Genomic DNA, 554353 nt, shown 5'->3' with positions numbered 1-554353 from the left:
TAACTAATTTTTGGGATAGAAACTCTATGGAATCAGTGCATTTATTCATTTTTTTGGGGGGATAGAAACCCCACAGAATCCTGACAGTTATTAATTTTGGGGGAACAAACACCATGGAATTCGTGCATTTTTTATTTATGATTTTTTGAGGTAGAAACCCCATAGAATCCTTACATTTATGATTTTTTTGGGGAACAAACCCTATGGCATCTGTGCATTTCTTCATTTTTTGGGGAACAAACCTTATGGAACCCTTTCATTTATGATTTTTTGGGGTAGAAACCCCATGGAATCTGAGTGTTTATTATTTTTTTGGGGAACAAACCCCATGGAATCTGTGCTTTTTTTTGGGGGGTGGGGGAAGAAACCCTATAGAATCCATATATTTATTATTTTTTGGGAACAAACTATGGAATCCGTGCATTTATTACTTATTATTTTTTAGGGGAGAAACCCCATAGAATCCTTACATTTATGATTTTTTTTGGGGGGGAACAAACCCCATGGAATCTGTGCTTTTTTTTCGGGGGGGGAGGAACAGACCCTATGGAATCCATATATTAATTAATTTTTGGGATAGAAACTCTATGGAATCAGTGCATTTATTCATTTTTTTGGGGGGGTAGAAACCCCACAGAATCCTTACAGTTATTAATTTTGGGGGAACAAACACCATGGAATTCGTGCATTTTTTATTTATGATTTTTTGGGGTAGAAACCCCATGGAATCCTTACATTTATGATTTTTTGGGGGGAACAAACCCTATGGAATCTGTACATTTATTTTTTGGGAACAAACCCTACGGAATGCCTGCATTTATGATGTTTTGGGAAACAAACCCCATGGAACCTGTGGGGTTTTTTTTTTTTTTGGGGGGGAGGGGGGTAAAAAACCCTCTGCAATCCTTACATTATGATTTTTTGGGGAACAAACTCTATGGAATCCCCACAATTATGATTTTTTTTGGGGGACAAACCCCACCGAATCCTTACATTTATGATTTTTGGGGGAAAAAAAACCCTTGGAATCCTTACATTCCGTATTATTTTTTGGGGGGGAACAAACCTTATGGAATCCGTGCATTTATTATTTATAATATTTGGGGGGAAAAAACCCTTGGAATCCTTACATTCCAATCTTTACATTCCGTATTATTTTTTGGGGGGGGGGAACAAACCTTATGGAATCCGTGCATTTATTATTTATAATATTTTGGGGGAAAAAACCCTTGGAATCCTTACATTCCGTATTATTTTTTTTTGGGGGGGGGGAACAAACCTGATGGAATCCGTGCATTTATTATTTATAATATTTTGGGGGAAAAAACCCTTGGAATCTTTACATTCCATATTATTTTTTGGGGAGGGGGGAACAAACCTTATGGAATCCGTGCATTTATTATTTATAATATTTGGGGGAAAAAACCCTTGGAATCCCTACATTCCAATCTTTACATTCCGTATTATTTTTTGGGGGGGAACAAACCTGATGGAATCCGTGCATTTATTATTTATATTATTTTTGGGGGAAAAAACCCTTGGAATCCTTACATTCTGTATTATTTTTTTGGGGGGGACAAACCTTATGGAATCCGTGCATTTATTATTTATAATATTTTGGGGGGAAAAACCCTTGGAATCCTTACATTCCGTATTATTTTTGGGGGGGAACAAACCTTATGGAATCCGTGCATTTATTATTTATAATATTTTGGGGGAAAAAACCCTTGGAATCCTTACATTCCAATCTTTACATTCCGTATTATTTTTGGGGGGGGGAACAAACCTGATGGAATCCGTGCATTTATTATTTATAATATTTTGGGGGAAAAAACCCTTGGAATCCTTACATTCCGTATTATTTTTTGGGGGGGAACAAACCTTATGGAATCCGTGCATTTATTATTTATATTATTTTGGGGGAAAAAACCCTTGGAATCCTTACATTCTGTATTATTTTTTTGGGGGAGACTAACCTTATGGAATCCGTGCATTTATTATTTATATTATTTTGGGGGAAAAACCCTTGGAATCCTTACATTCCGTATTATTTTTTTGGGGGGGAACAAACCTGATGGAATCCGTGCATTTATTATTTATAACATTTTGGGGGAAAAAACCCTTGGAATCCTTACATTCCAATCTTTACATTCCGCATTATTTTTGGGGGGGGGGGACAAACCTGATGGAATCCGTGCATTTATTATTTATAATATTTTGGGGTAGAAACCCCACGGCATCCATACATTTATGATTTTGTTTTTTTGTGGGGAACAAACCCCACAAAATCCTTGCACGAACCCCCTACCACCACCACCCTACACCCACCTTTCCTCGGGGTGGGGGGGAGTGAAAAAAAACCCAAAAAATCCTATTTTCTCTTCCTCAAATCCCCAAATCCTCAGATCCAATTTCCCAAAAAAACGGGATGCAGGAGGAAGGGCAGGACCGGGGGATATTCGGAGTCTTCCAGCCCTAAAGATGGAGCTGCTGGAGCCGCCGGAGCTGCGGGGCTCGGGGCCGCTCCCTCGCGGCCGCCCGGGATCCGGGCTCTTCTTTCTCCCTTTCCCCCTTTTCCTGCCCATCCATCCATCCATGTGCTTCTGTTTTGTATTGTCCCGCTCCTCGCCCGCACTCCCGCTTCCAGGGCATTCGGTGGGTGGGATTTGAGCAGGAAAAAAGAGAGAGAAAAAAAAAAAACGAAAAAAAAAAAAAAAAAACCGTGGAGGAGGAGGGGAAAAAAAAGAAAAAAAAAACTCACCCAAAATTACCTTTTTTTTTTTTTTTTTTTCTTCTTTTCCTGCAACAGGAACCGCCACCAAAAATAGTGCAAAGGCCCCGCGCCGCCGCTTTCTTTATGCTGCACCTCTCGCCCTAAAATCAGGTTTGGAATTGGGGGGTTAAAAAGTGGGGTTTGGGGGGTTTGGGGAGAGGGGGTTGGGGGGGCGGAAAAATGGTTTAAAAAAAAAAAAGGGGAAAAAAAAAAAAAAAAGGCGGATCCACGTGGTGCGAGGGGGGCAGACAGAGATCCCATTGTTCCAGGGAAATCTGGGAATGGGAGCGCGGGGGGGCGGCGGGGATGGACACGGGGGAGACCCCCGGGGGGGCTCTGCCCCTTCCCCAATCCACTAAATCGCCCCCACCCCAAAATCCGGCGGCAGCGCCCCGAGAGCGCCGGGGCTTTGGGGGTTTGGGGGTTCCGGGCGGTTTGGGGTGGGGATCCCAAATTCCCCCCGGTGCTCCCCTTGCCCCGCCATCCGCTTTGTCTCCGGGCCCTTTTCCTGCCCCGGATCCCCTGTGGGAACCCGCCGGGACCCTCCTGTGCACCCCCAAATCTCCCCGCGACCCCCCGTGTGTCCCCTTTGCACTTTCCAGCTCCCCTTTTCCCGACCCCCTTTTCCAGCTCCCTCTCTTCCTGACCCCCTTTCCAAATCCCTTTTCGGACCCCCTTTCCAGTCCCCCTTTTCTAGGCCCCCTTCCCTCTCCCCGTGCCCCCCTCATTCCATGTCCCCCAAATCCTCCCATGGGCCCTCGTCTCATGTCCCCCAAATCCCCTCATTTTCCCCTCCCCATGTCCCCAAATCACATTTGTCCCATCCCATGTCCCCCCAAGTCCCCCCATGTCCCCTGGCTGGGGGTCACCCTTGTCCCCACACCCCCCCAAATCCCCCATGTCCCCTGGCTGGGGGTCACCCTTGTCCCCACATCCCCCCAAATCCCCCATGTCCCCTGGCTGGGGGTCACCCTTGTCTCCACATCCCCCCAAATCCCCCATGTCCCCTGGCTGGGGTCACCCTTGTCCCCACATCCCCCAAATCCCCCATGTCCCCTGGCTGGGGGTCACCCTTGTCCCCACATCCCCCCAAATCCCCCATGTCCCCTGGCTGGGGGTCACCTGTGTCCACACATCCCCCCAAACCCCCTTGATGTCCCCTATCTGGGGGTCACCCATGTCCCCATGTCTCCCACATCCCCCCAGTCCCCCCATCTGCCCCCATTCAGGATCCCCTCATATCACCCCCACAGGGGGTCCCCCATTTCTCCCCCATGTCCCCGCTCTGTCCCCTCATTAGGGGTTCCACCTCTTATCCCCCCATGGCCACCACGGTGGGTCCCCCTTTTCCCCTCACCCCGTATCCCCCTTCTCCCCTCCAGCTGGGGTCCCTGATGTCCCCACACCCTGTCCCCCTGTCCCCCATCTCCCCTCAGCCCTTGTCCCCCTGCATCCCCTCCATGTCCCACTCACGGGGGTCTCCCCTTTCTGCTCCCATCCCGCCTCCCCTCATATCTCGCCCATCTCTCCTCATCCCATGTTCCCCAGATCTCCCATCTTCCCTCACCCCCTGACCCAAATCTCTCATCTCTCCTCACCCCACGTCCCCGCCCTCACCCCTGTCCTGAAATCTCCCCTCTCTCTTCATCCCTGTCCCCCCATCTCCCCCTCACCCCGTGTCCCCTCTCATTCCCTAGTGCTCCCCCCACAGCGACTCCCTCTCTGTCCCCTTTCCCCTCACTGTGTCCCCTCACCCCACTTCCCCATTTCCCCTCTCTGTCCCCATTTCCCTCACTGTTCTCCTCACGAGGTGTCCCCATCTCCCCTCACCACGTGTCCGGTGTCTGTCTGTGGGTGTCTCTGGGTGTCTGTGTGTCCCTGCCTGCCTGTCTGTGTGTCGCTGTCTGTGTGTTCGTGTGTCGCTGTCGGTGCGGCGGCTGACGCGTTCCCGCAGCCATGCCCGCAGGAAGGCGGCGGGGCCGCCCTGGGACGCTGCGGGCCCGGGCCCTCAGGGCGGCGGGCGGCGGCGGCCGGGCCCTCAGGGCGGCGGGCGGCGGCGGCCCCGGCCCAGCGGCGGCAGCAGCGGCGGCAGCAGCGAGGAGGAGGCGCCCCGGGAGCGGCGGCCGCGGGACGGCAGCCCCGGGGCCCGCAGACCCGGCAGGCCCGGCGGGGCGGCGGCAGCGGCGGCGGCGGGGCCCGGAGGCCCCGGGGCCCGCGGGCAGAGCATGGTGATCTGCGAGCCCGAGCACAGCAAGGAGCGCATCGTGAGCTCGGGGGGGAGGGCGGCAGCACCCCCGGGACCCTGGGGTACCCCCCGTGCCCCGTTGTGCCCCATGAGAGATCCCCACTGTGCCACCCATTGTGCCCCGTGAGACACCCCCAGTGTGCCCCATTGTGCCACATTGCACATCCCCCCCGTGCCCCATTGTGCCCCATGAGATACCCCCAGTGTGCCGCCAATGTGCCCCATGAGACACCCCCATTGTGCCCCATGAGACACCCCCATGTGTCCCTATTGTGCCCCATGAGACACCCCCCACTGTGCCCCCATTGTGCCCATGAGACACCCCCACTGTGCCCCCATTGTGCCCCATGAGACACCCCCATTGTGTCCCTATTGCGCCCCATTACACACCCCCACTGTGCCCCTATTGTGCCCCTTTATACACCCCCACCGTGCCCCTCGTACCTACTGCTCCACCCCTAATACACCCCAAAACCCACTGCTGCCCCTGATGCCCCCCGTCCCACCCCACTGCACCCCAAATTCCACCCCACTGCACCCCCTGACCTCCATCCCAGCCCACTGCAGCCCTTCCATTGCCCCCGTGTCCCTGCTGTCCCCATGACCCTGCTGGCTCTGTCCCCAGTGTCCCCCACATCCCCTCTGCACCCCCAATGTCCCTGATGTACCCCACACCCCAAATGTCCCCCACATCCCCCACAGTGCCATGTCCCCTGTGTCCCTACATCCCCAATGTCCCCTGTGTACCCCACACCCCAAATGTCCCCCACATCCCCCACAGTGCCATGTCCCCTGTGTCCCCTACATCCCCAATGTCCCCCTGTGTCCTCCCATCCCCGCTGCTCCTTCTGTCCCCACATTCCTGTTCCAGATGTCCCCAAGGTCCCTCACATTCCCCACATCTTCCCCCTTCCTGATGTCCCCAATGTCCCATGGCCCTCCATCCCCAGTGTCCCCAGTGTCCCCAATGTCCTGTGTCCCACCCTCAATGTCCCCAATGTCTCGTGTCCCACGATGTCCCCATGTCCCCCCACATCCCTGATGTCCCACAATGTTCCATGTCCCTCCATCCCCAATGTCCCCAATATGCCCCATGTCCCCAGCCTCCCACTCACCCTCAAAGTCCTCCATGTCCACCATGTCCCTGATGTCCCAATGTCCCTGATGCCCCTGTGCCCTTGATGTCCTGTTGTCCCAATGTCCCCAATGCCCCCCATGTCCCTGATGTCCCAATGTCCCTGATGTCCCCATGTCCCTGATGTTCTTGATGTCCCCAGGTCCCCACATCCCTGATGTCCCACAATGTCCCATGTCCCTCACATCCTTGATGTCCTCAATATCCCCCACAATGTCCCCAGTATCCCCCATGTCCCCCCACAGCCCTGATGTCCCCAATGTCCCCTGTGTCCCCCACATCCCTGATGTCCCCAATGTCCCCTGTGTCCCCCACAGCCCTGATGTCCCCAATGTCCCCAGCCTCCCACTCACCCCCAAAGTCTTCCATGTCCTCCTGTTGCTGATGTCCCTGTGTCTCCCTGTCCCCGTGTCCCTGATGTTCCCGACGTCTCCTGATGTCCCCAATATCCCCCACAATGTCCCCTGTGTCCCCCACAATGTCCCCCACAGCCCTGATGTCCCCAATGTCCCCAGCATCCCCTCACCCCCAAAGTCCTCCATGTCCTCCTGTGTTCCTGATGTCCCCCTGAATGTCCCCATGTCCTCGATGTCCTTGATGTCCCAATGTCCCCCATGTCCTCGATGTCTCTGATGCCCCTGTGTCCCTAATGTCCCATGTCCCTGATGCCCCTGTGCCCTTGATGTCCTGTTGTCCCCATATCTCTGATGTCCCCAGTGTCCCCTGATGTCCCTGTGTCCCTCTGTCCTTGATGTCCCCATGTCCCCAATGTCCCCAGTGTTCCTGATGTCCCCCAATGTCCTTGATGTCCCTTGATGTCCCCGATGTTGATGTCCCCAATGCCCCCCATGTCCCCTGATTGTCCCCTGTCCCCTGAGGTCCTCCATGTCCTCAATGTCCTTGATGTCCCAATGTCCCCAATGCCCCCCATGCCCCCTGATGTCCCCTGATGTCCCAATGTCCCCTGATGTCCCCCATGTCCTTGATGTCCCAATGTCCCCAATGCCCCCCATGTATCCTGATGTCCCTGATGTCCCCAATGCCCCCCATGTCCCCGATGTCCCCAATGCCCCCCCATGTCCCCAATGTCCCCAATGCCCCCCATGTCCCCAATTGCCCCCCATGTCCCCAATGTCCCCTGATGTCCCCAATGCTCCTCATACCCCCTGATGTCCCCTGATGTCCCTGATGTCCCCTGATGTCCCCTGATGTCCCCAATGCCCCCCATGTCCCCAATGTCCCTGATGTCCCCAATGCCCCTCATACCCCCTGATGTCCCCTGATGTCCTCCATGTCCCCAATGCCCCCCATGTCCCTGATGTCCCCAATGTCCCCCATGCCCCCCATGTCCCCCAATGTCCCCTGATGTCCCCAATGCCCCCCATGTCCCTGATGTCCCCAATGCCCCCCATGTCCCCAATGTCCCCGATGTCCCCTGATGTCCCCAATGTCCCCTGATGTCCCCAATGCCCCCCACGTCCCCCTGATGTCCCCAATGTCCCCAATGTCCCCTGATGTCCCCAATGTCCCCCCATGCCCCCCATGTCCCCTGATGTCCCCTGATGTCCTCAATGTCCCTGATGTCCCCAATGTCCCCTGATGTCCCCAATGTCCCCCATGCCCCCCATGTCCCCAATGTCCCCTGATGTCCCCAATGTCCCCAATGTCCCCTGATGTCCCCAATGTCCCCGATGTCCCCCATGTCCCTGATGTCCCCCAATGTCCCCTGATGTCCCCCCATGTCCCCGATGCCCCCCATGTCCCCGATGCCCCCCCATGTCCCTGATGTCCCCAATGTCCCTGATGTCCCCGATGTCCCCAATGTCCCCAATGTCCCCCTGATGTCCCCTGATGTCCCCAATGCCCCCTGATGTCCCCAATGCCCCCCATGTCCCTGATGTCCCCAATGTCCCCCTGATGTCCCCAATGTCCCCAATGCCCCCCATGTCCCTGATGTCCCCGATGTCCCCCATGTCCCCGATGTCCCCACAGAAGCTCGAGGGCTCCAAGAGCCGGGGGCAGCTCCTGATCTTCGGTGCCACCAACTGGGACCTGATCGGCCGCAAGGAGGTGCCCAAGCAGCAGGGTAGGGGCTGCTAATTAACTAATTACCTGCTTAATTAGTCATTAATGAACCCTGCGGGGCAGGGAAGGGCTGCTTATGAACTGGTTAATTAGTCGTTAATGAGTGGTGTGGGGCAGGCAACTCTGGTTAATTACCTGCTGTTAATTAGTAATTAATGAATGGTTTGGGGCAGGGTAGGGGCTCATTATTGGCTCATTAATTAATTGGTATTAATTAGTAATCAGTGAATGGTTTGGGGCAGGGTAGGGGGCTCATTATTGGCTCATTAATTAATTGGTATTAATTAGTAATCAATGAACGGTTTGGGGCAGGGTAGGGGCTCATTATTGGCTCATTAATTAATTGGTATTAATTAGTAATCAATGAATGGTTTGGGGCAGGGTAGGGGCTCATTAATAGCTGATTACTTTGGGTTAATTAGTAATCAATGAACGGTTTGGGGCAGGGTAGGGCCACCTTAATGGCTGGGATTAATTGGTATTGATTTGAGGTTAATTAGTAATTAATAAATGTTTTGGGGTGAGGTAGAGATCCTTAATAGCTGGTTAATTAATTGGTATTGGCTATTAATTAATTAATTAACTAATAATTTGTTAATTATTAGTTATTATCAATGCAGGGTTTGGGGCAGAGTAGGGGCTCACTAATAGCTGTGATTAATTTGTATTAATTAGTAATCAATGAACGGTTTTGGGGCAGGGTAGGGCCACCTTAATGGCTGGGATTAATTGGTATTGATTTGAGGTTAATTAGTAATTAATGAATGTTTTTGGGCAAGGTAGATGTCCCTTAATAGATGATTAATTAATTGGTATTAATTATTAATTAATTAACTTATAATTTATTTATTATTATCAATGAAGGGCTTGGGGCAGGGTAGGGGCTCATTAATGGGTCATTAATTAATTGGCATTAATTAGTTATCAGTGAACAGTTTGGGGCAGGGTAGGGCCCCATTAATGGCTGGGATTAATTGGTATTGATTTGAGGTTAATTAGTAATCAATAAATGTTTTGGGGCAGGGTAGAGGTCCTTGATAGATGATTAATTAATTGGTATCAATTAGTAGTCAATGAAGGGTTTGGAGCAAATTAGGAGCTCACTAATGGCTGTGATTAATTGGTATTAAGTAGCAATTAATGAATGTTTTGGGGACAGGATAGGGGCTTGTTAATGGCTGATTCGTTATTAATTGGTAATCAATGAACATCTTGGGGACAGGATAGGGGCTCACTAATGGCTGTGATCAATTGGTATTAATTAGTAATTAATGAATGTTTTGGAGCAGGGTAAGGCCTCATTAAGGGGTGATTATTGCTATTAATTATGTATTAGGGCAGAGTAGGGGCCCTCATTATTGGCGGTGTGATTAATTGGTGCTAATTTGTAATTAATTACTTCAAGTAGCATCTCCTACTTTGGGCCAGAATTTGGGGTTGCCCTGGGTGTCCAGCGGAGCAAATGGATTTATAGTTCATTAATTTTCCTGTTTATGTTAATTGCTTCTATTTAATTAAGTAATTAATCAATTAATTAATTAACTGGGGAGAGAGTCACAGCTTTATCTCTCAGTTTGGGGTGCACTGGGTGTCCAGCAGAGCCAATGGATTTATAGTTCATTAATTTTCCTGTTTATGTTAATTGCTTCTATTTAATTAATTAATTAATTAATTAATTAACTGGGGAGAGAGTCACAGCTTTATCTCTCAGTTTGGGGTGCCCTGGGTGTCCAGCAGAGCCAATGGATTTATAGTTCATTAATTTTCCTGTTTATGTTAATTGCTTCTATTTATTAATTAATCAATTAATTAATTAACTGAGGAGGGAGTCACAGCTTTATCTCTCCAGCAGACCCAAATTAGGACTTTGTTTATTTCTGATGCATTTATAGTTCGTTAATTTTACTGATTGTGTTTATGTAGTTCTAATTAATTAATCAATCAATTAACTGGGGGAGGAGCCTCAGTTTCACCCCTTAATTGGGGCAGGTTTGAGTCCAAATTAAGACTTTGCTTAGTTTGGATCCATTTATAGTTCATCAATTATTTCGTTATTTTCATATATTTATAGTTAATTAATATTAATATCTAATTAATTTTAAAGTTGGTTAATTAGGGAGGAGCCACAGTTTGATACAATAATTTGGGGTGCACCAGATCTATGGCAAAGCAAAACAAAGAATCTTTTTAATTGGAATTTTTTTATAGTCCATTCCTTTTCCTGATTATTTTTATCTATTTCTAATTAATTATTTTCGTTAATTACCGGGGAGGAGCCACAATTTTCACCCCTTAATTAGAGCAGGTTTGAGGGGGCACCAGCTCTGCCAAATTAAGCCTCTGCTTCATTTTTAGTTCATTAATTATCTCCTTCTATTTAGGGGATATATTTAATTAATATTCAAAGTTAGCATTTAAATTAATTAATGTTTAAAATTAACGAGCTGGGGGAGGAGTCACAGTTTTCTGTATTATTTTCCTGGATTTTCCCAGATGATTTTCTGGATTGTTTTCCCGGTATTCCCAGATGATTTTCCTGGCTGATTTTCCCAGATTTTTCCAGATTATTTTCTGGATTTTCCAGGATAATTTTCCCAGATTTTCCTGTATTGTATTCCTGGATTTTCCTGAATTTTCCCAGATGATTTTCCTGAATTTTTCTGGATTTTTCCCTGATTATTTTCCCAGTATTCCCAGATGATTTTCCTGGATTTTCCCAGATTATTTTTATGGCTAATTTTCCCAGATTTTTCCAGATTATTTTCTGGATTTTCCAGGATAATTTTCCCAGATTTTCCTGTAATTTTTTTTTTCCCTGGATTTTTCCTGTATTATTTTCCTAGATAATTTTCCTGCATTTCCCTGGACAATTTTCCTGAATTTTCCAAGATGATTTTCCTGGATTTTCCCAGATTGTTTTCCTGGTATTCCCAGATTATTTTTATGGCTAATTTTCCCAGATTTTTTCCAGATTCTTTTCCAGGATAATTTTCCCAGATTTTCCTGTATTTTTTTTCCTGGATTTTCCTGTATTATTTTCCTAGATTTCCCTGGACAATTTTCCTGAATTTTCCAAGATGATTTTCCTGAATTTTTCTGGATTTTCCCTGATTATTTTCCCAGTATTCCTAGATGATATTCCTGGATTTTCTCAGATTATTTTCCTGAATTTTCCCAGATGATTTTCCTGGATTTTCCTGGATTTTCCCAGATTGTTTTTCCTGGTATTCCCAGATTATTTTTATGGCTAATTTTCCCAGATTTTTCCAGATTCTTTTCCTGGATTTTCCAGGATAATTTTCCCAGATTTTCCTGTATTTTTTTCCCTGGATTTTCCTGTATTATTTACCTAGATAATTTTCCTACTTTTCCCTGGACAATTTTCCTGAATTTTCCCAGATTTTCCAAGATGATTTTCCTGAATTTTTCTGGATTTTCCCTGATTATTTTCCCAGTATTCCTAGATGATTTTCCTGGATTTTCTCAGATGATTTTCCTGGATTATTTTCCCAGTATTCCCAGATGATTTTCCTGGCTGATTTCCCCAGATTTTTCCAGACAATTTCCCTGGATTTTCCAGGATAATTTTCCCAGATTTTCCTGTATTTTTTTCCCTGTATTATTTTCCTAGATTTTCCTGTATTATTTTCCTAGATTTCCCTAGACAATTTTCCTGAATTTTCCCAGATGATTTTCCTGAATTTTTCTGGATTTTCCCCGATTATTTTCCCAGTATTCCTAGATGATTTTCCTGGATTTTCTCAGATGATTTTCCCGGATTTTCCCAGATTATTTCCTGGTATTCCCAGATGATTTTCCCGGCTGATTTTCCTGGCTGGTTTTCCTGATCCCGCTGTCATTCCCGGTCTTTTCCAGCCGCGTACCGGAACCTGGGCCAGAACCTGTGGGGGCCCCACCGCTACGGGAGCCTGGGGGGGCTGCGCGTGCGCTCGGTGGTGTCGGGGCCCTGCGCCGCCCACAGCCTGCTGATCACGGCCGAGGGCAAGCTCTGGAGCTGGGGTGAGCTGGAGCCAGCCTGGGAACCAGGCTGGGAGAGTGGGATCCATCCTGGGAACGTGGCTGGGAGAGCGGGATCCATCCAGGGAGCCAGCCTGGGAGAGCGGGATCCATCCAGGGAACGTGGCTGGGAGAGTGGGATCCATCCTGGGTACCCGGCTGGGAGAGCGGGATCCATCCTGGGAGAGCGGGATCCATCCTGGGAACTTGGCTGGGAGAGCGGGATCCATGCCAGGAACCTGGTTGGGATAATGGGATCCATCCTGGGAACCCCCCTGGGATAATGGGATCCATCCTGGGAACCCCCCTGGGATAATGGGATCCATCCTGGGAACGTGGCTGGGAGAGCGGGATCCATCCAGGGAACCAGGCTGGGAGAGTGGGATCCATCCTGGGAACCCGGCTGGGAGAGTGGGATCCATCCTGGGAACCCCCCTGGGATAATGGGGTCAGCTGGGAAACCCCCCTGGGATAGTGAGATCAGCCTGGGAAGCAAACTGGGATAGTGGGATCCATCCAGGGAACTTGGCTGGGATAATGGGATCCATCCTGGGAACCGAGCTGGGATTGTGGGATCCATCCAGGGAACCCAGCTGGGATAAAGGGATCCATCTAGGGAACCAGGCTGGGATAGTGGGATCCATCCTGGGAACCCCCCCTGGCATAATGGGATCCATCCAAGGAACCCAGCTGGGAGAGTGGGATCCATCCAGGGAACCCAGCTGGGATAATGGGATCCATCCTGGGAACCAGGCTGGGATAGTGGGATCCATCCTGGGAACCAGGCTGGGAGAGTGGGATCCATCCAGGGAACCCAGCTGGGATAAAGGGATCTATCCCAGGAACCCAGCTGGGATAATGGGATCTATCCAGGGAACCCCCCTGGGATAATGGGATCCATCCGGGGAAGCCCCGCCCCCCAGAGAGCAGGAGCCATCCTGGGAACCAGGCTGTGGGAGCAGGATCCATCCTGGGAATTCCCCATGGGATAATGGGGTCAGCTGGGAAACCCCCCTGGGATAGCGAGATCAGCCTGGGAAGCAAACTGGGATAGTGGGATCCATCCTGGGAACGAGGCTGGGAGAGTGGGATCCATCCCAGGAACCCCCCCGAGATAATGGGGTCATCTGGGGAACCTCCTTGGGATAGCAGGATCAGCCTGGGAACCAAACTGGGAGAGCAGGATCCATCCTGGGAACTCCCCCCTGGGAGAGCAGGATCCATCCTGGGAACCCAGGCTGGGGTAATGGGATCCATCCCAGGAACTGGGCTGGGATAGTGGGATCTGTCCTGGGAACCCTCTTGGGATAGCAGGATCAGCCTGGGAACCAAACTGGGAGAGTGGGATCCATCTGGGGAACCCTCACTGGGATAATGGGATCCATCCTGGGAACTTGGCTGGGATAATGGGATCCATTCTGGGAACCAGGCTGGGAGAGCAGAATCCATGCTGGGACTGAGCTGGGATGATGGGATCCATCCAAGGAACCAGGCTGGGATAATGGGATCTGTACTGGGAACCCCCCTGGGATAGCAGGATCAGCCTGGGAACCAAACTGGGAGAGTGGGATCCATCTGGGGAACCCTCACTGGGATAATGGGATCCATCCCAGGAGCCCCCCTGGGAGAGCAGAATCCATGCTGGGACTGAGCTGGGATGATGGGATCCATGCCAGGAGCCAGGCTGGGATAATGGGATCTGTCCTGGGAACCCCCCTGGGATAGCAGGATCAGCCTGGGAACCAAACTGGGAGAGCTGGATCCATCCTGGGAACCCAGCTGGGATAATGGGATCTGTCCTGGGAACCCCCCTGGGATAGCAGGATCCATCTTGGCAACCCCCCTGAGAGAGCAGGGTCATTGGGAACCTGTGGGATAATGGGATCAGGGGAAACCCCAAGGAGAGCAGGGTCAGAGGGAACCCCTGGGATTCTGGGATCAATAGGAATATTCCTGGGATAATGAGATCAGCAGGAACCTCTGGGATAGCGGGATCAGAGGGAACCCCTGGGATAGCAGGATCAGAGGGAACCCCTGGGATAGCAGGATCAGATTGATCAGCTGTGAACCCCTGGGATAATGGGATCAGAAGAAACCCCTGGGATAGCAGGATCAGCAGGAACTCCTCTGGGATTCCGGGATCAGCGGGCACCCCTGTGACTGCGGGAATTTTGGGATCCGCAGGGCGGAACGAGAAGGGGCAGCTGGGCCACGGGGACACGAAGCGCGTGGAGGCGCCGCGGCCGATCGAGGCCCTGGGCAGCGAGGCCATCGTGGCGGCCGCCTGCGGCAGGAACCACACCCTGGCACTGACCGGTACCCACGGACACGGGGCGGGATCACGGGAAAAGGGGCTGGGTCCTGGGAAACAGGGCTGGGTCCTGAGAAATGGGGTGGGATCCTGGGGACACGGGGCTGGGTCCTGAGAAATGGGGTGGGATCCCGGGGACATGGGGCTGGATCCTCTGATATGGGGCTGGATCCTGGGGACATGGGGCTGGATCCCGGGACATGGGGCTGGATCCTGAGAAATGGCCCTGGATCCTGGGGACACGGGGCTGGATCCTGGAGACACGGGGCTGGATCCTGGGAAACGGGGCTGGATCCCGGGACATGGGGCTGGATCCCCGGACATGGGGCTGGATCTCGGGAAATGGGGCTGGATCCTGGGAAACGGGGCTGGGTCCTGAGACATGGCCCTGGATCCTGGGGACATGGGGCTGGATCCTGGAGACACGGGGCTGGATCCTGGGAAACGGGGCTGGATCCTGGGAAACGGGGCTGGATCCCGGGACACGGGGCTGGATCCCGGGACATGGGGCTGGATCCCGGGACATGGGGCTGGATCCCGGGACATGGGGCTGGATCCCGGGACACGGGGCTGGATCCCGGGACATGGGGCTGGATCCCGGGACATGGGGCTGGATCCCGGGACATGGGGCTGGATCCCGGGACACGGGTCTGGATCACAGGACACGGAGCTGGATGCTGGGAAATGGCCCTGGATCCTGGGGCATGGGACTAGATCTCGGGAAATTGCCCTGGATCCTGGGACACAGGGCTGGATCCTGGGAAACGGGGCTGGGTCCTGAGAAATGGCCCTGGATCCTGGGGACACGGGGCTGGATCCTGGGGACATGGGGCTGGATCCCGGGACATGGGGCTGGATCCTGGGACATGGGGCTGGATCTCGGGAAACGGGTCTGGATCACAGGACACGGAGCTGGATGCTGGGAACTGGCCCTGGATCCTGGGGCATGGGGCTGGATCCTGGGAAATGGCCCCAGATCCTGGGAAATGGGACTAGATCTCAGGAAATTGCCCTGGATCCTGGGACACAGGGCTGGATCCTGGGGAAATGGCCCTGGATCCTGGGGAAACAAGACTGGATCCTGGGAAATGGGGCCAGACCCCAGGACACAGAGCTGGATCCTGGGACATGGGGCTGGATCCTAGGGAAATGGGGCTGGATCCTGGGACATGGAGCTGGATCCCAGGAAATGGCCCCAGATCCTGGGACATGGGGCCCTGGATCATGGGAAACGGGACTGGATCTCGGGAAGCGGGGCTGGATCCTGGAAAATGGGGCTGGATCCTGGGAAATGGTCCCAGATCCCGGATGTGGGGCTGGATTCTGAGATATGGGCCCTGGGGAAACGGGGCCCTGGATCCTGGGACACGGGGCTGGATCCTGGGAAATGGCCCTGGATCCCAGGAAGCAGAATTGGATCCTGGGAAATGGGGCTGGATCCTGGGAAATGGGGCTGGATCCTGGGAAATGGGGCTGGATCCCAGGAAATGGGGCTGGATCCCGGGACATGGGGCTGGATCCTGGGAAATGGTCTTGGATCCTGGGAAGCAGGGCTGGATCCCAGAAAATGGGGCTGGATCCTGGGAGATGGGGCTGGATCCCAAGGAAAGGGGCTGGATCCTGGGAAACTGGGGCAGATCCCAGGAAACTGCACTGAATCGCAGGAAATGGCCCAATCCTGGCAAACAGCTCCATCCCAGGAAACTGCCCAATCCTGGGAAACTCCCCTGATCCTGGGAAAGCTGCCCCAAATCCGCTCCTGTCCCGGGAATACTGCCCCAAATCCACCCCTTTCACCCCCAAAATCCCAGGAAAACTGCCCCAAATCCACCTCTTTTTCCCAAAAATCCAGGAAAACTGCCCTTAAACCTGCCCCTTTTACCCCCAAATTCTGGGAAAACTGCCCCAAAATCCTCCCCTTTTTCCCCCAACTCCACCCCTTTTCCTTCAAAACCCACCCCTTATTCCCCCAAATCTGCCCCTTTTACCCCTAAATTCTGGGAGAACAGTCCCAAAATCCCGGTTTTTTTCCCCCAAAATTCCCGTTTTCCCCGCAGAGAGCGGCTCCGTGTTCGCCTTCGGGGAGAACAAGCTGGGCCAGCTGGGGCTGGGGAACCAGACGGACGCCGTGCCCAGCCCCACCCAGGTACAGACCCCAAACCCCAATTTGGGGCAAATCCCAGGGATTTTGGGGCTTTTAGTGACAAATTCCCTAAAAACCCCTCGGGGTGCACGATTCCCTCCCAGCCAGGAGCCGTTTCCAGCTGTGGTGGGGAGAGGAAAAGCCAAGATTTGGAAATTAATTTTTGAGGATTTTAGGGATTTTCTGATGGAAGTTGCTTTGGTTTTCCCATTTCCCAAATTTTTGATCCAGTTTTTCCTGCTTTTCCCGCAGATCAAGGATTTCCCATGGAAAATTCCCCTTTTTTCCTTCTTCCTGTGTTTTCTGATCCAGTTTTTCTGCTTTTCCCACAGATCAAGGATTTCCCATGGAAAATTCCCCTTTTTTCCTTTTTCCTGTGTTTTCTGATCCAGTTTTTCCTGCTTTTCCCGCAGATCAAGGATTTCCCATGGAAAATTCCCCTTTTTTCCTTCTTTCTGTGTTTTCTGATCCAGTTTTTCCAGCTTTTCCCACAGATCAAGGATTTCCCATGGAAATTCTCCTCTTTTCCCACATTTCTCTGATCCTGTTTTTCCTGCTTTTCCTGTGTTTTTCTGATCCCTTTTTACCTGCTCTTCCCATGTCCTTGATCCCATTTTCCCTGCCAATGAAGGATTTCCCATGGAAATTCCCCATTTTACCCTTTTTCCCTGGCCTTTCTGATCACATTTTTCCAGCTTTTCCCACATTTCTGATCCCGATTTTTCTCAGTTTGTCTGATCCCATTTTTCTGGATTTTCCCAAATTTCTCATCCTCATTTTCCCAGGTTTTTCTGATCTCATTTTTCTGGATTTTCCCAAATTTCTGATCCCTCTTTTCCCATTTTCCCAGGTTTTTCTGATCCCATTTTCCGTTTTTTCCTTTGTTTCTGATCCCCTTTTTTCCTGGCTTTTCTGATCCCATTTTTCCAGCTTTTCCCTGGCTTTTCTGATCCCCATTTTCCCCTTTTCCCTGGCTTTTCTGATCCCCATTTTCCCCTTTTCCCTGGCTTTTCTGATCCCATTTTTCTGGATTTCCCCAAATTTCTCATCCCCATTTTCCCAGGTTTTTCTGATGCCATTTTCCAGCTTTTCCTGTTTTTCTGATCCCCAATTTTCCTCAGTTTTTCTGATCCCATTTTTCCAGCTTTTCCTGTGTTTCTGATCCCCATTTCCCCCCTTTTCCAGGTTTTTCTGATCCCATTTTTCCAGCTTTTGCTGTGTTTCTGATCCCTGTTTCCCCCTTTTGCAGGTTTTTCTGATCCCATTTTTCTGGCTTTTCTTGTGTTTCTGATCCCCATTTTCCTCTGTTTTTCTGATCCCATTTTTCCAACTTTTCTTGTGTTTCTGATCCCCATTTTCCCTTTTGTCCAAGTTTTTCTGATCCCATTTTTCCAACTTTTCCTGTGTTTCTGATCCCCATTTTCCCCCTTTTCCAGGTTTTTCTGATCCCATTTCCCAGCTTTTCCTGTGTTTCTGATCCCCATTTTTGCTCTTCTCCCACATTTCTGATCCCATTTTCCCAGTTTTTCTGATGCCTTTGCCCATTTTCCTGGATTTCCTGACCCCATTCCCGTTTTTTCCCAGATCCTGTACAATGGGCAGCCGATCTCCAAGCTGGGCTGCGGGGCCGAGTTCAGCATGGTCATGGACTGCAAGGGCAACCTGTATTCCTTTGGGTGCCCCGAGTACGGCCAGCTGGGTACGGGATTTGGGATCATCCCATGGGATTTGGGATCACCCCATGGGAATGGGATTTGGGACCATCCCATGGGAATGGGATTTGGGATCATCCCATGAGAATGGGATCACCACATGGGAACCTGTATTCCTTTGGGTGTCAGGAGTACGGCCAGCTGGGTACGGGATTTGGGATCTATGGAATGGGATCACCCCATGGGAATGGGATTTGGGATCACCCCATGGGAGCCTGTATTCCTTTGGGTGCCCTGAGTACGGCCAGCTGGGTACGGGATTTGGGATCATGGGAATGGGATGGGATCATCCCATGGGAATGGGATTTGGGATCATCCCAAGGGAATGGGATTTGGGATTATCTCATGGGAATGGGATTTGGGATCACGCCATGGGAACCTGTATTCCTTTGGGTGCCCCGAGTACGGCCAGCTGGGTACGGGATTTGGGATCTATGGAATGGGATCACCCCGTGGCAATGGGATTTGGGATCATCCCACGGGAATGGGATTTGGGATCATCCCACGGGAATGGGATTTGGGATTATCTCATGGCAATGGGATTTGGGATCACCCCATGGGAACCTGTATTCCTTTGGGTGTCCAGAGTACGGCCAGCTGGGTACGGGATTTGGGATCATCCCACGGGAATGGGATTTGGGACCATCCCATGGGAATGGGATTTGGGATCATCCCATGAGAATAGGATCACCACATGGGATCACCCCATGGGAACCTGTATTCCTTTGGGTGTCAGGAGTACGGCCAGCTGGGTACGGGATTTGTCATCACCCCATGGCAATGGGATGTGGGATCATCCCATGGGAATGGGATTTGGGATCACCCCATGGGAACCTGTATTCCTTTGGGTGCCCCGAGTATGGCCAGCTGGGTACGGGATTTGGGATCTATGGGATGGGATCACCCTGTGGGAATGGGATTTGGGATCATCCCATGGGATCACCCAGTGGGAATGGGATTTGGGATCACCCCATGGGAACCTGTATTCCTTTGGGTGCCCCGAGTACGGCCAGCTGGGTACGGGATTTGGGATCTATGGAATGGGATCACCCCATGGGAATGGGATTTGGGATCACCCCATGGCAATGGGATTTGGGATCATCCCACGGGAATGGGATTTGGGATTATCTCATGGGAATGCGATTTGGGATCACCCCATGGGAACCTTGGGTATTCCTTTGGGTGTCAGGAGTACGGCCAGCTGGGTACGGGATTTGGGATCGCCCCATGGGAATGGGATTTGGGACCATCCCATGGGAATGGGCTCACCACATGGGATCACCCCATGGGAACCTGTGTTCCTTTGGGTGTCCGGAGTATGGCCAGCTGGGTGTGGGATTTGGGATCATCCCATGGGATCATCCAGTGGAATTTGGGATCATCCCATGGGATCATCCAGTGGGATTAGGGCTGGTTTGGTATCAGTCCGTGGAGTGGGGGCAGTTTGGGATGATCCCATGGGATCGGGGTGGTTCAGGGTGATCCCATAGGATTGGGGCTGTTTGGGATGACCCTGTGGGATGGGGGCAGTTCGGGATCCCCCTGTGGAGTCAGGGCCCTTTGGGATGACCCCTTGGGATGGGGTGGTTTGGGATGACCCCGCAGGATGGGGCAGTTCGGGATGGCCCTGTGGGATCAGGATGGTTCGGGATCACCCCATGGGATTGGAGTGGTTCAGGATGACCCCACAGGATGGGGCAGTTCAGGATCACCCCATGGGATCAGGATGGTTCGGGATCACCCCATGGGATGGGGCCAGGTTCAGGATGACCCCACAGGATCGGGGTGGTTCGGGATCCCTCTGTGGGATTGGGGCCGTTCACGATCGTGCCGTGGGATCGGGGCAGTTCGGGATGACTTTGCAGGACCGAGGAGGTTCGGGATGACCCTGTGGGACTGGGGCAGTTTGGGATGACCCTGTGGGACTGGGACAGTTTGGGATGACCCCACAGGATCGGGGCAGTTTGGGATGACCCCACAGGATCGGGGCAGTTCGAGATCACCCCACAGGATCGGGGCAGTTTGGGATCACCCCACAGGATCGGGGCAGTTCGAGATCACCCCACAGGATCGGGGCAGTTTGGGATGACCCCACAGGATTGGGGCAGTTTGGGATGACCCCATGGGATCGGGGCAGTTCGGGATGACCCCACAGGACGCTCAGGCCAGCTGTGCCCCGTTCGCGTTCCAGGGCACAATTCCGACGGGAAGTTCATCGCGCGGGCGCAGCGCATCGAGTACGACTGCGAGCTGCTGCCGCGGCGCGTGGCGCTCTTCGTGGAGCGCACCAAGGACGGGCAGGTGCTGCCCGTGCCCAACGTCGTGGTCAGGGACGTGGCCTGCGGGGCCAACCACACGGTACGGGAATGTGGGATAATGGGAATGTGGGATAACGGGAATGGGTCAGGGATGTGGCCTGCGGGGCCAAGCACATGGTGTGGGAATGTGGGATTGGGATAACGGGAAGGGGTCAGGGACGTGGCCTGCGGGGCCAACCATACGGTACGGGAATGTGGGATAATGGGAATGTGGGATTGGGAATATGGGATAATGGGACTGGGATAACGGGAATGGGTCAGGGACGTGGCCTGCAGGGCCAACTACATAGTACGGGCATGTGGGGTAATGGGATAATGGGATTGGGATTACGGGAATGGGTCAGGGACGTGGCCTGCGGGGCCAACCACACTGTACGGGAATGTGGGATAATGGGAATGTGGGATTGGGAATATGGGATAATGGGACTGGGATAACGGGAATGGGTCAGGGACGTGGCCTGCAGGGCCAACTACATAGTACGGGCATGTGGGGTAATGGGATAATGGGATTGGGATTACGGGAAGGGGTCAGGGATGTGGCCTGCGGGGCCAACCACACGGTATGGGAATGTGGGATTGGATTGGGAATATGGGATAATGGGACTGGGATTACGGGAAGGGGTCAGGGATGTGGCCTGCGGGGCCAACCATACAGTATGGGAATAGGGAATATGGGATTGGGATAATGGGAATATGGGAATATGGGAATGGGTCAGGCATGTGGGACCAGCCACAGGGTACCGGAATAGGGGAATGGGATAATGGGATCAGGATAATGGGAATGGGTCAGGGACATAGCCTGCTGGGCCAGCCACACGGTATGGGAAGGTGGGAATGGGATAATGGGATTGGGAATATGGGAATGGGTCAGGGACGTGGCCTTTGGGGCCAGCCACACAGTACGGGAATATGGGATTGGGATAATGGGATTGGGAATATGGGAATGGGTCAGGGACGTGGCTTTTGGGGCCAACCACACAGTACGGGAATGTGGGATCAGGATAATGGGATTGGGGATAACGGGAATGGGTCAGGGACATGGCCTGCGGGGCCAGCCACACGGTACGGGAATGTGGGATCAGGATTGTGGGAATGGGATAATGGGAATGGGACAGGAATGGGAATGGGAGAGGGAGAATGGACAGGAATGGGAGAGGGCAGCTCTCAGCCCCTGCTCCCCCCTTCCCAGCTGGGGCTGCATTCCCAGGAATGTATTTTCCTGGGATTTGGTATCTCTGAACCCCTGCTCCCTCCCTCCATCCCAGCTGGTACTGGATCCCAGAAGCGTGTGTTCTCCTGGGATTTGGCATCTGGGATTTGGGATTTGGTGTTTGGGATTTGGGATCTGAGGCTGTTTTCCCTGTGTCCCAGCTGGTGCTGGATTCCCAGAAGCGCGTGTTCTTTTGGGATTTAGGATCTGGGATTTGAGGCTGTTTTCCCTATTTCCCAGCTGGTGCTGGATTCCCAGAAGCGTGTGTTATCCTGGGATTTGGGATCTGGGATTTGGGATTTGGTGTCTGGGATTTGGGATCTGAGGCTGTTTTCCCTGTGTTCCAGCTGGTGCTGGATTCCCAGAAGCGCGTGTTCTCCTGGGGGTTTGGGGTTTGGTGTCTGGGATTTGGGATCTGAGGCTGTTTTCCCCATTTCCAGCTGGTGCTGGACTCCCGGAAGCACGTGTTCTCCTGGGGCTTTGGGATTTGGGATCTGAGGCTGTTTTCTGTGTTTCCCAGCTGGTGCTGGACTCCCAGAAGCGCGTGTTCTCCTGGGATTTGGTGTTTGGGATTTCTGAGGCTGTTTTCCATGTTTCCCAGCTGGTGCTGGGCTCCCAGAAGCGCGTGTTCTCCTGGGATTTGGGATCTGGGATTTGGGATCTGAGGCTGTTTTCCCTGTTTTCCCTGTTTCCAGCTGGTGCTGGACTCCCAGAAGCGCGTGTTCTCCTGGGATCTGGGATTTGGGATCTGGGATTTGGGATCTGAGGCTGTTTTCCCTGTTTCCCAGCTGGTGCTGGACTCCCATAAGTGCGTGTTCTCCTGGGGGTTTGGGGTTTGGGATCTCTGAGTTTCCTGTCCCCATCCCAGCTGGTGCTGGACTCCCAGAAGCGCGTGTTCTCCTGGGATCTGGGGTTTGGGATTTGGGGTTTGGTATTTGGGGTTTGGGATTTGGGATCTGAGGCTGTTTTCCCTGTTTTCCCTGTGTCCCAGCTGGTGCTGGACTCCCAGAAGCGCGTGTTCTCCTGGGGCTTTGGTGGCTACGGGCGCCTGGGCCACGCGGAGCAGAAGGACGAGATGGTTCCCAGGCTGGTGAAGCTCTTCGACTTCCCGGGGCGCGGCGCCGCCCAGATCTACGCGGGATACACCTGCTCCTTCGCCGTCAGCGAGACCGGTGCGAGTTCGGGATTTGGGATTTGGGAATGCCGGGGGGATGGCAGCAAGATGGGTGGAATCTGGGATCAGGGATTTGGCTGGGGAGGGTGGCAGTGAGACAGGTGGGATTCGGGATTTGGGAATGCTTGGCGGGGGGATGGCAGAAAGAGCGGTGGGGATTCAGGATTCAGAATCTGGGAATGCCCAGGGGATGGCAGCAAGATGGGATTTGGGATTTGGGATCCGGGATTTGGCTGGGAGGATGGCAGTGAGACAGGTGGGATTTGGGAATGCTAGGGGGATGGCAGTGAGATGGGTGGGATACAGGATTGGGATTCAGGAATGACGGGGGGGTGGCAGTGAGATGTGTGGGGATCTGGGATTTGGGATTTGGGAATGCTGGGGGGATGGCAATGACATGGGTGGGATACGGGATATGGGAATGCTGGGGGGGATAGCAGTGAGACGGGTGGGATTTGGGATTTGGGAATGCTGGGGGGATGGCAATGAGACGGGTAGGATACAGGATTGGGATTTGGGAATGCCAGGGGGATGGCAGTGAGATGGGTGGGGATCTGGGATTTGGGATTTGGGAATGCTGGGGGGATGGCAATGACATGGGTGGGATACGGGATTTGGGAATGCTTGGGGGGATGGCAGCAAGAGCGGTGGGGATTCAGGACTCAGAATCTGGGAATGCCCGGGGGATGGCAGTGAGACGGGTGGAATTCGAGATTCAGGAATGGCAGGGGGGATGGCAGCAAGATGGGTGGGATTCAGGATTTGGGATGCCAGGAATGACGGGGGGGTGGCAGTGAGATGGGTGGGGATCTGGGGTTTGGGAATGCTGGGGGGGGCATGGTAGCAAGATGGGTGGGGTTTGGGATACGGGATATGGGAATGCTGCAGGGGATGGCAGTGAGATGGGTGGGGATCTGGGATTTGGGATTTGGGAATGCTGGGGGGATGGCAATGACATGGGTGGGATATGGGATTTGGGAATGCTGGGGGGGGATGGCAGTGAGACAGGTGGGATTTGGGAATGCCAGGGGGATGGCAATGAGACGGGTAGGATACAGGATTGGGATTTGGGAATGCTGGGGGGATGGCAGTGACATGGGTGGGATCTGGGATTTGGGAATGCTGGGGAGGATGGCAGTGAGACAGGTGGGATTTGGGATTTGGGAATGCCAGGGGGATGGCAGTGAGATGGGTGGGATCTGGGATTTGGGAATGCCAGGGGGATGGCAGTGAGATGGGTGGGATACGGGATTGGGATTTGGGAATGCTGGGGGGATGGCAGTGACATGGGTGGGATACGGGATTTGGGAATGCTGGGGGGGATAGCAGTGAGACAGGTGGGATTCAGGATTTGGGAATGCCAGGAGGATGGCAGCAAGATGGGTGGGATTTGGGGATTCCAGGAATGCCAAGGGGATGGCAGTGAGGTGGGTGGGGACACGGGATCAGGATTTGGGAATGCCGGGGGGATGACAGTGAGACACGTGGGATTTGGGATTTGGGAATGCCAGGGGGATGGCAGCAAGACAGGTAGGATACAAGATCGGGATTTGGGAATTCTGGGGGGGATGGCAGTGAGATGGGTGGGGATTCAACATTCAGGATTTGGGAATGCCAGGGGGATGGCAACGAGATGAGTGGGATATGGGATCTGGGATATGGGAATGCCGGGGGGATGGCAGTGACATGTGTGGGATACAGGATTTGGGATTTGGGAATGCTGGGGGATGGCAGCGAGACAGGTGGGATTCAGGATTTGGGAATGCTGAGGGTGATGGCAGAAGATGGATGGGAATACAGAATCTGGGATTTGGGAATGCTGGGGGAAATGGCAGTGGGACAGATGGGAATTTGGGATCTGGGAATGCTGGGGGGCTGTCAGTGAAACAGGTGTGAATTTGGGATTTGGGGCTGCTGAAGGGGGGCTGGCAACGAGACAGGTGGGAATGCCAGGATCCCAGGATTTGGGAATGCTGGGAGAAAGGTGGACTGACATGTGGGATTCCCAGGGATTTGGGAACTCCAGGGAGCCATGGCCTGATAGGTGGGATCCCAGAGATCCCTGACAGGTGAGATTCCTGGGAATGCTGTGATTTGGGAATTCTGGGGGATGCAAGCCCTAACAGGTGGGATCCCAGGGATCCTTGACAGGTGGATTTCCCAGGATTTGGGAATTCCGGGCTCGGTGCCCTGACAGGCTCCCCTTGCAGGTGGGTTGTTCTTCTGGGGCGCCACCAACACCTCCCGGGAGTCCACCATGTACCCCAAGGCCGTGCAGGACCTGTGCGGGTGGAAGATCCGCAGCCTGGCCTGCGGGTGAGTGTGGACACGGGAATTCCCGAGCCCAAATCCCGGGATCTGGGCCCTGGGGCACTCAGGGATCAGGGATGGCCTCCCTTGCAGGAAGAGCTCTGTGATCGTGGCGGCCGACGAGAGCACCATCAGCTGGGGGCCCTCGCCCACCTTCGGGGAGCTGGTAATGAACTACACCCCAAAAAAACCCCAAATAAACCCCAAACTGACACCACAAAAACCCCAAACTGACACCCCGAACACACCATCAGCTGGGGGCCCTCGCCCACCTTCGGGGAGCTGGTAATGAACTACACCCCAAAAAAACCCCAAATAAACCCCAAACTGACACCACAAAAACCCCAAACTGACACCCCGAACACACCATCAGCTGGGGGCCCTCGCCCACCTTCAGGGAGCTGGTAATGAATGACACCCCAAAAACCCCAAATAAACCCCAAACTGACACGCCAAACCCACCATCAGCTGGGGGCCCTCGCCCACCTTCGGGGAGCTGGTAATAAATTACACCCCAAATAAACCCCAAAAACTTCAAATAAACTCCAAATAAACCCCAAACAAAACCCCAAATCCCCCAAACCCTGGGGCCTTACTCAGCATTCCTGTCCATGGAATGTTCCCACAGGGATATGGGCACCACAAAACCCCAAATCCCCCAAAGGGACACCCCAAATCCCCCAAACCCCACTGAGCATTCTCTGTCCATGGGATGTTCCCACAGGGATGTGGGGACCACAAACCCAAATCCCCCCAAAGGGGCACCCCAAAACCCCAATTCCCCCAAACCCTGGGGCCTTACTGAGCATTCCTGTCCGTGGGATGTTCCCACAGGGATATGGGGATCACAAACCCAAATCCCCCCAAAGGGACACCCCAAATTCCCCAAACCCCACTGACCATTCCCTGTCCACGGGGTGTTCCCACAGGGATATGGGGATGACAAACCCAAATCCCCCCAAAGGGACACCCCAAAACCCCAAATCCCCCAAACCCCACTGAGCATTCCCTGTCCACGGGGTGTTCCCACAGGGATATGGGGACCACAAAACCCCAAATGCCCCAACGGGACACTCCAAAACCCCAAATCCCCCAAACCCCAGGGCCCCACTGAGCATTCCCTGTCCACGGGATGTTCCCACATGGATATAGGGATGACAAACCCAAATCCCCCCAAAGGGACACCCCAAAACCCCAATTTCCCCAAACCCCACTGAGCATTCCCTGTCTACGGGGTGTTCCCACAGGGATGTGGGGACCACAAAACCCCAAATCCTCCAAAGGGACCCCTCCAAATCCCCCAAACCCCACTGAGCATTCCCTGTCCGTGGGGTGTTCCCACCGGGATATGGGGATGGCAAACTCAAATCCCCCCAAAGGGACACCCCAAAACCCCCAAACCCCACTGACCATTCCCTGTCCACGAGGTGTTCCCACAGGGATGTGGGGACCACAAACCCAAATCCCCCCAAAGGGACACCCCAAAACCCCAATTCCCCCAAACCCCACTGACAATTCCCTGTCCATGGGATGTTCCCACATGGATATGGGGATCACAAACCCAAATCCCCCAAAGGGACACCCCAAAACCCCAAATCCCCCAATTCCCCCAAACCCCACTGAGCTTTCCCTGTCCATGGGGTGTTCCCACATGGATATGGGGATCACAAACCCAAATCCCCCAAAGGGACACCCCAAAACCCCAAATCCCCCAAACCCCACTGAGATTCCCTGTCCGTGGGATGTTCCCACAGGGATATGGGGACCACAAACCCAAATCATCCACGGCGGCGCAGGAGGTGAAAACCCTGGATGGGATCTACACCGAGCAGGTGAGGGCACCCCACAGGGCTTGGGGTGGGGGATGCACACGGGGCTCATCCCATCTGTGGGGTGATAGGGGGGACATGCAGGGACTCATTTGGGGTGGCTGAGGTTGTGTGACCTCGTCCCACCTGTGGGGTGATGGGGGGACATATGGGGACTGTGTGAGTTAAGCACATCCATGGGGTGCTGGAGAGGGGCACCTGCATTCTCCTTAAATAATTTGGGGTGGCTGAGGCTGTGCCAAGCTCATCACACCTGTGGGGTGAGGGAGGGAACACCTGGATCCCCCTAAAATGAATGGGGGACACTGAGACCCTACACAACCCATCCCACCTGTGGGGTGATGCAGGGAGGCCCTTTCCCCTAAAATGAACAGGAATGGGAGGCCCTGTCAGGGATATGGGGCCGTCCCATGGAATAAATAGGGACACTGAGGCCATAACTCATCACACCTGTGAGTGGGGTGAGGCTGGAGCACCTGAATCCCCCTAAAATAAATGGGGTGGGGGGGCTCATGGCACCCATGGGGTGATGGAGAGAGGATACAAGGGGCCATTCCCTAAAATAATTTGGGGTGGATGAGACTTCACACAGCTCATCCCACCTGTGGGGTGAGGGAGGGAGCACCTGGATCCCCCTAAAATGAACGGGGACACCAAGGCAGTGCCCAGCTCATCACACCTGGCTATGCCCTAAAATAATTTGGGGTGGCTGAGACTCCACACAGCTCATCACACCCCTGGGGTGAGGGAGGGAGGGAGGACAGGGGGGACCCTCCCCGTGGATAAACCCAGGGGTGAGGCCTTGCCCAGCTCGTGACACCCGTGGGGTGATGGAGAGAGGGCACAGGAGGGCTGGTCCCTAAATTAAACAGGGAAACTGAGGCTGTTCCCTAAATTAAACAGGGAGGCCATTCCCTAAATTAAACAGGGAAACTGAGGCTGTTCCCTAAATTAAACAGGGAGGCCATTCCCTAAATTAAACAGGGAAATTGAGGCTGTGCCCATCACATCCATGGGGTCATGGAGAGGGCACATGGGGCTATTCCCTAAAATAAACAGGGAAACTGAGGCCATTCCCTAAATTAAGCAGGGAAACTGGGGCCATACACAACTCATCACTTCCATGGGGTCACGGAGAGGGCACATGGGGCTATTCCCTAAAATAAACAGGGAAACTGAGGCTGTGCCCAGCTGGTGACACCCATAGGGCCCTCCCCTAAAGCAAGCAGGGCAGTGAGGCCGTGCACAGCTCATCACACCTGTGGGTGATGCAGGGAGGGCACCAGGAGCTGTTCCCTAAAATAAACATGGAATAAACTGAGGCTGTGCACAGCTCATCACATCCGGGGGGCCCTCCCCTAAAACAAACAGGGAAACTGAGGCCGTGACACCCATGGGTGATGTGTGTAAACCCCCTTTAAATAAACCCAGGGCTGAGGCCATACGCAGCCTGTGACAGTGGGATCCAATCCCTAAAATAACCAGGGACACTGAGGCTGTGCCCAGCCTGTGACAGTGGGATCCAATCCCTAAAATAAACAGGGACACTGAGGCTGTGCCCAGCCTGTGACACCCATGGGTGCCCTGCAGGGGGGGCAGGGCCCTTCCTAAAACTCCCTTGGGATGCTCCAGCCCAGCCTGGATCCCAGCAGGCAGGAGGGATCCCCGGGAAGGCTCCAGATCCCCTCTGCTCCCCCTTTCCCTCTTCCATGGGCAGTGTCCCCTCCTAGGTGACCCTTCCCAGTTGCATAGGCATTCCCACTCCCAGCTGGCCCTTTCCCAATTCCATGGGTATTCCAGCTGACCCATTCCCATTCCTGGTGATCATGGGCTATTCACACTCCCATTCAATTTCCTGACCCATTCCCATTCCTGTTCCCTTTCCCATTCCAGGTGCCCATGGGCTATTCCCACTCCCACCTGACCCATTCCCATTCCAGGCAGCCATGGGCTATTCCCATTCCCAACTGACCCATTCCCATTTCAGGTGCCCATGGCTATTCTCATTCCTGTTCCCATTCCCATTCCAGGTGGCCATGGCTATTCCCATTCCTGTTCCCATTCCCCTTCCAGGTGCCCATGGGCTATTCCCATTCCTGTTCCCATTCCCATTCCAGGTGCCCATGGGTATTCCCATTCCTGTTCCCATTTTCCCTCCAGGTGGCCATGGGCTATTCCCATTCCCATTTCTGTTTCCATTCCCATTCCAGGTGCCCATGGGCTATTCCCATTCCCAGCTGACCCATTCCCATTCCAGGAGGCCATGGGCTATTCCCATTCCCATTCCTGTTCCCATTCCTGTTCCAGGTGCCCATGGGCTATTCCCATTCCTGTTCCCATTCCAGGTGGCCATGGGCTATTCCCATTCCCATTCCTGTTCCCATTCCCGTTCCAGGTGCCCATGGGCTATTCCCATTCCCATTCCTGTTCCCATTCCCGTTCCAGGTGCCCATGGGCTATTCCCATTCCCATTCCTGTTCCCATTCCTGTTCCAGGTGGCCATGGGCTATTCCCATTCCCATTCCCAACTGACCCATTCCCATTCCCGTTCCAGGTGGCCATGGGCTATTCCCACTCTCTGGTGATCGCCCGGGACGAGTCGGAGGCGGAGCAGGAGAAGCTGCGGAAGCTGCCGGAGTACAACCCCCGCACCCTCTGAGGGGCCCCGATCCCGATCCCGCTCCCGCTTCTCCATCCCGGCCGCCGTGCTCCCTCCCCGCTCCCGCACTCCCAGCCCTCGGCGGGGTCACTCCCACCCCCACTCCCGGCTTTTGGAATTCCCCGCCGCGGCCGGGCCTCCCGGCACGTCCCGCCCCGGGTTTTGTAGGGTCTGGCCTTGAATTTTTTTTTATTTTATTTGTATTTTTCCGCAGCTTTTTTTTACTGTTTCCTGTTTTTCCAGCCCCGAATCTCCCCGGCTGCTGGCTCGGGATCACTTTGGGGATCTGATCCCGGCTTGGGATCCCTTTAGGGATCTGGGATCCCTAAAGAGCAGCTGCCAACACCTGGTTTTTCCCCCCAATATTCCCATTTTTTTGCCCCCAATATTCCCATTTTTCCTCCCAATATTCCCATTTTTTGCTGGTTTTCCCTACTCTGGGTGCTACAGTTTTTGGGATTTCCCCCTTCCCAGCCCTCCAGCATCCGCAGGGATCCCGGATCCCATCCCAGCAGCATTCCCGGGCTCCCCGCCCTCACCCACCCCGGGGACATCTCAGGGATCACGAGGGGAGTCCCAAAGGAATTTTTTTCCCGGGAATTCGGGGTTTTTTTTCCTTCTGGCGGATGGTTTGGCCCGGGATCAGCCGGAATTCCCACATTCCCAGTTCCCTCCGTGCCAGGTCACTGTGCTGGAATCTCGAGGTGCCTTCAGGAGCAGAGCCCGCCTCTGCCCCGCGCCATTCCCGCTCCCTTCGGGCCGTTTTTAGGGATTCTCCTGGATTTTTCCATGGATTTTTTGCTCCTTCCCATCTCCCCTGGGGCGGCGCTCGGGGAGTTTGCAGTAAAAAAAAAAATGGGTTTTGGTCAATTTTTTGGGATCGGGGGTCGTTTTCCAGTGGGTATGGAGAGGGGAGATCCCGGCTGGGGGGGAAATTCCAAATCACGCTTTTTTAGCAGTGTTCAGGATGGAAATCACCAAAACCCCGCTTGGAGCCCCAAAAGCTGTGGGGTGGGGGGGGTCATTCCCACATTCCAGACAGGCCATTCCTGCATTCCTGAGGAATTCCCAGATTCGGGAAGGATCCAGGAGGCTCAATCCTGCATTCCCGGGGAATTCTCAGCTCGAGGGGTCGTTCCTGGGGAATTCCCAGGGTTCAGGAAGGATCTGGGGGTGCTGTTCCCACATTCCCATGGGGCCATTCCTACATTCTCATGGGGCCATTCCCGCATTCCCAGGGAATTCCCAGATTTGGGAAGGATCCAGGATGGTCATTCCTGCATTCCCATGGCGCCATTCCCAAGGAATTCCCAGATTCGGGAAGGGTCCAGGAAGCTCATTCCTGCATTCCCGGGGAATTCTCACCTCAGGAAAGATCCTTCCCAAGGGGTCATTCCCGGGGAATTCCCAGGTTCGGGAAGGATCCAGGGGTGCTGTTCCCACATTCCCATGGGGCCATCCCTACATTCCCAAGGAATTCCCAGCTGGGGCAGGGTCCAGGGGTGCTGTTCCCATGGGGCTATTCCCCCATTCCCAAGGCATTCCCATGTTCCGGAAGGATCCGGGGGTGCCATTCCCACATTCCTGAGGGTCATTCCCGCATTCCCATGGGGCCATTCCCGAGGAATTCCCAGCTCGGGAAGGTTCCAGAAGGGGCCAGAGGAGGCTCCAGGGGGATGGAGCAGCTCTGCTGGGAGGAAAGGCTGGGAATGTTCACCTGGAGCAGCTCCAGGGAGAGCTCAGAGCCCTTGCAGGGCCTGAAGGGGCTCCAGGAGAGCTGCAGAGGGACTGGGGACAAGGATGGAGGGCCAGGACACAGGGAATGGCTTCAGACTAAAGAGGGATAATTTGGATTGTGATATTTGGGATAAATCCTTCCCTGGGAGGGTGGGAAGGGGCTGGGATGGAATTCCCAGAGCAGCTGTGGCTGCCCCTGGATCCCTAGAGGTGCCCAAGGTCAGGCTGGACGCTGGAGCTTGGAGCCACCTGGGACAGTGGGAGGTGTCCCTGCCCCCGGGAATGGATGATCTTGAAGGCCCCAAGATGCCATAATTCCATGTTTCCCCAACTCCATGATTCCATAATTCCCTGGCCCCACGTGGATTTTTTCACCGGGACAGCAGTTCCAGAGCCCCACCCCATTCCCCACCAGTTTAACCACTCCAGCGTTCTCCCAGTGCCAGGAGAGCCCCACAGAGCCCCCACAGCCCAGATCTGGATTTATTTCCGCCACCGAAGGCACTTGGCAGGGACAGGGCGGGGACTGGGACAGGAGGGGGACACGCAGGGGACAATGGAGCCACCTCAGGGCACCACGTGCCACCACTTGAAGGCGAAGGGCTTGCGGCGCACGTTGGTGCCGCAGTGCACCTCGCCCAGCCCGACGTGGTAGGAGAAGAAGTCGTCGATGAAGGTGCAGGAGAGGCCCAGCGGCTCCAGCAGCTCCCGCACGCGCTGCTCCAGGCAGCAGCGCCCGCCCACCACGGGCCCGAAGGGTTTGGGGATGCCCAGGTGCCGGCCCAGCACCAGCATGTTCACCTGGGGCAGAGCGGGGAGTGCAGCAGGGAGCGGCCGGGGACGGCCCAGATCCCATCAGGGACATCCCAACCCAGGGATGTCCCAATCCCACCAAGAGATGGCCCCAGCCTGTCAGGGCACATCCCGGCCCCAATCCCATCAAGTCACATTCTGGCCCCAATTCCATCCAGGCCCATCCTGATCCCATCAGGGGACATCCCAACACCGATCCCATCAGGGCACATCCCAGCCCCAATCCTGCATGAAGTCCCTCATTCTGGGGACATCCCGGCCCCGATCCCATCAGGGCACATCCCAGCTCCAATCCATCAGGGGACATCCCGGCCCCAATCCTGGATGAAGTCCCTCATTCTGGGGACATCCCAGCTCCCATCCATCAGGGGACGTTCTGGTCCCAATCCCATTTGGGCATATCCTGATCCCATCAGGGGACATCCCAACACTGATCCCATCAGGGCACATCCCAGCCCCAATCCTGCATGAAGTCCCTCATTCTGGGGACATCCCGGCCCCGATCCCATCAGGGCACATCCCAGCTCCAATCCATCAGGGGACGTTCTGGCCCCAATCCCATCCAGGCCCATCCTGATCCCATCAGGGCACATCCCAGTCCCGATCCCATCAGGGGACATTCTGGTCCCAATCCCATTTGGGCATATCCTGATCCCATCAGGGCACATCCCAACACCGATCCCATCAGGGGACATCCCGGCCCCAATCCTGGATGAAGTCCCTCATTCTGGGGATATCCCGGCCCCAATCCCATCCTGGCACATCCCAGTCCCAATCCATCAGGGGACGTTCTGGTCCCAATCCCATTTGGGCATATCCTGATCCCATCAGGGGACATCCCAACACCGATCCCATCAGGGGACATCCCAGCCCAGGGAGCATCCTGGCCTCATCCTGGCCTGAGGACATCCCAGCCCTGTTCCCATCCAGGCACATCCTGGCCCTGGGACATCCCAGCTCCCATCCAGTCAGGAAACATCCCAGCCCAGGGACATCCTGGCCCCCATCCCACCCCTGGGACATCCCAGCCCAGGGAATATCCCAGTCCTGATTCCATCGAGACATCCTGCCCCAGGGATCATCCCAGCCCTGATCCCACCCCAGGGATATCCCAGCTTCAATCCCATCAGGGGGCATCCCAGCCCCAATCCCATCCTGGGGAAACCCCGATCCCATCAGGGGACATCCTGACCCCGGTCCCATCAGGGGACATCCTGCCCTGGGGAGATCCCGGCCTGATCCCACCCCAGGGAACATCCTGGCTCAATCCCTCAGGGAACAACCCAGCCCCGATCCCATCAGGGAGCATCCCGACCCCAATCCTGGCTCGGGGACATCCCAACCTGACCCTGACCCTGATTCCATCAGGGAACATCTCAGCCCCAATCCTGACCCCGATCCCACCCCAGGGAGCATCCTGGCCCCAATCCTGGCTCGGGGATATCCCGACCTGACCCCAACCCTGATCCCACCAGGGAGCATCCCAGCCCCATCCTGGCCCAGGGAATCCCCGATCCCATCAGGGGACATCCTGACCCCGATCCCACCCTGGGGAGATCCCAGCCCTGATCCCACCCCTGGGAGCATCCCGGCTCAATCCCATCAGGGAACATTCTGGCCCCAATCCTGGCTCAGGAACATCCCGACCTGACCCTGACCCTGATCCCATTAGGAAACATGCCAGCCCAAATCCTGACCCCAATCCCACCCTAGGGAGCATCCCAGCCCCATCCTGGCCCAGGGAATCCCTGATCCCACCAGGGAACATCCTGGCCTCAATCCTGGCCTGGGGACATCCCAGCCCTGATCCCACCAGGGAACATCCCGGCCTCAATCCTGGCCTGGGGACATCCCAGCCCTGATCCCACCAGGGAACATCCTGGCCCCAACCCTGGCCCCAATCCCATCAGGGAATATCCCAATCCCACCCCAGGGAGCTCGGGGGTGCCGCTACCATGTCTGGGAAGAAGGCCTCGGCATCGGCCTCCGCGTTTCTGTGGCTCTGGAAGAGCTGCGGGATGTCCAGGATGTCGGGCTCGGCCAGGCCCAGCGAGCGCTTCAGGATGTCCCGGTTCCAGCTGATGCAGCTCTGGGAGCCACCAGGGAGGGACGGTCAGGGCAGAGGGACAGGAGAGGGACAGCGGGATGGGGAGATGGAGGGACAAAAGGGTGGAGAAATGGAGGGACGAAGTGGGGGGAAAGGGACGGAAGGACAAGGAGATGGACAATGGGATGGAGGGACAAGGAGATGGACAATGGGATGGGGAGATGGAGAGGTGAGGGCATGGGGAGGAGGGATGGGGAGATGGAGGGACAAAGGGAAAGAAAGAGGGACAGAGGGATGGACATCAGGACGGCCAGGCGGCTGGAGAGAGGGATGGACAGAAGGGCAGGCACAGAGATGGATGGATGGATGGATGGATGGATGGATGGATGGATGGATGGATGGATGGATCCATGGATGGATGGATGGATCCATGGATGGATCCATGGATGGATCCATGGATGGATGGATGGATGGATGGATGGATGGATGGATGGATGGATGGATGGATGGAGGGATGGATCCATGGATGGATGGATGGATGGAGGGATGGATCCATGGAGGGATGGATGGATGGAGGGATGGATCCATGGAGGGATGGATCCATGGAGGGAGGGATGGACAGAAGGTTGGACAGATGGAGGAATGGACAGAAGGAGGGACAGAGCAATGGGGAGATGGATGGAGAGGAGGGTGGTGATGGAGGATGGGTGGAGGGATGGAAGGGAGGAAAGAGGGATGGGGGACAAAAGGACACGGAGGGAGCGATGGTTTGGAGCCTCGTGCTCCCCATCCCCACCTGGGCGTAGTCATTGAACTTGCGGAGCTCCTCGTCAGCCAGGATCTCATTTATGGTCGGCTTGGACACCCTGTCCAGCCCTGCCAAGAGGGAACCAGGCTGGAATTCTGCCCCAGCTCAGCCGGGCTCAGACTCCAGCTCTGCCCCGGAGCTCCATCCCAACCCAGCAACCCAACCCCTGCAGCTTTTATTAATTAATTAATTAATCAATTCTGCTCCATGCTGCCTCCACTTCCCAGCCAGATTTCAGAGTCCATCCACCTCCCCCATCACATTTTGCAGGAAAAAAGGGGAAACAAACACAGGGATCCCCATTGCCCATCCTGCCCTACCCTGGAACATCGCGGCCTCGCCGAACCCCTCCTCCTGCTTCTCCTTCAGCAGCTGGTAGCAGGCACTGGGGCTGGCCAGGAGCAGCCGGAATCCCTGTGCAGGAGGAAGAGGAGGAGGAGGAGGAGGTCGGGGAAGGCTCTGAGGGTCTCATCCCGCTTTTTCCCACTCCCGGGATCCGTTACCTTCCGGTCGGGAGCAGGGACGAAGGTCAGGAACTCATCCACGTGCCCGACGTAGAGCCAGTCCGAGAAGAGCTCCACGGGCGCCTGCACCTTCTGGGCCACCAGGAAATCCCGCACGGCCTTGGCCATCCTGCGGCCGCCCACCCTGGGGGAGCACCGCGGGTTTTGGGGAGGCTCCGCTGGGAGCCGACCCCAAACAAGGCCGGGAAATCCTGGGTTTGGGGGTTTTCCTGCTTCTCTGGGAGCCGACCCCAAATGGAGCTGGGAAATCCTGGGTTTGGGGTTTTTCATGACCCCAAATGGGGCCGGGAAATCCTGGGTTTGGGGTTTTTCATGACCCCAAACCCCGGAAATCCTGGGTTTGGGGTTTCCCCTGCTCCGCTTGGAGCCGACCCTAAATGGGGCTGGGAAATCCTGGGTTTGGGGTTTTTCATGACCCCAAATGGGGCCGGGAAATCCTGGGTTTGGGGTTTCCCCTGCTCCGCTCAGAGTCGACCCTAAATGGGGCTGGGAAATCCTGGGTTTGGGGTTTTTCATGACCCCAAATGGGGCCAGGAAATCCTGGATTTGGGGTTTTCCTCCTCCGCTTGGAACCAACTCCAAATGGGGCTGGGAAATTCTGGGTTTGAGGTTATTCTTGCTCTGCTCAGAACCGACCCCAAACGGGGCTGGGAAATTCTGGGTTTTGGGGTTTTTCAGCTCACCTGGGGAAGCTGCTGCCGATCAGGATGCGCCCCAAGGGATACTCCTTGCCCTGCACCGTCACGGGCGGGCTCACCTCCAAATTCCCGAAGGAATCCAGGCTGGAAAACCAGCCCTTTGGAGCCTGCCGGGCCACGTAGCCAAAATCGGCGCCCTGAGCGGTGGGAAAATGGGACAAAGTGGTAAAAAAAATGCGGCTGTCAACACCAAATCCTCTGTGCTGGAGCATCCCATCCCAAAAATGCAGGAGATAAAGGGATTTATCCCAGTTTTAAAGGGATTTATCCCAATTTTTGCAGGGATTTGTCCCAGTTTTTAGGGGATTTATCCCAGTTTTTGAAGGGATTTATCCTGGTTTTTAGGGGATTTATTCCAGTTTTTGGAGGGATTTATCCTATTTTTTAGGGGAATTATCCCAGTTTTTAGGGATCCCAGTTTTTGAAGGGATTTATCCCAGTTTTTGGAGGGATTTATCCCATTTTTTAAAGGGATTTATCCCAGTTTTTGGAGGGATTTATCCTATTTTTTAGGGGAATTATCCCAGTTTTTAGGGATCCCAGTTTTTGAAGGGATTTATTCCAGTATTTGAAGGAATTTATCCTAGTTTTTGAAGGGATTTATCCCAGTACTTAAAGGGATTCATCCTAGTTTTTAGGGGATTTATCCCAGTTTTTAGGGGAATTATCCCAGTTTTTGAAGGGATTTATCCCAGTATTTAAATGGATTTATCCTAGTTTTTAGGGGATTTATCCCATTTTTTATGGGATTTATCTCAGTTTTTAGGGGATTTATCCCAGTTTTTAAAGGGATTTATCCCAGTTTTTACGGGATTTATTCCAGTATTTGAAGAAATTTATCCCAGTTTTTAAAGGGATTTATCCCAGTATTTAAAGGGATCTATCCCAGTTTTTAGGGGATTTTATCCCTGTTTCTAAAGGGATTTATCCCAGCTTTTGGAAGGATTTATCCCAGCTTTCAGGGAAGAGGGGCTGGATACCAGGATGCTCCTGACGGGAAAATCCTTCAGGCCGCCATCCCGGGGCGAGTCGAAGACCACAGGGAAGGTCTTGTGGGGGGCCTGGATGTAGCCGAACTCTATCTCATCCTGCAGGAGGGATGGAGAATTTTGGGATCCCCCCCAGCGCTGCCGCAGCGAGGAGGGGCCGGGTGGCTCCTGTTCCCACCTGGATCCAGCGGTCCTGCTTGTTCTGCGGCGCCGGGACCACGGTCAGCGGCACCTGCACCCGCTCCGCCAGCGCGCCCACGGCCGCCACAAACTCCTCGTTATTGTCCACGCTGGGGGGAAAACGGGAAAATTGGGATTTGGAAGAGGACCTGGTGGTGGGAAGGGTGGGAGAACCCAGCAGAACCCACCTGCAGACAAAGACCTCAAGCGGCGCCGCCGTGTTGGGCGTCATGATCCAGGGAGCCACGCGGAACACCACGGTGTCCGTGAAGATCGGAGACTCCAGGGTGCCCTGGGGTGGTGGAGATGGAGTTTGGGATCTGTCCCAGCCCACCCTGGGATGTTGGGGATGGAGTTTGGGATCTGTCCCAGCCCACCCTGGGATGTTGGGGATGGAGTTTGGGATCAGTCCCAGCCCACCCTGGGATGTTGGGGATGGAGTTTGGGATCTGTCCCTGCTCTCCCAGCCGCCCCAGGGGAGGAAAAATTGAGGGGAAAGTGGGAGAAAAATGGGAAAATTTGGGTTCTGGGATGTTTGGAATGGAGTCTGGGATCTGTCCCCAATGTCCCAACCCACGCTGGTGTGGTGGGGATGGAGTTTGGGATCTGTCCCTGCTGTACCAGCTCCCCCAGGGAGGAAAAATTGAGGGAAAAGTGGGGGGGAAATGGGAAAATTGAGGTTCTGGGATGGCTGGGATGGATTCTGGGATGTGTCCCCATTGTCCCACCCCTTCTGGCGTGGCAGGGGTGGAGTTTGGGATCTGTCCCTGCTGTCCAAGCCCCTCCTTGGGATGACGGGGATGGTGTTTGGGATCTGTCCCCGTTGTACCATTCCCTCCTGGGAAGGAAAACTGGAGGGAAAAGTGGGGGAATGGGGGTTCTGGGATGGCAGGGATGGAGTTTGGGATCTGTCCATGCTGTCCCACCCTGGGATGGCAGGGACAGAGTTTGGGATCAGTCCCCACTGTCCCAGCCCACCCTGGGATGGTGGGGATGGAGTTTAGGATCTGTTCCAGCCCCTGCTGGGATGGCGGGGATGGAGTTTGGGATCTGTCCAGGCTGTCCCACCCCCGGTGCCCCCTGGCCAGACCTTTTCAGCGCTCTCGAGCAGGGTGACGTGCAGGGACACGAGCCCCGAGAAGTCCACGTCGGGGAAGGCCAGGCCCTCCACGTAGAAGATGCTCTCGTGCTGGTGCCGGCTGGGCCGCACGGTGTAGGACAGCTCGGAGCCCCCCAGGACGGGCTTGAACCTCTCCAGCTCCACATTGTCTGCGGGACACGGACACCTCAAACCCAAACCCCAGCCCCGTTCCCACAGCGTTCCCCCTTGGCCCCTAAATCCACCCTAAATTCCGCCTGGATCCACCCCAAATCCCACCTGGATCCGCTCAACCACGCCGGGGGCGTTGGAGAAGCAGTGCAAGGATTTGGGGTTGATCCCGGTGAGAAGTGGGGTCTGTGCCCACAAAATCCCCCCAAATCTTCCCAAATTCCACCTGGATCTCCCCCAAATCCCACCTGGATCAACTCAATCCCACCTGGATCTGCTCAATCCCACCTGGATCAGCTCAGCTGCACCCAGGGCGTTGGAGAAGCACCGCAAGGATTTGGGGTTGATCCCGGTGAGCAGTGGGGTCTGTGCCCACAAAATCCCCCCAAATCTTCCCAAATCCCATCTGGATCTCCCCCAAATCCCACCTGGATCAGCTCAATCCCACCTGGATCTGCTCAATCCCACCTGGATCAGCTCAGCCGCACCCAGGGCGTTGGAGAAGCACCGCAAGGATTTGGGGTTGATCCCGATGAGCAGAGGGGTCTGTGCCCACAAAATCCCCCCAAATCCTCCCAAATCCCATCTGGATCTCCCCCAAATCCCACCTGGATCCGCTCAATCCCACCTGGATCCGCTCAATCCCACCTGGATCCGCTCAACCACGCCCGGGGCGTTGGAGAAGCAGCGCAAGGATTTGGGGTTGATCCCGGTGAGCAGAGGGGTCCATGCCCCCCAAATCCCCCCAAATCCTCCTAAATCTCCCCAAATTTGAGCACTCACTGCCCCCGTAGAACACCCTGATCTTGTTGGCGTCGGCAAAGTCGAGGTGCAGCAGCAGGCGGTGCCCGGCGAAGGTGGCGCGGGGCCCGCGCGTCCTCAGCACCAGCTGCGCCATGTCCTGCAGGTCTGGGGAACCAGCACGGATCAGGGAAAATTGGGGAGAAAAGGGGAAAACCAGGGGAAAAGGGGGAAACCCAGGGAGAAATGGAAAACTGAGGGAGAAGGGGAAAACCGAGAGAAAAAGGGAAAACTGAAGGAAAAGGGAGAAACTGAGGGAAAAAGGAAAATTGGGGGGAAATGTGGAAACTGAGGGGGAAAAGGAAAATTGGGGGGAAAGGGGGAAACTGAGGGAAATGGGGAAAACTGAGGGGAAAAAGGGAAAACTGAGGGGAAAGGGGGAAACCAGAGAAAAGGGGGAAACCAGGGGAAAGCTGAGGGAGAAGGGGGAAACCGAAGGGAAAGGGGAAAACCAGGGGAAAATCCAGAGAAAAGGGCAAACTCAGGGAAAAGTGGACAACTGAGGGAGAAAGGGGAAACTAACGGAAAAGGGGGAAATTGGGGGAAAATGGGAAAATCCAGGAAAAGGGGAAACCCAGGGAAAACAGGGAAACCAGGGAAACCAGGGTAAAACTGAGGGATAAAGGGGGAAACCCAGAGGAAAAGGGGGAAACCCAGGGAAAAGTGGAACACTGAGGGAGAAGGGGAAAACCAAAGGAAAAGAGGAAAACTGAAGGAAAAGAGAGAAACTGAGGGAAGAGGGAAAACTGGGGGGAAAGGGGAAAATTGAGGGAAAATGGGAAAACCCAGGAAAAGGGGAAATCCAGGGAAAAGGGGGAAAACAAGGGAAAACTGTGGGAGAAGGGAAAACTGGGGGGAAAGAGGAAAATTGGGGGAAAAGGGGAGAACCTGGGGAAAAGGGGGAAAGGGGAAACCCAGGGAAAAGGGGAAAACTGAGAGAAAAGGGAAAGCTAGAGGGAAAGGGGAAAACTGAGGGTTTTTTTTTTTTTAGGGAAAAGGGGGAAAACTAGGGGAGAAGTGGGAAAACGGCAGGCTCTGGGCTGGGGTAGGGAGAGAAAACTGAGGGAGAAGTGGGAGAAAATTGAGGGAAAAGTGGAAGAATGGGGGTCCTGGGCTGTGTTAGAGAGGGAAAATTGAGGGGAAAGTGGGAAAACAGCAGGTTCTGGGCTGTGGAAGAAAAGGGAAATTGAGGGGGAAGTGGGAAAATTTGGGCTCTGGGCTGCAGTAGGAATGGCAAATTGAGGGGAAAGTGGGAAAATTCAGGGAAAAGGGAGGGAAAACTCAGGGAAAAGTGGGAAAAGGGAGGGAAGAGCGGGAGCTGGGGCCTCGGGGCTGTCGGGACCTTCGTAGGAGCGCACGACGCTGTCCTCGTTGTCCAGGCCCTTGGTGCCGTTGTCGTCGCGGTCGCAGTTGACGAGGAGCACGGCCCCGTGGCCATCGGGGCCCCACGTCCAGCTGGCCTGGGGAACACGGAGAGGGGCCGGGTCAGCTGGGAATTCCCAATCCCATTGGTGTCTGGGGGTCAGCTGGGAATTCCCAAACTCATCGGCATCTGGGGCTCGGCTGGGAGCTCCCAATCCCATTGAGGCCTGGAGGCTCATCCAGGAATTCCCAATCCCATCGGGATCTGGGAGTCAGCTGGGGATCCCCAATCCCATGGGGATCTGAGCTTCAGCCAGGAATTCCCAATCCCATTGGGGTCTGGGGTTCAGCTCGGAATTCCCAATCCCATTGGGGTCTGGGGTTCAGCTGGGAATCCCCAATCCCATCAGGGTCTGGGGGTCGTCCAGGAATTCCCAATCCCATTGGGGTCTTGGGTTCAGTCAAGAATTCTCAATCCCATTGGGGTCTGGGGTTCAGTCAAGAATTCTCAATCCCATTGGGGTCTGGGGTTCAGCTTGGAATTCCCAATCCCATTGGGATCTAGGGCTCATCCAGGAATTCCCAATCCCATCGGGATCTGGGGCTCAGCTGGGAGCTCCCAATCCCATTGAGGCCTGGAGGCTCATCCAGGAATTCCCAGTCCCAGTGGGATCCAGAGTTCAGTCAGGAATTCCCAATCCCGTGCTCTTCCCGGCCCCTCTGCATACCTTGTCCAGCAGTGTCCGGCTCACGGCCCCGCTGCGGGTGACATCAGCGTCCAGAGACACCTCTGTGGGACAGGGATGAGGTGGGAAAAGGGGAAATCCTGGGGATGGGGGTTTGGGAAGGGGGAAATCCTGGGAATGGGGGTTTGGGAAGGGGAAATCCCAGGAATGGGGTTTGGGGAATGGGAGTTCGGGAAGGAGATTCGGGAATGGGGGTTCAGGAATGGGAGTTGGGGAATGAGGATTTGGGAATGGGGATATTGGAATGGGAGTTTGGGAATGGGGGTTCAGGAAAGGAGTTGGGGAAGGAGATTCAGGAATGGGAGTTGGGGAATGGGGGTTTGGGAATGGGGGTTTGGGAATGGGGATTTGGGAATGGGGTCTGGGGCTGACCCCCCTTACCCACGCAGGTGAGGTAGAGCACGGCCCGGCCCACGGGAACCCCGCCGTCCTCACGGAAATAGGAAACCCTGACCTGCAACAGGAGCGGGGCAATGAGACAGCTGGGCGGGATCCACTGGGAATTCCAGCACCCATCCCAGCATCCAGTGAGTATCCCAGTATTCAGCAGGAATCCCAGGATCCAGTAGGAATCCTGGCACCCAGTGAGGATCCTGGCACCCATCCCAGGATCCAGTGGGAATCCTGAGATCCATCAGGAATCCTGGGATCCTCAGGACTCCCAAAACCCAGAGGAAATCCTGGGATCCAGTGGGAATCCCATCACCCATCCCAACACACAGTGAGAATCCCAGATCCAGTGGGAATCCTGTCACCCATCCCAGCACCCACCGCAGGATCAGGTGGGATCCAGGGACCCTGAGGAGATCCCAACACCCAGTAGGAATCCCAGCACCCAAGGGGAATCCCAGGATCCAGCAAGAATCCCAACACCCAACAGGATCCCGCAGGAATCCCAACACCCAGCAGGAATCCTGGGATCCAGCAGGAATCCCAAAGCCCAGCAGAAATCTTGGGATCCAGTGGGAATCCCAACACCCAGCAGGATCCAGCAGGAATCCCAACATCCAACAGGATCCAGTGGGAATCCCAACACCCATTGGGAATCCTGGGATCCAGCAGGAATCCCAACACCCAGCAGGAATTCCAGGCTCCAGCAGGAATCCCAACACCCATCAGAAATCCTGAAATCCAGCAGGGAATCCCAACATCCAGCAGGAATTGCAACACCCATCCGGAATCCTGGGATCCAGCGAGAATCCCAACATCCAACATGATCCCAGGATCCAGCGGGAATCCCAACACCCAACATGATCCCAGGATCCAGCGGGAATCCCAACATGATCCCAGGATCCAGTGGGAATCCCATCACCCAACATGATCCCACGATCCAATGAGAATCCCAACACCCAGCATGATCCCAGGATCCAGTGAGAATCCCAACACCCAACATGATCCCAGGATCCAGCGGGAATCCCAACATGATCCCAGGATCCAGTGGGAATCCCATCACCCAACATGATCCCAGGATCCAGCGGGAATCCCATCACCCAACATGATCCCAGGATCCAGCAGGAATCCCAACACCCAACATGATCCCAGGACCCAGCGGGAATCCCGTTACCCATCCCGTCACCCAGCATGATCCCATCGGGATCCCCTCTCACCTTCTCGTCCCCCGGCTCCTTGCTGGGGCGCTCCATGGCCAGCAGCAGCTCGGGCCGGGCGCTCAGGGGCCATCGGCAGACGCTCGAGGGCAGCTTCACGCTCTGGGTGTCGTGCAGCACCCACAGCTTCACGCCCTGGGAGCCCTGTGCCTGGAACGAGGCGGCGCCAAGCGGGGCCGAGCTGCAACGGGAGCAGGAGCGGGGTCAGGACAACGGGAATGATGCTGGGAATGGGCCGGGCTGGAACGGGAGTGGGGTCAGGAACACGGGAATGAGGGCAGGAATGGGATGGGCTGGAACGGGAGCGGGGTCAGGACAATGGGAATGATGGCAGGAATGAGGCTGAGTTGGAATGGGAGCGGGGTCAGGAACACGGGAATGAGGGCAGGAATGGGGCTGGGTTGGAATGGGAGTGGGGTCAGGACAATGGGAATGATGGCAGGAATGGGATGGGCTGGAACGGGAGTGGGGTCAGGAACACGGGAATGATGGCAGGAATGGGCTGGGCTGGAACAGGGTCAGGAACACAGGAATGATGGCAGGAATGGGTTGGGCTGGAACGGGAGTGGGGTCAGGACAATGGGAATGATGGCAGGAATGGGCTGGGCTGGAATGGGAGCAGGGTCAGGAGAGGGAATGATGGCAGGAGTGGGGCCGAGCTGCAATGGGAGTGTGGTCAGGAACACGGGAATGATGGCAGGAACGGGGCTGGGCTGGAATGGGAACACGTTCAGGAACATGGGAATGATGGCAGGAACGGGGCTGAGTTGGGATGGGAGCAGGGTCAGGAACACGGGAATGATGGCAGGAATGGGCTGTGCTGGAATGGAAGTGGGGTCAGAACAACGGGAATGAGGGCAGGAATGGGCTGGGCTGGAACAGGGTCAGGAACATGGGAATGATGGCAGGAATGGGATGGGCTGGAACGGGAGCAGGGTCAGGAACATGGGAATGATGGCAGGAATGGGCTGGGCTGGAACAGGGTCAGAACAACGGGAATGATGGCAGGAATGGGCTGGGCTGGAATGGGAACACGGTCAGGAACATGGGAATGATGGCAGGAATGGGATGGGCTGGAACGGGAGCAGGGTCAGGAACATGGGAATGATGGCAGGAATGGGCTGGGCTGGAACAGGGTCAGAACAACGGGAATGATGGCAGGAATGGGCTGGGCTGGAATGGGAACACGGTCAGGAACACAGGAATGATGGTGGGAATGGGGCTGGGCTGGAACAGGAGCAGGGTAAGGACAATGGGAATGATGGCAGGAATGGGCTGGGCTGGGCTGGAATGGGAGCAAGGTCAGGACAACGGGAATGATCCCAGGAATGGGCTGGGCTGGAACGGGAGCAGGGTCAGGAACATGGGAATGATGGCAGGAACGGGGCTGGGCTCAAACATTCCCAGGAAACGCGACCTCAGCAAGGGCTGGGATGTGGAATAAAACTCAAACATTCCTGGGAAACGCCACCTCAGTGAGGGCTGGGATGTGGAATAAAACTCAAACATTCCTGGGAAATGCCACCTCAGTGAGGGCTGGGATGAGGAATGAAACTCAAACATTCCCAGGAAACATGACCTCAGCAAGGGCTGGGATGTGAAATTGGGGTAAAACCTTTCAAAGGGAACGAATCCCAGGATTTGGAATATCAATGAGTCATGGGAAATTCAAGTATTCTCAGGAAACGTGACCTCAGCAAGGGCTGGGATGTGGAATTGGTGTGAAACCTTCCCAAGGGAACAATTCCAAAGGTAACAAATCCCAGGGTTTGAAATATCAGAGAGTCATGGCAAATTCAAATATTCCTGGAAAATTCAAATAGCCCCAGAAAACGCCACCTCAGCAAGGGCTGGGATGTGGAATAAAACTCAAACATTCCTGGGAAATGCCAGGGCTGGGATGTGGAATTGGGGTGAAAGCTTCCAAAGGGAACAACTCTCGGGGTTTGGAATATCAATGAGTCATGGGAAATTCAGATATTCCTGGGAAATGCAATCTCAGCAAGGGCTGCAATGTGGAATTTAGGTAAAATCTTCAAATGGGAATAAATCCCAGGGTTTGGAATATCAATGAGTCATGGGAAATTCAGATATTCCTGGGAAATTCAGATATTCCTGGAAAATTTAAATACTCCCAGAAAATTCAAATATTCCTGGAAAATGCAACCTCAGCAAGGGCTGGGATGTGGAAATGGGGTAAAACCTTCCAAAGGGAACAAATCCTGGGGTTTGGAATATCAGCAAGTCATGGAAAATTCAAATATTCCTGGAAAATTCAAATATTCATGGGAAAAGCGAGCCCAGCAAGGTCTGGGATGTGGAATTGGGGTAAAACCTTCCAAAGGGAACAAATCCTGGGGTTTGGAATATCAGCAAGTCATGGAAAATTCAAATATTCATGGAAAATTCAAATATTCATGGGAAAAGCAAGCCCAGCAAGGGCTGGGATGTGGAATTGTGATAAAACCTTCAATGTGAAAAAATTCCTGCAATTTGGAATATCAACTGGTGGGGCAAAATGCAACAAATCTCAAAAAATGTGATTTCAAATGAAATGCAGTTTCAACAAGGGCTGCAATGTGGAATTAGGGTAAATCCTTCAATGGGGAATGAATCCTGGGGCTTGGAGTATCAACAAATCATGGAAAATTCAAATATTCCTGGAAAATGCGATTTCTACAAGGGTTGGGATATCAAATTGGGATAAATCCTTCAGTGGGGAAAAATCCTGCCATTTAGAACAGCAACAAATCACTGAAAATGCGAATAATCCTGGAAAACGTGAAGGCAACAAGCGCCGAGATGTGAATCCCCGAGAAATCCTTTAATAAAACAAACCCCGAAATTCAGAACAGCAACAGGTCCTGAAAAAATGGAATTAATCCCGAAAAATGCAACTGCAGCGAGGGCTGCAAGATGGAATGGGGATAAATAATTCAGAGTGGAACAAATGCCATAGGAAATCCTGCAAAGTGGAATTGCATCGATTCCCTGGATGCGCACAAATCCTGGAATTGCATGGATTCCCTGGATATGAACAAATCCTGGGATTGCAGTGATTCCTTAAATGTGCACAAATCCTGGGATTGCATCGATTCCCTGGATATGCACAAATCCTGAAACCTGGAATTGTATAAATTCCCTAAATTTGCACAAATCCTGGAATTGCATGGATTCCCGAGATATGAACAAATCCTGCAACCTGAAATTGTGTAAATTCCCTAAATTTGCACAAATCCTGGAATCGAATGGATTCCCGAGATATGAACAAATCCTACAACATGGAATTGCATGTACTCCCTGGATATGAACAAATCCTGCAACCTGAAATTGTGTAAATTCCCTAAATTTGCACAAATCCTGGAATTGCATTGATTCCCTGGATATGCACAAATCCTGCAACCTGAAATTGCATAAATTCCCTAAATTTGCACAAATCCTGGACTTGCATGGATTCCCTGGATATGAACAAATCCTGCAACCTGAAATTGTGTAAATTCCCTAAATTTGCGCAAATCCTGGAATTGCATGGATTTCCTGGATATGCACAAATCCTGCAACCTGAAATTGTATAAATTCCCTAAATTTGCACAAATCCTGGAATTGCATGGATTCCCTGGATATGAACAAATCTGCAACCTGGGATTGCAGTGATTCCCTAAATGTGCACAAATCCTGGGATTGCATCGATTCCCTGGACATGAACAAATCCTGCAACCTGGAATTGCATGGATTCCCTGGATATGCACAAATCCTGAAACCTGGAATTGCATCAATTCCCTGGACATGAACAAATCCTGCAGCCTGGGATTGCGTGGATTCCCTGGATAGGCACAAATCCCCCAGAACGTGAGGGCAGCGGCTCCTGGAAGAGGCGATTCCCTCAAATCCCCAAAGGCGATTAAAGCAAATCCCGCCCGAGGCTGCGAACCCGGGGCAAGGCGGCGGCGCCAACCTCACGGTAGGAATCCCTAAAAAAACCCCAAATCCGGGGATATTCCGGGTGCAAAGCGTGCCTGGGAATAAACGGGAAGAGGATGGAATGAGCCCCAGGGAAAGAACCACGGGAATCCCTAAAAAAACCCCAAATCCGGGGATATTCCGGGTGCAAAGCGCGCCTGGGAATAAAGGGGACTAGGTGGGAATGAAGTCCGCAAAAAGAACCTCAGGAATCCTTTAAAAAGCCCTAAATCCGGGGGTATTTAGGATGCAAAGCGTGCCTGGGAATAAACGGGAATAGGAAAGAATGAATCCCATGGAAAGAACCGCAGGAATTCCTAAAAAACCCAAATCCGGGGATATCCCTGGTGCAAAGCACGCCCCGTCCCGCCGTGGGAAACGGGAATAAACGAGAATAAATCCCACTAAAATAACCCCCGGAATCGCTCCGAAACGCCCAAAATCCTGGAATAAAACCCGCAAACATCCCGAGGGCAGCGGGGACGGGACCGGGCCGCGATGCCATCGATGCCGGCGCTGCCCGGGGTGGTTCGGGCACGGATCCCCCCAAAATCGGATTGGGGCACGGATCTCCCCAAAATCGGCATTTCCCATCGGGGCACGGATCTCCCCAAAATCAGATCGGGGCACGGATCTCCCCAAAATCGGCATTTCCCATCGAGGCACGGATCTCCTCAAAATCGGCATTTCCCATCGGGACACGGATCTCCCCAAAATCGGATCGGGGCACGGATCTCACCAAAATCAGATTGGGGCACGGATCTCCCCAAAATCGGCATTTCCCATCGGGGCACGGATCTCCCCAAAATCGGCATTTCCGACTGGGGGATCATCCCAAAATCGGCATTTCCCATCGGGGCACGGATCTCCCCAAAATCGGATCGGGGCACGGATCTCCCCAAAATCGGCATTTCTGATCGGGGCACGGATCTCCCCAAAATCGGCACTTCCGATTGGGGGATCTCCCCAAAATCGGCATTTCCGACTGGGGCACGGATCTCCCCAAAATCGGATCGGGGCACGGGTCTCCCCAAAATCCGCCTTTCCCATCGGGGCACGGGTCTCCCCGCATCGGCGTTTCCAGCGCTGCCGGACAGGCCGGAGCCCGTCCCGCCCCGCCCCGCTCGGGAGGCCGCGGGCGCCGGGCCCGGAGCGGATCCGGGAGAAGGAAACGCGGCTCGGTGCCCGGGAATGGGAAAATCCCAGCCCGGGGCAGCGCAGGGAACGGGACGGGCAGCGAGCCCCGGCCGGAGAGGGGAGAGGGGAGAAAAACCCCGGGGCGAGAGCCAGGGCTGGGCCGGGGGTTCGCTCTCTGCCTGGCCCCGAAAACGGGAAATGTTTCTTATCTCATCCCGCCGGGTTAAAACCCCAAAAAGGGCTTGGGGCACCCTAAAAGTGGGAAAATCCCGATGGGAATGTTGCGGTCCCGTTGTTGAGGGGATGTTTGGAGTGTCTGTGAGGGACAGAGGGATGGACAGAGGGATGGAGGATGGACAGTGGGATGGACAGAGGGATGGACTGTGGGACAGACAGAGGGATGGACAGAGGGATGGACACAGTGATGGACAACGGGGATGGACAGAGGAATGGACAGATGGACAGAGGAATGGACAGAGGGATGGACAGAGGGATGGACAATGGAGATGGACAGAGGGATGGACAGCAGGATGGACAGAGGGATGGACAGAGGGATGAGCAAATGGATAGAGGGATGGACAGTAGGGATGGACAACAGGGATGGACAGAGGGATGGACTGTGGGAGGGACAGAGGGGTGGACACTGGGATGGATAACGGGGATGGACACGGATGGATACAGGGATGGACAGAGGAATGGACAGAGGGATGGACAACGGGGATGGACAGAGGGATGGACTGTGGGATAGACAGAGGGGTGGACACTGGGATGGACAGAGGGAATGGACAGTAGAGATGGACCCTGGGAGAGGACCCTGGCAAGGGACAGTAGGGATGGACAGCGGGAAGGGACAGTGGGGATGGACACCGGGAAGGGGCACCGGGACCCCACCCCTCACCCCTCACCCCTGCCCCGTCCCGGGACAGCATCCCCCGGGAAAAGCCCCCGCAGCAGCAGCAGCGCCGCCCCCGCCCCACCGCGCGCTATTTTCGGGCTTTGCTTAATGGGATCAAGGGGGAAAAGCGGATTTGTGCCCCGCGCTCACCCGCACACGTCCAGGGCCAGCTCGGTGCCCAGCACGCACACGGCGCTGCCGGGGCGCTGCGTGGACAGCGGGACACGGCGCTGCTGCGCCATCGCACCCGCGGGTGCCGCGCCCGCCGCCGCGGGGGATTTATAAAGCCGGGCTGCGGGGAGGGGATCGGCCAAAGCCCGGCCTAATCCCACCCCCGGGCTGGGTGTGCGCGGGTCCGAGCGGGGAGAAGCGGCCCGGGACGCCCACGGGATGTTCGGGGGGTCCGGGGGGCGGTCCGGGCTCCGGCCAGCCCCGAGGGACGCGGGGGGAGCGCTCCCCGTCCTGCCCACGCCGTGAAATATTCACCGCGACACCCGAGCCGGGCTGGGCCCGCGCCAGCGCCGGGCACGGCCGGGTTTGATTTCTCCTTGTGCTGAAAGGCTGCGTTTGTTCGGCCGGGACAAAGCGCTGGAATTCTCCCTCGGGGCGGGCAGGGCGCTCCGCGGGATGGGGACAGCGCTGGGGACAGCGGACCCCCGGCGGCGTTAATCACCTTGGTTTTAATTAAAGCCCCGGCTGCGCGTGGGAGCCCGGAGCGCTTTGTCCCGCAGCTGTTCCCAAACCCCCTCCCCGCCATCACGCGCGGCCCGGGTTTAATGTCGCTCCTCGGGGCTCGGGAATATCGGCCGGGACACAGCCCCGGGGAATGGGGGTGGGAATGGGGTCGGAAATGGGGTTAGAAACTCGCTTTTGGGGCAAAAGGGGAGGGGGAGGGGGATATGTGGGAGCATCCCCTCGCGGGTTCTCTTCGAGCCGCAGGTGCAGCCGCACCTCACAAACGCTGCCAGGAGAGCGAATTGCCCGAAATCAGCGTGTCCGGCCCCAGAACGGCAGCGGGGCTGCGCAGGGCCGAGCCGTGCCCGGGGCTCTGGGCGGGTTTCGGTTCCCGGGGCGGTGCCAGGCGGTGCCAGGCGGTGCCAGGCAGGCACGGGGAAGTGTCGCGCTCCGGTGGAGACGAAGAGCGGAGGAAATTCCCTCTTGGAAAGGCGTGAAAAGGTCCCGAGGAGGGCAGGAGGGGTTCCTGCACCTGAGAACCAGGTTCCTCAGCAGGAAGCGATTTTTTGGCCAAAACAGGGAATTTTGGGGGTGCCATCAGCTGCAAAGCCGCGGGCGCGGACTCAGTGACCCCACGGACGTGGGATGGGGCCCGCACCCCCCAGAGCAGCCTCCCCACCCCCGCTGTCCCCACCAGCCCCAAACCAAACCCCCGTGCCCAAAACCAGGCTCCAAAGGACATCTTCACACCGGGAGCAGAGAAAGGAAGGAGAAGAAACGGGGAAATGCTGCCCCCTCAGTGTCCGTGAAGCTTTATTGGCCAAACCCGAGCTGTCGGTGCTTTTCCGGCACAGGAAATGCACCTTCCCCCTGGGCTGCAGGAGATGCACACCTTCCCTGGGCTGCAGGAGATGCACATCTTCCCTGGGCTGCAGGAAATGCACCTTCCCCCTGGGCTGCAGGAGATGCACATCTTCCCTGGGCTGCAGGAAATGCACCTTCCCCTTGGGCTGCAGGAAATGCACACCTTCCCTGGGCTGCAGGAAATGCACTTTTCCCTGCAGGACCCGGCCCAGGGGGCTCAGGGCACCACGTGCCACCACTTGAAGGCGAAGGGCTTGCGGCGCACGTTGGTGCCGCAGTGAACATCCCCCGACAGGACGTGGTAGGAGAAGAAGTCGTCGATGAAGGTGCAGGAGAGGCCCAGCGGCTCCAGCAGCTCCCGCACGCGCTGCTCCAGGCAGCAGCGCCCGCCCACCACGGGCCCGAAGGGTTTGGGGATGCCCAGGTGCCGGCCCAGCACCAGCATGTTCACCTGGGGCAGAGCGGGGAGTGCAGCAGGGATTGATCTGGGGGATTGGGATTGGGGCAGGGTTGTGGGGTCGGGGTCTCACCATGTCCGGGAAGAGCGCGTCGGCGCGGGAGTTGGTCAGGATGAAGAGCTGCGGGATGTCCACAATGTCCTGCTCGCTCAGCCCCAGCTCCTGCTTCAGCAGGTTGCGGTTCCAGTCGATGCAGCGCTGCGGGAAGGATCCGGAACTGCCATCCCAGCCCTCCACATCCCACCCACGGACCCCGCTGGATCCCACCCCATCCCTGCGCACAACCTCCCACCCCATCCACATCCCATCCCCATCCCTTCCCCAGCCCAGCCCATCCCATCTCATCTCCATCCCATCCCCATCCCCATCTCATCCCACCATCCCATCCCCATCGTATCTCCATCCTGTCTCATCCCATCCCCATCCCATCCCCATCCCATCCCATCCCATCCCCATCCCCATCCCCATCCCATCCCATCCCATCCCATCCCATCCCATCCCATCCCATCCCATCCCATCCCATCCCATCCCATCCCATCCCATCCCATCCCATCCCCATCCCATCCCATCCCATCCCATCCCATCCCATCCCCATCCCCATCCCCATCCCATCCCATCCCATCCCCATTTCCATCCCCATCCCATCCCCATCCCCCTCCCATCCCATCCCCATCCCCATCCCCATCCCCATCCCCATCCCATCCCATCCCATCCCCATCCCTTCCCCAGCCCATCCCATCTCATCTCCATCCCATCCCCATCCCCATCTCATCCCACCATCCCATCCCCATCGTATCCCCATCCTGTCTCATCCCATCCCCATCCCAACCTTCCATCCCATCCCATCCCATCCCATCCCATCCCATCCCATCCCATCCCATCCCATCCCATCCCATCCCATCCCATCCCATCCCATCCCATCCCATCCCATCCCATCCCATCCTCTCCATGTCCCTCGGCTCATCTCCCTCTCCTCACCCTCTCCAGCCCCTCCGGCCATTCCCCAGGACCCCAAATCCCATCCCTGCACCCCGGAACGCCCCTGGAATGAGGAGGAGGAACCCCCCAGGTCCCACCTGCACGTGGCGGTTGTCGCTGCGCAGGGACTCGTCCGCCAGGATCTCGTCGATGCTCTTCTTCTCAGTGCCCTTCAGCCCTGGGGCGAGGGAGTGCTCAGGGACAGAGGGACGGACAGAGGGACGGACACTGGGATGGACAGGGGGATGGGCGGCGGAATGGACACTGGGATGGACACTGGGAATGGGCAGAGGGATGGACAGCAGGATGGACACAGGGACGGACACAGGGATGAATGGAGGGATGGACAGTGGGATGGACACAGGGACGGACACAGGGACAGACAGTGGGATGGACAGAGGGATGGGCACTGGGATGGACACAGGGATGGACAGAGGGATAAAAAGTGGGGTGGAAAGCGGGATAGACAGAGGGATGGACATTGGGAATGGGCAGTGGGATAAACAGCAGGACGAACAGTGGGATGGACACTGGGATGGACACTGGGATGGACAGTGGGAATGGACAGCAGGATGGACATTGGGAATGGACAGAGGGATGGACAGCGGGATGGACAGAGGGAAGGACACTGGGAATGGATACTTGGAAGGGACAGCAGGAAGGGGCAGCAGGAATGCCGTTCCCTAGGGATGGCCTCAGCCCTCACCGATGAACTGCGTGGCCTCCCCGTGGCCCTGCTGCTGCTTCTCCTTGAAGAGTTTGTAGCAGGCGTTGGGACTGGCCAGGAGCAGCCGGAATCCCTGCGGGACAGAGCCCGGGGGTCACCCCTGGTGTGGGGGACAAAACACCCCAGAGTCCGGCTGGGAGGCACCACAGCCATCCCAAACCCAGCCCTGGGGCCATGGGATGGCCATGGAGATCTCAAACCCATCCCTGGGGCTATGAGATGCTCATGGAGATTCCCAAAGCCAGCCCTGGGGCCATGGGATGGCCATGGAGATCCCAAACCCATCCCTGGGGCTATGAGATGCTCATGGAGGTTTCAAATCCATCCCTGGGGCTATGAGATGCCCATGCCAATCCCAAATCCATCCCTGGGCTATGAGGTGCCCATGGAGATCCCAAACCCATCCCTGGGCCATGAGATGCCCATGCCAATCCCAAATCCATCCCTGGGCTATGAGGTGCCCATGGAGATCCCAAACCCATCCCTGGGCCATGAGATGCCCATGCCAATCCCAAATCCATCCCTGGGCCATGAGGTTCCCATGGAGATCCCAAACCCATCCCTGGGACTATGAGATGCCCATGCCAATCCCAAATCCACCCCTGGGCCGTGAGATGCTCATGCCAATCCCAAATCCATTCCCCTGGGTAACCCCAAAGGGGCTCCATCCCCCAGAGCCCCCGGAAGGACAAACAGCTGTCAAAGGGGATTTTTGGGGTGCTGTGAAGAGCCCTGGGCAGGCTCTGGGGTCGGCACCTTCCTGTCCAGGGCAGGGACGAAGGTGAGGAACTCATCCACGTGGCCCACGCTGAGCCACTCCGAGTAGACCTCGAGCGGCGCCTGCACCTTCTGCGCGAAGAGGAAATCCCGCACGGCGCGGCACATCCTGCGCCCGGCCATCCTGCGGGACAGCTGGGGTGGGCACCACTCCTGCCCCAAAACCCCACCCCAAAAACTGCTCCCTCACCAAAACCCCGGCCCCAAAACCCCCACTCCAAAACCTGCACCCCACCCCAAAACCCCAGCCCCAAAACCTGCTCCCTCCTCAAAATCCCCGCCCCAAAACCTGCTCCCCACACCAAAACCCCACCCCAAAGCCTGCTCCCCACCCCAAAACCTGCTCCCCCACCAAAACCACCACCCCAAAATCCCCTCCCCTAACCCAAAACTCCCTCCCTGAAACTCGCTCTTTGCCTCAAAACCCTTACCCCAAAACCCCCTCCCCAAAACCTGCTCCTTCCCCAAAACCCACTCCCCAAAACCTGCTTCCCGCCCCAAAACACCCTCCCCAAAACCCACTCTCCATCCCAAAAGCCCTGCCCCAAACCGTGCTCCCTCCCCAAAACCCACTGCCCCAAAAGCCCCTCGCCAAAACCTGCTCCCCACCCTAAAACCCACGCCCTGCCCCAAAACCCTCTCTCCACCCCAAAACCTGTTCCCCTTCCCAAAACCCCCTCCCAGCCCCATAACCCCCTCCCCAAAACTCACTCCCTGCCCCAAAACTGCCACTCCAAAACCCCTCTGCTTCCCAAATCCTGCTCCTGTCCCCAAAACCTTCTCCCTGCCTCAAAACCCCTGCCCCAAAACCCACTCTCCGCCCCAAAACTCACTCCGCTCCCTAAAACTCTCCAAAACCCATTCTCCACCCCAAAATCCCCTCCAAAACCCATTCTCCACCCCAAAATCCCCTCCCCGAAACCCCCTCCCCAAAATCCACTCCCCAAACCTCCCCCCGATCACCCCAGGGATCATTTTTATCCTGTTTTTCAGGGAAAATGGCCCAAGCTACATTACAGACATGCACGTATTTAAATACATGTAATGAAATAAATTATAGATTGTTCTGCTTTAATACAGATTTATCTGCCTGATGGCCCAATTATGTATAATTATATCTGTTATATATTAATATAATCCTGTGTTATTTATAAAGTGAGGTAATAATAAATGTTATATAAATATATGTTGCTAAAATCACCATATTGTATAAACATATCAATATAAATATGTATTACTAGATCCCTATCTTATATAAATATATCAACATAACTCTCTGTGTTTTAGATAAATACATCAATATATTCCTATATTATATAGTGTTAATAATATCTTATATAAATATACACTGCTAAATCCCTATATTATTTAAATATATATATTGCTAAATTCCTATAATATATAAATATATATTACTAAATCCCTATCTTATATATTACTAGATCCCTAATATTACTTAAATATATCAATGTGTCTTGCTGTATTTTTAGATAAATACATTGATATATCCCTATATTATATATAAAGGGTGTAAATGTATATGTTATATAAATATATATTGCTAAATCTCTATAAATGTGTCAGTAGAAATATATACTATTAGATCCCTAATATTACATAAATATATCAGCATATCTCCCTGTATTTTGGATAAATACATCGATATATCCCTATAAAGTGTGTAAATGTATATGTTATATAAATATATATTGCTAAATATATATATTTTTATATATTTATGGATATAAATATATCAGTACAAATATATATGACTAGATCCCTAATATTCCATAAATATATCAGTGTGTCTGCCTGCATCTTGGATAAATACATGGATATATCCCCACATTTTCCATAAACACATCTCCAGGCTGGATCTATCCATACAGATGAAATCATTCCATGCCCAGTTCTGCTCGGGCACCTCTGGGATGAGTTTTTCCCATCCCTGAAATTCCCAAATCCTACCTCGCTTCGGTGTGAGGGCCAAGTTTTCTTTAATAGAACGGGTTGGGAAGATGTTAATTAAATTTCCAGTAATGAGGGACAATTGGGGCCTCAGTGGGGCTGGGAAAATCACATTTCCCTGCATTTTCTTTCCTCTGGAAGCACTGCAAGCCCCGGGCTGGGACAGGAGCGTCCCATGGGTTTTTTGGGATGGGATCAGGAGCGGGTGTTGTTTTGCCCAGAAAATGCCCTCCTTTGTGGAGGTTTGGCAGGGAGCTTTGTTCACTGCCGAGCACTGCCTGGCCTGGGCACAACAACCCTGGTTATTCGGGATTTCATGGGAACATCAATCCCCAGTTGTCCGGGATTTCATGGGCTCAGCTACCCCTGGTTATTCGGGATTTCATGGGCACAACAACCCTGGTTATTTGGGATTTTATGGGAACATCAATCCCCAGTTGTCCGGGATTTCATGGGCTCAACTACCCCTGGTTATTGGGGATTTCATGGGCTCAACTACCCCTGGTTATTCGGGATTTCAGGGGAACAACAACCCCCGGTTGTTCAGGATTTTATGGTCACAACAACCCTCGGTTATTCGGGATTTCATGGGCACAACAATCCCCGGTTATTTGGGATTTCAGGGGAACAACAACCCTCGGTTATTCGGGATTTTATGGTCACAACAACCCCCGGTTATTCGGGATTTCAGGGGAACAACAACCCCCGGTTGTTCAGGATTTTATGGTCACAACAACCCTTGGTTATTTGGAATTCCATGGGAACAACAATCCCCGGTTATTTGGGATTTCAGGGGAACAACAATCCCGGTTATTCGGGATTTTATGGGCACAACAACCCCCGGTTATTTGGGATTCCATGGGAACAACAATCCCCAGTTATTCGGGATTTCATGGGCACAACAACCCCCGGTTATTCGGGATTCCATGGGAACAACAACCCCTGGTTATTCGGGATTTCACCCTGTCCTGGGCTCCCCTGCTCCTCTTCCAAAGAGCAAACCCAGTCCGGGTGTGTGGGGTTGGGGAAAAAGGGGTGAAAATGGGAAAAAAAATGGGAAAAGGGTTAAAGGGGGAAAGGGGAAATGGGAAATGGGAAAGGGAAAAGGGGAAAACGGGAAAAGGGCAGCCGGGTTTTGTGAGGATCAGAGGAGCAGCCGTGGTGCTTGCCTGTAAAATCTGGGATTTTATGGGCATCAGGACCAGGTCTTTTCTCCAAGAGGTTCGAGTGAGGGTTTTGTGATGTCCCTGGGAGGGTTTTGGGGTGTCCTGAGGAGGGCAGGTGCTCACCAGGGCAGGGGGCTGCCGATGAGGATCCGCCCCAGCGGGTACTCCTTGCCCCGCACCGTCACCGGCGGGCTCACGTCCAGGTTCCCGAAGGAATCCAGGCTGGTCACGCTCTTCCCAGGAGGCTCCCGGGTCACGTAGCCAAAATCCGGGCCCTGGGAAAGAGGGAAGAGGTGCCAAGGATCTCCAGTTGTGTGGATTTGGGGTGGAAAAAGGGGGATTTCAATGCAAGGACACACCAGGATCTTCTTAAAAGCGAAATCCTTCAGGCCTCTGTTCCTGGGAGAGTCGAAGACCACGGGGAAGGTTTTGTGTGGAGCCTCCACGTAGCCAAACTCCAGCTCATCCTGTGGGAAGGAGACGAGGAAGAGGAGGAGGAGGAAGGCTCCCGGGGGTGATAGGAATCTCCAGCAGGGATGTGGGGAGGGTGGGGCAGGAAATGGGGCGAGCCTGGCAGAGCCCAGCCTAAAACATTGGGAAGCTCCTGCCCAGCCCTCCTGGGGTGACACCACAGCCACAGTGTCCTGCTGGGGTCCCCTGGCACTGGGGCACTCCTGCACAACCCCACGGGGTGACACCGCAACCACGGTGTCCTCTTGGGGTCCCTCTGGCACTGGGACCCTCCTGCACAGCCCCACGGGGTGACACTTGCAATGGGGTGCCCTTGTACAATGAGGTCACTCTGGAGGTGTCCCTTGGGTTCCTCTTCCAAAGCACCACAGGGACACTTCTGCAAAAGGGACCCCTTTGCAATGTCCCACAGGGTCCCTTTTGCAGCAGCGACCCCCTGTGATGTCCCATGAGGTCCTTCTTACAATGGGGTCCCCTTTGCAATGTCCCATGGGGTCCTTCTTGCAATGGGGTCACCTTCAAAAGCCCCACGGGGTCTCTTTTGCAGCAGGGACCCTTTGTAATGTCCCATGAGGTCTTTCTTGCAATGGGGTCCTGCTTGCAGTGTCCCATGGGGGCCCTTCTACAATGGGGTCCCCTTTGCAGTGTCCCATGGGGTCCTTCTTGCAATGGGATCACCTTCAAAAGCTCCACGGCGTCCCTTTTGCAATAGGGTCCCTTTTGCAATGTCCCATGGGGTCACCTTTGCAATGTCCCCACAGGGTCCCCACTGCAGTCGGGCCCCTCCTGCACAGCCCACTGGGTCCCTGTCCCGGTGCCCCTCTGTGTCCCTGGTGCCAGCCAGGGCTCCCAGGCCATTGTCCCCGTCTGTGCCACCCTGGCAGCATTCCCTGTGCCTCAGTGTCCATGCCCTGGCATTCCAGGGTCTGCCCAAGCCACAGCGGGGCTCTCCTGTTCCCGGGTGAGCTGACCTGGATCCAGCGGTCGCTGCGCGAGTCCAGCTCCGAGCACACGGTCAGTTTGCAGTTGGCTTTGCGCAGCAGCTCCCGCAGCCCCTCCAGGAAGGCCTCGTTGGAATCCGAGCCCTGCTTGATGCTGGGGGGACATTGAGGGACCAGGGCTGTGAGGGAGATCACGGGGAACCCCCAAAACCCCGACCCCACAGCTCGTTCCTCAATCCTGAGCACCCCAGGCAGCATTTCCATGTGGGAATGGAGCTGGAGAAGGAACTCCCACCTTTGTGGGTTTGGAGTAGAGAGGGAACTCCAGCCTTTGTGGGATTGGAGCTGGAGAAGAAATTCCAGCCTTTATGGGCTTGGATGTGGAGAGGGTCCTCAGCCTTTGTGGGATTGGAACTGAAGAGGGAATCTGAGCCTTGGTGGGATTGGAACTGGAGAAGGAACTACAGCCTTTGTGGAATGGAGCTGGAAAGGGAACTCCAGCCTTTTTGGGATTGGAACTGGAGAGGGAACTCCAGCCTTTGTGGGATTGGAACTGGAGAGGGTCCTCAGCCTTTGTGGGATTGGAACTGAAGAGGGAATCTGAGCCTTGGTGGGATTGGTTCTGGAGAGGGAACTCCAGACTTTGTAGCGTTGGAGCTGGAGAGGGAACTCCAGCCTTTCTCCCTGGAATTTAAACACCCCAGGCAGCATTCCTGCATGGAATTGGACCTGGAGGTGTTCTTCCCGCATTTCTCCTTGAGATTTAAATGCCCTGGGCAACATTCCTGCATGGGAATGGACCTGGAGAGGGAACTCCAGCCCTTCTCCTTGGGATGGAAATGACTCCCACGGCAGCAGCTGGCTCCCTTCCCAACCATTCCCAGTCAGGAATGCCTAAGCCTGGCTCACACACAGCCAGGAAGGGTCGGGAACTCCTCCCTGGTGAGTGCCCCTAGGCAGGGGACACCCCTGTCCACAGCGGGGACACCCCTCCTACCTGCAGACAAACACCTCCAGGGGCTGCTGCGTGTTGGGTGTCATGATCCAGGGCGCCACGCGGAACACCACGGTGTCCGTGAAGATCGGCGTGCCCGGCGAGTCCTGGTGGAGCCAAAACAGAGTCTGGGACCTCCAACCACGGGGGTTTTGCTGGGGGAGGGGTGGGGCTGATCCCCCCTGTACCTTATGGGGCACCTCCAGCAGGCTGGCGCTGAAGGACACGAGGCCACTGAAGCCCCGGTCGGGGAACTCCAGCCCCTCCACGTAGAAGGTGCTGTCCCCGTGGCCAGCGTGCTCCAGCACGTAGGAGAGCTTGTCCGGGCCCAGCACAGGCTTGTAGAGCGGGTAGGCATCACCACCTGGGGAACCCCAAACGCAGCAGCCTGGAGAACCCCAGATTCCCACCCCAAACTCAGCAGCCTGGAGAACCCCAAACCCAGCAGCCTGGAGAACCCCAGATTCCCACCCCAAACTCAGCAGCCTGGAGAACCCTGAATTCCCACTCCGAGTTCAGCAGCCTGGAAAAACCTAGATCCTCACCCCAAGTTCAGCAGCTGGAGAACCCTGGATTCCCACCCCAAACTCAGCTTGGAGAACCCCAGATTCCCACCCCAAACTCAGCCTGGAGAACCCTGGATTCCCACCCCAAGCTCAGCTTGGAGAATCTCAGATTGCCACCCCAAACTCAACTGCCTGGAGAGCCCCAAATTCCCACCCTGAACTCAGCCTGGAGAACCCCAAATTCCCAGAGCCTGCCCACAGGGGGACACGCCAGCAGGAGGAGGAGGAGGCTGGTGCCCAAGGGTGGCAGAAGGGCTTCCTCCTCCTCTTCCTCCTCCTCCTCCTCCTCCCTGGGGAACACGCTTGATCTTCCCGGGACAAAGAGGGCTCCGTCCCCTGGGGTCCAGCCCTTTCAAGGAGCATGGCTCTGGCTGAGGATCTCTAATGACACCCTTGGCTCCCCGGACCTGATTTTCGGCGCGGAGCTGCCGGGGATCCAACCGTTCAAAGGCGAAGGGCGCTGCCCAACAGGACGGGCTGCTTGGCTGCTTGGCTCCCTGCCCAAGCCAAAACAGTGCTGGGAGCCACGTGGGGCTTCCCGCACCATGGGAATGTCAAAATTCCAGCCCTCATTGGGAAAAGCCTCTTTGGAGCCTTCTCCCCCTTGGTTTTTCCTATATAGACCACTGTGTGCGACAGCAGAAGCGCTTTGGGGTAAAAGTGTGACTACAGCAAATGAGGAAAACCTGTGGGGCTGGCTGGCTTTGGGGTCCCACAGGGCTGCTGGGGGAGGCAGAGGCACTCACGGACGGCGTGGAACACCCGCACTTTGTCCGCGTCGCTCTCGGGGACGTGCAGCACCACCGGGTACTCGGCGAAGATGGCGCTGGGGCCCTCGGTCCGCAGCAGCATCACCGACATGTCCTGCAGGTCTGGGGGACACAGGGGACACCGAGGGAGAGGATGGCAGTGGGGGAAACCCCCAGGGAGCCCCTCAGGGTCACAGCCCACCTGCCGGTGTCCGTATGTCCGCCTGGCCGCTGTCCGTGCCCCCCGCGCCGGGGCTGTCGCGGTCACAGTTGACCAACAGCACGGCCCCTTGTCCGTCCGGGCCCCACGTCCACTTGGCCTGGAGGAGAAGCATCGAGAGGGGACAGGAGCAGGATTTCCACCATCCTGGGCTGAGGAAAGCACCCAGGAGAAGGATTTCCCCCATCCTGAGCCAAGGAAAGCCGCAGGCTTGGAGGAGAACCCAACCACACTTTGAGGAAACATCAGCGCCACTCAAACGGCCCCATCCCAACGGCAGCTCCAGCAGGGCCTGCACCGACTGCTCCAAGATTTTATCTCCCAGCCAGGCTGGAAGTACCTCCAGCCTTGCCTGGACACGGCTGAAGCACTTCTGGAAGCTGAGCCCATCTTGATACCAATTTACGCCGCTGATCAGGCTGTGGTTAATCAGCCCGGCTGATCTGTGGTTAATTAGCCTGGCTTGAGGGCCTGGGCAGAGGGAGATGTGTGGCCAAAGGGGGAAATCTCCTGCTGCTTGCTCAACTCGTTCAACGGCAGATTTGGGGCCCAAAAAGGTAAAGAAAAAGAGAACGGAGGTGGAAGAGAAAGGGAGGAAAAAGGGAAGAGAAATGGAGGAAAAAGGGAGAAAAAATGGAGAAAGAAGGGGGAAAGAAGGGAGGAAAAAGGGAGGAAGAAGCCGAGAGTTTTCTCCTACAGGATCCTCAGGGCCAGGCTGTAGCTGCAGGTGGTTCTGGTGTGGAATAGTAAAATCAATCCTTTTCCTGCTCAATTAGTAGGCTGAGGATCTGCCGGGCTGTTTGCCCTCACAGAGACACCACCCAGGTCCCTGTGCCCCCTGGAGATTTTCCAGTAAGAGGCCGGTGATGGATCCGCCCTCCCAGGACGCTCTCCTCACTCACCTTGTCCTTGTCCTTGTCCTTGCCCTTGCTCCTCACTCGGCCGCTCCGGCTCCAGTCCACATCCAGGGACACCTCTGGAACAGCAAGAGGGAAGGAAGCCATGGGCAGGGGACGAGATCTTGGGGACATTTTGGGCTCTCCTTGGCACCATGACCTCCACACCAACCCCACTTCATCCCCCCGAAGCTGCTCCAGACCCAACAGAACAGGAGAAGAAAATCCAACCCAACAGCTTTGCCATGGCTTTCCCTCTTTCATCTCCTCTCATTTTGGTTCCCCCCAGCAGGGACATCCCCACTTCATGGCAGATTTTATTTTTTCACAGCATTTTTTATGTTTTCATGGCAGATTTTATGTTTTCGTGGCAGATTTTACGTTTTCAAAGCATTTTTTCATGGCAGATTTTGTTTTACTGCCATTTTCCAATGTGCTCATGGCAGATTTTATGTTTTCACAGCAGATTTTATGTTTCCATTGCATTTTTTTACGTTTTCACCCATTTCCTATTGACTGTCCTGTTTTCCACGAAGCCAAAACACGGTGGAGGCACAAAAATGTGTTTTCACTGTGGTTGAGCAAACACCCAAATAATTTCTAGGAAACCTGACCATTTCCTCATAGGGCTCTTCTTGCCCCAAATTTCTGCCTCTGTTGCAGAGATTTGGAGACTTCAGCCAAACCCCATCGCAATCCTAACCCAAAAACTCCTCCAGATGGGACACACAAAGTGTGGAAAGCACAGGGATTGAATCAGACATTGTTCTCCTTGGGGCACGGAGGACGACGTGGAAAAGCCAGGAGGGAAGCTCTAAATCCAAGCAAGAGAAGAACATTTGGAAGGCAAAATCCCTGTGGCCAGTGGTGGCCCCAGTTGGCTCCAGTGAGGGCCATGGGACATGGGAAACCTTCAGACTCTCCAGGGGCAATTTTGGGAGGCGTAGGCATGATTTGAGGACACAGGTCAGACTGTCATGTGAACGCTTCAGAAAATCCCAAATTTAGGGTAATTAATCCATCCAAGTGGAGACTTCTGCACCCAGACTGGTTGTCTAGACTCCCTTTGTAGTCAGCAGGGGAGAGCAGGCATTTGGAGGGGATGATTCACCTCACCCTAAACTCCTGAAATAGGTCAGGCACCGCTTCGGTGCCGATCCCTCTCCCCTGGTGCTGGCTGGAGCTGGGTGAGGAGATCTCCCATGGATCCTCTTCTCCCGAGGAACCACCTCAGCACAGGAGGATGCTCCTGGGTGGGGACACGGCCCAGCCTCCGTCTCTCCCACACCATATAAGGCAGTGTTTTATTAATCATGGTTTAATTATTTCCCTCTTGCTCGTCAGCATCGGTGAACACCCAAACCTTTATTGCCTGTGGCCCCCAAGGAATTCTGGCCTCGTGGATCCAGCCAGATCCCAAGAGACCAGGAATTCCCTGAGCCTTGGTGGGCACCTACCGACACAGGTGAGGTACAGCCAGGCCACCGCCAGCTCGCGGCCCTCGCGGTCGTAGTAGGAGATCTTCACCTGCCAAGACATCCCCACACCGTGAGTGACCCACACACCACCAGGCTCATGGGATCTCCATCCCCACACCATGACCCCACACCCCGCTGGGCCAGCAGGATCTCCATCCCCACACTGTGACCCACACCCCACCGGGCTGGTGGGATCTCCATCCCCACACTGTGACCCACATCCCACTGGGTTGGTGGGATCTCCATCCCCACACTGTGACCCACATCCCACTGGGTTGGTGGGATCTCCATCCCAACACCGTGACCCACATCTCACCAGGCTGATGGGATCTCCATCCTCACACTGTGACCCACATCTCACCAAGCTCATGGGATCTCCATCCCCACACCATGACCCCACACCCCGCTGGGCCAGCAGGATCTCCATCCCCACACTGTGACCCACACCCCACCGGGCTGGTGGGATCTCCATCCCCACACTGTGACCCACATCCCACTGGGTTGGTGGGATCTCCATCCCCACACTGTGACCCACATCCCACTGGGTTGGTGGGATCTCCATCCCAACACCGTGACCCACATCTCACCAGGCTGGTGGGATCTCCATCCTCACACTGTGACCCACATCTCACCAAGCTCATGGGATCTCCATCCCCACACCATGACCCCACACCCCGCTGGGCCAGCAGGATCTCCATCCCCACACTGTGACCCACATCTCACCAGGCTGGTGGGATCTCCATCCCCACACTGTGACACACATCCCACCAGGCTGGTGGGATCTCCATCCCCATACTGTGACCCACACCCCGCTGGGCCAGCAGGATCTCCATCCCCACACTGTGACCCACACCCCACCGGGCTGTTGGGATCTCCATCCCCACACCGTGACCCACATCTCACCAGGCTGGTGGGATCTCCATCCGCACACCCCATTGGGCTGGGAAGATCTCTGTCCCCACATTGTGACCCACATCCCACCGGGCTGGCAGGATTTCCATCTCCACACCGTGACCCACACCCCACCGGGCTGGTGGGATCTCCATCCCCACACTGTGACCCACATCCCACTGTGCTGGTGGGATCTCCATCTCCACACCGTGACCCACACCCCACCGGGCTGGCAAGATCTCTGTCCCCACACCGTGACCCACACCCCTTCTGGCTGGTGGGATCTCCATCTCCACACTGTGACCTATACCCCACTAGGCCAGCGGGATCTCCATCTCCACATTGTGACCCACATCCCACTGTGCTGGTGGGATCTCCATCCCGACACCCCGCCAAGCTAGCAAGATCTCCATTCTCACACTGTGACCCACATCCCACCAGGCTGGTGGGATCTCTGCCCTCCCAGGACCATGGAATGAGCTGGGAAGGGCCCCACAAGGATCACCACTCCAACTCCTGCCTGCCCACACATCCAGGCCCTGGGAGGTCCATCCCAGCCATTCTTCATTAATCACAATTCATTGGAAGCCTCCGTGCCATCTTCAGCACAAAATCGGGCACAGAAAACATCAGACTTGGCGTATTTTTTTGCTGCCTGGCACCGACTTTTGCAACCCCTGTGATGTCATTTTTGAGGCACCAAGTGGGACCTTCTCCTTCTGGGTTTCATTTCTTGTCAGTGCCAATTACACAACTCTTCTCGAGCTTTCCCCATGACAAACCACCCTGGTGTCAGCGTTACTTATAAATCCTTGAGTTTTCCTAGGAAATGTCACTTATTTCCCGCAGTTTGGCCACATGAACAGCACGTAGGACAACCTGACCTGGTTGTCATCGACGGTCCTGCTGGTGACATCGATGGTCACCACTACCTCGATGTCGGGATCCAGGGGCCACCGGGCGTCCAGGCTGGGCTTTGTGGCGGGGCTGTGGATCATGTGCACCGTCACCGCCGGCGTGGCGTGCACGTCAAAGGACGCGGCACCTCTCGGGGTGGACCTGGAATGGAGCAACCTCGGGTCAGAGACCACGGGAGCCAAGTCCCCAAACCTGGAATTAAACCCAGCCATGAGTGGGCGGGAGGGGCCCCGAGACCATCCCTGGGTGATGAAATGGTCCCTGGAGTTCCACACGTGGGACCTCTGTGGCGGCGTTGGGCAAGCCCGGCTCCCACTGCAGCTCCGGCACGTCCGGCCATGGTTTATCCCACATCCAACCTCCCTCTGCAACCATGAGAAATTCCCTGAATTTCAGTGTCCTGTGACAAAACCCCAACCGGGGAAGAGCCAGGATGATTTTCATGCCAACCACGCATGGAGCTGGGTGTTGTGGGACCATCCCGTGACCTGAGGGATGCTGGGGCTGGAGCAGAGCCTGGATCCGGGCACGCAGCTCCGTGACATCCTGGGGAGCCTTTGAAGTGCTGCTCCCTGCTCATTACAGCCCCGGCCGCTCCATCCCGGCAGCCCTGACCTGCTCCCGCTCCCCTGGCTGCGGCCCAGGGGGAGCCGGGTGGAAACTTGGGCAGCGAGAACATAAAAACCACAACACCAAAACCCCGCGCGCCACGGCAGGGATTTATCCCCGGTGTTGTTCTTGGCACAGCGTTCCCGGTGCCTCCAGCAGATTGTGAGGAGATTAAGGCATTCCATGGGCTTGGCATCCCCGTCAAAAACACCCCATGAAGATATGGATCCAGGAAATGCTGGATCCCATCCCAACACTCCACAAAGTTGTGGATCCAGAGGGATGTTGGATCCCATCCAGAACACTCCGTGAAGCCATGAATCTGGGGAAATGCTGGATCCCACCCCAATACCTCACAAAGCTGTGGATCCAGAGGGTTGCTGTATCCCATCCCAACACCCCACAAAGCTGTGGATCCAGAGGGTTGCTGTATCCCATCCCAACACCCCGCAAAGCTGTGGATCCACAGATTTGGGGCTCTTTGCCGTGGATTTGTGGCCCTCCCACCTCAGCAGCACCACCCAATTCCCAACGAGCTCCAAAGTTCTGCCCCAAGAAACCCAAATTGATGCATCCATCCCTAAATTCCCCCCCAGCCAGTGCTCCCCATGAATAAAATTATCCCATTTTTCAGCTGGAAGAGCTTCCACCATCTGCTGTTTGGGACCATGGCTCAAATTTGTTACCAAGAAGCCAAATTACCCCATTACGGCTCCATAGGTTTAAATAGGACTGACAGAGCTCTGAGTCCAAAAGCAGGACAAAAAATTGCAGGTAATGGGTTTTCTACATTCCCGTCTGCATGAGAGGGGGAAACGAGGCTGTTTTAGGGCAGCCAGAGCTCTCTGAGGGGACGGTGGCACATCCTGGCCTGGCTCCAGCGCTCCATCCCAATAATTGCCCGGATGCGATGCTGACCGGCTGGGTCTGCGTTCTCTGTCATTATAAATGTGATTTATTAAATAATGACACTGTGGCAGCAGGGCAGGGACAGCTGCCTATCTGCCCAATAAAGCCACCCCATACTTAATTCTGCAAAAATCCCTTTTCCTGACGCTGCCCGTGCATGGCCGCTGCTAAATTTTTTCTGCCTGAGCCACACATTTTATTCCTCCTCCCGTTTTAGCTCCGAGTTGCACATCTTAAATTGCTCTTGCCCAATGTTCTTAGAGCCAGAAATAGACCCGGGCTTAGCCGGGGTGTGATTGGGCTTTGCCTCCAAACCATCCTGGCCCGGCTCCACTGCAATGCCCTGAGCCAACATTCCAGCTTTGGATGAGCTCCCTGTGGGATATTGTACCCAAAAATGAACTCCCTGTGGGATATCATCCCCAAAAATGAGTTCCTTGTGGGACATCATCCCCAAAAATGAGCTCCCTGTGGGACATCATCCACAAAACCAGAGTTTTGGGTGGAGTCCCTATGGGACATCACACCCTTGGATGAGCTCCCCATGGACATCATCCCCCAAAGCACACCCAGCTCTGGAGGGACCTGTCCCTTCAAACCCTTGGGTGAACTCCTGACGAGCTCTGAGTCCCTCACCACCCGTTCCTCCTCCAAACCCATCTCAAAGCCCTGCAGCTCCATGGAACATGTCAGGATGCTCTGATGCTGGGCAAACCCATCCCAAATCCCTGGCCGAGAATACGCCAATGCTGATCAAACCCATCCCAAATCCCTGGCCTGGGATGCCCCCACCCTGATCAAACCCATCCCAAATCCTTAGCCCAGGATGCCCCAATCCCCATCAAACCCATTCCAAATGCCAGCCTGGACTGCCCCAATTTGGAGCAAACCCATCCCAAATCCTTAGCCCTGGATGCTCCAGTCCTGATCAAATCCATCCCAAATCCCTGGCTGGGATACCCCATGCTGATCAAACCCATCCCAAATCCCAGTCCAGGATGCCCTAATCCTGGTCAAACCCATCCCAAATCCATGCCCTGGATGCTCCAGTCCCCATCAAACCCGTCCCAAATCCCTGGCCCGGAATACCCCAATCCTCATCAAACCCTTCCAAAACTGGCTGGAATTCCCCAATCCTGATCAAACCCATCCCAAATCCCAGCCCGGGATGTCCCAAACCCCATCAAACCCATCCCAAATCCCAGCCCAAGATGCTCCAATCCCCATCAAACCCATCCCAAACCCCTAGCTGGACTGCCCCACGTTGACCAAACCCATCCCAAATCCCAGCCCAAGATGCTCCAATCCTGATCAAACCCATCCCAAATCCCAGCCCGGGATGCCCCAAACCCCATCAAACCCATCCCAAATCCCAGCCCAAGATGCCCCAAACCCCATCAAACCCATCCCAAATCCCAGCCCGGGATGCCCCAAACCCCATCAAACCCATCCCAAATCCCAGCCCAAACCCATCCCAGATCCCAGCAGCTCCATGGATCACACCAGGCTGCCCCGTGCCCGGCCCTACCGGCGCGTGTCCAGGAAGACCTCGGTGCCCAGCACGCAGACGCCGCGGGCGGCGTGGCTGGTGGACATGGGCACGACGTGACGCGGGGCCATGGCGAGCCGGGCACGGCCGCATGGGCAGGGAGCTCCGCCGGCTGTGCCGGGAAACCAGCAGGACTGGATTAAAAGGCTCGGGAAGGAAACTCCTCCTTCCCTGGATGACGGGGTTCGGCCGGGGGACCCTGGATCCACCTCCATCCCGAGATGGAGCTGATAGGGCAGCCCTGGGGCGGCTCCAGGGGGAACAGCAGGTGACAGCCAGGCCTGCTGGATGCTCCTCAGCGGGGGTTTGGGTTTATTCCTCTCTTTTTGTTCCTCCCCAGCTCCATCTCAAGCCCTGCAGCTCATGCATTAAACATTCCCAGTCCCCCGGCAGCGCAGGGTGGTTGTTTGGGGTTATTACAGTGCTGTCATTAAAACCGGGCATTTTCTTTAAAACACCCCAAATTTTCCAGCCGGCCTCTCTGGGCCGGGTGAGTCACAGCCCCAGCTGCAGCAGCAGGGCCATGCCTGAGTACAGCTGAACAAAAGGAAATGTTTGCTCAGGCCGGTCCTTCCCATCCCAACCATCCCAAGGACGGGAGGGACAGGCAGGGAGAACTGGTTATGGGGCAGGCGGGGAAGGGGAAAACACCAACAGCCAACAAGCAGAGGCTTCCCCAGGAAACTCAGCCTCCTCTGGGTCTCACTTGGACCCCGAGCTCCAGGGGAATGGAGGTTTCCAGGCTGAGATCCCACGGGAAGGATCCCCTTTGCTGGAAGCTGTACTGCAGATATCCATCGCTCTCCAGGCCATCCCATCCTGGAGGATTTGCCTGCCTGGGAGCAGGGAAACCTGGCTGGAGCGGGAGGGAGGGAGCCCTGCCTGTGGGGATGGAGGGAGCAGCTCCACAGGGTCCATTTTATTTTATTTTATTTTATTTTATTTTATTTTATTTTATTTTATTTTATTTTATTTATTTTATTTTATTTTATTTTATTTTATTTTATTTTATTTTATTTTATATCTATTACTACATTTTAAAACTCTAAATTTTACGTTTCCTACTCTGTGTTATTATTCACTTCTAATTAACTACACACTCGCAATCTTAGCGTTATTAATAAATTTCGGAAGCTTTCTTTATGGCTTTAGGTTGAATGCAGTGTTTTCTTGAGTTAGAGGTTGCAGTACAAAAGTTTGAAGTTCTCAGCATCTAGAATTCCAACGGCTCATCCTCAGGGAATGGGGTGGGATGTGCTCAGGACAGGGAATGGGAAGGATGGGCTGTACTGGGAACAGGGAATGGGAAGGATGGGATGTGTTCAGGATGGATGGGATGTGTTTGGGAACAGGGAATGGGAAGGGCAGGATGTGCTCAGGACAGGGAATGGGAAGGATGGGATGTGTTTGGGACAGGGAATGGGAAGGATGGGATGTGTTTGGGAACAGGGAATGGGAAGGATGGGATGTGTTTGGGACAGGGAATGGAAAGGAGAGGGCTGGGAAGGGCCAAACCCCTGTAGGGAGCAGCAGGAAAGGGCCCAGGAGAGCCAGGCAGGGCTCAGAGGAACCAGAGCCAGCACTGCACCGAGCTGGACGTCCTCAGCTGCCAGAGCAGGGAATTCCCTGTGGGATCAAACTGCTGGGATGAGCCCAGCTGGGCTCCAGGACGATTCTCCAGGAAAGGGCTCTGGGAAAGGGATCTGGAAAGGGCTCCAGGAAAGGGCTCTGGGAAAGGGCTCCCTCCCACTTTGATTGCAGCCACCACCCCCAGCTCTGTGTCTCGTACCCCAGAAAAGCTTCAGGAATTAAAGGAGCCCAGAGGAGCAGCCAGGAGGCTCCAGCAGGGAATGCTGGTGGCGTTTCCAGGCTCTGCCAGGCCTCCCTCGCTGGAGATTTTGGATAAGAACCCATTTTCCACAGCCCAGCACCACCCAAACTCCTGCTGGGAATGGCGTTGGCTCTCCAGGCCTTCCTGGAAGCACAAACCCTGGTGGATCCCCGGGCTGGGAGCTGGAGTGGTGGAGTGGCCCCAGAGGGCCGGGCTCCCCACTGGAGGATGCTGGTTGCACTGGTTTGTACTGGGCAGGGGCTGGGGCCGTGCTCTGAGCCTGCTCGGCTGGTTTGGGCCGAGGGATGGACAAAAACACACCTGGGGGTGGGACGGGAGCACACCTGGGGGTGGGACAGGAGCACACCCGGGGCTGGGACAGTGGGATTGGGGCGCTCTGTGAACTTCAGGGAAAGGAGCTCAGCAGGAGCTGGGGCCTCAGTGCTCCCCAAAATCCACCCCTGGGCACGGAGAGCCCAAACCTTCCAGGGCCGGGTGGGTTTTGCAGCTCAGTCCCAGCCCGTTCTCACCCAGCCCCAAGCACCGGCAGGGTTTGGGCCGACCCTGCGCTCCCTCCTCTTCCTCCTGCAGCTGCCACCGGCTCTGACGGGGACAGGAGGGTTTGGAGCCACCCGGCCCGGCCGTGCTCGGGGACAGGAGGGTTTGGAGTCACTCAGCCCAGCCGGAGCTCAGCGCTTCTCCCTAATTACAGCCTGTCCTGGGAAAGTGGCACATGACAGACAGATTCCACCTGTCCGTCACATGAGGGAGCTTGGGCAGCCTGCTCTGGGGGTGCCTTTGGCTTTCCCCCAATTCCAGATTCTTTCCTTCCCCAATCCCAGCCACTTTTCCCCAATCCCAGCCTCTTTGCTTCCCCAATCCCAGACCCTTTTCCCCAATCCCAGACCCTTTTCCCCAATCCCAGACTCTTTCTTGCCCCAATTCTAGTTTTCTCCCAATCCCAGCCCCTTTTCCCCAAATGCCTTTTCCCCAATCCCAGACTATTTTCCCCAATCCCAGACTCTCTCTTGCCCCAATTCCAGTTTTCCACCAATCCCAGCCCCTTTTTCCCAATCCCAACCTTTTTCCTTCCCCAATCCCAGCCCCTTTCCCCAATCCCAGCCTCTTCCCTTCCCCAATCCCAGACTCTTTCTTTCCCCAATTCCAATTTTCCCCCAATCCCAGCCTCTTTTCCCCAAGACCAGCCTCTTTCCTTCCCCAATCCCAGCCCCCTTTCCCCAATCTCCTTTTCCCCAATCCCAGCCCCTTTTCCCCAATCTCCTTTTCCCCAATCCCAGCCCCTTTTCCCCAATCCCCTTTTCCCCAATCCCAATCCATCCCAAACACCCCCGGGAACCCCAGGAACAGCCGGATCCCTCCGGGGCGTTGCTCCTCGCCCATCCTGCAGCACCACTCTGCCGAGGAAAGTTCGATAATCTCCCTAAGCCGATAATTACAGCTTGTTAATTACAGCTGGTTAATTACCCCGCATGCAGAATTGCAGGCAGGAAGGAACCTTTACGAGCCGTGTCAGCCTAATTACCCGAGCAGGGCGAGACATCGAACCAGTTATCAAACCCCGCCGGGCTCGGCAGGGCTTGGGGCTCCTGAAGGGTTTCTTTCGGTTTTCTTTAGATTTTTTTAGATTTTTTTTTAGATTTTTTTAGATTTTTTTAGGGTTTTTTTAGGTTTTCTTTAGATTTCTTTAGGGGTTTTTTTGGCTGAAGCATCCCAGGCAGGCAGGGAAGACTCGCATCCCCCATCCCACTTGGGATCCAGGGAAAAAGAGCAGCAGGCAGGTTCGGGGTGGGAAAAAATTCTGGGAAAAACCAGAATTTGGGTTGGTGTGGAGCGTGGAAAAGACCCGGACTGCCCAAGCACCCCAAAACCCCTCCGACCCTCTCTGTGCCCCAAAGAAAGGCGGCTGCCCGCAGGGAGGCTCCGGTGCTGCTGATCCCAGAGGGAAGAGTCCAGGAAAAGCAGAACAGCGATTTTCCCTGCGGCTGGAACCGGGCCCCAGCTCTGCCCCAGCTCTGCCCCACACATCTCCCGTTCTGCCCCGGCTCTGCCCCAGCGCCTCCATCCCGAATTCCCGAATCCCGGCCGGGCACGGGCACCTGTTGGCACCTCCCGACGGCGAAAGGTCAGCCCGGAGCCCTCGGGGGAACATTCCCCTCCCGCCCCCGGCATTCCGAGCCTGCAGCGCGGAGCCCGAACGACCCCCGGAGCTCCGAGCGGGCACCCGGGGAGAGCAAACCCCCGAGATCCGGGAAAACCTCGGGAATGGAGCGCGGGGGCTGCTCCCGAGCTCCGGGCTTGGGAATTCGGGCGGGCAGAGGGAGGTTCGGGCAGAGAAGCTCCCGTCCGGTCTGGGAGTTAAAAACCCCCGGGAATGGTCGGAGCGGTTCGGATTCACCGGGAAACCGCGAGGCAGATCCAGGGATAAACCGGGATCCCTCCGGGTCCCGGCGCAGCCGCGGGACAGATCCATGGAAAAACCGAATTCCAATGAAATGATCCCAAATCCAGTGGAAATGGTTCCGGTTAACTCAGATTCCTTGTTTTCCCAGCCCTGAACTTCCCGGATGCTCATCCGGGATATTCTGTAGCGCAAGCCTGGAAATATTTGGGCTGGAAGGGCTTTAAATCCCACCCCATTCCACCTCATTCCATGGGGGGATGCCAGGGGGAGGATGATCCCTAAAAAGTCCAGGAATATCCACCCCTCAGCCCTTCCCACCCCTCAATTCCTGTGGAAATGATCCCAATTCCAGTGATCATTATCTCAGTTTAGATCAGATTCCCGCATGGATCTAGCCTTGAAGGTCCCAGCTCCTGGCCTGAATATCCATCCAGGATATTCCCCAGCAAAATCCTGGAATTATTTATTATTGGAAGGGCTTTAAATCCCACCCCATTCCCCCTCTTTCCATGGGAGGATTCTAAGGGGAGGATGATCCCTAAGAAATCCAGGAATATCCACCCCCCAGCCCTTCCCACCTCTCAATTCCAATGGAAATGATCCCAATTCCAATGAAATTATCCCAATTCCAGTGGAAATGATCCCAATTTAGATCAGATTCCCATGTGGAACTAGCCCTGAACGTCCCAGCTCCTGGCCTGGATATTCCTCAGCACAATCCCGGAATGATTTGGGCTGGAAGAGTTTTAAATCCCATCCCATTCCCCCTCTTTCCATGGGGGGGTTCCAGGGGGAGGATGATCGCTACAAAATCCAGGAATATCTATCCCCCAGCCCTTCCCACCCCTCAGTTCAAAAGGAAACTATCCCAATTCCAATGGAAATGATCCCAATTCCAATGAAATTATCCCAATTCCAGTGGAAATTATCCCAATTCCAATGGAAGTTATCCCGATTTAGATCAGATTCCCACGTGGAGCTAGCCCTGAATGTCCCAGCTCCTGGCCTGAATATCCCATCCAGGATATTCCCCAGCAAAATCCCAGAATCATTTATTATTAATTATTGGAAGGGCTTTACATCCCACCCCATTTCCCTCTCTTTCCATGGGGGAATGGCAGCATGGAGACGATCCCTCTAAATCCCAGGGACTCCATCCCCACGGAGGGAAGCCGGGGCTGGAAAAGGGAAGCCCGAGAGGGACGGAAAGAAGCAACATCCTCCCGAGCTCTGCTGCTGCTCGCTAATTGCTTGTGGCTTCCAGAATCTGGGGCAGCAGTTTGGGCTGGAAAATGAATATTTAGCTGGGTGTTCATAAACGATGCAAACCCCGCGTGGGAGGGAACCGCTCCTGACGCGCTCCGAGCGGCCCGGGGGGACAAAACCAGCTCCGAGCTCCCTTAGCAGCCACTGCTCCCCAGCTTCCCTTTGAAAATGAGCAGGGGTAAAAAAAAAAAGGAGAGTTCTGCTCTTGCTTCGGGGCTGGGAAAGCGGGAGCACGCAGGGATTTTCCCTAGAGAGCAGCAGGAGAGGGTGGAGCGCACCCCAGGGATGCGGCCAGGTCCCAAAACGCCGCAAATCGGCGCTGGGGATGCCAGGCTGGGGTCAGCGAGGCGAGGAGGGAGCGGGAGCTGGGCACAGCTGGGGGAGCTCCTTGCTCAGGGCTGGGGACAGCTGCCCTCCCTCTAATGCTGTCCATCCCTCCCCGTCCATCTCTGTCCATCCCTGCCCTCCCACCCTGTCCATCCCTCCCTCCCCGTCCATCTCTGTCCATCCCTCCCTGTCCATCCCTCCCTCCCCGTCCATCTCTGTCCATCCTTCCCTGTCCATCCCTCCCTCCCTGTCCATCTCTGTCGATCTCTGTCGATCTCTGTCCATCCCTCCCTCCCCGTCCATCTCCGTCCATCCCTCCCTCCCTGTCCATCTCTGTCCATCTCTGTCCATCCCTCCCCGTCCATCTCTGTCTATCTCTGTCCATCCCTCCCTGTCCATCCCTCCCTGTCCATCTCTGTCGATCTCTGTCTATCCCTACCCTCCCACCCTGTCCATCCCTCCCTCCCCGTCCCTCTCTGTCCAGCCCTCCCTGTCCATCCCTCCCTGTCCATCTCTGTCCATCTCTGTCCATCCCTGCCCTCCCTCCCTGTCCATCCCAGTCCCTCCCTCCCCCGGATCACTTTCAGAGGTCTCACAGGTCCATCACCGTCCCTCCCTGTCCATCCCTGTCCCTCCCTCCCCGGATCACTTTCAGAGGTCTCACAGGTCCAGCCCAGCCGCCCCCTCGCTCCCATTGCCATCCCAGCCCAGCCAGGAGGAGGAGGAGGAGGAGGAGGGCGGCCGGGCCGGGGGAAGGAGCAGCAGCAGCGGCCGCCAGGGCTCTGTGGGGCAGCTCCGGGGCAGCTCCGGGGCCGGTGCCGGTGCCCATGGCCGGGGAGATGCCGGGGGAGCCCCGCACGCTGCGGCTGCAGCACGGGAACCGCATCGAGGCCCTGTGCGTGCTGGGCGGCCACGTCCGCGCCGACGTCTTCGGGTGAGAGGGACCCCAAAACTTCCCTCCCTCCTGCTCCTGCTCCACCTTCCCCCCTGCTTTTCCTTCTGCAAATCCCTGCTCCTCATTTTCCCTCCTAAAATTCCCTGCTCCTTGTTTCTCCTCCTCTTTCCCATGCCCCAGAGCTGCCCCGATGTCCATGGTGAGAGGGACCCCCACAAAACCTCCTTTCCTCCTTCTCCACCTTTCTGCTCACCTTTCAACCCTGTTTTTCTCTCTGGGAATCCCTGCTCCTGGTTTTCCCTCCTAAAATTCCCTGCTCCTCGTTTCTCCTCCTGTTTTTCCAAGCCCCAGAACTGCTGGGTGGCCACCTCCACATTGATGTCCATGGTGAGAGGGACCCCATAAAAACTCCTTTCCTCCACCTTTCTCCTTCACCTTTCTGCTCACCTTTCAACCCTGTTTTTCCTCTGGGAATCCCTGCTCCCCGTTTTTCCTTCTGCAAATCCCTGCTCCTCGTTTTCCCTCCTAAAATTCCCTGCTCCTCATTTCTCCTCTTCTTTCCCATGCCCCAGAGCTGCCCCGATGTCCATGGTGAGAGGGACCCCCACAAAACCTCCTTTCCTCCTTCTCCACCTTTCTGCTCACCTTTCAACCCTGTTTTTCTCTCTGGGAATCCCTGCTCCTGGTTTTCCCTCCTAAAATTCCCTGCTCCTCGTTTCTCCTCCTGTTTTCCCAAGCCCCAGAACTGCTGGGTGGCCACCTCCACATCGATGTCCATGGTGAGAGGGACCCCATAAAACCTCCTTTCCTCCACCTTTCTCCTTCGCCTTTCTGCTCACCTTTCAACCCTGTTTTTCCTCTGGGAATCCCTGCTCCCCGTTTTTCCTTCTGCAAATCCCTGCTCCTGGTTTTCCCTCCTAAAATTCCCTGCTCCTCATTTCTCCTCTTCTTTCCCAAGCCCCAGAGCTGCTGGGTGGCCACCTCCACATCGATGTCCATGGTGAGAGGGACCCCCATAAAACCTCCTTTCCTCCTCCACCTTTCTGCTCACCTTTCAACTCTGTTTTTCCCTCTGGGAATCCCTGCTCCTCATTTTCCCTCCTACAAATCCCTGCTCCTTCTTTTTCCTCCTGTTTTCCCAAACCCCACAGCTGCTGAGCAGCCACACTGATGTCCATAGTTGAGTAGGACCCCCAAAACTTCCTCTTCTCTTCCACCTTTCTCCTTGTTTTTCCCCTGTTTTTTTCCTCTGGGAATCCCTGCTCCCTGTTTTTCCTTCTGCAAATCCCTGCTCCTCATTTTCCCTTCTGAGAATCCCTGCTCCTCATCTTCCCTCCTACAAATCCCTGCTCCTCCTTTTTCCTCCTGCTTCCCCAAACCCCACAGCTGCTGGGCAGCCACATCCATGTCGATGTCCATAGATGAGAGGTTACCCCCAAAATTTCTTTTCCTCCTCCACCTTTCTCCTTCCTTTTCCCGTTTATCCCTCTGCAAATCCCTGCTCCCCGTTTTTCCTTCTGCAAATCCCTGCTCCTCATTTTCCCATCTACAAATCCCTGCTCCTCCTTTTTCCTCCTGTTTTCCCAAACTCCACAGCTGCTGGGCAGCCTCAGCGATGTCCACAGATGAGTGGGACCCCCAAAACTTCCTCTCCTCCTCCACCCTCACCTTTCCCTCCTGTTTATCCCTCTGGGAATCCCTGCTCTTCGTTTTTCCTCCTGCTTTCCCAAACCCCACAGCCCAGACACCGTTTTGATGCAATTTGTGGGCAAAACCCTCCCTGGGCTTTGCAGAGCTGCACGAATCCCTGGAAAGCTTTGAGCACCCCTGTATTTACCCCAGCCCAGGGCGGGTGTGACCCACTGGGCTCAGCAGATCCAGGGGCACCTCAGGGAGGTGAGGAGAGCAGAGAGATGAGCAGGAGCCCGGGGAGGGACTGCAAAGTAAGGGAAGAACACAAAACCTCTTGACCAAAACCTTGGGAAAGCGGGAAATCCCCACAGCTCCAACCCCGCTTCCCTAAAACAAACCCAGCACTGAACTTTGGGGTAATTGTTCCCCACAAAGGAAAAAGAGGGTGAAAATCTCATTCCAGGCTCAATTCTGGTCTCTGCTGCTGTTGCAAATCCCAGCCTCCATATTCAAGCCACGCAGTGCAGCTCCAGCTCCCCTGGCACCTCTCCAGGCCAAATCCCTTCCCAGCGGGATCCCCAGATCCAAGAAACCAGGAAACCAAACCAGTTTTTCCATGTGTAATTAAAAGCAATTGAAGGATTTAAGGAACACCCAGGCGGGAGCACAGGAGCGCTCAGATTTCCTCCCCCCTCACCACGGGTGAGGGTTTGGTGGGACCGGCGGCATTCGAGAAACCTGATCAACACCAGGGCTCGGGTGTCGGGGCAAAGAGCCCAGAAATAATGACCTGGAAAGGCAGGGAAATTCAGGAAAAGGAGAGGGGAAGAGCAAGGGCACATCGGACTGGGAGCAGGCAGCACTGGCAGCTTTGGGACTGGATAAAATCCCCCAAAATGAGAGTTTCCCATGGAAAAGCCTCTCAGGGGATGGCCGCTGTGTTTTGAGGAGCTGTTAAACACCATGCTGGAAAATGAACCGGGATTTCTCCATGGAAGTGAGAACCCAGGTTGGTCGGGATTATTAGAGATCCTTATCTGCAGCAATGGCTGCAAACCCTCACGGGGCTAAGCCAGGCCTAAACCTGGGTAAATTCCAGTTCCCAGGCAGGAGCAGGGCAGGAAGGTGCCGGTGGTGAGCGTGGAGACGCCGGTGTGCCCGGTCTTGGCCGCGCTCGGGGCAGTGGAATGAATCCCGGTGGGAACGCCGCGCTGGCCCTGCACACTCCTGAGAATTCCGGGTGTTTCTGGCAGGGCGGCCCCCGCCGGGGCCGTGGCCTTTGGCGTGAAGCACACGGAGGGGGTCAGCGTGGACGTGCTGTTCATGGCCGCGCCGAGCCCGAGGCCGTGCCGGCACCGGAGCGCGGTGGCCGCTGGAGGAGGGGACGGTGCTGAGGTTCAGCATGAGCCGGGCCAGCTCCGAGGTCAACGACAACAAGGTGAGGAGTGGGATCCTAGGAGTGGGATCTTCATGGAGAGAGAACATCCTCCTCAATGCGGGGTTTGGGGTTTGCAGGTCACCGTCAGCTTTTACGCAGAGGGAGGGAAGCCCATCAACCAAGCCGGGGTGTTCCTCACTGGTGTTGGTGAGTCTGGAACTCCATTAATCCATCCCTGTCCCCTCATGCCTGGAGGAGGGCAGGGATGGGGACAGCAAACCCAGGTCTCCTGGCTCTAGGGGTCTGCTGGCTCTGGTGCCCAGGGATGAGGTGGCTCTGTCCCCACAGGGATCTCCCTGGATGTGGATGCAGATCGGGATGGAGTGGTGGAAAAGAACAGCCCCAACAAGGTACCCAGCTTCCGCACCCACGGAAAATCCACGGGCTCCGGTGGGTCCCGAGCCCGCTGAGCCCCAGGGGTGCTTTAGGCGAGCTGGGCTGGGGACCAGAGGGACACGGGGCCATCCTGCTGGTCAGCTGTGACAAGGAGCTCCCCTTCATCCCGCCCTCCGACTGCGACAGCGAGCAGGTGTTCAACAGGGAAGGTAACGGCTCCCCAAACGCCCTGTCCCCAAAATCCCCATTGTCCCCTCTCTGTGACCTTTCCTGAGAGGAACCCAGCCCAGGACCCAGCTGCTCCCACCAGCTGCTGAGCAAGCTTCCCACGTGGGAATTTCTGTGGAATTAACGCCACGCCAACCCACTGGAGCCGGGCAGGGCACGGCGGCCGGCCCGGGGAAGGGCTGAGGTTGCAGGGCTGGCACGGCGCGGGCCGGGGATGCTCCGCACAGGTGAGAGGAGCGCGGGGTGAGGCGCGGGGCCGGCAGCCAGGAATCCACCCACCCGTTCCTGGAAAACCCAACCCACGCGGAGCCAGGCCCGGTGGCGCTCCGAGGTCACGGCCCAGCCGTGCCAGGGAGGGCAGGGACAAGGGATGGGAAAAGGGCATTTGGGTCACGGCCCACGGGGCACCAGCTCTGGTTTGCCAGCGTGCCTGGGCTGGTGGCGAGGGAAGAGCAGGTGTCTCGGGAAGGAGATCCAAACCCCAGGAGGGAACATGGAGAGCCCCGCCCGATTTTCTTCCTTTTCCCCAGATTTGCTGGACATGGCTCAGATGGTGCTGAGGACAGAGGGGCCCCAGCGCCTGCCCCGGGGCTATGAAATCGTCCTCTCCATTTCTGTCAGTGACGCCGACAAAGTTGGGGTCTTCCATGTGCAGAGTAAGGCCTTCCTCACCTCCTGCTCTGCCCCTTCCTCTCCCCCTTCTTCCCGTTCCCCTTTCTCCTTTCCCTCTTCTTCCTCTTCCTCTTTCTCCTCTTCCCCTTCTTTCTCTCCTCCTTCCTTTTCTGCCCCTTCCTCCTCTACCCCATCTTCCTTTCTCCTTTTTTTCTCCTTTTTTTCTCCTTTTTTTCTCCTTTTTTTCTCCTTTTTTTCCTCCTTTTTTTCTTTTTTTTCTCCTCTTCTCCTTTTCCCCTTCTTCCTCTTCCCCTCTTCCCCTTCCTCTTCCTTCCTTTCCTCCTCTTCCTCCTTTTCCCTCCTTTGTCTTCCCTTTCCTCCTCCTCCCTGATGATTTTGAGGTCCCCACAAGCCCTTCCCTTCCCATCTGTGACCTTGTCCTCTCCACGCTCCTCAGACCATGCCCCCAGCACCCCTTCCCCATTTTCCTCACATTTTCCCCCTATTTCCCCTCTTTCCATCCTGTGGAAAACTCTGGAGATGGACAAGTAGAGGGAGGGGGACACAAAGCCATGCAGCAAAGGGGGTGGCAGCAAGCAGCCAGTGTGGTTTTCAGAAAATGAGGATTTAAATATAAATAACGTTTGTTTGCCTCTCTGAAAACCGAAATCCTCAGCTGCAGGAGTTGGGAAGTGAAAATGGTGAAAGAGAAGCTGCTTTTGGCTCATTTTCCTCCACTGGGTGAACTCAGCTCCATCTCCCGGCTCCCAAGAGAGCCAAGGGATGTGAGGCGGTCCCTGCCCAGGCAGCTCCAGCCAAGGAATAAACTGGAACCCGGAGGAAACAAACAGGTGGGAATCCCGAGGAAAGAGGCTTGAATCCCAAAGAAAGAGACAGAAATTCTGAGGAAAAAGGCAGGAATCCTGAGGAAACAAACAGGCAGGAATCCTGAGGAAACAAACAGGCAGGAATCCCAAGGAAAGTGGCAGGAGTCCCGAGGAAATAAACTGAAATCCGGAGGAAACAAACAGGCGAGAATACCAAGGAAAGAGGCTTGAATCCCAAGGAAAGAGGCAGGAATCCTCAGGAAAGAGGCAGGAATCCCAAAGAAAGAGACAGGAATCCCGAGGAAACAGGCAGGAATCCCTAGGAAACAAACACGTGGGAATCCTGAGGAAAGAGGCAGGAATCCTGAGGAAATAAGCTGGAATCCGGAGGAAAATCAGGCGGGAATTCCGAGGAAAGAGACAGGAATCCTGAGGAACGAGGCTTGGAATCCCAAAGAAAGAGACAGGAATCCTGAGAAAACAGGCAAGAATCCTGAGGAATCAGGCAGGAATTCCTAGGAAACAAACAGGCAGGAATCCCAAGGAAAGAGGCGAGAATCCCAAGGAAAGAGGCAGGAATCCTGAGGAAACAAACAGGCAGGAATCCTGAGGAAACAAACAGGCGGGAATCCTGAAGAAACAAAGAGGCGGGAATCCTGAGGAAACAGGCGGGAATCCTGAGGAAATAGGTGGGAATCCCGATCAACCCATGGCTTTCCCATTTTCCCTCAGATCCGTTCTTCGGGCAGCGCTACGTGCAGGTGCTGGGCCGCAGGAAGCTGTTCCACGCCGTGCCCTACCCCGGCGGGGCCGCCGAGCTCCACTTCTTCGTGAGGGGCTGCGCTTCCCCGACGAGACCTTCTCCGGGCTGGTGTCCATCCACGTCAGCCTCCTGGAGCACTGACTGAGGTTGGGAACGCCGGGAACTCCTGGGAATGGGGCAGACAGGAGGCTGCACCCAGCGGATTGGGATGGTGCCAGAACGGAGGGTGATCCCATTAACCGATCCCAAAAATGGCCTCAGGGGAGGGTGTTTGGGGGGAATGGTGTGGGGAGTGTCCCTGATTTCTGCTTGGCTCCCTCAGGGCATCCCCCACTCGCCGATCTTCACGGACACCGTGGTGTTCCGGGTGGCACCGTGGATCATGACCCCCAACACCCTGGCCCCGGTGAACCTCTTGGTGTTCAGGTACAGACGGTGCTTCCCCAGCCCCACCGGCCCTGGGGCCGGGCTGGGAACAGGGAATTTCCATTCATTCCATCCATTCCATCCTTTCCATCCATTCCATCCTTTCCATCTTTTCCATCCTTTCCATATTTTCCAAATTTTCCATATTTTCCATCTTTTCCATCTTTTCCATCCTTTCCATCCTTTCCATCCCTCCTTTCCTCCAGCATGAAGGACAACTACCTGTTCACCAAGGAGATCCAGAGCCTGGTGGCCAAGGCCGGCTGCAAGCTGAAGGTTTGCTTCGGCTACATCAACCGCGGCGACCGCTGGATGCAGGTAGGGGGGCTCCAAAAACCAGAAAAGCCCTTCCCTGCCGGTGCCCCAGGTGGGAATTCCTTCCTTCTTTCCTCAGGATGAGATCGAGCTCGGCTACACCCAGGCTCCCCACAAGAGCTTCCCAGTGGTGCTGGACTCCCCTCGGGAGAGAGGGATGGAGCAACTCCCTGTCAAGGAGCTGCTGGTGAGAGAAGGTTCCCTCTGTTCCTGGCGTTCCCTGTGGAGCAGCTCCCAGGATCATGCCCAGCCCACGTTCCCATTTTCCTTGCCCTTGGCTCCGTGCATGGAATTGCCTGGAAAATGTGAGCAGAGCAGCTCCACATGGAGATTCCCTCCCACCCAGCTCCAGCCTCACCCCCTCATCCCTCCCCCGGCCTCATCCAATTCCAGCCCTCTGGGAAACCTCTGATCCAGGGGGAAAGGAGGAGGAGGTGCCTCTGGGAGTGAAAGGCTCCAGCCAAGCTCTGGGATGGGATTTCTGCCCCTCGAGCATCCCAGGACAGGCTGCTCTTTCCTTTCCTCCTCCGTGCCTGGGAATATCCGGCACCTTCCGAGCAGGAGAGGGAAGGGAAGCAGGAGAGGGTCAGTTTACTTCCTCGGAGGAGAAGGGGATTCAGCCAGCACCAGGAACATCCCTGTGGGCCCCTTGGCTGAGGAAAAGGGCCAGAGCAAGTCTGGGATGGGGCGTTTTGGGAGAGCCTAGCATGGATTGGGCGATCCCTTGGAGATATCCCATGGGGAAAGGGCAGGACACCCCAGGCAGCCACAGAGTCGCTGTCCCCAACTCTGTGGCTCTGAGGCTGCTGGAGCAGCCTCAGCCCTGGCAGGAGAAGGAGACAAGGACAAATCCCAGCTTTTGTCCCTTTGGAGAAGGCTGGGGGCTTTGGGGAGCACTGAAATCCATCGTTTCTCATGCCTGGCATGGGAACATCCAGTCCCGGATTCATCCAGCGAATCCGCCGGGCGGCCGCGGTGATCTGCCCTCTTTAGGAATTGCTCTGCCTCATATTTTAGGGCAGCAATTTAAGCCTTGGGAGCTGCTAATGCATTATCCTCCAATTTCTGCTTTGAAGCCTGCCCTAATCCCCAGCCCGACCTTTCCAATCTCATTTTCCAGCTAGGAATACTTAGCCCGACACTACGGGCACGGGTCAAGCCCTGAGCCCCTGGAAGCCCATGCCAGGGAAAAAGGAGACGGGAGGGAATTATCCCCTCAAAATCAGCGTGGAACTGATAGGACTTGGATGTGACCCGCAAACCTGGGATGAACCAGAGCCCTGACAGTTGAAACCAGGCGGGCTCCGTGGTTTTATTAAACTGAAATTAGTCAGGAGCAGGTGGTTGGTGCTCAGGCTCTCCCTCAGAACCCAGAGAAAAGGGGATCTGATCCCGGCCATCCCCCAAAAATGCACCCCAAAACCACACAGGGAGGCTCAAGGAAAGTTGTGCTCCCTCTACCCCAGCGTCTGCAAACACCCTGGGTTTAAAAAGGGAATTTCTGAGGGGAAGCACCCCCAGCTCTCCCTGCTCACTTTTCCTGAGCTGTGTATTTGGGTTATCCCCATGGAAACCCAGCCCTGATAAGTGACTGGGGTTTAACTCAAACCTCACAGACACCTGATCTCATCCCCGGAGTTGCCATGCGCTCCAGGCCCACGTCAAGCGGGCAAAGTGGGATTTGGTCCCATCCCTGCAGGTTTTGCCCTGTTTTTAACGCTCCCTCAGGCTTTGGCACACAGAGCCCAGCGCTAATTACCCCTGCAAGCACAGCTCCTCCAACCCCAGATAGGGTAAATCCTGGAAATCAGCCTTAAGTGGGATTTAAGTGCCTGCAGCCCTTGGGGCAGCTCTTAGCCCAGGGAAGAGTCACCCTCAGGGGCTGGAGTTCACCTCCCTCCAGAGCCAGCCAGGAACTTGGCTCAGGGCTGCTTAATTAGCTTAATGTGGACACTTAAACCTTGGCTTAGTGTGAACATTTAAACCTGGGCTAGACAGAACAGAGGAGATCTAGCCTGGCTTAATGTAGACACTTAAAACTCGGCTGGGGAGAGCAGAGGAGATCTGGTCCTGCTTAATGTGGACACTTAAACCTTGGTTGTGAGAGAACAGAGGAGATCTGGTCCTGCTCAATGTGGACACAAACCTTGGCTTAATGTAGACACTTAAACCTTGGCTGGGGAGAACAGAGGAGATCTGGTCCTGCTTAATGTGGACAATTGAACCTTGGCTGTGAGAGAACAGAGGAGATCTGGTCCTGCTCAATGTGGACATTTAAACCTTGGCTAGAGAGAACAGAGGAGATCTGGTCCTGCTCAATGTGGACAGTTAAACCTTGGCTGTGAGAGAATAGAGGAGATCTGGTCCTGCTCAATGTGGACAATTAAACCTTGGCTTAATGTGGACATTTAAACCTTGTCTGTGAGAGAACAGAGGAGATCTGGTCCTGCTCAATGTGGACAGTTAAACCTTGGCTTAAGGTGGACATTTAAACCTTGATTGTGAGAGAACAGAGGAGATCTGGTCCTGCTTAATGTGGACATTTAAACCTTGGCTGTGGGATGAGAGGAGATCTGGCCCTGGCTCCAGGCCTGGGCTCTGCTCCCAGTTGTTCCAATAATTGTCCCAATTATTCCTGCAGCTCCATGATCCTGAGACCTTTTTCCTGTCCCCTTTCCTGTCCCCTTTGCTGTCCCCTCACCCTCCCCACAGGAGGATAACACCATGGGAGCAGCGGGGACTCAGGGCATTTCCTTTTTCCCAGGGCCCCGATTTTGGCTACGTGCACAAGGAGCCCCTCTTCGAGGCCACGGCCAGCCTGGACTCCTTTGGGAACGTGGAGGTCAGCCCGCCCGTGTCTGTGGCTGGCAAGGAGTATCCCTTGGGAAGGATCCTCATCGGCAGCAGCTTCCCCGCGTAAGAGAGCGGAAAACGCAGATTTGGGAGAAACACGGGTTTGGGAGCAGAGCCTCAACAAGAGCCCTGAAATACCACCAAAATCGGGGTAATTGGGTCAATCAGACACTGCCTGAGCAGGGTGGGGACACCTCAGAGGCAATTTATATCCAGGCAGATGTTGATGGGACTGTCCCTCCAGTCCAAGTTTCCAGGTAGATGTTGATGGAAATATCCCCTCAATCTGAGTGTCCAGGCAGATGTTGATGGAAATATCCCCTCAATCTGAGTGTCCAGGTAGATGTTGATGGAAATACCCCCCAGTCCAAGTGTCCAAGCAGATGTTGATGGGAATATCCCCCCAATCTGAGCGTCCAGGCAGATGTTGATGGGACTTCTCCCCCAGTCCAATGATCCAGGCAGATGTTGATGGGACTTCTCCCCCAGTCCAATGATCCAGGCAGATGTTGAAGGGAATTCTCCCCCAGATCCGCGGGCCGCAGGATGACCCGGCTGGTGCGGGATTTCCTCTACGCCCAGCGCGTCCAGGCCCCCGTGGAGCTCTACTCCGACTGGCTGGCTGTAGGCAATGTCAACGAGTTTGTCAACTTTGTCCCCAGCTCTGACAAAAAGGTACCCCCAGACTGCCCCAGGGTTCCTCCTCCAGGACACCAATCCCACTGGGAAAACCCCAGAGCTCCTTCCTTTGGCACCCCCAGCCAGTGTTTGCTTGGGTTTCATTCCCCACTCTTTTTTGAGCACAAAAAAAGAGTGATTTGCTGGGCTATTAATGAATGCAAAGAGAAGGGAAAAGATGCCTGCAAAGGTATCCAAGTAATTCCAGTCTTAAGATTCCCGGGGGTTTGCAGCAGCTCAGCGTCTCCCAAAGGTTTTCAGAACATTTCTCTTCCCTCTCTTGTGGCTTTTCCTGCCTCTGACATGGATTTTTCCCTCAGGGAAACCGAGCCTTGACCAGGATGGTTCCAAAAACCAAAAGGAATATTTATGCCCACATGTTTTCAGAACACTTCTCTTCCCTCTATCATGGTTTTCCTTGCTTCTCCCATAAATTTTTCCCTCAGGGAAATCAAGCCTTGACCAGGATGGCTCAAAAAAAAGAGGAATATTTATGCCCACATGTCCTCAGATCATTTCTCTTCACTCTATCATGGCTTTGGCTGCTTCTCACATAAATTTTTACCGCAGGGAAACCAAGCTTTGACCTGAATGGTTCAAAAAAGGAATATTTAAGCACATAAACACTCCATGGGTTAAACGAGGCACTAGATAACAGCAAAGACTCTCGATTTTAAGAGTTTCAGCTCTGGTTTTTGCAGAAGCGAGTCCTGGGGTGCTGCAGGGCTGACCCTGCTGTGTTCCTGCAGAGATTCCGGATGCTGCTGGCCAGCCCGGCCGCCTGCTACCGGCTCTTCCGTGAGAAGCAGAAGGAGGGACAGGGAGAAGCCACCATGTTCAAAGGCAAGGGGACAGCGCTCGGTGGCACAGCCAGGGCCACGCGGGGACATTTCCCTGCTGGGTGTCCTTCAGCAGGATGCCTGCCCGCCGCCCCCAGCCTCCTCCGGCCCTATTTCGGGAAAGCGAGTGGGATGAGAGGGATAAGGGCCTCCGCGTAGAGGGGATGTTTGCTGCCAGGGATGGAGCCTCTGGAAATGCCAGCGGAGCTCCAGCACGGAGCAGGACAACTGGCAGCTCTTGTGTGCCCCCAGATTAGCAGCATTGTGATTTTGATCCCTGACGGGGATGGGAGAAGGTCTCCGTATCTCCAAGGATATGGAGCTCCAGCACGAGCAGGACAACTGGCAGCTCTCCTGTCCAAATTAGAAATGGATTTTTTCCATTTCATTGTGATTATGATCTCTGATGGGGTTGGGAGGAAGTCTCCATATCTCCAAGGATATGGAGCTCCAGCATGGAGCAGAACAACGGGCAGCTCTCATGTTGCCCTTGATTAGATCCAGGTTTTTTCCCTTTCATTGTGGTTTTGATCCCTGACAGGGCTGGGAGAAGGTCTCCACATCTCCAGGGGTTCCTCTGGTGGGAGCCCAGCTGTCCCCAGACCAGGGGTGACCCCGTGGAAGGGGATACTGAAGAAATCCAGCAGATTCCCCTGGGCAGGAGGATGCATGACAGGACTTTTCAAATGTTCTTTCCAACAGGCAGAGATTTCCTTCTGTCAGCTTCCCAAGCTTTCACCCCAGTCTCAGGAAATTGGGATTTGGGGCTTTTGGGGCTTTTTGGGGGGCCTTTTGGGCTTTCTCAATCTCTATACCTCACCTCAAGCCAGGCTCCTGCCATCACTGCTTCATTTTGAGGGCGTTTTGCGTGTTTAGGGTACTCAGGGACAGACACCAAGCGCATGACCATCAACAAGGTGCTGTCCAACGACGTCCTGGCACAGCAGAACCAGTACGTGCAGGTAATCCCCACACTCCGGGTCACAGCCCCCATTTCTGGCAGGGACCGCCCTGGTGTGGCACCAACCCCGCAGGGAGTGGTGGAATTTGGGCCCCTCTCTGCTCTGCTCCGTCCCCTGCAGCGCTGCATCGACTGGAACAGGGATATCCTCAAGAAGGAGCTGGGCTTGCTGGAGGAGGACATCATCGACCTGCCGGCCCTCTTCAAGCTGGACAAGCAGGGAAAAGCTGTTCCCTACTTCCCCAACACGGTAAGGAGGGTTCCCACCCTTGGCTCCTCCCCAAAAAACAGCTCTGCCAGCCAGGATGGGTCCCCAAAGTTTTCCTGAAAAAGAAAAATCAGCTGTCTAGAAAAGGGAAATATCTCCAGGATAAATACAGGTCTAACACAGCTTGGTGGTTTTGGGGTTTTGAGGCAAAAACCCTTTCAAAGCAGTGAAATTGCAAGGTGAGAGGCACATTTTCCCCAAAGTTTTCCCCCAAAAAAACCCCAGCTGTCTAGCAAAAGGAAATATATCCAGGCAGGCATGGATAAACATAGGTGTAACACAGCTTGGTGGCTTTGTGGTGCTTGCAGTGGGGATTTTTAAAAAAGTGGTGAAATTGCAAGTGGTGAGGCATGTTTTAATGATAAAAAAGGGGTAATTCTGTTGGATTTGGAGTCCTGAGGAAGGGCAGCTGCAAGAATGGTGCTGAGGAGGGTGGAGGAGGGTGATCAGCGTCTTTCCTTTGGCTTCATCCCTCCCGACACTGCTGGTGTCAGCCTTCAGGTCACCATGATCATCCTGGCCAGGGATCTGGGCACCCCCAAGCCCTTGGGCATCACCCGTTCTGATGCCAACATCCTCTGGTGTCACCCACAGGTCACCATGATCGACCTGGGCATCTCCAAGCCCTTTGGCATCACCCATTCTGATGCCACTGTCCCCTGGTGTTACCCCACAGGTCACCATGATCGTGCTGGCCAGGGACCTGGGCATCACCAAGCCCTTCAGTGTCACCCATTCTGATACTGATGTGACCTTGGTGTCACCCCGCAGGTCACCATGATCGTGCTGGCCAGGGACCTGGGCATCACCAAGCCCTTCAGTGTCACCCATTCTGATACTGATGTGCCATTGGTGTCACCTGCAGGTCACCATGACTGTCCTGGCCAGAGATCTGGGCATCCCCTAGCCCTTGGGCATCATCCATTCTGACACCACTGTCCGCTGGTGTCACCCCGCAGGTCACCATGATCGTGCTGGCCAGGGACCCGGGCATCGCCAAGCCCTTCAGTGTCACCCATTCTGATGCCAATGTCCCCTGGTGTCACTCCACAGGTCACCATGATCGTGCTGGCCAGGGACCTGGGCATCCCCAAGCCGTTTGGGCCGGTGGCGGGCGGCGAGTGCTGCCTGGAGCGGCGGATCCGCGCACTGCTGGAGCCGCTGGGGCTGTGCTGCCGCTTCCTGGAAGACGTGTCCTCGTACCACGGCAGCCTGGGCGAGGTGCGCTGCGGCACCAACGTCCAGCGCCGGCCCTTCGCCTTCCAGTGGTGGCACTTCGCGCCGTAGCCAGGCCTCTTCTTCATCCTCTTCATCTTCTTCATCCTCTTCATCCTCTTCCTTCTCCCTCCACCTTTGCACCCAGCGTGTGTTGTTTGAAATTCCCTTAATAAATGATTTTGCTGTGAGGAAAAAGTTGGGGAATTAAATAACCAAATAATTAATAATTAATTCTTAATTAATAATTCTGTTGGGAATAACTGGGAGGGAAAGAGGGAGCACTCAGAGGGGTGGGGGAGTTACTAAAATCTTCCAAAATTGTCTCTACCACTGTTTTTGTGGTATTGGTGAGTCAGGCATCACTTTATTTAAATTCAGCCAGGGTTTGTGCGTGGCTCCACGTTGAGCTCCAGCCTCCACATCAATACAAAATGCTTTCATTTATCTACACATCTTTAACAAGGAAATCAGTGGTCATGGGTTCTAATAACACTCTTCATTCTGTCCACTATTGGTTACTGATTTCTCACTCTTCATGATAAGCTGGGCCACATTCTTCAGTTCTTTAATCATCCTTTTCTTGTCTTTTTCAATTGGCAATCCCCAGCTTTTCAGGATTCAATCTCCTCTGTGTCTTCTTCATCCTCCAATGTCCTTAAAGGTCCATAAATTTGAGATCCCAGATGTCCAGTCTTCAAATCCCTTTGGCTTTATTGAAGTTTGTCAGAGTTACCTTTAACAAACTCAAGGTTTCAGTGATTTAATGATCAAAACAGAAGTATGAGCCTGTGAAGAAGTTTTAAATTGTGCCGGCTAAAAGTGGGCACTGCTTACAAGTAATTATAACAATTAATTAAAAACTAATTAAGAAAGTTACATTATTTCAACAGGGGCATTTTTTTGTCATGGGCTGCCCAGGGAGGTTTGGAGTGTCCATCCTGGAGGTGACCAAGGAAAGCCTGAACATGGTACTCAGTGCTCTGGGGACAAGGTGGGATCAGCCCAGCTTGGACTTGAAAACCCTGGAGGGATCTTGGAGAGCTTTTTCTACCTTAATATCTCTGGGACTCTTTGCTCCCCAGCACCCACCATTTGCCCCATTGGTGTTGAGGCAAGTCCCCTGAGGCGGGGGGTAGCAGCACAGGTACCTCCATGCAAAACAATGATGCTAAGAATCAACGGAGAGAAAACAAGGGAGATTTAGGAAAGAAAAAGGGAAATTTGGGAAAGAAAAAGGGGATTTTGGGCGTCTGCTCCTCTCCCACAGGGCGCGCCACACCCAACATGGCGCCTCTCCTGAGGGCGCCGCCACACTCAAAATGGCGGGCGCCCCTTCCCGTCAGCGCAGCAAGATGGCGGCGGCGCGAGCGCTTCCGGGGCAGTCGGAACTGCGCATCGCCAAGATGGCGGCGGCCGCGGTCGGAGTCTCCTTGAGGAGCGGAGTCCCCGCACGACTCTTGCGGGCCGGGCCGCGGACGGTGAGGGACCGGGGAGGCCGCAGGGGCTGGCAATGGAGCGGGGAGAGGCGGGGCAGAGGCGGCCGGGGGCTGCAGGGGTCCGGGATGGCGGTGGAAGAGAAGGGCGGTGGGCTCAGGGGGAGAGAGAGCTGTGGAGAGGGAGCTGGAATTTGAGTGTGGGGTCCGGAATTGGAGTGAGGGGTCTGGAGGGGGATTGTGAGGGAATGAGGGATGGCAGGGCTTGGAAGGGGCTGGGGGCCGGAGGAGGTGAGGTAAAAGGGGGGAAGGAGTTGTGGGGAGGGGGCTGGAGAGGGTCTGTGGGGTCTGGAAGAGGGAATTGGGGAGGGAAAGGGTGGGAGAGAGAGGGTGTGTGGGGTTTGGAAGGGGAATTGGGGAGGGACAGGGTGGGAGAGAGGGTGTGTGGGGTCTGGAAGGGGGAATTGGGGAGGGAAAGGGTGGGAGAGAGGGTCTGTGGGTTTGGAAGGGGGAATTGGGGAGGGAAAGGGTGGGAGAGAGGGTGTGTGGGGTTTGGAAGGGGGAATTGGGGAGGGACAGGGTGGGAGAGAGGGTGTGTGGGGTCTGGAAGGGGGAATTGGGGAGGGAAAGGGTGGGAGAGAGGGTGTGTGGGTTTGGAAGGGGGAATTGGGAGGGACAGGGTGGGAGAGAGGGTGTGTGGGGTCTGGAAGGGGGAATTGGGAGGGAAAGGGTGGGAGAGAGGGTCTGTGGGGTTTGGAAGGGGGAATTGAGGAGGGAAAGGGTGGGAGAGAAGGTCTGTGGGGTCTGGAAGGGGGGATTGGGGAGGAAAATGGTGGGAGAGAGGGTCTGTGGGGTTTGGAAGGGGAATTGGGGAGGAAAAAGTGGTGGGAGAGGTCTGTGGGGTCTGGAAGGGGGAATTGGGGATGGACATGAGGGAAAGGGTGAGAGAGAGGGTCTGTGGCGTCTGGAAGGGGCTGTGCAGGAATTGGGGTGTGCAGGGGGAACAGTTTCAGAGGGCTTGGGGGGCTGGAGGAGGACTGGGATGCGGTAAAATCTGGGAAGAGTGGATGGGAAAATGGGGTGGGGTGCGAGGGAATGGGGTTTGTGGGATTTGGGAGTAAGGTCAGTGGCAGAGGGGGTGGGGGGGTTTGGAAGGAATAGGGTCAGTGGGAGAAGGGCTGGAGGAATCTATGGGATTTGGGAAGGAATAGGGTCAGTGGCAGAGGGGCTGGAAGGGGTCTGTGGGATTTGGGAGAGGGGAGGAGAAGGGATGGAGGGAGGGGACAGCAGAGATCCAGGAGGAAGTGAAATAGGGAAGAATGGCGGGGAAAGGGAGGGGCTGAGGGCAGAGGGCAGCTGGAATGGGAAGGGTTTGGGGGAGGTAAAGGACAGCAGGAAATTTGGAGAGTGGTTCGGGAAAAGGTTGGGAAGAGCAGTGGGAACAGGAGTGCGGAGTGATCCTGGGAGAGGGGAGCAGGGGAGGGAAGTGGAGCCCTGGAAAAGGCTGGAAGAGCAGTGGGAACACTCCAGGAAAGGGTTGGGAAAAGAAGTGGAATATTCCAGGAAAAGGCTGGGAAAAGAGCAGGGGGAACATTCCTGGAGAAAGTTGAGAAGAGCATTTGGAGCATTCCAGGAAAAGGTTGGGAAGAGCAGGAGAAACTCCAGAAAAAGGTTGGGAAGAGCAGGGAGAACAGGGCCAAGGGTGATCCCAGCAAGAGCAGGATGTGCTTGGGAGTTCTGGGATTTGATGGATCCAGAAACAGGGTCAGAATTTCAGGAATATCAGTCTGGATCCTAGCAGGGGGAGCCCCAGGATATATTTATATAAAACTTTAAAAATTGATATAAAAATGCGTCTCATTTATCTATATATATAAATATGTAAATATTTAAAAGATCTATATGTAAATGTATGTATTTGTAATTTTTATTATTTTATATTATCTATAAATATAGATATATTAATGTGTGTATATGCATTTATCTACAGACATTATATACAAAATACTTATATATAAGTAATGTATATAAAACATGTGCGTAAAGATTAATAGATGTAAAATATATTTATATTATTGTAATTACACATACAACACAATATACCAATACAATTTACAAACACATCTATAAATATGTGTAATTTATAGACATACATAGAATATATTAATTTCTTCCATATAAAATGCATTGTATACTTATATGTACATATATATGTGTATATGTATATATAAATATGATGTGTTCTATATAATGTGTAATATACACTGTATGAATAGAATATATTTATATATAAAATATATAAATATAATGTTTAATATACACTGCTTAAATATAATAGAATATATATTTATATCTAGAATTATATAAATACATAGACTATCATTTTAAACACAATATATAAATAAAGTAAACATGTAATTATGTCATTATAGTGACAGTCAGTGGAATATACAAATGCATACATATAATTTATAAACACATACATATAATTTACAAATAAAATACTCCATAAACAATGTGCATATGTGTGTGCACGTATGTTTGTGCCTGTATACATTTATATATACATTTATATATATATGCATGTTTGTGCCTGTATATTTATCTATATATATAAATATATTTTATACAATGTGTATATAATCTATGCAATGCAATATATAATATATAAATACATACAGTATAATAATAGCAACGTGAATACATGCAGCATACAATGTACACATATATATTCACGTGTAATTCCAAACATATACATTTTATATATATATATATAGGTGTGTGTAAATATATACGTAGTTGTTATCTTTTTAAATCTTTTTTATATAGGTGTATATGTATATTTAATTTTTTTGTAATATATACACACATATCCATCTCTGTATCTCCTCCTGGATCCCTCCTGGTGGGATCTGAGGCTGTTTTCCTTGGGATCTGAGGCTGTTTTTCCCTGGATCTGGATGTGATCTGAGGCTGTTTTTCCCTGGATCTGAGGCTGTTTTTCCTTGGATCCAGGATGGGATCTGAGGCTGTTTTTTCCTGGATCTGAGGCTGTTTTTCCCCGGATCTGAGGCTGTTTTTCCCTGGATCCAGGGTGGGACCTGAGGCTGTTTTCCTGGGATCTGAGGCTGTTTTTCCCTGGATCTGGGATGGATCTGAGGCTGCTTTTCCCTGGGATCTGAGGCTGTTTTCCCTGGGATCTGAGGCTGATTTTCCCTGGATCCAGGGTGGGATCTGAGGCTGTTTTTCCTGGGATCTGAGGCTGTTTTTCCCTGGATCTGAGGCTGGTTTTCCCCGGATCTGAGGCTGTTTTTCCCTGGATCTGAGGCTGGTTTTCCCCTAGATCTGAGGCTGGTTTTTCCCTGGATCTGAGGCTGGTTTTCCCTGGACCTGGGGTGGGATCTGAGGCTGGTTTTCCCTGGATCCAGGGTGGGATCTGAGGCTGTTTTTCCTTGGGATCTGAGGCTGTTTTCCCTGGATCTGAGGCTGTTTTTCCCTGGATCTGGGATGGGATCTGAGGCCGTTTTCCCCTGCATCTGAGGCCGTTTTTCCCTGGATCTGAGGCTGGTTTTCCATGGACCTGGGGTGGGACCTGAGCCTGTTTCTCCCTGGATCCAGGGTGGGATCTGAGGCTGTTTTTCCCGGATCCAGGGTGGGATCTGAGGCTGTTTTTCCCTGGGATCTGAGGCTGTTTTTCCCTGGGATCTGAGGCTGTTTTTTCCCTGGGATCTGAGGCTGATTTTCCCCGGATCTGAGGCTGTTTTTCCCCGGATCTGAGGCTGTTTTTCCCCGGATCTGAGGCTGTTTTTCCCCGGATCTGAGGCTGTTTTTCCCCGGATCTGAGGCTGTTTTTCCCTGGATCTGAGGCTGTTTTTCCCTGGATCTGAGGCTGTTTTTCCCTGGATCTGAGGCTGTTTTATCTTGGATCTAGGATGTGATCTGAGGCTGTTTTTTCCCTGGATCTGAGGCTGTTTTCCCCTGGATCTGAAGCTGTATTTCCCCGGATCTGAGGCTGGTTTTCCCTGGACCTGGGGTGGGATCTGAGGCTGTTTTTCCCGGATCCAGGATAGGATCTGAGGCTGTTTTTCCTTGGGATCTGTGGCTGTTTTTCCCTGGATCCAGGGTGGGATCTGAGGCTGTTGTTTTTCCCCGGATCTGAGGCTGTTTTTCCCTGGATCTGGGATGGGATCTGAGGCTGCTTTTCCCCAGATCTGAGGCTGTTTTTCCCTGGATCCAGGGGGGGATCTGAGGCTGTTTTTCCCCAGATCTGAGGCTGGTTTTCCATGGATCTGAGGCTGTTTTTCCCCGGATCTGAGGCTGTTTTTCCCGGCTCCAGGTGCTCCGGCAGGCGCAGACAGCGGCGGCGGCTCCGCGCCTGAAGAAATTCGCCATCTACAGATGGGACCCCGACAAGGCCGGGGACAAACCCCGCATGCAGACCTACGAGGTGGACCTGAACAAGTGGGTGTCCCTTGGGAATGGGGCTGGGGGGCAATCCCAGCTCCAAGGAGTGGCTGGAAAGGGGCTGCTCACCTCTGGCACAGAGCAGCTCGTTGTGGGCACAGCTCATTCTGAGGAACCCATCCCAAACCCTTCCCAGGAGCTTCTCCAGAGGAATCCACCCCAAACCCTTCCCAAGGGATCCACCCCAAAACCTTCCCAAGGGATCCACCCCAAAACCTTCCCAAGGGCTCCTCCGGAGGGATCCACCCCAAATCCTTCCAAGTAGCTCCTCCAGTGGAATCCACCCCAAACCCTTCCCAGTATCTCCTCCAAAGGAGTCCACCCCAAACCCTTCCCAAGGGATCCACCCCAAAACCTTCCCAGTAGCTCCTCCAGAGGAATCCACCCCAAAACCTTCCCAAGGGCTCTTCCAGAGGAATCCATCCCAAACCCGTCCCAAGGGATCCATCCCAAACTCTTTCCAAGGGCTCCTCCAGTGGAATCCACCCCAAATCTTCCCAAGGGCTCTTCCAGAGGAATCCATCCCAAACCCGTCCCAAGGGATCCACCCCAAAACCTTCCCAGTAGCTCCTCCAGAGGGATCCATCCCAAAACCTTCCCAGTAGCTCCTCCAGAGGGATCCATCCCAAACTCTTTCCAAGGGCTCCTCCAGTGGAATCCACCCCAAATCTTTCCAAGAGCTCCTCCAGAGGAATCCACCCCAAACCCTTCCCAAGGGATCCACCCCAAACCCTTCCCAGTATCTCCTCCAGAGCAATCCACCCCAGACCCTTCCCAGTAGCTCCTCCAGTGGAACCCACCCCAAACCCTTCCAGAGGGATCCACCCCAAACCCTTCCAGAGGAACCCACCCCAAACCCTTCCAGAGGAACCCACCCCAAACCCTTCCAGGAGCTCCTGCTCCCACCCAGCCCTACTCAAACCCCACAGGAGCCACAGCTCCGGTTTTGGGGTGGCTTTGCCCCAGTGAACAATCCCTGGGTGGTGCCCTGGGTGTAAAATGACAGAAATTGTCCCCGAGTGTTTGTCCCGTGTCCCTTGTGACTCACAGGGCCAGGCAGGGCTGTCACAGCCTGACCCCAAAAGGGGAAAAGGGGCCAGCACAGCTCACTGGGGTTTGGCTTGGCCAAGCCCTCAGTGGTCACAGGAGTCTGACCCACCCTGCCCCAGGGCTGCCCTGCTGCTCAGAGATCCCTGTGGGATCCCTGGGATTCCCACAGAATTCATGGGAATTGTTAAAAACCCCTTTAGGTGCTGCTGAGGGCGGGTGAAGGGGTCGCACCCTGCATGTGGGGGCTCTGATTTGGGGTTTGTGCCACAGGTGTGGGCCCATGGTGCTCGATGCCCTGATCAAGATCAAGAACGAGATGGACTCCACGCTGACCTTCCGCAGGTCCTGCAGGGAGGGTAAGGACAGAACAGTCCCACCTGGAGTGCTGTGTGTGCTTAGGGACAGCACATTCCCACCTGGAGTGGCCCTGGAATTCTGTGTGTGCTCAGGGACAGCACATTCCCACCTGGAGTGGCCCTGAAATGCTGTGTGTGCTTAGGGGGACAGCACATTCCCACCTGGAGTGACCCTGGAGTGCTGTGTGTGCTTAAAGGACAGCACATTCCCACCTGGAATGGCCCTGGAGTGCTGTGTGTGCTTAAAGGACAGCACATTCCCACCTGGAATGGCCCTGGAGTGCTGTGTGTGCTTAGGGACAGCACATTCCCACCTGGAATGGCCCTGGTGTGCTGTGTGTGCTTAGGGACAGCACATTCCCACCTGGAATGGCCCTGGAATGCTGTGTGTGCTTAGGGGGACAGCACATTCCCACCTGGAATGGCCCTGGAGTGCTGTGTGGGAGCCCTGGAATGCTTTGTGCTGGCTGTGGGAGCCCCAAGGAGCTCAGAACCCCCCTCTCACGTCCCTGGGGATAAAACACCCGAGTGAGCCAGGGAGTGAAAGTGCTCAGAACCCCTCTCCTCCCACTCATGGGGATAAAACACCTTGAGTGACCCAAGGAGTAAAACTCTCCTCCACTCATGGAGATAAAACATGAGTGTTTTAAGTGAACTAAGGAGTAAAACTGCTCAGAATCCCTCTCCTCCCACCCATGGGGATAAAACACCAAGGAGTAACACTCCTCAGAACCCCTCCTCTCACGTACCTGGGGATGAAACACCCAAGTAACCCAAGGAGTAAAACTGCTCAGAACTCCTCCACCCATGGGGATAAAACACCAAGGAGTAAAACTCACACATCCCTGGGGATAAAACACCCGAGTTGAAAGAAGGAGTAAAAGTCTCCTCCACCCATGGGGATAAAACCAAGTGAACTAAGGAGTAAAACTGCTCAGAACCCCTCTCCTCTCACTTTTGAGGATAAAACACCCAAATGAACCAGGGAGTAAAACTCCCCTCTCCTCTCACATCCCTGGGGATAAAACACCTGAGTGACCTAAGGAGTAAAACTGCTCAGAACCCCTCTCCTCTCATCTCTGGGGATAAAACACCAAAGAGTAAAACTCCTCAAAACCTCTCCTCTCACATCCCTGGGTATAAAACACCCAAATGAACCAGGAAGTAAAACTGCTCAGAACCCCTCTCCTCTCATTTTTGGGGATAAAACACCCAAATGAACCAGGGAGTAAAACTGCTCAGAATCTCTCTTCTCCCACTGTGGGATAAAACACCCAAGTGACCCAAGGAGTTAAACTGCTCAGAACCCCTCTCCTTTCACTTCTGGGGATAAAATACCAAGGATAAAACTGCTCAGAACCCCTCCTCTCACTTGTGGGGATAAAACATCCGAGTGACCCAAGGAGTAAAACTCCTCAGAACCCTTCTCCTCCCATCTCTGGGGATGAAACACCTGAGTGACCCAAAGAGTAAAACTCTCCTCCACCCATGGGGATAAAGCACCCAAATGAACCAGGGAGTAAAGCAGGAGTTGGTGCTCCCAGGGTGTAATGACACAGTTGTGAGCTGCCAGCTCCAGTAATTCCTTCCACAGCTCCCAGTTGTTCCAGTTTCTCTCCCAGTCTGGTTCCTCTACCTCCTCCCAGTGTGTGGGGGGAGATCAGGATTCCAGCAGTGGGGCTGGGGGGGGAGCAGTGGGGGCTGTGCCAGTGCTGCTGTGGGAATCACCCTGGGTGAGCTGGGAGAGAGCACTCAGCACTTCGAGGAACAGCTCCAGGAATCTCCTCCTTGGCCCTTGGGCTGAGGGCAGGGCTGGAGTGGGGAAAAGGGCACTGCTGGGCTGGGGAAAAGGGCACTGCTGGGTTGGGGTTGTGGCACTGATGGTTTGGGGTTGTGGCACTGCTGGTTTGGGGAAAAGGGTTTGGGGTTGTGGCACTGCTGGGCTGGGGAAAAGGGCACTGCTGGGCTGGGGAAAAGGGCACTGCTGGAGTGGGGAAAAGGGCACTGCTGGTTTGGGGAAAAGGGCACTGCTGGTTTGGGGAAAAGGGCACTGCTGGGTTGGGGCAAAGGGCACTGCTGGGTTGGGGTTGTGGCACTGCTGGGTTGGGGCAAAGGGCACTGCTGGGTTGGGGTTGTGGCACTGCTGGCTTGGGGAAAAGGGCACTGCTGGGTTGGGGTTGTGGCACTGGTGGGCTGGGGAAAAGGGCACTGCTGGGCTGGGGAAAAGGGCACTGCTGGAGTGGGGAAAAGGGCACTGCTGGGTTGGGGAAAAGGGCACTGCTGGAGTGGGGAAAAGGGCACTGCTGGGTTGGGGAAAAGGGCACTGCTGGAGTGGGGAAAAGGGCACTGCTGGGCTGGGGAAAAGGGCACTGCTGGAGTGGGGAAAAGGGCACTGCTGGGCTGGGGTTGTGGCACTGCTGGGTTGGGGAATAGGGCACTGCTGGGTTGGGGTTGTGGCACTGCTGGGTTGGGGCAAAGGGCACTGCTGGGTTGGGGTTGTGGCACTGCTGGGTTGGGGCAAAGGGCACTGCTGGGTTGGGGTTGTGGCACTGCTGGGTTGGGGAATAGGGCACTGCTGGGTTGGGGTTGTGGCTGCTCCCAGATCTGGTTTGGGGCTGCTCCCAGACTTCCCCTGGGAAAAACTCCTGAGTCACAGGTCAGGCTGGGCTGTGGGAGTGCATTCCAGGCTGGAATGACTCTGCATTAGGGTCATGCTGAGGTGTAGGAGTGCATTCCAGGCTGGAATAACTGGATTTAGGGTCATGCTGGGCTGTGGGAGTGCATTCCAGGCTGGAATGACTCTGCATTTGGGGTCGTGCTGAGCTGCTGAGTTGTGGGGTTGCATTCCAGGCTGGAATGGCTCTCTGGATTTTGGGTTGTGCTGAGCTGTGTGAGTGCATTCCTGACTGGAATGACTCTGGATTTTGGGTTATACTGAGCTGTGGGAGTGCACTCCTGGCTGCAATGACTCTGCATTAGGGTCCTGCTGAGCTGCTGAGTTGTGGGAGTGCATTCCAGGCTGGAATGGCCCTCTGGATTTAGGGTCACCCTGGACTGTGGGTTTGCATTCTAGGCTGGAATGGCTCTGGATTTCGGGTTGTGCTGAGCTGTGGGGTTGCATTCCTGGCTGCAGTGACTAAATCTGGGGTCCTGCTGAGCTGTGTGAGTGCATTCCAGGCTGCAATGGCTCTGGATTTAGGGTCACACTGGGCTGTGGGAGTGCATTCCAGGCTGGAATGGCTCTGGATTTGGGGTCACACTGGGCTGTGGGAGTGCATTCCTGGCTGGAATGAGTCTGGATTTAAGGTTATGCTGGTCTGTGGGAGTGCATTCCAGGCTGGAATGGCTCTGGATTTGGGTCCTGCTGAGGTGTAGGAGTACATTCCAGGCTGGAGTGACTCGAGTTCAGGTTGTGCTGAGCTGTGTGAGTGCATTCCTGGCTGCAATGGCTCTGGATTTGGGGTCCTGCTGAGCTGTGGGGCTGCATTCCAGGTTGCAATGACTCTGGATTTAGGGTCCTGCTGGGCTGTGTGAGTGAATTCCAGGCTGGAATGGCTCTGGATTTCGGGTTGTGCTGAGCTGTGGGGTTGCATTCCTGGCTGCAGTGACTAAATCTGGGGTCCTGCTGAGCTCTGAGAGTGCATTCCAGGCTGGAATGGCTCTGGATTTGGGGTCACACTGGGCTGTGGGAGTGCATTCCAGGCTGGAAGGGCTCTGGATTTAGGGTCAGACTGGGCTGTGGGAGTGCATTCCTGGCTGGAATAAGTCTGGATTTAAGGTTATGCTGGTCTGTGTGAGTGCATTCCAGGCTGGAATGGCTCTGGATTTGGGGTCACACTGGGCTGTGGGAGTGCATTCCAGGCTAGAAGGGCTCTGGATTTGGGTCCTGCTGAGGTGTAGGAGTACATTCCAGGCTGGAGTGACTCTGGATTTAGGGTCCTGCTGGGCTCCTGGGCTGTGGGAGTGCATTCCTGCCTGGAATGGCTCTCTGGGTTAGGGTTGTGCTGAGCTGCTGGGCCGTGGGAGTGCAGTTCTGGCTGCAATGGCTCTGCATTTAGGGGCTTTACTGGGCTCTGGGTTGCATTCCTGGCAGGAGTGACTCTGGGTTAGGGTCCTGCTGAGCTGCTGAGTTGTGAGAGTGCATTTCTGGCTGCAATGGCTCTGGATTTCGGGTAGTGCTGAGCAGTGGGGTTGCATTCCTCACTGGAATGACTCTGCATTAGGGTCCTGCTGGGCTGTGGCATTGCCTTCCAGGCTGGAATGGCCCTCTGCATTTAGGGTCCTGCTGAGGTGTAGGAGTGCATTCCAGGCTGGAATGGCTCTGGATTTGGGGTCCTGCTGGGCTCCTGGACTGTGGGGTTGCATTCCAGGCTGGAATGACTCTGGATTTAGGGTCCTGCTGAGCTGTGTGAGTTCATTCCAGGCTGGAAGGACTCTGGATTTCAGGTAGTGCTGACCTGTGTGAGTGCATTCCTGGCTGCAGTGACTCTGAATTTAGGGTCCTGCTGGGCTGTGTGAGTGAATTCCAGGTTGGAATGGCTCTGGATTTAGGGTCCTGCTGAGCTGTGGGGTTGCATTCCAGGTTGGAATGACTCTGGATTTAGGGTCCTGCTGGGCTGTGTGAGTGCATTCCAGGCTAGAATGGCTCTGGATTTGGGGTCCTGCTGGGCTCCTGGACTCTGGGGTTGCATTCCAGGCTGGAATGACTGGATTTAGGGTCCTGCTGGGCTGTGTGAGTGAATTCCAGGCTGGAAGGACTCTGGATTTAGGGTCCTGCTGAACTGTGTGAGTGCATTCCTGGCTGCAATGACTCTGCATTTAGGGTCCTGCTGGGCTCCTGGACTGTGGGGTTGCATTCCAGGCAGGAATGACTGGATTAAGGGTCCTGCTGGGCTGTGTGAGTGCATTCCAGGCTAGAATGGCTCTGGATTTGGGGTCCTGCTGGGCTCCTGGGCTGTGGGGTTGCATTCCAGGCTGCAATGACTCTGGATTTAGGGTCCTGCTGAGCTGTGTGAGTGAATTCCAGGCTGCAGTGACTCTGCATTTAGGGTCGTGCTGGGCTGTGGGAGTGCATTCCAGGTTGCAATGACTCTGGATTTAGGATCCTGCTGGGCTGTGTGAGTTCATTCCAGGCTGGAAGGACCCTGGATTTCAGGCTGTGCTGACCTGTGTGAGTTCATTCCAGGCTGGAAGGACCCTGGATTTCAGGCTGTGCTGACCTGTGTGAGTGCATTCCAGGCTGCAATGACTCTGGATTTCAGGCTGTGCTGACCTGTGTGAGTGCATTCCTGGCTGCAATGACTCTGCACTTAGGGTCCTGCTGAGCTGCTGAGCAGTGGGGTTGCATTCCTGGCTGCAGTGACTCTGGATCTCAGGCTGTGCTGAGCTGTGTGAGTGCATTCCAGGCTGCAGTGACTCTGCATTACCAGCTGGGTCCTCAGGCAGGGCAGTCTCAGGGCAGGCAGTGCCTGTGGATGTTTTGTCTGGGTGGGAATGGAAAGCAGCACTCCTGAGGCACCTTTTCCCCTGGAATCTGCAATAATTCCACACAGACTGGGGCTCCCAGACAGCCCCAACTCCTGCCCTGAATATTTTCCCTGAATATTTTCCCTGCTCAGGACGGGTTTTCAGGCCGGGCTGGTTCCATCCTGCCCCTCTGAGGCTCCCCCAGTCCCACATTCCTGCTGCAGGCCCTGCTCCCCTCCCAGCTGCCTGCAGAATGCCTGGGAGCCTTTCTGCAGTGGGAGGAACCTCACAGGGGTCATTCCATCCCTTTGTGGGGCTATTTTTGTCCCTCTGTCACCTTTGGGAGGGCAGTTTGTGCCCTGGGAATGGACACGAGGGGAGGGGGCTGCTCCTGAATTACAGTCCTGAATTTCAGGGATGATTTGGGGCATTTTATTCCCTGCTTGTTCCAGAGATGGGGAGGCTGAGAGGAGATCCCATCAATCCCTAGAAATATTTCCAGGGGGTGGTGCCAGACCCTTCCCAGTGACCCCCAGAGAGAGGACAAGGAGCAGCAGCCAGAAATTAAAGCACAAAAATTCCATTAAAACATAAAAATTCCATTAAAACACCAAAATTCCTGCTGAACCTTTGGGGAAAAAAAAAAAAAAGTTATTTTCCTGGAGTGGAATTCAGCTCCAGCTTTAGAGGGAAAAAGGGTCAAGTGAGGTTTGTGAGTTTGCTGTTGTTTGGGTCCATCCTGTGACCTCCCAGCACAGAAAGGAGGGACAAAACCAGGCTCAGCTGGGGATTTTAGGGGTAAAAAAGGTTGGGCAGAGCCCAGGGAGGTCCCAAACCCCCTGGACACATTCCAGTGCCACCTTCTCCAGGTTTGGATGGTTCCCTGCCAGCCCTGGGGTTCTTTCTCCCCACATTTTAATACCATTTTTTGTTGTGTTTTTTAAATTTTTTGTATTTATTTTATTCCTCTCTCATCCCCCACCTCATGTCCCAAACCTGAGAGCAGAGCTGGATGTTGTCCCCTCCCCACATCTCACCCAGACCCCCTCATTTGCTGCTGGGGGAGGAGCTGCCCCATGGCAAAGGGGTTTTGGTGCTGCTGGAAGCAGCTGCTGTGTTTGATCCCTGCTGAAGTTAAAAATCTTTCAGCCCCACTGGGCAATTCTGACCTTCCTGTCTTTTGGGGCGTTTGTGGGATGGATGAAGACCCTGGTGGAGTGGGAGGAGTGTTTTGGGAATCTGGGGGATTGGGAAGAGGTTTTTTTTGGTTTTTTTTTTGGGACCCTGGCGGGTTGGGAAGAGGTTTTACAGGACAGGTGAGGACACTGATAGAACAAGAAAGGGGTTTTGGGGATGGGTGAGGAACAACAGGAGCCTTATCCAGAACCTGTGACCAGTTTTTTTTGGGATGGGTGAGGACCTTGGTGTAATGAGAAGATTTTTTTTGGGTTTATGTGGATCCCAGCAGGTTGGGAAGAGCCTTTCCAGGAGGTTTTCTGGGACAGGTGAGGACACTGATAGAACACAAAGGGTTTTTTGGGGATGGGTGAGGCCTCTAGGGGATTGGCAAGAGGCTTTTCCAGAACCTGTGACAAGGTTTTTTGGGACAAGTGAAGACCCTGGTATGGTGAGAAGAGATTTTTTTGGGGTGAGCGAGGATCCCAGAAGGTTGGGAAGAGCCTTCCCAGGAAGTTTTCTGGGACAGGAAACAGATCAGACTCACCTGGTATGGTGAGAAGAGATTTCTTGGGGTTATTGTGGATCCCAGAAGGTTGGGAAGAGCCTTTCCAGGAAGTTTTCTGGGATAAGTGAAGACCTTGGCGTGGTGAGAAGAGATTTTTTGGAGCAAGTGAGGATCCCAGAAGGTTGGGAAGAGCCTTTCCAGGAGGTTTTCTAGGATGGTTGAGGACCCTGGTGTACTGAAATGAGATTTTTGGGGGTAAATGAGGATCCCAGAAGGTTGGGAAAAGCCTTCCCAGGAGGTTTTCTGGGACAGGAAACAGATCAGACTCACCTGGTATGGTGAAAAGAGATTTTTTTGGGGTGAGTGAGGATCCCAGAAGGTTGGGAAGAGCCTTTCCAGGAAGTTGTCTGAGATAAGTGAAGACCTTGGCGTGGTGAGAAGAGATTTTTCGGGGTAAGTGAGGATCCCAGAAGAGCCTTTCCAGGAGGTTTTCTGGGACAGGAAACAGATCAGACTCACCTGGTATGATGAGAAGAGATTTCTTTGGGTTATTGTGGATCCCAGAAGGTTGGGAAGAGCCTTCCCAGGAAGTTTTCTGGGTTAAGTGAAGACCTTGGTGTGGTGAGAAGAGATTTTTTGGAGCAAGTGAGGATCCCAGAAGAGCCTTTCCAGGAGGTTTTCTGGGACAGGTGAAGACCCTGGTGGGTTCAAAGTGGTTTCCCAAAACCCTTCAGGTTGGGAAGAGTTTTTTTTTTGGGTCGTGGTGGGTTTGGAAGGGCCAAGCAGAGATTCCCCAGCACAAGCCAGGTGGATTTTTGGGGCCAGCAGTGACAATGCCACCCTTGGCTCTGCTTTTCCCCCTCAGGGATCTGCGGCTCCTGCGCCATGAACATCGCCGGGGGCAACACCCTGGCCTGCATCAAAAAAATCGACAGTGACCTCAGCAAAGTCACCAAAATCTACCCCCTGCCCCACATGTACGTGGTGAAGGACCTGGTCCCGGTGAGTGCAGGGCCAGGGGACAGCCAGGGCTGGGACAGGGAGTGGCAGCTGCCACCAGGGCCAGGTGTCACTTGGGTGGGTCCCAGTGAGTCGAGGTGTGCTGGCCTGGAATGTGGCAGCTCTGGGGAGGGGATGGCACCTCCTGCTCAGGTGCTCAGGTGTGGATTTGGGGTGAGGCTGTGCCAGGAAGGGATTTAGGTGGGATTTAGGTGGGATTTGGGGATTTTGGGAAGAGGCTGAGCCCCCAGGGGTGGGGCTGAAGGGAAGGGTCAGGAACATCCCCATCCCCAAATCCCACCCCTGCTGTCAGCGTGGACAGCAGGGCTGGGATTTGGGGATGGAGATGTTCCCTGGTTCTCCTCTGCCCCATAACCAGGTCCCTGTGTTTTTCCTGCCCCTGGACAGCAGGGCTGGGATTTGGGGATGGGGATGTTCCCTGGTTCTCCTGAGCCCCATAACCAGGTCCCTGTGCTTTTCCTGCCCCAGAACAGCAGGGGTGGGATTTAGGGTGGACAGCAGGGCTGGGATTTGAGGATGGGGATGTTCCCTGGTTCTCCTCAGCCCCATAACCAGATCCCTGTGCTTTTCCTGCCCCAGAACAGCAGGGTGGGATTTGAGGATGGAGATGTTCCCTGATTCTCCTCAGCCCCATAACCAGGTCCCTGTGCTTTTCCTGCCCCAGGACAGCAGGAATAGGATTTGGGGTGGACAGCAGGGGTGGGATTTGGGGTGTATCCAGCTGGGGATGTTCCCTGATTCTCCTCAGCCCCATAACCAGGTCCCTGTGTTTTTCCTGCCCCAGAACAGCAGGGGTGGGATTTAGGGTGGACAACAGGGCTGGGATTTGAGGATGGGGATGTTCCCTAATTCTCCTCAGCCCCATAACCAGGTCCCTGTGCTTCTTCTGCCCCAGAACAGCAGGGTGGGATTTGAGGATGGAGATGTTCCCTAATTCTCCTCAGCCCCATAACCAGGTCCCTGTGCTGTTCCTGTCCCCAGGATAGCAGGAATAGGATTTGGGGTGGACAGCAGGAGTGGGATTTGGGGTGTACCCAGCTGGGTGGGATTTGAGGATGGAGATGTTCCCTGATTCTCCTAAGTCCCATAACCAGATCCCTGTGCTTTTCCTGCCCCAGGACAGCAGGGCTGGGATTTGGGGATGGGGATGTTCCTTGATTCTCCTCAGCCCCATAACCAGATCCCTGTGCTTTTCCTGCCCCAGAACAGCAGGGTGGGATTTGGGGTGGGATTTGAGGATGGAGATGTTCCCTGATTCTTCTCAGCCCCATAACCAGATCCCTGTGCTTCTCCTGCCCCAGAACAGCAGGGTGGGATTTGGGTGGGATTTGAGGATGGAGATGTTCCCTGATTCTTCTCAGCCCCATAACCAGATCCCTGTGCTTTTCCTGCCCCAGGACCTGAGTAACTTCTATGCCCAGTACAAATCCATCGAGCCCTACCTGAAGAAGAAGGACGAGTCCAAGGAGGGCAAGCAGCAGTACCTGCAGTCCATAGAGGATCGCCAGAAACTGGTCAGAGCTTCAACTTCAGTGCTGAAACCCTCCCAGAGCAGCTCAGGGTCACAGCTGAGCCCTCAGCCCCCTCCCAGTCCCGCAGTGTGGGACACAGCCCCACAGCTCAGCACAGGGAGCTGGGCTTGCCAGGGGGGCTCTGACCCCATTGCTCCCCATCCCATCCCATCCTATCCCATCCCCATCCCATCCCCATCCCATCCCCATCCCATCCCATCCCATCCCATCCCATCCCATCCCATCCCATCCCATCCCATCCCATCCCATCCCATCCCATCCCATCCCCATCCCATCCCATCCCATCCCCATTTCCATTCCCATCCCCATCCCATCCCCATCCCATCCCATCCCATCCCATCCCATCCCATCCCATCCCATCCCATCCTCATCCCATCCCCATTTCCATTCCCATCCCATCCCATCCCATCCCATCCCATCCCATCCCATCCCATCCCATCCCATCCCATCCCATCCCCATCCCATCCCCATCCCATCCCCATTTCCATTCCCATCCCCATCCCATCCCATTCCCCTGTGGAATTCCTGCTGCTGGGAGCTCTCTGCAGGCTCCAGTGGGCAGAGGGTGTCTGGCTGTGCTCACACCTCACTGGGGTTTTACAGCTTGGAAAGCTCCTGGGAAAAGCTCAAGTGCAAGATTTGGGGTGTCTGTGTTGAGCAGGGGGGATTTGAGGGGAGTTTTGTGAGGGTGGATGAGGAACAGCTCCTTACAAGGTGTGGCCAAGGTTTGGGGTGGATTTCATGGCTGCCACAGGGATTTGGGGTTTTTCCTGTGAGCTGCCAGGATGGATCCATCGTTGCAGCATTCCGAGCTCAGCCTGGCCCTGCTCCACTGGGGAGGCACCAAGTCCCATTTTGGGAGGCAGAGGTGGATGTGAACAGCAGGAAGGGAGGCTGGGCAGAGCTGTGATGGTGTTCACATGGAGGGTGAGGGAGGAGATGAGGATCTGACTCCGTGTTTCAGAAGGCTGATTTATTATTTTATGATACATATTATATTAAAACTGTACTAAAAGAATAGAAGAAAGGATTTCCTCAGAAGGCTGGCTAAGAATAGAATAGGAAAGAATGATAACAAAGGCTTGTGGCTCAGACTCTCTGTGATTGGCCATTAATTAGAAACAACCACATGAGACCAATCCCAGATGCACCTGTTGCATTCCACAGCAGCAGATAATCATTGTTTACATGTTGTTCCTGAAGCCTCTCAGCTTCTCAGGAAGAAAAATCCTAAGGAAAGGATTTTTCATAAAAGATGTGTGTGACACAAGGTGGGAGTGCAGGAACCTGAGCTGGGAATGCAGGAGAGCCCAAAATGGGAGTGCAGGAGCCCAAGGTGGGAGAGCCCAAGGTGGGAGTGCAGGAGAACCAAGGTGGGAGTGCAGGAACCCAAGATGGTGCAGGAACCTGAGGTGGGAGTGCAGGAGCCCAAGGCAGGGGTGCAGGAGAACCCAGCAGCTCCCCCTTTCCTCTCCAGGCCCTGCCCTTCCCCTGATGCCCCAGACCCTGGTTCATTGTGTGGCTCCTGGAATCATGGAATGAATACCCTGAGCTGGAAGGGGGCCACAAGGACCATGGAGGGGCCACAAGGACATTTTGGGGGACCACAAGGACCATAGGGGGTCACAAGGACCCTGAGGGGGCCACAAGGACCATGGAGGGGGGCCACAAGGACATTTTGGGGACCACAAGGACCATAGGGGGTCACAAGGACCCTGAGGGGGCCACGAGGACCCTGGGGGGGCACAAGGACCATGGGGGGACCACAAGGACAATGGGGGGGACCACAAAAACCTGGGGGTGGCCACGAGGACCTTGTGGGGACCACGAGGGCCATGGAGGGGCCACGAGGACCCTGGGGGAAGCCATGAGGACCCTGGGGGGATCATGAGGATCCTGGGGAGACCACAAGGACCATGGGAGGAGACAAGGAGCCTGGGGGGCCCACAAGGACCATGGCGGGGGTCACAAGGACCGTGGAGGGACCACAAGGACTCTGGGGGGACACAAGGACAATGGAGGGGACCACAAGGACATTGGAGGGGACCACAAGGACCATGATGGGCAGCTCCTGGCCCCGGTCTGGGAGGGTTGGGATTGTTCCCCTCAGGAATTGCTGCCTCACACCGGAGCTGCTCCGTGGGGACAGGGGTGGATCCCCTGTGTCACCAGCCCCGTGGTGACAGCGTGCTGTGTCCCCTCCCTGGCAGGACGGGCTCTACGAGTGCATCCTGTGTGCCTGCTGCAGCACCAGCTGTCCCAGCTACTGGTGGAATGGGGACAAGTACCTGGGCCCTGCCGTGCTCATGCAGGTGAGGACAGACACTGTGTCACCTGCCAGTGGCACCTGCCAGTGTCAGTGTCACCTGCCAGTGGCACCTGCCAGTGTCACCTGCCAGTGTCAGTGTCACCTGCCAGTGCCAGTGTCACCTGGCTGGTGTTGGTGCCTTGGAGTGGCTGCCTAGAGAGGCCAGACAGGGTTAAGAGGATGAAGGGAGTGTTTATTAAAGGCTTCAGTGGGCACACCTTGGGCACTCAGAAGCCTCTGAGGCCACACCCAGAATGGACAATGGGCACGAGTTTTTCAGACTATTATAAATTTTTAACCCCATTTACATATCATGGGTTAATCCTCCTTCAGGTGATGAAGTATTTACCCCAAGTTTGCTGCCCCCCAGCTCATTTTGTTTATACTTTTTGAGCACTAAAGCTGGAGGGTGTCCTGGAGTTTCAGGCCCAGAGCAATTGTTGTGTGTGAGCAGAACGGGAGAGCAGCAGCTGGCACTATGGAGTTTAGAGTTAGGCACTAATGCAGCACAGGATCTGAAAAATGCAGAGTGTAAAATCCTCAGGCAGCAGTGTCACCAGCCTGGCCTGGCACTGCTGGGTGGGTGTCACTGTGGGGTCCCCAGCTGGTGCCAGCAGTATCTGTGTTTCCAGCGGTGTGCGAGTCCCCAGCGGTGTCCCCAGTGGTGTTTGTGGTGTCCCCAGCAGTGTCCATGTCCCCAGCAGTGTTTGTGGTGTCCCTAGCAGTGTGCATGTGAGTCCCCCGTAGTGTCCCCAGAGGTGTTTGTGGTGTCCCAGCAATGTCCCCAGCAGTGACCCTGTCCCCAGCGGTGTCCCAGCAGTGTCCCTGTCCCCAGCAGTGTCCCCAGCGGTGTCCCAGCAGTGTCCCTGTCCCCAGCTGTGTCCCTGTCCCAGCAGTGACCCTGTCCCCAGCGGTGTCCCAGCAGTGTCCCTATCCCCAGCAGTGTCCCCAGCGGTGTCCCAGCAATGTCCCTGTCCCCAGCTGTGTCCCTGTCCCAGCAGTGTCCCTGTCCCCAGAAGTGTCCCTGTCCCCAGCAGTATCCCTGTCCCCAGCAATGTCCCCAGCAATGTCCCCAGCAGTGTCCCTGTCCCCAGGCGTACCGCTGGATGATCGATTCCCGGGATGATTTCACTGAGGAGCGCTGTCCCTGTCCCAGCAGTGTCAGTGTCCCTGTCCCCAGCAGTGTCCATGTTCCAGCAGTGTCCCAGCAGTGTCCCTGTCCCAGCAATGTCCCCAGCAATGTCCCCAGCAGTGTCCCTGTCCCAGCAGTGTCCCTGTCCCCAGCAGTGTCCCTGTCCCCAGCAATGTCCCCAGCAGTGTCCCAGCAGTGTCCCCAGCAGTGTCCCAGCAGTGTCAATGTCCCAGCAGTGTCCCTGTCCCAGCAGTGTCCCTGTCCCCAGCAGTGTCCCAGCAGTGTCCCTGTCCCCAGCAGTGTCCCCAGCAATGTCCCTGTCCCAGCAGTGTCCCAGCAGTGTCCCTGTCCCCAGGCGTACCGCTGGATGATCGATTCCCGGGATGATTTCACGGAGGAGCGCCTGGCGCAGCTGCAGGACCCATTCTCGCTGTACCGCTGCCACACCATCATGAACTGCACCCGCACCTGCCCCAAGGTACCGGGACACGGGGACACGGGGGGGACACTGGGCACACGGGGGACATGGGGACACTGGGCACACGGGGGACATGGGGGGGACATGGAGGGACACGGGACATGGCGGGGACACGGGGCACGGGGGGGGGACATGGGGGACACAGGCAGGCAGGGGGGGACGCGGGACACAGGGGGACATGGGGGACACTGGGCACACGGGGGACATGGGGGGGACATGGAGGGACACAGGACATGGCGGGGACACGGGGCACAGGGGACATGGGGAGACATGGGCTGGCAGGGGGGGACGCGGGACACGGGGGGGACATGGGGACACGGGGACACAGGGGGGACATGGGGGGGACATGGAGGGACACGGGGCACAGGGGACGTGGGGAGACATGGGCTGGCATGGGGGCACACAGGGGACATGGGGGACACAGGGCATGGGCTGGCACAGGGGCACACAGGGACATGGCCTGGCATGTAGGGGACACGGGGGGACATGGAGAGACACAGGGGACACAGGGTGTGGGCTGGCACAGGGGGAAGGGAAGGGAAGGGAAGGGAAGGGAAGGGAAGGGAAGGGAAGGGAAGGGAAGGGAAGGGAAGGGAAGGGAAGGGAAGGGAAGGGAAGGGAAGGGAAGGGAAGGGAAGGGAAGGGAAGGGAAGGGAAGGGAAGGGAAGGGAAGGGAAGGGAAGGGAAGAGAAGGGAAGGGAAGGGAAGGTGCTGCAGCCCCCCCAGGCTCTGACCAGCCCCTCCCACAGGGGCTGAACCCTGGCAAAGCCATCGCTGAGATCAAGAAGATGATGGCGACCTACAAGCAGAAGGCAGCGACTGCCTGAGGGCTGAGTGACCCTGGAGTGTCCCAGAGTGACCCCAGAGTGACCCCAGAGTGACCCTCACACCTGTGCCAGGGTTACCTGTGCACCTCCAATAAAGGCTGTAAAGAACAGCTCAGGCTCCATCCTTTATTATTCATTTATTATTCATTTATTATTCATTCATTAATTCTCTTCATGGAGTGTTTTGCCAGCCCTGGGAGCAGCTGGGAGGCTCTGGGGATCCTGGGCTTGGCTGGGAACAGGGAATGGGTGAGGGATCCTGAGCCTGAAATCCCAAAACTGAGGGTTTGGAGCTCCCAGGAGGCAGCATGGGGACAGATCCACCAGGGGCAAGTCTGGTTTGTATTGCTGATTTCTCCTCCAGGAAAATGGCATTTTTTTAGGGATGAATCCTTTTCTTCTCAATGATATTTTTACCTCCAGATCCCAGTTCCACCAGGAGCAAGGTGTCCTATTCCCACCCCATGAGACCCTGGTTTGTATTCCTGAGTTCTTCTCCAAATCCCAGGAAAATGGGATTTTTTAGAGGTGGATCTTCCTTTTTTTTTCCCTGCTATTTTTACCTGCAGCTTTCTCCAGTGGAATGTTCGGAGCAGCCCCTGGGGCTGCAGCTCCAGCTTTGCTGGTGAATTCATGATTTGGGTCTGAATCACTCAAACTGCCCAGAAATGGGGTGCTGCTCCTGCGAGGTCACAGGGATGTGACACTCCTGGGGTGTCACACCCCGGCTTTGGGGTGTGAGTTACAATTCCCAGCATCCCCCAGGTGCCACACTCGGGTTTGGGGTGCAGACTCCAATTCCCAGCATCCCCTGGGTGCCCCACCTGGTTTTGGGATGTGAACTACAATTCCCAGCATCCCCTGCGGTCTCACACCTGGTTTTGGGATGTGAACTACAATTCCCAGCATCCCCTGGGGTCTCACACCTGGTTTTGGGATGTGAACTCCAATTCCCAGCATCCCCCGGGGTCTCACACCTGGTTTTGCTGTGTGGACTCCAATTCCCAGCATCCCCCTGGAATGCCACACCCCATTTTTGTGGTCTGGACTCCAATTCCCAGCATCCCCTGGGGTGCCACATCTGTTTTAGGGGGTGCAGAGTGCAGTTCCTAGCATCCCTCGGGGTGCCACACCTGGTTTTGGGGTGCGGACTCCATTTCCCAGCATCATCTGGGTGCCACACCCTATTCTCGGGCTGTGGACTACAATGGCCAGCATCTCCTGGGGTATCACACCTGCTTTTGGGGGTGTGACTACAATTCCCAGCATCCCCCAGGGTGCCACACCTCTTTTAGGGTTCGGACTCCAATTCCCAGCATGCCCCGGGTGTCACACCTGTTTTGGGGTGCAGACTCCAATTCCCAGCATCCCCTGGGTGCCACACCTGTTTTAGGGAGTGCAGAGGGCAGTTCCTAGCATCCCTCGGGGTGCCACACCTGGTTTTGGGGTGCGGACTCCATTTCCCAGCATTGTCTGGGTGTCACACCTGTTTCTGGGGTATGGACTCCAAATCCCAGCATCCTTTGCCGTTCCGGCCCCGCCCCTTCCGGCGGCGCGCGGTGCCGCGGGGCTGCACCATGAGCTCAGGTCAGGAACCGGCACCGGGACCGGGATCCGGGAATGGGATCCGGGAAGGGGATCGGGGTCGGGAATGGGATGAGGGGTCGGGGTCAGGGACCGGGACCCCCCGAGTGCCCGGAGCCCCCCGGACCCCAAAGCGCCGCCGGGGGCTCCCGGGGCCGCTCCAGCCCAGCCCGGGGGGCGGGACCCTCGCAGCTCCACTGCCGTTTATTCCCATTTATTCCTATGTGTTCCCATTTATTCCCATGTGTTCCCATTTATTACCCATTTATTCCCATTTATTTCCCGTTTATTCCCATTTATTCCCATTTATTTCCATTTATTTCCCGTTTATTCCCATTTATTTCCATTTATTCCCCTTCATCCCCATTTATTCCCATGTATGCCCATGTGTTCCCATTTATTCCCATGTGTTCCCATTTATTCCCCTTTTATTCCCATGTGTTCCCATTTATTTCCCATTTATTTCCATTTATTTCCATTTATTTCCCGTTTATTCCCATTTATTCCCATTTATTTCCCTTCATCCCCATTTATTCCCATGTGTTCCCATTTATTCCCGTTTATTCCTATTTATTCCCATGTATTCCCACTTATTCCCTTTTTTTTTTGCTTTATTGTTTTGCTTTTATTCTGACATTTTGCTTTTTAAATTTGCCTCATTATGCTTTATTTATTTTTCAAATTTTGCTTTATTTTGTTACCCTTTTTTTTAATTCTGCAGTTTTATTTTGTTTTAATTCTTTTTATTATTCCGCTTTATTTTACTTAATTTTATTTTGCTTTCTTGCTTCCTTGCTTTGCTTTCTTTTGTGTCTTGTTTTTTTACTTTCACTTTTTATTTTTATATTTGGCATCATTATTTTGCTGTAGTTTTGTTTCCTGACTTTTTTCTGCTTTTTAACTGTGCTTTATTTTGCTTTTTCCTTTGTTTTTTTCACTTCACTTTTCTTTATTATTTTCCTTTATTTTGTTTTTTCATCTTAATTTTTCTCCTTTTTTTACTCCAATTCATTTTCCTTTTTGTCTTTTGCTTTATTTCGCTTTTTTAATTCCATTTCTCTTTTATTTCACTTTATTTTGCTTTTTAATTTTGTTCCGTTTCTCTTTTATTTCGCTTTATTGAGCTCCACTTCCCTTTTTAGTTTCGCTTCACTTCCCTTTTTATTTGGCTTTATTTCCGTATTTTATTTCGCTTTTTTTTCCCATTTTTGTCCCATTTCTTTCCCGGCCCCTCTCCCATCCTGGGACCTCCTGGCTCCACATTCCTGGATCCGAGGGGAAGGAAATGTGGGCAGGGCTGTGGGGTGCTCCAAACCCCAAACTCCCCAAAACCCTCAAATCCTCCAAATCCCAAACCCCTCCTAATGCCCCAAAATCTTCCAAACCCCAAATCCTCCAAACCCCAAACCATCCAAACCCTAAAACCTCCCACCCTTCCTAACTCCCCAAAATCCTCCAAACCCCCAAATCATCCAAATCCTTCAAACCCCCCAAACTCCCAAAACCCTCAAACTCTCCGAATCCCAAACCCCTCAAACCCTAAACCATCCAAACCCCCAAATCCTCAGCCCCTCCTAACCCTCCAAAATCTTCCAAACCCCAAATCATCCAAATCCTTCAAACTCCCAAACTCTCCAAACCCCAGATTCCTGAAACCCTCTGAACTCCAAAACCCTCAAACCCTCCAAATCGCAAACCTCTCAAACCCCAAACTGTCCAAACCCCAGAACCTCCAAACCCCAAAACCCCCAAAGCCTCCAAACTCTCCAAAGCCTCCAAACCCCAAAACTCCCAACCCCTCCTAACCCCCCAAACCCCAAACTATCCAGATCCTCCAAACCCCTCAAACCCCAAACCATCCGAATCCTTCAAACCCCAAACCCCCCCCCAAACTCCCGAAACCACAAAATCCTCAAGCCCTCCAAACCCCAAATCCTCCAAACCCCAAACTCCCAAAACCCCCAGACTCTCCAAATCCCAAACTGTCCCTCAAACCCTAAACTGTCCAAACCCCAAACTCCCCAACCCCTCCTAACCCCCCAAAGTCCTCCAAACCCCAAACTCCTGAAACCCCAAAACCCTCAACCCCTCCTAACCACCCAAAATCTTCCAAACCCCAAATCACCTGAATCCTTCTAACCCCAAACTCTCCAACCCCCAAACTCCAAAACCCTCAAGCTGTCCAAATCCCAAACCCCTCAAACCCCAAATCATCCAAACCCTTCAAACCCCAAACTCCCGAAACCTTCTAAACCCCAAACTGTCCAAACCCTCCAAACCCCTCCAAACCATCCAGATCCTCCAAACCCCAAAACCCTCCAAACCCCTCAAACCCCAAGCCCCCCCAAACTCTCCAAACCCCAATTCCCCCAGGCCCCAAACCCCACCCCAGATCCCCTTGGCCCTCCCAGAGCCATTTCCCTTGGTGGATCCCATCCAGAATTTGGGAACACTCCCATCCCTCTCCGTGGGGATCATGGAGAACAGGCTGGGATTTGGGGTTGGAAGGACCCATCACCTCTCAGATCCCATCCCGGAGCAATCCCAGGGATTTTTTTTTCATGGATGAACGATAGAATGAGGTGCAGGGTGGGAAAAGGACACCTGGGGTTCCGGATCCTTCCAGGGCTCCCGGCTGGGATTCCCATTCCCGGGAATGCGGGAGGGAGCGACCTTCGCCCCTTTCCTGCCCTTTTCCTGCTGGGATGTTTCCTCCAGGCAGGGAAGGGCAGGGCAGGGCAGGGGGGACATCCCTGGGTGCTCTGGGAGTTCCATCCCTGTGTGATCCCGCTCAGATCCCCTGGGATCCCCCTCACCCACCCCAATCCCAGTCCGCAGCCGAGCAGCACTCAGGGGTCCAAGCTCCCCCTTTTCTCCCTGAGTTCCTGATTTAAGGGTTGCTGGAGAGGTTCCCCCCCAGTTCCTCACTTCCCATCGGGAATGTTGGGAGTGCAGCCCCTCTTCCTGAGGGAGGAGGAGCCCTCATTTACCTGGAATTGGGGGAATTGTGGGGTTGGGGTGTGAGCCCGCTGTTTTCCCCGCTCGCACTGCGGTGTTTCCCAAGCTGGGATGTTCCTGGCACTTCCCTCCGGACTGGCTTTGGGTGCCAGGGAGGATCCCCCTGTGCCAGAAGGGTTGGAATGCCAGGATCTCACTGGCACAGGGCACAGCCCCGCTCCTCACAGAGGAGCTCTCCAAAATCCCAAACCACAACCGGTGCAGGCGGACAGGGCTGCTGGGAATTCCCAGGAATTTGTTCCTCAGCTGTCTCAGGGGTTTGATGCCTGAGCATGGATTTCCCAGCACTGGGGAGTCTCAATCCTGGTTTTCCACGTCCCCACCTTGCATCAGACCCGTCTCAGCCTTTGTTCCTCCAGCCTTGGGCTGTTTTTCTGGGAGGACCTGACGGCCTGGTCAGATGGGTTTGGTGTGTGGGATCCATGGGAAGGGCAGCACGTCCCTGGCTGGCTTGGATCAGTTCTGTGGGATCCATGGGAAGGGCAGCACGTCCCTCTCTGCCTGGGATGGGTTCCTGTGGGATCCATGGGAAGGGCAGGAGAATCACCAGGATCTCAGCCCAACTCTGCTCTCTTCCAAAGGCTCTGGAAGATCCTCCTGGGTTCAGTTCAACCTCCATGACCCAAACACTTCCTTATGGGGTCTCTCTTTCCCAAATTTTGCCTTTTCCTGATTTTCCGTGTCCCCATCTCCCCGAGTTGGCCTTGCCAACCCCATCCCATCAGCCTCAGTGGCTGGAACGGAAACTTCCTTGGACGGAGCTTCCTGATACTGTGTGCAGCTTCCAGCCTGGATGGATGGATGGATGGATGGATGGATGGATGGATGGACGGATGGACGGATGGATGGACGGATGGATGGACGGATGGACGGACGGATGGACGGACGGATGGACGGACGGATGGACGGACGGATGGACGGACGGATGGACGGATGGATGGACGGACGGACGGACGGATGGATGGATGGACGGATGTAGGCATGGATCCATGGACGGATGGATGGATGGACAGATGGATGGATGGATGGATGTAGGCATGGATCCATGGATGGATGGATGGATGTAGGCATGGATCCATGGATGGATGGATGGATGGATGTAGGCATGGATCCATGGATGGATGGATGGATGGATGTAGGCATGGATCCATGGATGGATGGATGGATGGATGTAGGCATGGATCCATGGATGGATGGATGGATGGATGTAGGCATGGATCCATGGATGGATGGATGGATGGTGCTGCCCAAGGACCATGCAGCAGGAACCATGGGAGCAGCAGGAGGTCTCCAGGCCCCCTTGGGGTTTGTTTGCTTCCTGAAAGGGGCTCGGGAAGGGCCAGGGCTGCCCAGGGAAGCTGATGGAGAAGTTTCCAGGAGCAGCATCCGTCTGTTTTCCATGTGCACTCCGCTGGGGAGGGGGCTGGGACTCAAATCCAAATCCTGGGACAAGGACCTGGCATTCCCAGCTGATCCCCAGCCAAGTCTTGGATCTCAATCCCATCCTGGCTTTTGGCTCTGTGCTCCAGAGTCTGAGGGTTCACCCCCATGCCAGGATGTGCAGTGGCTGTGGAAGCGTCCAGAAAAGCCTCTTCCCAAATTTCCACCGAGAGGACAGGGCAGGGCCTGGACTTGGAGCCAGGCAGCTGCAGGGAGCTCCAGGTGGGGTTTTGGCCGTGCTCATCCATCAGCAGTGCGGGATCTTGGCTTCCAGACCAGCCGGGCCGGTGCATCCTGACCCCTCTCCGGGATTCCAGCCTCTCCTGGCTCTTTTCCTCCTCCTGATCCCTGGTTTAGCGGCGGAGAGGGGAGCAGAGAGCAGAGCTGTGTGCAGGGCTCCGGGGGAATTCCCGGGATCCGGGGGCGGGGAAGGGACATCCAGGAGCCCCCGCGCTGTGTTTGCCGAGGAGGAGCGGCCTCGGGGCCGGGATTGCGGCGGCAGCGCGGCCGCTCCGCCCGGGATCTGCCCGGCCACGGCCACGGGGACACCGGGGATGGCGGCGCTGCCGGTCCCAGCCCGACTGGTCCCATCCCCACCGATCCCGTCCTGACACATCGCATCCCGTCCTGACCGATCTCACCCTTCCCGACCCGATCCTGACCTATCCCAGCCAAGCCGATCCCATCCCGGCCGATCCCACCCTTCCCGGTCCCATTCCGGCCAATCCCAGCCCGCCCGATCCCACCCTTCCCAACCCCATCCTGACCGATCCTATCCCATCCTGACCGATCCCACCCTTCCCGATCCCATCCTGACCGATCCCGTCCTGACTGATCCCACCCTTCCCGATCCCACCCTTCCCGATCCCACCCTTCCCGATCCTATCCCTTCCCGATCCTATCCCATCCGACCCCATCCTGACCGATACCACCCTTCCCGATCCTATCCCATCCTGACCGATCCCACCCTTCCCGATCCTATCCCATCCAATCCCATCCTGACCGATCCCATCCCGGCCGATCCCACCCCTGTCGGGAGTGGCTCCGCGGGCGCTCCCGGCAGGATGAGGCGGGGTGAGTCTGTGCCGGGGCTTTTCCTCACCTGCCGAGCTTAGGGAACAACCAGGATAGGAGCAGGAGGGGAGGAATTCAGCGGGGACGGGGCTGGGAACCCCCGGAACGGGACGGGAATCTCACGGAACAGGGTTGGAATCCCACGGGACGGGGCTGTGCGGAGCCGCTTGGTTCCTGCCAAGGATTTGTTGCTGTAGGATCAAAAAAAGCCGCGATGGTTTCACTCAGGCCGGGCTTCCCATTGCCCAGGGGCTCTGGGAAGGGAACCGGGCTGGTTTCAGGTTGTTTGGATGCTTTCCCCCAGTCCTGCAGATTCTGGGAAAACCCTTGTGCATGGCCCTCCCCCAGCCCTGTCCTTTGTCCTGCCTTTGGGAAGGGCAGCACTCCCGGTATCCCTGCGGCTGGAATTCCTGCTTTTTGCAGAATTTGTGGCTGACACTGGGGACAGCTGACCCCTCCCTTCCTTTTCTTGGCTCCTTGTCCAGCTTTTGTTTTACTGAACCGTCCCTCGGGCTCATCCCCCAATTACTCCCTCCAGATTTGTCCTGTGTGGCAACACCAGCTGTGGGAGCTGGAGATGGATCCCTCCCCCACCGGGATCGCCAAAACCAGGGAATGGTTTTAATGAACGGCTTCTCTCCCCTGCAGAGGAGCTTTGTGGGGGACAGGGAGCAGCAGGAATGCAGCCGGGGCGGTTTTTCCAGTGTAAATCCTTGAGCTGGTCTCTGTGCCCTCCTGGAAACCCAGCCCTGGCTCAGGCAGGAAATATCCACGTGTTCCAGGAGTGGGAACAGCTCCCAGCTCCGTGCTTGTGCCACGTGTTGCCTCCCCACTGCTGCTGTGAGATCCCGGCTTTGGGAATGCTGTGATCATAATCCGTCCTGGATTTGGGGAATGAGAAAATCCAGTGACTCGTGATCCATCCTGGATTTAGGGAATGAGCAGGTTCAGTGACTCGTGATCCATCCTGGATTTAGGGAAGGACCAGGCTGAGTGACTCATGATCCATCCTGGATTTAGGGAATGAGCAGGTTCAGTGACTTGTGATCCATCCTGGATTTAGGGAATGAGCAGGCTGAGTGACTTGTGATCCATTCTGGATTTAGGGAAGGACCAGGCTGAGTGATTTCTGATCCATCCTGGATTTAGGGAATGAGCAGGTCCAGTGATTTCTGATCCATCCTGGATTTAGGGAATGAGCAGGTTCAGTGACTTCTGATCCATCCTGGATTTAGGGAATGAGCAGTCTCAGTGATTTCTCATCCATCCTGGATTTAGGGAATGAGCAGGCTCAGTGACTCGTGATCCATCCTGGATTTAGGGAAGGACCAGGCTGAGTGACTTCTGATCCATCCTGGATTTAGGGAATGAGCAGTCTCAGTGACTTCTGATCCATCCTGGATTTAGGGAATGAGCAGTCTCAGTGATTTCTCATCCATCCTGGATTTAGGGAATGAGCAGGCTCAGTGACTTCTGATCCATTCTGGATTTAGGGAATGAGCTGGTCCAGTGATTTCTGATCCATCCTGGATTTAGGGGATGAGCAGTCTCAGTGACTTCTGATCCATCCTGGATTTAGGGAATGAGCAGGCTCAGTGATTTCTCATCCATCCTGGATTTAGGGAATGAGCAGGTTCAGTGATTTCTGATCCATCCTGGATTTAGGGAATGAGCAGGTTCAGTGATTTCTCATCCATCCTGGATTTAGGGAATGACCAGGTTCAGTTTCAGGTGTGGAGGATTGTGGTTGAGATCCCACCTGGGAGGATCTCAGGGATGATCCCTGATCCCAGTTTACAAGGCTGGGTTTTGGGGTGCAGCAGAGCCCAACAGGAATTAGAGCATGGTTAAAACTGGGAAATGCCAATTTTTTGGCAGCCAGGAGCAAACCCAGGGAGCAAACAAGGAGCAAACGAGCTGGAAAAGTGGCAGGGAGAGCTGGCCTGGCTCCGGCCCAGCCCTGCTCCCTTCCCGTGCCCGCTGAGCTTCTGGGATAACGCCAGAAATCCCGGGGCTGCTCCGGCATCATCCCCGTGACCGTCACGTGCCCAGGAGGATGAGGGGGCAGCGATCCCGGCTGCATGGGCCAGGAGCCACCCCCTCGTCCTGGGGAGCACAGCCCCAGGGCTGAGCAGCCCCTCTGCTGACCCTGCTCCTGTTTCTGGTGGATTTGCAGACAGCAGCCGGCTGCTGGGGGCCCGGCGCCCGGGCTACGGGACGCTGCAGCCAGACTCCGACCCGGCCCACATGGTAGGTCTGGCCTGGGGGGTCTCCCACACCCACCCCGGGGCTCCCCACACCCCCAGGTGCTGCTTTCCCAGCCCCTTGGATTTCCCTGCCTGGGGCTCGGTCACGCTGGGATTTTGGGAGTTCAGGGTTTAGTGGTTGGTAATGGATTTTAGCTGATTTTATGTCTGAGCAGCCGGGTGTGGGTGATTGATTCCCAGTGACTGATTCCCAGTTATTCCCAGTGATTGATCCCCAGTGATTGGTTCCTGGTGATCCCCAGTGATTGATTCCCAGTGATCAATTCCCAGTGATTTCCAGTGGTTGATCCCCAGTCATTGATTCCTGGTGATCCCCAGTGATTGATCCCTAGAGATTCCCAGTGATTCATTCCCAGTTATTCAATCCCGGTGATCTCCAGTGATTGATCCCCAGTGACTGATCCCCAGTGATCCCCAAAGATTGATCCCCTGTGATCAATTCCCACTGATCCCCAGTGATCGATCCCCAGTGATCGATCCCCAGTGATTGATCCCCAGTGATTCATTCTCAGTGATTTCCAGTGATCGATCCCCAGCGATTCATTACCAGCGATCCCCAGTGATTGATTCCCAGTAATCCCCAGTGATTGATTCCCAGTAATCCCCAGTGATCGATCCCCAGCGATTCATTACCAGCGATCCCCAGTGATTGATTCGCAGTGATTTCCAGTGATCGATCCCCAGTGATTCCCAGCGATTCATTCCCAATGATTAATTCCCAGTGATCCCCAGTGATTGATCCTCAGTGATTCCCAGTGAGCCCCAGTGATCAATCCCCAGTAATTCCCTGCGATTCATTCCCAGTGATCCACAGTGATCAATTCCCACTGATCCCCAGTGATTCATTCCCAGTGATTCATTCCCAGTGATCGATCCCCAGTGATTCCCGGTGATTGATGCCCAGTGATTGATCCCCAGTGATCCTCGGTGATTCCTAGTGATTCATTCCCAGTGACCAGTCCCCAGTGATCAATTCCCAGTGGTCGCCAGTGATCCATCCCCAGTGATCGAACCCCAGTGATCGATCCCCAGTGATCAATTCCCAGTGGTCCATCCCCAGTGATCCATCCCCAGTGATCGATCCCCAGTGATCGATCCCCAGTGATCAATTCCCAGTGGTCCATCCCCAGTGATCCATCCCCAGTGATCCATCCCCAGTGATCCATCCCCAGTGATCAATCCCCAGTGATCCCCGCGTTCCCTGTCCCCAGGAGGTGACGGGTTACCAGCGCCGGGCGTGGCGGGTGCTGCTGTGCCACGCGGGCTCCGTGCTCAGCGCGGGGCTGCTCCTGCTGCTCTTCCACTGGAAGCCCAGCCTGGAGGTGCAGGCCAAGTGCCAGCCCTGCGCCCTGGGCCAGGCCGACTGGCTCATCATCAGGGTGAGTGCCACAGGATCCCGGACGAGGTTCCCAGCCTGGGAGTCTGGGAGGGAGTCTGGGCTGGGGTTCTGGGAGTCTGGATGGGGTTCTGTGGGTCTGGGATGGGGTTCTGTGGGTCTGGGGTGGGGTTCTGGGAGTCTGAATGGGGTTCTGTGGGTCTGGGGTGGGGTTCTGTGGGTCTGGGGTGGGGTTCTGTGGGTCTGGGGTGGGGTTCTGGGAGTCTGGATGGGGTTCTGTGGGTCTGGGCTGGGGTTCTGTGAGTCTGAATGGGGTTCTGTGGGTCTGGAGTGGGGTTCTGTGGATCTGGGGTGGGGTTCTGGGAGTCTGGATTGGATTCTGTGGGTCTGGGGTGGGGTTCTGTGGGTTTGGGATGGGGTTCTGTGGGTCTGGGGTGGGGTTCTGTGGGTCTGGGCTGGGGTTCTGTGGGTCTGGGGTGGGGTTCTGGGAGTCTGGGATGGGGTTCTGGGAGTCTGGATGGGGTTCTGGGAGTCTGGATGGGGTTCTGTGGGGCTGGGCTGGGGTTCTGTGGGTCTGGGCTGGGGTTCTGTGGGTCTGGGGTGGGGTTCTGTGGGTCTGGGGTGGGGTTCTGTGGGTCTGGGGTGGGGTTCTGGGAGTCTGGGATGGGGTTCTGGGAGTCTGGATTGGGTTCTGTGGGTCTAGGGTTCTGTGGGTTTGGGGTGGGGTTCTGGGAGTCTGGATTGGATTCTGTGGGTCTGGGATGGGGTTCTGTGGGTCTGGGACTGGATTCTGTGGACTGGGAATTGGATTCTGTGGACTGGGAATTGGATTCTGTGGATCTGAGGTTGGATTCTGTGGGTCTGGATTTGGGCTCTGTGGATCCAGGGCTGGATTCTGTGGATTGGGAGTTGGATTCTGTGGATCCAGGCTTGGGCTCTGTGGATACATGGTTTGGTTTTGTGGGTCTGGATTTGGGCTCTGTGTATCCAGGGTTGAATTCTTTGAGTCTGGGGTTGGATTCTGTGGATCTGAAGTTGGATTCTGTGGGTCTGGGGTTGGATTCAGTAGGGCTAGGGCTGGATTCTGTGGATTGGGAATTGGATTCTGTGGGTCTGGGACTGGATTCTGCAGATCCCAGCTTGATTCTGTGGGTCTGGGGTTGGATTTTGTGGATCTGGAGTTGGATTCTGTAGGTCCAGGGTTGGATTCTGTGGACTGGGAGTTGGATTCTGTGGGTTTGGATGCCGTGGGTCTGGGGTTAGATTCTGTGGATCTGAGGTTGAATTTTGTGGGTGTGGGGTTGGATTCTGTGGGTCTGGGGTTAAATTCCATGGGTCTGGGGTTGGATTCTGTATGCCCATGGTTGGATTCTGTGGACTGGGAGTTGGGCTCTGTGGATCCGGGGTTGGATTCTGTGGATCCAGGGTTGTATTCTCTTGGTCTGGGGTTGGATTCTGTGGATTGGGAATTGGATTCTGTGAATCTGGGGTTGGATTCTCTTGGGTCTGGGGTTGGATTCTGTGGATCCAGGGTTGCACTCTGTGGATCCAGGATTGGGCTCTGTAGATTGGGAGTTGGATTCTGTTGATCTGGGGTTGGGCTCTGTGGGTCTGGGATTGGATTCTGTGGGCTTGGGGTTGGATTCTGTGGATCAGGGGGTGGATTCTGTGAAATGGGAGTTGGACTCTGTGGATCTGAGGTCAGATTTTGTGGATCCAGGGTTGGATTCTGTAGATCCAGGGCTGGATTCTGTGGATCAGGGGGTGGATTCTGTGGATCCAGGGTTGGGCTCTGCCCCAGGTTCCCAACAGGACCCTGTGAATGTTCCCTCTCCTTGTCCTCCTGCCTGTGTCTGCCATCTCCTTTCCTCAAGCACCGGATTATTCCAGGAATTTATTATCATTATAATTCCTATAATTGTCCCATTCCAGGAATCATTATTATTCCCAAAATAACTCCATGTTTCCCCCTTCCACCCCAGCCTGCCCAGCTTGGAACTTCTCTTCATTGTCCCCAAACCTCATTCCTCACCTGGGATGGATGTCCAGGGCCTTCCCAGGTTCTGGAAGGAGCTGGGAACACTCCAGGCATTCCCAGTCCCCCATCCCTGTGTTTCAGGACCGTTTTGGGCAGTGCTTCACCACCAAGGTGCTCACGGAGCCGCTGGGCGAGGCCAGGTGAGCCGGGGTCTGTCCCTGAGGGGTCGGGGGCCACTCCTGGCCATGGGGAGGTTGGCTGCGCCCCAGTGTCCCCAGAGGAGGGTGACTGAGCCTGGATATCCCTGAGGGAGGGTGACTGAGCCCCAGTGTCCCTGAGAGAGGGTGACTGAGCCCCAGTGTCCCCAAGGGAGGGTGACTGAGCCCAAGTGTCCCTGAGGGAGGGTGACTGAGCCGCCATGTCCCTGAGAGAGGGTGACTGAGCTCCAGTGTCCCCAAGGGAGGGTGACTGAGCCCAAGTGTCCCTGAGAGAGGGTGACTGAGCCCCAGTGTCCCTGAGGGAGGGTGGCTGAGCCCCAGTGTCCCTGAGAGAGGGTGACTGAGCCCCAGTGTCCCCAAGGGAGGGTGACTGAGCCCAAGTGTCCCTGAGGGAGGGTGACTGAGCCGCCATGTCCCTGAGGATGGGGGGCTGAGCCCAGGTGTCCCTGAGGGAGGGTGACAGGCTGGGGCTGACAGGCCAGGCTGAGCCTGGGTGTCCCCGAGGGAAGGTGGCTGAGCCCTGATGTCCCTGAGGGAGGGTTACAGGCCGGGCTGAGCCTGGATATCCCTGATGGAGGATGGCAAGCCATGGCTGAGCCCAGGTGCCCCTGAGGGAGGGTGGCAGGCCAGGCTGAGCCCCAATGTCCCTGAGGGAGGGTGGCAGGCCAGGCTGAGCCCTAATGTCCCTGAGGGAAGGTGGATGAGCCCCATTATCCCCTGAGGGAGGGGGGCTGAGCCCTGATGTCCCTGATGGAGGATGACAGGCCATGGCTGAGCCCTGATGTCCCTGATGGAGGATGACAGGCCATGGCTGAGCCCTGATGTCCCTGATGGAGGATGACAGGCCATGGCTGAGCGCAGTTTCCCCCCAGCCTGGAACAGCACCCTGGGGCCCAGGCGGAGCGCAGGAGCAGCGTGGCCGTGGTGGTGCCGGACGAGGACGAGAGCCGGGACACCGTGCGGCTGCACGACAAGGACGAGGTGGAACCGGCACCTTCCCCACCCCCAGGCCCTCTCCCTGTCCCTGCACACCCCACTCATGTGTTGTTTTCCCATCCCTTTCCAGCAGAAGAACCTCCTGAGGTATTACCTGTTCCAGGGAATGCGCTACGTGTGGCTGGAGCGGCGGCAGGCCTTCTGCAGGGTCAGGTACTGCCAGAGCCCGGCGTTCCTGCTCCCTCAGGATCCTCCTGGATCCTCCTGGATCCCAGCATTCCTGGCATTCCTGAACTCCCTCAGCTCCCTCAGGATCTCCTGGATCCTGGCATTCCCAGCTCCCTCAGGATCCTCCTGGATCCTGGCATTCCCAGCTCCCTCAGGATCCTCCTGGATCCTGGCATTCCCAATGTTCCTGAACTCCCTCAGCTCCCTCAGGATCCTCCTGGATCCTGGCATTCCCAGCTCCCTCAGAATCCTCCTGGATCCTCCTGGATCCTGGCATTCCCAGCTCCCTGAGCTCCCTCAGGACCCTCCTGGATCTCAGCATTCCTGCTCCCTCAGCTCCCTCACAATCCTCCTGGATCTTGGCATTCACAGCTCCCTCAGGACCCTCCTGGGTCTCAGCATTCCTGGCCTTCCCAACTCCCTCAGGATCCTCCTGGATCTTGGCATTCCCAGCTCCCTCAGGATCTTCCTGGATCCTCCTGGATCCTGGCATTCTTGGCTCCCTGAGCTCCCTCAGGATCCTCCTGGATCCTATCTGGCATTCCCAGCTCCCTCAGGGCTCTCCTGGATCCTGGCATTCCTGAGTTCCCTCAGGACCCTCCTGTCCCTGGCATCCCCTGTATCTCCTGTATCTCCTGTCCCTTGGTGCCCTTTTTGGGGCTACCTAAAAACAGAGGCCAGGCCAAATTAAGGGAATAAAATCACTTTTGTGTTTTTTGAGGGCCTTCAGTCAAGGCACCTCGGGCAGACAAAGCCCCCCAGGAGCTACTCCCAAAAATGGACCATGGCTCACAGCTTTTCACACTTTTATAACTTTGGTCCACTTGCATATTGGGGGTTAATCTTCCAATTACAGCTTCAGCTAATGAAGTCATTTACCCCAAGTTTGCTCCCCCAGCTCCCTTTTGTTGAATCTCTGGGGGCCTGAGGCAGTGAGGGCTCCTTGAGTGCCAGGCCTGGAGAGGAATTGCTGTGTCTGCCCCAAACAGGAGAACAGCAGCTGGCACTGCGTGTGGGGTTTGGAGTTACACACTAAAGAACTGCAGGGATATATTACAAATTACAAATACAAATAATAAAAAAACATATTAAATAATATATATATTACAATAATATTAATATTTATATTTATATTATAGTACATTTATTATATTTAATAATATATAATATGAATTATAATATATATTAAATAACATATATATTACAAATTACAAATATATATTACAAATACAAATAATAAAAAACATATTGAAGGAATATATGAAATCCTGAGGCACTGAGGTGTCCTTGACTTCCAGGCCTGGAGAGGAATTGCTGTGTCTGCCCCACACGGGAGAACAGCAGCTGGCACTGCATGTGGGGTTTGGAGTTCTACACTAAAGAACTGCAGGGTCACAAATACATGGAAAATATAAAGGCTCAAACCCTGAGGCATCACCCTGAGCACTCCCAGGCCTCTGGAACCATCCCTGGTGCCCTCAGGGTGCTCCCGGGCACAGGGAACCGGCCGGGGCGGTTTGGCAGGGCCGGACGCTCCCGACTTGCTCTCGGACTGTGCCCCTTTTGTTGCCTTCCCTTGGCAGCCGTGGGCTGCAGAGAGGCCAAGGAACAGGGCACTCTCCCTTTCCAAAGGGGTGGGTTTGTCCCGAGCCTTTGGCCGTGCTGTTTGTTCCTCCCTCCCTGCTGGGTCTGACTCTCTCCCTGTTTTCCTTTGCTGCCCAGCATCCTGGACGAGGGCTGGAGCTGCGCTGAGCTGCACCTGTGCCAGGCCGGGCTGGACCAGCAGGAGCACAGTGCCAGGTGGGGGCTGGCAGCTTCCTGGGGCTTTTCCAGGGAGCAGGGAATCCCAGAGCCTCAGACCCCAAAGTGCCAGGTGGGGTGGAATTACTGGGATTGGCTTCTCCACATAACCCAGCTCCTCGTGGGGGTCTGGGCAGCACAAGGGGCCTTTGGGCTGGAAATGCAGCTTTTCCCAAGGGTGAAACTCCTTCCCTCTTTTCCCAAGGGTGAAATTCCTTCCCTCTTTTCCCAGGGGAGAAACTCCTTCCCTCTCTTTTCCCAAGGGTAAAACTCCTTCCCTCTTTTCCCAAGGATCAAATTCCTTCCCTCTCTTTTCCCAAGGATGAAATTCCTTCCCTCTTTTCCCAAGGATCAAACTCCTTCCCTCTCTTTTCCCAAGGATGAAATTCCTTCCCTCTTTTCCCAAGGATCAAACTCCTTCCCTCTCTTTTCCCAAGGGTAAAACTCCTTCCCTCTTTTCCCAAGGATCAAATTCCTTCCCTTTCTTTTCCCAAGGATAGAACTCCTTCCCTCTCTTTTCCCAAGGATCAAACTCCTTCCCTCTCTTTTCCCAAGGATAAAATACCTTCCCTTTCTTTTCCCAAGGATAAAATACCTTCCCTTTCTTTTCCCAAGGATAAAATTCCTTCCCTTTCCTTTTCCAAGGATGAAATTCCTTCCCTCTCTTTTCACAAGGATCAAATTCTCCTTTCCCAAGGAAACTCCTTCCCTCTCTTTTTCCAAGGATAAAATTGTCTTCTCCCAAAATTAAAACTCCTTCCCTCTTTTCCCAAGGATAAAATTCTCCTTTCCCAAGGATCAAACTTTTCCCTTTCCTTTCCCTTTCCTTTCCCTTTCCTTTCCCTTTCCTTTCCCTTTCCTTTCCCTTTCCTTTCCCTTTCCTTTCCCTTTCCTTTCCCTTTCCTTTCCCTTTCCTTTCCCTTTCCTTTCCCTTTCCTTTCCCTTTCCTTTCCATCAAACTCCTTCCCTCTCTTTGCCCAAGGATAACATTCTCTCTCTGTTCTTCCCCCCCTCAGGAGGAAGATCTACGGCCCCAACCTCATCGAGGTGCCCGTCAAGTCCTACGCCAGGCTCCTGGTGGAGGAGGTGGGTTCCAGGCTGGGCTTCCCAAGTGGATTTCCCCAGGACAGATCCCTCCCCTGCTCCCTGTCCCTCTCTGGAAGCACTTCCTGGCCTTTGGGAAGGAAGGAGAGGATTTGGGGAGAAGGCAGAGCCATGAGGGGACCCTTCCTGACCCTCTGTATGCAGTCAGGAGCAGCCCCCAGGGGTTGTGGAGGTGGCTGAGCATCCTTGGGAGCAGCATCCATAGGGAATTCCTGGGGAGATGGAGGGTTTGGGGGCTGCCAGCCCCAGGGAAGGGCTGGGTTCTCCTCTGCATCCAGGAGCCTGGAAGGCTCATGGTGGGCTGGAGGAAGCTTTTCTTCCTCCAAGGAGCCTGGAGAAATTTCTCCCACCTGGAAATCCCATTCTGGGCTGGGGGAAGTTTTTCCCACTTCCAGGAGCCTGGAAGTCCCATGATGGGATGGAGGAAGCTCTCCCCATTTCCAGGAGCATGGAGATTCCTTACTGGGCTGGAGGAAACTCTCCTCATTTCCATGGAACCTGGAGATCCCATACTGGGCTGGGGGAAGCTCTCCCCCATTTCCAGGATCCTGAAATCCCATAATGGGCTGGAGGAGGTTCTTCCACCCCAAGGTGCCTGGAAATCCCATAGTGGGCTGGGGGAAGCTCTCCCCCATTTCCACTATCCTGGAAGTCCCATGATGGGCTGGAGGAGGTTCTCCCACCCCAAGGAGGTCTCCCAGTGAGCTCCCAGAGCTGTTCTTTCTCCTTGTTGCAGGTGCTCAACCCCTTCTACCTGTTCCAAGTGCTCAGCATGGTGCTGTGGGTGTGTGATGCCTATTACTACTACGCCGCCTGCATCTTCCTCATCTCCACCTTCTCGCTGGGGCTGTCCCTCTACGAGACGCGCAAGGTGGGTGGGGACAGCCCTCTCCCAGCTCTCCCTGCCCTCCCTCCCTGCTTCTGAGCCCCCCAGGCTGTTTTTAGGGATGTTTCCCTGTGTTTTGGGTGGATTCTGATCACTGCCTCCCTCCCAGCAAAGCACCACGCTGCGGAACATGGCCAGGATGTCCGTGGAGGTCCGGGTGCGGCGGCCTGGAGGAGGTGAGAGGGAGGATTTTTGGGATGGTGGTTGGGATGATGTGTCCTTTGGGATCCTGCTTCTGCGCCAAAGTGGTGTTGGGATAGGTGGGAATGATGTTGGGATTCACCAGAATAACGTTATTGTACATGGGAATAATTTTATGAGACACCAGAGTGATGTTGGGATGCGCGGGAATAATGTTGGGATGCATGGGAATAATGTTCTGATATATGGGAATAATGTTCTGATATATGGGAATAATGTTATTATACATGGGAATAATGTTATGAAATACCAGAGTAATGTTGGGATGTGTGGGAATAGTGTTGAGATACGTGGGAATAATGTTGAGATATGTGGGAATAATGTTCCGTGGGGGTCCGGGAGCGGCGGCCTGGAGGAGGTGAGAGGGAGGATTTTTGGGATGATGGTTGGGATGATGTGTCCTTTGGGATCCTGCTTCTGCGCCAAAGTGGTGTTGGGATAGGTGGGAATGATGTTGGGATTCACCAGAATAACGTTATTGTACATGGGAATAATTTTATGAGACACCAGAGTGATGTTGGGATGTGTGGGAATAATGTTGGGATGCATGGGAATAATGTTCTGATATATGGGAATAATGTTCTGATATATGGGAATAATGTTATTATACATGGGAATAATGTTATGAAATGCCAGAGTAATGTTGGGATGTGTGGGAATAGTGTTGAGATACGTGGGAATAATGTTGAGATATGTGGGAATAATGTTGGGATATATGGGAATAATGTTCCGTGGGGGTCCGGGTGCAGCGGCCTGGAGGAGGTGAGACGGAGGATTTTTGGGATGATGGTTGGGATGATGTGTCCTTTGGGATCCTGCTTCTGCACCAAAGTGGTGTTGGGATAGGTGGGAATGATATTGGGATTCACCAGAATAACGTTATTGTGCATGGGAATAATTTTATGAGACACCAGAGTGATGTTGGGATGCATGGGAATAATGTTATTATACATGGGAATAATGTTATTATACATGGGAATAATGTTATGAAATACCAGAGTAATGTTGAGATGCGTGGGAATAATGTTATGATATACAGGAATAATGTTGGGATACACAGGAATAATGTTGGGATATGTGGGAATAGTGTTGTGATATATGGGAATAATGTTATGATATATGGGATTAATGTTCTGATATATGGGAATAATGTTATTATACATGGGAATAATGTTATGAAATACCAGAGTAACCTTGGGATGTGTGGGAATAGTGTTGGGATACATGGGAAAAACCTTATGATATATGGGAAAAATGTTAAAATACATGGGAATAATGTTATGATATATGGGAATAATGTTATTATACATGGGAATAATGTTATGAGACACCAGAGTAATGTTTGGATGTGTGGGAATATGTTGGGATAGATAGGAACAATGTTATGATATATGGGAATAATGCTATTATACATGGGAATAATGTTGGGATACACAGGAATGATGTTGGGATACATGGGAATAATGTTGGGATACACAGGAATGATGTTGGGATACATGGGAATAACGTTGTGATATATGGGAATAACCTTATGATATATGGGATTAATATTATGATATATGGGAATAATGTTGGGATACATGGGAATAATGACACAATATATGGGAATAGTGTTATAAAACAGGAGTGATGTTGGGATACATGGGAATAATGATACAATATATGGGAATAGTGTTATAAGACAGGAGTGATGTTGGGATACATGGGAATTAACAATATGATAAATGGGAATAACGTTATTATACATGGGAATAATACTGGGATACACAGGAATAATCTCATGAGACACTGGAATAGTTTTGGGGTCCAGTTAGTAAAAGATGCCTCTGTCCAAGTGAAGGTGCAGACAAGACCATATTCCAAAGCCAATATGGGTTTAATTTAACAGGGGATTTCAGGGAAAGGATAGTCCTCCCATGAATCCCTGCCCTGTCCCAGCAGCCCTTTTCCTCCTGCTCTTCCCAGTGCTGGGAATCCCTGGGGTTCCTCTGGTGGTTCCATTTGTCACATAGCCCAAACCCTGGCTGTGCACAGGTGTTTGTGCCATTCCCAGTGCTCAGGGTGGCTGGGAATTGTGGTCTGGATCAGCTCTCCCCAGCCCTGGCACCTCCCTGCTGGGAATTCTGGTCTGGATCAGCTCTCCCCAGGCCTGGATCTCAATTTCTCACCTCCAGGGAATTAACCCCTTCCTGTTTGCTGCCTTATCCCATGGGGATTGCTTCCCTGGTGCCTGGAAATGAGTGCCCCATTCCCCAATCCCTGAGTGGGTTCTCCAGGTTTCTGGAGATGAATGCCCCATTCCCCAATCCCTGAGTGGGTTCTCCAGGTGTCTGAAGATGAGTTTCCCATTCCCCAATCCCTGAGGGGGGTCTCCAGGGCTCTGGAGATGAGTGCCCCATTCCCCACACCCTGAGCAGGTTCTCCAGATGCCTGGACATGAATGCCCTGTTCCTCAATCCCTGAGTGGGTTCTCCAGGTGTCAGGATAAGCGTTTCCCCATTCCCCAATCCCTGAGTGGGTTCTCCAGGTGTCAGGATAAGAGTTTCCCCATTCCCCAATCCCTGAGTGGGTTCTCCAGATATCTGGAGATGAGTGACTCGATTCCCCAATCCCTGAGGAGGTTCTCCAGTTTTCTGGAGACGAGTGACTCCATTCCCCAGGCCCTGAGTGGGTTCTCCAGGTGCCTGGACATGAATGCCCTGTTCCCCAATCCCTGAGTGGGTTCTCCAGGTGTCTGGAGATGAGTTTCCCCATTCCCCAATCCCTGAGTGGGTTCTCCAGGTGTCTGGAGATGAGTTTCCCCATTCCCCAATCCCTGAGTGGGTTCTCCAGGTTTCTGGAGATGAGTGCCCCTATTCCCCATGCTGTAAGAAGGTTCTCCAGGTGCCTGGAGATGAGTGCCCTGTTCCCCAATCCCTGAGTGGGTTCTCCAGGTGTCAGGATAAGAGTTTCCCCATTCCCCAATCCCTGAGTGGGTTCTCCAGATATCTGGAGATGAGTGACTCCATTCCCCAATCCCTGAGGAGGTTCTCCAGTTTTCTGGACATGAATGCCCTGTTCCCCAATCCCTGAGTGGGTTCTCCAGGTGTCTGGAGATGAGTGACTCCATTCCCCAGGCCCTGAGTGGGTTCTCCAGGTGCCTGGAGATGAGTGCCCCGTTCCCCAATCCCTGAGTGGGTTCTCCAGGTGCCTGGAGACGAGTGCCCTGTTCCCCAATCCCTGAGTGGGTTCTCCAGGTGTCAGGAGATGAGTGACTCCATTCCCCAGGCCCTGATCAGTGTTGTTTCCCAGAGGAGCTGGTGGTCAGCTCGGCAGAGCTGGTGCCCGGGGACTGCATCCGGCTGCCGGCGGCCGGGGCGGTGCTGCCGTGCGACGCGGCGCTGCTGAGCGGGGAGTGCATGGTCAACGAGAGCCTGCTGACCGGTGAGAGCCCTCCCTGCACCCTCAGGGGTGGCTGCCTGAGCAGGGGACACACAGGGTTAAAGTGGGGATTTATTGAAGGCCTTCCATGGATACAACCTCGGGTTGCTGTTGATAATTGCTGCCCCGAGATGTGCAGGGTGTCTCTGCTTCGGCCCACGCAACTGAAACATGAGTCTGGACTCCTCACTTTTCAGTCTTGAGGTTGTTTATTAATTCTTATCTATAAAATTTTCTTTCTGCCCAGCTGAGATCTGCTCAGCCAGGCAGCCACAGGCACTCTGTGTTGTCCTTTTATACTACAAACTACCTATAACATATTTACACTGAATTCCCAATACCCATCACCTGTGTTAGACAGTGCACCTTTACTCTAAACCAATCCCAAAGTGCCAACATCACTGCATGCAGAAAATGGAGAATAAGAAGAAGAAGGAGGAAGGCTAGACATGTCCAAGTTCCTCCATCTTGTCCCCATAACCCCCACATCAAAAATCCTAAAATCTACATTTTCACCCTGTGATCATTTTGTTATTACACTGTTCAAACCTGTGTGACTTTCATGTCCTGATACAAAGTTGGCAACTTGCTCCAAGGGTCACAATCAAATCCCCAGGTGTTCTGGGCAGCATGCCAGGGTCTCTGAGCCCCTCAACGCGGTCCTCAGCAGCTCTGGACACACAGAGGGATGCACTGAGTTCCGACAGGCAGTCAGAAACCTCTGAGGCTACACCCAAAATGGACAATGGTCATGAGTTTTTCAGACAATTATAAATTTTTAACCCCATTTACATATCAGGGGTTAATGCTCCAATTACAGCATCAGGTGATGAAGTATTTACCCCAAGTTTGCTGCCCCCCAGCTCATTTTGTTTATACTTTTTGAGCACTAAGGCTGGAGGGTGTCCTGGAGTTTCAGGCCCAGAGGAATTTTTGTGTCTGACCAGAACGGGAGAGCAGCAGCTGGCACTATGGAGTTTAGAGTTAGGCACTAATGCAGCACAGGATCTGAAAAATGCAGAGTGTAAAATCCTCAGGCATCAATGTCATCACCCTGGGTGGGTGTCACTGTGGGACTGGTGCCAGTAGGGTGTGTGTCCCCAGCAGTGTCCATATCCCCAGCAGTATCTGTGTCCCCAGCAGTGTGCATGTGAGTCCCCAGCAGTGTCCCCAGTGGTGTTTGTGTTGTCCCAGCAGTGTCCATGTCCCAGCAGTGACCCTGTCCCCAGCAATGTCCCCGTCCCAGCAATGTCCCCGTCCCAGCAATGTCCCTGTCCCAGCAATGTCCCCAGCAGTGTCCCTGTCCCCAGCAGTGTCCCTGTCCCCAGCAATGTCCCTGTCCCCAGCAATGTCCCTGTCCCAGGAATGTCCCCAGCAGTGTCCCTGTCCCCAGCAGTGTCCCTGTCCCCAGCAGTGTCCGTGTCCCAGCAGTGTCCCTGTCTCAGCAATCTCCCCAGCAGTGTCCCTGTCCCAGCAATGTCCCCAGCAGTGTCTCTGTCCCCAGCAGTGTCCCAGCAGTGTCCCTGTCCCCAGCAATGTCCCTGGCTGCCCCCTGACCCCCCTGGGGTGACAGTCCCAACCCCTGGAATGTTCTGGGCAGGGGAGAGCGTGCCGGTGATGAAGACGCCGCTGCCGGCGGGCGGAGCCGCGTACTGCCCCGAGGAGCACCGGCGGCACACGCTGTTCTGCGGCACACAGATCATCCAGGCCAAGGCCTACGTGGGCGGGGAGGTGCTGGCCGTGGTCACCCGCACAGGTGAGGGCGTGGGGGATAACCCAGGATGAATCCCGGGTTAAATCCGTGCCCCTGGGAGCGGTGCTATGGTGACATCCTGCCTGTCCCGCAGGGTTCTGCACGGCCAAGGGAGACCTCATCAGCTCCATCCTCTACCCCAAACCCGTGAGCTTCAAGTTCTACAAGGACGCTGTGAAGTTTGTGCTGTTCCTCGCCATCCTGGGTAGGTCTGGACGTGGAGATGCCTTGTGGAGCCGCCAGATTCCTTGGAATGGAATCCCATTTCCCTGCTGTGCCCTGCTTTGTAACCGAGCCCCTTCTCCCCCTGCACAGCTCTCATCGGCACCTTGTACAGCATCCTCATCCTCGTTAGGAACAAGGTAGGGCTGGTGGAGCAAGCGGGAGAACTCACAGGGATCCATCAGGGGAGGGATGGATCCTGTTCCTCCTGCTCCCCTCCCAGGTCCCGGTGGGACAAATCATCATCCGCGCCCTGGACCTGGTCACCGTCATCGTGCCGCCAGCGCTGCCGGCCGCCATGACCGTGGGCACCATCTACGCCCAGAACCGGCTGAAAAAGCAGGGAATCTTCTGCATCAGCCCCCCCCGGATCAACCTGTGCGGGAAGATCCGCCTGGTGTGCTTCGACAAGGTGAGGCATACAACAAAGCCTTGATCTTGGCCTTATTATCGAGTTGGTCTGGGAGGATGGTCCAGGTGCCCAGTCCCTCTAGGAGACAGAGTGCCCGAATGCCCAGTTAGCTTGTGGCCGTCGCTGCAGGCTGCCCTTTAGCAAGCTTGGTGATTGTCAGCTCTTTGGTGATATCAGCTCTCTTAGGATCTCAGCTCTTTGCTTGCTAGGTAGGGTGCCCTTGGCTGTGGCTGCAGCAGACACGAGAGAGGAGAAGGAGAAGTCCTGGTGTTCCACAGCGATGGTTTATTGAGGAGACTGAAGGGTTCCAGTGACAGCTCTTCTGCTGTTGAGTGGGCTAAAACAGCCCCTTTTTATAGGGTGTAAATAGTAAGGGTTTGTCCAATAGTAAGGGTTAGGTATAGTGGCCTATGAGGTTACAAAGATAAGGCTAAGGGGCGGGGGGGTCAGAGACAGGAGCTTATTTTGCTGTCCATCATGACTCAGCATTCCTGCTTGTGACAGTGGTCACAGGGGTCTTCAGGTGAGGAAAGAGACGAGAATGTTGACTCCATGTTCAGAAGGCTTGATTTATTATTTTATGATCTATGTATTACATTATAACTAACTCAAAAGAAATAGAAGGAAAAGTTTCCTCTCAGAAGGCTAGCTAAGAATAGAATAGAAAGGAATGATAACAAAAGGCAGCTCTCTCAGACTCTGTCCGAGATAGCTCGGCCTTGATTGGCCATTAATTATAAACATCCAAGATGGGCCAATCAAAAATCCACCTGATGCATTCCACAGCTTCAGATAACCATTGCTTACCTCTTGTTTCTGAGGCCTCACCTTCTCAGAAGGCAAAAAACCCCAAGAAAGGATTTTTAGTGAAAAGATGTCTGTGACACCTACTGTTGAGTCTCCATCCTCCATGGAGCTTTCCCAAGCTCTGTGGGGTCTGCCACAGGGGTGGGGCGGGCAGGGTGGGCACCGGGGCTGCCCGGACCCACCATGCTGTGCCCACAGACGGGGACGCTGACCCAGGAGGGGCTGGACGTGTGGGGCGTGGTGCCCCTGGAGCAGCAGCGCTTCCTGCCCATCGTGCACGAGCCCCGCTGCCTGCCCGCCGGCGCCCTGCTCTACGCCCTGGCCACCTGCCACGCCGTGTCACCGCTGCGGGGACAGCTCGTCGGGGACCCCGTGGACATCAAAATGCTGGAATCCACCGGCTGGGTGAGGCGGGCGTGGCTGTGTACAAATCACCAACGGGACGGGGCTGCTGTGGAATGTGCCTTGAGCTGTTTTATTTTCCAGCATCAGTCTCATTACATGGTTATGACAATGGGAAGATGCCAGCAGCTCACATCCCAAGCAGCAGACCAAGAACTTAAAGTTACACCTCACTTTATAAGTTTTTTGACCAATCACACAAAGCAAAAGCACATTGACAGTAGTTCTATCCAATCACTATAAGCACATGTACCTTTGGTTAAAAAAATGCTTGCTTATTTCGAATACAAAACCTGCTTGTAAGCCTTAAAACACAATGCACAGAGCTCCATTATTAAGCTTCAACCTTCCTAATGTCTTGCTAGATAAACTTCCTGTAGCTTAGAGAGTTATTCTAGACAAGCGTTAATCCACAGATCATTGTTCTATTTGCCCTTGCTTTTCCACAGTTTAAATTTAATTTTTCTGCTGACCTATCTCATGGCTACTGCTTAGCTCTGATCATAGTTCTACTGCCTCTAAAGCCTGCCTTTTGCAGCTTTCCCAAAACCCTCTGGTTTTGTAGATTTCCACAATGGGGGCTGCAGGGCTGGAGAGGGAGGCGTTGGGAATCTCGGCGGTTCTGGACCCTCTGTGGGTGGATAAGCTCATCAGGGTTTTGCCCTCTCGATTTCAGCGCCTGGAGATGATGGAGGAGGAGGAGGAGGAAGGGGAGCTCCCAGCGTTCCAGCAGTTTGAGATGAAGGTCTTGGCCGTGGTGAAACCTCCACCAGAGGAGGAGCAACCTCGGGACAGGGTAACCCATGGAACAGCTCCTCACCCTCCTGCCTCCTTGGAGAAGTTCCTGCCTCCTTGGAGAAGTTCCTGCCTCCTGGAGAAGTTCCTGCCTCCTGGAGGAGTTCCTGCCTCCTGGAGGAGTTCCTGCCTCCTGGAGGAGTTCCTGCCTCCTGGAGGAGTTCCTGCCCGGCCCTGATCCCACCCGCTCTCCACAGAGGCACCAGGCCCCGCTGGGGATCCTGCGGCGTTTCCCGTTCTCCTCCTCTCTCCAGAGGATGAGTGTCCTGGTCAAGCTGCCTGGGGAGGCCTCGGCCCACGCCTACATCAAGGGTGCCCCTGAGATGGTGGCCAGTCTGTGCAGGAAGGAAACTGGTTGGTACTGGGAGGTGGGCTCACCCCCTGTCCCGCTGGCTGCATCCCTGAGGCTCATCTTCCCCCAGTGAATTATCCTCAGGAACGCTGTGGGGCAGCTCCCAAAGGCTTTGGGGTGGCCCCAGCCACAGGAGGGAAAGGAAACAGGAGCCAGAAGATGGGGAATGGGGTTGGGGGCTTCCTCCATCCCATGCTGGGGTCTCCAGGCTCCTTGGGTTGGGGAGAGCTTCCCCCAGCCCAGTATGGCATCTCCATATTCCATGGGGTTGCAGGCTTCCCCCAGACCAGTATGGGATCTCCAGGCTCCATGGGGTTGCAGGCTTCCCCCAGACCAGTATGGGATCTCCAGGCTCCTTGGGGCGGGGAGAGTTTCTTCAAGCCCATCCTGGGATCTCCAGATTCCATGGGGTTAGGGGCTTCCTCCGTCCCAGTATGGCATCTCCAGGTTCCATGGGGTGAAGAGAGCTTCCCCCAGCCCAGGGTGGAATTTCCAGGCTCCTTGGGTTGGGGACAGTTTCCTCCAGCCCAGTATGGGATCTCCAGGCTCCTTGGAGTGGGAAGAGCTTCCTCCATCCCATCATGCGATTTCCAGGCTCCTTGGGGTTGGGAGAGTTTCCTCCAGCCCAGCATGGCATCTCCACATTCCATGGGGTTGAGGGCTTCCCCCAGCCCAGTATGGGATTTCCTTGAAGTGGGGAGAGCTTCCCCCAGCCCAGTATGGCATCTCCAGGCTCCATGGGGTGAAGACTTTCCCCCAGCTCAGTATGGGATCTCCAGGCTCCATAGGGTGGGGAGAGCTTCCCCCAGCCCATCCTGGGATCTCCAGGCTCCCTCAGGAGCTGTTCTGGCCTCGCTTTTCCAGTGCCCCCGGATTTCTCCCAGATGCTCCGGCACTACACCACCGACGGGTTCCGGGTCCTGGCTCTGGCCTGCAAAGCCCTGGGCACGGTGGCCACCTTTGAGGAGGCCCTGCAGCTCCCCAGGTCGGTGCCAGCACTCCCTCTCTCCATCTCCTCACTCTCTCCTGGCATTTCCTGGGATTCCCTGCAGAGAATTCATCCCTAATCCATATGGAGGGAATCCCTGGCTGGTTCCCAGATGGATTTTAGTTTCTCACACCCTTTGATCCTCTGTGCTGGTTTTGGAGGTGATGAAAGGCTCCTTGTCTCCCACCAGGGACTCCGTGGAGAGCGGCCTGAACTTCCTGGGGTTCCTGGTCATGAAGAACGTCCTGAAGCCGGAGTCTGCCCCGGTGATCCAGCTGCTGAGGAGCGCCAACATCCGCCCCGTCATGGTGACAGGTGACCCTGGAGGCACCAGCACATGGGGCTCAGGGAGGGATGGCACACAGACAGTCCTGGGCAGTGTGCAGGGGGAAAGGGCTTTCCCACCAGGAACCCCACTGGGAACTCCACTCCTGGAACGCCACCCCAGGAACCCCACCAGGAATCCCAACAGGGGTCCCAACAGGAACCCTACCCCAGGGATCCTACCAGGAATCCCAACAGGGGTCCCAACAGGAACCCTACCCCAGGGTTCCTACCAGGAATCCCAACAGGAACCCCACCAGAAATTCCACCCCAGGAATCCCACCAGGAACCCTACCCCAGGAATTCCACCCCAGGAACCCCACCAGGGATCCCAGCAGGAATCCCACCAGGAATTCCACCCCAGGAACCCTACCAGGAACCCCAACATGGATCCCAACAGGAATCCCACCCCAGGAACCCTACCCCAGGAACCCCACCAGGAATTCCACCTCAGGAACCCCACCAGGGATCCCAACGGGAACCCTACCCCAGGAATCCTACCAGAAACCCCACCAGGAGTTCCACCTGAGTAACCCCACCTGAGGAACCCGACCAGGAGCCCCACCAGGAATTCCACCCCGGGAACCCCACCAGGACCCCCCCACCAGGGATCCCAACAGGAACCCTACCCCAGGAATCCCACGAGGAACCTCACCAGGAATTCCACCTCAGGGATCCCAGCAGGAACCCCACCTCAGGAACCCTACCAAGAATCCCACCAGGAATCTCACCAGGAACCCCATTATGACCCCCAGCAGGGATCTGTGCCTGGAGCAGCTGTGGGGGCACCAGGAGCACTCCTGGTCCTGGCTCTGTGCGTCCCTGCCCTCGGGATCCACGATCCACTGTGGGGCTCAGGGCATGGATGTGTTTTGGGTGGAAGAACTCATTGTTCTGCTGTCCGTCCCCTGAACATTGCTGTGTTTGAAATCCCAAATTCCCTGCCCAATGCAGGGGGTGTGGGGTCACCTCTGGGTGTTTTCCAGGCAGGAGAACAGGGCTTGAACCCACATTTCTCTGGGGCAGGGCAGGCAGGAGGTTTTGGAGGAAAGAAGAGGGAAGCGAAGCCACCACATGGCTGCGGTGGCCGGGAGAGGGGACACAGCAGCTTGGAGCTGCTCCTCTTGGCCTGGGCATCCCAAAACCTCCTTGCTGATGGCCCACGTGTCCCTGGCAGGGGACAACATGCTGACAGCCATGAACGTGGCGCGGGGGTGCCGCATGGTGGAGCCCAGGGAGGGCGTGATCTTCGTCACGGCCTCGCCGCCCGGCCACGACAAACCCGCCGCCCTCAAGTTCGTCCTGGCCGAGCATTCCCAAGGAGAGGAGCAGCCCGAGGTGAGAGCCCAGGACACCCTTTGGGAGCCCAAACTGCCCAGGCATCCTGCAGAGCTTGGGTGTTCGTGGAATCACAGAATTCCAGCGTGGTTTGGGTTGGAGGGACCTTAGAGCTCATCCCATGGGCAGGGACACTTTCCACCATGCCAGGGTGCTCCAAGCCCTATCCAGCCTGGCCTCGGGCACTGCCAGGGATCCAGGGGCAGCCACAGCTGCTCTGGGCACCCTGTGCCAGGGCCTGCCCACCCTCACAGGGAGGAATTTCTTCCCAATATCTAAGAAATGGAGTCCCTCAGATCCAGCTTTCTCCACAGTCCTGGGAATCCCAGAATGGGTTGGGTTGGAAGGGACCTCAAAGCTCATCCCATTCCATGGGCAGGGACACCTTCCACTCTCCCAGGGTGCTCCAGCCTGGCCCTGAACCCTCCCAGGGGTGAGAAGGGGTTTTCCATCATCATCCTTGGAGGCAATTAAGGCTGTGATCCTGCTCCTCATAAACCCATCCTTCAGGAGAGGTTCAGCTGCTCCTGCCTTTCCCTGGAGCACATCAGGGATCCAGGCTTGAATGGCAACTACAAACACCTCCCCATGGATGCTGCCAGATCCTGCTCCCAGCTGGGCGTGGAGGGCTGGGCTGCACCCCAAACAGCCCCACTGGTGTGCCTGGAATTGGGGTTTTGGGGAGCCTTTCCCACTGCTCTGGGTCTGGCATGGAGACCCCAAACAGCCCCACTGGGAATTGGGATTTTGGGGAGCCATTCCCACTGCTCCAAGCTGGGCCAGCCCAGCCTTGTACCCCAAACAGCCCCACTGGGAATTGGGATTCTGGGGAGCCATTCCCACTGCTCCAAGCTGGGTGTAGAGAGCTGGGTCAGCCCAGTCTTGTACCCCAAACAGCCCCACTGGGAATTGGGATTCTGGGGAGCCATTCCTGCTGCTCCAGGCAGGTCCTGGCTCGGCCTGGAGGCCCTGCAGGGGTTGGGCTTGGGGCTGGAGCTGGAGCTGTTTCCTGGCAGGGCCTGCAGCAGCGGGACGGCTCCTCCCTCCCACCCCGGCACTGCCACTTCGCCCTCAACGGGAAATCCTTCCAGGTGGTCTGCGAGCACTTCTCCGAGCTGCTGCCCAGGGTGAGTGGGCAGGGAGCCCCCAGGGGCCTTGGGGAACTTCCCAGTGCCACTGGGAACCTTCCAGTGCCTTGGGGAACTCTCCAGTGCCACTGGGAGCCTTCCAGTGCCACTAGGAACCTTCCAGTGCCTTGGGGAACTCTCCAGTGCCACTGGGAGCCTTCCAGTGCTGCTGGGAGCCCTCCAGTGCCACTGGGAATCTTGTTCCCTGCTGGACATTCCCAGTTCCCTGCCCAGCTGCACATCCCCAGTTCCCTGCTGGACATTCCCAGTGTCCAGTTGGACATTCCCAGTTTCCTACTGGACAATCCCAGTTCCCTGCTGGACATTCCCAGTTCCCTGCTGGACAATCCCAGTTCTCTGCCAGACATCCCCAGTGCCCAGCTGAACATCCCCAGTGCCTTACTGGACATTCCCAGTTCCTAACTGGACATTCCCAGTGCCTTACTGGACATTCCCATGCCCTACTGGACAATCCCAGTTTCCTACTGGATATTCCTATGCCCTGCTGGACATTCCCAATTCCTTACTGGACAATCCCAGTTCCTTGCTGGACAATCCCAGTTCTCTGCCAGACATTCCCAGTGCCTTACTGGACATTCCCAGGTCCTAACTGGACATTCCCAATTCCTTACTGGACATTCCCAGTTCCCTACTGGACAATCCCAGTTCCCTACTGGACATTCCCAGTGCCCAGCTGGACATTCCCAGTTCCCTGCTGGACATTCCCAGTTCCCTGCTGGACAATTCCAATGCCCTACTGGACATTCCCAGTGCCCAGCTGGACATTCCCAGTTCCCTACTGGACAATCCTAGTTCCCTGCTGGACATTCCCAGTTCCTTACTGGACAATTCCAGTGCCCTACTGGACATTCCCAGTGCCCAGCTGGACATTCCCAGTTCCTTACTGGACAATCCCAGTTCCCTACTGAACAATCCCAGTTTCCTACTGGACATTCCCAGTTCCCTGCTGGACAATTCCAATGCCCTACTGGACATTCCCAGTGCCCAGCTGGACATTCCCAGTTCCCTACTGGACATTCCCAGTTCCTTACTGGACAATCCCAGTGCCCAGCTGCACATTCCCAGTTCCCTGTCCCCCGGGAATGCTGACGGATCCTCCCCGTTGGCAGATCCTGCTCCGGGCCACCGTGTTTGCCCGCATGCTGCCCGAGCAGAAGACGCAGCTGGTGTGCAGCCTGCAGGAGCTCAAGTAAGGCCCAGGGGCTGGATCCCAGGGGCTGGATCCCAGGGAATGGATCCCAGGGAATGGATCCTGGAATTACAGGGTGGGTGGTGTTGGGTGATGCCTCAAACATCAGCTGGTGGCACCCATGCTGTGGGCAGGGACACTGCACCAGATCCAACCTGAAATGGAGCATCCACATCTTCTCTGAGCTGAGCCAGGGATTTTCGCCATTCCCTGAGGAATGTGGGGTTCCTTTCCTGTGTTCCCTGAGGAATTTGGGCTCCCTTTCCCATTCCCTGAGGAATATGGGGTCCCTTTCCCATTCCCTGAAGAACGTGGGGTCCCTTTCCTGCATTCCCTGAGGAACGTGGGCTTCCTTTCCTGTATTCCCTAAGGAACGTGGGCTCCCTTTCCCATTCCCTGAGGGAATTTGGGGTCCCTTTCCCATTCCCTGAGGAATGAGGGCTCCCTTTCCCATTCCCTGAGGGAATGTCGGGTTCGTTTCCTGCATTCCCTGTGGAATGGAGGATCCCTTTCCCATTTCCTGAGAAACGAGGGCTCCCTTTCCCATTCCCTGAGGAACGTGGGCTCCCTTCCCCATTCCCTGAGGAACGTGGGCTCCCTTCCCCATTCCCTGAGGATTTCGGGCTCCCTTTCCCGCAGTTACTGCGTGGGGATGTGCGGGGACGGTGCCAACGACTGCGGGGCGCTGCGGGCGGCCGACGTGGGCATCTCCCTGTCCGAGGCCGAGGCGTCCGTGGCCTCGCCCTTCACCTCCCGCGTGGCCACCATCGAGTGCGTGCCCAAGGTCATCCGGTGAGCGGGGGAATCCCGGGAGTGCTGCGGGGGAATCCCGGGAGTGCCGCCGATCCCTACTGGGAGGAACTGGGAGGGACTGGGACTCAGAGGGGACTGGGAGGGACTGGGATAAACTGGGAGGGACTGGGACTCAGAGGGGAGTGGGAGGGACTGGAAGGGACCTGGGAGGAGACTGGAAGGGACTGGGATAAACTGGGAGGGACTGGGACTCAGAGGGGACTTGGAGGGACTGGAAGGGACCTGGGAGAGACTGGGATAAACTGGGAGGGACCTGGGAGGGACTGGGAGGGACTGGGATGGACTGGGAGGGACCTGGGAGGCAACTGGGATAGAGTGGAAGGAACCTGGAATGGACTGGGAGGGGACTGGGATAAACTGGGAGGGGACTGGGATAAACTGGGAGGGACTGGGATAGACTGGGAGGGACCTGGGAGAGGACTGGGATAAACTGGGAGGCGACTGGGAGGGACTGGGTTGGACTGGGAGGGACTGGGACTCAGAGGGGATTGGGAGGGACCTGGGACGGACTGGGAGGGAATGGGAGGAAACTGGAAGGGACCTGGGAGGGACTGGGATAAACTGGGAGGGACCTGGGAGGGATTGGGGGGGACTGGGAGGGACTTGGGGGCGCTGGGAGGGGATTTGGGGTTACTGGTTTATACTGGTTCGGGGTTTTTCATTACTGGTTTAGGGTGCCCATTGGGTGCCCATTTGGTGATGCCGTTTTTGGTGACGCCATTCCCCCCCCGCCAGGGAGGGCCGGTGCTCCTTGGTCACCTCCTTTGGGGTCTTCAAGTACATGGCCCTGTACAGCCTGGTGCAGTTTGTGTCCGTGCTCCTGCTCTACACTGTGAGTGCCACCCCAATCCCTGCTTTTCTCAGAATTCCTGGGGCACCGATGCCTTTTGGGGCTGCCTAAAAACAGAGCCAGACAAAATTAATGGATTAAAAAGCAGGTGTATTTATTGAAGGGCCCTCAGGTACATCTTGGGCAGACAGAACCTCCCCAGGGCTGCACCCAGAAATGGACCGTGGTTTGGAGGTTTTCACACTTTTATAACTTTGGCCCATTTGCATATTGGGGGTTAATCCTCCAATTACAGCTTCAGCTGATTAAGTCATTCACCCCAAGCTTGCTCCCCCAGCTCCCTTTTGTTGAATCTCTGGGGGCCTGAGGCAGTGAGGTGTCCTTGAGTGCCAGGCCTGGAGAGGAATTGCTGTGTCTGCCCCAAACGGGAGAACAGCAGCTGGCACTGCGTGTGGGGTTTGGAGTTACACACTAAAGAACTGCAGGGATATATTACAAATTACAAATACAAATAATAAAAAACATATTAAATAATATATATATTATAATAGTAATAATATTAATATTATAGTATATTATTATATTTAATAATATATAATATAAATTACAATATATATTAAATAATATATATATTACAAATTACAAATATATATTACAAATACAAATAATAAAAAACATATTGAAGGAATATATGAAATCCTGAGGCACTGAGGTGTCCTTGACTTCCAGGCCTGGAGAGGAATTGCTGTGTCTGCCCCAAACGGGAGCACAGAAGCTGGCACTGCGCGTGGGGTTTGGAGTTACACACTAAAGAACTGCAGGGTTATAGTACAAATTACAAACTGAAAATATTACAAATAATAAAAAATATATTAAATGAATATATGAAATCCTGAGGCAGTGAGGTGTCCTTGAGGAAATGGAGAGGAATTGCTGTGTCTGCCCCAAATGGGAGAACAGCAGCTGACACTGCGTGTGGGGTTTGGAGTTCTACACTAAAGAACTGCAGGGTCACAAATACATGAAAAATATAAAAACTAAAACTGTGAGGCATCATCCCCAGCGGTTCTGAGCCTGTCCCTTCCCTCCTGCCCAGATCAACACCAACCTGAGTGATTTCCAGTTCCTGTTCTTCGACCTGGTGATCACCACCACGGTGGCGGTGCTGATGGGGCGCACGGGGCCGGCGCCGGCGCTGGGCGTGCGGCGGCCGCAGGGAGCCCTGATCAGCGCGCTGGTGCTGGGCAGCCTCCTGCTGCAGACAGCCCTGCTCATCACCGTGCAGGTCCTCAGCTACTTCATCACCGTCTCACAGAGCTGGTGAGGGCCCCACATCCGGGAATCGTGGGATTCAGGGTTGGAAAAGGGCATTGAGTTCAACTGCCAGGCCCTGTTTGCCACTAAGCCCCGAGTGCCAGGTCCACAGGGATTTTGGACACTTCCAGGGTGGTGATTCCATCCTCCCCTGGACACGCTGTTCCAGTGCATGCATCCCTTGCCATGAGGAAGTCTTTCCCAATATCCCACCTGAACCTGCCCTGGTTTCCTGAGGGTTTGGTGATGGGGATGGCACTGAGGTTGTGGCAGAGCCCAGGGTGTGTCCTGGGATTTGGGATTTGGCAGCAGACAGGGAAGCATGGAATGTCTTTAGTTGGAAGGGATCATCCAGTCCAACCCCTGGCCCTGCACAGACATCTCAACAATCCCAGCCTGTCCTTGAGCTCTGGCAGTGCTGGGACCATTCCCTGGGGAGCCTGGGCAGTGCCAGCACCCTCTGGGGAAGAGCCTTTGCTGACCTCCAACCCAAACCCCCCTGGGCCAGCTCCCATTCCCAAGGAATCCGTCCCTGGTCCCAGAGCAGAGGTTGGAGCTGCCCCTGCTCTTCCCAAAGCTGTAACTGATGGAGAACGAGGGGTGGTGCCCAGCCCCCCTTGGCCTCTCTGCTGACCCTGTCCCCTGTCCCTGTGCCAGGTACGTCCCCCTGAACAGCACGGTGACAGCGCCCCAGAACCTGCCCAACTACGAGAACACCGTCCTGTTCTGTGTCACCGGCTTCCAGTACCTCATCCTGGCCGTGGCCATGTCCAAGGGCTACCCCTTCCGGGAGCCACTCTACACCAACGGTGAGGACACCTGAGGGGCACCCATGGGGACACCTGAGGGGCACCCACAGGGCACCCATGGGGACACCCAGGGGACACCTGAGGGGCACCCACAGGGCACCCATGGGGACACTCAGGGGGACACCACGGGGGTGCTCAGGGGGGCACCCACAAGGACACCCACAGGGCACCCATGGGGACACCCAAGGGGCACTCATGGGGTCACCCAGGGGGACCCATGGGGACACCCGGGGGACACCCAAGGGGACACCCACAAGGAATCCAGGGGGACACCCAGGGGTACCCACAGGGACACCCACAGGGCACCCATGGGGACAGGAATGAGGTTTCGGAGTCTCAGTCAGGGGGACACACAGGGACACGCACGGGGACACTCAGGGCACCCACAGGGACACCCACAGGGCACCCACAGGGATACCCATGGGGACAGGAACGAGATTTTGGAGTCTCAGCCAGGGGAACACACAGGGACACCCACAGGACACCCACGGGGACACGCATGGGGCACACACAGGGGCATCCACGGGGACCCCCATGGGGACACCAAGAGCCACCAGCCCTCTCTCCCCTGCCCCTCACCCTGCCCCCTCTCTCCCCCAGTGCTCTTCCTCCTTGTCCTCATCCTGCTCTTCGGCCTGATGATCTGGCTGACCCTGTACCCGCTGGGCTTCCCCAAATCCCTGCTGAAGCTCCAGCCCATCGAGGATTTCAATTTCAAGCTGCTCCTCTTGGGCATCGCCGCCCTCAACTTCTTCGCTGCCTTCGTGCTGGAGGTGGGTCAGGGGGGCTTTGGGAGAGGGCATCCCCCTGGAGCTTCCCCAGGTGGGCACGGGGCTCTCCTGTGCCCCCCCAACCCCATTTCCCTCCTGCTCTGGCCCCAGACCGCCCTGGATCACGGCTTGCTCGGCTGCTTCCGAAGGCTGCGCCGGAAAAAAGCCTCCAAGAAGCTTTTCAAGAGGCTGGAGAAGGAGCTGAGCCAGCAGCAGCCGGCCTGGCCACCCCTGGACCAGCCCCTGTTTGCCACACCCAGGATGTCCCTGGCCGTGAGATAGCAGTGCCAGCTGTGCCTCTGCCCCAGCCCTCGGACACTTCCTTAATTTATTGATCCCGGAAAAAGCAGGGATGCGGCAGGCGGGATCCCTCGGCATCGCGGATGGGAATCCCATGGGCACGGTGATCCCATGGGCACAGTGATCCCATGGGCACGGTGATCCCATGGGCACGGTGATCCCATGGGCAAGGTGATCCCATGGGCACGGTGATCCCATGGGCACGGTGATCCCATGGATACAGTGATCCCATGGGCACAGTGATCCCATGGGCACGGTGATCCCATGAGCACGGTGATCCCAGGAGCACGGTGATCCCATGAGCACGGTGATCCCATGGACACAGTGATCCCATGGGCACGGTGATCCCATGGGCACGGTGATCCCATGGGCACGGTGATCCCATGGGCACGGTGATCCCATGGACACGGTGATCCCATGGGCACGATGATCCCATGGACATAGTGATCCCATGGGCACGATGATCCCATGGACATGGTGATCCCATGGGCACGGTGATCCCATGAGCACGGTGATCCCATGGGCACGGTGATCCCATGCACATAGTGATCCCATGGGCACGGTGATCCCATGAGCACGGTGATCCCATGGGCACGGTGATCCCATGAGCACGGTGATCCCATGGACACAGTGATCCCATGAGCACGGTGATCCCATGAGCACGGTGATCCCATGGACACGGTGATCCCATGAGCACAGTGATCCCATAGACACGGTGATCCCATGCACACAGTGATCCCATCGACACGGTGATCCCATGGGCACGGTGATCCCATGAGCACGGTGATCCCATGGACACAGTGATCCCATGGACACAGTGATCCCCTGGCCACTCTGAGCCCACAGCCACACCTGAGCCCACAGCCACTCTAATGCCATGGTTATGCTGATCCCATGGCCACACTGAGCCCACAGCCACACTGATCCCACAGCCACACTGATCCCACAGCCATGCTGATCCTGTGGCCACACTGAATCCCTGACCACCTTGATCCCGTGGCCACACTGATGCTGTGGCCATGCTGATCCCATGGCCACCCTTATCCCACAGCCCCCCTGATCCCGTTGCCACCCTTATCCTATGGCCACACTGATCTCTGATCCCTCAGCCCCATTGATGCCATGGCCACACTGATCCCATGGCCACACTGAATCCCTGGCTACGCTGATCCCGTGGCCACAGCCCAGAGAAGCAGCAGGAGGATCCAGCGTGGCTCTTCCTGCAGGACTCCCCCCACTCCCACGCTGCCCACCGGGGATGCTTGGACCTCTCGTGGCCTGCCCAGGCTGCCAGGAAGGGGGTCCCTGATGTCCCCAGGCCGCCAGGAAAGGGGTCCCTGATGTCCCCAGTCAGGAAGGGGGTCCTTGATGTCCCCAGGCTGCCAGGAAAGGGGGTCCCTGATGTCCCCAGGCCACCAGGAAGAGGGTCCCTGATGTCCCCAGGCCACCAGGAAGGGGGTCCCTGATGTCCCCAGGCCACCAGGAAGGGGGTCCCTGATGTCCCCAGGCCACCAGGAAAGGGGTCCCTGATGTCCCCAGGCTGCCAGGAAAGGGGGTCCCTGATGTCCCTAGGCCACCAGGAAGGGTGTCCCTGATGTCCCCAGGCCACCAGGAAAGGGGTCCCTGATGTCCCCAGGCCACCAGGAAGGGGGTCCCTGATGTCCCCAGGCTGCCAGGAAAGGGGGTCCCTGATGTCCCTAGGCCACCAGGAAGGGTGTCCCTGATGTCCCCAGGCCACCAGGAAAGGGGTCCCTGATGTCCCCAGGCTGCCAGGAAAGGAGTCCCTGATGTCCCCAGGCTGCCAGGAAGGGGGTGCCTGATGTCCCCAGGGCGCCAGGAAGGGGGTCCTTGATGTCCCCAGCCAGGAAGGGGCTCCCTGATGTCCCCAGCCAGGAAAGGGGTCCCTGATGTCCCCAGGCCACCAGGAAAGGGGTCCCTGATGTCCCCAGCCAGGAAGGGGGTCCCTGATGTCCCCAGGCCGCCAGGAAGGGGGTCCCTGATGTCCCCAGCCAGGAAGGGGGTCCCTGATGTCCCCAGCCAGGAAAGGGGTCCCTGATGTCCCCAGGCCACCAGGAAGGGGGTCCCTGATGTCCCCAGGCTGCCAGGAAGGGGGTCCCTGATGTCCCCAGGCTGCCAGGAAGGGGGTCCCTGATGTCCCCAGCCAGGAAGGGGGTCCCTGATGTCCCCAGCCAGGAAGGGGGTCCCTGATGTCCCCAGCACTCCCAGCTGTGTCACTGTGAAGCCCCAGTCCCCTCTAGATGTGTAGGGAGTTTACAGTCCCCGTTCCCAGCTTGCCGAGGCTGCTGCTCCATCCCCAGCGCCTGGGCCCCTTCTCCGCTCGGGATGCTCGGGCAGAGCCCCTCTGCTTGGGGATGGGACCTCTGTAGCATTACAGACCCCACAAATTCTCTATTTTTTAACTCTTTCCCCGCCGGGAAGGCGACGGCGCCGCTCGCGGGTTCCGGACGGGGCTGTCACGGGTCTTGTCCAATAAATTAACACTTATTTTCATGGCTGCTCGTCCGTGCTGCCCACTGGGGATGGGTTTGGGGTGGCATGGGTGAGTATCCCTTGGATGGATACTCCGAGGAGCAGGAGGAGGTTTCGGGGTCACCTCATTCCCAGGCAGGCTGGGAAACACTCGGCTCGATGCTCGAAAGCAGGGCCTGGAGCCAGGGGATGACACCACTGGGATTCCTGCGGACCAAACTGGCCTGGACAACCTCTCTCCAGCTGGAATTTCCTAGAAAATAACAATAACCGCTGGAAAAGCCCAGGTGTCCTGGCTGAGACTCCAAAACCTCTCTCCTTCCACCGAGGAAAAGCCGAGGGAGGCACAAACGCCGCATCCCACAGGGATGGAGCAGCTCCCCGAGGGTTTGTGCTGCTCCAGCCCCTCCTGGGCTTTTCCAGGGCTGCTTCCTGCAGGAATTCTCTTCCATGGAAAATCTGAACCCCCCTCCGAGCTCCGGCGGCGCCTCCCTGCCCTGGGGAGCCGGGATTAGGTCAGGAAATGAGGCACAAGCAGAGGTAAGAGGTTTCCTGATTTCCTGAGGGCCCGGCCAAGGCTGCGGTTGTTAACGCCGCTTTCCCGAGCCTGGAAAAACCTTCCCAGCTCCGAGCCCTCGGGAGTTCTGCCCGTTCCTGGCAGCAGCCAAGGCAGAGGCACCCGGAGCCGCTTCCCGTTGGAATTTCCGAGCGCTCCGGGGTGTTTGGCTTGGATGGAATGGGAGGGTGTTCCCGGCCTGGGGGTGGGAAAGTTAATTTAATTATGGACAGGCGGCTCCTGCCCACCCCGATGGAGCTGGGATGGGGACTGGGCTGCACTTGGGGGCTGGCAGAAGCTCGGTGGGAGCAGCTGAGGTGGTTTTGGGGTCCTTTGGGTGGTTTTAGGGATCATTTGTGTGGTTTTATCCCTCCTTTAGCCTGGAAACTGAGGTGTTTTGGGGTCCTGAGGGTGGTTTTACTCATCCTTCATCTAAGTGTTTTGGGGTCCTTTGGGTGCCCATCCTTCACTTTGTAGGATGAGGTGGTTTTGGGGTCCTGAGGGTGGTTTTACCCATCCTTCATCCTGGAAACTGAGGTGGTTTTGGGGAATCCTTTGTGTGGTTTTAGGGATCCATTGTGTGGTTTTCCCATTTCCTCAGCCTGGCAGCTGGAGTGATTTTGGGGTCCTTTGGGTGGTTTTACCCATCCCTCAGCCTGGAAATTGAGGTGTTTTGGGGTCCTTTGGGTGGTTTTAGAGATCCTTTGGGTGGTTTTGGGGTCCTTTGGGTGGTTTTACTCATTCTTCATCGAAGTGTTTTGGAGTCCTTTGGGTGGTTTTGCCCATCCCTCAGCCAGGAAATTGAGGTGTTTTGGAGTCCTTTGCATGGTTTTACCCATTCTTCAGCCTGGAAATTGAGGTGTTTTGGGGTTCTTTGGGTGGTTTTAGGGATCCTTTGTGTGGTTTTGGGGTCCTTTGGGTGATTTTACCCATTCCTCAGCCTGGCAGCTGAGGTGGTTTTTGGATCCTTTGGGTAGTTTTATCCATCATTCAGCCTGGAAATTGAGGTGTTTTGGGGTCCTTTGGGTGGTTTTAGAGATCCTTTGGGTGGTTTTGGGGTCCTTTGGGTGGTTTTACTCATTCTTCATCGAAGTGTTTTGGAGTCCTTTGGGTGGTTTTGCCCATCCCTCAGCCTGGAAATTGAGGTGTTTTGGGATCCTTTGGGTGGTTTTACCTGTTCTTTAGCCTGGAAATTGTGGTGGTTTTGGGCTCCTTTGGGTGGTTTTAGGGATCCTTTGTGTGGTTTTGGGGTCCTTTGGGTGGTTTTACCCATTCCTCAGCCTGGAAACTGAGGTATTTTGGGGTCCTTTGTGTGGTTTTACTCATTCTTCATCGAAGTGTTTTGGAGTCCTTTGGGTGGTTTTGCCCATCCCTCAGCCAGGAAATTGATGTGTTTTGGAGTCCTTTGCATGGTTTTACCCATTCTTCAGCCTGGAAATTGAGGTGGTTTTGGGGTCCTTTGTGTGGTTTTGGGGATCCTTTGTGTGGTTTAGGTGTCCTTTGGGTGATTTTACCCATTCCTCAGGCTGGCAACTGGGGTGTTTTGGGGATCCTTTGAGTAGTTTTATCCATCCTTCAGCCTGGAAATTGAGGTGTTTTGGGGTCCTTTGGGTGGTTTTAGAGATCCTTTGGGTGGTTTTGGGGATCCTTTGGGTGGTTTTGGGGTCCTTTGCGTGGTTTTACTCATTCATCATCGAAGTGTTTTGGAGTCCTTTGCATGGTTTTACCCATTCTTCAGCCTGGAAATTGAGGTGGTTTTGGGGTCCTTTGCGTGGTTTTAGGGGTCCTTTGTGTAGTTTTGGAAGTCCTTTGGGTGATTTTACCCATCCTTCAGCCTGGCAAATAAGGTGAATTTGGGGTCCTTTGGGTGGTTTTACCCATTGCTCAGCCTGGAAGCTGAGGTAGTTTTGGGGTCCTTTGGGTGGTTTTAGGGATCTTTTGGGTGTTTTTGGGGTCCTTTCAGTGGTTTTACCCATTCTTTATCCTGGCAGCTGGAGTGGTTTGGGGGATCCTTTGGGTGGTTTTACCCATCTTTTAGCCTGGAAATTGAGATGGTTTTGGGGTCCTTTGGGTGGTTTTAGAGATCCTTTGTGTGGTTTTGGGGATCCTTTGGGTGGTTTTGGGGTCCTTTGTGTGGTTTTACCCATTCCTCAACCTGGAAACTGAGGTGGTTTTCGGGATCCTTTGGGTGTTTTTACCCATCCTTTATCCTGGCAGCTGGAGTGGTTTTGGGGTCCTTTGGGTGGGTTTTACCCATCCTTCAGCCTAGAAATTGAGGTGGTTTTGGGGTCCTTTGGGTATCCATCCTTCATCCTGGCAGCTGAGGTGGTTTTTGGATCCTTTGGGTGGTTTTGCCCCATCATTCAGCCTGGAAATTGTGGTGGTTTTGGGGTCCTTTGGGTGGTTTTAGGGATCCTTTGTGTGGTTTTGGGCCCTTTGGGTGGTTTTAGGGATCTTTTGGGTGTTTTTGGGGTCCTTTCGGTGGTTTTACCCATTCTTTATCCTGGCAGCTGGAGTGGTTTGGGGTCCTTTGGGTGATTTTACCCGTCCTTTAGCCTGGAAACTGAGGTTTTGGGGCCCTGAGGGTGGTTTTACCCCTCCTTCATCGAGATGTTTTGGGGTCCTTTGTGTAGTTTTACCCATCCTTCATCCTGGAAATTGAGGTGGTTTTGGGATCCTTTGGGTGGTTTTAGGGATCCTTTGGGTGGTTTGGGGGTCCTTTGTGTGCTTTTGGGGTCCTTTAGGTGGGTTTTACCCATCCTTCATCCTGGAAAACCAGAGGAGAGGAGATGGAAGCACCTTCCAGCCCCATCTACCTCTCATCCTGCTCTGAAAATCCCTTTTTTCCTGCATTTTGCACCTCTCCGAGCCTGTCCCAGTGCTCAGCCCTCGGCACAACCCAGCGTGGGCTGCTGGGAATCCAATCCCACGGGAGAAAATCTCCTCTGCTCACCCCATTCCCATCTCCAGACACCTCCTCTCTCCACCCCAGTGCCCTCCCTTTGCTCCTTTCCTGAATTTTTCACCCCAAACCCGCAGGATTCACCCCCAGCTCTGGCTCTGTGTCCCTGCCGAGCTCAGGGGGTTTGGGATCATCCCAATCCCTGCAGAGCGGGATTTGGGTGATCTGGGTCCTTTTCCAGCCCCATCCCTGGTGAGGAAAGCGGGATTTGGGTGATTTGGGACCTTTTCTTGACCTGTCCCAGATGGGGAGAGTGGGATTTGGGTTATCTGGGACCTTTTCCCGACCTGTCTGGTGGGGAAAGTGGGATTTGGGTGATTTGGGACCTTTTCCATCCCCGTCCCGAGTGGGGAAAGCGGGATTTGGGTGATTTGGGATCTTTTCCCGACCCCTCTGGTGGGGAAAGTGGGATTTGGATGATTTGGGACCTTTTCCAGCCCCGTCCTGGATGGGGAGAGTGGGATTTGGGTGATCTGAGACCTTTTCCAGCCCCATTCCGGCTGTGGAAAGCGGGATTTGGGTGATTTGGGATCTTTTCCAGCCCCGTCTAGTGAGGAAAGGGAGATTTGGGTGATTCGGGATCTTTTCCAGCCCCATCCCGGGTAAGGAAAGCGGGATTTGGGTGATTTGGGATCTTTTCCAGCCCCGTCTGGTGAGGAAAGGGAGATTTGGATGATCTGGGACCTTTTCCCGCCCCGGGTGAGGAAAGCGGGATTTGGGTGATTTGGGATCTTTTCTAGCCCCGTCTGGTGTGGAAAGCGGGATTTGGGTGATTTGGGATCTTTTCCAGCCCCGTCTAGTGAGGAAAGGGAGATTTGGGTGATCTGGGTCCTTTTCCCGCCCCGTCCCGGGACAAATCCCCCTCGGGGCCGCAGCATCCTCGCTGCTGGTGGGGAATCGGGATCCTCCCCTGCATCCCGTGATCCCAGCATCCCAATTTTGGGGGTGCAGTGATTTTTTTTTTTTTTTTTTTTTCCCCAAGAGCTGACGAGGTGGCAGAAAAAAATCCCAGAGCTGCTCCTTCCATCCCTCCCTCCCTCCCTCCCTGCAACCCCGCAAACCCCGGATCCTCCCCCTCCTCGCTTTTCCATGGATTTAAAGCTCATCCCGCCGGGAAAAAAAAAAAAACCAAAAACAACAATACACCCCATCCCCAGCGCCCCTGGCAGCGGGGCGTTCTCACGGGTGGTTTTTGGGGTTGTTTTGGGGATTTTCCCGGCTTTCCCCCTCCCAGGCAGCGCGGGAGGAGAAAGGGGCCGGCTCAGGTGCGGCTTTAGGACCCAGCGGATCCCCCGTGCTGGAGGTAGGAGGGTTTTTTTGGGTTTTTGGTTTTTTTTTTTTTTTTTTTTTTTTTTTGTTTTTTCTGTCTCTCATTTCAAGAGTTTTGGGGAAGCAGAGAGAGGAGAGCGAGGCGAGGGCAGAGCCGGCACTCACTGGTAAGGACCAGGCGAGGGAAACCCCCCAAAAATTCCCAGGAATTCCGGGGACCCCCCCACAGCAGCAAACGGGGCTGAACCCCCATTTTGGGGACTTTGTGAAATCACCTTTAAAACTCCATCGGTTAAGAGCTTGGAAAAGTTGTTTTCAGCTTTTTAACCTCACAAAGCCAAACCCCCCTTGATTTTTTGGGGGGCTGAACGAGCGGCGGCCGGGTGGGGGGAAGGGGCCCTTCTGTGAGGCCTGACAATTACTGGAGATTTTTAACCACTTCCAAAAAGTCTAAAAATATCCTAAAGTCTGGAGGAAGCCGTGGGTTTGTTGGGTTTTTTGTTGTTTTTTGTTTTCTTTTCCATCCTGGAAAGAGATTGTAGAAAATGGATCTTTTATTCCAATTTATTTGGGGGGGGGACGGGTCCCCGAGGAAAAGGTGATGTGTGAAAACGGGGATGGGGGGCACCAAGTTCCTTACCTCTGGTCGGGGGCCAAAAAAATTGGAATCTTTTAATATTCCCTTTGTTCTCCCACTCTCTGGCAACGGGAGAGCTCAAAAAAAAAAAAAAAAAGAAAAAAGAAAGAAAGAAAGGAAAAAAAAAGGAAAAGAAAAGAAAGGAAAATGGGGGGGGAAAAAAGAAAAGCTGAGGGAGGGGGGAAATGCTGGGGGAAGGTGGGGTTTAGCAGAATGAAAGGGACTGTGGTGTTCTTTCTCCGGGGTTGATTGTTCCCAGATGTGCAGTTGCAAAAACATCTGGCGCGGTCGGAGCCGCCGGACCCCCGCACGGAGGGAGCGGAGCTGGGGAAGGGAAGGGGGAACAGCGGGGCCCTCCCGGCGGGGACGGGCGGGACGGGCCTGGGGGCGGCTTCAGCCCCTCCTCGGTGCCTTGGGGAACGGAGGATGTGTGGGCATGTCGTGGGGATGTCGTGGGCATGTCGTGGGGATGTCGGCGTCGCTCCGGGGTCTCCGTCGGGAGCAGCCGCTGGCGTCGCCGTCGGGGCAGACGTGACCCGACTGTCCCCATCCCGCGGCCAAACCCTGCGAGCTCCAGCCAAGATTGGGGGGAATTCAGGGAACTGGAGCTCAGGAGAAGCTGAGCAGGCTGGAAACGGGGCTGGCAGGGAGGGCACTGCGGAGTCGTGTGCTTGGGAGGGCGGGAGGATGGAGGGGACGGCTCCAGAGGGGGTGTCTGTCCCTCCATCCAGAGGTGGTGTCTGTCCCTCCATCCGTCTGTCCGTCCATGCATCCATCCATCCATGGATTCCATCCATCCATCCATCCGTCATCCATCCATCCATCCATCCATCCATCCATCCATCCATCCATCCATCCATCATCCATCCATCCATCCATCCATCCATCCATCCATCCATCCATCCCTCCATGGATTTCATCCATCCATCCATCCATCCATGGATTCTATCCATCCATGGATTCCATCCATCCATCCATCGTCCATCCATCCATCCATCCATCCATCCATCCATGGATTCCATCCATCCATGAATTCCATCCATCCATCCATCCCTCCATCCATCCATCCATCCATCCATCCATCCATCCATCCATCCATCCATCTAACATCCATCCATGGATTCCATCCATCCATCCATCCATCCATCCATGGATTCCATCCATCCATCCATCCATCCATCCATCCATCCATCCATCCATCCATCCATCCATCTAACATCCATCCATGGATTCCATCCATCCATCTAACATCCATCCATGGATTCCATCCATCCATCCATCCATCCATCCATGGATTCCATCCATCCATCCAACATCCATCCATCCCTCCATGGATCCATCCCTCCATCCATCCATCCATCCATCCATCCATCCATCCATCCATCCATCCATCCATCCATCCATCCATCCATCCTTCCATCCTTCCATCCTTCATCCATCAGGTGCTGTCCAGGACCCCAGCTCTGCCAGCCTGGCAAAGCCTCCAGAGGCGTCGCTGGTCCAGTTCATCCCAGTCCCTTTAATCCCAGGACATTCCAGGACAGCTCCTGGGCCATGGGTGGGGAGCAGACAGGGCCTGTCCCACCACAGCCAGGGCTGAGGGCGCTGATCCAGCCCAGTGGGACCGGCTCCGTGGATTCCCAAAGCTGGGAAGGGTCTGGAGTCAGCACCTCCTGCAGCTCCAGCCCTGGAATGGGGAGGAGGAGGAGGAGGAGGTTCCCATGGGATGAGCTGTGGGGAAGGGGCTGCAGGACGGGGTCCTGAGGGTGCCCTGATGGTGCTGGAGAGGACCTGGGGCCCAGAGGGTGCCACAGGCTGGGCTTGGTGCAGGACAAGGGCCCTGGAAGGCGCCTTCAGTCACCGAGATGGCTGGGAAACGGGACTTGGGGATGGAGCGGGATGGGATCCCTGGAGGATCCCACATTGGAGCAGGATGGGATCCCTGGAAGGTGCAGGAGGGGATCCCTGGAAGGTGCAGGGTGATCTCTGGAGGATCCCACATTGGAGCAGGATGGGATCTCTGGAAGGTGCAGGATGGAATCTCTGGAGGATCCCACATTGGAGCAGGATGGGATCCCTGGAAGGTGCAGGATGTGATCCCTGGAAGGTGCAGGATGGGATCCCTGGAGGATCCCAGTCTCTGGATCAGGTGTGGAATGGGATCCCTGGAAGATCCCATAGTCTGAATCTAGTGTGGGATGGGATCCCTGAAAAGTGCAGGATGGGATCTCTGGAGGATCCCGAATTCTGGTGCAGGATGTGATCCCTGGAAGATCCCACACTCTGAATCTAGTGTAGAATGGGATCCCTGAAAGGTTCAGGATGGGATCCCTGGAGGATCCCACATTGGAGCAGGATGGGGTCCTTGGAAGATGCAGAATGGGATCCCTGGAGGATCCCAATCTCTGGATTTGGTGTGGGATGGGATCCCTGGAAGGTTTAGGATGGGATTCCTGGATGATCTCACACTCTGGATCTGGTGCAGGATGTGGTCCCTGGAGGATCCCACACTTGGGCTGGTGTGGGATGGGATCCTTAGAGGGTCCCACACTCTGGAAGTGGTGCAGAATGGGATCCCTGGAAGGTTTGGGATGTGATTCCTGGAGGATCCCGCTCTGGAGCTGGTGCAGGATGGGATCCCTGGAGGATCCCACATTGGAGCAGGATGGGGTCCTTGGAAGGTGCAGGATGATCTCTGGAGGATCCCACATTGGAGCAGGATGGGATCCCTGGAAGGTGCAAGATGGGATCCCTGGAGGATCCCACATTGGAGCAGGATGGGATCCCTGAAAGGTTCAGGATGGAATCCCTGGAGGATCCCACATTAGAGCAGGATGGGATCCCTGGAAGGTGCAGGATGGGATCCCTGGAAGGTTCAGGAAGGGACCTCTGGAAGATCCCACATTGCAGCACGATGGGATCCCAGGAAGGTTCAGGATGGGATCTCTGGAAGATCCCACATTGGAGCAGGATGGGATCCCTGGAAGGTGCAGGATGGGATCCCTGGAAGATCCCACATTGGAGCAGGATGGGATCCCTGGAAGGTGCAGGATGGGATCTCTGGAAGATCCCACATTGGAGCAGGATGGGATCCCAGGAAGGTTCAGGATGGGATCCCTGGAAGGTTCAGGATGGGATCCCTGGAAGGTGCAGGGTGATCCCTGGAGGATCCCACCTTCCAGAGCCGCTCTGCCCGGTCCCACTGACCCTTCCCGGCTGTTGTGGGGCTGGAGCCCCATTCCCCCAGGATCTCTCCAGGAAGCTCTCCCAGCACGGGGGGTTGATGTTCCTGCACCGCAGGGATGAGGTTCAAAGGGCTCCTCTCCCCCGTGCCTCAGTTTCCCCCTCCAGCAGCAGAGCCGGGAGAGCCCGGGGAGGATCCCCCCACCCGAGCGCTGGGAATGCCGGTGGGATTCATCCTCAAACCCCTTCCCCCGGATTTCAGAGGAGTTTTGGGGGAGAATTTCTCTTTTTCCCTCGGTTTTTCCCCTGGAGCTGGCTGGGGATGGGGGAAGGGCTGCGGCATTCCTGGCAATCCCGGCCTTGGCCCCTCGTCCCGCCGGGAGCAGCAGGCTTGGAAAACGCCGGGAAGCTCCCGAGCTCCCTGAGCTCCCAAAGCCCACGGGATTCCTCTAAAATCCGGGATTTTCTCCTCAAATCCCCACATTCCTTTGGATTTAGGGGACGCCCTAAATGCAGCAACCCCCGAAACAAATCCTCACGCAAGGAATTGGAAACCTCGGGAAAGGAGCTCAAAATTTCCACTCAGGGGGGTCTGGGCCTCTCCTCCCACATCCTGAAGTGATGCTGGGAACGATCCCAACATCCTGGGAGTGATCCCAGGAGTGATCCCAACATCCCAGGAATGATCTCGGCATCCCGGGAGTGATCCTGGAAGCAATCCCAACATCTTGGGAATGATCCTGGCAGTGATCATTCCGACATCCTGGGAATTATCCCAGATCCTGGCAGCCATCCCGACTCCCCAGGAGGGATCCCGGCATCCCAGGAATGATCCCGGGGGTGATCCCACACCCCGCTGGGATTTCTCCTCCCTGCTCTGCCCGAGGGACATTCCGGGGTTTGGTTCTCGCAAATCTCCTGGGAATGGGCGGGAAGCGTTTTTGGGGAAATTTCTTCATCTCTGAGGACTGGGAGGGGGAGGATGTTTTTGGAGCCAGCTCCGGGGGACACCCGGGATGGGGCAGTGTCCCTGCGTGTCCCTGCGTGTCCCTGTGCATCCCTGTGTGTCCCTTCATGTCCCTGAATGTCCCTGCATGTCCTTGTCTGTCCCTGAGTGTCCCTATGTGTCCCTGCATGTCCCTGCGTGTCCCTGTGTGTCCCTGCATGTCCCTGAGTGTCCCTGCGTGTACTGGGTGTCCCTGTGCATCCCTGTGTGTCCCTTTATGTCCCTGCGTGTCCCTGCGTGTCCCTGTGTGTCTCTGTGCGTCCCTGTGTGTCCCTGAGTGTCCATCTGTCCCTACATGTCCCTGTCTGTCCCTACATGTCCTTGCCTGTCCCTGAGTGTCCCTACATGTCCCTTCATGCCCCTGTGTGTCCCTGCATGTCCTCATGTGTCCCTGTGTGTCCCTGAATGTCCCTGCATGTCCCTGTCTGTCCCTGAGTGTCCCCGTGTGTCCCCGTGTGTCCTTCTGCATCCCTGCATGTCCTCATGTGTCCCTGCATGTCCCTGTGCATGCAAGTGTCCCTGAGTGTCCCTGAGTGTCCCTGTGCATCCCTGTGTGTCCCTGCCTGTCCCTGCATGTCCCTGTGTGTCCCTGTGTGTCCGTCTGTCCCTACATGTCCCTGTGTGTCCCTGTGTATCACTGCATGTGCCTGAGTGTCCCTGTGTGTCCCTGAGTGTCCCTACATGTCCCTGTGTGTCCCTGCATGTCCCTGTGTGTCCCTGTGTGTCCCTGCCTGTCCCTGAGTGTCCCTTTGTGTCCCTGCATGTCCCTGTGTGTCCCTGCCTGTCTCTGCATGTCCCTTTGCATCCCTTTGTGTCCCTGCGTGTCCCTGAGTGTCCCTGAGTGTCCGTCTGTCCCTACATGTCCCCGTGTGTCCCCACATGTCCCTGCGTGTCCCCACATGTCCCTGTGTATCCCTGTTCCCCTGAGTGTCCCCACATGTCCCTGCATGTCCCTGTGTGTCCCTGCATGTGCCTGAGTGTCCCTGCATGTCCCTGTGTGTCCCTGTATGTGCCTGTGTGTCCCTGTGCATCCCTGAGTGTCCCTGCGTGTCGTTGCCTGTCCCTGTGTGTCCCTACCTGTCCCTGTGCATCCCTGTCTGTCCCTATGTGTCCCTGCCTGTCCCTGCCTGTCCTTGCGTGTCCCTGTGTGTCCCCTCCCTCTGAATTCCCTCTGTTCCCCCCAGACTCCTCCGGCTGCATCCCGGCCGCGCTCCCGCCCTGTCCCGGCGCTCCAGCAGGATGAGAGCGGCGGAGCTCCTGCTGCTGTGTCTGCCAGGTCAGTGTCCCTGCCTGTCCCTGCGCCACCCCCGAGCCCCCAGCACCGTCTGGGTCATCCCAATCCACATTTTCAATATCCACTTGTACCCCTTTTCCTCGTTTTTAAACCCCAGGACACAACTGGAGGGTCCAAACGCTCATTTTCAGCGTCTAAACCCCATATCTAGGGACAAAAACCTAATTTTTTTGTGCCCCCAAGCCTCATTTTTGCATCCCAAAACTTCATTTTTATGTTCCAAATCCTCATTTTTGTGCCCCAAACCCTCATTTTTGTATCCCAAACCCTCATTTTTGTGCCCCAAACCCTCATTTTTGTGTCCCAAACCCTCATTTTTGTGCCCCAAATCCTCATTTTTGTGCCCCAAACCCTCATTTTTAGATCCCAAATCCTCATTTTTGTGCCCCAAACCCTCATTTTTGCTTCCCAAAAACTCATATTAGCATCCCTAAACCTCAGTTTTACATCCCAAATCTTCACTTTTGGGGCCCAAAGCTCTGATTCTGTGGTTGGAAACCTCATTTTTTATGGTGCAAACCCTCATTTTCAAGTCCCAAGTGCCCTTTCTGAGGTCTAAAAGTTAATCTTAATACCCAAAATCTCATTTTTAAGGCCCAAAGTTCGGTTTTGAAAGCCTAAAGCCTCTGATTTAGAGGCCAAAGTTTTGTTTATAGACCCAAATACTCAATGTTTTGGCCCAAAGCCTCATTTTTACCTTCCAGAACCTCATTGTGGGGATCGAATCCTCCAAAAATGCATTTTTAGGGTGCAAAGTGTTAATTTTTGGAAGTAAAGCATCATTTGAAGTGGCCACAACTCACTCCCAAGCGGTTTTTGGGTGGCTGCTCCATCACTCATTCCCTGTTACTCCCCAAAATTCCCCCAAATCCCACTTTGGGCTCGTTTTTAGGGCTGGGAATGGCTCTGAGCCGGCTCCAAGTGAGTTGGGACATGGAGGTGGCACAAAATGGGGCAAAATCCCAGGGAAATGGGGTTTATAACCCTGGGGATGGCAGAGGGGACGGCGGCGAGCAGGAGGGGACGGGGATGGAGCCAGGAGAGGTTTGGGTGGAAGGGGCTGCACACAAAGGGGGGACACGGGGAAACATCCCGGGGTGAGGGAAGGAGCTGGAGACTCAAACTCTGACAGCATTCCCAGCCCAGGGTGATCCTGAACGGGACACGGAGGGATGGAGCAGAGGGAGAGAGAGTGGGGTGAGCTGAGCCCCATTCCCAGGGATTCCGATCCTTTCCCAGTGATTCCAATCCTTTCCTGGGGATTCCAATCCTTTCCCAGTGATTCCAATCCCTTCCTGGGGATTCCAATCCTTTCCCAGTGATTCCAATCCTTTCCTGGGGATTCCGATCCCTTCCTGGGGATTCCAGTCCTCTCCCAGGATTCCAATCCCTTCCCAGAGATTCCAATCCTTTCCCAAGGATTCTGGTCCCTTCCTGGGAATTCTGATCCCTTCCTGGGGATTCCAGTCCTCTCCCAGGATTCCAATCCCTTCCCGGAGATTCTCATCCCTTCCCAGTGATTCCAATCCCTTGCTGGGATTCCAGCCCCTTCCTGGGGATTCTGATCCCTTCCCGGAGATTCTGGTCCTTTCCTGGGATTCCAATCCCTTCCCAGAGATTCCCATCTCTTCCCATGGGTTCCAATCCTTTCCTGGGGATTCCAATCCTTTCCCAGGATTCTGGCTCCTTCCTGGGGATTCTGATCCCTTCCCAGGGATTCCAGTCCCTTCCTGGGATTCCAGTCCCTCCCCAGAGATTCTTATGTCTTCCTGGGTATTCCCATCCCGTCCTGGGATTCCCATCCCTTCCAATCCTTTCCCAGGGATTCCAATCCCTGAGGATTCCGGTCCCTTCCCGAGAATTCTGATCCTTTCCCTGGGATTCCAATCCCTTCCCAGAGATTCCCATCCCTTCCCAGTGATTCCAATCCATTCCTGGGGATTCCAAACCCTTCCTGAGAATTCTGATCCCTTCCTGAGGATTCCAATCCCTTTCCTGGATTTCAATCCCTTCCCAGGATTCTGGTCCCTTCCTGGGATTCCAAACACTTCCTGGGGATTCTGATCCCTACCCGAGTATTCTCATCCTTTCTCAGGGATTCCAATCCCTTCCCTGGGGGATTCTGGTCCCTTCTCGAGGATTCCGATCCCTTTCCAGGGATTCCAGTCCCTTCCTGAGAATTCTGATCCCTTCCTGGGGATTCCAATCCCTTCCCAGGAATTCCAATCCCTTCCTGGAAATTCTCATCCTTTCCTGGGGATTCCAGTCCCTTCTCAGATCCGAATCCCTTCCCAAGAATTCCAGTCCCTCCCCAGGGATTCCCATCCCTTCCTGGGGATTCTGATCCCTTCCCAGGATTCCGATCTCTTCCTGGAGATTCCCATCCCTTTCCTGGGATTCCAAACCCTTCCTGAGGATTCCAATCCCTTCCCGGGTATTCCAATCCTTTCCCAGGAATTCCCATCCCTCCCAGGATTCCAATCCCTTCCCGGGATTCCGGCCCCTTCCTGGGAATTCCGGTCCCTCCGACCCTTCCACGCTGGATTTGGAGCTGTTTCCCCCCCGGATCCGTGGCAGGATGAGCTCCCAGGGGATGGAGGGGTTTGGAGCATCCCGGGATCAGCGGGGCCGTGGCTGCCGGGATCCTCTGGGGTCAGCCAGGGACCCGGGCAGGGCTGATCCTGCATCCCTGAGCATCCCAAACCCTCTCCCGCCCTCCGGGGGCTGCGGGGCCCTAAGGACAGAGGGGGGGATTGGGGATGGTGGGAGCGGGGATCAGGCTGGGGGTGTCCGTGGGAACCCCAAATCCTGGGCAGGGGTGTCAATGGGAATCCCAGATTCCAGTTGGGGTGTCCATGAGAACCCAAATCCTGGGTTCAGGGTGTCCATGGGAATCCCAGATCCCAGTTTGGGGTTTCCGTGGGAATCCCAGATCCTGTTTTTGGGGTGTCCATGGGAATCCCAGATCCTGGGTTGGGGTGTCCATGGGAATCCCAGATCCCGGTTTGGGGTGTCCATGGAATCCCAGATCCCGTTTTTGGGGTGTCCTTGGGAATCCCAGATCCTGTTTTTAGGGTGTCCATGGGAATCCCAGATCCCTGTTTGGGGTGTCCATGAGAACCCAAATCCTGGTTTGGGGTATCTGAGGGAATCCCAGACCCCTGTTTTGCGTTTCCATGGGAATCCCAGACCCAGTTTGGGGTGTCCATGGGAATCCTTGTTTGGGGTATCTGTGAGAATCCCAAATCCTGGGTTCAGGGTGTCCATGGGAATCCCAGACCCGGTTTGGGGTGTCCATGGGAATCCCAGGTCCCAGTTTGGGGTGTCCATGGGAATCCTGGTTTGGGGTATCTGTGAGAATCCCAAATCCTGGGTTCAGGGTGTCCATGGAATCCCAGACCCGGTTTGGGGTGTCCATGGGAATCCCAGATCCCAGTTTGGGGTGTCCATGGGAATCCCAGATCCCAGTTTGGGGTTTCCGTGGGAATCCCAGATCCTGTTTTTAGGGTGTCCATGGGAATCCCAGATCCCAGTTTGGGGTGTCCATGGAATCCCAGATCCCAGTTTGGGGTTTCCATGGGAATCCCAGACCCGGTTTGGGGTGTCCATGGGAATCCCAGACCCGGTTTGGGGTGTCCATGGAATCCCAGATCCCGTTTTTGGGGTGTCCATGGAATCCCAGGTCCCAGTTTGGGGTGTCCATGGGAATCCCAGATCCCGGTTTGGGGTGTCCATGGAATCCCAGATCCCGGTTTGGGGTATCTGAGGGAATCCCAGACCCCTGTTTTGCGTTTCCATGGGAATCCCAGACCCAGTTTGGTGTGTCCATGGGAATCCTGGTTTGGGGTATCTGTGAGAATCCCAAATCCTGGGTTCAGGGTGTCCATGGGAATCCCAGACCCGGGTTGGGGTGTCCATGGGAATCCCAGATCCCAGTTTGGGGTGTCCATGGGAATCCCAGATCCCAGTTTGGGGTTTCCGTGGGAATCCCAGATCCTGTTTTTGGGGTGTCCATGGGAATCCCAGATCCTGGGTTGGGGTGTCCATGGGAATCCCAGATCCCGTTTTTGGGGTGTCCATGGAATCCCAGGTCCCAGTTTGGGGTGTCCATGGGAATCCCAGATCCCGGTTTGGGGTGTCCATGGGAGTCCCAGATCCCGGTTTGGGGTGTCCTTGGGAATCCCAGATCCTGTTTTTAGGGTGTCCATGGGAATCCCAGATCCCAGTTTGGGGTATCTATGGGGATCCCAAATCCTGGTTTGGGGTATCTGAGGGAATCCCAGACCCCTGTTTTGCGTTTCCATGGGAATCCCAGACCCAGTTTGGTGTGTCCATGGGAATCCTTGTTTGGGGTATCTGTGAGAACCCCAAATCCTGGGTTCAGGGTGTCCATGGGAATCCCAGACCCGGGTTGGGGTGTCCATGGGAATCCCAGATCCCAGTTTGGGGTGTCCATGGGAATCCCAGACCCGGGTTGGGGTGTCCATGGGAATCCCAAATCCCAGTTTGGGGTGTCCATGGAATCCCAAATTCCAGTTTGGGGTGTCCATGGAATCCCAGACCCGGTTTGGGGTGTCCATGGGAATCCCAGATCCCGGTTTGGGGTGCCCATGGAATCCCAGACCCGGTTTGGGGTGTCCATGGAATCCCAGGTCCCGTTTTTGGGGTGCCCATGGAATCCCAGATCCCGGTTTGGGGTGTCCATGGAATCCCAGGTCCCGTTTTTGGGGTGCCGTGCCCCGCTGACCCCGGCCCTGCCCCGCAGCGCTCCTGGTGCAGGGACAGTTCAGCCGCTTCGAGGGCATCACCTACCCCGAGCCAGTGCAGTACTCCCAGTACGACCAGCAGGCAGGTGAGAGCCCGCCGGCACCGCCCCGCCCCCTCCGTCCCTCTCCCGGACAGACAGACACACAGACACACAGACAGACAGACACCCACCCCTCTGATCCAGACAGACAGACACCCATCCCTCTGATCTGGACAGACAGACACCCACCCCTCTGATCCAGACAGACAGACACTCATATCTCTGATCCAGACAGACAGACACCCATGCCTCTGATCCGGACAGACAGACACTCATATCTCTGGTCCAGACAGACAGACACCCATCCCTCTGATCCAGACAGACAGACAGACACCCATGCCTCTGATCCAGACAGACAGACACTCATATCTCTGATCCGGACAGACAGACACCCATCCTTCTGATCCAACAGACAGACACCCATCCCTCTGATCCAACAGACAGACACCCACCCCTCTGATCCAGACAGACAGACAGACACCCACCCCTCTGATCATCCCTCTTGTGCTCCGTTCTTTTCCTCCGCCCCTGGAATTCCCAGCCTTCCCAGCTCCTCCCTCTGCTCTCACTGGCAATTCTTTATTAAACCTTTATCAATTCTTATTAAACTTATATCAAATACTTTATTAAACATTTATCCAATTCTTTATTAACCCTTTATCCAATTCTTTATTAACCCTTTATCAATTCCTTATTAGCCTTTTATCCAAAACCTTTTTAAACCTTTACTGAATACTTTATTAAACATTTATCCAATTCCTTGTTAAACCTTTATCCAATTCTTTATTAACCTTTATCCAATTCCTTATTAAACCTTTATCAAATACTTTATTAAACATCTATCCAATTCTTTATTTCCCTTTATCCAATTCCTTATTAACCCTTTATCCAAATCTTTATTAAACATCTATCCAATTCTTTATTTCCCTTTATCCAATTCTTTATTAACCCTTTATCTAATATTTATTTCTTATCCCTTTATCCAATTCCTTATTAACCCTTTATCCAAATCTTTATTAAACATCTGTCCAATTCTTTATTTCCCTTTATCCAATTCTTTATTAGCCCTTTATCTAATACTTTATTAACCCTTTATCTAATACTTTATTAACCCTTTATCCAATTCTTTATTAAACCTTTATCAATTCCTTATTAATCCTTTATCCAATTCCTTTTTAAACTTTTATCCTTCATTAACCCTTTATCCAATTCCTTATTAACCCTTTATCCAAAACTTTATCAAACATCTAACCAATTCTTTATTTCCCTTTATCCAATTCTTTATTAAACCTTTATCCAACTATTTATTAGAACTTTATCCAATTATTTTTTGAACCTTCATCCATCCCCCGTCCCCACCTGTGGGGGTTGGATGGAGTTTTCCCGACCCACCAGGGAATTCCAGGGGTCTCATTTCCCACCCCCAGTCCCCACGGGATGAGCTCTCTCCCCAAACCCTCCCTCAGCCTCTTTCTGTTTTATCCCCAGAAATTCAGGATTACTACGACTACCACGGTGAGTGTTTCCCTCTGGGATGCCGGGGGGGGGATCTGGATTTGGAGATTTGGGGATTTGGGGATTTGGGGGTGTCCCTGCACGGGGTCTCTCCCTGCAGATGTCACCCCCCGAGCCCCGGAGGAGCAGTTCCGGTACCAATCCCAGCAGCAATCCCAGCAGGAAACGGTGCCAGCCCCGACCCCAGGTGGGTGACAGCCCCCAAGGTGGGTGACAGCCCCTCCAGGACAGGTGACAGCCCCCAGAGTGGGTGACAGCCCCCCAGTCCCGGGTCTCTCTGTCCCTTCCCTGTCCCCCCAGCCCAGCTGTGCCCCCCAGAGCAGCCGGTGGGTGCCCAGGGTGCTCCAGACCTAAAATCCAGGGAAGGGGCAGGGAGATGCTTCTGCCTCATGCTGAAATTTCATCCCCTGTCCCCCTTATCTCCTGTCCCCTTGTCCCCCTGTCCCCTCTCCCCTGTCCCATTCCCTGTCCCCCTGTCCCCTGTTCCCTGTCCCCTTGTTCCTCTCTGCCCTCTCCCCTCTCCCCATTCCCTGTCCTCCTCTCCCCTGTCCCATTCCCTGTCCCCCTGTCCCCTGTCCCCTTTTTCCTCTCTCCCCTGTTCCCCTGTCCCTCTGTCCCTCTGTCTCCTGTCCCCCTGTCCCACTCTCCTCTGTCCCCCTGTCCCCTGTCCCCGTGTCCCCCTGTCCCCTTTTCCCCATCCCCTGTTCCCCTGTTTCATTCCCTGTTCTCCTGTCCCACTCTCCCCGTGCCCTGTCCCCTGTCCTCCTGTCACCTGTCCCATTCCCTGTCCCCGTCCCGTGTCCCGTGTCCTCCTCTCCCCTGTCCCCCTATCTCGTGTCCCCTGTCCCTCTGTCCCTCTGTCCCCCTCAGCTGCGGTGCCCGAGACGGAGCCCACGGAGCCGGGACCGCTCGGTGAGTGCCGATCCCATTCCCGATCCCGTTCCCTGGGCCTGGGTCCCACCGTTCCCCCCGGGAGCGGGGCTGTGCCACCGCGGGGGGACAGCGGGGGCGGGGGGAGGCGACAATCGGGGCAGGGTGAGGAGGAATTCCCGGGAATCGCTCGTTCCCTGCCGCAGACTGCCGGGAGGAGCAGTACCCCTGCACCCGGCTCTACTCCGTGCACAAGCCCTGCAAGCAGTGCCTGAACGAGATCTGCTTCTACAGGTGCGTGAGGGGCGGGGAACATCCCCGATCCTTCTGATTGGGGTTTTGGGAACCCCTCCGCTTCACATCCCCATCCTTTCTATCCCAAACCATTCCAGCCTCCGCCGGGTTTATGTCATCAACAAGGAGATCTGCGTCCGCACCGTGTGCGCCCACGAGGAGCTGCTGCGAGGTGAGCGAGAAACCGGCACCGTCCCCGTCCCAATCCCGCTTTTCCCCCAAATTCCGGGGAGGGAAAATCCGCTGAGCGAGAAACCGGCACCGTCCCCGTCCCAATCCCGCTTTTCCCCCAAATTCCGGGGAGGGAAAATCCGGTGAGCGAGAAAATCCGGCGAGAGAGAAATCGGGTCCGTCCCCATCCCAATCACGATTTTCCCCGTAATTCGGGGAGGGAAAATCCCGCAGGACCAAAGCTCCCGAGATCCCCAGAGCAGAGTGGGGTCGGGATGCGGGATGGGCTCGGGGTGTGCCTCGATGGGGCGGGGGTCTCTCCCTGCTCTGGGGGTCTCCGGAGCTTTGGTCCTGCGGGATTTTGGGATGGGGCCGGGATGTAGGATGGGGTCGCTCCCGGTTTCTCGCTCACCGGATTTTCCCTCCAGGGAATGGCAGGGAGATGCTTCTCCCCCATCCTGAAATTCCATCCACTCTCCCCCTTATCTCCTGTCTCCTGTCCCCAGTGGGGCGGGGGTCCCTCGCTGCTCCCAAAGCTCCCGCGACCCCCGGAGCACAGCGGGGTCGTGATGAGGGATGGGGCTGGGGGGCTTCCCTCGCTGCTCTCCCGGATTTTCCCCGATTATCCCGCGATAACCCCTCGCTCTCCTCAGCCGACCTGTGCCGGGACAAGTTCTCCAAGTGCGGGGTGATGGCCACGAGCGGCCTGTGCCAGACCGTGGGTGCGTCGTGCGCCCGCAGCTGCGGCGGCTGCTGAGCCCCGGCCCCGCTCCGGACCCGCCCCGCGCCGCCGCCGCCCCCGTGCATGAGCGAGCAGCTCCCCGCAACGCCGGGAATGATCCCCCTTGTCTTTGTGCACATAATAATTAAATCGGGGGGGTTTGTTATTGCTGCGCCTTCCTCTGTTCCGCGGGAGGGGGAGAAAGGGAGGGTCCCGAAGAGAGCAGAGGGGTCCTGCGGCTCCCAGCTCCTTCCTTTGGGGTTTATTCCCGATTTTTGGGCTCCCGGCTCCTTCCTTTGGGGTTATTCCAAATTTCTGGACTCCTGGCTCCTTCCTTTGGTGTTATTCCCAATTTCTGGGCTTCCAACTCCTTCCTTTGGTATTATTCCCCATTTCTGGATTCCCATCTCCTCTCTTTGGGATTATTCCCAATTTCTGGGCTCCCAGCTCCTTCCTTTGGTGTTTATTCCTGATTTTGGGCTCCCGGCTCCTTCCTTTGGGGTTATTCCAAATTTCTGGACTCCTGGCTCCTTCCTTTGGTGTTATTCCCAATTTCTGGGCTTCCAACTCCTTCCTTTGGTGTTATTCCCCGTTTCTGGGTTCCCATCTCCTCTCTTTGGGATTATTCCCCATTTCTGGGTTCCCATCTCCTCTCTTTGGCGTTATTCCCAATTTCTGGGTTCCCTTCTCCTTCCTTTGGGGTTATTCCTGATTTTTGGGCTCCCGGCTCCTTCCTTTGGTATTAATCCCTGATTTTTGGGCTCCTGGCTCCTTCTTTTGGGATTATTCCCAATTTCTGGGTTCCCTTCTCCTTTCTTTGGGATTATTCCCAATTTCTGGGTTCCCTTCTCCTCTCTTCGGGGTTATTCCCAATTTCTGGGTTCCCTTCTCCTTCCTTTGGAGTTATCCCAATTCTGGACTCCTGGCTCCCTCCTTTGGGGTTATTCCTGATTATTCCCAATTTCTGGGTTCCCAGCTCATTCCTTTGGGGTTATTCCCAAGTTTTGGGTTCCTGACTCCTTCCTTTGGGATTATTCCCAATTCTGGGCTCCCAGCTCCTTCCTTTGGGGTTATTCCAAATTTTGGGGAGGTTTCTGACAATTTAAACAATTCCCAGTGCTGCACACAGGGTGTAGGATGATTTGGGGCGTTTGGGGCGCTTTGGGGAGTAAAATGATCGATTTTGGGGTGGTGGTTGGGGGATGTGGGGGCTCAGTTTGGGGCAGTTCCTATAGCAAGACGTGCAGTATGGAAATGTTTGGGGTGAGGTCTGGGTCCCTTACAGACAATAAAGGAGTTTGGGGTGGGTTTGGGGCTGGTTTTGGGGGTTTGTTGCCCTGTGCCCCTGCAGAAGGGTGGTGGGTGGGGCATCACAGTGAATTTCCCCTTTATAGGATGAATTTCTCATCTGTAGGTTGAATTTCCCCTCTATAGGGTGAAATTTTCATCTACAGGGTGAATGTCCCCTCTATAGGGTGCATTTCCTCTCTATTGGGTGAATTTTCCCCCAAAGCTTCTCTCTCATCTATAGGGTGCAGCTTTATCCTCATCGTTATTTGCTGTTTATTACGATTTCTTCTCCTTCACCCTTCGTTATTAATTGTCATTACTGGGTTTTAATTATTGCTTATTTCTATTTATTCTTATTATTCATTGTTATTTAGGGACCTCATTCAACCCAACCCAAATTTGGGCATTCTTAAAATGGCAAATTCCCCCAAAAAATCCCTCAGCACTCCCAGTTTGGATTTTCCAAGTTTATTCCGGCTGGGACTGGGGATGGTCACAGCCACCACCTCCCTTCCCAGGGCTTTCCCACCCTTGGGAGCACCAGTAAAAACCCCCACTCCTAAAAATTCCATATAAAAACCCTGCTAGTTCCTAAAAAAAATCCTTCAAAAACACAAATGCAGGGATTTTTTTGTTAGAAAAAGGGGGGAAATTAGGATGGGGTGAGGGCAGGGCATGTTAGGCTGGAGGGGAATAAATCAGTTGGGTCTTCTGGGGCTAAAACAAAGGAATATTCCCCATTTTTCCATTAAAAACTGCAACAGGAAAATGAGTAAACCATCCACGAGGTCCCAGATTGTATCAAAAATAGACAAATTTGGTCGGCTGGTGGGAAAAGTGCAGCTTTTTCCTGGAGAAAAGGGAATGAGGGGACAAAAAATCGCTGTGGGATTGGAGCACAGGGATGGGGCTGGATCCTCCTCACCCCTGAGCGGAGCTGCTGCGGATTTTGGGATCAGGGATGGGGATGGATCCTCCCATCCCGGAGCTGCGCTGGTCCCTGTGGATGTCCCGGAATTCCTGGAATTCCCTAACTTCCGGTGGGATGTCGCTGCAGCTCCTGCTCCTTGAGCAGCACAATCTGCAGGAGGGAGAGAGGGACGGGAGGCTGTGGGGCCGGGCCGTGTCCCCCAGGCTGTCCCTGTGTCCCCCCAGGCCATGTCCCCATGTGCCCCAGGCTGTCCCTGTGTCCCCAGGCCGTGTCCCCAGGCTGTGTCCCCGTGTCCCCCGGGGCTGTCCCCATGTCCTCCAGGCCGCGTCCCATGGTCTGTGTCCCTGTGTCCCCCCACGCTGTGTCCCCCAGGACTGTCCCCGTGTCCCCCAGGCTGTGTCCCTGTGTCCCCTGGGGCCATGTCCCCCAGGACTGTCCCCGTGTCCCCCAGGGCTGTCCCTGTGTCTCCCCAGGCTGTGTCCCCATGTCCCTGAGGGCTGTGTCCCCGCGCTGTGTCCCCGTGTCCCCCAGGCTGTCCCCATGTCCCAGGGCTGTCCCCGTGTCCCCTCACCTGCTCCTCCAGGCCGCCACGGCCGAGCCGGAGCCGTTCCAGCTCCCGCTGCAGCTCCACGGGATCCTCAGGGAGCGGCCGGGCCCGGAGCTCCAGCGCCGACACCTGAGCCTGTGGGGAGCGGAGCCCGGTACCAGGGATGGGCACGGGCACACCAGGATGGGCACGGGCACACCGGGATGGGCACGGGCACACCGGGATGGGCACTGCCTGCACGGGCACCCCAGAACGGCCCGGAGCCAGCGCCAGCACCAGCACCAACACCAACACCAGCACCAACACCAACACCTCCATGGTGCTGGCGCTGGAGGAGCAGCACCAGCACCAACACCAGCACCAGCACAAACACCAGCATCAACAGCAACACCAACACCGGCACCAACACCACCTTCCTGGTGTGGCCAGTGCCAACACCTCCCTGCCCCTGGAACCAGCCCAGCCCCTTCCCAGTACCGGGACCATTCCCATTGGGATGAGCCTGGCCCCTTCCCAGCACCAGCACCAGGCTCGTTCCCATCAGGATGAGCTCCTGAAGGAGCAGCCCCATCCCATGGATCGAGATCAGCCCCAGCCCCATCCCATGGATCGAGATCAGCTCCATCCCATGGATTGGGATCAGCCCCAGCTGCATCCCATGGATCGAGATCAGCTCCATCCCATGTATCAGGATCAGCCCCATCCCATGGATCAGCCCCATCCCATGGATTGGGATCAGCCCCATCCCATGGATCGAGATCAGCCCCATCCCATGGATCGAGATCAGCCCCATCCCATGGATTGGGATCAGCTCCATCCCATGTATCGGGATCAGCCCCATCCCATGGATTGGGATCAGCCCCATCCCATGGATCAGGCCCAGCCCCATCCCATGGATTGGGATCAGCCCCATCCCATGGATTGGGATCAGCCCCATCCCATGGATCAGGATCAGCCCCATCCCATGGATTGGGATCAGCCCCATCCCATGGATCAGGATCAGCCCCATCCCATGGATCGGGATCAGCCCCATCCCATGGATTGGGATCAGCCCCATCCCATGGATCGGGATCAGCCCCATCCCATGGATTGGGATCAGCCCCATCCCATGGATCAGGCCCAGCCCCATCCCATGGATCGAGATCAGCCCCATCCCATGGATCGAGATCAGCCCCATCCCATGGATCAGGCCCAGCCCCATCCCATGGATCGAGATCAGCCCCATCCCATGGATCGGGATCAGCCCCATCCCATGGATCAGGCCCAGCCCCATCCCATGGATCAGGCCCAGCCCCATCCCATGGATCAGGCCCAGCCCCATCCCATGGATCAGGATCAGCCCCATCCCATGGATCAGGCCCAGCCCCATCCCATGGATCAGGCCCAGCCCCATCCCATGGATCAAGATCAGCCCCATCCCATGGATTGGGATCAGCCCCATCCCATGGATCAGGATCAGCCCCATCCCATGGATTGGGATCAGCCCCATCCCATGGATCAGGATCAGCCCCATCCCATGGATCGGGATCAGCCCCATCCCATGGATTGGGATCAGCCCCATCCCATGGATCGGGATCAGCCCCATCCCATGGATTGGGATCAGCCCCATCCCATGGATCAGGCCCAGCCCCATCCCATGGATCGAGATCAGCCCCATCCCATGGATCGGGATCAGCCCCATCCCATGGATCGGGATCTGCCCCAGCCCCATCCCATGGATCAGCCCTTGCTCCATCCCCCGGACTGGGCTCAGCCCCGGCCCCGGGACCCACCCGCAGCACCTGGATGCGTTTCCGAGCCTCCTCCAGCTCCCGCTCGGCCGAGCCTGCAGGGGGATCCGGCCCCGCCGGGAGCTGTGCGGGGCCGGGAGGGTCCCGCTCCTGCCCGAACACAGATAAACATTTATTAAAGTAAGTGCAATAGATAGAAAAATACCGACAAACCCAAATATATATTAGAGTTATATATATATGGCAATAGATCTAATACAGGCAATAGATCTAATATGGCAATTATCTAATATAGTATCAGGTAATTAGATATGATGATACAGGTATGAGATGATAATTAGATAATTAATTAGCCCATAAGGGTGTGGGACTCTGGGGTCAAAGATCAGCGAATTTGGGCTGCAGCCCCACTCACCTCCTGCTGCCGGTCCTGGGAGGGCTCCGGCGGCATTCCCTGTTCTGAGGGCGTTCCCGGCTCCCGGAGCATTCCCGGCTCCCGGAGCACTCCCAGATCCCGTGGCATTCCCGGCTCCCGGAGCATTCCCAGATCCCGGAGCACTCCCAGATCCCGTGGCATTCCCGGCTCCCACAGCATCCCCAGCTCCCGCTGCTCCCGCAGCTGCTCCCGCAGCATTCCCTTCTCCCGCCGCGCCTCCGCCAGCGCCCGCCGCGCCTCCTCCAGCCCCTCCTGCGACACCGGGGGGACAGCGGGACAGCCCCGTGACAGCCGGGGACATCCCTGGGACACCCGGGGACATCCCCAGGACAGCCTCGGGACATCCGGGGACAGCGGGGACCGGGAATGGTTCAGGGCAAATGGGAGCACTGGGAGGGTTCAGAGGGAACTGGGAGTAGTGGGAGGGGGTTTTGGAGGGCTGGGAGGAGGCTCACAGAGAATGAGGGGACTGGGAAGGGGCTCGGCAGGAGCTGGGGGCACTGGGAGCGGTTCCGGTCCCACCTGGAGCAGCCTCCGGTCCGTCTCGCCCGCGGCCAGCGCGTTCTGGAGCTGCAGGAGCCGCTCGTGGAGCGCGGGGCCGGCCGGAGCCTCCCCCTTGGAGCCGCTCCCCGGCGGCACCGGGAACAGCGGCCCCGAGCGGGACTCGGCGTGAGCCAGCTGGGAACGGAACGGGAACGGAGAGTCGGGAACTGGGAGCGGATACTGGGGGGACTGGGGGCACTGGGAGTGGATATTGGGGGAACTGGGAGTACTGGGAGGGGATATTGGGGGAACTGGGGAGACTGGGAGGGGATACCGGGGGAACTGGGAAGGGATACCGGGGGAACTGGGGAGACTGGGAGAGGGCTCAGGGGGAACTGAGGGGGACTGGGAAGGGATACTGGGGGAACTGGGGGGGCTGGGAGAGGATTCAGGGGGAACTGGGGAGACTGGGAGGGTGTTTAGGAGGAACTCAGAGGAATAGGGAAGGGATTTGGGGGGAACTGGGGGACTGAGAGGGGTTTTAGTGGAGCTGGGGACAACTGGGATGGGATCCAGGGGGAACTCGGGGGAACTGGGAGTGGGTTCAATAGGAACTGCGGGACTGGGATGGGGCTCAGGGGAAACTGGGGGGACTGTGGGGACTGGAGTGGGTTCAGTGGGACCTGTGGGGACTGGAGTGGGTTCAGTGGGAGCTGAGGGACTGCGGGAGCTGGAGCGGGGTCAGTGGGAGCTGTGGGAACTGGAGTGGGTTCAGTGGGAGCTGTGGGACTGGAAAGTGCTTCAGGAGGCGCTGGGAGGCTGCTCAGAGGGGAACCGTGGGACTGGATCCGTGGAAAGGCAGCTGAGCCCCGGAGCCCGGCGGGATCCCGGTACCTGCGTGCGGAGCTGCTCCGCTCGCTCCCGCGCCTCCCGCGCCTCCGCGTCCCGCTCGGCGAGCGCCCGCCGGGCCCGGCCCAGCTCCGCCTCCAGCGCCCGCCGCTGCAGCTCCAGCCGGGCGCTGCGGCTCTCGCACAGCTCCAGCCGCTGCCGGGCCTCCTCCAGCTCGCCCAGCTTCTCCTGCAGCCGCCGGAATGCGGGCGTGGAGCTGGGGGATGTGCCCACCCGGACTGCCCCGCGCTCCCACCCGGGCTGCTGACACTCCCCACGGGGCATTCCCACCTGGATTATCCCGCATTCCCACCGGGACTGCTCAACATTTCTGCCTGGACTGCTTGGTATTCCCACCTGGATTATCCCACATTCCCACCTGGATTATCCCTGGACTGCCCCCCATTCCCACCTAGATTATCCTACATTCCTACCTGAATTATCCCACATTCCCACCTGACTGCCTCCATTCCCACCTGTGCTGCCCCCGATTCCTGCCTGCACTGCCCCCCAGTTTCCAGCTGGACCCCCCCATTTCCACCCAACTCCCTCGTTCCCCCCGGCCCCATTCTCCCCTGACCCCCCAGTTCACCCGGCCCCGCTCCCCCGTTCCCGGCCCCACTCCCGTTCCTGTTCCCATTCTCCGTTCCCGTTCCCATCCCATTCCCGTTCCAATTCCCACTCCTCGGTTCCCGTTCCCGTTCCCCATTCCCGTTCCCGTTCCGTTCCCACTCCCGTTCCCGTTCCCACTCCCGCTCCTCTGTTTCCATCCTCGTCCCCGTTCCCATTCCCCATTCCAATTTCCGCTCCGTTCGCACCTGTCCCACCCACCGCTCCCTCTCGGCCGCTCTCATGCCGCTCTCCAGGGCGCTCAGGCTCTCCCGTTCCCACTCCCATTCCCGTTCCCGCTCCCATCCCCATTCCCCATTCCCCATTCCCCATTCCCATTCCCATTCCCATTCCCTATTCCCATTCCCTGCCCCGTTCCCGTTCCCGTTCCCGCTCCGTTCGCACCTGTCCCGCCCGCCGCTCCCTCTCGGCCGCCCTCATCCCGCTCTCCAGGGCGCTCAGGCCCTCCCTGCCCCGTTCCCATTCCTCATTCCCGTTCCCTGCCCCGTTCCCGCTCCCATTCCCGCTCCCGTTCCCCATTCCCATTCCCCGTTCCCGTTCCCGCTCCGTTCGCACCTGTCCCGCCCACTGCTCCCTCTCGGCCGCTCTCATGCCGCTCTCCAGGGCGCTCAGGCGCTCCCGTTCCCGCTCCCATTCCCGTTCCCGCTCCCATCCCCATTCCCCATTCCCGTTCCCGTTCCCTGTTCCCGCTCCCGTTCCGTCCCCGTTCCCGTTTCCATTCCCCATTCCCATTCCCGTTCCCGTTCCCGTCCCCACTCCCCGTTCCCGTTTCCATTCCCCATTCCCATTCCCGTTCCCATTCCCCATTCCCGTTCCCGTTCCCGTTCCCCCTCCCTTCGCACCTGTCCCGCCCGCCGCTCCCTCTCGGCCGCCCTCATGCCGCTCTCCAGGGCGCTCAGGCGCTCCCATTCCCGCTCCCATTTCCGTTCCCGTTCCCGCTCCCATTCCCGTTCCTATTCCCCATTCCCGCTCCCGTCCCCGTTCCCGTTCCCCATTCCCATTCCCCGCTCCCGTTCCCGCTCCGTTCGCACCTGTCCCGCCCGCCGCTCCCTCTCGGCCGCCCTCATGCCGCTCTCCAGGGCGCTCAGGCGCTCCCGCAGCCCGCGGCATTCCCGCTGCGAGCGCCGCAGGGTCTCGTCCTGCAGCAGCAGCGAAGCGCGGGCCCCGCTCAGCTCCCGCCGCCCTGCGGGGTTTGGGGGGGTGAAAGGGGGTTTTAGTGGGGTTTGTGGGAGAGCAAAGGGGTTTTACTGGGGTTTGTGGGGGTGCAGAGGGGTTTTACTGGGGTTGTGGGGGTGCAAGGGGGTTTTCATGGGGTTTGTGGGGATGTTATTGGGGTTTGTGGGAGTGCACTGGGGTGTTGCTGGTGTTTGTGGGAGTGCACTGGGGTGTTACTGGGGTTTGTGGGGGTGCAAGGGGGTTTTCATGGGGTTTGTGGGGGTGCAAGGGGGTTTTCTGGGGTTTTACTGGGGTTTATAGGGATGGAAGGGGGTTTAACTGGGGTTTGTGGGAGAGCAGAGGGGTTTTACTGGGATTTATGGAGATGGAAGGGGCTTTTACTGGGGTTTTACTGGGGTTTGTGGGGGTGCAGAAGGGTTTTACTGGGGTTTGTGAGGACGGAATGGGGATTTTAATGGGGTTTGTGGGGGTGCAAAGGGGTTTTACTAAAGTTTGTGGGGGTGCAGAGGGGCTTTGCTGGGGTTTATGGGGATGGAAGGGGGTGTTACTGGGGTTTTACTGGGGTTTGTGGGAGAGCAAAGGGGTTTTACTGGGGTTTGTGGGGATGCAGAGGGGTTTTACTGGGGTTTGTGGGGTGCAAGGGGTTTTCATGGGTTTGTGGGGATGGAAGGGAGTTTTTTCTGGGGTTTGTGGGGGTGCAAAGGGGTGTTACTGGAGTTTGTGGGGATGGAACGGGGTTTTTCTGGGGTTTTACTGGGGTTTATAGGGATGGAAGGGGGTTTAACTGGGTTTGTGGGAGAGCAAAGGGGTTTTACTGGGATTTATGGAGATGGAAGGGGCTTTTACTGGGGTTTTACTGGGGTTTGTGAGGATGGAATGGGGATTTTAATGGGGTTTGTGGGGGTGCAAAGGGGTTTTACTGGGGTTTGTGGGGGTGCGGATTTTAATGGGGTTTGTGGGGATGGAAGGGGGTTTTTCTGGGGTTTTACTGGGATTTATGGGGATGGAAGGGAGTTTTACTGGAGTTTTACTGGGGTTTGTGGGGGTGCAGAACGGTTTTACTGGGGTTTGTGAGGATGGAATGGGGATTTTAATGGGGTTTGTGGGGGTGCAAAGGGGTTTTACTGAGGTTTGTGGGGGTGCAGACGGGCTTTGCTGGGGTTTATGAGGATGGAAGGGGGTGTTACTGGGGTTTTACTGGGGTTTGTGGGAGAGCAAAGGGGTTTTACTGGGGTTTGTGGGGATGCAGAGGGGTTTTACTGGGGTTTGTGGGGGTGCAAGGGGGTTTTCATGGGGTTTGTGGGGATGGAAGGGAGTTTTTCTGGGGTTTGTGGGGGTGCAAAGGGGTGTTACTGGAGTTTGTGGGGATGGAACGGGGTTTTTCTGGGGTTTTACTGGGGTTTATAGGGATGGAAGGGGGTTTAACTGGGGTTTGTGGGAGAGCAAAGGGGTTTTACTGGGATTTATGGAGATGGAAGGGGCTTTTACTGGGGTTTTACTGGGGTTTGTGAGGATGGAATGGGGATTTTAATGGGGTTTGTGGGGGTGCAAAGGGGTTTTACTGGGGTTTGTGGGGGTGCAAGGGGATTTTAATGGGGTTTGTGGGGATGGAAGGGGGTTTTTCTGGGGTTTTACTGGGATTTATGGGGATGGAAGGGAGTTTTACTGGAGTTTTACTGGGGTTTGTGGGGGTGCAGAACGGTTTTACTGGGGTTTGTGGGGGTGCAGAAGGGTTTTACTGGGGTTTGTGAGGACGGAATGGGGATTTTAATGGGGTTTGTGGGGGTGCAAAGGGGTTTTACTGAGGTTTGTGGGGGTGCAGAGGGGCTTTGCTGGGGTTTATGGGGATGGAAGGGGGTTTAACTGGGGTTTTACTGGGGTTTGTGGGAGAGCAAAGGGGTTTTACTGGGGTTTGTGGGGATGCAGAGGGGTTTTACTGGGGTTTGTGAGGACGGAACGGGGATTTTAATGGGGTTTGTGGGGGTGCAAAGGGGTTTTACTGAGGTTTGTGGGGGTGCAGACGGGCTTTGCTGGGGTTTATGAGGATGGAAGGGGGTGTTACTGGGGTTTTACTGGGGTTTGTGGGAGAGCAAAGGGGTTTTACTGGGGTTTGTGGGGATGCAAGGGGGTTTTCATGGGGTTTGTGGGGATGGAAGGGAGTTTTTCTGAGGTTTGTGGGGGTGCAAAGGGGTGTTACTGGGGTTTGTGGGGATGGAACGGGGTTTTTCTGGGGTTTTGCTGGGGTTTATAGGGATGGAAGGGGGATTAACTGGGGTTTGTGGGAGAGCAAAGGGGTTTTACTGGGATTTATGGAGATGGAAGGGGCTTTTACTGGGGTTTTACTGGGGTTTGTGAGGATGGAATGGGGATTTTAATGGGTTTGTGGGGGTGCAAAGGGGTTTTACTGGGGTTTGTGGGGGTGCAAGGGGATTTTAATGGGGTTTGTGGGGATGGAAGGGGGTTTTTCTGGGGTTTTACTGGGATTTATGGGGATGGAAGGGAGTTTTACTGGAGTTTTACTGGGGTTTGTGGGGGTGCAGAACGGTTTTACTGGGGTTTGTGGGGGTGCAGAAGGGTTTTACTGGGGTTTGTGAGGACGGAACGGGGATTTTAATGGGGTTTGTGGGGGTGCAAAGGGGTTTTACTGAGGTTTGTGGGGGTGCAGAGGGGCTTTGCTGGGGTTTATGGGGATGGAAGGGGGTGTTACTGGGGTTTTACTGGGGTTTGTGGGGGTACAAGGGACTTTTCATGGCGTTTATGGGGATTGAAGGAGGTGTTACTGGGGTTTGTGGGGCTGCAGAGGGATTTTATTGGGGTTTATGGGGATGGAAGGGGGTTTTCATGGGGTTTATGGAGATGGAAGGGGGTGTTACTGGGGTTTGTGGGGTGTTACTGGGGTTTGTGGGGTGCAGCGTGGTTTTACCGGGGATTATGGTGTTGCAATGAGGTTTTACTGTGGTTTATTTGGTTTATGGGAATTGCAGAGGGGTTTATCAGAGTTTATAGGGGATGCTTGGGGTAACTGGGGCTCGTTGGGGTTTATGGGGGATGCAGGAGGGTTTTATTGGGATTTATGGGAATTGCAGAGGGATTTTTGGGGTATGCTGGGGGTTACTGGGATCTGTGGGGGTTTACTGGGGGTTTTGGGGGTGCAGAGTGGTTAATTTGGATTAATGGGGGATACAGGGGGGGTTTACTGGGGTTTATGGGGTTTTACCCATTTTATTGGGATTTAAAGAGTTTTCCCAGGGGGTTCCCAGTTTACTGGGAATTACAGGGGAGGCATGGGAGGTTCCCAATTTTACTGGGGTTTCTGGGAGATTCAGGGGGGGTTTTACCCATTTATTGGGATTTATGGCATCTGCTCAGGGCATTTCCCAGTTTTCTTTGGGTGGTCATGGGATGCAGGGAGGTGTTACCAGTTTTATTGGGGCTTTATTGGGGTTTTATTGGGGTTTTATTAGGGTTTTATTGGGAGTTTATGGGGGTTTTATTGGGATTTTATTGGGGTTTTACTGGAATTTATGGGGACAAACTGGGAGGGGTTTCTGGGTTCACTGGGGTTTAAGAGGGATGCACAGGGATTTTAACCCTTTGTTGGCATTTATGGAGACTGCACAGGGAGCTCACCAGTTTTACTGCAGTTTATGGGGAATTTTTTTAATGGTTTTTTTTTTTATTGCTATTTTTTAATGTTTTGGGATCTTTAATTTAATTTTATTGGGATTTCTGCCGTTTGCACAGGGTTTTTTCAGCTGTTTCATTGGGATTTACAGGAAATAGCTGGGGGATTTACCAACTTTACTGGGATTTACCTGGGGTGCAGACAGGTTCTGCCCCACTTTACTGGGATTTATGGAGTTTGCACAGAGGGGTTTTACCAGTTTTACTGGGTTTTGCGGAGTTCACCAGTTTAACTGGTATTTACATGGGATCCATAGGGGAATTAAGCAGTTCCAGTGGGATTTATGGGCATCCATGAGGGTTTTATCAGTTTTAGGGATGTGGGGGGGGGGAATGCAGAGGGGTTTTACTAGGGTAAAGGGTTTAAAACCCTTTTTATTAGGGTTAGAAGGATATATGGAATTATTTACCACTTTGTACTGGTGTACTGGCATCCATGAGGGGTTTTACCCGTTTTATTTGGGTTAGAAGGATATATGGAATTATTTACCACTTTGTACTGGTGTACTGGCATCCATGAGGGTTTTTACCCTTTTTATTAGGGTTAGAAGGATATATGGAATTATTTACCACTTTGTACTGGTGCAGTGGCATCCGTGAGGGTTTTTACCCATTTTATTGGGGTTAGAAGGATATATAGAATTATTTACCACTTTGTACTGGTGTACTGGCATCCATGAGGGGTTTGCCAGTTTCACTGGGATGTGTGGGGGGAATGCAGAGAGGTTTTACTAGGGTAAAGGGTATAAAACCCTTTTTATTAGGGTTAGAAGGATATATGGAAATTTTTACCACTTTGTACTGGTGTTTAAAGGAGGCACAGAAGGGTTTTACTGGGGTTCACTGGGATTTCTGAGCTTTCCCACCAGGATTTTGGAGGAAATCCCGAGGAGCATCCTCCGCTCTGAGCACCGTCCCCCCTCTCTGTGCCTCAGTTTCCCTCAGAGCTCCCACTGGCTGTGGTGGCTCCAGCAGCCACCAGACCACCCCGAATCCCAAAATTCCCAGTTTTACTGGGATTTCTGAGCCTTCCCACCAGGATTTTGAAGGAAATCCCGAGGAGCATCCTCCACCCTGGGCAGCTTCACCCCCCTCCCCGTGCCTCAGTTTCCCTCCGAGCTCCCACTGGCTGTGGCGGCTCCAGCAGCCACCAGACCACCCTGAATCCCAAAATTCCCAATTTTACTGGGATTTATGAGGTTTCCCACCAGGATTTTGGAGGAAATCCCAAGGAGCACCCTCCGCTCTGAGCACCATCCCCCTCCCTGCGCCTCAGTTTCCCTCCGAGCTCCCACTGGCTGTGGTGGCACCAGACCACCCCGAATCCCTCAGTTCCCAGTTTTACCGGGAATTCTGAGCTTTCCCACCAGGATTTTGAAGGAAATCCCAAGGAGCACCCTCCGCTCTGAGCACCGTCCCCCTCCCTGTGCCTCAGTTTCCCTCCGAGCTCCCACTGGCTGTGGTGGCTCCAGCAGCCACCAGACCACCCTGAATCCCTCAATTTCCAGTTTTACTGGGATTTATGAGGTTTCCCACCAGGATTTTGGAGGAAATCCCGAGGAGCATCCTCCACCCTGGGCATCTTCACCTCCCTCCCCGTGCCTCAATTTCCCTCCGAGCTCCCGCTGGCTGTGGTGGCTCCAGCAGCCACCAGACCACCCCGAATCCCAAAATTGCCCACCACCCACCTTGCTCGCTCTCGTCCAGCAGTTTCTGCAGCCGCTGTGCCCGGGCCCCGGCGCTGTCCCGCTCCGCCTCCGCCTCCGCCAGGCGCCGTCCGAGGCTGCTCACCTGGCCCCGGAGCTCCTCCTGCCGGGAACGGGGGCTGGGATCGGGCCGGGAGGGGCCCTCTGGGGACGATGGGGACAGCAGGGACAGGGACACGCACCCGCTCGCGCTGCGCGTCCTGCAGCTCCCGCAGGAATTCCCGCAGCGCCGCCCGCAGCGCATCGGGATCGGCATCGGGATCCGCGACGGAGCCGGGGCTGCCCGGACCCTCCGGGACCCCGCCTGGGGGACAACAGGGGTGGCAGGGGGACAACAGGGGTCACAGGGGGACACCAGCCTGGGGAGGAGGGGAAGGAGCAGCAGGGGACACCAGGGAGGCCGGGGATGGAAAAATGTGGGGATGCAGGGGATGGAGTGAAGGGGAACCCGGGGTGCAGGGGGTGGAATAACGGGGTTTGGGGGGATCCAGGGATGCAGGGATGGAATAATGGGGTTTGGGAGACCACCAGGATGCGGGGGATGGAGCAATGGGAGACCCCTGGGATGCAGAGATGGAATAATGGGGGTTGGGAGACCCCCAGGAAGCTGGGGGTGGAATAACAGGGTTTGGGAGGATCCAGGGGTGTAGGAGATGGAATAATGGGGTTTGGGAGGATCCAGGGGTGCAGGGGATGGAATAACAGGATTTGGAAGGATGCAGGGATGGAATGATGGGTTTTGGGAGACCCCTGTGATGCAGGGGATGGAGTGAAGGGGACCCTGGGATGCAGGGATGAAATAATGGGGTTTGGGAGAATCCAAGAATGCAGGAGATGGAATAATGGGGGTTGGGAGGATCCAGGGGTGATGGGGATGGAGTGAAGGGGACCCCGGGGTGCAGGGGGTGGAATAACAGGGTTTGGGAGATGCCCAGGATGCAGGGATGGAATAATGGGGTTTAGTAGACCTCCAAGATGCAGGGGATGGAGTAATGGGAGACACCCAGGAAGCTGGGGGTGAAATAACAGGGTTTGGGAAGATCCAGGGGTGTAGGAGATGGAATAATGGGGTTTGGGAGGATCCAGGGGTGCAGGGGATGGAATAACAGTGTTTGGGAGAATCCAAGGATGAAGGGATGGAATAACGGGGTTTTGGAGGATCCAGGGATGCAGGGATAGAATAACAGGGCTTGGGAGATCCCTGGGATGCAGGGATGGAATTAGGAGGCTTGGAAGATCCCCAGGATGCAGGGATGGAATAATGGGGTTTGGGAAGATCCAGGGGTGCAGGGATGGAATAATGGGGTTTGGGAAGATCCAGGGGTGCAGGAGATGGAATAATGGGGTTTGGGAGACCCTTAGAAGGCAGGGGATGGAGTCAAGGGGACCCTGGGGTGGTGAGGGGTGGAATAATGGGGTTTGGGAAGATCCAGGGGTGCAGGGGGTGGAATAATGGGGTTTGGGGGATCCCCAGGATGCAGAAGATGGAATAACGGGATTTGGGAGAATCCAGGGATGCAGGGATAGAATAATGGGGTTTGGGAGACCCCCAAGATGAAAGGGATCAAGCAATGGGAGAGCCCCGGGATGCAGGAATGGAATAATGGGGTCTGGGAGATCCACAGGATGCAGGAATGGAATAATGGGGTTTGGGGGGATGCAGGGATGGAATAATGGGGTCTGGGAGAATCCAGGGATGCAGAGGGTGGAATAACGGGGTTTGAGGGGATCCAGAGGTGAAGGGGATGGAATAACGGGGTTTGGGAGATCCCTGGGCTGCAGGGATGGAATAACGGGGTTTGGGAGATCCCTAGGATGCAGGGATGGAACAACAGGGTTTGGGAGAGCTCTGGGATGCAGGGATGGAATAACGGGGTTTGGGAGATCCTGGGATGCAGGGATGGAATAACGGGCTTTGGGAGATCCTGGGATGCAGGGATGGAATAACGGGGTTTGGGAGATCCTGGGATGCAGGGATGGAATAACGGGGTTTGGGAGATCCTGGGATGCAGGGATGGAATAACGGGGTTTGGCAGAGTCCCGGGATGCGGGGATGGAATAACGGGGTTTGGGAGATCCTGGGATGCAGGGATGGAATAACGGGGTTTGGCAGAGCCCCGGGGTGCAGGGGCCGGAGCACCGCTGTGTCGAAGACCCCCAGGGCTGGATCAAGGGGTGCCACCTCCCTTCCCCTCGGCCCCCGGCCCGCTCACCCTTGGCCCTGGCCGCGGCCACGGTGCGGCGCAGGGTGGCCTGGAGCCCTCCCAGGCGGGACTCGGCGTTCCTGCGCTGCTCCTCGCCGCGGGCCAGCTCCGCCTCCAGCCCCTGCGCCCGGCCCTGCGCCGCGCTCAGCCGCAGCCCCAGCTCCGCCACCTCGGCCCGCGCCGCCTCCACCTTGAGCTGCAGGTTCCGAGCGTCCGCCAGCAGCTTCTTCTCATTGCCCCGCGCCTCCTCCAGGCTGCGCGACAGCTCCTGCTCCCGCCGCCGGAACTCCTGCTCCGCCGCCGCCAGGCGCTGCTGCAGCTGCTGCAGCTGAGGGGGGACGGCGGACAGGGGAACGGTGGGAATGGGGGATGGAGCAGTGGGGGACCCCAGAGAGACGAGGGATGGAGCAATGGGAACTCCAAGAATGCAGGGGATGGAGCTGAGGGTGATGGGGAATCCCAGGGATGCAGGGGATGGAGCAATGGGAACTCCAGGGATGCAGGGCATGGAGCAATGGGGCAACGGCAACATCCAGGGATGCAGGGGATGGAGCAGTGGGGCAATGGGAACATCCAGGGATGCAGGGGATGGAGCAGTGGGGCAATGGAAACATCCAGGGATGCAGGGGATGGAGCAGTGGGGCAATGGGAACTCCAAGAATGCAGGGGATGGAGCAGTGGGGTGATGAGGAACCCCAGAGATGCAGGGGGATTGAGCAATAGGGCAATGAGAATCCCAGGGATGCAGGGGATGGAGCAGTGGGGCAATGGGAACTCCAAGGAAGCAAGGCATGGAGCAGTGGGGTGATGGGGACACCCAGGGATGCAGGGAATGGAGCAATGGGGTCACAGGGAACCCCAGGGATGCAGGGGATGGAGCAGCGGGGCAATGGGAACATCCAGGGATGCAGGGGATGGAGCAGTGGGGCAATGGGAACTCCAAGAATGCAGGGGATGGAGCAGTGGGGTGATGAGGAACCCCAGAGATGCAGGGGGATAGAGCAATAGGGCAATGAGAATCCCAGGGATGCAGGGGATGGAGCAGTGGGGCAATGGGAACTCCAAGGAAGCAGGGCATGGAGCAGTGGGGTGATGGGGACACCCAGGGATGCAGGGAATGGAGCAATGGGGTCACAGGGAACCCCAGGGATGCAGGGGATGGAGCAGTGGGGCAATGGGAACTCCAAGGAAGCAGGGCATGGAGCAGTGGGGTGATGGGGACACCCAGGGATGCAGGGGATGGAGCAATGGGGCAATGGGAACACCCAGGGTTGAAGGGAACGGAGCAATGGGAACACCAGGGATGCAGGGGATGGAGCAATGGGGCAATGGGGACCCCAGGGATGCAGGGGGATAGAGCAATAGGGCAATGGGAACCCCAGGGATGCAGGGGGATAGAGCAATGGGGCAATGGGAACTCCAGGGATGCAGGGCATGGAGCAGTGGGGTGATGGGGACACCCAGGGATGCAGGGGATGGAGCAATGGGGTCACAGGGAACCCCAGGGATGCAGGGGATGGAGCAGTGGGGCACTGGGAACCCCAGGGACACAGGATACCTCAGTGATGGCAATGACTGGGGACAAAAGGCACCCAGCTATGGCCTGAGGTGACAGGGACACCTCCAGACCCACAGGACAGCCAGCTATGGGGGCACAGGCACACTCAGGGATGTGGGGCACCCACAGCGGGTTCTTGGGGACCTTTTGGGGACGGTCTCACCTCCTTCCTGGCAGCCTCGGTGCCGGCCTCGCTCTCGGCCACCTTCTGCCGGAGCCCCGAGGCCTCGCGGCGGCTGCGCTGCTCCCGCTGCTCCTCCAGCGCCACCCGCGCCTGCAGCTCCCCCAGCTCCCGGCCCCGCCGGCTGTTCTCGCTGTCCAGCTCCTTCACCTGCCCGCGAGGCCACCGGCGGTTCGGGGACACCCCGGGGCTCAGCGCCACCCCCCGTGCCCGTGTCGCCGTCCCCGACCTGGCGGCGCAGCTCCTGCAGCTCCCGGCGGCTCTCCAGGCGGGCGCGCTCCAGCCCCCGCAGCGCCGCCCGCAGCTCCGACACCTCCCGCTCGGCCGCCGCCCGCGCCGCCTCCAGCAGCGCCGCACGCTGCTCCTTGTCCTCCCCGGAGCGCTTCAGGCTGCGGGCAGCGGGGGCTGGCAGTGCCCGGCGGGGCAGCACGGCCCCAGCGCCAGCTGTGCCCCAGCTGTGCCCATCCCGGGTGTCCCCCGGCCCCAAATTGCCATCATCTTGTCCTGAGCGTCCTCCTGAGCTGGAGCACCACCCCATCCCAACCTGAGCGTCCCAACACCGCCCCTACCCCAGGCATCGCCCTCCACGGTGGGGATCAGCCCTGTAACTTCCAATTCCTGCTTTTCCTCACCCCCAGCATGTCCCAACTCCTGCATCACCCAACTCCTGCATCCCACATCTCCCAATCTGTGCTCATCCTGAGCATCACCCAACTCCTGCATCTCCCAACTCCTGCATCTCCAATCTGTGCTTCCCCTCATCCCAAGCATCTCCCAACTCCTGTTTTCCCTCATCCCAAGCATCTCCCAACTCCTGCACGTCTCAACTCCTGCATCTCCCAATCTGTGCTTCCCCTCATCCTGAGCATCACTCAACTCCTGTTTTCCTTCATGCCAATCATCTCCCAACTCCTGCATCTCCCAACTCCTGCTTTCCCTCATCCTGAGCATCTTCCAACTCCTGCATCTCTCCATCTGTGCTTCCCTCATCCCAAGCATCACCCAACTTGTGCTTCCCTCATCCCAATCATCTCACGACTCCTGCATCTCCCAACTCCTGCTTTCCCTCATCCCAAGCATCTCCCAACTCCTGCTTTCCCTCATCATGAGCATCCACCAACTCCTGCATCTCCCAATCTGTGCTTCCCTCATCCCAAGCATCTCCCAACTCCTGCATCTCCCAATTTGCGCAGCCCCTTGTCCCACCCATCATTCCGATTCCTGCATCTTCCAATCTGTGCTTCCCCTCAACCTGAGCATCACCCAACTTGTGCTTCCCTAATCCCAAGCATCTCCCCACTCCCGCATCTCCCAATTCGAGCAGCCCCTTCTCCCACCCATCGCTCCAACCCCTGCATCTCCCAGCTTGGACATTCCCTTACCCCGAGCATCCCCCAGCCCCAATCAGCCCCTCCAACGCCCTGCTCCCCCAGCGAGGCCACCCCGGTTGCCCACCTGATGCGCTCTCCCTCGGCGCGCCGCAGGGCCGCCCGCAGCTCCTCGTTGGAGCGCTGCAGCGCCTCCTTCTCCCGGGCGGCATCGCCCAGCGCCCGCCGCGCCTCCTGCGCCCGCCGCCGCTCGGCGTCGCGGCCCTCGCGGCTGTCCCGGGCCTCTCGCTGCGCCTCCAGCAGCTCCCGCCGCGCCGCCGCCCGCGCCTCGGCCCCGGCCCGCAGCTGCGCCCGCGCCTCCTCCGCCTGCCCCGAGCGGGAATCCAGGATTTGGGGGTTCAGGGGGGCAGGAAGGGGTTCCAGGGTGGTGGGAAGGGGTTTTTGGGGGGCGGGGGAATTGAGGGATTTGGGGGTTCAGGGGGGCGGGAAGGGGTTCCAGGGTGGTGGGAAGGGGTTTTTGGGGAGCGGGGGAATCGAGGGATTTGGGGGTTCCAGGAGTGCAGGAGGGGGTTTTGGGGGGTTGGGGAACTCCAGGATTTGGGGGTTTCAGAGGGTGGGAAGGGGTTTTTGGGGGTTGGGGAACTCCAGGATTTGGGGGTTTCAGGAGGGTGGGAAGGGGTTTTTGGGGGTTGGGGAACTCCAGGATTTGGGGGTTTCAGAGGGTGGGAAGGGGTTTTTGAGGGGCAGGGAACTCGAGGGATTTGGGGGTTCCAGGGGGGCGGGAAGGGGTTCTTGGGATCGGGGAACTCCAGGGATTTGGGGGTTTCAGGGGGTGGGAAGGGGTTTTTGGGGGTTGGGGAACTCCAGGGATTTGGGGGTTTCAGGGGGTGGGAAGGGGTTTTTGGGGGGCGGGGAACTACAGGGATTTGGTGGTTTCAGGAGGGTGGGAAGGGGTTTTTGGGGGGCGGGGGAATCTAGGGATTTGGGGTTTTCAGGGGGGCGGGAAGGGGTTTTGGGGGTTGGGGAACTCCAGGATTTGGGGGTTTCAGAGGGTGGGAAGGGGTTTTTGGGGGGAGGGGAACTCCAGCGATTTGGGGGTTTCAGGGGGGTGGGGAACTCCAGGGATTTGGGGGGTTCAGGAGTGCAGGAAGGGTTTTTGGGGGGCTGGGAACTCCAGGATTTGGGGGTTTCAGGGGGGCAGGAAGGGTTTTTGGGGGGCAGGGAACTCCTGGATTTGGGGGTTCCAGGGGAGCAGGAAGGGTTTTTGGGGGGCAGGGAACTCGAGGGATTTGGGGGTTCCAGGGGGGCAGGAAGGGGTTTTTGGGGGGCGGGGAACTGCAGGGATTTGGGGGTTTCAGGGGGGCAGGAAGGGGTTTTTGGGATCGGGGAACTCCAGGGATTTGGGGGTTTCAGGGGGGTGGGAAGGGGTTTTGGGGGTTGGGGAACTCCAGGGATTTGGGGGTTTCAGGGAGTGGGAAGGGTTTTTGGGGGGCGGGGAACTCCAGGAATTTGGGGGGTTCAGGAGTGCAGGAAGGGTTTTTGGGGGCAGGGAACTCCAGGATTTGGGGGTTCCAGGGGGGCAGGAAGGGTTTTTGGGGGCCAGGGAACTCCAGGGAGATTTCAGGGAGCAGGAAGGGGTTTTGGGGTGCGGCTCACCTCCCGCAGGGCGCTGTCCCGCTGCTTGGCCGCCGCTGCCGCCTGCTCCCGGAGCGCCCTCGCCTCCCGCTCGTGGCTCAGCGCCGCCTCCTCCGCCCGCAACCGCAGCGAGCGCAGCTCCGCCGCCAAGGCCTGGGGGGAACGGGGGCATCCTGATACCCCCCTCCCTCCTTTCAGGGGTCCCGGAGAGAGGGGACAATGGGGATGGGGTCCCGGACAGGGAGGGGGGAATGGGGATGGGGCGCAGAGAGAGGAGGGACAGTGGGGATGGGGTCGCAGAAAGAGGGAGGGACAATGAGGATGGGGTCCCAGGGAGGGGGGAGGACAATGGAATGGGTTCTGGAAAGGGGGGGACAGTGGGGATGGGGTCCCAGAGAGAAGGGGTGCAATGGGGATGGGCCCCAGAAAGAGGGAGGGCAATGAAATAGGTGCTGGAAAAGGGGGGACAGTGGGGATGGGGTCCCAGAGATGGGGGGCAATGGGGATGGGGTCCTGGACACGGGGGGGGTAATGGGGATGGGCTGCAGAAAGAGAAGGAACAGTGGGGTTGGGGTCCTGGAGACAGGGGGACAGTTGGGATGGGGTCATGGAGAGAGTGGGGCAGTGGGGATGGGGTCCCAGAGAGGGGGGGACAATGGGGATGGGGTCCCGGACACAGAGGGGTAATGGGGATGGGCGCAGAGAGAGGAGGAACAGTGGGGTTGGAGTCCCGGAGAGAGGTGAGGTAATGGGGATGGGGCCCAGAAAGAGAGGGAAACAATGAGGATGGGGTCCCAGGGAGGGGGGAAGACAATGGAATGGGTTCTGGAAAGGGGGGGACAGTGGGGATGGGGTCCCAGAGAGAAGGGGTGCAATGGGGATGGGCCCCAGAAAGAGGGAGGGCAATGGAATAGGTGCTGGAAAAGGGGGGACAGTGGGGATGGGGTCTCAGAGACAGGGGGACAGTGGGGATGGGGTCCCAGAGAGAGGGGGACAGTGGGGATGGGGTCCCAGAGAGAGGGGGACAGTGGGGATGGGGTCTCAGAGAGAGGGGACAGCAGGGGTGGTGCAGGGATGGGGTGAGGGGGCTCAGGTACCCACAGCTGACCCCGTTCCTGCAGGAGATGGAGGGGTGAAGTTGGGGGCTGCAAGGAAAGGGGACACTGGGGGGTCTTGCAATGGTAGGGGTGAGGCTCAAGCTGGGGGGTGCAGTGGTGGGGGGGGGGTACCCAGGAATGGGGGGATGCAATGGGGAGGCCACAGGGGATATTCAGACAGGAGGGGCTGCAGTGGGGGATGCCCAGGAATTGGGGGGTGACAAGGGGACACCCAGGCACGGATGGCTGCAAGAGCAGGGGACACTTTGGGCAATGGGGGTCACAAAGAGGGGAGACACCTGGGCATGGGGGTGGAAGTGAGGGCTCTGTGCCACCCTGGGGGCGTTCTGGGAGCCCCCCAAACCCACCTGCTCCTTCTCCTGGCGGCCTGTGGCCTCTCGCCGCCGCTGCTCCAGCTCGGCCGTGGCCTCATCCAGGCTCTGCTGGAGCCCTGCCAACGTCCCTGCCAGGGCCACCCGCTCCTCCTCCTGCAGCGCCAGAGCCTGGGGACATCAGGGAAGTGACACAGGGCTGGGGGACATCGGGGTGGCACAGGGACAGGGGGACATCCGGGCCACCACCTGCTGCTTCTCGCTCTGGCGCTGCTGCCGCGCCGCCGCCAGATCGGCCACCAGCTCCTCGTGCTCCTGCACCAGCCGGCCCCGCTCGGCCTCCAGCTCCTCCTGCCGGCCCCAAAATCATCAGTGAGCCCCAAAAATCACCAGTGAGCCCCAACAATCACCAGCGGACCCCAAAAATCACCAGCAAACCCAAACAATCCTGCACCCCGAGCATCATGCCCCAACAATCAGTGGGAATGTCAGAAATCAAGGTTGTCCTCCAAAAATCACCATTGTGCCCTCAACAGTCAGCACATGCATCAAAAATCAGCTCAGCCCCCCAAAAATCTATATTTCACCCCATAATCACCATTGAGCCCCAAAACACAACATTTCACCCTAAAAATAACTACTGGGCCCTCGACAGTCAGCACGTGCATCAAAAATCAGCTCTGCACCCCAAAACACATTTTATCCCAAAACCCAACATTTCACCCCAATGACCAACATCGTTGCCCAACAATCACCCTTACAACCCCCAAAATCACCATCACACCCAAAAAAACTCCATCACACCCTAAAACTGTCCACCACAACACCCCAAAATCCCAGCGCCGTGCCCCCAATCCCTCCCGCAGCCCAAACCCTCGTGTCCCCCCGCCCCGCGCGCACCTTCTCCCGCTGGAGCTGCTCCAGCTGCTCCCGGTGGGCATCGCGGGCACTCTGCAGCGCCGCCGCCACCGCGGCCGCCTCGGCCACCGCCACCGCCTGGCGCCGCTCCCGCAGCTCCTGCGCCCGCTCCCGCCGCGCCACGGCCAGCTCCGCTGGGGGACACGGGGACAGCGCGGTCATGGGGACACCCCTCAGTGATGGGGACAGCGGAGTCATGGGGACAGCCCTCAGTGATGGGGACAGCGCAGTCATGGGGACAGCAGAGTCAAGGGGACAGCCCAGTCATGGGGACACCACTCAGTGATGGGGACACCCCTCAGTGATGGGGACAGCCTCAGTGATGGGGACACCCCTCAGTGATGGGGACAGCGCAGTCATGGGGACAGCGCAGTCATGGGGACACCCTCAGTCATGGGGACACCACTCGGTGATGGGGACAGCGCAGTCATGGGGACAGCGGAGTCAAGGGGACAGCCCTCAGTGATGGGGACAGTGCAGTCATGGGGACAGCCTTGGTCACAGGGACACCCTTTAGTGATGGGGACAGTCTCAGTCATGGGGACAGCCCTCAGTGACGGGGACAGTGGAGTCATGGGGACAGTGCAGCCATGGGGACAGCCTCGGTCACAGGGACAGCCCTCAGCGATGGGGACACCCCCAGTCATGGGCATATCCCAGTCATGGGGACACCGTACCATGGGACACCCCAAGTTATGGGGACACCCCCAGTCATGGGACACCCCAGAGCTAATGGGGACCCACCAGTCCCTGGGAACAACCCCAGTCAGTGAGGACACCCTGTCATGAGGATACCCTATCATGAGGACATCCCCCCATCAGTGGGGACACCCCCAAGTGATGGAGACACCCCCTGTCAATGGGGAAAAGGGGATGGAGCTGAGGATGAGGATGGGGATGGGCAGGGATGAGGATGGGGATGATGGATGGAGATGGACGGTGAAGATGGAGATGGACAAGGATGAAGATGTGTATAACAGATACTATGGATGGGTATGGATGGTGAAGATGGGGATGGATGGGTTGAAGATGAAGATGAAGATGGGGATGGATGGCATGAGGATGAAGACGGGGATGGATGGGTGGGAGCTGGCCATGGCCAGGCCGATGGGACACACGGGTGGCCAGGACCCCTCACCCTCCAGCGCCTCCTTGGCCTGGGCCAGTGTCCGGCCCTGGGCCTCCAGCTGCTGATTGCGGGCCTGGAGCTGGGCCAGCTCCTGCTGCAGCTGGAACACGGCGTTCTCCAGCCCCTCCTTCTCTGACCTGCGGGACACCGGGCACGGGGCTGGGCACGGGGCTGGGCATGGGGCTGGGCACGGGGCTGGGCACGGGGCTGGACCCGCCCCAGCACCCCCTGAGCCCGGCACCCTCCGAGCCAGCCCCACCTGAGCCCGGCGGCCTCGCGGTGGCGGTGCCGCTCCTGGCGCTGGGCAGCCGCGATCTGCACGGCCAGCCCGGCCCCGTCCTGGGCCAGCGCCGCCTGCGTCCGGCCCAGCCGCTCCTGCTCCGCCCGGAGCCGCTCCTGCTCCGCCCGCGCCCGCGCCAGCGCCTCGCCCGCCGCGCTCTGCTCCTGCACCGCCTGCGGCACACCGGGGACACCGGGGACACCTCAGGGACACCAGTCATCGCATCCCCCTCCCAGTTACCCTTGGCACCCTCCCCACTGCTTCCAGTTGCTCCAGCACCCATCCTTGGCACCTCCCCACCCCTCCCAGTTGTCCCTGGCACTTTCCTATTTACCCCTGACACCCTCCCAGTGGCCCCAATGCCCCCTTCCCACCCCTCCCAGTTACCCTTGGCACCCTCCCTACGTCTCCCAGTTACCCCAGACACTCTTCCCCACCTGTCCCAGTTGTCTGTGGCACTCTCCCATTTACCCCTGACACCCTCCCAGTTGCCCCATACCCCTTTCCCATCCCTCCCAGTTACCCTTGGCACCCTCCCCACGCCTCCCAGTCATCTCAGACACTCTCCCCACCTGTCCCAGTTGTCCCTGGCACTCTCCCATTTACCCCTGACACCCTCCCAGTGGCCCAGTGCCCCCTTCCCTTCCCTCCCAGTTACCTTTGGCACCCTCCCCATCCCTCCCAGTTACCCCAGACACTCTCCCCACCTGTCCCAGTTGTCCCTGGCACTTTCCTATTTACCCCTGACACCCTCTCAGTGCGCCCATGCCGCCTTCCCACCCCTCCCAGTTACCCTTGGCACCTCCCCACCTCACCCAGTTACTCCAGACACTCTCCCAGTTGTCCCTGGCACTCTCCCGTTTACCCCTGACACCCTCCCAGTGGTCCCATGTCCCCTCCCCACTGCTCCCAGTTGCCCCAGACACTCTCCCCAGTTGCCCCCGCGGTGCCCACCTGGCCCAGGCTGTGGCGCAGCCGCTCGTGGAGCCCGCGCAGCTCCCGCAGCTCCTCCCGCAGCCCCCGCCCGTCGTCCCGGGGGTCCCGCAGTGGCCGCTCCAGGTCGCGCCGCTCGCTGCCGGGCCGGGGGCCGCTCTCCAGCCGCGCCCGCAGCAGCGCCAGCTCCCGGCACAGCTCCCGGCTGCGCAGCCGGCCCCGCTCCCGCTCCTGCTCCAGCCGCTCCAGCCGCCGGCCCAGCTCCGCCTTGTCCCGGGCCAGCCCGGCCGCCAGCTCGCTGGTCTTGGCCAGCGCGTCCCGCAGCCGCGACTCCTCGGCCTCCGCCGCCCGCCGGGCCTCCGCCAGCTCCCCGCAGCTGCCCTGAGCCTGCGAGCGGGCACCGGCTGGCACCGGGGGCACGGCGGGACGGGGACAGGGGGAGTACTGGGGGGAGGGGGAGCACCTGGGGCTTGGGGAGCACCTGGGGCATGGGGGTCACAGGGAGCACCTGGGGCATGGGGGGCACAGGGGGCATCTGGGGCTTGGGGAGCACCTGGGGCAGGGGGGGCATGGGGGACACCTGGGGCTTGGGGAGTACCTGGGAGCACGGGGGGCACCTGGGGCTTCGGAGTACCTGGGGCATGGGGGCACATCTAGGGCTCATCTAGCTTGGGGAGCACCTGGGGCATGGGGAACATGGAGGGCACCCGGGGCTTGGGGAGCACCTGGGGCATAGGGGGCACTTGGGGACACCTGGGGTATGTGGGGACACCTGTGGAACCAGGCCATGGGGGCAGCTGGGGCACGGGGCTGCACCCAGGGCAGGCCTGGCACTCTTGGGGGAGTGCACCTGTACCCATGGGATGCACCTGTACCCGTGCCCGGCCCCGCTGTGGGGCGGGTCCCGATGCCCACCTTGCCCAGGGCCTCCTCCAGCGCCTCCTGCTCGCCGCGGGCCAGCTCCGCCTCCAGCAGTGCCCGGCTCAGCTCCTCCCGCGCCTCCAGCAGCTCCCGCTGCGCCCGCGCCCGCTGCGCCTCCAGCTCCTGCACCTGCTGCTGGCTGTGCGGGGACAGCACACACTGCCTGTGCCCACCTGTGCCCGCCTGTGCACCCACCTCTGCCCACCTGTGTCCCCTGTGCGCCAACTGTGCCCACCTGTGTCCCCTGTGCACCCACCTGTGCTCCCCTGAACCCTCCTGTACCCCCCTGCACACCCACCCGTGTCCCCTGTACGCCTACCTGTGCCCACCTGTGCCCACCTGTGCCTGCCAGTGTCCTGTGTGCACCCACCTGTGATCCCTGTACACTCATCTGTGCCCACCTGTGCCCACCTGCATTCACCATAGGTAGGTCTTGAGGGTGCTGTACCCCCCAACACCTGCCTATGTGCACCTGTATGCACCTGAGCCCACATGCGCCCACCTACACCCACCTGTGCCCACCTACACCCACCTGTGCCCACCTACAACCAACTGTGCTCATCTGAACCCCCCATATACCCTCTACCCACCCAGACCCCACACCCACCTGGGTCACCACTGCACCTGCTAGAGCCCACCTGTGCCCACCTACGCCCCCAGAGCCACCTGTGCTCATCTGAACCCTCTTGTACCCCCCCGTATACCCTCTACCTACCCAGACCCCACACCCACCTGGGCCCCCACCTGCACCTGCACCTGCCCATGCCCACCTGTGCCATCCTGTGCCCCATGCCCACCTGTGCCCCCTGTGCCCACCTGTGCCCCCAGAGCCACCTGTGCTCATCTGAACCCTCTTGTAGCCCCCGCAAATCCCGTACCCACCCTGGCCCCGCACACACTTCAGTCCGCACCTGATCCCTCCTGTGCCCACCTGCACCCACCCGTGCCCCGTGCCCACCCACCCGTGCCCACCTGTGCTGCAGCTGCTCGTGGGCAGCCTGGGCGTCGCGGGCAGCCTGGTCCCGGCCGTCCTGCAGGCTCTCGCTGCGGCGCCGCAGCTGCTCCCGCTCCTGCTGCAGGGCCCCCGCACGCTGCTGCTCCTCCGCCAGCGCCGCCTCCGCGCGGCACAGCTCCCTGCGGACACACGGACACGGACACACGGACACATGGGCACAGCTCCCTGCGGACACACGGACACGGACACACGGACATGGACACACGGGCACAGCTCCCTGCGGACACACGGACACGGACACACGGACACATGGGCACAGCTCCCTGCGGACACACGGACACGGACATGGACACATGGGCTCATGGATACATGGATACATGGACACACGGACTCATGGGCACAGCTCCCTGCGGACACACGGACACACGGACATGGACACATGGGCACAGCTCCCTGCGGACACACGGACACGGACACACGGACATGGACATACGGGCACATGGACACACGGGCACAGCTCCCTGCGGACACACGGACATGGACACATGGGCACAGCTCCCTGCGGACACACGGACACGGACACACGGACATGGACATACGGGCACATGGACACATGGGCACAGCTCCCTGCGGACACACAGACACGGACACACGGACATGGACATACGGGCACATGGACACATGGGCACAGCTCCCTGCGGACACACGGACACGGACACACGGACATGGACACATGGGCACAGCTCCCTGCGGACACACGGACACACGGACATGGACACATGGGCACAGCTCCCTGCGGACACACGGACACGGACACACGGACACATGGGCACAGCTCCCTGCGGACACACAGACACACGGACATGGACACATGGGCACAGCTCCCTGCGGACACACGGACACGGACACACGGACACATGGGCACAGCTCCCTGCGGACACACGGACACACGGACATGGACACACGGGCACAGCTCCCTGCGGACACACGGACACACGGACATGGACACATGGGCACAGCTCCCTGCGGACACACGGACACGGACACACGGACATGGACATACGGGCACATGGACACACGGGCACAGCTCCCTGCGGACACACGGACATGGACACATGGGCACAGCTCCCTGCGGACACACAGACACGGACACACGGACATGGACATACGGGCACATGGACACATGGGCACAGCTCCCTGCGGACACACAGACACGGACACACGGACATGGACATACGGGCACATGGACACATGGGCACAGCTCCCTGCGGACACACGGACACACGGACATGGACACATGGGCACAGCTCCCTGCAGACACACGGACACGGACACACGGACTCATGGGCACAGCTCCCTGCGGACACACGGACACGGACACACGGACTCATGGGCACAGCTCCCTGCGGACACACGGACACGGACACACGGACACATGGGCACAGCTCCCTGCGGACACACGGACACGGACACACGGACATGGACATACGGGCACATGGACACACGGGCACAGCTCCCTGCGGACACACGGACATGGACACATGGGCACAGCTCCCTGCGGACACACAGACATGGACACACGGACATGGACATACGGGCACATGGACACATGGGCACAGCTCCCTGCGGACACACGGACACGGACATGGACACACGGGCTCATGGATACATGGACACACGGACACATGGGCACAGCTCCCTGCAGACACATGGACATGGACACACGGACACATAGGCATGGACACATGGGCACATGGGCACAGCTCCCTGTGGACACACGGACATGGACACACGGACGCATGGACACATGGACACATGGGCACAGATCCCGGCGGACACACAGACATGGACACACAGACATGGACACACGGACACATGGACATGGACACACGGACACATGGGCACAGCTCCCTGTGGACACATGGACATGGACACTCGAACATGGACACACGGACGCATGGACATGGACACATGGACACATGGGCACAGCTCCCGGCGGACACACAGACATGGACACACAGACATGGACACACGGGCACAGCTCCCTGTGGACACACGGACACACAGACATGGGGTCATGGATACATGGACACAGGCACATAGGCACATGGACACACGGACACACAGGCACATCAACACATGGACACACGGACACATGGACACACAGACACATGGATATATGGGCACAAGGGTACATGGACGCATGGACACATGGGCACACGGACACAGGCACACAGGCACACGGACACAGGGACACATGGATGCACAGGGACAGATGGACATTCAGGGATGGACACACAGCCACACACACAGGACAGACGGAGGGGCGGTACCTGCGCAGCCCCTCGGCCTGGGCCCGCAGCTGAAGCCCCTCCCGCTGCGCCTCCTCCTGCGCCCGCCGGCAGCTCCCGGCCTCGGCTCCCAGCTGCTCCAGCCGCTGCTCCAGCACCCCCAGCTCCCGCCGCAGGCTCCCGGCCGCCTCCCGGCCCGCCTCCGCCTGGCTCCGGGCCTCCTGGGGGCCAGCCTTGATCACATCCCATCCTTGTCCCCGTCCTTCCCATCCCCATTCCCATTTCCATCCCCATCCCATCCCATCCCATCCCATCCCATCCCATCCCATCCCATCCCATCCCATCCCATCCCATCCCATCCCATCCCCATCCCCATTTCCATCCCCATCCCATCCCATCCCATCCCATCCCATCCCATCCCATCCCATCCCATCCCATCCCATCCCATCCTCCTCCTCCTCCCAGCTCACCTGCAGCTGGAGCTGGCGCCGGCTCAGGGCCGCGTGGACGGCAGCAGCAGCAGCGCTGGCAGAGAGGCTGCGGAGAGGGGACACGGCGGGACACGGAGGGGACACAGGGGGACACGGGAGGGACACGGCGGGCACGGGGGACTCGGGGTCATCTGCCAGCACCGCCTGCTCCCGGGAAAATCCAGGGGAAAGTGAGGCAGGGAAGGGAATTAAGTCAGTGAAGGGGGAAGGGGAGATGGAGTCCAGGGAAGGAAAAACTGAGGTGAGAAATGGGAAATCAAATACGGGGGAAAGAGAAACTGAGGCAGGGAGGGGGAAACTGAATCAGGGAGAGGGGAAACTGAATAAGGAAATACAAAAATGAATCAAGGAAGGGGACACTGAGACAGAGAGGGGACACTGACACAAGGAGGGGACACTGAGGCAAGGATAGGACACTGAGACAGAGAGGGGACACTGATGCAAGGAGGGGACACGAAGGCAGGGAGGGGACACTGAGGAAGGCAGGGAGGGGACACTGAGGAAGGCAGGGAAAGGATACTGAGGAAGGCAGGGGACACTGAGGCAGGGAGAGGCCCCTCCTGGCTGCGGGTGGCCCGGGGTGTCCCAGCACCTGGGTGATCTCGTGCAGCGTCCGGCGCAGCAGCTCCAGCTCGGAGCGCAGAGCCTGCACCTGCTCCGGCGTCGGCTCCCGGGCGCGCGCGGCCTCCTGTGAGCCCCGGGGTGGGATCAGGCCGGGAATGACGGATCCGCATCCCCAAACCCCGCACCTGCACCCACCAGCTCCCGCAGCTGCAGGGTCAGCGCTTCCACTGCCCGCTCCTTCTCCTCATCCTCGCTCCGGTGCCGCTCCAGGGCCGCTGTCAGCTCCGCCAGCCTGGCCAGGACACAGCCAGCAGGCAACTTCCAGCATGCAACATGCAACATGCAACATGCAACATCCAGCATCCAACATCCAGCATCCAACATCCAGCATCCAGCATCCAACATCCAGCATCCAACATCCAGCATGCAACATCCAGCATGCAACATCCAACATCCAACATCCAGCATGCAACATCCAGCATGCAACATCCAACATCCAGCATCCAGCATTCAGCATGCAACATCCAGCATCCAACATCCAGCATCCAACATCCAACATCCAGCATTCAGCATCCAACATCCAGCATCCAACATCCAGCATCCAGCATCCAACATCCAGCATCCAACATCCAGCATCCAACATCCAGCATCCAACACCCATCATCCAGCATCCAACATCCAGCATCCAGCATCCAGCATCCAACATCCAGCATCCAACATCCACCATCCAACATCCAGCATGCAACATCCAGCATCCAGCATCCAACATCCAGCATCCAACATCCACCATCCAACATCCAGCATGCAACATCCAGCATCCAACATCCAGCATCCAGCATCCAACATCCAACATCCAACATCCAGCATCCAGCATCCAACATCCAGCATCCAACATCCACCATCCAACATCCAGCATGCAACATCCAGCATCCAACATCCAGCATCCAGCATCCAACATCCAACATCCAACATCCAGCATCCAGCATCCAACATCCAACATCCAGCATCCAACATCCCTGCCTCAGCCTCAAAACCTTCCCCACGAAACAACCCCTATGGCCCCATGGGGGTGAATCCTCCCCATCCTGGTGCTCCTCATCCCCTGGTGCCCCCATACCCCTCCTGATGCTCCTGCACCCTCTGGTGCTCCTGCATCCCATCCCTCTGACCCATATTCCCTTCCCGTCCCATGCCACATCCCCAAAATCTTCCCTATGGAACATCCTCCTGTGCTTCTTCACCCCTCCTAGTGCCCCTGCACTCCTCCTGGCAGTCCTGCATCCCTCCTGGTAGTCCTGCATCCCCTCCTGGTGTTCCTGCACCCCTCCTGGTCCTCCTGCATCCCTTCTGGTCCTCCTGCGTCCCTCCTGCACTCCTCCTGGCAGTCCTGCACCCCTCCTGGTAGTCCTGCATCCCCTCCTGGTGTTCCTGCACCCCTCCTGGTCCTCCTGCATCCCTTCTGGTCCTCCTGCGTCCCTCCTGCACCCCTCCTGGCAGTCCTGCACCCCTCCTGGTGCTCCTGCACCCTCTCTTGATCCTCCTGCACCCCTCCTGGTGCTCCTGCACCACTCCCGGTGCTCCTGCACTCCTCCTGGTGCCCCTGCACCCCTCCCGGTGCTCCTGCATCCCTCCTGGTCCTCCTGCCTCCCATCCCTCTGACTCACTCCCTCCCCATCCCGTACCACACCCCCTACACTTCCACCCCTCCCCTCACCCAGCCGGCGCCCCCATGCCCGTACCTGGCTGCCAGGGTGTTTTTCTCCAGCTCCGCGTCCCGTGCCCGCGCCTCCAGCTGCTCCTGCAGCTGCTCCAGGCGCAGCTCCTGCCGCTCCCGGGCGGCGCCCGCCTGGCTCTCGGCCAGCCGCAGGTTGGCGGCCAGGTGCAGGCAGGCGGCGTGGGCGGCACGGCCCGTCCGCGACACCTCGTGGCCCAGCTCCGACAGGTCCCTGCGCGGGCAGGAGGCGCAGGGTGGGACCCCCAGGGACCCCCGGAGGGAGGGATCCCGCCCCGGGCCCCGCTGACCTCTCGGTGGTGGCTTTCATGTCCCCGAAGTGGCGCCTGAAGGCCACCAGCTGCCGCCAGAGCGTCAGGAGCCGGCTGTGCTCGTTGCTGAAGTAGGTGTTGAAGGACTGGGGGAGGTGGAGCGAGATCAGGGATCCACCACGGTCACCAAATTCACAAATATCCCTCCTGGCCACACCAATCAGCCCCACAGTCCTCCGCAGCCCCACCGCAATTCTTGTGGGCGTGGACAGGGGTGTGGGGGTGACACGTCCCTGCCTCACATCCCCTTCCTGTCACATCTCCCAAACCCCCAAATTCTTCTCCACGCAACATCCCCCACGGCCCCACATTCCTGCCAGGGTCCTGTGTAACTGTCCCTGCATCCCCCTGCCTCATCTCCCTTTCCCATCCATGTCACATCCCCAAATCCTTCCCCATGGGACGTCCCCCATGGCCCCACATTGTCCCTGACACGCCCACCCGCCTCATCTCCATTTCCCATCCCAAATCCTTCCCCACGGGACATCACCCACAGCCCCACATCCCTCACATTGTCCCTGAAACATCCCCTGGCCTCATCTCCATTTCCCATCCCAAATCCTTCCCCACAGAACATCTCCCTGGCCCTGCATCCCTCCTCAGTGACCCCACATCCTGCTGGGGAAGATGAAACAGGAAAGCCTTATAAATGTGATTGTCTGGCAAACGATTTTGAGGATATGGAAACTATAAACGAGATTGAAATGAAAGCAAGCTTTGAGATCCCTCAGTTACTGAACAACTGGAAGACAATGGCATGGCCAGCTGAAGGTGATCCCCTTTTGATGGAACAACACCCTCTGCTTGCAGACAGGCCCAAGGGTCAGAGCAGACCCTACAGCTTGGCAGAAGGGCCCAAAGAGGAGTTTTTAGGGTTTAAAATGTAGCACAATATGGTAATGTAGTGATTCTTATAGGCTGTATGTAAATGCTATAGGACTTGTGTCTTGTACTAGATTGGTCAGTGAGAATTGGAATATTCAACACAGAAGAAGGTTTATTGTATTGTAATGGGAACCTCGCTCTCTTACCCTTTTTACTCTCTCACTCTCTCATCCTCTCTCCCCCTCTCTTCTCACTCCTGCTCCAGCTGTGGCTGGCAGCTCCCAGCAGGTCCCTGCACTTGGCCCTTTGCAATAAACCCCAAGTTCCTGACCTGGCTGCAGAGATCTCTCATCTCCGTTCATCCCAACCATGCTACCCCCCAACACTCCAACACATCCCTCTGCCCTGCATCCTCTTCCCATCCCGTCCCCCCCCCATACTCCCCAAACTCTGCTCTTTATAGCATCCCCCACAACCCCACATCCCCTCTCCATGATCCCACATCCCCTCATCCCCCTGCCTCACACCTCTCATCCCCTGCTGCTGCTCCCTGGTGTCCCGTGTCCCCTCCCGGGTGTCTCTCACCTCCTCCTCCCGCCTCCACTCCGCCTCCCGCTGCTCCAGCTCGTCCCTGGCCCGTGCCCAGTCCGCCGTGAGCTTCCTGATGTCCTCGCTCAGCGCCGCGTTGGCCACGTTGGCCTGTTCCAGCTGCTCCCGCAGCATCGAGTTCACCTGCACCAGGCTGCTGCTCCTGGATCGGGGCTCATCGGGGTCAGCATCCCCCTGGGAATCCTCACATTCCCCTTGGGATCCCACCCATCCCTGCTGCTCCTGGGATTGGGGATCACCGGTGTCAGAATCCCCTGGGAATCCTCACACTCCCACCCACCTCTGCTGCTCCTGGGATCCCAGGGGATCACCGAGCTCAGCATCCCCCAGAAATCCCCACATTCCCACCCACCTCTGCTGCTCCTGGGGTTGGGGATCACCGGTGTCGGAATCCCCTGGGAACCCTCACTTCCCCCCAGGATCCCACCCACCTGTGCTGCTCCTGGGATCCCAAGGGATTACCAGGGTCAGAACCCCCTGGGAACCCTCACATTCCCACCAACCCCTACTGCTCCTGGATCAGGGATCACCGAGCTCAGCATCCCCTGGGAAACATCACAATTCCCCAGGTCTCGCCCACCTCTGCTGCTCCTGGGATTGGGGATCACGGGAGACAGAATCCCCCTAAGAATCCCCCCACTCCCCTTGGGATCCCGCCCACCTCTGCTGCTCCTGGGATCCCAAGGAATCACCAGGGTCAGAACCCCCTGGGAATCCTCACACTCCCACCCACCTCTGCTGCTCCTAGAACTGGGGATCATGGAGGTCAGAATCCCCTGGGAACCCTCACATTCCCCTTGGGATCCTGCCCACCTCTGGTGCTCCTGGGATCGGGGATCACTGGGATCAGAATCCCCTGAGAATCCCTAAATTCCCTGGGATCCTGCCCACCTCTGGTGCTCCTGGGATCCCAAGGAATCACCAGGGCCAGAATCCCCTGGGAATCCCAACATTCCCACCCACCTCTGCTGCTCCTGGGATCCCAGAGGATCACCGAGCTCAGAATCCCCCGGGAATCCTCACATCCCCCGGGATCCCACCCACCTCTGCTGCTCCTCCTCCAGCCGGATCAGGGCGTTCTCCAGCTCGTTGCTGCTCTCCTCCTCGGGCTGGGAGCCGCTGGCATCCAGCTGGATCTGTGGGAACACTCCCCCGCTGGCCATCACCCCGATTTGGCACTTGGGGCAGGGCACCCCCAAAGCCTCCCTCACCGTCATCCTCTCCTGCTCCAGCTCCGTCGCCTTCTCCAGCAGCTGCTGCTCCACCTCCCCGCATTTCTTCTTGTACTGCAACGCCTGCAGGAGGGACAGGGGGTGACACCCACGGTGGGCTGTCCCCAGATTATCCCAGTACCCCCTTGGGGATGGATTTACCTTGGCTTGGAGCTTCTGCACCAGCTGGGCCTGGCGCTGCTGGCCCTCCTGGTAGGCCTGGAGCTTCCTCTTGTAGGCAGCCTGCTCCTCCTCCAGCAGCCGGCGCAGCTCGATGTTGTGCTGGGCCAGGCTCCGGCTCTCGGCCGCGTCCTCGGGCTCCAGCCGCAGGCTCTGCTCCAGCTGGGACCAGGGGAGAGCAGGCTGGCATCCCTGGGCATCCCCCGGCCCAGGCTGGCACCCTCACACCCCTGAGTATCCACCATCCACACCCCTGGGCATTCCCTGGCCAAGGCTGGCACCTTCACACCCCTGGGCATCCACTGGCATCCCCACATCTCTGAGCATCCCCCAGCCCAGGCTGGCACCCCCATCCATACCCCTGGGCATTCTCTGGCCCAGGCTGGAACCCTCACACCCCTGAGTATCCACTGGCACCCCCATCCACACCCCTGGGCATTCCCTGGCCCAGGCTGGCACCTTCACACCCCTGGGCATCCACTGGCATCGCCACATCTCTGAGCATCCCCCAGTCCTGGCTGGCACCTCCACCCACAGCCCTGGGCATCCCCCAGCGCAGGCTGGCACCCCCATTCACACCCCTGAGCATCCATTGGCACCTCCATCCACAGCCCTGTGCACCCCCCCAGCCCAGGCTGGCACCCCCATCCACAGCCCTGGGCATCCTCCAGCCCAGGCTGGCACCTCCACATCCCTGGGCATCCCAGGCTGGCACCTCAACACCCTTGAGCATCCCCCAGGGCAGGCTGACACCTCCACCTACACTCCTGGGCATCCTCTATCCCAGGCTGGCATCCCCACACCCCTGGGCATCCCCCAGCCCAGGCTGGCACCCCCAACCACAACCCGGGGCATTCTCTGGCCCAGGCTGGCATCCTCACACCCCTGGGCATCCACTCGCATGCCTGGGCATCCGCTGGCACCCCCACACCCCTGGGCATCCCCCAGCCCAGGCTGGCACCCCCAACCACACCCCTGGGCATTCTCTGGCCCAGGCTGGCATCCTCACACCCCTGAGCATCCCCCAGCCCAGGCTGGCATCCCCATCCATACACCTGAGCATCCCTCAGCCCAGGCTGGCACCTCCACACCCCTGGGCATCCCCCAGGGGTTCCATGGCAAATCCCAGCCAGCCAGGGGCCTCAATTCCCACATTTTCCCATTCCTCCATGCACAGGGAGGGGATGAATGGGAAATTTTGGGGTGTTTTTAAGGATAACTCAAACCCCAGACTATGGGGTCAGCAAAGCCCCTTCCCACTTGGCACAGAGTGGATAAAACATCCTTTGGTACAGGAGTGGAAACTTGCCCAGGGGGTATTTTCCTGAATTTTGCTTTTATTTTGAAATATTGAGGCACAAACTGAGGGATTCCTCCAGTATCCACCAGTTTGGGGCACACTCAGCACCGGGAGGGCCAAAACCCTTTGGAGCTCCTGGTTGCCAGGGCAAAGTGCTGGAAAACTGAAGGATCCCCACAGAGAAGGGGGAGTTCCTTCCCCAAAATCCAGCAGGACAAACAAAACAGGGATGGACAAGCCCTGGCAAGCCAGGACTGGTCTGGGCAATTCCCACCACGGGGACACCACAGGGAATGCCAGAGCTGCAGCTGGCACTGCCCAGAGTTTGGGGCTGAAAAGGGGATTTGGGAGGGTGTTGTACTCGATTGACAACTGTGGATTTTGGGGCTAAAAAGGGGGATTTGGGAGGGCTGGCTGAGAGTGTTGTACTTGAGGGCCAGCTCTGAGTTTTGGGGTTAAAAAGGAGGATTTGGGGGGCTCACCTCCTCACTGAAGGCATTGTACTTGATGGCCAGCTGTGGATTTTGGGGTTAAAAAAAAAAAGGGGGATTTGGGGGGCTCACCCACTCACTGAGGGCATTGTACTTGATGGCAAACTGTGGATTTTGGGGTTAAAAAGAGAGATTTGGGGGAGCTCACCCGCTTACTGAGGGTGCTGTACTTTATGGCCAGCTGAGTTTTAGGGTTAAAAAGGGGGATTTGGGGGGGCTGGCTGAGGGTGTTGTACTTCATGGCCAGCTCTGAATTTTGGGCTTAAAAAGGCGGATTTGGGGGGGCTGGCTGAGGGTGTTGTATTTTATAACCAGCTCTGGATTTTGGGGTTAAAAAGGGGAATTTTGGGAGTTCACCCGCTCACTGAGGGTGTTGTACTTGATGGCCAGCTGAGTTTTGGGGTTAAAAAGAGAGATTTGGGAGAGCTGTCTGAGGGCATTGTACTTTATGGCCAGCTCTCGATTTTGGGGTTAAAAAGGGGGATTTGGGGGGGCTCACCCACTTGTTGAGGGCGTTGTATTTGATGGCGAGCTGTGGATTTTGGGGTTAAAAGGGGGAATTTTGGGGGCTCACTCGCTCACTGAGGGCGTTGTACTTGATGGCGAGCTGGGGGTTTTGGGGTTAAAATTGGGGATTTGTGGGGGCTGGCTGAGGGTGTTGTACTTCATGGCCAGCTGTGGATTTTGGGGTTAAAAAGGGGGATTTGGGAGACCTGTCTGAGGGCATTGTATTTTATGGCCAGCTCTCGATTTTGGGGTTAAAAAGGGGGATTTTGGGGGCTCACCCGCTCACTGAGGGTGTTGTACTTGATGGCCAGCTGAGTTTTGGGGTTAAAAAGAGAGATTTGGGAGAGCTGTCTGAGGGCATTGTATTTTATGGCCAGCTCTCGATTTTGGGGTTAAAAAGGGGGATTTTGGGGGCTCACCCGCTCACTGAGGGTGTTGTATTTGATGGCAAGCTGTGGATTTTGGGGTTAAAAAGGGGGATTTTGGGGGCTCACCCGCTCACTGAGGGCGTTGTATTTGATGGCGAGCTGTGGATCTTGGGGTTAAAAAGGGGGATTTGGGGGGGCTGGCTGAGGGTGTTGTATTTTATAACCAGCTCTCGATTTTGGGGTTAAAAAGGGGGATTTGGGGGGGCTCACCCGCTCACTGAGGGCGTTGTATTTGATGGCGAGCTGTGGATTTTGGGGTTAAAAAGGGGGATTTTGGGGGCTCACCCGCTCACTGAGGGCGTTGTACTTGATGGCGAGCTGGGGGTTTTGGGGTTAAAATTGGGGATTTGTGGGGGCTGGCTGAGGGTGTTGTACTTCATGGCCAGCTGTGGATTTTGGGGTTAAAAAGGGGGATTTGGGAGACCTGTCTGAGGGCATTGTATTTTATGGCCAGCTCTCGATTTTGGGGTTAAAAAGGGGGATTTTGGGGGCTCACCCACTTGTTGAGGGCGTTGTATTTGATGGCGAGCTGTGGATTTTGGGGTTAAAAGGGGGAATTTTGGGGGCTCACTCGCTCACTGAGGGTGGTGTACTTGATGGCCAGCTGAGTTTTGGGGTTAAAATTGGGGATTTGTGGGGGCTGGCTGAGGGTGTTGTACTTCATGGCCAGCTCTCGATTTTGGGGTTAAAAAGGGGGATTTGGGGGGGCTCACCCGCTCACTGAGGGCTTTGTATTTGATGGCGAGCTGTGGATTTTGGGGTTAAAAAGGGGGATTTTGGGGGCTCACCCGCTCACTGAGGGCGTTGTATTTGATGGCGAGCTGTGGATTTTGGGGTTAAAAGGGGGAATTTTGGGGGCTCACTCGCTCACTGAGGGTGGTGTACTTGATGGCCAGCTGAGTTTTGGGGTTAAAATTGGGGATTTGTGGGGGCTGGCTGAGGGTGTTGTACTTCATGGCCAGCTCTCGATTTTGGGGTTAAAAAGGGGGATTTGGGGGGGCTCACCCGCTCACTGAGGGCTTTGTATTTGATGGCGAGCTGTGGATTTTGGGGTTAAAAAGGGGGATTTTGGGGGCTCACCCGCTCACTGAGGGCGTTGTATTTGATGGCGAGCTGTGGATTTTGGGGTTAAAAAGGGGGATTTTGGGGGCTCACCCGCTCACTGAGGGCATTGTATTTGATGGCGAGCTGTGGATTTTGGGGTTAAAAAGGGGGGATTTTGGGGGCTCACCCGCTCACTGAGGGCGTTGTATTTGATGGCCAGCTCATCACGCTCAGCCCGGCTCTGGGCCAGCAGGTCCTCAACCCGGGACAGCTCCTGCTGCAGGATCCTGTTCTCCTCCTGCAGGGACAGCAGCGAGGCCATGGCCCCTGTGGGATGGGATGGAGAGAGGCAGGCTGGGATCTGGGATCCAGGATGGGATCTGGGATCCGGGATGTGATCTGGGATGGGATCTAGCCCAGGACACAGCCAGGGCATCCTCTGCCACCACGAGCTGCAGCATTTGGATAAAGGATCCTCAGGGATAGGAACAACAACCTGCCTTGGGATCCTTCCCTGATATTTGCTTTGGTTTTAATAACCAGGCACAAACAGGGGGATTTCCACCAAAATCCCGCCACCCTCAGTGTGAATCTCCAGCCCATGGGGAGGGTTCTGCCCCCTGGCCTGGCTGGAAATGCCACCTCCCACACTCAGACATTCCAAGGAATGCTGTTTGTGAGGGAAGAGCTGCTGAAAATGCACAGTTGTGGTCAAAAGCCCACGGGAAGTTTGCAGTTGTGACTGCAAGGAGGTTCAGATCCACGTTCACAATCACAAAACTGCCAGAGATTTGCAGCTGCAACCACAAAATGGCCAAAATCTGGAGTCTGGGATCACAAAGTGCTGCAGATCAAGGGCTGTGATCCAAACCCACCTCATTTTGCAGCTGGGACATAAAACCTCTGTAAATGTGTGTTTGGGATCACAAAATCATGGCAGGTTTATAGATGCAAGAGCAAAACTGCTGCAGATTTGCAGCTATGATCCCCAAACTGCTGCAAATCTGTGTTTGTGATCACAAAACCCCTGCAGATTTACAGCTGCAGTCATAAAACTGCCACAAATTTGCATTTTGACCCCAAAACTGCTGTAAATTCATGTCTATGATCCCAAAACTGCTGTAAATTCATGTTTGTCATCCCAAAACTGCTGTAAATTAAAGTTTGATTCCAGAACTGCTGCAGATTTCCAATCACAAAAATGCTGCAGATTTGTAACTGCAATCACAAAACTGACACAAAATTTGGATTCCTAATGCCAAAAACCTCTGCAAATTCACGTTTGTGATCCCAAAACTGCTGCCGGTTGATAGCTGCAATCATAAAACTAGCACAAACTTGCATTTGTGATCCCAAAACTATTGTGAATTCCTATTTGTGATCCCAAAACTGCTGCAGATTTACAGTTACAACAACAAAACTGCTGCAGATTTACAGTTGCAACCCCAAAATCACTAAAAATTTGTGTTTGTGATCCCAAACCCTGCTGCAGATTCACAGCTGTGATCCCCGAACCGCTGTAAATTCACATTTGTGATCCCCAAACCGCCATAAAATCGCATTTGCCATCCCCAAACCACCGTAAATTCTCATTTAAGATCCCAAACCGCGGCACTATCCCATTCGCGGCCACAGACCCGCCCCTGATTCTCTGCTGGGATCACGGAGCAGCCCCGATCCGCGATTTTCCCATCAAAAACCCCTTTGCCCTCGCAAACCCGCTGCCCCAGCGCCATTCCCGACCCCATTCCGACCCCGATCCCATTCCCGATCCCATTCCGACCCCGATCCCCTTCCCGGTCCCATTCCTATTCCCGATCCCAAACCCATTCCCCATCCCATTCCCGACCCCGATCCCGATCCCCTTCCCGGTCCCCATCCCATTCCCGACCCCGATCCCATTCCCGGTCCCCATCCCATTCCCGATCCCAATCCCGTTCCGGACATTCCCCATCCCATTCCCGACCCCGATCCCATTCCCGGTCCCATTCCCGACCCCGATCCCAAACCCATTCCTGACATTCCCCATCCCATTCCCGACCCCGATCCCGATCCCGATCCCGCTCCCGGTCCCATTCCCGACCCCGATCCCAATCCCATTCCCGACATTCCCCATCCCATTCCCGGTCCCCATCCCACTCTCCCCGCACCGAGGAGGACCCGCTGTCCCCACCTCAGCCCCGGGAGCATCTCCCGAGCCCCGGGCACCCCCTGGCCGCGGCCTCCTCGTCCCCCGGCCCCTTTCCCCGGGATTTGGGGCGGTTCGGGCTCGGTGCCCGCCCGCGGGAAGCGGATGCGGGGTCGGGATCAGCCCGAAATCCGCGTCCCCTCCCCGTGTGACGGCGGGAGCGGGGACCCTCCTCTTCCTGGAGGTCCCGGCAGCGGCTCGGCCCCATCCTCCCCCAGCAACCCCGCGGCTCTGCCGGCAAACGCACCCCGAGGCTCCGGGCGGAGCGGGAGGAGGAAGAGGAAGGGGACAGAGCCCAGTGCCAGCCCCCGGCGAGGCCGTGCCCGGGCCGTGGGGCGGTCCTTACCGGGACCGAGCCGCTCTCCCGGCCTTGAGCCCCGCGCTCCTTAAGCTCCTTAAGCCCGCAGTTGGCTCCGGCAGGAAAAGCTCCGGGGTGGAGCGAGCCGGGGTTGCCAAGGGGTGAAGCGGCTTTAACACCCCCGGGATGCGGGGATGGCGCCGGGACCCCGGATCATCCCGCCCGCCGGAGCTTTAATTATCCCCCGCGTAATTAAAGGCTTTCTGTCCCCACCCTGGTAGGGAAAAGTGGGCATAAATCCCCCAAATCCCCCAGCACGGGGGCTGGAGGCGTCCCCGCCCCTGAAGCAAGGGATGGATGCGGTCCCAAAGCACGCTCCGGGCAGGAGGGGCTCGCTCGCCGCCCGGCAGGGAAAGTGCCCTTTGTGCCCCGGAGAGCCGGAGATTACCCGGGACGGGGAGCAGGCCGATGGGATTGAGGATTTACCGCGCCTCGGATGCCTCCAGCCCGGCGGGAGCTGCCTCCAGCTGCACCCCCCAGCAGTTGTGTCCCAAAACCCCTCCTTTTCCCCTCATTTCCTCTCTTACCTTCCCCTGCCGGTGTCCTTCCCAACAGAAACCACTGCTAAGCAACAGGTTCTGTTGTGCTCCGTGTCCAATCCCATTCCCTCGGCACCGGCAAGGAATGGGAATCACATAAGCTCATCCTGGCTGCTCCGAGCCCGCCCAGGGGAAGAAAAAAGTTCCAGTCTGGCATCAAAACCGTTTTATTGTTCACTCAGAAGCGTTACATTCTCACCTGGGGTCGCTGCCAGGCCCAAGGGGAAAGCTCTGAAAGCAGAATGCCCTTTATCCAGTTGGAAATGGAAAGGAGAATCCAAAGGGTTGGATAAAAATAAGTGGGATTTCGTACTCAGAAAAGCCTTAATATAAATAGGTAAGAAAATATTTATTTGTTTCAAGAGGGATCTCAACCCCAGCTCTGTCCAAGAGCTTGGCTCCATTCTGTCCTTAATAAAATGTCCACGGAAATGAGTAAAAAATCGTGTCTTCAAAATAGAGGAGGATAAAAACAAACTTCCCAGAGTAAGAAATGAGGAATTTCAGCTTGGAAACACCAGGATCAGGCTCCCCACATCACAGTTAAGTGCTCAGAAAAAAAATCCAGGTGGTGCTTGGCATCCTGGCAGGGAAAGGTTTGAGTGGATCCAGGAGGATGCTCCTTGCTCAGGGAAGGATTGATCGAGCCCAGAAGCACGAGCAGAAGGCAGAGGAATCCCTGAGCTCTCCCTCCTTATCAAGGAGAGGGAGGGACCTGATGGTTTTTCCCACAGGAGAAGCCTCCAAAGTCTCCCAGGATCCTGATGTGGAGTGTTTAAGGCACGTGGCTGTTTCTTCCCAGCACTTATTGCAGCATTCTGGCACTGGGTGGGTGTAAGGGCAGGAGTGAGGTGTCCTGAGGCTGCTTCTTTGGTCCCATAGAATCCTGAGGATCCCAGCACCCACGTGGGGAAAGGTGGGTCAAGGTGGGATCAGAACTGAACCCAGCCAGTGTTCCCCTGAGCCTGGCTGGAAGCTGACCTATAGAGAGGGAAAAACAGGGGGAAAATGGTGTTTAGAGAGGGTAAAGGCATCCAGGGAGGAAACTGAGCTGCAAATGGGTCATCCAGGAGCACCCCAAAACTCTCCTGGAGCAGCAGAGCAAGAAGTGTCCATGGACCCAAACTCAGGGAATTGGCAGCACAGAGGCAGAGCCACCTGTGAATCCCAAAGCTGGGACTGGATGGAGCAGTGCCCCCACCCCAGTGGGGTTTTCCAGCAAAACCAGGCGGTTTTCAGGCATCCACATCCCCCCCAGATCCCTCTCCCGCTCACCCTGAAGCTTTGGCAAAGTCTCCCCAGACATCAGCAGCAGGAGCAGCAGTGGGCTGAGGCCAGGACAACAGGGAGTCTGTCAGGAAGTCGGGAAGAGAGGAAACAACAGCAGGAGTGATTTCCCACTCTCACTCCCAGCCTCCCCCCTTTGATGGCTGCAGCAGCCCCTCAGGGGCTCAGGGTGAGCACAGACCTGTGATGGGGGTTCCTGGGAGCTGGGCAGGCGTGGGGAGCGGGGCTGGGCGCTCCCCAGAGCTGGATTTTCCTCCAGGGGGTGGTGGGAGCAAGCTCAGACTCCCAGGCACTGCAGGACGTGGCCTGGTGCTCCCTGTCCCTCCTTCTTTTTTCTTCATGTTCTGAAAGGAGAGCAGGAAGTTTGGGTGGGATTGCCTTTAAATCCAGAGCCAGAGCGTGAAAACCCTGGAAGCCAAATTGTTTTAATCTGGGAATAAAATCCTGCACTGCTGCGATGTCCCACTGCTGGTGCATCCAAAGGGGTCCCAGCAGGGGTGGATTTCACCCCAGATCCCCCAGGCCTGGTTTTGGCAGCAGGAATTGATTGCACCACAACCCCTGCAGGCAGTGTTATCCCCATGGGTTCTGCCCTCAGCCCATGCCTGGGGTTTTCAGGGAGGAGCTGCTGCTTCCTCGTGGCACCCAAAGGAAAAGCTGGAATCAGCTGGGAAAGAAAGGCCCTCACAGCAATGTTGAGCTTGATGGTTTGTCCCTCCTTGAAGCCCAGATCCAGTTTGGGTCCCTGCTCCAGGTCCTGGGCCTGCCGGGCCAGCTCGCTCTGCTGCCTCACCCACCTGTGGGAATGAAATCCATGGAAAAGGAGACACAGCCTGCCCCAGGCTCCCCCAGACAAATAAATCCTGCTCAGGACCATCTGGGGCAGCAGCTCTGCAAAGGTGTGAGCTGGGACCTCACCTGAGGGAGCACCCAGGGGATGATTCCCAGCAGCACCTGCCAGAGCCCCACGGATCCCTCAGACAGCACCACATCCATCCATCCCTCCCCAAAACCCCAAAATTCCAAATTCCACCATCCCCAGCAGCTGGAGCAGCCCCTCAGGGCAGCCCCTTACAGCTGATATAGGAAGTAAAAGAAGTAAATTGGGGAATCTGGAGTGGGAATTTGGATGCCCAGTTTGGGAGGCTGCTGATACAAGCTGGGAAATCCTGGAGAGAGGAAGAGCTGTGAGCTCCCTCCTCCTCCCACCACAGCTGCCCAGCCCAGCTCCCACTTCTCCACCTCTCCTGGAGGAGACCTGCCAAAAACAGAGCTGAGAGGACACAGGGAGAGGCACAAACTCACTTGAAGTGGTCCTGGAGAGCCACGTTGAAGTCAAAGGCATCCCCTCGGTCCACAAAGCCAACCCCGATGAACGCCCGGCGGCCTGGGCAGGGAGAGGAGATTGGGATGGGATGGGATGGGATGGGATGGGATGGGATGGGATGGGATGGGATGGGATGGGATGGGATGGGATGGGATGGGATGGGAATGGAAATGGGGATGGATGGGATGGGATGGGATGGAATGGGATGGGATGGGATGGGATGGGATGGGATGGGATGGGATGGGATGGGATGGGATGGGATGGGATGGGATGGGATGGGGATGGAAATGGGGATGGATGGGATGGGGATGGGATGGGATGGGATGGGAAGGGAAAGGAAATGGGGATGGATGGGATACCCCATCCTGCACAGCCCCGTGCCTGGCGCTGCCTCCAGAGGGAGCTGGGACACTGGAGACTGAGCCATGGGACTGGGGATCACAGAATCCCAGAATGGTTTGGGTTGGAAGGACAGTAAATCCCATCCCATTCCATTCCACGGCCAGGGACACCTTCCACTATCCCAGGTAGCTCCAAGCCCCTTCTAACCCTGGACACTGCCAGGGTAAAAAAATTCATTTTCTACACCAGGGAGCCAGAGCTGCTCTGGGCACCCTGTGCCAGGGCCTGCCCACCCTCACAGGAACAATTCCTAATTCCCAACACCCCATCCAGCCCTGCCCTCTGGCAGTGGGAGCCATTCCCTGTGTCCTGTCCCTCCACCCCTTGTCCCTACTCCCTCTCCAGCTCTCCTGGAGCCCCTTTAGGGACTGGAAGGCCACAATTAGGTCAGCCCAGAGCCTTCCCTTCTCCAGGTGTTTGACCTCGTTGGCTGCACAGTACAAACAGCTTTTTAATTAACTAGCAGCAGGGGGGTGTTCCTGCATTCTCCTGCCAACGCTGAGTAGCCAAACCCAAGTGTTTTTGTTCCGGGCCAAGGTCAGAGCCGTGGCAGGGAGGCAGCTCCTCCCTCTGCCCCCGTGCAGGGAACATTGGGCCATGGGAAGCAGGAATCCCTCCCGAACAGCAGCAGCGAGGGCTCTGCGGGGTCCGCGGCTGTGCGGGGCGCACCGTTCCCATCTTCAATGCGGATGACAAAGTATCGGCTGGAGTCCGTCACGCCCTCCACAGCGATGCCGGGGAACTGCTCCACAGGAGCCTGGGCAAAGAGCTCTCCTGGAACACAGCAAGGGGCCGGGTAACGCCGGGCCCAGCCCGCAGCGCCGCTCGCCCGGAGCCCCGCGATCCCCCTCACCCGAGCTCTTGTCCTCCAGCTTGATGAAGGCCGTGCTGCCCTTGGCCGTGATCCGCAGGCGGCCGCTCCAGGCGGGCTGGTCCAGCTGCCACTCGGCGGCCCTGGGGAGCAGGAGGGAGCCTGAGCCCGGTGCCACCCACAGCCCCCGTGCCACCATAGCCCCTGTGCCACCCACAGCCCCCGTGCCACCCACAGCCCCTGTGCCACCCACAGCCCCCGTGCCACCCACAGCCCCTGTGCCACCCACAGCCCCCGTGCCACCATAGCCCCTGCGCCACCCACAGCCCCCGTGCCACCCACAGCCCCTGTGCCACCCACAGCCCCCGTGCCACCCACAGCCCCTGTGCCACCCACAGCCCCCGTGCCACCCACAGCCCCCGTGCCACCCACAGCCCGTGTGCCACCCACAGCCCCTGTGCCACCCACATCCCCCGTGCCACTCACAGCCCCCGTGCCACCATAGCCCCTGTGCCACCCATAGCCCCTGTGCCACCCACATCCCCTGTGCCACCCACAGCCCCTGTGCCACCCACAGCCCCCGTGCTCCCACAGCCCCTGTGCCACCCATAGCCCCTGTGCCACCCACATCCCCTGTGCCACCCACAGCCCCTGTGCTCCCACAGCCCCCGTGCCACCCACAGCCCCCGTGCCACCATAGCCCCTGTGCCACCATAGCCCCTGTGCCACCCACAGCCCCCGTGCTCCCACAGCCCCAGTGCCGCCCACAGTCCCTGTGCCACCCACATCCCCTGTGCCACCCACATCCCCCGTGCCACCCACAGCCCCCGTGCTCCCACAGTCCCTGTGCCTGACCACAGCCCCTGTATCGCCCACAGCCCCGTGCTGCCTCCGTGCCGCCCACAGCCCCCGTGCCACCCACAGCCCCTGTGCCCCCACAGCCCCCATGCTTGCACACAGCCTCTGTGCCGCCCCCGTGCCACCCACAGCCCCCGTGCCACCCACAGCCCCCGTGCCTGACCACAGCCCCTGTATCGCCCACAGCCCCCGCGCCTGCCACAGCCCCCGTGCCACCCACAGTCCCTGTGCTGCCCCGGGGCACCCACGGAGCTCCTCTGCCTGCTGACAGGGCCAGGGTGGGGACAGTTTGTCACAAAATGGCTCGTTTCACCCCAAAACAGCTGCTGTGTTTGGGCGGGGAGCAGGCAAGAGCTGCGCGGGAGGTTTCGGTTCCCTTTCCGCGGAGTTTCCAGAGCCGAAGTTGCGTTAGGGACAGGCGGCTGTGGCAGGACGGGCTTGGGCTGGGGGTCACTGATGGGGTGGGAACCCCAAAACACACGGGGGGGGGATGGAGACAGCCCACGGGGTGGGATGAGGGCACAGACACCTCCTGAGGGAACCCACGGGGGCTGAGCTTTCTCACCGAAGGGCTGAGATACCCCATGAGGAGCAGTTATTGCTGCCCCACAGGGAGGGAGAGACCCCGAACACCTCTGGGAGCCACAAACCCCGCACACCTCACGAGGAGGGGACCCCACAAACCCCGCGGGGAGAGGGGGAGCCCCCCCCACGCCAGGAAGCGCTGACACCCCGCGGGCGGGCGCGGGCCCCACCTGTAGCCGCGGTTGGAGGCCCGCGGCGGCACCCGGTACACGAGCACCGCCGGCTTCACGCACAGCACCGACTCGTACTCCTCCTCTGCCTCGGCCGCCATTGCGGCCCCGCCGCCTCGATGGTACCTCGGTAGTTCCCCGGTGGTGCCTCAGGCCGCCCAGGACGGGGCGGGGCCCGGCGGAGAGAGGCGCTTCCGCAGCCGCGGCGCCCCCTAGCGGGCGGGAGGACCCGGTGCGGGGCGTTGCGGGAACTGGTCCCAGTTCGCTGCGGGAACTGGAACTGGCTCTGGGCCCCGAGCCACGAAACCCACAGGTTTCACTGCTTTTATAAATCAGGTAATTTTATAAATCTTATAAATCAGATAGTGGAGTCTACTATTTCCATTGATTTATATTACAGCGTTATATACTATATATTATAGCATTGTAGGTTCTCTAAGATAGATAGGATGTTAAATATATTAGATACTGGGTTGTATATTACATATAATTATGTTTCTTCTATATTAATTAATTTATTAATATTTCTATAGTCTATTAAAATGTTAATATTATATTAATATTATATGTTTGCATTATTTCTATTGTAAGTAGATAAAAATCATCAGAATTCCAAGGGAGCCGGGGGCTGTGGGAGCTGCCAGGGCTCCCGGATTCCTCACCCCAGGAAGTTCCAGCACCTTCTCTGGACATTATTATGGAGCACAACACCCAGGGGGGAACCCAGCATAGAGCAACAAAATAATCACATTCGATTAAATTAGTTGAATTAACTGATTTGCTTTTCTCCTCCAGGGAGAGAGCACTCACATCCACACTTGGGATCCACATCTTCCCTTTCCACCCTCCTTGGACCACTCCTCTCAACCATCCTAAAAATGGGCTAAAATCCTCTGGTTTTGGGTAGAAATTATGGGCAAAGGCTCCCAGATTTTACCTTCCTGGTGGATTTTTACACCCCTGCCACCTAAAAGCTGCCCTTGGCAGACACGAGGACAAAAGGAGGGAGCCATAAAGCCGTGAAAAGTTTAAAGACATTTATTTAAAATACAATTTATAAAACGTTTTCTTTCCGGCGCACGTTTTTTTTTTGTTTTTTTGTTTTCTGGGGGGAGCAGAAACACGCGGGTACCGCGTCCATCCTCCCCCTCCTGGGGATGAAGGCGCTTCCCACAGGAACGCCGCCGAGCCCTGCCCGCGGGCGGGACGTGTCCTGGGCACCGAGTCCTGGCGCCGGACAAGGAGATTTCAGTGCTGGAAAAGGGGATTTCGGTGCCGGAGCTGGGATCTCGGTGCCGGCCACGAAGGAGGCAGCGATGAGGCACCAGAAATCCGGCGGATTTGGGAGGTTTTTGGCTATTCTATGCTATTTTTAGGAATAATTAAGGAAAGGCGCAGTGACTACAGTTATTGCTGACGGCCTTCTCCCTCCCGCTCCCTCCCGGAGCTCATCCCGGCCCCCAGGCTCAGGGGATGAGTGAGATCCCCCAAAAGTCCCCGGGATCCCAGGGGGAATCCCGGGGCAATCCTGCCCCACCCGGAACCGGGGGTTGGATACACAGGTAGTTTCTATTTTCCCGTTTCTGTGGGATTTCAGCCTCATTTCCACACAGGGCTTTTCGTGCACGTCAAGATTGGCTCGTTCCCCCTTGAACCTGCTGAAGGCAGCACCTGGATGCAGGATCCATCAGGAACCACCCAGGTCTCCAGGTCCTGGCCCTCCAGGAAGAGCATTTAGTGTTCATCCAATCCCTTGATATCGAGTGATCCTCAGCTTCACCCACGGGGGAACATCTCCGTTCCTGGGGAGCAGCAGCCTCCCCATCCTCTTCCCGGGAGCCGGAGCAGGACGATCCCTTCTCTGAAGCTTTGCTGCCTCCAGCGAGATGTGGGGATCATCCAGGCTTTCCCCAAGGCTGGTCTGGTTCCCAGGTCTGCCATTCCAGGAGAGCTCGTACCGTCCCTGCGCCGCCGCTGGGATATCCCACTCGGGATATCGGCCCCTCGGGATATCCCACTGCCCAACGTCAGAGCCGCAGCGGCGCCGGAGCCTCTCCTCCTCCTCCTCACATCTCCCTAATTCTTCACTGCCCGGCCCTCCATGGCCGGACAGCAGGCATTTGCACGGGGTCACTCTGCATTCCCTTCTCCCCAAACACAAAAGAACCCATAAAGGATGTGTTTTAAGCTTCTCCTCAAAGCCAGCAGGGAATCGGAGCCAAGCTTTAACAGGAGCAGGATGTGAACTGGGTCCGACTCCAAGGTACCTGGGGGTATCCAGGAGTTCGCTTCCATGGCAGTGGAAATGGAGAAGGAGAAACATGAGCTTGTCATCCCCAAGCCATCACATTCATGGAAATCCATTGGAATTCCCTTTGGAACACTCAGCTACCTCTCTGGACTCAAACAAACGGCTCAAACCCTTCCCACGCACTCCGCCGATCCAAGATACAGAAAACAAACAGAAAACCAAATAAAAGAACCTAAAATCCTCGGAAACAGAACTCGTTCCGGAAGTGATGAGGACAACATGCGCGGCTGGGGAGGCTTCCCATCTTTTTTTTTTGTTTTGTTTTGTTTTTTTTTTTTTTTTCTTTTCCTTAAATGCCAGGTTTGGAGTACAACAAACGTTATTGCTGGCGCTCGCTCCGACCCGAGTGGGACACGCACGACTCCCTGCGCCCGGCCGAGCGTGGCACGGCCCCTCGTGTCCCCCGGCCGCACGGGGGGACAGCCCTGCCGCCACGGCCGCTCACAGTGGGTGGAGAGGGGAGGTCACAGTGCGTGGGGCTGAAGGTCACAGTGGGCAGAGCAAAAGGGTCACAGTGCAAATCACCCCGGGAGGTCCCCAGGCCTGGGTCCGTGTGTCCGTGCCGGCGGAACGGCGCCTCCGCCTCTATCTGCGCTGCTTGAAGCCCTGCGAGCCATCGGGGCCCAGCGGCTGCCGGATCACATTGTTGGGCTGCCGGCTGTCCTCGGGCTGCGAGATCCGCGGCGGCCTGCGGGGACAGAGGGGACACAACTGAGCCTGCGGGGACATAGCTGGGGCCTGCGGGGACAGAGGGGACACAACTGAGCCTGCGGGGACATAGCTGGGGCCTGCGGGGACAGAGGGGACACAACTGAGCCTGCGGGGACATAGCTGGGGCCTGCAGGGACAGAGGGAACACAACTGAGCCTGTGGGGACATAGCTGGGGCCTGCAGGGACAGAGGGAACACAACTGAGCCTGTGGGGACAGAGGGAACACAACTGAGCCTGTGGGGACACAACTGAGCCTGTGGGGACAGAGGGAACACAACTGAGCCTGTGGGGACACAGAGGGGACAGCTGAGCCTGTGGGGTACTGCTAGGGCCTGCGGGGACAGAGGGACACAACTGAGTCTGTGGGGACAGAGGGGACAGCTGAGCCTGTGGGGACACAACTGAGCCTCTGGGGCACTGCTGGGGCCTGCAGGGACAGAGGGGACAGCTGAGCCTGTGGGGATACAACTGAGCCTGCGGGGACAGAGGGGACAGCTGAGCCTGTGGGGACATTGCTGGGGCCTGCGGGGACAGAGGGGGACACAACTGAGCCTGCGGGATCACAGGGGGACAGCTGGGCCTGCAGGGACACAACTGAGCCTGCGGGGACAGAGGGAACAGAGCTGAGCCCATGGGGACACAACTGAGCCTGCAGGGACAGAGGGAACAGAGCTGAACCTGCAGGGACACTGCTGGGGTCTGCGGGGACAGGGGGAACAGAGCTGAGCCTGTGGGGACAGAGGGAGACAGAGCTGAGCCTATGGGGACACAACTGAGCCTGTGGGGACAGAGGGGGACAGCTGAGCCTGCAGGGACACTGCTGGGGTCTGCAGGGACATAACTGAGCCTGCGGGGACACAACTGAGCCTGTGGGGACAGAGGGAACAGAGCTGAGCTTGCAGAGACACAGCTGGGGCCTGCAGGGACAGAACCGAGCCTGCGGAGACAGAGGGGCACAGCTGAGCCTGCAGGGACAGAGAGAACGGAGCTGAGCCTGTGGAGACACCGCTGGGTCCTGCAGGGACACCGGGAGCAGGGACATCCAAACGAGGTGTGGAATTCTGAGTGCCTCGGGGAAACCCCTGCACCACTGGACGCTGTCAGGGGCTCTGGGGTCCCCAGGACAGGAGGGACGTGGAACAAGCCCAAAGGAGCCTGCCAAGGTGATCAGAGGGATGGAGCAGCTCTGCTGTGAGGAAAGGCTGGGGGAATTGGGATTGCTCAGCCTAGAACAGAGAACCTCTGGGGTGACCTGACTGTGGCCTTCCAGTGCCTGAAGGGGCCAACAGCAAAGATGGAGGGACTCTGGATGAGAGCCTGGGGGAACAGATTCCCACTGCCAGAGGGCAGGGATGGGTTGGATATTGGGAAGAATTCCTCCCTGGCACAGGTGTGGCTGCCCCTGGATCCCTGGAAGTGTTCTGAAGGCACATGGACGTGGCACAGGGACATGTTTAATGGGGAACACAGCAGTGCCAGTCAATGGCTGGACTCTGATCCTGGAAGGCTCTTCCAACCTCAATGATTCCATGGTTTATGACCTTACCAGGCCCTTCCCTCACTGCCACCCAGCTGAGGCTCTAGCAGAGCCCTCCTCTCTCTGTGCCAGCCTGGCTGCACCCCCACTTAACACCAGGCAGCAACTCCCCAGCCCCACAGAGCTGCTCCCACCTGTCCAGGATGGGTTTCTCCTGCTCCTCCTCGGGGCTGGCGCTGCCCAGGATGCGTTTCCTGGCCTCGGCGTACTCGGCCTCGCGCTGTGCCAGCGATTTGACGGGGAAGGCGGGGCGGCTGGCGGGGTGCGCGCTGCTCAGCACGCCGTTGCTCGTGGGCCGCTTCAGGATGCGGATCTGCGGCGGCGGCCCCGCGGGAAGGCTGTCGTCCTGGATCACGATGGGCACTTTGGGAGGAGATTTGGACTTTCTGCTGTTTGGGAAGGAAAACAAGGGGTTGGTGAGCGTTTGCTGCCTGGTGTTGCTGTAGGACATGAAAAAACACAAGCGCACACCGCTGCTCTAGGGAATTTATTTTCTGACTCTAACATTTATAGTTTGGGAAGGAAAACAAGGGGTTGGCGAGTGTTTGCCACGGGGGTTTGCCGCCTGGTGTTGCTGTAGGACATGAAAAAACACAAGCGCACACCGCTGCTCTAGGGAATTTATTTTCTGACTCTAACATTTATAGTTTTCTAAGAGTGACAGTGGACTGGAGGGTGACAGTGCCACCTCTCCAATGACACTGGTCAAACCAACAGTTTATCAACTTTCTCTTCTTCTATAAAAGAATGCAAAACAATGAGTTATTTACAGAGAAAGTTCACTACAAAAATGTCAACGTTAAAAAGCTTAAAAAATCTTAAAAAAACAGAGTGACAGTCCAGTGTGTGAATTCCTTGTGTCTGAATGGCCTTCCTGTGATTAAGAGCAGCCTGCAATAATTAAAGGCCTCGCTATAATAGTAACTCTAAAGAGGAGCAGTGGATAGCTCAGAAAGAGATGGAAAATCAGTCTCTGCTGTGTGTGACACCATTAAATGTCGCAGTGTCTTTTCATTAAAAATCCTTTCTTAGGATTTTTCTTCCTGTGAAGCTGTGAGGCCTCAGGAACAAAATGTAAACAATGATTATCTGCTGCTGTGGAATGCAACAGGTGCATCTGTGATTGGTCTCGTGTGGTTGTTTCTAATTAATGGCCAATCACAGCCCAGTTAGCTTGGACTCTCTGTCCAAGCCACAAAGATTCCTTTCTATTCTTTGCTTAGCCAGCCTTCTGAGATGAAACTTTTCCTTCTATTATTTTTAGTATAGTTTTAATGTAATATATATCATAAAATAATAAATCAAGCCTTCTGAAACATGGAGTCAACATTCTCGTCTCTTCCCTCACCTGCAAACCCCTGTGACACCGTCACAATTAAACAGAGACTGTTCCCTCAGCAGAGCTTTACTGTGACAGTGGTCACAGGGGTCTGAGGATGAGGGAAGAGATGAGGATCTGACTCCGTGTTTCAGAAGGCTGATTTATTATTTTATGATATATATTATATTAAAACTATACTAAAAGAATAGACGAAAGGATTTCCTCAGAAGGCTGGCTAAGCTAAGAATAGAAAGGAATGATAACAAAGGTTTGTGGCTTGGACTTGCTGTCTGAGCCAGCTGATTGTGATTGGCCATTAATTAGAAACAACCAACATGGGCCAATCACAGATGCACCTGTTGCATTCCACAGCAGCAGATAATCAATGTTTACATTTTGTTCCTGAGGCCTCTCAGCTTCTCAGGAAGAAAAATCCTAAGGAAAGGATTTTTCATAAAAGATGTCTGCGACACTTCACTATTTCTAGTTGAAGACATTGGTGTAAGCACCTTGATTTCACTCCCTGCAAGGATTTCTAGGGCCCCTCTCCCCAGGACACCCAGCCTGTCACTCCAACCCTGCCATTTCACTCCTCAGAGCCAGCCTCAGCCCCAGCTCACCATCTGAATGTTTCACAGTCCCTTTTCTGCATGGAACTCCCAGAGGATAAATCCCATGACTCTCTAATAATCAAAGGGGAAAAAACCCAACAACAAAGGACTTGTCAGCAACGATTAAAAAAGTTTCTGGTAGGAGAATATAACACAGCCCTGCCCAGGCCCAAAGGAAGCAGGAAAAGAAATTGTGCCTGATGCAAGACACAGTGAGTCAGTCCAGAGCCAGGAGCTGGCATTACCTGACTCAGCCATTTCTTCCCCTCTTTCTCACTTGGCTTCCCCCAAGCTGGAGCTTCATCCAGTCTGGAGGAGCCGGCTCTGAAAGCTCTGAAATCAGAGCACTCTCAGCTTTCTCCCGCGGCTCCCAAGGGCCACCTAGTGGCACAGAGACAGGGACTCCCTGATTCTCAACCCCAGCCCAGCGCTCCCTGCTCAGTCTGAAGCTGTTTCCCCACCCCGCAGGCCCTCAGCTGTCCAACAGCACCTCAGGGAAATCAGGATTTTACCTTTCCTTCTGTGTGATCTTCAGCTTCTTTTCCAACCGTCTGTCTATTTCCTAGAAAAGAAGGAGAGAAAAGTAAAACCACAAAGTTTTTAATAAAATGAAGACGAGTCTCAGTTTGGAGGTCAGAGTTTGAGCCTGTTTGGGCACACATGTAATTTCAGTGTTCCAAACACCAATCTCTAAAGGTGGGAGGGAGTGTGTGGTTCCATCTAAGGATGATTTGGGAATCAAGAGGCAGAGAAAAGTAAAGCCATCATGGATAAGCCATGAGAAAAGCAAAACCACCAGGAGTATTTTGCTGTAGCCAGCAGCACACCCACAGCAGGCCATGGATCTGGTGTCTGTGACCGTGTCCACAGGGGTGTTCAGGTGAGGGAAGAGACGAAGATCTGACTCCATATTTCAGAAGGCTTGATTTATTATTTTATGATATATATATTACATTAAAACTATACTAAAAAAATAGAAGAAAAAGTTCTCATCAGAAGGCTGGCTAAGAATGATAACAAAGGTTTGTGGCTGGGACAGAGAGTCCAAGCCAGCTGACTGTGATTGGCCATTAATTAGAAACAACCACACGAGACCAATCCCAGATGCACCTGTTGCATTCCACAGCAGCAGATAACCATTGTTTACATTTTGTTCCTGAGGCCTTGCAGCTTCTCAGGAGGAAAAATCCTAAGGAAAGGATTTTCATATAAAGATGTCAGCGACAGGTGCCGAGTGCTCATCACTCATTTTAACCACCTCAGCTGGCAAAAAACCACCTGTGAGGGTAAAACCCCACAGCAATTCCACAGCAATTCCACAGCAATTCCACAGCAAGGTACTCCTGGATCCAGGCAGGGATCAGGCCAAACCTGCTGGGCATTGGAGCAGCAGTGGCCACAGCCAGGGCTGTGATGGTGCTCACAGGGGTCTGAGGATGAGGGAAGACACAAGGATCTGACTCCATGTTTCAGAAGGCTTGATTTATTATTTTATTATATATAATATATTAAAACTATACTAAAAGAATAGAAGGAAAAGTTTCATCTCAGAAGGCTGGCTAAGCTAAGAATAGAAAGGAATGATAACAAAGGTTTGTGGCTGGGACAGAGAGTTCGAGCCAGCTGACTGTGATTGGCCATTAATTAGAAACAACCACACGAGACCAATCCCAGATGCACCTGTTACATTCCACAGCCGCAGATAACCATTGTTTACATTTTGTTCCTGAGGCCTCACAGCTTCTCAGGAGGAAAAATCCTAAGGAAAGGATTTTCATGAAAAGATGTGTGTGACACAGGGCGATCCAGGGAAGCTGAGCCCCGAGCCCAGGCCAGGGGCAGGGCTGGCCAGCAGGGCCACATTCCTGCCAGGAGAAGGCCCTGCCCTGCCCCACACCTCCCTGGGCTGCAGTCACCACCGAGTCACCCACGGGCACAGCGACGTGTTCATCACCCACAGAGCCAGGTCTGAGCGTGCCAGCCCTGCCCAGGCTGGCAGCCACCCCTGCCAGGCTGCCCAGGTGTTGCAACCAGAGCAATTACAGAGAAAACTCGGCTGAGGAGGAGAAGGAAGCCAGGTTTCAACCCCCCTGCAGGTGACCTGCCCCAACCCCACCGGTATTTTTAGATCCTCACAATTTTTAGGTCCTCATGACAGCTCCGTTAAAAGAGGCTCTGAAACAGCTTTTTGTGTCTGATTAATCATCAAATAAGGAGAGAAACTACCTGAGAGCGTCCCAGTTTAGCCAGCTGATATCTGGCACTACAGAAGGAAATTCCAAATTTGTGGCAGGAGGCAGCTGCTCTGCTTTGAGGCCCGGCTGCTTCCCCCTGCTGCCTGCAGGAACCACAGCGGGCACAGCTCGGGAAGGGAACAGGTTTGGACTGAAATTCCCTGCCCCTGTGAGCAGGGAAGGAGCACAAGTCACTACAAGATGCCAATCCACAGAGTTGGCTGTTGGTCATACACCTCCACCTAGAATGGAATAAATCATTTCAGGAAGATAAAAGGTGGGTGGGACGTTGAGTTTCCTCACCCAAGCCTGTCCTGGGAGGTAACAAAACCAGGCAGAGCTTCACAAGGCAGAGCCTCCTGGGGAGGGCCAACACCTGCAGGCAGCTCCCTTCCTCTTCAAGGGGGCTGGGAGGGAGGAAAATCCCATTTTTTTGCTGCACAGGAGGGAGGGAATGTGTGAGAGCTGCCTCCTGCCCTCTGAGAGCAGTGGATATCCTGCTGAGGATGGAGATGCTGTGGGGCAGCTGGTGGCAAACAGCAGAAGCCAAATGAGGGGAAGGGGTTGGCTCCTCACTCAGCCAGCCCAGGTGATGACATTGTGGTCTTGAAACCAGATTTTCAGCCTCCAGGCCCTCCTGGAATATCCCCATTAAATACTTCAGCACACAGGGGAGAGAGACAACAGGAACACAGGGTGGAAAGGGGGGAAACACACTTCAGGAGCTTCTCAAACCATTCCACACTGAGTAGAAACAAGGCTGCTGAGCCCTCAGCTGACTGGGACTGTGGGCACAGAGGTGACACAAGCCACATGGCAGCCCTGGGGAATGCTCTGTTCTGCTCTGAACCACCTCCTTCCCAGCAGAGGAGAGGTGGCCTGGCAAAAGTCACATTGCTGCACTGCTGGGGGCTCTGAGCTGAGCTCAGGGCTGCTCCTGAAGCACTGGAGGCTCTGAGCTGAGCTCTGAACCTGTTCCTGCACTGCTGCTGCTCCTGGGGCTGCTCCTGAAGCACTGGAGGCTCTGAGTTGAGCTCAGGGCTGCTCCTGAAGCACTGGGGGCTCTGAGTTGAGCTCAGGGCTGCTCCTGAAGCACTGGGGGCTCTGAGCTGAGCCCTGGGGCTGTTCCTGCACTGCTGCTGCTCCTGGGGCTGTTCCTGAAGCACTGGGGGCTCTGAGCTGAGCCCTGGGGCTGTTCCTGCACTGCTGCTGCTCCTGGGGCTGCTCCTGAAGCACTGGGGGCTCTGAGTTGAGCCCTGGGGCTGTTCCTGCACTTCTGCTGGCTCTGAGCTGAGCTCTGAGCCTGTTCCTGCACTGCTGCTGCTCCTGGGGCTGCTCCTGAAGCACTGGGGGCTCTGAGCTGAGCTCAGGGCTGCTCCTGAAGCACTGGGGGCTCTGAGCTGAGCCCTGGGGCTGTTCCTACACCTCTGCTCTCCTGGGGCTGTTCCTGCACTGCTGGGGGCTCTGAGCTGAGCCCCAGGGCTGCAGCCATGGTCTGACTGGGAGATGCTGCAGTTGCAGGGTGTCACCTCCACCTCAGCACTGAGAACAGGTGATTCACGGCATTGTCACCGAGCCCCAGCGCTGCCAGACAGCCCCACACGCTCCAGCCACAGCCTGCAGCCTCCCCTGGCACAGGAAAATGAAGCTCTTTGCTCTGCTCGACACCAAAACTTATCCAAGGAATCCTTCACAACCATCCCAACTCCTTCGCAGCCTGTTTCGCTTTTCCCACTCTGGAGCAGGTCACTTCCAGCAAAATTCTTGGTGCCTTTGTCTCCAAACCCCCAAACCCACCAGCGGTCAGGGAGCAAACTCGTGGTGCTGGACCATAAACCAGAGCTCTGTGCTTGGGGAGCTCCTCACCAGGGATCACACGGGGTCAGGGAGGCTGGGAAAGACCTTGGATCACTGAGCCCACCCTGTCCCCAGCCTGGCGAGTGCCACCTGCAGGGATGGGCACTCCAACCCTCCCTGGGCAGTTCCAAGGCCTGAGCACCCTCTCCATGCAGAAATTCCTCCTGGTGCCCACCCTGAGCTCCCCTGGCCCAGCCTGAGGCCATTCCCTCTCCTCCTGTCCCTGTTCCCTGGAGCACAGCCCGACCCCTGGGCTGTCCCCTCCTGTCAGGAGCTGTGCAGAGCCACAAGGGCCCCCTGAGCCTCCCTTTCTCCAGGATGAGCCCCTGCCCAGCTCCCTCAGCCTCTCCTGGGGCTCCATTCCCCTCCCTGGACACGCTCCAGCCCCTCCAGGTCCTTCTTTCCACGAGGGCTCAGCACAGGGGCCTGGCCCTGCCCTGGGCCTGTGCCCACACCAGGCTGGCACAAGGAGCAAAGCCAGGAGCAGTAAAATATCAAATAAATCCCCTCAATTCCAGCCTCAGCAGCTGATGGGAGCACTGTGCTCCCTGCAGAACACCAGGCTCCCTCCACACGTAGGGACCTTGGCAGAATAACAAAAACCAACCCTTGACACCAATCACACACAAACCCCTCCCTGCCACCCCAACCTCTGCAGGATCCACAGCATTCCTGGCACTGCTGAGGGGATTCCAGCTGCCCCCACTGAAATTTTGGTAGGAAAAATCTCCTTTTGTGCTTAAATAGATGGGCAAAAGCAGCTCCCCACCTCAGCTGCAGTGAGGTGAGTGAGGAGCACTCCCCACCTCACACACCTCTTGGTGTGTCACAAATTGTGTTTTCTTCTAAACACAGGCACTGACTCTGCATTTTCCAGGCAGCTCAGTGCTCATTGCTGGGACGTTTGGAATTGGAGGAATGGAGTGTTTGAACACCACGTGCAGACACAGCCCCGGCCCTGAGCAGCCTCACAGCTCGTGACTGGGATCACTGCACCACTTTAAAAGCAGAATCACCTTGGCACTGCTCGTTTTTAATTAAAATCAAATCCCTGCTGCTGCTCTGCACGGATCCATCCGTGTGCTGATGTCACCCCCTCTGCTCTGCTGTGTCACGCTGGCTGTCACCATGTGGGGAAGGAGATAAAATTAGGAGCTGACTCTGAGGGCAAGTGCCAGAGGCACTACAAGCACCACAGGCATGAGCTGTCTGCAGAGGCAGCTGGATGTGGCACCCGAGGACCTGCACAGGTCACTGGGGACAAACCCCAGGTGTCCTTCACCTGAGGGGCTCCTCCAGCTCCCCCTTCCCACACAAATGTCTCTGCATCACCAAAAACCACAGGGCATCCCCAGCCTGCCTCACACCCCCGTGCAAAACCCCCTCCCCAAAGATTAGCAAGGAATCTCAGCAGCCTATTTTTAGGGCTATTATTTGTGGATGCCAAACAGGACCCGAACAAACAGCCCGAAGAAGATCCTGTTCTCTGACATTTAGGCTGCATTTGTGGACAAGGACGTCATGGAAGCTGAGCTGAGCCCCACCACAGGCACCCTTCCTACCCCCACCCTGAAGAAAACAGCCAAGAGGATCCATAACCCCCCTTGGAATGCAGACATGGACCCCAGGACATGAATCTGCTGCTCAGATCCCACATTCCTGTGGCCTGGCATGCCAAAGAGCCACCCAGGCATTAAGCTGACACCTTGGGGGTGCTGCTGGTGAGCTGGGGACCCTCAGCACCCCAGGAGTGCATCCTGCAGGGGATGGAGGCACATTCCCAGGCAAATCCAGAATATTGGGAAGCACAGGGGCCAAGCCAGCCACTCTGCTGGCCAGAAACCTTTTGGGAATACACATTTGGGAATAACTGCAGTGCCCTGGGCACACACAGGGCATTGTCCCCATCCCTGCCAGCAGGGACTCTCCAAACACAGCAAACAGCAGCTCCCAGCCTGGCTGATCTGGGCAGGAATTGCAGGATAACCCCTGGCTGCCTTTCACCCCAAGGTGAGTGAGTGAGCTCCACTGAAGGTGTGAGGAAAGCAGAGACTTGGTGTAAATCACTTACATCAGGTGGTATTTCCCCCTCTTCATCCAACACTCCTCTGCAGAAATCCTGGGGAGATCCCTACCAGAGCACAGGGCAGCGGTCCTGCTGCTCTCCTGGATCTCTGCTAACATTTTCCAAAGCTCTGGAAAACCATTAACCACTTTCTCTGCTGTATCTACTCCCAGCACAACCTTCTACCCCTCTCACCCCAATAATGTGGAACGTCAGACCCCAGAATAAGTGAATTTCAGCTGGAGCTGGATGCTCCCAAAACCACAGCTGGGTCTGCTCCTCACAGCACCACTGCATGCTCTGGCAATTCCTGACAAACTCCAAAGCCTGGCTGATGTTCCTTTCTTTAGGAAATAAAAGCAAGTTTTAAGATCTGAGGTCACCAGAGCTGTTGATGGAGACACAAACCTGGAACAAAACACCCTCAGGAAAGAGCAGAGATGGGCAGCCCCTGATCTCCTCCTTACCCACCTATTTCTCTGCTCCAAAGAGAAATTAATCTATTAATTACTGCAACACTCCAGCTCCTGAGGCTGCTGGGGATCAGCTGCTGCATTAATTATTCCTCCCAGTCACCCTGCCAGGCCCAGCCCCAGGTGTTTGTGTCTCCATGGCAGATCCTGCTCCTCAGCACCAAGCACTGGGGACATGGAGCATTTTTGGGAACAAGTCTGACATTCCCAGCACGGATTTTTAGGGCTGGGGGAAGAACCCAGTGGGGCAGCAGCTCCTTCTTCCTTGCTGCAGTATCCCCAAACCAACCTCACTTCCCCCTGTTCATTCCCAACCTCCAAACCTCCCATTTCTTACCAAAACCCTCCCTCTGCCCAAGCAACACCAAGCAGCAGAAACAGAAATTTCCATTCCCAGTTTCAAGACTTTTTTGGATCTGTTACAGCACCTAAAGCAAACATTTGGTGAAACTTTGCCCCACATCTTTTTGGTGTGGGAAGTCCAAATCCATCCAGGGTTCATGGCAGCAGGGGAGGGGAGATTCTGCCCCTCTGCCCCTCAGGTGAGACCCTCAGCACCTGCAGAGCTGCCCCAGCACAGGGAGGAGCTGGAGCTGCTGGAGACTCCAGGGGGATCAGGGGGATGGAGCAGCTCTGCTGGGAGGAAAGGCTGGGAATGCTCACCTGGAGAAGCTCCAGGGACACCTCAGAGCCCTTCCAGGGCCTGAAGGGGCTCCAGGAGAGCTGCAGAGGGACTGGGGACAAGGGATGGAGGGACAGGACACAGGGAATGGCTCCCACTGCCTCAGGGCAGGGCTGGATGGGATATTGGGAATTAGGAATTGCTCCCTGTGAGGGTGGGCAGGCCCTGGCACAGGGTGCCCAGAGCAGCTCTGGATCCCTGGCAGTGCCCAAAGCCAGGCTGGACATTGGGGCTTGGAGCACCCTGGGGCAGTGGAAGGTGTCCCTGCCATGGCAGGACATGGAATGGGATGAGCTTTAAGGGTTTCTGGGATTCCCTCACAGCCCTGACCCCAAAACCCAGTTTTCCTCACGGCCACAGCTCTGCACACCCCAGCCTCGTTAGTGTGGCCCTGCCCAGAGCACTCATTAGCAGAGAGAGGTCACAGTGTCACACTCCAGAGTGTTTCCCTTCTGCCTCTGCTGGACTTCAACCCCACTGAGCACCTCCAAGTGACAGCAGCTGACACCTCCAGATCCAGTGACCCAGAGCCTGGCAGGTGGCACCAATGCCACCCTCACGTGTGACAGACAGGAGACATTCTGCCACCTCGGGTGCCCTGTGCTCCCTGAGTGCTGTGACACCAGCTGGGGACAGTCCCAGGCCAGGCCAAAGTGCATTCCCAGCCTCTGTCTGCTCCATCCTCCTGGAATGGCCGAACACAGGACATGGGGCAGGTTCTCCTCTCCTGGGGACACGGCTGGGAGCAGTGGGGACACTGCAGGGGCTGAAGGGAGCAGCTGGAGCTCAGCCTGCAAACTCCAGGGGGAAAAGGCACACAAGGAGAGTAATTCCATGGGATTTTAACCTGGTTTGGATTGCCAGAGGAATGTTTGACCTGCAGGGAACCAGGGAATGTCCTGAGCTGGAAGGGGCTCACAGGGATCAAACCCAACCCCTGGCCCTGCACAGACACCCCAACAATCCCAGCCTGTCCTGGAGCTCTGGCAGGGCTGTGCCCATTCCCTGGGCAGCCTGGGCAGTGCCAGCACCCTCTGGGGAAGAGCCTTTGCTGATCTCCAACCCAAAAACCCAAACCCCCCTGGGCCAGCCCCAGCCCTTCCCTGGGTGCTGTCCCCTCCCTTGGGATGAAGCTGAAAGAGATCCTGACCTGGAATCAATGACTGAGACTCTGACACACTCCAATTCTACCTGGTAAAGAAATAACCAATGAATCTCTCTGCCAAGCACCAGTTCCAAGCTGAGGATCACCCATGTCCATGTTCTGGAGCCCAGCTTCCACCTAACATTTAATTATTGCTTTAGCCAGGTAAACAGGCCTGAGTGTCACCAACTGACCTCTCATTTGTGTTTGCCAGCCGGGCCACACAACACCACACAAAAACAAACCAGGAATTAAGGCTCATTAGTGTTTTCTGACCCAGACTGGCCTTTGAAGCCCTTCCCAGGCTCACTCCTAACTCAGAGGTTACTCAGCCTGGTTTCCAGCTGTAACTCCCCATTCCACAGACATTCCAGGGCTCTAATTGGACACAGGGAGGTGACAATGACCCAGAGGCCCCACGGAGCTCTGCTGCACCCTGTGGCCCTGGGACAGGGGACACTGTCACGGTCACTCGGGGGTGGCACATTCCCAAGGAGCTGCTCCGTGTCTGGGGCAGCTCTGATGGCACAAGAGCAAGAGAGGCCACCTTGAACACCCAACCAACCACCAGGATTTGTTTCACAGCTCCCTGAGTGACCAAACCAAGCTGGGTTGGATTTTTAGGGGTTTTATTCAACCTAATGAGATTTTCCTGGTGCCTGATTTGGGGGAGCTGCATGAGAGAAATGAGGTGAATTTTAATTAGGAGACCCTGGGATCTCTGCTCAGCCCAGAACTGCCTCTTGCTGACAAACCTTCCTCAAGGCCTTGAGCAAAAGCTCTCAGCCTCACCAAAAGCTACAAACAAAAACCCCCAGAACTGAAAATGTGATGTATTTGCTTTCCTAAGGAACACCCTGTGGGTGGAATATTAAAAAATTACATGCTAGGACACAGATAATGCATCGATAAAACCCACCATGCATCTCCTGGTGTATCTCTACTGTTCCCTCATGTCTTGAAGGGTCTAAAAAATTAAATAACTCAGGCTCCCAACAGTGGGAAGTGCCAGCATCACAGAATCCCAGAATGGTTTGGGTTGGGAGGGACCTTAAAGCTGCTGCAGTGGCAGCCCTGCCATTGGCAGGGACACCTCCCACTGTCCCCAATGTCCAGCCTGGCCTTGGGCACTGCCAGGGATCCACAGCTGCTCTGGGCACCTGTGCCAGGGGACAATTCCTAATTCCCAGTATCCCAGCTAACCCTGCCCTTTCCCTGTGTCCTGGCAGGATGTGTTTGAGCTGCTCCCTGGTGTCTCTGCTCTGCTGCAGCCTCCTGAGCACCAACAGCACTGCCAAGCCCTGCTCCTGGATGCTGGGATTGCCTTGGATGGAAGAAAATCACAGAACCAGGGAATGTCCTGAGCTGGAAGGGACCCACAGGGATCAAACCCAACCCCTGGCCCTGCACAGACACCCCAACAATCCCAGCCTGTCCTGGAGCTCTGGCAGGGCTGTGCCCATTCCCTGGGCAGCCTGGGCAGTGCCAGCACCCTCTGGGGAAGAGCCTTTGCTGATCTCCAACCCAAAAACCCAAACCCCCCTGGGCCAGCCCCAGCCCTTCCCTGGTTCTGTCCCTGCTCACAGGCACAGATCAGAGCTGCCCCTCAGGAGGAGCTGCAGTTGCTGCTGGTGCCACAGCAGAGCCTGCTCCTGCCCTGGCTGCTCTGTGCCCACCTGTGCCTGTGACTTTGGGACACCTGAACGTCCCCAGCTGCAGCAGCATCCATCAGCACCACAAGAACCACGGCACAAGGGGAGCTTGGGCTCTCCTGTGCTCCACCCTGTCAGCATCCACTTCCTGCAGGCACCACCAGCAGCTCCAGGGCTCCTTCCTGCCAGGCACAGAGATCCCCTTCCTGACCCCCAGGGCAGCTCCTGCCCCATTACCAGCCTGCACAGGCAGCTCACATCCCACTCCCCTCCAACTGCTCCACAGGCATCAACAACTGCAACAGCAGCTGCTCCTCCTGCCAGCCCTACAGGAGCAGCTGAGAGAGCTGGGAAGGGGCTCAGCCTGGAGCAAAGGAGGCTCAGGGGGGCCCTTGTGGCTCTGCACAGCTCCTGACAGGAGGGGACAGCCGGGGGGGTCGGGCTGTGCTCCAGGGAACAGGGACAGGAGCAGAGGGAACGGCCTCAGGCTGGGCCAGGGGAGCTCAGGGTGGACACCAGGAGGAATTTCTGCATGGAAATGGTGCTCAGGCCTTGGCAGGGGCTGCCCAGGGAGGTTTGGGGCTCCCATTCCTGGAGGTATCTAAGGAAAGCCTGGAGGTGGCACTCAGAGCTCTGGGCTGAGTACAAGGTGGGGACTGGGCACACGGAGGACTCGATGGTCCTGGAGAGCTTTTCCTACCCCAAGGATTGTGTGATTCCCCAGGGAACCTCCCTGCTCTCCCTGCTCACCAGCGCAAGCACCCCTGAGGTTACGAGCATGAATTCCCAGCAGTGTGGACTGGAAATGGGTGTGAGAAAGGACAAGTGACCGGGATTTCTCCTTCGAAGGAAAAGCACCTGGGAGGTACCAGCAGGAAGGACAAACTGGGAGGACGCTCCACGGCAGGATTGGAGCATCAGGACCATTTTAAACCATTACTCAAGGCCACAGTCATGGGCTCCCGAGGCTGCAGCCGTGTCCCTTCATGGAGCGCTGGAATTATCTCCGAGCAGGGCACGAGGGGTGGGCGAGCAGCGCTGCCAGCCTGGCACCGGCCCCTCTCGGGCATTCAATTACAGGCTCTATTTTGCTCCCCTGGCTCCGGCCAGGTGTAACCCAATCCCTTGCCCACAGCGGCGTCCAGGCTGCTCGCCGAGCCCCGTCCGGAGGTTTCTCTGCCCTCTGATCCGCCACAAGCAGAGTTTGCCCTGCGGAGTTTCCCCTCGCTGCGAGCACCCGCAGCGCGCCCGCCCACACGGCTGCTGAGGCAGCGCCGATCTGCAGGCACAGCCCTCACAGCGCTCGGGGTCCCCGGGCGTGACACACACACACACCGCGCCCATCCAGCCCCGGAGCCGCCGCTGAAGCGGGGCCGAGCCCCAGGGGCCGGGCGGGGACTCTCCCCGTTCTGCCCGAGTGACGGAGCACGTTCCGATCAGAGGGAAAGGCCTTCGCTGCCCGCAGAGCCCGCCAGAGTTACGGCCATGCACGGCTCGCACATTTTGGCCCCTCCTGCTCCCCCTCCCCGGCCAGCGGAGCTCCCGCGGGGCTGGGCCGCGACCCCGCCGAGCCCCCGCGGCCGCAGCCCCGCCGCGCCCAGGGGGTTGGGACAGCGAGTAGCACACGGGGGGCTGGAGGACAGGCAGGGAGCCGCTCCGAGGAGGGGCCTGAAGCGGGACTGAAGAACCGGCGAGCAGCGGGGCTGGGGGCGACCCGCAGCCCCCCGCGCCGAGCGAGGCCGCGGTCTCTTTAAGAGGCCTAGCAGCGCCGCGGGGCCGCCGCGCCGCCGGACGCGTCCCGCCGCTTCCTCAAGCAACGCCGCGCCGCCCGCCCCCGCTCCCCCGGCACCCCGGGCCCGCCGCGCCGGCCCGCGCTGCCGCCCTCACCCCGCTGTCGGCCGCCTCCTCCCAGCTCTCCGCGACCTCCTCATCTTCCATTTTAATTCCCGTCCGCCGCCGGGCCCGCGCGCCCGCGCATGCGCGCGCCGCCCGCCGGCCCGCGCCCGGCAACGCACGCGCAGCGCGCGGAAAGGGCGGGAAGCGGCGGCGGGGAGCGGCACCACAGCGCCCCCTGGCGGCCGGGAGGACCCGGCCCAGGGCGAGGGCGTGAGGCGATTTCCTTTCATTTTGAGGTGTTTCTTTTTGTGTTTTCCTTAAATTTGGAGGAGTTTTCTCTCAGTTTGGGCGTGCTTTCCCTTTGAAATATTTTCCCTTAATTTTGGTGTGTTTTCCCACAATTTTGAGGTGTTTTCCCTCACTTTGGGCGTGCTTTCCCTGTGAGACATTTTCGCTTAATTTTAGTGCGTTTTCCGACAATTTTGAGGAGTTTTCCCTTAATTTTGAGGTGTTTTTCCTCGATTTTGCTGTGCTTTCCCACAATTTTGAGTTTTCCCTTAATTTTGAGAAGATTTGCCTCAATTTTGGTGTGCTTTCCACAATTTTGAACTTTCCCTAATTTTGAGGTGTTTTTCCTTGATTTTGGTGTGCTTCCCACAATTTTGAGGGGTTTCCCATAATTTTGAGGTGTTATTCCTTGATTTTGGTGTGCTTTCCCACAATTTAGAATTTCCCTTAATTTTGAGTAGTTATTCCTTGATTTTGGTGTTCTTCCTACAATTTTGAGGGGTTTCCCTTAATTTTGAGGTATTTTTCCTTGATTTTGGGTGTGCTTTCCACAATTTTGAGGAATTTTCCCTTAATTTTGAGGTGGTTTTATTTGATTTTGGTGTGCTTTCCCACAATTTTGAATTTTCCCTTAATTTTGAGGTGTTTTTCCTTGATTTTGGTGTCCTTCCCACAATTTTGAGGGGTTTCCCATAATTTTGAGGTGTTATTCCTTGATTTTGGTGTGCTTTCCCACAATTTTGAATTTTCCCCTAATTTTGAGGTATTTTTCCTTGATTTTGGGTGTGCTTTCCACAATTTTGAGGAATTTTCCCTTAATTTTGAGGTGGTTTTATTTGATTTTGGTGTGCTTTCCCACAATTTTGAATTTTCCCTTAATTTTGAGGTGTTTTTCCTTGATTTTGGTGTGCTTCCCACAATTTTGAGGGGTTTCCCATAATTTTGAGGTGTTATTCCTTGATTTTGGTGTGCTTTCCCACAATTTTGAATTTTCCCTTAATTTTGAGGTATTTTTCCTTGATTTTGGGTGTGCTTTCCACAATTTTGAGGAATTTTCCCTTAATTTTGAGGTGATTTTATTTGATTTTGGTGTGCTTTCCTACAATTTTGAATTTTCCCTTAATTTTGAGGTGTTATTCCATGATTTTTATGTGCTTTCCCACAATTTTGAGGTGCTTTCCCTTATTTTTGAGGTGTTTTTCCTTGATTTTGGTGTGCTTTCTCTTAATTTCAGGGCATTTTTGTTTGTTTGTTTTTCTATAGTTTTGTTTTCCCTTAAATTTTTGAGTCTCTTCTCTTAGTTTTAGGGCGGTTTTCTCTTAATTTTGAGGCGTTTTCACCTAATTTTGGGTTATTGGATATATCTCTCCCCAAATTTAGGCTGTTTCAGCTACCAATCCAGCCTCTGGTCCCTCCTGCAGACATCCAGGTGTCCGTGTGTCCTTCCATCCAATTCGTTCCTCTTCATTTAAGCCTAAATCTGCTCTTATGGAGCACAAGGATCAGCTCCAGCCTTCAGAAACCTCCAAAATTCCCCCAAGTCCCCATAATTTCTTAAACATTTCTCATTTATATCCAAAATATTCCCCACTCCAACGTTCTCCTTTGAGCTCTGAGCCGCACAAAGGTTTTTGGGGTGGGATTTGCGTTTCCTTTTCCTCGCTCAAAAATTAACTGGCCTTTCAGCACCCTAAAAAAAAAACCACGATTTTCACACAGGGAGTTGGAGAACCTGCCCTTAAATCCTGAACTTTTCCCCAGATTCCCCACCCAAGAGCCAGATTTTGCCGGCAGATGGCGACGGGACTCCTAAAAACATCCCAATAATCCTCCAGCTAAACCAAATCCCAATCCTTGCGGTCTGTCCTTGAGTCTGAGCCTCCCTCTCCTCTGCCAAGCCCAAAATTTGGGCAGGGAACCTCCGGACCTCCCCGCAGGTGGATTTTGGGGGGCTGCTTATCCAAGGTGGAACTGCTGGAGGGGGTCTGGGGGTTGTGCAGTGCTCCGTGGGCATTAAATCCTTGGATTTCAGCTCCTTAGGGTGGGATTTGGTGTTTCCCCTGGAGAAGCTGCAGCAGCCTGGGGCTGTTCCTGCCCATCTTCTGGGACTTTTCCAGAAGCAGCAGGAGCTGATTTTTCCAGCAGCCAGAGGCTGGCATGGTTGGCTCCATCATTTCCAGCATTCCAGCAGCGTTCCCTGGAATGTTTCCTTCCACCCTGCTGGAAAAAATCCCCGTCCCAGCCATGTCTGACCCCGAGCATCCCAAAAAAACGGGCGGGATCCGTTGGGAATGAGGCAGTGATGGTGGTGTGACACCCAGGGGAGCTCACCTGCTGGGGGACAAACCCCAGGTGTGTCCCTGGGTTATTGTGGGATCTCAGCCCCTCAGGACTGAGGTGCAGAGTGACCGAGACCACCCTTGGGGGGCTCGGGAGTCCTGGAATGTTGCCAGAAGTGTCTGGTGGCTGCACTTTGATCCTGCACGGGAGACGACACCTGTATGAGGATGGGAGAATTTCACTGGGTGAATGGTGAAGGGATAAGTTAATTAGAGTGTGAAACACAGGGTTTAGGATTTCTGTACAGGGGGGTCTAAAGAAGTAAGATGGAGGAATTGGGGCGTGTCCTGTCCTTCTTCTTCTTCTTCTTCTTGGCCTCCATCTTCTGTGGTGATGTTGGCACTTTGGGATTGGTTATTACTAAAAGTGCACTGGTTAATAAGGGTAAAAGGTAGTGGGGGAAAATTATAAATATTGTATATGTAATTTTGAGTATAAAGATAGGTGACCGCCCCGGGGGCTCTCAGTGTGCTCATGGCTGGCTGCTGTGCAGACTCTGTCGGGCCAAGAGAAAATCTTTTAGATAAAAACTAATAAACACTGAAGACCGAGGAAAAACCTGAAGCCTCTTCTCGTCCTTTGAAGCACGGGCTGTCCAAGGCCACCCCGGGCCTTTCCAGGTCTTTGAAACAGCCGAGAAACCGACAGGTTATCCCAGTCCTGCAGAGGGCACCTGGCACACATCCCATGGCTCATCCTGGCTTATCCCAGCCCTGGGACATTCCATGGCTCATCCTGGGTTATCCCAGCCCTGCACAGGCCACATGGGACACATCCTATGGCTCCTCCTGGACTATCCTAGTCCTGCACAGAGCACCTGGGACACATCCTATGGCTCATCCTGGGCTATCCCAGCCCTGGGACATTCCATGGCTTCTCCCAGGTTATCCCAGCCTGGCACAGAAGACCTGGATCATCCCAGGGCCCCGCCCGGGTAATCCCACAGAGCACCTGGGACCCATCCCACAGCTCCTCCTGGGTTATCCCAGCCCTGCACAGAGCACTTGGGACACATCCCATGTCTCCTCCTGGATTATCCCAGTCCTAGGACATCCCACGGCTCTTCCCAGGTTATCCCAGCCTTGGGACACCCTATGGCTTCTCCTGGCTTATCCCAGCCCTGCAGAGGGCACTTGGGACACATCCCACAGAGCACCTGGGACAAAACCCAGGGCTTCTCCTGGGTTATCCCAGCCCTGCACAGGCCACATGGGACACTTCCTATGGCTCCTCCCAGGTTATCCCAGCCCTGCACAGAGCACCTGGGCTATCCCAGGGCTCCTGGCCGTGGATCCCGGCTCTCCATGAGGCTTCTGGAGCCGCCCTCGGGCAGGACACTGACCGGGATGCTGAGCCGGCTCCTCCGTGCGGGATGCGGCTCTGCGGGACAGCCAGCCTGGCAGTCTGTGTGATCGTGGCAGTGATCACCTTTTCCCCAGAGAATAATGTCCCCACACAACAGCCAGCGGGATCTGATGGTGAAACAGCTCCACACAGGAGCTTCCTTCCTCACCTCCATGGGAACAGGGGCACCACAGCCCTGCGGGCACAGCTCACATCCCGCCTCCCTGCCGAGCCCTCAGACGCTCCGGGTCCCTGAGGGGTACACCGGGACATGGCAGGCGCTGAGGGCCGCCCCTGCGGGCAGAGCGGGGCCCCGTGCCCCAGCTGCGCCTCCCGGGGCTGTGCATGAGGGAGGGAAACCGGGAGGGAGCGGGACAAGGAACGGGACCCTCCCTGGCACCTCCGCCTTAGCGCCGACCTCCCCAACATGGCGGCCTCGCCTCCCCGCCTCGCCCAACATGGCGCTGGGACCGTCCCAACATGGCGGCGGGACCATCCAAACATGGCGGCCCCCGCGCTGCGCCGCGAAGAGAAGACTTGACCTTCCCATCATGGCGGCCCCATGACACCTCCCCCATGCCCGCCCCATCATCACGTGATCACAGTGAGGCGGTCCCGCGCCTGCGCAGTGCGCGGCCGGCGCGGCCGGGGCAGCGGCGGGAGGGCGGGGAGGGAAGATGGCGGCGCCGGTCGGAGCCGTCACCGGGGCGACGCAGCGGCCCCGCCGCCCGCAGCCCTGAGGGCCCGGCCCGGCTCGGCCCGGCCCGGCGGCAGGTGAGAGCGGCCCCGCGGTGCGGCTTCCCCGGGCGGGACCCTTCCCTGGGGAGCGGGCCGGCGGGACGGGCCCCTCGGGGCGGGACAGGCCTGGTGTGGAGGGGGCCACATTGGCGGGTGGGGGGAGCCCCTGTGGCAGCCCCTCACAGCGTTTTGTGGGTCGCTGCGGAGGGCAGAGCCCACGGGGTGGGTGTAGCCCCTTCGGGGAGGGGGAAGCCCCTTCCCATCTCCGGGGTGCGAGGGGAAGGCGGCCCTGGGGACTCCCTCCGGCCGGGGAGAGAGCAAAGCTTCCCCTAAAAAAGCCGTGTTGCCCCTAAAAAACGAGTGTTGCCCCCTGAAAAAGCCGTGTTGCCCCTGAAAGCCGTGTTTCCTTCCCAAAAAGCCAAGCTTCCCCCCCCCGAAAGCAGTGTTTGTTCCCCAATATGCCATATGTTTCCTCCCCTAAAATACATGCTTCCCCCAAAAAAGACACTCCCCCAAAAACCTCGCGTTTCCCCAGGAAAGCTATATGTTCTCCCTAAAAGCCACGATTCCCTAGAAAACCTCGTGTTTTCCCCAAAAAGACAGGTTTCTCTCCTAAGATCTTTATTTTCCTCCCGAAAAGCCATGTCTTCCTTTCAATGCCATGTTTGCCTCCTTCATGCCATGTTTGCCCCCCAATCTCCATCCTTCCCCCAGAAAAGCCATACTCCCACCCAAAAAAAAAAAAAAAAAAAAAAAAAAAAAAAGAAGAAAATAAAAGAGAAGACAAGCCCCTTTTTGCCCCTAAAATCCCTGTTTCCCCAAAATTCAGTGCTGGCACTGGGCAGTGCCAAGGCACAGGCTGGCAGCGCTGGCGATGGGGGGAAATGGCATTTTTTAGGGTAAATACAGCTTTTATGGGGAGAACGTGGCTCTGGAAGGAAACAGCTTCTTTGGGGGGGCAAGTATGGTTTTTAGGGGGGGATCAGCGGCTCCTTAAGGGCAGACATGGCTGGGGGTGTCCCCAAAACCTCAGCTCGCCTTGGGTCGGTGTGAAAACAAAGGTGGGGCTCGGTCCCCGCTCGCTCTGGGCGCGGAGCCGCCTCTCCCCTCGCCGTGTGTCGGTGCCCCGGTTTGGGATGGGGATCGCGGTGTGGGGGCAGCCGAGGTGCCCAGCCCGGCTCTTTGGGGTGTCCTTTGGGGTGTCTCTCGCCGTGGTCTCCGCTCGGGGCTTTGGGAGCGTGGCTGGGATTGATTGGGGTCGGTGTTGTTGTCACGGCGGGGCTGGGCTGGGCTGGGCAGCGCTGCAGGGCTCGGCAGGAGCGATGCATTATCTCATCGTGCCCAGCCTCTCCCGGCTGCTCCGGCCGCCTTTCCCTCTCGCTGAGGCCGGGGTGTCTCGCTGTTAATGACCCGAACTCCGGGGAGTGCTCGGAGAGGAACAAAAGGGGGGTCGGGAATGGGAGATAACCCCGGGAGTGTCGTTTGTGCTCGGCTGGCTTTAATTACGCCTGGGAGCCGGCTGGGGTCAGCAGCTGGAGCTGTTCCCCGCGGCTGGGAGGGACGGGAATTGCGGGCAATTGCGGGGTGGGAAGGCGCCTTTCCCCACCTGTCCTTGGGAAGCGGAGCCTCCCGGGGCGGTGCCGCGGTGTCCTGACAAAGTGCTTTATATCGCGACATAACCTCGCAGTCTGTCTGGAGAGCAACGCCAGACTGGGAGCTTTCTTCATTCCCACAGCCCTGCGTGTTCCCACCACCGTCTCTCCTTCCTTTTCCTCGTGCTGATGCCAGAGAAAGGCTGAAAATGAGGATTTTCCCCTTAGGTTTTGTCCCCCCTGGGCTTGGTGTTCCCTTGGGTGTCACAAGCAGAGAAGAGAGCAAAACCTTGGGCAGAATTCCTGCTGTTCGTGGAACCTAGAAGGGTTTGGGTTGGAAGGGCCTTGCAGACCATCCCTGCTAAGGCAGGGGCACCTTCCCCTCTGCCAGGTCTCTCCAAGCCTTATCCAGCCTGGATGCTTTTCCAGGGCAGGGTGGTGACTGTGTTGTGTTGTTCCATGGGGTTGGACTGGGTACTGCTCTCCTGAAGCTGTGTGGGGCAGGGAGGTGCCTGTCTGGTGCTGTTCCATGCTGTTCTGTGGTGCCTGCCCTGTGTTGTTCTGTGCTGTTCTGTGGTGCCTGCCCTGTGTTGTTCTGTGCTGTTCTGTGGTGCCTGTCCTGTGCTATTCCATGCTGTTCTGTGGTTCCTGCCCTGTGCCGTTCCATGCTGTTCTATGGTGCCTGTCCTGTGCTGTTCCATGCTGTTCTGTGGTTCCTGCCCTGTGCCGTTCCATGCTGTTCTATGGTGCCTGCCCTGTGCCGTTCCATGCTGTTCTGTGGTTCCTGCCCTGTGCTGTTCCATGCTGTTCTGTGGTGCCTGCCCTGTGTTGTTCCATGCTGTTCTATGGTGCCTGTCCTGTGCTGTTCCATGCTGTTCTGTGGTTCCTGCCCTGTGCTGTTCCATGCTGTTCTGTGGTGCCTGCCCTGTGTTGTTCCATGCTGTTCTGTGGTTCCTGCCCTGTGCTGTTCCATGCTGTTCTGTGGTGCCTGTCCTGTGTTGTTCCATGCTGTTCTGTGGTTCCTGTCTGGTGCTATTCCATGCTGTTCTGTGGTTCCTGTCTGGTGCTATTCCATGCTGTTCTGTGGTGCCTGTCCTGTGCTATTCCATGCTGTTCTGTGGTGCCTGTCCTGTGCTGTTCCATGCTGTTCTGTGGTGCCTGTCTGCTGTTGTTCCATGCTGTTCTGTGGTTCCTGTCCTGTGCTGTTCTGTGGTGCCTGCCCTGTGCTGTTCCATGCTGCTGTCCCAGAGCTGTGTGTGGGGCGGTGGCACTGCCACATCCCGTGGTTGTTTTGGCGTGGCAGGGATGTTTGTGTGTGTGGGTTTTTCCTGCCCTGCTCCCCGGACTGTTCCCTGGCAGGTGACTCCACCCAGGCAGCTCCAGCATTGCTTTTCCAGGTTGGCAGGTGAAGCTGTTGGGTTCAGAAAGGCTCCAGACAGTTTGACCATTTTCTCTCGTGGGTTTTTACAGGCAGAGTGTACAATTTTTAATTTTAATTGGAGTTTACTCCAGCCTTTATTCCCTGGACTCCGTTTTTCCTGCGTTTGTTTGTGGGAGCAGCCCTGAGGGAAGCTCAGCTGCAGGACACGTGCTCCTGCCCTGCCTGGGCTTGGAATGAAGGTGGGGTTGGTTTGTTCCCACTGCTGAACGGGGTGACCTGGGATTGGGGATTGCAGCCACTGCATCAGGCACCTTCTGCAGGGCTGTTTGCTGCCCAGGAGGGCTGGGATGTGCTCCTGCTCCTGTCCTTAATCCCAGGAAATGGAGTGCGTGGAGTCTGCACATCTGCCAGGAGTGCCAGGTTTGGAGTGGGAGCTCAGGGATGGTGTGGCTGTGGGTTCCCAGTTTGGGGATGCTCTGGCTGTGGGTTCCCAGTTTGGGGATGGTGTGGCTGTGGGTTCCCAGTCTGGGGATGGTGTGGCTGTGCATTCCCAGTTTGGGGATGGTCTGGATGTGCATTCCCAGTTTGGGGATGGTGTGGCTGTGGATTTCCAGTTTGGAGATGGTCTAGCTGTGGATTTCCAGTTTGGGGATGGTCTGACTATGCATTCCCAGCTCTGGCTGTGCATTCCCAGTTCAGGGATGGTGTGGCTGTGCATTCCCAGTTTGGGGATGGTGTGGCTGTGGATTTCCAGTTTGGAGATGGTCTAGCTGTGGATTTCCAGTTCGGGGATGGTGTGGCTGTGGATTTCCAATTTGGTGATGCTCTGACTATGCATTCCCAGCTCTGGCCGTGCATTCCCAGTTTGGGGATGCTCTGACCATGCATTCCCAGTTTGGTGTTGCTCTGACCATGCATTCCCAGCTCTGGCTGTGCATTCCCAGTTCAGGGCTGCTCTGGCTGTGGATTCCCAGTTTGGTGATGCTCTGACCATGCATTCCCAGTTTGGTGTTGCTCTGACCATGCATTCCCAGCTCTGGCTGTGGATTCCCAGTTTGGTGATGCTCTGACCATGCATTCCCAGCTCTGGCCGTGCATTCCCAGTTCAGGGATGCTCTGACCATGCATTCCCAGTTTGGGGATGCTCTGACCATGCATTCCCATCTCTGGCCGTGCATTCCCAGTTTGGGGATGCTCTGACCATGCATTCCCAGTTTGGGGATGCTCTGACCATGCATTCCCAGCTCTGGCCGTGCATTCCCAGTTTGGGGATGCTCTGACCATGCATTCCCAGCTCTGGCTGTGCATTCCCAGCTCCATGGAGTTCTGTTCCCAGGGCTGCAGGAGGTGCTGGCTTTGGGCACAGCTTCCATCCCAGCCCCTTCCCCAGGATGTGAGCGAGGGCTGCTGGAAAAGGCTTCCCACTCTCTGTGTAAACAGAGCTGCGCCTCCAAGGGAAGTGATTCTTCCCTGTGTGTTCCGACAGGGCAGCTTGGCTGGAAAACATCAGTCAGGATTTTCCTAAGGCTGGAGGTGGGAAAGCTTCAGGCTCTGCCTCGGGAAAGGCAGCATCACCTGGAGAGGCTGTGAGGGCTTAGGAAAGGTGTTGGAGCTGGAGGCAGGCTCGGGTTTGGCCCAAATCCAGAGAAAAGCTGGGAAGAGGCCTCTGGGAAGTGCTGGTGTGCTCTAGGGCTGCATCTGCAGGTAGGGGCTCCCTCCTGAGAACATTTCTGGGCTGTCCCCAGCAGCATCCAGGCTGTGCTGCCAGGAGCAGCCAGCTCAGCTTGTGATGGGCTTGGGAAATCCAGGTCAGAATTCCTTTTGAACTCGCCTGCCTGGCTGGATCAAAGCAAAGCAGGGGTGACACATCCACGTGAAAAACGTGGCTCGTGTCGAGCAACCTGCAGCAATCAGGGCTCTTCCTGGCAGGAATTTGCTGTTTCAGGAGCTGCTCTGGACTGTGTTCTCTCCCCCATTTCTATGGCAATCTTTAAATATTTATCTTTGCTTGCTGAACTCCCACTGCAACATCCGTGAGTGAGAATCCTCATTTTCCCCCCCATGGGAAACGTGGAGGCACCAGCAATTGGCAATTCCAATGCACTGCATCTCTCCTGGGTTCCAGACTCCTTTGGAAGCATTTCCTTGCCTCTTTTTGTCTTGTACCTGTGCCAGTTTTATCATCATTTGGGGGTTTGGAGGCTTAAGGTGAGTTGGCAGAGCTGCTTTTATTTATTTGGAGCTTCTCTTTCCAGGCCAGGTTGGATGAGGCTTGGAGCAAATCTAGAAGGTGTCCCTGGAATGGGATGAGCTTTTAGGTCCTTTCTAACCTGAACCATTCCATGATTTTGACTCCCATCAGGTTTCAGTGGGCAGAAGATCATCTCTGGTTTGAGGAGTGATTTGAGGGTTTCTGAGTAAAAAGATTTCTGGTTTGAGATTTTCTGGGTATAAAGATCTCGGGTTTGAGGAATGATTTGGGATTTTCTGGGTAAAAAGATCTCTGGTTTGAGGAATGATTTGGGATTTTCTGGGTAAAAAGATCTCTGATTTCAGGAGTGATTTGGGGTTTTCTGCATGAAAAGCAGCTCAGAAATGTCAGGATCTCTCTGTGAAGTCAGGGTGGCTGTGGGAAGAGCTGTCCATCCCCAGACTTCTCAGATCAGGGAATCTGGGACACGGATTAATCATTGCAGCTGGGTTTGTGTCACTCTGGAGGGGCTGTGATTTATTTGTGCTTTAAAAGAGACTCATGGACCCTTTGGGTGCCGTTATCCTCACGCTGAGCTGCCTTTTATTGTCCTTGGGGCTGAATGCACACCAGAACCTTTTACCAGCTGCCCAAAACACCTGGAAGGAGAGAGCCCTTCCAGGTGTGAGAGCCCTTCCAGGTGTGAGAGCCCTGCAGCTCCCTCTGAAGCAGCAGCCCTGTGGAATTCCTGCCACCTTTAATCCGTGCTGCTCTTCCAGAGCCGCTCTTGGGCCGGCTGTTTCCTCTCCCAGTCCCAGCAGCTGCTGGGAATTCCTGAAAGCTCCCACATTTGGGTTTTTGCAGACACCTTGGCTCTCAGGAGGGGCACAGGCTGTGATGCTTTGAGATCCAGGGTTCCACACTGTGTGATGATCAGGGATTTGCCCCATGGTGCTGGTTAATGGTGAGTGTTGTGGTGACAAAGTGACACCTTGGGGAGTTCATTTTGTGGTTGAATGGTAGCAGTGAACTTGAAATTTGCACAATTTCACTGAATTTTTGTTTGCTGATTAACATAATGTGGATCTGACTGCATTTTTTGTTGTCTCTTTCTTAGTATTTGATGTTTAAACAGCCAGGCTTGAGGTGTGGCACAAAGGGTGGGAGGATGGCTCCTGCTTCATCAATATCCAGTGCTTCTGCTTCCCCGTGCATTGCCTTTCCCATTAGCTGAGCAATAAGAAAATCCTGTTCAAAACAAGAACAAATGTTCTTATTTATTCTGCTCAAATCAGTGGAAAGTGCAGCAAACCCTCCTCCAGCCCATTGGGTGGGTCAGACTCATGGAGTCTGTTCCAAATGCAGCCCCTGGGTTGTATTTTCTACTCCTGGCTCAGTTGTGCTTGGGGTTTGCCTGGTGCTTGGTGGCTGCAGTTCCCAGCCCCTCACACCTCTCTGTGCTGAGGTTCCCTCTGCATTTAATCCCATTTCTCCCTCCTTTCAAGCCAGGGCTCCAAGGGCATGCAGAGCAATCCTTCCAGTTCTGTAATAACAGGGTGGCACTGCCACCACCCTGGGGCTGCTCTGCACCTCAGATCCATCCCTTCCCATCTGCTTCACCCCTCAGAGGTTTCAGGCAATCTCTGTTGCTCATTGCCTGCTGTTTGCTGGGAGCTGGTTGGGATTTTCCCCTCTGAGGTGCTGGTTTGGGGGGAGATGTGGAGGGACAGCTCTGTGAGGAGGGACAGCACCCAGGGAAGGGCTGGGGCTGGCCCAGGGGGGTTTGGGTTTTTGGGTTGGAGATCAGCAAAGGCTCTTCCCCAGAGGGTGCTGGCACTGCCCAGGCTGCCCAGGGAATGGGCACAGCCCTGCCAGAGCTCCAGGACAGGCTGGGATTGTTGGGGTGTCTGTGCAGGGCCAGGGGTTGGGTTTGGTCCCTGTGGGTCCCTTCCAGCTCAGGACACTCCCTGGCTCTGTGCAGTCTGGCAGGAGAGGAGCTCCAGGAGAGCAGTCCCAGCTCCAGTGCCAGGGAATCCCAGGGGTGCTGCAGAGCACCAGGCTCACCCTGGCTCCCTGGGATGCCTTAAGGTCAGTCCTGTGGTGTTTCCTCTTCCCCAGCCTTTTTTTTTTTTTTTCCCCAGCACTGCTCTTTGCCTACACCAACATCTCACCATGGCCCTTTAGGCTTGGAGGTTCTTCTCTCCATCCCCATTGCACAGCACAGTGAGGGCTCCATAGGCTGCAGTTGCAGAGCCTGGGGGTGTCTGCCCTCCCTAATTCACATTTTCTGCTAAAACAGCCCAGCCATGAATTCCAGCAGTGATTTGGGGTTTTCTGGGTAAAAATATCTCTGATTTGAGGTTTTCTGGGTAAAAAGATCTCGGGTTTGAGGAATGATTTGGGATTTTCTGGGTAAAAAGATCTCTGATTTCAGGAGTGATTTAGGATTTTCTGGGTAAAAAGATCTCTGATTTCAGGAGCGATTTGGGATTTTCTGGGTAAAAAGATCTCTGATTTCAGGAGCGATTTGGGATTTTCTGGGTAAAAAGATCTCTGATGTCAGGAGTGATTTAGGATTTTCTGGGTAAAAAGATCTCTGATTTCAGGAGTGATTCGGGATTTTCTGGGTAAAAAGATCTCTGATTTCAGGAGTGATTTAGGATTTTCTGGGTAAAAAGATCTCTGATTTCAGGAGTGATTTAGGATTTTCTGGGTAAAAAGATCTCTGATTTCAGGAGCGATTTGGGGTTTTCTGCATGAAAAGCAGCTCAGAAATGTCAGGATCTCTCTGTGAGGTCGGGGTGGCTGTGGGAAGAGCTGTCCATCCCCAAACTTCAGCCCCTCCATGGGGCTCGAGGAGGTGAAACACTGTTTGTTTTTCAGGAATATCACACTTCCCATCACCTTTTTAGGTTTTGTCAGGGCAGCAAAGAATCCTGGAATGGTTTGGGTTGGGAGGGACCTTAAAGCCCACCCAGTGCCACCCTTGCCATGGCAGGGACACCTTCCCTGTCCCAGGCTGCTCCCAGCCCTGCCCAGCCTGGCCTTGGGCACTGCCAGGGATCCTGGGGCAGCCACAGCTGCTCTGGGCACCCTGTGCCAGGGCCTGGGCAGGATTTATCCCATATCCCATGTGAACCTCCTCTCTCTCAGTGGAAGCCATTCCCCTTGTCCTGGTTAAAAGTCCCTTTCTGTGTTTCTGGCAGCTCCCTCTGTTCCCAGCTGCCTGCACAGCCCTGTGAGCTCTGCAAAGCTCTGCTCCCTCACTCCCCTGCTGCAGAGGCTCTGGTAACCCCAACCTCTTGTGGCTTTTGTTCTTTACCTGCAAATTTGGGTTGGCTGTGGAATGTGGACGGCTGGAATGTTGGAGGCATCGTTTCAGGTTGTGTCTCTGTGGTCAGACCTGGTGTCTGTCTGTGCTGGAAACTCCTTTTGTTCCACCTGAGAGAGGGAAAATACCAAATACCTTCCTTATTGTTTTGAGTGTTTAGCAAACAGATCTGCCTTTAAACCTCCTTTAAAGCCCTGGTGTGATCCAGCCCTGCTCCTGGGCACTGCTCAGGATGGTTCATCCCTGCCTGGGAGCCTCCATCAAAGGGGAATGGCAGGGCTGGGCATGAAGGGGAGCACAGACAGCTTTGGTGTGAGACACAGCCAGGGGGCACCCCAAAAGCACCATTTGGGGGTGTGTGACACTGCTGTGTCCCAAGAGGGCAGTTTGGGGTGCTCATCCCTGGTGATGCCCACGTGGAGGTGGTGGTGGTGTCCTGGTGTCCTGCTTGCTAACAGGAACATTGCATCAGCCCCTCTGCCCAGTCAGCAGTGTGTCTGAAAGCCCTGGGCATCGATTCCAATCAGACCTTGGCCAGCCAGGCTGCAATAAAATGGGTTTTTTACAGTGTATCTTTCTCTTTTTTGGCTTGAAAGTCAGCAGCCTTGAGCTCAGCTTTGCTTTGGGTCTGAGGCTGTTCGTGACTTGTGTGTTTTTGTGGGAGAGGAAGGTTGTGTTTGGTGAATCTGGGCTGAAGAATAACTTGGTTTATTGCAAAATAAATTGTTACACCCCCCAACTCCTCCTTTGCCACTGCCTGGGTCTGAGCAGGAGCCAGGTGTGCCCAGGTGGGCAATGAGGGCAATGGCCCCTGGCTGTGGGATGTGGCACTTGGGGACAGGGTTTAGTGGGGACAGGGTTTAGGGGGACAGGGTTTAGGAGGACAGGGTTTAGTGGGACAGGGTTTACTGGGACAGGGTTTAAGGGACAGGGTTTAAGGGGACAGGGTTTAGTGGGGACAGGGTTTAGTGGGGACATTGTTTAGTGGGGACAGGGTTTAGTGGGGACAGGGTTTAGTGGGACAGGGTTTAGTGGGGACAGGGTTTAGGGGGCAGGGTTTAGGGGGGACAGGGTTTAGTGGGGACAGGGTTTAGGGGACAGGGTTTAGGGGGGACAGGGTTTAGTGGGGACATGGTAGTGCTGGGGAACCATGGACTCAGTGATCCTGTAGGGTTTTTCCAGCCTTCCCATTCCATGGTTCTGTGATGGGTGTGTGAGTGCTGCCATGACCATGTCATGATGGAGAGCCAGAGGCTGGAGCAGGAGCACCCACAGCAGGAGAGAGCCCTGCCCTTGCCCTGGCTGTGCTTGGCTTCATTTTCCTGAAACTCCATCCTTTGTTCCCACCACAAAACATCCAACCTGATGTGTTGGACCCCACAACCCTGCCTGGTTGTCCCACCAGAGATTTCCTGGGTTCTGTGCACAGCACTGAGGTGAATCCTGGTTGTTCCCAGCTTCTGGAAGCGCTGGTGGTTTCTGAAGGAGGTTTTGTGTCCAGCCCTCGATGGATTTTTGGAATCAAAGCTGACTTTGCTTTCCCTCTCACTGATTCCTGATCTGCTGCCCCCTCTGCCTGGTTCAGCAGGAGCAGAAAGGCCTCAAGGATCCTGCTGGGGGATCCAGTAGGTTCAGGTGGGATATTGGGATAAATCCTTCCCTGTGAGGGTGGGCAGCCCTGGCACAGGTGCCCAGAGCAGCTCTGGCTGCCCCTGGATCCCTGGCAGTGCCCAAGGCCAGCTGGACATTGGTGTCACAGACATCTTTTCATTAAAAATCTTTCTTAAGATTTTTTTCCTCCTGAGAAGCTGAGAGGCCTCAGGGACAGAATGTAAGCATTGATTGTCTGCTGCAGGGAATGCTCGGGTGCACCTGGATTGGCCTCATGTAGATGTTTGTAATTAATGGCCAATCACAGTCAGCTGGCTCAGACAGAGACTCTGAGACAGCTGCTTTTGTTATCATTCTTTTATTTTCATCTTAGCCAGCCTTCTGAGATGAGAACTTTTCCTTCTATTCTTTTAGTGTAGTTTTAATGTAATATATAGATCATAAAATAATAATCAGGACTTCTGAACGTGGAGTCAACATTCTCGTCTCTTCCCTCACCTGAAAACCCCTGTGACCACTGTCACACATTGGGGCTTGGAGCCACCTGGGACAGTGGGAGCTGTCCCTGCCCGTGGAACAAGATGAGCTTCAGGTCCCTCCCAACCCAAACCATTCCATAATTCCACAATCCTCAGTGTCCCCAAGTTCACTGAGACTGGAAAGGGACTGGGAGCATCCTCAGCAAAGGCAGGAGAGCTCCAAACCCCAGGGACAGAGGAGGAGGAGGCCTGACACCCCCATCCTGAGCAGGGCAGGGTAGGAAATGCCATTTTCCTGCTCCTCAGCTGCCTGGGGGCTGCAGGAGCTGCAGGTGGAGGAACTCCAGGGCTCTCCAGCCAAGGGAGCTCCAGCACTCACCTTTCCTGCAGGACAATGGGGACAATGGGGACAGTGCCTTCCATGGGCATCCCCACTGCTGCTCTGCAGAGAATGGACTTGAACAAAATAATCCCACAAACCCCTGAAGCAGCCAGTCAGAAAATCAGGAGTGAAGAATGAAGGCATCCAGGATGTTTGGGTGTTTTGTTAGCAAATCCTTTCCTGAGATATCCCCACATTTTTCATTTGGTTGTTCTGCCTGGGCAGCTGGAACTGGGCATTTCCTGGATGGAAACCCAGAACTTGCAGGAGTTTTTTTTTTTTTTTCAGGTGAGCAGAATTGGGCTGGATTTAGGTCAGTGGCTGAGTTTTCCTCGTGGTTCCATTCTAAATTCCCTTCATTTGTGCAGATGAACCAGTTTTTGGTGACTTTGGGAGGTGTCAGGGCTCGTGGGACTCGGGGAATGCTGTGACATTGTCACAGGCTGTCCTCAGACAATTCTCCACAGCTTCCAAGAGCTCCTGTGACAACAATTCCAGGATCTCCCCGTGTGCTTTGCTCAGCATTCCTGATCAGGAATTCTTGCCAGTAAATCATCCTGAGCAGTTTTAAATCAATGTTTTTATCCTGTAAAGTTCATCCTCCTACAGCAGATATTGCACCAGGAGGAGCAGCTGCCCTTTTCCGTGGAAAAAATCTCAATTTTCCAGCCTCAAATGCTTCTGTTGGCTTGCTGAGGGGTTATCCCGGGTTTTGGGGCTTGCAGGGAGTTTGGTTTGCAGATGGAGCAGGATTTGTTTGCTGGAAAGCTGAGGTGATGATGGAATTTAGGGCTTGGCAGGGGCCGGCAGAGGGAGTGTGTGAGCCCAAAATCCTCCTCATTTCCTGCTCAATTCAGGGATTTCAGGAAAAGGGAGCAGCCGATTATTGCACCCGAGCAGCTCCTCTTGTGATAGCCAGGGAGATTTTGGCAGGTTTGAAACAAATCCAACCCTTTCAAGGGTAATAATATTGTCCAAAATAATGGAAATTCTCCAAATCCATGCATCTATAACAAGTGGAAGGGTTGGTGCATGGTGGAGATTTTGGATTTTTCATGGCTTTCTGCAGGGATATTTAAGGATTGTCTTTTTTTTTGGTGTGGAAAGGCAAATACAGAATTCCAGGAATTGTTTTCAGACTTGTTTTTCATAGTGAGCAAAAACCAGGCTGGATTTTGGGTCAGTGAAGTGTTTTCCTTGTGCTTTCATTATAAATTTCCTGCATATTACTTCATATTTCATATTAAGATTTTATTACACTTTGGAGCCATTTATTACTACTACTACTACTACTACTACTACTACTACTATTATTATTATTATTATTATTATTATTATTATTATTATTATTATTATTATTATTTCCCTATATACACCTCAAGTGTGGTGTCATTAAACTCTGCTTCCCCTTTTCCTGTGAACCCCCACACCAAAAAGTCCTCAAAGCTCAGCTCCCAGGTTTGTATTCCTCCAATAAATCCAGGATAACTCCCCCACGATTTCATTCTGGGTTTCAGTGCATTCATTTTGTGGGGAAAACAGATTCAGCAGGATTTGTTTGTAGGTTGCTGTGCTGTTTGTGCAATAAATCCTGCTGTGTAATGTCACACTGCTGCTTATTTTTGAACTGAAACCTTGGAATAAACAAGCAGGAATCTGGAATAGCAAGGATCAGCTGGGAGGAATTCCTGAGATCTTGGTGCCTTTTTATTACAGAAATACCAACCAAAATTCACCTGCAGCGGTGCAGGTGCAGGACAATGGGCAGCAGTAAAATTACGTAATTTGGATTTTTCTCCTGAAGTCCCTGAACCCACAGTTCTAACAGGCAAAACCATCACAGGGAGGAAATGGTGGAATTTTCAACCTTGCAGGATAGAATTTAGGAATCCTTTCTTTTCCTGGGTGACTTGTGTGAAAGAAAAACAAAAAAGAGCCCTTGGAGCTGCCTGTTTTGCAGGGATAAGGAGCATCCATGGTGCCAGTGTTCCCGAGGTCTCACTCTGCACACACAGGATGTTGCTCATCCCACAGCTTCCCAGAGCTGTATTTTATTTTTTTTTTTGGACTAAATCTGCTTTTTTCCCCTCATTGTTGAGCTTGCCCAGCAGTCGATTTCCAAAAGGATCAGTTGCAGCTGCTGCAGGTTGGGGAGGACTGGAAATGTTTTATTTCATGGTGTTTATCCCAGTCCTGCATCCCGTGGTTCCCACAGACCTGTCACTCCTGTGCTGCTGCTCTTATAAAACATCATTCTTCTCCTTGGAAATAATGCTGGATTTTCCTCTTTTCACCCAGAAAAGCTCTCAGGGCTTCTTTTAGAGCAAAACCAGGATCAGGGAAAGCTGCAGTGAAGTCCTTGATGGCGCAGCTGGGGAGACAAACACAAAATACTGAAAATGTGGAAAGAATCCTTCCCATAGATACAAGATTATTTTTAAAGGAAAAATGAACCATTTCTGTCTGCTGGAAGAGGATTTTTATTTGAACTGGGCAGACAGTCAGCCAGAAGTGTGGCTGTCCCCAGAGTGTCCCCTGGAGATGCTGGCACACAGAAAAAGCCATTCCAAAGTATGAGGAGAGTCTGGAGCAGGTTGGAGACAGCTGCTGCCTTCCACCCCCAAATACCACCAGGGCTCCTGATTGCAGGTGCAATGAAATAATGAAATAATGAAATAATGAAATAATGAAATCCCTCTCTCCTGGCAGCCCCAGCCTTGGGCCAGCTGGACTGAGGGTCCTCTCACACACCTGGAATCCTTTTCCTTTCCTTTTCCTTTCCTTTTCCTTTTCTTTTCCTTTCCTTTTCCTTTCCTTTCCTTTTCCTTTCCTTTTCCTTTTCCTCTCCTCTCCTCTCCTTTCCTTTCCTTTCCTTTCCTTTCCTTCCTTTCCTTTCCTTTCCTTTCCTTTCCTTTCCTTTCCTTTCCTTTCCTTTCCTTTCCTTTCCTTTCCTTTCCTTTCCTTTCCTTCCTTTCCTTTCCTTTCCTTTCCTTTCCTTTCCTTTCCTTTCCTTTCCTTTCCTTTCCTTTCTTTCCTTTCTTTTCCTTTTCCTTTTCCTTTTCCTTTCTCTTTCCTTTCCTCTCCTTTCCCAAACCTTTCCTTTCCCTTCCCAAACCTTCCCTTTCCCTTCCAAACCTTCCCTTCCAAACCTTTCCTTTCCTTTTCCTTTTCCTTTTCCTTTCCTTTCCTTTCCTTTCCTTTCTTTCCTTTCCTTTCCTTTCCTTTCCTTTCCTTTCCTTTCCTTTCCTTTCCTTTCCTTTTCCTTCCTTTCCTTTCCTTTCCTTTCTTTCCTTTCCTTTCCTTTCCTTTCCTTTCCTTTCCTTTCCTTTCCTTTCCTTTCCTTTCCTTTCCTTTTCCTTTTCCTTTCTCTCCTTTCCCAAACCTTTCCTTTCCTTTCCCTTCCCAAACCTTTCCTTTCCTTTTCCTTTTCCTTTCCTTTCCCAAACCTTTCCTTTCCCTTCCCAAACCTTCCCTTTCCCTTCCCAAACCTTCCCTTCCCAAACCTTTCCTTTCCTTTTCCTTTTCCTTTCTTTCCAAATCTTTCCTTTCCAAACCTTTCCAAACCTTTCTTCCAAACCTTTCCAAACCTTTCCTTCCCAAACCTTTCCCTTTCCTTTCCTTCCCAAACCTTCCCCTTCCCTTTTTTCTTTCCTTTCCTTTCTTCCTTTCCTTTTTTCTTTCCTTTCCTTTTTCCTTTCCTTCCTGGTGGGAGCAGCAGCTCCTCCTTGGAGGGAGCATTCCTGTGTTCCTGGTGGAAATGAGCATTCCCAGTGTCTGCAGTGACTCAGGATCAGTGCTCAGCCTCTCATTGCCATTCAGCATCTTGCCCTTGGAGGCTTTTTTTCCATCAAATCCATAAAAAGAGGAGGGAAAAGGGCAGGTCAAAAACCCTGCAGGTTCAAGCACTTCCTGAAGCAGTTGTGGAGAGGAGGAGGCAGCTCAGGAGAGAGCCACCAGTGCCACCCAGGCCTGAGCTTTGGGACCAGGAGAGGGCCCTGCAGGTAGGAAAAGCTCCTTGGAGCAGGAGGGGATTTGCAGGAGCAGCTTTGGAGCAGTGCTTCAACCCCGTGGGGTTATTTTTTATATAATTAATATATATTTATTTGAATATTCCTCAGCTGTTTGTTCCAGATAATTACTTCAGGAATAAACAGGAGGTTCTTAAGTAATTTCAGGAGGGGAGAGAGGGGAAATGGAAGTGCTCTGGAAGGAGGAAAAGGATTATGGAATGTTTTGGCAGCTCTCAGGAAAGGGCAGGGAGATTCCATCGGCGCTGCCCTTCCAGCGCTTCCTGGAGCAGCTGCCACTCCTTGCTCCAGTCCAGGCTGATCCCTGAGCACCCCAAAATCCTTCCCAGTGCTGGGACAGACAGGCATTTCTGTGGGACCAGCAGGGCTCTGGGGTGCAGAATATCATGGGGTGTTTAGGGGGTGTGTCAGTGTTTTCAGGGCTCAATCCGATCCCGGAGTTAATTGGGTTGCAGCCACTTTGGGATGAGACACAACTGCTTAAATCTCTTGGTTGCAGCTTTTTGAGTGCTCAGAGATTCATTTTAGCCCAGGTACAAAGTGGAGCCATTGTGGTGCAAGCAGAGAGCACCTGGAGAGGGAGGATGAGGGAGAGAGCTCCTCTTGCATCACCCAAAAATGCAGGAACACTCAGTTCTGCTTCTGGAATAACCAGTAAAACTCCAGGTGTGGGACTTTCCCTCATGGATCTGCTGAATAACTGGCAGCAGGAGCTGCTGGAGTGCTTTAGCTCATTCTTGCCAACTGCCTGGGTTCTTTTTCCTTTTTCTGTATTGGAGCAGGGTTTTAGGACAGGGCTTTGCTTTACATTCCAGGGTTGGTTATTCCCAGCCCGCCCTTCCAAACAAAATCCACATCCATGGAAGGTCAAGCTTGGAGGGTTATTTTGACAATGAGCTGCCTTTTGGGAGCTGGGTTTATTGCTGGCCTTGTTTTCTTCCAAAAAAAGAACACGGCGTGGGTGTGAAAACTCTGAGGATGGTTATTCCTTCTGTTCAAACATTTAGGAAACAAGGATTTACCCAAGGAGATGCTTTGGAATATTTATAATATTACCAAGTGGCTTGGGAAGAGCAGACAAAACTCAGTGGAGCTTCTCCATCCTCAGATATGCTATTTGGGCCTCCTCCCACTGTTCTAAAGATGATTTTTGGTGGTTTGTGCCTGGGATCAGCCTGCTGTGTTGGGTTATTCCTGAGCCTGCTCCAGAGGATCCAAATTGGGATTTACTAGCTGGAAAACACCTCTTTCTGGTGGGTGTGCATTCCTGCATTTCCCATTACCCTCTCCAGCAGCATTTGGACATTATTTAGAGCACAAATAAAAGTTGTTGGGATCACAGAAGGTCCTGACAGCCCCCTGGTCCATCACCACTGTCCCCGGGCCAGAAGTAAAAACTCCTGCTCAGGGTTCTGGCAGGGCTTGAGGATGTGAAACCTCTGACTCCTGGGGAGCTGCTCTATGATCCCAGGCTGGGAGGGAGGGAGGGAGGGACAGACCCTCCTGTCCTTCTGTATCCTGGGCAGGAGCACAGCCCCATTCCAGCCTGAAGCATGGAGCATGGCTCAGTCCCAGCCTGGGCACAGCCCCGTCCTGGGCAGGGGCACAGCCCCATCCTGGGCACAGCCCCGTCCTGGGCACAGCCCCGTCCTGGGCAGGAGCACAGCCCCATCCTGGGCACAGCCCCTTCCTGGGCACAGCCCCGTCCTGGGCACAGCCCCATCCTGGGCACAGCCCCGTCCTGGGCACAGCCCCGTCCTGGGCACAGCCCCATCCTGGGCACAGCCCCATCCTGAGCACGAGCACAGCCCCATCCTGGGCACAGCCCCATCCTGGGCAGGGGCACAGCCCCATCCTGGGCACAGCCCCATCCTGGGCAGGAGCACAGCCCCATCCTGGGCACAGCCCCATCCTGGGCAGGAGCACAGCCCCATCCTGGGCACAGCCCCATCCTGGGCAGGGGCACAGCCCCATCCTGGGCACAGCCCCATCCTGGGCAGGAGCACAGCCCCATCCTGGGCACAGCCCCATCCTGGGCACAGCCCCATCCTGGGCAGGAGCACAGCCCCATCCTGGGCACAGCCCCATCCTGGGCACAGCCCCTTCCTGGGCAGGAGCACAACCCCATTCCAGCCTGGAGCACTGGCATCCTGTGTCAGGATGGAAACCAGCACAGGCACTTCCCAGCCACAGATGCCTTTGCTTGGAAAAGGCCCAACCCTCCATTCTTTCATATTTTTTAGCACAACTCCAGTTTTCCTTTCCCTCAGTCCCTGGGAGCTCGTGCCTGTTCTGTGTGAGGCAGGTTCCTGGCAGCAGCAGCAGCAGTGCCCCTGTCACAGATTTTGGGTTCCAGCCTCTGTCACAGACAACTTTTATGAAAAATCCTTTCCTTAGGATTTTTTCTCCTGAGAAGCTGAGAGGCCTCAGGAACAAAATGTAAACATTGATTATCTGCTGCTGTGGAATGCAACAGGTAGATCTGTGATTGGCTCATGTTGGATGTTTGTAATTAATGGCCAATCACTGTCAGCTAGCTCAGGCTCTCGATCCGAGCCACAAGCCTTTGTTATCATTCTTTCCTATTCTATCCTTAGCCAGCCTGCTGATGAAACCTTTTCTTCTATTCTTTTAGTATAATTTTAATGTAATATATATAATAAAACAATAAATCAAGCCTTCTGAAACATGGAGTCAGATCCTCATCTCTTCCCCACTCCAAGAACCCCTGTGAACACCAGCACAAGCCTCCCCTGCACAACAGTGACTCCAGCAGGGATTTCTGACATGGGAAACGTGCTGGGTTCTGCTGTGGTTCCTCCCACAGATTGACAGCCCTGTGCATTTCCCAAAGCTGCTTCCTCAGGGAACCTGACAGTGCTGGGGACTGGTGCTGTCGCCTGTCACTTTCCTGGGCATGAATTGGTTGCCATGGAAAGCTTTCCCACTCTGTGTCTCCACCACCTGCCATTCCCACGGCATGGGAAAACCCTGGATTATAACAGCAGCTCAGGTTATTGCTGAGAAATAAACCTCGTTTATAAATCAGTCAGTGTCCCAAGGTGATGTGGTGTAACATGGGGTTTGTTACCAGGGTATTTCTGTGTCAGGGTGTTTCTGTGTCAGGGTGTTTCTGTATCAGGGTATTTATCCTGCTAGGTAACCCAAGTTAAACCCTGACATCAATGACTTCAATTCCTTCCAGCCAGATTTTCTGGGATAGTTAGAATTTGGAAAAAATAATGATAATATTCTTATATTGGAGGATGTTAGGGAAAGGCTGTCTTGGTTAGCTTCCTGGCCTGCTGCAGGTTGGGTTTCTCCTGTGGACTGTGTGCATTTGTCTCCAATAATCCTGGTCAGTCCAGGGCTGGGGGAAGGCTGGGCAGCCTCTGCCTTGTGGGCTTGGGAGGAACCCAAAGAATGGGGAGCTTGCCCTGGTTTGGGTCCTTTCCTCATGCTAGGAAAGGATAAAAAGGGAATTTCTGGAAAAGAAAGCCCCATGTCATCCCCAGGAGCTGTTACTGTGGTTTGGGTTAAGGATCCAGGAGCAATGAGGGAGCTGCTGCTCCCTTGGTCTCCACTCAGCCACCTTGGAAGGGAACAGTGCTGCTGCTGTGCTCAGGACAGGCTGTTTGTCTGGATTTGCATGGATTTAACCTCACACAGGGCCAGCTGCCCAAACTGGACACAGCCACTCGTTAAGGTGGATTTATTTCATGATACTTTTCTGTCATCAAGGTGTCACCTTACACTGGGGATGGTGGGAATAGCTGGAGATACAACTCTGCTCTCCCAGCCTTCCATCAGCAATAAATCCTGGGGGGATTGGCTTTCCTCACCTCCTGCCAGCCAGGGCTGTGTGCAGGTATTTCACAAATAAAGGGAAAAGGGTGCTGAAAAGGAGGCAGGGCATTTTCCCCCCCCAAAGGAGTTGTTTGGGGTAAAACAGCCTGGCTGGCAGAACAGGTTCCACAGGGACTGTAAATGTCCTGTGATCCTGTCTCAGCTCGGGTGAGGTTCCCCAGGGATCCTTTCCCCATCCCAGCTGGGCAGGGCAGGGCAGGGCAGGGCGATGTCTCCTGATGTCTCCTCCTGCCCAGCGAGGGAGCAGCAGCTCCAGGGTTTGGCTTTGGCTCTCTGCTCCCCACTGCAGGCAGCAGCAGGGTGGGAAGGGATGGAGTGACCTGGGAAAGCCCTTCCTAAACCCTCAGCTGCTGCAAAACTGCAAAACCACCTCCTGCACTCAGTGATTGGTGTCCCAGAGCCCTTTGGTGTGGCACACAGCTCTCAGTGTGCTCCTGGTGCTCTGTGTTCTCAGGTTTTGGTTGTTAATTGCTGCCCCAGATGTGCAGGATGTCTCTGTTTCTGTCTCTGTTTCAACCCATGCAATAGAAGAACGAGTCTGGACTCTTCATTTTTTGGTCTTGAGGTTGTTTATTAATTCTTATCTATAAAATTTTCTTTCTGCCCAGCTGAGATCTGCTGTGTTGTCCTTTTATACTACAAACTACGTAGAACATATTTACACTTAATTCCCAATACCCATCACCTGTGTTAGACAGTGCACTTCTACTCTAAACCAATCCCAAAGTGCCAACATCACTGCAGAAAATGGAGAGCAAGAAGAAGAAGAAAGGCTGGACATGCCCTAATTCCTCCATCTTGTCCCCATAACCCCCATACCAAAAATCCTAAAATCTACATTTTCACCCTGTGATCGTTTTATTGTTATACTATTTGAACCTCTGTGACTTTCATGTCCTCATACAAAGCTGGCAACTTGCTCCAGGGGTCAAAATCAAATTCCCAGGTGTTCTGGGCAGCATGCCAGGGTCTCTGAGCCCCCTGACGGGGTCCTTGGAAACTCTGGACACCCAGAGGGATGCACTGAGTTCTGACACGTGTGACCTCCCTGTTGTCCCTTTTGGCAGCTGTGACGTGGGATGCCATGGCCAGCTCCTCAGACAGTGACCAGGACTGTTCCTGGAGCTCCCTGTGACCTGCCTGTTGTCCCTTTTGGCAGCTGTGACGTGGGATGCCATGGCCAGCTCCTCGGACAGTGACGATGACGGGTTCATGGCCGTGGATGCAGAGGAGGCCGCCGTGGAAGGGACGATGGAGCAGGAGGAAGAGCCCCACGCCGAGCTGGAGGTGGAGGAGCCCAGGCCCAGCTCCAGATCAATGCTGGAGCTGCCAGAAGAGGTTTTGGAATACATCCTGTCCTTCCTCTCTCCCTACCAGGAGCACAAAACCGCTGCCCTTGTCTGCAAACAGTGGTATCGACTGATCAAAGGTACAAGTGATGGCAGCAGTTTCTCTGATTGTGGGGTTTGGAACCCAGCTCTCTTTTACCTTTTCCTCTTGTTTTATCCTCAAACTCTGAAATCTGACTTCTGTGAAACCCCAGAGAAGCCCTAGCAGCCATGGGGTCCCTGGCTTTGCTCAAAGCAGGCCTGGAGCTGTGCAGAATTGAACCCCTCAGCATAGAAAACCCAGAAAGGCCATGAATTCCCATGCTGGAAGTGTCCAAGGCCAGACTGGACATGGCTTGGAGTGCCCTGCTTTAGGGGAAGGTCCCACCTTAGCAGGGGTTGGAGCTGGATGAGCTTTGAGGTCCCTTCCAGCCCAAACTAAACCAAAGCCCAAGCCCCAGGACAGAGCAGCTCCTCTGCTGCCTCTGAGTGCTCCCAGTGCTGCACTGGTGATCTTGGATTGCAGCCTCCTCCCCAGAGCCCCTGCCAGTGTCCCATGGCTGATGGGGTTTTAATTGCACTTCATTTGCCTCTTGCTCAGTAATGAACATTCCCAAAGCTGCTGCTTCCAACAGCCCTGGCTCTGCTTCTTACAGCTCTGCTGGAGATAAGTGCAGCATAAAATCTGCATGAGTAGAGATGTGCATGTTCCAGCTTCCTGGAAGAGTAGCCCAGAGACACAGATCCTTCCTTTGCCTCTGCACACTCATTCCAGAGCCTTGGGGGGGTATTTTAATGCTGGAAAAGTATGATACAGCAAATAAGGAGGGAAAATTTGGACAAGGATACAAGCAGAACCTTCTGCTTCATTTTATTTTAATACACTGGGTGATTTCTGGTACCATTCTGTTGGGTGCACACTTTAATCATGAGCTTCATTTAAAAGCAAGGAGTTTCAGAGGAGAGCAGTTCAGTCCTAGGAAATGGGACAGGTTGCTGCACAAGGGGAGCATGCTCCTTCTGGAAAACAGGAGTGGGTGTCAGGTGAGGAATGCCCTTAGCAGATTGTGAGGTGATGGCTCATTTATGGATTTCTCCTCATCTGAAAGATCCCAGGCATTTCCCACCCTGCCCAGAGCTGAACAGGCTGGGGGTTAAAAACCACAGCTACCCCAGCAGGGCCCATGGCCCAAAATCCCCTTTTTTTGTGCATCCTTTTGAGGCAGCAGCTGCCTCCAGCCCTGGGGAAGGGCCTTTCCCAAGTGCTGCAGCTCCCAGTGGCTGCTTGGCTGTTTCCTGGATGGCCTGCAAGGGATGCAGCTGGGATGGACAAACAGCTGGGAGTCACCCCAGAGGGATGTGGGAAACATCCCTGGAGCCCAGGGGTGAGCACAGCCTGGCTTTGGGCTGTGTCACCTCTCAGGGACGGGTGGTGCAGGGCAGCTGGGCCCTTCTGGGGCAGTTCCAGCCAAGGAAAGCTCTGGAGCCACCACCTGTGAGCTGTGCCCAGGGAGGTCACTTGAGGTAAACAATTGATTCGTGTTCTCCTGGTTCATTTTTCCTGTTTGCCAGGATACATCTGCTGTGCACTCCTGGAGCTCACATTGCCTTTCCCGTGTGACTCTCAGGGATCAGCTCCTCAAGGACCCCAGGCTTTATATTTTATTTTAAAAACCCCTTCCTGCTTTGTATCCCGGAGTGGGATTTCTTGCTGGGGGTGTTCCTGGCACAGGGCTTGGGGAAAAACTCTTGGCAGGTTGTGGCATCCTCAGTGCAGGTGCCACCAAGTGTCTGCTGAGCTGCTGCTGCTGCCAGAAACCTTCTCCAGACCCTTTTGTCTCCTCATGGAGCAGCCTCTGGCCCATTCCAGAATTAGTGGCAGCCTTGGAGCATCCCTGCTGATTTTTATCACTGATTTCTTTCAGATCCCTGGCCAGTAGCTGCATTCACACTCTCACAAGTTGATTATTGCACTGAGGCTCCTCAAGAGAAGGGAGCTGCCCCTTGGGGTGTGCTGAGGGAACAGGGTGCAGCACAGAGGGCTGAGCACAAGCTCCCCACAGCACCCCAGTGCTTCCTTCCTTCCTTTCCAAGGGCTCTGCTTCCCGACTGGAGCTGCCAGGATGTCGTGACCCGGCCGGTGCACGCTGCTGACTTCCACATTTGCAGAGTTCCCTTGTCTTTATTCCTTTAATCCCCACATTCCCAGCGTGGTTCTAACCCAAACACGGGGCTCTGCAGCTGCTGTCACCGTGCAGGCACAGTTTGTTCCCTGTAGGAGCATCGGGGGTAGGATGGTCGGGACAGATGGAGATGAGAGATCTCTGCAGCCAGGTTGTGGAACTTGGGGTTTATTGCAAAGGGCCAAGTGCAGGGACCTGCTGGGAGCTGCCAAACACAGCTGGAGCAGGAGTGAGAGGAGAGAGGGGGAGAGAGGATGAGAGGGTGAGAGAGTAAGAGGGTAAGAGAGCGATGTTCCCATTACAATACAATAAATCTTCTTCTGTGTTGAATATTCTGATTGTCACGAACCAATCTAGTACAACATACAAATCCTATAGCATTTACATACAGCCTATAAGAATCATTACATTGCCATACTGTGTTGCATTTTAAACCCTAAAAATTCCTCTTTGGGCCCCTTCTGCCAAGCTGTAGGGTCTGCTCTGAGCCTTGGGCCTGTCTGCAAGCAGAGGGTGTTGTTCCATCAGAAGGGGATCACCTTCAGCTGGCCACGCCATTATTTTCCTGTTGTTTAGTAACTGAGGTATCTCAAAGCTTGCTTTCATTTCAATCTCACTTATAGTTTCCATCTTCTCAAAATCTTCTGCCAGGCAATTATATTGATAAGGCTTTCCTGTTCCACCTCCCCCAGCAGTTCCCAGCTTTGCTGACAGTGTTGTTCTCTCCCCAGGTGTGGCCCATCAGTGCTACCACGGCTTTATCAAGGCAGTGCAGGAAGGGAACATCCAGTGGGAGAGCCGCACTTACCCCTACCCTGGCACCCCCATCACCCAGCGCTTCTCACACAGTGAGTATCCTGCAGTGCCCTGGCACTGCCTCCCTGCATGGGACTGCTTCCCTGAGGGCTGGCAGTGCCATCTCTGGAGTCCCCACAGGCAGTGCCATCCCCTGGAGTCCCCACGGGCAGTGCCATCCCCTGGAGCCCCACTGAGAGCTGCCTCTCTCGGGGGCTGGCAGTGCCATCTCTGGAGTCCCCACGGGCAGTGCCATCCCCTGGAGCTCCACTGAGAGCTGCCTCTCTCAGGGGCTGGCAGTGCCATCCCCTGGAGTCCCCCATGGGCAGTGCCATGCCCTGGAATCCCACTGGGAGCTTCCTCCATTGGGACCTGGCAGTGTCATCCCCTGCAATTCTGCTCCCATCAGGGACTGGCAGTGCCATCCTCTGAAATCCCAATGAGCAGTGCCATCCCCTGGAATCCCTATAGGAGCTGCCTCCGTTGGGACCTGGCAATGCCACCCCCTGGGGTCCCCATGGGCAGTGCCATGCCCTGGAATCCCAATGGGAGTGCTTCTCTCAGAGGCTGGCAGTGCCATCCTCTGGAATCCCAATGGGCAGTACCATGTCCTGGAGTCCCCATAGGAGCTGCCTCCCTTGGGACCTGGCAGTGCCATCCCCTGGAATGTCCCTCCCATCAGGGGTTGGCAATTCCATCCTAAGAAATCCCAATGGGAGCTTCCTCCCTTGGGGGCTGGCAGTGCCATCCCCTGGAATCCCACTGGGAGCTGCCTTCCTCAGGGGCTGGCAGTGCCATTCCCTAAAATCCCACTCCCATCAGGGGCTGGCAGTGCCATCCTCTGAAATCCCAATGAGCAGTGCCATCCCCTGGAATCCCTATAGGAGCTGCCTCCCTTGGGACCTGGCAGTGCCATCCCCTGGAATGTCCCTCCCATCAGGGGTTGGCAATGCCATCCTAAGAAATCCCAATGAGAGCTTCCCCTTCCTCAGGGGCTGGCAGTGCCATTCCCTAAAATCCCACTCCCATCAGGGGCTGGCAGTGCCATCCTCTGAAATCCCAATGGGCAATGCCATGCCCTGGAGTCTCCATAGGAGCTGCCTCCCTTGGGACCTGGCAGTGCCATCCCCTGGAGTCCCCCTGGGAGCTGCTTCTCTCAGAGGCTGGCAGTGCCATCCCCTGGAATCCCAATGGGAGCTGCCTCGCTGGGGGCTGGCAGTGCCACACGTGCCCATCTCCGCAGTGTTCAGCCCATGGTTGTGCCAATGCTCACCACAAGAGCAGGGATTTGGGAGCTGCTGGTCCTGGCAGGCTCATTGATCCTGGGAGGTGTTGATGGAGTGGAAGGGGGATGGGATTGTGTCTTCCTGGCTGTGCAGGGATCGTTCTGCAGCTCCCCAGGCTGGAAAACTCTCCCAGATCACGGGGTCAGCCCTTGACTGAAATGTGTCCCCAAGTGCCACAGCCAGGGATGGTGACTCCAGCACTGCCCTGGGCAGTCTGTGCCAGTGCCTGACCCCCTTTCCATGAAGGGATTTTCACAGTATCCAACCTAAATCTCCCCTGGCACAGCAAGGGCTGCTGCCCTTGTGCTGTCCCTGTTCCCTGGAGCACAGCCCGACCCCCTGGGCTGTCCCCTCCTGTCAGGAGCTGTGCAGAGCCACAAGGGCCCCCTGAGCCTCCAGGCTGAGCCCCTTCCCAGCTCCCTCAGCCTCTCCTGGTGCTCCAGCCCCTTCCCCAGCTCTATTCCCATCTCTGTACACATTCCAGCCCCTCAGGGTCCTTGTGCTGAGGACCTGGAGCTGTCCCCAGGATCTGGGCCTGACCTTTGTGTCCTCCTCAGCCCCTGGGCTGGAGTCATTGCCATCAAAGCCAGTGGGTTTTGGGAAGTGCAGCACTCAGGGATGTGCAGCAGCTGCTGGTACAGGTCCTCTACATCTGTGAGGAAAACTGGGAATTCTCAATGTGCTGGGCTCAAACTGAGCAGAGCTGCAGGTGGATTTGCTGACAAAAGGGAGCAATTCAGTCAACAGCACCACTCAATGTTTGGGTGAATTCTTCCCCTGCTTCCAAGATTCTGGAAGAGAACAGGAAGAGAAAAGATCCCTAAACACAGTGCCGCAGAGGGGAAGATACTGAAATAATCCCTGTTCTTTGGAGTGCAGCAGCATTGAGCTGCCTCAGCTCCAGCAAAAAAAACACAACAAAAATTCCATCCTGTGACTTCAGCACAGAGTCTGAGCCCTCTGGGGGACAGCTCTTCCAGGAAGCAAATTGCATTTTTCTGAGGCAAGATAAACACGGTGCAAGCCGTGCCATTCCAGGAGCAGCAGGCAGCACATTTTCATCTTCCCAAGCAATAATTGATGAGGCAGCCGCTGCGCTGCCTCCTGCCAAGACAAGTCCGGGAGACGCTGCGGGGAGCTCTGGTGAAGTCATTGTGCTCTGCCCAGATACCCTGGCCTTCCTGGAGGATGAAAAGGCTCCGCAGTTCACAGCTCATTTTTAGCAACCTTACTGAAGTGCTTATTAACGACTTCACACTTGCGTGTATTTCCCTTCAATTTTAGCAGCGGTTTTGCCACTGCTGAGTGCTCAGGCCAGCTAGAAATTGCCTGGAAAAGGCTCAGAGCTGCCCCAAAGAGCGCTGTGTGCTCTTTGCTTTATCCTGCTGCCTGCCACGGGCTTCCTGGCTGCAGAGTGAGTTGTCTCCCTAAATCCCCTGCCCTCGGAGCGTGTAATCCGTATTAGCCTCGCTCGGTGACAGTGCCCCGGCTCTGCCCGGCCCCGGTGGCCACGGCAGCGTTAGTAATGCACTTTGTGGGCACAAAGCTAATCTGGATTAACTTGTTTGCTGACTTAAACGGATTGGTTTGTGAGCAGCTGCCCAGATCTGCAGCCTCTGCTTTCCCTGCAGCAGCGTTCGCTGCCCAGCCTTAAAGCCGAGCTACAAATCGTCAGTTCCTAAAGGCAAAACCATGAACTGTCACCTAAAATCCCACGGGATGACAGTGAGCTGAGGTGGAGGGAACAGGAGTTTGGGAAGTGAGAAGGGAGCAGGCAGGAGTCACAGAGCCCTTCTAGAGGGATGAGTGGTTTGCTGGTTTTTGTGGAAAGACGTCACCGCCCAGGCACGAGTCAGTGCTGCCATCAAAGCCCTGGCTGGGGCTCGCTGTCGCTTCCAGGAATTGTTAGAACTGTCCCAGAAGTTCTCAAAGGGAGCACAAACGGACAAGGAGGGGAATTCTAAGCAGCTGGAGGTCAACCTGTCTGCTCTGAGTCCTGAAGGGAGGAATGGCAGAAGTGCTTGATAAGGAATAATGAATGGAAGGCTCAGCCTGGCGGGGATCACACCGCTGAGAACAAACTGTGGACGGGCTGTCACCTTTCCAGAACTGCAGGATGTGAAACATCAATAATGCTGAGTGTTCGGGGTCAGGAATCCTCCGTGTTTGGGGATTTTTGGGTGATGTTCACAGGAGTCACCGAGCTGTTTTATGTATGAACCTGCGAGGTCATAGCAGGGCGATGAGTCACGGGGTGAAATCACTGCCCGCAGTCGGAAAGAGATGTCAGGAGGCTCGGGAATGCAGAAACGGAAAAGCAGCAAAGGAATGCCGACCCTTGTGCCAGGGATATCGATCCTCTGCTGGAGGAGTGACTAATTTTAAGCATTGATTTATTGTTTTTGTTTCCAAGGAGCCTGGGGTTGGTGGCACCACGGAGATGAGTAATTACAGCAGTTTGTGGGTTTGAGGAACCCACGGGAGCGGTGAGAGCTGGAATGTTTGTTTTACAGGATGGGCTGCTCCTGGAGCAGGGCTGCAGCTCCTCCCAGCACCCAGCCTTGCTCAATAGCCCCGGGTTTTTGGCTGCTCAGGCTCTGCACTGCAAAGGGCAGGACAATGGCGTTTGAGGGGGGGAGGAGATAGAGGTGGAGATGGAGATGGGAGGAGATGGGAAAGCTGGGGGTGTTCACCTGGAGAAGGCTCCAGGAAGAGCTCAGAGCCCTTTCCAAGGCCTGAAGGGGCTCCAGGAGAGCTGGAGAGGGACTGGGGACAAGGGATGGAGGGACAGGACACAGGGAATGGCTCCCACTGCCTCAGGGCAGGGCTGGATGGGATACTGGGCAGGAATTGTTCCCTGTAAGCTCTGGCTGCCCCTGGGTCCCTGACGGTGTCCAACACCAAGGGCTGTCACCCTCCAACCCAAGAACCATGTGGGAATGGGATTTACAGCCCAGCCAGCTCCTTCCAATCTCTCCAGTGGGAAATACAACCCTTGAACTGGGATGGGTGAATTTATTTCATGTTCTCTGAGGTTCAGAAGTCAATGTTCTTCGATGATGGTGAAGGGAATGTGCTTTCCATCTGGTTTCCCTCCCCAGTCAGCTCTGCTCTGGCTATCAGCCACTCCTGTTGGAAATCTCCTTTGGTTCATTGCTCAGGGCAGGGCAGTCAGGAGTGTGCTCAGAGCCAGAGCTCTGCTCTCCCTGAGCATCAGTGTCTTCAAACACCAGAATCACTGATTCCTTTCCAAAGATAAGCCACTTCTGCAGTGCTGAATCTCCAGGAGTCACTGAATTTTGCTGGGACATAAAAAAACCCCCAACTAAATCCATTCTGTGTTTTCCACCCAAAAAAAAACCCTAAAACAATCAGGGGCATGCACAATTTCTCTCTGATTTATTCTACACCTGATATAAACTATGTATAAACATATCATGTATTCCATGATATGTTTATAGATAGTTTATATCTAATATCCTGAGCTGGATCCACAAGAATCATCAGAGTCCAGAGCAGCCCCAACAATCCCATGTGGAATTCCCACAGGCTGGAATAAACTTCAGCTTTTCACTGTGCTTGCTTTTTCCTGATTTTCCCTATTTTTTCCCCTCAAGCTGCTCAGCCTTCCTTACCTTCAGCTGCTTAAAATGACTCTAAAAAGAAGTAGGACAGCACAATCTCAGTGATTTTGCTGTGGGGGGGTTATCCCACATGGAATTTTATGGGAAATCCACAATTCTGCCCAGCCTCCAAGGCAGACAAGCTGAGCAAACCCTCCCTAATCCGTGTTTCAGTTCCCTCTGGCCAGAGGTACCTGGGTGCTGCAGACACTTCCATGGGATTTGTTTTGGGGCCAAGAGCTCTTGGGTGTCTCTGAGGGGATGTCAGACGTGGTGTTCCCTCCCTGTTCCCCATCTGGCTGCCTCATCCTTTCCCACAGGGGGCTCAGAGCCAGAGCTCTGCTCTCCCTGAGCATCAGTGCCTTCAAACACCAGAATCACTGATTCCTTTCCAAAGATAAGCCACTTCTGCAGTGCTGAAACTCTGAGGGTCACTGAATTTTGTTGGGACATAAAAAAAACCCCAACTAAATCCATTCTGTGTTTTCCACCCAAAGAAACCCTAAAACCAAAGAGGGAATGCCCCTGGATGATGCTGGGTTTTAGTGGGGCTCTGAATGAGCTGGGGTGAAATCCTGACAAGAGAACAGAGCCCAGGGCTGGGTGCAGAGGGGTCTGTGAGCTCTGTGATCCAGCTCAGGGCAGGTCAGTGAGCTCAGTGCTTTAATCACAGCTAAGCTCATTAATTCCAGGCCTCTAAGGCAGTTTTCTCTGCACTTTGAGGAGCAGCTCTGCCCGAGGGATAATCCTCTTGGGAAGGTTCTTGCTGGAGCTTCACCCTGCTCGGGGATGCCCTGTGGTTCTGGGGAGCTGGGGCAGGCTGGCTGCTGTTCTGCAGGGAGGAAAGGCCTGAGCTGGGGGGGCACACGGGGCAGGGACAGGGCTGTGGGACACAGGGCAGGGACAGGGCTGTGGGGACAGCAGTGACAGGGCTGTGGGACACAGGGCAGGGACAGGGCTGTGGGGACAGCAGTGACAGGGCTGTGGGGCACAGGGCAGTGACAGGATCTTTGGTCACACAGATCAGCAGTGACAGGGCTGTGGGGACAGCAGTGATAGCAGCTCTGGGGACAGCAGTGGCAGTGCTGTGGGGCACAGGGCAGTGCCAGGGCTGTGGGTAACACAGCAGTGACAGGGCTGTGGGGCACAGGACAGTGACAGGATCTTTGGTCACACAGATCAGCAGTGACAGGACTGTGGGACACAGGGCAATGGCAGGACTGTGGGGCACAGGGCAGTGACAGGACTGTGAGGACAGCAGTGACAGGGCTGTGGGGCACAGGGCAGTGACAGGGCTGTGGGGCACAGGGCAGTGACAGGGCTGTGGGTCACACAGATCAGCAGTGCCAGGGCTGTGGGGACAGCAGTGACAGGGCTGTGGGGCACAGGGCAGTGACAGGGCTGTGGGGCACACAGATCAGCAGTGACAGGGCTGTGGGGCACAGGGCAGTGCCAGGGCTGTGGGGACAGCAGTGGCAGTGCTGTGGGGCACAGGGCAGTGCCAGGGCTGTGGGTAACACAGCAGTGACAGGGCTGTGGGGCACAGGACAGTGACAGGATCTTTGGTCACACAGATCAGCAGTGACAGAGCTATGGGGCACAGGGCAGTGCCAGGGCTGTGGGTCACACAGCAGTGCCAGGGCTGTGGGGCACACAGATCAGCAGTGCCAGGGCTGTGGGTCACACAGCAGTGCCAGGGCTCTGGGTCACACAGCAGTGACAGGGCTGTGGGGCAAAGGGCAGTGCCAGGGCTGTGGGGACAGCAGTGCCAGGGCTATGGGGCACACAGATCAGCAGTGCCAGGGCTCTGGGTCACACAGCAGTGCCAGGGCTGTGGGGACAGCAGTGCCAGGGCTGTGGGGCACACAGATCAGCAGTGCCAGGGCTCTGGGTCACACAGCAGTGCCAGGGCTGTGGGGACAGCAGTGCCAGGGCTCTGGGTCACACAGCAGTGCCAGGGCTGTGGGTCACACAGATCAGCAGTGCCAGGGCTGTGGGGACAGCAGTGCCAGGGCTGTGGGGACAGCAGTGCCAGGGCTCTGGGTCACACAGCAGTGACAGGGCTGTGGGGCACACAGATCAGCAGTGACAGGGCTGTGGGGCACAGGGCAGTGATGAGGCTGTGGGGCACAGGGCAGTGCCAAGGCTGTGGGGACAGCAGTGCCAGGGCTCTGGGTCACACAGATCAGCAGTGCCAGGGCTCTGGGTCACACAGATCAGCAGTGACAGGGCTGTGGGTGACACAGATCAGCAGTGCCAGGGCTGTGGGGCACACAGATCAGCAGTGCCAGGGCTGTGGGGACAGCAGTGCCAGGGCTGTGGGGCACACAGATCAGCAGTGCCAGGGCTGTGGGGACAGCAGTGCCAGGGCTGTGGGGCACACAGATCAGCAGTGACAGGGCTGTGGGGCACACAGATCAGCAGTGCCAGGGCTGTGGGGCACACAGATCAGCAGTGACAGGGCTGTGGGGCACACAGATCAGCAGTGCCAGGGCTGTGGGGCACACAGATCAGCAGTGACAGGGCTGTGGGGCACACAGCAGTGACAGGGCTGTGGGGACAGCAGTGCCAGGGCTGTGGGTGACACAGATCAGCAGTGCCAGGGCTGTGGGGCACACAGATCAGCAGTGACAGGGCTGTGCTCCCTTGCAGGTGCGTGTTACTACGACCCCAACCAGTCCATGTACGTGTTCGGGGGCTGCACCCAGAGCAGCTGCAACGCCGCCTTCAACGACCTCTGGAGACTGGACCTCAACAGCAAGGAGTGGATCCGGCCCCTGGCCTCAGGTGAGCCCTGCAGCTCCCCCCTCCCTCCTCCCAGGGCTCAGTTCTGTGGTTCTGGGCATGTCTGAGCCTCATCCCACCGGGTTTGGGCGGCATCCTGGAGAAATGTGGGGTTTGGGGCACAGTCTGAGTCCTCAGCACCACCTTGGGGGGGTTTCAGGGGAGCAGCTGGTCCCTGTCGTGCAGGGTGAGGGATGTTCCCTGCAGCCACCAGAGCCTGAGGTGATGAGGCTGAGAAAATCAGGATTGTTCAGCCTGGGGAAGGCTGAGTTGGGATTGTTCATTTGGGCAAGGCTGGGTTGGAATTGTTCAGCCTGGGGAGGGCTGAGTTGGGATTGTTCAGCTTGAGGAGGGCTGAGAGAATTGGAATTGTTCATTTGGGGAAGGCTGGGTTGGGGTTGTTCATTTATTGTTCATTTAGGGAAGCCTGAGTTGGGATTGTTCAATTGGGGAGGGCTGAGTTGGGATTGTTCATTTATTGTTCATTTGGGGAGGGCTGAGTTGGGATTGTTCATTTATTGTTCAATTGGGGAGGGCTGAGTTGGGATTGTTCATTTATTGTTCATTTGGGGAGGGCTGAGTTGGGATTGTTCATTTATTGTTCATTTGGGGAGGGCTGAGTTGGGATTGTTCATTTATTGTTCATTTGGGGAGGGCTGATTTGGGATTGTTCATTTATTGTTCATTTGGGGAGGGCTGAGTTGGGATTGTTCATTTATTGTTCAATTGGGGAGGGCTGAGTTGTGATTGTTCATTTATTGTTCAGTTGGGGAGGGCTGAGTTGAGATTGTTCATTTATTATTCATTTAGGGAAGGCTGAGTTTGGATTGTTAATTTGGGGAAGGCTGGCTTGGGATTGTTCATGCTGCAGTAGGCTGAGAAGGATGTGATGTGATGTGATGTGATGTGATGTGATGTGATGTGATGTGATGTGATGTGATGTGATGTGATGTGATGTGATGTGATGTGATGTGATGTGATGTGATGTGATGTGATGATTGTTCAGCCTGGAGGAATCTGAGAAATTGGGATTGTTCAGCCTGGAGAGGAGCAGCTCCAGAGAGAGCTCAGAGCCCTTGCAGGGCCTGAAGGGGCTCCAGGAGAGCTGGAGAGGGACTGGGGACAAGGGACACAGGGAATGGCTCCCAGTGCCAGAGGGCAGGGTCAGATGGGATATTGGGAATTAGGAATTGTTCCTGTGAGGGTGGGCAGCCCTGGCACAGGTGCCCAGAGCAGCTGTGGCTGCCCCTGGATCCCTGGGAGAGTCCAAGGCCAGGCTGGAGCACCCTGAGATAGCAAAGGTGTCCCTGCCCATGGCACTGGGTGTGTTTGAGGTCCCATTCTGTGATTCCATGGTGAGAGTCACTGTCCCAAAGCTGAGATCACTGTCCCAGAGCTGAGATTTTCTTTGCTCATTGCAGTGGCTCCCACTGCAGGTATTTTGGGGGGTGGGGCAGACAAGCCCGTGCAGGTGGGAGAGCGTGGGAAAGCAGGTTCCTTCCTGCTGTCCAGGCACCCTCAGAGGGCAGGAAAACACCACAGATTATTTCCCACACTGTTTTTTTTTTTTTTTTTTTTTGTGCTGGAAATGTCACCCACAACAGTTTGGTTTTTTTTCCTTTTAATTTCTGAATTCCACTAAAATAACTTTGAGGAAAGCAGAAGAACTGGGGGAAGCTCTTGGGGCAGGGAAAGAAATCAGTGTTGGAGCAGCTGTTTTGGCAGGAGGAAAGAGAAAAGGAGCTCAGCATCCAGCAGCATTCCTTGTTGGGCACAGAATTCATGTGCCCCAAGTATTGTGGGCTGCTCAGATATTGTTTAAAGTCTGGAGCACTTGAAGTCCTCCAAAATGCAGGGGATAAGGAGACAAGTGGTGGAGATGGATACAGAGAGATGGGAAAGCTGGGGGCGTTCACCTGGAGAAGAGAAGGATCCAGGGTGACCTCAGAGCCCCTTGCAGTGCCTGAGGGGCTCCAGGAGAGCTGGAGAGGGACTGGGGACACATCCCAAGTGCTGCTGTCACCTGGGAATTTCCAGCTGTGAACACCTCCCTTGGTGCTTGGACATCCACCCACACTTCCTTGGAGTTCTGGTTTTGTGTCCCACAGCCCCTGTGGGATTCCCACAGGGGAGAATTGGGGTGTTGTGGATTTAAAAGAGGAGAAAGCAAACCCCAGTCCTCCAAAGGAGCTCCTGGCCTGCTGGGGCTGCAGAGGGGAGGATGCACACACAGCTCCTGGGCTCTGCTGAGCTCTTTGCCCCAGGCTGTGGATTCCTGCAGCCCAGGGAGCTCTGTCCTGTCCCCAGTGCCCACAGAGCCATCCCTGCCCTGTCCTGTCCCCAGTGCCCATCCCTGCCCTGTCCCCTGTGCCCCATGGAGCCCATCCATTCTGTGACAGTGTTCACAGGGGTTTTCAGGTGAGGGAAGAGACAAGAATGTTGACTCCATGTTCAGAAGGCTTGATTTATTATTTTATTATATATATTACATTATAACTATACTAAAAATAATAGAAGGGAAAGGTTCATCTCAGAAGGCTGGCTAAGCTAAGAATAGAAAGGAATGAATGATAACAAAGGCAGCTGCCTCACTCTCTGTCCAAGCCAGCTGACTGTGATTGGCCATTAATTACAAACAACCACACGAGACCAATCCCAGATGCACCTGTTGCATTCCACAGCAGCAGATAACCATTATTTACATTTTATTCCTGAAGCCTCTCAGCTTCTCAGGAGGAAAAAACCTTAAGGAAAGATTTTTAATGAAAAGATGCCTGGAACACCCTGCCCTGCCCTGTCCCCAGTGCCCCACAGAGCCCATCCCAGAGCCCTGAGCCCGTGGTGGTGCTCCCCAAGAGCGGCTCTGTGGGAATGTTGTGGCTCTGTGGGAACGTTGTGGCTCTGTGGGAGTGCGTGGCTCTGTGGCTCTGTGGTTCTGTGGGAATGTTGTGGCTCTGTGGGAATGTTGTGGCTCTGTGGCTCTGTGGGAATGCGTGGCTCTGTGGTTCTGTGGCTCTGTGGGAATGTTGTGGCTCTGTGGGAGTGCGTGGCTCCGTGGCTCTGTGGCTCTGTGGGAATGTTGTGGCTCTGTGGTTCTGTGGCTCTGTGGCTCCGTGGCTCTGTGGCTCTGTGGGAATGTTGTGGCTCTGTGGCTCCGTGGCTCTGTGGTTCTGTGGCTCTGGGAATGCGTGGCTCTGTGGGAATGTTGTGGCTCTGTGGCTCTGTGGTTCTGTGGTTCTGTGGCTCTATGGGAATATTGTGGCTCTGTGGCTCTATGGGAATGTTGTGGCTCTGTGGCTCTGTGGGAATGTTGTGGCTCTGTGGCTCTGTGGGAATGTTGTGGCTCTGTGGCTCTATGGGAATGTTGTGGCTCTGTGGCTCTGTGGTTCTGTGGCTCTGTGGGAATGTTGTGGCTCTGTGGGAATGTTGTGGCTCTGTGGTTCTGTGGCTCTGTGGGAATGTTGTGACTCTGTGGCTCTGTGGGAATGTTGTGGCTCTGTGGCTCTGTGGTTCTGTGGTTCTGTGGCTCTATGGGAATATTGTGGCTCTATGGGAATGTTGTGGTTCTGTGGCTCTGTGGGAGTGCGTGGCTCTGTGGCTCTGTGGTTCTGTGGCTCTGTGGGAATGTTGTGGCTCTGTGGGTGTGCGTGGTTCTGTGGCTCTGTGGGAGTGCGTGGCTCTGTGGCTCTATGGGAATGTTGTGGCTCTGTGGTTCTGTGGCTCTGTGGCTCTGTGGGAATGTTGTGGCTCTGTGGGAATGTTGTGGCTCTGTGGCTCTGTGGGAATGTTGTGGCTCTGTGGTTCTGTGGCTCTGTGGCTCTGTGGGAATGTTGTGGCTCTGTGGGAATGTTGTGGCTCTGTGGCTCTGTGGGAATGCGTGGCTCTGTGGTTCTGTGGCTCTGTGGGAATGTTGTGGCTCTGTGGCTCTGTGGCTCTGTGGCTCTGTGGGAATGTTGTGGTTCTGTGGCTCCGTGGCTCTGTGGTTCTGTGGCTCTGTGGCTCTGGGAATGCGTGGCTCTGTGGCTCTGTGGGAATGTTGTGGCTCTGTGGCTCTGTGGTTCTGTGGTTCTGTGGCTCTATGGGAATGTTGTGGCTCTGTGGTTCTGTGGCTCTGTGGCTCTGTGGGAATGTTGTGGCTCTGTGGGAATGTTGTGGCTCTGTGGTTCTGTGGCTCTGTGGCTCTGTGGGAATGTTGTGGCTCTGTGGGAATGCGTGGCGGGGCCGGGTCCCACGGGAAGGGAAGGGAAGATCCCCCGAGGAGCTGTTCCTGCACGCTGTCATGGCTGAGATGGGATCAGCTGAAACTGGAGGCCGGGCTCGGGGAACGCTCTGGTTCCTGCTTTTCCAAAGGGATGAGTCAGCCCCGGTGGGATCCCACAGCTCCAACTCTTCCTTTGGGTGCCCCCAGCTGGGGGTGGCACCGCCTGCCTGGGAAAGGAGAGCCTGGAGGGGGCAGAGCTTTGAAATGCTGCGATGTAAATAAGGCAGGAGAGGGCTTTTTAAAAGAAAAACCGAAGAGTTGACATTGATCGATCACCACTCATTGTGTGTGCAGGCTAATTGCTGTGGAGGAGTTCCCACACCTGCCCCACAGACTCCAGAGCTCTGGGATGAGACTCTGGCTCTTCCCCAAGGCCAGGGCTTGCTCAGAGAGCTTCCCTCACACTCCCCGTGTGCCCTCATTCAGCATCTCCTCTAAGGAGCCCTGGGCAGGGAATGGGAGCACAATGTCTTGGGCACAACTCCATCCCTTCCTGAGAGGCTTTTCCAGGAGAAGACACCCTTTTGTTGTTGTTGTTGCTGTTTGTTCCTACCTGTTTTCATCCGGGTTTTCTGGCTCCCAGGCATGAGATGACATCAGAGCTGGATAATTCCCCTCCAGCCCGAGCTGCTTCATCTGGGAGTAAATATTTAGCCTTCAAAGAAATAATTGGCTTGGGTTTCTTTCGTCTCAGAGACGGAGGAGGGAGATAATTACTTCAAAAAACTCTAATTTTTGAGGTTTCAAAGTATTTTTTTGCTTAGATCTGAAACAATGGCTTTGACGTGTGACGGATGGGGCTGGAGCAGCACAAGAGAGTTGGTGCCTGGCTCTTCTGGAGAGCTTTTGGTGGGCTTGGAAGCTCTGGAAAGGAGGGTGGCAGGCAGCAGGATCTCTATTTTGGGAAGGTGCCTCCCAGCTCTTCTCCCTGGAGCTCTCCTGGCCATTGTGGAGCTGTTCCCACCCTTCCCATCCCACGCAGGATCTGTTGGAGCAGGATAATTTGCAGCCCCACGTGTGGGATGTGCTGCAGTGCTGTCCCAGGCTAGGTGGTCCCTGGCAGACAGGGGCTTTTTCCATGTTGGGGGTGCTTTTCTTGCCCTCACTTGCACAGTTAGCCTGGGCAGTTGTTGGAATTTGGGTCCATCTGTGCTCAGAGCATCTTGGTGGAGGGCTGGGGGTGGTTTATGCTGGAATCTGTTTATCCAGCTCCACTCCTGAGAGTCCAGCTGGTGGAGCACACTGGTTTCAGTGCTGAGAGTCCCTGGTGCTCCCCAAAAATGGGCTGAACAGCCAGGAAAGAAACCAAACCCCATTTGAAACTGAGAGTTGCAGGACATTCAGTACCTGGAGGGGCTCCAAGAATGCTGGAGATGGACTTTGGACAAGGGCCTGGAATGCCAGAGGGCAGGGTCAGATGGGACATTGGGAAGGAATTGTTCCCTGTGAGGGGGATGAGGCCCTGGCACGGATTGGAAGTGTCCAAGGCCAGGCTGGGCAGGGCTTGGAGCACCCTGGGACAGTGGGAGGTGTCCCTGCCCATGGTGGGGCTGGTACTGGATGGGCTTTAAGGGCCCTTCCAACCCAGAGCATTCCATGATTCCACAGCTTCATGCAATGGCAGCTGCAGGGGGTTGTGCTGAGGCCTTTGCTGATGCCTGGATCCATCCCTGGATCTGCTGCCCTGCTGGCAGGGAGGGTTTGTGCTGCTCCCATGCAGGTCTGGTGAGCTCCCACCCTCCCTGTGCCAGGGAAGCTGCTGGAGGCTCCCAGAGGGCCCCAGGTGCTTTGGCACCACCTGAGCCTCCTGTCCACATCCTGCAGGGACACCTCACAGGCAGAATGGGCAATGTCCCCAGTGCCCTGCTGGGCTGCTCCAGGCTGTGTCCACTCGATGGTCCTGGGGCTTTTCCAGGATTTTGGGATTCCTTTTCCTGCAGAGCAGTGACTGAGGTGCTCTGCCCTCACCCCAAACTGCAGGTCTGTTCCCCTCGCAGTCTCTTCCCTCACAGGGGATCCCTGCCTTGCTTTGGGCATTAAAACCCCCAAAATCCTGACCTGAGGAGGCTTTGTCCCTCCTGGGCTCCTTGGTTCCAGTTCCTCAGAGTCCTCAGAACCACACCAGAAAAAGCCTTTTTGGATTAGGGAGGAAAGGCCAGGAGCTCTGCTCTCCCAGGGGCTCATGGCACAGAGGGGAGAAGCTTTTCCCTTTAAAACTGAGCCTGTTGTGTTTACAAAGCCAGAAATGGTGCTGGAATGATCAGGGCTTTGCAAGGAGAGGCATTGCTGTAGGACATGCACATCCTCCTCCAGGGTGTGTTTTATCATCCCCCAATGCTCCCACCTGGGCAGGCAGGAGGGCTGGAGGGGCCCTGTCCCTCCTGTCCCTGTGTGTTTCCCTCAGCCAGGCCAGGATATCCCTCTCTGATCCCACAGGGGTTCAGGAGCCCCGAGGTTCTGCTTTTCCTTTTGCTGGGAGGAGGCTCCTGCTGCTCCTGCTCCTGCTCCTGCTCCTGCTCCTGCTCCTGCTCCTGCTCCTTCTCCTTCTCCTTCTCCTTCTCCTGCTCCTGCTCCTGCTCCTTCTCCTTCTCCTGCTCCTGCTCCTGCTCCTGCTCCTGCTCCTGCTCCTTCTCCTTCTCCTTCTCCTTCTCCTGCTCCTGCTCCTGCTCCTGCTCCTTCTCCTGCTCCTGCTCCTGCTCCTGTTCCTGCTGCTGCTCCTGCTCCTGTTCCTGCTCCTGCTCCTGCTCCTGCTCCTGCTGCTCCTGCTCCTGCTCCTGCTCCTGCTGCTGCTGCCCTGGGCCACCCTGCCCCAGCACGGGCACCTCCCCAGGACCTCTCTCCCTCTCTCCTGCTCTTCCTGTCCCTGGGGAGATTGGAAAGTTTCTCATCTTCCTGAGGATTTGGGGATCAAACCAGGCTTGGAGGCAGAGCTCCTCCTTGAGGCTTTGATCCCCTCTGCCCTCAGTGTCAGTCCATGGCTGATCTCCCTCCTGCTCCAGCCTGGAGTTTGTGCCTAAACCTCCTGGGTGGCCTTAGCAGGACGCAGTAAAACCCAAAAAAACCCCTCTGCCAGCGGCTCAGCTCTGCCCCAGCCCCCTGCATGGGAGTGGGAGGATCAGTTTCCCTTTGTGACTGAGGGGAAGGTGCCTTTGATGGTGTTGTGTCAACAAAAGCAACAGCCCGAAGGAGGCAGGAGAGGCTCGGCAGAGACTCCTGGTGTCAGATGTGGTCCTGGTGGAGAAACCTCCCCGATGCTCCCGGAGCAGAGAGGTTTGGCCTTGACAAAGCTGTGCAAAACCCTTGCCCCGAGCTAAAAAGCCCAGCCTTGTTTTCATCTGCCCCTTCTAGAAAACAGCAGCGAGTTTTCAAAACAATTTCCCAAACAGTCGCTGGAGTTTCACGGTGCTGAATTCCTCAGCTGGGATCTCCTCAGCTCTGGGAGCTTTGTGGAGCTGAAGGAGATGCAGGGAAGGACTGAGTGGGCTTCCCGAGGAGGGGGGTGGTGCTGGATCCCACAGGGTCCCACAGGATCCCATTGGATCCCACAGGATCTCCAGGATCCCACAGGGTCCCACAGGATCCCACAGGATCTCCAGGATCCCACAGGGTCCCACAGGGTCCCACAGGATCCCACAGGATCCCACAGGATCTCCAGGATCTCACAGGGTCCCACAGGATCCCACAGGATCCCACAGGATCTCCAGGATCTCACAGGTCCCATCTGGGCACAGCCACAAACCAGAGCCAAACTGGCACTCGAGGAATGAATCCCACTGGGACAGGAGCAGGGCTGACCAAGGGCTTGGGGGAATCTGAGGAATAATCAGAGGTGTGGGAATAGCAGGGAGCTCCTCGTGTGTGCATTTAAACCCTCTGTGAGTGCAGATTGTGCAGCTCCTTCAGTTCAGGGTCATCAGCTGTGTCCAGTCCTGGACCCCTCAGTTCTGGAAGGGCTGGAGCGTGTCCAGGGATGGGAATGGAGCTGGAAAGGGGCTGGAGCCCCAGGAGAGGCTGAGGGAGCAGAAAAGGGGCTCATCCTGGAGCAAAGGAGGCTCAGGGGAGCCCTTGTGGCTCTGCACAGCTCCTGACAGGAGGGGACAGCCGGGGGGGTCGGGCTGTGCTCCAGGGAACAGGGACAGGAGCAGAGGAACGGCCTCAGGCTGGGCCAGGGGAGCTCAGGGTGGACACCAGGAGGAATTTCTGCATAAGGAGGGTGCTCAGGCCTTGGAACTGCCCAGGGAGGGTTGGAGTGCCCATCCCTGGAGGTGTCCAAGGAAGTCCTGGAGGTGGCACTCACTGGGCTGGGGACAAGGAGAGCATTGGGCACAGGTTGGACTCGATGGTCCTGAGGGCTTTTCCAACCTCAAGGATTCTGGGATTCCTTTTCCTGCAGAGCAGTGACTGAGGTGCTCTGCCCTCTCCCCCAACTGCAGCTCTGTTCCCCTCATAGTCACTTCCCTCACAGGGGATCCCTACCTTGCTTTGGGCATTAAAACCCCCAAAATCCTGACCTGAGGAGGCTTTGTCCCTCCTGGGCTCCTTGGTTCCAGTTCCTCAGAGTCCTCAGAACCACACCAGAAAAAGCCTTTTTGGATTAGGGAGGAAAGGCCAGGAGCTCTGCTCTCCCAGGGGCTCATGGCACAGAGGGGAGAAGCTTTTCCCTTTAAAACTGAGCCTGTTGTGTTTACAAAGCCAGAAACGGTGCTGGAATGATCAGGGCTTTGCAAGGAGAGGCATTGCTGTAGGACATGCACATCCTCCTCTAGGGTGTGTTGCTTTGGGCATTAAAACCCCCAAAATCCTCACCTGGCCTGCTCTGTCTGCAGAGCACCCTTGGTGTCCCCCTGTGTGACTGAGGGCAAAGCTCAGTTTTATAAAAGGCTCAGGATCACCTTGAGCCCCCCCAGCCATGTGTCCCTGTTGGCCTCCCAGGAGCCTGGGGCATCCAGGAGCTGATTCCTGGCAGGAACAACCTCTCTAATTATGGCTGAGTGCCTGAGCCTCCAAAGTGGAGCAGGTTAATGGGCTGGATGGAAATCCCTCGTGCTCTGAGCAGTCTGGGTGAGCCTGGAAGAGAGAAAAGCTTTTTCCAGCTCTTTTCCTCATCTGGGTGGTTTTCTCCTCATTGCCCTTTGAGTTTGGTGGCAGTAGGGCCCATTCCTGCCTCTGCAGAGCTGAAACATTTTGTGTTATCCTCCAAAAATCCATGGCTTTCCCACCACCCCCCAAAGGCTCTTGGAGCCCTCAAACTCAGAGTGATTTGGCACTTTTGGAAGCTCAGCTTTAATCCTGTGAGCCTGCAGCTTCCTTATTCTGCCCCTGATTTCTTCCTTTTCATACACCCAGCTTCCTCCTGATCACACCCCTCATTTCTTCCTCATCCCACCCCTCATTTCTTCCTCATCCCACCCCTCGTTTCTGCCCTTCTGGAGCAGAACCAGGTCTTTCCAAGCTCTGTCCCCTGCCCTTTGGGGCAGAGGCTGTCCCAGCACAGATTGCTTGGAATTGCTTTCTCCAGTTTAAACATATTGATTGTTTTCCTGCTTTTTTGGACTCCCACTTTTACAAGGAGGTGAGTGACCACTCCTGCCAAGCCTTTGACAAACAAACTGTCCAGCAGCATCCCTGAATGTAGAGTTTGGGCTTCATTCCTGCCCTTGCAGAGGGTGGACTGGCAGCTCTGGGGTGGGAGCAGGGCTGTTCCCAGCCTCTGGATCCATCTGATGTTCATTTGTTCCTCTCTTTGCCTGGCTGGTTTTGCAGAATGTCTCTAATGGAATTTGTGGCGTTCAATATGAAATATCTCAAAGGCAAGAGATGAAAAATCAACCCAAATCAAGTGAAGGGTTTTGTTGGTGTTTTTTTTTTTTCTGTGTCAGCTGCCACCTATTTGGGTTTCCAGGAGATTAATCCATGGTTTAGGTTTACAGCACACACCTCCCCTCCCTTTGATTTGCCAGGCTCTGTCCTCCTCCAGCTCGTGCCATTGCTGGCTGTGTTTAACCTCTGCAAGGTTTTTGTTGTCTGGATGCAAACCACATTCCAGTGGCATCCATCCTTGGATGGCCACCCTGCCGTGCCTGGCACGGAGCATCCCAGGGACCGCGGGTACAAAACCCACGGGCAAACTGAGCGAGTGGTGAGCAGGGATTGATCCCACAGCTGCAAACTGAGCTTGTGGTGAGCTGTTTGCAGGGATTGATCCCACGGGGGCCATCCCTGAACCAGGCAGGAAAAGCCAAAAGATCCCTGCCTGGGATCCCTCCCTGTCTGGGATCTGCTCCCTGCAAACCAAGGCTTGGAGAGCCCACCTGTGACGGTGTTCACAGGGGTTCTTGGATGAGGGATGAGATGAGAATGTTGACTCCATGTTTCAGAAGGCTTGATTTATTGTTTTATTATATATATTACATTAAAACTATGCTAAAAGAATAGAAGAAAAGGTTTCATCAGAAGGCTGGCTAAGAATAGAAAAGAATGATAACAAAGGCTTCTGTCTCGGACAGAGAGTCTGAGCCAGCCTACTGTGATTGGCCATTAACTAGAAACAACTCTATGAGACCAGTCACAGATCCACATGTTGCATTCCACAGCAGCAGATAATCAACGTTTATATTTTGTTCTTGAGGCCTCTCAGCTTCTCAGGAAGAAAAATCCTAAAGAAAAGATTTTCCGTAAAAGTTGTCTGCGGCGCCCGGTCAGTGGGATGAGGAATGGGTGAGGATCACCCATCACCTCCAGGGGAAAACATCGCTGTGCCTCCCGCTCCCAAATCCCACATCTGAAATGTGGGATTCTCACATTCCTCCCTCCCTTCCCCCGACCCTACCTGGCTGCATCCTGCCCCTCCCTCCAGCTGGCAGCGCCTTATCCTTATCAATGCCGCGTTCCCACGGCTTTTCCAGCGCTCCCGGTATCCGCCAAGGTCACCGAGGCGCGGGGAGGGGGCAGAGGCAGCTCAGCAATCCCACTGAGGTGAGCCTGGGCCTCCAGGAATGCGGTGCCCGAGGCAGCCGGGAATGGCTGTGAAGGAGCCATGGATTACCAGCCCAGGGAGGTGGGAATGTCCTCATGGAGGTGGGAATGTGCCCAGGGAGGCGGGAATGTGCCTAGGGAGGTGGGAATGTCCTCATGGAGGTGGGAATGTCCTCATGGAGGTGGGGATGTGCCCAGGGAGGTGGGAATGTCCTCATGGAGGTGGGAATGTCCTCATGGAGGTGGGGATGTCCTCATGGAGGTGGGAATGTCCTCATGGAGGTGGGAATGTCCTCATGGAGGTGGGAATGTGCCCAGGGAGGTGGGAATGTCCTCATGGAGGTGGGGATGTGCCCAGGAGCAGGGCTGGCTCAGTCGGGGCTGGCACAGGGGTTTTACCCCAGCAGCCCAAAGCACTTCTCCCATTCCCTGCTCTCCATGCACCGCAGGACTTGGAAGTTCAGCCGGGTTTTATCCGTGGGGGAAAGCTTTCCCTGCTGTGGGAAATGGGCTCCTCGGAGCAGGGCTGGGCTGTCGGGTCAGCAGGGCAGGGAGGAAGGTCCGGCTGTGGCTCTCCCTCAGGGAATGATCCCTCAGCCCGAGGATGCCCTCCTGCCCTGCCCGGACAGCTCAGCCTGACGTGGCAGAGTCCTGTGGGGAGGGAGCAGAGGGAAGGGCTGAGCAGGCTCTGAGAGGAGCAGCTCGAAGGGAAGGGGGTGCTGGAGTGAGGATCTGGATTCCCTCTTCCCTCAGTTCCTCTGGATTCCCTCTTCCCTCAGTTCCTATGGCTTCTCTTTTCCCTCAGTACAAATTTGGGCTCTCACCTCGTTCTACTGTCAAGGACACCTTCTGCTATCCCAGGGTGCTTCAAGCCTTGTCCAGCCTGGCCTTGGACATTTCCAGGATTGAGCAGGAATCCCTCCTAGTAGTAGTACCAGGTACTACTACTCCTCCTCCTCCTCCTACTACTACTACTACTACTAGTACCTGGTACTCCCTCCTCCACCTTGGAAAGCCAGCACTAGGAGAACAATTTGTGTTTTAATGATCCCAAAGTGCAGGACTGTCATCCCTTTAACTTAGGCAGAAGTTAGGCTGGATTTTCCAAGAGGGCTTTTTTTTCTATCAGGATTTTTTTGCCCTTTTTCCTGACGTTTGATTTGCCAGCCCTGCAGAGAATTTAATTTCTTGCTTGTCCGAGTTTGGTTAGAGCCGAGGAATTTGCAAACTGTGGCTCAGACAAAGCATCTCCAGTTTATTTCCTTTTCAGGAAAAAGGCTCAAAAGCCCGGAGCCGCACACGGGGTTGTTGACACTGGTGGTGTCTCACATCTCATGAATGTGTTGCACCTCAGAGGGAGCCGATCCCTCCTTCCCGAGGCGTGGGAGGCACCCAGGGGTGACGGTTTCCCTGGACACAAATTCCCTGATGGTTTCACACCCAGTTATTCCGCTTTCCCGGGTCTCTGACAGGCCTTGCCTCCGGGGCAGGTCCCTCCCTGTCCCTTGTGGGGTCAGCGGGATAAACCCCGCTATCCCACGGCTGTGCTGTCAGCTGGGAGGGAAGGATCCTGCCGGGAAATTCGGGCAGGCTGTGCTGACATCTATCGGCAAGAGCTCCTTCCCAGGCAGCCCAGCCTTTGCCTTGAGGACTCAGTCCACCAGGATTAGGTGTGTAATCCTCGGGATTGGGCAGGCAGCATTCCCGGGGCAGTGTAATCCACACTTCCCCAAGCATCCCGGTGCTCTGTGTCTGATTTTAATCTTTCCCCAAAGCATCTGCTGTAAAACTCACAGAGAATGGGGCAGGCACCTGGAACAGCAGAGACCTCATTCCTGCTTGACTGCTGTCCAAAGGTGGATTTTGGTTCCTGCCATGAAATATTCAGGGAGTTTGGTGTTCAGGGCTGGAATTACTGGAATGAAGGAGAAAAATGCTTCCCTGGCATGGAGGGAGCAAAGTTTAGGAACCAATGGGTTGAAAACGGGAGTGAAGGGGGAGACAGCAAGGGAGGAGGGGAGTGCAAAGAGGTGCACTGAATTTCCTTTGCTGTGCTGGGAAGATGCTGGGGTTTCAGTGAATAACTGTTGTCCTTATAGCAAATACTGGGAGCAGCAAAGCCCTGGCTCTTCCCAGGCTTTTTGCACTTCCTGCCTCTGACTGCATCCAAAAGGGTTGTGGATTCCCAGTCCCAAAAAATGTCCAAGGCCAGGCTGGACAGGGCTTAGAGCAACCTGGTCCAGTGGGAGGTGTCCCTGCCCATGGCAAGGGGTGGAATGGGACGAGCTTTAAGGTCCCTTCCATCCCAAATCATCCTGTAATCCTCTGGCTGTGCCTACAGGGTGCTCTTTAGAGGATAGTTGAGGTTTGGAGCCCCGTGGTAGCTGTAACCTCACCAAATTACACAGCAGCCATTTCCTGGAACACCAGTCATTTTGGGATTCTCCGAGGCTGGGGCGCCTCCCTCGCGCTGCGGGAAACGAGCCGGGAGCGGAAAGCGCGGAGCTCAGCAGGGCTGGACACGGCCCCATGTCCCACCCCGACCTCCCCCTGCCCTGCAGGAACCCCCTCCTGGGGCTGGGGAGCCCCAGCTCCAGGAACATGGGCTGCAGGAGCTGCTCAGCCCTTTCTGGGAGCGCTGAGCCCTTCAGTTGCACAGGGGCTGGTCTGGGGAGGTGTCAGGCTGTGAAATCACTGGAGGAGTCTGCAGGGCAGCCTCGCTTCAGGGGGAACAAAACCACCAGCGTGGAAGCAGGGCGAGGTGGATGCTGGGGATTCCACCCACGGGGAGAGGGAACAGAGGCTTTTGCAAGAGCAGCTCCTGTGCAGGGCCAAATCTGCCTTTCCCAAAGGATGGCTGCCTTTCCCAAATCCTCCTTTCCCAAAGGATGGCTGCCTTTCCCAAATCTGCCTTTCCCAAATCCTCCTTTGCCAAAGGACAGTTGCCTTTCCCAAATCTGCCTTTTCCAATGGACGGCTGCCTTTCCCAAATCCTCCTTTCCCAAAGGATGGCTGCCTTTCCCAAATTTGCCTTTCCCAAAGGACGGCTGCCTTTCCCAAATCCACTTTTCTCAAAGGACAATGGCCTTTCCCAAATCTGCCTTTCCCAAAGGAAGGTTTCCTTTCCCAAATCCTCCTCTCCCAAAGGATGGCTGCCTTTCCCAAATCCACCTTTCCCAAATCCACCTTTCCCAAATCCTCCTTTCCCGAAGGACTTTTGCCTTTCCCAAAGGACGGTTGCCCTTCCCAAATCCTCCTTTCCCAAAGGACAGTTGCCTTTCCCAAATTCTCCTTTCCCAAAGGAGAGTTGCCTTTCCCAAATCTGCCTTTCTCAAATCTGCCTCTCCCAAAGGACTGCTGCCTTTCCCAAAGGATGGCTGCCTTTCCCAAATCTGCCTTTCCCAAAGGATGGCTGCCTTTCCCAAAGGACTGCTGCCTTTCCCAAAGGATGGCTGACTTTCCCAAATCCTCCTTTCCCAAAGGACAGTTGCCTTTCCCAAAGGATGGCTGCCTTTCCCAAAGGACAGCTGCCTTTCCCAAATCCTCCTTTCCCAAAGGACAGTTGCCTTTCCCAAAGGATGGCTGCCTTTCCCAAATCTGCCTTTCCCAAAGGACGGTTGCTGAGGGTGACCTCACTCCTCAGAGCTCCCAGCACCTCGGGGCACTGCTGCCTGGGAGAGGGGCAGGGTGTATCCCAGTGAAGCCTCTCCCGCAGTGCAGCTGCAGGAATTGCGGCAGGAATTGCGGCGATCCCGTCCGGGGCTGTTGGGAGATAAGAGGCCGAGCCCGCGGCGTTCTGGCGCGGTTATCTCGCCATTGTTTGCTCAATGCTGCATGAGGACATTTTTGCCAGGCATTAGCACAGAGTGACTCAGTAAATCCAGTTGCACGGGGTTCAGAGGGCACTGCCTCTCCTTGTTCGTGGATTTATCAGAGCGGCAGCACCTCGGAGTGCCGGGGTTAAAAAAATACCCACGGGCACCTTGCAACAGCGTGGAGGTGACTGATCCTCCCCGGGGCCTCTGCCTGCACCTCCCAGAGATTGCAAGAAACCAAACTTGGCTTCCATGCCGGGGTTTGACTGGGCTTGTACCACAGTCCTGAGTCTCTGCAGGGTGGAAATCCCACACTGAGAATTCTGGCTGCATGTCAGCATCAGGGGGTCGCTGATCTGCCCCCCAAAATTGCAGATAAACTCAGGATATTCCCCCAGTTCCTTCCCAAGAGGTTGCAGATAAACTCAGGATATTCCCTCAGTTCCTTCCCAAGAGGTTATTTGTGTCTGCAGAGGTTTTGTCTCTCTGCTGAGGAGGCAAATCAGCAGAGATTTGTTTGGTTTTTCCTTAAGACTCCTGCAAGGCTGAATTCCTGTCTGCTTCCCAGCATGGAATTTGGGGTTTTTCTGGAAGGGAACACTAAATTGCCTGTGGTTTTGGTAAGAGAAGATGATACTTCTGTGGCTTTTAGAGGCTCTAAGGTTTAGGCAGGCCTGGTCAGAACTAGTCTAGAACATGTTCGTAATCCCAGTGCTCTGTTTTGGAATTAAAAACAGGTGAATGTCAAATGCTGGATCAGAGGCAGCTGAGCAGAGTGCTCAGAGTTGGGTTTGACTTTGGGAATGAGTGGGTGTGCAGCAGGGATGTCTGCTCTTCCCATGGGAGTGCTCCTCTGGCATCTCCCAAATCCAGTGCTAGTGCTGGGGTTGCTGGGATGCTCATTCTCTTCTGGCCTCTGGACTGCTGCTCACCAGCTTTTCCTCTTCCCTTTGGGAAACCTGGCAGGGAATCTGCTGACTGCTGTGGAAAAAATCCCTGCTGGCCTGGGAAGCAGAGGGATTTATTGTTTTTTCCTTCTCTGGTTTTGCTTCCGGTTGAAGGGGAAAGATTTGGGGATTTCACGCTATCATACAGGTTTGGGATGGAACTCTGTGGGATGGGATGTAGTCAGGGCCATCCCTCAGGTGGGGTGGATGAGGGTTCCAGGCTGGAAACTGGGATTTGAAAATCCAGGTCTGGCCAGACTAAAAACCAGCCTCTGGATGTGGCTCTGCTGCTGCCTGAGCATGGAAACACAAAACTCATGGTGGGCAGGGCTGGATCCAGTTTGGGACAACTCAGAGTGCAAAACAGGCACCACCATCCTGCCTTGGGAAGAAGTGTCCAAGGCCAGGCTGGACAGGGCTGGGAGCGCCCTGGAATAGTGGAAGGTGTCCCTGCCCATGGGGTGAGCTTTAAGGTCCCTTCCAACCCAAACCATTCCAGGATTCCTGTAAAAAGGACAGCACCAAGCCCTTCCCAGGGATGGTTCCCTGTACCTCTGGAGTGCAGATTGCAGGTGGCTTTTGAACCTGGGAGCTCGAATTCCTTTGCACCTTGAAATCCACGGGGTGCTGGAGCAGCTCCCTTTAATTTCCCAGCTTTGACATGGGACACATGGCTTTGGTTATCCAGGTGTTCCATGGAAACCTGATCAGCCACAATGTCAGCTCCTTGCAGGATTCACCAGATCCAGCAAAAACAGCTCCTGGCTGCAGCTCCCATCCCATCCTTTTCCAGAATTAAAGCTCCTCAGTACCAATCCCCTTGGCACAACTCTTTGATGTGTTCTCTGCCCCCTGGGTCAGTGCAGACCTGCTCCAGCCCCTCCTGTGGAACATTCCCCAAACCCCATCGATGGACCTGAGCCCGTCCTTCCACCTGGGCAATCCCAGCAGATAACCACGGGGTGAGCATTGCTGTTCCCCACTCCAGCTGGTTTTTGGAGTCTCTCAGGGCTCTCCTTCCAGAGGTAAAGGGCTGGTCTGGCACTCTGTGTCCCACGTGCCCTTCAAGCCAGGCTTTTCCTTTGTTCCCGTTAATCTCCGCGTGTGCGGCTCCAGTGGCTTTAGAGGGCTGGATAACTGGGCTTGAAAAACTGCTTATAAGGACAGATCCAACACAGATAAAACACCCAGAGCTCGTGTCGGGAGCAATCAGAGGCTGGCATTTCTTTTCCAAACATCTCTGGAAGCCAGAGATCTTTGGTTGGTTGGTTTTTTGGCTTTGCGAGCCAGGAAAATCCATCAGCTGGGAAAAAAATAGCTCAGCCCAGCTTTTAGCTCCTCATCCCAGCCAAAAGAACAGCGTCAGCTGTGCAGGGATGGAGCCTGCTGTGCTTAGGAGTGAGCTGTGCTGCACCCTCAGCCTGCTCCAGCCTTTATCCCCAGCATGGATAACCTGGATGTTGGGCTGGTGTTATGGAGGGATAGCGTGGATTTTGGGCTGGCTGGTGTTATGGAGGGGTAATCTAGATGGTGTTATGGAGGGATAGCCTAGATGGTGATGTGGAGGGATAACCTGAATATTGGGCTGGGTGGTGTTATGGAGGGATAACCTGGATGGTGTTAGGGGCTGATAACCTGGATGGTGTTATGGAGGAATAACCTGGATGATGTTATGGAGGGGTAATCTGGATGGTGTTATGGAGGAATAACCTGGATGGTGTTATGGAGGAATAACCTGGATGTTTGGGCTGGGTGGTGTTATGGAGGGATAACCTGGTTGATGAGCTGGGTGATGTTATGGAAGGATAACTTGGATGTTGGGCTGGGTGGTGTTATGGAGGAATAACCTGGATGATGTTATGGAAGGATAGACCTGCATGGTGTTATGGAGGGATAACCTGGATTTTGGGCTGGGGGTGGTGTTATGGAGGGGTAACCTGGATGTTGGGAGGGCTGGATGGTGTCATGCAGGGATAACCTGGATGATGTTATGGAGGAATAACCTGGATGGTGTTAGGGGCTGATAACCTGGATGGTGTTATGGAGGGATAACCTGGATGTTGGGCTGGGTAATGTTGTGGAAGGATAACCTGGATGGTGTTATGGAGGAATAACCTGGATTTTGGGCTGGATGGTGTTATGGAGGGATAACCTGGGTGGTGTTGTAGAGGGATAACCTGGATGTTTGGGCTGGGTGATGTTATGGAAGGATAACCTGATTGTTGGGCTGGATGGTGTTGTGGAGGGATAACCTGGATGGTGTTATGGAGGAATAAGCTGTATTTTGGGCTGGGTGGTGTTAGGGAAGGATAACCTGGATGTTGGGCTGGATGGTGTTATGGAGGGATAACCTGGATGATGTTATAGAGGACTAACCTGGATGGTGTTATGGAGGGATAAGCTGTATTCTGGCCTGGGTGGTGTTCCTGGGGTGGGGAGCTCAGGATCACAACAGTTCCCCGCTGTGACTGGTGGGTCCCAGTGCAGTTCATTAATGAAGTTCTGATGGCTCCTCAGCCCGTGTGCTATCCCAGAGAGTCCCCTGTGTTCCTGGGAGTCTTTGAAGGGCCGCTCCCACCTCCCACATCCTCAGAGGGCTGGACTTTGAGCAGGTCCTCGGTCCCTTTGATGTCCCTCTGGCCGGGCTGCTCCGCATGCCTGAGGCCTGAGCTCACAGAGCGCCGCTGCCTTCCCCTTCCAGCAGCTCCCTCGGGATGTTCCTGCCCTTCCTGAGGACCCAGCAGCTCTCCCCTGCTTTAGGGATAAACAGCATTCATTCTCCAGATTTCCACACATTCCTGCTCCAGCACAAGATCCTGGAGATGCTTGTGGTGCATCTCATTTGTGGAGAGCATCCACAGATACCCCAGTTTTGCTGTTGGAAGAGGCTTTGAGAGGCCAGCACTTCTTTGGCTTGTAAAATGCAGAGTTTTCCTGCATTGCAGAATGAAACTCTCAGCTCATTTACATCCGTACAATGTCCAATAACAGCAAAGCTTCCTGAAAAACCGGGGCTGGCCTCTGCCCTGGGCTGTTTGCACGGCACTGACTCACTTGGGAATTGTCTCCTTGGCTCAGGCCGGGGTTGACCTTCAGGTTACAGCAGTGGGAGGGTGACTTTCCTCACTGCTCCATCCCAGACCTTTCTGAGCAAGGTGCCAATGATTTTCCATCCTGGAATGACTCCAGCTGCCCCTTTTGGTTTAAAAACAACCCAATTTAACCCCAGCACCTTGTGGCATCCCTGGCGATGTCACCTGGCTGGGATTCACAAGTTCTGGTACAAATGTTTTATTGTGGTGCCAGGCTTAGGAGAAAAACTTTCTGCACTGCCAGGGAATTATTTAGGCTGGAAACCTGCTGGTGTGGGTTAATGAATTGCACACATGGAATGAGCCAGGAAAACAAGGAGTAACCAAATGTGACCCTCACTGGCATCTCGTCCTCACAGAGACCTTGCTACAGCTCTGGCCACGCATTACCTTGCATTAAATGCTTCTGCAGAGCTTTATTCCCATTTTTCCCTCATCTCCATGAGGCTGAGGGCAGCAGAACTCTCTGTCCCTAGGGAAGGGCTCAGGGACACCGTGGCCATCTCTGCATCAGGCCAGGGGCTGCTTTCTGCTCTTCCCTCGCAGCACCTGGAACCCATCACAACAGAATTGCTTCCCTCAGCTGCAACATCCTTAAATAGCTGCTCTGGTTTCTTTTAAAAATAGTCTGTTCTGGGTGTCATTCCCTGCTAAAATTGTGTCTCTGAGTCCTGCTGGGACAGGGGAGGGGACGGGGGCCAGGTGGGAGCATTGGCTGGTTCAGAGAGGTGGCCACGTGTGAGCCGTGCCCTTGAGCTGCTCTGCTCATGGGCTTGGAGCTGTGGGGCTGGGCTGGGGATGCCAGGATGGACTGCCAGGGTGGCTGTGGAGCTGGAGCAATGTTCTAGGCTGGGGATGAACTGCCAGGGTGTCTGTGGAGCTGGGGCAGTGCTGGGAGGGGGATGCCAGGATGGACTGCCAGGGTGGCTGTGGAGCTGGAGCAATGTTCTAGGCTGGGGATGAACTGCCAGGGTGTCTGTGGAGCTGGGGCAGTGCTGGGAGGGGGATGCCAGGATGGACTGCCAGGGTGGCTGTGGAGCTGGAGCAGTGCTGGGATGGGGATGGACTGCCAGGGTGGCTGTGGAGCTGGGGCAGTGCTGGGCTGGGGATGCCAGGATGAACTGCCAGGGTGGCTGTGGAGCTGGGGCAGTGCTGGGAGGGGGATGCCAGGATGAACTGCCAGGGTGGCTGTGGAGCTGGAGCAGTGTTCTGGGCTGGGGATGAACTGCCAGGGCTGGCTGTGGAGCTGGGGCAGTGCTGGGCTGGGGATGGACTGCCAGGGCTGGCTGTGGAACTGGAGCAGTGTTCTAGGCTGGGGATGAACTGCCAGGGGTGGCTGTGGAGCTGGAGCAATGTTCTAGGCTGGGGATGAACTGCCAGGGCTGGCTGTGGAGCTGGAGCAATGTTCTAGGCTGGGGATGAACTGCCAGGGGTGGCTGTGGAGCTGGAGCAATGTGCCAGGTGCTGGTGACCACCATGGGAAGGAGGATGCTCAGAGTCAGGCCCTGCAGAGGCTTTAGCTGTTCTGGGAAGCAGCTCAGCACCTCACACATCAGCAGGGTGCTGACACAGACACAGCAGCTCTGGCTCCAGGGCCAGGCAGGGACTGGGCTTTTGCAGTTTCTGATTTCCCAACGTAAATTCAAAGGAATCGAATCCTTTGATAGTTGCTCTTGCCAACAGGTTTCTTGCACTGAAGCTGCTCCTGCTCTGAGCGGGTTAAGAACCATAAAATCCCAGAGTGGTTTGGGTTGGGAGGAGCTTAAAGCTCATCTCATTCCACCCTCCTTCCATGGACAGGGACATCTTCCACAGGAATCACAGAATCTCAGAATGGTTTGGGTTGGAAGGGACCTTAAAGCTCATCCCATTCCACCCTCTGCCATGGACAGGGACACTTTCTACTGGACCAGGTTGCTCCAAGTCCCATCCAGCCTGGCCTTGGACACTTCCAGGGATTGAGCAGGCACAGTTTCTCAGGGATGTGGTGGCCGGGGGCCACAGGAGCAGCAGTAGGTGAGAGGTGAGCTCAGGAAAGCCCTCAGGATCCATGGAACCATCTGAGCACAGCAAATCCCAACAGCACCAAGCCCAAGAGGTCACCTTGTCCTTGTGCAGGTCCTGCTCAGGAGGCCCCTGGTCCCTGCAGAGCCCTTTGAACCTCAAACAGGCAGCACAAAAAGGTTTTCCACGATTTTTAGAGCAGCACTGCATCCTGCAGACTCGAGGAATGACTTCATGCACAGTTCAGGGCTTCCTCTCAAACCTGGGGTTCAGTGAGTGCTGCCACTTGTGAGCACCCCACACATCTGCACAAGCCACTCGGGGTGCCTTGGAATTGTCTCCCTTCTCCCTCCCTCCTCAGGGAGAGACTTAGGAGGTATCTGGAGGTAATTATTGCTTTTATTCGGTGCTAAAGCAATAATTTGGAGGGATCGCTGGAAAACCGGCAATTTCCTGCCAGTGAGTGACAGATGTTTTGCTGTGTTTGAGATGTGCTTTCAGGCTCCTACTAATTACCATGACACAAATTGGCAGGAGTTTTCTTCCCAGGCTCCCAGCTCTAATTTTGCCTTTTTTTCTTTCTTTTTTTTTTTCTTTTCTGTTATTTTCATTTTTTCAGAAAGGTGGGGTCTCCACGTTGTGGCACTGAAGAAATGATGCAGAGTTAGGGGCTTGTGTTCAAACATGGTTTTCCTAACTTCTCCTCCCTCCCTGCCAGGTTCCTACCCCTCTCCCAAGGCTGGGGCCACGCTGGTGGTCTACAAGGACTTGTTGGTGCTTTTTGGGGGGTGGACCAGGCCGAGCCCTTACCCCCTGCACCAGCCCGAGAGGTTCTTCGATGAGATCCACACGTACTCCCCCTCCAAAAACTGGTAAGAGCAGGCTTTGATCCTGGAGAAATGGCTCTGGAATGCAGCTGGAGGAATGCCTGGGAAGCTGTGCGTGGTCCTGGTTTCCCAGGTGTGTCTCTAATGCTCTTTCTGAAATAAAAAAAAAAAGCCACACAAGCACAGCAGAGCTGAGGACAGGGTGCTGCCAAGCAGCTCGTGGGTGCTGTTGCTTCCATATGGTTCTGGACTTGTACCTAAATATTCCAGGCTTCCTGAGCATCCCCATCCAGGTGGGAAGCCTGGGTGTTTTAAGTGCCTTATCACTTTGGCTGGGAGCACTGAGGTGTTTCTGAGATAAGCCTGAAGTGCTGGAGGTCTTGTTTTCAGTGATGATCCAAAACTCAGCTCCCTCGGGGAGATGTGATAAATCAGATTTCTGCATCATTTCAACCTCTGCCTTTACAGCTCCGGGACTGGAGCATCCAGCAGTGTCCATGGAGCTGGCAGCAATTTTCCTTTTCCCTTTAAACATCATTTGGCTGATTTTAGACTCAGCTTTCTCACTGATGGTGTGTGTGAGAAGGGAAATGCTGTATCAAAGAGAAGGTTCCTGCTCCTCTTGTGCTGAGAACTTTTCATCCTCCAAAGTATCAATTATCCAGAGCACTTTGGGCAGTGTCATTACAACTCTGTAATTAAGATTTCCAATTCTCTTGGAAAGAATTTGAGGCAAACTTAATTGGAAGGGGAGATGTTCCCAAGTTGGCCATGAGACTTGGTCATGCCTTAAAAATGTTTAGCACATTGGGATTTCTAATTAGTTGAGTTGCTATTTGGATTTTTGGAGGTTTTCCATGTGGTTTTCCTCCATTACATGTTCTTGAGGACTTCGCAGGCCTTTGGGATTTTTTGTTTGGCCTTTCATCCAACATTTTCCTTCACTGGGGCATGTGTTCTTGCCTCTGTTCCCAGGTGGAACTGCATCATGACCACCCACGGCCCCCCTCCCATGGCAGGACACTCCTCCTGTGTCATCGAGGACAAAATGATCGTTTTTGGGGGCTCCCTTGGATCCCGACAGATGTAAGTTTGGGGGCAGGGTGGCTGACAATAACCCATGTGAGCCATGAGGGGGTTGAGATGGTCTTGGGGTCACCCTTGAGGAATTTTCTGCAGGATTTTGGGGTCTGCCTGCTGCCTTAGCACACCCTTCACCTCTCACAGCAAATCCCAAGCACCAACCTGCAAAAATCCCAATTCTGCCATAAAACCCAGCCCTGAACCCGAGTTCCACATCCCTGGTTGTATCCTCAGCCCGTGTTGTCTCATCCCTGCAGGAGCAACGACGTGTGGGTGCTGGATCTGGAGCAGTGGGCTTGGTCCAAGCCCAGCATCTCAGGGCCCAGCCCTCACCCGCGCGGGGGCCAGTCCCAGGTGAGCTGAGCCAGAGGGAAGCAGGCACAGCCTCGCTCCCCCTCCACGGCTTCATTAATTAATTAATTCATCCATTCATCCATTCATCCATTCATTCATTCCCTCCCAGGTTATCTGTGGGGCCCTTGCCCGCCAGGCCCTGTCCCCCAGTGACTCAGAGCTGTAATGAACACATCCCTGCTGTACCCCACTCGTGCCCTATGTGGCACCTCAGATCAGTGGAGAGGCAGCACAGCCTGGTTTGGCTCCAGGCCCTTGTGACTGCTCTGCTCTCCTGATCCTGGGATTGACTCAGGATTGCTCCTGCTCCAAGCTCAGCTCCAGCAGCACCTGCTGGGGCAGGGAGCTCATGGCTGTGGCTGTCACCTGGCCTGAGGCAGCTGTCCCCATCTCAGTGATCCCCAGAGTGGGGCTGGTCCCAGCAGGGCTCGGATGGCTCGTGCTGGAATGTTCCTTCCATGCCCTGGGAATGGAGCCCATGGGGATCCATTCATGGGGATCAGTGGAGAGGCAGCACAGCCTGGTTTGGCTCCAGGCCCTTGTGATTGCTCCTCTCTCCTGATCATGGGATTGCTCCTGCTCCAAGCTCAGCTCCAGCAGCACCTGCTGGGGCAGGGAGCTCATGGCTTTCACCTGGCCTGAGGCAGCTGTCCCCATCTCAGTGATCCCCAGAGTGGGGCTGGTCCCAGCAGGGCTCGGATGGCTCGTGCTGGAATGTTCCTTCCATGCCCTGGGAATGGAGCCCACGGGGATCCCTCACCCAGCAGCAGCACTGATCGGACACTGCTGCCACACCTGCCCTCCCAAACAATCCTTCCACCCTCCCCTCCTTTGCACAGGGGTGTCAGGGCCCTGGAGCTTTGGGAAGGGTGATTGCTGTCCTTGGAGAGAGGAACTGGTTTGGGACAAGGGGTGGGATGAGCCCTGCATCCCGCTCTGTCCCAGGCAAAACCAGCTCCATTCCTCATCCTGGGGCACACAGACCCCAGCAACGCCCATGCAGTGAGAACCTGCCTCTGTCTGCCCTTGGAGGCCTGGCCAAAAATCCTTCCCAGGCTGAAACTCTCTTTTGTCCCCTGCAGATCGTGATAGACAACGAGACCATTTTGATTCTGGGAGGCTGCGGGGGTCCCAATGCAGTGAGTACCTGGGGAGCAGGGACATCACCATCCCCCTGGCACCTGGGGCTGCATTTGGGACGGGGGGACTCTGCATGTTGGTGGCATTTTATTCCTCAAGTCTGGACACCCACCTGGTAGATTTTCCAGAGAAGCTGTTCAGCTGTTGCTGGAGCTGCTTTAATTAATAAAAATCACCCCAGGCGCTCTCTGAGCAGCTCCCTGGGTTCACTGAGGCTCGTCAGGATGAGCCCTGACTTTGTACTGGGATAGCAGATGGCAATGAAGGGATTTATCCATGGCCATAGCGGGGTGTAGTCACTCATGGGTGATTAGCTCCTGCTCTAGGTCAGCATCTTCTGTCTGCAGCAGCAAAGCACCACTCCCACCATGGCCCTGATGGGCTGAGCCCAGCAGCAAACTGGGCTAAAACTCAGCCTGGGCTTCTGAATCTCAGCCTGGGATCCTGAATCTCAGCCTGGAATCCTAAATATCAGCCTGGGATCCTAAAATTCAGCCAGGGCTCCTAAAGCTCAGCCTGGGCTCCTGAATCTCAGCCTGGGCTCCTGAATCTCAGCCTGGGCTCCTAAATATCAGCCTGGGCTCCTGAATCTCAGCCTGGGCTCCTGAATCTCAGCCTGGGAACCTAAAACTCAACCCGGGCTCCTAAAACTCAGCCAGGGCTTCTGAATCTCAGCCTAGACTCCTGAATTCCAGCCCAGACTCCTGAATGTGTGACCCTTCCCTCCCCAGCTGTTCAAAGACGCCTGGTTGCTGCACATGCAGGCCAACCCCTGGACGTGGCAGCCGCTCAAGGTGGAGAACGAGGACCACGGAGCCCCAGAGCTGTGGTGCCATCCTGCCTGCAGGGTACGGACACAGGGGGTCCCTGCTCCCTCACACACACCCCTCCCTCTTTATTCCCTGCCCAAAATGCTCCGTAACCTCTTCTCCCCAGCACCAAGGCTCCTCCTGATGTCTGTTCCCTGCTCTCCCACAGGTGGGGCAGTGCGTCGTGGTCTTCAGCCAAGCTCCCAGCGGGAGAGCCCCGCTGAGCCCCAGCCTCAACTCCCGCCCGTCCCCCATCAGCGCCACGCCGCCCGCCCTGGTGCCCGAGACGCGGGAATTCCGCTCCCAGTCCCCCGTCAGGAGCACGGACGAGGCTCCCTGCGTCAACGGCCGCTGGGGCACCCTCCGTCCCCGCAGGCAGACGCCGTCGGGCTCGCGGGAGGGCAGCCTGTCCCCGGCCAGAGGGGACAGCTCCCCGGTGCTCAACGGCGGCACGGTGTCACCCGGAGCGGCGCCGCCCGGCGGGGCCTCCCTGGACAGCCCCGTGCAGGCCCTGTCCCCCAGCACCCCCTCGGCCGCCGAGGGATTCGACCTCAAGGTGGGGCCGGCCCTGGCGCCGCGCCGGGGCTCGCTGCCGGAGCAGAGGGATCTGCGCCTGGCCTCCGTGGAGCTGGGCTGGGAGCAGAAGCCCACGTCCCTCCTGTGCCAGCTGGACGGCGCGGAGGGCAGGACAGCGGGCACGCGGAACCCCCCGGAGCACACCAACGGCATCCACACGCCGCCCCACGCCACCCTGCCCGGGGCCGTGTCCCCCGGCGCGCTCCGCCGCAGCCTCGAGGCCGTCAAAGCCCTCTCCTCCAAAGCCGCCTCGGCCTCGGCCGCGCTCAGCCCTCCCCTGGCCTCGTCCCCGGGCTCGCCGGGCGCCGAGCCGGGCTCCGTGCGGCCCAGCAGCACCCAGGGCGAGGGGCACTCGCTGCCCCCCATCGCCCGGCGCCTCGGGCACCACCCGCCGCAGTCGCTGAACGTGGGCAAGCCGCTGTACCAGAGCATGAACTGCAAGCCCATGCAGATGTACGTGCTGGACATTAAGGACACCAAGGAGCAGGGACGAGTCAAGTGGAAAGTGTTCAACAGCAGCTCCGTGGTGGGGCCGCCCGAGACCAGTTTACACACGGTGGTGCAAGGCCGAGGGGAGCTGATCATATTCGGTGGCCTGATGGACAAGAAACAAAACGTCAAATATTACCCCAAAACAAATGCCTTGTACTTTGTGCGAGCAAAGAGATAATGCGGCCGCCGCCCGTCCTTCCATCCCTGCGGCTCCTCCTCCTTCCCCAGCCCCTTCCCGACACGCAGGCGTTCAAACTGTGAATTAGGGAGCAGGAAACCAATAAAAGTCCAAGCAAACGCTCCAGCACTGCCCCGGCAGTTCCCAGTAAGACCCCAGTCGTGTTTACAGGCGGGGAAGGACCCGAGGATTCGGGGAGAGCAGCCAGGGAATTCCTCTGCTGCAGCCAGGATCTTCCTGGGTTTATTCTCTTAAGTGTTTGTGAGTCTCGGTCTCTCCGAAATTCCTCGTGGGTTGTGAGTAGAAGTGGTTTTATAGGAATAACCTAAATTGCAGCAGGCAGGAGGCTGTTAGCTTGATTAATTCCATGCTCAACTCCGTCAGGAAAACAGCAATATCCCTCTGGGAACCTCCCAGTGCTGCCAACCTTTGCTCGACACAAACACGATGCCTTTTTATTTTGCCTCTCACCTGCCACTCTCGTCTCTGTCCTCCAGGCAGAACCAAAAGAAGGAGGAAAGGACATTTTTTTTGTGTCAAAATGCCAAAAATCTTGATTGTTAGCATCCCTCCTCTCCCTGCCCTGCTGGATCAGGCTTGGGGATCAGCCCTGATCCCCTCTGACCAGCAGAAATACTCTGAAAATCCTGTTATTCCCCCAAAACAGAGATATTTGGCTGCCAATTCCCTTCTAGACTTTAAGGTTTCATTTCATTGAACGGCCCAAACCCGTTCAAGGCCGAAGCAGCCCCTTGGAGCCCGGGAGCAGGGTGGGTTTTCCAGGGAAAAGGACAGATCCTGGTAAATGTGAGGGCAGCCTCGATGCAGTAACTTCACCTCATCTTTGCACGTGCCTCCTTCCGCAAAGATTAAATCCAAATCCGAAGGGATTGAACCTGTGCGTCCTTCTGGGACAAGCCCTCCTTCCCTGTCCCCTCCAAGGGGGGGAAACGGGGCGGATTCTGCCAGGTTTTGGTCAACAACCTCCAGCACCCTCAAACCAGGGAGCCCTCCCCAAGCCGGCAGCGCCATGACGTGGTCCCTTCTTCCCAAAATTTTTCTTCTCCATCCCCACTGAGCTTTCTGCCGGTCGGAGCCTTAAATCCCATCCCAGCCGCGTGGGGACGGGGAGGGATTTGCTTCACCCGCGGCGTTTTCCACCTCTGTAAATAAACCCCTCATCAAATCCCACCTCTCCCATTCATCCCAGAACGATTTGGGAAAGCAAAATACAATTTTCCCTCCTCTCAAAAAATCCCCAGACCTCAGGAGCACCTCGGGTGAGCTGTGGAATTTTGGAATTTTCCTTCTCCACGCGATGGCCGTGGGGAAGGCGGTCGAGGCTTCGCCATCGATCCCCACGTCCCCTTTGCATGTTTTTTGTCATCCATCCCCAAAAAAAAGAGTCAAAGCCGGGGATGGATGGCGCCTTGATGTCCTTCTCCCTGCAGAGCATCCCTCCAGGGCTGCTCTCCCACTTTCCATCCTGCCCCACTCCCAGGGTTCCCCTCCCGGGGTTCCCCGTCAGGAGATGCATGTTCTGTGCCCTTCAGAGAGATTCACCCCAGATTTAGGTCCCTGTCCCCGAGTCCCACGGGAGCTGCTGGTGCTGTGAGCGAGGTGTCCCCCCACCCACCGCGACTCAGGTGTCCCCCCCGTCACTCCCGGGCCGAGAGCAGCAATGGGAAGCGATTCCGGTGATATTTAAAATCTTGTGTACATTTTGGGGGGGTTCATGGGGGTCCCTCCCCCCCTTCCCAACGAATTTTTAGTGGTTTAACAAATAAAAAGGAAAAGAAACGGATGGTTGGTCCTTTTGGGGAGGGGTGGGAGTGACTTGGAGGGGAAGTTCGTGCTGTGCTGCCATAAGTTTGGGGGTGAAAGGGGGGATTTGGGGTCTTTGTGTAGGAGAAGGGAAATCTTTGTACAGGGAATGTTGGAGGAGTGGAGGGAGGCAAAGGGGGACACAGAGAATTTGGGAAGTTTCTTGGAGCCAGAAATTGGGGACCCCAAAGCCTGTTGAGGTTGGAAACTGGGGATCCCAGAGGCTGTTTGAGCTGGGAATTCAGGGATCCCAAACCTTGTTTGGGATGCAAGTTTAGGATGGGACCCCAAAACCTGTCAGGGCTGGGAACTGGGGAACCCATGTCCTGCCTGTGCTGGAAATTGTGGATCCCAGGTCCTGCCAGGGTTGGGAATTAGGGACAGGGACCCAAAGGCTGTGCACACTGGGAATGGGGAACTGGAACTGGAATTCCCACTTTCCAAAGCCTGTTAGGGATGGAAACTGGGAATGGGGATCCCAAAACTGCTGGAGATGGTAACCGGGGATGTCAAAGCCTCCCAGCTCTGGGAAATGGGACCCCAAAGCCAGTTGGGGCTGGAAATTGGTGATAAGGACCCCAAATCCTGCCAGTGTTGGGAACTGGGGATCCCACAACCTGTTGGAGATGGGAAATGCGGATGGGGATCCTAGAACCTGCTGGGGCTGGAAATTGGGACCCCAAGTCCTGCCAGTGGGGGAGATGCTGGAACCCAAAGCTTCAAGTGTCAGTGATTAGGGATGAGGGAGAGATCCAAAGCCTGGAAACCCTGGCAGTTGGGAACCCCAAATCCCAGCAGTGCTGGCAACTGGGGATGGGGACCCCCAAATCATTGCAGTGTCAGTAACTTGGAATGAGGACCCCCAAATCATTCCGGTGTCAGTAACTTGGGATGGGGACCCCCAGATCTTTGCAGTGTCAGTAATCTGGGATGGGAACCTCCCAAATCATTCCGGTGTCAGTAAGTGGGGATGGGGACCCCCCAAAATCCGCAGGGCCGGGGTCGCTCCACGTGTGCCCCCAACTCACCGCGCACGCGCAGCTGTGCCTGGGCGTGGTCTCTGTAGCGCCCCGCCTATTTTCGTGACGTCACGACGAGGCGGAAGCTGCCTCAGGTGAGCGGCGGCGCCGCGTCTTAAAGGGACCGCACGGGAAAATTGGTGTGGGGGACAAGGATGGGGGGGGATTTGGGGGGCAGCGGGTCCGGGGAGGGGACAGGGGCTGGGTCCCCTCCCTCCTAAATGCTATGGGGGCACGGGATCAGCTGGGGGCAGCACAGACCCCGCGGGAGTGGCAGGAACCCCTCGGGGAGTGCAGGGACCCCGTGTGGGATGTGAGGGACACCTTGGGAGGGTGGAGGGACACTGAGGGGGACAGGGACCCCGTGTGGGGTGTGAGGGACACTGAGGGGGACAAGGACCCCAGAATGGGTCTGTGAGGGACACCCTCGGAGGATGGAGGGACACTGAGGGGGGCAGGGACCCCGTGTGGGGTGTGAGGGACACCTTGGGAGGGTGTGTGGGACACTGAGGGAAGCAGGGACTCCGTGTGGGGTGTGAGGGACACTGAGGGAAGCAGGGACTCCGTGTGGGGTTGTGAGGCTGTGAGGGACACCCTGGGGGGATGGAGGGACACTGAGGGAAGCAGACTCCGTGTGGGGCTGTGAGGGACACCCTGGGGGGATGGAGGGACACTGAGGGGGACAGGGACCCTGTGTGGGCTGTGAGGGACACCTTGGGAGGGTGGAGGGACACTGAGGGAAGCAGAGACTCCGTGTGGAGCTTTGAGGGACACCCTGGGGGGATGGTGGGACACTGAGGGGTGCAGGGACCCCAGAGTGGGGCACAGGAACCGGAGAGGGGCAGGGAAGCCATGGGAAGGCGGTGGGACCCTGTAGGGGGTGCAAGGACCCCAGAGAGGGGTCAGGGACTCCATAGGGAGAGCACAGACCCCATGGAAGGGGAGCAGGCACCTCACAGACGAGTGTCAGGGACCCCGTGGGTGGTTTTGGGGAGGATGCTGGGACACGGGGGGTGTTTTAGGGGCCCGATGGAGGATTTAGGGGCCCTGGGAAGGGTGCCTGGACCTTGGGGTGGGGTCAGAAGGAGCCTCCAAAGCTGCACATGCAGTGACCCCATGGGGGAAGGGGGGCTCTTCGCCGTCCCCCAGGTTTGGGGGCCCATGGCAGAGCAGGACTGGGCGCTGGAGCCGGGCTGGCTCCTGTCCCCCGCCGGCCGCCCCTACCTGGACTCCATCGTGCACAAGAACCAGCGGAGAGTGTTCGGTGCGTGCCCCCCCTGCGCCCCCCAGCCGGGCTCTGAGCCCCCCCAGCCTGACCCCGAGCCCCTCCCCAGGTCTGCTGGAGCGCCCGGCGCTGCCGCCCGCGCTGGCGGTGCCCACGGTCACCTACAAACTCTTCCTGGCGGGCAGGAGCGGCGTCGGCAAGACAGCGCTGGTGGCCTGGCTGGGGGGGACCCTCGTGCCCCCCACCCACCACGAGACCCTGGGTACGGCTGGGGGGGACCCGGGGGTGACAATCCTCACAGGCATAGAGGCCACAGCGAGACCCTGGGTGCGGCCCAGGGTGTCCCGGGGGTGACAATCCCCACAGGCATCGAGGCCACAACGAGACCCTGGGTACGGCGGGGGGGGGGTCCGGGGGTGACAGTCCCACTGTCCCCGTAGGGATTGAGGCCACCCCGGCCACCACGAGACCCTAGGTACGGATGGGGGGGTCCAGGGGTGACAGTCCCACTGTCCCCGCAGCCATCGAGGCCACAACGAGACCCTGGGTACGGCCCAGGGTGTCCCGGGGGTGACAGTCCCGCTGTCCCTGTACGCATCGAGGCCACCATGAGACCCTGGGTACGGCCAGGGGGAGACACGGAGGTGACAGTCCCGCTGTCCCCGCAGGGTTCGAGGCCACCCTGGCTCCCACAAGACCCTGGGTAGAGTCGGGATGTCTCGGGGGTGACAGTCCCACTGTCCCCGCAGGCATAGAGGCATCCCCGGCCACCATGAGACGCTGTGTATAACCCAGGGGTGTCCCGGGGCTGACAGTCCCGCTGTCCCCGCAGGGTTCGAGGCCACCCCGGCCACCACAAGCCCCTGTGTATGGCCCGGGGGTGACAGTCCCGCTGTCCCCGCAGGCATCGAAGCCACCACGCTGTTCTGGCCGGCCAAGCCCCGCGGCAGCGGCCGCCCTGTCCTGTTCCAGCTGCACCTCTGGGACTGCGGGGACGGAGCGCTCAGGAAGTTCGAGCACCTGCTGCCCGTGAGCGGGGGATGCATTTTGGGGCTGGGGACGCGTTTTGGGGCGGGGGACACCGCCGGGACCCCGCGGTGAGCGGTGTCCCCGTGCCCTGCAGGCCTGTAAGGAGGAGGCGGACGCCGCCCTGTTCCTGTTCTCCTTCACGGACCGCGCGTCCTTCGAGGAGCTGCCGGCGCTCATGGGCCGCGTGCTGGGCCCCGGGGACCGTCACCTCGTCAGGGTGGTCGTGGGCACCAAGTATCCTTTTGGGGGGTCCCCAAAGGTCACCCCATGGCGGGGGGATTGCACCCCTGGGGCTCTCAGTGCTTGGCGTGGCAGGGGCTGAGAACGGCACACCCAATGGATTCCTGACTCTTGCTGATTTTCAGGAGGTTTTGGGGGTTTTTTAGGTCTTCCTTGGCCCCCGCTGCCCGAAAATGGGTTCACACCCCCAGATTTCTCAGCATTTGGTATCTCAGCAGGCTGAGAATGGTTACACCAATGGGTTCACGGCTCCTGCTAATTTTTAGGGGGTTTTGCCACCCTAAAGGAGATTTTTCAGGATGTTAGTGTCTCCCTTAACCCTATATCCCCCTCTCAGTCAAGATTGCACCCCCAGATTCCAAACCACTCAATACCTCGTTAGGCTGAGAACGTGCAACTCTCATTACACCTATGTGCCCTCAACTCCCATTGACATTTTAGGGAGTTTCTTTGGTTAACAACCCCCACTTATTTTCAGGAGGTTTTGGGGGGATTTCCTGGGTCTCTTCTGACCCTGTGTCCCCCCCAGTCAGCTTTGCACCCCCAGATCCCAAACCACTCAGTCCCTGGGCAGGCAGAGAACGCTCCCACCTGGTTACACCGATGAATTCAACACTCCCCTCGAACCTCAGGTGTTTCTCGGGGGATTTTCCGGGGCGTTGCTGTTTCCCTTGACCCTGTGTCCCCTCCCCACCCCAGATTCGACCTGGCCCCGCACACGGCCGTGACCGAGGGCGACGTTCGGGCCTTGGAGGGCTCGCAGGGGCTGCGGGTGCTGCGGGCCGGGGGCGCCGCGGGGCTGGCCCGGGTCGGCCCCGTCCTGGACGCCCTGGTGGAGCAGCTCTGGCGGCGCGACCAAGTGACCGCCGGGGTCACCCCTGGGGACACGGGGGACACCCCCACCTGAACCCCCTCTTGGGAAGGGTTTGGGGGGTGGGTGGGGTAAAAAGGTGGTTTTTTGTTAAAATCAATGATTTTCTATGAAAAAGATTATGGGTGGCATGACTTGTCGGTTTTGGGGGGTGGGGATTTGGGGTGCTGGGGTAATGAAGATTTGGGGGTACTGGGGGATATGGGATCATCAAGAGGTGGGTGCTGCAGGATTTGGGGTGCAGAAGGTCCTAGGGGATTTGAATTTCACTGGGATAATGGAATGGGGGTGCTTGCAGGATTTGCGGTGCTGCAGATCCTGGGGGATTTCAATTTCAATGGGATCATGGAATGGGGGTGCTTGCAGGATTTGGGGTGCTGGGAGATGTGGGGTGCACTGGGATCCTGGGGATGGGGGTGCTGCACGATTTGGGGTGCTGGGGTAATGAAGATTTGGGGGTACTGGGGGATGTGGGGTGCAATGGGATCATCAAGAGGTGAATGCTGCAGGATTTGGGGTGCAGCAGGTCCTAGGGGATTTGAATTTCATTGGGATAATGGAATGGGGGTGCTGCACGATTTGGGGTGCTGGGGTAATGAAGATTTGGGGGTACTGGGGGATATGGGATCATCAAGAGGTGGGTGCTGCAGGATTTGGGGTGCAGAAGGTCCTAGGGGATTTGAATTTCAATGGGATCATGGAATGGGGGTGCTTGCAGGATTTGGGGTGCTGCAGATCCTGGGGGATTTGGGGTTCAGTGGGATCATGGAATGGGGGTGCTTGCAGGATTTGGGGTGCTGCAGATCCTGGGGGATTTGGGGTTCAGTGGGATCACGGAATGGGGTGCTGGGCCTATTGGCAGGTTTGGGGTGCTGTGGATCTTGGGGCTTTGGGGCTCTGTGGGTATTTGGGGATGAGGCTGCAGAGGGATTATGGGAACAGGGGTGCAGGATTTGGAGTGCTGTGGGATTTGAGGTGTTTTGGGGTGCTGGGGGGTTTGTGGCGCTAGAAGTGAAGGGATTGGGGTGCTGTGGGTGCTGCAGAGGTTGGGGGTGCTGTGGGACTTGGGGTGCTATGGAAAATGCAGGATTTGGGGTGCTGCAGGATCATGGCGACAGGGCTGCTGAGGGATTTGAGGTGCTGGAATTGATGGGATTAGGGCACTGTGGGATTTGGGGTGCAATGGATGATCCAGGGTTTGAGGTGCTGTCGGATTTAGGGTGCCGTGGGTGATGGGATTTGGGGTGCTGTGGGATTTAGGGTGCTGTGCATGTTAGGATTTAGGGTGCTGTGGGATTTGGGGTGCTGTGGGTGATGGGATTTGGGGTGCTATGGGATTTGGGGTGTTGTGCATGTTAGGATTTAGGGTGCTGTGGGATTTGGGGTGCGGTGGGTGATGGGATTTGGGGTGCTGTGGGATTTAGGGTGCTGTGCATGTTAAGATTTAGGGTGCTGTGGGATTTGGGGTGCTGTGGGTGATGGGATTTGGGGTGCTGTGGGATTTGGGGTGCTGTGGGTGATGGGATTTGGGGTGCTGTGGGATTTGGGGTGCTGCAGGTCCATGAGGACGGCGGTGCTGAGGATTTGGGGCCCGGGCAGCCCCCCCAGACCGGTCCCCCCCAAACCCCCCAGTATCGCACTGGTGGGCGGGGGGCGTGGCCGGTAGTAACCGCGTGGCCCCGCCCCCTGCAGCCATTGGCTGCCGCCCCTCCGCCCTTCCCACGCCGATTCATGAATGAAAGGGGAGGGGGGCGGGAGGGGGGGGCGCGTTCACCCCTTCAGGACCGGGTTTGGGGGGGTCCCCGCGGGGCTGCGGGACCCCCGAACCCCCTCCAGGGCCGTGCCCCACCTTGGGGGGGCTCCCACAGCCCCCTCCCCTCCCCCCAGCCGCGTCCCTCCCTGGGGCGCGCGCCCTCCCAGTGCCATACTGGTGCGTACTGGGAGCGGCTGCTGCGCCTTTAAGAGCGGGCGTGGCCGGTGACGTCAGCGGGGCATGAATGAACAGGAGCGGGCGCGCGGCCCCGCACCCCACACCCCCCGCAGTCCCCGCGGGGCCGCCGCTCGTGGGGCGCGCCCGGGACCCCCCAAAACTGCCCCGCCATGGCGGGCACCCCCCCGGCCCTCACCCTCCTCCTCCTCACCGCCCTCACCCCCCTGGCCGCCGAGGAAGGTGAGTCCCACACTTTTTTTTTATGGGGGGGAGCACCCCGAAACTCCTTTATTGCGGGGTGGGGTGGTTTTGGGGTAAATTCGGGTGGTTTTGGGGAGCTGAGGAGTCGGGGAGCGCTCTGAGGGTAAAGGGGAATGTGGGTTCCCCCTTCCCCCGCACAGTTTGGGGTGCGGTGGGGAATCTGCAGGTGCCGGAGCGCCTTTGGGGCGAGGCAGGGGGGGAAGGTTAAAATTAAGGGAAAAGTTGAAAGGAGGGCGGAGAAGTTTAAATGAAAAGGGGAAAAGTTGAATTAATGGGAGAAAGTTAAAGTAAGGGAGGGGGGAGTTAAAAAGGTGTATGGGGAGATAAAAATGCGGGGGAGGGGCCAGCAAAAATGCGGGGACAACTAAAATAGAGGAGAAATAATTTAAATGGGGAGGAAAAAAGTTAAAATGAGGCAAAACCCAAGAGTTTGGGGCAACTTTTCCCGTGCCGAACATTCAACCGACGCGCCGGGGCCAGGTCCTGCCGGGAGCCCCCAAAGGAGGCTGGCACAGGGGTGAAGGTGGGGGAGATTAAAAAATAAACCCCCCAAAAAAGGGGAAAATCACCTTAAAATGGAGCGTTTCCCATGGGTGGTGCAGGGTCGGGTAGGATCCGGCCGGAGAGCTGGAAAACAATGTCAGGAAAATCCCAAAAAATTGCTGAGAAAAAACAAGCAGCGTCTCGGCCTCCACCTCGCAACCCTTCCCCCGGTGATTTTGGGGCTTAGTTTGGCAGGGTTGGGCAAAAAAAAGGGGGGAAATTCACTTTTTTTGTGTATACCTGGAATTTTTTTAGGATTGAGTTTCTATAAACTCTGCCTGACGGCTTTAATCCATCATTTTTTGAGGGTAAAGTGGAAGAATCCAGCCCCAAATGCAAATAAATCAGAGGCTGGCATGGAAAATACTCCCTGAAAACTAAAAATGGGGTAAAAAACCCTAAAATGAGGATTTTTGGGGGACAGCAGAGGGGGTGATCAGTGGCAGCTGTGGGATTTGGGGTGTGTTCCCAAAGTGCTCTTTCCCAGGAGGGAATACTGGGATTTGAGGTTTGAAAAGTGCGTGGGGGGAAAGGGAGAGTGGTGGGAGTGGTGGGATTTGGGGATTTCGGGGGGATTGGTTCCCCTCGGTGAGATCCAGGGGGATTTGGGGTGAGCTGAGGTTGGGAGGAGGTTAAAGAGGAGAGAATGGAGCAGGATTGGGACTGGGATGGGATCAGTTTTGGGATTATGACTGGGGTTCAGATCGAGATTGAGGAGGGGATGAGGATGGGGAGGGGATGGGTTGGGAATAATTTTGGGATTGGGATTCTTGTTAAGGGTGAGATTGGGATGGGATTGGAATGGGAGTGAAGGGGATGGGATTGGGGTTCACTGTGGGAATTTAATTCGGATTCAGACAAAGATTGGGATGGGAACGAGGTTAGGGCAGGGCAGGGGACAGGGACAAGGATGCAGCCGGAATGGGATTGGGAATGGGACGGGGGTGGCGCTGACGGTGGCGACAGAGTTGGTGGCACTGGAGGTGCGGGCGGCCGTGGCCGGGTGACGAAGGCGACGGAGAATTTGATGATGATGATGATGATGGTGGCGGTGGGTACAGGTGACTCCCGGGACGGGGCTGCGGCCCCGGCGCTGTCCCTGGAGCAGCCCCGGCCCCGGGACCGTCCCCGGAGCCACCCTGGGGGCACCGGCGGGGAACCCCCGCCCGCTCCGGCCCTGGCTCCGGCAGCTTTCCGCTCTCCGGAGGCTCGCGGGGGGGATTTCCAGCCTCAGGAAAACCGGGATATCCGCCCCGGCATCCTTCCTGAGCCCGGGCACGGCGCGGGGGGGGCGCTGCAGCCACCCGCGTCCCCCCCGGCAGCTCTTGGGGTCCCCCCACCCCCCAGGCCTGACCCTCCCGAGCCCGTCCGTGCTCAGCCCGTGGCAGCTGGGGGGGCACATCCGTCCCGAAATGGCCCCGTCCCGCCGGACCCATCTCCCGCTGAACCCGGGCGTCCGGGCACATTCCTGGGGGGTGATTCACCGGGGGGCCCCGCTCCCTCCCCGGCCTCCTCTTCCTCCTCTTCCTCTCCCGGCGCTGGATCCGGCCGCCGCCCTCGGCGTGCCAGGGCAGGTCCCGCCGGGCCCCGCGGCTTCCCCGCCTCTGCGGGCGGCCCCGGGGGGCTTCGTCCCCCGAAATCTGCCGGGAACGGGCGTCCGTGGGTCCAGGGGACACCTGTGGGGACCGGGACTGTTTGGAGGTCCTGGGGACATCTGTGGCTCTTGGGGACGTCTGTGGAAATGGGGTGGATCCGTGGGTCCTGGGGGTATCCAGGAGTCTTGAGGACATCCATGGAACCTCCTGGCTGGCATCTGTGGGTTCCAGGGATGTCTGTGAGTGCCCAGGACATCCAGGGATCCTGGTGGGATGTCTGTGGGTCCTGATGGCATCCACAGGCCCCAGGGATATCTGTGGGTGCCCAGGACATCCATGAATTTTGGGGACATCTGTGGATCCCAGGAGTGTTTGCACATCCTGGGGACTTCTGTGGGGTTGTCTGTGGGTCCTGGGGGACCAACATCCAAGGGCCAGAGGGGTGTATTGGTGGCACCTGCAGGTCCTGGTGGCATCTGCTGACGTCCCTGTCCTCTCTCCTCTCCCACAGTGGTGCTGCTGGACTTCGCCAAGGCACACGGGGAGCTGGGCTGGCTCACCCATCCCTATGGAAAAGGGGTGAGCACCCATGGATCCGGCATCCGGCCCTGCTGGCCGGCTCTGGGATGGGGAATGGGGACAGCCATGGGGGAGCTCCATGGGGATGGGACAAGGACATCCTGGGGACCTTCACAGGAATGGGCATGAGGGCATCCATGGGGGTGGCAGATGGGGGCCTCCATGGCAATAGAGACATCCACGGGGATGGGCCTGGGGGCATTAATGGGAATGGGGACAGGAGCATCTGTAGAGAGGGACCTCCATAGGAACATCCCTTGGTCATGAGGATCTCCATGGGCATAGGGACAGGGACACCTGTGGGTTGGAGACCTCCACTGGAATTGGGCTGTCGCCCTCCATGGGACCAGGAACACCCATGGGGATGGACATGGGGACATCTATGGGGTTGGAGACTCCACTGGAACTGGGCTGCAGCCCTCCATGGGAACAGGAACACCCATGGGGATGGACGTGAGAACACCCATGGGGTTGGACACCTCTGGGACGTGTCTGGGGACCTCCATGGGGATGGGGACAGGGGGAACAAGACGGGGACAAACCCATCCTTGGGGACAGTGCCTCAGTTCCCCTCCATAGCCCCATTTCTGTCTCTGGGGACAGTGGGACCAGCTGCAGAACGTCCTCAACGACTCCCTGATCTACATGTACTCCGTGTGCAACGTCCTGGAGGGCGAGCAGGAGAACTGGCTCCGCACCAACTGGATCTACCGCGGCGTGGCCCAGCGCATCTTCATCGAGCTGCAGTTCACCGTGCGCGACTGCAACAGCTTCCCCACGGCCGGCGGCGGCTCCTGCAAGGAGACCTTCAACCTCTACTACGCCGAGTCCGACGTGGATTACGGCACCAACTTCCAGAAGCGCCAGTTCAAGAAGATCGACACCATCGCCCCGGACGAGATCACCGTGCAGGAGGATTTCGCCGCCCGCAACGTGAAGCTCAACGTGGAGGTGCGCTCGGTGGGGCCGCTGCGCAGGAAGGGTTTCTACCTGGCCTTCCAGGACCTGGGCGCCTGCGTGGCGCTGCTCTCCGTGCGCGTGTACTACAAGCGCTGCCCGGCCGTGGTGCGGGGCATGGCGCGGTTCCCGGAGACCGTGGCCGGCGCCGACTCGCAGACCTTGGCCGAGGTGCGGGGCTCGTGCGTGGCCGAGGCCGTGGCCGAGCAGGCGCCCGCCCTGCACTGCAACGCCGACGGCGAGTGGCTCGTGCCCATCGGGGAGTGCCTGTGCCGGGCCGGCTTCCAGAGCCTGGGAGACACCTGCCAAGGTAGGGACTGGGCTAAGCTGAGGGATGGTAAGGATGGGACAGCTTGGTGTGTGCCTGGGAGGGAAGAGGATTGGCCCCAAAATTCCCAATCCTTAGCCTTGAGTGGATTGTGGAAGGGCTTAGCTGAGAGAGGGGTGGGGTGTCACGATAGGACACAAAAGAACACAAGCGCGCTGCTTGTTTTGAGGTAAAGAAAAACCACTGCTGTTTTCAAGGTGAAGAAAAAAGGGAAGTTTATTTCCTGACTCCAACATTGACAGTTTTCTAAGAGTGACAGCGGATTGGAGGGTGACAGTGCCATCCTCCACTAACAGTCTATTGACTTTCTCTTTTTTCATAAAAGAATGCAAAACAATGAGTTATTTACAGAAAGTGTGTGAGAAAGCTCGCTACAAGAATGTTAACATTAGAAGGCTTAGAAAATCTTAAACTAAAGCGATAGGTGGGGCAGTGATTGCAAAAATGAGGTGAAATGCCTGAAAAATTCCAGATTCAGGGTTGGAGAAATGAGGTTTTGTCTCCAAAATTCCCAGCCCTGGATCCTCACCTTTCAACATCACCACTGTAGTGAGAGCTCAGACAGGTGAAGGGTGGGCTGGGGGGATCCCAGTAGTAATAATAAAGAAAAATAAAGTAATAATACTTTACAGTAGCAATACAAAGCATTGTTCAATTGCTACTCCAAAGTAGCAATGCAAAGTAGCAAAAAGTAAATAAAGTAGCAGCTGCAAAATAAGATTAAATACCCTAAAATTCCCCATCCTGGATCATTCCCCTGCACCACCACTAATGCAGTGAGTGCAGCAGGGCTCAGCCAGGACAGGGGTGGTTTTGGGGGGGCTCCCCAATAATAAAGAAGCTGCAAAATGTGGCAAACTCCCTATAACTCCTCTCTGGGTGCTTGTGGGGGTGCTTCCCCCCCCACCTGCCATGTGCTGATCCCCTGGATGGGGAGCAGGATTTGGGATCTCACCAGTGTCACCTTGTGTGTCCCCCCCCAGCTTGTCCCCCTGGCACCTTCAAGGCCGCGGTGTCCTCGGGGGGCTGCCAGCCCTGTCCCCCCAACACCCTGCCTGCCCCGGCTGCTGCCGCCACCTGCCCATGTGAGGACGGATTTTTCCGGGCCCCTGAGGATCCCCCGGAGCATCCCTGCACCCGTAAGTCACCTCTTTAGAGAGGACACTGTGATGTCACCTCACTGAGGTGACACAGAACCACCCTGTCCCCTGACCCCGCCCTGTGCCCCTGCAGGTCCCCCCTCACCCCCACAGGCTGTCACAGCCCTGGGGTTGGGGGCCGCGGTGCAGCTGCGCTGGGCCCCCCCGGCCGACCCCGGTGGCCGCGAGGACGTCACCTACAGCGTCACCTGCGAGCAGTGCTGGCCCGAGAGCGGCGAGTGCCGGCCCTGCGACGGGGGGGTCCGCTTCTCACAGCCCCCCCAGGGGCTCACGGGGACGGAGGTCACTGTCACCGACCTGGAGCCACACGTCAACTACACCTTCACCGTGGAGGCCCGCAACGGGGTGTCCCCCTCCAGCCACCAGCGCAGCGTGGCCAGCGCCACCATCAGTGTCAACCAGACAGGTGAGGGGACACCGGCAGCTCCCACGCCTTCGCTCCATAGTGGGGACACATCTGTGGTGTCCCTGTCCCCCATGGGAACACCTCAGTGACGTCCCTTTGTGTCCCCACAACAGAGCCTCCCCGGGTGACATCGGTGAGCCTGGATGGACGGACGGCCACCAGCCTGGTCCTGTCCTGGACGGTGCCACTGCGGCAGCAGAGTCGGGTCTGGAAGTACGAGGTCACCTACAGCAAGAAGGTGACACAGCCTGACACCTCCATCTGTGTCACCTCCATCCTTGCCCCCAGCTGTGTCAGCTCTGTCGATGCAATCTCCATCCATGTCATCCCTCCATCCTTGCCCTGAGCCACATCAGCACCCCATCCACACCACCTTCCATCCTTGTCCCCATCCCTGTCACCTCCATCCCTGCTCCATCCATGTCATCCCTCCATCCACATCACCTCTATCCTTGCTTCCATCTGTGTCCCTCCCATGTTCATCCCTGTATCCATGTCACCTCCATCCCTGCCCCATCCATGTCACGTCCCCACATCATGTCATCTTTGCCCCACCCGTGCCACCCCTCCCTGCGTGTCACCCTAATGTCACCCTGCCGTGTCCCCAGGTGGATGAGAACAGCTACTCAGTGCTGCGCTGCGAGGGCACCTCTGTCACCCTGCCCAAGCTGTCCCCAGGCACTGCCTACGTGGTTCGGGTCCAGGCCCTCACTGCTGATGGCCACGGGGCCTTCAGCCCCCAGCACGAGTTCGAGACCCTGCCTGAGGGTGAGGAGGGGCTGGGGGTGTCAGGGGTGCGGGGTGGGGGCTCCAGGGGGTGTCAGGAGTGGGGTGTTGGTGCTCCAGGGGGTGTCAGGGGTGTGGGGTGGGTGCTCCAGGGGGTGTCAGGAGTGGGGTGTTGGTGCTCCAGGGGGTGTCAGGAGTGGGGTGTTGGTGCTCCAGGGGGTGTCAGGAGTGGGGTGTTGGTGCTCCAGGGGGTGTCAGGAGTGGGGTGTTGGTGCTCCAGGGGGTGTCAGGAGTGGGGTGTTGGTGCTCCAGGGGGTGTCAGGAGTGCGGGTTAGGGACTCCGTGGGATGTCAGGAGTGGGCGGTGGGGGCTCCAGGGGGTGTCAGGTGTGAGATGTTGGTGCTCCAGGGGGTGTAGGTCTCACCTGGATGGTCCCCACAGGTTCTGAGGCCATGGCATCAGCCACTGTCATCGCTGGCAGCATCGCTGGTGTTGTCTTTGTCGTCTTCCTCTTGGTCACTCTCCTCTTCATCCTCCGGCGGTAAGGGGACAAACCCTCCTAAAACCTCCCAAAAACCCCAAAATGTTGTTGTCCCACCACCAAATATGGCCGGGGGATGATCTTTTGGGATAAAATGCTGCTTTTCTGCAGGAGGAAGAGGTCACGGCCACGCCAATCTGCTGAGGATGTCTACTTCTCCAAGTCAGGTGAGCCATGGGACAGTGGGGACAACAGGGATGAGTAGGAGGTGACAGGGGTGCTGACCTTCTCCTTGACACCTCCAGACCAGCTGAAGCCCCTCAAGACCTACGTTGACCCCCACACTTACGAAGACCCCAACCAAGCCATGCTCAAGTTCACCACCGAGATCCCTCCATCCTTCATCACCCGCCAGAAGGTCATCGGTGCTGGTGCGTGGCTTTGTCCCCCCAGAGACACCCCAAAATCAGGGTGGGACAGGGGGGCTAAAGGTGCCCATGTTTTTTGGAGCAGGTGAATTTGGGGAGGTGTACAAGGGTACCCTGAAGCGTGGCAGGAAGGAGGTGCCAGTGGCCATCAAGACATTGAAGGTGGGGTACACGGAGAAGCAGCGCGTGGACTTCCTGAGCGAGGCCACCATCATGGGACAGTTCTGCCACCACAACATCATCCGCCTCGAGGGCGTTGTCTCCAAGTGTGAGTGTCCTCTGTGTCCTGTCCCCACAAAAAAAACACCCCAATTTCCCAGCAAAACACCCCAAAAAAGAGTTATAAAAATAAGGTGCTTTGAGCAACGGTGCAAAGAGGAATTTGGGGGACTTGTGTCTTTTTGAGGGATGAGGTTGGGGATTTTTCTGGGGAAGAAATTCAGGTTTATTTGGGAGGTTTTATGGGGAGCTTAGGGGATTTTTGGAGGAGCTGGGGGAGTTATTGTGGGGTTTTGGCTATTGGGGTTTATTGGGGTCTGTAAGGGGTTTGAAACTTTACTGTTGTTTTGGGAATGTTTAATGGAGGTGACTTTTTGGGGAGTTGGGGGTCTGGAGTTTTTGGGGAGAATTGGTAGGGTTTGGGTTTTTTTGTAATTTTTGAGGGGTTGGGGTTTTTTTGAGGGGCATTGGGCATTTGGAGGTTTAAGGATTTTGGGAGGACTTGTGGGAGGTTTAGAGATTTTAGGGTGGTGACTTTTTGAGGGCTTGGAGGGATATTTTTGGTGTTTTTACCTATTTTGAGGTCTTTCTTTTGTACAGACAAGCCCTTCATGATCATCACAGAGTACATGGAGAACGGGGCACTGGATAAATTCTTGAGGGTAGGTGACACGTGGTGGCAACAACCACAGGGTGGTGGAACCTCCAACACCCATCAAGGGAGGTGGGACAACAGGTGGATTCCAGGCTGGATTCTCCCCTTTTCCCAGGAAAAAGAAGGTGAATTTGGCATCATCCAGCTGGTGGGGATGTTGAGGGGCATCGCCGCCGGCATGAAGTACTTGGCCAACATGAATTACGTCCATCGGGACCTGGCTGCCAGGAACATCCTGGTGAACAGCAACCTGGTGTGCAAAGTGTCCGATTTCGGGCTCTCGAGGGTGCTGGAAGATGACCCTGAAGCCACCTACACCACCAGCGTGAGTGTCACTGCAGCGGGGTGGTGGCCAGGGAGGGGTGGCTGGATGGCCAAGGTGAGGGGGTGGTTGGTTGTGTTGGGGTGGTTGTCCAAGGTGGGTGATTATCCATTGTGGTTGGTCGTGTTGGGGTGGTTGGCCATGTTGGGGTGGTTGTCCAAGGTGGGTGATTGCCCGTCATGGTGGCCATGTTGGGGTGGCTGGCCATGTTGGGGTGGTTGAACAAGGTGGGTCATTGTCCATCATGGTTGGTCATGTTGGGGTGGTTGAAGAAGGTGGATGATAGTGAACCATGGTGGCCATGTTGGGGGGGTTGAACAAGGTCGGGTGGTTTTTTGGGGGTGCAGGGTTGACCCCAATGTCGCTGTAGGGCGGGAAGATCCCGATCCGTTGGACAGCACCCGAAGCCATCTCCTACCGCAAGTTCACCTCTGCCAGCGACGTCTGGAGCTACGGCATCGTCATGTGGGAGGTGATGTCCTACGGCGAGCGGCCCTACTGGGAGCTCTCCAACCATGAGGTGAGAGCCCACCCTCCACCACCACCAGTGTTCTGGGAGACATTCAAGGCCAGGTGGGACAAGGCTGGGATCAACCTGGGACAGTGGAAGGTGTCCCTGCCCAGGGCACGGGCTGCAATGAGATGAGTTTAAAATCATTCCAACCCAAACTATTCTGGGATTCTGTGAATGAACACCTTTGTGGGTGGACCATTCCTGACCCTCATCCTCCTCCTCGTAGGTGATGAAGGCCATCAACGAGGGCTTCCGCCTCCCGGCGCCGCTGGACTGTCCCTCAGCCATCTACCAGCTGATGATGCAGTGCTGGCAGCAGGAGCGCTGCCGGCGCCCCAAATTCCCCGACATCGTCAGCATCCTCGACAAACTCATCCGCGCCCCCGACTCCCTCAAGGCACTGGCAGATTTCGACCCCCGGTGAGTGTAGAGAGTGCCAGGATGGGGTGGGAGGCAAGAAGAAGGAGGGGAGAAGTTGCCCAGAGCAGCTGTGGCTGCCCCTGGATCCCTGGCAGTGTCCAAGGCCAGGCTGGACAGGGCTTGGAGACTCCTGGGATAGTGAAAAGTGTCCCTGCCCATGGCAAGAATGGAATGGGGTGGGCTCTAAGGTCCCTCCCAACCAAACCAGCCTGGGATTCTCTGATTCTTGCACATCTTTGTGTCTTATATCACTTTTTGCACTCTCATGGTGCTGTTTTGGGTTGAGTTTTGCATCTCTGCACTCCCTTGTTGCTTCTGGCATCTGCATTTCTGCATCATTTTTTGGTATGTCCCCATTTTCACATTTCCACTTTCTCCAGCATCTCATTTTCTGCATCACGATTTCATCATCTCATTTTTGCATTTATTTTTTGGCATCTTCCCATTTCTGCATTGTTTTTCCATTTTCATATCATTTTTCACATCCTTCCATTTCTGCATCATTGATTTAACCTTCCACTTTCACATCACTTTTTGCACCATTTAATTTCTGTGCTATTTTTGCATCCTTCCAGTTTTTGGCATTATTTTTTCCTTTTTCCATTTCCACAGAATTTCTCATCTTTCCATTTTCACATTATTTTTTGCATCTTTTCAACTCGTGTTATTTTTCCATCCTTCCACTTTTGCATCTCTATTTGTCACCCTTTCATTCCTGCATAATTTTTTGCTTTGTTTAATTTCTGCAATATTTTTGTGTCCTCACCTTTCTGTGTCATTCTTTACACCTTCTCATTTTCACATTGTTTTTTGCATCTTCCTATTTTCACATTATTTTTTTACACCCCTCCATTCCTGCATCATTTTTTGCATCATTTCCTTTCTGCATCACTTCCACGCCCTTCTGTTTTCACATGGCTTTTCCAGCCTTGAATTTCTGCGTCACTTTTATTGAATTTTTCTATTTTTGCCTCATTTTCCGCAGGGTGTCCATCCGGCTGCCCAGCACCAGCGGCTCCGAGGGCGTCCCGTTCCGCTCGGTCCCGGAGTGGCTGGAGTCCATCCGCATGCCCCAGTACACCGAGACCTTCATGGCCTCGGGCTACAGCACCATCGAGAAGGTCCTGCAGATGACCAGCGAGTGAGTCCTGTCCCCATGCTGTCCCCTGACACTCCCAGGCTGTCCCCACACCACTCCCCTGCTGTCCCAAGGATGTGTCCCCACACTGTCCCCATCCCCTCGCCACCGACTCCCAAGGGACAGAGATGTGCTGGGAACGGAAACCACTTCCGTGGCCTTGGTGGCCCGAGGGATGGGATAAAATTAGATGTTCCTTGGCTGGAGAGGCCAGGATGAGCTGTATCTGTCCCTTGAGATGAGCTGTGTCCATCCATTCCTTGGGATGAGCCATGTCAATCTGTCTATCCCTCGGGATGAGTCATGTCCGTCCATCCATCCGTCCATCCCTGGGATAAGCCATGCCTCCATTCCCTCCATCCCTCCATCCATCCATCCATCCATCCATCCTTCCCTTGGGATGAGCCATGTCCATCCATCCCTTGAGTTAGCTATGTCCATCCATCCATCTCTCAGGATGAGCAGTATCCATGCATCCATCCATCCATCCATCCATCCATCCCCCAGAATACGCCATGTCCGTGCCATCACCTTGGGATGAGCCATGTCCATCCATCCCTTGGGGTTAGCTATGTCCATCCATCCTTGGCATGAGCCATGTCCATCCATGCCTTGGCTATGTCCATCCACCCATCGAGATGAGCCATATCCATCCATCCCCCAGAATAAGCCATGTCTATCTGTCCATCCCTTGGGATGAGCCATGTCCATCCATCCCTTGGAGTTAGCTATATCCATCCATCCATCCATCCATCCGTGTCCACCCTGATGAGCTGTGTCCACCCCCTCATCCATCCATCTATCCATCCCTTGAGATGAGCCATGTCCATCCATCCATCCATCCCTTGAGATGAGCCATGTCCGTCCATCCATCCATCCATCCATCCATCCCTGGGGATGAGCCATGTCCATCCCCCATCCATCCCCACCCTCCCAAGGATGCTGCTCCTGGCTCCCCCCAATCCCGGGCTGTGTCCGTGGTGTCTCCAGCCCCATTCCCCATTCCTGACCCCATTCCTCACTCCGTGTTCTCCCGTTCCCCTTCCCAGGGACATCAAGCGGATCGGGGTGCGGCTGCCGGGCCACCAGAAGCGCATTGCCTACAGCCTGCTGGGGCTGCAGGAGCAGGCAGGGGCTGGGGGGGCCCCAGGCTGACCCCCCACCCCCAAAACTCCACATTGACCCCCCCTCCTCCCCGAGGGGTTTATTTATTATTTCTGTAATTATTAAGGTTTTTTTTTTATAGTGTTATTGATCTTGTCCCCGCGCCTGGGGATGAAATGGGTGCTGCCCCTTCCCTCCCCCCTAAAAAAAATGGAATTTCAAGCTTGTTTGGAACTGGGGGAAGGATTTTTTTTCTTATTTTCCCCCCACATTTCAAGAAAAAAAGGGCTCAGTCCCAAAACTGATTTATTTTTGCTTTTTTTCTCCCTATTTATTCCTCTCCCACCAGGTTTTTGGGTGTATTTGTTTGCCCTTTATTGCTGATCTGCCAGTGTTGCCTTGTATTTTTTAACCTAATTTATTCTATTTTTGTATATTTATTGTGAGGAATTAAAGGTTGTGTCGGGTTTGGGAGAGAAAAAAGGGGGAAATTTTAAAAACCCAGCTCAGATGCTTCCCCCCGCCCCCCTTTTTTCATAGATTTATGGGGATTTTTGTGGGGTTTTGAATAAAAATATGTGCTTTTTGGTTTTCTAGAATATTGTGTTTTCCCACTGGTTCACAGAGAATGAGGGAATTTGGGGGACAAAGAGAGGGGGTTCTCCCTAGATTTTAGGGAGTTTAAGGGCATTTAAAGGGGATTGTAAGAGGGTTTTAAAGGGTTTTCTTAAGGTGTTTTAAGGATTTTTAAAGGTTTTGGGGTGCATTAAGGGGGAGTTAAGGAGGTTTGAAGTTTTGGGAGTTTTTAGGCATTTTAAGGAGTTATCGGGGGGGGTTGGGGGCTTTAAAGGGGTTTTAAGTTATTTTTAGGGAGGCTTAATGTTTTTTAAGGGGTTTATTTAGGGATTGTTAGGGGGGTTTTCAAAGTGAGAGGGTTTAGGGGTTTTAATGGGGGTTTAAATGGGTTAAAGAGGATTTTTAAGGAGGTTTAAATGAGTTAAAGAGGGTTTTTAGGGGGTTCTCAGGGATTTTAAGGGGTTTCACAGGGCTCCGGGAGCGTTTCCCATCCAGGGCCCCTTTCCCCAGCAAAACCCAGGAGGAATTTTGGCCTTTTCATCCCCCGCCGCTCCCCGAAGCCAAAGCCCGGCCGCGCCGGCTGCCCGGAGCCTGCAAATGACTGGGTAGGAAAACGCCGGAAAAAAAAAAAGGGGTTTGACATTTTTTTCTGCCCTAAACCATAATAAGGGATGGGTGGGAGGTGAGGGTGGACCAACATCGCGCTGCGAAAGCCGCGGGTTTGGGGGATTTTCACCCCCTTCGGGGGGACTTTGTCCTATGGGTGTCGTGAGTCCGTCGGGCTCAGCCCCGGCCGCGATCGCGGCTCAAAGTCCGGAGGTGCCTGGGAGGGGCTGGATAGGGGGGACACCCCGGGAAAGGGGGGGGACACCCCGGGCTGGGCTGGATCGCGGGGACACCCCGTGCTGGTTCTGGCACCCCCCGGTCTCCCGTGTGCCCAGCCCGGAGCCCAGCCCAGCTCCTGCCCCACTTTTGGGGTGTCTCCCTGGCGCTGACCCCGCTTCACCCGTCCTGCGCCGGGCCCGGGCATGCCCGCCCTGCCCAACCTGCCCCGCCACGCCTAATTAACCCCTCAGGCTTAATTACGGCTTCGTTAGCGCCCGATGCGCCGCCCAAACCCGCTGTGCCCCAGTCCGGGGGCACCGAAGAGCAGCGGGGACTCGGGCCCCCATTCCCCCTGGATTTTGGGGTCACTAAACACCCACCCCCTGATTAATTGCAGTAATTAAAATGAGGATAATTATTTGCTGGTAATTTTAGAAGGGGGGCACAGGAGGTGTCACAGAGACTGGGGCGCTTCAGTGCACGTCCTGGGCAGTTTTGGGGTGATTTGGGTGGTTTTAAGTGCTGTTGTTGGGTTTGGGAGGGGGGTGGCGTCCCCAAAAGAAACCGGCAGGAGGAAGAGGAGAAAGAGAAGGAGGAGGAAGCACTGATGGGTCGATGGTTTAATGCACAACTGATGCCCCCAGCCCAGACCCCCCACACCGCTGGGGGGGTCAGGACTCCCCCTCTTTTCATGGGGGACGTCGGTGGGGAGGGGTCCCCTGTGGTCCCGAAACGCCATCACTTGGGGTTGGCGAGGTCCTCAATTGCTCTCCGCAGCTGGAAGGGGACAGAGGGGGTGGGACAGGGGCTCTCCCCCACTTTACCTTCTCCTTTCTTCCCCTTTTCCTTTCCTTCCCCCCCTTTTCCTTTCCTTCCCCCCCTTTTCCTTTCCTTCCCCCCCTTTTCCTTTCCTTCCCCCCCTTTTCCTTTCCTTCCCCCCCTTTTCCTTTCCTTCCCCCCCTTTTCCTTTCCTTCCCCCCCTTTTCCTTTCCTTCCCCCCCTTTTCCTTTCCTTCCCCCCCTTTTCCTTCCCCCCCCTTTTCCTTCCCCCCCTTTTCCTTCCCCCCCTTTTCCTTCCCCCCCTTTTCCTTCCCCCCTTTTCCTTCCCCCCCTTTTCCTTCCCCCCTTTTCACCTCTGCCCTGCTCACGGCTCCCACCAGCTCCCCAGAGCGGGTGACAAAGACTCGCTGCAGCTTCAGCATCTGGAAGAGGTGATAGGCCTGGGAGAAGGACAACAGGGACACGTGGGAACAAAGCCACCCTCGCCGTGTCCCCTCAGTGTGACACAGACCTGGGGGGACTCCCAGGACACATTTCACAGCCCCAGACCTGGTGCAGGGAGGTCCATGGAGAGAACTGGAGCATGATGGGCTCGATGGTGCAGTCGTCCCCGAGTGTCCCCACCGCAGCCAGCTTGTGGAAGGTGACATGGTAATTTTGGGGTGGAAAAGCAGTTTTTTGGGTGTGGTAGGGTGCCCCCACCCCATTTACCTTCTCCCCTTGGGGGGCCTGAGGGTGCTTGTGGCTCTGGAGGAAGGTGACCAGCTGGGACCTGCTGACGGTGCCCACCAGAGTGGGGGACCCTGGAGAGAGGGGACAGTGTGGGAGTGCCAGGGGGACACCAAGGGAACAGTATGGGAATAACAGGGGGAGGTACTGGGGACACTAAGGGGACATCCCATGGGGACAGCAGGGTGATGGTATGGGGACAGTATGGGAATATCGAGGGGACACCCCACAGGGACACCATGGGGACGGTATGGGAATAGCATGGGGACAGTATGGGAATGGCATGGGGACACCATGGGGACAGTATGGGAATGGCATGAGGACACCGTGGGGACGGTATGGGAATACTACAGTGGCACCATGGCACTATTGAGGGCACAACATGTGGACACCAATGGGAACGGGACGGCCTGGCACCATAAGAGCAGTATGGGGACACTGCAGGGACACCCCATAGGGACAGCGTGGGCAAGGCATGGAGATGGCAGGGGAATATCAATCAAGTGGGCACTGGAGGGACACTATGGGGACAGTATGAGGAGACACAGAAGGGCCACCACAGGGCCAGGGACTCGCTGGCCACCCCCCATGGTGACAGTGACCCCCCAGGTCCCACATCTCACCTGTGCTCTCCACCACGGGGTACTCAGCGTCAGCAGAGGCATCCAAGGCCACCAGCACCTCCTGGAACCCGTCCCCCTTGGCCAAGGCCACCACCCGGCGCTCCATGAACTCCTCCACCACCACTCGGTAGGAGCTGGAGAACACAAAACCCCCCAAATTTCCATCATTTCCTGGAGCACCACCCGGCGCTCCATGAACTCCTCCACCACCACTCGGTAGGAGCTGGAGAACACAAAACCCCCCAAATTTCCATCATTTCCTGGAGAATGCCCCCAAAACTCGGGGTTTGGGGCGGGGGCTTACGCGATGTGCCGGCTGCGGATGGGGGGCAGGTAGGGCAGCTTCTTGACGATGATGCCGGCGTCGTAGAAGGATGGTTGGTTCTTCTGGCTGATGGCGTTGGCCACCAGCACGGCCAGCACGGTGGGCAGGAGGTGGTCCAGGTGCCCGGTGGCCTCGCACACCAGCAGGGCCGTGGACACCGCGTGGGTCACCGAGCCTGCGAACGCGGCTGCGCCTGGCGGGGAGCGGGGTCAGGGGCTGGGGGTGGGTGTCCCCTGCCCGTGGGGGTGTCCCCCTGCCCCCAGACTCACCAGCCAGGGCGTAGCCAGCAGGAATAATGGGCCGTGGGGGTCCTTCCGAATGGAGCCCCCGTGGGAAGAGCAGGGCCACCACCTCTCCTATCAGGCGCCCGATGGCTGCTCCTAAAATTGGGGGAGGAGGGAAGGTAGGGAGACCCCTGGAGCCCCCCCAGAATGGTGGAGGGAGAGGTGACCACCCTCCTGCAGCTGTCCTAGAGCTTCATGCCTCCCCTGTACCCCGCAGACTGGATGTACCCCCCTCCAGAGCTTGGTACTCCCCCAGTATCCCACCCAAGGGCTGAATGAACCCCTGCACCCAGCCACACCTGGCTGTCCCCCCATGTTCCCCCCAGCCCTGACTCACCATAGATGAAGATGGGCATGAAGTACCCGGCTGGCAGGGGCAGGGTGGTGGCCAAGATCAGCATCCAGAACTGGGGGGACACGGGGAGGTCAGCTCATGGGGACACCGTGTTGGGGGGCACAGCTGGAGATTGGGGGGCCATGGTTACCTTCATGAGCAGGAAGAAGGTCAGGGTGCCGTAGATGGTGGCAGAGGGATGGTCCCACTCCTGCCAGAGCCCCCCAGGCTTGGCCACGCCCGAGGCGTTGGCAGCCAGCACACCCCAGGTGCGGTTGTCAAAGAGGGAGATGAGATGTTCCTTCATGGTGAGCTGGATGGATGGACAGATGGACAAATGGACACCCTGAGCCCCCGCTGGGAGGTTTTGGGGTCCCCAGGGAGCCCCAAGTGCCCTCACTCACCCTGGAGGCCATGAACTGGCCCAGCCCGGGCGGGAAGGTGATGGAGGCGAGGAGCAGCACGGCCAGCACCGTGTACACGGGTTTGCTGCAGGGGGACACGGGGGCTGAGTGCGTGGGAACGGACAAACAGACACACGGGAGGGACCCAGGGACACCCAGAGTGGATGGGGTTAGTGGGCAGGGTGCATGGGGGGACATTGGGGCACCCAGGGTCGGTGAGGGGGACACGTGGATGCACAGGGTGAGGGGAGGGGGGCACACAGGGACACTCCGGGTGAATGGGGTGGACAGAGGGACATCCAGCATGAATGGGGGGGGACACGGGGACACCTGGGGTGCACGGGCGGGGGGACAGAGGGACACCCAGGGTATAGGGGAAGGACACAGGGACATGCAGGGTGAATGTGGGGAGGGACACAGGGACACCCAGGGTGGATGGGGGGGGACACAGGGACACCCAGGGCATATGGGAAGGACACAGCGACACGCAGAGCCTGCACAGCACGGACACACAGACACAGCGGGTGCAGGGTGCAGACAGACAGATGGACAGACGCCCGGTACACACTCAGTGGCCAAGAGCTTTGCCGTCAGCCGGTTCCTCTTGACGGCCACCATCATCCAGCGCTGGCAGAAGAGATAAGCACAGGCCACGATCCCACAGATGATCCTGTGAGGACAGGGCAGGTAGGGCACAGGCAGAGCACAGACAGCACCCCAAAACCGGGCCCTCCGTACCCCAAAATCAGGAAAAAGAAGGTCTCCAGGAGGTCGAAGGGAAAATCAATCTTGAGGTCACTCTTAAAAACAGCGGCGATGGTTTCTGGCAGGGGGGACAGGAATGAGGGTGTGGGTTTGGGGGTGAGCACCCCAAAAATGTCCCGGGGGAGGGTCAAGGGGAAGAGGGGGCACATCCTGCCCAGCCTGCCTTGCCTTGCTCGCTGTTGAACACGGCCAGGAGCCGAAACATGAAGGCGCCACAGGTGGCAGCAAAGAAGCCGCGCCAGTAATCCCGCACGGCGAAGTGGGGGGACATCACCTCGATGCTGAAAAGCACCCCTGGAAAAACGGGGAAAGGGATCAGGGCGAGGCTTAGGGGGGCACAGGGTGGGATTAGGGGGGTCCTCACCGCTGATGGGTGCCCCGAAGACTGTGGCCACCCCGACGGCTTGAGCTGCCACCAGCATCTCGTGCTGCTTGAACTTGTTCTGTAAGGTGTGTGTGTGGGGGGGGGGGGGTTAGGGACAACCTCAACTTTTTGGGGGTAAAATCAAAAATCTCTCTGTTCATTTTTCGGGCGGTGGTGGCACCCCCACCTCATATTCCCTTGTGACCGTGGTCCTCATCTTCCCCAGGTAGGCTGCGGCCATGGCAGAGAGGTGCACGTAGGGACCCTGGGGGGACACAGCGCTGAGCCCCCCACCCATCCCAGCACCGGCTGAAACCGCCGGGGTTTTGGGGTTCAGAAGGGGATCCCTCACCACTTTGCCAAGGAAAACGGTGCTGCCGCACGTCAGGGTGCAGGTCAGCCCCACCACCTTGGCTCCGAAGTTCTGGATGGCCAGGTAGTCCTCCAGCACCACGCCCATCAGGATGGTCTTCAGCTCCGGGATGCCGGAGCCTGGCGGTGGCGAGGGGGGCAGGATCCAAATTTTAGGGGTCCCCCATTACCAAGGGTGCGTTTTGGGGAGTCTGGAGGTCGGGGTGCAGCCGGCTCACCTCCGGAGTGCGGGGTGATGCTCTGGGCGAAGCCGCTGGAGAAGGCGGCCATGGCCGTGGGGAACAGGGTCCACGAGAGGTACTTGAGCACCGCGATGTCCCCGATCTCCCGGTACAGCCACGTGTGGGCTGGAGGAGAGGTGTCGGGAGGGGAGCTGCACCCCCCGAAAGAGCCCCCCCGTATTCTCGGTGAGCCCCAAACGCCCCCGGGGCGCCCCTCGTTACCGGCATAGAGCCTGGCGACGATGATGTCCATGGCGAAGCTGATGGTGGCCATGAGCACCCCCAGGATGAAGAGGAAGTACCAATCCTCCCCAACGCGGAACAGCTGCCGCTTCACCCACTCCAAGCACCCTGCGAGCGGGGAAACAGGGTGCTGACCCCCCAAAAACCCCCCTGCCCCCATAAAATCCCCCTTTTTGGGTGGGGGTCTCACCTCGGACCCTCCTCCGGGCGGTGGGGCAGGGTCTCCAGCTGTGCTCCGACACCAGCACCCTCTCCACCTCCTCCTCCTCCTCCTTCTCCCCCCGCAGCCCCCTGGGGACAGGGCGCTCCATCCCGGGGACGCTTCAGGTGGACCGCACCCCCTTTTTTGTAGCCCCCCTGCCCCGTTCCTCCCGCCTCGGCCTCCGCTGCCCGACTGAGTTTGCAAACGAGCTCATTAAAAACGACCTTGACGAATCCGACGGACCCGCTCGGGCCGGAGCGAGCCGGGTTTCCTCCCCCCTCCGCCACCCTCCAGCTCCCAGTCCCAACGTACATCCCGCGGCGGGGAGGTTTTAATAAGTATTTTAATTCATTATCGTGATTATTCCTTAATAATAGGCATCGCATTCCATGGCGTTGAGCTGGGGGGGTTGAACGGAGCGGGGAAAAATTTCCACCGTCTCCGGCGCAAGACCTAAATTTAGCCGGTTTTACGAGAGGTCTGGCAGGCGGCCGGGAGCCTTAACGAGGCTTTAAAAAGCTCGTCAAGTCGAAATATCCCGAAATAACCGATCCGGCGTCGCCTTCGCCGGCAGGAGAGCGAGGAAGGGGGTTCCGCTCATCCCCCCGGCGGGAGCTGGGGGTCGCAGGTGGGCGCAAGCGGCGGCTGAAGGTGAAACCCTCGCCCGCCGGCTCCATGGAGCTTTTCGGGAGCTTTGTCCGGCCCCACGGGGAGACCCTGGGCTTCCCAGGTGAGTTTGGGGCGCACCCGGGAGGCATTTGGGGGGGATCCTGGGGCAAGCTGTGGTTGTGAACCCCCCAAACCGTGCCCTGCAGCTCGCCCCGGTAACACGGGCGTGGTGAAGACCCTGGGGAACACCTATCAGTTCACGGTGGACGTCAGCGACTTCGCGCCCGAGGACATCATTGTCACCACCTCCAACAACCAGATCGAGGTGCACGCCGAGAAGGTGGGTGCTCCCTCCCTTCCCTGCTCACCCCCAAAATCCTCACTGGGGGTGTGGGGACTGCTCAGCTCCCACCCAATTCCCAAACAGCTGCAGCCACAACCCCAGCAGTATTTAATTCACCATTAATTAATAATGGGGAATAATGAGTCCCCATTCTGCTTGCACCCCAAAATCGCCTCTTTTCACCCTTTTTATTTTCCCTCCCAGTTGGCCACGGATGGCACTGTCATGAACACCTTCACCCACAAGTGCCAGCTGCCCGAAGATGTGGACCCCACGTCCGTGTCGTCCTCGCTGGGGGACAATGGGATGTTGACCATCCGGGCTCAGCGCCGGCCGGCCAAGCACTCCGAGCACGTCCAGCAAACCTTCCGGACTGAGATCAAGATCTGAGGGGTCGGGGGGCTCCTTTCCCCCCCGCTCCTTTCCCTCCCTCGCTAATTAAATGGGTGATTTGGGAAGGCGGTGGGATGTGGGGTAGGGAATGGGAAGGCTCCCTGCAGAGTGGGGTCAGACCTGTGCTGAACGCATCCCGTCACCCAGCTGAGAAATTCCGAAGGGGAGTCCCAGCTCCGGCAATTTTTAGCTGGTGCGTGTTGAGGAGGGAGATCCAGCGTGCCAAGAGTCCTGCCGGGAGCCAGGTTCCCTTCCCAACCCTCTGCCAGAGCTTGTCTTTGTATATAGAGCTTGCGATAAATTATTGAGAACGTCCGACTGCCGCCTTCTCCGTTTTTTGGCGTTTCCCTGATGCTTTACCCTCAAAAAGGGGCGCAGGTTCAGACCCAAGGGGTGTCTCTGTAAGGGATATTCTGCCATCCCCACAAAAACCCGCACCAGGAGCCGCTCGGGCGCCCGCTGCCCTGTTTATTTCCAGCCTGGGGTGACTCATTTCTTCCCCGAAGCTCTATTTCAGAGCCATTCCCTCAGCTGTCCGGCTGCCGACCCACCTGGAAGGGCACCAAACCCTTCTTCTCCTCCTCCTCCCCTCGCCCACCCTTGCCCACCCTCACCCAGCACCCTGGGGATGCCCCAAGGCCGGGATGCCGGCCCCAGAGCCAAAGGCTCGTTCTGGGGGAGGAAGGGCTCGTTCTGAGGGAGGAAGGGCCTGGCTCTGTGTCCCTGTGTGTACCCACAACAGCGAGGCGCCCGCTGGGGCAGCAGCGCCTGTTTATGGCTACACAGCCCGGCTCGTGTTGCTGCTCCGCCCGTGACTGCCTGCAGCAGCCTGGCAGTGGCCCAGGCACGGCGCTCAGGGCAATCCCCCTGCGGCAAAAAGGGCCGAAAGCGATGATGGCTGAGGTGGCGAAGGCTCGGGGAGCCGGGGAGGGCAGCGCCCGTCGGGACCCGGGCAGGAACGCGGCGGGTCCGGCTCGAAGCCAGCCCGGAGCCCAGCGGCGGTCGCTGGTTGCCATCTAGCGGCCCTGGCCCAGGGAGGTGCGGGGAAAGGCGGAGGGAAATGGGGAAACCGCCCTATTTCTGCCCGAATGGCTTTGGGACAGGGGAGGTGAGAAGAGGGCAGGCTCAGCCCGGCACCAAACACACCCCACAGCAGCTGGCCCCTCCGGCTCCTCATGGCCCCTCATGGCTTCCCTCGTGGGCCCCCTCTTTCCCTGTTTCTGCCCAAATGGCTTTAGGACAGGGGAGGTGAGCAGAGGGCAGAGGGCCGGCTCAGCCCGGCCCCAACAAACACTCCCCACAGCAGCTGGCCCCTCATGACTCCCCTCATGGCTCCCCTTGGCCCCTCATGGCTCCCCTTGGCCCCTCATGGCCTCCCTCTTTCCCTATTTCTGCCCGCATTGCTTTGGGACAGGGGAGGTGAGCAGAGGGCTCAGCCCGGCCCCAAACACACCCCACAGCAGCTCATTCATGGCAGGAAAGCTGGGGAAAAAAACCCAGGTTTTTGGGATGTGTTTGAACTCTTTATCAATGATCGGGACAAGAGGATCGAGGTACCCTTGTAGCCCATACAGAACTTTTTCACTTATTTATGCATTTTAAGCAAACAAATAAATTAACGTTCATTGGTTGTAGGTCACATAATTCTCTTATTAATTAGCATGCTGTCCTCTATTGGTTATTGATTTCTATAGTCCTTTTATCATCTTCTCCAGCTTTTCAAGCCTTAATGTCCACCGCATTTTCTGGTTCCTCAAATGTCCTTGAAGGACCATAAATTTAAGATCCCAGACACCCAGTCTTTGAATACTTTTGGCTTTATTGAAGCTTGTCAGGGTTAGTTTTAACAAACTTAAGGTTTTGGTGAATAATGATCTCACTAACAAAAGTCTGTGTAGAAGCTTAACTAGTACTGGCCAAAAGTGGGTGCTGCTCACAATTAATTAAAACAACTAATTAAAAACTAGTTAGGAAAGTTGTATTATTTCCAACCACAGGGAACCTTCTCTGATGAAGCCAAGAGAACAAGTGACAGGAAAGAGGAACAGGATCAAGTTGTGGCAAGGGAGGTTTATGTTAGGGGGTGTTTAAGCAGGGGTGATGTTATGGCAGACAACACGGGTAGCGAAGAACACAGCAGTGGCGCTGGCACCGGGACCTTCGAGCCTCACAGCTGCACTTGGCCTCCCTTGGCCCCTCATGGCTTCCCTCAGCCCCTCAAAGCCCCTCAGGGCCACTCAGCACCGCCCCCCTCTGTCATGGCGGCGCCTCTGCGGCGGGAAGGGGCGGGAAGGTGACCGTGCCCGCCGCGCATGCGCAGTGCCGTTGGGCGGGCCGGGGCGACGCCGCTTCCGCCCGGCGCCAAGATGGCGGCGCCCTTTGTCTGCTCGGTGTCACGGTGAGGGCCGCGGGCCGCGGGTGAGGCCCCGCCGGGCCCGGCATGGCAGGTGCGGCACGGGGGCCCTGGGAGAGCGCTGGAGGGGCTGGGGAGAGGGCGGAGTAGGACACGGGCGCTGGGAAGGGAAGGGGCTGCGGCCTGGCTCGCTGCCTGTGGGGTAACGGAGCCGCTTTGGGGGTCACCCCGGTGCGCGGCCCCGGTTCTTTGAGGGCGGGCTGCGGGGTGGGGCGGTCCTGCTGGGGGCCCTGGGAACCGGGGCGCTGCCGGTCGCCGTCGGGCGAACGGGGACTTGTCGCGGTAGGAACGAGGGACTGGCTGCCGGATATCGCAGGGCTTGTTGGCTGCTGCGAGGGGAGCGGGAGCTCCTGGTTGTCATGAGGGGAATGGGGGTTGGTGGCTGCCGTGAGGGGCAGCGGGGGCTGTCGTGAGGGGAGCAGGGACACGTGGTTGTCGTGAGGGCACCGAGAGGCTCCTGGCCGCTCCCCCTGCCCGGGGTGTCCCTGTCCGCTGTGTCCCTCCCCAGCCATGAGGTGACTCGGGGCCAGGCCATGTGTCCCCCGGCCTTGGGGCATCATCGTCCCCTCGGGCCACCCAGAGATCCTCGCGATGTTGGGAATGGAGGTCATAGCCCCAAGCCAGCGCCAGCCACATCCCTTCCCCTCAGGGACGGGGAACCCGCAAGGAAAACGGGATTTTTCCCTGTTCTGGCGTGGTGACAGCCCCTCCTGGCTGTCCGTGCCCTCTGCGGGCCGGCACGGCTGACACATTTCCTGGAGCAGCCGCGTTTCCTGAGTTTTGTGTCTGCATCAGAGGCTTCTCCTGAGATTCCAGCGCTCAGCCAGCATTCCAAAGGGTGTTTTTCCCCAAGGAGACAAGGGCTGGTCATTCGTGGGCACTGCAGGCACAGGAAGGGTTTCAGGGCAGATCTCAGGCTCAGGTGATGTCTTGGTGTCCAGAGCAGCACCAGCACATCCATAAGACTTAAATCCAAATAACCAAGGCATCCTCAGGATATCTTCCCTGTAGGGGGTTCAGGATGTCCCTCTCCTCGTGTCCTTCTCATTTTTTCCCCTTCGTGATCATTTCCCCTCTCACAGCTCACCTTCCTCTTCCAACCACAAGCTCCGCAGCCCTTCCCTGCTCCATGATGTGAATTATTGTTATGATACAGAGCTGCTGTGCTCAGATCAGCTCCAGACTTGACTTTTTTTCACGAAAACCATTGCAGGATCCGTTGCTGGAAATGAGGACAGAGCCCTGTGGGCAGAGGCAGCGAGGGTTGGGGCCGCGCTGTTCCCCGAGCTGACGCGCGAGGCGGGAGACGCCGGTGGGTAGGAAACAAACCAAGCCCTCTTCCCTTTCATCCTCCCAGCAACGATGGCTGGCTGCTGACAGCCTGCAAAGGCACTGTTTAACTCTGTTTTTTATCCAAGTCAGGGAGGTTTGGGGGTTTTTAGTAGGTAGGTGTTCACGTGGCAGGGGAGGGGAGAGGTAATGGTGCTAATTAGTGAGAGTGCTTAGCAGAGCTGGCGTGGGAAGCTCCCTGGGACTGCAGCTGCTGGATTTATCTGTGTGGAGGGCGTGGGTGGGCTCATAATGAACTTGTGCATGATTAATTGGATAATGAGAGACTCAACAGCCTCGTCGGGGAGAGGTCAGGAGGGGAATTCTCTCCCCTGAGGGGAAATCAGAGGATGCCCAGTCCTGCATCAGGGGTTTTGCACCTTCAGCACCCAGCACTGGAGGTTTAAAATTGAGTTTTTCTATCCCATTTTTCCCAGGATGGCTGTGTAGAGACTGACCTGAACACCTGGAAAGGGGAAATCTCTGGAGGAGAGACTCAGCCCTCTGGCCCTCGATCCTCTGGGTATCTCTGCTCCCTGCAGCACAGGGGTGAGCTTGGGCACACTCCTGGGGGTTGGGTCCAGGTGTTTGGGATTGTTAAACCTCAGAGTGAGGGGTTTTAGTGGGTAAAGGTGACATTGGCTGCTGGGTGTGGGTACAGAGAGCATTACAGGGGAGACCACAGAAAAGTGGAAGGTTTTTTGGGGAAGAGTTGAGTTTCCTGGATTTTTACTTCCTTCTCAAAGCTGGGGGAGCAAAGCTGAGACAAGCCAAATCCTGGAACATTAAAAATCATCGTTCAGATGCAAAGTGCCTCCCACAAATTCCCCAAAATACCCTTTCAGTTCATGGAGCTGTCAGGATTCCTCAGGTCTGTGAGCACAGAACTCAGCCTTGTTTACCCTGCAGGGAAAATGCTTTCCCTTTTCTCCAGAGCTTTGCAACCACACTGGGCCGTGCTGTGCAGTATCCTGACCCAAGTACTGTTTTTTTCTGGGATGTATTTTGGGACAGGCTGGGGGAAAGCCAGGGCAGGGAATTCAGTGCAATGACAAAATGGAGTGGAACTTCCTCTCTCTGTGTGTGATCCAATGCTGTCAGAGAGGTCCTGGCCTCTCATCCCCACTGGAAGGGAATGAAGTGGAAGCTGAGTGAGCCCCTGGGAGGAAGATCCTTTCCTGAGTGTTGCTGGCACCCTCAGCTGACAGGAGGAGGCTCCCTCTGACCACTGATTGCTGGAGGGAACAGGAGCTGGAAGTGCCTGTGGATGTTGTGGATCCAAACCTCTCCCTTCTTCCTGACTGGAAACTCCTGATTTAAGAGGTGATGAAGTGGAAAAACAACTTCCATGGGCTGGAAACTTTCAGAGACACCGAGCATGGAATCCAGGAGTGTTTCCCCAGCCGTGACCTTCCTGCTGCAGCGTCCAGAGCTTTGGGGACTTCCTGCATGAACAATGACTGGATAGTCCCTGTTTCCTTTCTCCCCTCTCCTTGCCAATCCCTTGAAACAATCCCTTCAGCACCGGAATCATTGGTGGAAGACAAAGCCAAGTGAAAGCTCTTCATTCACCCCACGGATGCATCTCAGGAGAAAATCCACAGTGTGGCACTTTGCTGACAAGGACCTGCTGGAAAATTGGGTTTTTGCCGTGTTTCCAGCAATTTGCAGCATTCCTTAGGCAGAGCTGTGCTCCAGGCGTGGAGAACTCCCTCCAGACACATAATAAAATATAAAAATTCCTCAGAATCGTGACATGAGCAGCTGGAAGAGCAGGAGCTGGAAGGTTTGGATGGACACTCCCGTGCTGTGGCCTTGGCAGGAGCTGTGACACAGAGGAGAGACGATGGCACTTGTGTCTGCAGAGGTGACAAGGCTCCTGCTTGCTGCTTGGACCAGCTGAGGAGCAACAGCTGTGTCATGGTTGCTAAAACCATCCTGGCTGTTCCATCAACTCCTTCTAGCCCTGTGTTGGAGTTGTGGTTGTTCTAGGAGAGGGTTTGGGGCTGGATTTAGCCAGGAGAGGAGCTGAAATTCACCTTTTTGTGCAGTGAGGTTCTGTTTGGTGATCTCTCCTCCTCCACAACCCCTTCAGTGATTTTACCACACCCCTCACCCCTACCCCTGTGGTGTTTTCTCCCTCCCACAGCCATGGATTTCCCTCAGCACAGCCAGCAGGTGCTGGAGCAGCTGAACCAGCAGAGGCAGCTGGGGCTGCTCTGCGACTGCACCTTCGTGGTGGACGGCATCGACTTCAAGGCGCACAAGGCCGTGCTGGCCGCCTGCAGCGATTATTTCCGCATGCTCTTCGTGGACCAGAAGGACGTGGTGCACCTGGACATCAGCAATGCTGCAGGTAGGCCTGGGGCTTTTGTTTTCATACTCTTAACCCTAGTAACCCTCTCCACCCCCATCCTATTCTCTCTTCTGTCCAACAACCTCAAAAACACCCCCAGCACAATCATAGACACAGTCAGAACTTCCTTTTTAATCAGCCTAATCCCAATAACAATTTACATCCACTCTGGAACAGAAAGCCTCACCTCCTCCTGGGAATGAAAGTTCGTCATAAGCTTCAAAATCCCCATCAGCCTAAAAATGGACTTCTACTCTCTTACCTTCTTCCCCATTGCACTGTTTGTATCACGGTCCATCCTGCAATTCACAACATGATATATGGCCTCAGACCCTTACATTACAAAATTTTTCACTTACCTACTATTCATCCTAATCATCACCAATAACCTCCCAGCTCTGTAAACAACACAATTCTGTGCTCAGGCTTTGAGGGAGGCTCTTCAGCTTGTTATTTTGAGTGTTTCAGAATGAGGAGTGAGGAGGTGAGGGCTCATTTCTGGTTGTGTGATCTCTCCTGCAGGCCTGGGCCAGGTTCTGGAGTTCATGTACACGGCTAAGCTGAGCCTGAGCCCTGACAACGTGGAGGATGTGCTGGCCGTGGCAGGTTTCCTGCAGATGCAGGAGATTGTCAGTGCTTGCAACGCACTCAAATCTCTATCTGTGCCCCCAGAAAATCCCCAGCAGCCCCCCGAGACTGGTATGTACCCTCCTGGCTTCTCCTCACAAGATTTACCTACTTGTGCTTCATGCAGGCCAAAATTTATCCACTTATGCTCCTTGGCCACCTTGCAAACCCAGTCCCCACGTGCACCTGGTGCACCTGGATGGGGTTTGATCCTCTTGGGCAGCACCAGCAGTTGAAAAATTGCTGCTTCTATGAATTTTGTGGGATTTGGGAATCCTGCTGGCAGCAGCAGCAGCTGGATGGCTTCTCCTGTTCTTTCACAGAAGCTGACAAGGTCCCAGCTGATGGCAAGACATTGGTGGTGGCAGAAGCTCTGGGGGAGCCTGACAAAGCCAAAGCAGCTGCTCCCGACAGCCAGGGCAAGGAGGAGAAGCCGGAGGCCGCGGCACAGCCCGAGGTGCCTGCGGAGCAGCCAGCTGGCCAGGAAGGGGAGCCAGCCAGGGGTGACAGCCTGGCTCCTGCTGTCACCCCCAGCACTCCCTGCCCTGACGCTGCAGCGCTCGCAGGGACGGGCGCTGCCATCCACGAGGATCCCAAGGCCGACGTTCCTGGGCAGCCATCAGAGAGCGCCGTGGGCAGCGACAGCCTGGCAGGTGAGCGGGGCTGGGACAAAGCTGGGCAGGGCTGGAGCCCTCCTTATCTGTGGAATTCATTGTGTGAGTGTGAGTTTTGTGAGGCATGGATCCTCTAGGAGCAGTTGTTTTGGAGCATAGTGAGGAGATTTGGGAAATTCTCCTCTGCCTGCACAGGCTTTGGGAATTTAGGGCTAATCACCTGCAAATTCAGAGTGATTCCAGGCAAAGGTGATGGTGGATGAGCTTTCACTTCCCTTCCAACTCAGATGTTTCTGTGATTTCTCTGGAGACGGATGACACCTAATCCCAGTCTCTTTAGGTTAGGAAATACAGGTGGATTTGTGCCTCTGCTGCCACTCCCAAATTTGAACATCCCTATTTTCTACCGTCCTGCAGAGATGAAGCTGGAAAGGAAGGAGGAAGATGGGGAGATGATAGTGGAGGAGGAAGATGAGGGTAAAATGCCCAAGGAGGAGCCTCCCCAGCTGGAGAATGGGGAAAATGCTGAGGATAACGAGTCGGGCAGCACGGATTCGGGGCAGGAGAACTCGGGGGAGCCGCGCCTGCTGCGCTCCGGCACCTACAGCGACCGCACCGAGTCCAAGGCCTACGGCTCCGTCACACACAAGTGTGAGGTGAGGCCAGCCAGGCTCCTGGGCAGAGCTCTGGGTGCCACCGGGTGCCTTGGGGACAGCGGGGTGACAGTGCCTGTCCCTCCATCCCTAGGACTGCGGGAAGGAGTTCACCCACACCGGGAACTTCAAGCGGCACATCCGGATCCACACCGGAGAGAAACCCTTCTCGTGCAGGGAGTGCAACAAGGCCTTCTCCGACCCAGCTGCCTGCAAGGCCCACGAGAAGACACACAGGTATGGGTGGAGCCAGGGAAAGACACCTGAAAAATGTGAGGTTTGCTGGGAATGGTTGAATCCTTTGGAAATCCATTGGTGTGTTGGGGTATCTGGGAGGAGATTTGTCTTTTTCCTCTGTTTTGGTCCTGAGTTGGAAGGGATCCACAGGGATCAAGTCCAACTCCTGGCCCTGCACAGACACCATCAGAATCCCATCCTGTGTCTGACAGCATTGTCCAAATTTGTGTTGTTTCATGGACTCCCGTCCCTGGAAGTGTTCAGGGTTGGATGGGGCTTGGAACAACCTGCTCTAGTGGCCGGTGGGGTCAAGATGAGCTTGGAGGTCCCTCCCAACCCAAGCATTCCGTGACTCCTGTGTCTGGCTGAGGCTGACACTCAGACTGGGGGCGGTGAGACCCCAGTGCTGGGTGTGAGGGGGTGACATTCTGCCATTCCCCCCCTCACCCCAGCCCGCTGAAGCCGTACGGCTGCGAGGAGTGCGGGAAGAGCTACCGGCTCATCAGCCTGCTGAACCTGCACAAGAAGCGGCACACGGGCGAGGCGCGCTACCGCTGCGAGGACTGCGGCAAGCTCTTCACCACCTCGGGCAACCTGAAGCGGCACCAGCTGGTGCACAGCGGCGAGAAGCCCTACCAGTGCGACTACTGCGGCCGCTCCTTCTCCGACCCCACCTCCAAGATGCGCCACCTGGAGACCCACGACACCGACAAGGAGCACAAGTGTCCCCACTGCGACAAGAAGTTCAACCAGGTGTGCTGGGCAGTGGGGAAGCTGGGCCAGTGGGGTCCTGGAAAGGGAGGTTTGTCCATGGGAGGCAGTTCGGGGCTCCCAGAATGGTCCTGGGATGGTGGTGTATCCGTGAGGTGTATCCATGAGTGTAGGGAATGCAGCAAGGCCATCCATTGGGCATCCAAGAGCAGTCCCAAAAGGGTGGATTATGCATGGGATACAGTTTGGGGTTCCCAGAGTGGTCCTGGATGGTGATGTGTCCATGAGGCGTAGCTGGGGGTCCCAGAGCAGTCCTGAAAGGGTGGATTGTCCATGGGATGCAGTTTGGGGTTCCCAAAGCTGTCCTGGGATGGTGGTGTGTCCATGAGGTGTATTTGGGGGTCCCAGAGGAGTCCTGAAAGGGTGGATTATCCATGGGCTGCAGTTTGGGGGTCCCAGAGTGGTCCTGGGATGGTGGTGTATCCACGAGGCATATTTGGGGGTCCCAGAGCGGTCCTGAAAGGGTGGATTATCCATGGAATGCAGTTTGGAATGGATACACCACCTTTCCCAGAGTGGTCCTGGGATGGTGGTGTGTCCATGAGGCATATTTGGGGGTCCCAGAGGGGTCCTGAAAGGGTGGATTATCCGTGGGATGCAGTTTAGAGGTCCCAGAGCTGTCCTGGGATGGTGGTGTATCCATGAGTGCAGGGAATGCAGCAAGGCCATCCATTGGGCATCCCAGAGCAGTCCCAAAAGAGTGGATGATCCATGGGCTGCAGTTTGGGGGTCCCAGAACAGTCCTGAAAGGGTGGATTGTCCATGGGATGCAGTTTGGGGGTCCCAGAGTAGTCCTGGGATGGTGGTGTGTCTATGAGGTGTTGTGAGGTGTATGCATGAGTGCAGGGAATGCAACAAGGCCATCCATTGGGCTTCCCAAATGGCCCTGGGATGGTGGTGTATCCATGAGGCATACTTGGGGGTCCCAGAGCAGTTCTGAAGGGGTGGATTATGCATGGGATGCAGTTTGGGGTTCCCAGGGTAGCCCTGGGATGGTGGTGTGTCCATGAGGTGTTGTGAGGTGTATGCATGAGTGCAGGGAATGCAACAAGGCCATCCATTGGGCTTCCCAAATGGCCCTGGGATGGTGGTGTATCCATGAGGTGTATTTGGGGGTCCCAGAGCGGTCCTGAAAGGGTGGATTATCCATGGGATGCAGTTTGGGGTTCCCAAAGCTGTCCTGGGATGGTGATGTATCCATGACATGTATTTGGGGTTCCCAGAATGGTCCTGGGATGGTGGTGTATCCATGAGGTGTAGTTGGGGTCCCAGAGTGGTCCTAAAAAGGGTAGATTATCCATTGATTGCAGTTTAGGGGTCCCAGAGGGGTCCTGAAAGGGTGGATTATCCATGGGATGCAGTTTGGGGGTCTTGGAGCTTGGAAGGAGTGATTTATCCATGGGGTGAAGCTTGGAGGCCTAAAGGCCACTCCAGAAGGGATCCACGGGGATTTGGGTTGCTCCAAAGGGAGATGAGGGGGTTTGGGGCTCTCTCCATCCCGCTCTCCATCCCAGGTGGGGAATTTGAAGGCTCACCTGAAGATCCACATCGCAGATGGGCCCCTGAAGTGCCGGGAGTGCGGGAAGCAGTTCACCACGTCAGGTAACACAGGGGAGGGGGGCTGAGGAGATGAGTGACAGGACTTGGATGGTCTGTGGGGAGCAGGGAGTGTTCCAGGGCTGGATCAGAGCCAGAGGAAGGATTTCATCCTGGCTTTACAGTGCCACGGTTGTGCTCCATGAATTCCTGGTTTTCCACATGGAGCCACACCCTGGAAAGGAGATGGGGATGTCTCCTCCCATCCTCTCTCAGCCTGCTGCAGAGCCAGAGGGTTGGGATGATCCCAGTGGAGTCTTTTGATCCCCTCAAACACTGGAGACAGCTTGTCCTGGCTGTCTCCACTTCAGTGCTACTGCCCGATCCCAGGCAGGGTGCAGCCAACTTCCCTCAATCCCTGCGCAGTCCCTGCTCCCTGAACAGCACCAGCCCTTTCCTGAGGGAGCTTCTGGGGCTCTGGGAAGGAGTAGAAAGGGGAGGAGGATCCGCTGTCCTTCATCCTGCCCTGCTCCCAGGTAACCTGAAGCGGCACCTGCGGATCCACAGCGGGGAGAAGCCGTACGTGTGCGTGCACTGCCAGCGCCAGTTCGCCGACCCCGGTGCCCTGCAGCGCCACATCCGCATCCACACCGGTACGGACCCCTCCTGCCCCCGGGGGTTCTCCTGCCCCTCCTGCCCCCCGAGGCTCCTCCTGCCCCTCGTGCTCCCCACCCACCTCCTCCTGTGCTTCCCCAGGAGAGAAGCCGTGCCAGTGCTTGATCTGCGGCAAAGCCTTCACCCAGGCGAGCTCCCTCATCGCCCACGTGCGCCAGCACACCGGGGAGAAGCCCTACGTGTGCGAGCGCTGTGGGAAGAGGTGAGGGTTCCCTTCAGATATCCCAGTATTCCCCCACTTTGGTGCTGGTGGAATATCAGGGGGCACCTCCACTGGCTGTTCCCAGCCAGGTGCCGTGCTCTGGAGGGAGGGTGGAGGTGCCAGGGTGACACCAGGGTTGTGGTGACCGTGGTCTCGTTGCCCAAGGTTCGTCCAGTCGAGCCAGCTGGCCAACCACATCCGTCACCACGACAACATCCGGCCCCACAAATGCACCGTCTGCAACAAAGCCTTCGTCAACGTGGGCGACCTGTCCAAGCACATCATCATCCACACAGGTGGGTGGGTACCTCCCAGAGCCCTGCACCACCCCGGGCATCCCCCTCACCCACCCCATTCCCTGTGCCCTCCCAGGGGAGAAGCCCTTCCTGTGTGACAAGTGCGGCCGTGGCTTCAACCGCGTGGACAACCTGCGCTCCCACGTCAAGACCGTGCACCAGGGCAAGGCTGGCATCAAAATCCTGGAGCCCGAGGAGGGGGACGAGGTCAACATCGTCACGGTGGCGTCCGATGACATGGTGACATTGGCCACCGAGGCGCTGGCTGCCACCGCTGTCACGCAGCTCACAGGTGAGCTGGGGGCCCATGGGGATCCCAAAGAGAAGGGAAGGTCGGAGGTGGGGAGCAGCTGGGAGGTCCTGGCGTTGTCCTGAAATGGAACCTTATCCATAGGGAGCAGCTGGCTGGTCCCAGAGTTGTCCCCACAGGGAGATTCATTTATGGGGGTTCAGCTTAGGGGACTCAGGAGGCATCCCAAAAGGGAAATTTACCCTTGGGAATGCAGCTTGGGGGTCTTGGAGGTGTCCTGAAACAAAGGTGCAGCTTGGAGGTCCCAGATGCCATCTCAAAAGGGAGATTTTATCCCTGAGAGGAGCTTGGGTGTTCCATGAGCCACCCCAGAAGGAAAACTTACCTGTGGGGAGCAGTTGGAGGGGCCTGGAACTGTCACAAAGATGGGGTTGATTTATGAAGATGCAACTTCGAGGTCCCAGGAGCCACCCTAAAAGGGAAACTTGTCCATGGGACGTAGCTTGGGCATCCCAGGACTAAAAGGGGGCTGGATCTCCAGGGAGGAGCTTGGGGTTCCAAGAGACACTCTGAAAATGAGATTTTTCTGTGAGGGGCATCCTAGGGGATCCCTGGAGCCCTTGCAGAGGGGAAGCTTAACCCTGGGGAGCACCTTGGGTGCCTCAGAGCAGTCTGAAAGGGAGGTTTGTCCATGAGGTGGAATTTGAGGGGCCCAAGAATCACCCCAAAAGGGAGATTCAGTTGTAGGGGGGCAGTTTGGGGCTTTTCCATGGGGTGCAGCTTGGAGGTCCTGGAGACCCCAAAGGTGCTGGAGATTTATCCAAGGGTGCAGTACCTGAGTCTGGGCAGCCTCAAATCCCACTGGAGCCACTCCCAGCCTCAGCACTGGGCAGGATCCATGGCTGGGGGGGAATTCCTGCCCAGCTGGGCCCCACAATGTCCCTGTCCCCCCTAATGTCCCTGTCCCCCTCTGTTCCCACAGTGGTGCCCGTGGCAGCCGCAGTGACAGCGGACGAGACCGAAGCACTTAAAGCTGAGATCACCAAAGCGGTGAAGCAGGTGCAGGAGGCAGGTGAGACCGGGAATACCGGGAATACCGACCGGGCTGGCTCCTCCCATCCCACACCCCAGCACCACCGGGAATACCGGGAATATTGGGCTGGCTCCTCCCATCCCACACCCCAGCACCACCGGGAATACCGGGAATATTGGGCTGGCTCCTCCCATCCCACCACCCCAGAACCACCGGGAATACCGGGAATACCGGGCTGGCTCCTCCCATCCCACCACCCCAGCACCTCCGGGAATACCGGGAATATTGGGCTGGCTCCTCCCATCCCACAGCCCAGCACCTCCGGGAATACCGGGCTGGCTCCTCCCATCCCACACCCCAGCACCTCCGGGAATACCGGGCTGGCTCCTCCTATCCCACAGCCCAGCACCTCTGGGAATACCGGGAATACTGACCGGGCTGGCTCCTCCCATCCCACCACCCCAGCACCTCCGGGAATACCGGGCTGGCTCCTCCCATCCCACACCCCAGCATCTCTGGGAATACCGGGAATATTGGGCTGGCTCCTCCTATCCCATCACCACCGGGAATTTGGGGCTGGCTCCTCCCATCCCACCACCCCAGCACCTCCGGGAATACAGGGCTGGTTCCTCCCATCCCACCACCCTAGAACCACCGGGAATACCGGGGATATTGGGCTGGCTCCTCCTGTCCCATCACCACCCGGAATTTGGGGCTGGCTCCTCCTATCCCATCACCACTGGGAATTTGGGGCTGGCTCCTCCCATCCCATCACCCCAGCACCTCCGGCACTACCGGCACGGGCTGGCAGCTCCCATCCTGTAGAATTTGAATGTAGATTTGTAGAAAATTCTATTTCCTACACCATCCCACCACCCCCGAGCCTGCCCCATTTCGGTGTGTGTGTTTCTCTCTCTCTCTCTCTCTCCCTGCAGACCCCAACACGCAGATCCTTTACGCCTGCGATTCCTGCGGGGAGAAGTTCCTGGACGCCAGCAGCCTGGCGCAGCACGTGCGCATCCACACGGCCCAGGCGCTCGTCATGTTCCAGGCCGAGCCCGACTTCTACCAGCCGTACGGCGCCGCGGGCTGGCCGGCAGAGCAGGTCATCCCCGCCGGGGAGCTCCTGTTCCGGCCCCGCGACGGCCCCGAGCCGCCCCCGGCCCCGCCGGCCCCCGAGGGGCCGCCCCCGGCCCCCGAGTGACCCCGCCCCCGCCCTGCCTTTATTTAAGAGACAGCTCGGAAATGGTGTAAAAAGTGTATTTCTGGAAGGAAAGAGATGGAATAAAATGCAGTATTTTGTAAGGGTTGGTGCTCGGGGAGGGGGCTGTGGCTTCTCTCCCCATTCAGGGGATGTTTTGGGCGCCGTGGGGGACACTGGAACACTCCAGTCCCTGCAGAGAGTGTGATGTGGATGGATAGCAGGGATAGATGAGATGATAAAGGGTGAAAACGGTGGTTTAAGGTTTTCAACCCCACCCAGAGCAGCAGATGGGGATTTTTGGGGTAAAGCCCCGAAGGACCGTCCCATGCTGACCCCCGCTGAGGGAGGGGTGTGGAGGCAGGGGAGCTGCCCCTGTTTGGGGGTAAAAGGAAGGAAAAAGGTGCTGCTGGTGGAGGTGGGGGTGGGAGCCTGTCCTGCCCCGCCCAGGGGCTGGGGCTCAGCTGGGCCCACCCACCACATGGAGCTGCCCCTGTCCGTGTGTCCAGCTGGACACTCCCCCCTGATCTGTCCCCTCAGGGCCCCCAGGGTGGGGAGGGAAGGGAGAGACACACGGACACAATGACAGGGGCTGGGACAGACGGACACAGAGATGGCTGCAGGGCCAGCTGGACACCTGGAAAGCTCTGTGGATGGTGGGACAGTGGCAGAGACACACGGACACCTTCAGGCCAGACAGTTTCACATCCAGTTGGACACCTGGACATGTGTCTGTCCATCCATGTGCTCACCTGTGTCCATGTGTCCATCTGTTCTCATCCCTGCTCCCCAGAGAGGGGGGGTTGGAGGATCCAGGACAGGCTGGGCTGTCCAGCCGGACACATGGACAGGGCTGCTGGTGTTGGACCTTCACTGGAAATAGCTGGACAGATGGACAGACTGACAGATGGACACAGGGATGGATTGACAGGCAGACACAGACAGGGACATGTCCAGCTGGACACACGGACACCTCTGTGGATGGACACATGGCTGGCTACATTCACAGCCTGACAGAGGGACCACTGCGAGTCCAGTCAGACAGACAATTGTATATCCAGCTGGACACATGGACATTGTACAGACAGACACCTGTCCAGCCAGACACCTTCCCCCTCCACCCATGAGCATAAATGCCCCAAAAATGCCCTTTTCACCCCAAAGGCCCCTCACCAAAAAGCAGCGATTTCACACCCCCGCCCCGCCCCCCTCACGCCCCCCTCACACCCCTGCCCCGCCCCCCCAGCCCCGTGTCCGTCTGTCCGGGCCCATCCCTGTGTCCATCCCCAGGCTCCGAGCGTGGGGAGGCTCCGGCCGGTCCCGACCCCGAACCCACGGACACGGGAACGGGGCGGGGGCGGGGCGGGGGCGGGGCGGGGGTGTGAGGGGGGCGGGGCGGGGGTGTGAAATGGCTGCATTTTGGTGAGGGGCCTTGGGGTGAAAAGGGCATTTTTGGGGCATTTATGCTCGTGGGTGGAGGGGGAAGATGTCTGGCTGGACAGGTGTCTGTCCATCTGTCCGGTTTGCATGTACAATGTCCAACCGGACGTACAATGTCCAACTGTCCGGCTGCACACACAGTGTCCGTGTGTCCGGCTGGACGTACAGTGTCCAGATGGACGGACTGATGGACACAGCCATGGCCGTGGGGATGGATGGGCATGGAGCTGGACAGTAAACGGGAGCACATTCACCTAGGAATGGGGATGGTGGAGCTGTCAGGAGAGGGGAGTGTCCAGCTGGACAGATGGACATTGTACGTCCAGTTGGACACACGGACAGTGTACATCCAAGTTGGACAGTTGGACATTGTACGTCCAGTTGGACACACGGACATTGTACGTCCATCTGGACAGTTGGCCAAACACCTGCTGAACCAGACACCTTCCCCTCTCCACCCATGAGCATAAATGCCCCAAAAATGCCCTTTTCACCCCAAGGCCCCTCACCAAAAAGCAGCGATTTCACACCCCCGCCCCGCCCCCCTCACGCCCCCCTCACACCCCTGCCCCGCCCCCCCAGCCCCGTGTCCGTCTGTCCGGGCCCATCCCTGTGTCCATCCCCAGGCTCCGAGCGTGGGGAGGCTCCGGCCGGTCCCGACCCCGAACCCACGGACACGGGAACGGGGCGGGGGCGGGGCGGGGGCGGGGCGGGGGTGTGAGGGGGGCGGGGCGGGGGTGCGAAATCGCTGCTTTTTGGTGAGGGGCCTTTGGGGTGAAAAGGGCATTTTTGGGGCATTTATGCTCGTGGGTGGAGGGGGGAAGGTGTCCGTCCAACTGGATGTTTAATGTCCAGCTGGACGTATACAACGTCCATCTGTCCAACTGGACGTTCACTCTCGATCTGTCCAACTGGACGTACAATGTCCAACTGTCCATCTGTATGTACAATGTCCATCTGTCCAGCTGGCCATTCCCCTGTTCTGTCCACCTGACAGCTCCACCATCCCCATTCCTAGGTGAATGTGCTCCCGTTTACTGTCCAGCTCCATGCCCATCCATCCCCACGGCCATGGCTGTGTCCATCAGTCCGTCCATCTGGACACTGTACGTCCAGCCGGACACACGGACACTGTGTGTGCAGCCGGACAGTTGGACATTGTACGTCCGGTTGGACATTGTACATGCAACCGGACAGATGGATAGACACCTGTCCAGCCAGACACATTCCTCCTCCACCCACGAGCATAAATGCCCCAAAAATGCCCTTTTCACCCCAAGGCCCCTCTCCAAAAATCAGCGATTTCACACCCCCGCCCCGCCCCCCTCACACCCCCGCCCCGCCCCCGCCCCGCCCCCGCCCCGTTCCCGTGTCCGTGGGTTCGGGGTCGGGACCGGCCGGAGCCTCCCCACGCTCGGAGCCTGGAGATGGACACAGGGATGGGCCCGGACAGACGGACACGGGGCTGGGGGGGCGGGGCAGGGGTGTGAGGGGGGCGTGAGGGGGGCGGGGCGGGGGTGTGAAATGGCTGCTTTTTGGTGAGGGGCCTTGGGGTGAAAAGGGCATTTTTGGGGCATTTATGCCCATGGGTAGAGGTGGAATGTGTCTGGCTGGACAGGTGTCTGTCCAACTGTCTAGAAGGAAACACATTTGTCCATTTGTATGTCCGTCCATCCATCTGTCTGTCGGTCCAAGCCTGTGTGTCCATCTAGATGTCCAATGTCCGTGTGTCCGGCTGGACACTCCCTGTTCTGTCCATCTGACAGATCCATGGGATGGGTGGCTGAAGGGGATGGGCCAGGAAGGACGGGCAGGTCCAGACCCAGCTGGGTGGATGGACAGTGCACGGACACCTGGACACACGGACAGTTCACACCTGGTGGGACACACAGGCAGCGCCCTCCAGCCCCCCCCAACCCTTGCACAACACCCCAAAACTGCCCCTTTTTACCTCAAAGGCACCACTCAGACACCACTCAGCAGGGTCGGACCCTTTCCCTTTCCCCAGTACTCCTTGTGTCCGTCTGTCCAAGCCCCATCCATGTCCGGGCTCTGTCCATCAGTCCCACCTCTCTCCTCCCACCCTGACCCTCCCAGTGGGACTTGGGGGTCGCTGTGGGGTGTCCTGGCCTGGCTCCCCACACCCAGCTCCACCCTGGGGCACCTGCAGCCCTTTTTCCCTTTTTGTCCTGGTTTTACCCCAAAACAGGCTCTGGTCCAGCCCCACCCTCAGCCTAGGGTGCAGGGGTAGGGTTTCCCCTGGGTTTGGAGGCCACTCCCCACATTCTGCCCTAAACCTCCTTTTCTACCACACCTGCATGATTTTAACCCATTTACACCAGGCTTGATTAGGCTTCCCACTTGCACCTGGCAGGGATTTGGGTGGAAAAGCAGTGAAAAACACCAAGTCTGGCTCTTACATTTCCAAATATGATGAATATCAGTAATCCAGGGATAATTTTCAGTGAGGAGTTGGTGCGCGGTGAGATTAAAAGTGGGGGCAAACCCTGAGATTACAGTTTTCACAAGTAATAATGAGACAGGAGGGAAAATCCAGAGGATTTGGTGTGAAATGATCTTTTTTTCCTGGTTTTTTTTTGAGGGAGAGGGGGTGACCCCTCCCTGGCAGCCCCAAACTCCTCTTCCCCGCTCCCCCTCCCCACGCCGAGGGACGAGGTCGGGGCGCCGACGTGTTTTGTATTTTTTAATAAAGTTCGTAATCCAATGGACACACAAAACAAAACTGCGCTGAGAAAAAAAAAATAAACCAAAAATAAACAAAAAAAAAAAAAAAAAACCAAACCAAGTTCCATAAATTAATTAAGTGTTAGGGGAAGCGAGGGGGGCCAGGGCAGAGTCTTTGTACAAGTGTATAACACTTCCACAGCTGATGAGACGAGGGGATGTTTAAATGAAGCGCACTTACAAATGAGTGACAATACAAAGTCTGAGTATGAAAATAAGATTTTTTTTCTCTGAAAACACATTTTTGGCACAGATTAAAAAAAAATGTATGTTGTGGGGATTTGATTTTTTTTTTAAAGTCAGTATTATATATATTTATATATATTATATATATATTTATATATACACACACCCACTGAGTTCTGCATATCCCACCAGGAAGGAAAAAAGCTCTCCCTTTTGTTTTGTTGTTTGTTTTGTATTCTCTTGTTTTTCAGTGTAAACTGTACATCCCAGATGAAGAGAAGACGGCTGCAGCAGGGGCAGGTGGAGGAAGAGGAAGGTTCACATCCGGAAAAAAATAACCCCCCCCCCCCCCAAAAAAAATAAACAAACCCCAAAAGAAGGAAAAAAAAAAAAAAAACCAACAAAAACCCCAACGAAACAACCAATAAAATAAAAAATGACTGTGAAATGCTCCTTGACCCACAAATCTCAGCAGAGTCCCTGCGGAACGTCCACGGCGCGGTCAATGTGTGTCAAGACATCCAGAACGTCACAGCGTCTCCAACTGTGCAAAGTCCGAGTCACTAATTTAGTGCAAAGGCAGTTCAGGTTCTTTTTTATTTTTTTCCTTTTTTTTTTGTTAAAAAAAATAAGCCATCCTTTTCTCTTTTTTTTTTTCTTTTTTTTTTTTCTTTTTTGTGTGTTTTTTTCCCCAAAAAGGAGGCATGGGAACCCAAGCCCAGTCCACCTGCTGAGTGCATCAGTTGTCCATAAGCTAAAGCAACATGTAAACATCCAAGGTTTGATCGAGGCCGGTCGGGCAGGAGGCTGGTTTCTGGCAGCATATTTCTTGTTTCATAACCTTCTCTCCTTCTTTTGAATTAGTTTTATTTTAAAATTAATTTTTTGTGTGTTTTTTTTTGTGGGCTTTTTGTTTTTTTTGTCGTTGTAGTTGTTTGCTTTTTTTTTTTTTTTTTGCTGCAGGGCCTTGGAAAAATTAAAAAAAAAATTAAAATTAAAAGAATAAAAAGTCAGTAACTGGTAAACAGCTCATACCGACGCGATGACAATCATCAGGTGAGGAGAGATGTTGGAGATGCTGGCGAGGAGGTCGGGGGCCAGGCGGGACAGGTGGCTTTCCGAGAACTCGCAGGGTGGGAAGATCTGCAGAACGTAGGCAGGCTGCACGGAGGGAAAAACCAGAAATCAGAGACAACCCACGCCCACAGAGGTTTAAAAATGAGACATTTCAGTGAGTTCTGGGTGCTTAAAGCATCCTAAATTGTGTATAAGAGAGCAGCCATGGGTTTTGTTTCCCAGCAGGGAGTTTTCCACACCACAGGCTGATTTGGTTGGGAAAGGCAGAAAAATTCCCATTAATTATAATTTCAGTGGTTGCTCTGAATGCTGGGCTCATTCTGGGCTCCTTATACCCAGAATTAAATTACACACAGGTTAAACTGCAATCAGTGCAGCAACACACTGGAATAAACCCTCCAAGGCACCAAATGCATTCTGCAAGAAAACACCAGCTGTCCTGGAAAAAATCAGGATATGGGGAATAAACCAGGACTCTACTTCAGAGATAGAAGAGCTGAGAAATGTATTTGGGAAATGCTTTTCAGCCCAAGATGATGAACTGGGAACACACCGAACACAGATCTGGGGTTTTTTTAGCTTTGGGGTTGCTTTCATCGATTCCATCAATGATTATATATCAAAAATTTATGGATCCCATCCATAATTTATGGATCCCATCCATGTCTTTGATGGGTGATGGAAATGTGGGCCAATAACCCCAGGCAGATCCAGCAGAAGCCCGAGCTGCCTGTGCCATAAGGGCCTGGTTTGGTGTCCCTGTGGCACTGCAGAAAGGCTGTGCCCATGTCATTAGGGCCTGGTTTGGTGTCCCTGTGGCACTGCAGGGCTCTGTGCCCATGTCATTAGGGCCTGGTTTGGTGTCCCTGTGGCACTGCAGGGTTCCATGCCTGTGCCATTAGGGCCTGGTTTGGTGTCCCTGTGGCACTGCAGGTTCTGTGCCTGTGCCATTAGGGCCTGGTTTGGTGTCCCTGTGGCACTGCAGGGTCTGTGCCTGTGTCATTAGGGCCTGGTTTAGTGTCCCTGTGGCACTGCAGGGTCTGTGCCCATGCTGCTGGGCTCTGGTTTGGTGTCCCTGTGGCACTGCAGGGCTCTGTGCCTGTGCCATTAGGGCCTGGTTTGGTGTCCCTGTGGCACTGCAGGGTCTGTGCCTGTGTCATTAGGGCCTGGTTTGGTGTCCCTGTGGCACTGCAGGAGGGCTGTGCCCATGTCATTAGGGCCTGGTTTGGTGTCCCTGTGGCACTGCAGGGTCTGTGCCTGTGCCATTAGGGCCTGGTTTGGTGTCCCTGTGGCACTGCAGGGTCTGTGCCATGCCCATACCTGGTTGGAGCCGGGGTTGGGCACGTTGATGATGCCTGCAGCCTGCTTGGCCTGCAGGTAGCTGATGAAGGCGGCCTTGAGCGACTCGGTCTGACTGACCACGTCCTCCTGGTCCCGGCCGCAGGGCAGGGCCAGCAGCAGGCAGTAATCGCTCTCCACCTGCAAGCAAGGACAGGCTCAGGGAAATGTTGCATGAGGGATGTTTTCCAGCCATCCATCCACTATCCATGGGGGAAAAGCCTCACTTTAAACTCCTTGATGTTACAATTTGTACCCCAGAGAAGCGGTGGCTGCCCCATCCCCAGAAGTGTCCAAGGCCAGGCCCAGGCTGGTGCAACCTGGGATAGTGGAAGGTGTCCCTGCCCATGGCAGGGCGTGGGATGGGCTTTGAGGCCACTCCAACCCAAATCAGTCTGGTATTCTGTGATTCCAAAACTTGTTGAGAGCTCAGTCAAGATGGAAAAGACTAAAAATGGATTTCATGGCCACCTGAACTCCCCACCCTTCTCAGAAACACTGAAGCCAGCAGGAGTTTGTCCCTAGGCTCAGGGTGACTTAAAGGTTTCCCAGCTCTCATTGCCTTTTCCCTAAGAGCAGTGTAAGAGCTATTTCTCATCATCTGAAATCAGTGTTTCCCTGGATTGAAGGAATCGGTGTCAACACCAGGATCCCAAAACAGAACCACAGCGATCTCCTGGATTGGAAGGAATCCACAGGGATCATCAAGTCCAACTCCAGGCCATGCACAGGATCCCCACAATCCCTCCCTGTGCATCCCTGACAGCAGCGTCCAAACGCTCCTTGGGCATCCTTGGAGCCGTGCCCATTCCCCGAGGAGCACACGTGACAGAACCCCAGGTTTTGGGGAGCCCTGGTGGCTTCCAGCCCTGCAGCCGGTGAGCCCAGGCAAAGCTCTGAGCCTCCCAAACTCCCTCCCCGCCCAGCCCACGCCCTCACCATCATCCTGCGTGCGACGCCCTCGAGCTGGGAGGCCTCGAGGCGCATGCGCTGCGCGATGCGCAGGGGCGGCCCTCCCTCGGGCGCCGGCAGCGAGCGGTGAGCCAGCACGTTGTTCCCCGACACAAAGTGCAGCTGCACGGCCGCCGTGTCGTTCTTGAGAGCCAGCAGACCCTGCCACACGATGGGGTATTTCTGGGGAGAGAGGGAGAGAGTATTGCACACACAGCAAGGAGGTGGGATGTGACATGCTGAGCTGCTCGGCTGCCATCAATGCTTCTATCAGAGGTTTAAAGGCTCAGCAGAGATGGAGCAGCAGATCAATCCTGTCCAGGCCAGGCCTGGGTTACATCCTGCTAAATCAGGAATTCAGTCCTTTTCCTTCCAGCTGGCCAGCCTGCCTGGGTGGATCCTGTCATGCCAATCCCTCTGCCGCCCACCCAGCACAAGGCTGTTCTGAATGCTGTGTTCCCTTTTACAAATGGACAAATGGAGAAATAACAGAACTGCTCGAGGCATGGAAGACATTTGGTGCTGAACACAACTCTCAGCTCCTTGCTGGTACCTGTTCCTCACTGCCTCCCTCCTCTTTCTAATTTCTACACTTGGGAAAGTGTTTTTTCCTTTGCATTTAAATGAAATACACCAACTGTCTCCCCTGCCTATGAGAAAACACTTTCCAGGAAAATGCTGACTTGTAAAACTGACTTGGAACAGCAAACACGGCTAAAATCCATCAGGGACAAAACAACCCAAAACCCAAACAATGCCTTTTCTGCATCTGAAGTTTTCGATGCAAGAAAGGTCAGATTTGGTGCTATGGCTGAGACAGAACCAGGTGATTTCCCCCCAGATCAGGAGCACAACACTCACTGTCAGCAGCTGGACCATGTCCACAGGTCTCTGGGACACAGGGTGAGGGGATGGCTCCTGCTTGAGCGTGGACTGGGGCTCCGGGCGGCTGAGGGGCGGCCCCGAGGTCGTGGGGATAAACATGGATTGCTTGGGAACTGCCTGCGGCTGGTGCGGCGATGGGAGCTCCTGCTTCATGGAGATGGCGACGGGCGAGGGGTACGAGGTCTGGCTCGTGTCCCCCTGTGCCCTCTGCAGGTGGACGTGGGGGTCCATCTGTGCCGTGTGCCTGTTCACAGGGCCGTGGTGACTCTGCTCCGGCCCTGCTGCCGACGGGCCCTTGGGATCCTGCGGGATCTGAGGGGTCTTGCTGCGGACCGGCTGGCTGGGGTGCGAGTGCTCGCCCTCTGGCAGACCCTGGGAAGCAGGCAGGGGGGAAAAGGAAAGATGTTTAGGCCAAGGGTGTATTTAATCCCATTGTAAGGCTGCCAGGACACCATGAGATTCCTGCTGGAGACATCCATGTCACAGCAGCAGCCCTGCTGCAGCAGCACCTATGACAGTCTCCCACTTCCAAGCCCACCTGAGCTGAAACCCCACTCCCTGAATCCTGCCCCAAGCCCATCCTTAGCCACACCATCCATCCAAGGATGCCTGACCCACGCACCACCTCGGTACTGACAATTCTCCCCCTGACACCATATCCAGAAACCTGCATCTCCCCCCGTCCTGGGTGGAGCTCCAGAGGGGTTCAGGAGTTTTCAGCTTCCTCTGATGCTAAGCAGTATTTGAACCCCATTTCTCATAAGAAACAGCTCCACGTTCCAGGGAGACAGGTAAAGGGTTTTCTTTCTCACCTGGGACGGGGTCATGCTCCGGGAGGGCAGCCCGATGGGCGAGGCGCCCGGGAACTGCGGATGCCCGAGCTGTGCCGTGTGGTAATTCCTCATGTCGCCGTACACGGAGCGGTAATCGTGGAAGGAGCTCCCGGCGGGATGCATGATCTGCACCCCGTGTGGGACCACCACGGGCTGCGTCAGGGGCAGCCCGGGCAGCTGGCTGCCCGAGGGCACGCTGAGCAGCCGCGGCTCGCTGTGGGGAGAGTGGGCCATCTTCCCTTCGGAGGATTTGGGAGTCTCTTTGCCGGGCTGCGGGGTCTTACTGACCGGCGGAGTTTTGACGGCCCCTTCGGGCGTGCGGGATTGTCGCGTCTCCGAGTGGTGCTCGCCCACGGCGGCCATGTGCGGGTGCATGATCATCCTGACGTCCCGGGGGACGTTGTACTGCTCCAGCCGCAGGCCGCCGGGGTGCATGCGGTAGTCGGGCTGCATCACCAGCACGTCGGACTGCACCGGGGCTGGCCCGCGGCACACCGCCGTGTGGTGGAAGTGCAGCTCCTCCTCGGGGGGATGCTGGGAGGACAGCGGGGGCATGACGATATCTCGGATGGGTGCTGGCTGGGGCGTGCTGGATCGCTGGGGTTTCATCTCCATCTGGGGTTGCAGAGCAGCTCGGGGGGAGTGCAGCGCTTCCGGGCGGATGCCGTAGGGAATGCCGGAGAGAGGAGGGGTGTTCATCCTCACCTCACCTTGGGATAGATGGCCCAGGGACACAGTCTGTGTTACGCTGTGGGGGGGCATGATAACGGATTGCTCGGGATGCATGCTGGATATGTACTGAGGAACGGGAATTCCCGGCGCCAGCATGACCGGGGTGCTGCTGGACAAAGCCGGAGACGAGGTGCTGCCGGGGTGACAGGCGCGGGGGAACGGCGACGGCGAGTGCCCGCTGGTGCGCGGCGAGTGCGGCTCCTGCTTGGTGACCCCCAGGTGCGAGATGGCCCGGTCGGTCGGGGTGCTGGGTCCCGAGCTGACGTGGTTCGCTTCAGAGTGCATCTTCCCAGAGAGGGAAGGGTGGTGAGGACTAACCCCAGGACTCAGGTTGGAGGGTTGCAGAGTCTTTGTCTCCACTTTCAGAGCAGCTGGGTCAGACAGTTTTTTGTTCACAACCATCTGGTTATGGACCAGCACGGGTGGAGTGTTTACGGTCTGCGTCAGGACCTTGCCGGACTGCGACGCCGGGGTCTGGACAGCAAGGTGGGACGAGTCGGGCTTGTCCAGCGCGGCGCGCTCCTGTTTGACAGAGGAGATGACGGGCGAGGTGTTGTAGGGCTGTGCTCCAAGTACCAACGAAGAATGGGTGGAAACAGTCCCATAGCCCGCCGAGGTCTGGGAGCCTTTGGGTGCTGGCTGGGATGGTGTGATAGGCTCCTGTTTAATCTGAGACTTGGATACAGACTGCTGGAACTCAATGTCCACAGCGCTGGCTGGGGGAATCTGGCTGATCTTGGCACTGATTCGCTGAGGACCTTCTGTCTTCTGCCCTGAGTAACTCAGGAGCACCACACCTTCCGAGGTGTTCACCCGCAGCCCTGGGCTGGACCCAGTCTCCACAGGCCTCTCCTCAATAATAGACATCGATCCTGGATGAAACCTGCTGTTATCATTTGCACTTGACCTCTGCTTAAATTTCGGCGAGGGAGCATTGACGAGGCATGTCTGGGTCTGGGGAGCTTGTTTCACCAAGGTGATCCTTGGAGCCTCCTCCAGATCCACGTTGTGGGGCATCCTGCTGATGACAGAAGTGGCTTTGGGAGCAATCACGGTGTTGACCTTTTCCTTCTCACTGAACACTGGCGCTTCGGCCACCGGTGGGTCCAGAGCGTTGGTGACAGGAACAGCCGGCTTCTCCTCGGAAACCGGCTTGATGGCCTCCACAGCAGGGTGGAGAGGAGCCTCCTCCAGGCACGGTGCGCTCACCGGCTCCGTGTGCGTTGTTGTCACGTGTGTGGAGGTTATGCTTGTCGCTGAGACGTATTTGGGCTCCATGAGTATCTTCCTCAAAGTGCTGGAATTTGTGTCGATATCCGACGCCTTTGTGTCCGGTGGGAGAGCGGGCGGGGGTGTGGAACGGGCACGGGGCTCCTCATGCCTGACCATCCACTCTGGCACCTTGGCAGCGCTGGAATGAAGGGGGACGATGGTGGTGGGTACTGGGGTGGGCAGCTTGGCCGCCGCTGCCGCGGGGACAGCAGGAAGGGCTGTGTTCGGGGCACTCGGCGGTGTCATGGCAGCGTTCTCCAGGGGCGACCGGATCTTGAATCCGCTCTGACTCCCCTCATCAAGGGGGACCGGTGGGGGACCCAGGTCCAAAGGAGCTGGAGCAGGCACCTTTGGAGAGGTGCTGCTCTCAGGGACAGCCTCATGTGCAGCTACAACGTCAGCAGCCACAGCCTTGGTGACATCAGAAGCACTTGGCTCCATGGATGCTGTGGGTTTGATCTGCTTCTCCTCCTTTGAGGCTTCTTCAGGTTTTGTCTTTACTTCGTTGGCAGGGGGTGATTTGCTCTGCACCCTCTCTGGCTCAAAGGTGTTGACTTCAGCAACGTCGCCCTTCCTGCTTGTGCTCTTCTTGCGTCTCTGCCGCGTGGTTTTCTGACGGCCCTTTTCCTTCCGAGCAACTTCAGCCTCCTGCAAGGTCTCAGCCTCCTGTGCAGAGTTGGAAGATTCACTGAAGCTGACCTCAGACTCCTTGCTCTCAGTGTCCAACGCTGTCGGGACAGAGCCAGGCACTGGCTGCACCACAGGCTCGACGGCAGCCTCGGTTTCTAGGATATTGTTCACTGCCTGATCAGTCTCAGGCTCCATCTCCTCCCGAGGGGACTGCAGCACCAAGGGCTCTGTGGGGATTTCAGTCTCAGATTCAGCAGGATATGTTGGCGGTGCAGGGAAGCTTTCTGTCTCCCCAGAAATATCATTGATGATGGAGCCGATGGCTGCTGCCAGCTCTGTTTCACTGGCCTGGTGTGCAGGTTTATCTGCCTCCTCCTCCTGACGGACTTCAGCCACATCTGTTGTTGGCTCTTTGTAGGCAGCAATCGTTGGAGGAGTTTCAGTGAGTTTTGCAATGTTCTCCACCGCCTGCTCGAGCTCAATCTGCTTTGCTAACTGGGCAGCCTCAGGCGACTGCTTGGGGTCCCGTGTCACCTCCTTTTCCATTTCTGGGAATGAATCTTCTACCTCATTCTTAGAGAAGTGGGGTGGCAGGATGTCCTCTTTTGGAGGGCTCTTCATCTTGGGGGGTGACACTGCCACCGGCTCTGCCTCCTCTTCGGTGGGCCTCAAGGCACCCTTGACTTCATCGACGTTGAGGCGTATTTCTACATTTTTGAGACACACGGATGCCTTATCAACGACGGTTTTGGTATTTTTGTACCTTCCCCTTTTGGATTTCGTAACCTTTTCTGGCACTGGCTTCTTCTCAGTGATCTCAACTGTGGGGATTTCTAGCTGATTTTTCTCCACATCCAGTTCTTTCCGATCACGTTTCTGCTCACTTGCTGCTGGCTCTTTCTCAGCAGCTTTTGCTTTATTGCTGTTGTCACCGATGCTCGATTCCTGACCACTTCTTTCAGCAGCATCTTCAGATTCAGCCATGTTATCAGCTTTCGGTTCATTCTTCCCTTTTTTCCCCTGTTGGCTGGCAGCAGCTGATGAGTGAGTGTGTGTGAGCTTCTGGGACCTAGGAGACCTCCAACCCTCTGCAGGTTTAGGAGCTTCCACAGTATCTTTAGTTTCAGCTTCCTCCACCTCTTGTTGTACCGGTTCCGTCTTTATTGGAGAGATCTCCTCTTCTGGCTTACGGCGGGATTTGGGAGGTCTTCCCCTCCTCGGGGTTGTGGGAACAGTAGTCACTGTTTCCTGTGGTTCCTTTTCCACTCTCTTCCTGGTGGATCTAGTGACCTCCATGGAGTCCTTCACTGGAGATGGGCCTTCGTTGTCCCCTGTGGTAGCATAGACTGACCTCACGTTCCTGCGCCTGGTCCGGCCTATTGGCAAGCTCAGCTCCACGTTTTCTGGCTCTGCAGCAGAACTTGGGGATTTAGCAGCATTCCTTGAAACCTTTTCTGCCTCCACTTTCAATTCAGAAAGCTTCTGGGTGTCCCCGCGAGGAGAGCTCGACCTTTTCAGTTTCTCGCGGTCAATTCTTTCACTCTTCCTCGTGACAGGCTTTTCTGTGACATTAGCTGCAGCCGACTGCACAGGAGTCTTGGACCGTTTACTTTTGTAGGACTTTTTATCTTTTACAACAACCGGAGGTTCCACTTCCATATCGTTGTCGGAAACGGGCGGCAGGACCTCAGCAGCCGCCTCCACCTTTTGACTCACACCAGCATCGGTGTTGGCAGAGGGTAGAGGATTTTCCTCTTTAGGTTCTGCAGCCTCATCTGACTTCTGAACTAGCTTGGGCGGAGGTGGAAGCAGCTGGGCAGCCTCAGGTTCTGGATCTACGCTGATATCTGCATCAGAAAACGAGGCCCCAGGAGTGGGAGGTTTGGTATCCAAGTATGAAGGATGCTCTGTTGCCACAGCATCTTCCTCTGGCGCCAGGGTTGTAGCAATAATTTCTTTACTCGCTTCTACAACTGGTGGAGGTTCTGTTTGCTCAGGAGGTTCCATTTTGGCAGGAGCAGCAAGTTCAGGAAAAGGTTTTTGTTCCTCTGCTGCAGCAGCAGGTTCAGAAGGTTTCTCTTCTTTGACAGAAGCTGGTTCCACCAGGACCTTTTCGCTCACTATTTTCTCAGGAGCGATGGGAGCTGGTTCCTGTGGGAGGACGGTGACTGAAGAAGGACCAACAGCTGAAGAAGGTTTATGTTCTGTTTCTTTACTATCAGGAACTATTTCTGGGGTTTTTGGCCGATTTTCTTTATCTTCCTGTTTCTCGACTTCTTTTGGTTTCTGATCTTTCTCCTTTTCTTTCTGCTGCATTCGTGTCAGCTCAACAAACCTACTGTGGAAGAGAACCACTGGCTCTTGCACCAAATCAGCCGTGCTGTTCGTCCCATCAGAGGAGGACTGTCTCCCATACAGCCTTCCAGAGATGAAGTCCAGATCATCATCCTTCCTCTCTAAATGCTGCAGGCGTTTGGAGTCCTGTTCAAAGATTGAACTGTGCAAAAACCGAGAAGCGAACAGTTCCTGCCGCTCTTGTTCCTCCTCTTTATGATCCTCTTTTTTATCATCCAGTTTTCCACCTTCGGAATCGGTTCTGATTTTTTTCTTTTTCATGTACCAGGATGGAATAGGTCTTGGAGCCGAGTCAACCTTCTCTTTGTCTTTATTGTTTCTGAAACTAGCAAATCTTGAATCCCAGTCTAGAAAGGACCAGTTTTCCTCTCTGGAGGAAGAGAGGGATTTAGCCCTTTCAAGCAAGGCCTTTGTGTCAGGTGTGATTGTCTTGTCCAATGCAAAAGAGTAGAATTTGTTTCTTTCTAAAGAACCGGACTGGAGTCTTTCCTCTCTTTCACGGAACTTCTCTTCTCTGTCCCTTAATAAAAAAGACAACCTGGAACTCTCTAACAAGGACGAGGCTTTTGGGGAATGGGGTTTGTTTTCGCCATCGTCATCCGAATCTGAAGGCACCTCCCCAGGTTCCAGGTCTCGGACAGATCGTTTCCGTATACTGTCTCTTTTCACAATGCTGCTTGGAAAGCTGATATCCACTCTCCCAGGCTCTTGCTTCACTTGGGTTTCCCACCTACTTGAGTCTTCCTCAGAACTCAGCACAGAGAGTTTTATTTTAGCCATTTCTGCCATCTGCTCCCTTCTGCTGGAATCATAAGGATTGAATTTCAGCGAGTCCTCCCTCACAGTCATGTTGGAGTATGAAAGACCCTTTTCTTCTATTTTAGGTGACTCTTTGGTTTCCTTCAATGGCATTAACCTTGGAGAATCGATTGTGTCGTCATCCTCATGGAACGGGAAGTGCCTGATGCTTGGAGAACATGACATCCTTTCGGAGTCCTCACTCACCTGACGAGAACTTCTGTAGTTCCTTTCTCTCTTAGTGCTGATTTCAAAGTCAAACTGATCAGTCTTTTTCCTTTTACTTGGTGGAGAGTCATCAGTGACATCTTGTGGAGGCTTTCCCACCTCATGAACCAGACTCCGCTTTTCATATTCATCCACCTCTTTCTTTGGACTGCCAAACTTCTCTGACTTTGCAATCTCCATTTCCAGCTGCTGTTTCAACCTGCGACTTTGCTCCATCTGTTTCCGGTAGCTCTGCGTGTGGTCAATGTCGATGCTGATTTTCTCCTCCGTGTCAGCTGAATGAGGTTTCTCTTGGCCGAGTTTATGGTCTGGTGTTTCTTCAGGAAGGCTGGAGTAGTTCTTCCTTGTGTCCTCCCTCTCTGTTCCCGGCTCATCCAGCAGCTGTACCTGTTTGTGCTGGGGTTTTACTGGGTTCAGTTTTTTAGGAGGGAGTTCCTGAACTTCCACGGGTGCCTCGGGTTCCTCCATGAGCCTCGCCTGCAGATCCAGGGTGGGACGCATGCCAATCCCACCAACATTAAGAGGGTCCTGAATTTCTTTGGGACTAGTAACAGGAATAAGTCTTTCCAGTTTGAGTTTTTTAGATTCCCTTTTAAGCATCTCCTTCCTCAAGGGTTTTCTCTCCAATTCTCCTTCCCTTAACACTGGTGCTTCTCTAGACGATGCTGTTGCATCAAGCTGCTTTTTCAAAACCACGCGTGCATCCTCTTCATCTTGGCTGCTCCGTTTTACATCCAGTTTTTGCCTGTCAGGTTTCGGATTCGCATCGGCAAAACGCCTTTTACGAGCCTCCAACTTGTCTAAATCCACTGCGTTGGCCCCCTCGGAAGTTTGCTCTGTCTTCAAGTGCTTCTTGGGTTTCATTTTTCCCTCCTTGTCCACCACTTCGATGTGACTGGCAAGGGCTTTCTCCTTCTGTACCTTGGTTCTGACAGGTTCTAGTTTGGACTGCTCTGACTTGGCTTGCTCAGCCTGGGATGTCTGGGTTTTCTGTTCGAGCAGTGGGGATTTCAGAGTGTCATTATCCAGCTTTGCCCTCAGTTTCTCCAGCGCAGGCTGATCGATCACCTTCCCCTCTTTTTCCTTCACACGGGTCAGCACAACACAGGGCATCAGTTCCAGGCGGTTCTTTGCTGTCCCCTCTTTGTCACCCCTCTCTTTGCTCTGTTTACTGTTGCCCTTCAGTTTTTCTGGGCTGGGCTCTCTCTCATTCTCCTGATCTGTTTCCGAGGACTGAGAGCTGGGCGAATGGATTTTTGCTTTTCGTTTCTGCTTATCTGTTTTCTCCTTTTCTATTTTCTCCAGCTTTTCCTTCCTCACCAAGCGCTTCTCCTTGTCCACCCTCTCCTGCTCGAAAACGCGCTCTTTCTCCACCTTCTCGTTTTTTGCGTATCGCTCCACGCGGGCTTTGTCCAGCTTGTCGTATCGCGGAGGGGACAGCGAGCTGCAGCTGCCGCTGCGATCTGAGGACCTGCTGTAAATCCTCCTCTCCGAGTCGCTCTGCAGCCGTTCCGACTGCGAGGGGGACGCTCCGGGGCTCTGCGGGCGCCGCGAGTGCGTCGGGCTCTGGCTCCGCTCGATCGGCCTCCGCTCGTGGTCTCTGTCCCGGTCAGATTCGAACCGTTCCCTCTCCCTCTCCCTCTCCCGTTGCCTGTAGCTGTACTCCCTGATGTCCTGCTCGTACGGATCTCCACGGTAATCCCGGTACTCGCGAGGGTCGTCGTAGTATCGTGGGTCGTAGTAGTCCCCTTGGTAGGGATCCCACTCGGCGTAGAATTCTCTGCCCCGAGCTGGGTATTCCCGCCGAGGATCCTCGGGATACGTCCCCGGGGTCCGAACGGTCTCGTAGTAAGTACGGTCAGGGGCGTATTCGTAGGATCCTCTTCGCTCGTCTCTGCTAAACATAAGAATAAACAGATTCTAGTTCTCCTTCTCAACCAGTGTACTCTGTTACCATAGTTTTTTTTGCTACGTAAAGAAACCATTTTCTGATCTTTTTTCCTACGTGCATCAAGGCAGCTGCACACAGAGGTTTGGCAATGCATCTGTGTGCACTGCACTAAATACTTTTGTTAACTTATCACATACAAAATGTATTTTATGGGTAATGTCATAACAGCTCTTCCAAGCATTGTTTCACCACCCTCACTCCTTTGTTTTTGTCAAATTCAAACTTCGCATGAAATGAAGGAAAAACCAACACAGCACCGGTGCACTCACACAAGGCTGGCAGGGTGAAGACACCCCCTTATCCAGAACCTGAGACCTTCATTTGACTGTGAAAACACGAATCAAATCAAAGTTCAGGCATGGAACCTCTCCATTACTAAGCAGCAAAGTGATGGTAAGATTTATTTAAAAATTCTAAGCCCTGCAAGTGATCTTTTAATTCCCAAATTAGCTCTTTCCCTGCATGTGACTTGCTGGCATTGCCTGTTTACAGTAAAACCAAGTCAACAAATACCAGGCTGTTTATAAGATCAGGTGAATTCATTCAGCAAAGCAAGTCAAGCAATTAATGTTGTTATTTCAGTACCTCCCAGCAGCAAAAATAAGTCATTTGTAAGACTGAACATGGCAGGGAGGTGGAATAAAGCTGAAGTTCTGATTCCTCACCATTACAGAGTGTTTTTCACACTCTGTACTAAGGTGGGGTCGGGCTCTGCTCCCAGGGAACAGGGACACCAGGAGAGGGAACAGCCTCAGGCTGGGCCAGGGGAGGCTCAGGCTGGACACCAGGAGGAATTTCCCCATGGAGAGGGTGGTCAGGAAATGGAAGGGGTGCCCAGGGAGGTTTGGAGTGCCCATCCCTGGAGGGATGTGGCACTCAGTGCTCTGGGCTGGGGACAAGGTGGGGAGGGGATTGAGGTTGGACTCAATGACCTTGGAAGCCTTTCCCAACCTAAATGACTCTGGGATTCCTCATAGGTTTATTTGGCTTTAGAGTTTATGTTTTAAGTTAAAAGCTGGCAACTTCCACCTTTTAAGAAAAGTACAAAATTGAAAAAGGGACAAAACATGGAAGACTAAAACCTCATCCTGCAAGTGAAGTGGGATGTTGTGAAAAGCAGCTGTGAAGTTAAAAATATTGATCAGGGATTTTGTTTGTTTTTTCATGGTTTTTTTTTTTTTCTCTTGGGTCCTATTTAGACTGGCTCCAACTACAACCTCAAGAGAAGGTGGTTTGTGCAGATCTCAGCACCTCTGCAGGGAGGAGCTTGGAGGGGCACCTGAAGCTGCAGAATTACTGGAGTCACTGCAGAGCTCGCTTCACTGCTCCATGATCCATTATCCCTATGGATCTCCTACTGACTGTGTGAGCAGAGTGACAGAGAAGGAAAAACCAGACTAACCTGTGCCCAAACACCAGAAATCAGGGTCCTGCTCAGGATTATTCCATGGCAAAGATAAGCCCACCTCAGTCCCGTTTGCTAAAAAACACCCAAAAATGCACTTCTCTTGCCTGAATCCAGTGCAGTTCTGAGGAAATGCTTATTGCTGGCACGTCATAACATCTGGCAAGGCCTGGGGAAGGCACACTTGTATTTCCATTACGCAAATTCTGATCACCAATTTCCAAACTCTGCTCGCTTTTAAATCTGCTCATTTTGCATTGTCAAACCAATCTATTTTGCTGCAAGAAACTATTGGGTTTATCCAGCTCCCAGGTACACCCAGCATCATGCTGTGCTGACTCCTGGGCAGGCAGAGCTCTAACCATGAGCCAGGCTCTGGAGGGAATAAAACAGGGGTGTTTTTTTTCAGTCAGTGAAGGTAAAAAAGCCCAAAATGTGGAGTCTTTCTGTGCCAAGTTTTCAGGGACAAATAAATGGCTGTGCAGCATGTGGTGCCAGCTGCTGCCAAGGGGCAGCCACACAGGACACAGCTTTATTCAAAATAAAAAGGCATCCTTACTCAAAACGTATTATTTCATCAAGTTACAAAAAAAACTGTTGGAAAGAGGGAGGTGGAAGATCAGATTTTACTCCATGCTCAAGGGCTGAGCAGCAGTTTATCAGACTTTATGTACACCCACCAACACACACATTTCTCTGTTACAGATAAGCTGCTCTTTGCATTCCTAAGCTGTGATGAATGACTCCCAACTGCGTCCTGGTGACCCACCAGAGAAACAGGATACTTAAATATGGATCATGCAGGCAACTGAAACCTCCACCTCAGCAGGAATTCCACTAACTGGCTACGCCTCGGATGTGTGAGAGCCTGCCTGCTCTAATGTGCACAGCTTTAGTTTGATCACCTAAATTTAATTTTAAAAATAGTGAAGAGGTAAAAAAAAAAACTAAAATGCAGAGGTGTTTTTAATAAAACTTAAAAAACAAGGATTAAGTTGAGAGGGGAAAAAAACTTTTTTAAGAATTATGGCCTGAAGAAAGTTTGATTGTATGATGTGGAGGACAATGATTGTAAAAGGATTGTGTAAGGTGATGCTGGAAGACAAAAAATGGAATGAAAATATTGATACATGCCTTCTTTCTGCAAGCATTTCATAGAAGTCTCTGATATCTTGACCTGTTTTCTCCATGGAATGATAAAATGCCAACTGACTCTCCCGATTAGCAAAGTCCACCTGAAAAAGAAAGGGGAAATCACATTCAGTCACAGAAACACCTCACTCTGCCAACATTTCCCTGTCTGCTGAAGGTGGGAGCAGAACTGAAAATGGGGTGAAATTTAATAAAAAATGTCAAACACTTCCCAATTCTGGCCCTGCACATCCCCAGGAATAAAGACATTTCTCAGTGGAGCTGTGTAACTACCTCCTTACTATGTTGTTGTAAGCTGCCATCCCAGAGGCTTCTGTTGGGCAAAGCAGCAGGAAAAATACACATTATTATCGTGGCATTGATGTTTTTAATGCCAGGACAGTTCCAAAGTCCTTTTTATCTCAGGGCAGTGCTACAGAGGGTCAGGATTACAAATCCATTCTGGACTCCATGGTGTTTGCCTGGGGTTATAGAGCAGGGACAGAACCAAGGCTCCTGAACTGCAGCTCCCTGTGCCAGCTGCTCCAAAAATTGGTGTTTGCTAGTACTTAACCTAATGGCATAGTGAAAAAAAATTAAGGATTAGAACAAATTTCATTATGTGTATGCCACATAATGGAATATTTTTAACATTCTAGTTCCTGTTCTTTTTTGAATCAGCCCAGTCCTGTGTGTAACCACAGCAATGGAGCACAGGCCTACATAGGGGGTGCTGCTTATTCCAAAGTCATTAAGCAACAAGATCCACACAAATTGTGAAACTTCTAAGGGACCACACGCTTTCCTGCACTGGAAGGTGACTGATACCCAACACCACTCTCAGAAACTACAGAACAGCCAACTCCCAGTCCTGGGTGAGGTGGGAAGCTGCTGACACCACACCTGACATCACTGCCCACTCTTTAGGAGAGGAGAAAGGAGGAGGAGGAAGATAATTCAAAGGGTTGGCTGACACCTCACGTCCCCAGTTAGTGGGACTGATGGGACAGTCAGAACAGGCATCACCACATTCACCCAAATCCAAGATATCCCTGCACATGTTAAGCGTTGCTCCAGGAAGAAAAGTACTTTCTGTGTGTGTTTTTAAAGTAGTATTTTCAATTATTGTTTAAAATGTGTTGCAAGGAAGGACAAGATGATCTTTAAGGTCTTTTCCAACCCAAACCATTCCATGATTCCATGACTGCATGTTGAGGTTAGTGTACCCCAGAGCCTGGACATCAGCCACGGGGCAGCTGGATGCAACCATGTTTTTTCCTAGAGGAACTCACACCTTCAGATTTCCCTTTTTTAACACAAAACAGACAAAAGTGTGCCTTGGATTGGGGTAAACGAGGCAGTGACACGGACACCAACACTCAGGAGCTCAGAGAGACAAGTTCAGCGAAACAAACAGCAGAATACTGGAAAAGGCTTTGTAAGTAACAGTTCAGGATTCCCTGACATCTTGATAAGCCGAGCATAAAAATATAATTTAAGCCTTTGATATGTGGGACATGTGTCAAGTATTCCTTGAGCCTGGCAGTCTGCACTGCCAGCATTTAAGGGGGAAGGCCTAAACACAATTTGTTCCTCTTTTTTTTGCCTGTTTTGCTTTGGTTTGGAGGTCATTCTGCACACCTTAATTTTATTCCCACCGATTTTCCTCCCCTTGGTCTCTTTTACAGCTGCTTGTGCATATTCAATCTCATTGTAGAGAACCAGGGCCATGCCTTTTAAGCGGTCAAACACCACCTGTAAAAAACAAAAAAACAAAACAAAAACCAAATAAGAGCCTCATCCACAGGACTTAATGTCAGTCCCAACAAAATCCTAAGTCATGAGGATACCAGGAAGAAAATAATTTTTAGCAAGGTGAATTTCCAGACTTTTCTGATGAGGCATATTGGAATGAAGAGACAATAAAAGGACACGGGACTGCTTTGAATTGTGGATATTGTGGCTTGAGGTATATTATGCCTTTATTTTGTTTTTCTGTATTTTACTTTGAATATTTTTTTCTTTGTTGACTGAGTTTTATATAATTTCTTTGTTAAGGGTTTTTTTTGTGTGTGTGTTTTTTTTAATTTCCAATGTGTTTTAGGGGGGAAAAAAGGTAAAGGAAACATTTAATCCCAAAGTGGAACCAGCTTTTGTTATCAGTCTGCAGTACCACTCACCACTTTTTAAACACCCAATTTCCAAATACTGCCTTTCTTTAGCAGCATAAATGTATTATTCAAGCAACAACAGCTACAATAAAGAATGTCAAAGCTGCAACACAAACCCACAAAAATCCTTTGGGGAGGCCAGACCCTGATCCTGCAAAGATTTACACACGTTGCTTAATTTTAAGCACATCCATGTCCAATAAAAACACACAGGACAACTCCCACACTGAAGTTTAAGCACGTGATAAATCACTTGCATGGGAGAGGCTCCCACTGCATGACAGGGGTGTGTTGCACCATTGTTGACTTTCTCTCTTCTTCCATGTACTTTTGGCACTGTGATTGTCCTGACTGCTTTTAAAAAATCTTTTTTTTCTCGGTCTGATGAAAAAAATCATAGTTATGTCTAATTATGTAATTAGCAAGTATGAGTAATTACGTAATTAGACTGCTGTTCTTCCAACTAACATTTAAAAAATTTTACTGGGGAGAGACTGTACTGCACAAGAGCAACAAATGGTTTCCAATACTGAACATCTCGGCTCACTCAGAATAATTCTTTTTGGTTGCTGCCTATGTCGACAGAGCCCTGCCAGCCAAATTCCACCCCAGAGAGAATTTTTTCTACCTGAGCTATAAAGCCCTGGACAGTGGGGTTGAAAGGACAGGATGGGAAGAAAGGAAGACAGTAACAACTTGGAAGCACATGCCAAAGCCTCCCACCTACCTTCACCACAGGCCCGTAGCGGCAGAAATGTCGGGTCAGATACTGATCCGTAACGTTTGTGGAAAGCCCATCTAACCACACGCAGTTTGTAGGCATGCTCTTCCCAAAACCCAGCTGGACACAAAAGGGCAAAACTTCCATCAGTACAGTGCACAAGGGTTAAACTCACTGATCAGAGCCTGCCTGATGAAAGACTTATCTGGAGAAAGCTGCTGTTTGTATGGGTTTTCTAAAATTAGCATCTGGAGCAGGTGCAAGACAAAAATCAAAGAGCAATTAATGAAAATAATTCTGCTTGTTTAAACAAATACAGTGTTTGACAACATTGGGTTCTTCTACAGTTTGAATGTCTGAGAAGTGACAGGTTGACAGCTCTGGGCCCTGACAGGCCCTGTTTGCCATGGGGAGGGGGATGGATTCCCAGCACTGCCCTGCCAAGTGTCCCTTCCAGGCCAGGGAATGTCAGACTCTGAGTGCTCAATCCCAGGACTGCGTGAGCACAGAGCCTACAAAAATGCTGATTAATCCCAATCAGGTGGTGGTTGAAACCATCAGGCTCTGATATGATCTCGTATTAAAAAGCATCTCACTTCCATAAAGTACCTCACTGCGAAACATCCCACGATGCAGCAGTGGGAGACACAAGAAGGATACAGTCCAGGGGAGGATTTCTTTACCTTGAGCCGGTTATTTCCAAGATATTCCCCATCCATCTTCTTAATGGCTTTGCAGACGCTGGCGATGTCGCAGTACTGCAGGAACGCGTACTGAGGGACACCGTTCACCTTCTTAATGTCGATGTCCTGGGGACAAGCACAAAACACAGCCCACAGTCAGCACTCAATCCCATCTAAGAGGACTTGGTTTTTTTCAGGGACACGTGGCACAGCAAGCTCTTTAATTAATATTTTCTTCAGAGGGAGGATTTAAACAATAGTAGACAGTTAAAACTTTGCTGTTCTGCTGCATCTCAAAACCAAATCCTTACTGAGCAGGGAAAGCTCTTTATCCCACAGATTTAAAATCCAAGCCTGCAGAACTAAGCCTGACCTGATCAACAAACATCAGCTTTAGGCTGTTAATACTATATCAAGAAGAGACAATTCAGGATCAAAGAAATACAGATTAATTTTCGCTCACAAAGGCTCACGAGAAAACAACCTGCTCCGATCCCCATCTCTGAGCCAAGCCGGGCTTCTTTTCCAAATAATCACGATCCATCCTGTTCCTAGAAACACAAAGTGAGGCTGGACTCATCTCTTGAACCAGTCTGACTCATGGCAAAGGCAAAAAGAGTCTCAACTTTGGTTGCTGTTGCTCTTTAAAACCAAGCCACCATGGGCCCATTCACAAGTACAGCCAGAGGCTCACAAAGCCAAATAAAGGCTGATTTTAATCGATTTAAAAAAACCCAGCAAGCCAGGAGCTGACATTTGGTTAACAAACAAGCTCAGCACTAGCACTGGAAATGTACCCAAAGCCTCTGAACAAACTCATGATACTATGATTCATTCCAAGCTGAAAATAGGAGGTGGAGGGTTTGGCTTTATTTGCTGGAATAGCAGGAGCTGCCTTTGTGAGCCACATATGGATCTAAGCACAAATGTTCCAACAATCCAGGACAGGCTAATTTCATGGTTAATAAATTTAGGGACAAGGCAGCAGTTTGACACGGTCTCACCCAACAGCTCTTTATCTGGGAAAACAGAAGTAAACAGGGAGATTTACACAACTATTAGACTCCTACAGCCCTAGTCTAATGATTTAAGTGAAATATTAATAGAAAACTACATTTCCAAGTGTCTGAAGTAGCACAACTGCAACCATGGCAAATTATACTTGACCACTCACCCTGGGCAAGCAATTCCTTGTGACAGGCAAATAAAGTATCATTATTGTGCTCATTACCCCTCAGAAAGGTTATAAAGCTGGTCCCTCCTGCACCTGAGCTTGCAAGTTTTCCTGGAAACGGCGAGGCAGCGCTGCCTCCCAATTCTGAGCCATTAATAATGCTGACAGGGAGCACCACAGCACACAAAAGCCAATTTACACTAGCACTGATAAGCATCTTTATCAGGAGAGCTCTGCTGCTCTAACACTGAAAAAGGGTTCAAGCCACAGACATGGCACGAATTCATAAATCACTATTGATGTCAAGGATACAGCAGAGTCTGCATACACAGACATCATAAAATGGGGATTTTAGATTTGTTCACACTGTACATGGAAGCAACCTCCTCTTCTTTTGGGGAGTAGCAGGGATGGGGCTCCTGGAATGTGTGACTGATTCCTCAGCTGCAGTAGACATGTCAGAGCAGAGAGAAGGAGGCACAGCACATTCACAAGCACCCACAGCTGACAGGGAGAACACAAACTGTCTGAAGCCCAGACTCAACAGGAATCACAGAATGAATCCCAGAATGGTTTGGGTTGGAAGGATCCTTACAGCTCATGCAGTTCTACCCCCTGCCATGGCAGGGACCCCTTCCACTGTCCCAGGCTGCTCCAAGCCCCCTCCAACCTGGCCTTGCCTCTAGGAATGAGGCAGCCACAGCTGCTCTGGGCAACCTGTGCCAGGGCCTCCCCACCCTCCTGGGGAAGAATTCCTTCCCAATATCCTGCCTAACTCTGCCCTCCTTCAGCTTAAGGCTTCTCCTGTCACTCCATGCCCATGTGAAAATTAATTAGGTAGGACAGTTGCAAAACTTTTGTGAAAAATTTCCCTTAAATATAACATTGATGTGATTGATAGAAAGTCATTAGCAGAGAAGCAGGGGCCGCTCTACCTCATCTGGATACTCCCCCTCAGCTGAAAACCCAAATCCCTCACGGGCCATCACTGATCCCTCTGCTCCAGTCCCCTCTGCCTGGGCATGGGGTTGCTTCCACATGCACTGACCAAGCTCCTTGTTCCAGGAATCAACAGGAAACTCAGATTCACACAGTTGTAGCAGTCAACGTGACAACATCACCTGGCACATTCACATCCCAAATACCCAAGCAGCTTTGGAACTACCAGGAGAGAATTACCAGAAGAGACATTTGTTGTAAACACTCCTAGGACTGCTTTTCCCACTAAGCTACCCCTCAACATTCGTATGCTGAACTCTGAATACAAAGAAAAGCTTTCAGGTATATTCCAGCAAGATGAGTGACTCAGATTATTACAGAAAGACTGAATTATCAGTCGTTGACAGATTTAGCAGCACTCAGAGCATTTCACAGCTCTGTACAGAGAGGGGGGCAGTGCCACCCCACACAGGACACCGTTCACGTACCACTATTCCCCCAAAGCGCTGGAAGATGTTGCGAAGGTCGTGGTAGGTGGTGGTTTTCTCCAGGTTGCCAATGAACAAAGTTCTCGTTGCCTTTGGGTGAAACTCATCTATCCTTTCATCCAAAGGACGAAATTCATTCTCGCTTTCGGTTTCTAGGATAAAAAGAGAGCAGGAAATTTGTAATGACTGGAGATTTGGATCATGTTGGTTTATTCAGGCCTCCTTGATCTGAACCATTATCTTTGAGAAAAACACCCAGTACTGCACCCATGACTTGTTATTTATGTGGGATTGGGAATCTTTATATTCCACAGAGGAATCTGAGCATCCTCAGGTGAAAGGGAGCTGCACCCTTCAACTGCTTCTCTGGAAATTTACCAAGTATCAATGCTTGAGTGCATGAATTCCAGTAAGGCTTCCCTGTGCTTGGGGAAGAGCACGTGGCAGGAGTTTGTTTTCAGGAATCAATTTTTAAAGAAGCCATTGAAGTGCAGTCTGAGAACTTCACCACGTGCTCAGGGCTGCAGCTCTCACTGGTTGGTCACGTGGGCTGTGCTGCCACAGCCTCCAAACGCAGCACTCGTTGGCTGTTTTAATTAAAAGGAGACGAAACGAGGCTGGGAGGACTCAGTGCTGTGCTCACACCACCCACTGGCAGCTGCTCCACCGAGACACGGCAGATGAGATCGTTCCTTGCAGCAGATCCCACTCTTTGGGAGGATGGCAGCTTTCCTTCTCTCTTGCTGTTTAATCCAAGAGCATCCACTCTTTTTGCTCTGGAGTTTATCATAGCATTCTCCCCAGTTTCTTTAAAGTATGTTTCCTACTTCTATTCAGCCTCTTTACAACAGCTCCTGAACACACCCAGAATTCCATGGGAGAAGGGCATGGACCTTACCTGGTCCTATCCAGGCTGTGACTTCAATCTGCATGCCAAAGAAGAGCTTTCCTTTGGAGGCATTCAGCGCTTTCTCCTGGTCCTCCTGCTGCCGGAAGAACACGAGCCCGTAGCGCTCCTCGGACGCGCCGTGGATCTGCACCGACGTCACCTTCCCGTACTTCTTGAATTCGTGGAAAAGTCCATCTTTAAGGCTTGTATCTAAACCGACAAATAAACATTAATACTGCAGAAACGTCACTCCTACCAGCTCAGCAGCACCTTAAAAGACTCACCATGAAGGACTCTGACTGTCTTTCGGAAATGTGACTTCATCCCACTTAACTCTGTGCTCACACGACTGCCCTTTTTAATTTGGGATGTTAATTCTGACAGTGTCCAAAGTTTCTTGCTGATCTTTCTCTTTTAAACCCGAGAAACTACACACACGAGGTTTTACATGGCTAAAGCTGGTGGTGGATGGTTTTTGCCTCTAAGAGACACCCAGCTCCAGGCAAAGAAGAAATAACAGGGATACTCCATTAAAAATCCCACAGGAATACTGTGCACAGCTGGGATGAGGTGTCTGGAGTGGAGGCTGGAGTCACACAGCGTTCAGTTCAGTCAATTCAGAAATATAACCAGGCAGATTCATCAGATTTTGCAGAATCTGACTCAGCCCCACACAATCTGTCTGGGATTTGTGGGATATTGACCTCAGCTCCGTGTCCTTTCAAGGAATATGACAAGCATTAAATCTATAGGAAGATATCAACACATGAGGTAGTCTGCTCACAAGATCAACAGATATTATTTTAGCTCAGCCAGTGCTTCTGCATCCATGAATTCTGTTAAAACTATTTCACAACTGATGCCATGCTGGTTTTTCCTGTGGGATCTCTCCTGTGCTCAGCACAGGGAACAGGGAGCAATCATGGGCGCTCCTCAGCACGTGGTTTCCTGGGTTATTTTCCATGCAATATGCACTGCCTTCACAAATATGCTCAGGGGTGTTTTAAAGCACTCAAACTGCAACAGAAAATCCTTGACTTTTTGGATTAAAAAATAAATTGAAGCAGGGTGAGATGAAACAATCAGTTTTAAGTTAAAAATGGGGATGTGTCAGTTTTTTTCCCTGGGAAAGTCCACATTACTGTTGGAAGCACCAGTTCCAGGAGCTGGAAATGCCCAGTACTTGGAGCTGGGACCAGCAGGGTTTCCCACAGATGGTCACTAATTAAGCAATTTTCCCACTGTCACACAAGAACAGAGGCAGAAGCAGGGAGAGAATCCCATCCTGGGAGGCAGCACGTGGCTGCCGTGTGTCAAAGACTCAGTACAGGTTACCCCACCAATCCCACCCCCTTTTCCTGAGTGAACTTACCTGTTGAGCGCACTGGAAGATTTTGCACCTTGATCCCAAAGCTCTTCCTGGGCTCATCCTTCTCCAGCGACGGGAGCAGCTGGGACGCGGGCGCGGGCACGGCCGTCGACTGCACCGAGCGCGCCGGGGACTCGTCGCTCGAGCTGCTGCTGGAGTCACTGCTGGAATGGCATGGAGGGAAGCACAGGTGAGTGCACAGGGCAAAGTCACCCAGGAAATGGTTATCTTATTAAAAAAGCAAAATTTCAGAGTTTCTGCCCATCCACAGGGCTTCTTTCCTTTTGTGCCCGGTTCTGTTTCTGTGCTGCTGCCTGCTATTCACACGGATTTAAGTGTCTTCCTATCAATATCCCCCTCCAAAGTCCCCAGAGGAGACAGGCAGGGAAGTGGAATGTGGGTAAAATGTCAGGGAGATCCTGTTACCCACCCTGACAATGGTGGAGATTTAATTAAGTGTAATGCAATGTTGGACCGGCTCAGGAGCTGTGTAGGAAGAGTGGAGAAATAAAGGGAGGATGCACAGGTCTGACAGTGCCTCAAAACCCCTCCCGGCGCTCTCATGTACAGGAAAGAAATACTATTGTGCTCTCAGGCATCTTCCCTGAAAAGATCTGTATTCCAAAGAGACCATGTGTGAAAATCATTTTGGTCAACTGCTTGGGAACAGCCTGGATAGCTGGGGATGTCCATGTCCCTGTCCCAGCCATGGCCCAGGGTGGAACAAGGTGATCTTCAAGATCCCTTCCAGCTCAAACCATTTTAGGATTCTCTATGAACCAGTAAACACTATTTCCAGGCTCAGCCTCAATCTCCAGCTCCAGACATGAAGAATTCAGACCCAAGAACACCTTTTATAAACAATAATTACAGCGGAAGAGGATTTGCATATTAGATCACAGAGGGAGCCAATCTAACCCACAGACTCAGGATCATTCGGTGCTTCGAGGAGAGGCAGAAATACAGAGAATATAATGTTATTAAAGCTTGCCCAGTGGGGACACGTCATCCTGCTTCAGTGGCTCATTTCTTCCCCGAGGCACGAGGGCTCAGAACAGCGCTAAAAATAATTTTGTCTGACATAACCCCGGAGACTTTCATTCTCCATTACACGAGCAGCCTTCGAAAAAATTCTGCTGGAATTTTAACTCGGAGGCTGGAGGGGAGGAGATGTGCCACGTACTAAAATAATCCTGTCAGTCTGAAATTTGCTGCTTGATTGAATTTTTATATTCCTCTCCACATCGTATTAGAAAAACGATACGCAAGTTTATCTTTTTCTTATCTTAAATATTTCATACCCTTCTTACAAACCTTCTAGCCATTAAACCACTTAACTTTTCCATTTCTTTTCTCAGGGAAACGATTTCAGGCTTCTAGTAATTTCCAAGATTTGATTTTGTGAGCTCTTCTATTGCTTTTTTTGTGGGTGCTTTTCTTCAAACGTTCAAAAAACCTGGTTTTCTTTCTGAACATCTTGGTGCAACGAGCACCATGGCACGTTCCCAAAAGCCCTTGGGCTCTGTCCCCATTATATTTGGAGGCGCAGAAGGGAAGACAATCTCTGTCCCAAAATACTTACAAACAATCCAGAAGGATATAAAAACAGGCCAGACCAAAATAAAACACAACAAAAAAGGTTCAAAAATGCAGAAGTAATAATAAACATGAGAAACTCTGCTGCCGGTCTCACCCTGTCATTACAACCCTCCCATCCCATGCAGCCACTTCACACGTTGGTGCCTTTCCCACACATTCTCCTCCTACTCCTCCGGCCCCAGAGGAGGAAGTTCAGCATCACTTTGGGAGAGGAGTGAAAATAAAGCCATGCCAGGAATGGAGTGAAAAACTGAGCCCTTCCCCCTGCCCTGCTCTTGCCCAGGGCAGCTGCCCTGCACCACCCAACCTCTCGCTTCATGGATAATAAATAACATTTCCCTTCCCAGCTACAGTCCCTTGTGCTTTCCAGCAAGGAATCTCCCATCATCAAGATGTCCCTTCACAGCCTCATTTTTCTGCTAAATTGGTAAAATGCCTTTATTTCTGTCTCATCTGTACACCCTCCTTTTATGCCTTCTTCATTAATGAACTATTTCATCACTGAAAGTGAAGAGTGGAGCATTTCTTCCTCATCTTTATTCCATTCCCTCTGCCATTCTACTAAATCACCAAACTGAAGTTCTTCTCTACAGCATTCTGGGAGAAAAACAAACCCAACCCCACACGAGCAGGCCCTCAGTGTTCTCCAGGAGTAACATCAACCATCACCTGCTACTGGGAAATAAACTGGCAAAGAACAGAGAAACTTCTTTAAACACAAATATAGGGCAGAGAATGTGTGTGGGGAGAAACTGAAAATAATTCCTAAGCTGACAGCAGCTCCATGTGCATCAGCAGCCCCTGGGAAAAGCAAAAATAGGATTTTAGGGCTGCAGAACCCTCTGCCCTGTGACCATTTCCAGTTTCCCTTCTCACATCTTGATGATCCCAAAGCCCTTAGAATTCCAGTGGGCTGAGATTGCATCTCTCAAGCAAGAGGCAGCACTGAAGTGAGCAGTGCTTTCGAATGGAGACAGGCTATTTTTACAGTTTGGGGTTTTTTTAGATGAGGATATTAAAAATATGGAGTATACTGTTAAAATCACAGCATTCCACTAGAAAAAAAAATATTATCTTGGGATAATACCATTAGATATCCAAGTGATGACACAGCAGTGCAACAGGGTGATAAATTCTACAAAGGAGCCTGAACTCTGTGCAACTTTGGGAAACAAGGATCATGCTGGTAACTTCCATTTCCCCAGGGAGTTTTACGGATATGTGTCCCTTAGCAAAGCAAGACTTTGAGACATTCTAGAAAAAAAATAAAAAGTCATTATTTCCTGACTATTTTTAGACAAGAAAAAAATTATTGCAAGAACAATCCCCCCCTTTCTTTAGGGAAATCCCCATCACTTTTCCAATTGAAGAAACATGGATATAATAATTCAAAAGTAAGTCAAAGGTTTGATGTTCTGTGAATGGGAGAATGATGGAAGAGTTAATTATAGCTGCTGTGTCACCCAGTTATAGCTCACAGCACAATCAAAATAAAGCATCTGACAGGGAATTATGTGGAGTCTTGAGCAGCAAAATACAACTCTTTTTCAGCTTTAAAAATATACAGATCTGAAGCCTGAAAGCTGCTCAAGGACAAGTTCCCAGAATATTAAAATGAGAATATGGCTTTGCTTTTCCCTGTGAGTAATTTTGAAAACAACCACCCGTTGCCAACGCAGAAAATAAGTTATTAAAAATTCTTCTGGCAAAAGTGGGTTCATAAAGCTTTTACAGTGAGCTAGGGAAATTTTAACACGGCAACATAACAGGATAAAAGAACAGCTCTGATAATCTCTTCCTTTAAAGTATTCAAAGTATCAATAGGTTTTGGGGCAGGTCAAAAATAGCTCTGTAACTTCATTTTGGGCTTCCGCTAGCAGCATTAAACGCGGGGTGATTTTTTCCAGAAGAGCAGAGCGTGCTCTGGCACTCAGCCTTTTCCCAACACGGGAGAACCTGCTCTGCCACATCGCTGTGAAGTCAGCAGAGCAGAATGCCAGCACGCCGAGGAACTAATCTCCAGAGCTGTCACAACACACGCGCGGCGCCGCGAGGGAGCTGGGAACCAGCGCTGCTCGCGGAACAGCCTGAGCGCTCACACACCGCCTCAGATGCTCTTTTGTCCAGCCCAGATACTTCTGAAATCACTTTCACTCTACGGCATCACGGCATTAAAGAATAATTATTTTTGCGTTTTACTGTCGGCAAAATCAGATGGGAAAACTGAGCAAGAAGAGAGATTGCTCTTAATTAAACAAGGGGTGGACATTAAATAAGCATTGATTGTTTCTAATTTTCATCACTGGAGAAAATGCTATACGAGTTGTTTATCCAGAATTAATGTCACTACAAACACAAGGATGTGAAGATTTACTTTTCTAGTCCACCTCAATATTAGCTTGTGATTTTCATGCTGTAAAGCTATAAAAACTAAATGCAGAATTGAATTACATGCCTTTTAAGTAGAATATAAAATACAGCTGACAAAAGAGTGCATGGAGTGGAATCTACATGCACTTTACTACAGGTGTAGTTTACAAGCCCTTTTAAAACACTTATTGGCATTCCATGATTACATATAAGGATGTGTGCTCTTACTCACACTATTTATGTGTCCATTTTTTATAAATCATAATAAAATCTATTAATAACTTAAAATATTTACCTATGTATCTATTTTCCATTAATCAAGATTAATTTGTTCATAATCCAATCTAAATTTTATCCACATGGGCTGATTCTCAAAGACTCAATATGCAATAATCCATCCATGAGATTCAGACTCAAATACATCTGGTATTATGGAATATCCTGTGTTGGAAGGGATGGGGCCCCATTCCTGGTCTCAGTACATTGCAGCTCATTTAGCACACAGAATTTTCCTTTGCTCAGTTCTAAGTGCAAAGATGACATTTCAAATCCTGATACCCCACAAACCACTCCTCGTTTCCCGAGAAATTTCTCATTTTCAGGCAATTACAGTTTGTAGGCCCAGTGGCAATGAAGTTACGCTGGGTTTACGTGTGAGAAATGAAAGCAGTGAGTGGAGAACACAAAGGCAGCTGTCCTTTGTTCCCACAAAAGGAGATAAAAGAGAGGCTCCAAGCCCTTGGATGGAACGGGAGACCTGCTGCTTCCCGTCAATGGCAGCGGCGCTGAATCAAGGCATCTCACAACCTGCCCTGCACCCTCCTCCTGCAATTTTAAAATGTGGCACAATTGTCATTTCTGCCCGTTCATTTATTTGAGAGCAGTGAGTCAGCTGCAGGCTGGGGACTCCCCAGGAGCGGCAGGCGGGAAACAAAGCTGGAAACAGGGCTGGAAACACGGCTGGAAACACGGCTGGAAACACGGCACCGCCGAGGAGGATAAAGCACAGGGAAGCTTTAACATCCTGCGGGCACTGAGCTGCCAATGCAGGTTTAAAAAAACAAAACCAAACCAACCTGCTGTTGCCCAGAAAAGCTGTGATTGCCCAGTCCCTGGAAGTGTCCAAGGCCAGGTGGGACAGGGCTTGGAGTAAGCTGAGGCAGGGGTGGAATGAGATGGGTTTTAAGGTGCTTTCCAACCCAAACCATTCCATGATTCTGTCATTCCATGATTCCAACCTCTATAGCTGGAGCAAGTTAAAAACAAAACCACCTAAACCAGTTTAAAACCTTTGCATTTTTCATGCCAAACTTCAGCTGTGAAAAATGTAAAAATTAATGCTTAAATCTTTTTTTATAGCTGACTTCAAAAACTGTTTCACCAGACCTGGTGAAGCATCCAGGATTTTTTATTTTTACAAGAAATATGCAGAACGATCACTTTTTCCCTGCCAAAATTAACTTGAAATCAGGAACTCTGCCTGGCTCAGCTCGACTCAACGCCCTGTCAGAATAATCTCCGAGTGCAGATTATCTCCTAGAAAGATCTACTGAGGACAGGCTTCATCCCTGCTGACGGCGGGTTATTCTCACAGCTGATGTCAGCAGCAGATTCCCAAGCCGGGTCAGGAAATCCAAAGTTAACTTACAGTCATCTCTGAACGGAAGAACAGGAACCCTCGGGTTTTCTCCCTGTCCCTCCCTTTCCAGATCCAAGTTAAGTCACCACAGATGATCTCCATGCACAGAACACCAGCAGTGACAGTGCTGTGTGATCAGCTCTATCCAGAAGACACAAATCCTTGGGATACTTTGGATAAAAAACCTGCTGGTTAGATTTCTTCAGCTTGGGAAAACAGCACTAGAGAACTGCTCCAAGTTTCCTGAATGTACTGGTGCGTTGTTTGGGAATAAAAAGAATTAAAAAGACCTGATTACTGCCAGCCAACACCCATAAAAAACTGATGGCAACTGCTTAAAATAAAAGCTTAAAATATGCACTGTATTACATTCTAGCAATGGACTAAAGGATCTTCACCTGTGAAACACTTCAACTTCTGGATGGAAAATTATAGATTGGAGCAATATATGCACAAGGCTATTACAGACTGGTATTTCTGACCTACTCAGAACTAAGAAGATATTTTAACTAGAATTTCCCCTGTTTTAAGATATTTTTTAAGATACTTAACATACATAATTAAGAAGATATTTAACCAGAATTTCCCCTGTTCTCTACACACACGTAAGTAAAAAATGCACATCAAATCACACTTTCCTTCCTAAGGACAGTAGTAGGCCATTCCCACAAAACTCCTGACACCACCCTGTTAATCCAACAATCCAGGTGGCTGTTCTACCACACTCAAGCAGGAATCATAGAATCCCAGAAGGGGACCCCAGAGATCATCTCATTCCAACACCCTGCCACGGGCAGGAATAACCACAATGAAAATTACAGAGGTCTGGGCACACCGACCTTAACTCCTTATCAGAGCTGATTCCAGCACTGACCTAAATACCCAAGCAAGCAGCAGGCACTTGTTCTGTACACATGACACGTCCCACACCAGGGCATTTGTATGGGAAAAAAACCATTTCACACACCTGCGGAAATAAATACGAGGGGTTTTTCCCTCCTTCAAAGGAGTTGTTGAACCTGAAGTTGAAGACGTCAGAAAACCCAGTTCAACCTCTGAGGTTGGTTTGTACGAAGAGATCAAGAGGAAACGAGCAGTCACCACATTTTGCCAACTGCAGGCGAGCGCTGAAGGGGCTCAGCCCACACAGGGAAACCACCAAGAACCTGAACCCCGTTCCTCCATGTGCAAACAAGACTTTCCACTGGAAATATGGAAGGGCAGAGAAAGCCACCTAAACATTCCCTCAGTGTAATAATTACCCTGTGCCCATCACCCCGGCCCCTCTGGAGCAAAGCTCACTGGGTTGGGATTCTGTGACATTCTTGGCACCCGTTCAAGCCGCTGAGAACTCCACACCCAAGGAACTTTGGTTTGTGCATGTCACACACTCTGCAGTATTTAACTGCACTCAGTTATGATACAACAATCCACCGAGAGGGGGGAAAGGCCAGTGCAGCTCGGAAACACAAATAGCCACAAAAAGCATGCAACAGATAAAACCAGCATTTACAACTCTAAAGAGAGATCATTAAATACTGCAGGCTAATGAAACAAGGACATCCTCCTTCCCTTAACTTTTTCTGCTTTACCACGCCCAGAGAGAAGACTACAATGATCTCCTGCTGGGCTGGAATCCTAAATCCAAAGAAATGAAATTAAATTATGTTTAAGGGCCATGGGAAAGCAACACAACCGTGACAACTCAATGTCCTTCACATCACCAACTAACATACACTGTTGCTGTATTTATTTCAGTCTCTGACCAGCAAGTTTTTGAAGACACAGCCTCCAGGTACTATTTACCATATGCTTATCCTAAGCCAAGTGAGTGGCTTATTAACATTCCATTTGCATTTCTGTGACAGGCCATGTATAAATATATATAAATATATTTACGTCAGTTATTTTATCCTGATATATTTATGTCAGTTATTTTATCCTGATGTCTGACACCTGATCTTTGATCAAAGTCTGAAATGAATCCTGGAGAAGATGGAGATGTTGCTCAGAAGGATGGACTACTCCCACCCCCAGAACCATCTTCCCCTGCAGCCCTCAGAGTTTCCAGACAGCCTTGGGCTCCTTTTAATTCTTCCCTGCAACTAAATAACCCATTATGATTGCTAAAAATATGTATGTTTATATTAATCTCTGTCTGGCTGACTGTGCCCAACCCACAGTCAGTGTTGTCACCTCGCTCCTTGACCTACGTCCCCCTGTCCTTGGGCTTGAACTTCGTGCACCAAGAATTAAAAACATTAACCTGGGGGGAAAAAAGTGTTGGTTACAAACACACTGGCCTATCTCTGGAGCAAAGAGCAGACTCAGCACTGACAACAACAGCTTCCCACTGCTGGGAAGAAGCTGCTCAATCCCATGCTGGCGGGTGGATGTGGATGGGTTTGGTGTTGAATTTGGGAGCAGCTGGAGTTACCTGCCTGCCCAGCCAATGCCTCTTTGAACCATGGATGCTCCCTGGGAACAGTGGGATTGCTCATGCTCCAAAAGAAAGCCTGGGAAGCTGAAGGAAATGCTTTCTCAGCAAACGGCCACGGTGACGGAGCTCGGCGCTGGGAAAGATAAAAGTCATCGAGGCCTTGAGGGTGAAGTACAAAGCAGCTCCTCAGCTCTGCTTTCCCACAATTAAACTTGCACCGATGCAAAGAGGGAAGAAAGAGGGTGGGTGTGAGAATGGGTGAGCACTCTCTGTTTAACATCACCTTCACAGAGCAAAGCCCTGGGTCAAGATCCCCCATGAGAAGTCCTGCTGCAGCCACGCAGAACTGCCACCTCCTCCAGCCACGCTCCAAATTATTCCAAGCACTGCCAGCACAAGCCTGAGGAAGAGCTGCTGCTGCTGCTGCTGCCCCAGGCGTGGATCAGGCAGAAGTTGCCCAAAAGCAGAGTAATTGTGTTAAAGGGAAGAGCTTTTGCCACCTATCTGCCGATGATCTAAATTAGTAATTTGTAACTGACACTTCAGAGCACATGAAATCTTGGGACAAAAGCTGTATTTTAGTACCAGGTTCATGGGAGGCTGCCTTAACATTCACTGCAGATGGAAAAGGAAGGTATGAAGTGGCCAAGGCTTTGCCCAAGGTCATTCCATGAATCACAGAGGGAACAGCCTGAGGAATTTGATCTCCAGGCTCAAGGGTGGCCAAGTCTTTTCAAAATACCAAGAAAGCAACACAGAATCATTTAAGCTGGAAGAGAGCTCCGTGATCATCAAGCCCAATATTTAAAGGCAGATTCCTCAACAACAGCACTGCTTTCATGAAGGGACCTACTCAGCATCCTAGGAAAAAACACCAAACTCTACTCCAAGTGCTGCCTAAGAGCCAGGAGAGTTTTAAATGCCATTGAAAATGCAACCACCACTGCATCCAAGGCTACTATGCATTTACTCAAGGAGCAAAAAGTAACCTCTTTTGCCTTAAGAGCCCTGTAAAATCAATTCCTGGGAATAAACACTTCTAAGTACAATTTTAAAACCATTTGGCATTGACTGAGTGTTGAGCACTGGACATCTTTCAGAAGAAAAGCCTTTTTCAGACATATGCTAGAACAAAAAAAACCCTGAGCACTGATTCACCTCCAGATTACTGCAGTTACTTTTCAACATAAAGCTGCCAGAAGATCATGGTGAACAGCCCCATAGAATTAATTCTGTCTTCATGTTTTAGAAAAGCATCACACCTTGCCTTAAAAAAACCAAGCCAGGCACTATTTGCATGCACTGCCTCCTCCCAACCCAAGGCATGGGGTTTTTTTAGCAATACACAAAACACCATTTGTTGAAATTCCTGATTTGGAGCAGTTTTGAAATGGTGCATCCTCTCCTATAAACAGAATTGTTCCTGGGATGGGAGCTGCAATGGAAGGCATGCCAAGATACACAGCTGAGCTACAATGCTGCTTAAGTAAATTTCAGAACGTGCAAAGCTTAATATAGAAATTCCCTTTATGGCAGATAATGCTGTGGAAGTTCAGTACTTCTAAAAATGGTCACTATTGTCCAAAGAGAGAAATCCAAATGGAAATGGACAGGGCAACCCTAGCTCTCCATTCAAAATAAATCCATTTATCAAGGGTGTTTTTCAAAGAGAATTTCTATTCCCTTACATCTTAGAATCATAAAATACTCCTTCTGATCTAAGATTCTAATAGAATCTTCCACAGCCTTTCAAAGAAACACCAAAGAGATGAAGGGAAGAATAATTTTGGAGGTTCTTCTTTTTTAATGCCCCCTTTTAGACCGACAACAGTGACTGGAGGAATCACAGGAGAGCTCTGTAAAACCAGAATGGGAGCTGCTGCTCTGGAGTAAAGGACTACTTAAAATGGAAGGCCTGGGAAAAAAAAAAAAAAAAGTCATTTCTGTGATCTCAGGCAGCATAAATTATAGAGAGAAGACATTTGATGAGTTCTATGCTAAGGATTAATTTGCCATTTAAAAATGCAGGGAACAGATGGATCTCTTGGCTAGGACTATATTTGGGAATTACTTCATTTTGCTGCCCACATGCAAATAAAAATACAACTAAAAGTAGAACTTTTTGTGAGCTTTCACATGGGTAGAAAACACTGAAGTAATGAAAATAAAACCAAAAAGAAAGTATCTGTAAAGTGCCACAGTACCTATTGTGGATCTGCAGTAGGCTGGGGGAGAGAATGTGATTTTACTTTGTTGAACAACTATGGAGTGTAATGCCAGGCTAAAAGAGCAAATTTGAGAGAAAAACAACTCCAAACCAACCCAACAAAACCTATATCACATGACAGTGTTTGCCACTTCAGAGTAACTTCTGAGAAAGCACCTTGCTGTAACTTAATTCCATGGAATTTGTTAGGATTTAGCGATTACATCTCCACACATGGTCAGAGTCCAGGGATTCTCTTTCCCAAAAGCCTGGGCCAGCTCCATTGCACTTACCAGGGATCACAAAGCACGGGTGAGAACTTAATTCACGAGAAAAATGCATAAGTAGGGGGAAATGCAGAAGAAAATGGACACCTTTTACACCTCCCTGGCCCGAGCACAGCCTGGCATGGCAGCGCTGGGGAAGGAGGAGCAGCCGAGGCAATCCCGCTGGCACAGCCAGAGCACAGCGTGGAAGAAAAGCCCTCTGAGCAATTCCCACAGGCAAAGCCTGGGAGCTTCCCTTATGGGAGCCAGTGCTTTCCAACCCCCAAACCACGGCAGCCACACGTACAGGGTAATTAAGCACTTTCCTTTTTTCCATGTGATTTCCCCAAGTTCGAGATAAACTGCGTATTAAAAAGCAAACCCAACATCAACTCCTGAGACAGCTGTTAGATACCATCTCTGTTTCTCCTCTAGCAACACAATGAGCCTTTCTCCTCCCTCTCTCCATTTTAGAAACAAACAAGCAAACTGAAAATTTCACCCAGCAAAGCCTGGACCGGCGCAGGACGTCCTCAGTGTATTCCCAGACTCTGGAACCAGGGTAAGCACAGCTCCGAGCGCCTTTAGAAAACCAAGAGGAACAGAAAATCTGTACTAACCCGACAGCCTCCTTTCTGTGACTATTCATCCTTCACAATCCAACAGGACACACCAGCCAGTAAACAAACATGGAAGGGAGGGACCAACTTCAAAGCAAGTGTGTAAATCTTACATAATTTGAGGGTTTGAGATCTTGCAGCAACCTCTTACCCAACGAGGTGTCAGATGATCCAAGGAGGTCAGACCTGTAGCAGCCACGGTAAGTAGGACACTCTGCATCTCACTCTGCCCAGCCCGGCACCGTCTGTCCACAGGGACCTGGGGCTGGGCATTCTTGGGAATTCACTTTCAGGAGGAGAACAGAGCCTTTCTTTCATGTGCTATCACGCCAGAAAAAGCTCTCTGCTCTCAAATGGATGAAAGATAACAAATACGTGAATGCCCTTAGAGCCGGGATCTGCTGGAGATGTGTCTTAATTATTTTTGCTTTTTAAACAGTTTTATGAGGTGCTCATATTTAAAACTGATGATTTCTGGACATCTGCAGAGAACACCCCACAACCATGGAAGAAAAGAGGATACAGGCCTGAAAACCACTTCCCTCTCATAGAAAGGATTCTCTAAGAGGTACTTTTCCTGCCATCCTGGATTTCCAAGTGTCTTCTAGCCAAAACCATCGCTTTGAGCTAAATAAAGCAACTGAGCACTGGAACCCAGACATTTCTCAAAGAGAAGGAATTAAAAGGCTCCACGTCTCGCTCCTCCAGACAGCAGAGTGCACTCATGGCTGGAAGGACCAGGAAACAAAGGAACAGGTCCCCTACCTTTGTTATGGGCCACTTGCGAGGAGGGATCACAGAGAAGTCCTGTTTCTTAATGCCAAAGCTACTCTTGTTCTTATATTAGGCACTTAATGAATAATCATGCAAAGACTTTATTCACTCTATAATTCACACATCTACACAGTGCACGTCTCCCTGCTCCTCCTTTTGGAAACTCAGCTTCCCTTCAAGATTTAAACAAAATTTGGACCACATCCCAACACACATAAATTTTTTCTCCTCTACACAACACATCGAAGCCCTCACCTCTCTGCCGAGCCTGTGATTTTCCACTCAAGAGCCACGCTGCCTTCTCCTCTCCAAGCAGCATTAGGAGCTGACCGCAAGGATCTGCGCTGGGATCCCTAATCTGCTGCTAAGAAGATTTGCACTTAAACCCTTGATGCCATCATTAGTGCTTTCGGCACTCACAACGTCACAGCCAGACTGCGCTCGGTGCCGGGGCGATGGGGGCAAAGCTAGGCGCATCAGGTACACGGGTAATTCAATGGGCAAAGATTAGGGGATGATACTATTTTTTGTTTTTTCCCCAATAAGGCTTATTTACTATTAATTCCCATCCCTGTGACTTTATTTAAGTACAGCATGTTCCAGCTGAGATTGTTTGTAACATTAACGCCCCAATCGCATTACCTGGAGGAGACCTGTTCTCCCAGCCCTCAGGTTTTACAGGGAAGCTTCTCCTTCTGCATCCATGCCTCTAACATCCTCTTTGGGAAAAAAAACCACCAAAACAAAACCAACAAATCACTGTATTTGCAAGTTCAAAGGGAGGTGGTGTCTAGGCTCTAATTGGAACAGCCCAGGAAGTGGCTGGATTTTTCCTTTGATCACTGTAATGACTGGTGCTTTTTCAAGAAGCGTTCAATACAGCTTTCCTCTTCTGCTATTCACCCCTCCATGTGAATATTCATCAGAAATTATTAAACTGCCCTTTATTCCAAAGGTCTGTGCAGTGGGGATGCTCTCCCCCAGCTCTGGTGCCTGTGTCCATCTGAGCTGACTCCACCACCGCTGCAGATAAGCACTTCCAAGCTGCGATCCTCTAATCCATTTTAGCCATGATTCACATCCTTGGGAGCTGTGTGTCTCCCAAGGAAAGGCGAATCTGGCCTGCTGGTGCAGAGGGAGGCAGCCACCACACGTTTCCCTGTTTTCCTTGGCTTTCCCGGGGTTGCTTTCCCCCTGCTCTCCCAGCGTGCAGCAGGAAGGGAACACATTTCTCTTCCTGCCTCCAGGATCCCTCACACTAAGCCTGGCTTCTGAGCAGTAACACGGGCAGCTTCAACTTCCCTGACCTCAGCTAATTCTTTCCTTCCCTCAGCCTACTCAAGATGATTAAGCAAAATACTTGGAAGGAAATCAAAGCCTTAAAAATGCAATTAGAAGTGACCATTTTGTTAATACGCACACGCACAACCCCAAAGTCAAACCCAATCCAACAGCACCTGACCTTTGGGAAAACAGCAATTTTTAGCAGCTCCCGTGGACTTAAGGAACAGCCCAAAGTCTCCCACAACGCTGGTGGGAGCAGTGCTGTCTACACAGATCAGGTTTTTCCCACTATTCCTAAATAAGGAGGTTAAGAAGACATGAAATTGTGAATTCTCACACCAGACTGTAGCTCCTGCAGACCTACAGCTGTCCAGGGGTGACCAAAAAATACAATTTTTATCACACATCCAGATCTTTCTCCCCCAGCTGAGGAAAAAGCAAGTTCACCAGAAAGTCTAGAATAAGCTGCCACAAATCCTCATATTCTCCAGCAAAGATTCTGATCTCATTGCAAGAAACCTTTAAAGCACTGAAATAACAATAATCTCTTTAACAACAATAAAATAATTTGAAATCATCAAATTAGTTATCATGGTAATAAAACAGAAATATTTTTCTAGGGCAATTTCCACTTCACCCATCCACAACATGATATATTTTTAAGACTCCTTTCCTGAAATTAACTTGAAAAAAGATTTTTTTCCTCTGTCTGTAAAGAATCAAATGCAATTTGAGAAAGCAGCAGTTGAGCTTCTGGGCCCTGACACAGAAACAAAGGCTGACAGCCCAGATTTAGATAAACACCTACTTCTGCACATTTAGGAAGAGGCTTAATTGCTTTGTCACTTAGAGCCAGCAATTACCAACTATTACTGGGAGTGCAGCAGTGGTGGGGGGTATTAATTGCAGCCAAATGTCCACTCTTTTTGGGCAGCTCATGCCAAGAAAATTAAATACTAAATAAAAAAGAAAATAAAACCCCTCTTCGTTATAACGTTTTAAAGTATTTTATTGCCTATTTATATGTAAGGGGGGGGGGGTTGGTTCTCCCAGAGGGGCCAACAAAGATAGAATTTATATTTAATTTTGAAATTGTGTCAAATCACGGCAGAGGTGGTATTAGGATGTTGGGGCAGGCTCCAAAATCGCCCTTTTGGGGGATTTTTGGGGCTGTATCCTCCAGCGAGGAAACCAGTGCTTAACTTCTAGAGCGAGCAGAGCATTTAAGGTTTAAAACAAATAAATAAACAACCTGAAATTGGTTGAGAGGGAAAAAGGGTGGTTTTCCCCCCTCAGATCCGGCTCTGACACAGCCGCTGCTACTTCATTTCTCTGCACTGTGTGAAGGGAAAACCTTCACCCAGGAGCGAAAGCTGCTTCAGGGCTAAGGTGGGGGAGGGAATCTATATATTTTTTTAATTTAAAAGGCTTTTTTTGTGGCATTGGCGGTGTTTTTCCGCGGGGCTCGGGCGGCTCCGCCCCGGGGGCGGCGCGGCAGCCCCGGCCGGCTCCCGCCGGCTCAGACCGGTTCTCAGCGCAAACAACCGCCCCCCGCCCGCCAGGGCACGGCGGCGGCGAACCCCCGCTTCTTCCCGCAGAAACACCCGCTTTTCCTGCAGAAACACCCGCTTTCCCCCACAAAACACCCGCCTCTCCCTCAGAAACACCCGCTCTTCCCTCCGAAACACCCGCTCTCCCCGCCCCCCGAAACAACCGGGTGAGGCGACTCCGCGGCCGCGCCGCCATTACAGCGGCGGGCGCGCTCCGCCGGCTGCGAGGCGAGAGAAAGCGGCGGGGTTTCGGAGCGAGATAAAAATCTTATTATGCAACGCACATTTTTCATAGATTATTGCCGAGTCCAGGGCTGAGGTAATGCGGGCTGTCAGCAGCTGGGGCGAGAGGCTGAGGGACAAGCGAGCTGCGGCCGCTCCCTGCCAAGGGCGCCGAGGCACCATTTCTTCACCATCCGTGAGGAGAACTTTGATATATCACGTTATTTTTTTTCCCCCACAGAAGGATCTGTTTATGTGGTTACACATGCACAGGTACGTCTTTTTCGGCATATCTCGAGTATAAAGGTTTGCTTTCTGTATTATAATCTCTCCAAAGCCATCTGAAAACGTTCTGCCTGTGCTCAATCTCAAGAAACCCGATACAGTCCCCAAGGGTAAAAAAAGCCACGTTTAAAGGATGGTCTCGGTTATATTTAGCTGAGCAGCAGCACAGGCTGACACGAGCAGAAACACAAGGAAGAACAAAGTGAAAACGCTCGACAGTTGTTAACAAAAACCTGCGAGTATTTGAGGTGGATTTTTTTTCTCAATTTTCCCTTCCCTAATTCACATTTTGCCGCGCAGAGAGAACATTAAAGCAGCACATGGGTTTATGTGAACAAAAGGTAAGGATGAGGTGTTTCACCTGACTCCTGACAGGATTTACTGTTGCCTTTGTGCAATGGAAAAGGCCTCCTACTCTAAAAAATTCTTTAATTTTCTTTTATAAATCTTAACCTAATTCTTTTCCCATACAAACACGAGCCTGCTCAACCCTGTCGTTCTACCAGAAGAGATTAAAAATTTTCAGCTCATCTCTACAGTACCAAATGGATGTGGAATTATTTAACCTCAAGAAAAGCCATCTCACAGATGCTTCAATAAAGACTAAACAGCTACATTTAACCTCATTGTTCCTGATTTTTCATCTGTCCTCAGCACAGGCATCTCCAAACCCACTCAAAATCCCAAATCCCAGCTAAATCAGTGATTCATCACTTCTGGCAGCAAACGACACGGGAAGGAGGAGATGAAGACAATGGTAGAGAAAGGTTTGCATTATGTAATGAAACTAAAACTCACTTTTTTCTACTTTCACTTCAGTTTTGAAACAGGGTAGGAAAGTCCCTGACTAAATAAAATACACAGGAGGTTTCAGGGAGCCTGTTTTTCCCATGATTAAAATTCTCTTGGCAGTATTTTTCATCAGTTTATTTCAATATTAAGACACACACATATTCCATTCCAATGGTAATTCCTTGCTCCAGAAAGAATTTCATCACAGAGGAATCTAAAATTAAAACCAATCACTCATTACCTTCTGCCTTGCCCACTTGTCACGAGAACTTTAAATACAGCTATAAGAATTACAAAAAAAATTTCCCTTTTCCAATATCTGTAAGTGCAACTTCTTCCTGTTTCTTGATTTCAGGAAGACTGGAATAACTGTGCTCACATAGATTTTGGTGAATATAAAAGCAATGTTGTATCTAAGCTGAAAATGCTCTTTTAATTTTCCAATCTCTATTTCATATTACAAGCTATAGAGAAATAGTCATCTAAGTAATTATTCATCCAACTCCAGCATCCTGGAGATGAGACAACCAAACAAACACTCTTAAAAATAAATTAAAGGCGACTACATTACACATTATAGGAAATTATTCATTTAACTGGTAAATCCCTCAGCATCCTCCACATCAGACAACTGAATAAACACTCTTAAAAAATAAATTAAAGGCCAAGGGAAACCTCAGGTCACTTATCTGCAGATGGAACACAGATCGTGAACGTGGGGTGTTCACGTTTTTACAGCCTGAACATCACCTACAGGAAATCAAACACTTCTGCTTGGGTTTTTGTAAATGAATTCAAACCCCATCCCAGCAATTTTTAGGAGTGAAATGCTCTGCTCTCAGCACTGGGTGGTTCAGCACTGCTGCAGCAAAGCTTTGAGAATAATCACTAACACATGGAGCAGCCAGAGACGTGTCAGGCCGTCTGACGTTACAAAACTGAATCAAAAAGCCCAGAAATTATTTTTAGTGCATTAGAGCACCTCAACAAGCAGCCTAGAAAAGAGCTTTTGCAACAAAAGAAAAAACCTAAAAACAGGGAGGATGTTTCCAGGAGGTTGGGCAGGGCACAAACAAAATCTTGTTTGCTTCCTATGGGATCACCCAGCTTCCATCCACAGCCAGCATCTTCCATGACACAGTACAGAAAATATGTTTGCTAATGTATCATTTGTGGTGTGTGTCTGAATCACCAGAATGGAGACAATGAAGCTTCTGGTGGTGGCAAATTATCATTTTCAAGGGCTTTTTTTTATTCTTTCAAGGTGATAAAAAAATTCCACCAACCCTTTTCTACTAGATAGGTGGGGAATGAGCAATCTTACACTAAAAAGACTTCAAAACACAAATTTCTCCTCAAATCCACACAGGAACCATCCACATCCAGCAGCTTCCTCACCTCAGCAGGCAACTTCTGAGAGGCCACAGAACACCCCAAATAAAGCCTGGCTTCAGAGAATATTGGTTATTTTTAATGTGTTCTTTCTGGTTTTAGTTTCTAAATTACTCCTTGCAGCACCATTACTTGCAAAGGCCTCCAAACAGCAATTTAAAGCAAAGTTTAGTGGCTATCCAACACAACAAACTCTGAACCTTGACAAAATAAAGGCTTTTTGGGGTTGTTTTTTAATTTTTTAGCAAGCAGTTTTTCTTCAGTATTGTCAAGGCAAATCAGCGTTATGTACTTCACACAATTCTTGAAAACCACAAGCAAGGAAACCCAGAGTTGTCCTTCAGCACCTTTGTGCTTTTTCACAGCTCCTCAAGGACAGTGCCCAGCACAAAGTTCCCACCAGTGCTGAACACCCACTGTGGGCCACAAACACCCCCCAGGGCAGGGAACACAACTCTGCCAGCCGACACCAACAGGACCAGACCTGAGTGACCAAATTCTTACATTTCAGAAGAATGCAGTGTCATAAAGACCTTAATAATACCATGGCCCCTCAAAATTGGCCATTTCCACTTATAAAAATGCCATAAGACAATCTCTGGCTTGCTAAAATCCTCAAGACCATGGAAACTGCAGGCAATAATTATTCTCCAGACAAAAGAAACTGGATATATCACACAGCAAGTGGGAGCACCAAACCAGGGAAAAGGGACTGAGGCAGCTTTCACTCACCAGCAGTGTATGAGGAGCTTAATATTTACATGGCTAAATTTCAACTGTGTTGAAAATTAAACACTTGTGCTTTGAAAGACTTCAAGGCCAGATGGGGTTTTGCTTCCCAAAGTCAAGAGAGGGTTAAATGTTTATTATTATCTAACTGATTGCTAAGAAACATGTAAAACTCTTTTCTGATCCTTCAAAATTAAATATACAATCCACCAGATTCTATTACTCGCTCGACTGAGTTTGATTTTATTGTATTAATAAGAAAAAAATGTTTTATTTCCTCCCAGAGTATCATCTACTTTTCCATTACTACAACCAGAAATTGCCAAGAAAATGAAATGCTTAAGCACAGCAGATGCTGCTTTTCTTCTCATTAAATCTTAAAACTTGGTTCCAGTGGGATCATATTTAGTCCTCTCAAATTCAGAACAGGATTTCATCCTGCCTCGACATCCCAACAATGACATTTTATAAATATTACGAGTTTCTTGGACGCCTTTCTCATTCCACAAGGAGCAGAGAAGCACCAGTAGAGATTTTTTCTTCTTCCCCTTCTCGAGATTTTTATTTAAACCTTAAATGTAACCAGCCCTCTTTTCAATCCATTTTCTCTAGGATTTTTTTTGAGACCTCTGGAAGTCTCACAGATTTTTCTGAGATGTAATAAGTGTGAAAAATCTTCGACAAAGGATTGTCTTTATTCAAGCATTAAGGTCTCATTGAGAGAGGTGTTGGAAATAAGTGCTTAAAAGCAGCCTAAAAGTTGTCTTAAATCTTCACCTGCTCTCCAGCTGAGACAGGACCTGAATTTCCAAATCCAAGAGGAGAAAACAATAATTAAAAGAAGTAAATAAATCCTTGCATGTTTTTTTAGACATGAGGGGGTGGGGCAATCACAAGAGGAGACACTGATTTCCTCATCTTCTGTACACCCTTCCGTGGGTGTCAGCCCATCTCACCCTTCCAGAAGGTTCAACATTCAAGGGAAGACTTTGTGAGAACAATCCCCTTGGTCAGAGAGTTCTGACAGTGGTAAAATTCCACTCACAGTGATAACCACAGAACCCTAGAACAGGTTGGAAGGGACCTTAAAGTTCACCTAATTCCACCCCCTGCCATGGCAGGGACACCTCCCACTGTCCCAGGCTGCTCCCAGCCCTGTCCAGCCTGGCCTTGGGCACTGCCAGGGATCCAGGGGCAGCCACAGCTGCTCTGGGCACCCTGTGCCAGGGCCTGCCCACCCTCACAGGGAGGAATTCCTTCCCCACATGCCAGCTAACCCTGCCCTGTGGCAGTGGGAAGCCATTCCCCCTTGTCCTGTCACGCCAGGAGTTTGCGAAATCGAACACTCTACTGATACACTTATTTACTTAATGAATATTTTCAGTTTTAGAAAAGACCTGGTATGCAAAGGAAATGCTGCCAACTCTGCAAACCCTCCTGAAGAGCAGAGCTCTTCGTCAAAGAGCATAAAATATTTATGGGTGCAACTGCAGCTTTGTGGCTTCCACTCTTAGGGTGAATTCACTCTTAAAAAGCCACATATCAGACAAGCACTTCAACACGAATTTTAAAATTATTAAAAGAAATCAGTGCTTTTCCAACACCTTCTTTTCTCCCCCATAGGTATTTTGTAATGCCATGCAAATACAGAGCTATTACAGAACCAAGGAAACGCATTCCCAGGAATTGCAAACTTGGATTCTTTTCTTTTAATTCTTCCAAGTCTACAAATTTTCCTGTGAGACAGCAGGGCGAGAAATGGGAAGGTGACAAATCAACCTTGTCAATGTCAGCAGTGTCAGTGAACAAGAAGAAACAGAACGATACCACTCATCATTTCCCAAAGTAAAAAGTAGCTGACCTTAAAATTTGCTTTTTCTCTCACTGAAGCAAATAAAAGTGACCCCATTCTCCAGACACACAGGCAGTGAGGTGTTGTGTCTGTAAATCCCTGCTCTGCCCAGCCACCATCTTACAGACGCACCATGGATCCACCATGCCTCAAATGATATATAAAAAACTACTTAACCAGTGCAAGAGAATGTCATTATCTTCTACATCTGCTTGAAATTCATCATTGCATTTCTATTTCCATCACCTCCTGCTCGCAACAATGAATTCTGAAAGCTATTTCAGAATCTGGCACAGAAATGGGTCTCTGGTTTGGTTCTTGGATCCATGGATCCACCAAGGAAAACAACGACCAGCACCAGCACTGCCCTTGGAACCCTCAGTGCCAACTGAGCCTTTGGACATTTCACCGCACTTCACCTCTACCTCAACAACCAAAGCTTCGCCACAGAACAACTCCTGAGCACGGCACCCGCGCAGCCACGGCACAGAGACCTACCTGTCACTGCTGGTACTGCTGCTGCTGCTGAGGGAGTCGCTGCTGGAGGATCTGCTGCGGGAGCCGCTGCCGCTGGGCGAGCGGGCGGGCCGGGCGGCCTGGCTGGCCAGGCGCTGCGGGGACTGCGTCCTGGACTGCGACGAGTGCGGCGAGCGGCTCCGGCTGTGCTGGTAGTTCCGCTCCGGCCTTCTGCCTCGTACCTCCCGTGTAATGTCATCCCTGTAGATATCCCTGTGTACCACACTGGGCAATGTAAACTGCTCCCGGGCCCTAGGTTCGTAGCGGGGGTCGTGAGCGTCAAAGCGGTTCGGGCTTCGGCTCCGAGAAGTGTAATAGAGCCCGTGTTGTAAGGTCCGCTCGCGAGGGTCTCTATAGTAATCCTGATCGTAATGTCGCGTCCGATCAAATCCGCCCGTCCCCCGCTCATGGTGTCCATAGGCACTATGTTCATAAGCACGCTCCCTGTTATCTGAAGCCCTGCATTTGGGAAGGGGGAAAAATATCGCATCAGAAAGGGCCGGGCACGACCAAAAGCAAATCATGCAAACATTCATGGCAGCACTCGGCTTATTGCTGCGACTGCTTCTCCACTAACCAGCAATAACCTATCAAGCGAACAATGACAAACTTCCAAACATTTTACTTGACTCCGAAGTTATATTTGTATACAATCAAGCTGAGCAATCATTTTGGTTTAATCACAATATGGGGCTTTCATGACCAGCAACTTGCCTGCACAGGGAAAAAAATTCTGCTTTCCCATGCAGAATCCTCATTTCAACTGTTCTTTTTCTTTTAAATTCTGTAAACAAGAAAAACTTCATGGTTGTGGACATCACCATTAAATTCTCCTTTTTCTCTCCATTTTTGCTTAAGAGCTTCAAAAACATTTTTTTCCAAAATGTGGTAATTACTGGAGCTCTTGTAATTATCCTTCTGCAAAAATGGCATCACAAATTGGGCTGTAGCCATGAAAGCCTCCATGCAAAGCATGACCCATAGGTAAGAAGCTGCTTTCAAAAGGGGTGGCATAACCCATAGAGATTTCCCAGAAAATCAGGGGGTTTCTTGTTGCTGCTCTAAAATATTTTACCCTCTTAGAGGGAATTTCTGCTTTGACCAGATTGCTACAATCATTCATTATAAAACTTATGGATGATAAAGAAACATCTCCATTACTAATGCTGGAACTGCAAGGATGCAGGTTCCCAGAACATACTAAGACCCTACACATAGACTGGGAATCCAATTTTTAGGCAGTGTTTTGTTTGGACTGCTGCAATCACAGAATTTCTATCTGCACAAGCTGCTGCTTTCCAGCAGCTACAGTCCAGTTCATTTCAGTGTTTTGAACATTTTAAAATGATAAAGGCTCAGTGATGTTCTGAGTTAGTGTGATCTCTCAAATAAAGAGATTGACAGATAAAGGAATACTACAAATAGTTGAGTATTCCAATTTAGACAAGTACCAAGATGGTACATCTTAGTTACATCTACAAAATGGAAGATTCAGAATGGTTACTTTGAACATTTAAAAAATACTTCTAAAATTCTAAATATGTCAGGGTAGCCAAAATTAATTTTAAAATTAATTATCCATCTTACAAAGGACATTTCAACCTTTTTTTTCAGCCTTCTCTCTCTCAGATTCTTGCTTTAGAATGTGTTATGAGTCACTTCAGTCTCCTGAATCCTGATAACCCAATTCTGCCTTGTGCCTCCTCCTCCTCTCCTGCATCACAGCTCTAGTTCAAATGGCAGAAATATTTCAGGGATCTTTTATAAACTGAAAATGGGATTTGAATCTTTTTTCGATTAGCATCTCAGGAAGTTCCTTCCATTCCTTCTCCAATGAATCATTAGATCCTTAATCCTCTCAATATATTCACTCTCTGTTGTTAAACTGTAACTCATAGCAAGCTTTCTATAGGGCTCCCTCACATCTTGCCTGCATTTTTTTCTCTCCAATGATATATAAAAAACTATTTAACCAGTGCAAGAGAATGTCATTATCTTCTACATCTGCTTGAAATTCATTGTTGCATTATTATTTCCATTACCTCTTGCTCGCAACAATGGAATTTTGAAAGCTATTTCAGAATCTGGCACAGAAATGGGTCTCTGTTTTGGTTCTTTTTTTCCCCTTTTGAAGGACCAAGATCAACAATTTTACAAACGATTGCCTTTAGCATCCTACAAAGTGTTAATCAGTGAGAGCTGATTTAATGAGGTCAGAGAAAAAGCAGTATTTTCTAGCAGGTTACTGCTACAGAGCTGACAGAAAGAACAAATCCTTATCCATGAGAAGGACACAGAAGACAGACAGAGGAAGCAGAGCTGAACAGCTACTGGCTACAGTGCTTTCTTCATTTATCTATTAGTACTAAGTGCTACTGGAGTTAGTGGAAAGAGAGGGTTTGACTTGGGTTAGGAGAGGGGCTAATATACACAGGGCAGGACATACCAACCTTTTCCAAGTGTGGAAACACGACCTATATTCCCAATTAAATCTAGGGAGAGAATTGTGAACATAACTTCCCCAATTTTGGCCCCTCTTACAGGGGTAATCCACCTTCTTAATGGGCAAGGGTGTCAAATGATATTTTAGATGAACCAACAAGAAAAAAAAATTCTTAGTGACAAGACACAAAAAAAAAAATTCCACTGGACGGAAGTAGTCCCAGACTGAAACCGTAACTCTGAAACCCCCAGACTTCTTTCTTGAGACAGAAGGCACTTAAATAGATCCATAATTTTAATTTCCAGCCCTAAGTCTGAATCAAGCAGCTGGTAGAAGATCCCCCGAGGCCCGAGGGCCCTGACGCTGCTGCCAGCAGGCATCCTCTGGCCGCCTTGGTAACCATCCAGCCCAGTCACTTCTCACTGGTGTATCCACAAACGGGTATTAGCACCACGTCCTTAAAGCTAAAGTATGTTTAATGTGGAGCAGCAGAGCTTTTTAGGAGGCTAGATAGTAATCCACTCCCCATGGCTACTGGCGTCTTGACTGTATACCATCCAATAAATTCAAGGCAGTAGTTCTTATCCCAGCTTTAAAAAAAAATAAACTATAATTTCCAAAATTTAGTAAAGTCCGTCATCTCTTTTTGCCAATACCATCAGAAAGAATAATCCCAATAACTTGGAAATGATGTAGATCCAAAATGGAACCATCACAAGCTGCCTTCGGTCTTCTCCATCCAAGCGTTATTTCCATCGCTCAGAGTTGTCGGTAGAATCCAAGGGGCCGCATCATTAAAGTCTACTCTGAATTTTGTGGTGACAATCCAATTAACATACCCGCTGCGTATAGTGAGAACTGAGAGCTAGGCATCAAGCTTTCACCGAATTCTAGGTTCTAGTATTCCGAAGATACTCCACAGAGAACTTCACCACATGTTGTAGAGTAAGATAGCTCCATCTGGCAGCAGGGATACATCCAGCAAGGCCTTAATATTATCCAAGAAATGGGATCGCTACTTCTAGAAAAGAGTAACTCCAATATCGATGCTGGCCAAAGGAAATCTTCCATCTTAAAACCACCTTATTGCAAGTGTAGGTAGATATCCAACCAGCTGCAGGACACATCCTCTATGGATCCACAAGGTACCAGCCACTGGGATAGAAATCACTTCCGTTTCCAACCCAAAATAGGAAACATAGATAATTCCCAAAATTTTAAATCCATCTGGGGGCCCTAGATACGAGTTTGTGTTTCTCACCATATCAAATACAAAATACCTGCCTAGAGAAACCTTGGAACTTACCCATCAAGTCTCCGCTCATAACGTCCTTCCCGTGCATGAAGTGATGGTGGGGGGCCATAAGTGGGCCCCCCACCACCTCCTCTGAACCCAGAAACCTCTCTACTACGAGATGCTATGGAAACTGTATCATCCAATCCCCGCGCAGCACTGGGAATGGTTCCTGGCTCATTATAATCCGTCCGTAGGTCTCTATCTCCCATTTTGTTGACAGAGTTGTGTGCCTTCTGGGCACTTTTGATGTCCACAAAATCCACAAACGCTGCCACTCCGCCTTCCGACCCCCTCTTAGGGAGGATTTTGACACTTTCGACACGTCCATATCTGGAAGAGAAGCAAAGCAGAGCACACACGTTAGTGCTGGTGGGAAGAGACCACATTTAATAACATTGCCTCCTGCAAAATCAACATCCAACCCTTCACCCTTCCCCTGTGCCAGGAAAATCAATCATTGGGAGACACCAGGAGGGGAAAAGCCATTTGGAGAGAGAAAAAAGCCATTTAAACTTTCCATGGCTACATTTAAACTCCTTTCTTGAAGTGTGGGGAGCCTACCATGGGATCACCCTTTTTATAGCAACAGAGCAGCAGCGGCTGAAGAAATAGAAAGGTGTTCACAACCAGAGCAGCCTGCACATCGTTAGTCTGACACAATTAAAGAGGCACAATTAAAACAAAACCGTGTCACGAGGAAAAATACAGACAGCCATCAATTTTCTTAGGAGACAAACGACCTTGACACAGCAATTCCACTACTTCGATCTGTATTTAACCCAGAGTCTCCACTGTGATCCTCACTCCTGATCCCAAACCCGTTTACTCCCACACCTGGCAGGACACACGGACCCCAGACCTGGGGTTCAGCCTCCCAGCCCCACTGCAGCCCCAGCTGCCCAACAGGAGCTGACAAATGCTGGAGGGAATGTGACACCACCCTACATAATGTATGTTAAGTAACTGCAACACTGGCACTTATGGATGAGTAAATGTCTATGCAAAATAAAAATAAACCCAAACATGTTTGTGTACACAAGGAAACAAGATGTAAAAACATATTTAAATAACTTGCATCCACTCACAGTAGAAAGGACAAGCTGGGCGGGATGAGCACAGTGACATTTTAAAGCCAACAACTGCAGGGTTTGGGTGCTCAGCTCTCTCTGCCAAAAGATTCTGAGCAAAGCAGGGAAAAGCTCTGAACTGCAGCTGGTAATCCAGGACAAGAGAAGGCAGAAAGTGTATTTCTGAATGTGCCGACAGAGAGGAAAGGGACGCACAAATAAAAAACCTAATCAGGAAGTATTTGTAAACTCCACGAAGAATTATTGTGAAAAAATTTCTATGCACAAAGGCAGCACAAGGCCAGGCAGATGTAAACAGACCTTACACAGGCAAAACTGTTCTCAGCCACACACACAGGAGAAGGGAATACAACCACCAGGCTGAGGCACACACGCTGTCAGATCCCCGAGCTGCCTCGGTTTCATGCCTGGCTTTTCCTACACCTTACAATTTCATCATTGTTGTTGGATGACTAATCCTTAAATACGATCTGAAAACCTGCCTGGCTGACTGCTGCCTTCTCATTCCAGCCTGACCTACTACACTTATATATAACCTGGTTTGGATTTAGAGCCCTTTTTTCCCTGGTTTATACTCCACTGAATACGCTGTGTGCACAAACAAGAGCATCTTCCAAGGAAAAAATAAAATAAAATAAAATAAATGCCTTGTTGGGCATAAAGAGACACAGTCACACACAAAACACATTCCTGCCTCTCAGCTGTCCAGGGCTGAGCTTGTCACCTTTGTGCCTGTGTTAATTCTTGGGAGTTTCCTAATCTGTAATGCTCTGGTTATTTTTTTATTGTTTCTTTGTATTTTATTTAATTAAAAGCTTCCAATAATGGCAAATGGAACTGCAGGAAAGCTGCTTCTCAAAGCATGCTCTCTTTGGAAGCTGGATTTGGTTATCTTGCCTTGCAAGTAAGATTTAGAAAGCCCAGAAGAGTAGAGGAGATGGTTAATAAAATCTGTGTGAGGAAAAAAAAAATGGCCTAATTGGATGTGGCAGATGTAGAGAGAGCAGGAGAGGGAACAGGAAAGGAAGGAGAGGGAAGGAAAACAGGAAAAAGCCTATTTGAGAAAATGTTCGTGCCATGAATGAATGTGACAAAAAATATGGAAAGTAATTAGGAATCCTAGTTAGAATCACCCTTTTTAACTCCAACCCTCACACCTAAACCATGTAGCTCCCAAACCAACTGGTTAGAACACACACTTTCCTTTTGCTCACTGTGTTTACACATTGAGTTTCTGGCAATGTGAACCTGTACTTGCCTTCAATCTTCAGGAGGAACAGGATTAAGGTACTGTTGATAATGGTATCAATATCCCTAAAATCGTAGCTGTCCTTTGACTGCAGCCACCATGGCCCCCCTCACATGAAGCACTGCCTGCCACTGACATCAGAGCTGGGCTCTGAATGACTGCCTGCTCCCCACCTTGACAATTACTGCCTAATTCTGAAATCCTAACACATACACGTTATTATACATACACAGTCAGAACTGTCATTCTTTTGCTGTAGAAGATGCAGAATGTGTTTAAAATGTTCAAATATCTAAGCTCATGCTGCCCAGAAAGCAGACAGAATACAAAACACCAGTGTAATAAGGTCCCCATCTACCACAAAACCCACCTAGCAAAGCTGTGACTCTTCCCAATATGAATTTTTATATTGGAAGAAGTGCACTTCAGCTATTAATTATTTTTTCCTAAATAAGAAATGTATGGGGGAGGCTACTACTGTATTGCAGTGCAGCCATGGTGGTAAATCACTCCACTCCGAGACGGCGCCTGTTAATCCCCCGTTATCCAGATACATAAATATACGCTGTGCCTCGCTGTCCTGCCCCGCACCCTTGACAGGCCCTGAGGATAATCTGTGGCAATCGCCTTTGCTGAAAGCGAGGGAGGCAGGCAGGAGGAGGAGAAAGGGAGCAGAAGCGGGGGATGAAAGAAACCCGAGGAGGAGAGAGCCCTGGGTATTGCAGGGGAGCTGCTGGAAGAGGAAGGTCTGTCTCAGTCCTGTGACTGCAGACATCCCTCGGTCCCTCCGCCAGGATCAATGTGCCGAGCGATCCGGCCCGGCCGCACCCACTGGCGCCTCTCCGAGCTGCTCCTGTCTTGGCAGATGCTGCCGGGAGGAGACCAGGGGGAGAGGAGGGAGATCTGCAGTGCTGCATCACCACACGGCTTCACTGCAGCACAGAAACGCTACAAGGAAAAAACCACCACACTTTCTGAAGGGCCGGGGGAGGAGAGGCAGCGAGAGCGCTGCGCTTCCTTACGCCGAAGCAAGGCAAGATGGAGGTGAACGTGCTCCGAGGAGCAACCTTTGTCCAGGCAGAGGGCTGGGAAGAGGGGACAAAAGGCCAGGGGAGGCATGGCCACGACCTTTGGTAGCGCTGCCAGAACAGCTCCTCTCAACCTTCGCCTCATATCGCTACACCTGTGCGTCAGCCCTTCCCAAGGCTGCGTTTTGCAATCGCTGCCAGTCCAACAGAAACAAAGAGGTGCCTTCGCTCGGCTCCCACTCCGCAGACGCGAATGAAAACAAGGCCTTTTAGTGCCTCTTCCCGTCCACAACTCCTGCAGATTAATCATTAGCTCCACATCGTAAAGAAGCGGCCGAGGCCGTGTTTTCGGCGGGGTTTACAGTTCAACCTCAAGCGGAGGAGACAAGGACGTGGGGAGCTGTTATGTCACCAAGCCCCTCCACCAGCACAGCACGACCGAAGCACCCGGCTGTAAACACACATCGAGCAGCCCTTGCAGAAAAAAAGTTGCTCAATAATCACTGCTCGAACAAAGGCACGCTAATCCAGCTTTTCACACAAAGAAAAGGAATTCATAATTTAAGCATTATCGGTTTATTCACTGTAGATCAAAGCACCTCTATATTCAAGCAGCTGAAATGTCTCTGGGCTCTTGGCACAGCTGCTCAGCATGTTTCCCTCGCTCTGCAGCCCTTCCTCCTCCTCAGCCCTTCCTCCCAAAGCAGGAGACAGCACAGCCGAGCTGGGAGGCACAGCCTCTGCCAATGCAGGGCCGGGCTGGTTCCTCCTACCCAGGAGCGACGTGTCACCCAGGCACAGCCAAAGCCATCCCACACCCTCCAGCCTTCCCTACCCCGGGGATCGGCACCTCGGCTTTCCAGCTCTAATAAACCATCTCAGCTCGGCTGCTCACTCTGAACATTCTTCCTGCACCGTCCCTGCTGCTCCAAAAATCATTCTAAACAAAGCACAGGCTACGAGAATGCCAGCCAGTAATTGTGTAGTGAGTAAACCTTACTGTTTAGTTACAATATTCTATAAACTGATTAGGATCTTTATAGGAAGATCTGTACATGATAAGAAGAGGTGGGTTGAAGTGAGGGAGATTTTTAATATAAACCAAGTTCCACCTTAAATCACAGTATTCTCCTATTTCTCTTGCTGTGCTTCCCACAGGTTTGTGAAGACCTTTCATACCCAACTATCTTCATCACTGCAGAGTTCTGCAGGTCAGCTACATTCCAGCCAAAGAATCTTCACTCCATTTTCATTTAGAAGCTGGTGCCGTGCTCCATTCCACATACTACTAAATGCAACAGACACCGCAGGACCCAAAATAACACAGGAGCTTTTTCTGTGTGTTTCTGCACCACCCATTACAAGCATGATTTGACAAGCTGCTCCGACACAGCAGAACATCCCAGTGTTTTGTATTCATTCAGGTTCCCTTTGACTGCAGTCAGGTATCTTTAGCCATCTGAAAAGCTTGGCTGATTTTGCTGTGCCACACTCAAACTCCTTCCTCCTCTGTGATTATATAACCCCAGCAAGCCCCAGCCTGCATTATTCAGTAAAACGCTCGCACAGCTTGAAGCTTTCCTTGGCCAATCACATTCCTCTGGCTTTGTTGTTATTTCATAACAAAATAATGTGTCCTGAAATAATACTTCACCAGATGTTTGTGCCTCTTCTCCTTACTCCTGACACCAAATCAGTCCAAATACCCCACATTAGAGGTACTGTAGCCCTGGACAAAGCAGGTTTGCTCTAGGTACAGGGAAATCCAGGATGTGCAGCTACTAAACCACCATAAAGCAAAATGCCATCACCCTCCATGGGGGTTTTTATCCAGACTAAAGGATGTCTCTTTAGTCCATGAACATCACTTCTAGGATCTTCTGCTATCATGGACACACATTTCACAGCCTGAGAGACTTGGCCCACCACAACAGCACGTGCAGCCACTTCCCAGCCACAGAATACACAAAATAACACAGCAAACAGCAGCACCAACCACACTGGGATCTTACCAGCAGCAGGACACCGAGCCACAGGGACAGCTATCCTGCAGAAATCCCGTTTGGAGTTGAGCACCAGCCTCCAGTACCACCAGCTCCCAGCAGGAATCGCACAGTGAGCGTCTCCCGCCCGCACCGCTCACAAAAGGTGTTTAATATTCACCACTGAGAGAGTTCCTGAGCCAGCAACACAAAGGGAACTTGTGTCTCTACACGGGCGTTTGCAAAGATTACGGCACTACAACTGATCTCAATGAGGGCAGTGATACAATAAATGAAATACACAGCAGTTCCAACACACTGATCCTAAGGAAATGACATTCCACCATCTTCCAAGATTCATATGCATTATAGCCACCTGCTTTATTGTTATAAAATTTATATATACACTTATATTTTTTTTTAGAAAGGCAATTTCATATGTAGAGTGATATAAGGTGGTATTTCACCATCTTCAGACCTGAGCAGCACATGTCTTTGGAATTAAACTGTGCCTCAAGTAATGCAGAGCATTACTCAAAATCTGACAGTATCATCACATGCCTGGCATGGAAGGAGACTTGAGGACTGAGAGACACAGAAAAATCAAGACATCTAAACAAAAACCACTCAAAGTTGCACTGACTGTTTCATAAATACAGTAACTAAAGTGCAGCAGACACCAAAATCAGGGACAGACCATTGAGAAGAGTGTGCACAGGACTGGGATGAAAATCATTCCAATTCACTGAGATAGATCTTGACAGAAACAAGCAGAATTCTACCATCCTGGAAAACTACACTTAATTTTAAATCTAATAAATGTGAGGAACTGTCACCTGTTGAGCTACAATCATTTCACTTGGTAGGCCTGCCTGGGCCAGCAGCTGCACTCAGGGCAGACCAGGAGCAGTATTTACTAGGGACAACTCCATACCAAGTCCTGGTTGGCTCCCTCACCAATTGTGTCCTTCACACCCCACACACCCCCCAGACTGCTTCCTCTCTGCTATGTTTCCAGCAGACATGTGGTAGGCTTAAGTCCCCCACAAGAACAAGAGTGATCATGAGACTTCTCCCAGCTGCTTACAGAATATTTCATCTGTCTCTTCAGATGAAACTGGTGTCCTGGCTGGGTGGTTTAGAACAGACTCCTGTTGGGATATTTGCCTTGTTAGCCTTCCCACCATTCTTTCCCATAAACACTGAACCCTGTCACCACTATCATTAACCTCTAGACAATCCAAACACTTCCTGACACACAGGGCTACCCCACCACCTCTCCTTCCTTGCCAATTCCTTTTGAAGCAGTCATAGCCATTCACTGCAGAACTCCAGTAGTGTCAGCCATCCCCACCATGATTCCATAATGGCAACTCACACCATCATCTCCTGCTGTGCAATGGTTTCCAGCTCCTCCTGTTTCTCACCCGTGCTGAGGGCACTGGTGCAGATCAATTGCTGTGTCTATAAAGATAAAACACAGCAAGTGGCTGGGACAGCACTCCAGACCATCACAAGTAAGAAAGCTCATCCATGAATGATAAATCCAGGAGATGTGCAGCTTTGAAATCCTTCACCTTCCCAGTGCCAAGCAAAATAAAAGCTACTTGTATCACAAGAAGCTCTGGTTTTTGAGCCACACCAAGAGCAGCCCTTGTGACAACAATGATTCAGAAACATGCCCTAATTACCAAGCTCCCATCATTTTCTAGATTACAATCTGAGATGCTTTAAAACCTGCTTAGAGTGATCTTTATTGGCTCTGTGACCTTTGGGGGGAGAAAAACAACGTTCTTCAGGGCATTCTCTGCAGCACTTCTTCTAGTAATAAAGATCTTCAGGGAAACATCAAAATCCAGGAACAGAAACAATCACCCAGGTTACAGAGCTCAGCCAGACAATCCTGGGATGAATCCTGAGCACAACTCTCATACTTCTACGCTCCTGCTCCAACACCCAAACCACTCAAACCCAGACCCCTCTGGACTTTGTGGCTCCCTCTGGCCCCCAGCAGCACTCAATGGGAAATCTCCCAGCTCCTGACTACAAACAGGGGTTTTGTTAATGAGATACAGCACGTGTTCCTGCCACGCACAGAAAACAGCCAGGGCTGTGTCTGCACTTGTAATCCCTCCCTAAGAGATGACAAAGTAGGAAATTAAAAAGCTAGCATAGGCACATTCACTGATACTCCTGATACTTCTGGTATTTAGGAGCAAAACGCTCAACAGATCAGACAGTGTGGAGATAAAGCCATGCTGGAACAAGTGCTTGCCTCTTTCTTTACAGCTCAGCCAAATGTTCCATTTTAAGACCCCCAATAAGAGTGATTCCTAATGAAGACATTTTATTTATGTCTTTACTGCAAAGTGACCTTCTGGATACTGCTGAAATATTAATATACAAATGGAATTGTTATGTACTGTAGAGGGAAGAAACAGAATATTCAAACCTGGTTTTTCATAGCTCCCACTTTCAGTAGCAAGGATTTTATCCAAGAGTCAACACACCAAGAAATTTTTCCCCATGACAACCAGTTCTGCCACAGATCAGCTGTTGCAGCCAACACACATCAGGTCACATCTGAATATAGGTGCATCCATTCCTTAAAACACAAACCAGCTCCACTGCAAGACCCCCAGGACACGGAACAGCCCCAAGGAGGAGTCCCAGCAACCTTTCAAACCAGGGCGAAGAGGAGGGCGGGGGAGCTGAAGCCATGCTTTGGACATGGGGATTACACGAAGCTGGATGAATAAAAACGCCTCTCAGCACTCCATGCAACATCTCACTGGGCTACATTTAATATCCTCCCCACCCCAGTCAGCAGTTCCGCTGCCGGCAGCACAGGAGAACCCAGCATTGCATCAGCCCAGCCAGAGCTCCACCGTGCTGGAGTGAAGGGCTTGACACAACATCAGCCACTTACAGCTGCCAGACAAGGCACAACCACCTCAGCTAGCCAGGACAAAGTCTCTTACTAAGGCACTTTTCCTAGTTGTTTCTTTGGAACAATCAAGGAAAAGCACAGAAGCACCCATAGCTTATTGCTATATATATTATTTAAAAGAAAAAAAAAATCAAAGCAGCTTTGTGAGCAGAACTAATGAAGACTCATTTCTTACGGATGCATGTCTTGAGGTCGAATTCTCTGGCGTCCAATAACTGCCAGTTCCCACTGCAGCTTTTCCCACGGTCAGGAACACCTCTCTCCCATGTGGATTCTTTAATGTCTAATAAGGGCTGTGCTCTCACTGCAGCTTTTCTCTCCATGGGGTCGCTAATCAGGTCTCTCTCCTCTATTAAAACCGCTTGTTTTCACAAAACTCAAAGGAACGTCATGTCTCTGAGACTGAATATCCCCTTCGCCCTCAGGTTTAGCTGATACTGGCAAATGGGTTCAAAATTGATTAGGGAAGATATATATATATATATATATATACATGGCAGCAATACTTCAGTCTTGCTCTCCAAGCAGATCAGAATAAATACCACTATTTGTAGAAGCACAGAAAGGTTACAGAAATATGTAGGAACTCTGCATGTTCAGCTGTGTTGTCTCAAGCACAACGAGCTGTGATTCTTTATCCCCAACCTACACAGATGCGCACCGTCACGTTCCTACACGCCAGGCACAGCCGCCGAATTCCATCTCCAGGGCATTTTTTTCCTTCCAGCTTAAAGCATAATCTGCAGATTTGCTTCAAAAACACCAGTGGTGATAGCCTACGTTCAACACTTTCTGCAGGGGAATTGCTCAAGCCTGTTCTTTTGCGTGACTGATTTTAGGATTTGTTTGGATTTGATGTTAAGAATGCGCTGCATTGCAACTGTAGGGGAATCTCTTGATTAATCGAGGTTTTTTTCATTCTTACATGAAAGGGTAATTCCCCATCTCACTTTTGCTTCTCCAAGCCCTGCTTTGCATGTATTCAGCAGCAGATGGAGGAAAATGCAGAGTCACAACATTATGGTCTCCCTGCCACGCTGCAGAACGCTTGAGATGTGGATCATCTTGAAGTTTGGAAGTCTTGGTCCCACTGGTACAGACTTCTCCAGCAACAGACATTTACAGCCTCTTCTCCAAGGTTTTGTAGGCTTTCCAGAAAATGGTACTTCAGAAGGAAAAAAATATTTATCTGTCTGCAGTCCCTGAGACCACCTCAAGTGATGGAACTCCCCTCCCCCCTCAAACTTCAACTGGGTTTGAACTAGTGACTGGCATCAGTTCAGCCCACAGGTTTGACAACTTGAAATTCATTTCTGACAGAAATCAGCCATGGATCCAAGGACTCTCAGTCAAATCCCCAACCACAAAAGCTCACCAATGCTAAGAGGTTATGATCTTGACACCAGAGAGGAAATCCAGCCAGTTCCCAGCCAGTCCAGCCACTCCCGCTCTGCCACACCAGCCAGTCACCAAACACAGATGTGCAAATGTTAATTCATTGCTTCATGACTCACCGCTTCCATCGCCCTGGAGAAAGTGCTTGTCCCTGTGACTAAACCAACTGGCAGCACAGTCCTTGGCGTGAGCCAGGTGTCAGCCCAAGGAAAATAATATTCCCTACTGACAAGCGCCCGGCAAGAGCCTGGCACACTCGGGTGTGTTTAGTCTGCAGTGACTACCTGCGCTCCAGGCACTTTCTCCACAGGAGAGAGCCTGGGACTTTCCAGAGCTGAGCTCCTGAACCAGCCAGACTTTAATGGTTTTCCTTCTAGTGCAACTCAAAGTCAAGGTTTTGCAAAGCTGAGCTGGAAACTGGAGTTTCATGGCGACAACAGGCGAGGTTTCACACCTTGGTTTCATGAGCTGACTTAAAGGAGGCCTCCCCACACCAAAGACTTGAGCAGAGCTGTATCTGGAGGTGAACATGTACTACCAGACCAAAGGGCTCCTCCTGGGCTTCAAGGATACACCAATACCACTGCTGGGAAAGCTGCTCCCTCACGCTATGCTGTTCCAAGTGATGAACTTCACCTTTAAGCTGCAAAATCAGACTGACACAAGGCAGGCAAGAGCATTAACTGCAGCCAACCCAGGGGCTGTAAACTCTGAAAGGATGCAGAGGAAGAGATGCTTCCTGAGCTCAACTGCTGCCAAAAATGGTGTATCTCACCATACCCACAACCAGCCTTATCATCTACAACATCAATCTTGAAGCCACTTCTATTTTTCAAATGTGGCAAAGATTCTCTGCTGCTAATTCTTCTAATAAGTTTTTTCAGAGTTAAGAAAAAGACCCAAGGTTTACTGAGACTTTGATTACAAGGCAGTGACTGTGCTGGCCATTGGATGTTTGGATACATCTCCAGCTGCCTTCCTAAGAGCAGCATCTCACAGATCCCATGAAATGAAATCAGATGTTGATTATATATACAAGGGAGATACTCATCCACTCTGAGCTTTTATTCCCCTCACAGAAAGAATGCTAATGAGGCCGGAAGGCTTCTTTCCCCTCCAAAGATGACTTCTTTAAACATACAACGTGGCAATTTATTTTTCTTATTTTGCCCTATTAACTATTACAGGTCACCCGCAGCTGCCACAGAGAGCCTAAAGAGGGGCATTTAAAGGAGCCTCTGTGATCTCTCTGGCAGCCATCACTGCTAATGAGGACGGGAGGCATTCACCCCGCAGCAGCAGCAGATGGAGCGCGGCGCGGAGCTTTGTGCCGCGCGGAAGCCGTGAACACCTCGGCGAGGACACAGGGAAAGCTGTGACAGGAACACCAAGTTACTCTCAATGAATCCCATGGATGGCAAACACAAGCAGGTCAGTTTTCTTCCTGGAGAAAAACTGTAGGTGATTCACTACTTGCTTAATAGAATCATTTACAGTCTGGCTGTTCTTTGTGGTGAGCTGAAAGATGGTTTCAAATCCAGCTCTGACTGGGTACCTGACCACCTTCGTGACAGGAACTTGGTCTGAACACAGCTCTCACTTCCCACCACGCTGGGAATAATAAAAGACATGGAAACTCCTCCATTTGGACAGAGGAACACACACAGGTCAGAACTACCTCACCAGCAGTATCCAACAGACAGCCCTGCAGATCATCCATTCACCCTCCTTCTGGACACATCTGGATTTCTCTGGCTTCTCAGTGGAGAGATGAGAGCGCTCTCAGGACATTCTGATCAGATGTGGAAGCTCCAGATCAAAGTGTGCTTATACAAAAAAACCCCTTTCAGTTTTAAGTTGTTGAGCCTGATTAAAAAGGGGAAGAGAAAGGAAGCTAAAAAAGCTCCCTTTTGTTCTTAAAAATGTCCGAGCCTCTAACCAGAACACGGTTGTTGCGAAAGACTGCTGCTCTCCTGTCTGAGCAGAAAACTGATGTTCCTTTCACATCCAAACTCTGCTCCTTCTCACTCCCAACATCTGCACCTCACACAAGGCACAGACACACAAACTCTAGTCCAGAGCCAGCCACACACCAACAGCTACAGAATGCATTTCCAAAAAATCCATCCCAGGAAGGACGTTGTTTCACCAAATTCAAGGGTGCTGCCTTCAATCTTTCCTGCTGACAGGCCCTGGGATATATCTGGTGTATTTATAAAAAGCCTGGAACAATGTTTGTTCTTTTACTGGAGGATGTTATCTTCACACTGCAGGATTTTACAGACTGCAGGAGATGATTACAGCAGGTTAAACAGTAACTACTGAAATGCACAAACCACGGCACTTGCTGTGTTTTACTCGTGGTCCAGGAGCCTTCATCACCTCTGAATGTGCTGCTGCAGAACAGTGGTGGAGATGGGTTTCAGGAGATCTGAGCTGCCATTACTCCCCAAGCAGAAAGGTGAAACCTCCAAATAACTGTGTGTACAATCACCAGGTGGGAAACACTGCTGACTTGTAGCATGGGCGATGAAAAAAGCAACTTCTGTCTGATTTTCATTAACTGTCCAAACAATCTTCAGAACACCACAAAATCTTGAGAAAAGGAAAGCAGCAAGGCTGGTTGTACACGGTGAATTTCCATCCTCAGGCTCCTTTTCCTCCCACAAGATTCCTAAATCAGCATGCCAAAGATGCAGCTAAACTCAGAATCTTATTATGGAGAGCAATCATTTTTCTAGTTTATTCCTCAATTCATTGTTTAGGAATGTTTGTCCTTGCAGTCTTTGGTTTCAGGGCGTTCTCAGACCTCAGCAAGTTCAATGAACTTAATCAAAAACACAAGTGAAATATCTCACTGGTTCTTATTTTTGGTAGCTACAAATCCAGAGCGTATCCAACCCAGTGGCAGCTCCACAACTCACACCCAACTGCAACTCTCCCAAAACCTTCAGCAGCCTAAAAGCAGCCAGGAGGGGTGACCCTCAGTACACATGCTCAGAGAACAGTTTTGGTGTTTGTTGTTTCTCAGGTGCCTCTTCACACTTCACATGCAAAAGGGCACCTCCTCCTCTTCCTCAGAACCCAACAGCAGCGTGAAACCACCACAGCAGCAAGACAAGCTGCAGCTGTGACACATCAGCTCACAAAAACAAAGCTCCTGAGGAGCCCCAGGTCCACCCTGACTCATCACCTCATCCAGTACCTGCCTTCCACTCATTTGGTTATTTACTTCCTTTTTTATGGAAAGGCAGTGAGTGCCTCTCTGCCCTCAGCAAAGACAAGGTCCTAATTTTGGACACACCTTAAGACGTCAGTAAGGTCATTTGCCAGGGAACTTGGCATGACTTTCAGGCCTGTGAAAAGCAAGGAGGAATAAAAAACCAGTAAACAAGGCTATCACAAAGTGAATTTAAGCCTTTATTCATCTCCTGCTCTGACCTGATGAATGGATTTAATACCTTTGTATGCCTCACTGGACTGGTAAGTTCTCAACATGTGAATCTTTCTTCTTGTACTCTGCAGGGATTATTTTACTGTTGTACTAAATGAATTTACACTAAGGGCAAGATATACCAAAAGCCAACATGGCTCTTGAACGGCTCAACAACAGAAGCTGCTGATACAAATAATCACAACTAAACACAGCCTGGACCTTTGAAGAAACTTCAGAGAAGAAACAATGCCAGTCAGGCTCAGCAGATGACAGAATTTTGTGACCAAGTGTCATCAACTTATCTTTCTACCACAGCTCAGCATATAAAACCACTTAATAGAAGCTTAGTCCAAATCTACACTCTTTGTGGCTTTTCATTAAGTTTCTTTGAAATAATCACCCAGGCTGAGTCCAGAGGGTGGAACCACCACCAGAGCCAGCAGCACCATCACCCCAGTGAGCCACCTGACTGACCAAGGAGCCCACACTCCACGTGAGGCTGACACTCACTGGAACCCACCAAAAGGACTCATGTACTCCCCTTGTGAGTCTGGGCAATTATTTTAATCCCCCTGCCCCAGTCTCCCAACCAAACATCCTACTTTGCTCTCTGGATTACGTTACTGGAAGTGTTTGTAAAACCAGCACCAACAAGTTCTGATGCTGCCCGTGATTCCAGACATCACTCCAGTAAAACACAGGTGTAAACTGTACCCTCCCCTCCCTTCACAGCTCTGGGCTGGGAAAGGCAGCACCTCATCTGTGAAAATGCCTAAAGTGACACAGAGTGACAAAACAGAATAGTTCTGTGGCCTTACTTCAGTATTTTCCTACAATAAAAATACACCTGGATAGAGATCTGTATGGCTGAGCTAGGACAACCATCCCAAGTTATCCAAGGACTTACTGATCAGTGATCACCAAAAAATGCCAGGGAACACATTTAAGAGCTTTGCTAGAAAACCAGGAGCACTGTTCCTTCTGACTCAAGCCAGTTCCTGTAGAAAGGCACTGCAAGACCTACAGGTGCCTGATGTGATTTCTTCCTCCAAGTGTTCAACCCCAGCAGTGGCTGTCACCATTCTCCCCAGGGCACCAGAGCTACCAAAATTCCCTTATACCACCTCAGTCCTGCACCAGAGCCACCAAAATTCCCTTATACCACCTCAGTCCTGCACCAGAGCCACCAAAATTCCCTTATACCACCTCAGTCCTGCACCAGAGCCACCAAAATTCCTCTACACCACCTCAGTCCTGCACCAGAGCCACCAAAATTCCCTTATCCACCTCAGTCCTGCACCAGAGCCACCAAAATTCCCTTATCCACCTCAGTCCTGCACCAGAGCCACCAAAATTCCCCTACACCACCTCAGTCCACAGCAGTGACACGGAGCAGAAGGCACAGATTCCACTCTCCCAGGCCAAAATAACACTCCAAGCCATCAAGACAAAACATTTCCTCACAAACTGACCGAATATTCTCCAGGAATTATTGCAAACAGACACTCGCTGTCACGGCAGGTTTTCTGCAGTTATGTTTAAAATGCCTTTAACCACTTCTCCAGGAGGCATCCAAAGCATCTCCTGTGAGAAAGACACTGGAACACAGCAAAGCTAAACAAAGCCCACTTCCCACCCCAAAAAAACCCTTAAAAGTTATTTATTTTCTCCAAGATTGCCCTGATCTGCAGTGTATTCCACTGATTTTCAAGGAGCACTTTTGTTTCCTGAAATCCAGGGTTCCTCCTGGACTTGGTTGCCACTGTGAATGTCTTAATTCTCCCCCAGCACAGGAGACTGCACACAACAGTCACATGGTCCATCATTAAGAGGCTTTTACTCCTCTTTGCCCTTTAAAACACCAGTAAATGGACAAAGCCATGTTCTTTCAGATAACTGGAAGAAAACATAGGGAGGAAAAAAAACCACGGAAGGGCAGCACTTGTGTTGGGGACAACTGTTACTATATTTAGTCGCCTTGTTCTGCAAGCTGCTGAGCATCTGTTTCAGGGACAGGGAACGACGGGTTTTTTCCAGCATTAATTAGGTGAACCCAAACCACTGCTCCCACCACTTCCCCAAGCTCACATCTCTCAGATCATAACTCGGATTCACTACTTATTCCACCTGAACAGTGCATCTCCAGTCCTGGCACTGGCTGTGTTTCTATTTCAGGGTGCCTTAATAGCTCAGCTGAAAGGAAATACAGAGCACTGGGTTTTGAAAAGGGAGTATTTGGGTAAGAAACTGAAAAACAATGTCGATGTATTTAAATGCATGGAGAATCTCTCCTTTGCAATCTCCTTCAATACCAAGGAAAGATTTTTAAAAGGCTTCTGAGGAGAAAAACAGCACTGCTCATGTAAGCCAGTGCTTCTTGAGACCAGCTTCAGTATTCTCTAATTTGAGAGAAGAATTCACAGCAGGGAGTGTTATTTCCATTCACCTCAGTAAACTACACAAACCAATCAGGAGCATTTGGGGAAAAGAATAAAAACATGTATTTCTTCGAAATTCTTAATTCATTTTTTTACAGAATTCCTTGTGAGCCTGCAAATCCCAGCAAGGTTCCCACAGCCGGTGGTTAAGTGAAGGGGGGGAGGAGAGGCAGCAAACCCTCCATACTCCTGCCGAGCTGCAAGTTTTAGGAGTTTTCCCTGAATTTTTGCCTCTCTGGAAACAAGATGGTTGTTTCTCAAACGGGCACCGTGCAACAGCCCAGCCAGCGGGCTTCCATCTGGGAAGGACAGTATTTCCCCAGCCCAGGGGAATAACAAACACTCAGTGAGCCGCTCGGAGGCTCGGGGGGGAGGTGAGGCGATTCCCGGCCGAGGTTTGGGGCGCTTTTCCCCCGCAGCTCGCCCCGCTCCCATGGCTCCACGGCTCAGCCTCCTCCTTCGCCCTATTCCCAGGCTGGGGGATGGGTGGGAACCGGGCTCTGCCAAGCCCCGCTCCCTCCCAAAAGACTTTCCCTCCCGATACAGCGTCCTTCCCAAAGAGAGGACCTTCCCCTTGCCCCCTCCAGGGCCGGGCAGCCGCTTTTCCCTTCCCTTCGCTGTGCGAGGAGAATCCCCCGGTGCTGTGCTGTGAGCGCCTTGCGCAGCGCCTGTCCCTTCCCCCAGGCGAGCACGGGCATACAAAGGAAGCCTTGCTCCATTGTCCACCTACAGCACCTACGCACCGAGCCTCGCTCAGCCCCTCGCCCCTTTTCCAGCCATAAATACCCCGCTGGGTGCATCCCAGCAGCATTCGGAGGCGGCGTTGTCACTGCCTCCCCCTGCTTTGGTACCTGCAGCCAAAGGGCTGGAGCGTGTTTTAACTGTTTGCTGCCGTGGGATCAGCCCCGTCCAACCACACAAATCCCAGGGAGAAATGCCTGGCTACAAAGCTCCCTCCCAAACCTCCGATCGCGATTTGCCGAGGTAAAAACAACCAAAAAAAAAGGTAATGAATTCAGCGCTGCCATTTTTCCCATCCATCTCCAAGCAACAGTACCATGGCAACTTTTTCCCTCCTTTAATACATCTTATAAAAGGAGGAGGACTGGACAAAATAAAACCGAGGAATGTCAGATTTGCAACGTGGAGCGCCTGTTCCCTCAGCTAGTTATGGCGGGAATTAACCAAATAACTCCAGAGCCAGCCTTTTCCCCCCAAAACCTGGCTTTGTAAACAGCACTGGCTCACGTAACCAGGACTTGAGGGACACGACAAACCACCCTGAATATACATCCACCATCCCGCGCCTTCACCGAGCGGCGAATTCTTGGCTCAGGGGGATAACAAAGGTGAAAAAAGGTGAAGCTTGATTAAAACAGGGCCATTTCAGAGCGACGAGGATGCAGAGATGGGGTTTGGCTGCTGCAGCAGCTGAGGCCAGGAGGATGGAGGGGGATGCGAGACCCCCAGTCCTTCCATCCACAACAGACAACCAGAAACCAGGGAAGAAGCGCTGGGACCTTCCTTTCTCCCCCTCGGTGTCACCACATCTATTTTTCCCATGGTGACTCATTATTAAGGACGCTCCGTCATTTTTCCAGCACAGGAAGATTAAAGGAAGCTTCAAAATCCATTTTTTTTCTGCTGCTGGTGGGATTAAAGCAAAGCGCCTGGAGGGGCCATGAGCTGAGCAGGGCTCGTTACTCTCTTTTTCTTCCAAAAAACCAGCTTCCAGCGTAGGGTGTACCAACTCGAGAGCATTTCCACAGGAAAAAGGTGTTGCTGAGGCGGTGGGGAAGAAGTCCCTTCCTCCTCCTCCTCGCAGGGAAAGACGGAGGGAGGAGGGAAAAAACCCAACCATGCAAACAGCTACTACTTCCTTATGAGCGGGATCAAACTATGCAACAAAAAAAAAAAAAGGAAAAAACAACCCAGCACGATATAAGGAGTCCAGAGTGCTTCCCGCGTGCAGGATCCCGTGTTTTCTCCGTGGGTTTGTGTGATTTTTTTTTTTCCCCAGAGTCACGTTTTCGCAGCTGCAGGCGCTTCGGTTCCCACAGCTCGCTGCACCTCGGGGGGACACGCAGCATCCTCCATGGCTCCAGGTGGGAGGGAAACGCAGTGAAATAGGCGAAAATAAATAGAAAAAAAGTCCGAGCGTTGAATAATTTTGGAAAAAAAAAAAAAAAAGGAATGGAAAACAAGTCGGCCAGACTCAGCGCTGCCTCCCGACATCCTCGGCATGGGAGCCGCTCCGTGCCGACCTCCGAGCCCCGCTCGCTGCTGCTCCGTCGTTTCGGGTCCATTTTTAGCCATTTTTGTATTTCCCCGCTCCGGCCGCGCCGCCGATCCCGCCATGGCGCGGGTTATTTACAGCGCTGTTTTCCTCCTCCTCTCCACGGGAACCGCCGTCCCCGCGCACTCCTCCCCCCCTTTCCCACGTTTTTCCCCTCGTTTTTCCCCACACCGCGGGTCGGGCCGGACGGGGCCCCGTCGCCGCTCGCCACTCACCGCTTGAAGTGCTCGATGATCTTCTCCTCGCGCACGTTCTCCGGCAGGTTGCCCACCCAGAGGTGCCTGGTTTCCCGGACCATGCTGCGCGGCGCGGGGCGAGCCCGCCGCCCGTGCCCCGGCTCCCGGCCGCCGCCTGCCCCCGCGCCGCGCCGCCGGCCGCCGCTCGCCGCCCGCCGCCGCCTCCGCCTCGCCCTCCGCCCCTTCCGCCGCGGGGCCCGGCCGCCCTCAGCGCCACCGGCCGCCGGACCGCACCATCCCCGCCGGGGGGGCCCCCTGCCCGCCGGGCCGGCTGCCGGGCGCCGGGCTCGCTCTCCGCCGCGGCTGCGCTTCCTCGCCGGCTCCCCCCGCCGCGCCGCCCGCTCGCTCGCTCCCGCTGCCTCCTCCTGCTCCTCCTCCGGCAGCGGCAGCGCGGCGCCCCCGCCGCCGCCTCCTCCTCCTTCCCCCCCCCGCGCTCCCGCTGCTCCGCCGGCCCGGCCGCGCTCGCTCGCTCGCTCGCCCCCCCTCCCCTTCCCTTTTCCCTTCCCTTGCCCGCGCCTCGCGCAGCGCCACACGGGGGCCCCCGCGCAGGCGCACTGCGCCCCGGGGCGCGCGCCGCGGGGCCGGCGGGGGGGGCGGGGCGAGAGCGCGCAACGCCCCGCGCGGGGGGGGGGGGGCGGCGAGAGGGAGTGCGCGTGCGCGGAACGGGCGGGGGCAGTGGGGGTGTGAGAAACGGGGGGACGGGAAAATTGGGGGGATGAGAGAATTGGGGTGGGGGTGTGAGAGAATTTGGGGGACGGGAGAATTGGGTGGGGGTGTGAGAGAATTTGGGGGACGGGAGAATTGGGTGGGGGTGAGAAACAGGGGAGAATTGGGATGGGGTGTGGGAAATGGCAGGATGAGAGAATTGGAGTGAGGGGTGCAAGAAATGGAGGGACGGGAGAATTACGATTGTGAAACAGTGGGAGACTCAGACACAATGGGGGGGGCTCTGAGAGTCTTATTGGGGAGCTGTGAGGATCATTACAGGGGCTTTGAAAATTGTAATGGGGCTGTGAGAGGTGTGACAGGCTCTGTGAGAATTGTGATGAGGGGCTGTGAGAAATGTTTGGGGGCTCTGGGAGTCGTGGTGGGGCTGTGAGAAAAGGGGCTGGGGGAGTTGGAACCGGGAGCTGTGAGAGACAGAATGGGTTGCACTGCAAGGGCAAGGTCCTGCTAACCCCAAACCTACAGCTCCCCTTAATCCCATAAGGATTCCAAAATCCTGGGGCACCAGCTACCTTCATCCCCAGGTGAGCACACACCCAGCCATGGCCACTGGGCAGACAGGTAAAAAGTGAATTGAGGTGATGGCAGGGAGGGCCCCACGCTGCTCTGGTGTCCAATGGCTCCAAAGGCCAGAGCAGCAGGAACCCTGAGTGGGGCTGCAGGGGGATCCCCAAACCCCCTTGGCTGCTCCACGTGCTCCCCTCCACTGGCACGGGGACAATGTGTCACCCTGGGACACTCCCTCCACCCAAGCAGGGTGTCCCAAGTTGTACTTCCCCCAACAGAAGGGAGACCAGGCTGCCCTGCAAACCACACAGGAGAAACTCCCACTGTGGGAAGGATTCACCTCCCGCTCCCCCACGGGGGCTGGCACGGCTCCTTAATTAACACGGGGTGAAGAAATTGCCAATATCACCCATCTCTAGTTGCCTGACATGTCACACCCCAGCTCTGAAACGTACAACTAGGTATTTTTTAACCCACAAGATCTTCTTTTGCACCAAAATATGCCCTTGCACTGATAAGACACCTATTTCTATGTCCCAAAATGAAAATTAGATCCCATTGTGAGGTCAGGATAAAACACACACCCCCAGCCAGGAATGTTGGTGTTTAAAGCCTTCACCACTTCCACCACAGAGCAAACCTGTATTTCAGTGTTTTCCATGGCCAAAGTCTCCTGATGACGTTTGGGTATTGATCAAGCCCGTGTTTTATTGGTCAGAGCTGCCTTTTGCCACCCAGTCCGGCCGGACACCGCAACCTTCCGGCAACAAGTCCACCTTGCTGCTGGTCAAAGTCACCGAGCTGTAGTGGCTTAACAAACATGCAAATCTCCTGATTTAATCACGTCTCTGACGCACACGGACTCCATCTGTGGTGGCCCCGAGCCTTATCCCTGGCTGCAAGCCCATCCTTCGGCAGCCCCGTGCCTCAGTTTCCCCAGTGATGATGGGCTCTGCCAAACTGGGATCTGCTGATTAATTAAAAACCCCAACAATTCCTTGCACGCAAGCCATCTATTATTCACAACGTGTGATGGAGCCACGTGCACACCAGAAAATGCGCTGCCAACACGCTCCACCGGCGCTTCCAGTGAGGAGCTGGGCTCAGCTTTCCATTTCTTTACCTGATGGGAAGCCCAAGGAGCAGTTTGTACCTGTGTCTACCTTTAAGGGGCTCTCCATTTCAGAGAGGAAAAACCCAAACCAAAAAACCACCAAAAAAATCAAACAGCTCTTCCATGAAAAATTCTCCTCCTCCGATGGGGTGCACTTGCTGCAGCTGCAATCCCAACTGTTCTTCCTCCCCGCTGGGGTGGCACCTCCAAGGGACACACGAGGAAACCACAGCAGCTCCCAGGTGCTTCCAGGGAATCTCACACGGAGTCACTGCTGTCACCCGGCCATCTCACAGGACACGCAGGGGCTGGGAGCTGTCACAAACAAAGCCATCGACTCTGTTGACAGGAGAGGGTTGAGACCAGCGCCAGGAGGGCTCCATTTACACAACAGCCAGCTGGAAGAGCAGCACAAAGCTCGGCTGGTGACGCAAAACAAAGCTCTGGACCATGGTGATACTCTTCAAATGCTTTGCAGGGAAGCTGTTCCTGGTTGCAACCACACCAGCGATGCTGATGTAACCAGATCCCCACAGCTCAGTCGATGATTTTAAAGAACACAGCCCCAGGCTGGAGAGCAGAGCAGGTACAACCCTCCCCTGAGCAGGTCAGAGGGGCTGTGATGAAGGACCAACACCATCCTTGTGTCTGCAGGACACACATTTGTGCCAGCCCAGTGTTCTCCATGAGTGACAGCGTGAGGAGCGCCAAGGGGTGAGGCACAGCTGCACTGCCCTGCGTGCTGCCCTTCCCAGGGGCCAAACAACTCAGGACAAGGGGAGCTGAGCTGCTCTCCATGACCCTCAGCCTTTGGGATACACACTGCAAGGAACAATTTAAATTATTCCTGGGAGGGCATAGCTGAGAGTCAGCTATCTACAGACAACTCAGCCAGCCCCACAGTTAAAACATTTGGATGTTTCTTATCAGTGCTTGGAGAGGATTAAAGTGCCAGGCCATTTATTAGTGAGGGAGCAGGTTATAAACCCATCTCAGCTTGAACACCACGTTCATGTCAGGAAAAGCAAGGCAAGAACAGGACAGATCAAAAGAGAGCCATTAAAGGCGTGAGAAAATGGGGCTGCCATATAAGGAGCTAATAAAGTTAGCAGCTCTCCAGTTTGAAGGGGAAAAAAAAAGACAGGAGAAGTGGAAAACATCCTTGGGGTCCACACAGCAGCCTCTCTTTGAGGAGGAAAAACCAATAAATAGAAGTGGGCAGACACAATGCTTCAAAAGGCAGGTTTATCCATTTTGAACACGGCGCCTTTCCCGAGCGGCGGAGCTGCCACGCATCACTGAGACCGCTCAGCAAACGTTTCAAAAAGCAAATATTAGATACTGAACAAAGACAGCAACCAGGACTTGTTGGCTCAGACCATCATTTCCTACCCTCAGGTCTGGCTCAGCAACATCTCAGCAACATGTGTGGTGTGCTGAGAAAGGAGGACACTGCACCCCTCCCTGGCTACATCAGCTGGGATTCACAGGGATCTGAGCAGGAACGTGAGGGTTCTCCCCACCACCAGTGCACAGCCAGTTCCTTTCCTTTCTGTAAAAAAGCAGGAGGTTTCCCAGCAAAGAGCCCCAAAAAACACTCAGGGTGTTCCTTGGTTTGAGCCAGCCAGCTCCAGCCACCATCTTTGTCAGGATAAAATGTATTTATGGGTCCTCCTTGCTCATTGATAGTATTTATTAAAAGAACACTATGACAGCTGAATATCAAATTCCCAGCTAGGCTTTTATCTCCTTTTTAAGCCAGGCTGAATTATTGGCCTAATTTTATAGCTTACCCACTCTGCTTTATGCTCGTTTTCTCCAAGAAAGAATTGGTGCTGTTTGATATTTAGGCCCATTTGTTGCCAAGACAGAGGCTATGGGCTCAGGGGCTGAAAACACTTGGAGCACAGAGCTGGGTTCTGCAGCCTTAAAAACACAAAGCACGGGATTTATATTAATAAACCTCTTGATTTCAGTTCTTTTTGAGGGTTAGAGCTCCAAATCTTCCTGATGAGATGACTCTGTGCAGAAAACTCCCTTCACGTTTTTGAAATGCAACATTTAGTAATTTATTTTCTGACTCTCTTCCCTGTGGTGTTCTTATCCACGATGCCAGGGACAGGAGCTGCCACAAAATGCCACCATTTTAGCCAGTGGTTTAACACAGCCACATCCCACAGCCCAGGATACAGGGGCCCCTGAGCTTCAGTTGACATTGAACCCACTTTTATCTCTATATAAAAGCATATTTCTGCTTCTAAAATTCCTTCTAAAAAAGAGGTTTCTTCAGCAGCAGAACCCAGTGTGATGGTTAAGCCACACAATCAAAACCTAAGTGCCAACACAGCACTGCAAAAGAGTTACTCTTGCTTATGGTGTGGTAGAAAGAAATATTAAAAAAAAGAGCACCTTTTTTTTAGCCTGTTGTTGGAAAAAATAAAAAAAATCACAGGAATATCACAGTGCCAACTTCTGCCCTGCTTCCCCTTGCTCCCAAACTCCTGTGCCAGAGAGCTGTGTCTGCTCACCTCACAAGGGTTCTCCCCAAACACAGGGCTTTCATCACTAGACAGGACTGTGGCCATCCAGGCTGCAAAAGATCACATTTTAAGGAAAAGCCAAAGAAAATAAACAGAAAAAAGACAGCTCTATGTGATTTGATACCCAAACAGGACAACTGCAAAGGATGTAAATCCCCTAGGACTGGTTAGATCACAGAATCCTATACTTTGCCATTTTTAACACTTAATTGTTGTATTAAATCTACATCCAGATGTGATATTTACCTGTGTGCAATGCCCAGGAGAAAAAAAAAATCTCAGAAATTACACTGGAAATGTTACAGGACAAGCCCCACAGTCCAAACCTGCAAGACAGAGGCTGCTCTCCTCACATTCTGCATTGGATTGAGCAGCACAAAATAAACTCCAAGCCACCATGATCTGAGCTTTGGTTGCATCAAACACCATTTTGATACCACAGCAACACGAGGGTGTTTAAATGAAGAGGAGTGACCCCATGTCTGTGCAGTTAGCACTCCTTCACTCCAGAGAAAGCACAAAGAGAAATATTTGTGCATCAACACCTGCTGTGCTCTACAGCCTCTCCTCCAACACGGCATGGGAGAAGTTCCTCGTCTGCCTTTGGCTTTTATTTTCACCTCTGCAGATCTCACAGTGCAGCTTTTTAACTCCTTGGGCTAAGAGCAAAGCTTGAAAGACTGTGGTTTTCTCCTGAACAGAGGAGGAGTGGAGGTTTGTATTGCTTTTTGGCACTGGAAATTCAGGTTTTGTTTAGCTTGGAAATATCATGGATGTAGCTCGAGTAACTCTTCAGGGTGGTAAAAGTTCAGTGCTCACAAGGCAATTCTCAGTTTATCCTAAACTGCCAAAGGAAAGTAATTTAGAGTCCCACAGGGTGTGCCAGCCTGAAAAATGTGGAATCATCCCAACAGGCAGCTTCTTGCTCCTCCAAACCTCCCTGCCAGCAAAGGCCCATGAAGAGTACAAGGTGCATCTCCAAACCAGCACAGCCCTAATGAGGGAATGAAATCCAAATCCCTGTCCACGCTGCCTTATTCCAAACAAGGCTTTAGGCACACTGTTCACACACCTACCGTAGGGAGCAGGGTATGAAACCTGGCCTGGCCACCTCATCCCCACCCTGCACTTCATTTTGGCCAAAAAAAAAAAAAAAAGGATAAAGCCATAGCTGTGCTAGAAATCCCTGCAGCAAGCAGTCAGTGAAATAATTTCTCCTGAGGGGCTTCTCCAGGGCCGGGTCAGGCAGCGGCATGCATGGAATCCCGATGTGATATCCTCATTTAACGACCCCCAGCACTCCCTGTGTGCTAATGACTGCGGGAAGCTGCGCCTCCCAGCCATGTGTGACCCGGCAGAAACCAGCACCACGTCTGTGGTTATCACCTTTGCAACAAAACAAAGGAAAGGACACTCGGTAAGGAAGCGTTTCCCTTCTTCCTGGCACTCTGAGGAATGGAGTAATAAACCAGCTGCATCTCACGGGAGCAAGTTCACAGAGAAAACAAAATGTAATTCAAGGAGACCCTGATCCTCATCAACACCATTTAAGATGTTCAACACTCCCTCCAACCTGAGCAAAATTAGGAGGAAAAGACTATCCCACGTAGGTCTGTGGGCTTGGAGGGAAAGGGGCCCCACAATTTTGCTCCCTGGAGGCACCAGCTCTCCCCACCCCTTTTGTGTGTATTTTTTTTAACGTGCCACACATCAGCACAATGCTGACAAGGGCTTTGTATGTTTTCTGCCTATGCAGCAGTTCAAGACACACAACTCTGGATTTTTTGAAAGGGAAAGGGGGAGGGAGCTGCCCTTTGCTGTACTGTTTAATTGCACTGCTTGCTCTTCTGCATGACCACAGGGAAGCGGAAAAGCACCAAGGTTTAAAAACAGAACCATTTTTAGTAGCCAAAAGGGTCAAACTCAGTCTTCTCACAAGATACAGTGGAGCTCAGAATAAAATCTACAAGAAAAAAATTATAAATCACCAGGGTTTCTTCTCTGGAATTGGATATGACCCCAGAAAACACCTCATCCATCCTCACTTGCTGCTGTTACAGTCTCCACATTTGCACACCTGCCAATGCAGATTCCAGCACTGAAAAACAAAAAGGAGGGAAAGGTCTGGAAAGTTGGACCGTGGGTTTTTCCACCTGCCAGGAGCAGCTCAACGAAGGCTGGGTGGCTGAGCTCCAAGGAGCAGCGAGCAGAGCACGTTAGCAGCCTGCTGGAGTTCCCATCTCACACGCACATGCGTGATTGGGACAGCGCTGGCAAACAGCTTCCTGCAAAAATAAGGATGACTAATCCACAGCAGCGCTGCTTTATTTATTTATTTTAAAGGCCACAAGGCAGAGCTTTTTCCAGAAGCATCAGCCTTTGTGAAGCAGCAAGCAGTGGGAAGGGGAAGCCCTGGGACCCACTGATGCTCAGCAGACAGAAGTAACCACAGGAACACTGTGGGTTTGTGTGGCCCGTGTGTGACACACGCAGGCATGGCTGGAGCACTGTCCCTCACGTTTCTGGCAAGGCCAGATCCAACTGCCTGGGTGACTCCTGGATCCCTGTGTGGTTTGCAGGGATCTGCTGTGGAGAAGGGCTTCATAAACAATACATTGTTTCCCTTGGAAAAATAAACAAACAAACAGAGGAAAAAAAATGAGGCATGAAACAGCTTTAACCCATAACTGCAGCATCCCCCTGGGTGCTGGGATTTGGGATCAAAGCAGAGCACCTGAATCGCTCGGTGGGCCCAGTCCCCCCAGCAAGGTCACTCCACAGGGACACACATCAGTGCTCCAGTGCAAGGCCGTGTTGGAACCGCAGCGGAGGCAGCGCTGCAGGAGGTCACTTAGGGACTGCAAAAAGGGAATGGATTAAAAAAAAAAAAAAAAATTAAAAAAAAAAAATCCATCAGCAGATGTTTACTGACATGCAGCAAATCCACAGCTCTGCGTGGCTGGAGGGAGAACAGCCCAGTTCCCAGGACGCAGCAAACACTCTGCATGTACGGATTTAGGTTACAGCTTTCAGCCAGCCCCACACCCCACCCCACCCACCCACCACCCCCACCAAAAAAAAAAAAAAAAAAACCCCAAAAAAAACCCAAACCAAATTTGTCATCTTTTTAAGCACTCAGAAATTGAGGTTGAGTTTTGCCACCGAGGTGATTTTGGGTGGTGGCACCATTAAATACTTACCCACCTCACAGCCAAGGGCTGCGCAATCTGAAATTTGTGAGTGTTTGCAAATGGTTTGGAAAGCTTTCCAAGGAAGGTGCTGTACGATTGTAAATCCTTCCCGTTATTAATAAAAGGGAGCTATTGTTCCAGCTCTAATCAAGCCTTGTCTCCAGCTGGGCAATTTTAAAATGCAATTCAAAACACACACAGGAAAAAAAAAAAAAAAGATTCATGAGGAAAAAAAAAAAAAAACCAACCAAAAAAATCCCCCAAAATCAATACCAAACAACAACCAAAAAAAAAAAAAAAAAAAAAAAAAAAAAGTGAAGGAGAAATGGGAGGGGGGAAGGAAAATAAAAAATAATACTCCTGCTATTTAAAATGAATTCCAAGCAGGAGCATGCTGGGGCGGAGGGAGAATCCCCTCTCCCACCGCCTGGGAAAGGTCACTTATGCCATCGGTGCCATGGCCGCGCCGGAGCAGAGCTGCGGCGCTGCCAGCCCTGCCTCATCCATCTCCATCAGCGACAGCTCCGCTTTCCATTTATTTAGAGGGGAACAAAAAAAAAAAAAAAAAAAAAACAACCAAAAAAAAAAAAAAAAAAAAAAAAAAAAAAAAAAAAACCACAAAAAAAAAAAAAAAAACCCAAACCCCTCCGAGTTGCAAACACCTCCCAGCGCTCTGTTTTCAAGGCTGGGGAACGGAGCAAGGGGGAGCGGCTTGGAATGAGGCTCCCAGCCAGGGAGAGGTGGCGCATCCTCCTCCTCCTCCTCCTGCCCGGCGCTGCGGCAAAGGCGCCGCAGTGGGGGCTCCCCGCCCCCGTGGAACCTTCTGGAACAAGCAGCCAAGCTGGAGAGAGGAGAGGAACCTTTACACCCGCAGAGGGGAGAGGAAAAAAAACACCAAACCCGTGTAATAAAAGGGAGAGGATTGCACAAGGCCGGGGAAAAATAAGAGATCTCTGTAAAAGTGAAGCCCCCGAGCGGCTCCGGCAGCCCCGGCTCAGGGGGTGGTGCGGCCGCCTCGGCTCGAAACAAAACGCCCCAACAAAGCGTATTTAAAAAAAGAGAGAGAGGAAAAAAAATGGTGGTGTTTGTAGCGCGAGATGGTGGGATAAAGGAGCTGATCCCTCCTCCTGGATCTACAGCAAAGCCGGCCATTGCAGTTCCATTTATCCTTTTTTTGTGCAATGAATTGTCTGATCCGGACTATTGGGTTGCATTTGCAGCTTGACTTACTGCGGTTTGGTTCTGTTGTGCTTTTTTCCTTTTTGTTTCTTTTTCATTCTTTGTTTGGTTTTGGTTTTGGTTTTTTTATTTTTTTTCTGGGTGTACTTTTTTCCTTTTTTTCATTAAAAAATAATCCTTCCCAAATCTCCCAAGAAAAATCTACATCTCTGTGGAACAAATAAAACATTCAGGCATAAACTTCCAGCATGGACTGTAAAAAAAGAGATGGGTTGGTTTTTGTTATTTTTTCTTTTTTTATTTTTATTTTTGATGGCATTTTTTCTCCTGCTTTTAGGACACATTGTAGTAGGAAACCAATGGAGGAAAACAAAGGTAAAAAATATATATATATATATAAAATTAAAGATATATTGGGCCAAAGTTATAGTGATTATATATAATTAAATTATAGTTTTTAGGTGTGTGGGCTTATTTTATACTTTAAGTAGTCCCTGGGAAGAGGTCATATGTATATAAAAATATGAAATACATAGCAGTATTTATATATTTATATTTCATAAATATATACAAGTATTTCTGTATCTGTAGAAATAAAAGAGCATCTGTATGGGCCTAAATCTGCAATTCTATGGGAAAAAGCAGTATTTTTAGGTATGTAGCTTTTAAGAATTAAGAGGCAATGTTACAGCCTGTAACAACACTCTGATGCAGGAAAAAAGGGTAAGACAACATTAAAAGAATATTTAAAACAACAAAAAAATCCCAAACCAAAACAAAACCAAAAAAAAAAAAAAGCATGGTACCTTGGCTACAGCCTCCAACAACGAGCGTGTGGATGTTACGGGATTTGGTTTTTTTTAATGGTATTACCACGTCTGATCACACCAATATATGATTTTAATTAAGCGAATGGCGGGCGAGCTGTCGTGGGGAGCAGGCGAGCAGCGATGGCTTCTTCCCATTCCACTCCGGCTGCGATGATAAATCAATCCTCGTGCGTTTGGGATTTTTTTTTTTTTTTTTTTTTTTTTTCCTTAAGCACTTTTGGGGATTTTCCATGCCGTGAGGAGACCGGGAGATGGCGGCTTCAACCCCTGCGAAGGAGAACAGCGGTGGAAAAGCGAAGAATTAGGCATAAAACTACCCAGCTTGGGTGTGTGTGTGTGGTGATGATGAAGGGAGGGTGGGGGGGGCATGTGGAAAGCGCAATACAGGGCCAAAACCGCTCAGCTGTGAGGGAAAAAGAAATAATATTTTAAGGGTATAATTGGGGGAGCTGCGGGGAGCTGAGGTGAGGGGAAAAACCGGGGGCTCCGCCACGGCCGAATAAAAATGCGCATTTCTGGCCATTTTCACATCCTTTCGCAAAGGCGGCGAGGAGAAAAGGGCAGGAGGGAGGGGGGGATAAGAAGGTCAGGTTTCACCCGCAGCGCTTTCGCCGCCCGCCCGGAGGGGATTCCCACAGGATCAGAGCCCTTCGCTGTGCCCACACCGCTCCTCGCCCGTCCTTCCCCCCGCTCTCCGCCCGCCGCCATTTTGTCGCCTCAGAGCCGCTCCCGCGGCCCCGCCGGGCGGCCATTTTGTGAAGCGAGTGCGGGGGGGGGCAGCGCCTGAGGGGCCGTGAGGGGCAGCCTCGGCCGGCGCCGCCTTTTGTCACCCCAAACCTTCCTTTTCCTCCTCGTTTTATCTTTTTTTTTTTTTCTTCAGGAGTTTCTCTTTTTCCTCACGAAACAAAAAACCCCGCCTAGAGCCCCATCGCCTCAGCAAAAAAACAAACAAACAATAAAATAAAAACCCAACATACTCAGATGAAGCAATCCAATAAATGAGATTAAAGCATATTCCCCAGCTCGGCTGTGAGGAAAAGTTTAGCAGCACGGAGAATTAAGGTATATATTATTATATACATATTAATTCCCCTTCCTTCTCCACTTTTTTTCCCCCACTGATAAATCCCTGACGTCAATAATCCGCCTTGACAAAGGGGATAACCTCTTCGAAAAATATCCACGTTTTTATTTCAATAAAACACCTCATTCACACTGCTTTACTGGACATTTCATCAAAATAAAGATACAACTTAAACCACTTGAAGCCAAATCTGGGTGAAAATTGGTAATTTTCAGGAAATAGGGCTTCAGGATGCTGTAATCACTGATAGGATGAAGGGAATCTGGGATATGAAGTAGCAAAACCCTGCTCACAGGTGTGTGCTGTGTGTCTGTTCACAGAAATAGGGTGGGTTGGGCTTTTTATCCTTTATTTTATAAAGAAGCCAGTATAGCACTGGCAGCCTGGTAACGCGCTTGCGCACTCGCCTCATCCCTTTCCCCTCATGCTATCAAAATCAATGGGTTTTAAAACTACGTTGTGGCAGTGGGTGGTTCAGTTTTGCCAGGAAAACTGAGGATAAATGAGAATATTAGCATACAGCTTTTTTTTTCTTTTCTTTTTTTTTTTAATACATATCTCACCTGTGCTGCATCAGGAGAAATCCACGCTTGGGCTGTTCCTTGTATAATCCCAGCTGGTGTTCACCTCTCCCAGAATCAGCAGGATCCGACCAATTTTTATTTAAGAAATAAAATTTTTTTTTAGGCTGTGTCAAAGGAACGTGTAGAAAATAGGTCTGAATGCTCTGTGGGGAAGAACAACGCTGCAGGGAGCTGGCTGGGATGGCATTACCATTAACCTGGTATCCAAAGGAAAAAACACCCCAGTTGTCCTGCAGCTCTTTCTATCTTATTGGAGAAAATCCTGCAGCACCCAGCCTTGCTCCCAGCACCTTTTCCAGCCCCTTTATCATCCCACTATCCTTGCACCACACTACAAATCTTCCATTTTCCAAAGAAACCTGCAAAAAGGTTGATTTTTGTTTTCCACGAAGCAACGCTTTAACCACTGATTCAAAACCACTACAAGCCGTGCCTGGCAGCTCCTCCTTCAATTTAAAACCTCTTTTTAAAAACCAGGCAGTCTTTTGAGTTGTAAAAAGATAACCTTTAGGGTTTTTTTATGGGACACACGGTTGTATTCCTGGGAGCATGTTGGCCTCGCAGCAGAGAGAGAATCAGATGCCTTCGCTGGGAAAGCCCAAGGAAATTTTATCCGCGGGCCGCACCCAGCCTGAAGTGAGGAAATATTTGCATTTGCTGCTCCTTGGAAGGCAGCCAGGTCCTTCCCGCTCTCCCCAGCCTGCCAAGAGGGATTGCAAGAGCTGATTGCAGCAGCCAAGGAAGGGCTGGAGCCATCCGGAGCGCTGCCATCCTCTCTGCCCTTTGCCATTGCCACAGGGACAAGAGGAGGCACTTGGAGTAGGGCTTACACCCGGGTGGTCCAAGGTGGGCTTGGACCCCCAAAATGTTGCTGTTCAGGGCAGGATGTGTGGTTGGGTCATTTCTGCTGACCTGGGTGCTTGCAGAAGTGCTTGTGACGGGGTGAGGAGCCCAAGGACAGGCTGAGCCCTTGCAGCCGGTCTGGGTTTGCTCGGCAGCGGGACGGGATCCAGCTCCTGCAGGATCTCCTGCATGCGGCTCAGAATTCCTCGAGCTCCTCCCAAGGGAAAACACGGGGCTGTGCTTTTCAGGCACAATGCTCCCCCATGCATCAGCTCATAGTGCTTCTCTCCCTTTATCTGGGAAGAAGATGCCTTAAATCAGCCTTTTTGTCCTCTTACCCGTGTCCATCTATCCCTGTCCCTTGTCACCCTCCAATCCTGAAATATCACGTCAAGTCTGACCGCACCACATCCCTTCACTATGCTGCCAAACACTCCAGTGGTGCCTTTCCTTTCTCCTTGCTTTCCAGGACCTTCTCCAAGGCTGCCTGTAAATAAAAGCATTTCCCTGCCTGTCTCCGGCCAAAAATTCTGCAGTCCCAGTGCCAACAGCCTGTCCTGGAAGGCTCCAAGGGGGAAATACCCAACTCCTTCCCACCATTCCTCAGTGGAAGGGTAGTGCAACTTGGAATAACACATCCAAAACACCACTCAGCATTGTACTTCCATCCTCCTCAAAAACCTTGAGTGGAAAAATATCTGTATTACAAAAAGCAAGCAGCTCTTTGCCCTCCGGGCCTTCTTTTTCCTGCTCCCTTTGGCCACTGCCACATCCTTTTACTTTTTTAGCATCATTTTGATGCCAGATTTTCCTCACAGTGCAAGCAGCTTTGGAAAGTGAGAGCTGACTTGGAGCACAGGAATTCCTTGGCATGGGACAAGGAGTTCCCACCCAACCGGACCCAAAGCCACCAACTTACGTGACCGGGACAAACCACAACTTATTTATAAATACCTTTAAAGCAAGTTGCGACCTGATTGATGGCCCGGAGATGCTCATTAACAAACACTGAGTAATCAGCTTTGTAGACAGGGAAGAGTCATCAGGAAATAGTTATTGATGTGATTAATTAACCATCATTAACCCCTTCACTCATAAACACAGCACGCGCCGGAGATGTTGTATGTGATCCAGGAGCTGCTGGTCTGGTGGTTGCTTTCTTTGTTTACAGCTCCCATTTTCCATCAGGAAAGCATTAAACATCATCTCACATGCTCTTGCTATTTTCTGCTCTTGATTTGTGGCTTTTTAAACACTTTCAGTTAAAAAGAAAGTTAAAAAAGTTTCTCCGCCTGGTTTGCAACGCCCACGCAAACAAAACCACTAAGCACCGGCAACATCGGTTGTGCAGATGTTGGGCACGCAGAGAAATGGTCTAATTTCTGCTGGTTTGAGGCCTGGACTGAGAGGAGATCAAAAAGCTTCCACTGGCAGAGCAATATAATCTTGGATAATATGCAGAAAGGGGGCTGTCCGTCTTTCCCAGCGTTCCAGCCCTGCGGGATGCTTTTAGCTGGAGTTTCTGCCTGATGGAGGAATCTGTGCTCCGGCTGCCCTCTGCCGGCTCCGGGATAGATAGTCAGCAAAAAAAAACCCAAACCACACCAAAACCCCTTTTATCAACATCACGAAACATCGCCAGATCCCATATCCACCCCAAAAAACAACACTCGGCTCTCCCCTCGGTGACAGCAGCATCTACCACATTGCTACACCCTAAAATCAACTTTTGTGGACCTTAGTTATGGACCAATTATCACCACGCCTAGAAAATCCAAAACCGGCTTTTTTTCCTTATTTTTAAACTTGGATTTGGTAGGTTTGGAATGCAGGGTGGATGAAAGGAATGAGAGTTTTTAAACTTGGGGTTTTATTTAACTGCGAGTAACTAAATCAGTGCCCGCTCTCCACAGAGAGAAACATTTCAGTGAAACCCCAAGGAAGCTTGAGAAGAAAGAAACACCACCCAAGAAAACCAAACTGGCCTTTGGAAGAAGGAGTTTTAAAAAAGAAATAAGGAGTAAAACCTCCATTCCTCATTGCTGCTCTGTCAGGGCATTTTAGATTTATCATAAGCGCAGAGCTGTGCTGGGACATCCACAATTCTCCACCCTGCCAGCCCACTGGGTAAGGGTCCTGGGGACATTTTGGTGAGGAAAACCCAGTTCTGCAGTAATTTAGGGGGTGCAGCAGGCACCCAGAGTCAGCCATGGGGTGCATCCCACTGTGGGCACCCCCCGTTTTGGTGCCTGGCACTGCAGGGTCTCAGCAGGACGACTCATTGCGCCAGTGGATGTGGCAGGACTTGCAGAGAAGGTGGTCATCCAGGGGGTAGCACCCATTCTCTGTCAGCTCCGGTGACAGCGGCATCCTGCAGCTCTGGGGGCAAGAGGGGAAAAGGAAGCCACCTTTTAGGGGTCCCCATGTGTGTTACATCCTATTTACCCCGCAAAACCCACCAGCACTCTGAAAAAGCGACAAACTACATCAAAAGCATGCAAAGCTGAAGAAGTTCTCCAAACACCACCCAATTTTACTTAATTTCCCCCTTCTCATTATCTGTAAGATAAACTGGAGGCTAAAAACCAGCTGTGGGTGCTGCCATCCCTGTGTCCATGCTCAGATAAAGTTCAGTACCACCCCCTTGGCTTTGGGGGCCCCCCTCGTACCTCGCAGCGGTAGCAGCTCTCGTGGAAGCTGCGTCCCAGGCACTCGATCTTGTAGGTGTCCTCGTCCTCGTGGGGGACAATGGGGCGCTGGCAGGCGCTGCACACCACGGCGTATTTCCTGATGGGAGCCAACAGGGTGGAGTGAGCCCAGTGGGGTGACAGGGACGAGCCAAACCCAGCTCCCAGTGTGGGACACCCTCCCCCGTGACCAACCTGTAGTAGTCAGGCACGCAGTACACGTCACCCTGCTCATCCAAGGCGAAGCTCTCAGTGCCGATGGCCCGGCCACAGGCAGCGCAGGAGAAGCAGCTGGGGTGGTAACCCTTGCCCAGGGCACGGACAATGTGCTCCGTGATCAGCCCCTGGCACTTGGCACATTTCTCCAGCGTGGCCTGGAATTTAGGGAACACATGCCGTGAGACAGCAGCCCACACCCCGAGGGATGCTCCGAGGGTGCCGGTTTCCCTGATGGAGGATGGGTACCTGGAAGCAGGTGTCACACGTGGGGCACCCGTCTCTCTGGAAGTAGCGCTGCCCAGCCAGGAGCCGGCGGCACGTGCGGCAGGTGAAGCAGTCAGGGTGGTACTGCTTCCTCATCGCCTCCACCGTTGGCTCCCGCAGCCCCAGCGCCTTGTGGCAGAAGGCACAGATGTCTGCAAGAAGCAGGGAGAGCGGCTGGGAGCTGTGTGCCTCAGTTTCCCTCAGTGGGGAGGAGCCCATGCACAGCTGGGTCTCCCTTACCTCTGGAGATGTCCCTCCCCGGGTCTCCATTCACATCCTGCCACTGCTGCTTGCCTGCTTGCTCCTGGGAAAATGTGGGTGGCTTCAATTCAGCAGGGAAGGTGGAAGGAGCCTGGCAAGCGGGGAAGGGCAAAGCCATGTTAGTTATAGCCTGCAGGTGGGGAAACTGAGGCACTGGGGGGACTGCACTCTGTTATCCTCACCTGGATGGTGGCAGGTGCTGCAAGGTCCAGTTGCTGCAGTGCCAGACCCAGCGGCTCCATGGACAAGGGCTGGGGCACTTCAGAGAGGGGCAGGACTGGTGGGGATGCAGGTACAGGGGCCATCGTGTGGGTTTCTGCAGCAACAGACAGATGTGGGGGTTTAGGGGATCAGTAATGTCCAGTAACACCCCATCAGAATATCAGGCTGTCACAATAACACCCCAACAGCTTTGCAGCAGCGCTCGCTGACCTGCCCCAAAAGCAAACGCCATCAAAGCAGGAGGGACAAACAGCACCGATAAGCACCCGGCAGTGGAGAGCAAACAGAGCCCGTCCCCAGGAGCCGGATCCATGCTGGGATGTGTGCAGGGGTTTGGGGAATGCCCCCCTTAAAATACCCCCACATCCCCTTCTGCACGCACAACCTTCAGCAAAGCATCCCCACAGCCTCCTCAGCCCCATCACCATCCCTCCACACCACTCCAGCCCCCATGGACGCCCCTCACCTCCGTTGGGTAACTGGGGGGGTGACAGCAGGATCTGGGGCTGGTGGGTGCCAGGGACCTCGGCACCACCTGGCTGCGGCTCCCGCTGGGTTTTCTCCTTGGTGGCCACGTCCCTCCGTGGTGGCACGAGGGTGATGAAGATGGATGAAGCGATTCTTTTCTCTGCTTTCCCTGGCAACGTCGCTGAAGCCATGGAAGGGCCGGATCGGGGGTTGATTCTAGGGAAAATAAGAAAGAAAGAGAGTAAAACTCGCAGGCACACTGGCAGCTCCTGCAGCCTTGCTGCCCTTCGGCATCAACTCGCTCCCTCCTCCCGGAAAGGGAGAAGGAACGAGTGTCCCCTCCCACGTCACAGCAATAAATGGTCTCATGCCTGGGAGGACACAGGGTACAGAGTCCTGGCGAGGCAGCAGCTGATAGCGTCCATTTTCACACCTCTGTGGCCAAATCCCACCTTTTCATAAGTATTTGCATCCTCTGTATTTCCTCTTATTGCTCCCACCCACCTGGGACTAAATTCCCCATGGGCAGCAGGAAGTACCCACCTTTCCTTTTAAAACACAGAGCTGCTATAGGATTTTGCCTTTGCAATCCCTTTTTTGAAATCTTTCTACATCCCCACTCCCTCTCTCCTTACCCCCAATTCCCTGCCAATCACTTCCAGCCCTGCACTTCTCCCCTTTTATTTATCCATGTGGGAAAACTGAGGTGCAGTGCTGTGAATCACCACGTCCCTGACACTGTCACATCCCTGAGCAGCACCCGGTAGCACAGGCAGGATGCACCCGACCCCGAGAAACCCTGCTCAGGAAGGAAAAGGGCTGTTTATCCAACTTCCCAAGGGGAAAAACAGCTGGGGCGAAGCTTCCCCTTCCCAAATGGAATAGATTGCGGGGTGGAACCCTGAGGCTTTAGTCAGGGTGCTGTGCTGGTGAAGCAGAATTCATCCCTCAGGTGAATCAGCGGCTTGAAAAATACCTGTGTGATGAGTTCCCGGTCTCATGCGGCTCTGCTCCCCCAAAATCCCACTCGCGGGGGTCAGCACATTCTTTGTGGGGCAGACAGACTCCCCGAGGTGGGCGAAAACCCTCGCGATGTTCCTGCCGGTGACTTCAGCCTCTGACTCAAGCAGGGAAGGGATTAAAGAGGAAAAAGCACCCGGAGCACTCGGCTCCCTCTTTCCCTCCCTCCCCGCCGGCTACCGGCGCTACCGGCCTTGCCCAGCTCCTCACCCGCCGCAGCCGCCGCTTCTCCTCCTCCCCAGCAGAGCTGCGGAAAACTGAGGGGGGAAAGAAAAGAACAATCATTAAAAAAAAAAAAAAAGGAAAAAAAAAATAAAAAAGAAAAAAAAAAATTCTCCGGGGTTAATGGGAACCATGTGCTCATCGCATTCCTCTTTGTGCCGGGGCTGACGGGATCCCGGCGGCCCCGTCCCCCCAGAGCCCCCCGGCCCGGGGCCATCGGGGTGGCCGAGGCTCGAGGGGGGAATTAATGGGGGTCCCCCCTGCCCATGCAGCTCCATCCTGGTTTGGGGTGGAGAGGCCACACTGGAAAGGAGCGCCCCTGGTCTCCCTGAAATCTCCTGGGGTGGAAGCTCAGGTGGGATTGAGGGGATAGGGCCACTTATGGGGTGTCCCCACAACCCCCCAGACTGGGATGGCACACGGCCCTCTGGAGCTGCACCTCAGCTCTGTCCCCTGCCCCAGGGACCTCTCAGACGGTGCTCTGAGGACGCCCAAGGAGAAAGGGATGGGATAGGGGTACACAACGCTGGGTGTCCCACCCCAAGTGGTCCCACTGTCCTCTTGTCCCTCACCTTGGGGTGGCCTTGCAGCCCCCCGGGCATCCCCCGTGTCCCACCGTGCAGCCCCACAGCTCCCTGTGCCCTACCCTGCAGTGCCTGTCCCCTTTGGAGCCCCACCGTGTCCCCCTGCCTGGGACCCCCCATCCCCGCCCTGGGAGAGTCCCCAGTGCCCTCCTTGGGGTGGCTCTTGGTCCCCTTTTCTCATCCCAGGATGACTGCGGTGCTTTTCCCATCACCTGGGGTGTCCCCTGTCCCCTCCTGGGGGGGTCCCAATGGCACACCTGGAGTGGTCCCTACCTGAGGGTGGCCCTGTCCCCTACCTGGGGGGGGTCGTACCTTGCGGGCGAGGTTCTCTGCCGGCGGGACGGGTGTCGCCTGCCCGGAGGTGGCCCTGCAGCCTCTCGGGGGGTGGCCCTGTCCCCGTGCCTGTCCCCTACCTGGGGAGCCGCTGCGGGTCCCTCCGTGCGCTCCGCGGGCGCGGCGGGGGCAGCGGGGAGGCAGAGCCGCCCGGCATCACCGCCCCTTCCTCCCTCCTCCTCCTCCTCTTCCTCCTCCCCCCTGCCTGCCCCACAGCCCCGGGCGGAGGAAGAGGGGGGCACGTGTGCTTAGGGTGCCCCGTTCACCCCCCGACCGCCCCACGCTCCCCAAAGTGCTTCGTGGGTGCCCCACGGCCCCGTGGGTGCCCCATATGCTCTGGGATTGCCCCTTCCCAGGTTTTGCCATGGACCCCCCGAGAGCCCCACACACCCTCAGGGCACCCAGCCCCAATGGGTGCCCCCGAGCCCCCCATACACCCCCGAGGTGCCTGTGTACCCCAATAAAGCCATAATATCTCTATATACCCCCAGCATAACCCCCCTCCTCCAACACAGCCCCAGTTACCCCCATGCAGCCCCAGACTCAAAATGCCCCATATTTCTTCTGTGCACCCCCAGGACACCCATGTGTCCCCCTAGAGCCCCAGCATGCCCCACAAACCCCTACAGAGCCCCCCATGCCCTGAACACCCCCAGACCCCCTCCTGCTCCTCCCCACATTGGGGGTCCATGCCCAGGCAGCCAGAACGCCCCTCCCCAAACTGCACCCCACCTTCTCAGGGCCTGTTGTCCCCTGGCACAACACAGCAGGCTGCAGGCAGGGGGAAACTGAGGCACAGCCAGAGGGTCACCCCACTCTGTGCCTCAGTTTCCCTTCCCAAGGAGGAATTCTGCCCACCTCCCTCAAAAAGCTGCACCACCACCATCCCAAGTGCCTTCCCAGCACAATGCGACCCCAGCTTGCTCTGCCCTGGATTTTGCTGGAAAAAAAACACCTTTATTTTCTGAGATTTATAACCCCTGGAGGCCCCTGACAGTGTGGCCCAGCTGCCAGCAACGATGGGACATCCATCAGCAGCCTGCAATCCCACTGGGACCAGAGGACAAACCCCAGCAGTGCTGCGACCTCGCAGAGTCCCCCCAAAAACCAGGGGCAACGTGAGCCTTCCCCCCAACTCCTCCATCCCACGGGATGGGGTTGGACGCCTTCCAGGAGCCCTTTTGGGGGTTGGACATCTTCCAGGAGCCCTTTTGGGGTTGGACGCCGTCCAGGAGTCCTTTTGGGGTTGGATGCTGTCCAGGAGCCCTTTTGGGGTTGGACGCCTTCCAGGAGCCCTTTTTGGGGTTGGACGCCGTCCAGGAGCCCTTTTTGGGGTTGGACACCTTCCAGGAGCCCTTTTTGGGGTTGGACGCCGTCCAGGAGCCCTTTTTGGGGTTGGACACCTTCCAGGAGCCCTTTTTGGGGTTGGACGCCGTCCAGGAGCCCTTTTTGGGGTTGGACGCCGTCCAGGAGCCCTTTTTGGGGTTGGACGCCGTCCAGGAGCCCTTTTTGGGGTTGGACGCCGTCCAGGAGCCCTTTTTGGGGTTGGACGCCGTCCAGGAGCCCTTTTTGGGGTTGGACGCTGTCCAGGAGCCCTTTTTGGGGTTGGACGCCGTCCAGGAGCCCTTTTTTCCTCAGTCCCCACGGGGGATCCATGATGGGGGATGCTGGGGTGCCCAGCAAAGCCACCCCAAGTTTCTGCTGTCCGGTTCCTCATCGGGACGTCTCCCCCGATCCGGATCCTGCCCGACGATCCAGGCGAGGCTGCTGGGCAAAATCCTGTGTGGGATGGGAGAGAGGAGCCCAAAGGTCTCTCAGGGTGGCCCTGGGGGTGTCCCCAGCCCTGACCCCGCGTGGCACGGGGTGTCCCCTCTCACCTGCCTGCAGCAGGACTCCAGCAGCGCCCCGGAGTGCAGCAGGCACCAGAGCTCCCCCAGCAGCGACACCAAGACGTGCAGGATGTCGGTCCATCGGCCCACGGTGAGGAGGAGGATGAAGAGGCCGCCCATCCTCACCAGCACGGTCCGGAACGCCGCCCCCCTGCCCGTGCTCTGCCGGGACTCCTCTGCATGAGGGACACAGCACGGGGGACACTGGGACCTCGGCAGCCCCACAGCGGGGACACCAAGCGTGCCGTGGCTTCACGTAGCCCCTATACACCCCAGTACATCCCATGTACCCCCCAAACGAACCCAGGGCACCCCAGGTACCTCCAGGACATCCCATGTAACCTCCGTACACCTCAGTACCCTCTGTGTACACCCAGGATATACACACACACCCCCTATAGACCCCCAGGACACCCCATATACCCCTGTACACCCCCAGAATGTACCATATATTCCCTACAGACCCCCAGGATACCCCATATAACCCCAGAATGTACCATACACCCCCTTACAGACCCCCAGGATACCCTATACACCCCCAGATTGTACCATATACCTCCTTTCAGACCCCCAGGATGCCCCATATGGGCCCTATACACCCTGAGAATGTACCATATATCCCCTACAGACCCCCAGGATACCCCATATAACCCCAGAATGTACCATATATCCCCTACAGACCCCCAGGATACCCCATATAACCCCAGATTGTACCATATACCTCCTTACAGACCCCCAGGATGCCCCATATGGGCCCTATACACCCTGAGAATGTACCATATATCCCCTACAGACGCCCAGGATACCCCATATAACCCCAGAATGTACCATATATCCCTACAGACCCCAGGATACCCCATATAACCCCAGATTGTACCATATACCTCCTTACAGACCCCAGGATGCCCCATATGGGCCCTATACACCCTGAGAATGTACCATATATCCCCTTACAGACCCCCAGGACGCCCCATATGGGCCACATACACCCCAGAATGTACCATATACCCCCTACAGACCCCCAGAACACCCCATATGGGCCCTATACACCCCAGAATGTACCATATACCCCTTACAGACCCCAGGATACCCTATACACCCCAGATTGTACCATATACCTCCTTACAGACCCCCAGGATGCCCCATATGGGCCATATACACCCCAAAATGTACCATATACCCCTATACATGCCCAGAATGTACCATATACCCCTTACAGACCCACAGAACACCCCATATGGCCCATATACACCCTCAGAATGTACCGTATACCCCTATACATGCCCAGAATGTACCATATACCCCCTTACAGACCCACAGGACACCCCATATGGGCCCTACACACCCCCAGAATGTACTATATACCCCTATACATGCCCAGAATGTACCATATACCCCCTTACAGACCCACAGAACACCCCATATGGCCCATATACACCCTCAGAATGTACCGTATACCCCTACAGACGCCCAGGATGCCCCCCATAGCCCTATACATCCCCAGTCTGTGTTTTATATACCACCTGTACCAGCCTCAGGACAGCCTACGTACCCCCTGCACACCCCATATACCCTGCAGACACCCCCAGGACCCCCTATCTGCCCCTATACAGCCCCAGGTGGCCCTGAGTGGCCCCACACACCCCCCGTTGCACCCCCAGCACACCCCACACGCCCCCCAGAGCTGGAGCATCCCCGCTCACCCTGCATGTAGACGACCAGCAGGGTGTAGCAGATGCTCAGCGGCGTCCAGAAGCGCACGGCCTCGCCCGTGGAGAGGAAATCGCGGTTGATGAGCTCCACGGCGGCCAGGTCGGCCACGGCGAAGGTGAGGCCCAGGGCGTTGCGCAGCAGGCGCGGGATGCCGTGGCCCGCGGGCAGCAGCAGCAGGCACAGGCCGCAGTAGCGCTGCCGGCTGTGCAGCTCGAACAGGGCGCAGACGTGGCGGGCCAGGCGCCGGGCGTGCAGCGCCAGCAGCCCCGCCAGCCCCGCCGCCAGCGCCAGGTTCCAGGTGCGGTGCGGAGCCCCCTCCAGCAGGAAGGTGAGGCCGCAGGACACGCCGCAGCCCAGGGAGTACTGGCACAGCAGGTAGAGCTGGCTGCTGTGGGCGCCCTGCAAGGCAGAGAGGGGGATCATGGAATCGGTTTGAGGACCTCCAAGATAATGAGGCCAGTTGTTCCCCCAGCACTGGTGAGTTCGCCTCTAATCGTGTCCCCAAGTGCCTCATCCAAACACTTGTTGAGCCCTTCCCAGGACCATGACTCCAGCACTACCCTAGGCAGCCTGTGCCAGTGCCTGAGCACCCTTCCCATGAAGGATTTTTCCCAATATCCAATCTAAACCTTCCCTGGCTCAGCCTGAGGCTGTTCCCTCTCCTCCTGTCCCCGTTTCCTGGGAGCAGAGCCCAACGCCCTCTGGCCGTCCCCTCCTGTCAGGGAATTGTGCAGAGCCACAAGGCCCCCCCCGAGCCTCCTTTCCTCCAGGCTGAGGCCCTGTCTCAGCTCCTCAGCCCCTCCTGGTGCTCCAGCCTCTTCCCCAGCTCTATTTCCATCTCTGGATACACTCCAGCCTCTCAGTGTCCTCACCACAGAGGTCCCAGAACTGGAGGTGTCCCAGCAGTGCCAGCACAGGGGACAGGCACTGCCCTGGCCCTGTGCCCACACTGGGACCAGCCAGGGGCCATCGGCCTCTTGCCCACCTGGGGACATCTGGCTGAGGTGCAGAGGGACCCACGCACCCCCTGCACCCACAGCCCCTCCATCCCCCGTGGGTGCTGAACCAGCCCCCGGTTCCCAGCTCCATCCACACCGTACCCCACGGTGCCTCAGTTTCCCCCGTGCCGCCTCACCTTGCCGAGGGAGAGGATGGTGCAGACGGCGCGCAGGGAGAACTCCAGCACCACCAGGGCGGCCACACGGGAGCCCACCAGGGCCAGCAGAGCCGTCAGCACCAGCACCTGCAGCGGCTCCAGCAGCGGCCGCCGCGCCGCCATCACCTCCTTCTCCGCCTGCCTCTCGGGGTTACTGGGGACAGCAGGGGGGACCCGGGGACCTCGCAGCCCCACCACGGGGACACCAAGCATGCCGTGGCTTCATGTATATGTAGCCCCTACACGCCCCCAGTACATCCCATGTACCCCCTACACAGACCCAGGGCACCCCAGGTACCCCCAGGACATCCCATGTACCCTCTGTGTACACCTGGGATATATATACACACACCCTACAGACCCCCAGGACACCCCACATACCCCTGTACACCCCCAGAATTTGCCATATACCCCCTTACAGACCCCCAGGATGCCCCACATACCCCTATAAACCCCCAGAATCTACCACATACCCCCTACAGACCCCCAGGACACCCCATATGGGCCCTATACGCCAAAATGGGGTGACAAGCCTTAGTGACATCCCCCTCTGTGCTGTGCAGCAGAGGCTGCAGCCCCTGCCCTGCACTCCTTGGTGCCAAGATCCACGGCCCAACAGCAGATCCCAAAATCAGATCCCCCAAAACGACCTTCCCCCCAGAGGGGACAAAGGGCTGGCGCTTACTTTGCACACTGGATGTAGAGATAAACCTTCAGGAGGCTGCAGAGCACCGAGACGGCGCAGGCACCCACCAGCCCTGCGGGGAAAGGCAGCAGTGGGTCACCGGTGTCCCCTGGGCTGTCCCCAGGCCACCCTCGGGGTCTCACCTTGCAGCAGCGCATCCAGCAGTGCCCAGCCCCACGCCAGCCCGGGCAGCGCCGGCAGCCAGGACCCCAAGGAAAACATCTTCTGTGGAGAGGAGCCACAGTGCAGCCAGGCCCCGGCTCCAAGGTCCGCGGGGTGGAGGCGGGGAGTGGCTCCCCCCGGCTGGTAAATCATTACTGGGGCAAGCCAGGGCAGCTGGAGCTCATCTCGTCCGGCCGGAGCTCCAGCTGCCCCGTGGAGGTGAAAATTAGGAGAAGAGGGATGTGATGCACATGGAGGAGCTCAGGGACCACCAGCACCTTTAACCCTCCCCACGCCGGCACTGCCATTCTCCTCTCCACCCTGAGGCATCGCAGCATTTCAGGTCCTGTCCCCTCATCTGCACCACCCCAATGACCCCAAGACAACACCAAAAATAGAAAAACCTCTTTATTAACATCGGTGGTGGTGGCAGGAGTCTGTCCTACAGCCCTGGGGGCTGCTAGTGCTGAACCATGTTCCTGAGCTTGTCCCAAAAGAAGAGGCTGAGCACGGTGTGGGGGCCGAGGCGGAGGTAGACGGCGCCGAGGCCCTTGTACAAGCCTAGCAGCCCCTCTTTGCTGGAGATTTGCAGGATACAATCCAAAAACCCTCGGTAGAGCTTGCCCTGGGGAGAGAGGAGCCAGCTCTGCCCCCCTGCCGGATGGGAAAAGCCGCGTGTCCCCCGTGCCTTATCCAGAATGGCCTTACCGTGCCGTCGGCGTCCACGGGCTGGTTGTAGAGACGCGTGCTGATCGTGTCAAAAGGTGTCATTGTCACAGCCACAGCCACACCACTCACCATGCCCCCCGCCAGCACCGCCGCCCAGCTGCCCTTCCTGAACCACTGCGGGAAGCGCCGGCATCAGCTCTTGCCAGCAACGAGAGCGAGCCCGGGGGGCCGCGGGCGGCCGGGCCCGCGCACGCCCCGCTCACCTGGCGCTCGCAGACCCAGTCCTTGGCCGAGGCGAAGGTGGCGAGCTGCACGGCCGAGCCCACGGCCACGCGGGGCACGGCGCCCGTCACCCCCCGCCACAGCCCCACCACCCCGTGCTGCTGGTAGATGCTCTTGAAAGCGCCGGAGATGCTCTGGGGGAAGAGAGGAAATTGGGGAAAATGGGGAAAAATGGGAATGGTGCATCCCACCCGGCAAAGCATCCCACCCCTGCTGGTCCTTGGTGACACGAAGCCGCTGTTGGCCTTGGAGAGATCTCAGGGGGTCTGGGTTCTCCGGATTCGGTATCGCGGCCCCACGTGCCTGTCACACCCCCTCTGTTCTCGCACTGTTATTTTTAGCATCATTACGGGGCCAAGCAGCCAAACAACAGCTTTGAATTCCTGCTGACCAAAATAGCACGGTCCCCGCTGGGGCCCGGAGCATGCACGGACAGAGTGCCACCGAACCCTCTGTGTCCCCCCACCCCGACCCTGTCCCCACTCACCTCATGGTTGTGCTGGTGGCCCACGGCCATGGCCGACAGTGTCTGGGCTTGGAGGTGGGTCTTGACCTTGGGGGGGGACAATGCCAGGTGACAAAACCCTCCAGGGACCCCCCTGGGACCGGCTGTGCTCCCCTCATTTTCTTGGTAGATTTTGAGGGGAAGTTTCAGCCCCTCAGACAGACGTGGGGGACACAGCTGAGTAACCAAGTGGTAACTCCAGACTTTGAATCCCGTTCCTTTTACCCCTCTCTCCCAGGGCAAAGGGACCCTGCAAACACCCACGGCTGGAGCTCTGCAACCCCAAAAAACCCTCTAAAATGGGAGGGGGGAACCCCCACAATTTCTTTTGGGGTAATTTCCTTATGGGGGAGTTCTCAGCTGGTTCCTCAGGGGGATTTGGGGGACAAAGCAGGGGGAGAGCATGCACAGCGCAGCCCCACATTTTGGGGTGGGGGGAATGAAGCAAAGCGGGGGAAGAGAGAACGCAGCAAGCCAGTGTTTATAGGATGCAGCCAAGATGCCGAATCTTTTGGAGGGTCCCCAAAACACCCCGCTCCACACGCCACGGCCTTTGGGACAGAGCAGCACTCACCAGGTACGCGGGGCTGCCCACGATGGCTCCCACCGCCCCGGCCACGGCCCCGGCGGCCACGGTCCCGCCGGGATACCCGGTCCAGCCGGCGTCCTCGGCGTGCGAGTAGCAGTAGAAGCGGACGCCGTTCATGAGCCCCTGGTAGAGCAGCCCGGCCGCCAGCCCCTTCTGCAGCCCCCGCAGCCCGTCCGCCCGGCACACGGCCACGGCCGCCCGCAGCACCCCGCGGTACGGCCGCGGGTACGTGCCCGGGGGCTGCAGCTCGCCCTGCAGCTGCAGCCGCGTCTTCACCACCTCCAGCGGGTTGGTGAGGAAGCAGGCCAGGCAGCCGGCCGTGGCCCCCAGCACCAGGTCGGTGGCCGGGGGCACCCCCCCGGTGGAGGGGGGGCTGTTTTGGGGGGGATACTGGAATTCCTGCAGGGAATCGGGAGGGCGGGGGGCGAGGGTCCCCGCCGCCATCCGGCACCTGCCCGCGGGGGTGGCCCCAGGCTCCACCTCCCCGAGCAACCGCAGGGGAAAAAACCCGAGGGGAGCGAGAGCGAGGGAGCGCCGCCTCCTGCAAAGCAACCCCCCCCCCCCCCCCCCAATCCAGCCCCCAATTTGGGGAAGGGATGTGGGGCAAAGGTCGGGCTGGGGGTGCGAGTCCGGCCCCCCCCGACACCGGCGCGGCCCCGGCAGCCGCGTCCAGCCGGGCCCGCTCTCACGTGATGGTGCTGCCCCGGCGCAGATAGGGAAAAGCAGGCAAAAAAAAGGGCGGCAACATTGAAATGGTGACGGAGGGAGAGGAATTTTGGGGGCGCACGCAGTTTTACTCCCAGGCCCCAGCCAGCCTGGGGAGGAGGATGAGGACTGGGAAACTCGCTGCGCCTGTGGCCGCGGTGCGGGGGGACTTGCAGAGGGTCTCGCCCGCCTCTCCCGGTGCTGTGAAATTGGAGCTTCCCGCGGAAAAATGCTGCGGGGGTGGGGATGGCGGTGTCCCGCCCCCCGCCGTGGATTCCTATTTTTGGGGCCGCGCAGGGACCCCCTGGTACCCCCATGGCCGAGGGACCGCGGTGGTTACTGAGGGGCAGGACCCCCTGCGGACCCCCCCATATCCCGGAGAGTGCACAACCCCTCCCCTGCCAGCGGCTGTCCCGGTACCCCCAACACTTTCGTTTCGATGCCAGAAGTCAAGGAGGGTTTATGGGGACAGTGGGTGATGCTGGGAGCTGGCCCCATGGCCGTTTCTTTCTCTTCTAGACTGGATTAGATTTCCTGGATCCAGGGAACTGGAATATCTCCTGGATCCAGGGATAAGCAAGGACAAAGTATGAAGACTCTATGTCCTGATGTGTAATTCCTAGTTGAAGCTACAAACGTGTCCCATTGCAGGATTAACACTGTTGAGGAGCTCGAGGTGCACGTCCTCCCCTCTTTTCATCCAAATCCCCCCTTCTGCCAGCCCAGAGCCGTCCCACAGGCTCCACAGTGACAGCAGGAGGCAGGAGGAGCAGCAGCCCCAGTGGCAGAATGTGGCGAGGGGCCAAGGCTGAGTTACCAAGGTCTGTTTATTTGGGGAGAGGGGAAAGGAAGCAAATGTATGTACATATACATTCAGTCACGTATGTTTCCTCCCAGAAAAAGGCCCCGTGAACTTATATTACATGAGAAGGTCTCCGGGTTATTATTATTGTTATTAATATTATTTAAAAGCTGGGGTTGTGCCCCAAAGTGCTCGTTGTGGAGCGCAAGTGGCGATGGGTCCTCGCTGGCCTCAGATGCAGTGAGCTGAGGAGATGGGGACGTGTTTGGTGGCAGCCACATGACAATGCCCCTCAGGACACCTGAAGAACGTGGGGACTCCATCTCTTCTCCCCCAGTGCACAGGGTCAGCATTAAAACCACAAACCGGCTGCTGAGATTTCCTAAAACCATGTTTAAGCCAAATATTTGGCCTTGTTCCTTTCTTCCTTAGCCTCAAATCTCCTGGACAGGCTGAGAGTGGTTCAGCGGAGCCTGGAGGCCCCGGGCGAGCTCTCCAGGAGGAGGAGGAGACGGGGCGGTGCCGACTCCTCCTCCCAACACAGCGGTGATTGTATGAGCAACAAAACATGCACGGTAGCGACTGAGTGCCCCCACCTCGCCCCGACCCTGTTCGAAAATGAACAAGTCCTCAGTCCTGCTCCCCACCAGAACGGGGATGCTTGTCCCAGCCCACACCGCTCCCACCCTCTCCCTCACTACTACTGGGACATTACTCTGTGAAAGGCAAATTATTTGCCCCCTGGCAGCTGGACAAGGAGGAAGGAGCAGGTGCAGGTGGTGAAGCGTCTGGCTGCTCCCCAAACCACGCCGGGTGTCCCTGGCTCGGTGGAGAGCGCGGGGTCCACGCTGCAGGCACGGCCCTGGTGGGGACCAAGCGATGGCAGAGGGTTTGGGGTGCCAGCTGCCCAGATACAGGCCCTGATCCCCAAAACTGGCCCCCGTGAGCTGTCCTCCCCTGGGCAGGGTTAACACCAGGGGTCCCGCTCGGCCCGGCCCCGGCAGAGGCTGTCGCTGCGCTGCCAGGCGCTGTCGATGAGGCTCTGGGCATCCTCACACTTCTTCTTCACAGCAGCATCCAGAATGGCCTTGTGCTGGAGATCGACCTGAAACACGGGGGGAAGGAGGGGAACAGACAACAGTCACTTCTCCCTCTCACTGTAAAACCACCTCAAACCCACATGGACAGGCCGCCTGTGTCACGGATATGGTGACAGTGGGGCTGACCCACATTCCTCACACCCCTCTTGTCACCACTGTGTGCTCATGGCTTGTCATGCCAGCCCCCAAATCCCACATCCTGTGATTTTATGGAGCCACAGGAGCTCCCTGGCTCTCCTGCCCTTTCTGGGTTCACCCTCCAGGGACAAATTCATCCCTCTGCCCTCCCTCACTCGCTGAGGGTGTGAGGCAGCCCCACATGCTCACCTGGTAGATGTTCCTCCACGCGACGTTCAGTGCTGACAGGAACCTCTCCAGTTCTGTAGTGCAACTAAAATAAAGGACCCAGGGGGGCAGGAACTCCTTGCTGTCCTGAGCAAACTCCTAAACACCGAGAGAGAGGCCAGGGGTCAGCACTGGGTGCTCACCCAGCCCCGGGCAGCAGGTCCCAGAGCCCTGCCCTCACCAGGATGCAGTACTCCTTGCCAGCCTCCGTGGAGACAGCGGTGACATGGGTGAGCTCCGCGGTGCCCAGCGAGCGGAAGAAGCTGGTCTGGCAGTCCTCGTGGCACGTGAAAACCTTCTCATCTGTCAGCACCAGGCAGCAGGGAACGCACGGCGTCGGCGCAACACCCTGAGGGATCACCTGTGTGGGGTGGGGAAGGAGGGTGAAACCTGGCATGAAGGAGCCCCATCTCCATGGGTGCCCTGTGGGGAAACCCTGCAGGCTCAGGATAAAGCTGCCTGCTCCATCCTGACAGACATTCCTGCTCCCTTCAGCAGCGCCAAAGGGGCTCAGGGCAAAGCAGCCACGCTCGGGGCCTGTCCCCAGCTCACCCCTTTGGAGACGGCCTGGCAGAAGTACTGCATCCAGTCTGCCATGTCCTCCTCGTTGTCGGCGCTCAGCTCCAGGGAGGGCCGGTCCGTCAGGATCACCTGGAAGGAGTGGGGCCGGTCGGTGGTGTTGGAACGCCGGCATCCCCCGCACTGCTCGCCGCTGGGAGAGAGGGGGAGGAGGGACGTGAGCGGGATGGACGGGCCGGCACGAGCCTGAGAACAGCCTCTGACTGCCCTCCCTGGGCAGCACCTCGCCCCTGACCCCACAAACACTCATTCCCCATCAGTGATATCCCCTGGGATTGCTCCAAGGACCATCTCCAGGCTCTTCACATTGCAGGAGAGCTGGAGGTGAGCACAGTGGGTCTCCCAGCAGGGCTCTCGGAGGGATGCATCACCCTTCAGAGGCCAAGGCCCCTTCCAAGGAAGGAAATTAGCCCATTTCCAGTGGCATCACCAGAGCCAAAACAAATGGGCACCTGCCCCCAGGCAGGAGCAGTCGGGATTCCTGCAGCATGGACCAGGCCATGATCCAGCCTGGAACCCCTCCTGGACAGCCCAAGTAGCTCCTGCTCCCCAGATCCCCATGCAGTCTGGGTTCTGTGTCCTACCAGCCACTCACCCCATGTTGATGGAGAGCAGAGGGGTGACGTCCGTGCGATCGGGGTACTGGTACAAGATCCCATTGCTGCAGTTTGGGAAGATGAGAGAGGGGGGAACTGGGGTCAGCCCAGCTCTGGTATCCCCTGCCCTTGGTCCCACAGCCACCCCTGCAGCCCTGTGGGGTCACATTCCTGCTGCTGGGCACCCACAAACTGCGGCTTTAGCCACCAAACCGGTGGCTTGGCCCCTTTAGGTGGCAAGATGAGTCCTCTCCCCCGCCCAGGCAGCTCTTGGGCAGCAAACTGCAGCAAACTGCTCCCAGCACCTCCTCCCAAGAGCCCTGTGTGACCCCAGCCCTGCCCCAGAGCCCCAGTGCCCACCTGAGCACCACGAAGCAGGGCTTCCACTGCTCCTTGCCCAGGTAGGAGGTGCCTGCCTTGTAGTGCAGCATGCCATCCTTGGTGACAGCGTGCTCTGCAGAGGAGCAGCTGCTGCTGGAGGGCCCCAGTGCCTCATCCATGGGGTCCTCCCAGTGAACGAGGCCGTAGAAACGCACAACCACGCTGCAGGCCTGGAAGAACCAGGAGAAGTCAAGGGAGTCTCCTGTGAGCCTTCATCACCTGCAGTGCTGGTGGTGATACCCAAACTCACCTCACACTTGGACTCCTGTGCCACAAACTTGGCAAGTGCCAGTTTCTCCATGGTGGCATCCGTGAGGATACTGGGATAAGGGGGCTCCCGGCACCCTTTGATCATGGCTGACTTCAAGGAGACCAGGAAGAACCTGAGAGGGAGGCAGAGATCTCTGATGAGGCTGGGGCAAACAGCCCCTCACCTCCCTCATACACCTGGTGCCCAAGGGACTCCCCTTCACCGTGAGCCTCTGGTCTTCCAGACCAAAGAGCTGCAAAATCAACCTACAGACCAAAGGTGATGGGAGCCTGCCAGACTCCAGAAAGGAGATGGGTGACACCCAGAGGTGGTCACTCATCCCAGCACAGATCCCACTATGGCTTGATGGTCACCTCCCTGAGCTGCCAGCACACACAGAGACCTGGGACAAGCCTTGGAGCTCATCCCTGCTCATGCCAAGTGACACAAGTGACACGGGGTCTGCATTGCCCAGAGTCCCAAAGCTCAGACTGAGGAACAGAGTAACTCTTGATCCAGGGAAGATACTTTGATTGTAATGTTGGAAATGACGGAGGCATTTCCAGCTGTCAGCTGGGTTCAGCCAGTGGCACCTAACCAGCCCCCAACCCCCTCACGGGTCACAGGACTGTCATGAAGGGCTCTCTGGAGTCTCCCACTGTCCCCAAGCCCAAGAGTCCCAGAGTTCTGTGCTCAGGTCCCCACTCACTCGGTGAGAGCCACGTCGGCAGTGTCCAGCAGGAACTGCTTCCTCCGGTTGGTGCACACCAGGGTCACTGTCTGCTGATCCAGCCCAACCTGTGCCACACAGCAATGGTTAGGGAAGCCAGGCATGGGATGAGGGGCAACAGAGCAGGGCTGACTGAGCTTCTGACCCAGGGAGAGGGGCAGTGGTCACTCTGCTGCCCAAAGACATGGGCACCCACAGAGGTGGCACTGGAAGGGGCATCACTGCCAGCTCTCCCTCTCTCAAAGGTTCACATGGACACAAACCCACCCTCAGCCCTGGCCAGGCTCACCGAGATGTAATCCAGCTCGTTGTAGGACACGGCCTCCTCCACCATGTACGGCTTCTCCGCTGCCCCTGGCACAGACACAGAGAGCCACGTCAAGGGGGGCACTGCACACTGCACCCCCTCTGCAGCAGCACCTGCAAACCGAGCCATGGCCCAGGCAGCACAGAGCCACGGGACACGTGTCCCCCATGAGTCCCAGGGTCCTGGGGACAAGTCAATCTGAGCTCCCTGCTGTGAGCACGGGATTCAAGGGAATGGGCAGTGAAGGCAATGATGGCCTAATCCATGGACAGGCCAGGGATGGTGTCACAGACATCTTTTATGAAAAATCCTTTCCTTAGGATTTTTTTCTCCTGAGAAGCTGAGAGGCCTCAGGAACAAAATGTGAACATTGATTATCTGCTGCTGTGGAATGCAACAGGTGCATCTGGGATTGGGCCATGTTGGTTGTTTCTAATTAATGGCCAATCACAGCTGGCTCAGACTTTCTGTCCGAGACACAAGCCTTTGTTATCATTCTTTCTTTTTCTATTCTTAGCCAGCCTTTTGATGAAATCCTTTCTTCTATGCTTTTAGTATAGTTTTAATATAATATATACCATAAAATAATAAATCAGCCTTCCGAAACATGGAGTCAGATCCTCATTCCTTCCCTCATCCTCAGACCCCTGTGAACACCATCACAGGATGGAGCCTCCCTCCCTGCCACTGAGCCCAGGGCTGTGGGGATGTGATACCTTTGCGGATCAGGTACACGTAGCAGTCTGTCAGCAGGACGTAGATCAGCTGCAGGTTCCCTTCCATGTGCCCCGTGCTCATTCGGATCATCTGCATGGAAAGAAAGGAGCTCTCAGCCCGGGGCTGCTGCAGGCACAGAGCTGATCTTTAATTGATGGAGACTCCTTACCCTGAACAGCTGCTCCTCGTTCTCCCGAAAGACGTGGATCATCAGCAGGAGGAGATGGTTGTTATCAACCCTGCAGAGAGAGACAGCAGAGGATGGACACAGATGAGGCTGGGTGAGTCCAGGAAGGGTAATCCCCTTCCTTGTTGAACATATCCATGATCTGGGCACTTGTTAGCTCCCCAAGGCCTTCTCTTCCTGACCCTTTGTGCCTCCTCTTCATCCTGGAGAAGGATGGGCTTTGCCCCCAAACCAAGGACAAAGGGAAAGGCGTTAACTTGAGCTCATGATTGTTTTGAAGATGCTCTCCCTGCTGAGCACACCCATCCTCACCTGAACTCGGAGGGATGGGTCAGCTCCGAGGGGCTGCCCTGCCCTTCCTCCACCCCAGAGTCCTCAGCGCTGCTCGGGGAAGGGCTGGGCTGCTCCTTCTTGGGCTCACAGAGAGCCTGTGCGTTGGTGCTTTCTGTCTGGCTAGTCTGAGGTTCATCGCTCGCCCTTCCAGACTCCTCTACTGCCCCAACTGCTTCTCCCTCTCCGCTTTCTTCTTCTTCAGGAGCCTCAGGGCTACCAGAAACATGTGGCGGTTGGCCAGGCCCTGGAGGGTCATGGTGGCCACCACCTGGTGCAGCAGCGTTTGGACTCTCGACGGTAAATCGGTAGAAGTCCATGGGGGCTGAAATCCCCTCGCTAAAGTCGCCAGAGGACGATCCATCCGGGGTCTCCCCTGGCGTGCCGGTCCGAAAGGGCTGCCCGGGGGGCTCCAGGGCGGCGTTCCAGCCGCCGAGGTCCAGCTGCCCGTTGAGCCTGTCCATGACCTTGCTCAGGGGCTGCCCCACGCTCTCCATGGACGTGTCCTTCATCTCGGGGATGCGCAGGGCCAGCGGGCCGAGGGCAGCGCGCTCCCCGCCCTCCCCCGGGCAGCCCCCGTCCCTCGGTGGCTCCTCCCTGTCCCTGTCCCTGTCCCTGTCCGTGTCCCTCGGCGCCTCCTCCCGGTCCCCCTCGCCGTCCCTCGGTGGCTCCTCCCTGTCGCTGAGCCCGTTGACGCCGCTGTCCCCGCTGGCCTCGGGGGCTGCGGGCGCCGCGCTGTTCGCTGCCTCCTCAGGCTTCACCTTCTTCTTCTTGCCCGTCTTCTTCTTCTTGGCTAACCTGTGGGAGAGAAGAACGTCACCCACTGTGCCTGTTTACACTCTGCAATACACACGGGGGTCCAACAATGTTCCTTTGCAATTTTCCCTGTTGAGAAATCCTACTCAGGAACATTGCTCAGTGTGCAGCCATGTAGAGCCCCCATCTCTGTGCCAGTTTTCATGAGACAAGCTATGGGCACTTTCTCCTACCTATCCCAAAAAGAGGTGTCACTGCTGACACAGCACCTTGGGCTTTCTTTCGGCTGTAAAGGGATCACAAATGGTTGTAGTGCTGAAATTATGTGGGAGAAATCCCTGGTAGAGATCAAGAAGCTGGGAAGGGAGGAGGTTTCTGGAGGTGGCAATGCTGTGTCCCCACCTGCCAGGAGAGGGAGATGCAGGTTGGAGCTCACCAGGATGTGCTGTGGAAGTGTTCTGGCACCCACAGCACCCAAACTGCTGCCAGGTCACCCCTGTTTGGGAAGTGAGCCCAGTGCTCCCCTTCCCTGTGTCTCCCATGTGGGACGATGTGTAAAACCCAGCTCTGTGCTCCAGCACAGCCCTGCTGGGCGGGTTTGGGGAGTCCCCATCACTGGGTGTGAGCAGACAGAGCCTGGAGCTCTTTGTCTGGATTGAGGGCTCTGAGGGATCCCTTGGGGATCTCCCCTGCAGGAGTCAAACACTCAAACCCCAGCCAGGAGCTCTGCAGAGGCATCTCCCACGACAGGTCTGGCCACAGCTCACTGACAAACAGGAGGAGGAACAGGATGGGGACGAGATCCAAGCCCAGAGCTGCTGCAAAGCTGCCACCAGCTGGAGAGAGCTCCAAATAACTGCTCATGGATTACTCTGAGCCCTCTGACACACACTGGCAGGGGAAGGGGGTGATGTGTGTCACTATAGGACACAAAAGAACAGAAGCTCATGCTGCTGTTCTCAAGGTGAAGAAAAAGGGAAGTTTATTTTCTGACTCTAACATTTATAGTTTTTTAAGAGTAACAGTGGAATCGAGGGTGAGAGTGCCACCTCTCCAATGACACTGGACAGACTGACAGTCTATGAACTTTCTCCTCCTCCACAAAGGAATGCAAAACAATGAGTTATTTACAGAAAGTGTGTGAGAAAGTTCGCTACAAGAATGTCAACATCAGAAGGCTTAGAAAATCTTAAAAAACCAGAGTGACAGATGTGGAATCAGCCCAAGGGACCCACAGGGCTGAATAAAGGCTGCAGCACAGAGACTGTCCTTGCTGGGACAGAAAAGGTGGCACATCCCCAACATCTGCCACTCTGAGGCCAGCAGCTGCGTCCTTACCTGATGACCTCCAGCTCGGTGCAGCTCTCAGACTGGTCTGTTCCCTCGGGGGTGGCCTCTGCCCTGTGCACAGGTGTGGTGTCAGCAGAGGACGCTGCCTCAGCCCTGTCCTGGTTGAAGGGGTTGTGGCGCTGCTGTGTGGGGCTCCTCGCCGCGGCCCTGCCGCCGCTGGGCTCCGAGCGCGGGCAGCTCAGCGTGTCCGTCAGGTCCCCGTCTGCAGCACAGGGTGGGAGAGAGGATCAGCCCCGCCTCGGGCTCCTGGGCACAGCCAGATGGAGCCAAGCCACGTGCAGGGGCTCAGGGCACCGTGTGGGCGCCATTGGCAGTGCCAGCAGCTCCTGGTGAGGATGGACAGCGAGGCCAGCCTGAGACCCTGCACCCCCTCTGCAGTTCAGAGAATGCCTGACACAGCAGCTCAGTCACCCAGGAGCCAGCAGGCAGAGGGAGAGCAGAGGTGGAGTCTGAGGGAGGTGCTGAGGGGTCCTGGGGCCACTGCTCCTGGGCAAGGTGACAGTGAGCCATGAAGCTGCTGCTTCTCCCCTGCCGTGGCCATGTCTCAAAGACATGTCTTATGAAAAATCCTTTCCTTAGGATTTTTTCTCCTGAGAAGCTGAGACGCCTCAGGAACAAAATGTAAACATTGATTATCTGCTGCTGTGGAATGCAACAGGTGCATCTGGGATTGGTCCATGTTGGTTGCTTCTAATTAATGACCAATCACAGTCAGTCTCAGACTTTCTGTCTGAGCCACAAGCCTTTGTTATCATTCTTTGCTATCCTATTCTTAGCCAGCCTTCTGATGAAATCCTTTCTTTTATTCTTTTAGTATAGTTTTAATATAATATATATATCACAAAATAATAAATCAAGCCTCCTGAAACATGGAGTCAGAGCCTCATCTCTTCCCTGGTCCTGGGACCCCTGCAAACACCACCACAGCTGTGGGAAGGTGCCTGCTCAGCTGGAAGGGCAGACACAGAGCCAGCCCATGGAGCAGCAACCCTGACAGAGCTGGCTGCTCTCCTCTGCTCACATGAGACACACCTGGGGGCTGGAGTGTGCTGGAGAGGGGACACAGCATTCAGCAGGCAGCACAGACAGGGCAGAGCACAAACAGCTGGGCCCGTGTTAGTCTTCAGAGGGAAAAAGAGCAGAGGAGAAGGGCTGCAGGAGTCATGCTCGGACCATTGTTATCTATCATCCATCCAAAATCATGGTTAAAGGAAAGTTATCCATGCCCTTCCCTTCTCCAGCACCATTCCTGGCCCAGTGGAAGGTGTCCCTGCCCATGACAAGAGATTGGAATGAGATGATCTTTAAGGTCCCTTCCAACCCAAACCATTCCATGATTCTGGTTCCTTTCCACAGCCAGCTACAAAGACTCCTTGGGAAGAGAACCACAGCCCTGGCAGACTGATTTGGGGTGTAGGATTTGAGGAGGAAAATGAAACCTCTTGTAAAACTCTAATCCAGGCAGTTTGTGCTGGATGATTCCAAAACTCCACTTTGTTCTCACTGAAAAAGCTGCCCTGGAGCAGGGAGGGTCAGTGTGAGCTCTACCAGGGAAGTCAATTGGGTTTTATATGCTCAAATCCAGAGGGATCTGCCTTCCCCCAGCATCCCTGGGCTTCAGCCTCCACCCAACACCCCCACTGGAGCTGTTGGCTGCACCCTGGGTTTGGAAAATCTGGTTTGTACCCTCCAAGGACAGGATAAACCACCTCTGTGACATCCCTGTGTGTGGGGTAAGAAAGAAGGTAAGAGGGAGCGTGTTAGAGCCCGAGAGCAATCCACATGGAATTCAGGCAGATTTCCCAAATAGTCCCCAAATATTCAGGTGGTCCCATCAACTCCATCCAGCTTTGACTGCAGAGGATGGAGTGTGGAGTGTTTCCTCTGGGGGTGAAGCAGAGAGGATGCTGCTCCAGTGCAGGACATGCACAGGGGCTGCATGTGGAAGAAGAATAAATTCCTTTAAGCTGGGTAAGTGCTCTTGGCCATAAAGGCCAGAGGTAGCTGGTAAGTGGGTTTAAAAAGTGGTAAAATTACTAAAAGTAATAAATGTAGTGACCCCAAACTGACCCAACATGCTGGATATTGTGGTTTCATGGGAGAAGTTTTGACATACGACAGGATGATCCAAGGAAAACAAAACCTCCCACATTAATCCCTGCAAAATGCCCAAAATTAAAGGCAGCAGAATTAGTTCAGCTATTTTCCAGGGCTTTCAGGAAATCAATGATGGTGGATCAATTTTTCAGTCAGCATGCTGTGTGCTTTACCCCAAAGAGGAAATCCATGGCATGAGGGCAGCTGGCACATCCCACATTTTGGGCCTGGACAGAATTCCATCAGGACAGGGCAGTTGGTTAAAGAAACAAACATGGGAACATGCAGCAAGCTCAGGGGGCAGCAATGCAGACAGAAAACAAAAATGCTGTAAGAGATGAGCATGTCCCACCTTCCCAGTCTCTGCTGGGCATGGTCTGCATTGCTGGAAAGACATCTCCAAAATCATAATCTACAAGAATGAGGGATAAAACTCAGGATTAGAAATACAAGTAGTGGGGAGGGAAGTGGGGAGAGTGTGAAGGGGATTTGGGGAGGGAGATGGGAATGGGGAGAAACAAAACAATTGCTCACTGGTATCTGAAACACATGAGAAAATAGGGAATGTGGATGTGAATGGGAACCAGCTGCACTAGTGCTCCTTCTGGAATACTCAGGGTTATGGGAGCTACAAAGGGACCAGGGAAGGGTGAAGGCCCCATTATTCAAGCTGCTGGGAAGCTAAACCAGATAAGCAGTGTCACCTAGGGCTTGATCCTCTCTGGGAAGCAACTGAATCTCTCTGTGCCTCAGTTTCCCCACTTCACACTTACCTCCCATAGATACTGTGATGTTTGACTCATGAATGTTTGCAAAGCCAGGGATCTGATTAAAGGGGAAAACTTGTCCTGTGATCCTACAATCCCCAGTTCCACCTACACTCTCAGGGTAGAGACATGCTCCTGTTGAAATGATGAGCAGGGTAATAGTTACAAGGAAAAGTTCAATTCCTCCACACCAGAGGAGCAGCAGCAATTCCTGCCCTCCTGGGTCCTGGTCCAGCATTCTTACACCAGCACCAAATCCCTCTGTGCATGGGGAGACTGAGACACAGAGCACAGCCACTGCCTGGACACATGGAATAAGCTGAGATGATGCCAAACCCAAAATCCATCTCCAAAATCTCCTGGATCTCTACTCCAAAGCCCTCTTCTCTCGAGCCCTAGGCAGCCACCCACCAGAAGGCTGGGGACACCCAGTGGCAGGGACAGGCAGGAGATGTCTGGCACAAGCCATGCTCTGCTGAGGGAGGAGCAGGAATGCAAACCCAGGGGTGCAGCACAACAGCTGCTTATGCCAAACCTCTGGGGACAGAGAACCTTCCTCTGGGAGTTTTATTTCCAGGCTCCTTGTGCTGTCTCCACCTTCCCTGGGATGCTGGAGATTTGGCAGGAGCAAGTCCCTAAAATCAAACCCTCCCCTGAGTGCACATGTGGCGAGCCCAAACCAGTGCTGTGCTTCCTAGTCCTTTGTTAAAACAACTCCAATGCCCATCCCAGGCTGTTCCTTCTCAGCATCTTTAACACCTGCAGGTTCTGTCTTGCTCATAAAAGGCACCTGGTGACCCTTGTCTTGAGGAAACCCACCTGGGTGTGGGCTCAGGCCCAAATTCTCTGCATCCATCTAACAGCTCATTCCATCCCAACTCTATTCCACAACCCCCTTTGCTCAAACTGACATAAAAACCAGGACAGGGCCAATGCATTTTGGATCAGGAACAGCATCAGCAGAGCTGCTGCTTGATGTGAACGTGGTGGGTGCAGGACAGGAGCTCCCTGCTCTGGCTGCAGCAGACTCATGGTGCACACAAGTTCATCAGGAACAACACCCAGTCTCTCTGAGGGGATGAGGGGGTGGGTAGGACAATTTGTCAGGCTGCTCAAGATGTATCAAGAGGAAAAACCGACACCTCTGAGACCACTGGCTGCCTTTCTCCCAGATTGATGACACAGAGAAGACTCTGGAAACTACTCCCCTCCAGGGCCAGCACATGTGGCTCTCTGGACTGCCAAATAAACAGTTAAAAACCTCCCCTGCAGCCCTGTGTCCCTGCTGACCTGGAAGCCACATCCAGATACAGGCACAGCCTTTACTCTGTGGGGAGAGTCCTCCAATTCCTGCTAAAACCCTGAGGATGGGAATGTGGCCTGGGGTGCCCACAGGGAATGTCCTTCTCTCCCAGTCTGAGGCACAGAATCAGCACAGAATGGTTTGGGTTGGAAGGGACCTTCAAGTTGACTTAATGCCACCCTCTGCTATGAGCAGGGACACCTTCCACTGTCCCAGGCTGCTCCAAGCCCCATCCAACCTGGCCTTGGACACTTCCAGGGATCCAGGGGCAGCCACAGCTTCTCTGGGCACCCTGTGCCAGGGCCTCACCACCCTCACAGGGAAGAATTTCTTCCTAATACCTAATCTAAATTTCCCATCTTTTTGTTTAAAACTCTTAGGGGTTAAAGCCACTCCCAAGGATGTAAGACAGGAGAGACCCCCAGCCTGGCTGCTGGCTCTCCTGCTTTGCTCTCTTCCAGTCTAAAATCTGCTGCCTTATCTGAAGGGGATGTGGGAAGAACACGTGGCCAAAGCCCACTGACCCTCGCTGGATGGAGCAATGGCGCTGTCGTCCCATTCCAGGTTGGTGGAGGTGACAGAGTTGAAGGAGTTGAGGGAGAGGCTGTCGGAGCCGTGCACGGAGCTGGGCAGGCGCTCCTCAAAGTCCAGCAGGTGCTGAGGTTTGTAGTAATCCGGCATGTAGGGGGCCAGGTCCAGGTATGGAGCATCCTGCAGGGCAGGCAGGGCTCAGAGTCAGGCTGCAGTCACTGTTTCTGGCACAGCTGGGGGGAAATGCCACCCCACCAACATGGTGGGACTGCCCCTTGAAGGTCCCTTCTCAGTGTCCATCTCAGAGGAAACCCAGTGGTTTTACCAAGGGTTATCCAGTGGATTTGTGTTTTCTGGAGGGACACCAGGGTTTTGTACCACACTTGCAGAGCTCAGCTCCTTTATCCCCATCAATCTGCCCTGCTCCTCCTCCAAGCAGTGAAGAACTGAGCAAGAGGAATAAATCCCATTGCTGGATCCCTAAAGAAGTCTTTCCCAAAATCATCAGCATCACATTTTCAGCTGAAAGTCCACCCTGGACCAAGCAGAGGGATCTGTCCCACCCTGGCCTTCCCCTGCTCCACATTCCCACTCTCCCAGAGCCAGGAGAAGAGATCAAACACTCACCAGGTCCAAGTCAAAGCGGATGAACTCCAGTCCAGACACCAGTGTTAAGAACAAGGTCAGATGGTCGTGACTGCAGACCAGGGCGTTCCTGCCACAGGAAGGAACAAAAGAGCTTTACAGACCAGGGAAAGAGGAGGAGCAGCTACAAGGGCCCTTCTGTTTCTTTGGGGGCGTCTCTGAGCTGCCATACATCAGCTCTGGAGCTGGCAGCCCACTCCTTGCCTCTGTGGGCAGCCACTGTGTGCTGTCCCCAAACTGAGCTACAGCCACATTTCCGGGTGTCCAGCAAAGCTGGGTGCCCAGACAGGAGCTCAGCAGCTCCTTGGAAATCATGGAAAAATATAAAGGGGACTCCAGAGTAAAAGCAGGAACTAGGAGAAATGCTTGCAGGGCCTCATAGAAATAAGAGTTCACATAGAAATAATGTGTTCACATCTAGGACCCTTAAATTAACCAAATAAATCCCACAAGTTAAAAAATCAAACCCTGATCAACTGCTTGTCCCCCACTGGAAAATTCAGGCTGTCTTCTGACCAGGAGGGATGTCAAACATTGCCCAAAGAAGGAGCTGGGATACTCACTTGACATAGTACTTGTGCAGCAGGCTGAGGTTCTCCTGGAACAGCCTCAAGTAGCTCTCCAAGGAATTTTCATTGAGGGCAAGGTAGAGCCAGGCCCGGCCTGGAAACAGAGCAGCAGAGATTTATCTGGAAACACCTGAGAAATGACACAAGCCTAGAAATAGTCATGAATTAGTTAAAACCCCTCAGATCATTCATTCGTGTCATTTGAGGGGAGAAAATGTGAGGGAAATTGGGAGGGGAATGCCAGTGAGAGATTCATGATTTGGAGTAAAATTGGTGAGAGACAGGTGAAAAAGGAGCCACACAACTCTGTCTCTCCAGCAAAATGGGAGCCCTGCCAGAAGTGCTGGGAGAAGGGAGAGGCAGAGGGAGAATTGCCATGAATCAGCCCAGGTGAGATTTGACACAAATTCTGGTGCAGGGAGAGGTGACAGTAGAGCCTGTGCTCAGCTCTGCTCTCACCAGCACAGGCCCAGGACAAGGCAGGTGTTTGGATAAGCAGGCACAGAGGATCTGGGCATGGTCTTGCATCAAAAGTGGCCTCGATGGTCCCAAACATCTGCTATGGACAACTCAGAGCAGGGAAAATGCAGAATCACACACATGACTGGTGCAGCAAGATGTGGGGTGAGAGGGGATGCTTCTATCTGCCAGGAACCCTCCCCAAGGGTACATCCATGCAGGATCCCCATCTGCCAGGAACCCTTCCCAAGGGTATATCCCTGCAGGAATCCCATTGCCAGGAACCCTTCCCAAGGGTACAGCCCTGCAGGAATCCCATTGCCAGGAACCCTTCCCAAGGGTACAGCCCTGCAGGACTGCCATCTGCCAGGAACCCTTCCCAAGGGCACAGCCCTGCAGGATCCCCATCTGCCAGGAACCCTTCCCAAGGGTATATCCATGCAGGAATCCCATTGCCAGGAACCCTTCCCAAGGGTACAGCCCTGCAGATCTCCCATCCTTCCCAAGTGTTACCCTCTGCCAGGAACTCATCCTGAGGTCATGGCCCCACAGGACTCCCATCTGTCTGGAGCCCTTCCTGAGGGCACAGCCTCTTAGGTTCCAGGGCAGCAGAAGCCAGGCTACACCTCAGCAGCCAGCCCCAAGGCACAGTGACATTATTTCCAGAGATCTCACATGGTCATGGCAGCACTCCCACCTCCTTGGCACAGGCTGCCCAGGGAAGCAGTGGAATCACCATCCCTGGAAATGCTCAAACTACGTGTGGATGTGGCACCTTGGTGGTGGACATGGCAGTGCTGGCCTAATGGTAGGACTCAATCTCAGAGGTCCTTTCCAACTTTAATGATTCTGCAATTCCTTTGCCTGGGACCTGGACCCCAATGGCTCCCTTGATCCACCAACTCCTCAGCACAACCTGGGCCTCCCCAGGGGTACCCAAAGCAAGAGCTGGGGACACTGAATGAACACTCACTGCGGCCCAGGTTGGTGGCCACGTGCTGCAGCACCTCGATCTGTTTGATGGCTTCCCGGCGCGTGAAGTGAACCACCAGCACCCAGTACCCCGAGGAGAGATCTTGCAGTCTGCAGGAAGAAAAATCCCAGAGGAAAATGAAGCAAAAGCTCCACCACAATGCCTGCCTAGATGCTTTCCTCATGCTGAGGTGTCACTGTCATATTTTCTAGAAAAATCCCTTCACCAGGATTCTTCTCTTGGGAAGCTGAGAAGCCTCAGAGAAAAAGGAAAACAATATTATCTCATTTGCTTCTGCTGTGTTTTGCTGCTTTGGAGCGTGGTTTGGAGATTATTTATCCAACAGGTGCTTGTTTGATTGGTTTCATGTGAATTGTTTTGACTTAATGACCAATCATGGTCAGGCTGTGTTGGGACTCTGGAGAGGGTCACAAATTTTTCATTATTTTCTTGTTAAGCCTTCTGTAAGTATCCTTTCTCTATTCTTTAGTATAGTTTTAGTATAGCATTCATAATATAATATAATAAAATATATTATGATATATAATAATATATTATGATATATATTAATACATTATATTAATATTTAATTATATATAATATTGATATAAAATATAATATACATATTATATTTTACATCAATATATTAATATATTGATATATATTAATATATATAATTATATATATAATTATATATAATTATATACATAATTATATATTAATATATACAATATACATATTAATATATTGATATATATATTAATATACATCATACACATTTTACATATGTAATAAATATAATAGATATTATAATATACAATAGAATATAATAGGTAGATAATATATAATACACAATATAAAATATATAATATATAATATAATATAATATAATATAATATAATATAATATAATATAATATAATATAATATAATATAATATAATATAATATAATATAATATAATATAATATAATATAATATAATATAATATAAATTAGCCTTCTAAGAACATGAAGTCAGATTCATCTTTCCTCCCCACAACGGGGGACCCCAAAAACACCACACCAGGCTTTTCCCATGGGTAAAGCAGCACCCCAGAGATCCAGGGCAGCACCCCAGAGGCGTCTCCAGGCTCACCCGTAGAGCAGAGCGTGGTCCAGGTGCTCACAGAGGCGCTGCAGGACCTTGTCGTGGTTTCTGATGGCTGGTGTCTCATCTTCACAGGCAGCAAAGTAGCTCTGCAGCTGCAAAAAGAAGAGATGGGATGCCTAGAATGCCCCTCTCCAGCCCACAAGGAGCAGCTGGAGGTGCCAAATCACTCATATCCAGCACTGAACGATTTTTTGTGATCTCTCAGCTTGCTAAACCCTGTTGCAGGTTTTATTATGGGGTGTAGCTGATGGTTTTGAGAAGACCCTAAAGGCATTAACTACAGGGAGAACCTTGCCCAGGGTCCCCACATCTCACAGCTCAGCAGTGGCTGCACAACCAAGTTTCCTCAATGGTGAGCAGCCTCTTTCCTCCCAGCCAACACTACAGCAGGGTCTGGTGGTTCAGAGCAGAAATAAACCCCAGCTCTGCTCTGTTTCTGGGTCTGACATGGATGAGGCCTCTCCTTGCTCTTGCTAGAAATCCTAGAAATCCCCTTGCACCCAAATCCTCTATCCTTTCCCAGCTGACCCACAGGCCTCCTCCTGCCCCCAGAGCTTAGGGATCTATTTAGGTCCTGTCTCACACACCCTTGGCATCCAGGCAGGGAGATTACTCTCCTGGGATGTAATCTCAGCTGGACAGGCCATGGCTGTTTGCTGGCAACGTGCAGGAACAGCTCAGCTGGGCCACAACAATATTAGAGACAATATCTGTGTTATTTTAGTGACCTGACACGTCCTTGCCAAACCTCACTAGATGACAGATGTGTAAAAGCCAAAAACTTGACATTACTGTGTTTGTCAAATCTGACCTGTCCCCTAAAACATGTTTTTCCTCCAGAATTATCACTAGAGAAGCTCCTTTTGGAAAAATCATCCAGCCTTGATGTGCAGTTACCCAGGGCTCAGAGAACACCTCAGGGCCCCTGGGAACACTCTTAGGAGTATGAACATATCATCTCCAACACCTTCCTGGCCCAAAGACCTTGAACCCCTCTCTGATGAGGTCTCTTGTGTTGAGCTGACCCCAAGGTGTTTGAAAGTCTTTTTTCCCAGCCCTGAGACCAAACAAGAAGCTGAGATGTGTTGGTTCTGCTTCTCAGGGTTGTTTATTTTTTCTTATCTATAACATTCTCCTTCGAGATCTGTCCAGCAGGTCAGGCTGAGGCACGCTGACCGCCCTCAGGGCAGTGTTATCCTTTTATACTCAGAACTATGTGTACTTTATTTACAGTAATTTTCCAATACCTATCACCTATGTTAGACAGTCTGTCTCTACTCTAAACCAATCCAGAAGCATCACCATCACAGCAGAAGATGGAGGACAAGAAGGAGAAGGAGAAAGAACATGCCCAGATTCCTCCATCTTGTCTCTTGAACCCCCGTTCTAAAAACCCCAAAATTCTACTTTTCTACCCTGTGATAAATTCACTATCATTCTACTCAACCTCTTGTGTCTTGTACATCTTCACACAAAGTTGGTAATTGTTTCCATGGGCTAAAATCAAAGGCACAGGCGTCTTTGACTCTGTGCCAAGGTTTCTGAGCCCCCTGAGTCCTCCAGACAGCCAGAGCTGGGTTCCAACACCTCTGCAGCTCTCAGGTAAGATGGCAGAGCCAGGCAGGTTCCTGCATGGAGCTGGTCCCAGCCCTAAGGTGGATGAGAGAAAACTGCTGAGCCTGGAGAATGGCAGCCAGAGCTCCCTGATGGTGGCACAGCCCTGCTCTGCCTGTCCCTGTCCCAGCAGGTGAGTCCCTGGGGAAGCAGATACACAACCAGGATTGCAGAGGCACCTGTGGGTGTTCTGGAGATCCTCAGGGGCTTTCACAACACCCACGTGAGACCTGGAGCATTTCAGCTCAACACCTCCTATCCATTTTTGGGAGGAAGCTTTTCCAGAAGATTCCCACTATTTGCAGGCAGCCCAGACTGAAGCAGAGAGGAAGATGCCCTAAAATACCACTCTTGAAGAAAATGCTCTAAAATACCACTATTGAAGAAAAATTTCAGGAGGTACCTGCAGCCAGCGTTTGAAGCTGCAGCAAGGACATCAGAGGAAGAAACAAACCTATAATTCAGAGCCATATCCCTCAGGTGATGGATAGATGCAGTCATGGGGATGATGTCCAAGAGCTGGAGCTCACTAAAACATCCCATTTTGGGGAAAATAGAGGCAAAGATCTCACAGGACATGAGCCAGCACTTGAAGGCAGATATTCCTGACTTGTCCCAGCCAGGCTGTGGGTTCTGCAGGGAGCTGGACCATCCTTGGAAGAGGTTCTGGGTGTTTCTGCAGGCTCTGTGCTGGATTGGGGAAATGCAGCTGTGGGGGACAGCTGGGGGAACAAGAATAAATCAGGCATTTTGTTAGCTCACCACTGAAAAAAATGAGACACAGCTTGGGGAGGTCAGTTTGGAGGGAACTTGGAGCCTGTCTGTGCCTCTGACCAGAGGAATTCCTCGTGACAGAGACACTCCAAGCCTGGGCAGCACAAGAGATGAGGAAATAGAAGTAATTCCTCTTTTTTCTTTCCTCCTTTCTCCCAAAATAACTCAGAACTTTGTCATGCTCCTTCCTGCAGCCAGTGCACACAGGGATGGTGCCTCTCCCAGCATCCCTCCAAAATAACCATGGCCAAAGGCTTCCAGCACCCAGCCAAGGGCAGGCACAGCTCACTGGAGCACAATTCCCAGCAGAGACCAGGCAGGTGAATCCCTGCCCAGCCACCCTGGCCAGGGAGGAAACAAGACACAGCAAGCCTTGGGATCTCCTGGGTGGAATCACCCTTCCAGCCAGGGTGGGGAAACACTTACAAAAGCTGATGGGGAGGTGATTCTGGCTTGGGAAGAAGTGGGAGAAAAGTTAGGATGAAACAGCTTTTCCAACTGGGGAACAAAGTCCAGCTGTGCTGTTTTTCAAAGATTCAATGCCTAGCTGAAAATTTGTAGGAACTACAACCACCAGCAGCCATGATGGGTGATGTGGCACTACCCCAAAAATGGCATTTTGTGGAGTGTTTATATGGAGTCTCCTGTTATAAAACACACATGGATAATTGAACCAGCCTCTCCTCCTGCAGTCAGACCTGTCTGGGAGGTGGTGACCAACTTCATGAGGCACCCACAAAGCAGCTCCCTGACACAGCTGGGCTGGAGCCAGGGAGACCAGGAAGGAGGCAAATAATTGGGTTAAAACCACCATTCCTGGATTTCTGCAGAGATGCTCTTCCCCTCATCTCCTCTGCGCCCCAAACCCAGAAGGAAGGGCTGATGGCTGCCTCAGATGGAGGACTCATGCTCCTGAGGGGCACAGCAATGCCTGGAGCCCTGACCCAGGGCTATTTATAGACATTCCTGTGGCCAAAAGAAGCCCTGCTGGCATGCAGCAGGCATCCCAGCCATGCAGCCACAGGGACCACTGTGCAGCCTGGCCAGGTCTGAGCACAGAACCTGCTCAGGGAGAGGGCAACAACGGCCCAGCCATGGCTGAACACACCTGGGAGAGCTGGAGCACAGGGGAGTTTGTCCAACAGCAACAGAGACCTGGCTGCCACTGGGAAACACTGCCACCACTGAGGAGGAGGATTTAATTGCTGTTTATCAATCACAAGTTCATTTTTCTAGCAGTGACACACCCCACCCCAATGCTGGCACACGTGAGAGAGGCTCTTCCTTGCACAATTTTATAACCTGTTACTGCAGTGCTTCTCAAAGAGTGTGGAGATTTGCAGGCTGATCTGCAGAGCTCCTGTGTTGCAAATAATCAGGGAGGTGTTCTGGAAAGCCCATTCCCAAATCTAATCATTCTTGTGGTGGTTGTGAAATCCCTTCAGTAATTCTAAAACCTCACTGGAACACTGAAAGTCTCCTGACCTGTTCAAGGCTGGCCTCAACCCAAGTGAGTCCACATCTCCCCTCTGTAAATCTGCCCTGCAGATGTTTCACAGCAGCTTTCCAACATCAATTCCATTTCACTTGTTCTGCTTGGTATTTCCCTGGCAGGACAAACAGGGTGGAAGGAAAACAAACACCCTTTGCATTCCTCAGCTCCTCAACTGGGACTGGAAAGGTGCTTCAAAACCCTCATTCCCACCCACAGCACATGCACTGAGCTGAGGGGTTCTCCCCAGCTGGAAGAGCTGAGCACCCTCAGGAGCAATCCTGGAGCTCCAGGGAGCACAAGAAATGGGAACTGGCCTTGTCCCAAGCAATGACAGCTCAGTGCCAAGGGAGGACACAGGGGAAAGGCCAGGACAGACACCTCAGAACTCACTTTCACACCTGCTCAGGGGGTACAGACATGCAATGGCAAATGGATAAGGAGGAGGCTGAACTCCTGGGCCTGGAAAACTCCTGGTTTTCCATACCATGCATAAAAGCAGGCTGAATGCCATGCACTTGTACAACACAAAGCTCTAAAACTCCAGCTTCTAGCAGGACATTTTGGAGGTCTGACTCAACACTCCCTACAAACCAGCACTGGCCTCAGCGCCCAGCTTCCCACTTTGTGGGCCCTGCCTGGATCTTGGGGATTTTTCCAGTTAAAACACACCAAGCACATTCAGAGAGCATCAGAAAGATGCTAAAAGACACCACAAGTGCCACTGGAGATGTGGAGAGACAGGAGCCTGCTCAGGTGAAGCTGAAACCCACAGCAAAGTTGCTCCTTGCTGGAAACACTGAGCTTTGAGCATTCCCAATCCAATGCCAGCAAGATTGTCACCTCCTGGGACACACAGACTTCTCAGCTCACACCTCCCAAGGCTTTTCTGGGGCTTCCCTTCACTATTTCTAAGCAGCAAAGCTTGCAGCAGGCTGGACCCATGTGTGACTCAGACAAGGAGAGGTTTTTTTCCAGTGGGAATTTTTAGGGAGCATTCTGTTCCTCTGTCACAGCGAGCAGAGCAGGGGCTGAGCACAGAACAAGGTCCCTGAGCTAACCAAAGGCAGGTGAGAAGGTCACATACTCAGCATAACAGAAAAAAATCGATTTTATGGGGAAAAAACCCCAAGACCAGTGGCAAACATGCCAGAAGCAAGCAAAGTGCTGCTCCCTCAGAAAGCTGCTGCTCTGAGTCCCTCCCCACCACCCACGGCCTCCAGCCCCTGCTAAATTCAGTTACACCTCTTGGAGCAGCTCACCAGAAGTGGGGAAAGCTGAAATCACTCAACAGCCACCAAAATTGTGCAATCAGAAGGAGAGAGGCTTGGAGGCTTTCCTTTAGCTCCTTGGGAAAACCACGGCCAAATTCACCCTCCCAAACCGGCTGCTCCCCCAGCAAAACGCTTTGTGCTAGAGAGAGGAGAACAAATGGGATTTTTTAATTCCCAAAATGTTATCACAGGCTTGTCCACCCTCAGCTCCAGAGCTGATTTTGGGTGTTATGGAGGACAAACATCAGTTTAGGTACCTGCAGACCCCAATCCCCTTAAAATTGTGGATGTGACTCCTTGACTACTTTAGTGGCTCCTGGATGGCCAGGCAGGGAAGTTCCTGAGCACTGGGATGAGGCAAGAGGAATTTCAAAAGAGATAAACTCTGAAATACTCAAGCAACACACAACTATGATGAGAGCAGAACCACAGCACCACAGGAACAAAGCCGATGGAGGCCCACCAAGACAAACCTGTGGAGTTGTTGAAAGCACCTGAGTGACCCCTGTGTCTTGTCTTCATGGACAACTATAGTTATGATATTTTCTGAAAAATCTTTTCCTTAGGATTTTTTCCCCTGAGAAGCTGAGAGGCCTCAGGAACCAAATGTAAACATTGATTATCTGCTGCTGTGGAATGCAACAGGTGCATCTGGGATTGGTCCACGTTGGTTCTTTCTAATTAATGGCCAATCACAGTCAGCTGGCTCGGACTCTCTGTCTGAGACACAAGCCTTTGTTATCATTCTTCTTTTTCTATTGTTAGCCAGCCTTCTGATAAAATCCTTTCTTCTTTTAGTATAGTTTTAATATAATATAAATCATAAAATAATAAATCAAGCCTTCTGAAGCATGGAGTCAGATCCTCATCTCCTCCCTCATCCTCAGACCCTTGTGAACACAGTCACAGACAACTCAGGAGCTCCATGAGATTGCTGCTACTTCACCCACAGGCTTTTGGCAGCTGGCAAACCTGGTACACATGGCAGAGGAACATGCAGGAATGCCCTCTTCATGTGGAACCTGCAGCAGCAACAGATGTGAGTGAAGGAAAGACCCTGGCAGAGATAAAAACCCTGTGGTCTTTGAGCCAGAGGTGCCTCTCAAAAGGGAGCAGAAGGCAAGAGACTGTTTGGCTGTTTTCACATCTCTGTGTTGGGCTGAATAAATGCAGCCAGGCAGAGATGAGCACATTCCCTACGTGGTTTGAGTAGGGATGCTCCACTCCAGGACACAGGGGTTCCAAGCCATGCCCAAACCACCTTCCCTCACTGTGCAGGAGAAGCAGAGGTGGCACAAGGCAGAGCTCAGCAGCTTAGGAGGCTGCAATGGCATTTCAAAGGTACAGGGCTAAAAATCCAACCTGGAGACAGGCAGCAAAGGCTCAGCATTAACTTGCTGTGAGGGCAGTGGAAACCTTCCCAAAGTCATGCAGAAACAGAGCAGAGCCAGAGCTTTTGGCAACAACTCCTGCAACGTCAGCAAAAACCACTGCTCCACCTGATTGACATGCACCAAGGATCAGCTGCTCCAGAGCTCCTGGCAATGTGTGTCCTTCAAAGGCAGCAGAACGGCCTGAAAACCAGAGAGGAGCCCCAAAATCCGGGATTCTAACCTCTTTTCTGATTTCACATTCAGCTCCTGGAATTGTCAACAATAACACTGCTTAAGGACTGCATTTGCACCCCTAATCCCAGGCAGGAGAGCACTAAACCCCTCCTGAGCCTAGAAAATATTCAGGGAAACCCAAAAGAACACAAACCACCAGCTTCATGGACCAGGGAACCTGTGACAGCTGCTGGCTACCAGCAGATGCTTGGCCAAGGATGGATTTGAAGTTGTTGGCATTTCTGGTATGTTTGGAGCTCATCTGGACTGCACCTGGACACTGCCACCCTACACAGCAGCATCTCCCAGAAGGAAACAAGCAGCCATAACAAGCCCATCCCCAGCCTTCTGCCCCAATAAAGCCCTAAATCTTCACAAAAAACAAGGGTTGGGCAGCAATCTGTGCAGTAATTTGAGCTGGAGCACAGCCCTCTTAGCAGAAGGGGAACTGAGTGGGAAAAGGGAAATTAAACAGCCACCACACTGTCCATGTGTGCAGAAAGCATCACACTGTGAATTAATCTACAGCTCCCAGGGAGGACACAGAGGACAAGCTGTAGATGGGTAATCAAAACCATGTTCCCAATTCCCTTGGAAATGAAGCAGGGACCCAGCTCCCCAGTGCTGAGCTTTCCCAGCCTCTCCTGGAGCCAAAAGCAGAAGTTTCCTGGCATGTCTCTGGTTAGAGAAGCCTATTTTGTCTAAGTTGGGTGTTTTGCCTCACTTTCCAGTGGAGGCTGACTTCACACCTCCATCCTCACAGCTCTGAAATCCACAGCAGAGCTGCCACTGATCTTCCCCCTGGTACCTGGGAACCACACAGAGAACCCCACAGGCTGGAATTACCTTCCCCAAGCACATTTGCCACTTTTCCATCTGTGCTCCATCCCTCAAGCCTTTCCAGGAAAATAACAGAAACTGACCTGTTCACTGAGGTTTGAGGGGTTTGCTTGGAATTGAAGCATTTCTTTTTGCTGTGGATTTGTACAGCATCCACACACCCAGAATCCCAGTTCTATCACACAGTTTTAGAAGCCTTCTCCACAACCTCAAGTCAAATGCAGTGTTCTCTTAGGAATCAGTGCCTGTCAACCAGAAAATCTAAAATTCTCAGTAGCCAGGGTTCCAACATGCATGAATCCCCCATTCCTAAAATCCAGCAAAAACTGAAATCACAGCCAGCTACAGCCCCAGCCCTGAGTGTCAAACCCTTCCCAGGGCTGTGCTGCTGCTCCTCTCCTTCCCCATCCAAGGCTGCTGAACACGGGTTCCTCTTCCCTGGGCAGCTCCATGAAAATAAAGCATTGTTCCCTCCCCTTTGGGTCTGCAGCTGAGAAAAGAAAACCCCCACCATCCCCACAGACACATCCAAATCCTCCACTGCACACCTGCACCAGTGCTGAAAGTAAGAAATGAGCAGCCCACACTGTGAGGAAGCTCCTGAAATCAGAGGCAGGATGCTTGGAAAACTCCTCCAAACCCCATGACACAATTCCAGTGCCAAGGAGTTACTCAAGAGGAGGATGACACAGTAGGATTTCCCAGCACAAAGCCACTTGCTCCCTTAACCTGGTACTTTACTCTTGCTACTCACAGGGAAAAAGAGGATCAGGGATTTCAGGCTGAAGTGGGAGAGGAAAGCACTGGGAAAAAATAGCAGCTCCACAGTGATTTCCCTGAGGAAGGAGAGCTGCATCCTGGGGGTAAAAAGGCAGGGTGGAATTTCACCATGGCCTGAGTTTGGTTTCACTGGGATGGTAGCAATTAATCATCAGCCTAAAGCAGGCTCCTACACTTCCCTGAGTTTTGGATGAACAGGCAGGATTAGAAAATCCCAAAAATTTCACTGCTGGACCAAGACAGGAGTTGGCAGGGATTGGGCAGGCCATGGTGTGCTGGCAGAGCTGGAGCTAAAGAGTCCTCTTCAATCACAACAGTAATTAAAAAAAACATGTTGATTTTTGAGCATTTCCAAACGTGATCTTCCAAGGATTTTGTGAATGCAAATAAATTAGGTCCAACCAGTCCTGTGTGGGAAGTTGTATTCCTTATATATACAGGGAAACTAAGGCAGAAACAATCCAGAGCACTGTGACAGAGCTCAGAGCAGGCTGAACATCCACTGATTTCCAGACAGATATAAGATTATCCTTAATTCTCAGAGGATAAAAAGGCAAGAGACCAGAGGTCAGGGTCATCCATGGAAGAAAAAAGCCGGGAGAGGTTTGCACATCCGTCCTACACACCAGAGGCAGTGTCCAGCCATCCCTTTCTTAACAGCACCAGGAATTCACTCACGCTGGTCTTCATAAAACAAGTTTTCATGGATGAATCTGAGTCAGGACACACTGCAGAGCATAGGAAAACTATTCCATAAGGCAGAGGAAACCCAGCAACTGGAGAAACAACAGCAAGTCCAGGCAGCCTTTGCCCCAAAGCTTGGGACAAACACAAATGAAACTCCTGTTGCCTCCTCAAATGGAGCAGGGATTCTTTTTCAAGGCTGGTTGGAGCTCATGTGTGGGCCAAACCAAAACTTCCAGCATGTCCTTACAACTCTCTCCTTTGGCCTTCCCAAAGATTTTCAGCATCCTGGTCCCCTCTGTGCCGGCTCATGGATGTTTCCACCACCAGGATGGGCTTTAAGGAACCATCCAAGGAGAAACAAGGGGCAAGGAGAAGGTGAGAGGACACAAGTTCAGAGCATTGCTTTGAGGGCACAGAGCAGGGCACAGGAATGAACCACACATTCCCTGTGTACATGGGGAGCATGTCCCAGGTCCTGTGCCTCCCACAGGACATGCCTGGCTGGAGAGAGAACCTCTACAGAGACGGTTTTAGTCTGGATTCCAAATCCCTCCTGAATAGAGCCCCAGGAAAAAGGGTTCCCCCAATCCTGTCCTTTGAAACGGGGAATCCTGGGCAGGACAATCCCAGTATATCCCAGCCAGCTAAAACAGAGGGTCCTGGGGTGGCCCTGGCAGTGTCCCTTTGGCGGGGTGACTCCACACCCCAGATGTGCCACCCCCACCACCAGAAGAGCTGTGTCCAACTTCATACCCTCAGCATAAGGACACTCCCAAAAGTGTCCACCTCTGGCAAAAGGGATGCTGAGTGCCCTTGACCCCACGCTCCTGTCCCAGAGTCCATCAGTATCCCCGGGAGTTATTATTTCTTGGCTGTGGGGGTGTGTAGGATTGTCCCCCAGCCCCATCCCTCAGGCAGAAGGTCCATAGGGACCCGTCCTTCAGCCCTACATGCATGGCAGTGGTGTGTGGTCCCCAGGAGCGTCCCCCAGCCCTGCATTATCAGACACAGCCCCCATGGGCAGCCCTGGGCAGAGGGGAGCCCCCAGGCCCACAGCCCCACCCTCAGCCACAGGACAGCACGGGGTCCCAGAGCTGTCCCCAGCACCAGCTGAGGGGGGGGCCCATGGATGTCTCCAGGCCCAGAGCGGGGCTCCCAGGGCTCTCCCCAGTTCCGCAGCCCCGGCATTGGGGCTCCTCAGGGCTGTCCCCAGTTCCGCAGCCCCGGCATTGGGGTTCCCCAGGGCTGTCCCCAGTTCCGCAGCCCCGGCATTGGGGCTCCTCAGGGCTGTCCCCAGTTCCGCAGCCCCAGCACTGGGGCTCCTCAGGGCTGTCCCCAGTTCCGCAGCCCCGGCATTGGGGTTCCCCAGGGCTGCCCCCAACCCCCGCAGCCCAGGGGTGTCCCCAGGCCCAGCCCTTTCAGCACCGCGGGTCGATGTCCGCAGCCCCCGCCGTGCTCCCGCTCCCACCTTCTTGACGGAGAGGGAGATGTTCTCCAGGATGCGGTCCTTCACCTCCGCCGGCTCCATGGCGCCTCCGCCCGCCGCCGCCGCCGCCCGCCGCGCCCGCCCGGCGCAGGCCGAGCGCCGTCCCGCCCGCCGGGCCCGCTCCGTCCTGCCGGCTCCGTCCTGCCGGCTGCCCCGGCCGGCCCCGGGCTGGCGGCTCCGCGGCGCTCAGCGCGCCATGGCCGGGCGCGGGGGCGAGCGGGCCCCACGGGAGCACAGCGGAGCCGAGCCGCGCTGGGGCCGCGCTCCGCCGGGAACTGAGGTCACGGGAGAGGAGGGAGGGACGGAGGGAGGGAGCGAGCGGCGCTGCCCGCCCCGGGCCGGCAACGGGACCGCCCTGGGTAGGCAACGGCACCGCCCCGGACCGGCAACGGCACCGCCCCGCCCGGCATTGAGGCCCCGGCCCAGCCCTGGCGAGCCGAACGGAACTGACCGGAGCCCAACCCGGCCGAATGGAGCCGAGTGGGGCTGAACACAGCCGAGCCCAGCCGGGTCGAACCCAGTCCACCCCAAATGGCGCCCGCGGCGGCGGCGGGAGGACTCTCGTGACCCCGCGGGTGGACCGTGAGAGGAGATGGCGGTGGATCCCTCATGAGCCCCTGAGGGGAGATGGCGGTGGATCCCTCATGAGCCCCTGAGGGGAGATGGCGGTGGATCCCTCATGAGCCCCTGAGGGGAGATGGCGGTGGATCTCTCATGAGCCCCTGAGGGGAGATGGCGGTGGATCCCTCATGAGCCCCTGAGGGGAGACGGCTGAAGGGATGTGAGAGGATAGAGGGGGGACGCGAGGCGATGTGCCACAGCGGACAGCGAGGGAAGGTGGGACTGGGTCCCTCGCAGCCCGGGGCTCAGCGGGGGGACATGAGGGGACATGATGTTAAGGACAGTGAGGGCATAGAGGGAGGTGGCACTGGCTCACTCACAGCCCTGGGATTAGCAAGGGGATGTGGGGGGAGATGGCACTGGGGACACTGAGGAGCATGAGGGGAGGTGGCCTTGGGTCTGTCATGGCCCTGACCTCAGTGAGGGGAGATGGCATTTGGGAGACTGCCATGACACAGTGAGGGGACACAGGAGAAGGTGGCATTGGTTCTTTCACAGCAAGGAGGGATGTGAGGTGGATAAGGGGAGTTGGTTCCTTCACAGTCCAGGGGGACAGTGCTGTTGGGTGCCTATTGAGTGGACACACAGTGGGTTTGGGGACATGAGGTGCCCACCAGCCACACAGCCCTCCAAGCCAGGGCCCAGCCTGCAGCTTTGCTGCACTTTGGGGTCCCGGCTTCAAAGGAAATGATCAATAGTGAGGGAAAAATGGCATCCCATATGGCACCCCAATACCTCAGGCTTCAGCAGTGCTCCTTCAGTTCTGCCCCAGCAATCCCCCCCTGAAATGGGGGATCCAGCTCTTTGCTGGAGTCCCTGTGCTGGTGGCACCATGGAGCCAAAACTGGGCCACATTGTTCCAGCCCAACCCTGCATTGGTGGGAACAGTTCCTAAAAACCTCAAGTACAAGCTCCATTTGCCGTGACAGGACAGAGACAGGAGTTGATGAAAAGGCTTAAGAAAAATTACAAATAAAACCTGAGGCTGAGGTGAAGGGTTGTGACTTGGGGCTGGCCTCGCACCTGCATCACCCGACCATGGTAACTGAAAATGGAACTGAAAGTAAAAGCAATTAAAAAATGTAAAAGCCAGCAGCTTCCAGGAGTGCATTCCCTGCCATTCCCACCCCTTCCTCCATAAATAACCTGCTGGCAGGGAAGGAAAGGGCTGAGCAAGGGCTTGGATGGAAAAACCACACCAGGCCAAGCCTGCTCTTTCCCTCCAGGAATGGCCCAGCCAGTTTAACAGCTTTGGAAACCATGGGGGAAAGGGAAGGGAAGGTTTGGGAAGGTTTGGGAAGGGAAGGTTTGGGAAGGTTTGGGAAGGTTTGGGAAGGTTTGGGAAGGTTTGGGAAGGGAAGGGAAGGGAAGGGAAGGGAAGGGAAGGGAAGGGAAGGGAAGGGAAGGGAAGGGAAGGGAAGGGAAGGGAAGGGAAGGTGCATGCATTAGAACTGAGCCAAACCAAAAAACTTTTCCCAGCTCCCCGCCAGCCTCTGGAGATGCAGAAACATTGCATTAAAGAGGATCCCAAGGATCAGAGCTTGTCTTGGCATGTGGGGAGGAAGGTAACTCTCTCCTGCTGAAACACCCAAGCCTGATCCCCAACAAGTCACTGGAAAGACTAAAGTCAGCTGCTTGTAAAGCAGCCCAACAGATCCCACACACCAGTTTATGCTTTCCTGGTGAATTTTAGGATTTAAAGCATAAAGTATAAGGCTGCTTATACTTTATGCTTTAAATGCTTTAAACAAGCTGTACAGCACCAGCAGGTACGTGCATCCATTTGCATTCCTCCTGGCTCTGGAGGCACCAGGTGCAGCACTTACACTGTGTAGTCCCATGGGGGTTGGAGGGAGCTTTAAGGTCCCTTCCAACCCAAAGCACTCTGGGATTCTGTGGTAGAACAGACTTCCTGGTGTCCTGCTGTTTTCCTGAATGTTTTGAATGCCCCCAGTATTTGTTTTACTTTGAGTAAAACAAGTTGGTTATTATCCCTTAAAGCACCCACCACACAATTATGGATTTACATGGAAAATTCCCTGCTCCCAGCATTTAGAAAAGTTTGGGAGGATCCATCCTACTCCCACCACATCCCGGGTTGCTTCCCACCCTCTCCCCAGGTTTTAACTCTTTGCTCAATATTTACAGCCTGAAGTTGGCATGGAGAACACGATCCCCAAAGAGCAGAACCATCAGGTGCTTGTTGTGGATGGAGAGAGAGGAAGCACAGAGTGAGTCACTGAGGGGAATCACCCCCTGCAGCAAGGTGTGTTATGTGCAGGATACTCCCAAGATACCACCCCGTGCAGTGCAGTCATAGGGCACCTCAGTAATGCTGCCAGTGATCTGGGGGAAAATTAAAGAGGCACAAGAAACACTTCAGGAATTGCAGGATGGATTCCAGGAAGAAAGAAAAAATTAATATTAGGAAAACCATGGAAGAAACTGCTGGGTTATAAGGGCAAGTCAAGAGTAAGCCCTGTGAGCACACCTCCATTTCCACAAGTGGTTTGGTTTTAAAATCCTTCCCATTTCCATTTGTTAACAGAGAGACTGGGAACCAGACATTCCTTTGGCAGTGGCTGTTGGGAGGGATTTCAGTCACCAGTCACTCACATCCTTGTGTTTGACTCTGCTTTACTGGCAAGCACACAGCACCTTGTAATTAGCACAAGTGGTAGCTGCAGGTAATTATGTTACAGTCTAGTGGTCACTTCCCGGGGTCCCAGCACCCCCAGTTACCCCAGGGAATGAGGCACAGAAGATAATCAATGTAAGGACACAGTGAATCAAAAGCCAGGTGGGCCAGCAGGATTTCCGTAATCCCATTCTGGTGACAAACTGGCCCCAAAAGTGTTCCCTTGGCAAAGCCACACCAGGCAGGTGCTCAGACATGGGCCAGGCAGGGGCTGATGGAGGCACTGCAGAATTCCTGAGCAATGGCTCAGTCATGTTCCTGCTGCTGACCATTCCTTGATCTACTGTGAGGCAGGAAATTGCATGAAGGAACACTCACCTCTCTGCATCCCACTCCTGCTCTTAATGCAGCTGCTGCATCCACGTGACTGCTCAAAGGACCTCCAGCTGTTATTGTTAAACTCCAGGAACTTCTGCAGGAAGTTTTTAGGAGACCTCTACTCCTAAAGGCCCACAAAAGATAACCAAGGAAAACACCAACTTGGCGTGCACATTTATAGCCAAGGAAAACACCAACTTGGAGTGCTCATTTATAACCAAGGAAAACACCAACTTGGAGTGCACATTTATTGCACAGGGCCTGACCCTCTCTGGGCTGTATAAAGGCTGCAGATTTCAGGGTGCCAATGCCCCCATTCATGGAATCCCAGAATGGTTTGGGTGGAGGGACATTAAAGTTCATCCCATTCCACCCCTGCCATGGGCAGGGACATTTTCCACTGTCCCAGGCTGCTCCAAGCCCTGTCCAGCCTGGCCTTGGACACTGCCAGGGATCCAGGACAGCCACAACCCAACCTTGTTAAACTTCAGGACATCAGGCCAATTCAGACTGGGACAACCCTAAACATGAACACAACTGTGCCATTAATCATAATTTTTACACATTACCAAAATAAAATCATCTTCATCAAGCAGAACAAACAAACTACTGCTCAAAGTAGTTTTGAACCAGGGCATTCAATCCTTAAATCACCTCCCAGCAGAAGAAATCACAGCAACCCTTGGGCCAATGTATGTTGAGGCTGTAGCAGCCCACACATCAAACCTTCCCTTCTCCCACCCTGAGAGCTGAATTCAAAATGTTGTTTGCATGATAATGACCTCACTTAGCTCTAAGTGACACCAGCATCACGTGCAGAGCTCTGAACATGTGAGGAGGAAACCACTGCCCAGTTTGTCACCACGGTCACTGAATCATAACCCATTGTGTTTGTGTCCCTCACCTGGCACCAGCACCCACAGCTCTGGTTTATAGGGATTTAAAATGGCCAAAACCTCAGTGCTGTTACAAGGAAAAGTGGAAGTTTTTCTAGGTCTGAAAAAGAGACTGCTCCTCCATGAGAGGACCTCAGGGTTAGTGACTATGCCCCAAGTTTCAGAGGAGGAATATCCTCTATGCCTCTCTACCACAACCTGTTCTACTACGTGACACTTAAGAGAATGGGACTGCAAAAAAGCTATTTCTAACTATAACTCTAATGAGCTTTCCAGGGCTTTAAATACCAATTTTTTTAATGTCCCAAGAAATTGGCTTCCAGCTCCAGAAAAATAAATCTCCATCTGCTAACTGGGCTGGAAGTGAGGTATTCAGGTAGGAGACAAGGAGTGTCCCATTCACTTTCCCAGCAGACAGTGCCACGGCCAAGTATTGTGTTTACTCTGATGCTTTTCCAAGTCCTTCATGAAGGACCCAACAACCCATCCCCAAAGAAAGGGAATACAGGAATATCTCAAGTCTGTTCTCAGGCCCTCCCAATCTTAATAATTTTACCCAGAGATTTCTACTCATTCTGTTCAAAATGGCAGCATTTATGTTACAGAAAATCCACTGGCTTTGGGAAAAAAGGCACTGAAGGATTTAAGTGCAGAGCTGCCAACCTCAGAAATACAGACAGACCAACCAAGCAACATTATGATAAAGTGTTTATTCATTTTTTTTTAAATATCAAATTTTTTTACACATAATTTGTTGATAAACAGTCCCCCAATATTAAAAAAAAATCAAAAAAGAATCAAGTGTGTATTACTTTGGGCAGAACCACATCCCATTGATGACACACCCACTCCTCTCTTCAGCCGCCTGCGAGGCTGCAGCGTGTTCAGCCCACGAGAGTCAATGACACAAAACACAACCAGCTTTAGGATTCCTGAGTATTGATTCCCTCAAGTTCCCTAAGTGAGTCTGTAAAACTCTGAAGCATCAGTCAAAGTGTGACCCAAACCACTGCGCTCTGGGTCACGGACTAAGCCTCGTCTACACAGTGCAGGAAGAAATCTCGAGCGCTCAGAGGGGAATGATGGACATGGAACTGACCTCGTTTCCCAAGCTGACTTCCGAGAGAGGCAGGCAGAAACACCTCTGGATTTCTCCTCTGAATTTCTGTTAGAGTTCTGGGGAGCTGTTTGGCAGGAAGTCCAAGTCTGGTGAAGAAACCTCTAGGACCTGCTCCTCCTTTTGTTCATCAATGGCATAGTTTTACAGAAAACTGATCTGAAGTTGAGCATTCAGCAAGTACACTTAAATATTGCTACTTTTGAGGAGAGGAGACAGCAAGAGGGAGACACAGAAGAGGGGAACATGGAGGACGTACAAGGTTAACAGTCCTGGAGACCAAGTGTCTACATAGAAAAGTTAAACATACACAGCAAGGAGGCAGAGATTGTCACGGTAACAGCGTAGCTCAGCTCTGTCCTGCAGCAGGTAAACATGCCAGGAACAGTCATCAGGAATATTCCCTCCTCTTGTCAGAATTACCCATGCCCAGAAAACTTCCAGATGTTGGGATTCCACTAAACATCACCCCTGCGTTCACCTGTGGCCTCGTGTACACAAACACGCAGTCACCAAGAGGCCAAGTGAATTCCTTCAGTATTTTTAAGGAAAAAAGTAAATCTCAGAGAGCAGGAGTGGTTCCAGGGCACACCCAGAAAGAAGCTCTACAGACCCACATGGGTCCCCACAGGTGCTGGCAGCTTCAAAAGCAGCTTCAGAGCACTGCTTTACTCTCTAGAGCTGGACTGCCATGGTGAAATCCCTCTGTGAAGTGATGTGAATTTAGGACACTGCAGCAGTGGTTAATGAGGAGGGGGAAGAGAAAAGAACAAAGTGCCTGATTTTAGGCTGGAATACCTGGCTCCTTAGAAACCTGCAGAGCTGTTGGTGGCACCTCTATGCCCTGCTGTAGCCAATAAGCCACAGCACTCTGTCATCCCTCCTCTCCTATAAACACTCCCACTCTGAGGGCCAGGTCAGCACAGGGAGCAGTGAGGGACTGCTGGAGGCTGAACAGAGGATGTGTGTGTGCATGCAGCAGAAAGGACACACGTTGAAACAAAGACAACTTTCAGACAGGGTTGGCTAAGCACACATTCTGTTACATTTTATTTTAACCTGAAGTACTCACCACTGCCCCAATGTTATACTAGATCTTGCTCCTAAAAAAATTATTCACTAATTTAGCAGCACATAGCCATTCACTCAAAGCAATGCTTGGAAATGAAGAGATTTAAATCACCAGGCTTGGACCTACTTGATAAAAGAGTTTTAGAAATATTTATCAGTTGGGGGTCAGGGTTTGTTTCTAGCAGTCTGGGGAGAGTTACCCATGGAATTCTAGCACTATGGATAAATGCTTCCATACAGCTTTGGCAGAAGGGCAGGATTCAAAACTTATATTTGACAAGGAATAAAAGTGAGCACTGAAGCAGATTGGCTGATGCTCTAAAGCTTTTATAGCATAAATTCTGTATGTGCAGCCTAAGTCAGCGTGGCCGTGAGAGCAGAGCCTGTCACCAGCTTGGTGCAGAGCAGCACCACTTGGGCCAGCTGAGCAAGGGCTTCTGAAACAGAGAGAGTGATACAAGGGGCTAACACTGAGTAGCCAACACTGAGTAGCCAACACTGAGTAGCCAACACGTGCTGCTCCAAGCAGCTGGCAGTACATCCACACACAGGCAAAGGGTGCAGGTTCAGCTCTCCCCCATCCAAGAGAGCCAACCTGCCCCTGGCTCCTGTGTTCCTTTGCTCCCAGGGCCACCTCACCGAGCCCTGCAGTGTGAATCAGGAGCAGATTCAGCCATCTGAAGCCACTCTGGATCTGGGAGCCTCATTGCTGCTGCTTCTGATGGTGAACCAGATGCAGACAGGAATGGCTCTGATAGATCCTAAAGCTTCTAAGGAGACCTGCTGACACTGTACTCCTGTACCAGCCCAAGCTTGCCCTTCACAGAGGGGCTTCTGCTGATGTGAGGTGCTCATTGGAAGGAGAATATTAAACCAAACCTTCAGCAGGGGTAACTCTGCCACCTGCCCAGTGAAGATGAGAAAGCTGCAGTCTGGCCCCAGTAACTCATTTTGAGCAGAGCCTCAAGTGAATCACTGGATGCTGCTCCAGACAGCCAAGCACTGCTTCCCTCATGGGGCAGTGCCTGCTGCTGCCATCACAAGCAGAGGGATGTAAGCCAAACCTGCCTGGGAGCTCCAGGTGTGGATGGTACTGTCCCAGCTCGTGGAGAAGCTCCATGTGACAGCAGAATGCCTTAAAGCCCTTTATTACTCCAAAGGATCTCCTGGCTGCCCAAGTGTCTGAGGCAAATCTGACACCAGCACTCAATGACAGCACAGAATCCTGGGAGGTGACAGATGAAACCAAATCGGTGTTTTTAAATGCCACCTGCACAAAAACAGCCCAGCACACACACAGGAGACCTGCTCAAGCAACAGGGAACACAAACACCAGGACACAGGCCTGAGACAACCACAAGACCACATGGAAGCCATGAACAAAAATGTGTCTGGTGCTGCTGAGCCATTGCTCCAGGTTTAGCTCAACGTGTCAAGTTCAAGACAAACACCAAACACGAAGCCACTTCTGAGATTTGCAAGTGGGACTGAATCAAAGCTCCTACTTAAAATTTTGTTTCAGCCACGCCTTCCTTTCCCTTCCCCAGCCCTTACAGAGTTTTGGGGCTTTGCAGAGCATCACAAAGGAATTCTTCCCCCTCAAAAAAGCATCTGGAAAGGGCTTCCTACAGCACAACCTCGGTGAGGCCTCACTGCTCAGGTGACTCACCAGAGATATCCCAGAAGGCCACGATGGTTGTAACGCAGAGGCCACATCAGTGCATTTGTTCTGTGAGCCCTGCTGGGGAGCCCTCGCTCTGGAGGAGGTGTCAGAGTCAGATCAGCACCCCCAGGCATGCACAGCCACGAGGCCAAACAACCCCAGACATCCAGACAAACCACAGCAAAGCACTGAAGCCACTCTGGACCTGGGAGTCCTCCTCCTTCCAATCACAGCCCTGCGTGGAGCCACTGAGATGAAGTTCACTCCTCCCCGGGCACAGGGAGATTTAGAGCTGTAACACACAGCTGGTTTGTTAAACAAATTCACCATTAAGGTTTAGCCTTAAACTGGTTGAGCTTGTTCTTTTTGCATGAGGAAAAACATGATGTGGGCAAGGCTAGAAAAAAATGTAAATACTCCTTCCCCCCCCTCCCTCCCCCTTACAGTTAATACCAGCACATCTCCAAATAAGTTAAAATGTATCTTATAAGTTTTGGTAGCACCAAATTCTATCCCTTCCCTTCTTCTATCCCCATGTTGTAAACTGGAACACACTGGCCCAAGAGCATCACAGAATATTCTGAGTTGGAAGGGACACACAAGAATCATTGAGTCCAACTCAAAATCAAAGCATAAAAGGGTTTGGCAAAAATAAGCATCAGCCTTCCCCATGCACACACGAAAACCCACGCTCCCAAAAAACCCCTCACTCCTCTGGCAAAAGCCTTACAGATCCAGAAGCATTTACACACCTTTAGTAGCTTCCAGAATAATCTCAACAGCTGGATGTTGGGTTCCAAGGAGCTACAACACATCCAGAGTCCACACTGGACCCAGTGTGCACCTCCCCTCCTGTGCACGTGTGGCCAATTCCCATCACAAACTGCTTTGTGCCTGACAGGGCAGTGAGCACAGTGGCTGCTGCTTTTTATTTGTAGCATTGGAGGTTATTCTAAAATTGTACATTTAAATAAAACTAGTAGTTTTAATCCAGTATGCATGATTAAAAGCTATCGTGTCCACACAATGCAAGGACGTTTTCTTTCCTTTCAAAGCCCAAATCTAACGAGTGAAACAGAAGAGATGTGTTACTTTGGCTGCAAATAATTAAAAAAATCTGGCTCAACATTCTGCTCGTCCATTGTGGTGTGTAATTGAGATACTCCTGTAGAAGAAAAGATCCCCCAGTCAGCTCCCTCTTCCACAGTTACGTGGGAACAACGATGCTCTTGGCTAGCAAAATGAGAAGAGCAAGATCTGCATTTCCACCTGCTTGTTCCAGGGCCTGGAGAGCCTCCTGTGGGGTAAAACCAGCACCAAGGATCCGGTCGACATCAGCCACAGGGAAAGCAGGGGGTGAAGAAGCCCCTGCTTCAGTCAGTCTGGTGTAGGCAGCTGGGGGGCTCAGCAGTGGTTCCTCACTCCCACCCAGCAGCCATGGACCTGCAGGAGCAGCACTGCCACTTCTCGCAGGTGCTCCTGTGAACAGGCCCTGAGTATCCTCTGGTGCTCCTTCACCCGCAGCAGGTGTGGAGGAACCAGGTGTGCTCTGCTCCAAAGCTGGACTAGGTGCACTCTGAGAACCTCCTGCCAAAACCTCCCTCTGCTCTGGGCTCTGCTGCTGGCCAGGGGTGGCTGCAGAACTCAGCACGCCCACATCGCTCTTACCTGAACCCTTCTCTCTCTCTAAAGCTCCTGCCCCAGGCACAGGCTGCCCAGCACTGACAGGCCCAGTGCTGATGTGCTCTCTGCCACAATCACAGGGCTGGCTCCCCTCTGCTTCTCCACCCTCAGACCTCATCTCAGGGAAGGAACAGCTCTGCTCTTGGCTGGCTGGATCCAAGCCTATCTGCTCACCTTCAGCAAGTCCCTTCTGCTGCACTGCTGGCTCTCTCTGAACCGTTTCCAGCTGGGAGACTTCTTCTGAGGCAAGGATCTTGCATTCTCCTTTCCGACTGATAACCAAGAGTTTGTGAAGCTCTTTCAAGGCTGATGCTAGAGGGAAACATTGCTCTTCTGAAGGTCTTCCTGCATCCACATCCAGCTCTGGGGTGCTGGAGGGGGAGGAGCTGTCTGCTGCCAAATTAACTGACTTGTGATACTCTGCAGGAATTTCACTGGTGCTTTTAGACTGCAGGACATCACTGGTGGGAAGGGGATCACTCAAGGAGGACGGAGACTTGAGCAACTCCACCTCCATGGAGAGGGCCTCTGAGTTCAGGCTGGAAATATGTCTGTTCTCAGTCTGCTGCCTTGCTGAGCTCTGTGTTTCAGCTGCAGCCTGCTCCACTGCATCTATTTCCATGGAGGCTTCCATGTGCACATGGCTACAGGAGGCTGACAGGTGGATACTCCCTTTCACACAGGAAAGACCTGCTCTCTCCAGTTCATCTCTCATTTCCATGGGAGGATTTTCTGGCTGTTTGGCTTCAGCCACAGCAGGTTTCTCAAGCCCACCAACACAGCAAGGAAGTTCTGGGTCAGTTGTCTCAGTTTGCTCCTCAAGATGTTCCTTTTCTGGCTCTTTGCACATCTGATGGTCTGTGGGAAGCTCATGTTTTTGCTCCTGCTTTGAAGACAGATAGACATCTTTATCCTGCTTGTGCTTGGCAGCAGCGTCATCCAAATGGACTTTTGTCACTTCCAGAGGATGTTCCTGACCATGATCTTGTTCTTTGTTACATTCCTTTAAAATGTCAGCACTAAATGTTTCTTTGAGTGTCTTCTGTGAAAGGCAAGCTGGATTGGAGCAGGTTCCATCTCCGGTGTGCAGAGAGGGGTCATTATTTGCCAAGGAAGAGCTATTGGAATGATGCTGTAATTCCAGAGCAGGTTCTTTTCCTGGGGTTATCTGGTGTTCAGGTGAAGAGTCAGAAGTCTTGACGGCTCTAGGATCAATGGGCTCTGCAAGGCTGGATTCGGATGAGCAAATTGAAGCAGGGGCAGAGACAGAACGATCAAGTAACTGATTTGTGGGATTAGAGATCTTGGAATTGAGTCCTGAAGACTGGACTGGATTTTGAAACCCATCAGAAGCTGGTAATGAGGGCATTTCCAGTGAGGTAGTTTCTTTGTCACTATTCTCTATGGAAGACAGAAGGAAAGGAGCAGTCAGGACACAGCAGAAGCGCCGTGGCAGCACAAACTGGAATGGGTGGCTCTAAATACCTGGTCTGTGGCCCACTCCAGCTGCAGTAAACACACACTACATGCATCAAGGCTTCCGACGTTCTGTTTGGATTAGGAAACAAACACACCAAACTCGTGTTAGCATTCAGAGCACACACCATGCATGGTTACAGTCCTGCACAGCTCCCTCCTGACTGTCTGGCACAACAGCACGGAGGCTGCAGGAGCTCCTGCCTCCCAGAAAGGTTCTGCCTGGCAAATCTGGCACACCAAGGCAAGAATAACTCTGCCAGAGCACAATTTAAAGGCTGTTCTGTACTGGCTATGGCACAGAGCAGTCAGTGGGTGATAGCAGACACTTGGTAAACTCTACACAGTATAACAATGTGTCTCATGCTGTACTTGTTTATTCTGCCTTTGGCTGGAGATACTCAGGAGACACATTTCAGAGATATGGGAACTGAGATGGCAACACAGTTCTTGGGTTGTGTTCCCAGCAGTGCCATCAGACCCGAGAGAAGGTGTCCAAACACCAGCTGGCTGCAAAAGGGAAGTGCACAGATTGTGGGGAGAAAGAAATACCCCAAAAGAACTGCTGCCCAAAGCTGGGAAGAGCAAAGCAAAGGAGAAACACCCAAAAATCAAGCTCAGCTTACTGTTTCCTTGTCCTCACAGAGAGCAGATGAATTGTAGATCTCTGTCAGAAGCACTGAACACTGGCTGTGGTTATCAGGGGAGATTAAGTGACCTTATCTTGCTGACAGTCTGATATCACTGATGTATCAGCGCTCCAGCACTCGTTCAATCACTCACACAACCTTTGCAGGAGGGCCTGTCCTGGCCCCAGAGATCACACACCCAGGCTCTGTGCTCTGTGATTTGCTGCCCTTTCCCTTCCCAAACTCAGTGGTCCTAAACACACACCACTGGTTTGCCTGGAGTCTCTCTTTACAGGAGTACTGAGGCACAGCTTGTCATGCCCACACCTCCAGCCAAAATCCCTTTAAATTCCACAACACAACAGAAACCTGCCTGTCCTCAGCCTTCTGTTCTCTGTTCCTTTTATTCTCTGTTAACTAAAACCAGTGCAGCACCTGCTGTGACACCACCCCACTGCTCATCTTTCCTAAGGGTGGCAAAGAGCTTTGTGACAGAGGGTATGCATGAAAACCAGAGGGATCCTTTCCGTTTCTATGTGGAATGATTACATTCATGTCTCTGCTCCAAACCAACCCTTCAGGGAGGAAGCAGAACTGTCTTTTGACCTGCTGGATCACTAATTAGGGTATGATCAGACACATCAGGGATTTGCATTGAGGTAGCAGCAGGAGCTGGTTTTCCATTAAGTGTCATCCTTCTCCTGGGGTAGATGTAATAGTCCCAGCCCCACCAGGGATATTGATCCAGCTAAAACCAGGAACAAACTCTTCCCCACAAAGTGCAGCATCAGGGATAAATTCCTCTCTGTACCCAGAACAGCCTGAGCTGTTTGTGGTGGCACTGACTTGGACTAAGGCTGCCTGGATGAAAAGGTGTGTGTGGGATGAGCTGCCTGGCTACAATTCCTCCTCAGCAAAACAGCTCCAGTTTTGCTGCCAGGTTTGTAAATCCTCCATGATCACTGAGTTCCCCAGTGGTGGGAAATTGGCACAGAAGAGCATCAAGCCCTCAGAGGTAAACAGGGATGTGGAGGTCCTGGATCTCAGTGAACCCCACCACCACCTCAGCTGCCTTCCATAAATGCTGAACCATCAGCAAAGCAGCTGACAGAAATCATGAGGCTCCCTAAAGTGGACTTCAGGGGATTAAAGAAAGCTCAAGGATAATCCAGGTGCATTCAAACAAGCACTTTAATAGCCTCCATGTGCAGGCAGCCATTGGTGTTGTACCATCTCCTGGAAGGCAGCAAAAATTGCTCCAGTTATAAAAGAACACACGTGTTGTGGGGAGCTGAGCTTCTTTGGAACTGCATCACTTTCTCTTTCTGTCCTTCTTCCGTTTTCTCTTTTTTCCTTTCTTGGTTCTCTTGGTACCACCTAGCAGCAACTCAAGTTTTGGAAGAGAGAAAAAAGGAATGTGCTGACATTTTAGGATACAGCCAACAAAAGCCCATGGGCCAGAGGCTAGCACTGTGTCTAGAACTGTCAGGGCTGTCACAGTCAATCTGAACAAGAGCCACTTTAGATCAGTGCCTCGGTGTTCTATGGGCACTAAGTGAACACACAGAATGGATTTCCTATTCCCATAAATCTTTTACATTCCTCTAGGGCTCAGCATCAACACAAAGTGTCTGAGTGCTGAACAAAGCCTCATGGTCCTTAGAACCATATGTTGTACATAAGCAGCTTGGATTTAAGTAATTTCAGGCACTTTTCTGTTTAAAAAACTTGTCTAAAATGCTTTTATTATAAAGACTCATAGTTTGGGCTGAGGTTTGCTCGTTATTTAGTTCTCTTTCAACTGAGAACTAAATTTAACCAACCATAATATCTGCAAAGCCTCATCCAAAGTGGAAATATATTCTGAAAGCTAACCCAGGCTCCAAGTTTTCACAGGAAAGAACTGATATTTACACCTTCCAGGCTGTGGGAACAGACAAAGCCCAAGCTCCTGAGCCTGACCTTTAGCAACATCAAAATCCCATAACAAGGTCAAACTCATGTTTGTGTTTCTCTCTGCTGGCTGCAACTTCAGTTAATAAACATTCAAATTTGGCTAGAAAAGTCACACATTTAAACTATTTCTTACTGATTCATTAAAGCCAGACCTTCCTTCTGAGTTTTTTTTACATTTCTGGAAAACTTATATTCTTAGGATGGAAGAAAATGGGCCAAAGGGAGCAATAAGTGCAGTCCTCTGCTGCCCTTAATGTAATCAACTTCTTGTTATTTATAACTAACTGCTTATTCTTTGGGTTGTGAAACAGTAACTGGGAGGTGTTAAAGAAAAATTTCAGTGCATTTCAACTAGATATATAAATATATAGATACATATATATATATAGTTAAATATATATAAACTTTAGTATCTAATATAAATATAATATATGGTTAAATTTTTTTTCTCATTTCAATTTTAAATATGGGCACACCAGAGTCTTAAAATATTAGCAAGCAAAATGTTGAAATCAACTTGATCAGCCTAAACCTGACCCAGCAAAGAGTTCTACAAGTGTGTAGGAAGGAGAATTTACTGTGTTCTTTCAGAGGAAAAATGAGCAGTAAAATTCAAAGGTCTCTAGAGAACTCTTGGATATAAAATGTTATCTTTAAAAGTTTTGGAAAAGGCTTAAGGAATATACCCTGAGGTATTCACAGCTTCTCTGGAACAGCAGGGAAAAAATAATGAATTTCCCCTTCAGCTAAAAGCTGAACTAAGGGAAGAGTTGAACAGAAAATTTGAGTTTCAGACTGGTTTTGGCTCATAGTTCAGCTTTCAGCTATCTGGCTGAAAATAAAATCACTTTGCTCAATTTTGCAGCCACCAAAGCTCCACGTGGCCATCTGTGCAGCATTTGGATTCTAGGGACACTGGGAACAGAACTGCAGGAGGGTGAAAGTTCTCTTTGCAGGTCATATTTAAGGCTGAGGATGTGAATTCAGCTTTTGAACTTCTAAGCAACTGCAAGGAGGCAATTCCCCCTCCAAGGGCACAAGCACCATTGCAGGGAAAAATGCTGAAATAGTGCGAATTCTAAAAATTGTCATGAACTTTTGTCACTGCTACAGCTGCTCTATTTTTACGTGGTGCAGCCAATAAGAGGAGGGTTTTGGGAGCCTCCCCAAAGCTGCAGCAGCAGCACAGCTGAGCCATGTCCCTGCTGGGCACTACAATGTGATCCCAGTCACAGAGAACCATTAACCTCCACAGCTTGAAGGCCAGGAAACCAGAGCAGGTGGGAAGCTGCAGGGAGAGCACCAAATAAACAGCTAACAGCCCTGAATGCCTCCATGCAGGTTCTGCAGCCCAGAAAGGAAGAGAGAAGTGCACTCAGAGGCCACAAGCAAGAATAAAACCCCTTCTCTCCACCCTTTACTGGCTGCTGCTGCTCCCAGGAGCCGGAAGGGGAACAGCTCACAGACATCCTGACATGCAGCAGAAAGAAATGCACAGATTCCTGCTCCAAGTGAGCTCCTGCTGGTACCTGCTTCCTCTACGGATTTCTGTATTGCCTCAGCGAGCTCCTGGTCGGCGATGTCCTCGGGCCGCACGTCGTCGCGCCCCGCGCCGTACGCCAGCCGCGCGCACTCGGGCAGCTCCCCCTCGGGCAGGAAGGAGGTCTGAGAGCCCGTGGTGCCAATCACCAGCACGTTCTTCTTGAGATCAATGGAGCACTGCAAGAGAGCATCCACACGTCAGGGCCTGCAGAGAGCCAGGTGGCTCCCAGGGGTAAAGGGGGATGTGAGGTCAGGCAATCCGTGTCCAACAGCTCGCAGCAGGTGAGGGTGGGCCAGGAGTATCAGCTCTAAGCAAAGGGCCCTGTCTGGCTCAATTTGTAATAAATCATTCTGTTGGAAAGCTCTGGGCATCTTTGATCAGAGCAAAAAGCTCCAGGCAGCAGCCAGACACCCTAGAGCTGTCCATGATGGATGTGCTTCCAGGCTGGAAGGTAATCCACCATCAACTCTCCCCAGGAAAATCCTATGAATTCACAGGCCAGGCATGCACAAACTTTAGATGAATTCACAAACTTTAGATGTGCCTGAGAACCTCCTGTCCTTTTGTTGCACTTCTCACTAAACCTGCAAGAGCCAGGTAACTGTTTCAAAAGAGGTTTTGATACCTGATGCCTCTTAAGCATATCCAGTCCTAGGAGCATGTCCATGGGCTGCTCTTCAAGGATTGAGAAGGAGCACGCCAGGAAATCCCCTTCGATCTGCACCTGAGCTGAAACACAAGGCACAGAAGTTCCCACTACAGCACAACAATCTGATTTCTCTTCTTCCACTTGGTAAGGGAAAGGTCTGGGAGAATCTGAAACCAGCACTCTGATGCACCCTTTTGGTCACAGAAAGTGTGGCCCTGTGCAAGCCCCAGGACTGTCAGGCCTGCCATGGTCCCAGAGGAATTATTTTAAAAGCTGATGTGCCTGAGAACCTCCTGTCCTGCTTCTCTGACCCTCCAAGCTTGAGGGCTGCAAACAGTTCATTAGAGCACAAGTCTAAGTAGCAGCAACAGCAAACAGAATCGATTTTTTGGTAGTAAGGGCAGTGTCCTCCATGCAGAAAGGCTGCACAAGAGCACAGAGGCTTTTCTTTCCAAAGAAACAGCAAACACTGCACTGTGTGGGAACCCTTCCTGAGCAGCTCACCCTGCCCAGCAGTGCCACCTGAAACAGGGAAGGTTGTGGTGTTTCACATTCACCTCGGGTTTTGCCCCCAGAGAACATGTCCTGTGTGTGCAGGAGCTGGGACTCCCTCACCCCCCAAGTGTTACAGCATTAAATGAGACAGAATTCTGTGCCCAAAACAAACAAACACATTGCAGATGCACTTTGATTTTACTCTGCAGGAGCTCCTAGCAATTACAGCACCGATCCTCAGTGCTAAGAGTGCAGGAAATGCAGTAATTTCTGCTAAAGCTGCCCCAAAAATGCCAGGACTTACCTAAGTGCACTCTGCCAATGATTTTCTGTGTCCCCACACCCTTAGCAATGCCAGCCCACCGCCGATCCACCAGCCTCATGATGTTGCACCTTTCAGCACAGGCTTGGCTCATGATGGTCATCTGGGCACCTGCCAGCAACAGAACTGGTGTTAAATCCTGATGGCTCAGCACAAACTTGTATTTTCTCCTAGAAGAGCTTAAGATCTGGCACTCAGTGGCTGGGAAACCAACGCACCTGCCCCAGGGCATAAAGGCTTCCTGTGAACCAACTGTGCTGACCTGGCTGCCCACACAGGTCAGCACTGACCATTACTGTAGGGATGGAACAACCCCAGGAACTTCTCCTTGCAGGATGTGGATGGGAACTACCATGTTAAAGGTGTGTGAAATCTCCCTGCCTGTAAAATGAGATAAGACACACACACATGGCAGAGACCTTCCAGGCATGGAAGTCCCAGAAACTCTCCCAGGAGCCCTAATCCAGGGTGTTCCCACACTGCTTCTCCCAACAATCTGCTCTGCTCACTCAGGCTGTGCTCAGGGTTCAGTAAAGTGCTCCAAATTCTTGTCATGCAGTGCTTTATCGTAGGATATTTTGGGAAAACTACTGGAATGTTTAATGTTGCCCTCAGTGATAGAGAGTGTGGAGAAAGCACCTGAGTCCACAAAGGCTTTCACAGGGTGTCCATTGACTTTGCAGTTGATGTAGAGCATCACCACCTGCCCAAAGCTCTCGGGTGCCTCTTCCATCGCTATCGTCATGTTCTCTTCAATGTTTTGTTGCCTGAATTTTGTGGAGAAGAGAGAGAGACCAAAATTTCTGTCACCCAGACCTTGTAACATCCCTGTGATTCACAGACAGACCTGGAAATCCCACCTGCTGCTGCTCACCTTACAAATACACATTTAAACCACTGCTTCCTTAGTGAAACACAGACCTGGGAGCTGAAGATTGCCAGGAATGATCTCAGCTGAGTCCAGAGACAGTGAGTCACTCCCCAGCAGCCACTGCCCCTTCCAACCCCTGCCTAACTCACACCTGACAGCCTTGTGTTGCCAACAGGAACCCCACGTCCATGTTAACCTGGAGAACTCAGAGAAAAAACCTGTGGATTCATTAGTCATGCTGAGGGTACACGGAGGTGTTGCCAATAGCTACATCACTGGAATCCCACACAGCAGCTGAACATTCAAATCCTCAGGTTTCCCTGGTATCTTTCCTTTTCCAGGCATAGGAAAGGAGGGAGGTGAGCAAAATAGCAGAAAGAACACCACCACAAGCACCAGTCCTTGGTGCAAATTCAAGCCAACAAAAAAAAATGATCTTTAAGAAATCGCTCACAGCTCAAGGATAATCTTGCAAGTGATGGGCATCTGTAGTGACTGCATCCAAAACTGCTTTGTCTCCCCAAAAAAGGGGAAAAGGCTTCAATTCTGATGCCATTTCATTTTTCACTGATGGGGTGTGAAATCTGGGGATGGCTCAGCCCAAACAGCTGCAGAACCTTGGGCACAACCCCTTTATCTGTCCCTCATCTAAGGAAGAAGGGAAGCATTCCTGTGCCTCTGAGCAATGTTTCACTACCTACAAATATCTATTTTCTGCATTTCTGGGTCTTTTTCTGGCACCAAGACCTTGTCAGTTGTAATGTGAGAGCACTCCTACCCCCAGTGAATTCTGGTCCTGTCCAACAATGGGTCTGTGGCAGACAGACACTTTGTTATCAGGGGAAAACCACCAGCCATGAACCAACTCCAGGATTTAGCACTCAGCTGAAGAAATCAAGCCTCAGCCCAACACAATTACATCTGGAAGGCAGCAAGAGGGAGCGAGTGATGAGCAGGATGCATTTCTGCAGAGCCTCTCATCAGTGAATTAGCCAGACATGGAACAATTAGCAGGATGCAAAAGCAAATCTCGAGGGCAGCTGGGAGGAACAATGCCCTGTTGCTGTGCAGAGCTCAGCTGGGGAGACAGCACCAGCCCAGCTCTTGGGCTCAAAACATGCCCCAGGCCTCAAGAGATGTGCTCTCCACAAGTGCTCCAGTGAAGCAGCTCAGGCAGCTCCAAGACATCACACACACAGACACAGCACAGATAACAGTGCTGTCACCTCATATCACACAGTCCCAGAATGGTTTGGGCTGGCAGAAACCTTAAAGCCCACCCAGTGCAACCCCCTGCCATGGCAGGGACACCTTCCACTATCCCAGGTTGCTCCAAGCCCTGTCCAGCCCTGAACACTTCCAGGGATGGGGCAGCCACAGCTTCTCTGGGCAGCCTTTGCCAGGGCCTTCCTACTCTCACAGGGAACAACACTCTGATCTCAGTGGGACACATCTCAAGGATGGGATGCACCTCCATGTTCCCAAATCCCACCCTTCCCACATGCAAAGGTGGCCCAGAGCATTGCCCTGCACACAAACTCCTTGGTACAAGCAATGTGCTTAGATTCTGCCTTCTCTGAGGAAAAAACACCATGGATGGAAGCACAGAGCAGTTTTTTCTCCCCAGAGAGGACCCCAATGCCTACACGCCTTTGGTTTGTTACCTTATGTCTTCTTCTATCTTGGCCTGTGCCTCGAGATCAAAGGGGTCGGCGGAATAGAGCCGGATCCTCTCCTGCTCGCGCCGGGCCCGGTCCTGCTGTTGCTCCAGCAACACCCTGGTGAATTTCTCTGCGGGAACAGGGAGATAAAGAAATGCTTTTGACTGGAAATTACTCTTGCAAATCAAATTCTGGCACAGCAAACGCTTCTTTTGATGCCAGCTGAGGAACAGACTCAGCAGCACACAGGAAAAAGCTCCCTCTGAGGGCAGCGCGGAAGGACCTCAGAGGATCAGTGGCAAACTTGGGAACCTGCCGAGATGAAAAGCAACTGGACAGAGCTCCCTCTCCTCATGTTCCTACCCAAACACTGCACAATCAAACTCAATTTCCTGGCACATACACTTTTATAGAGAAAAAAATTTAAAAAAATACACAAAGGCTAATGATAAAACTCCTTTCAAACTCAAGGAACATGGCAAAACCAGAGATTATAATCCCTAAAGCTGAATGCCTACCAGGAGGTGTTAGCCAGGTCTAAATGCACATTTTAAGATCAGTTTTTAGATTCCCACTTTCCAGATGGCCTCTGGCCATGTTTTACTATTTGAGTGGGATCATGTACGTCCCCAAAAGGCCTTGGCAGCCCTGGCAGCAGCTCTGGCTCAAAGGCTGTTTGTGCTCAGGGAGGTGTTTGGTATATTTGACTGTTGGATTTTTGAAATCAGGCTTCTGTACAGCACTGCCTTCATCCAGCACAGCCACAGGGCACGGATCTCTGCAGATATTTGGGAATCCAAGCTGGAGCTGTGCCCAAACACTGCCAGCAGCAGCAGTGCAGCACAGCAAGGGAAAACCAGCCCAAACCACTTCCTCCTGACAGCCCAATGCAGCAATTTGGGACTGAAAATGCACAACTGGGTCAAAGCTTGATGTCCACAGATCAGGCAGAGCAGCAGAGGAGCCAGTTCTGGATGTCTTGGGCTTAACCTCTGGTTTCCTGTGCCAAGAGCAGCACCCCTGCTTAAGGTGATGGGAAAAACTCCCAGCAAGATGCACAAAAAAGCCTGAGAGTGCAAAGAAAGCTTCAGTTCTGATATGAACTAAAGGCAGAGTTAAAAACAAAACAGGCTGACAACATGGAAGTTCCTCTCTGGTTTCCTCTAACAGAGAGAAATCACTCAGATTTAACCCTGAGAGTGGATAAAATCTCCTGCTAGAAGCTCCTTCTCTTCATTTATTTCTCCACACTCAACAGGATTTATGTCCCAACTAAACATCCTGCAGAGGTTCAGGAGCTCATCTACTGCAGCCCAAAACTCCTCTCTTTTCACACCTAAAGGACACCAGGGTTCAAATCTTTCACCACAGGGAGAACAAGGGACCAACATCAGCTACAGAAGAAGCAAAGGACAAGGTTTTAACTGTGCCCAAAACACACAGACACTTCCAAGATTAACAGAAACGTACACATTTATGACTATTTCTATTGAAAAAGTTCCTAAAAAACACAATTTCCTTGCTCTTTTCTCTCTCCCTTTCTGCAATTCACTTCCACAGCACAAGGTCACTATGGACAGAGCTGGGTTAGGAGTGTGCTGCTCTCTGCTGAGTCCCAGCTGGGCTGCAGCAAACACATCACCTTTATTGGAAAATGTGCAGTAAGGAGTATCTTAGTGTAAAAATCAGGAGCTGAGTCACTTGTGTTCACAGACAACCAAATTGTCTGTGCCTCTGATATTTCTGAGTAGGAGATATTAAAGAGGATATTAAAAATGCCAAGCAGGAGAAATACACGCAGAAATGGAGGACCTCTGCCTTGAGTGCTCCCACCTGGCAGCTCTTATCTGCACCTTCTATCAAGGAATGCAGCTCGGGTGCTGCCCCTGATGGGAGCTGACCCCGCCCAGCCCCAAGCCCAGCCCCAAGCCCGGCTCACCGAGGTCCCCGCTGAGCAAGGCCTCGGCCAGGGGCGGGTTGCGCTCCTTGAGCAGGGACAGCTCGTGGGGGTTGGCCAGCAGCATCTCCCGCAGCAGGGCCGGGTTGTCCAGGCCCTGAGGGAACGAGGGCCCGTCCGGGGGCGAGGGGCGCGGCCGCTGCGCCGGGGGCGGAGGCTGCTGCGAGGATGTCCCGGGAACAGCGATGCTGCTGAAATCGATCCTGGGCAGACCTGAAAGGAAGGGCACAATGTTGGTGCTTCGTGTTGCAGTTCTGCTGGGAAAAGCACGGGAAGGAAGAGCTGCCCTCAATGCTGCACCAGAGCAGATTCCCTGAGCAGCAGCCACGTCCCCGGGTTACTGGGTTAGCAACGCTGGCTCATTTATGTAACTGGTCTCGTCTGTCTGCCCCATTTCTAATCCCCTGAAATGCACTTGCTGACTGGTTATTCCCTGCTTCACAAACGTGAATTCCTCATGGAGGGACTACAGGGCTAAACCCAGTGGCTCTGAGGCACTTCAGAGGCTCTTGGGTTAAAAAAAAGCAGGGGGAAAAAAAAGTAGTAACACTCCTGCAGACCTGCATTGCAGGTACCCATCCTCCAGCTGAGGCAGGATGAGGACCTCAGCAATGCTCCCACGCCCTTCTCAGCCTGTGGCACCTTTCCTAGGGATATTTTATGTTGGGGATTTGCTAGGAGCAGCTGTGGAAGGCAGGACAGAGGCTCCACTCAGGCATTCCCAGAGGAGCTTTTGGCATGCACACATGATTAAACCACGGGGTTTGGCAAGATGTGGCTTCTCAGGGAATCTGCCACAGGACAGGCTCAGGACACACATCCATAGAGGCTGGGTCTGAGCCATCAAATCCAGCAGGAAGGGAACCAGCGGCTGTAGGAAACTCATACATCTTTAACGAGCCTGATCTGAACCAGTCACCTCCTCACTGCCTCCACACTGTTTCACTCCAGAGGAACAGCAAAATGGTGCTGCCTTCCTCAGAATAAAACACTGCATCAGAAGCCCTCTGGGTCATTTACAATCCCCACCGCCTCACCCCAGCCACCCTCCCCTGTCAGCACTCTGTGCTAAAGGACTCTGCCAGTGCCAGTGCTGGGTGGGTGCTGATGAAGCCCAGAGGCCCAGGCAGAGCTGGCAGGGAGCTGTCTCACCTGGGAAGCGCAGGGAGGGCCGCGGCTCCACCGTCTCCTTGTGGCGCAGGATCACCACGTCGCCGTCCTTCAAGCCATAGGAGGCCAAGGAGCGGTTGTTGTCGGTCAGCGGCCGCTCGGCATAAACGATCTGTGCCAGGAGAGCACCAGGCAGAGAAGAAGTTAAAACAAAAACAAGATGTTATTTTGTTACAGGAGAAGAAAAAAAACCATTCCAATAAATCCTGCGGATCCATCTCAAGGTTCAGAAGGGAAGGCGTGATGTCCTCACAGGCCTGGCCTCAGGCACGTTCCTGCCTGGACAACACGGGCTTGGGCTTGCCAAAATCCAGCTGTGGCACCGTGGAGAAGGGCTGGTCTCCACTATCAGAGGCCAAGATCATTAGAGGGAAGCAAGTCTTGACCAGCACTGTCTGTCCACATTCCCGAACTCCAGGATTACAAGCCACAGGCACTTTCTGCAGCGTTCCCTGCCCCAAGTCAGCACCCACTGACCCTGCACAACTGCAGACATGCCAGCAGCACCAAGCCAGGTAGATCCAGCCCAACATCCATCGTTCTGCCTCTTGCCACAACACAGCTCCCCAGAATAACCAGTTTTACAGGGACCTTATTCATTAGCTCTGTGCTTTCCAGCTCCCCCCAGTGATGCAACTCTCCAGACCCAGAGCACTCAAAGCTCTGCTCCCCACACTGCCATCGGTCCATGCAGGGAATCAACTTCTTGTGACAATAAAACACAAAGTCACATCCATTTCTACTTTGATAACCTGCTTTAACAAGGGCTCCATAGACTAAACATAAAAACACTGAGATAAAGGTGAATAATCCCCAAGGAACATTTCCATGAACATCAGACCTGTAATACCTACAGAAGCCCTAAGTTGTGGGAAAGCCCAAAATGTAACATAAAACTGGAAGAGAAGTTCCCAGAAATGGCATCTGGCAACATGAAGGTTTCTGTGCTGTCACCGGAGCACAGCGAGACCAGAAGATCAGCCCAGCACCTCCTGCCCTGGCAGCAGCCCAGAGCATGGAGAACTTGGCCTAAACCCCTCAGGCACACGATCAAATTTCACAAATACCACCTTGTTTAGCCAAACCTCAGTCTGGGGCTGGAAAAGGCCAGTTCAGCAACAACACGTTTGCCACAGGTTGGGGCTGGCTGAGCCACGTGGGAGCAGCTTTGGCAGTGCTGGCAGGGATGGGCTGCAGCTCTGCCTGATGCTATCGCAGGGAGCAGTTCCAAAAACCCAATCACTACCTGTCTTCAGGTCTGGCTGACACTACAGCAACTCCAACATCTTACACACTCTCTTTGTGGCATTCAGCAGTGGAGACCCATCAGCAGCAAGGCAAGGCAGGAGGAACACAAATGAGCAAAACCTCGTGGTGCAGCAATCAGAGATTTGGGGAAACACACACGATGGAAGCAGGCAGGAGCTTCCTGCCTGCTCCCCTCCAGCAGAGCGTGCAGCCCCAGCGCTGCCTCACACCCAGGTCCCTCTCAGTGGTTTCAAAGCGAGTGGCCTCCACCCCACAGCCCAGAGGCACCACCGAGGTCAGCTGGGGCTGGCAGGCCCGGCACAGCCTCTCACGTTACGGGCCCGAGGCGGTGCCGCCGCAGCACAGCCAGCGTGTCATAAATCCCAGCTGCACACCCAAATCTGAAATGGCACATTCCCCGCACACACACTCTGCAAGAGACCGGTTAATCAGTTTAAGTGAGGCTTTACCTCTGTCATCTTGCTGGGATTGGATTTATGAGCGTTCAGCCTTACATCCCAGACAATGAATTAAGCGCCTGGCACTCGCCACGTCCATTAGCAGCACAGATTAATCCACTCCTGACCCATTCTGCCCCAGTCTTAAAACAAACTGATTGGATTTTGCTGCCTTTTGATTGTCTGGTTGGTGGCACCAGACACGGGTTCTTCTGGAGGTGACTCAGACAGGGATGCAGGCACCGATGGATTCGTTGTGCACAATGCCAGGGGGCAGAACCTTCCTGTGGAGCAGGGAACCCCAGGCAGGAGCGCTGGACACCACCTGCAGCCATCCATCAAGGCAACTCGTGGGCCCATCACATATTCCTGAGCATGGCACAGATGGAGGGCACACAGAGAAAATAAATGAGGAGAAGGAATGAAGAGTGTGGCTCTGCTGAGAGCCTCCTGTCCCCTCTGCCACAAAGCCACGGCCTTGCTGTGTGGAGGAGACTGGAAAGTCAGATTATTTCCACTCACCTCGCCCAGCTGCTCTTATCACCACAGCCACCAGCAGCTACCTCTGTTATCTCAGACCTGTGCCCACAGCGTCCCTTGGACACCTCACAGCTCCCTGCCCCACCCCAAACTGCAGCACTCGGAATTCACTGCCCAAACCAGCAGAGAACAAGGCTGGCATTAACCCTCCTCCACAAACTGAGTGCTTCACTCCACCCTGCATGACCCTTACAATGAAATTCATCCTCTCTCGTGCCAACACAGTGCCTTCAATGCAACATTTACCTTGGCTGAGGAAAAAGGGCAGAAAACAGCCAAGTTTGGTAAATGTAAAACCGCCTATTTGTGATTTAACAATGCAAAATCCTTCCACACAAGGAGCTGCTTCTCTGCTAACTTGTATCTTTTTAAGTTTCTCATAGAATCACTGAGGCTGGAGAAGCCCTCTAAGATCATGGAGGTGCAATCCCCACTTTGTCCCCAGAACCGAGTGCCATGCCCAGGCTTTCCTTGGACACCTCCAGGGATGGGCATTTCAAACTCCCTCGGCAGCCCCTGCCAAGGCCTGACCACCCTCCTCACATGAAGAAATTCCTCCTGATGTCCAACGTGTTCTCCCCACTGAAGGTCCTCAAAACACCTCACAAACACCAGGCAGGATGAGAGGAGAGAGGAGTGACAAATGCCAGCCTGGCAAGCACGGCACGCCGCGGCTCAGGATGATGCACGGCTGGCAGATGGATGAGCAGAAGGAAGCAGAGGTGGCTACAAAAGCGCAGCGCTGCTCCCCTCGCCTGGGGCTGGCAGCACCCAAACCCCACATGGGTCAGCTGGGCTGGAAAAACTCAAACAAAGGAACCCCTGGCCAAAAATACACAGAGAAGTGACCCCTTGTTAGCCTAAACCAGACCCGGGGCTGCAGGTCACCATGACACAAGGGACAAAGGTGACAGCGAGGAGTTTGTGCTCCAGTTCATGCCTGGGGATGTCAAAGCCACAGCAGAGTCCCCCATGCAGGGGTTGTCCCCAGACCTGGGAGCTCACTGGTGTGACAGCCACAGGAGGGTTGCTGGGAACCTTTGTGTGAGGTGGGTTCTCCCTTTACACCTGCCCAAAATCAAGAGTTTTTTTTTTTTTCTAAAAGAGAATCCAACCCTTCCTGGATTTCCTGCCCCTGCTCTGAGACTGTTTCCCTGTCACCACCAACCTCCCATTCCAGAAAACAAGGCTCTCCCAAGGCAGAGGCAAAGCCAAACGTCAAAAACCTGCTGGGTGAGGGACAGCACAACCCCAGGGCTGCCCCTGCACCAGCTCTTCCAGCGCTGACTAATCTTGGCTTGGCTGGAAAAACACTTTGTTAATTTAGACTGGGAAAAGGCTCGGGAAGCAAAAGCCACCACCGCCAAACTCCACAAACTCTGCCAGGCACGGCCGGCGCCGCGAGAAGGAGCCGACACCGCCCTGCCCAGGACAAGCGGGGAGGAAGGGCCAAACACGCGGGACTGAACCCAAAACATGAGCAAAGCCCAGACAGATGGCCCAGAGCCGCCCCCACACGCTGCCTCCCCCGAGTTCTGGCACACGAGCGAGCCCTGGATCCGGGCTGCAGGGGGAATTTGCTGGGAAAACCACACGGACGTGCCTGCTCGGTCCCCACACCTGTGTGGAAAAAAGGGAGGAAAAGACTCAATGTGCCCTTTCCGACCCAGACCGGGCAGGGGTTCGATGGGATAAATAAACCCTTTCCCGAACATTTCAGCTCCGTTTCCCGGGGTTTGAGGATACCCCGGGCCCCCACCTCCCCCGCGGGCTCACTCCTGTTCCCCTCGCTCCAATTCCTGCCCCGTTGAAGCCTCAAATTCCTCCGAAACCTCAACATAAACCGAACCAAAACAAACCCACACTATCTTCTCTCCTTCAGCTGCGCGGCGGGCGCGGACCGAGCCTTTCGCGGAGGGGCCCCCCTCAGGCACCGGGGGCTCGGAGCCCTCTCCCGAGCGGATTTTGAGGGAAAAGCGAGGTTTGTTTGTCCCCAAACCCCAAAGGTCCGCGAGGGGAGGGACCCACCGCCCCAAACAACCCCAAACTCCGGATGGCCGGGGCGGATCCCGGATGGACCCGGCCGCTCCCAGCCCGGGAGACCCCGACCCTGAGGGAGAAGGGGCACGGCCGCTCCCAGCCCGGGGACACCGGCCGGGCCCTCCCCGGCGCTCGGGGCGGGGGCAGGCCCTGACCTGGCTCTCGGCCGCCGGGATGCCGGACTCCAGCTCGCAAAGGGCGCGGAAGTTCTGCAGCTCGAAGTCGGCGTCCACCTGCAGGTTGAAGGTGATCTCGGAGCGGTCGCGGCGCAGGCAGAACACGGTGAGCAGCATGGCCGCCCCCGCCCGGACCCGCACCCGCCGCCGCCGCCGTCGTCGTCAAGCGCCGCCGTCGCAAAGCGCCCGCCCCGCCGGTCAGGCGCCCACGTCAATCAGGAGCGCCCGGCCAATCAGAGAGCGCCGAGCTGGAGGCCCCGCCCCCCTCCCCGCGCCGGCACGGGGCGGGGCCGGAGGGGCCCGGGTGTCACCGCCGGTCCCCGTGTGCCCTCTGGGCTCCCCGTGTCCCCAGGGCGCCGCCGGTCCCTGTGTCCCCAGGGCTCCTCTGGGCTCCCCGTGTCCCCGTGTCTCCTCAGGGCTTCCCATGTCCCCAGGGCGCCGCTGGTCCCCGTGTTCCCAGGGCTCCTCAGGGCTTCCCATGTCCCCAGGGCTCCTCTGGGCTCCCCGTGTCCCCTCTGGGCTCCCCGTGTCCCCGGGGCTCCTCTGAGCTTCCTATGCCCCGGGCGTTACAGCTCACCGGCGATCCCCGTGTCACCGCCGGCACCGATGTCCCCAAATGTCCTCCAGCCCTTGCAGTCTCCACAGGGCCCCCTGTGCTCCTGGTGGTGCCTGCTGTCCCTAGGTGACCCCCGGTGTGTGCCCCGCCCTGGGTGTCCCTGTGCCCCTGGTGGTCCCTGCTGTCCCAAGGATCCCCATGGGTCCCTGTGTCCCACCCGCTGCCCCCCCAAGGCCCCTTCCCCTTCATCCTTTCATTCGCTGGTTCCTCTGACCCCATCACTCCCACTGTCATTTCCCCACCTTCCATCCCAAACCAGCCCAGGTGCACCACAAGAGCCACTCACTCCATCTCACACCTCTGCCTCCCCTTCAGCTCCTCCACTTCACTCTGTTTGTTTTGGGATCACATCTTCCAGCTGGTTTTTTTCCCCTAGACCCCTCAGTGTGCATCTGGGGGCAATCCCTGGCCCTTGCTGAGCCTTTGGTGTGTCCCTGAACTCACCTGTTTGCATGATGGGGCACAGACGGGGTTTTGACCTGCCCTGTTCTCCTCCATGTGCCTTTGGGGACACCCCAGACCCTTTGTTGTGCTTTTGGGGTGTTCCAAGTCCCCCTGTGTGACCCAGACTCCTCCTTTTCCCTCTCAGCACCCTCCAGCCTCCCTCCCACCCTGAGGAATGCCTGGAGCAGGCAAGGTGGGGACACAGCCTCAGTTCTGGGATTGCATCTGAATTCCCCAGGCCATGAACTCACCTCAGTCCCAGCCAGGGTGAGAGGAACAAGACTTTATTTTGAACTGGGAGTTAATCTGCAATTCAAATCATTCCAGCCCAACCCCAACCATTCCAGTCCAATCCATCCAAATCATTCCAACTCCAACCCCAGTCATTCCAGCCCAACCCCAATCCATCCAAATCATTCCAGCCCAACCCCAACCCCAATCATTCCAACAGTGGAGTGAGCAAGCATTGCGACTCATCAGTAAAACCTGGAAGCATCCTGGTCCCGGGTTTGCAGACACTCTGGTAACAGATTCACCCCCCAAAATTTAATTATCGTTCTCAATAACCCCCCCAGGTGTAAAAATAAAAAAATCAAACACAGCCCCACAGTGCATCCAGCACCCACCAGTCCTGACACAGACACACAGAGGCTCTGACACTGCCTGGCCCTCCTGGCACCAGGAAAAGGCTCCCACGGGGAGCTCAGTCGGATTTCTCCTTCTCCTTCATGTGCAGGAACACAATGCTGAACATGAAGAGGCCGACCATCATGGAGAAGGCACCGGCGTAGTAGGGATAGGCCGAGGGGATGAAGCGCTCGTACTGCGTGTGCTGGAGGGGACGCACGGACACCTGCATGGGGACAGAGCAGCCCTTGCAGCCCAGGGCAGCCTTTCCTCCAGGACGGGGGATTCACCCCCCAACACTTACCTGAGTGGAGGAGTAGAGGTGGGTGTATCCCAGCCGGTTGTAATCCACTTTGAACTGGAACACGCCATAGACATCTGGCAGCTTGAACTGCACGCTGTATTTGCCACCTGAGGGGAGACAGGGGTGACACTGAGGGGACAGGAGAAGCTGTGGAAGGTGAAAACAGTGTGGGGCCAGGGCAGCGATGGGGACACCCTGTTCCTCTTGAGGGGAACCTGTTCCTCTAGAGGGGAAGCTCCCACTCCTCCTGATGGGGACCTGCTGTTCCTCTAGAGGGGAAGCTCCCTCTCCTCCTGATGGGGACCTGCTGCTCCTCTAGAGGGGAAGCTCCCTCTCCTCCCGACAGGGACCCACCGTTCCTCTTGAGGAAGGTGCGCACGAAGGGGTCGATGCGCACGAACTCCAGCTGGATGTCGTCCCCGTCGAAGGGCACCCACTTGCCGTCAGCGAGCTTCTCGATCACGATGCTGTACTCCTGGGACAAATTAACCAGCGACGCCTGAGAACCAGTGCCAGCCCAACCGGAGCCCCAGCGCTGCCCAGCTCCTCCCCGGGGCGGCTCCCGTGTGCCCCGCCCTGCCAGGCCGGCAGCCTCACCACGAGGTCGGTGACGGTGTAGGCGTTGGGCGGCGCCAGCTCCCCGACGCGGTGGTGGGAAACGGCGCCCACGCGCAGAACGCCCTCCTCCTTGAACACCCAGCGGGACAGGGCCACGGCCAGCTCGTAGTTACCTGTCTGGGAGTACCTGTGCAACAAGGGAGGTTGAAACAGCCGAGAAAATACCCCATGGCTGTGGATGCCATGGGACAGAGAGAGAGAAACGGCAAGCATTTGTCACAGCGGCTTGTGAGAAGTTTTAGGGAGCTGGAAACATGTGATAACTTGTTGACTATAAACAATTTGCAGGTAGTGTTCTTCTACTTTATTTTTCCATTCTTCTCAAGGACAGTGCATGAGAAAGGTGTTTCTGTTAGTTAGCCAATAGAATAGAATCTATCGTACCACTCTAGTGGTTCTTTTGAATAAATTCCTCTTTGCCTTTTCTACGATCCTGCCTCTCACCTGTTCCTGCCCTGACTCCAGTGCAAGAGTGACACAAGGCCTAAACACAAACCAAACAGGTGAAAGCAACACAAACTGAGCTGAGGTTAAAGGAAGGAGCTGCTTTCCAAAGCGCTTTGTTCTGCTACAGTAAAGGATGTGTCACCCCAAATCAATTCAAGCTTTCTGCTCCTTCCCAAAACCCACAATTTGCTGCCCATTTCCCAGGAGTTCTGCCTTCAAAGGGCTCCCCAAACACTCCTCAGCCAGGAAAGCCAACTCACCTCTTGGAGCCTGGGGTCGCTTTCTGCACGGCAGAATTGAAGAAGGCGTCGCTGAAGAAGTCGAGGGAGCCGCTGAAGACGACGCGGGCGTTGTTGCGCGCCTGCAGCCCCGCGATCAGCAGCGTGTTCTTGCCCACGGCGTGCGGGTACTGCGGGGCAAACGGGCACAGTTTGCTCTGGGGTGGCACAGGCTGGCTGCACGAGCACCAGCTGCAGTTAAGGAGTAACCATGAAGCCCAGAAAAATCAGGAAGAGGATTCTGGTAGGACTCCAGCTGGGATGGAATGGGAGAGATGCTTTGATCTAGGCTGGCCTCCCCTCCAGAGCATGGAGGGCACGTGTTCCTCATGCTGAACACCTCCTCAGAAAGCAGAGGAAGGCAACATTGGGAAGTGTCACAGACATCTTTTATGAAAAATCCTTTCCTTAGGATTTTTCCTCCTGAGAAGCTGAGAGACCTCAGGAACAAAATGTAAACATTGATTATCTGCTGCTGTGGAATGCAACAGGTGCATCTGGGATTGGCCCATGTTGGATGATTGTAATTAATGGCCAATCACAGTCAGCTGGCTCAGACTCTGTCCGAGCCACAAGCCTTTATTATCATTCTTTCCTATTCTATCCTTAGCCAGCCTTCTGATGAAATCCTGTCTTCTATTCTTTTAGTATAGTTTTAATATAATATATATAATAAAGTAATAAATCAAGCCCTCTGAAACATGGAGTCAGATCCTCATCTCTTCCCTCATCCTAAAACCCCTGTGAACAGCGTCACAGGGAAGCAGCCAACAGCCCAACCAAAATCAATCAGGAAATCAAACACTCCAGGATTTTCCCAAGCATCTGAAGTTAGAGGGACTAAATTGTAGAAGCACAGCTCAAAACAGGAGAGAAAGGAAGGGAGTGTACCTGAGTGATGGGCTTATCTGGGAAGAAGGAGTAGGAAGTGGAAGAGCCAGTGAGGATATCCAGCACCAGCGGGTTGTCAGGATCAGCCACCATCCTGCAGGGAAAGCCACAGTGAGCAGCACAAACAGCCCCAGGGTCCCCACACCCAGAGGAACGTGGGGCCACCTGCTCAACCCCATGGACCTTCTCACCCTTCTACCTGCTGAGAAACCAAGTATTTCTTCCACTATTTTGTTAGGAACCATTCCTAAGTCAACAACTAAACTGCTCTGGAGGATTTCCTTCTAATTTTGTTTGAAATCAAGAGAGATTTGTTAAGCTCACGTTAATACCCCCAGGGGCTGACCCCACCTCACAGCAACACTCCAGGTTCAACTGCTCTTCCCCCACCTGAGCCCTGCTGCTCACCCAACTCCTCGGAACAGGATGGGGTTCAGTGCAGCCTTGCCCACTATGGTGGGGGCCTTCAGGAGGTTCTCAGTGTCAGCCACGATCAGTGTGTGCTGGGGAAACAAGAGATCCATGTGAGGTGAGTCAGGGTCTAATGACAAACAACAGCTTCTCAGTTAAAAGTTTATTTTACAGACAATTACAACTGTTGGGCGAACGTTGTAGTTCAATTAAAAAGCAAAACAACAGTATTTTTGTGTTTATGATCGAATTAGGTTAATACTGATCTTCAAGGAAATACAAACTGCCACTTGATAAAGACAGCAACACCTACAATGTTTTATTTCCCTGCATTTAGCAACCTTCATCCTCAAACCAGGACAACATGCACGTACGTACTGCTTCAACAGTTCACCTTAAACAAAAATTACCAGAGTATATTTAGCTCAGACTTTAATATATGTTTTAATTTTAAAATGCTGGATTACACCAGGCAGACAAAATTGTAGAAATGTTTCTGTGTTTCTATACTGATCTGAAAATCTGGGACTGAAATTGAAGTGTTGCACTTGGTGTCTGACACACTTCACCCTCAGGTGAAATTCCCCCCCAAGTTTCAAAGAGATCCGGAACCAGCACTAATCACTGCCTGCACACGGTGACCATCTGAAACCAGAGCCTGAAGCATCCTGACAGCAGCAGAACTGAATGCTGCAATAGGGATTATTTCCCACTTTCCTGGGAGGAGTGGGGGAGAGAAGGGATAGAGGAAAAACAGGAGGACAGAGGATTCATCCCTGCAGCTCTGCACCCACCCCAGCAGGCAGGAGCAGCAGGCAAGGCCCTTACCTGGCCAGGGTCAGAGATGTCGTAGTTGTGGTGGTCGATCACCGCTGTCCTCTCCTCATCAAACTCAATGCCACACTCGCTGCCCAGCTCTCGCAGGGGGTCACCTGCAGGGACAATGGATCCTCTGTCACACCACGCAGGGACTCAGCACTAAATTCAGCTGAGAGTCATGTGTTCAATGCTCTATGAGCCAAACCCCAGGGAACAACATGAGCTCCCCACTGAATTCCTCTCGGAACTCAGTGCATCCCTCCAGGTGTCCAGAGTTGCCAAGGACCCCGTCAGGGGGCTCAGAGACCCTGGCATGCTGCCCAGAACACCTGGAGATTTGAGATTTGATTGTGACCCTTGGAGCAAGTTGCCAATTTTGTACGAGGACATGAAAGTCACACAGGTTTGAACAGTGTAATAACAAAATGATCACAGGGTGAAAATGTAGATTCTAGGATTTTTGGTCTAGAGGTAATGGGGACAAGATGGAGGAATCTGGGCATGTCCAGCCTTTCTTCTTCTTCTCCATTTTCTGCAGTGAGTTTTGGAGTTGGTTTAGAGTAGAAGTGCACTGTCTAACACAGGTGATAGGTATTGGGAATTAAGTGTAAATATGTTATACATAGTTTGTAGTATAAAAGAACAACACAAAGAGTGCCTGTGGCTGCCCTGCTGAGCAGATCTTGGCTGGGCAGAAAGAAAATTTTATAGATAAGAATCAATAAACAACCTCAAGACCAAAAAGTGAAGAGCCCAGACTCATTCTTCAGTTGTGCAGGCCAAAGCAGAGACAGAAACAGAGACACCCTGCACATCTTGGGGCAGCAATTATCAACAGCAACCCAAAAAATTCCCACTGAACGTGTTACTAAAGGCATGAATCAGCCATTTCCTCCCCGAGCAAGCCCTGAGGTGACCAGGAGGAGCTGCCTTTGCTGCAGTGAATGAATTCCTTGCAGGAACACCTGCACTCACCAATGTCCGAGCTGGCGGCGACGAGGACGCTGCCGCCGCCGTCGATGAACGCAGTGATGGTCTCCACATTGATGTTCCCACCAAAGTCTGAAAGCAAACAGCAGCAATTCATGGCTGGAGCTCAGAAACACCCCCCCCCCCAGCAGAATTAAACCACAGCAAATCACCAAATCAATGGAAGAACCACCAATAAAGGCTTGGACAGAGCTGCAGTTTGCTACTGAGTACATCCAAAGCACAGGACTTAACTAAAATGCACAGAGCAGCTGGAAATGTCCTTCCAAAGACGAGATCAAGCTCCACAGGTTTCCCCTCCACATTTACCTTCTATGGATGGGGAGAAGATGATGAGGTTGTCATACAGGAACTCCCCATACTTTATCAGGGACAGGCCGGCGTCATCTGCTGTCCGGAAGGTGAGGTCGAAGCCCCTGTCTGCAGCCAGGACACAAAGGGACACATGGAGCAGCACAACTGCAGCAGGAGCCAGAGCTTTATTTCCCCAGTGAAGGAGCAGTCTGGAAACACTGCCTTTTAAGAGCAGGGGCTTTTTAAGAGCAGCACCAAAAAGTTCCCAAATAAACCCAAGGAGTGGATCCCCTGAAGAGCCCTGATGTCAAAGGATGCCTCGCTGTCACCCATCAAACAGGGACTGATGCTGCAGGGGACCTAAACACAGGCACAGCTGAAAAAAACCCCATCTCCTGCCTCATTCTGACCAGAAGATCCCAAACATTCACCCCCTCTCCTCCAGGGAACCCCAATGTCCTCCCTCAGACTGGCACAGGGTTCCCAATCCTCTCCCTCTGCCTGGCCAGGGGACCCCCAACACCTCTCCCTACACCAGGGAGCCACAATCTCCTCCCTTGGCTTGGGGTCTCCTTCTTCTCACTCAGCCTGCCCAGGGAACTCCAACAGCCCCCCCTTGCAATCTCCTCCTTCAGCCTGACATGGGGACACAAATCTTCATTCTGACCAGGAGAACCCAAACAAGCCCCTCTCCCCAGCAATATCTGTCTCCTTTCCTGCCTGCCCAGGGGATCTTGATCTCCTCCGCCATTCTGACATGGGGAGCCCAATCTCCTCTCTCATCCAGGCTCAGCGTCCCCATCACCTCCCACAGACTGACCAGGAGACCTCAAACCCCCCATTCTATCTCACAGGACCCCATTTTCCTCCTCCACTCTGACATGGGAACCCCAAGCACCCTCCTTTTCCGCCTGGAAACTCCAATTTCCTCCCTTTGCCCGATGCAATATCCCAAATCTCCTCCCTCATCCAGAACAGTGAACCCCAACACCCCCCTCTCCCCTAGGGGACCCTGATCCTGACGAGAGGACACAGCCCCTTCCAGCAAGGGACCCCTGGCTGCGCCCTCAGCCCAGCCAGCGGACTCCAATCTCCTCCCTCGGCCTAACCCGAAGAGCCCAAACCCTTTTCCCTCAGGTAACCCCAACCTCCTCCCCCATCCTGACCCTGGGTCCCGCCCCATCCAACCCCTCCCGGCATCCCGCCGCGGCCCGCTCGGTACCCGCGAGGCTCCGGAAGAACATGGAGTGCGTGTCGCGCAGGTTCCCGTTCTCCAGCAGCACCAGCGTGCGGGGCCCGCCCTCAGCGCCCGCCGCCAGCACCGCCAGGAGCCCACACACAACCACGGCGGCCGCCGCCATCTTGCTCCCGGTCGCCGAACTACTCCAGAGGCGGGCAGCCTCCAGCCAATCAGCGCCAGCGCCGAACGGCCTCTAGCCAATCAGCGCCAGACAGATCCTCTCCTCTGGGACGCAGCGCACGCGCTGTCGTGGCCGCTGTTGCGAGGGCGCTGTCGCGACTCAGCGCGGCCGCCATCGCCGCGGAACAGGGCGGGCCCCGCCGCCGTCCCCTCCCTCCTGCGGTGGGTCAGAAGCGGCGGGCGCAAGGGCCGGGCCTGGGGCGCGGTGCTGCCCGCAGAGCCAGCGGGAGCTGCAGGAGGGGAAGGCGGTGTGTGTGTGTGGTGGGACAGTGCGGGACCCCAAAATGCGGCTGCGTCCTGCGAGAAGCCCCCGAGAGGTCAAGGGGTTAAGGCAGAATTGGGCCTGGGTGGGTCGCCGTTTGATTTCTCAAGGAAAAGGAGGAAAATGAGGAGTGCCGGTGATATCGGGGCAAAGGGGATTACCTAGGTCCAGCTGCAGGATCTGGCTAGCTCGGGATCAGAAGTAGCTGCTGGCGATGGTTTCGCTGTCGCTCCTGTCCAGCACCAGCCTGGAGTGCTCATCCTCGGGCTGCAGGTGGCAAACGCTGTCAGCAGCGCCAGCAGTGAGGCAAAATGGGATAGAAATGGAGGAGGAATGGGTCGTACCGCTGGCTCCCTGCTCTCATTCGACGGGCTTGTCCGGCCAGGCAGAGCTGGAACCGCTGTGGGAAGAGACGGTCATTGTGTGTAGAACAATCACTTGAACATCTCCATTTTTCTCTCACAATTCTGGCACTCAGCCCCACTGAGCACTGCAGGGAACAGCTCTTCATCCACCCAAACAGGGCAAAGTTAGTTCTGGGGTAAAAACAGCCTGGAGGAGAGAAGGCTCCAGGCAGATCTTAGAACCTCTCCTGGTGCCTAAAGGGGCTCCTGCTGGCTGCGCTCCCTGATCCCGGCACTGCTCAGATTCCCGAGGGAGCTGCACCTTTGTTACTCACACTTTCCAGACAAATTGTGTGTGCAAGATGTCAGAGTGCATGCAGCCTGAGCATGGCCTGTCGAGCAGGGTCACCTCCCCGTCCCCCACAGCGCCCTCCTCTCCCCAGGCACTGTCCCTTTGTGAGAAATGAAACCCTGGAGATGAGAGCTCTTTTTCAGAGTGGTAATTGCTAGTTGATATTGATGAAGTTGATAGGGTCTTAATTTGAAGTGTTGGTCCGTTGTTAAACATTGCATGTTAGAATTCTGGGACTTGCCTTTAGTTGCTGCTGTTAAGGGTTACTATTTTACCCTGTATTTGTATCCCTTTCTCTCATACTCTGTATTTGTACCCCTTTTCATCGGGAACCACTTCCACTGCTCCTCTGCTCCCTGGACTGAATTTAAATGAGAGGCTATGGGAACTATATGAACACTCTCAAAAACAACAAACCAACACATAAACTAGGATTTTAACCCAGCAGAACCACACTCAATCACCCACCATTGATCGGAGCTGGATTCTGTCCTGTCACCATAATTTTAGTAGTACTCAGCTTGGATGATATCCCTAAGCCACAAGCCAGCTTCAATATTTGGCAAATTTTGTAATGCAGGTACAAATTAGGATTAAGTAAAATAAATTAAATTAATCCAGAACAAAATTCAATAAATCCAGAGCAGCTGTGGCTGCCCTTGGTTCTCTGGGAGTGTCCAAGGCCAGGCTGGACAAGGCTTGGACCAGCCTGGGATAGTGGAAGGTGTCCCTGCCCAAGGGAGAGATTATTCCAGGTCTGTTTTAAAGAAAGTCCTTCTCATGTTTCTCCACAGGGATGATTTTTGAATGAACCTGAAGCTAATCTTACTAATGTGGTCTTAGAACTCCTGGAATTTCCTAACTTTGGTTAAAAAATTGCAATATGTCTTTGATTACACAAATAAAGCAAGTCCTTCACGTGCAGGTCTAGGACTGTACACACAAATGTAAATTTTTTGCACACCCTCTGATTCTACCACAAACTATCAGAGCAAAACTGATTTTCAAGTGTTTTGAAAATGAAGATTTTAAACGTGAAATTGAAGAGCATTACTGTAATGTTTTGTTTCTCGCCCCAGAAAGCGAGCTCAGAGCTGGCAGCAGCTGCAGCAGATCCGAAGGTCGGCAGAGGGAGTCGCATCCCCTCCCATCCCACACGTGCTCCTCCCGCCGAGTGTCACACAACCGAGAGCCTTTTCAACCGGAGGGTTTGGGCTTCAAAAGCTTAATGTCCCACCTGAGGTGTGAAAAATGTGTGTTTTATGATTGGCTTTTCGCAAATATTGAAATGAATATTGTATGTGTTATGTTAGAAAGTTATGCTGTGTTAATTCTCTTAAGTAGTGTGTTAAATATAGTTTTAGGTTATAACAAAATGTTAAAATAGAAACTGTGCTATGTAGGATACTTTTTTTTCCTAAAGAAAGGACTGGCACTGAGATAGCAGCCACAGGACACCTGAATCTTTCAGAGAAATAGAATTTATTGCTCCATTATCAGGAGAAATGAACTTCTGCCTTGCTCAGACAGGATGACACCGTTAGGATTCAGAGGAAGAAGCTGACACTGCCCAGACAGAATCCTGTGTTTGATGGAATTTATGCATCATATATGAGGTGTATGAATATGCAACAGGCTGTTGTTTTTAATGGTTAATCCTCTGTTAATGTGGGTCCTTTTTCAGGCTTGTGCTGCCCAGAAAAAGGTACCCAGACTGTCTCTAACTCTTTGCTTTTATTGTCTCATATTGTCCTAATTCAAATTGTCCAAACTATTATTATTCTAATTGTATTACTATTTTTATAACCATTTTATTACTATTAAACTTATAAAAACAAGTGATTGGCGTTTTTCACATGAGAGATTTCATAAGAGCTCACACACACAATGTGGTGTATGAAATCCTGACACAGTCAGAGTCATTCTCTAAACCCACAGCCCTGGAACTCAGAAAATGAGGATGTGGAGGAGGAAGGAGCTGCTCCCTCACCTTTTCCAGAGCCTTGCTCTTGGCTTGAACCTCGTCCTGTGTGAAAAACGCCAATCACTTGTTTTTAAAATTTTAAAAGTTTAATAGTAATAAAACGGTTATAAAAATAGTAATACAATTAGAGTAATGATCATTTGGACAATTTGAATTAGGACAATATGAGACAATGAGTTACAGATGTCCAGGTACCTTTTTCTGGGCAGCACAAGCCCTAAAAAGAACCCACATTAACAGAGGATTAACCCTTAAAAGCAACAGCCTGTTGCATATTCATACACCTCATACATGCTGCATAAATTCCATCAAACACAGGATTCTGTCTGGTCATCATCAACTTCTTCCTCCAAATCCCAACAGCGCCTTTGAGGCAGGAAGAAGTTCGTTTCTTCTGATAATGGAGCAATAAATTCATTTTCTCTGAAAGATTCAGGTGTCCTGTGGCTGCTGTGTCACTGCAAGTCCTTTCTTTAAAAAAAAGTATCCTACATAGCACAGTTTCTATTTTAACAATTTTCATAACCTAAAACTATTTTTAATAGAATTAATACAGCATTACTTTCTAACACAACACATATAATATTCATTTGAATATTTGCCAAAAGCCAATCATAAAACACATGCATTTTTCACATCCTGGATGGAGCTACAGACCTTGAGGAGAGCCTGCTCACTGCTGTCCTTGCTGGATTCCTGCAGGGCTTGTGCTTTTCCTTCAGCTCCTGGTTCTGAGCCTGCTCCCCCCAGCAGCTGCAGCACTGCAGAAGGGAACACCAGCTCAAGAACAGCTTCACAAGCCTGGAGGAGGCATGTCCTTCCATGGGTGACATTTGGGAACACAGAAAATTGGGGATTATGATAAGATTTTCTGCCCTGAGTAATCATAGTAGACTGTACTTATTATTAACACTTTCTGTCATAAAAAGAATCCCAGAATCCCAGAGTGGTTTGGGATGGGAAGGGCCTTAAAGCCATCTCACTGCACCCCCTGCCATGGGCAGGGCCACCTCCTGCTCTCTCAGATTGCTCCAACCCTGTCCAACGTGGCCTTGGACACTTCCAGGGATCCAGGGGCACCCACAGCTCCTCTGGGCAAAATACTCCACAAAGGCAAAGCATGGAGTCAGTCAACAAGGATGTCCAGAAATCCATAATAAAGCTCATAAAATTATCTTTAAAACCCTTGTTTTGTGTATTTATATTTAAATAAACACTGAATATATTTTTTTTTCAAGGATGCACAAAAGGTGCCAAAATCACACAGAGAATTATTTTAACTGGTGGGTGTGGGAGTGTTAGATCTGAAAGCCACAGTATGGTTTCCATTTTGGGGCAGTATCAGCCATGATTTGTGTCACCTCAGTGTTGTTAATGCAGCACTGGCACAGGGCTATGTTTGAAATCATGGAATATTGAAATAAAGCCATGCTCCAGAGCATTCCTTTGTCTAGCTCAGGTTGGCCAGCCCTGTCTCAAATTGGCTGATAACCCTTTTACTGATAACAGCCTCCTAATTATCTCCAAACCCTGTGAAATGGCTCATTCTCCCCCAGAACTGACCTGCTATTCTGCTGCACTGCTCCTGCCAGGTGACCTTCCCTTTCCTGTGCTTAACACACACTGAATGCAAGGATTCAATCTTGCTCTGCTGAGCTGCCCTGATGTGTAAAGCCTGAGCAGTGCCTTTGAAATCCCCACACCTGTGGAACCAAACACTCCTGCCCAATCTGCACAGAAGCTGGATTTAACAATGTGATTAGAAGGGCATTTTCTCTAGTTTGCCACAAAAGGAATAGGATTTATTCTTACAATAGGAGCACTAACATTTGATATCTAATCCAAATGAAGGGTTTCTTTGGAGATCTCTCCCTTAACAGAAAGAATTACCCACAAATTACAGGCACTGCTGTTCTGCATTTCATGGCAGCTCCTGTTTGAGCCAGGAGAGACCCAACAGAGTGAGCACACACCACAGGGAAGCTGAAAGACTGGTTAAAACCCACAGAAGGACTGGTTAAAACCCACAGTACTGTTCAGAATCAGACTGTCACAGCATATCTTAGCTTGAGCTTTTCTAATTGTACATAGTTCCACACAATGGAGGAAGTGAAAAATCAGGAGAATTTGCTTTAATCCTGTATTTCTGGAGCAGCCCAAGCCCCCATGCTGCTCCAGTAAGTGGTGGTGTGCTCTGGCTTAGGGAATTCTCTCACACAGAGAAAACCTTGAGCCAGGTTGATTTTGATTTGGGCTGAGCACGAGTCCAAGCCTGCATCCCTCATATCCCAGCCCTATTTCAGTGCCCCTGAAATAGGATTATTGAGGGAGATGAAGCACAACATTACCCACTCAGGTAATGTTGATATCAAATCCAAATGAAGGGTTTCTTTGGAGATCTCTCCCTTAACAGACAGAATTGCCCACAAATTCTCAGGGTTATTCATCCTGAGGGGAGAAGGAGCCTGGAGGGTTGATGTTGGCTCTTCATGTGCTGCAGCAACAGCATCTTCATGTGAAGGTGTGTGGTCAGAGATTGCTCTAGTCCGTGTGTCAGCTGAAAAGAGGAAATACATGCAGTGTTGGTAATGAGCTGTGCAAAACGAGACAGAAATCTGTGAAACCATCTCCCAGAGCCTTCCCCCAAAGCTGGGAATGAGGTGTCTAAAAGGAAAAGGGCTGTCATTCACCTGCTTCTGCTGGTCAGTAAAAACCATGAAACACTGAGAGGGTGTATCAGGAAAGGAATGCAGATTGTTAGGGCTGGGAGATAAATAATCCATTTCAGAGGCTCCAAAAATCATCCATTCCACAGCTGAGGGTGCACATTTGTAATCAGAGGGGGAGGAAATAAAGAACCTCTCAACCTTCACCTCAATAAGTGATAGCACCAAAAATGAAGAAGACAGGTTCAAGAATTACTAGTGGGTGATAAGTGCTGTATGAGCACATTGCCAACCGTGCTCTGAGGCACTGCAGGTGTCCATGAAAAGCAGGAATGGAGAGGGAGAGGAGGCATTTCCAGGATGTGAGAGGAATATCTGCCTTGCAGTGAGCGATGGTGTGGATAATCCACCGGGAGAGCAAGTGCTGCAGCACATTTGCATACGGAGGGAGAGACTGCGGCAGGCACCCCGCCCTGCCCTCGGGAATGAGAGTCAGGGGAGGGGACAGAGCAGTGACCCTGCTCCAGAGACACTGCCCTCAGCAGGGGGGAAACTGCTACGTGGGCAAAAAGCAGGTGTTTTACTCAAAATGAGGCTTTTCATTGCCTCAAGGCTTACAGGCTTGGGTCAGGGTCAGGCTGGTCCCGACAGGGAAAGAAGTCAGGGAAATAGGGAAGAGGACAAAGCTGGGACAGAGTCTTAAATCCGGGAGAGGCAGAGTCCCTGCTCCTGCTGTGGATGAGCACGGGCTGAGAGCAGGGACTGCTGCTGCCAGGCAGCACTTGCTGCAGTGGCTGCCACAGATGTGAGTGCAAAACCAGTCCCTGCTGCTGAGGGAACCTGGGCTGGGCTGCACAGCCTCCACAGCTGCTCCCTTCCTGAGGAGATGCTGGAGAACAGACACCTTGAGATCAAAGTCATCCCTCAGGCTGCTGATGTCCTTCTCCAGGATGCCTGCTCTGCTTGGTAGCTGGGCTGGAGCTGGGCCAGCCTCTCCTGGAACTCCTGCAAGGCACAGCAACAGCCCCAGGACTGTTCCTGAGGTCACATCCAGGCCCATTCCAGGTCACACCTTGTGCCCATCCCAATACAACTCCACAACCAGCATTCACTGACTTTTCCTGTGATTTAAGTTGACACACAGGAGTGATTGTTATTGATGAAAGTGACTGTTCAGCCCTAGAAATGGCTGCCTTGGCTGGTTGTGTTGCCCTGGAATGAACTTTCTAAAGAGCAAGGAGAGAGTTTTGTTTCCCTCTGGCTCTGTATTCCTCTTTTTCCTCATCTCTGTATTCTTCCTAACACCTTTGACTGCTGCTTTCCTCAACTCTACTCCTCTCTTTTCTGACAATTTCACATGTAGTTCCTCCAAAAATTCTTCCTGGGAATCCATTCCAATCCATCCCCAGAGAAGTGGGAACAAGAGGTGGGTTATGATAAGGCACAGGGCCTCCATAACACATGATGTTCATAGGAGAAGTCCAAGGATTACAAAATAGAGAAAATTAGGAGAAGAGAAGTGTTCTGGAAAGGCTGAACCATATTTGTAATGATTACTATGAAAAAAGTTTTAGTCAAAGCCACTTTTCCCAACTTACTGCTCTGATCAGCTGCTTCTCTGCTTCCAGATCCACCTGGGGTTTGAGGCAGGGAGCTGGATTTGTTCCAGGTGAGCAGCCCCAGCAGGTAGAAGCCCTACAAAGCAAAGTAGAAATAAAAAATCACTCACAGTTACACAGGGTGGGATTGTCAGCAGAATTCCTGGAAAGAGAACAAAGAATCTGGGTGCCAGGAAAGAACATGGCAACCCCTGTGCTCCTTCAAACTGTGCTCACTGCCAAAATGCTGCCAGCCTGGGGCTCCAGAGGTGTGGGGAGAGAGAGAGAGGCTCCAGCTTCAGGGGAAAATGGAAGTGAATGTAATTGGATGGTATTTATACATAAAAGTATCTATTTCAAAGAAAACCAGGACTTGTTTCCAGGGCTATGCTACAGATTTGGGAGATAAGAGACACCAGGAAGATGAAAAGTGCAAGGAAATTACCTTATTTGTTCACAGCTGTTTCTGAAAGGGGGCAGAAAGGGGGGAAAAGTCATCCTACAGCCTTAATCCCCTGCTGAAAATTGCCCTTTTTTAGGGGCTAATTCTCCAAAGGTGATCAGCTCCTTAAAGCCTGCTCTTCCCTTCATTTGCTCCTACATTTCCTATTCCTGCTCCAGAGGACAGAGGCTGGGCTGAGTCCTCAGGCACTGCCATAAGGAGGGCAAAACTTCTCTTGTAGTGTCAAAAACACACATTGTAGGAGAAAAGGGGCTGAATGGTTACTTTGAAAACATACATATATATATTCAAAAAAGAATTTTACAGTATTATTTCTTTTGCAGCTCATTTTTGTTCTTCCTGCTGAAACCTCTCTTCTGCAACTGACCAAATTCTAGCCACAATCACCAAAAACAACCATGGATTTGAATCATGTCAGCCTTTTCTAACAGAATTTGCCACTACTGGAAACACTGGATTGTGGAGATGGTCTTTGCCATGTCAGTAGAATAAGGTCAATTTGGCAGCAGGGAAGGAAAAGTCTGTAACCAGAATGGAGGATCCTTCTTCCAGTAGGTAAAGGAAAGGTTGAGGTAAAATTTAACCAACATTTCATGTGTAAATCTCCCTTTTTTGTCATCTGCAGCCAGTAAAGGCTCTCCTATCTGACAAGACACTTGTGCCCTCTGTTCAGCCAGAATGGCCTTCAGCTTCTCAATCTCCTCCTGGTACTCCCTCAGCAGGGTGTCCTTGGGCTCCTGGTTGATGCAGGGCTTGTTCCTGATGTTCCTGGCCCAACTTGTGTAGTGCAGGGTGCTGAGGCTTTCCTCGTAGCTGTCATCAGCTGGGGACACACATGCCACCATCAGGGTCCTGGTGTTGCCCCCAGGGAGTCCTGGAGCAGCCTGGTCAGCTTGTGTGGGAACCCAGAACACCCCTCTGGCTGTCCAGGACAGCCAAGACCCCTGCCAGCAGGCTCAGGAGCCCTGGCACAGAGCCCAAAACACCTCTGGGTTTGATCATGACCCATGGAGCAAATTACCAACCTTAGATGAAGATCTGCAAGCCACAACAGTTTAGGTAGAATGATAGTGAAGTTATCACAGGGTGGAAAAGTAGATTTTAGGTTTCTGGTATGGGGGTTCAGAAGGCAAGATGGAGGGAACTGGGCATGTCCAGCCTTTCTCCTTCTTCTTGGCCTCCATCTTCTGCTGGCATGTTGGCACTTACAGACTGGTTTAGAGTAGAAGCTCAAAGCTCACTGTCTAACATAGGTGATAGGTATTGGGAAGTAATTGTAAATATTGAAGTTTTTAGTATAAAGACATAACACCACCCTGGGGCAGGCAGAGTGCCTGGAACTGTCCTGCTGGATGGACCTCGGCAGGGCAGGAGAAAGAATTTTACAGATAAGATACAATGAACAACCTTGAGACCGAGAAATGAAGAGCCCTGACTGCTTCTTCAAGTGCTGGGCTGGGAAAGGAGACTTTGGAACTTTTCTTGGGGTCAGTCTGAACAGCTAAAGATCCCAACAGCTTGGAGTCTGTAGGGAATGTGTCTGCCCCTGGCATCCACCAGGGCTGAGGTGACATGGCCCAGGGCAGACAGGGACAGGTGGGTTTTGGTGGCCTCTTTGAGCCTCTCCCCTGTGGCACCAGTCCTTGCCTGCCTCTCACCTCCTGCCAGATGCACCAAGCTGAGTTTGGCAGCCCTGAGGTGATCCTGCCCTCCCTCATCTGCACAGAAACAATTCCCAGTCAGTCTTAGGAGGAAACATCTCAACAGTCAAGAACCAGAGCTGTTCTGGCACCACATCCTGCTCCAGCCCTGCTCTTTGTCTGCTTTGGGCCCGGACTCCCTGAAGTAAGAAAATATCTACCTAATCTAAACACTGCACAGTTCAGTGCTTTTCTCAACAGTAAAAATTCATGCCTGTTCTTGCTCTCTCTGAACACACACACATCCCTCTCCACATATTTCAGCAGTATTTACAGTTTCAGCCAAATTCCTCTACAAGTAACATGATCAGACCATGAGTTTATACAGCTTTTTTTCCTTCTCAGTTTGTTTCATGAGGGGGAATTTAGATGAGATCTACAGAAATCTTTCCCTGTGAGGGTGAGGAGGCCCTGGCCCAGAGCAGCTGTGGCTGCCCCTGGGTCCCCGGCAGTGTCCAAGGCCAGGCTGGACAGGGCTGGGAGCAGCCTGGGATGGTGGAAGGTGTCCCTGCCCATGGCTCAGTATGAGAAAACCACATCTGACTGCCACAAGCAAGCCTGATTTCTGAAGGAGGAATAAAACCACAGAAAAAGAGGGAACCACCTTCATGGCTCAGAGAATTCAAGCTAAAAGTTGCTGATTGATTCAGACATCCCCCAGGCCATGAGGAACCCAGCTTCTATCCACCCTCCACCTTCTCTATTATTAAGCTGCATATTTTAAACAAGAATCAAATTACATCTCACCTATTATGGCAAAGGCTGTAAGATCTCCTCAGCCATAGGAAGCTTTTTTTAATACAATATTCCCAGATATTGTTCCCAGTGCTTTGCTGAACTCTCTGCTCTGAGTGGGTGGCTTGAGCTCACTGATAACATTCCCAAAGTACCACCCATCACACACAGGTGAACTGTCACCATTTTTCTCCAGATAAATTAATTTTTAAATGAACAAAAGTCCTATTTGGGACTCTGGGTTGAGACAGAGCATTAAATACCCAACAGCATCTTCTCAGTAATTATCAATTGCACAGATGAAAAGTTTCATACAGAATGTTAATAAGCAATGGAAATATCCAAAACTTTGAGTTACCCATCAAACCTACACAAAAAATACAAAATAATCCAGAGATCCCTGCACTCCTACACCAGCCCCCTCCACACTGGGAATTTTAAATGAGCTAAGTTAATTTCCCACAGCTCTGTTACACCCCACAACTGCTAAGTTCATCACCAAAACTATCTTTATCATGTCAGCTGGGATATGGAGATATGGTTGTCATGATGGAGCAGCACAGACCACATTTGGCTCTGTGACTTCCAAAGAGGAGGCTCAGTGATGTTCACAAGAGATAATGTAAGACAGTGTTTGCTGTTAAAAAAATCCTACAGAACAGAACAAAAGTGGCTGAACACTGAACTGGGTGGGATTTATCCTTGTTCCAAAGCCATGATGCCCAGGATGAACCCAGGTACAGTCACTGTGCTGCTGAGAGCCCCAGGAGTGGCCTGGCTCTGTCTGGGGGTCTTGCAGAGTCCCTGAGGAACTCCTGACCCAGGACAGGGCTGCAGTCACTGAGGTGGAAGGCAAAGGAATGAACAAAATTGGGATTCTGGGGGAATTGGAGGGCTCAGGTGTGCAATGGGGCAGCTTGGGGTTTGTTTGGGCAGGACACTCCCTCTAGTACTTTGGTAGTGGGAAAAACGCCAATCACTTGTTTTTAGAATTTTAAAAGTTTAATAGTAATAAAATGGTTATAAAAAGAGTAATACAATTAGAGTAATAACAATTTGGACAATTTGAATTGGGACAATATGAGACAATAGAGACAAAGAGTTATGGGCAGTCCAGGTACCTCTTTCTGGGCATCACAAGCCTGAAAAAGGACCCACATTAACAGAGGATTAACCCTTAAAAGCAACAGCCTGTTGCATATTCATACACCTCATACATGATGCATAAATTCCATCAAACACAGGATTCTGTCTGGGCAGTGTCAACTTCTTCCTCTGAATCCTGACAGCACCTTTGAGGCAGGAAGAAGTTCATTTCTCCTGTTAATGGAGCAATAAATTCTCTTTCTCTGAAAGATTCAGGTGTCCTGTGGCTGCTGCCTCACTGCCACTTTTTTTCTTTAAAAAAAGAATCCTACACAGCATCGTTTCTATTTTAACATTTTGTTACAACCTAAAACTACATTCAACCAACTACTTAAGAGAATTAATACAGCATTACTTTCTAACACAACAACATACAACATTCATTTGAATATTTGCCAAAAGCCCATCATAAAACCCGTGCATTCTCCACGGGCAGCAACAGGCAGCGTGTCAGAGTTACCCTGGAAACTGCTCTGCCCAGCGCCAATGGTGTCACCATGGAAACCCCTGTCACCGCCGCCGGGGAACAAAGGAAGGGAAACTGCAGCGAGCCGTCCCCTGCTCCCACTCTCCCTCTGCAGGAGACAGGCAAAGCACGCTTGGAACATGGAGCAGAGACGGGTTTGCCTGCAGAAATACCTGCCCTGTAAGGCAGTGTGGGTCTGCTGCCATCCCAGAGCGTTGCAAGGTGCTACAGCCTTGGTTTTATACACCAGGGCAGGCCTGCAAGGAAATAAATTGGGACAGGAGATTTCTAGCTCCTTCCAGGAATGCACACAAAAGGATCTGCAAAGCCACCAGCAGGTAAATTTTATAAAGGTCAGCCCCCTGGTTAGGATTTTGGGAGAGTTTACCCTCCTGTGATCCTGTAAATGTCACATGTGTTCCCATGGGGAAAAATGCCTGCTGTGTGCCCTCAAAAAGGATCAGCCTTTTTTGTTTAGGCAGATAAAGAGATCATCTGTGGCTCCACTAGATCAGATTAAACATTTATAAAGCTCAGAATCCTCTTGCTATAGAGACAAGCATGAGATGAAGAGGATGAGGAAGAAACTGCCCCATGAGCACTTTATTCCAGCCTTGTCCAGTGAAGGATTTTCACAGAGCTGCTGCTGAGCTACCAGCCACTAAACTTCCCTCTTCCTAAACTTTCACTGAAGTCCCTCAAAAGTCCCTCTTAGCTTCCATATTCCTCTTGTAACTTCATATTTTGGCACTCAGGCTTCAGACAGAGACCTTCGTTGCACTTCTGTAAGTCATGGTAACACCCATCTGAGCTAATTAAAGCACTTAATTAAGACACATTGAGCCTGCCTCACCTCCAGCTTCTGCTTGGTGTCAGCTCCATGTGTCCTCACTGTAGATCTCCAGGGAGGAGCTCTCAGCAGAACTTGGTGTTCCCAGCACACTGCAGAGCCAGGGAGGATTTGGGGCTGAGGCTGCCCAGCACAGGGAGCCTCTCCCACAGCTGGGTGCCCCCCACCCTTCAGCACCTCATCCAACCCCCCCTGGCCATTCACTCCAGCTGGAACCACTCAGCACTCGCTGCAGGGAACTCCTGCCCCTTGCACACCTCAAGCTCACAGTGTCACCTGGCAGGAGGGGACAGTTCAGGTGACTGTGCACAGCCCTCAGCAGTGCAGCCCCGTTTCTCCTCACAGAGAAGAGCAAGGCACAGCTCTTCCCAAGAATATTTCTGGGTTTCACATTCTCTGAACCTCAGAGAAAGAAAAAACAATTCTTACCATTTGCTGTGCCCGTGTCTGTGCAAAAATAGAATGCAATGTGGAGATTGTTTACCCACAGTGATGGTGTTTTGTTTGCTTGGCCTGTCAGGGCCGGGTGTGTGTGTGTGTGTCAGGACTGTGGGCTGAGAGTCACGAGATTCTGTGCAGAGTTGAGTGCTTGGCAGATTCAATTTAGATGTAATGTAATATAGTACAAAATAATATAGTATAATAAAGCAATTAATTAGCCTTCTGATATCAATGGAGTCAGATGCATCATTTCTCTCCCCTTGTCTGACAATCCCACAGAGCAGTGCACCCAAACCTGTCCCCATTCACACTCCATGCCATCAGCACTCACTTCTTGGCACAGGACACCAAAGTCTTTCTAGCAAACCTCACCAGGATCTCTTTCACACCCACCTGCACACTCTCAAAGATGTGTTCAAACACCCTGGGGATGATCCCTTTCTGTGAGGCAGAATCTGCAGCTCCCTGCATGGTGAAGGATTTCCCACTGCCATAGGCAAAGATGGTGCCATTGTAGCCTTCCATGAGACCCTGGAGATGGGGGAAAAGCAGAGAAAACAGCCACCATCATTTCCTAACTGGAAACACATTGTCCAGATTCATTGCCACCCCCTCAAAAGGTGTTTTAAAGGAAGAACTGGAAGTAAACATCAAATGGCTGCTTAATCTTCACACGTCATCAGAGTATAGCAATTACAAAATTAGCATATAAATCAATGTTTTTCTCTCAAAACAAGGAATCTTGAAGCAGTGCAGGTGTTGAAAAGCAGTTGACAACACCAACACTTAGCAAACTATAATATTTTTGCCATAGGGCACAAAAATCTTATGAGATTGAAAGAGACAACTAGAACAACAGTTGGTGGGAGATGGCCAAGGGGATGGTCTCTAGCTTTGAAAAATTTTTGTTTGGCAAGCTGTTCACTCTCACTTGCCCTTATTTCAGAGAAGTGTGGTAGGAAGAAAAAATAACTGGATTCCTTAAGTTTTAAATAAGAAAAAATAACCTATTTTTCTAATATCAATTGTTTCTAGCCCTGCTTGTTCTCATTATTAGGAACTTCCATCTTAAAACCATCACAAGCCATTTAATCCATGTTACTTCTTCTAACAAAACATTTTGGGGAGGGAGGTTGGTCTTTTTTTGCTTAAGAGGTTCATTTCTCACCTCAGCTGTTTCCTGTGCTGACCTGCTAACAAGGAAACAAAGGGATCCCACATCCTTTTGCCAGTCTAATCCAGGCTGAGGCTCCCCATCTTCTCTAAGGTTTCTCACTCGACAGTAAATTTGTCCCTAAAATCATCAGTTTGATACCACAGCAGCCGTGGCTGCCCCTGGATCCCTGGCAGTGTCCAAGGCCAGGCTGGAGAGGGCTTGGAGCAGCCTGGGATAATGGAAAGTGTCCCTGCCCATGGCAGGAGATGGGATGGGATGAGGTGCCTTCCCCACCCAAACCATTCTGGGATTCTGTGATATAAACATCCACCTAAAACAATTAAATGTAACTCTCTCCTTAGTGCCATGCTGGCTGCTAACAAAGTTCAATTTCTCAGACTGTTGCTGGAACACTGTCTGCTCTCCTCTGCTGCCCAGGCTTGTAGCTAAGCCTCTTGAAGCAGCAGACAGGGCTTTCTGCCCATAAATCAGGAACCCCAAATGCTTTGGGTTGGGAGGGACCTTAAAGTTCATCTTGTTCCACCACCCTGCCATGGGCAGAGTGTGGGGAAGGTCAAGTGGATCCTGCAAGTGGATCCTTAGGGATCACCTGGAAAACCCCTCAGCCCCTGTCCTGAGCTATGTGTTCACAGAACATGCTCAGCTGCAAGGGACCCACAGGGATCACAGCCCAACTCCTGGTCCTGCATGGACACCCCAACAATCCCACTCTGTGCCTGAGAGCATTGTCCAAACGCTCCTGGAACTCATTGTGGCGTCCAAAACCGCCCTGGGTGCCCACTGACCTCCACCAGGGGGTAGCGATCTCACTGTGGATGTGCTGGGCGCTGAGCTCCCTGTCGAAGGAGAACTGCCTGGGGAGGCTGGGCGGAGGCCGCGGGGTTCCGCACCAGGCACCGCCCCGTGCGCTGTCCCCGCCGACGATGGACGATGGCTCGGTGGCCCAGGGCCGCTTCACGCCCGCTCAGCGGCCGGCCACCTTCACCAGCTCCGCGGCCATCGCCACCCCGGCCACCCACAGCGGGACAGTGACGAGCACGGGGGTCAGTGACGGACGCCGGAGTCAGCCCCACATACGGGGGTCAGCCCCTCACATCGGGGTCAGCCCCACACACCGGGGTCAGCCCCACACACACCCAGTCAGTCCCACAAACCAGGATCAGCCCCACACACACCCAGTCAGTCCCACATACCAGGATCAACCCCACACACTCGGGTCAGACTCTCCCCTCAGGTCACCCCACCCATCAGCCCCACAGACTGGGGGGTACTGGGGGCTGCGAACCCGAGGTTGGGGCAGGCCTAACCCGGGGCATCTGCACCCCCTGTGGGAGGGAAGCACTTACCCCTCACTGGGGGCACGCAGGGAAAGGATCCCCAAGCGAGGGAGGCTGTGGGAGAAGGGGAAAGTGTGGAGAAAGAGAGCCGGGGAGGGATGCAGGGAAAGGGGGAAGCTGGGAACAAGTCTGAGGGGGACTCAGCGCAGGTCGGGGGGAGAACCCTGAAGGGGGAAGGGTTTGCGAGAGAAACCCTGGGGGGAAGCTGAAGGGCGGAAAACGCAAGGGTAAGAAACCCTGAGGTAACTTTTGTGAGCCGAGACGCGCCCAAGGGGACTGAGCAAGGGAAAACCTGAGGCGACGCCGCCGGTGCCGCGCTGGCCGAACGGGCGCGCGAGCCCCGAGGGTGCGGCGGCGGGAGGCGGCCCCGCGCATGCGCGAGCGGCCGCACGCGGGCTCCACAGCGACCGGGGCCGCGCCGGGAGAGAGGCCCCGCCCACCGAGTCACGTGACTGCCGCGGGGGGGGCGCGCACGTGTGGGACGAGGTGTGCACGAGGACAGGTGTGCAACGGGAGGTGTGCACGAGGACAGGTGTGCAATGGGGTGTGCACGAGGACAGGTGTGCAATGGGAGGTGTGCACGAGGACAGGTGTGCAACGGGAGGTGTGCACGAGGACAGGTGTGCAATGGGGTGTGCACGAGGACAGGTGTGCAATGGGGTGTGCACGAGGACAGGTGTGCAATGGGAGGTGTGCACGAGGACAGGTGTGCAACGGGAGGTGTGCACGAGGACAGGTGTGCAATGGGGTGTGCACGAGGACAGGTGTGCAGGGAGGTGTGCACGAGGACAGGTGTGCAGTGGGGTGTGCACGAGGACAGGTGTGCAATGGGAGGTGTGCACGAGGACAGGTGTGCAATGGGAGGTGTGCACGAGGACAGGTGTGCAATGGGGTGTGCACGAGGACAGGTGTGCAACGGGAGGTGTGCACGAGGACAGGTGTGCAATGGGGTGTGCACGAGGACAGGTGTGCAATGGGGTGTGCACAAGGACAGGTGTGCAATGGGAGGTGTGCACGAGGACAGGTGTGCAATGGGGTGTGCACGAGGACAGGTGTGCAATGGGAGGTGTGCACGAGGACAGGTGTGCAACGGGGTGTGCACGAGGACAGGTGTGCAGGGGGAAGTGCGCCAGGGCACAGACTGTGAGTGTGCACAGGGCCGCGAGTGTGCGATGGCACCGATGCGCAGCTGTGGCCCCTGCGTGTGCAGGCGAGGGTGAGCGAGCACGTGGGTGTGCAACCTCCCGTGAGCACCAGTGCAACACCGCAGCAGCGCCACAGCCTGCAGGAGAGCGTGTGAGCACACAGGTGTGAGCACACAGGTGTGAGCAGACAGGTGTGAGCACACGGGCGTGCAGCGCGTCCCGCCGCGGGCGGTGTGAGCAGCAGCCGAGCCCCGCTCCGATGCACGAAGCCTTTCTTTATTGCGGGGAGCGGCCGGGGGCCGGGGTAAGGCAGGCAGCGGGTGAGAGCCGGGGGTGCCGGGGGGCCGTGCGGGGTCCCGGGGCTATCCCCGCTCGTGCTGTGCCCCGGCGGGGGCGGCGGGAGCCCAGGCGGCCTCTCCCGGCCCCGCGCTGGCCCCGCCGCCGCCCGGGTCCCGCTCCTCGTAGCCGGGGTTGCGCCGGCCGGGGCCCAGGCGGCAGAAGCAGCCCCCCGGTGGGCCGGAGTAGTGAGCCAGGAGAGCGGCCACGCTGGAGAACTCGGCGTTGGAGTGCTGCGGGCGGGAGAGAGGGGAGAGCGAGAGGTGAGCCGCCCGCGCAGGCTGTGCCCCACACACCCCTGCACCACGCACCCCAGTGCCCACGCAGCAAATCCCGGCGTGCCCGAGTGCAGCGCACCCCCACAAACCTCACACAGCCCGGGCTCTGCAGCGGGCACACACAGAGCCGCGGCACCCACGCAGCCATGGCACAGGTGAGGGCGTGAGTGCAGCACAGCCGTGCATGCCCTGCGTGAGCTGGGGCACTGTGTGTGCCAGGTACGCCCAGGTACACCCACAGAGCAAAGCACCCAGACCTGGCTGGGGACCACACGCACACCTGGGCACTCATTTATCACACACCTGGGTGTTAGTGCACCCAAAACTCAGCCAAGGGTGGATGAGCAAGTGCACCCACGCCCAGGGGTACCTGTGCGCCGTGCCCATGGCACCTGTGGATCAATGTGCCCACCACCCACACCTGCACCCGAGCCCACCTTGGTGCATCCCTGCACCAAGGCACCAGTGCAGCCATGCACAAGCACAGCAAGGGTGCATCGGGTGCATGCACACAGCAGCGCACCCCTGTCCTGCACCAACACCGGCGCAGTGAGGCATAAATGCACTTACAGCCCCAGCGCAGCCATGCACGGGTGCTCCAAACACACACACAGAGTATCGGATAAATGCATTTACGTGTGCATCCGTGCACGGGCATATCCACGCAGCGAGGCACACCGCAGCGGTGCAGGGGCTCACAGACTGCGCCGCCTGCATCCCGCTGTGGCCGCACCCGCTGCTCCTCCCCCGGGCAGCCCCGCGGGCACCGATCGCCCCCGGCTCACCTCCACGCAGAAGCGGCCGTGCTGTGTCCGCAGCACGCCGTAGCTCACCACGCCGCACGGAGCCCGCACCCACAGGCACCAGCGCTTGGGCAGCCCGGGCTCGGCGCGCAGCAGGAACGAACCGGGCGCGTCCCGCCGCAGCAGCGAGAGCCCCGCGGCCCTGCGGGAGAGGCGGCGGCGGGACAGGGATGGGGCAGGGCTGGGGCAGAGCCCAGGGTGGGGCAGGGATGGGGATGAAGCTGGGATGGGGATGGGGCAGACCTTGGATGGGGCACGGCCAGAGATGGGGATGGGGCTGGGGCAGGACCCAGGGTAGGGCAGGGCTGGGGATGGGGCAGGGGCCGGGAAAGGGGCAGGAGCTGGGGCAGGGGTTGGGAATGGGGCAGGAGCTGGGGCTGAGGCAGGGGTTGGGAATGGGGCGGGAGCTGGGGCAGGGGTGGAGGTGGGACAGGGCCCGGCGTGGGTCAGGGGCCGGGAATGGGGCAGAGCTGGGGATGAAGCACGGCCAGGGATGGGGAAGGAGCTGGTGCTGGGGCAGGGGATGAGGATGGGGCAGGGCCGGGAATGGAGCAGGACCCGGGGATGGGGCAGGAGCTGGGGTGGGACAGGAGCCGGGGCCGGGACTGTGGCACGGCCCGGGGTGGGGCAGGACCCAGGGTGAGGCAGGTGAGGTGCGTGCCGAGGATCAGCTGCTCGCACCCACGCTCTCACCTGGCGATGCCGGCGAAGGACCACACGCTCTCGGCCAGGACGCTCTCGTTCTCGGGCAGGAAGGCCAAGCTCCTCGCCCCTTTGCCTTCCCCTCCCGCCGCCGCTGCGGGAGCGCGTTAATCCCCTCTCCGCCCCAAACACTGGCGGTACCGCGCGTCCCCGTGCCTCAGTTTCCCCCGGCACTCACCGGCGTCGCGGGGCTGCTGGTGGAGCTGCCCCTCGGCCCCGCAGTCCCGGTAGGCTCCCGAGCGCAGCACTTTGCTCCGGATGGCTTTCTTGCGCACCAGCACCGGCGAGCAGTACGGGTTCCCCGGGCGCCAGGCTCGGCCCTCCGCCTCGGGCCGCCGCTCCTGGGGGAGGGACAGGCTGTGAGAGCGGCCTGGGGGCTCCGGCAGTGGGGAATGTCAGGTGAAACACCACGGGGAAAATGCTGCCCAAAGGATGCGGCACCAAAAAAAGCTGTGCGAAACACCACCAAAAAAAAAAAAAAAAATTGTGCAAAGCTTTGTGGGGTAAATGCAGTGCAAAAAATGCTGTGCAAAACATGATGTGCAGAAAGAAATTCCATGCAGAACACCCTGGAACAATGCCACGGTGCCAATACAAAAAATCACCATGCTGTGCAAAACCACAGTGCCAAAAGAGCTGTGAAGAGCATTTTTACTGCTGCAAGAAATACCATGCCAAAACAGCCATGCAAACCACCGTGCAAAAAGTGCCATGTAAAAAAAGTTATGAGAAATAATACTGTGTAAAAAAAAGTTCTACAAAAACTATCGTGGAAAGAAAGTGCTGTGCAAAAACACCAAGGAAAAAATGCGCTGTAAAAACTCCTTCAAAAATTGCTGTGCAAGGAATAGTGTCGCAGACATCTTTTATGAAAAATCCTTTCTTTAAGATTTTTCATAAAATCTTTTATTTAAGATTTTTCCTCCTGAGAAGCTGAGAGGCCTCAGGAACAAAATGTAAACAATGGTTATCTGCTGCTGTGGAATGCAACAGGTAGATCTTTGATTAGCTTATGTTAGATGTTTGTAATTAATAGCTAATTGCAGCTTAGCTGGCTCGGACAGAGAGCCTGAACTACAAACTTTTGTTATCATTCTTTCTATTCTATTCTTAGCTAGCTTTCTGATGAAGTCTTTTCTTCTATTCTTTTAGTATAGTTTTAATGTAATATATATTATAAAATAACAAATCAAGCCTTCTGAAACATGGAGTCAGATCCTCATCTCCTCCCTCAACCTGAGACCCCTGTGAACACCGTCACAGAATAGCTGTGCAAAGTGGCCTCCTGCAAAATTTCTGTGCAAGGAATAGTTGTGCAAGGAATAGCTGTGCAAGGAATAGTTGTGCAAGGAATAGCTGTGCAAGGAGTAACTGTGCAGAGTGGCCGATGGCAGGAAAGGCCCTCAGGGAAAGGCGATTTCAGGTAGGATGAGCAGAGCAGTGTGCGGGGCTGGGCCCTGCAACCCTCGGATGAAAAGGTTGTGCAGAACACTGCACACACAGCACTGTGCAAAGAAAAGCAGAAAAGCTGCACAAAGAGGAAATGCAAGGAAACCATGCAAGGCACCAGGTGATGGTGTGTGCAGCGACAGCGTCCTGCTCAAAATGCGAGAAAAGGCCACGCAAGGGCTGCCTGGGAGCTGTGCAAAACCCCCTGTGCTGAATACACAGAGGGCTGTGAGAGAAACGGGGCCGTCCTGGGCAGGGCCAGGAGCTGCCCTTGATCATCCTTGTGGGGCCTTTTCAGCACAGAATGTTTTGGGAAACGCCGTGTGGGGGAAATGCCCTGCGAGACCCTAAGCACAAATGGGCTGTGCCAAAGCACCGAGCCAGGAAACGCCGTGTGAGAGCCCCAGGTGTGAGAGCCCTGGGTGTGAGAATCCCGGGTGTGAGAGCCCCGGGTGTGAGAATTCCATATGTGAGAGCCCCAGGTGTGAGAATCCCGGGTGTGAGAGCCCCGGGTGTGAGAGCCCTGGGTGTGAGAATCCCGGGTGTGAGAGCCCCGGGTGTGAGAGCCTGAGGTGTGAGAATTCCATATGTGAGAGGCCCAGGTGTGAGAATCTCGGGTGTGAGAGCCCCAGGTGTGAGAATCCCGGGTGTGAGAGGCCCAGGTGTGAGAATCTCGGGTGTGAGTACTCCAAGCGTGAGGACCCCAGGAGTGAGAATTCCGGGTGTGAGCAGCAGCCGGGCAGGGCAGGGCAGGGCCGGGCAGGGCAGGGCAGGGCAGGTCAGGGGCACCTACCCCGGTGCCCAGCGGGCCGAGGCCGGGCAGGCGCCGGAAGGACACGAGGGCGTTGACATTTCGTGACACCTCCTCGGGGTTGAGGGGCTCCCGCAGCACCCCCGGCCCCGGGAGCTCCCCCTCGGCCGCCTGCTCCTCGGGGTGCGCCAGGAGGTAGCAGAGCTGGAAGGAGCGGCAGAGCAGGAGGTGCAGGGTCTGGACCTGGGGGAGGCGAAAGACGCTGCGTGCAAATATAAAAAACAAAATAATAATGAAGGTGTTTTGGGGTCGGGGCGGGGTTGGGCCACCACCTCTCCCGGGAGCCCCACGAAGAGGTGGCAGAAGAGGGTGCTGGGGGGGCTCTGGGGATTGCGGGCCACGAAGGCGAACTGGCGGTCGGGGAGGCTCCAGGTGCTGTAGAGGATGCGGCGCAGCGCGTGTGCCATCAGCAGCGTCTGTGGGACGGGGCGGGGGTCAGGGGTACCCTGGGACCCCCCCAGGGGCACCCCCGCTTGCACACACAAAACAGCTTCCGAGAGAAAAGCAGCGCTCAGAGAGGTACAGCCCCCCTGAACACTGACACCTCCCCAGCATCCCTGACCCCTCAGCACCTCTGACCCCCTTCCCCAGCACCTTCCAACCCCAGCAACCCCGACTCCTCTTCTCGGACCCCCACCCGCCTCCTCAGCACCCCTGGCCGCCTCACCAGCCCCCCAACACCGGTGACCCCTCACAGCATCCCTGACTCCCCTCCCTCCCTCCCCATCAACGCTGCTCCTCCTCCCCAGCACCCCTGACCCTCCCAACACCCCCATAACGCCCCTGACGCCCCTACTCAGCCCCCTGAGCCCCAGCAGCCCTTGCCCACCCCCCCAGCCCCCTACCTCCCCATCAGCTCCGTAGACCTTCAGGCCCTGCAAGCTGAACCTCAGCAGCACCGACCTCCTGCGGGGACAGTCCTGTCCGGGGGAGATGTGGCACTGGGGGCTGGGCCGTGCCCCTGGGGGTGCCCCCATTATTTGGGGTTCCCCTCTGTGTTTCCCAGCGAGGGGAGCAGCGCTCGATCCCGACCTTCAGCGCCCGCAGCTGCTCCTCCACCCGCCCCGCTCGCTGCTGCAGCTCCGGCTCCTCCAGCGTGAAGGATCCCACGTACTGAGGGGCAAAAACCCCATTGGGGTCAGCTACAGCCCCCCACCATGCCCCCCCAGGGCAGAGATGATGGTTTGGGGGATCACGAGGGTGCAACAGCACCCAAATCTCATCTCGGGGTGTCACCCCTCCCCTGCCATGGGTAAGTCACCTCTGCTGGCTTGGTGACAGAGCGGGCTCGCTGCTGGGGGGCCGCGGGGTCCGGCCCCCGCCCGTTCCCCGGCTTCCTCTTCATGGCACGGGGAGCGCGGGTGAAGGCCGGGTCAGGACGGGGTCAGGCAACTCCGATGCCGCATCTAAGTTATCCGGAGCCCTCCAGGGTGATGGGGCTGCAACAAGCACGGGGAGCCTGGGTCCGGTCCCCGGTCACTGTCCCTGCGGGGAGGGAGGGGACAGACACAACCTGCCCCCGCTGTCCCCTGTCTCCAGCCCGCCGAGCCCTGGGGAGGGGCTGCAGCCCCTGCACGGAGCTCCCCGAGTCCTGACGCCAATGCAGATGTCCCCAGGTCCCGGCCCCAGTGAAATGGTCCCAACCCCAGCACAAGGGTTCCAGCCTCCTGACCATACAGGTGATGTGAGGGTCCCCATCTTCTACTCCTGAGATCCAGTCCAGGCTGCCATGTCCCCACTCCGAGCAGTATGCAGGCAATCCCTCACGTCCCCATCCCGACCCCGACGGTGATGTGAGGGTCCCCAGATCCCCACCCCAAACGTGATGGATGCAGTGCCCCATTCCATCCCCAAATGAAACCCACGCAGTCCCTGCTGGTGGATGCAGTGCCCACATTCCATTCCCAATTGAAACCCAGGCAGTCCCTGCATGCCGAACAGACGCTCTGGACCCCAAGCGAGGTGCATGCAGTCTCACACCCCGAACTCCAGCAAAGGTTTTGGGGTCTCCCCACATCCTCCCCCTCCCATCCTCCATCCCACTTCCCGCCGGCCACGCAGCAGCACCGAGACCCCCGAGGCTCTCCAGGGGTGATCCCCAAACACCAGCGACGAGGGCAGCAGATTTGGGGGGTGCTTTTCTGTCCCGAGCAGCCATGGAGGAGTGCGCCGGACCCTTCTCCGGCCACCCCAAGCGGGTTCGTGCTGCGCAGCCCTCGGCCGGGCTGGGACCGGCGCCGCCTGATGCAAACGGGGGAGGGGGGAGGGAGGGGGTCCGGCTGCCCCGGGCGCATCTCGGCGCTTTGGGGGGGTCCCTGCGGTGCCATCTCCCCGTCACAAGCGCAGCCTAGCCCCTCTCCTTCCCGGCACAATTCGGGGGTCTCCCCCCTCCCCCAGCCAATCCGCGGACAGGCAGCCCCCAAGCCCCGCCCCCCTTTTCCCACGCTTCATTTCTCAATGGAGCCCCCAGCCCACCGACCACCCTGGGGGTCCCCAAGGAGGGATGCTGACCCCCCCCCCCCCAATTTAGATGATGCGTGACACCAGGCACCGAGCATCCCCTGGGACCCGCATCCCGCTGGACCCCCCCGGCTCACGGGCAGCTCTCGCTTGGATGGCTCCGCAGAAACGCAGGTGAAAAATTCCCGCTGCTCCCGCTCTCGGCCTCCGCCGGTTGTTTTTGCCTCGCCGGTGGCTCCTCCGGCAGCTCCGGCCGCGGCGCAGGGATGCTCGAGCCGGGGGTGTCAGGCCCTCGCCGGCAGCCAGGCCCCGGCGAGCCCGAGCCCACGGAGCCCACGCCGGGCACGGGGCAGGCAGCAAACTCTCATTTCCTGCCTCCGATCTGCCCGCGATGAATCACCGCAATTTTCCTCCTCGGTTCTCTCCGTTTCTTGGAAGCGGCGGCGAGCAGGAACGCTCGCTCGGGATTTTGGAAAACGCGGCGGCAACTGATTTTCTCTGCGTCTTTTCCCGTCTCCTCCGGCGTGCCCAGCGGAGCAGCGATTTCTAACCCTGACACGTACACACGTGGCTGCTCGCTCGCCACCCCCTGCCCTGATGCTCAGACCCTTTTCACCCCAATTTCTACATCCCCTGTGGAGTTTTGCCCACTGCTGCCTGCTTTTGCTGGAATAAAAATGAAGAGGGGTGGTCTGGCCCCACTGCAGAGCAACCACGGAACCCAGAGCCTCCCTCACACCCTCCGTGCCAGCCGAAGGAAGCTGCCCCCAGTCCCAGGGACCAGTGTGGCTCCTGGAATGGCAAAGCAGCAGTCTGGGGAGGAGATGGGGTCTAACTCTCAGCACTGCACCCACAAACCCCCATCTTGTGCCCCAGCAATCCTGAGGATGTGAGGAAAATGGTCTGACCAGCACCATTCAGCCCTCGGGTCACTGCCAGCACCAGCTGCTCCAAGACACCGCGAGCGGCGATGGCAGAGCCACCCCAGCATCGACAGCGGCGAAACCATGGAAGAAAAGGAAAAAAAGGGACAGATGGGGCTGAAGAAACAACAGAATGGAGCCCAGTCTGGCCAGGAAGCAGAGACAGGGGAAGAGGGAGGGGCAGAGCCAGCACAAACCCCCCAGAAGGCGTTTGCTCTGCTGACAGTGAAGACTTTCCCATTCAATCCCAGTCACTGCTCCTGGACCAGTCCCTTGGATTAAATACAACCAACCCTGTGACTTCTTTTTGGTTTGGTGCGCAGAAATCACTTAATTCAAACTACAGCCAGAGTCTGGCCATGACCAAGGTTTTGGCACAACTCTTAATTCAAGGTGCTCCTGCTCAGATGTGAGAGATCTATGTCATCCAGAGCAGTGTTTTAACAAATATCCATGGGATTGTTGGTGTGAGGATGCCATGGGGAGGTTGAAAAATGTCCAGCACCTGGGTGAAGACTCCCTGTCTCCAAAAATATGCCAGCACTGAGAAGTTTCTCCAGTTCATTTCACCACAATGCCAACAAACCCCACGGCTTCGGTACAAGCAGCCCCAGGAACAAGCCATTAACTAATGTTTCTAATTGCTTTACATCCCTGTGGATCATTCTTTGATCAGAGCTTTCACTCTGTTTCCCCATCAGCTGTGATTTCTAACCTGCTGTTTGTACCCTTCTTACAGGGTTGGGAACAATTTAAGCCATTTCTATACGAATTTTTTAACTCCCAGTTAAAGGTAGCACACTGAGACAGCAGCTGAAAAGAATAAATTCAATGAAGCTGTTTCCTCCCTTTCTGTGTGACTCCCCTCCTCACAGCTCCTTGCAGCAGCACGTTGGAGACTGTCAGGTCCCATTGGCATCACTGCCTGGCCATGGCAGAGTGGGGAGGTGATGAGCTCTGAAGGCAGGTGCAGCTCTGGGGAGCAGGGCCAGGAGAGAAGGTTTCAGCTGGGATTTTTGTCCTCACTGATCACTGTCAAGGGGAGAAGAGGACCAGCAAGAGGTTCCAACAGAGCTTTTTTCTCACTCACCTTTGTCTCCAGAGAAGCCAGGGAAGAAAAAGGTCAGGAGTTGGTCCAGCTACAGAGCTTGGCAGTGGCTCAGGCTAAATCCCGCTGGCTTTGAACAAAGATCTGCCTCTGCAGCAATCCATGGTGACTGTGTTCCCTCCTCTCTACCTTTCCAGGAGGAGCAGCTGGGGTGAGGAGACTGGACACAGAAGGCAGGCCTGGAATCTAGTTTCATTTTATTTTAGCAAACCGCATGTTCTTCACTTATCAACATCTCTACATTAGCAATTGTATAGCTCTCCAACTTCTCTTTAAAAAAGGGTAAACAAGAGGTGACAAACTTAGGCTTTTCATCTCTTAAAAACATTTGAAAGTTGGATTCAAGAAGACTTTGATATATTTTGGTTTGAAGGTAACAGATGTGGTGTGGAAACACTAATTCAAATCACCCACCTAACCCAGAGCTGCCCCTTTTGGAGCCCCTCTGACACCAGACCCTCAGGAGACGCCAAGGATCCAACTGAGCAGCCAACCCTGGGCCTGTGGCTGAGGAGAGCAGCACCTCGGGGCTCAGTGCAAGTGCTGTCTGTACACAGCTCCCTCATGGGAGCACCAAGGACCTCGGCATGCAGGGATCTAGGGAGGACTCCTCTGCCACAGCACCTTCTCAGTAAAGAATCACATTCCCCTGATCATCCTGTTCCTGCTGTCTAAAGGTATAAAGATCTTCTCTGAAGAATTGTTTTAAAAGCCAACCCTCCCCCCCCGAAACCCACGTGGAATAATATAAATGTACAGATTAGAGACGTCCTAGAAAAGTCCTAAAATTATTGCAGAAAGTAAAGATGACTCGTTCCAGGGGAGGGGCAGGCACGAGGCACAGCATTGAGATCTAACGAATGCTCGGGTTGGTTTGATTTAGTTTTCAGCTTTTCCCCATCATTCCCATTCAAGAAAAAAAAATTAAAAAAAAAATTAAAGAAGTGTTTAAGCATCAGAACTAAAATACAAATGCACGTTGACTTATAAAACAAGATTGTGGATTTGACCATGGGATTCCCTGACACTGGAAATATTTTACTTTTTTGCCCGGAGAGATTTCCTCATGGTGGATTTGCCCTTGGCAGAGGGTTTCACTTCCTTCCTCCCACTGGCTGCTGGTTTCTTGGAAGAGCTGCCACTGGAGGCTTTCTTGATGGCTGGGGCTGCTGGTTTGGCTTTCTTAGCAGGGGTTTTCACCTTGGGAGGGGGCTTTGCTTTGCCCCGGCGGGCGGTGGGGGTTTTCCTTGGCTTGGGTTTGGATTCTCTTCGCTTCATCGGAGGGGCCCTGCTCCGGGATTTGGGGGGTGGTCTCTTCTGCATCCTGTCAGGAAGAGACAGCACAGGAGCTCAGTGGAGGCACAAATGGTACCCAGAGAGGAGCTGCTGTCAGCAATTTGCATAAATGAAGCACATCTTGGCATCCCTGTCCTTTGCCAGCACATTCCATGAGCTAAATCCCAAAGAGCAAGAGCTCCTCTGGTAGCTCTACACTGAGCACTTCCCATCCCCACAGAGCTGCCAGCTTCCAACCCCTTTGTTAGGCAAATAAACACATAAATAATGACAGTGAATCAGTCAGCTGTCAGAACAATTAAGAGCCTTAAGCACTATCTCTCCTCTCTAAATGGGATTTTATTACCTAACAAACATTCATATTAAGTCCAAATTCTGAGTGAGGCAGGTCCCATATCTGGCTACAGAGCTGCAAATAATTACTGTAGGGAAGAATTCTTTTAAGGCAACATAAATACAAGAAGTTCCATGTGAAACATCACACTTTCTAAAGCAGGACACTAAAGGCAACACAAAGAATAAACACAGGCTCTCTCTCATCTGGAGGAGAAAAGAGGAAGGCTTCAAATTATGGAACGGGGGAGGTCAGTATCTCTGGAATAAGGAATAAATGGAAACTTCTGCCAATACTTGTGAGCAGCAGCCCTGTGGAGAGGTGACCACAGCAAGAGACACCTGAGCACTCTGCAGCTGTGACAGACACTTATTTCATCCAAAGGAGCCCACTCATCTCTCATGCTGCCATACCTCTTCTTTGGTGGTGGCTCTTCCTCCTCAGACTCTTCCTCTTCAGATTCTTCTTCCTCCTCAGATTCCTCCTCTTCTTCCTCATCAGATTCCTCAGAATCCTCATCCTGCTGCTTCTCTGGATAGAGCACATCTGGGCTACAAGAGTCATCTGGTCAGAGCCTGATTTGCTTCTAAGGTACAACTCCAGGGTGGGCAAGCCCTGGGTGAGCCTGGCTCTCCTCTAAGGTTACAGCTTTAGCCCAGTCCAGAAACACCCCCAGGAAATCTGTGATTGCTGCTGTCCCAAACCAAGGTTATTTAGTCTCTGCAATGGCAGAAACATGACAGCCTGGGAATGTACCAGCCCTAAGCTGTCTCTTCTCCATTTCCCCATTTTCCTCTCCCTCATTGCTCCTTCCCTGCAAACCCAGGGAAGGATCCCCTTTGGCAGGATCAGACTCCAGCAGCAAAGCATGGCTGAAGCTGTGGGGGCTCACATGTGCAATAAAAGGAGCTGGGGAGCAGCACTTCAATGACTGTGCTGCCATTTGGCTCTTCCTGGGACACCAAGGCCTCACCCCAGGGCTCCACCTGGCCCAGCACAGAATCAGCTCACAGCAGGAGAAGAAAGGCAGGTTTAGACTCAGAGTAGCTAATCTAGGTCATCCCCCCTCCTCTCCTCCCTCAAGGAAGGAACAGCTGGGTCCTGCTCCTTAGGAGCATCCTGGCATGGAGAACCCACCCCACTCCCTGCTCAGGTGAATTGGTTTTAGCACAGAACACTTAAATAGCCCAGCCTGAAAAAAAAAGCAGCACAACAGAACTACCTGGGAACATGGAGCCCAGTATTTCTACTGCCCCTAAAAGCTTCCCTTGCTAATGGAGCCAGCTTTCTGGTCACCCAAGTGATGCCATTATCCAGAGCACGGGAGACAATGTGGCAGTTCACCAGTGAGTAAACCCTCCACAATCTCCCTGTGAATAGGAGGTTGGCTCATGAACTCCAGCTCTGATACCTGAGCTCTGCAAAACTCCTGAACATCATTTTACAGACAAGCCCTTTACCTTGGATAATAAGGGAAGCAAAGCTGAAAGGTTCCACTGAAGCCCTTCCCAGAAATTTGCTCCATCCAGCCATTCTTCTCACATTTCTGCAGGGTTCTCTTCAGTAGATGCACTGTGAAAAGAAATCACAGGAAGGTTGTGTTACTATCTTTAGCCTCTTGTCTGATCTTACTGCTCTCTACTGTGCCCTCTGAAATCAGAGCTGGAGTCAGGACGGGAAATCCTCTCAGTCAGTTTGAGCAAGATACAAGATATTGTTCCTGAGAACCTGGTGAGAGTGGCTTTAAACTCTCCAAAGGAAGGAGTTGAGAACATTCCATGTTTCTGATGTCCTGATCATGAGATGCTCCTTCATAAGTCATTCAAGAGCACTGTGTAACTACCTCTGTCCAAATTTAACCCTCAGAATGCCCTCTAAAGTGTGCTTTAAAACAAGCCTTTTACCCTGGTTTTGATCTCCTCATGTTCTAAATGTTGCATGTGCTGCCTCTTTACCCATACTCTGGTTTGCTTTTTGTTTTGCTCTTTAAAGGGTAAAATATTTGGTCTAGAAATACAACAAATGAACTCCTTATTCCAGTATTTCATTCCAGACTTTTATTCCAGCCATTCCATTGTGTACTGTGTAAGAACTGAAACTCAAACTGTGCAAATACAGGGGATCTTTGTCTCTGACAAAGGACTTGGGTTGTTTAGTCAGTTCAGAACCATTTTCAGCTTGAATTAGAGGGGCCATTTACATATTGAGCTTCCAGGAAAAAACAAGGTTCACTCTCTAGCAGGTTCCAAAGTTTTTATAACCACAAGGCTGGTTTCACTCTGGGTGTCAAAGGTCAATAACAGCACACAGGGATTTGACTCCAGTCAAGTTCCAGTTCTGCAGTGAGCCATAAACTGGGAGGAGAGCAGAGCTCTGCAGTGTGCACCCGCCTGCTTTTCACATCTCACCAGATCTTCCTCCGGTTCTCTCAGAACAAAGCAGAGATCATCAAAATTCCTTTTATGTAACGGAAGGAGAAAGAAAACAACAGATTGCAAGCTGAGATTTCCTTATTGGCCTTGCAGGAGTGACAAGCACTGCAGGCTGGCTCAACACAGGCCCCAAGGACCAGGGACATTTCCAATAGTCCTGAAAATAAACCATGCAAGGGCTTAGGGAGCCTGGAACCTCTTTTCCCTGCTCTGAGATTAAGAAATCTCACTCAGCATCAATTGCTAATTGGCAGAAGGCCTGAGGGCAGCTTCTTCAGCCCTGGAACCTGTGCTGTGTGTCAGTAACTCTGCACCAAACAGCTGTGCTGATGCTGTGCTCCAGCTCCAGGTAAAGACTGGATCAGAAATCTCCTCTCTGCTGCTGAGGAACAGCACCAGCTCGGTGACACCACAAGAACAAACTGATCTCAAGTTTGAGCAGAGACCACTGGGACCTCAGCCTGCCCCTACAGACCTCCAGCACCAACCAACTGCATGGGGGCTCAGCCCAAATAACCTAAATAAGCCACCAGAACATCTGCTTGAAAGCCTCTGCTCAGGCAAAAATCAAACCAGACATTAGTGTCACTCCTGGAAACAAAGACATGCCAAATCTCCCTTTTAAATAAAATACAATTGGCTTTTCTCCTTATTTGCTTGACCTTTCTAAAATCAGATGCAAAGTAGGGCCTCAAACAAATCAGTAAGAGGGGTGCTCGTGAATTTTTAAAAAAAGTTAAACTACACAAGTTGTCTCAATAAAAAGCAATTAGGAACTGCATTGATGCCAAGCTGCTGTTCCTTTCAAAGCAGAGAGATATGAAATCAACTTGGTGATTTAAGGACAATAAAGTACTTAAATACCATTCCCCCTTCCTGGCTATAGACAAGAGAATCATGCATTCTGTCTCAGGAACTTGCTTGAAAGCAACTGATGGGAGCTAAAACCCCAGAACATCTCTGCAGCACAAAGGGCTGAGCAGCTGCAGCTCCCAGAGCAGTTTAAAGCTCTGCAAGCTCAACAGAGCAGATTAAAGGTGCTGCACAGGCACATCTGCAGCTGCAGGACTCTCTCAGCATGCAGAATAGAAGTGATACAGGGATCAGGACTTTACCCTGCAAGTTGGAGTTGGTCCCTGGGTAATTTTCCAGGATATACTTCTTCAGCGCTGTGGTGGAGCAGGTCTTCGGTTCGTTCATGGCCGCAATAGCAGACAGGATGGCATCTTCCATCAGAGTCCCACCCAGCAGGGGCTTCTCCCCTGATTTCTTCAGCTATTTTCCAAGGAGGAAGAGAAAAGCATCAAGACAAAATTCTCCCAAACCAGGTCAGGACAAGCTCCTCTGCACCAGGTGGGTCGGCGCTCCTGCATTAGCACAGATACGTTTAATATTAAAACACTGCACAGGGAACGCTGCTCTCCCAGCTGGGGGTGGCAGGACAGGCCTAGCCAGTCAGCTGGCCTGGGGGGGCTTTACCAGCAACACCTCACCCCAGCCCCCAAACACACTGCAAGGATGTGGCAGTCTAAGGGCCTATTGCTCAGGGGAGGAAAGAAAGAAAGAAAGAAAAATAAATCACTTCTTCCTCCATCCCACGGACCAAATGTACCCAAGAGACTTCCGTGGCACACACATGAGTAAAAGATGTTGCAGGCATCTGGGGTACCTGCTGCACTTCCAGTGAGGGATGGAAAGGAAAGCTTACCCCACCAGCTCCCTACTGTGCTGGTGAGTCAGAGCTGAGCAGTGCATGCAGCACGCTCAGCAAGGGAAGAGGGAGACTGAGAGGAGAACAAGAGTCCTACTGGACAAGGGCTGAGCATGCCAGACTGCTGGAGAAAGGGCAGCCCAGGGAAACCAGGGGACAGGGCGTAGTGACTGACATCCGAGGCTTGTGCTCAACAAGGATGGACCCAGTCTCTGACCTGGAATGTCCCAGATGCTCCCTTCCCTGTGATCTGCTCTAACTGGCCCTTCTCTACAGCTCTCTGCAGGGCGTTCTTCAGCAGCTGGGGTCTGAAACACAGGAGGAGAAAGCTTTACTGACACACACTGACAGCTCCAAAAACAAACAGAGAAACAGTGCTTGCAGCATGTGAGCAGAGCAGCATTTAGAGTGTCTGCCTACATGCAGACACTTTAAATGGAGACCTGTCAGTGAGGCTCATTGCCCGGGCAGAAGGTGGCACCACGCTGGGAGCTGAGTGGTGGCACGGGCTCGGTGTCCTGGCAAGGACCCACTCACCTTGAGCAGCACATTTGGATGTGATGGGCACTCAGCTCACAGGCAAACAAGGGCTGACAAAACCCTGATAGAGATGACATGCAGGGTTTTCCTAGTTTTGCTTGTCAAGCCTCAACTCATACAGATCAGCTCAGAGATTGCTGCATATGCTGCTAAAGCATCCAGATCAAGGGGGATGAGACCCCAGGAGAGCCCCTCACATCCAGGCAGCAAAGGGATGTGGGTGTGGTTAAGGTGGACAGAGCAGTGCTGCTGGTGGTGTCAGGGACACAAAAGGCACAGCTTTTCCTCAAGCTTTCCCACAGACCCTGTAACTCAGAGCAGCAGCAGCTGACTTAAATACCAGATTGAATCATTGTGAAGTGAGATAGAACCAGAGGAAGGCTCAGTTTCCCCAGTCCTCTGCTTGCTAAAGCAACTCCAGCACTTACCTTATATCTACTTTGAGTTTGGGATAATACTGAGACACGTATTTCTTGATCAGGCTGTAAGAAGCTTCCTTGGGCTCACACAGGCGGGTGAAGGCCAGTGGCAGGACATCCTCCAGCTTCACCTGCTGCTCTGTGCTCAGGGCTGAAGTGCTTTTCTGGAACACACAGACTTGCATGCATCAGCAGGGCCCAAAGCTCTGAGTTTCTGAACCAGCAATACACATGTGGGGAAAAGTGCCCCTGACACTGCTGCTGAGCTGGAAACCCAGGAGCTGTAAGGCAGCTCTTTAACAACTTAAAACAGTTTGCAGCTTAAGAGATATACAGAAAATCTGAATTTTCATAGGAGTTTTAGAAAGGCTTTGCAAATAAAAATTGCTGAGTACCTAACATCTGTGTTTTTAATTATTTTCTTCCTCTTGCTATAGACGTTTTCCTCTGCCACACTTCAGTGAGACAGAAGAAAAATCACAGAATTATTCAGTCTGGAAAAACCTTCCAAGATCATCAAGTCCAAACATTAACCCAGCACTGACATATTTACCACCAGACCATGTCCCCAAGTGGCACTCTACAGGTTTTTTGAAGACTTCCAGGGAGTGTGACTCCCTGGATCCCCTGTGCCAATGCTTTACAACCCTTTCTGGAAAATGATAATACATGCTGACACAAAACTTAAAACTCAAAGACAGAACCTGTTTACACAAATCAAGTCTTCCTCTTCCCCAAAATGAACAGCTAAACAGGAGTCCTTTTTTTTTTTTTGAAATAACACAATAAAATCTTGATTGAAGCCAGTGTTCCATTCTGAGTTTTCCTCCCCGCCTTTTGTTACTATGAGAGGGGATGATGAGGGAAAAATAGACTGTTCTTTATCCAGAAAATGTGCTGAAGTTCAGTGATTTGATGCTGAGCAGCAGCTCTGCAAACAGTGCAATGGGAGAGGGAGCTGCTTCCCTGCCAGCCAAATTCATCCAAAACATTTGTTTTGCTGAGAAAGTAACTGGGAACAAAGACACCCATGTGCTGCAGAGAGGTGATGTGTCAGCAGCTATTGGCTGCCTTGCTCAGACTTCTTGTGGAGCCAGTGAGTGAACTGCAATTCATTTCCTCCAGGGACCTACACCAAATTCAGTTTTAGGGCTTTTGGTCTCCCCAGGAGGCAGGAGATGACCACCAAGTTGTTCCATGTCTAATGTTACCTGTCTAATCCCAAGGGATTGGCAATTCCAGCTAAACATTTTGTAACTGCAGCATTAGGAATGTGTTTCACACACTCAACACAGCATGGAGTGGAGATCAGAAGTGCTGGAACCACAACTAACTGTGCAGCTAAATAAACCACCCCCTTCCCCAACAACATTGAGCATCAGCAGCTTTCTTCCAGAAGCCTGAGGATATTTTCTTCTTCCTCCCTCTGTCCTCACAGCTGATGGGAAAACATTTCCCTCAGTCCTAAAGACTGGAGTCTTCCTTTATCCACACAACAGATAAACACACACAGCAGGAGCACAAAATTTTCTTCCAATACCTGAGGGGCATCTCTCTCTGCCTGGTAAAGACAGAAGAGTTCTGTGGTTATTCAGTTTTCTGTCTCTGAACCAAAGCCTAGGGGGTTCATGTAAACATTTTAAAACTGGGATTTTGATCATTCAACTTGGGTTTAATTCCTCACAGTAACTTTCTGATCCCAGTGGGATGGGTGTTTTAATTGCTGTAGTTGGGGAGAAAAAGCACAGGGAGGAGGAGAACATTGGGTTGAGAACGTGGGGTAAGGCACATGTGTTTCAGAGCAGTACATTTCAGAGTGTTGTTTAAAATGATCCATCTTACCTTTCTGTCTCTGGATTTTGGAACAGTTTTTCCTGCATTAGACACCACCACAAAGCTCCCAGAAGCTCCCTTTCCTTTCACCTGGTTCAAGAGAAAGTCAATTTCAGTCCTTAACACAGTAACTCAGAATATTAACAACCTGAGAGGAACTCTCATGATGCAGATTGTGAATGCACTGTCACCCTGCAGTGGGTTTTTACAGCAGAGGCCTGACTTGAACCCACTGAAACTTCAGTAAGATCAGAAACTGCAGCCAGACATTGGGACATTGCTGTACTGGCCAGGATATCCTGACAGATAACACAGTTATCAGTAAAATTTCAGTGTTAAACCCCACACTGCTGCAGAAGTGACACTGCTGGGTTCATGTGCTGCTGCAATGCTGTGTGACACAACACCCAGAAACAGCAGGAATTGCACAAAACCCAACGGTGCCAGGCATGCAACTGACACAGCAGGGCTGAAATCCTGCCAGTGTCCAACAGAGCAGTGACAGAGGTTCAGGAACCTCCATGAGGAGAACATGCTCATTCCACACACCTTCTAATGGAGTTAAGGAATTCCTATGCAGTTCCCAGAATCATGGAATGGTTTTGGCTGAAGGGGATGTTAAAGATCACTCAGTTCTACCCCTGCCATGGGCAGAGACACCTTCCACTATCCCAGGGTGCTCCAAGCCCATCCAACCTGGCCTTGGGCACTGCCAGGGATCCAGGGGCAGCCACAGCTGCTGTGGGCACCTGTGGGAAGGATCACTGGGAAGGATCATTTTCCAACACCTCATCTAAGTCTGTTCTCTGGCACTCTGAAGGCATTCCCCCTTGTCCTGGCACTCCAGGCCCTTGGAAACAGTTCCTCTTCAGCAATGCCATCTCCTGTGCTGCTCCACAAGCAGCTCTTACCTGCCTGATGATTCCCCTCTCCAGCTCTCTTTTCAGGGCTTGCTTGAGGAGGTATCCCCTCCTCTCCAGCTCCAGGGAAGGGTATTTGTGGATGATGTATTTCCGGATTGCCACCACCGAGGCACCGCTCTTCTGAAAGCAGGCCTGGAACAGACACAGAACACGAGGAACCTCCCACACCTGAATTATCCTGGTGGGGTGGAGGAACAGAGATTGCACTGATGCACATGGGCCACCACAGGATGCCAGGGCTGGCCTTTTCCCCACTGTGAATCAAGTATAAAACATGACTAACAAAACACTTAACTTTTCTGAGTAGCTGAAGAGCAACACAAACAACACAAAAGCAGCACAGCAAGGATATCTATATCTACTACAGATCTACTACTCCCCTGCTCTGAAGCCCTCACAAAGATTGGCTTAAAATACAAAATAGTCACCTTTTGGCAATGCTGCACAACTGATTTACTAACACTTTATTAATGCCAGACTGAGTAATCATTAAGCTGGAACAACCTGCCAATTATTTTTTTAAGAAGATGGAGGATTGACATCAGTAAACAAGGAAAACCTAAGATATTTTGAAGATAGATGGAAAGGCCATCTTGCAATTAAGGCTGGTGAAGTTCAGGCCTCCTCTGAAGGGAGTGACCAAGCCTTGAGGGGAGAGCAGCAGCACAGCTACACAGCAGAGATCTTTTACAATCAGGAGAGATTGAGTAAACCAAGACCAAGTAAATCAAGACTTTGGAATGCAGGGTTACAGTATCTCCATCTGTACTGAGTTAGAGTAACTTAATGCTAAAAGAAAGCACATGTATCAAATAGATGGATGAATCCAGGTAAATGAAGTTAAATGTGGCCAGGAGGCACAGCAAACAAAATTATGACAGCAATCAACCAGGTTATGCCATCCTAGCTGTTCCTCATAATGTAATTAGGGAGGAAAACAAATTCTAAACAAAGAAATCATCATCCTCATGGCCTCACATGTCAGGCTTCCAGGACAAGCACACCCATCTTACACACAGCACTATCACCTGCACCTCAGCAAGCTGCAATTGTGTGGTTTAGAACACAAATGGAATAAAAGCCCCATTTGTGTCCTGCCCACCTTGATGGCCTCGGTTAGGATGGCATCCATCTTGGGCCTGGAGGTGGCTGCCATCTGAGTCTGCTTCTGTGCCCGAGCCAGCTGGCTGGCAGAGAGTGTGGCCCACGCAGGGATGGTCTTCTTCACCTTCTTCTCCTTCTCCTTGGCCTGATCCTTCTCCCTGAGGGAAAATGCACAGCAATAGTAAGACAAGAGGCACTAAAACAAGCCAATAAGCAGGACAAGAGCAACAAAAACAACAAAAAAAGTCCAGAAAATCTGATATTATTTAATATAACTTAAGGACTACTTTGATATTTCTACTAGTAAAAAAGAGACCTTGTATTGGTATTCAGCTTCACATGTTTGAGAACAGCAGCTCCACGTGATCAGGAGCTTCTTCCTTAGAAGCACCTTAAGACACTCATTTTCCTCTTCTCTCCCACTATCTTTTCTCTCTATAGAGCCTGACTTCCTCCAGAATCCTACCCAAATCCCCAAATTCAGCACCAAGTAAGCCTTACTCCTTTTTGGTTTCTTCTGAGGGCTTTGTTTCCTCCTTCCCTTCATTCTCAGGTTCCTTTGGCTGTTCTGCTTCACTGGATGCAGCAGGCACGGTTTCAGGCTCTTGCTCCTCTCCAGCAGAGGCAGATTCTTCAGAGGTGACTTCTGCATCTAGAAAATGTGAAAAAGCATCAAGTTACCATCCAAAACCAGCTTTTATTCTTTAGGGAGGTAGAGGGAACAAAATCTACACTTAAGAACACACTCCAATACTTTATTTTCACTAACTTAAAAGTGTTATTTAAAAGCAATTTAAAAAGTGAAAAGAGCTTCAACAAAGGTGCAATCAGCCCTCAAATGCCAGAATAACTACAAACAAAATCATGCAACATTTTCACAATTAACCACTTTCAGCAGTGTTCTATTAACTCCACAAGTTGCTGTTTCAGACAAGCCTGGGATTCTAAGAAGTAGCTTTGCTTATGACCCAGTTGTTTCCAAACACAAAGCACCTGAGGGATATTTACAATTCTATCACATTTTCCCAGACTTGGCAAAGCTTTGGGTGGCACGTGCATTGGCAGGAGCACTTGTATATCAGAAGGATCAAAGCCAGTCAGAAATCAACTTAACAAGGAAATAAAAAAATCTGTAAAAGTACATTTAGCCGAGAACAGGCCTTAGACTGGGCTGCCTACTACATAAAATGCATATAAACTTAAATTCTACACTCTTTGGATAAATAACTGCCCACCAACACGGCTCTGAGCAGCTTAAGCATTTCTGACACATTCCTGTGCAGTTTTCCCACAAAGGCCTTTAAAATACACAGTGAATTAAGAGTCAGTTTTGTAGGTAGTTTATTTTTTTGTGACACCAAAGAGGACAAAATCAGTGTAACCAACTGACTGTAGTGGTGAAATGAAACATTCTGGGACACTGAGGCCAAGCTGCTAAGAGCAGTCATGTTAATATCAGGCTAGATTGCATGACATGTTGTGGTAAAAAATTTTTGCTCAGAAAAATTGAGAAAAAAATTGAATACTCTGTTTTTCCATTCATTAACTGCACCTTTTGATCTCAAACCATCTTTCTGATGCTACTGAAATTTAATAATTTCTTTACCCTAAAGGATGTGCAAACTTAAAAGGGACAATATTTAACCATATTTTCATGTCTGGAGTGACACAGGGTACAAAAGACAAAACAAGTGGGTTCAGACTGAAAACAATGTCTGCAAAACACAAATCCTGGAAAAACCTGTGACAGGGAGTCAAACATTATTAATATTTTCATCCTGGCTGTAGAGTTTTCCAGGAGTTTCAGATCCAGCCTGTGTTTGGGTATCCAGGAACCCTTCTAGAAGCATGGCTGTACCTGCTTTGACCTCCTCCCCTTCAGCAGGTTTGCTCTTGGGAGGAGTTTCTCGGGAGGAAGCGTTCACCGAGCGGCGGATCGGCATCGTGTCGTCTTCCACTTTCTACAAAAAGCACACAAAAATCAGCACAGGTGCTGGAAAGAATTGGAAAGTTTTGAAATGGGATTCAAGTCAATCAAAGCAGCAGAGGTAGAAATATTCTGGTTTGGAGTGTTTAGGATGTTAAAAGACAGTAGCCCTCAAATCAGCTTCTTCAAAGCATACTAGGAGAGGACAGTTCCCCATTTTATGGTTATAAAAGAAATCATTTCAATTCCAAATTAAACGAGATGAGCATTTGAGGATTTTGACAGACACATCATCTCAGGGAAAGCAGGGAAGGGGAAGCAGAGCTTGTTAGACTCCCAGTTTCCTAGAAGCAGGGCAGAAAGAGCACTGAGTAACCTTGAGCAGGACTGGAAGCCAAGGACTGATCCAAGGGCACGCTTGGAGAAAGGGCCAGCCCCTACCTCACTTAACTTGTCCGTGTGGATCAGCTGAGCTCCCGTTAAGAGTGGAAGCGCCTTATGATGCACGGGTTCAGCTTCAGACAGATCAGTCGACATTTAAAATAATTTCTAGACCCAAGTGCAGGTAACTGTGGAGCCCCAGGTTTTAACCCCAAGGACTTTTTCCTAATGGTTTTCACAGTGCAGTGAGGAGTCAACCTAAAGTACAGAAAAGATGTGGTGTGAAAATTAACAAAACAAAAACATCTACGTCCACGTATCTATCAAATTAAAGATTCAAAAGAAAAGGATAAATGACTTACAGCTCATGACTAACACAACTGACAAGCAACACTTGCATTCAACAAAAGTGCTAAAACATGGATGCAAACTGGTGAGCTATGGGTGGAGCAGAAATGGGGAAGGTGCAAGCCAGACCTGCTCCATTAGAAGATGGCTGAAAGATAAAAAACCTCTTTAAATTAAGGGCAAGCATTGATGAGATGCAGCCATTGCACTGTGCCCTGGGTGAGGGATCTGGCCACTCAGTGATTTGGGTAAAAGCAGGAGCTGGCACTTGGAGCTAAAGCATTACACCATTACAGGCAGAAGATCCAAGCATTGGGAACACAAGCCATGCCCCCTCAAACTAAACCCCATGCAATTTAAAGAAATGAAGGAATCTTTTGACAAAAAAAAAAAAAAAAAAAAAAAAAAAAAGACATTCAGAAGAGCAGTCTCCATGCCTTCTACCAGAATACATAAACTTGCCAAAGCTCTGCTCCAAACACATGCACTGTTGTGGATAACAAATGGGTTAAGCTTGGTTTAACCCTCATCAAGTGTCAGACCCTACCACTATTCTGCTTTTACAGCCTTTCTTACCTGCTGCCCATCTGCCTGCACTGGCCTCTCCTATGGAGAGGGGCTCCACTAAATCCATCACAAATCCAGGACTCATTGGCTCATTCACTTCCTCTCAGCATCCCCTTTAAAAGCCTCAGAGGCAAAGCCTCAGCCCCAGCAAACCACACTGGACCTGTCCCAGTTGGATGCAAAGATCAGCTCAGCCTGCCCTCCTCCCCTCCTGACAGACAGACAGACAGACAGACAGACAGACAGCCAAATGCCCTGGTTTCACCTCCTGGGGGTCTCCTTTTGCTATGGCACTCACCATAAACTTTCCCTTTCAATAGGTTTTTCTCCAGCCTGGGTGTTTTCCTCTTGAGCAGCCCCAGCATCAGCCCCAGCCCTATTTCCAAGCTGATTTTCAGCACTGCTCTCCCCATTGCACAGCTCTGCACCACACCAACGTTTTCTTGCCCAAAAATACAGTTCTGTCATTACTCAGCAGTGGGGATCCTTAATCAGGCATTTCTGACAGGAACTGAACAGCCACTCTGAAAACCCACAGGGATCTGGTCCTGCCTCAGCACCAGGGAAAGCAAAGCCCAAAGGCACTGGGTGTTTTCTCCTGAGACAAAACAGAAAGATCAAAACACAGCACATGCCAACAAAACAAAAAATGAGATGCATGAAGCTTTCTTGTGAAATGTCAGGATGTGAAAATACACTAATTGGCGACTAGAATACACAGAATACAGCACAGCACTTAAAAAAAAATTGGCCTGTTTTAAGGAATCTTTCTTCCTCAGGTGGGGAGAGTGAAAGGAAAAAGAAATGAAAATTTTCACCAGGCTTCAGCTCAATATCCAGTGTTTCTTCTAGCAAGCAGAGACCAAAGCCCTTTAAGGAAATGCCAGAATTTTGAAGTGAATCTTAAAATAACCAACTACAGATTCCCCCTCAGGGAAATCAGTTGGGGGTTACAAAAGATGCATTCCCTGGGATCAAAAACCACACACAAGCCACACTGTGGCTGACACAGTCCTGGGATTTCATTATTTTTAAGCTGTGTGATTGCATGACACATGCATGACAACAGCACTCCCAGCTTTGAGTTAAAACTCCCCAAGTTCTGAAAATCCTTTTGTGTAAAGCACTGGAGACTTTTTGCTCTGAAGAGTACAACTTAGCACAATCCCTCAGTTCTGTGCCACAATACATGCAGACAAATGGGGATCCAGCAGAAATTCAGGTTTGTTGGTTGTCTCTGCATTCCCAGGGAATCAAAGGGGAAGGAGGACAATCCCCTCCTGATGCAAGCACTGATGTCCAGGGCAAGCTCAGAAACTCCACCTGGTGAGAGCATCCTTGCAGGGACTGTGCCTGCTCAGCACATTTCTGACCACAGGGGCATCAAAAGGGATTTTCTGTACTGAGTGTGAAGTATCAACCACAAACATACAGAAAAAAAAAAAAAGAAAAAAAAAAAGAAACTTTGCAATGACAATATAGAAAACCTCATTCCCCTCTCCAAATAAACCAGATCTCCACAGGGGCATCAAAAGGGGTTTTCTGCACTGAGTGCGAAGTATCAACCACAAACAGGCCTGAATTCAGTTAACAAAAAAGATACAGCAAAAAAAGAGAGAAACTTTTGCAATGACAGTGTAGAAAAATCTCATTCCCCTCTCCAAACAAACCAGATCTCCACAGGGGCATCAAAAGGGGTTTTCTGCACTGAGTGTGAAGTATCAACCACAAACAGGCCTGAATTCAGGTCATCAAAAAGGTACAACAAAAAAAGAGAAAGTTCTGCAATGACAATATAGAAAACCTGATTCCCCTCTCCAAATAAAGGTGAAATCAAGTCACCCAAACCTGGACACATCATCTCAAAAGACAGATTTAAATGGGAACCACAGCTACAATCACAACCATCACTCAATTAAAAAAATGAAAGGAACAAATGTGTTTTGCATTTACACAAACACCAAACAAACATTGTGCCTTGAAAGGGGGTAGAGGGCACCAGCTGAGGATGCAGTTTTCAAAGTGCTTGTTGAGTGATTTTAATGAATGTTTAAATCTGATCAACTGTCAGAAAAATAGAATCACATCAGCAGAGAAAACACCTCCAGGATATTAACCTTCATCAAGGTGCAGAAAGTCACTCCTCACAGAGTTACAGCTCTTTTTCTACAGGAAAACTGCAGGTTCACAAGCTCCCAGACTATCATGAACTGGTTATTCCAAAGCAAAGAGCTGATAAGCAACAACCCCCCAAACTCCTGGATTTCCAGATGAGCAGGAATGTGCCCACTCTCCCAGCTCAGGGAGTAGCTGCTAATGGAAAATCCAAAAGTACACAGAGTTTTTCAGGAATTACTCTGAACCACCCATAGCAATTTCAATTTCCTTCTAAGCTACCACACCATTATGAATAAATAAAGAGAGGTTTCAGGTGAGACACATATTTGATAATATTTCTGAAGTGTGGAGTCCCTCTACTAATGTAAGAGATACAAGAATTAAAAAAAATAAATTGTCCGAGTTCTTGAATTTCTGTAAGATTTTTAAACTTATCTCAGCCTTCAATCTCCTTTGAGAGAAAATACTTCAGGAAAAATTAGGTTTTGAATGTGGCAATCCAAGTGCCAGGCTGGCAGAAACTCCAACTGACAGGGTGAGCAGGCTGAAAGCAAATATGCAATGGAAAAAGGAGGAAGTGTGTCCAATCCTGGGCCACTGGGGTGTCCCCTTACTGTCACACGACACCTACAGGTGATTGATGTCCTTAGATGTGACTGGGTACAAAGCACACGGCACTGGCCTAGAAATGAGGTCAAAAAAGGCTAAAAAAAGGTTTCAGTTAGAAGGCAGGGTGTCAAGGGGTACAAATCCAACAGCCTGACAAGTGATGCAAGCAAGAACAGCTGTTTGTTAACCAAAAGCCTTAGAAAGCAAAGTAAAACTGGGTTTAAAATCCAGGCTAGAGATTACTGACAATTATTTACTACTCTGTAATACACAAGAGTATTTTAATGACTTGGAAACTGCAGAAAAAAAGCACAGGAAACGTTAATACTTCTGCAAATCCAAACATGCCAAAATGCATCACCTTCTAAATTGCAAGCTGCACAATCCTTTTAAGCCTTTGTGCCCCTGAAATCCTCCAAGCTGTTCCCTAAACACCCAGCCCAGGTGGCAGCAGATACTTTGTCACACCCTCCGTGTGTCCATGGTCACAGAATGTCACCCAGTGTCACACCCTCAGAGTGCCCATGGTCACAGAATGTCACCCAGTGTCAAACCCTCAGTGTGCCCATGGTCACAGAATGTCACCCAGTGTCACACCCTCAGTGTGCCCATGGTCACAGAATGTCACCCAGTGTCACACCCTCAGTGTGCCCATGGTCACAGAATGTCACCCTCAGTGTGCCCATGGTCACAGAATGTGACCCAGTGTCACACCCTCAGTGTGCCCATGGTCACAGAATGTGACCCAGTGTCACACCCTCAGTGTGCCCATGGTCACAGAATGTCACCCAGTGTCACACCCTCAGTGTGCCCATGGTCACAGAATATCCCCCAGTGTCCATCCCTCAGTGTCCCCATGGTCACAGAATGTCACCCAGTGTCACACCCTCAGTGTGCCCATGGTCACAGAATGTCCCCCAGTGTCCATCCCTCAGTGTGCCCATGGTCACAGAATGTCACCCAGTGTCACACCCTCAGTGTGCCCATGGTCACAGAATGTCACCCAGTGTCACACCCTCAGTGTGCCCATGGTCACAGAATGTCACCCTCAGTGTGCCCATGGTCACAGAATGTGACCCAGTGTCACACCCTCAGTGTGCCCATGGTCACAGAATGTGACCCAGTGTCACACCCTCAGTGTGCCCATGGTCACAGAATGTCACCCAGTGTCACACCCTCAGTGTGCCCATGGTCACAGAATATCCCCCAGTGTCCATCCCTCAGTGTCCCCATGGTCACAGAATGTCACCCAGTGTCACACCCTCAGTGTGCCCATGGTCACAGAATGTCACCCAGTGTCACACCCTCAGTGTGCCCATGGTCACAGAATGTCACCCTCAGTGTGCCCATGGTCACAGAATGTCCCCCAGCCACCTCTCAGATACAAATGTGTCTCTCAGGAGCTCCCAGCTGCCTGAGCACTGAGGGGTTCCAGCCCTCTGCCTTTGGCTTTCCCAGCTCCTGGAGCTCTACTGAGTCATTTACACCAGCCTAAAGTCCTGCAGATTGATAAAATGTGTTATTGAATAAAGAATACAAAGTTAGTTCCAACTTCTGATCCTTATTTGTCAACCCACTTGGAAACTCCCTCCCAGCTGCCATTCCCATCACTCCTACTGCACCCAGCAAGTTTTGTCCTGGTCCTTAGGGCCACCATTCTCCAGGAGGTGTCCCAGCCCCCCTGGAATGTCCCCCTGATCCAGCTCCAAGCTCTGCATTTGTGGAGGCTCCCAGGGCTGTAGCTGAGCCCTCATGGAGCAGCTTGTTTCAATTAACCAGGAGCAGGGTCCAGCACTCACCCCAGAGCTCCCCCTGGCAGGCAGCAATTCCTCAGTGGGATTGAGGAATTGGGTTACAGGGCCCATTTCCACCCCTCCTCCCCTGCAAAACCCCAACTCCAGGGTTCAGGGAGCACAGCAAAAATCCCTCACACTTCTGGCATCCAACCACAGGAATTCACTCACAGACCCACAGGAGGGGGTTTAAGCCCAAAGATGTATTTCCATTTGAAATACATGTTCAGCATTGAATTTGAGCCTCTGGCTCCAAATGCCACGAATGCAACCCAACTTACACCTTGCCTGTCCTGAGTTTTACAGAGACAGCAAAAATTAAATCTTGCACTTCTGTGCACACAGATGCTCCTTTCACTGAAGAAAAAAACCCTAAAAAACTCCAAAACAAAACAAAAATAAAACCTGGTACATTAATAGAGTAAGACTGATGCTCCCACCCAGGGCTGAGCTCAGCAGTTGTCTCTGTAGGGTCCAATCCCAAACCAGCTCAATTAATCCCCACCTGTGCTTATTAAATCAGAATTAATCACCATGGCTCACCTCCCCAGTTCTCCACACAAAGAAAGAACACCAGCTCAACACAAAACCACTCCAGGTTTGTGATTCTCTCCCCAGCAATCTCTGACCTGCACTGAAACAGTAAGAACAGATTGTTTCCTTTGCCTGGATTATTTTCCATTCCTACACCCAGGGGTTTTTCCTCATGTCCCCAAACAGCCACAGTCAGCAAGCAGCTTAAATTACACCAGCATCACACCTAAAACTGACAGAAACTTCAGCCAAGGGGTTGATATGAAGCAGAATTTCTGCCTGCATGGCTGTGTGAACATAATCCATCCCCACACTGATGCTCAGGATCAGGATGGTGACAAGCTCTGAGGAACAGTTACAAGTTTTGAACAGTTTTTGGCTGGAATGATCCAAATTCTCCCCACTCTGTCTGTGCCACATGGCCACTGAGGGATAAACTCACCCCCAATCAGCTTGCACAAGTTTAAAACAAGCTCAGGTCACAAAGTTAAAACAACTCCAACATGAAAATCCCCTGCTGAAAGTTTTCATAGCCTTGGATAAAATATCTTAATTCAGGATCCACTTCATGAATTTTGACAAATTGCTGACACCTGAATGAAAATTTAGGCTGCAAGTGTTACATGCCAGGGTTTGAACCCTTTATAGGCCATCTCCTCCTTGTCTAGACAGATTAAATTTAAAACAACAGCATAAACCCTCCTCCCAACTACTACTTATTCAGCTATCACTTATTATTCTACAGACAAAACTATACATGATAAAAGCCATTATTTCATTGCAGTCTGTAAGAAATCTACCCACACTTCCCATTATAGTCCATCAATGTAACATTTCTATTCCCTCTCACAGAAGTTTAAATCCTCTGAGGACCCCAGGTCACTTGTAACAAAACATTGCCAAGAGATTTAAATGTCACTTTCTGCTGAAAGGGAAAAAAATACAGGAAAATATATTCTGAAGACAAAAAACCAAACAATTCAAGGAGCTTCTGCTGGACCAAGGTGCACGATGAATTGAGAAGATCGTTAATTAGCAAGCTCACATAGGTAAACAAGAGAAAAGTCCAAAAGCCACATTTTTCTTCATTTCAAGCCACATTTTTCATATTTCTGGTCATGATGGGGTGGGGTTTTTTGGTGTGTGGTTTGTTTTTATATTTTTTTGTTTTGTTTTGTTTTTCTCTACTCATTCCTGATTTCCAAGGGTCTCCCACTCCATCCAACAATTTTTTGAAGTGTCACCTGAGGAAGTTCTGTGCTCTCCTGCCCAGTCCATCAAGCACCTCCCTCCTGGACTGAACTCGTCCCTCTGCTCTCAGGGACGCTGTTTACAAACACGAGCACTTCCGAACCTTTCCCGCCTCAATGGGAGCTCCCTGCCAAGGACTGCCGGCCAACTCTTTCTTGAAGATGCTAAAAATACTATTTATGGTCAAAGCAAACAAAAGTCACGTGCTGGGAAATCAGAGTGCAACACTTAACAGTAAGTTAAGAATAGGGAAGTGACACACTTGCTAACCCAGATATAATTCAGCAGGACTCTTAAGAAGTGAGGAAGACCCGAGTATCTGAGAAATGCAACAGCTAGAAACAAACTATCCAAGCGATCAGTCCCTGCTACACTGTATAAACGAGCGAACACACCCACAAACTCACTTAATACAACTTTTCGTCGGCAGCACAGGCTGGGCGGTTCCGGATCAGTTCCCAGCCTGGAGCTGTCCTCAAGTGGAGCAGGTAAGGTGATGGGGCACCGTGACCTGGCAAGAGCTACCCCAGAATCTGTTCTAGGCTGTTTTACCCAAAACCACCCCACAGCCTAGAGTGCCAAGAAGGATCACGATACAGGAACGGAGCCTGCCTGAACAGCCCCGCTGCAGAGTGGAATTTAGCAGCTTTCTCTATAGAGAACCTGCGCACCGCGGGGCGAGGGTGATTCACATTCCTTAGGCAGGCAGCGAGCACCTGGGCGCTGGGAGCCTCGCACGTAGGTCTGTATGCATCGCTATCAGCGCCGGGGGCGATTCGGGACCGGGACTCTGATTAGGGGTCTCTTTTAGGGAGCAGAGCCAGACTCAGGTTCCCCTCGAGCTGTGGCACTTGTAGGGGTTGAGGAAGCGAGTGAGGGCAGGCAAAGCCCCGCACAGCCGAGCGGCCGAAAGCGGGAAGGCCGCGGCGGGAGCCAAGGCGCTCCCTAAGTTTATAAATAGCGATTATTTATTGTGTCGCGGCCCTACCAGCCCCTTCCGCCGCTGACCTTCCCCGGGGCTCGCCCTGTGCCGGCGGGACGGCAGAGCTGTGCTTGAGCCCCGCGGCTCCTTTGTGAGGGCCCGCGCCCCGCCAGGCCCCGCCGGGCCCGCGGACACCCGAGGCCCGGGGCCGCCTCCTCGGGCCTGTGCCACACGGGCCGAGACCACCGCGACACCGAACCGTGCCCGCGCAGCGTGTCGCGACACCCCGTCACGACACCCCCGCTCCCCCGGGCCTGTCAGGGCAGGGAGGGCGGGGGGGACGCGCTGAGGGCAGTTCCGGGGCCCTTTCAGCGGCGCCGCCAGGCCGCCCCCGCGCCTCGCGCGCAGCACCCGCGGCCTCCCGGGCGCGGCCCCGTGTCCCGCCCGGCGCGGCGCCGGGGGCGGGCGGGGCCGGGACTCACCGGGCCCGGCGGACACAAAGCGGCGGCGCCTCCAATGGCGGCGGCGGCGGCGGGACCGGAGGGGGGGCAACCGAGGGGCGGGGCCGGGCGGGGGAGGCGGGACAGCGGCGCAAGGCGGGGGGGCGTGGCCGGGTGGCGCCGCCGGCCAATGGGAGGCCGCGGGCATTTTTCGAATTCCGCCCCCTTCCCCCCTCCCCTCCGGCCCCACCGCCTCCACGTCGCGCGAGAGCGCGCGCGTGCGCGGTGCGGGGCTGCGCGCGCTTCCCGCCACTGAGGGGCTGAGGCGATTCCCGCCGGGCGGGGTCGCTGAGGGGACAGAGGCGGCTCCGGGCCCCCCTCAGCCCCGCCGGGCCCCCCTCAGCACAGCCCCCCCCGGCTGCGACCACCCCGCCGTCTCCTCAGCCCTACCAGAACCGTGTGGAACGTGTTCCTGTGTCACCTGCTCCAGGTGACCCTGCCTAGGCAGGGGTTTGAAGTGGATCTTTTCCAGAGGCCCCTTCCAACCCCAGCTATTCTGTGTGTACCTGTGAATTCCCGTTCCGGAGCACTCCAGCCTGAATCTCACCTCCAGCCTCTTGCTGCGTGCTCTTCTCACCCTCTGCGGTATCCCCGGTGCCGCCTTCCCTTTGCCTCATCCCTCATTAACTGTGTAATTATTGCCTGCTGCAATTACACCAGTCCCAGCGCTGAGGTCTAGCTGCAAGCTGGGAATTTTCTGTCCCAACACGCTCACAAGTTCTCCCGTGTGGGAAGGATCCTTTTCCTGACGATGCTTTGCTGTTTCAGGCAGTTTTTACCTGTGCCTCTGCTGCTCAGGGTGAGGATTATCAATGCAAGCCAGGGTTGAGGTGTGACCCACACTCGTATCTTGAACTGCCACAGTAATCTCAGCTGTGCAGATACACTGAGAGGTAAAACCCAAGCTTCTCTTGTATACTTTTTGCTACACTTTTGATCCAAGTTTACTTTATTTAGCTAGACCCATGGATGTTCTTTTTTCCCCCTCTTCCTCCAAAACCCACTGCTTTACCTAACCTTAAGGTAGAATTCCTCAATTCCCTACCTATTCTTATTTTCTGCCATAAGCATGCTTAGAATCACAGAATCATTAAAATCAGAAAAAAAATGTTAAGATCATTGAGTCCAACCTTTCCCATGGCACTGCCAAGGCCACCACTAAACCACGTTCTCAGGTGCCACATCCACACATTTTGAACAGCTCCAGGGATGGTGACTCCTGGTACATATGCTGTCTCCTGTCCAAGCAATTTTCTCCTTTTTGTTTTCTGCACATAATCTTTACCCATCTCCTGCCAGCCTCTCTCCACATCTGTGTTTTTACAATTTGAAGACCATATGGGCACTTACCCGTTTATTTGGGCACTTTTATCCCTGCTGTGATGGGAAACCCCTCTGTGAGCACATTTAGAAACATTTACACCATTCAAAGCACTGCAGAGGTGTTGCATTTGTGCAGTAATGCCTGTTTCTTGCCCAAGCTTCTCCCAACTCTTTCCCCTGTAGGTGACTACTCTAAGTTTACTACCCCTGAGAATGTCACCTCCTAAAGGCTTGTGAGCAAATCCTGGCCCCGTTCAGCCTCCTCCACTCCAGAGGATCCCTGGCAGTGCTGCAGACAGATGGCTCCACTTTGCTGAACATTCCTGTCTTGCCTGAGAGTGTGAAACAAACCCTGTGCAACTGCAGAAAAATGTGTTCTTTGGCTTTTTCCCCCTGTGGTGCCTCTCTGGCAGGAGGGGAAGGTAGAGCAGAGGGGAAGGAGGGGGAATGGGCTCCTTTACTGCTGAGTTTTAAGACACCAAGAAGGAAAAGATGGAATCAGAGCAGCAGCTCTCCCTTTGCCCCAGCACCTGTGTTGGCTGAGCCACAGAGCTACAAGCAGAGGAGAAAAGTTGCTGTTGTCTCCTTCTCTGGTTTTTACCTCAAAATCCATGCCAGAGGGGCAGAGCAGACCCTTCACAGCAGATTCCTTGGATCACCACCCACTGCTCTGTCTCCTCTGCCCCACTTCTTGGCCAGGTTTGTGTCATTTGTGTCCCTGTTTCCACAGGAATGAAGCTGTGGGAAGCTCAGAGCCAGCACAGGAGGAAGGAACAGGAAAATCCATGGCCAGGAATCAGACTGCAGCAGGGAGCTGCTGCCAGAGTTATCTGTGACGGTGTCAAGCACTATCACTGTCAGAAATATTTCTAATAAGTATTAAACACTTTCAGTAAGTACTAAGCACTGTTAATAAGTATTAATCCTTCTTAATACCTTTCTTGCCCATAGGTGCCATGGACTAGTAAGATTCCAACTGTTTTTTCCCTGAAATTAATTCCATTTGTTTCCACCTTGCTGTCCCTTCGAGCTCTCCTCAGCCTCCCCACAGCTTTGGGCTTTGGCTGTGCTGCTTGCAGATCATTCACACACTTTTGTGGGTGATCTTTTGTGGCTTTTGTTCCCAAGGAGTCACTGCACAATTTCCAGTCCAGGGTTTTACTGTTTCCACCGTGTCCAGAGCAATGCCACAGTGTTGTTCTTGTCCTACAAACACAGATCCTGTTGTGTTTCTGGTTTAGATACAGCTTTGAGTTAGGTTTTAAATCTGCCCATGGAAACTCCATTCCAGGGGTTATTTTGTTGACTTTCCTACCCTACACCAATACGAACTCACATTTTCCCCCACTTTGCCACATTTTATATTTAAAGTGAACACTTTTGAATTTAATAAGCACCCATCTGTGAGGCTTAACAGCTATCTGCCACATTATTACCTTTTTTATAACATCTGTTAAACTGTGCACCTGCTGAAATCATCTTCTGTGGATACATTCTCCATCCTGCTGTGCTTCTGTTGCCAAATGCTGTTCCAACATTGACCTGCAGCTCCAAACTTCAGCTCTGAACACATTCAGGCCTTGCCTCTGGTGTTGTGACCCCAAGTTTTTGTCCATTTTCTGCTTTTCCACTTTTACCTCAGCTTTTACATTTATATTAGAAAGCCTTTTATCATAACCCTTCTGACCTGCAGTCCACCTGGCTCAGGGGGAATTTCAGCCTTTTTTCCAGCCCAGCCCATGTCTAGTCACCACCAGACTGGGAAGCTTTTCTCTGCCACTTTTCTCCTTCATCCCTAAAACTCCATGTTCTGCTGCTGCTTCTTCACTTCTTGTGCTTTGAAAAACCAATCTAATATCACATATACACATAATCCAGTATTCCCTGAGAAGATCTTCAGCTTCAGATCTCATTTTGTATCCAAGGGGGCTGTTTTGGTTCTGCGCCCAGCCATGAGGGGATGGTCACTGCTCTCTTCAGCTTGACCCTGTGAATCTGCACAGGGAGTGATGCCAAGCACAGCAATCCCATCACTGAACCAAACATTTCATTCATGTGTGTCTCTCTCTTGTTGAGCCCCACACAAGCTTCCAGAGGCTTTCTGCCCTCAGTAAAACAAGCATTACACAAGGAGCTGGCACATGGTGGTGTTGCCCTTCCTGCACACACACACATAATTCTTGTCCTTATGCCTGAGCTGCTTTTTTAGTTCTTCTACTTTACTTTTTAAGGGATTTTTCCCCCCATTTTACATGTCTTGTAGAAATAAAGACTTTTAGTCCTTTTCTTTTTCCACTTTGTTGCTGATTCACTTCACTGAAGACATCTCTAATGATCACCAGAACTCACAATTCTCTTCCAATTCATCTTTACTTTTTTCCAGCTGCAGTCTTACTGTCACCCTGTAGCTCCTTTAATTCTATGCAAAAATCACTCATTTTCTGCTTTCAACCCCAAAATGCATATTCTCTGCTTCTTCATGGCTTTCAAGATATCACTTTTGATTTCTTTATTCCTTATCAACTTCCTATTAATTAGTTCTCCATACTTTTCTCAATGTCACTCTACACATCTCCCAGCTGATCTCCCTACTGCCCCTCTCACACTTCCTTATCTTTTCAAACATTTCCCCCTTTCCAAGGGGTCTCCCATTCCTCTATGCATTTTCAAACCAAACTACTCACTTTTTACATCAGATTTAGCAAGTGAAAAAATTACACTTAAATACACCAAAGTTGGTTTCATTCTGGAGCAAGTGTAGAATAGAAACACCACAGGAGCCAACAGGAATGTGGAAATGTGGAGCAGGAAAATGTTATTGCCTGAGCAGCCTCCACAGGCTGCTGCTTTTCTAGAAACACCCAAATTTGAAATAGATCCCAAGTGCTAATGAGGTGGGTGCTGTCATCACTGGAGGACCAGGGGCTGGAAGTTGTGATTCTTTTTCTGCACCACTTTTGGCATTATAGTAATGACTGATTTTGACATGAAGTGACATCTCCACTAAGAATAAGCATCTGAAGACCAACACTGCACACAGGGACACCACAAATCCCCACAGGTAAGAGATTTGGCAGTGGGAATTTTTTTAACTCTGAACCAAACAGTGTTTTGGATGAAAATCAAGGAGCTGCATGCAGGGGCTGCTCCCCTCACCTGGGCAGGCAGGAACTTGCTGCCAGACCTCCTGCTGGAATGGTTCTGCAGCCACAAAAGCTCATTTTTGGCTGCCTCACGTGCACTCACCCCCCACCATAAGCAGCCTGGCTGGACTCTGTGGTGTACAAGAGCAGTGCCATGCCTGTGAGCCTTGCTGGAAAGACAACTGAACAGGAATTTAAAGCTTTTTTGGTGGTGACTCTTGCTGGAAGACCTCTAGAGCTGGCTCACTTGTCCCTCTGTGGAAAATCTTGTCAACTGGCTTTTCTTTGAGGTGTCTCAGCTGCAGCTCAAGCTCCTGCTCAGAACATCCACCTTGTGATGCTGCAGGAGGCCTGGAGAATCAGATGCATTTCCTTGGAGAACAGATCAAACACTCCAATCCTGTTTTGCAGAGATGAGTGAAATTCCCTGTGTGTAGGAGAACACCCTGGGTGGGACAGAGCTGTGAGCTGAGTCCATGTCCATGAATTCGTGCTGTGGTGGTGCTGAGTGCCTGCTCTCTTCATGGGAGTGATTCCCTGCACTCTCACACGAGTGGGAAGTGGCCAGGACCAGTGGATTATTCACTTCATGCCATTTGTAATGTCACAGAGCATTTGTACCAGGTGTTATTTCAGAGCAGCTCACCCATTTCCCTTCACAGGTGAGACTGAATGCACCAGTTGCATCTGCCAAGATGATCTTTGCAGCTCTTCTCCAAAACTCTGTGATAAAACACTTCTACCAGGGCTCTGCTCCCCTCACTAATGCTCTGTACCCTGGGAGCTTGGTAGAACTCTGCCTTAGGGTAACATCTGCCATTAATTCTTGCAACAGGACAGCCAAGAGCTTCACTGCTCTCTCTCCTCACTCAGCTACACCAACATTTCCCAACAAACAACACCTATTGCCTACACCCCTCTCTCCCATTTGCAGTCACAGCATTTCCATCCCTGCAGCTGGGCCAGCAACTTGGACAAATTCCCCTATGGAAAGGACTGAATGGAGTGGGAGCTGGTTTTATTCCTGTTGCCATTTCAGCACAATTTAGCAGCTGGAAATGAGAAAGAGAAGCTGGTGCCACATGACAAAACTTTCCACAGTCAGCATCCCTGTTTAAAGGAGCAGGAGTTATTTCAGCAAACTGCAGATCCACAATACTTCAGCAAAGGTGGCAAATGGAGCCCCTTGACAAATACAAGGGTAGAGAGCCTGAGGTTTCCTTGGGTATTTGATTCAGTCACGCTGCTGGGAGCTGAGTTAATCAATCTCTTGCTGCTGTTCTTTGCCCATTGCTGCTTTTCCTCCAGTGGCTCCTTGTGGGTTGTGTATCTGAAGAAAGCCAAGCAGGATCCTCTGGGCTGAAGCCTCCTGGTCCCCAGGCTCCACCCTACAGTTGTTGCAGGTTGCAATTGGCTCCAGGCACAGCAAACCTGGAGCTTCTGTCAGCGTGTGGGGCCTTGTGCAAACCTCAGGGCTGGCACCTCATGAAAAGCCAGCGGTGTGTGAAGAGCTCAGGCTCCTGCTGGTGCTGCTTGGCTGCAGATCCTGCTCAGCTGGCAGCTCCCAGACCAGCACCTTCCAAAGAGCAGAAGGGCTGAGTTCCAGTTCCCATCCTGAGTGGGAGAAGCAGGAGCTTGGAGCATTTGCCAGCCCAAACACCTCCCAAAGGACTCACCCCCAGGTAGAGCCCAGCACTCCTGGCCCAGCTCCAACCACACAGCATCTCACCCTCACCATGACCTGCAGCCAGCTCTCCTCCAGGTGGTTCAGTGCCTCAGGGCCAGGGCTGTTGGCTCTAAGGGCACAAAAGCATTCTGGGAGGGCTGATTTTGAGTTTTCTGCCCCCAAAGTTAAACCTTCTAGAATCTGTGAAAGAAACCAAGCATACAGGCCTAGCTGGCAGCTTCTCTGCTCTGCTCAGGACACTTCTGACAAAGCAGCCAGGGGTGTCTACCAACAACTCATCATGGGAGCAAATGCATCAGATCAATCACAGTCACCCTCTGGCAATGAGAGGCCAACATCTGCAATTGGCTTTAAATGTTTTCAGAATGCTCAGCAAGTTAAGAGGACTTTTGAGAGACTCTGCTTTTCCTTTCTCAGTAAAAACAAGATATAGAGTTGGAACAAAAGCTCTGTGGGTCACAGCAACAACTGATCTAAGTTACTGCTGGCTTAAACCTGCCTTGTGCACACTAAAAACCACCCCTGCAGAGGAATCCCTTCTCCTGAGCCTCTCTTGCCATGTGGCCTATCACATTCTGCACCAGGGAGGGCTGAACCCAGGAAAAAACCCACAGGAGCTGGACTCAGTGATGCTGATGGGTCCCTTCCTACCCAGCATTTTCTAGGATTCTTTGAAAAGACACTTCCATACACCAAGGTCTGCTCCTGGACCTGAGGCTTTGTTGGAAAATAAGGTAAAAGCTGAACATGTTGACACAAGCAGAGAGCACAGCATCCAGGATCAGTGTATTTCCTGACCTCATTCCCAGAAATGGCTGATCCTCTTCTGAAAACCCTTTCCTAGAAAGAAACCAGCCTTAGGTGGACATCTGGCCTGAAAATGTGCTGTTTGGGGGCTTCAGGTTAGAAGACATTCTCAGTAATAAACAGGGATGAAAGCAATGCCTCTGCTCCTTGCCTGTGCTTGTCACAGTGCCCCAGCCTTGGGAAATGAAGGGTTCCCAGCAGCAGAAATGGTTCTAATGCTGCTCTTCCATGCTGAGCTGCCTTAACCCCCTGCACACAAGATGTGTTTCAATAGATCAAGAGTAGGAGAAAACCCCTCAGCATAATCTGCAGTATCCTTGGTGTAACCTGCTGCCCTCCCTGCTGAGGCTTTGCTGCAGGATAGGGCCAGTGACCACAGCTCATCTCTCCTCACTTACACAAAATGAGGCTCCTGCAAATTGCATTCCATGGGAACCTGTTTTAATTAATAATTCCCTTTTCTATTTCATATACCTTACAGGTTTTTTGTATTTTAACACCCTTCACAAGAAACTGGTTCCAAAGATCTTTCATAAGCCATATCCTGAGGAGCCACAACCACCTGCAAACCTGTTTTCCTCTCCTAGAAGGAAACTGGTGAACTGCTTTCCTGGAAAGCAACTGGGTGCAGTAAATGCATGGCACAGAGCACAAGAGGAGCAGAGGAAGGAGTCAGGAGTTCTGCTCCTTGCAGTGACATTGTTGGGAAGCTGACACTTCAGGTGACACACCCACAGCTGGAGCCCTCAAGGCCTTGTGCATGAACTGCTCACAGCGTCCAGCGTGCAGCTGAACCGATTTAACTTCAGAGATGCCAAACCCTGCCATGCTGCAAATCCAGCTTTGGGT

General features: G+C 53.8%; 26 protein-coding genes and 3 long non-coding RNA genes across 47 annotated transcripts in view; 11 read left to right on the top strand and 18 right to left on the bottom strand.

The window, feature by feature from the left end:
* Positions 1 to 2923, bottom strand: part of LOC134429716 (uncharacterized) — a 6131-nt gene extending 3208 nt beyond the window's left edge. The window contains exon 1 of the long non-coding RNA XR_010030637.1: positions 2762 to 2923. This is a non-coding gene — a long non-coding RNA (uncharacterized LOC134429716). The remainder of the gene's footprint in view (positions 1 to 2761) is intronic.
* Positions 2924 to 4095: 1172 nt separating this feature from the next.
* On the top strand, positions 4096 to 30047 carry RCC2 (regulator of chromosome condensation 2). The gene is made up of 13 exons (XM_063176715.1): positions 4096 to 4133; positions 4740 to 5037; positions 8146 to 8239; positions 12115 to 12258; positions 14440 to 14571; positions 16624 to 16712; positions 18294 to 18408; positions 20613 to 20779; positions 22941 to 23121; positions 25334 to 25439; positions 25527 to 25599; positions 27188 to 27265; positions 29817 to 30047. Exons 1-13 carry the CDS (start codon positions 4096 to 4098, stop codon positions 29919 to 29921), a joined length of 1620 nt encoding a protein of 539 aa, XP_063032785.1. The 3' UTR covers positions 29922 to 30047.
* A 2042-nt stretch (positions 30048 to 32089) lies between these two features.
* On the bottom strand, positions 32090 to 49752 carry LOC134429560 (protein-arginine deiminase type-1-like). The gene is made up of 16 exons (XM_063176778.1): positions 49646 to 49752; positions 43504 to 43684; positions 42278 to 42350; positions 41879 to 41940; positions 41131 to 41248; positions 39771 to 39896; positions 38808 to 38986; positions 37906 to 38009; positions 37716 to 37827; positions 37529 to 37636; positions 36534 to 36685; positions 35830 to 35974; positions 35647 to 35740; positions 35315 to 35394; positions 34426 to 34560; positions 32090 to 32459 (listed from the first exon to the last, which is right to left on the bottom strand). The coding sequence occupies exons 1-16, from the start codon at positions 49735 to 49737 to the stop codon at positions 32226 to 32228; spliced, it is 1995 nt and encodes a 664-aa protein (XP_063032848.1). The 5' UTR covers positions 49738 to 49752; the 3' UTR covers positions 32090 to 32225.
* A 1227-nt stretch (positions 49753 to 50979) lies between these two features.
* LOC134429623 (protein-arginine deiminase type-1-like) lies at positions 50980 to 68370 on the bottom strand. Its single transcript, XM_063176867.1, has 16 exons — positions 68279 to 68370; positions 65199 to 65373; positions 63403 to 63472; positions 61952 to 62025; positions 61032 to 61149; positions 60827 to 60952; positions 59703 to 59878; positions 59518 to 59621; positions 58551 to 58674; positions 57468 to 57575; positions 57232 to 57383; positions 53954 to 54098; positions 53177 to 53270; positions 52569 to 52648; positions 51565 to 51690; positions 50980 to 51485 (listed from the first exon to the last, which is right to left on the bottom strand). Exons 1-16 carry the CDS (start codon positions 68368 to 68370, stop codon positions 51252 to 51254), a joined length of 1998 nt encoding a protein of 665 aa, XP_063032937.1. The 3' UTR covers positions 50980 to 51251.
* A 6614-nt stretch (positions 68371 to 74984) lies between these two features.
* On the top strand, positions 74985 to 88593 carry LOC134429515 (protein-arginine deiminase type-2-like). The gene is given in 22 exon segments (XM_063176714.1): positions 74985 to 75079; positions 75221 to 75239; positions 75613 to 75631; positions 75778 to 75819; positions 75999 to 76040; positions 78010 to 78110; positions 78188 to 78257; positions 78399 to 78460; positions 78539 to 78545; positions 78548 to 78655; positions 79205 to 79330; positions 80846 to 80941; positions 80944 to 81011; positions 81187 to 81302; positions 81509 to 81620; positions 81697 to 81804; positions 84382 to 84533; positions 85001 to 85145; positions 85898 to 85991; positions 86864 to 86949; positions 87070 to 87198; positions 88270 to 88593. Coding segments are annotated over 22 exon segments (2031 nt in total). The 3' UTR covers positions 88504 to 88593.
* Positions 88594 to 89821: 1228 nt separating this feature from the next.
* On the top strand, positions 89822 to 110294 carry SDHB (succinate dehydrogenase complex iron sulfur subunit B). The gene is made up of 8 exons (XM_063176818.1): positions 89822 to 89912; positions 94204 to 94328; positions 95652 to 95737; positions 103753 to 103889; positions 105305 to 105421; positions 107650 to 107751; positions 109235 to 109357; positions 110107 to 110294. Exons 1-8 carry the CDS (start codon positions 89838 to 89840, stop codon positions 110182 to 110184), a joined length of 843 nt encoding a protein of 280 aa, XP_063032888.1. The 5' UTR covers positions 89822 to 89837; the 3' UTR covers positions 110185 to 110294.
* Positions 110295 to 119465: 9171 nt separating this feature from the next.
* On the top strand, positions 119466 to 146870 carry ATP13A2 (ATPase cation transporting 13A2). The gene is made up of 28 exons (XM_063176850.1): positions 119466 to 119550; positions 120779 to 120946; positions 123023 to 123081; positions 123972 to 124080; positions 124169 to 124248; positions 125986 to 126063; positions 127080 to 127149; positions 127904 to 128038; positions 128163 to 128229; positions 131546 to 131677; positions 133275 to 133430; positions 133522 to 133632; positions 133743 to 133789; positions 133873 to 134061; positions 135067 to 135273; positions 135947 to 136066; positions 136263 to 136419; positions 137282 to 137402; positions 137596 to 137720; positions 138907 to 139067; positions 140084 to 140194; positions 141325 to 141404; positions 142044 to 142196; positions 142953 to 143049; positions 144104 to 144327; positions 144979 to 145130; positions 145731 to 145903; positions 146012 to 146870. Exons 1-28 carry the CDS (start codon positions 119548 to 119550, stop codon positions 146180 to 146182), a joined length of 3456 nt encoding a protein of 1151 aa, XP_063032920.1. The 5' UTR covers positions 119466 to 119547; the 3' UTR covers positions 146183 to 146870.
* A 12556-nt stretch (positions 146871 to 159426) lies between these two features.
* MFAP2 (microfibril associated protein 2) lies at positions 159427 to 168011 on the top strand. Its single transcript, XM_063176891.1, has 8 exons — positions 159427 to 159579; positions 164363 to 164449; positions 165893 to 165919; positions 166020 to 166106; positions 166790 to 166831; positions 166996 to 167083; positions 167182 to 167255; positions 167908 to 168011. Exons 1-8 carry the CDS (start codon positions 159543 to 159545, stop codon positions 168009 to 168011), a joined length of 546 nt encoding a protein of 181 aa, XP_063032961.1. The 5' UTR covers positions 159427 to 159542.
* A 1994-nt stretch (positions 168012 to 170005) lies between these two features.
* On the bottom strand, positions 170006 to 209327 carry CROCC (ciliary rootlet coiled-coil, rootletin). Its single transcript, XM_063176713.1, is given in 34 exon segments — positions 170006 to 170346; positions 170768 to 170878; positions 172516 to 172623; positions 172889 to 173161; positions 173432 to 173587; positions 174287 to 174469; positions 175942 to 176093; positions 181459 to 181579; positions 181659 to 181780; positions 183690 to 184008; positions 185402 to 185569; positions 185649 to 185808; positions 186875 to 187113; positions 188404 to 188535; positions 189848 to 189982; positions 190061 to 190162; positions 190712 to 190863; positions 191868 to 191995; positions 192118 to 192311; positions 193093 to 193458; positions 193987 to 194131; positions 194965 to 195126; positions 197281 to 197459; positions 197709 to 197873; positions 198322 to 198417; positions 198489 to 198585; positions 200033 to 200239; positions 200316 to 200422; positions 201747 to 201912; positions 202815 to 202906; positions 202982 to 203065; positions 203144 to 203323; positions 207119 to 207229; positions 209082 to 209327. Coding segments are annotated over 34 exon segments (5409 nt in total). The 3' UTR covers positions 170006 to 170295.
* An 840-nt stretch (positions 209328 to 210167) lies between these two features.
* Positions 210168 to 215620, bottom strand: NECAP2 (NECAP endocytosis associated 2). The gene is made up of 8 exons (XM_063176777.1): positions 215457 to 215620; positions 213886 to 213986; positions 213702 to 213806; positions 212609 to 212690; positions 211992 to 212100; positions 211485 to 211647; positions 211292 to 211367; positions 210168 to 210997 (listed from the first exon to the last, which is right to left on the bottom strand). Exons 1-8 carry the CDS (start codon positions 215555 to 215557, stop codon positions 210949 to 210951), a joined length of 786 nt encoding a protein of 261 aa, XP_063032847.1. The 5' UTR covers positions 215558 to 215620; the 3' UTR covers positions 210168 to 210948.
* Positions 215621 to 216478: 858 nt separating this feature from the next.
* On the bottom strand, positions 216479 to 234340 carry SZRD1 (SUZ RNA binding domain containing 1). Its single transcript, XM_063176712.1, has 5 exons — positions 234291 to 234340; positions 233943 to 234207; positions 222461 to 222510; positions 220151 to 220405; positions 216479 to 218455 (listed from the first exon to the last, which is right to left on the bottom strand). Exons 1-5 carry the CDS (start codon positions 234338 to 234340, stop codon positions 218353 to 218355), a joined length of 723 nt encoding a protein of 240 aa, XP_063032782.1. The 3' UTR covers positions 216479 to 218352.
* Positions 234341 to 238575: 4235 nt separating this feature from the next.
* On the top strand, positions 238576 to 297819 carry FBXO42 (F-box protein 42). Of its 2 annotated transcripts, none has more exons than XM_063176839.1 (10): positions 238576 to 238637; positions 258623 to 258892; positions 261706 to 261822; positions 269331 to 269465; positions 291275 to 291428; positions 292359 to 292469; positions 292724 to 292820; positions 293903 to 293959; positions 294692 to 294808; positions 294939 to 297819. In XM_063176839.1, exons 2-10 carry the CDS (start codon positions 258640 to 258642, stop codon positions 296013 to 296015), a joined length of 2118 nt encoding a protein of 705 aa, XP_063032909.1. In that variant the 5' UTR covers positions 238576 to 238637; positions 258623 to 258639; the 3' UTR covers positions 296016 to 297819. The 2 variants fall into 2 exon arrangements, with proteins under 2 accessions (XP_063032909.1, XP_063032908.1); XM_063176838.1 differs by lacking the exon at positions 238576 to 238637 and adding an exon at positions 241574 to 241994.
* Positions 297820 to 298910: 1091 nt separating this feature from the next.
* Positions 298911 to 302357, top strand: CPLANE2 (ciliogenesis and planar polarity effector complex subunit 2). Of its 3 annotated transcripts, XM_063176801.1 has the most exons (6): positions 298911 to 298953; positions 299985 to 300122; positions 300193 to 300345; positions 300988 to 301112; positions 301207 to 301346; positions 302052 to 302357. In XM_063176801.1, exons 2-6 carry the CDS (start codon positions 300020 to 300022, stop codon positions 302257 to 302259), a joined length of 729 nt encoding a protein of 242 aa, XP_063032871.1. In that variant the 5' UTR covers positions 298911 to 298953; positions 299985 to 300019; the 3' UTR covers positions 302260 to 302357. The 3 variants fall into 3 exon arrangements, with proteins under 3 accessions (XP_063032871.1, XP_063032869.1, XP_063032870.1); XM_063176799.1 differs by lacking the exon at positions 298911 to 298953 and having other exon boundaries at positions 299498 to 300122; XM_063176800.1 differs by lacking the exons at positions 298911 to 298953; positions 300193 to 300345 and having other exon boundaries at positions 299498 to 300122.
* A 1935-nt stretch (positions 302358 to 304292) lies between these two features.
* EPHA2 (EPH receptor A2) lies at positions 304293 to 316588 on the top strand. Its single transcript, XM_063176797.1, has 17 exons — positions 304293 to 304393; positions 307064 to 307131; positions 307735 to 308398; positions 309400 to 309555; positions 309650 to 309982; positions 310096 to 310220; positions 310591 to 310750; positions 311150 to 311249; positions 311361 to 311416; positions 311495 to 311620; positions 311703 to 311885; positions 312437 to 312498; positions 312607 to 312816; positions 313184 to 313333; positions 313554 to 313747; positions 314733 to 314888; positions 315935 to 316588. Exons 1-17 carry the CDS (start codon positions 304324 to 304326, stop codon positions 316038 to 316040), a joined length of 2919 nt encoding a protein of 972 aa, XP_063032867.1. The 5' UTR covers positions 304293 to 304323; the 3' UTR covers positions 316041 to 316588.
* Positions 316589 to 318043: 1455 nt separating this feature from the next.
* On the bottom strand, positions 318044 to 323190 carry CLCNKA (chloride voltage-gated channel Ka). 2 transcript variants are annotated; one of them, XM_063176917.1, is made up of 19 exons: positions 323024 to 323188; positions 322813 to 322941; positions 322588 to 322716; positions 322350 to 322489; positions 322185 to 322262; positions 321998 to 322076; positions 321802 to 321927; positions 321607 to 321691; positions 321437 to 321538; positions 320869 to 320953; positions 320616 to 320777; positions 320468 to 320537; positions 320116 to 320226; positions 319826 to 320039; positions 319522 to 319655; positions 318881 to 318972; positions 318719 to 318802; positions 318523 to 318609; positions 318044 to 318167 (listed from the first exon to the last, which is right to left on the bottom strand). In XM_063176917.1, exons 1-19 carry the CDS (start codon positions 323142 to 323144, stop codon positions 318129 to 318131), a joined length of 2067 nt encoding a protein of 688 aa, XP_063032987.1. In that variant the 5' UTR covers positions 323145 to 323188; the 3' UTR covers positions 318044 to 318128. The 2 variants fall into 2 exon arrangements, with proteins under 2 accessions (XP_063032987.1, XP_063032988.1); XM_063176918.1 differs by lacking the exon at positions 321437 to 321538 and having other exon boundaries at positions 323024 to 323190.
* Positions 323191 to 323565: 375 nt separating this feature from the next.
* On the top strand, positions 323566 to 324695 carry HSPB7 (heat shock protein family B (small) member 7). Its single transcript, XM_063176919.1, has 3 exons — positions 323566 to 323765; positions 323851 to 323984; positions 324192 to 324695. Exons 1-3 carry the CDS (start codon positions 323711 to 323713, stop codon positions 324375 to 324377), a joined length of 375 nt encoding a protein of 124 aa, XP_063032989.1. The 5' UTR covers positions 323566 to 323710; the 3' UTR covers positions 324378 to 324695.
* A 2029-nt stretch (positions 324696 to 326724) lies between these two features.
* ZBTB17 (zinc finger and BTB domain containing 17) lies at positions 326725 to 338576 on the top strand. The gene is made up of 16 exons (XM_063176711.1): positions 326725 to 326827; positions 328007 to 328105; positions 328560 to 328671; positions 330272 to 330478; positions 331001 to 331177; positions 331429 to 331758; positions 332137 to 332375; positions 332467 to 332609; positions 333062 to 333362; positions 334895 to 334982; positions 335453 to 335569; positions 335673 to 335793; positions 335959 to 336089; positions 336166 to 336381; positions 337322 to 337411; positions 338308 to 338576. The coding sequence occupies exons 4-16, from the start codon at positions 330274 to 330276 to the stop codon at positions 338574 to 338576; spliced, it is 2427 nt and encodes an 808-aa protein (XP_063032781.1). The 5' UTR covers positions 326725 to 326827; positions 328007 to 328105; positions 328560 to 328671; positions 330272 to 330273.
* A 4190-nt stretch (positions 338577 to 342766) lies between these two features.
* SPEN (spen family transcriptional repressor) lies at positions 342767 to 409437 on the bottom strand. Of its 3 annotated transcripts, none has more exons than XM_063176906.1 (15): positions 409318 to 409437; positions 391250 to 391570; positions 387483 to 387959; positions 366968 to 367128; positions 365605 to 365805; positions 364707 to 364858; positions 362106 to 362231; positions 361429 to 361542; positions 360172 to 360285; positions 358534 to 358634; positions 348008 to 355940; positions 347172 to 347567; positions 346299 to 346493; positions 345342 to 345500; positions 342767 to 344105 (listed from the first exon to the last, which is right to left on the bottom strand). In XM_063176906.1, the coding sequence occupies exons 1-15, from the start codon at positions 409398 to 409400 to the stop codon at positions 343974 to 343976; spliced, it is 10665 nt and encodes a 3554-aa protein (XP_063032976.1). In that variant the 5' UTR covers positions 409401 to 409437; the 3' UTR covers positions 342767 to 343973. The 3 variants fall into 3 exon arrangements, with proteins under 3 accessions (XP_063032976.1, XP_063032977.1, XP_063032978.1); XM_063176907.1 differs by having other exon boundaries at positions 348008 to 355937; XM_063176908.1 differs by lacking the exon at positions 360172 to 360285.
* A 2033-nt stretch (positions 409438 to 411470) lies between these two features.
* LOC134429542 (uncharacterized) lies at positions 411471 to 417647 on the bottom strand. 2 transcript variants are annotated; one of them, XR_010030603.1, is made up of 4 exons: positions 417426 to 417647; positions 416960 to 417083; positions 414214 to 416323; positions 411471 to 412507 (listed from the first exon to the last, which is right to left on the bottom strand). It is a non-coding gene; the product is annotated as an uncharacterized LOC134429542 (long non-coding RNA). The 2 variants fall into 2 exon arrangements; XR_010030602.1 differs by lacking the exons at positions 411471 to 412507; positions 414214 to 416323 and adding an exon at positions 416533 to 416848.
* Positions 417648 to 418995: 1348 nt separating this feature from the next.
* LOC134429543 (uncharacterized) lies at positions 418996 to 421202 on the top strand. The gene is made up of 3 exons (XR_010030604.1): positions 418996 to 419751; positions 420306 to 420487; positions 421087 to 421202. It is a non-coding gene; the product is annotated as an uncharacterized LOC134429543 (long non-coding RNA).
* A 2586-nt stretch (positions 421203 to 423788) lies between these two features.
* FBLIM1 (filamin binding LIM protein 1) lies at positions 423789 to 427264 on the bottom strand. The gene is made up of 8 exons (XM_063176754.1): positions 427034 to 427264; positions 426056 to 426273; positions 425550 to 425683; positions 425347 to 425458; positions 425089 to 425258; positions 424819 to 424997; positions 424606 to 424723; positions 423789 to 424315 (listed from the first exon to the last, which is right to left on the bottom strand). The coding sequence occupies exons 2-8, from the start codon at positions 426246 to 426248 to the stop codon at positions 424202 to 424204; spliced, it is 1020 nt and encodes a 339-aa protein (XP_063032824.1). The 5' UTR covers positions 426249 to 426273; positions 427034 to 427264; the 3' UTR covers positions 423789 to 424201.
* Positions 427265 to 429151: 1887 nt separating this feature from the next.
* Positions 429152 to 433974, bottom strand: TMEM82 (transmembrane protein 82). The gene is made up of 6 exons (XM_063176927.1): positions 433803 to 433974; positions 433660 to 433732; positions 432954 to 433128; positions 431809 to 432217; positions 430094 to 430281; positions 429152 to 429995 (listed from the first exon to the last, which is right to left on the bottom strand). The coding sequence occupies exons 1-6, from the start codon at positions 433972 to 433974 to the stop codon at positions 429930 to 429932; spliced, it is 1083 nt and encodes a 360-aa protein (XP_063032997.1). The 3' UTR covers positions 429152 to 429929.
* Positions 433975 to 434214: 240 nt separating this feature from the next.
* On the bottom strand, positions 434215 to 436364 carry SLC25A34 (solute carrier family 25 member 34). The gene is made up of 5 exons (XM_063176928.1): positions 435852 to 436364; positions 435260 to 435325; positions 434754 to 434906; positions 434530 to 434664; positions 434215 to 434446 (listed from the first exon to the last, which is right to left on the bottom strand). The coding sequence occupies exons 1-5, from the start codon at positions 436308 to 436310 to the stop codon at positions 434282 to 434284; spliced, it is 978 nt and encodes a 325-aa protein (XP_063032998.1). The 5' UTR covers positions 436311 to 436364; the 3' UTR covers positions 434215 to 434281.
* Positions 436365 to 437380: 1016 nt separating this feature from the next.
* Positions 437381 to 464116, bottom strand: PLEKHM2 (pleckstrin homology and RUN domain containing M2). Of its 4 annotated transcripts, XM_063176744.1 has the most exons (20): positions 464032 to 464116; positions 453481 to 453587; positions 452346 to 452455; positions 450908 to 451007; positions 450327 to 450414; positions 449693 to 449879; positions 447451 to 447510; positions 444990 to 445203; positions 442878 to 443693; positions 442548 to 442617; positions 442378 to 442468; positions 441644 to 441708; positions 441334 to 441422; positions 440625 to 440757; positions 440354 to 440544; positions 439993 to 440058; positions 439371 to 439530; positions 439000 to 439179; positions 438801 to 438917; positions 437381 to 438478 (listed from the first exon to the last, which is right to left on the bottom strand). In XM_063176744.1, exons 1-20 carry the CDS (start codon positions 464089 to 464091, stop codon positions 438341 to 438343), a joined length of 3042 nt encoding a protein of 1013 aa, XP_063032814.1. In that variant the 5' UTR covers positions 464092 to 464116; the 3' UTR covers positions 437381 to 438340. The 4 variants fall into 4 exon arrangements, with proteins under 4 accessions (XP_063032814.1, XP_063032815.1, XP_063032816.1 ...); XM_063176745.1 differs by lacking the exon at positions 447451 to 447510; XM_063176746.1 differs by lacking the exons at positions 452346 to 452455; positions 453481 to 453587; positions 464032 to 464116 and adding an exon at positions 451373 to 451497.
* A 5161-nt stretch (positions 464117 to 469277) lies between these two features.
* On the bottom strand, positions 469278 to 491449 carry DDI2 (DNA damage inducible 1 homolog 2). Of its 4 annotated transcripts, XM_063177087.1 has the most exons (10): positions 491287 to 491449; positions 486828 to 486957; positions 485658 to 485888; positions 483722 to 483848; positions 481826 to 481953; positions 481169 to 481297; positions 480346 to 480449; positions 479707 to 479896; positions 475602 to 475664; positions 475381 to 475517 (listed from the first exon to the last, which is right to left on the bottom strand). In XM_063177087.1, the coding sequence occupies exons 1-9, from the start codon at positions 491422 to 491424 to the stop codon at positions 475648 to 475650; spliced, it is 1194 nt and encodes a 397-aa protein (XP_063033157.1). In that variant the 5' UTR covers positions 491425 to 491449; the 3' UTR covers positions 475381 to 475517; positions 475602 to 475647. The 4 variants fall into 4 exon arrangements, with proteins under 4 accessions (XP_063033154.1, XP_063033157.1, XP_063033155.1 ...); XM_063177084.1 differs by lacking the exon at positions 475602 to 475664 and having other exon boundaries at positions 469278 to 475517; XM_063177085.1 differs by lacking the exons at positions 475381 to 475517; positions 475602 to 475664 and adding an exon at positions 477395 to 477608.
* Positions 491450 to 492630: 1181 nt separating this feature from the next.
* On the bottom strand, positions 492631 to 499422 carry DDOST (dolichyl-diphosphooligosaccharide--protein glycosyltransferase non-catalytic subunit). The gene is made up of 11 exons (XM_063176901.1): positions 499269 to 499422; positions 498062 to 498172; positions 497738 to 497824; positions 496772 to 496875; positions 495941 to 496035; positions 495533 to 495626; positions 494624 to 494772; positions 493896 to 494043; positions 493653 to 493773; positions 493299 to 493405; positions 492631 to 493220 (listed from the first exon to the last, which is right to left on the bottom strand). Exons 1-11 carry the CDS (start codon positions 499405 to 499407, stop codon positions 493071 to 493073), a joined length of 1305 nt encoding a protein of 434 aa, XP_063032971.1. The 5' UTR covers positions 499408 to 499422; the 3' UTR covers positions 492631 to 493070.
* Positions 499423 to 499710: 288 nt separating this feature from the next.
* On the bottom strand, positions 499711 to 514456 carry KIF17 (kinesin family member 17; the record flags this gene model as incomplete). The annotated part of the gene is given in 14 exon segments (XM_063176710.1): positions 499711 to 499995; positions 500700 to 500785; positions 505693 to 506025; positions 506028 to 506079; positions 506673 to 506737; positions 506740 to 506769; positions 507785 to 508003; positions 508006 to 508027; positions 508651 to 508853; positions 511177 to 511291; positions 512036 to 512063; positions 512065 to 512094; positions 512841 to 513004; positions 514436 to 514456. Coding segments are annotated over 14 exon segments (1530 nt in total), but the record flags the coding sequence as incomplete, so codon positions are not given.
* A 1048-nt stretch (positions 514457 to 515504) lies between these two features.
* Positions 515505 to 525034, bottom strand: SH2D5 (SH2 domain containing 5). 3 transcript variants are annotated; one of them, XM_063177113.1, is made up of 10 exons: positions 523109 to 525034; positions 521773 to 521996; positions 521544 to 521624; positions 521357 to 521431; positions 520784 to 520927; positions 520494 to 520694; positions 518430 to 518592; positions 518243 to 518345; positions 517532 to 517691; positions 515505 to 516701 (listed from the first exon to the last, which is right to left on the bottom strand). In XM_063177113.1, the coding sequence occupies exons 2-10, from the start codon at positions 521854 to 521856 to the stop codon at positions 516495 to 516497; spliced, it is 1218 nt and encodes a 405-aa protein (XP_063033183.1). In that variant the 5' UTR covers positions 521857 to 521996; positions 523109 to 525034; the 3' UTR covers positions 515505 to 516494. The 3 variants fall into 3 exon arrangements, with proteins under 3 accessions (XP_063033183.1, XP_063033185.1, XP_063033186.1); XM_063177115.1 differs by having other exon boundaries at positions 521773 to 521950; XM_063177116.1 differs by lacking the exon at positions 523109 to 525034 and adding an exon at positions 522579 to 522919 and having other exon boundaries at positions 521773 to 521950.
* Positions 525035 to 525182: 148 nt separating this feature from the next.
* Positions 525183 to 546602, bottom strand: HP1BP3 (heterochromatin protein 1 binding protein 3). Of its 4 annotated transcripts, none has more exons than XM_063177110.1 (13): positions 546527 to 546602; positions 537963 to 538160; positions 537453 to 537555; positions 536096 to 536246; positions 535593 to 535752; positions 534479 to 534622; positions 533577 to 533657; positions 531744 to 531898; positions 530993 to 531083; positions 530180 to 530339; positions 528093 to 528204; positions 527046 to 527183; positions 525183 to 526326 (listed from the first exon to the last, which is right to left on the bottom strand). In XM_063177110.1, the coding sequence occupies exons 2-13, from the start codon at positions 538056 to 538058 to the stop codon at positions 526041 to 526043; spliced, it is 1677 nt and encodes a 558-aa protein (XP_063033180.1). In that variant the 5' UTR covers positions 538059 to 538160; positions 546527 to 546602; the 3' UTR covers positions 525183 to 526040. The 4 variants fall into 4 exon arrangements, with proteins under 4 accessions (XP_063033180.1, XP_063033179.1, XP_063033181.1 ...); XM_063177109.1 differs by lacking the exon at positions 546527 to 546602 and adding an exon at positions 545530 to 545657; XM_063177111.1 differs by lacking the exon at positions 537963 to 538160 and having other exon boundaries at positions 546527 to 546594.
* Between the last annotated feature and the right edge of the window lie 7751 nt (positions 546603 to 554353).

The sequence above is a fragment of the Melospiza melodia genome, chromosome 26 (genome assembly GCF_035770615.1).
Source record: "Melospiza melodia melodia isolate bMelMel2 chromosome 26, bMelMel2.pri, whole genome shotgun sequence".
In the NCBI taxonomy this organism is placed as follows: domain Eukaryota; kingdom Metazoa; phylum Chordata; class Aves; order Passeriformes; family Passerellidae; genus Melospiza; species Melospiza melodia.
This window is presented reverse-complemented; position numbering and strand designations above follow the sequence as displayed.

What these genes read in the sequence shown, in the direction of transcription:
- RCC2 (XM_063176715.1), top strand. Translation starts at nt 4,096, where the DNA reads ATGGCCACCACGGTGGGTCCCCCTTTTCCCCTCACCCC. An exon ending in GGAGGTGCCCAAGCAGCAGG is followed by an intron (nt 8,240 to 12,114) that starts GTAGGGGCTGCT and finishes GGTCTTTTCCAG; the next exon opens with CCGCGTACCGGAACCTGGGC. An exon ending in CCCCGAGTACGGCCAGCTGG is followed by an intron (nt 18,409 to 20,612) that starts GTACGGGATTTG and finishes TTCGCGTTCCAG; the next exon opens with GGCACAATTCCGACGGGAAG.
- LOC134429560 (XM_063176778.1), bottom strand. Translation starts at nt 49,737, where the DNA reads ATGGCGCAGCAGCGCCGTGTCCCGCTGTCCACGCAGCGCCCCGGCAGC. An exon ending in CTGGCCCTGGACGTGTGCGG is followed by an intron (nt 43,685 to 49,645) that starts GTGAGCGCGGGG and finishes CTCCCGTTGCAG; the next exon opens with CTCGGCCCCGCTTGGCGCCG. An exon ending in AGGCCTTCTTCCCAGACATG is followed by an intron (nt 32,460 to 34,425) that starts GTAGCGGCACCC and finishes GCTCTGCCCCAG; the next exon opens with GTGAACATGCTGGTGCTGGG.
- LOC134429623 (XM_063176867.1), bottom strand. Translation starts at nt 68,370, where the DNA reads ATGGCCCCGCGTCACGTCGTGCCCATGTCCACCAGCCACGCCGCCCGC. An exon ending in GGACATACGGACACCGGCAG is followed by an intron (nt 60,953 to 61,031) that starts GTGGGCTGTGAC and finishes TGTGTCCCCCAG; the next exon opens with ACCTGCAGGACATGTCGGTG. An exon ending in CTGGAGGTGTTTGTCTGCAG is followed by an intron (nt 58,675 to 59,517) that starts GTAGGAGGGGTG and finishes ATGTCCCCCCAG; the next exon opens with CATCAAGCAGGGCTCGGATT.
- SDHB (XM_063176818.1), top strand. Translation starts at nt 89,838, where the DNA reads ATGGCGGCGGCCGCGGTCGGAGTCTCCTTGAGGAGCGGAGTCCCCGCA. An exon ending in TGCGGGCCGGGCCGCGGACG is followed by an intron (nt 89,913 to 94,203) that starts GTGAGGGACCGG and finishes TCCCGGCTCCAG; the next exon opens with GTGCTCCGGCAGGCGCAGAC. An exon ending in GCACCCGCACCTGCCCCAAG is followed by an intron (nt 109,358 to 110,106) that starts GTACCGGGACAC and finishes CCCCTCCCACAG; the next exon opens with GGGCTGAACCCTGGCAAAGC.
- ATP13A2 (XM_063176850.1), top strand. An exon ending in CCGTGCTCCTGCTCTACACT is followed by an intron (nt 143,050 to 144,103) that starts GTGAGTGCCACC and finishes CCTCCTGCCCAG; the next exon opens with ATCAACACCAACCTGAGTGA. An exon ending in ATCACCGTCTCACAGAGCTG is followed by an intron (nt 144,328 to 144,978) that starts GTGAGGGCCCCA and finishes TCCCTGTGCCAG; the next exon opens with GTACGTCCCCCTGAACAGCA.
- MFAP2 (XM_063176891.1), top strand. Translation starts at nt 159,543, where the DNA reads ATGAGAGCGGCGGAGCTCCTGCTGCTGTGTCTGCCAG. An exon ending in CACGGAGCCGGGACCGCTCG is followed by an intron (nt 166,832 to 166,995) that starts GTGAGTGCCGAT and finishes TCCCTGCCGCAG; the next exon opens with ACTGCCGGGAGGAGCAGTAC. An exon ending in AACGAGATCTGCTTCTACAG is followed by an intron (nt 167,084 to 167,181) that starts GTGCGTGAGGGG and finishes AAACCATTCCAG; the next exon opens with CCTCCGCCGGGTTTATGTCA.
- NECAP2 (XM_063176777.1), bottom strand. Translation starts at nt 215,557, where the DNA reads ATGGCGGCCGAGGCAGAGGAGGAGTACGAGTCGGTGCTGTGCGTGAAG. An exon ending in GCTGGAGGACAAGAGCTCGG is followed by an intron (nt 213,807 to 213,885) that starts GTGAGGGGGATC and finishes GCTGTGTTCCAG; the next exon opens with GAGAGCTCTTTGCCCAGGCT. An exon ending in CCCAGGAACCCCCATCACAG is followed by an intron (nt 211,368 to 211,484) that starts GTCTGTGCTCAC and finishes ACTTCCTGACAG; the next exon opens with ACTCCCTGTTGTCCTGGCCT.
- SZRD1 (XM_063176712.1), bottom strand. Translation starts at nt 234,340, where the DNA reads ATGTCTCACAGGGAAAGCACGCCCAAAGTGAGGGAAAACACCTCAAAA. An exon ending in AGGAGGCGGCCGACAGCGGG is followed by an intron (nt 222,511 to 233,942) that starts GTGAGGGCGGCA and finishes CTTCTTTTCTAG; the next exon opens with GAAATAGACAGACGGTTGGA. An exon ending in AAGATCACACAGAAGGAAAG is followed by an intron (nt 220,406 to 222,460) that starts GTAAAATCCTGA and finishes CTTCCCAAACAG; the next exon opens with CAGAAAGTCCAAATCTCCTC.
- FBXO42 (XM_063176838.1), top strand. Translation starts at nt 241,955, where the DNA reads ATGGAGTGCGTGGAGTCTGCACATCTGCCAGGAGTGCCAG. An exon ending in GTGGTATCGACTGATCAAAG is followed by an intron (nt 258,893 to 261,705) that starts GTACAAGTGATG and finishes TTCTCTCCCCAG; the next exon opens with GTGTGGCCCATCAGTGCTAC. An exon ending in GATCCGGCCCCTGGCCTCAG is followed by an intron (nt 269,466 to 291,274) that starts GTGAGCCCTGCA and finishes CCTCCCTGCCAG; the next exon opens with GTTCCTACCCCTCTCCCAAG.
- CPLANE2 (XM_063176799.1), top strand. Translation starts at nt 299,711, where the DNA reads ATGGGAAGGCGGTGGGACCCTGTAGGGGGTGCAAGGACCCCAGAGAGG. An exon ending in GAACCAGCGGAGAGTGTTCG is followed by an intron (nt 300,123 to 300,192) that starts GTGCGTGCCCCC and finishes GCCCCTCCCCAG; the next exon opens with GTCTGCTGGAGCGCCCGGCG. An exon ending in AGTTCGAGCACCTGCTGCCC is followed by an intron (nt 301,113 to 301,206) that starts GTGAGCGGGGGA and finishes CGTGCCCTGCAG; the next exon opens with GCCTGTAAGGAGGAGGCGGA.
- EPHA2 (XM_063176797.1), top strand. Translation starts at nt 304,324, where the DNA reads ATGGCGGGCACCCCCCCGGCCCTCACCCTCCTCCTCCTCACCGCCCTC. An exon ending in CCCGGAGCATCCCTGCACCC is followed by an intron (nt 309,556 to 309,649) that starts GTAAGTCACCTC and finishes GTGCCCCTGCAG; the next exon opens with GTCCCCCCTCACCCCCACAG. An exon ending in CATCAGTGTCAACCAGACAG is followed by an intron (nt 309,983 to 310,095) that starts GTGAGGGGACAC and finishes TCCCCACAACAG; the next exon opens with AGCCTCCCCGGGTGACATCG.
- CLCNKA (XM_063176917.1), bottom strand. Translation starts at nt 323,144, where the DNA reads ATGGAGCGCCCTGTCCCCAGGGGGCTGCGGGGGGAGAAGGAGGAGGAG. An exon ending in CGCCCGGAGGAGGGTCCGAG is followed by an intron (nt 322,942 to 323,023) that starts GTGAGACCCCCA and finishes CCCCGCTCGCAG; the next exon opens with GGTGCTTGGAGTGGGTGAAG. An exon ending in CCGTTTTCCTTGGCAAAGTG is followed by an intron (nt 322,263 to 322,349) that starts GTGAGGGATCCC and finishes GTGTCCCCCCAG; the next exon opens with GGTCCCTACGTGCACCTCTC.
- HSPB7 (XM_063176919.1), top strand. Translation starts at nt 323,711, where the DNA reads ATGGAGCTTTTCGGGAGCTTTGTCCGGCCCCACGGGGAGACCCTGGGC. An exon ending in GGAGACCCTGGGCTTCCCAG is followed by an intron (nt 323,766 to 323,850) that starts GTGAGTTTGGGG and finishes CGTGCCCTGCAG; the next exon opens with CTCGCCCCGGTAACACGGGC. An exon ending in TCGAGGTGCACGCCGAGAAG is followed by an intron (nt 323,985 to 324,191) that starts GTGGGTGCTCCC and finishes TTTCCCTCCCAG; the next exon opens with TTGGCCACGGATGGCACTGT.
- ZBTB17 (XM_063176711.1), top strand. Translation starts at nt 330,274, where the DNA reads ATGGATTTCCCTCAGCACAGCCAGCAGGTGCTGGAGCAGCTGAACCAG. An exon ending in GGGCAGCGACAGCCTGGCAG is followed by an intron (nt 331,759 to 332,136) that starts GTGAGCGGGGCT and finishes ACCGTCCTGCAG; the next exon opens with AGATGAAGCTGGAAAGGAAG. An exon ending in GCGACAAGAAGTTCAACCAG is followed by an intron (nt 333,363 to 334,894) that starts GTGTGCTGGGCA and finishes TCTCCATCCCAG; the next exon opens with GTGGGGAATTTGAAGGCTCA.
- SPEN (XM_063176906.1), bottom strand. Translation starts at nt 409,400, where the DNA reads ATGGTCCGGGAAACCAGGCACCTCTGGGTGGGCAACCTGCCGGAGAAC. An exon ending in GGAGCATGACCCCGTCCCAG is followed by an intron (nt 347,568 to 348,007) that starts GTGAGAAAGAAA and finishes CCTGCTTCCCAG; the next exon opens with GGTCTGCCAGAGGGCGAGCA. An exon ending in CCAACCCCGGCTCCAACCAG is followed by an intron (nt 344,106 to 345,341) that starts GTATGGGCATGG and finishes CCCTCCGTGCAG; the next exon opens with CCTGCCTACGTTCTGCAGAT.
- FBLIM1 (XM_063176754.1), bottom strand. Translation starts at nt 426,248, where the DNA reads ATGGCTTCAGCGACGTTGCCAGGGAAAGCAGAGAAAAGAATCGCTTCA. An exon ending in CCCCCAGTTACCCAACGGAG is followed by an intron (nt 425,684 to 426,055) that starts GTGAGGGGCGTC and finishes CTGTTGCTGCAG; the next exon opens with AAACCCACACGATGGCCCCT. An exon ending in GGGGAGGGACATCTCCAGAG is followed by an intron (nt 425,259 to 425,346) that starts GTAAGGGAGACC and finishes TGCTTCTTGCAG; the next exon opens with ACATCTGTGCCTTCTGCCAC.
- TMEM82 (XM_063176927.1), bottom strand. Translation starts at nt 433,974, where the DNA reads ATGATTTACCAGCCGGGGGGAGCCACTCCCCGCCTCCACCCCGCGGAC. An exon ending in CCATCCTCTCCCTCGGCAAG is followed by an intron (nt 432,218 to 432,953) that starts GTGAGGCGGCAC and finishes TCTGCCTTGCAG; the next exon opens with GGCGCCCACAGCAGCCAGCT. An exon ending in GCTGGTCGTCTACATGCAGG is followed by an intron (nt 430,282 to 431,808) that starts GTGAGCGGGGAT and finishes TCCCTCATGCAG; the next exon opens with AGGAGTCCCGGCAGAGCACG.
- SLC25A34 (XM_063176928.1), bottom strand. Translation starts at nt 436,310, where the DNA reads ATGGCGGCGGGGACCCTCGCCCCCCGCCCTCCCGATTCCCTGCAGGAA. An exon ending in TGGGCAGCCCCGCGTACCTG is followed by an intron (nt 435,326 to 435,851) that starts GTGAGTGCTGCT and finishes TCCCCCCCCAAG; the next exon opens with GTCAAGACCCACCTCCAAGC. An exon ending in ACTGGGTCTGCGAGCGCCAG is followed by an intron (nt 434,665 to 434,753) that starts GTGAGCGGGGCG and finishes CGCTTCCCGCAG; the next exon opens with TGGTTCAGGAAGGGCAGCTG.
- PLEKHM2 (XM_063176744.1), bottom strand. Translation starts at nt 464,091, where the DNA reads ATGGAGCCGGCGGAGGTGAAGGACCGCATCCTGGAGAACATCTCCCTC. An exon ending in GACCACGCTCTGCTCTACGG is followed by an intron (nt 452,456 to 453,480) that starts GTGAGCCTGGAG and finishes TTCTTCCTGCAG; the next exon opens with ACTGCAAGATCTCTCCTCGG. An exon ending in ACGAGGAGCAGCTGTTCAGG is followed by an intron (nt 442,469 to 442,547) that starts GTAAGGAGTCTC and finishes CTTTCCATGCAG; the next exon opens with ATGATCCGAATGAGCACGGG.
- DDI2 (XM_063177084.1), bottom strand. Translation starts at nt 491,424, where the DNA reads ATGCTGCTCACCGTGTTCTGCCTGCGCCGCGACCGCTCCGAGATCACC. An exon ending in GAAAGCCTTTGTGGACTCAG is followed by an intron (nt 481,298 to 481,825) that starts GTGCTTTCTCCA and finishes TGTTGCTGGCAG; the next exon opens with GTGCCCAGATGACCATCATG. An exon ending in CATTGGCAGAGTGCACTTAG is followed by an intron (nt 480,450 to 481,168) that starts GTAAGTCCTGGC and finishes CTTGTGTTTCAG; the next exon opens with CTCAGGTGCAGATCGAAGGG.
- DDOST (XM_063176901.1), bottom strand. Translation starts at nt 499,407, where the DNA reads ATGGCGGCGGCCGCCGTGGTTGTGTGTGGGCTCCTGGCGGTGCTGGCG. An exon ending in CAGATAAGCCCATCACTCAG is followed by an intron (nt 494,773 to 495,532) that starts GTACACTCCCTT and finishes TTTGCCCCGCAG; the next exon opens with TACCCGCACGCCGTGGGCAA. An exon ending in ACCTCTACTCCTCCACTCAG is followed by an intron (nt 493,221 to 493,298) that starts GTAAGTGTTGGG and finishes GTCCCCATGCAG; the next exon opens with GTGTCCGTGCGTCCCCTCCA.
- SH2D5 (XM_063177113.1), bottom strand. Translation starts at nt 521,856, where the DNA reads ATGAAGAGGAAGCCGGGGAACGGGCGGGGGCCGGACCCCGCGGCCCCC. An exon ending in TCTACGGAGCTGATGGGGAG is followed by an intron (nt 520,928 to 521,356) that starts GTAGGGGGCTGG and finishes CCCGTCCCACAG; the next exon opens with ACGCTGCTGATGGCACACGC. An exon ending in TCCTTCGCCGGCATCGCCAG is followed by an intron (nt 517,692 to 518,242) that starts GTGAGAGCGTGG and finishes CCTCTCCCGCAG; the next exon opens with GGCCGCGGGGCTCTCGCTGC.
- HP1BP3 (XM_063177110.1), bottom strand. Translation starts at nt 538,058, where the DNA reads ATGTCGACTGATCTGTCTGAAGCTGAACCCGTGCATCATAAGGCGCTT. An exon ending in GACCAACTCCAACTTGCAGG is followed by an intron (nt 528,205 to 530,179) that starts GTAAAGTCCTGA and finishes TTCTTTTCACAG; the next exon opens with TGCATCTACTGAAGAGAACC. An exon ending in GAGCCACCACCAAAGAAGAG is followed by an intron (nt 526,327 to 527,045) that starts GTATGGCAGCAT and finishes TCTTCCTGACAG; the next exon opens with GATGCAGAAGAGACCACCCC.